The sequence below is a fragment of the Petromyzon marinus genome, chromosome 14 (genome assembly GCF_048934315.1).
Source record: "Petromyzon marinus isolate PM22_M1 ecotype Great Lakes invasive population chromosome 14, UKy_Petmar_22M1.pri1.0, whole genome shotgun sequence".
Taxonomy (NCBI): domain Eukaryota; kingdom Metazoa; phylum Chordata; class Hyperoartia; order Petromyzontiformes; family Petromyzontidae; genus Petromyzon; species Petromyzon marinus.
Window position 1 is genome coordinate 10,361,105 of NC_133680.1, and position 576,716 is coordinate 10,937,820.

At 44.3% G+C, this 576,716-nt stretch overlaps 4 protein-coding genes across 20 annotated transcripts in view; 2 read left to right on the top strand and 2 right to left on the bottom strand.

Annotated features, from left to right (window-relative positions):
- Positions 1-16,711: 16,711 nt before the first annotated feature.
- On the bottom strand, positions 16,712-54,667 carry LOC116942321 (vasopressin V2 receptor). The gene is made up of 2 exons (XM_032954083.2): positions 53,506-54,667; positions 16,712-19,972 (listed from the first exon to the last, which is right to left on the bottom strand). Exons 1-2 carry the CDS (start codon positions 54,449-54,451, stop codon positions 19,623-19,625), a joined length of 1,296 nt encoding a protein of 431 aa, XP_032809974.2. The 5' UTR covers positions 54,452-54,667; the 3' UTR covers positions 16,712-19,622.
- A 72,746-nt stretch (positions 54,668-127,413) lies between these two features.
- Positions 127,414-389,315, top strand: NRCAM (neuronal cell adhesion molecule). Of its 12 annotated transcripts, XM_032954071.2 has the most exons (34): positions 127,415-127,576; positions 186,012-186,106; positions 243,806-243,926; positions 271,293-271,363; positions 271,947-272,202; positions 273,389-273,406; positions 277,802-277,907; positions 283,440-283,636; positions 288,820-288,942; positions 290,221-290,391; positions 293,974-294,030; positions 298,125-298,236; positions 298,692-298,876; positions 301,042-301,176; positions 302,288-302,431; positions 303,671-303,782; positions 306,105-306,274; positions 307,156-307,303; positions 307,847-307,971; positions 310,523-310,621; positions 313,839-313,940; positions 314,727-314,927; positions 316,627-316,697; positions 318,073-318,301; positions 320,196-320,311; positions 322,349-322,553; positions 329,128-329,250; positions 362,088-362,267; positions 370,345-370,452; positions 372,594-372,758; positions 375,672-375,803; positions 376,860-376,923; positions 377,998-378,009; positions 379,127-389,315. In XM_032954071.2, the coding sequence occupies exons 5-34, from the start codon at positions 272,112-272,114 to the stop codon at positions 379,419-379,421; spliced, it is 3,996 nt and encodes a 1,331-aa protein (XP_032809962.1). In that variant the 5' UTR covers positions 127,415-127,576; positions 186,012-186,106; positions 243,806-243,926; positions 271,293-271,363; positions 271,947-272,111; the 3' UTR covers positions 379,422-389,315. The 12 variants fall into 12 exon arrangements, with proteins under 12 accessions (XP_032809964.1, XP_032809962.1, XP_032809967.1 ...); XM_032954070.2 differs by lacking the exon at positions 271,293-271,363 and having other exon boundaries at positions 127,417-127,576; XM_032954074.2 differs by lacking the exon at positions 271,293-271,363 and having other exon boundaries at positions 127,417-127,576; positions 370,348-370,452.
- Positions 389,316-399,450: 10,135 nt separating this feature from the next.
- Positions 399,451-532,059, top strand: LOC116942318 (contactin-2-like). 6 transcript variants are annotated; one of them, XM_076066948.1, is made up of 26 exons: positions 399,451-399,609; positions 451,769-451,892; positions 455,098-456,024; positions 456,055-457,335; positions 477,201-477,330; positions 479,237-479,406; positions 484,955-485,050; positions 491,740-491,955; positions 493,342-493,444; positions 498,721-498,902; positions 501,304-501,440; positions 504,780-504,912; positions 506,551-506,701; positions 507,752-507,879; positions 508,901-509,076; positions 510,458-510,578; positions 512,374-512,532; positions 513,592-513,741; positions 514,450-514,520; positions 516,724-516,958; positions 518,503-518,618; positions 519,670-519,856; positions 521,149-521,261; positions 521,831-522,002; positions 524,007-524,048; positions 525,266-532,059. In XM_076066948.1, exons 2-26 carry the CDS (start codon positions 451,832-451,834, stop codon positions 525,373-525,375), a joined length of 5,367 nt encoding a protein of 1,788 aa, XP_075923063.1. In that variant the 5' UTR covers positions 399,451-399,609; positions 451,769-451,831; the 3' UTR covers positions 525,376-532,059. The 6 variants fall into 6 exon arrangements, with proteins under 6 accessions (XP_075923063.1, XP_032809943.1, XP_032809960.1 ...); XM_032954052.2 differs by having other exon boundaries at positions 455,098-457,335; XM_032954069.2 differs by lacking the exon at positions 456,055-457,335 and having other exon boundaries at positions 399,452-399,609; positions 455,098-455,226.
- A 3,656-nt stretch (positions 532,060-535,715) lies between these two features.
- ALDH1L2 (aldehyde dehydrogenase 1 family member L2) overlaps positions 535,716-576,716 on the bottom strand; it is a 58,700-nt gene continuing 17,699 nt past the window's right edge. Inside the window, exons 6-23 of the mRNA XM_032954050.2 lie at positions 567,027-567,116; positions 565,432-565,566; positions 564,880-565,005; positions 564,250-564,341; positions 562,639-562,786; positions 561,866-561,985; positions 560,605-560,732; positions 559,586-559,736; positions 558,472-558,542; positions 556,632-556,737; positions 554,671-554,758; positions 553,798-553,891; positions 552,638-552,737; positions 550,089-550,187; positions 544,916-545,081; positions 541,487-541,592; positions 540,784-540,983; positions 535,716-539,641 (exon numbers count right to left, since the gene is read on the bottom strand). Coding sequence (XP_032809941.1) covers positions 539,586-539,641; positions 540,784-540,983; positions 541,487-541,592; positions 544,916-545,081; positions 550,089-550,187; positions 552,638-552,737; positions 553,798-553,891; positions 554,671-554,758; positions 556,632-556,737; positions 558,472-558,542; positions 559,586-559,736; positions 560,605-560,732; positions 561,866-561,985; positions 562,639-562,786; positions 564,250-564,341; positions 564,880-565,005; positions 565,432-565,566; positions 567,027-567,116 — 2,076 coding nt within the window. The 3' untranslated portion in view covers positions 535,716-539,585. The remainder of the gene's footprint in view (positions 539,642-540,783; positions 540,984-541,486; positions 541,593-544,915; positions 545,082-550,088; positions 550,188-552,637; positions 552,738-553,797; positions 553,892-554,670; positions 554,759-556,631; positions 556,738-558,471; positions 558,543-559,585; positions 559,737-560,604; positions 560,733-561,865; positions 561,986-562,638; positions 562,787-564,249; positions 564,342-564,879; positions 565,006-565,431; positions 565,567-567,026; positions 567,117-576,716) is intronic.

A 576,716-nucleotide genomic window follows, 5' to 3' on the forward strand; every position in this document is an offset into this window, starting at 1 on the left:
TCCGCAAACTTCAAGAGTTTGACAGACAGATGATTGGAGGTGCAGCTGTTGGTATACAGGGAGAAGAGCAGTGGGGAAAGGACGCAGCCCTGAGGAGTTCCGGTGCTGATGGACCTGGAGTCAGAGACTTGTGTTCCCAGCTTAACGCACTGCTTCCTGTCAGACAGGAAGTCTGTGATCCACCTGCAGGTGGAGTCGGGCACGTTCAGCTGGAAGAGCTTGTCTTGAAGCAGGGCAGGGATGATGGCGTTGAAGGCAGAGCTGAAGTCCACAAACAGGATCCTGGCGTAGGATGCTGGGGAGTCCAGATGCTGTAGGGTGAAGTAGAGGGCCATGTTAACTGCGTCGTCCACAGACCTGTTGGCTCTGTAGGCAAACTGAAGGGGATCCATGAAAGGGTCTGTGATGGCTTTGAGGTGTGCCAGGACCAGGCGCTCAAAATACTTCATTACCACAGATGTAAGGGCGACCGGTCTATAATCATTTAGTCATGTTGGCCTTTGCTTTTTGGGCACAGGGATGATGGTGGAGGACTTGAGACAGGCTGGTACATGGCATGTCTCCAGGGAGGTGTTAAAGATGTTGGTGAACACCGGAGACAGCTGGTCAGCGCAGTGCCTGCGGGTGGCTGGAGAGACAGTGTCCGGCCCAGCTGCTTTGCGTGGATTCTGCCTCTTGAAAAGTCTATTAACTTCTCCCTCCTGAAAGGACAGAGTCGTCTCTGTAGTATGGGTGGGGGATGGGGCCTCTTGGGTGGGAAGGGGTAGTTCAGGACAGTCCAATTGACTTCCAAATCTGCAGTAGAACTCGTTCAGGTCGCTGGCTAGGCGGGAGTCGTTAGTGGTGTGGGGGACTCTCGGTTTGTAGTTGGTGATCTGCCTGAGCCCTCTCCAGACAGAAGCAGAGTCGTTAGCAGAGTCGTTAGCAGAGAACTGGTGTTTTAGTCTCTCTGAGTACAGTCATTTAGCCTCTCTCACCGCCTTGCTAAACCTGTTCTTCGACTCCTTGAATCTGTCTCTATCCCCACTCCTAAACGCTTCCTCCTTCTCCAACCTCAACCTTCTGAGCTTTGCTGAGAACCAGGGCTTGTTGTTATTGAAGTTCACCCTGGTACGTGTTGGAATACAGCAGTCCTCACAGAAGCTGATGTAGGACGTCACAGCCTCTGTGAGTTCATCCAGACTATTGGTAGCAGTCGTGAACATATCCCAGTCAGTACAGTCCAAGCACGCCCGCAAATCTTCCACAGCCTCACTGGTCCACTGTTTAGATGTCCTCACAGCAGGTTTACAGAGTTTTAGTTTCTGCCTGTATGCAGGAATCAGGTGGACCATGGCATGGTCAGAGTGTCCCAGTTCTGCTCGGGGGACGGCGTGGTAGGCTCTACTGACTGCAGTGTAGCAGTGATCCAGAGTCTTCCCTTCTTTGGTTGGGCATTTAATGAATTGTATGTATTTGGGGAGTTCATGGCTGAGATTACCTTTGTTGAAGTCGCCAAGTACGATAACCAACGAATCTGGATTTGCTCGCTCCACACTCAGAATCTGGTCGGCGAGCATGCGTTGGGCCTTTTTTAACCTGAGGACACAGCGGCAAATAAACTCCGACCAAAATGAGCGACGCGAACTCGTGAGGCGAGTAGAAAGGTTTACAGGTTATAAAAATTGATTCAAGGAGCGGAGAACAATGTTGCAGAATCACTGTGTCATCTACACACCAGCCACTGTTAATGTAAAAACAAATACCAACGCCTTTCGTCTTGCCGGAGAGTGCTAAGTCACGATCCGATCTTACAAGATGGAATCCTGCTAGTTGTAGCGAAGTGTCCGGAATCAAATCACACAACCATGTCTCCGTGAAGCACAAAACAGAAGATGAAAGAAAGTCTCTGTTTTTCACCATCAGTAGCTGAAGTTCGTCCATTTTGTTGTACAGTGAACGTACGTTGGAGAGGAAAAAGCTCGGAAGCACTGTTCAGATCCCGCGTCTGCGTAGCCGTACGAGAGCCCCCGACCGTTTACCCCTTGGGCGGCGTTTCGCTGCTTGTGCAAAGCCTAGCGCGGATTCGACTAGAATGCCCACTAATTCTGCCGCTGGAAGCAGAAAAGTAGGAATTAAATCCACAGGAGTTGTATCCCTGATATTTAAAAGTTCGTCTCTTGTTAGGGAACTCTGAAAATCTTGGCAAAACACTGAATTAACAGACAAAACAAGACAAAACAGGGTGCACCGACCGGCTGAGGCTACCATCATCGGCGCCATCTTCTTACCAGCATGGGTGTGCTGAACAGCAGGCCTCTCTCACCAGCACAGGTGTGCTGAACAGCAGGCCTCTCTCACTAGCACGGGTGTGCTGAACAGCAGGCCCCTCTCACCAGCACGGGTGTGATGAACAGCAGGCCCCTCTCACCAGTACTGTTGTGATGAACAGCAGGCCCCTCTCACCAGTACAGGTGTGCTGAACAGCAGGCCCCTCTCACCAGCACGGGTGTGCTGAACAGCAGGCCCCTCTCACCAGCACAGGTGTGCTGAACAGCAGGCCTCTCTCACTAGCACGGGTGTGCTGAACAGCAGGCCCCTCTCACCAGCACGGGTGTGATGAACAGCAGGCCCCTCTCACCAGTACTGTTGTGATGAACAGCAGGCCCCTCTCACCAGTACTGTTGTGATGAACAGCAGGCCCCTCTCACCAGTGCAGGTGTGTTGAACAGCAGGCCCCTCTCACCAGCACGGGTGATCAAGCAAAACAAGACAAAACTGGACAAAACAGGGCGCACCAACCAGCCGAGGCTGCCATCATCGGCGCCATCTTGAGGTCTTAAAACTCCTGAGCATGTGCGCTGGTAAAAATCAATCCAGCTTTTTGTTTGATGGCAATAACTTAACATTTCATAATGTTGTGGGTTTACTCTCCAACACACCGGTGTGCTGTACTAGTACCGAATTGGCATGTTTTGTTTACGTGACAAACCTTACGAATTAGCTGTGTCGGGTGGTGGCGGGTTTAATGACACATTCACGTGATCTAACCCAACACACCGCTATTATGGATAATATTGGTCGCGAAAGCCTACGTGTTAAACTAATTTCACATTTGACGTAACTCTCCTATTCAAGTTGCGCAGCTCAAACGGATAATACCTCTGTGGAAACCTTGCGTAGTTATGAATTACTTGTTCAAAGGCCTCAGTGTTCAGTGCTGCACAGGTGCTGTACAATTAAAATGTGGTTCATATCTGGGCGCTCCTCCAAGTGGTTGTTCAAAAGCGGCACGATGTCCTTGGCCGATGGATGCTCTGCTGAGTTTCTGCAGTCTTACCAGTTCCCAACGCCACGCTTCACAGCTTGAATGCAAATGTACCCATCTGTGTAGCCTGTCTGCATTTAACTCGGATCATTAATGAAAAGAGGCACTTACGCACAAGACTGCCCTATTGGGGTTTTAATTGTTTGATGGCTGTTATCTGAAGCAATGCTACTTAGACGTTGGCAATGTCATTTATAGGATGTCAAACACATTCCATAACTTTTTAAAATGTGACCATATGTTATGATTTAAAGCTTTCGTGACTGCAGAGATTCATATTCTTGGTTCTTTCGGTAAAGTCACGTAGAAGGGAAACAATAAAATAATAAAAATATAAAACAATACAATTCTCACGACGTTTCGACTGCAACACAAGCAATCATCATCAGGTGTGAAAACCACAGCAAGAAAATTTGAAAAAAGTGGTGCTAACATAAAAAAAAACCCGCCACTTTTTGCAAATTTTCTTGCTGTGGTTTTCACACCTGATGATGATTGCTTGTGTTGCAGTCGAAACGTCGTGAGAATTTTATTGTTTTATATTTGTATTATTTTATTGTTTCCCTTCTACGTGACTTTCCCGAAAGAACCAACGATATGTCACCATATTTGTTCATGGTTCGTCGAGCTGATTGGTTTAGCATGGCAGTGATGTTTGCTGCCGATATATCCAGTCCTAATGGAATCATGTGCTTGCGTTCATACATTCGCTGCGCATCCAGATGAACCAATGAGCCATCTGTGCATGTTTCTTCACACAATAATTACCATTTGACTTGTTAAGCATCTCAGAGACAGTGATTAATATTGTATTTGTTAAGAAGCTCAGAGACATGAGCAAGAAAAAAATATTTCCCCTCTGACTATACTTTTGGCTGTATATGGTGGAACAACTATGAATCTGGGTTGGTGGATCATGCAGTGATGACATCATGTGATACCCGCTGACAACGAGGTGATGCTTTTTATGAGTCGGTACAGCAAGCGGGTTATTGATACAACTGTGGATGTTTTGGTGTTATTCCCTTGCATTTGTTGGTTCTCTCCAGCCACCCGGGTTTCATATATTTTTGCTGAAATGCCCATCAAGCAACTTTCTAACTTTCCAAGCAGGACTTTCTGAAAAGAAACATTTTGATTCCTTGAGGGTATTATTAACAACAACAAAGAACCTGTATGATGAGATGTGTATATTTAAATATGTTTAATGATTGTGAACCATCTGGCTTATATATTTAATCCAGCCAGATGCCACTACAACATTGGAAAAGTATATGACTCTCATTTGGAAGGTTGCAGTTCAAAACCGGGAAAAATTTTGCCTCAGTCGATATTTATTTGCGATATTAAATGCGACATTCCCATGGCAGGGCCCAGTCTGTCGACGAGATGAACACTTGCAGCCTCTCAATGGGTTTATTCCGAGTCGCACGCTCTGCCATCGTGCGGGATGCCTACGTTAAACTAAAATACTGAGTAATGTTAAGTGTGCTTTTGAAGTAAAGATTAGTGTTAGGAATGAGCAAAGACAAGTATAGATTCAGCAATACATATGGCATGTGCGTGGAAAATTGGCATACAATTGTAGTGTCGTAGGTCTCTTCTTCCTTCTCCTCGAAGCTTGTGTGTGTGTGCGTGTGTATGTGTGCGGGTGTGTGTGTGTGTGTGCGGGTGGCGTGTGTGTGTGTGCGGGTGGCGTGTGTGTGTGTGCGGGTGGCATGTGTGTGTGTGCGGGTGGCATGCGTGTGTGTGTGTGCGGGTGGCGTGTGTGTGCGGGTGGCGTGTGTGTGTGGGTGGCGTGTGTGTGTGCGGGTGGTGTGTGTGTGCGGGTGGCATGTGTGTGGCGTGTGGCGTGTGTGTGTGTGTGGCGTGTGTGTGTGCGGGTGGCGTGTGTGTGTGTGCGGGTGGTGTGTGTGTGTTTGTGCGGGTGGTGTGCATCGCACACACACTCAGTCAGAGACGAGGTAGTCACAGGAGGCACCGTCTTTCCTTGATTATGTTCACACCACCAACTCCGGCCCCCTCTCTCTCATGACCACGCTGCCGTACGACCCGGCCCAGACACGACCCCGTCCGCGTTGCACCGACGGCATCGACCGAGACAGCCAACCGCTCTCCGGCTGTGCAATGATCGGGCGAAAGCGGCGTCGACGACGAGACGAGTCCACTCCCAGAACCGGCAGCCCAGAGCTCTCGCTCTCCGCTGCTTTTATTCCCCTTGGCGGGGCTTGGCTCCGCCCTAGCTTCGCCTCCCTTCTCGAACCCACCAGAGGGTTCCAGGGGCCTCCTCACGAGGTCTACCGTGACCCTTGCCCCAGTTCCTCCGCCCTGCCGGCACACCCGTGTACATGCTCAATAGTGTGTGTGCTAAGTGTCCAAATGCAGTTGCAGCTGCTGTACAGCAGTCAGAGCTGTGTCACTACATAATTATGCTTTATTTCTTGTTACACTGCAATTAACTATTAATTGATTGTTTGGCAATTACCGACATACAAAACCAATAAACATAGATATTACTTTACCAAAATTGCATATTGATCACGTTTCACGTATTGTTTGTGGCATTTCTAAACCGGAAGCTTGTTAACGATTGGGCCCTTGGATTTGCTAGGGTGGTTCAAAATGAATAATGCCTCACTCCATGACCACTTGGGACTGAGCTCTGGTGGCCCAGGAATGACCTAGTGCTGGCCCCGCAAGATCACCAGGATCCAGGTTCAGTTTCTCATGCTCCATGAGCGATTGGATGTCCTTGGTTCCCCTCTATCCTCATTCCAGCCATACCCTCTGCCACTAGGAGTCTAATTCAGGGCTCTATCCTCAACAACAATTTGGTGAGGTAAAATGATGGTAAGTTACAATGGTTGCCTTTGTGATGCATCACCTTGTGTCTTAAACACAAATAAAGCCAAATATTGATTGAATCAAGTGAGGTCATGGAGTAGGTGCCCCGATTCTGTCTTGACGCTTGTTCTGTGCTCGCACGGCCGTTTCTGAAGCCATGCTGAGCCGCTTAAGGGAATGTTCCTGGAACAGTTCAGCATGGCCCTGTCCTAATACCAGCTCCAAAGGCTCAGCCCATCCTCTCTCTCCTCCTCCTATGCCTAACCCTTCCTTCCTACCACTGCCAAAGGGAAGCCATCCAGAGGTGGAAGGCTTGATGGTCATTGTACGCAGAATGCTGAAGGGATTTGATGTTGGTTATTTGTAAAATAGATGTGATCAACGTGAGAGCACGCATAGAGCACATGGATGGCTGAAGCGTCCAAACGCATGTTTGGGTTATCTTGTGTTCTCCCAAGGTCATATCTAATATTGTGTTAATTGTACAACAGAAACACGGGCCTGAAGTTAACTTTTGCAAGAGACAACATTCAGGGCACATGCCCCTTGCTCGCAGACACCACGATGTCACGACTGTTCCTGAGGGCAACGCAGCTAAACGCGGATGGTCTCCCATAGCTCAACAACACACGCAGCCCAGAACACAGGAAGACGCTATCCAGTGTTTACAATTCTCATTACATTTTTTTTTTAGAATTCTGCTAGGCTGGATTGGCACAGGGATTATCGGCATCAGGCACTACCACGAGAGTACAATGCTCGCCTATCCACATTAATAATTGTGTTATTGTACCCTATAGTGCTATCACTCAATGGACATGTTCGTAGGAATATAGCATACAATGTGGACAAAAGAAGGCGAGATAGATGTGACGTGCTGAAATAATTTCGGGCACAGCGTTGCGGATGAAGTTAAGCACTGCATGTGGCCCAGCCCGGGTAAGTGGGCAATCAAGCGCTGTGGGAACGCAGCAAGTGCATGGGGCAAGCGCTGCGAGCGTGTGCAGAGATTGTTAAGTGTGAGCCTGAGAGTCACGGTGCTGAGCTCCCTTGTGATTTGGTTTGACTCGTCAGAACTGCCATGGAACAAGGACTCTCAGACCCAGATCAGTGTTAAGAACTGAGCCCCAGCGTAGTTTCTACTGGCAATGGAAACATGGGTCAGTATAATGCTGTGTTAGATCGTGTGGAGCTGGCACTGCTGAGGCCCAGACGTTAACATATGTAACAATGTATTCATCGTTTAAAACTGATGACTTATGCTGACGATACATTGAATTATACATTCATATAAAAACAGTTTTTATGCATATATTCTTATCACATGTATGATGAAGGCGAGAACAAAACTGTAAAAACAGCAATGATATATTCTTGGTTCTTTCAGTAAAGTCACGTAGAATTTTCTTGTTGTGGTTTTCACACCTGATGATGATTGCGTGTGTTGCAGTCGAAACGTCGTGAGAATTTTATTGTTTTATATTTTTATTATTTTATTGTTTCCCTTCTACGTGACTTTACCGAAAGAACCAAGAATATTAATCCCTGCAGTCACGAAAGCTTTCAATCAGCAATTATATAAATACTAGCGGAAGGTACCCGGTGTTGCCTGGGCGAAAAATATATTTCAAAACGTCTCTTCAAAACCTTACATATACATTCACATATACTAAGCTATTGTGAAAGCCCGGTGGGCCGTTTGTCCATTTCTCCACAAACAAAATTATAAGAGGCTTGCAGAAGTCCAAAAAGTTATAGAAAGTGGAGGGTACATAGTTGATCTAAAAGGTTTCCAAAAATTGTCGACCCCCACCCCCTCAAAAAATATGTTTACCCCCGCGTGGGTATATATACCTACACGACCTACATACAACAGAGTAAGTAGTATCTCTTGACTCTGTAGTTGTATCTACTGACTGTACAGTAGTATCTACTGAGCCAGTAGTAGCTACTGACTGTATAGTAGTGTAGTGACTGGGAATGTCACTGTGTGGTGCCGGGCCTGCGAGGCCACAGCGGGATGTATACTGTTGTATATACACCCCGGACACGGGGTGTAGTACCAGCCCAAGTGGGGGCTTGGGTGAGCGCTGGTAAGCGCGGTGGCACCATGCACAGCGTGCGGTGCGGGCTCCCGTTGAGAGAGCGAGAGAGTGTCAGCCAGCTAGGGTTACGTTGGGGGCATGATACTCTGGCTGACCTGGGGACATGTGACCGGATGATACTGGAGGGGGGCCACCGGTGGAGGGGAGCCAATGGGTGGTCACATGGTCCGAGAAGAACTTTCGAGAGCCTTTGGGCAAGGGCGAGAGAGATCGAGAAGGTTGGTGGGGCGAGAGGCGGGGTTCTTACTGTTCGAGAGGCAGGAGATCCACGTCAAGCTTGAAGAAGCCTCCAACCACGCGGTCTGGGCCCCAGCTTGTGGTCCGGAGCGGGATAGTGGACCCAACCGTGTCTAGTTCCGCCGTAGCGTGGTTAGTTGGGTGGTCACCACCCGAGAGTATGTTGTGTCAATAGCCTTGGAATTTGTTGTGCAAATAATTAATAAACGTGTTGCTCCAAAGACGATATCTGCAACTCAATTGGAATCACTACAGTAGTATTTACTGACTGTAGTAACTACTGACCGTAGTAGTATCTACTGGCCCTACAGTAGTATCTACCGACTGTATAGTAGTATCTACTAAATTTATAGTAGTATCTGCTGACTCTAAAGTCGTATCCACTGACTACAGTAGTAACTACTAATGCCATAGCAGTATCTACTTACTCTATAGGAGTAGCTACTGACCGCAGTAGTATCTACTGACTGTATAGTAGTATGTACTGACTGTAGCAGTATTTGCTGACTGTAGTGGTATATACTGACTGTTTTAGTATCTACTAACTCTATAGTAGTATCTACCAACTCGACAGCAGCAGTGCATACTAACTGTGGTGGTACCTGCTTTAACTACAGCATTGCATACCAACTGTGGTGGTTCTTGATATCACTACAGCAGTGCATACTGACTGTGGTGGTTACCTGCGATCACTACAGCAGTGCATACCGACTATGGTGGTACCTGCTATGTTTACAGCAGTGCACACCAACTTTGGTGGTACCTGCTTTAACTACTGTGGTGGTTCCTGCTTTCACTACAGCATTGCATACTGACTGTGGTGGTACCTGCTATGATTACAGCAGTGCATAGTGACTGTGGTGGTACCTGCTATCACTACAGTAGTACATGCTGACTCTATAGCAGTATATACCGACTCTATAGCACAAGCTACTAACTTGACAGAGTGCCGTCGTGAGGCTGTGTCCCGTGCAGAGCCCACGGCCTCGTCTAGATTGTTTAGCCGGCCGAGGTGGCACTTTGGAAGGCTGGGGCTGGGCCGCTAGACTCGCCCTCCCTCAACACCCCCCGCCCGCTCTACAATAATACTATCTAAGCGCTATAATATGAGTATCTACCGACCCTATAGTAGTAAGTGCACACATTGGGGTTGGAGAAGAGGACATGACACCTTAACGAATTTACCTCAGCGTTTTGTGTATTTTTTTTGCATTTTTAACGCGAAAGAAAATTCCCCCCCCCCTCGCAACGAACGCGTGTGCATTGCTAAGGGCAACCCCCGGTCAGTTTTGTCGCACATGCGCAAATGCGTGCTTTGGCATGCGCTCAGCGGCATGAGGAAATAATAATAATAAATAGTCAAAAATGGCTAATTAAACTACTTTAAAGTTGATGGATGCAAAATCGGAAGCGCTGGCTCACCACGGAGCTTATCGCGTGGTACCTGGTTACTTTTTTAAAACAACAACCCCACGTTTCGCGAGCCAAATCCTTCGCACGTTTTGTCCACACACAGACACACACACAGACAGACACAAATTACGTTTCTCGGTAAGAAAGAAGAGAGCATCAATTCTGCAATTGAATCGCGACTGCAGTGGCAAGTGTGGTGATGTGGCGAATTATTACACCACTACAACAAAGCCACCCATAATTAAGCCATATTTTCAAGTCTAGCGAGTTGGTGGGTTCATCCTAATAATAAATGACTCCAGAAAAGCACGTTAATTGTTTGTTTCAGCATATTCCAGCTCTGAGAAAATATCGGATAGCCATGTAACAGGCACTATTTTTGCAGAACTATGGCAAAGCTGTGGCAGCTCGTGTGGGATATGAGTTCGATGATAAGGGATTCAGCAGTAGTGTTGTGAGGTTATCTTCCAGGGCCACTCTCTGGCACCAGGTAATGTACTGCTCACACCAGAAATGTTTCGTCTCATGAGATAATGCGAAGAGCAAATGTTAAGTATACGTTGCCAGAAAAAAAAACCCAACATAATAACAATAATTTTACAATGAATGCTTTATATCATAGTTGTATGCGCATGTGGATAGTTGCCAGGAGCATAAGTGCCACGTTTGCGTGGCAGAATTGGCATCTGTTGACTATATATTGTATAATTGGCACTCTGGAGAATAGACCCTGAACACGAGACAATTCTAAGTCTATGTTAGAGCATAAATGGAGATATTTGTGTACGCGCAAGGGTGGTATAAAAACAAACTAGGAGCTCAACGTAGAATAGAAACACAAACTCCAATAAGAATAAGTACCACGCCGACTATAACGTTGCACCCTCTTGAACGGTGAATTTTATAAAGAGTTCACAAAGATTTTCGGCCCACTCGGGGTTCGCCTTTGATGTGGGAACCACGGAATTGTGTGCCAATTCCCGGATCGTGGAAAGGATTTTGTGATTATTTTTTTTACGGTGGCGTCTTGCCACTCTTGCGGTGCCATCCTCGGGCATTGTCATGATTGACTCGAGCAGTCAATGTAGCAAGTCTGCTTCATGTTGAACTGTGATCGTCTCCTGTGTGGAAAAAAGTCAATTTTCACCCCACAAATATCCGAACAAATTGTGCATCTGACTTTTCCCGCAGAGCGCTCAGACTTGCATTTATTGTATTTATTGGGTGTTGGAGAAGTTGGATCCTTCACCTGCATGCCCTGCCATTGTACTTGCGGTTATAAAGGTGCATCCAGATCTCACTGCCGATAATAAATCGCCTCTAGCATCCCATCTTCCCTCTCTCTCACCCTTCTAACTCCCACCCTGCTTCCCCGGCTCTTGGTTTTCACCCAAATACGTCAGTTACCTTTCGCCTCCACCATGTTCCCTCTCCCGTATAAATCTTCACGCCCCGACTCGTGGTTCCCACTTGGCTGGGACAGCGAGTCCAATTCCCCCCCCCCCCCATCCCCTCCCACTACGTATGGTTCCATCGTGCCGAATTCGTATTTTCACGGAGTTCTGTTTTCCCCTACAATGTCGATCGGCGTATTGTACCGTGCTCGCGTTTTGTCGGAATAAGAAAAAAAAAGATGGCTTCTAACAAACCAAACACTTGCTTCCATTCTTCATCAGGTCAAGATGTTCTCCATCGGTGTCGCGTTTCAGTTTTCTGTGGACCCAAGGTGCACACACCGTGTTCCTTTCCAAATACTCGGGCCAGATTGTTCCACTGACTCCACACTAATGCCGCAATGTCAGATAACTGAGCAACCAAAACATTGCCATATTCGCTGTCTTGTGCATCCACGTCGTATTCTACATTCGCCGCAGTCGCAGGCCACCCTGACCTAAGCTCAGCTTCAAGTCTCCCCGCCATGATGACATTCTGGCAGTCGACCACACACAAGCTTCAGAGTAATCCAGGGTATCGTGCCCTGAGTGTGAACTATGGGATCTAAGTAGCCATCTTTGTCTCTGGTATTTCCTTACACATGCGGCTCATGACGTGTTTTGTATCACCCATTGACGACGAGGGCTTCATCTTCTGAGTGAATTTTTTCCGGGTCACCGGAAGGCTGGAGCAGGCATGTAACTAGTAACCACAGCCATAGCGATCGGTATACTGGATGCGGTGTGCCAGGTGAGGATTTATATTTGGTGACCGACAGATCTTACTGAAATTAAGCCCTGCTGGGGGACTGAAGAAAAACTGTTAATGTTGCAATGTATCCTCCATGCAGTAACAACATAATTATAGATGGCAGTATAGAAACTCGGTTGCTGACTGGATTTATTGAGCTTTATCTCTTCATATCAATAGGTGTTTGTGTTTGTCTCCCAAATATCCTGATAATGTACAAATTACTCATTAAGTAAATGACAGCAACCCAATTCAATAAAATACTGAATACTTTGAGACTTAGTAATGCTTTTCTGGGTATATACGAAGAACACTGATACATGTTTAAAATGTTAAGCTCTTTTATAATTGTATTTAAGCATGGGATAATGTGTCAAGTAAAGTTATTCTCCCAATTTTCAAATGGCCATTTTGCAGTGCTAATCTCTAATACTGAGTGAATGGTGTAATTCCACAATCCTATGGCAGAGGGCTGCCAGGCATGTCAATGCAAGATCGCGGAGCCTTCTACATGGCGAGTGCGCCAAGGTGGCTATGTTAATGTAAGAGTTAGCATGTTAATGGCAGATCGTGAAGCAGAAGCCTTGAGGATGGAGCGCGACGTCGCTGTGTTAGTGAGAAATGTAATCTGTTAATGTAGAAAATTAGAGAGCCGAAAATAACAACTAACATCGGAAGGTGGTAGGCTGGGAACATCAAAATCAGCTATGACTTAAACTGGTTAATAACGTCCTTCCAATGATTGTTCAGTTTGTACCCATCTTCTCGGTTGAAATTGTGTCTGTGTTTATATATCTGGATGGCTTCATGAACGAATCTTTGTTGATTGCCAGTGGGTTTGCAGAGTACGTTCGTCTTGGAAAAATCTATTTCGTGTGTGCCCACAGTGTTAAAACAATGATCAGCCACGGCTGAGGTATTGGTCCTACCGTGTTTTTTTCTGTCTGCGTGGCTTTACCGAAAGACCCAAAGAATATGAATTCCTGCAGCCACGAAAGCTTTAAGTCAAGATTTTTTATTATGTAAACAAAAATTTTGCTCTATTTCACCAATGGGTTTGAAGGATGGTGGCAAGTGTTGTTTTGTTAAACTATGCCTTTAAAACTAAAAACTACTTACCTGCAGTACCTCTATTTAAATACACTATCGAAAAAATAATTTACACCCCTCTGTCAATCATCGTGTTTCTCAGTGTGGATTTGTGAACACACTTTGTAAACAGTACATAAAATAGTACGCGTTTTCAATGCGGTGTTCATATTGTAACAAGCGTTTATACCAATGTTATTCTACAGTAGTGGCTCCTCTTATCCGCATTGATACGAGCAGTATGTGGGGACTAAGGCTTAACTAAGGCTTAACCGCAAAAACAAAACCTATCTGCACAGATGCCTATGGACAAGAGAAGTATTATCAAACAGGAGGAATTAACGGTGCAGCGCATCTCATCTGTTAAATAGCTGCAGGTAATAGGATTGTCATCGATTGGTCCTGGCTGCAGACATTGGTAGCTCACGAATAATAATGAAGATAAGAGAGCAGTTTCACTGTGTTATGCATACCGTTATGACAAATGAAGGACTTAAGTCGTGTAGGCAGTTTGAGCAGCTTTGGATAAGAATTATGATCCTGCCCATACCCGAGCATGGAGTGCATTCGCTTGTTCAGCTCTTCTGCGTATTTGTCCTCGCTGCTGCGCTTGGGCATGACGTGACAACAGAACGATCTGCGCCAGGTGGGTCGCGGCGTTTATGTGCGCGGTGGGACGGAGTCGCCAAAAATAATTGAACTAATTACGATTTTTACTTCCGTTTATTCGGGACCCCGGGGTCCCGCCATAAGGTTCATACGCTACAGGCCCCGCACTAGCTTCATCCGGCACTGGGCTGATGCCAACCCCCGCGTAGAGACGCATTTCCGGGGGCTCGGACTCAGCATCTGAGCGGTCTAGGGCGCAGTGCATCAGACGTAGCCATCGTGAATCCCAGAGAGAGAGAACGAGAGACACTCAGAACCCACGGCTTGAACCCAGGATAGCAGATTTGTTTTTATCCCCTTGCTTCGCCGACGCTGCGAAGGCCAGTACGAACTGCGTGGGATAGACACCTGATCTCCGGGGCGTGAACTTGGATCTCAAGAGTCGCTGGCTCAATGCATTCTTTCACAACCGTTATCATGCAACACCTCTCCGCGATATGGAGAAACCGGCCCAGCACTCTCCGCCCCCCAGGGCTTGAACCTCACGCCTGTTATATTATTTGGGTCTTTTGCATTCTGACTACAAGTATTGTGGTTAATGCAGACACAATTAGCCGAGGTATTCCTAGCTCTGCGATCTTACATTTACTTGCAAATTACATCTCTAGCCCCGCCCACTTACCCTTGGGTTGTACCCATCTCAAACCTTAATAACCTTTGGCTGCAGTAGCTCTCTCGCTATATTTATTCCTGCCTCAGCAGTCCGCCTGCTGTATTCTTTCACCTGAAGACAATTGCTTGTGTTGCGATCGAAACGTCGTGATTTTTTATTATTTTATTATTTTTACCTATCGACGTGACTTTATCGAAAGACCCAAAGAATATGAATTCCTGCAGTCACGAAAGCTTTAAGTTAAGATTTTCTCACGTCTGTTGTTTGTTCATGTTTGTTCATGTTTTTGTTTATTGCGGTTGCACCCGAGTCAAGAGCCGCATGGCTCACAGGGCTATACCTAATAGATGAACTGAAATGAACTGAACTGAAGGGACCACATCCCTAAATACAAAGTCAATAATTAAAATCCAATCTCAGTCAGGCGTAAACTCACCTCTTCATCACCCCATGGTTGTCACATGCAGTGACTGACTTATCCATGCAATAGAAGGCATACAAGGAATACAAAACTGCCCCACACTCGTTCATCATAGGATTGCAAGTCCTCAGAGCAGAGCATATTGAGGTAGTGAGAACATGGTGTGCTTAGCCAGCGATGTCAGTAATGCAGGGGTTGTGAGAAGGATGTGCAAAATGCGCATTGCTTTTTCAGGGCAGTTTATGGTGGGCCATGCAAATCACTTTGGATGAGAAGAGGGATACGTGTGAGTGTTAATAAAGGGATATTTGAGTAGAGGGTGTTATCTGAATTAATATATCGATCAGAGAGCGCGACCCTAAGCATTTTGACAAGAAGTTGCTGGCAGAGGTCTCTGAGACGAATTTTTTTAATTGCTTGGCCAGACAGGATGAACAAAGCAGAAGTCCAGAAGCGAACATGGAATGCAATAGTTGTAGATATGATTATCAAAAAAGGATTGCACTGGATCGGACATGAGTGCAAGATGGATTAGGGCAGATTGCTGGGGCAGACATTGGAATGCTCTGGCGACCAGGGGGAAGACCTAAGAGCAGATGGTGGGATTCTGTTAGGGCAGATCTTGAAGGTGGCATGTCTACTGTTCAGGAGCTGCCGGATGTGACATAAGGTAAAAAGCATTGGCATCCCCGACTAGCACGGTTGGCTATGTACGGTGCAAAAGAAGTTCAAAATAAATACATGAATGGCTTTGTCCATGATGATAACATCTTGATCTTGGTCATTCTCCTTTGAGCAGGACAATGCGTTGAATGTGGCTTGTTGGCCCAAAACATCACTTGTGAGAAGTTCCCCAATTAAATACTGTTGTAATGCAATAAACATAAAATAAAATCCACATGCCAGGTGCTGTCATAGCATATAATTGAATGTGCCGCTCTAACAACCAGTCGGTTATTCAGCCCTGCTGGCTACACCTGGCACTGGGAAGTTTAATGATGGGCTAATTGACCACTCAGCTTGCTGATAGTGCAAATGGAGGGAGCGATGACTGAAACATGAATGTGCAAATTTTAGAGGTTGGCTTTCCTAAGCACGCAGAGTTAAGGAAATGCATGGCCATGAAGCTTTATACTGAATACTGTCAATTAAATGATATTTAACATTTCGTATCCTTTTTGAGAGTCTGTTTATTCGCACATTTTTAATGCACAAGTTTGCAAATGCATTGTGCATTATTCCCTTGTTGTTCAACAACTTGCCATCCGTGATTTTGGTTGTCCGTGAATCACATCTGGAACTCTACACGACTGCATCGAGAGAAAGAAGGTGATGAGAAAAAGCGATGGGAGATTAAGTGATGATTATGTTGCTACTGCACAGCATCATCACAATTTAAGGTAAGTTAATTTATAAACTAGAATTGAATGCTTCAAATTAGTTTTATTTACTTTATGTTTATTACAACAAATGTAAATGTGTTTGTGTAACGTTAATTTTCACGTATTTGATAGGTTATATACGTTTTTATTTAAGGTTATCCATTAAAAGATACATTTTTGTAGGCCAATACCATTATCCACGAAGTGTTATATTCACGAGCATCTCCGGAACGTATCCCTCGCGAATAATGAGGGAATACTGTATATGTGTGCAGAGTAGCCAAACGCGTTTTGGGAATTTCTTAAAATTGTTCAAGAGCGCATTATTCTTCATAAACGAATGAAAATTTCCCTCTTATTGTCAACAAGCACTCGAGTAGCACTTATCTACAATAGCAACTCAGAGCGCATAACAGAAGTTCCTCAACAACGCACCATGAAAATGTATGTTTTATATAGATTTTTTATATATATAAACAGTAAACATGTTTTCATGCAGGCAATAAACTACGGTGATAGATTTTCCACTGTTTACAAACGTCACAAGCTCACATCGAATACACTGTGTAACAAAACTAACTTTGTTCCTGGGTAGTAAGTGTTATTTCCTAATTGCTTATGCCTCAAAAGTACATTAAATGGCTATTATTCCCCACAAACTTTACTTTTGTGACCAGGACATTGATATGTTGAAATTTACCTATTTTCAATTTGAAAACGGTTGAATTTGTGTTTTTTCGTTCCCATAAAGTCAGAAAAACAACAACATATGAATCAAAATTTACAAAAAATTACACTAAAGTAATACAACCATGACGACAAAAGATTTAGACACCAAGGCGCACTACCACAGGCAGGACTGGCCACAGTGGACCGAGTTCTCTGTGGGGAGGAACAACGTCAAGTGGGAGCCACTGGTGGACCCCCGTACTCGGAGGAGCAAGGTGAGCGCTTCCACCAGGATATACTGGGACTATGAACGCCGCTGCCAAGGACAGTATAACGAGAACATGATGGGAGACTACATTTGGGAGCTGATTCGTGAAAGTGATTTACAGTATAATCTTAAATCTCGAAAACCTACTCACTTCTAAATCTTTTGTAGCAATTTTTGTATAACTTGAGTATAAATACATGTTAATTTTGATTTATATGTTTTTTTTCTGACTTTATGTGAATGGAAAAACACAAATTCGCCCGTTTTCTCATTGAAATAGTTAAATTTCAAAATATCACTGTCCTGGTCACAAAAGCAAAGTTTGTGGGGAATAATAGCCATTTTCTATACTTTTTAGGCATAAGCAATTACGAAATAACACTTACTCCCCAGGAACAAAAATTGTGTTCCACAGTGATATCACAGTAAACACGTTAATGCAATAAGATCATTTCCTTTCTGCAGTGTTCAAACACCCAGTGCAATTACATTCATAAGTAATGTCCCGTATTGTATAAAATCTGCAAAGGCACATCATTCTCTCAACATACTGTAATTATTTTTCATCTTGTGTGCTCTTTGTTCGTTGTTTTGTGTTTGCTGTTGGGAGTAATTTCGGTAAAGAGGGCAAATATACCCAGAGCGCGTTTTTCAATGTTTCTCATAAAAAAATATATTAAGTTAGGAAATAAAAATGCAACTGTGCCTGTGAAGATTTGTAATGTTATAGAAATAGGGAAACGTTTCAGCATAGTATTCCGATTGCAGCAATACAAATATAAACAAAACAAAGACAAAGATCCTCATGTAGACTTTTGGGGCTAGTGCTCTGAGCGAGCACCTTAGAAGATAGGCATTGTGCAAGAAGGTTGTGGTTTGGCCAGCACCAGGCCTGGACAGTTTTATCTTCCCAGAGTTGATGTTGTTGCACAATACAGATACGCGTTTAAGGCTAGGGCTGGCCCAGAACTGGTTGATATATTACTCAAATATTACTCAGCACTGATGTCAGCCATGGCTGAGAACAACTCATATACAGGAAAATATTATTTTACTCATATAGACCCACAGTACCTGTCACAATATTGATTAATATAACAGATTGCATGCAGACATCTTAAATATAAATCGCAATATATACACAATTGGGCACATGCATTATTAACATATACTGTGTACATATATACAAATATTCCCTGTGTACATAAGAGCTACTGAGCTGAGTGTGGTTAGTGAGCACCTATTTAAGCACGCATAGCACATTGGGGGTGATTTCACAACGACCACATACAGGATAGTCTCCTTTCTACGAATTCTTTCTCTAATGAGCAATTTGAATTTAGACCCATTTGTTCCCAAAACGAACAAAATGCTCGCTGAGCGAGCGGAGACCGATCGATGGATATGCGTCCTGTGGCGGCTAGGTGCACGCACTGGCCCACAGCTGATTACCAGCTCTCCTGTGCTGCGTGCCCACGTGATTCGCCGTGTGGGGTAGGGGGGGCCTCGTGGTGGCACTATAATGGGTGGGTGGGAGAGGGGTGGGTAGCGGCGCTAATGAATTGCAGGCCAACGCTAATGAATTGCAGATGCTTAGGACAGGAAATCGCGCGTCATCTGGCATCCCCGCATTGTGACGATGAGCCCAGCCTCCCTGCTTCGATGTCCAGCCACGGGTAACATCAGTGGCAAGTGATATTTGAAACAGGCGTGCCGGATCGCCCCTGCTGCTCCCTCTACCCACTCAATTGAGCAATGGGATGCGGCTCATATCCAATGGTGGCCCTGAGCTTGTGGTGGAAACTCCACATTACCGTGATAATTGTCATTCCTCCTCTATAGTTTGACCGCTATTGTCTTTCCACAAAATGGTGCCCTATGCATTGACCCTGGAGATTTAAAAGGCTTGGTTTACCCTTTCTTTCCTTTAACTGGTCGACATTGCAATTCCATTCCCATATACTACTTCACTCAACTGGGTTTACACATCAGAATCATTGCTCCCCTTGCAAAAGCTAGGCAGGAGAGCCACGCGAGTCAGTGACACGTTTGTATGTATGTCGAACTTCTTTCGCAACGTAGGTAGCCAACCTTTACTGGCTAAACAAGTGCAATCTTAACAGTAATACCCTGACCGAGAGTTGAATATCTAAAGTATTCGGAACGTCGGTCAAGTGTTTTTTTACCAGAACAGGGGTCGGCAACGAAAATAACAAGAAGAGCCTTTTTTTCGAATTCAGTAAACTCAATATTTCAAGAGCCACAATGCATGTGAATACGAGACGGTCCTTAATAAATTACATCACGAAGCAGTCCCGCATGCGGCTACAGAGCCCGCAGGCTGCCGAGCCCCTGGACCAGAAGAACACTCCCGGGTGATATGGGGTCTCTTAATTTAAAATCTGCTGGGATCCTTACCGATCACGCGCTAATCGTGCGCGACCTAATTAATTCGTTGGTTTGTTCCGCGTCATCCTCGTGCTGCGAGCGGAGAGCTCCCGCCAGTTGCACGCTGCTGGTCGCCATCGAGTCCTCGTGCGCCGTGGCTCCCGGCACGCTCCGCACCCAACCGCCAGTGCCACCGCCACCACCAATGCCGTCATCGCTGCCAACGCCACCGCCTGCAATGCCACCGGCGCCGCCTCTCCGCGCACGGCACAGCACGCAGGACAAGAGGGCGCGTGGAGTGCTCCCGCTGAACGCCATGTAGATCCACGGGTTGGTGCAGCTGTTGAGGCTTGCCAGCAGCAGGGTGATGGTGAACAAGGCACCTGTGCGACAAAGAAAGAGAATCCCCCGTGTGGCTTAGAACGGACTTTTTGGGGCAAGTGCTGTTAGCGAACATCTGTCAAGACTGGAACGGCACAAGGGGGGGGGGGGAGGGTGGATGTCACGCCTGCCCGGGCTGCCTTTATCGCCACAGTAGCAATGTTTACCTGCCACATGATGCACGCACAATGCCTCCTGTGTGCTCATTTATTTATTCATTTGCTCATGTATTTATTCACGTGACATTCACAACTGCCTTTCAAAAGTTTCGCTCAAGTGTTAGTCTATACAGCTCTACACGCACACACTTGATAAGAAGAAGAAGACGACAAGATGTACTGTATTTTCCCGCATATAGCCCGCATACGCATATAACCCGCAGATGCATATACCCCGCAAAAATAGCGTTTTGTGTAAAACAAATTTCAGATAGCCCGCACCTCCATATATCCCGCATGCATTCATATCTTTAACGTCGTTACCGCAGCTTAATTCCATCATATTAATACAAAGTTTACATCTGTAATACATTCCACTATCAAGTGTTAACATTACAATCATAACGTACACAAAGAAAACAAACTAACCGAAAACGAGTGAACTTAAAACTGTAAATAAGTAACAAAAGCAAATATCCAATAAATAAGTAACACATAACTGCTAGATAAGTAAGTAAGCGCACTGTTAGGCTTACCAGCATTCAAACTCATCATATGACCGGTAGTTACCCCTGTACAGTTTTAGCACTGGTAGATTGCGCACTGCGCTGACAATAGCGGCACTACGGTAACGCCATTGCCTCCTGGCAACAAAGCCATTGGAAGTTTTAAACAAAGCTCATGGTCGCGACTGTATAGTGCTCAGCCAATAGCAGCGGCCTAAGGGACTCAGCAATTATGATTCCGCGTCTGGTAGACGCTTGTTAAGGCCCTTCCCATTGTGCAATCCATAGCCTCAGCTGAAACTTTCCCACCCCCCTACAGCCACTGAAAGTATTACGGTAAACAAAGTGAGCCCACTTCAAACATTGTCGTTTCATTGTACAAACAATTCGAGTAATTTAAAACGTGATAACATGTGCAATTTTAGTGTGAGTGGTTTATTCAGCAGTGCTTTAGTCAAAGGTAAGTGTTGCATAGTGGATAGTCCTACCATGTAAAATATTTTTGGGATAACCCGCACCTCCATATACCCCGCAGGGTCTTGTTTTGTTTGTAAAAGTGGTATACCCCGCGGGTTATATGCGGGGAAATACGGTAACTTCGACAGGGCACTTCATTTGAGTCAACAAAGACAACGACGTGCGCTCGCGGGGAGCAGAATAAAAAACGTACCTTGAGTTGCCGACACGCGGAACCTTTTATAAGTTTCCAAGTCTGTTTCAAGCTGTTAGTTGATGGTCTCGGGCTCTCATCCCATGACCGCGGTATCTCCTTGTTATACCCGAGGGATACGTTCCGGAGGTGCTCGTGAATCGCACGTTTTACGGATTATGATATTAGCCTCTTTTTAATGAATCACCTTAAATAAATACACGAATAAGCTATTAAATACATGACAATTATTATAACACAAATTAAAATTGGTGATAATAAAAATTAAGTCAATTAACATAAATATTAAAGTATTAAATAATAGTCTATACATGACCTTCCATTAAATGATGATGATACAGCGCAGTAGACGTATACAGTAACAACGATAATGATAATGGTGATGATCGTTGTGATGTCGTTACTGCTCCTACATAGACATAGAGTTTCAGATGCGATTTGTGGATAGCCAAAATCGTGGGTAGCACGTTCGTCAATAATAAGGGGATACTGTACACACAAAGAAAACGATTTCCCCATGTGGTCTACACGGGCTGTTATGGCAATCAGCATTGAAGGCTGGATCCGCGCACGATACAGTGGTGTGGACAGGACCACACCCAGCTTCATATGTTTTTGTTATTACACCAGAAAAGCCTCACTGAGTTGAAGTAAATTTTGATTTAAAGCTTTCGTGACTGCAGTAATTCATATTCATAGTTTTTTCGGTAAAGTCACGTTGAAGAGAAACAACAAAATAATAAAATATATATAAAACAATAAAAAATTCTCACGACGTTTCGACCATAACTCAAACGGTCGTCTTCAGGTGTGTTGGTTCGCATAAATTTATTTTTAAACGGCGCATTTATTTATTTATTTAAAAAAACGTTAGCGCCACGTGCAACGATTTGGCAGTTTACCCAGGACTAGTCCATCTATATTCTGAAAAGAGGAGGGGGGAGACGAAATTTTTTATAATGTATGCTGTCTGAAAGCCACTGTAAGCGTGAACAATCAATTAAGACCTGAAATGGTTTATCAAATCTTTCCAATGAGTGCTAAGATAGAATCCATCTTCTCGGTTGAAATTGTCTCTGTGCTTGTATATGTGGATAGCCTCATGAACGAATCTCTCATGGAAGCCAGATGGCTTACAAAGAACCTCTGTCTTGGAAAAGTCAATGGCATGTGAGCCTACTGAATTAGAACAATGATCTGCCACGGCCGAGGTGTTGGTCCTACCGTGTTTAAGGTCTGTGTTGTGTTCACGAATGCGGTCCGAGACATGGCGTTTGGTTTCTCCAATGTAACTACTACCACAGAGGCAACTTAGTTTGTAGACACCAGGGTATTGTATGTCCGGAATCACATCTTTTACAGACGGAACCAGATCATGGATTTTATGTAATGTGTTGAAACGGACCTGGATCTTGTGTTTATTCAAGATTTTGGAGATATTTTTTGTGATCCCAGCAATGTAGGGTAAAGTGATGGTTTTGAAAGGCTCCTCAAGAGGGTTCTTCTTCATGGTTTGAGTGATAGCTTTGCGGATTGTATAGTCGGAGTAACCATTAGCCCTAAGAGCTTGGTGTACGTGCTTGAGTTCACTGCTTATGTGTTCCTGGTCGGATATGCATTGGGCTCTAAGATACAGAGTCTTGATGAGAGAATTCTTCTGTGATGGATGATGGTGGGAATCCGGTTTCAGATAAGCATCCGTATGGGTAGCTTTCCTGTAGACAGAGTGGCTCATTCAACCATCAGGACTCTTTTTTTAATTAGGACATCCAAAAAAGGTATCTTGCCATCTATTTCGACTTCCATGGTAAATCTGATGGCTGGGTGTATGGAATTGATGTGGTCGAAGAATTGGTCTAGAGCAGGCCGGCCATGTGGCCAGATGACAAAAGTGTCATCCACGTACCTCTTCCATAAGGTTGGGCGCAGAGTGGCAGTCTGGATGGCGTCAGTCTCAAATTTATCCATGAAAATGTTAGCTATAACTGGAGAAAGGGGGGAGCCCATTGGGGTGCCCTCAGTTTGTTTGTAGAAAGTTCCATTGCAAGTGAAGTATGTATTGGTTAAACAGTGTCTCACCAGGGGGGGTACCTCAGTGTTTAGTCCTTGATGAACTAAGTCTTCAATGATTGCAATGGTGTCAGGTACAGGAACCTTGGTGAATAAGGAAACTACATCAAAACTGACAAGCAGGTCGTCTGGGGACAGGGAAATACCCTTGATTGTCGATACCGGGTGAGTAGAATTTTGTACCGCAGAGGTGGTCTTTCCAGTGAAAGGACGCAGGATTTCAGACAAAAAACGAGCTAGTTTGTAGGTGGGGGAGCCGATAGTAGAGACTATGGGACGAAGGGGTGTATCTACTTTATGTATTTTTGGTAAGCCGTATAATCTTGGTGGCCTGGCAGCAGAAGGTTTCAACGAAAACTGTTTAGATTGATCAATTAATGCGGTTGAATCAGAAATTATTTTGTTGGTTTGTGTGACGAGGCTGTTGGTGGGATCTCTTTTTATTTTTGTATAACTACCATCGTCGAGTAATTCTTTAATTTTGTTGTTGTATTCTATTTTATCCATGATGACAGTAGCATTGCCTTTGTCAGCTGAGAGGACTACAATATCATTCCTCTTTTTTAATTTATATAATTCAAAACGCTCATCTTTGCTGAGGTTGCTAGCTGGCATCTTAGCGTTTTTTAGGGTTGCAGCGATTTCAGATCTTGCTACGTCTGCAGCGATGTGACCCAGGCCCCTGAGAGCAACGTCTACTTGGGCAATTATATCATTAACTGGTATGTGTTTAGGTGTGACTGCAAAGTTTAGACATTTAGCTAAAACGGATTTCAGACCATCGGAAATAGAACTGTTACTGCGATTAATTACGACTTTATTAACGTCTAACTTTTTGGTGTGTGGGTCCGGTCTTTTGTTGAAGAGGAGGTTAAATTTGGAAATCAGGTTTTCCTTACATTTGGTCGACATAGTAGCAGCTGAAGAGGCAGTCATATTGTCTACATGTTCCCAATCCGATGTGGACATTGTTGCCGTCAATGATAAGTGTGATTTGTAGAGTGTCTTGTCTAACTGATCTAGTTCGGTGCGTATAAGTCTGATTTTTTCTGAGATAAGAGCTAAGCTAGTTTTGAAAAGAATTCGTTTCGCATTAGAAGAAGTTACAGCAGCAGAGGTCAGTGTAAATGCGATTGGTATTACCCCAGTCGCGGCATCTCTTCAGGAAGGTGAGAGACTCGATCAGCTGAGCTTTCTTATCCCGGAGTTTGTTGAAGGACCTTAAAGTTATGTGAAAACCCTCCCCGTAGAGGCGATTAGATTTTGATTTAAAGCTTTCGTGACTGCAGTAATTCATATTCTTAGTTTTTTCGGTAAAGTCACGTTGAAGAGAAACAACAAAATAATAAAATATATATAAAACAATAAAAAAATTATCACGACGTTTCGACCATAACTCAAACGGTCGTCTTCAGGTGTGTTGGTTCGCATAAATTTATTTAAAAACGGCGCATTTATTTATTTATAAAAAAAACGTTAGCGCCACGTGCAACGATTTGGCAGTTTACCCAGGACTAGTCCATCTATATTCTGAAAAGAGGAGGGGGGAGACGAATTTTTTTTATAATGTATGCTGTCTGAAAGCCACTGTAAGCGTGAACAATCAATTAATACCTGAAATGGTTTATCAAATCTTTCCAATGATTGCTAAGATAGAATCCATCTTCTCGGTTGAAATTGTCTCTGTGCTTGTATATGTGGATAGCCTCATGAACGAATCTCTCATGGAAGCCAGATGGCTTACAAAGAACCTCTGTCTTGGAAAAGTCAATGGCATGTGAGCCTACTGAATTAGAACAATGATCTGCCACGGCCGAGGTGTTGGTCCTACCGTGTTTAAGGTCTGCTTTGTGTTCACGAATGCGCTCCGAGACATGGCGTTTGGTTTCTCCAATGTAACTACTACCACAGACGCAACTTAGTTTGTAGACACCAGGGTATTGTATGTCCGGAATCACATCTTTTACAGACGGAACCAGATCACGGATTTTATGTAATGTGTTGAAACGGACCTAGATCTTGTGTTTATTCAAGATTTTGGAGATATTTTTTGTGATCCCAGCAATGTAGGGTAAAGTGATGGTTTTGAAAGGCTCCTCAAGAGGGTTCTTCTTCATGGTTTGAGTGATAGCTTTGCGGATTGTATAGTCGGAGTAACCATTAGCCCTAAGAGCTTGGTGTACGTGCTTGAGTTCACTGCTTATGTGTTCCTGGTCGGATATGCATTGGGCTCTATGATACAGAGTCTTGATGAGAGAATTCTTCTGTGATGGATGGACTCCTCTTTTCAGAATATAGATGGACTAGTCCTGGGTAAACTGTCAAATCGTTGCGCGTGGCGCTAATGTTTTTCTTTATAAATAAATAAATGTGCCATTTAAAAATAAATTTATGCGAACCAACACACCTGACGACGACCGTTTGAGTTATGGTCGAAACGTCGTGAGAATTTTTTATTGTTTTATATATATTTTATTATTTTGTTATTTCTCTTCAACGTGACTTTACCGAAAAAAACTAAGAATATGAGTTGAAGTATTTAAGGTTTACTCACAGTAGCAGAGGCCCAGGATCGATTCAGATATTTACCACTTGATAAGCGTGGGTAGGAATTGAATTTGGCCATCAGGTTCGTAGCACTGTGTACTAACCACTACATTACCCAGGCCTCACAAGTTTTGAGAAATCTGAAACTTAACAAAACTAGCTTAGTTTTGAGACGCAGCCCGGTTTATTTTTGGAGGTCGTTGTATTTCAGCCGAGAAGCGTCTGCAGCAGGACGCACTGCTTGGCCTGGAATATGCCCTCCAGCAACAGGTGCATCAGCACAGTGCGGTTGTCGTCCAGCTCCTATTTGAGGATGGAAAAGTCCGACTCGACCGACGTCGTGTTGGCAAACACGGTCGCCAAGCCGCCACAGAACGAGCGCAGGCGCTCAAATCGACCCGGGGCACAGGCCCAGGCGTCGTTGAAGGTCGTCTTGACGATGTGCTTGTCGATGGCGTTGCGCAGGATCGTGTCCGAGTTGTACAGCATTACCAGCTCGCGGTGCTCCGCCTCGATCTGATCGATGCTGTCCTCGGTCCAGACTTCAGAGACATGCTTTCGGTAGGGGTCGAGCACCTCCTTCAGGAACGTGCCATGGCGCAGCTTGACCAGCTGCGCGGGCAGCACAGACGGCGCATCCTTCTCCAGGGCCTGATTGGCGCCGTCCCGTTTGGCCTTGATCGACTGCAGGCCCATGACAAGCGTCATCGCATACATGGCGATGTGCTTGAGTGCATCCTTCTGGTCAGCTGCTTCCAGACGCTCGTAGTAATCCTTCGGGAACGAGCCCTGGTTCTCGATGTGCTCCACGATCGCATCGACCGGGAAGCGCAGCGACTCGTAGTGCACGTAGTCGTCGTCCTCGCCGTCGTCATCGTCGTTGCGCGGCTGTATGATTTCGATGCTAAACATGCTGATGAGCGATCCGACCAGCACCTGCACGAGCGCGTCCTGCTGGGCAATCAGCAGCGACTTGGCCTGCATCTCAACGAGCGTGACATTTGATCGAGTCGATGGCAGGCGACACCGAGTACGTGATCACCCACCACTGGTCCGTCGGCAGCATGTCGGGGCGCTTGTCCTTGGTGTACTCCATGATCGGGCGACGGTACGACTTGTAGAACATCAGCAGGCGGCCGAGATGCACCCATCGCGGCGTCTTCTTTGGGCACTTGACGTTCATCTTGATGATCAGGTTGTCCTGCGCGCGCAGGTAGACCGAGTACATGTAGGCCCGCTTGACCCAAATGCCGTCGTCAATGCCCCTCGGCCGCCGTATTCACGACAATGTCCACCTGATGCGGCGTGCACCAGATGCGCAGCACGTTGTTCTCAGCGCACGCGACCATGCGGGTGACGACGCCTGCATGACGGCCCATCATGGTGTTCTCGCCGTCCGACGACATGCCTTTTAGCTTGGCGCGCAACTTGACGTAGAGCACGTCCATGAACTTGGCGATCATGTTGAAGATAGTAATAGGTTTTTACCCTTTTAGCTGGCACAAAAACTGACACCTTTATACAAAGGTGTCAAACTGACACCTTTATACAAAGGTGTCAGTTTTTGTGCCAGCTAAAAGGGTAAAAACCTATTACTATATCTTGTTAATGGCAAAGGAGGCCTCATAATGTAAAGGCTTACCCCGAGCTCTCAATACTCTGATAGTGCGCTGTTTTTGAGTTGTACGCCTTATGGTGTCATCTGGTCCAACACCAGTGGAGACTCGGCTATAAGAAAAGCCGTCTCGGGTGTGGACCAATCAAATTCAAGGAGAGTGCATATAATTATCAGAGTTGTTTCGTTTTGTTTACATTTTTGACTGCTTGTGTTGTGGTTATTGCAAACAAGATCCCTTGTATAAAGGTGTCAGTTTTTGTGGCAGCTAAAAGGGTAAAAACCTATTACTATATCTTGTTACTGGCAAAGGAGGTCTCATACATGTTGAAGATGTTGACCACGGAATGACGTTCGAACATCGGAATCGCGACGAGATGCAAGTTGATCAGCTCGCCGCGATATCAGATTCGCACGCGCAGGTCGAAGAATGATTGATCGTGATGCGTGCTCCCGTCACCAGCCAACGACATGGCCCAAACACTCTCGTCATCGAGGATGACCACGATCTCCTGCAGCGCAATGGCGACCAGGATGCGCGTGTACTGCCCGACGATGCCGTCGTTGATGCCAGTGAGCTTCGCCATCTTGGTCCGGTCCTTGGCCTTCTGGATGGCCGCCGCCGTCTGCCGGAATGACAGGCCGATGCCGATGTAGTCCATGGCGAGGTCGAACCGCAGAACGTCCTTGATCGTCACCGTGTAGACGGCCTTGTCCTCCTCCTGAACGAACAGCTTCATCACATTAGCCTTCTGCTTCTTAGCGAGCTTCTTGCGGACCGCGCCGGCTGCGTTCTCCTCGCCCTGGTCATCGTCAATGTCATCGAGCTGCTCGTCATCGCGAAAGAACAGGTCGCCGACAATCGTTTCGACAATGGCGGCACTGATGAAGAACTGCAGTGTGTCGGTGGCCAGGTCCACGTGGTGGTGCGGCGTGTTGGTGAGCTTGACGCGCCCGTCGAAGTAGTGCTTCTTCTCCTCGACCGACAGGTCCTTGTACTTCGTCCACGAGGACGCGTGCTGCCCCTCGTGGTGGCTGCGATACTTGAACGCGGCGAACGGCTTCCTGAAGTACTGGATGTCGCTGCGCTGTTTTGCGCTTGCGCCCCGCCACGCCGACCTGCACGACGTCGCGGCCCTCGTGCAGGCAGAACTTGCACCGGACGGTCACGTTGCCATTGGCCTCCGTCGAGACGATCTCCAGCGCGTATTCCAGGGCGTGCGACTTCTGGAACGGCGTCGATTTCTTGCCCTTGCCCTTGCTCGCCATCCCCGCGCAACCTCGTTAGTTTTGAGACCGCCACTGACTTGATTTTGAGATATCCAGACTTATTTTTGAGAAATCTCAAATTTTATGAGGCCTGACATTACCCCTCCCCACATGGCTATAAACGTGCACTTGTTCACGCATGCGTATTCTGCTGATGTCGCACAGATATTTCATCGAGATTCGCTCATGAATTATACTTTCTGATATAGGGACCAATATGTTTGAAGAGCCAATTACAATGTGAGAATTTTCTCCAAAATGAAATGCATTATTAAAGTAAACTGCCAAGCACGACCCTTTAACTGCAGTGATGATGAATGGCACCACAACAGCCAACTAATTGCCATGCTATTCATGTAGATGACCTTTAAACTCCGGAATGCGTTAGCCTCGCTTGATTACATGGCTCTTATTAATTATTACTTAAAACCGGCTTTTCAATTTACTTTGTGCATCAAATAATGCAACTATTACCATGTAAAGTTGTGGGATCAGATTTGGAAAAACTGAATTTTGCTTTTAATGGGAATAATTTGATGAGTACAGTCCATTTCGTGTAATTTCTTCTGAAGATATTAACAATGAAACACCTAGATTATATTATTCGAGCTTAAAGTAATTAATTTTAATTCTACACCCACAGAGCACATTGGTACAATAGAGCTCTTTCAAATTTTATAATGAGGTTTGTTCAATAGTATCAATCAGGCTATCGAATGATCACAGACACGTGCCAGAAACGGTGTTGTTAGAACAGACTTGCACAAATAATGTGACTGAAATTTTTGATGCAGCCGAGAGGACCAAGGATTGTGCGGCTTATCTCTGCTTCGTTTAATGCATAAGCCGATGGCTAGCCATCGAACAAGGCGGGTCGCTGCTTCTCGAGCTTTCAGATGCGCTTCTGCGGCCGTCTGGAACGCTCTCCCTTCTGAAATTAGGAATCCACTGGAGCTTATGAACTTTTAAGTCTAGATTGAAAACTAATTTCCTGAGAACTGCGTTTTGTGTTTAGTTGTTTCCACGGTTGGCTAAGTACGGTGCAAAATAAATTATACACATAAGCTACCCTTTAAATTGTTTTGAGTAATGCTGTTACTTATTATGCCTGTGGTAGGCTGATGGATCAATAGTTTAATTCCTCACAATTTCTGTAATAAAGTTAACATTCACTGCCTTCCTAGCTTGACACATTGGCACTTACAAGTTGTGTTGTCTTACAGCCTGCTTTTGGCACGTAATTATTCTCTTTAAAAGTTGTTTTTGTTTCAAGAAATGTTCAGAGATGTTTATGGATTTCAGTTGGCTTTCTCCTCATTTTCACATTTTCTGGATAAATGATTTTAAGTAGACAGCTGGCCCATTGCAATTAAATTTGATATAAGTCAGTGAAATGGAAAGCCAAAGGTGGGCATTATGACACTTGAGCAGACACTCATATCATAAAGCATTCTGTCAAAATATGAGCGGATAAAAAAATGTACAAGTGGGCGGCGGTGCAATGGCGAGTGCACTACTACGCACCCAGTGACCCGTGTTCAATTCCTAGCCCTGACCAACATTGGTGGCAAATGTTTGAACCTGTGGGGGGCCTCCCCTAAGGTCATCTCTGCATTAAACGAGTACCTGATGTGGTGTTTCAACAGCGGCATTGGGGAGACAAAGTCGGCGGGGAATGGTGCTGGCCAAATCACCCACTCGTGTGCCATTGTGGTTCTTAACAGGTGCTCTTAACGTTATAAGGGGAATCTTTGTTTTGTTGATATATAATATGAAAAAACCCATTTGTAAATGACATTGCCGTATAATAAATAATATACATGTAGTGACATCGGGGATGTCACTGTATGGTGCCGGCCCAGAAGGGCCGTGGCGTGCAATGCACCGTCATTGTGTACACCTCATAGGCAAGTGTAGTCCCAGCCCTAGCGGGGCTTGGCATGCGCTGGGATAGCGCGAGCACCACGCATCGCGTGCGGTGCGGGCTCCCACAGGGGGGAGTGGAAGAGTGTCAGCCCAGGGGCAGGGTTGCTCCGGGCCATGGCACTTTGTTTGACCCTGTAGACACGTGATCCGGAGTGTCCACAGAGAGGCCCCCAGGTGGGGGGGGGGGCTAGGGGGTGATCACGTGTCCGGGGAGAGCTCTCGAGAGGGATCGAGAGAGAGAGCTAGAACGCTCGAGAAGGCGGGTGGGGCCAAGGGCGGAGCAGCCCCGACCCAGGGGGATATAAGGTGGGTCTCTGAGAGGGACCGGGGTGGCTGCATTCTACAAGCTGAAGCTCAACACCTACATGCTGAAGCTCTACGTCCTACAAGCTGGAAGCTCTACAGGCATCAACACGTGGTCGGGACCCGAGGGAGGGTCAGACTCTTCGTAGCTGTAACCCCTCCGTATAGGGTAGTTAGCTGGGTGGCCACCACCCTAGACTGTATTTGGTGAAGGGGCAGTTACCCCTTTGTGTTACGTGTTGATGTGACTAATAAATGTGTTGTCTCTAAAGAACAACGTCTGCGACTCAGTTGGACTCACTACATAGGCCACGTTTTGGGCAATAGCCTTAATAGCACATGAATAGAGAGGCCAAAGAGAGCGTTAATACGCGTTGGAGACATCATGGGGCCTTGTTAGAATTGAAGAAATAAAATTCTGATGACCAGCTTTTAAATAGGCATGTGAATAGTTACCTAATCGTAGCTGTCTGCATAACATCCTTCAATAATAAATCGGTATTAAGAAATAAACTTAGTTGTAAAATCGTAAAATGTTAATGGCACAATGCATTGTACTTGGAACACTGCGATTAGACGTGCTTGTGCACCATTACCAACGTAGCATCACCAGAATAATTAATATATATTATTTATGTGCGGTGAAGCAGGCCCATTGCTGGAAACGTTGCCGATTATTTATTTTTCCAGTGCTATTGATACAATTTTGAGTGTGTGTGTTTTCCTATTTTAAAGCACTGTCACCCGCTGTCATATTTTCTATTTGTTGTACAAAGAGGCACTCACGTTAACACACACACACACTCTCTCCTTTTGGTTTCTCCTACTGAAGGTAATTCATTATGGCGAGAACTGGTCTCCGCGGAGTTGAACGTCTGAACCGTAAGTTGCGTATCGTCAAATGCCTAATCGTAATGATGGTGGGGTCGAATTCACTCTGGCTGGGAAAACTAAAAAAAAAGCATTTGATTGGGAGTCAGGTCTCATCACTGGGAGCGTTACGACTCCAAAAATAACATTACAAATAGGACATTATCCCGATTCCCTGCGCAGTATGCGTGATGTAAGGAAATACTGTATGATTTTAGCCATGTCCGGAAGCATCCCACTTAACGAGAGACCCTGTCTGTTCATCTCCCAATATGTGCAGTACGTAACAAAAAACATTCCGTTTCAAAATAACAGACTGCCAGGTCAAGTGCTGTTAGCAAGCACCTATGAAGGCCGGCATGGCACTCGATGGGGCAGGTAGCCAGCTCCACGCCCGGCCGCCTTTGTCTCCCCAGTGGCGATGTTTACACACCGCACCAAGTACTCATTTGAGGCTGAGTTGACCTTGGGGATGCCCAGGACAGGTTTAGATAATTGTCACTGTTGTTGGCATTACACAGTGACATCCGCGATGTCACTACACATGTATAAGAGCAACGACATAATAATTCCCATTGACATTCACCTCATACACTGACGGGGCAAATGCCATTCGTAAGTACTTATTAATGTACACATTGAATTAAAATATACACCTGTTGTTTCAGTGCTGCTACCAGACTCCTTATTTGCAAATAAACAATACCACCTCACCGCCATAATCTACTGCAATCGCTCCACAGATGAGAGGGTCAATTTTAATTAATACCCTCGCCATCTCCACTCTCATCTCACTCTAAACCCCTCCACGAACTCTCCACTCCAGCAGCCAATGCTTTGCATAAAAGCCTCCAGTCAACCTATTGCTCAGCGGGAGGTCAATCGTTCTCATCTGCTGGCCCCCTGGTGTGGATTTTCCTTCTTCTTGGCATCCATGCTGTCGACTTCTTACCTCTTGTCATGCCCAGGTTCAAAACCGTCCTTTGTCCTATGCCTTTGACTGGCTGCCTCTCGATAAAATATACCCAATGTTCCTGCACATCCTTTTGGCATAATTTAGCCTCGCACTGTTTAGACAAAGGCCAATCAGTTTTAAAGACAATGCATATATTATAATATATGCATTATCAAACCATATCTGCACCTCCGATTAGCACGGTTGGCTACCTATGGTGCGAAAGAAGTTCAATGTACATACATATGTGTTTTCATGCTTTACTACAAGTATGTGTGTTTAATTCAGACTTGATGCCTTGCAATGGGTTTCTATTTGGTGTTTAAACATCTTAGCGCCTGTATTAATTCTAGAAAGGATAAAGCCTTTTATTTTTTTCATCATCTTGAGATGCAGTTACCTTTAAATGTTACCATATATAAACCGAAAATCTGTTCAAGTGTATGATATGTTGAATATCAGGCCAAATATAAATAACAGGTGTGTTTTTATGTCACTGAGAAGAAGGACCTCCGATTATATTCTTTGGGTCTTTCGGTAAAGTCACGTAGATGGGTTCAAAGTAAATAACAAAAAACTACGACGTTTCGATCGCAACACAAGCGGTCGCCATCAGGTGGAGAGAAAAGAGGGGTAGGCCTCGAATGCAACTTTTTTAAAGGTTTAAAAGTGGACGTAGCCCAAGTGTCAGAATGGAGTGGGAGGGGCACAAGCGTCTAGGTCAGCAGTGGATAGACCATCCTATAGAGAACGGAATGAGCAAGGCACAAGAGTCTAGGCCAGTAGTGGATAGAGCATCCATTCGAGATGGAGTCTAGGCCATGATAGAGCAAAAGCTATAGAGATGGAGCCTAGGCCAGCAGTGGATAGCACATGAAATAGGCATGGTGTACTAGAGGTAGTCTAGGCCAGCAGTGGATAAAGTATGCTGTTACTAGAGGTACTCTCGGCCAGCAGTGGATAGAGCAAGCTATAGCCAGTAGTCTAGGCCAGACATGGGCAAAGTACGGCCGTATACGGCCCGTTGGGCTTTTTAATCCGGCCCGCCGAACTTGTCTAAATATTATTATTATTAAATTAATTTTTACCTTTCTCCTGTAATGCCCCCATTTCCCCATTAGATGGCGCACTTTGACCAGGAGTGTGGTGTATAGGGCTCGAAAGGGCACATGATCTCGCAATGCATTGTGGGCCATCAGCGCCATTTTCAGGGTTTGTTTACATTGCTGAGTTAGATACGGTGCTCCCTTCACTTTTTCGCTTTGCCCTGTGAGCCCTTCTGTAAGATGAGCAGATCACGGAAACGAAAAGTGGACAATGAGTGCCGAGTGTTTAACACGGAGTGGACAACAAAATATGTTTTCACTGAAGTCCAATCGAAGGCTGTATGCCTGATATGCCGAGAAACTGTTGCAGTTTTCAAGGAGTACAACATCAGCCGTCACTTTGCTACGAAGCATGCTAACTGCGCTAGCAAGCAGTTAACGCAAGAACGGGCGGGTACGGCTCAGAGGTTGGCAGCTAATTTAGAGACTCAGCAACATTTTTTTCACCGACAAACTGCGATTCAAGAGTCAACTACCAAGGCAAGTTTTTTGGTGGCATTCGAAATAGCAAAGGCTAGCAAGCCTTTCTCCGAAGGCGAGTTTGTGAAAGAATGCATGGTACAGACAGCAGACATCTTGTGTCCGGAGATCAAAAGCAAATTTGAAAAAGTCAGTTCATCACGCAGGACTATGACTCGCCGTGTGGAACTGATTGATGTAAATATAGCCAGCCCATTAAACAAAAAGTCTGATTCCTTTGAGTTATATTCACTAGCACTGGATGAAAGTACGGACGTAAAAGACACTTCTCAGCTCCTCATTTTTATCCGAGGCATTGACGACAGTTTTGCGATAACAGCGGAGTTTTTGACCATGGAGTCTCTGAAAGGAACAACGCGGGGATAGGACTTGTATAACCAGGTGTCTGCTGTCATCGAAATAATGAAGCTACCTTGGAGTAAACTTGTCAATGTCACAGTGGATGGATCGCCATATTTAACTGGAAAAAATGTTGGGCTGCTGAAAATAATCCAGAATAAAGTGAAAGAGGAAAACCTGACAAGGATCTTATTTTCCTTCACTGCATCATCCATCAGGAATGCCTGTGTAAGTCTGTATTGCAGCTTAATCATGTCGTGAATACAGCCGTAAAACTTGATAACTTTATACGAGCAAGGGGACTTCAGCACCGTCAGTTTATTACGTTCCTGGACGAAACTGATGCGGATCATCAGGACTTTCTGTACCACTCTCGTGTCCGCTGGTTAAGTTTGGGGAAAGTGTTACAACGAGTGTGGGAGCTGAAAGAGGACATCATCGCATTTTTGGGGTTGATGGGGAAATCTGACGAATCCCCTGAGCTAAGCGACAAGAACTGGCTTAGTGACTTTACGTTTGCTGTGGACATATTTTCACACATGAATGAGCTGAATGTCAAACTGCAGGGGAAAGATCAGTTTGTTCACGACATGTACAAACATGTGAAAGCCTTCAAATCCAAGCTCACTTTGTTCTCCAGACAAATTGCGAACAAATCTTTCGCTCATTTCCCCACACTTGCCATGCAGGAAGAGGCACCGCGAAACGCAAAAAATACAGCAAATCACTTGAGGACCTGCACGGAGAATTCTGCCGTAGGTTTTCTGATTTCGAAAACATTGAATAGTCACTTCAGCTGGTGCCCTGTCACAAGGCTCTGAAACAGCACCACAGGAGCTGCAGTGATAGATCTTCAGTCTGACTCCGTCCTAAAGGAGAAGTTCAACTCTGTTAAACTGAATGGGTTTTATGCTTCACTTAACAGAGCCACGTTTCCAAACCTCCGGAGGACTGCACAGAAGATGCTGACTTTGTTTGGCTCGACTTATGTGTGTGAGCAGACATTCAGCGTCATGAACGCTAACAAAGCCCATCACAGATCAAATTTAACAGATCAGCACCTCAGATCTATCCTGAGAATTTCCACAAACCAAAATAACGCCAGACTTGGATGCACTTGCAAAAATGGGAGATCAACAACACTCTTCTTTGGTTATTTCGGTAAAGTAACGTAGAATGAGAATAAAATAATAAAATAAAGCAATACAATTTTCACGACGTTTCGGCCACAACACAAGTAGCCATCCTCAGGTGAAGAAACAGGACTTTCCAAAGACAGCGCTGGAGTGAACCCTGTCATGTTTTACAGCATATTTTAAGCTGTGTGGGAGGAACAGAGAGCCTTGACAAAGGAGCATGTAACTGGGAGATTAGCATTACGAAGAGCAAACGAGCTGGGACTGGAGGAGGGAGGAGGGGAGTTTACATATAAATTAGCATGCAACTGGGGGGATCAGCATGATGTTGGTGTGAGGGATTAGCACCACGGCGAACGACGAGCTCAGACCGGGGGATGGGAGTTTACATATAAATTAGCATGTAACTGGGGGATTAGCGTTGGTGTGAGGGAGAGAAGAGCACCAAGGAGAGAAAAAATGGCAGTTTTTCCCATCTTCTCAACAACCAGCACCAAGGACAGCGACATTCAGGCAGACGGGTCAATCCATACTCGGAAGGGAGGAGGGGGGAGGGAGAAACAGTCACAATGCCAGCGAAAGATCTGCGGTCTGACGGTCACCGCAAAATACAATTAATTAAGAACCGAAATGGTTTAAAACATCTTTCCAATGGTTACTATGCCAGAATCCATCCTCTCGGTTGAAATTGTCTCTGTGTTTGTACATGTGGATGGCTTCATGAACGAATCTCTCATGGTAGCCGGTTGGCTTGCAAAGAACCTCCGTCTTGGAGAAGTCAATGTCACGTGAACCCACTGAATTATAACAATGATCTGCCACGGCAGAAGAGTTCGTCCTGCCGTGTTTCAAGTCTGCTTTATGTTCGCGGATGCGGTCCGGGATATGTCGTTTGGTTTCCCCAATGTAGTTGCTACCACAGAGGCACTTTAGTTTGTAAACGCCCGGGAACTGTATGTCTGGAACAGCATATTTTACAGATGGAACCAGATCACGGATTTTATGTACTGTGTTGAATCGGACCTGGATCTTGTGTTTATTCAGGATTTTGGAGATCTTTTTAGTAACCCCTGCAATGTAGGGTAAGGTGATGGTTTTGAGTGGCTCCTCAAGAGGATCCTTCTTCATGACTGGAGTGATGGCTTTGCGGATTGTGTAGTTGAAGTAACCATTAGCCCTAAGAGCCTGGTGTACGTGTTTGAGTTCACTGGCAATGTGTTCCTGGTCGGAAATGCATTGAGCTCTATGGTATAGAGTCTTGATGAGGGAGTTCTTCTGGGATGGATGGTGGTGGGAATCCGGTTTCAAGTAAGCATCTGTATGGGTAGCTTTTCTGTAGACAGAGTGGCTCATTGAGCCATCAGGTCTCCTTTTAATTAAGACATCCAAAAAGGGTAGCTTGCCATCTTTTTCGACCTCCATGGTAAATCTGATGGCTGGGTGTATGGAATTGATGTGGTCACAGAATTGGTCTAGAGCAGGCTAGCCATGTGGCCAGATGACAAAAGTGTCATCCACGTACCTCTTCCATAAGGTTGGGCGTAGAGTGGCAGTCTGGATGGCGTCAGTTTCAAATTTTTCTATGAATACGTTGGCTACAACCGGAGACGGGGGGGGAGGGGCATTGGGGTGCCCTCAGTTTGTTTGTAGAAAGTTCCGTTCCAGGCGAAGTATGTGTTGGTTAAGCAATGTCTCACCAGGGGGGGTACATCAGTATGTAGTCCTTGATGGACTAGGTCTTCAATGATAGCACTGGTGTCAGGTACCGGAACTTTGGTGAACAAGGACACCACATCAAAAGTGACAAGCAGGTCGTCTGGGGACAGGAAAATGCCTTTGATTATCGATACTAGGTGAGTAGAATTTAGTACCGCAGAGGTGGTTTTTCCAGTGAAAGGTTGTTATATTTTATTATTTTATTATCATTCTACGTGACTTTACCGAAAGAACCAAAGAATATTTATCCTTGCAGTCACGAAAGCTTTAAATCGAAAATCAACAACACTGTTCTCACTGAAACTGAAAGTGATGATGTGTTGCTGCAGCGAGGTTGGAGCCAAATCTCCGACACACAGCCTGCGTGGCTGCTCTAACCTGTTAATGTAGAGAATAAAGAAGGTCAAGCGAGGTCATTGGTTTGGGCGCAGGCCTCAGATGTTTTCATGATGTTTGATCAGTCACATTACGACATGTTTTTGTATTGTTCATGTTTGTGCAATTTGTTAAATTGCCTTGCAAATTAATGCTTTGCTACCGATATTCTTGGTTCTTTCGGTAAGTCACGTAGAAGGGAAACAATAAAATAATAAAAATATTTAAAAAAAAATTCTCACGACGATTCAGGTGTGAAAACCACAGCAAGAATTTTTTTTTAAAAAGTGGCGTTTTTTTAACGTTAGCACCACGGAGAGCAATTTGACAGTTTGTTCAGATGGACGAATCCATCTATATTCGGAAAAGAGGGGGGGGGGTGAGACGAAAATAATGGATGTCGTCTGAAAGCCACCTTAAGCGTGATCAATCAATTAATACCCGAAATGGTTTATCAAATTCTTCCAATCATTGCTAAGGCAGAATCCATCTTCTCGGTTGAAATTGTCTCTGTGTTTGTATATGTGGATAGCCTCATGAACGAATCTCTCATGGTAGCCAGATGGCTTGCAAAGAACCTCTGTCTTGGAGAAGTCATTGTCATGTGAGCCTACTGAATTATAACAGTGATCTTCCACGGCCGAGGTGTTGGTCCTACCGTGTATTAGGTCTGCTTTGTGTTCACGGATGCGGTCTGAGACATGTCGTTTGGTTTCTCCAATGTAACTACTACCACAGAGGCAACTTAGTTTGTAGACGCCACATCTTTTACAGACGGAACCAGATCACGGATTTTATGTAATGTGTTGAATCATACCTGGGTCTTGTGTTTATTCAAGATTTTGGAAATCTTTTTTGTGATCCCTGCAATGTAGGGTAAAGTGATGGTTTTGAAAGACTCCTCAAGAGGGTCCTTCTTCATGGTTGGAGTGATAGCTTTGCGGATTATGTAGTCGGAATAACCATTAGCCTTAAGAGCTTGGTGTACGTGCTTTACTTCACTGGCTATGTGTTCCTGGTCGGATATGCATTGGGCTCTATGGTGCAGAGTCTTGATGAGGGAATTCTTCTGGGATGGATGGTGGTGGGAATCCGGTTTCAGGTAAGCATCCATATGGATAGCTTTCCTGTAGACAATGTGGCTCATTACCATCCGGTATCTTTTTTATTAGGACATCCAAAAAAGGTAGCTTGCCATCTTTTTCGACTTCCATAGTAAATCTGATGGCTGGGTGTATGGAATTGATATGGTCGAAAAATTGGTCTTGAGCAGGCTGGCCATGTGGCCAGATGACAAAAGTGTCATCCATGTACCTCTTCCATAAGGTTGGGCGCAGAGTGGCAGTCTGGATGGCGTCAGTCTCAAATTTCTCCATGAAAATGTTGGCTACAACCGGAGATAGGGGGGAGCCCATTGGGGTGCCCTCTGTTTGTAGAAAGTTCCATTCCAAGTGAAGTATGTATTGGTTAAGCAGTGTCTCACCAGGGGGGTACCTCAGTGTTTAGTCCTTGATGAGCCAAGTCTTCAATGATTGCGATGGTGTCAGGTACAGGAACTTTGGTGAATAAGGAAACTACATCAAAACTGACAAGCAGGTCGTCTGGGGACAGGGAAATACCCTTGATTGTCGATTGTTGATAGTAGAGACGATGGGACGAAGGGGTGTATCTACTTTTTGTATTTTTGGTAAGCCGTATAATCTTGGTGGCCTGGCAGCAGAAGGTTTCAACGATAACTGTTTGGTTTGATCAATTAATGGGGTTGAATCAGAAATGATTTTATTGGTTTGTATGACAAGGCTGTAGGTGGGATCTCTTTTTATTTTTGTATAGCTGCCATCATTGAGTATTTATTGAATTTTGTTGTTATATTCTATTTTATCCATGATGACAGTGGCATTGCCCTTGTCGGCTGAGAGGATAACAATGTCATCCCTTCTAGATTGCAAGGATTCATACTCTTTGGTTTTATTCGGTAAAGTCACGTAGATAAAATAAAACAAAATAAAACAATTAAATCACGACGTTTCGGAAGCAACACAAGCTTCTGTCTTCAGGTGGAAATGTCAACGCAGGATATCTGTGTTAGGAGCACAGTTCAGAGACGACAATGGATTATATACAGGTTAAGGGAGGGGGGAGGAGTCAGTAAGGGGGCGTGGGTGGGTGGGTGGGAGGGCTGGGCTAAGCAGCCTATTGATAGAATGCTGCGGGTAACACCCACTTCTCAAAGCTCACATCAAAGGGCCCCCCGATGTGGGCTCACATCAAAGGGTCCCCCGGTGCGAGCTCACATCAAAGGGCTCATATCAAAGGGCCCCTCGATGTGAGCTCACATCAAAGGGCTCCCCGATGCGAGCTCTATGTGAGCACGATCAAAGGGCACTATGATATATAACCACTGAGGAATGGCTGTACAAAAAATTGAAAGGCAGCTAACGTTTGACTTGATTTAAAACATCTTTCCAGTGATTACTCAATTTGTAACCATCCTCTCAGTTGAAGTTTTGTCTATGTTTGTAAATATGGATGGCCTCGTGGACAAATCTCTGATAATAGCCTGTAGGTTTGCAGAGCACCTTGGTGTCGGAGAAGACAATATCATGATCACCCACAGCGTTGTAACAATGATCAGCTACGGCAGAAGAATTCGTTCTGCCGTGTTTCAAATCTGATTTGTGCTTGCGGATTTGGTCAGAGATATGTCGTTTCATCTCCCCGATATAACATGATGTGAGCTCGCACCGGGGGACCCTTTGATGTGAGCTCGCACCGGGGGACCCTTTGATGTGAGCTCGCACCGGGGGACCCTTTGATGTGAGCCCACATCGGGGGGCCCTTTGATGTGAGCTTTGAGAAGTGGGTGTTACCTGCAGAATTCTATCAAAAGGCTGCTTAGCCCAGCCCTCCCACCCACCCACGCCCCCTTACTGACTCCTCCCCCCTCCCTTAACCTGTATATAATCCAAGGTCGTCTCTGAACTGTGCTCCTAACAGATATTCTGTGTTGACTTTTCCACCTGAAGACGGAAGCTTGTGTTGCCTCCAAAACGTCGTGATTTAATTGTTTTATTTTGTTTTATTTTATCTACGTGACTTTACCAAATAAAACCAAAGAGTATGAATGTCATCCCTCTTTTTTAATTTATATAATTCAAAACGCTCATCTTTGCTGAGGTTGCTAGCTGGCATCTTAGCGTTTTCGAGGGTTGCAGCGATTTCAGATCTTGCTACGTCTACAGCGATGTGACCCAGGCCCTTGAGAGCCACGTCTACTTGGGCAATGATATCATTAACTGGTATGTGTTTAGGTGTGACTGCAAAGTTTAGCCCTTTGGCTACCTGTTAAAGGCCAAATCCTTTCATGTAATGATTTTTACATGTCATTTATATTAGTTCACACAAACACTCCATCCATCTGTTCCTGGCTCGGCCCCTCTGTCAAATTTTAGAACCCATTGTGGCCCGTGAGTCAAAAAATTTGCCTACCCCTGGTCTAGGCCAACAGTGGATCGAGCAAGCTATAGAAATAGTAGTCTAGGCCAGCAGTGGATAGAGCGGGGCTCCTCACCTCAGCTCTCTCCCCAGCGGTTGCAGGCGGAATGAGTGGAGAAGCTTATGTGAGGGGTTAAAAAACTGGTGAGCATCGCAGAGTGTTAAAAATGGAAACATTGCAGCAGTTATGACTCAAACTGGTGGATAACGTCCTTCCAGTGATTTCTGAGTTTGTACCCGTCATCTCGGTGGAAATTGTGTCTATGTTTGTATAAATGGATGGCTTCATGCCTTCGTCTGAGAGAAATCAATTTCGTGTGAACCAACCACATTAAAAGAATGATCAGCCAGGGCTGAAGTGTTCATCCTGCCATGTTTAAGATCTGCCTTATGTTCACAAACACGGTCCGAGACATGTCGCTTCGTTTCCCCGAAGTAACTACTGCCGAAGATGCAGCTTAGTTTGTAGACGCCGGGGTATTGCATGTCAGGGATTACATCCTTCACAGACGGGATAAGATCACGAATTTTATGTACTTTGTTAAATCAAACCTGGATCTTGTGTTTGCTCATGATTTTGGAAATATTTTTGGTCACCCCTGCTATGTATGGCAAGGTGATAGTTTTGATTGGGTCCTCAGATGTTTTTTTTTTCCCAAAGGTTGGGGTGAGAGCTTAACAGATTGTGTGGTACGAATATCCATTCATCTTGAGAGCTTGGTGCACGTGTTGCAGTTCATGGGCTAGGTGATGATGGTCGGAGATACATCGAACTCTATGGTGTGGAGTTTTGATGAGGGAATTATTTTGGGAAGGATGGTGGTGGGAGTCAGGTTTTAGGTCGGCATCCGTATGAGTTGCTTTCCTGTAGACAGAATGTCCCATTGATCCATCTGGTCTCTTTTCGATTAGAACATCCAAAAAAGGCAGCTTGCCATCCTTTTCTACCTCCAAAGTTAATTTGATGGCTGGGTGTATAAATTTATGTGGTTGAAGAATTGGTTCTCTTTTTGGTAAATGCTGTTATTATTTTGGAGTGATTTAATTTTGGTTGTTTTTTGGTTATTGTACTGCATATAAAAAAATCCCTTGCTCCTGGTTTCCCTGTGATATTTTTGGTCAGTGCATTTTTTCTGATTTTGGTTCGCATTATAAATATTTTATCCATGGATGACAATGATGGTGATCAGTGTAACACGTAGTCTTTCGCGACCAATATCATCCATAATAGAGGTTTTTTGGGTTAGATCGCGTAAATATATAAATGTGTCGTTAAAACCCGCCACCGCCCAACACAGCCAACTAGTAAGGGTTGTCACGTCAACAGAACAAGCCAATTCGTCACTAGTACATCACACCGGTGTGTTGGAGAGCCAAGCAACAACATTTACAATCTGAGTACGACGTTTCGCAAGTAATTACAACTAGCTTCATCTTGCGCAAAGTGGCGGGGGGGGGGATTACTGAGTCAACGTACTACATTATGCATGAGCCTTTTCATCTTGTCCTTCCTGTCTATTGTGTGTAATAAAAAAGCGATACCAACGGTACTCCCTATTGAAGTACGCTGCCCTTTATAGGCATGCATTTAAATAATGCATTTTTCGATGATTCGCTTCCTTGCAGCACTAAGGTGGCAGCTACCCGAACGGTTAAAATTATTTTTTTTAATTTCTTTCAATTTCGATAGGTTCTCTAATTAGCCTTGGCCAGTAGTAGTTAGTTTTGCACAGAACTTCAACATTAGCAAAATAAATTGAGTGTCCTTGTTGGCACGCGTGTTCTGCTACGCGTGTTTAAGTTTTATTGCAATGTGATCAATAATGATATATATGAGGATGCACAGGCAAGTGCAGTACCGATCGTGTGGATAACAGATCATTTGAGGGAATCTCTGAAGTAAGTCACGTGACGTTTGGTAGGCAGTGCTCTTATAGAGGGCGATGCGTAGCTCTTCATGGATATTTTTATTCTTATGATGTGACGTCAATAGTACAATTTTAATGCAATTTCAAAACACAATTATTATTAATCTGAAATTTATACCACTAGCCCAAGGCCAGTAATGAATGAGGGCACCACTTTATGGCCTGTTTCAACAGGAAGGCAATTTTCCGTTTGAATATTTAGTCCCAACAGACTTGGCAATTGTGTTTTGATAACTGGTGGTCTCTTCTCATAATATACATAACTTTTTAATGGAATATATCATCTCAATATTTTCTCTTTGAGCATGCTGCCTATTCCTGCTGCATTGCAACAGTGCACAAAGTGATGGATGGAGTGCATTGTTTGTGCATTGGTTGGTGCACTTCCCTGACCTGGCATCAATTCAGAGTCTCGCACCACATCAGTGGCACAGAGTGCCTGAACCTGCCCTGGGCCTCTCCTATGTCGATTCCAACTTAAATTAATTCCTGGTTCCATGTAGCAGTGTATTCGCATGAGCTTTGCGGAGACAAGGGTGGCTAGATGTGGTGCCCATGACAATACTGCAGTCATACATGTATCATGCCGCCCCCTTAATAAGTGTTGGCTAACAGCACTTATTTATATCTTTTGTGCCAGTATATGTGTAGTGTGATGTACAGAGGCGCACACACTATAGTTGGAGGCAACACGTTTATTAACAACCTCTCTAACCACTTCAGGTACTATAGCTAGGTGTGGCTATACTGTTCGCTATGTGTGTGCGAGTTAGCTATCGTATACAGTGAGGAAAAAAAGTATTTGATCCCCTCCTGATTTTGTACGTTTGCCCACTGACAAAGAAATGATCAGTCTATAATTTTAATGGTAGGTTTATTTGAAGAGTGAGAGACAGAATAACAACAAAAAAATCCAGAAAAACGCATGTCAAAAATGTTATAAATTGATTTGCATTTATTGAGGGAAATAAGTATTTCACCCCCTCTCAATCAGAAACATTTCTGGCTCCCAGGTGTCTTTTATACAGGTAACGAGCTGAGATTAGGAGCACATTCTTAAAGGGTGTGTTCCTAATCTCAGCTTGTTACCTCTATAAAAGACACCTGACCACAGGCGCAATCAATCAATCAGATTCCAAACTTTCCACCATGGCCAAGACCAAAGAGCTCTCTAAGGATGTCATGGACAAGATTGTAGACCTACACAAGGCTGGAATGGGCTACAAGACCATTGCCAAGCAGCTTGGCTCATCGAGACGCTGACCTTCCTCAAAAGATGCCGCGACAACAAGGTAATACCCATCGCTTTCACACTCACATCTGCTGCTGTATCCTCACCGAATTCTAAACAGATTCCCTTCACACCAACATTATGTAAACTCCCCCCCCCCCCCCCCACCGTGCTGGTCCAGTACATCATTGTTATGCTAATTCCTTTGTCAAGGCGTTTTTTTGTTTCCTCCCACACAGCTTAAAGGACGCGACCTGGACTTGGCTGTCTTCACTCCAACGCTGTCCTCTGGACAGTCCAGTCCCTTCACCTGATGAAGGCCACTTGTGTTGTGGCCGAAACGTCGTGATTTTTTGTTATTTTATTTTTACCTACGTGACTTTATCGAATAGAACCAAAGAGTAAGCACATTAAGGTCCTGGAGTAGGCTAGCCAGTCTCCAGACCTTAATGACTTGGAGAAGATCTGCAAAGAAGAGTGGGACAAAATCCCTCCTGAGATGTGTGCAAACCTGGTGGCCAACTACAAGAAACGTCTGACCTCTGTGATTGCCAACAGGGGTTTTGCCACCAAGTACTAAGTTATGTTTTGCAGAGGGGTCAAATACTTATTTCCCTCATTAAAATGCAAATAAATGTATAACATTTTTAGCATGTGTTTTTCTAGATGTTTTCGTTGTTATTCTGTCTTTCACTGTTTAAATAAACCTACCATTAAAATTACAGACTGATCATTTCTTTGTCAGTGGGCAAACGTAAAAAATCAGCAGGGGATCAAATACTTTTTCCCTCACTGTACAGGCCAGTCAGCACACACGCTGCCTGACCCACGATGCTGAGCTAAGAACTCAACCAACGACCAAAGAGCGAAGAACGAAGAGACCGGGACCCCAGGACGTTCCCCAAAAATGAGCCCCGATTCCTCTTGGGGCTCCTCCTTTCTTCCCTTGGCCGTGGCCTCACCCCGCCCTCGGCCACGCCCCCTTCTGTATCAAGTCAGGAGCTCCCGGCTCCCTGTCATGTGCCTACTCAGCTGTAATGGGAAGGAGGAAAAGGCTTCAAGTGTGGCTAATGCGGCACAGCCAATTCTCACGTGTGGAAGACTGTTCCTTAGTCAGTGGGTGCAACCCCGAGGCCTTAACACATGTACAATAATCACGTAAACCAAAAGGGGAAGCCAAAAAAAAAAGGAGTTCAACAGAAAAGGTGTCGACTGGAACCTGCAAAACCAATGACGCTAGTCGAAAATTCTATTTTAAAAAAAATTGTAGGCACTGCGAACGCGCCAACCAAATGTAAGGCACAACGAGAGCGCCAACAACAACAACCAAGCAACCAAAAAAAATTCGTCAGCACACCGAACGTGCCCAAAAACGTGCCGGTGCAATCGCCCGGCAGCATAGCGCCCTGCACCCCCCCCCCCCCCCCCCCGTACACAACAACAACGGCGACATCAACGGCAACGAAGAACGCCGTCAGCCGCGAACGCGCAGGGAAAGGTCCAACAACGAATGTGGGTGCTGCGATCGTGCCAGGAACGTGCCGACGCAACCCCCTGGCAGCAGCACAACCCCCCCCCCCCCGCAAGCGAGTCACCACCCACGACACAAGAGGAACCAAGGTCAACCAATGACTCTGCTGTATGAAGTAAACTATCACCAGCAACTCTCAGGGCGTAACACAGTAGCGCTGCTCTGCCGGAGACAGCACCCTACTCACGTATGCAACCATATGCTCCACTCGGCGCCGCATCGGTATCAAGGATGAAGGGCAAAGAAAAATTGGGGTATTCAAGGGGAGGCGTGTTGACCAGGCCGTCTCACGAACCCGAGGACGAAACGTCGATAATAAGAGGCGAACCCGACAAAACTTCGCACCTCACCCACTAACTTGGGGGTTGGCCACGTGCGCAAGCACACAGTTTTGTCTGGATCTGTTGATGTCCCGAATTCGCTGACGATGTGGCCTAGGTACCGGACCAATCTCTGCAACAGATGGCACTTCTGTGGCTTAAGCTTCAATTTAGCAGCCCGCATTTTGAGGAAAACTCTGCAGTTTTCCGAGGAGTTTCGAGGAGTGCAGTTTGGAGGAGCATCTCTGCAGGTGCTCCTTGAACGTACATCCGAAGACAATGACGTCGTCGAGGTAAATCAAGCATGCATCCCATTGTAGGCCTACCAATACCAGTTCCATTAGCCGTTGGAATGTGGCCGGGGCTGAGTGAAGTCCCATCAGAAGTCGGTTAAACTGAAAGAGCCCTTGTGGTGTGCGGAATGCAGTTTTTGGTTTAAAGCTGTCATCCAAAGGCAACTGCCAAAACCCTGACAACAAATCAAGTGTGGAGAAGAATCGTGCTCCCGACAAGCATCCAATGAGTCATCCATCCGTGGGAGCGGGTGCGCATCAGCCACGGAGGCTTTGTTGAGTTTGCAGAAATCCACGCTAAACCTCAAACTGCCGTCCTGCTTTTTAACAAGCACAATAGGTGCCCCCCACGGACTGTTGGATGGAGAAATGATGTCGGCAGCCAACATCTCGTCAACCGCGTGGCGCACATGGTCCTTCTCCTTGGGACTTAATCGATATTGGTTTTGAATTTTGTTTTGCTAATAATGTTGGAAAAGTATTCTTAACTCGAGCCTTTGTGCCACCGATAAATCGTTGCTCTCAGCGCAGAGTGCGTCCAACCACAACTCATCACAGTCCTCACTCTGGCCCGCATTTTCACCTTGCCCCACAGACGCAGCAACACCCAAAGTCCCTTCATTTTCCCCCTGATAACTCGCGGACAATGCGTGAGCCAAAATGGTACCTTCTTGTATCACGGACGTCTCCGAACTGACATTCAAGACCTGGATGAATGGTTGTTGATCGCCCGCCACCGACATCTGCACATACACCAAATTTCGGCCACGAACCGCCTTGCTAGAGGGGGTCTAATAGCATCCCCTCCATGATCGAATCACGGCCGAGTTGTTTCTTCAGCCTTAAGGAAATAAGCATCTGCACACCGGGAGGAATATGGACCGTTTGGTTAGCCATGGCTAGGACCGATACGTTCGCCGTGTGGAATAAAGTGGGCGATGATAAGAATGACATTCGGTGGCCCGACGGCAACTCTATGCAGCCCTGATCCACAAGGATCTTTAGCAGCATTTTTCCTCGAAAATCCATCCCTAGCAGGCAGGGCTTTGGAAACAAGAACCAGGCCCGTCAATTGAATGTCGCCAATGCATACCATAGCCGATAACTGGCCAATAATTGACAGGCCTGGTTCGTGGCGGCAAAGCAGGGGATGGAAACAGGCTAAATGGCGCGCGATTTTAGCGGAAAACAATCAAAAATCATTTCCGAAATGATTTTCACCAACGCACCCGTATCAACAAGTATCTGCACCTCTACCCCCTCAACGGTCCCGCTAATAGCAGACGATCCTGCCGCCACAGCGATAATAGGGCGTGCCAGAGCCGTCAATTGTGCGGGACGCTGCGGCCAACCCTCACCCGCAAAGACACGATCGGCACGCGACGGACCCCTACAAAAATCTACGACACGCGACTGCGCAACCGATGCATGAGGTGGAACAGAGGGCTGTGTGTGGACCCAGCAGAGAGAAGGAGTGACGATCTGCAGATGGCGCTAACGTGGAGGGTCCTCCCCGCTCAGCGTGGCACCCCATGGATACGTGTCCTGGCAGCCCGCACTTGTAGCAAACGATCGGACCATCCCTCTGGCGAAGGAATCCCCTCTTGGCTGGCCTCGCCCGCCCTGGTGGTCTTCCTCGGACCTGCCCTACTTTGCAGTGGGACGGGAAGCACCGACTTGTAGATGCTGCTCTACTGCAAGTGCTCCCTCCACCGCGGACGGTCCGGTGCTCGTCACCATGCTGGCAAGCCAATGGATGTTAAAATGGGCCTCGAGGCACCGCGCAAGAGAAGTCAGGTTGTCATCCTCCGTGGCTGCTCAGACGACCTGAAGCTCTTGGGCCAGCAGCAGCATCTTGTCCAGGTTCAATAATTCCCACCCCACCTGGTCCATCCCGGGAAATGCCGACTTCGCCGATGCCAGAATTGCGATGCGAGGCACGTCTCGGCTTTCCCTCGCCTACTCGTGGCAAACTTGTGGCACTTGGTTGACGGTGGAGCGAAAATGGCCCCCATCTGCGCGAGCGCTTGGGTCAGCATCTCCTTTTTGTCATCAGGAATGGCGTCGAACGCCGGCAGCACGTCATCGTCGAGTGCCATGGGGAGCACCCGCAGCGCCTCCTACTCCATCCACCCCGCCACCTTGCAGGTGGTGAAGAAGCGACGGCGAAAAGCCTCCCAATCGCCGGCCGCAATCGTGAACTCCCGGACGAAGGGGAGTCTTTTTTTCAATCCACGGTCAGCTTGCAGCGCTTTTAGTGGGAGGTCGGTCTTGGTGGGAGTCCCGTCGCACGCATTCTGAAAATTGGCAGGTTAGCGCGCGGTGCGCGCCTCAGCAGTTTTCCGCATGTGGGAAGCAGCGACGGAGGTCCGCGGACGCGGTGTCGGCATTTTGTCATCGTCCTCCCGCTGTAGAACAGCAGCCAGAGCTGCGATGGTGGCCAGGAGGTCGCCAAGGCACTCCTTCTTGGAGCGGCATTCCTTCCCTGGCACCGGGGCTCCAGCACCCGGGGCCGTTTGTGGGGTCACCCCGTCGTCTTCGTCTGAAGACGACTTGGTGAGGACTTTATGTCTCGTTAACATCACTACCCTCGTTAACACCTAACTGATAGACTACTTCTGACACCAGTGTAGTGTGATGTACAGAGGTGCACACACTATAGTTGGAGGCAACACGTTTATTTTATTAACAACCTCTGTAACCTTTTGATTGAAAGCTTTCGTGACTACAGGGATTCATATTCTTGGTTTTCACACCTGATGATAATTGCTTGTGTTGCAGTCGAAACGTCGTGAGATTTTTATTGTTTTATAAATTTGTATTACTTTATTGTTTCCCTTCTACGTGAAAGAACCAAGAATATGAACCTCTCTAACCACTTCGAGTTCTATAGCTAGGTGTGGCTATACTGTCCGCTATGTGCGTGCGAGTTAGCTATTGCACACGGGCAAGTCAGCACACACGCTGCCTGACCCACGATGCTGAGCTAAGACTTCAACTGACAACCGAAGAGCGAAGAGCGAAGAGACCAGGACCCCAGGACGATCCCTACAAACGAGCCCCGATCCCTCTCGGGGCTCCCCATTTATTCCCCTGGCCGCGGCCTTGCCCCGCCCTCGGCCACGCCCCCTTCTTTATCAAGTCAGGAGCTCCCGGCTCCCTGTCACATGTCCATTAAGCCTCCTACGGAGGTTCCCGGCACTCAGCCACACTCCTGGAACAGTGGCTGGCGCTTACACCATAGTGACATTGTTTACATCACTACATATGTATGCAGCATGACCTCTATTGCCATGCTAATTAAAACATTGTTTTGATTGACTGTCCAGCCATGTCATTATTGAACATGTTAATTGTGTTCTGGCTAATGCTGTGTTTATTAATACATCTTACCACTGCAATAGCGTTGTACAGGTTTTATCGTGAAGCATGTATATGCTAGGCAAAGGCCTGACAGCATAATAAATAGCGGAACGAACTTTAAAAGTACTGTATACAGCACTTACACATTGAATATGAATTCCAATTACCAGCAGCCGTATTTAATTTCATTTATCAAAGTGATGTCCTGCTCAAATGCGCATTGAGGGGGTGCTCATCTCCCGTTTACAGCCCTGAGCCAGTGGTGGAAATTCCAGATTCCTATGGCGGGGTTGAGTCTATCCATAGGAAAACCATTGTTTAATTCCCCACAAAGTGGTACTCCTTTTATCGACACTGGAAGGATGGTAGGCTGAGTGAATCCCCAACTTTTATTTTATGAATTCGTAGTCTTCAGAATGTCAACCACCACCTGGACATTTTTATTATAGGAAAGTAAATACAATGACATAGTCTTCTTAGATCATATTTTTTTGTTTGCTCAAATGTTCTTCTATTTACAATGTTAAACATCGTGTGTATATGTACATCAGTCACCTAGCCACCAGGCTGGATAATTTCATTATTAGCAGCACAATAAATGTTTCCAAGTCTGGCACAATGTAAGGTGAAAGGCACTCAATAAATATTAAATTACAGGTTGTTTCAAAATGTAAAACATACCATCTTCTATTGCAGAGGTGAAAGGCACTCAATAAATATTAAATTAGATTAGATTTAGTAGCACATTGTCATGTTAATTAGGGCCAGTCAAGAGAGTTTACCATTAAGTAATTCCCAGAGATGTTTCTGCTGGCTCAGGGTTCGTGTTGAGGCTTCCCAGAGATGTTTCTCCTAGCTCAGGGTTCGTGTTGAGGCTTCCCAGAGATGTTTCTCCTAGCTCAGGGTTTGTATTGAGGCTTCCCAGAGATATTTCTGCTGGCTCAGGGTTCGTGTTGAGGCTTCCCAGAGATGTTTCTGCTAGCTCTCAGGGTTCGTGTTGAGGCTTCTCAGAGATGTTTCTGCTGGCTCAGTGTTCGTGTTGAGGCTTACCAGAGATGTTTCTCCTAGCTCAAGGTTCGTGTTGAGGCTTCCCAGAGATGTTTCTGCTGGCTCAGGGTTCGTGTTGAGGCTTCCCAGAGATATTTCTGCTGGCTCAGTGTTCGTGTTGAGACTTCCCAGAAATTTTTCTGCTAGCTCAGTGTTCGTGTTGAGGCTTCCCAGAGATGTTTCTGCTAGCTCAGTGTTCGCGTTGAGGCTTCCCAGAGATGTTTCTGCTGGCTCAGAGTGCGGCAACCTGCGGCTCTTTTGCTGTCCCCTTGCGGACAGCCGTTTTTTTACTTAAATCATAAAAAACACGCAATTTAGCATAAAGATAATGTATCTAATATGGCAGGGAATGGGTCGCTATGGAATGTTTTGGTGACAACAAAATGTACAACCGTATTGTTAAAGTTATTGTAAAAGTATTGTTAAAGTTGTATTGTTAAAGAATGACTAAGGTGGGTTGGAGGGACGAAATATACGCAGTTTATTCCATCACTGATTTTGTTCATTTACGTCAGAATGTGTTTGCCATCCGCTGTTTAGCTGCTGCTGTATCTGTGTGTACGAGTAGCTCTGCGTGTGATGCGCCTCTAGAACTATTTTGGTCAAAGACGAAAAAAATGGCTCTGCTTCTTTGAAAGATAGTCGACCTCTGTGCTAGCTTGTGCTGCCCTGTTTTGTGTATATAAATATACGCGGTAGCGCAGTGGCTATTGACCTGCACAGCGAACTGAGTGATCCGATTTGCTGGGGGGGGGGGGGGGGGGCGACGGAGCTGGGGGGGGGGGCAACGGAGCTGGGGGGGGGGGGGCGACGGAGCCGGGGGGGGGCCGACGGAGCCGGGGGGGGGGGCGACGGCGCGAGCAGAGGGAGCCGATACTGACATTCTCACTCACACATCATGCACTGACTCGCTCATCATGCGCTTGCTCACTCACACATCATACACTCGCACAACCACTGACCCATTCACTCATCATGCACAGGTTCACTCATCGTGTGCTGGCTCACTCGCACATCATACACTGACTCACTCATCATGCGCTGACTAACACATCGTGCGCTGACTCACACATCATACACTCACTCACACTGCCACTGACTCGCTCACACATCATACACTGACTCACTCATAATACGCTGACTCGCACATCATATGCTGACTCACACATCATACACTCACTCACGCTGCTGCTGACTCACTCACACATCATACACTGGGAGTGTCGTGCTGCCAGCTATGGCTGCAGTTTTTTGTCGTACGTGTTATGTATATCGTTTATTGTTAAATTTAAAATCACAGTTCCTATGATTACTGTTGTTACATTGTTTTTATAGCTTAATTTTGGTGATTCGAAAACACATGGTTAATCTAAATTGTCTTATGGTTGCTGTTGTTGTTGGCTTGCACCACATTGATTTTTGCACACAGCGTTATAATACGTTTTTTTTGTGTGGAATATTTGCTGGTTTATTGCAGGATGTTTCTGTTGCGAGTCGTCGCTTTAAGATGTTCTGTGTTCAAATTTAGTTTGTTGCGATTGCACCCGACTTAAGAGCCGCATGGCTCACAGGGCTACCCCTAATAAATTTAACTTGAAAACTTGAAAACTTGAAACTTGTGTTATTTCTTTGCATCCAGATTTTACTGTGTAAGGTGTTCAGATTATAAAATCAGAGATACTGTTTTTACTTATTAACGTAATAATATTACGTGAGTTTAAGGAATATGTTCTGAAACAGATGTATTGACATAAAAAAATTCGGAGCAGATTGTGTTATATTCTTTGCAACCCTCACTATAAATTGCCAATGATATTCTCTTAACCAGACCCATAAAATAACTACTGTTATCATAAACTAGAGAACGATATTATCACTGGAGAGACATTACATGTATCTTTAAAATACCCAAACAGTTACCGAATGTATGATTGTGCCATGAATTGCCTTTCCGCGACATTACTCATCCGGAATATCCACCACTAGATCACGGCTGCATCATGCTTAGACAATGACTTGAATGAACAAATATGCGGTTCGTACAACGCTCTGTTTCTTAAATAGTTTAATTACATTAGCCTGTCATGTGTTTTGAGAGTCACCCGTTTGAATATAATGGCCTTAAATCGCTGGTGATTGCGATGGAACACATCCTCGATGCGTGTTATCCACCCACAGCAGCGCTTGACGAAAGCCAGATGTATAAGCACGAGACGTACAACTGAAGCATCAAAAACAAACGAGGCTGGACAGCAGCCAGTCTGCTCCCGGTGGGTCGAAGTTTACCTTCGAACGGTGGATTGGGATCCCACACGCTCCACAGCTGCGCTACGAAGAACGGCGACCAGCAGAGGACATATACGATCACGATGACCAGGGTCATCTTCACCGTCTTCACCATCGCCCTCGAGACACCGGTCACGCTGCTCACCCGGGTCATGGTCACAGCGTGCGTCTGACCCCTGTGCAGGGCGGCCACCTCCTCCTCGTCCTCTTGCCGCTTCTGCTGACGCCGCCGCCGCTGCTTCCGCCGACGCAGCAGCAGCTTGTCTTTGTGCACCTGCGGCGTCTTGAAGTAGATGTTCAGCCGGATGACGCGGCAGATCTTGGTTTGGCACCACACAAGCACGGCGGTGGGCACCACAAATATGGCCATGGCCATCCAGGTTATGTACGCCTTGACGCCCCACATGGGCTGGAATGTCCCCCAGCAGTCGTAGACGCCCGGGTAGACCTCCCCCTTGGCGAAGATGACCGCCTGGGGCACGCTGAGCAGCAGCGAGACCACCCACACGGCGCACACGGGCGCGTTCCAGTAAGCCATACGCTTCTTGAAGGTGACCATGGGGAAGCAGACCGCCTGGTATCGGTCCACCGTCATGCCCACGATCATGTAGGTGGAGGCAAACATGCCCACGATCTGCATGTACTTGATGAAGCGGCAGGCGAAGTCGGACGCGAGGAACACGTCGGTGATGTCCCACGCGAGCTGCGGCAGCACCTGGAAGAAAGCCACCACCAGGTCGGCGAGGCACAGGTGCACCATGAACACGTGCATGCGTGACGCGTGCTTGCGCCGTCGGTAGAGCGCCGTGAGCAGCACCGAGTTACCAAGCGTGGTGCATGCGAACATGGCGAACAGCACCGCCACCTCGGCTCTCGCCAGCGCCTCGTTGCGCTCGTTGCGCGACGCGGAGCCGTTGGCTCTGGCCGCGGTGCCGCTGACGTTCATGGCCGAACCGCGCGCGCCACCACCACCACCACGGAGGTCGTCTCCACTGCCGTGGCGATGAGTGGCTTCAATCGCGTCGGATCCCTCTCTCCCTCTCCACGCTCTCCCTCCCACTCACCCTCGCTCACTCTTACTTGCGCTCTTTCTGTGCGCGCGTGTGTGTGTGTGTGCGCGTGTGTGTGCATGGCGAGTGCTGCAGGTTAAAGGGATAATGTGGACTCTGAATTGCCAGTTCACGTGCAGGGACCTGTCCATTCATCCATCAGTCCGTTCATCCGTAAATCCGCCCATTCTTTCTCTCATTCATTCATTCGTGGGTATGAGCTTCATGCTGTGCAGGTTTCGTCGCCTGATTGTGGTGATGACAACTGTTTAACTTTGAAGACGTTTGCTTTTACATATTATTGCATAATTATTGTTTGGCATTTAACATTATTTTATTGGCTTTATATGTTTTCATACACATACACATTGTGTATACCAACTGGATGTATATAATAATCATACTTGTACAATATACGAAGGGTGATTTTCTCTTTTGAATGTAAGTGTAGTAATATATCATCTATTCATTATATGGCACGGAAACCTTATGAAATTAATGTTGAGGTTTAAATTATATAAAAACACCTGAACCCAATTTATTTTGCTTTCTTATTTAATTCATATAATTTTAAATGGCATGACATTCATGGTACAGCCTGCTTGGTTGAGATGGTGAGATCGGAGAATCTGGATCATTCACGGCTCCCTGTGTGAATTTAAAGCCTTAACGCATTAAGCATTCAGAGTCAGAAACCCATTACGTGCCAGCTCCAACTAAAACAATTCGTTATTCAGGTTCACATGGAAGGGCTGTGAAATATGGTACCACTTTTGCAATGAGGACCTGGATGTGATGAACACGAGTGTGATGTTACATCAAATTAGGCAAAAAGCCCAAAGACAACTTTCAGTTCCAGTTCAGTTTATTTTGGTATAGCCCTGTGAGCCGTCCGGCTCTTGAATCGGGTGCAACCGCAACAAACAAAAAAACAAAAACACGAACAAGAAAACATCTTAATGTGACTATGTGACTGTGCAAACAGAAAATCCATTGAAAAAATAACAGCAAAAATATTCCTGAAAAAAACACCGTACACCAACGCTGTGTGCAAAAAATCCCAGTGGGATGCAAGTCAAACAACAAACAACAACAACCACAAAAACTTAGATTAAGGCCATCAGTCCAGAACGAGACCTTTTTGCCAGTATCAAAGTATGAAAAATAAGAACAGGTTTGACTCTTTCTGGCAATTAAGCAGATGTTAATTTTATACTGGCAAAAGGTCCCATTATATGCCTGCTCACCCCGAGTTATAAATGCTCTGATACGTGCATTGTCTTTGCACTGTTCGCCTTTTGTTGTTTTCTGGTCCAACACTGGTGATACTAAACCATGAAGAAGGTTGTCTCTGGTGTAGGCCAATGAGTTTCAAAGACAATGCATATATTATCAGATCATGTTTGTTTGCATGTTCACCACAAGTAGCGTGTGTAGGCTAATGCAGACTTGATTCCTTGCAGAGTTTCAATTTGGCAGAGAAGACTCTTGAAGATGACCCCAGGGTCAAGGGCAGCCTGGGACTGCAGTGAATGGGGAACACATCAAGGCTCTACAATAAACTAATTGGTGTTTGAACATCTTAACAGCTGTTTTATTACCAGAAAGGGTAAAACCTATTTTTATTTTTCATGCAAAATAGAACGTTTGCTGCTTACGCTGTGTGCATTAAACCTTTCCGTACAAAATTGTCATGGAAGGTTTCGTGACTTCACCAATCGCATCACACACGAGGCTCATGGTTGTGCTGGTGTCATAACTCAGATTCAGTTGGTGATAGAAAATAAAATACAAACCTGCACAATAGATCGTCAACATGAACTCTATCTATGGGTAAGGCACTTGGCTTGGAACACGGTCAATTGAGTTCGTTTCCTGGTGATGCTTACCACCTTCACTAACCTACACTATACATCATGGTGAAGTATGGTCAAACAGCATCAATGACCGACACAGCATTGGATTATATGGTATGTATGTACTGTATGTTGAGCTTCTTCCGCACCGTACGTAGCCAACCATGCTAATCGGAGGTGCCTTAACAGACTGTTGGGGTCAAGGGCTGTTAGCGAGCACCTTTGAAAGCCGACACGGCACACGATGGGGTGGGTGGCCAGCATCACGCCCGGCCACCTTTGTCTCCCCAGTGGCGATGTTTACACACCGCACTAGGAACTAATTTGAGGCTGATTCGACCTGGTGGGCACCCAGGGCCGATTCAGATAATCGTCACTCTTGGTGGCCGTCAGTGGGAATCGAACCCGGGTCTCCGGGTTCGTAGCGCAGTGCGCTAACCACTTTACTACCTATACATTATTAAACATATTTGTATTATTGTGTAACATTGATTACCCATGTCTGATTTTCAAAAGTGACAAAATATAGCAATGGGCTGTCATGTGATGCAAATTAATTATAGGCTGTCAGAAGTAATGTATAGCTCAATCAATCATCCAGCTCTGTGGCAATGGTGTTAGTATTGTTATCTTGTGGTCATAGCATAATGTAGATAAACGTTATAACCGGGTGAGAACCATTTGAGACCAAAGCCTCTTTTGCCAGGGCGATGTGGAGTGCAATCGTAAATAAATATATTATCTCAGCATGGAGAGAAAAAATGCAACCATACAAACTTCAAAATGTGACGAAATATAAATGTATTAGCAAAGTAAAAACTTTAAATAATTACAACCTAAACATGCATAGGAGCGATCACACTGACCCCCCTTTAGCGATATATTTCAAACATACACCTTTCCCCCCGCCTGATGACGACCGCTTGTGCACATTTTTAACTTTTATCATTTTTTTTTATCTACGCGACTTTACCAAAAGAACCAAAGAATATACTGCAAACGGTTGAATAACTCCGATTAAAAAAAAAGTCAATAGTCATGCCAAGATTCATGCCCATCCGGTGATTTTATGATTTGTCATAATTCACAGTTGCAATTTGGTTCTTCTTCATAGCCATGCCTCATTTGCACGGTTTGGTTTATTCCATTACTCAAAAATGTAACATGAGCATATCAAATTTTGATTTAAAGCTTTCGTGACTGCAGTAATTCATATTCTTAGTTTTTTCGGTAAAGTCACGCTGAAGAGAAACAACAAAATAATAAAATATATAAAACATCGTGAGAAATTTTTTATTGTTTTATATATATTTTATTATTTTGTTGTTTCTCTTCAACGTGACTTTACCGAAAAAACTAAGAATATGAGCATATCACTTGGATATACAATTGCATGAATTGCAGATCATCACTTCTTACACGCACGATTCAATGCAAGCATCATGAGAGAATCGATTTTCACCATTGAATTGATGCATCGTTCACATGCCTGCCAGTCACCCAAGCCACTTGTAGCTCTTTCAATCCCTGCTCAGTGGTCAACCAAAGCCCTTTCTTCCTGGAAAGTCAACAGTTCGTGGAGAAAATGGCTCCATCCATGGAAATGTAAACATTTACAGCAGCCGATACAGCCACATCCGTGGAAAGACAAGTTTTACTTTGAAACTGTGCTTTTAAAATGATACGGCTACCCCTTTCCACCCCCCCTCCCCCCCCCCAAAGTGAATCTATCAGCAGGTCGCGTATGGTGGGTTAAAGTCTGCAAGATATTTATTTTCCCGGCATGAAAGAGTAGGCCAAATACCTCCCCGTAGTGGGGACACTTTCACCACCAGTGGCATGAACAGGCAATTGCAGGGCCGCGCTTGTCCCTTTTACCTTCCCCCAGCTGTGATCTCCAGCCCTGGTTTTAACTCTACTGTCGTTGTGGAATGAACAAGACTCTTGTCCGTGCTCTAGATGCAACTGCGCACCAGAACGTGTGCTGCAAATGTGTGTGTGTGCGCGCTCCGTGGTGATCTTGGCGACTGCTATACCATCCGATCACCCGGCATTACGTAGTTTATGCCCTATGCGAGTCAATAAATTACGCGAGCACGATCGCGGCATGGGGCGCTGAGATTCTCCCTCCAATGGGGGAGGCAATGACGGAACTGGCCTTTTTCATTTTGCTGGTAATGACGCATGGGATAGATATTATCATTCGTGACCCTCTATCTCTCGTTACCAGCCAATGCATTGTGCTATATACGTGTTATGTATTCTAACATTTGGCTGCAAGTAATGCACACTATATATAAATGTCTGACATTGTCAAGACAGAGTGACTATCTGCTCAAATGTAAATATTTTCGGGCTGTATTCATCTTTATTGGTGGCCCTGAAATTAACCATTCTACATTCCCATGGTCAGGCCAGATAGTCCATTGAACAACTAGTAGCCGTCCTCGTGTTGGACAGGATTCCTTGCAAAAGGCTTCTGTTTGGTGTTTTAACATCTTAACACCTATTCTTAGTTTTTTCGGTAAAGTCACGTTGAAGAGAAACAACAGAATAACAAAATATATATAAAACAATAAAAAATTCTCACGACGTTTCGACCATAACACCTGATGATGACCGTTTGAGTTATGGTCGAAACGTCGTGAGAATTTTTTATTGTTTTATATATATTTTGTTATTCTGTTGTTTCTCTTCAACGTGACTTTACCGAAAAAACTAAGAATATGAATTACTGCAGTCACGAAAGCTTTAAATCAAAATCTTAACACCTGTTTTATAACCAGAAAGGGTAAAAGCTATTCTTATATTCACTGACGTGCATGCCCAAAACAAGACGTTAGACTCAATGAGGCATTCTTGTGTGGGTGCGTTGCTTATGCGTGTGTGTGCATATTATTATAGAAGAAAGGTTGGCTTGTTAAAAGAAGGTGTCAATTATATTGGATTAAAAACATTAACATCCATTTATATTAAAATATGAAACATTGTACATCTACAGTAGCTGTTAAGCGTACATACGTACATTCGGTAATAAGGAACACGGTGATTTTACTAATTGGAGATTTTTATGAGTATGTATAAATGTGACATTTTCACGTTAATCTCCACCTCTACTTTGTGTTGCATATTTTCTTAATTTATGACTTTCCCACTGGTGGACGTTTATTGTTACAACTCTTTCTGTGAAACAGCGATAACACCAAAGTGCTATCGCTCATGCACACAACGCATGTGGCACATTAGGAATGGACCACTCTTTTAATAAGTCCTTATGTGCTGTGCAGTACATCAATGCACGTGTGTACACCAGCATGTGATGACTGAGTTGGGCCTGTGGGGGGCTGGCAGGGTTAATGACTAACCGGACGTGCACACCAGTCACGTGGTTAATGGCGACCGAGTGAAGATTGCTGTGTATGACGCCACGTGCTGTTGTATTCTACAGGTGAAGGAGCCAAAGGTTGTTTTTGATCGTTATAGAAATGTTCTAGACTTGTTCTAGACTTCAAGCTTGGCTTTGAATTGTTAGTTTGTGATATATTCAATTGGAGGGGTTTTAGCACTGTGTATTGTAAAGGATGACGTACTGTAGTTAATACCTATAATTCTTAATTCTCTAACCCTTACACAGTTTATTCTATAACCATGCCCATGCACCCAGAGTATGACTACTTGCAATGCTATTGAGAATAGAACTCATGTAAAGTAGTAAGTTGTACAATGGGGACATACAGTACATATACTGTACACATACAGTACAGATAATGGGTGTAAGATACCGATATAAGTGGATGGTATAGATAGACATACAGCTTAGGATTAAAGTAATATTCGAATAGTGAAGTGAAAATGTTTTTGTCAAAGACAAAGATGGTTTATCAGTAGTAGAAGTGGGTTTAAGAAAAAAACTGTTAATGATGAACCGGACGGGTACACCAGTCACGTGGTTAATGGCGACTCAGTGAAGATTGCTGTGGGTGATACACGTGCTGTTGCATTTTACAGATTAACCACAATAAGTGTGTGTGCCCTCAATTTGGAGCACCTTCCCAACGTCCTTAATTTCGAGTGTGCAACACATACAGTGAGGGAAAAAAGTATTTGATCCCCTGCTGATTTTGTACGTTTGCCCACTGACAAATAAATGATGAGTCTATAATTTTAATGGTAGGTTTATTTGAACAGTGAGAGACAGAATAACAAAAAAATCCAGAAAAAACGCATGTCAAAAATGTTATAAATTGATTTGACCCCCTCTCAATCAGAAAGATTTCTGGCTCCCAGGTGTCTTTTATACAGGTAACGAGCTGAGATTAGGAGCACACTCTTAAAGGGAGTGCTCCTAATCTCAGCTTGTTACCTGTATAAAAGACACCTGTCCACAGAAGCAATCAATCAGATTCCAAACTCTCCACCATGGCCAAGACTAAAGAGCTCTCCAAGGATGTCAGGGACAAGATTGTAGACCTACACAAGGCTGGAATGGGCTACAAGACCATTGCCAAGCAGCTTGGTGAGAAGGTGACAACAGTTGGTGCGATTATTCACAAATGGAAGAAACACAAAATAACTGTCAATCTCCCTCGGCCTGGGGCTCCATGCAAGATCTCACCTGGTGGAGTTTCAATGATCATGAGAACGGTGAGGAATCAGCCCAGAACTACACGGGAGGATCTTGTCAATGATCTCAAGGCAGTTGGGACCATAGTGACCAAGAAAACAATTGGTAACACTACGCCGTGAAGGACTGAAATCCTGCAGCGCCCGCAAGGTCCCCCTGCTCAAGAAAGCCCGTCTGAAGTTTGCCAATGAACATCTGAATGATTCAGAGCACAACTGGGTGAAAGTGTTGTGGTCAGATGAGACCAAAATGGAGCTCTTTGGCATCAACTCAACTCGACGTGTTTGGAGGAGGAGGAATGCTGCCTATGACCCCAAGAACACCATTCTCACCGTCAAACATGGAGGTGGAAACATTATGCTTTGGGGGTGTTTTTCTGCTAAGGGGACAGGACAACTTCACCGCATCAAAGGGTCGATGGACGGGGCCATGTACCATCAAATCTTTGGTGAGAACCTCCTACCCTCAGCCAGGGCATTGCAAATGGGTCGTGGATGGGTTTTCCAGCATGACAATGACCCAAAACACACGGCCAAGGCAACAAAGGAGTGGCTCAAGAAGAGGCACGTTAAGGTCCTGGAGTGGCCTAGTCAGTCTCCAGACCTTAATCCCATAGGAAATCTGTGGAGGGAGCTGAAGGTTCGAGTTGCCAAACGTCAGCCTCGAAACCTTAATGACTTGGAGAAGATCTGCAAAGAGGAGTGGGACAAAATCCCTCCTGAGATGTGTGCAAACCTGGTGGCCAACTACAAGAAACGTCTGACCTCTGTGATTGCCAACAAGGGTTTTGCCACCATGTACTAAGTCAGGTTTTGCAGAGGGGTCAAATACTTATTTCCCTCATTAAAATGCAAATCAATTTATAACATTTTTGACATGCGTTTTTCTGGATTTTTTTTGTTGTTGTTCTGTCACTGTTCAAATAAACCCACCATTAAAATTATAGACTGATCATTTCTTTGTCAGTTGGGCAAACGTACAAAATCAGCAGGGGATCAAATACTTTTTTCCCTCACTGTACCTTGGGATATCGTGTGTTAAACAAGCTCATTTGTTAAATGTTGTCAGTTCCCTATATCGTTCATTCAAAGTCAAACAATCAAAGTGTCGCTCTGATTAAGAGAGAGCTGGGGCAACAATAATCTCCTTTGGTGCTGTGAGCCAGTTGTATCATTTGTAGCATTCCACCACATCATACCATCACTGCGGGATCTTTTGAAGCAGTGTTCTGTTTACTTATTTTGGTTTTGACTTTGTTTTACACATGGGGATATCAACTTTTTGGCAGCACTCCACATTGCTCGATTACAGAGCCAGGAGGAAATACATGTTGCTGTTTACAGGTAATTTTATGCTACATTTGAGACAATAAATGTCAGCAGTAGGTGCGTGGCAGTGTGTGAAATGAGCTATTTATGTTCGTATTGGCATTACTGCTGTCTGTGTCCCATTTTTTTAAACCACAGTTATACCATCTGGTTTAGGAGTCCATTGTCCATGGCTCGACTTGCCACCTGTCCGGTTTGACCCGGAGAGTCTGAGAATTTAAGTCTTTTGTGTAGCAGGAATTTACTTGAGATCTGGTACCGGTATTGTGTTGATTATTTTGTTTTTATTTGATAGTATACTGCACAATGTTGATAGACCTAGGCTGTTTGAGAAATATGTCTGGGTTTTGTCCGGTCTGTGGAAGAGGTGGCAAACCTAATACAGGGCAACCTGCCAAATGAACAGGCTGGCATCAGACCAAGCCGTAGTTGCTGCGATTGAGTCCTTGCACTCCCGAGTCAAATTGAGGCAGACTTCCAATGGAAGAAATAGAAGAGCACTAGTTGACCTCTCATCTGCCAACGATACGGCATGGAGGAATGGTCTGCTTCTCAAGCTGTCGAGGTTCGTCAATTGTTGCTCCACCACGTGACTCTGGATTCTACGTACGTGTGTATGTTAAGCTTCTTTCGCACCGCACGTAGACAACCGTGCTAATCGGAGGTGCGCATACGAAGCGGCTGCATACACCGGCAGCCACCTGAATGGTGACGCAAGCAGAGCACAGACCCTCAACCTGCTCCGACCACAATGGTCTGTGTGGGCCCCCATGGTGCATGTGCAGTTCTACCCCTCGATGTGCTGGCCCTAATACTCACTTGGATAATAGTGGTTTCTACAAGTCTATCGTGTATTTAGTGTGCTTGCCGAATGGTGCCGCTGACTAAAACCACACTTGCAGTACATCGTATATTCTTCGCACATTTGGAAATAAGAATACAAATCAAGGCATGCAAAATGTCCCTGGTTTATCGAACACCGTTTACCATGAAGCTCTGCATTTTCAATAGATAACATAGTGAGAACTGACCTAAAATAACATAACTATTTATCCATTCTGTCCCAATGTTGTGGTATTAACATCTAGGGAGAAAGAATAATAGCTCAGGATTTTTTAAGATCATTTATTCTATTGGGAATCAATGAAACAGGCACAATTATTGAATTAAAATTGCATAACGTTTGACGAAAGATTTTGGCTGGAATGCATACAAATAGTATTGATAAAAGCCCTTTGGCCAAAACGTGAAACCCTCTTTTTTATTTTGTGAGTACATATTGCCAATTCAACGCTTTGTTGATTCAGTGAATGTAATGCATGTGTAATGTAGCACTCAGAGACGCTGTCTTCTTAAGTTATATAAAAATATAAAGTACCGTCCACCCGACTTGATGTCAGGTTATCAGATGGACACAGGCAGTCGGATTAAGGCACGGGGGGCTTTAGGGGCTGCAGTCCAGGGGCCTCCGCCGGCTGGAGGACCTCCAGAGATTAAGTGAAAAGTTATTTCACTTGTGAATGCTGAATCAAAGTATAAGTACCGCATTTTCAGGCATATAAGTCGCACCTATTTTCTCTTAAAAACTGTTCCCAAAATATACATGCGACCTATATGGCGAAGGTAGGCTCAATTTTTGGCCTAGGCCCAAGACAGACATCTACTTTTAACATTGACATTGTAAAAAAACAACTTGAAAGCCCCCAAAATACTACTGAAATAATTCCATGGATTTTTTAAATTAAAATAACAATGTTTACCAATTGCTTCACCCTTTCAGATAAATCATGTCGGAGGAGAAGAGGTTTGAGAGTGGAGCAAGCAAGAGATGAAGACAACAAGAGAAGACACGGAAGCATGACGAACTGCTCAGTAAATCTCCAAACTAATTTGATCTTAGGTTCCAACGCAAGGCAGCAGCAGAACAGCAAACAGAGCAAACAACAAATGCATCCAATGATGGCAAAATGACTGAGGCACTAGAAGTTCAAGTTGTCTGTGATGATGCCAATGCCACAGGAGTTGATGCTGAGCTTGTCCACCAGAAGAAAGATGACCTGGGATCTGAGTATCAAGATGACATTGGTTTGTGGACAAACTCAAATATAACAAAGGAGGTACGTGACTTTTGGTGTAAACAAGGCCCCTGGAATGCCAGCAACATGATGATGACTTTTCTTTATCTGATAGACAATAATCTGATCATAAAATATGTTCTCGTTCATTGATATTCAGAAAAAAAAATGGAGATAAAGTTTAAAGGAAATGGTTAATGTATTTTCCCTCAAGAGGAAATGTATATTGCTTTGCTTGCGTTCTCTTTGATGGTATACATACGTAGTGATGTAAAATGGATAACTGTGGCGCGTAGTGCTAAGTGCTGTAAAACAAGGAAATATGGGTGCAGAGGCTAGCACACCATGCAGTACCAAACAGTGGGTCACTGGGCCATTGTACCGGGTGCTCGCAGAAAGAGGCAAATGAGTCCTATCGACAGAATAGGGAATAGCAGCCACTCCGCCAGGGCAGCGAGTAATTGCCACATACTTGGTCACGGGGGAGCATGATGAGGGCTGCTGGCGGAGGGGGGCATGTGAGGACGAGTCACTCCAGCATCGGTTGAAGCACGTGATGGGCCGGGGTGAGGAGTTGGGGGGAAAAGGTGACCAAGGGGACACGGGAAGTGTAGCCGGGAATCTTCTGGAGAGTTCTTGAAGGGGGCGTGGTTAAGGGTGGAGCCGGGCAGGTGGTACATGCAAGGTCGTCTGGTACCTTCGGGAATGTTCAAGAGGGGGGCGCGGCTGAGGGTGGAGCCAGGTCGCGCCCAGAGGGATAAAAAGGGGAGCCCCGATTGCATATCGGGGCTGTCTGCAGGTGAAGTGGAATCCAGTGCTATGTCTTCGTCTCAGATAGCACGTTGGCTGCTCTGACCCGGTTATAGTTACCCCATGTGCACAAGAGATAGGCGTGTTATTGTCCCGTGTGTAACGAGTGTAAGAGTCAGGTGTATTGTAGTCTCGTGTGTAACGGTGTTATGTAATGTAGAATAAACGTTTTGGCCTCCTGAAGTGGTTCCGAAGTAACGCACTACACATGGATCAAAAAACAAGTTTTCCAATGGTAGATTTTCAGACTGGAAACATGCCTCTACACGGATTACAGAACATGAGAACAGTTCTGGACATCGGCCTCTGTGATGACATGGATTTCTGGATGAAAAGCACTTGGATGAATTGATTCAATATTGGAAATCCAATTCACAAAGGAAAAAGAATACTGGGCAAAAGTACTACAAAGAGTAGCTTCAACTGTAAAGTTTCTCTAATCTCATGTATTAGCCTTTCGTGGTGATACAGAAGTACTTAATTCTCAACAGAATGGCAAATACATTTGGATACTTGAATTACTTGCTGAGTATGATCCTTTTCTTAGTTCTCATATAGCGAAATATGGTAATCAAGGACGAGGAAAAGCGTCATATCTATCTTCAACAATATGTGAGTAAGTCATAGAGATTATGGTAAATAAAGTATTGAAAGCCATTGTAGAAGAAATCAAGGAAACCAAATACTTTTTTCTAAGTATTGATTCAACACCAGACATATCTCACACTAATCAGCTGACTGTAGTTATTCGCTCTGTCGGAATATAAGATAATGAGGTTGTTGAACGTTTTCTCACTTTCATTCCCATTGCAAGTCACACTGGAGACGCTCTTGCCAAAATTGTCTTGGAATTCTTTGAACAAATTGGAATTTATGTAGCTGATCTAAGAGGACAGTCTTGTGACAACGCATCAAACATGTCAGGGTGCTGCAAATGGCTTCAAGCACATTTTGAATAGCAATCATCTTGCACATTACATTACGTGTGCTGCACACTCTCTTAATTTGTTAGGTTTATGTGCTGTGGAAAGCTGCATTGTGGCAGTTTCATTCTTTGGTCTTTTACAAAAACTTTAAAATATGTTTTGGTTCAACTCAACGTTTGTCCGTAATGCTTCAGTGCCTTAAAGCGGAAAGTGGAAGAGAAACTACATGGCTAGTTAAAAGAGCATCAGATACTAGATGGTCTGCAAGGGCCAATGCCACAAAAGCATTGTCTAAAGGCTACAGCTATTTTCAAGATGGAAATCAGAAGAAATCACGTTATGAAGCAAACACTATTCTCAAGTAGCTATTAAAGTTGGAAACAGTTATATTGGCACACGTCTGGGCTGTCATACTAGAGAGGTTCAATCAAGGCAGCAAATCACTTCAATATGAAACACTGGAGCTTCAATCAGCTACTAAACTTCTTAAATCTCTGCTGGATTTTAGATGTCGCAGCGGGATCAGTTTGAAGTGTTTGAAAATAAAGCAAAAGACAAAGTAGAAATTATGGAATACGGTAACGAACAAAACGAGAGCATTGGAAAAGAAAACCAATCAATGATCGTAATGCTGAAGATGTTGCTTTGCGAGGAAGACAGAAGTTTAAGGTGGAAACATATATATCCATCATAGACAAGTTACACTCAGCTCTTTCTCATCGCATTGAAGCATGTACACATGTTCATTTATTATTTGGTTTCCTGGTCGAATTTCCAATAATGAATGATGACATTTCAACAGCAGCCAAGCTTCAGAGGATTTACTCAGATGACATCGAGCATGAATTTGTGCAAGAAATTATTCACTTCAGGAACTTTGTTGGGCAATTTGTTGATTTCAGGCACAAGCATGAAACACTACAAGCTTCTGATATCTACACCCTTGTAGTAAACAATGGATTAACTTCTTCATTCACTTATGTTAAAATAGTGCTACGGATTTACTTGTGTTTAATGATAACTAATGCGACTGGAGAGAGGAGTTTCTCCTAGATGAAACTTCTAAAGAATGTACACAGATCGACAATGGCACAAGAACGACTAAACAGACAATCTCATGGCAAGTGAAAGCGATGTTGTCAATAACTTACAATTTACTGATGTTTTGGATAAAAAAAATCCAAGAAATTAGGCAAAGCAAATTTTTAATTTTATTTGTTGTTAGCCTTTTAAAAATACATTTTCTTTTTCTTTAACTTTGTTTTCCTTAGGAAAATATTACTGGGAGTCTCACTGTACCTGGAGCCCAGGGGCCTACAACATCTTAATCCGGCCCTAGACGCAGGTTGACTATTTACAACTGGGTGACTTCTATGTAACTGCTACTCAACGCTCACTACATAGCTAACTACAGTGAGGGAAAAAAGTATTTGTTCCCCTGCTCATTTTGTACGTTTGCCCACTGACAAATGATCAGTCTGTAATTTTAATGGTAGGTTTATTTGAACAGTGAGAGACAGAATAACAACAAAAATTGTTAGAAAAACGCATGTCAAAAATGTTATAACTTTATTTGCATTTTAATGAGGGAAATAAGTATTTGACCCCTCTGCAAAACATGACTTAGTACTTGGTGGCAAACCCCTTGCTGGCAATCACAGAGGTCAGACGTTTCTTGTAGTTGGCCACCAGGTTTGCCCAAATCTCAGGAGGGATTTTGTCCCACTCCTCTTTGCAGATCATCTCCAAGTCATTAAGGTTTCGAGGCTGACGTTTGGCAACTCGAACCTTCAGCTCCTTCCACAGATTTTCTATGGGATTAAGGTCTGAAGACTGGCTAGGCCTCTCCAGGACCTTAATGTGCTTCTTCTTGAGCCACTCCTTTGTTGGCTTGGCCATGTGTTTTGGGTCATTGTCATGCTGGAATACCCATCCACGATCCATTTTCAATGCCCTGGCTGAGGGAAAGAAGTTCTCACCCAAGATTTGACGGTACATGGCCCCGTCCATCGTCCCTTTGATGCGGTGAAGTTCTCCTGTCCCCTTAGCAGAAAAACACCCCCAAAGGATAATGTTTACACCTCCATGTTTGACGGTGGGGATGGCGTTCTTGCGGTCATAGGCAGCATTCCTCCTCTTCCAAACACGGCGAGTTGAGTTGATGCCAAAGAGCTCCATTTTGGTCTCATCTGACCACAACACTTTCACCCAGTTGTCCTCTGAATCATTCAGATGTTCATTGGCAAACTTCAGACGGGCATGTATATGTGTTTTCTTGAGCAGGTGGACCTTGTGGGTGCTGCAGGATTTCAGTCCTTCACGGCGTAGTGTGTTACCAATTGTTTTCTTGGTGACTATGGTCCCAGCTGCCTTGAGATCATTGACCAGATCCTCCCGTGTAGTTCTGGGCTGATTCCTCACGGTTCCCATGATCATTGCAACTCCACGAGGTGATATCTTGCATGTAGCCCCAGGCCGAGGGAGATTAACAGTTCTTTTGTGTTTCTTCCATTTGTGAATAATCGCACCAACTGTTGTCACCTTCTCACCAAGCTGCTTGGCAATGGTCTTGTAGCCCATTCCAGCCTTGTATAGGTCTACAATGTTGTCCCTGACATCCTTGGAGAGCTCTTTGGTCTTGGCCATGGTGGAGAGTTTGGAATCTGATTGATTGCTTCTGTGGACAGGTGTCTTTTATACAGGTAACGAGCTGAGATAAGGAGCACTCCCTTTAAAAGTGTGCTCCTAAACTCAGCTTGTTACCTGTATAAAAGACACCTGGGAGCCAGAAATATTTCTGATTGAGAGGGGTCAAATGCTTATTGCCCTCATTAAAATGCAAATCAATTTATAACATTTTCGACATGCGTTTTTCCGGATTTTGTTGTTGTTGTTCTGTCTCTCACTGTTCAAATAAACCTACCATTTTAAATTATAGACTGATCATTTCTTTGTCAGTGGGCAAACGTACAAAATCAGCAGGGGATCAAATACTTTTTTCCCTCACTGTATGTAGGAGCTGTTGGCGCAGTATCTACGGCGTAAATATATAGCTCCCTTCACTAGTCTTCCAAAACGATGAGGGCCATCCACAGTGATTATAGCGACGACGGTCCGGAATCCGACTCCCCCACGGCAGCCTCAAGACTCTCTCCGCGCTGCCTTTTTACCTCACCTCGGCTCCACCACACCCCTTTTCCCAAACTCTCTCCTGTCGGAGATTTCCTTCGCCTCGCTAACACCTCGTGGGTTAACCCGTCCCCCCCGTGGTGACTCCTCACCCAGTTACCTCCCTTTCGAGAGTGGCGATGATGATTTTATTCTTTTTGAGAACACAGCTTCATCACTTCTGTTAGGTATTATAAAATAAAATCCCATTTACCAAGCATTTTCTCACGAGCATTGTCTCCTGCTTTCCAGGAGGTTATTGGCCAGTACCTCTGTAGAGTACCGTTTGTGAGTGCATTGGAAGAAATCGGAGTGTGTGGGGCACACAGCATATGGCACTCGACTTCTGCACAAATAAGTTAGAAGCCTACTTGCAGCACTACATTAGGAGTAAGCATACCAGATGGCTAAAATCAGTTAATGGTACAGTATGTGCATCTGTCCATGTTATGGAAAGTTTTCTGCGCAGTTATTGAACTAATTGCATCTTGCTTGAAGGACTAAAACATCATAAAACGTAAACCTGTTAAAAGCCACAATTTAAGTTGCATTGGCATAATCGGTTGTAGTTATTGTCTGGGAAATGTATTAAATGTTGGTTTATTATTTGATATGTTGTCTCTCTTAATGAGGCCTTTACTCGCCAGGGGAAGGCATTGGGGAAGTTTTATTTAGACCAAACGCACGTGTACGTTATTAAGAGGCGAGTTGGGGATGTGTTTCTGCAATGTGGCCAGGTTGGTGATTTTGGTTGCCTATAGGAAATCCGTTGAGCCGCAGTCTCACCTCGAGACTTTAGCTGTATACATGAATGAGCCCATTGGTTTTGTCGTTATTGGTTTTGTCGAATGTGCATCTGTCTGCCAGCAAATGCGCACTCGCGATTCCCAGTAACTCATTAAAATCACCGGAGCGTAATGGCCATATCAGAGCAATGAGCCATCACTGGTCAAATCATGCAGTACGTTTTTTTTTTTTAAGAATTTAGCAACTAAACCATATTTTCTAAAGAAAAGAGGTCGTGATCTCTCCTTGGCTACTATTGACTGCATAAAAAAAATAATTTGATATTTGACTCAATTCTGCAAAACCTAGCTCATAGAGCTACATTTATATTTTGTTTGCATAATTGGGGTAAGATTCGACGTATTTAACTTTACCAAATATATCAAAATACAGCACATTTTGATTAAATGTTTCTTCAGTCACCATTATTTTAAACTTTTAAGAAAAAAATCCAATCAGAAATTTGCATTTCAAATTATATAGGAAGAAAATATTTCCATAACATTCAAAAAATATTCTACTTAAATAGTTTTATATGAATTATGAGTTTATATATATTTATTTTTAAACAGTTTAACAGCACACATCTGTTCAATTCCCACTCAAGGCCAACATCAGTGACGAATACATAAATCAGGGCATCCTCTAGCTCGAACTCGGACTCATCTTAGTAACCTGGCGGAGTGTATAAACATCAGGGGGTATACGTGCACACGTGTGTGTGTGTAGAATCTGTTCAAGATATTGCTGCTAAAACGCGACACGCCAGCAGCTGCTGTGGTTAAACTCGTCCGTGCGTACGCCCTGCTAATGGCACTTGTGCTGAAACGTGTCCTACAACGTGCACAAATGCCTGAAAACAGCCACTCAGCTTTTGTGCATTTAATATAAAGGCATCAACGGTTCCTGAGCAACCACATTGACCTTGCGCGCATGCACTTTCGTGCCAGACATTCTGAAGTGCCGTCGGGATGCCCCTGGACTCAATGGTTCTGCCCCGCCGTGGCTGTAGCTGGGTCTTGCTGTGTCGCTGCTCATCTTTTCTCCTGTACGCCTTTGTTCTTAACACCCCCTGCCACCCCCCCGCCACCCCCCCCCCCCCCTCAAGCTGTGATTGCATTTAAATGCTGAATAAGTTCAAGTTGTTTGTTGTGGTTTCAAGGTGGAGGGGTTTGTGTTGAGGCCCGGTTGTGCGAAGTGATAGGACATGAGCCTGGATACTCGTGCGCATTTGTCTTCCCCTCTTCAGATCTTATTGGCAGATAAGCAAACGTATAGAATTATCGTTGTTTCCCCCAATTAGAAATGATACCACAATAATTATCACAATACTCCTGCTTCGTTATTTTATTTTTACCATCGAATGACAAAAAAGATAACAATATCAAACTGCCCATGGTATTTGGCTGCCACTGATCTTTGATAACATTTTACACCATCCAGCAGTAAAATCGTGAAAATAAACGTTGCTTAAGAGGACAGTAAACCCTCTCTATCTGCAAGAGTTACCTTCTTGAAAATGCTCGCAAATGCAGAAACCTTTTTCCAATGGGAAAATGGGGTTACGTTCCTGGTACGAGTGAACATCGAGGGGTAATAGTAAAATATTCAACAACAATGACTACAATAAATCAATTATACATTAGAAAAAACAATGTGTTCTTTTCGTATTACCTTTAATGACGCTGGTGGTGATGGTGAGGAATTCAGGAAGATGACTGCTTGAGGAATGCGGGTGTTTTATAACAACGCTGCAGAGTGGTAATGATCATTTTAGCACTCTGGGGAGCGCTCGCTGCAACACTTTCCCTGATTGCATTCGCGTTCTCTTTAATGCACCTCACAGTCGTCTCGTTTACACCAAAATGTATTGACAAGCCGACTAAGTACGTATAAAGTAAAAAAAAATGCACAATACAGCAGCAAGTTCAGAGCGGGATTACTGCGAGACTGAGAACCCAAGCTTGGCAGCCGAGGGGTTGTGCCGAATAATCTTGGCAGGCGGTTTTAAATGTCACAACAACAACATTCTGCGCGCACCTCCCCGGGGTTTTGGTAGTCTACCACGTACACTTGCGAATGCTGGAGTCCGGCGGGTCGCGAATAGGGAATTCGTCGACATTTAGTAACTCTCCAATATGCGAAACTCGCGAATATCGAACCTGCGCACAACGAGGGTTTACTGTACTAGAGGAATGCTCCATTGAGTATACATTTTATTTTTTACATACTTAATGCACAATATAAATAAAGTATTACATTTTATACTGCTTTCAGTTGGAGAAGTTTAGCGTTTTATGTAAAAAAATATATATTAGTGTTTCCCCATATGGTCCCACACTTATGATGCATGTGCGTATATCGTTACGCCTGTTCTTGTTTAGGTAAATGCTTCAACTTATCACAGGAAGTAAAAGTAAGCCAGGTCTGGTTGGTCCTAATTGTCAGTAGGGATTTTCATAAATATGTATTTAAAATATGTATTCTTTATTTAGGTATATTTTGAACAAATGTTTTTAACTTTCAAACTGTTGTTTTCATAAAATGTCAATGTAAGATTTTGCTTGCCATTATCACCATATGAATGCCATGGAAGAATTTTTCAAACAGAAATTTCCTTCTGTCCTTTTGGCCTTTAGAGGCTGTAGCATTAATAATCATAGAAGCGGGCCATTATGTGCGTGCGTTCTGCACAACCAATAGATAATTACCTGCAATTTACATTGCCGCTTGCACAGAATACCTTTTTACGTGAAACGTGTGTAAACTGGGTTTCTCGCTAATATATTCTCAGAATCTATACAAAATGGTGAAATTGCTAAAAAGTTAATTCTTTGAAAATCCTGTATTTTTCCAAGAAAAATTGTATGTTTTTTCTTTCACAAACCTCTATTTAATAAACATGAAGCATCATGTGTTCAAGTGCAGATTTCTTCCGAGTCACTCTTAGATAAGGAACAATTTATAATTATATATTGTGTTTGGCGTGGTCAATTTCTTGCTAATGAGAAACATTCACGTGTTAGTGTGAAATCTATAGGTCCTCTTTCTAACTCCTTCGAGCCAAATCCCTGGCTGGGCCTCCCAGTAAATTCTACATCACATTCCAATTTAAAATACAGTATTCAGAAAATATTATGGCCAATCTAAATGTATATTTTACAAGAAGTAGTTGGAAACTGCCGATACCATCAGACTCACTGCATGTATGACATCTTCTAGATGAAGCTTGTTTTTTTAAGTTGCTTATGTTTGCGTGCCTGTGCCCTAGACCATAAGTTTTGATTTAATTTGTAGCAGCAGGGTTAAAAAGAACTCACCAAAACGACCTTTCCATACCACTAAATCTTCCTTCTTGTAGCAAATTTTACAGAATGATGTGAACGAAATGGTAATAACATGGTCATAATGATTTATTTAACATTGTTTATTTGGTCTGAACAGCGCAAGTGAATACTGTTAGATTTGTTTTGAGCCCTTTGTCAATCCAGTGCTGGATTATGGTCTCCCCATCAGGATTGTTTGATCTGTGCAGGGTTGTGAGTGAGCGGAGCACCATGCCAGGTTTAGATATCAATAGCTGCTACTGCCATTAGCCACGGCTAATAATTTAACTCAAGTCACCAGATTCATAACGTAATTCACGAATGACTGACTACCACTGCAAATTTAGCGGCCTAAATTTAGATCAAGTCACTGACAAGTCTGAGTTTCTCCAGATTAAGTACACATCTGTTCAGCACACCTATCATTATTATGCTATTGTATTCTATATATTATAAATATACTTAACAAGTGTGCCGGATTCTAATTAGATTTTGCAAGTTAAGAATTTTGGAGTGTGGATGGTATTTGGATTGGTGACCACCAGTGCTTGCCAAGTGATATAGGTACAGTGAGGGAAAAAAGTATCTGATCCCTTGCTGATTTTGTACGTTTGCCCACTGACAAAGAAATGATCAGTCTATAATTGTAATGGTAGGTTCATTTGAACAGTGAGAGACAGAATAACAACAACAAAAATCCAGAAAAACGCATGTCAAAAATGTTATAAATTGATTTGCATTTTAATGAGGGAAATAAGTATTTGACCCCTCTGCAAAACATGACTTAGTACTTGCTGGCAAACCCCTTGTTGGCAATCACAGAGGTCAGACGTTTCTTGTAGTTGGCCACCAGGTTTGCACACATCTCAGGAGGGATTTTGTCCCACTCCTCTTTGCAGATCTTCTCCAAGTCATTAAGGTTTCGAGGCTGACGTTTGGCAACTCGAACCTTCAGCTCCCTCCACAGATTTTCTATGGGATTAAGGTCTGGAGACTGGCTAGGCCACTCCAGGACCTTAATGTGCTTCTTCTTGAGCCACTCCTTTGTTGTTGCCTTGGCCGTGTGTTTTGGGTCATTGTCATGCTGGAATACCCATCCACGACCCATTTTCAATGCCCTGCATGAGGGAAGGAGGTTCTCACCCAAGGTTTGACGGTACATGGCCCCGTCCATTGTCCCTTTGATGCGGTGAAGTTGTCCTGTCCCCTTAGCAGAAAAACACCCCCAAGCATAATGTTTCCACCTCCATGTTTGGCAGTGGGGATGGTGTTCTTGGGGTCATAAGCAGCATTCCTCCTCCAAACACGGCGAGTTGAGTTGATGCCAAAGAGCTCCATTTTGGTCTCATCTGACCACAACATTTTCACCCAGTTGTCCTCTGAATCATTCAGATGTTCATTGGCAAACTTCAGACGGGCATGTATATGTGCTTTCTTGAGCAGGGGGACCTTGCGGGCGCTGCAGCATTTCAGTCGTTCACGGCGTAGTGTGTTACCAATTGTTTTCTTGGTGACTATGGTCCCAGCTGCCTTGAGATCATTGACAAGATCCTCCCGTGTAGTTCTGGGCTGATTCCTCACCGTTCTCATGATTATTGCAACTCCACGAGGTGAGATCTTGCATGGAGCCCCAGGCCGAGGGAGATTGACAGTTCTTTTGTGTTTCTTCCATTTGCGAATAATCGCACCAACTGTTGTCACCTCACCAAGCTGCTTGGCAATGGTCTTGTAGCCCATTCCAGCCTTGTGTAGGTCTACAATCTTGTCCCTGACATCCTTGGAGAGCTCTTTGGTCTTGGCCATGGTGGAGAGTTTGGAATCTGATTGATTGATTGCTTCTGTGGACAGGTGTCTTTAATACATGTAACAAGCTGAGATTAGGAGCACTCCCCTTAAGAGTGTGCTCCTAATCTCAGCTCGTTACCCGTATAAAAGACACCTGGGAGCCAGAAATACTTATTTCCCTCATTAAAATGCAAATCAATTATAACATTTTTGACATGCGTTTTTTTTATTTATTGTTGTTCTGTCTCACTGTTCAAATAAACCTACCATTAAAATTATAGACTGATCATTTCTTTGTAAGTGGGCAAACGTACAAAATCAGCAGGGGATCAAATACTTTTTTCCCTCACTGTATAGGACTATGAGGTGTGGCCAGGAGATAGCAGTACTGAGTGTCACCTTCTCATATGCATGCTGAAACTTCTCCACATACTACGATTTTCTCCCACATGCCAGAGGCTAATTAATGGCATTGGCCAAACATCTCAATGCAAGACCATTATGAATAGAGTCTTGACACTTATTCACACTTTCCTAGGTAGATAATTGACATGAATGCATATATTTAAAAAAGTTACCGCACGTACACTCTCATACGCTCTTAATTCCAAGTTATTGTTAGCAAGGTCTAGGTCAGGTCAATAAGTCATCATGACCAACGTGGATTGTGCCCACATCTGCTTTCTTCCTTCTGCTCGATCTCCCAGCTCTTGTGCAATCCACGCCGACCGATATCAAAGGTGTGCTCTTACACTGTCCCACAGCTGGCCTAAGATTTTCACCCTTTGGCCAAAGATACAATCAACCAAGCAATCACTGCCATTGCTGTTGAAACCACTACCTCAACATGACTTCTTTCCTCACTGTTGCACAGTGACACCCGGCTATCTCCAAGCTCTGCTCTTGCAGTATCCCAGCAATCAAATCTGCAAAGGACGAGAAAAGCCATAATAACAGAAAAACGTGCAGTCCGTAAACGTTATTTTCAATTCACCGTCCATATGTAGCTTGATATCACTGCCCATATGCAGAGGGCTGACTTTGCAGCAGTGAGCATTGGTGACGATACTGTTTGGATGAGCCCTAATAACGATGAAACCAGTCTACAGGTGTGACCAACTGTCACTGTCAGTTGGTCACGTGTGTCAGTTGGTCACGTGTGTCAGTTGGTCACGTGTGTCAGTTGGTCACGTGTGTCAGTTGGTCACGTGTGTCAGTTGGTCACGTGTGTCAGTTGGTCACGTTTGTCAGTTGGTCACGTGTGTCAGTTGGTCACGTGTGTCAGTTGGTCACGTGTGTCAGTTGGTCACGTGTGTCAGTTGGTCACGTGTGTCAGTTGGTCACGTGTGTCAGTTGGTCACGTGTGTCAGTTGGTCACGTGTGTCAGTTGGTCACGTGTGTCAGTTGGTCACGTGTGTCAGTTGGTCACGTGTGTCAGTTGGTCACGTGTGTCAGTTGGTCACGTTGGCTCACATTCGATGGTGACCTAAGACAAGAGGACCACAAAATGTCGTTCTTCAGCAACCGTTGATGGTGTTTGCATACCGCATGAGGCTGAGTGCGTCTCTAATACGTTTTTGTGATTATCCCAGAATTTGGGTTTCAATCTTCGCGTTGGTCACCAACCTCTGAGTGCCACCCCAATGTCTCCCTCAATAAACCTGCCTTCCTGCATCCTGCATTTGTCCCCAAAGCTTTCCTCATTATATTCCAAACAGCTAAGTTGCTTTACCCACTCTGATAATAAATTCCTACCATGCTCCACATATAATAACAATAAAAGCCCACAAGTGAACAGTGTGTGTCCGCTAAAGGACTTTCAACCGTAAAATTATATAACTTTACTCGTAAAAGTGTATCTGAGATTCACGAGGTATCTGCGGTGTGTGTCCAGTTAAATAATGCTAACACTTTTTGTCACAGCCATTTCATACTACACATTATTAATAGATCAAATATTACTTCTATTCACTCATTTATTGTAGTCGGTTTTCATTAAGTAACGTATAGGCTACGTTTCAATTTTAGACTTGTTTAAATATCAATGAACTTTAAATTAATATACAGTTTTGGTTACATAATTCCCGCATGCATATTGCTTTCGTTACAATTGTCGGCGTTCACAAGCATATAATAATCTGCATTTATTGCTGCATATTGTTGTAACTTGTGAGCTAAACTTAAACATTTATATTCAAAAGAGTTTTATAACTATTTCGCATAAATTATGCAATTATCAATCAAAAACTAATTGAGACTCATGTAATAACTTTTTTTCCAGTGGCACTTTAATTCACATCCTGATTGGGAGTCCACCTAGCTCATCATCTCTTCGGGATCATAAAGTAGGTATCATTTTGCTGAGTCACCGATATTTGTACTTTAGAGAGACTGTCTATGCCACTGAAATGTGGAATGTATATTACTGGCTGTGGGCGGTCAACTAAATGAGTACTGAATACACTCATTTGACTTTCAAATGAGTGTATTTTTGTTCGATTTTTAAATTAATGGAATACTCATCCTTGCAAGTAAATTTAGTAAAGTCATTAATTGCCTCATGCGTTACAGCCTTTTGTCAGTCTACCTTTACATCAAGGCCACCCAAAACGTTGTTGATCATGAGGGTGGTTTGATCTTACTTCACCACGCTGGTCAGTGCAGTTTGGTGAATGTGAGGTGGGGTGCTTCGAGAGGCAGTATGGGTTCAGATTACACTCGTTACGAATTGTTGACTTGGACTAGAAATCGAACCCATGTGACTGGGTTCAGAGCACATGGCACTAACCATTGTACCCATTATAATGTTTCGAATTTAGTTTTTACAGTTATATGTCCACCATTAATTACGATATATTACAATAATCTATACTGAGCACGAGGGAAGAGTTAAGCAGACTGTGCAACTGTTTTTATGATTCATATTAATATAGTTTATTCCTAAAAGTACATCTATATTCACACTGGCTTATTGTTGGTAAAGCCATTCGCTTGCCTATTTATATAGAAACGGTTCTGTGCATGCAGGGGTGTGTCAAGAGAGCATTTGGCTATTATCCCATCAGACGGATGAGGAAAACAGAAAAAAACATTGGGTAATTCGTCTTCACTTTTTTGCCACAGGAAGATATATTTTACTATGTGCGTTGGTGCATTAAGTCATTATTCTTAAGCTACCACAACACTGTAGTGCGTTGGCATTATTGCGAATATTTGCGATTAACTGTGATTTAGAACGCTTGGCACAATGACCTGGCAAGTCAGAGGTCACCGGTTCGATCTCCCGGTGCGGCAGCGAAAACAGTGGTGCAAGTGTCCTAAACCACTCTGACCCCGGTCAACCCCGCAATATAAATGGGTACACGCAAAGGATTGGCAGGTCATACATGGTGTGGTAAAATGTGGGTACTCCCACCTCTTCCGACACCTTTGGCCAGCGTGGAATTGTAGAGAGCGAAATACCCTCTAGAGGGCTCATTTAGAGATCCCACACCTGGAAGCCCTTCCGCTAGAAGGGCTGTAAGCAATAAGTTGCAGCCCTGCACCTTGACCTATTTTGCTGTATTTTCTTATATCTAATTTTAGGTGGCTGGATGGCTCAGCGGGCTCGAAATGGCCATGGTCAGTGCTGATCCAGTCACTCAAGGTTTGAATTCAGACTTAAGCCACCCAGGATGGATACAAGTTCTCTGGTGCAGTGGACTGATAGTCTCAGCTAAGTCGACAGTAAATGCACAAAACCTTGTTTTTTTTTATTACACGTAGCTATTGCCAGCTATTATGCTTAAAATATCACGATAATATATACTGTATGCGTATATGCATCTGTCAAATGATTGACACATTTAGAGCCATTTTTTTGCATAGGATTGAGGCATGCTGTCTTGTGTTGGGTTAGAGAGATCTATGGAAGTGTTTCCAGAAATAGTTCTGTTGCTGCTCCCTGATGTGATGTGAGGCTCAACGAACCACTTGAGTCCCATAAGAAATATTTGTTTTTGCCTCATCAACGAACTGTTAGCAACATGTGGGCAATTCACTGTCACGTGGAGCCCTCTCCGTGTCTTGTCTGTTATGGGGGTTGTTTGACTATACTTCACCACACTGGTCAGTGCGGGTTGGTGAAGGCGTATCCAAGAACTGGTACGATATTATCCACCACTGATGTCAGATATGTCCAGGGATGAAACTCAGGTCATTGGGTTTACAGCACAACGCACTGGCAATTGTACCACTGCTTCACGCTTTATCTAATGGAATGTAACGCATTAGTGAAGGCAAACATTTTTGTGCCGTGTTCTTTCAGTGCAGCAATTAAACAATGTCATGACATGTTCATTAAAAATATGAAACTTTTTTTGTTCAATGATAAAATCTATCAAAGCATGAAAATGCGTGCACGCTGGAAACGAATAGAAATACAGTCCTGCATTTAACAACAGGCACGTGCTCACAAACAGCAGGAAGGGATGGGTTTTGAATCAGCATCTGAATTTCCTTCATCTCAATCAAATGCCAACTCAAAGACTGAATCCTTGGTGCTGATTTTTTTGTTAAAACAAAATCCTTTCAGAAATCTCGTCGTTGGTGGGGGGCAGGAGTGGGAAGAGGTGTAGTAGTGAACGGGGGAACATTGATGCAGTGAACATGCCAACTTGAGTTTCATTCCTGGTCATAGCGAGCATCAGTGGTCCTGGGCACCTCACCCCACCAACCCGCATAGCTGAGCAGGATAGTGAAGTCTAATTCAGCAATCCCTCCCACAACTGACAGTGTGGGGAGGTCTTCATCCAACAGTGGCTTGACCAAGGGCTGAAAATGTTTTTGTGTTTATTATTACATATGTTGATATAGTGTATTACATTGCATATACTTGTACGATATTTTCGGTATTTTTGTGCTGTTTTGGTGCTGCACTGAATCTGCAGCAAGTGATTTAGTCTCCTTATGTACAGCTTTTCACCCCAGGTCTCTCTTGCAAAATAAACCTTGTTGTCTCAATGGACCTCTCACCCCTCATTGATCTCCGAGCTAACACAAGCGAACACTGCTTCTATGGAGAGCAGGGGATTAAAGAAAATCCTGAATCTGTTGCTTTTAATGTGTTTTATATTCAGGTTCAATTACCTCCAATTGGTCTGCTTTTTTTACTGACGTGTGGGAAAACGTTGCAGGATTCTACAAAACGTGGTTTGGTTCATGAGGGCATGTTCTGTGTGTATTATTTGAACTGATTAAATAACCAGTGAGAGGCTCCTTGACTTCTGTGAGGTTCAATTCATGTGTTAATTTTACAATCATAAAGCATCACTCTAAATAACTGCCAAAGCATAACAAATGTGTATGTTTTGACTTCAAGCTTTCGTGACTGCAGGAATTCATATTCTTTGGTTCTTTCGGTAAAGTCACGTAGATATAAAATAAAATAAAGAATAAAAAAAAACATATTAAAGTAAAATAAAAAAATGTTAATTTAAAAACCAAAAACTTACGACGTTTCGATCGCAACACAAGCGGTCGTCATTAGGCGACCGCTTTATCGAAATAACCAAAGAAAACGTGTATGTATGCCTGCGTTATATATAAACAAATCGCAAAGATCCATACTCTTTGGTTCTATTCGGTAAAGTCACGTAGGTAAAATAAAATAAAACAACTAAATTAAATCACGACGTTTCGGAGGCAACACAAGCTTCCGTCTTCAGGTGGAACAGACACAGCAAAATTAGCTGTATCAAGTGAACAGCTCTGGGACACACGATATTATATACAGGTTAAGGGGGGGAGGAGCCAGGAAGGGACGTGAATGGGGAGGGGAGGGGCTAAGCTAAGGGTGGGGGAGGAGCCAGGAAGGGACGTGGGTGGGGAGGGGAGGGCTAAGTTAAGCCACCTTTTGTTATTCTGCAGGGGGTTCAGGGGGAGGCGGTGGTGTACTTGCACGTAAAACCACCTTTTGTTATTCTGCAGGGGGTTCTGGTGGAGGCGGTGGTGTACTTGCACGTAAAACCACCTTTTGTTATGCTGCAGGGGGTTCGGGGGGAGGGTGATGGCGTGCTGCACGAGAGCAAGTATAATTATAAGCCAGCTAAAGTTTGACTTGGTTGATGACATCTTTCCAAAAGTTATTTTATATTACCTACGTGACTTTACCGAAAAAAACAAAGAGTATAAATGCATAACATTTCAGAGAGCAATGATTCCTGCCTCAAAAACTATCTATGGGAGCAATTTTATATATAAACAAATCGCAAAGATCCATACTCTTTGGTTCTATTCGGTAAAGTCACGTAGGTAAAACATTAAAACGTGACTTTACCGAATAGAACCAAAGAGTGTGGATCCTTGCAGTCACGAAAGCTTCAAATCTAAAAAAATCACAAAGAGCTTACGTAAGGTACACGAATGGCCATACATTGCCTCTGACTTAACGGCATTATTTTTCATCTTATAATTCAATACAGCCAAAATGTTTAGATTAAATATATGTATCTGTTTAAATATATATGTGTACGTTAAATTCTGTGTCTCTTATACTCAAGATAACATTTTATTTTGCTCGCATTTTTGTTTTGCAGCCCTGAGATTGTGGTAAAAATCCCACATCCCATGGTCAGAGTCCAGTCTGCCCATGGATTGCAGCTGGTATGTATTTTAATAACCTTGCACCGGGGTGACAGAGTTATTAAACCTCTGAATGGGATTTTTATTTTCAGCCTGATATCAGATCGTGATCATTAAAGGCAGGTGAGAGACCTGCTTGCTGTGCCTTGTTACCCATTATATGGAAAATTAACGATGGCTCAATTACCGTCCCTGCATTCAGGTTGCTGGGTTACGTGTGTGCCACCACATTTGAATAGAGTCACCGATGTTGTGCCTAATGGAAAATTCAACAAAGCTTTATCGCTTAAAGCTTGCGGATCATTTAACTCGGTTTAACCTTCCGTGTTTGTCATTTACACACAAGTTAAGCAATCATGCAGAATGGCAATGGCTCATTAAAATCAGAATGTTTCTTTTCTCTTAATCAAGCAGAGGCCGATTAATTGAAAAAATATATAATTACACTGTGGAACATTTTTTTGTTCCTGGGTAGTAAGTGTTATTTCCTAATTGCTTAATGGATATTATTCCCCACAAACTTTGCTTTTGTGACCAGGACAGTGATATTTAGAAATTTACCTATTTTCCAGAACATTCCAGATAGATTCAGTGCTGAGTAAACTTGGAGTAACTTTCCAGTAATCTAAATAGTATAAATACAGCCTTAAGCCCACCAGTTCAGTTTAGTTCCAGCTGCCTAAGTGGATACATATCTGCATTTTTCTGAGATGGCATCAAGAGGCTGCAAGCATCCGGCAGACGCATTTTGCTTTGTCTGCTGCCAATTTATCAAGACAAGAGCGAAAAGGTACTCTGTGATCTAATCCCATCTGTGAAGGATGTTATTCCTGACACGCAATATCCTGGAGTTTACAAACTGAGTTGTACCTGTGGTAGCAGTTACATTGGGGAAACGAAACTACATGTCTCGGACCGTGTCGGCGAACACAAGGCAGATCTGAAACACGGCAGAACCAATACCTCTGCCGTAGCGGACCATTGTTATAACGCTGTGGGCTCGCATGATATTGTTTCTTCCGAGACCAAGGTACTCTGCAAAGCTTCTGGCTACTATCAAAGGTTTGTTCATGAAGCCATCCAGATTTATAAACATAGACATAACTTCAACCGAGAAGATGGATACAAATTGAGCAATCATTGGAAGGATGTTATTAACCAGGTAAAACCGTAACTGCTTTATGGTTGTGTCTATCATCCCCAGCTTTCTTGACAGCAAGTCAGAGAGCCAGGAAGACGTAGATCCAGATGACAATTCCAGACGTAGAGCTGAGGAGAGAAACCCATACTATCCCAACCAAAAATACCTCAACGACTTGATCAGAGATCTTGGTCTCACCAAGTCCAATGCCGAGCTTTTGACGTCTAGGCTCAAGCAGTGGAACTTTTTGGATAAAAGTGTGCAAGTCACAGATCAGAGGAAGCGTCACCAACCTTTTTGCAGCTTCTTCACCCGTCAAGATGGGCTCTGCTTCTGCCACAATGTGACCAGTCTGTTTGAGGCAATCGGAATCGCCTGTAACCAGAATGAGTGGCGCCTCTTCATTGACAGCTCATCCAGGAGCCTCAAAGCCATGCTGCTGCATAATGGTAACAAGTACCCGTCTCTTCCCCTGGCTCACTCGGTCCACCTCAAAGAGGATTACAGCAGCATCAAGACCTTGCTGGACGCCTTGAACTATGATGAGTACGGCTTGGAGGTCATCGGAGACTTCTAAATGATGGCATTCCTGATGGGTCTAAAAGGTGGTTTTACCAAGTTTCCCGCTATCTTTACCTTTGGGACAGTAGGGACACCAAGGCGCACTACCACAGGGGGGACTGGCCACAGCGGACCGAGTTCTCTGTGGGGAGGAACAACGTCAAGTAGGAGCCACTGGTGGACCCCCAGGAGGTGCTGATGCCACCACTGCACATCAAATTGGGCCTTATGAAAGAGTTTGTCAGAGCTGTAGATAAGGAGTTGGCAGCCTTCAAGTACCTTCAAGGCTTCTTCCCTAAGCTGTCTGAGGCAAAGGTCAAAGCCGGTGTCTTCGTCAGACCACAGATAAAGAAGATCTTGGAGTGCAATGAATTCCCCAAGAAGCTCCCAAGTAAGGAGAAAGCGGCTTGGAACAGCTTTGTCGCAGTGGTTCGTGGCTTCCTGGGCAATCACATGGTCGAAAACTATGTGGAGCTGGTTGAGACTCTGGTGAAGAACTACAGCACAATGGGCTGTAGGATGTCCCTCAAAGTCCATATCCTTGATGCTCATCTTGATAAATTCAAGGAGAACATGGGAGCGTACTCGGAGGAGCAAGGCGAATGCTTCCACCAGGATATACTGGACTTTGAATGCCGCTACCAAGGACAGTATAACGAGAATATGATGGGAGACAACATTTGGGAGCTAATTCGTGAAAGTGATTTTCAGTATAATCGTAAATCTCGAAAAACTACTCACTTATCAATCTTTTGTAGTAATTTTTTTATTACTTTAGTATAAACACATGTTAATTTTTATTAATCTGTATTTTTTTCTGACTTTATGTGAACGAAAATACACAAATTCGCCCGTTTTCTCATTGAAAATAGGTAAATTTCAAAATATCACTGTCCTGGTCACAAAAGCAAAGTTTGTGGGGAATAGCCATTTTCTATACTTTTTAAGCATGAACAATTACGAAATAACACTTACTACCCAGGAACAAAAATTGTGGTTACATAGTGTTATTATTGCCAATGTAGTATACAAATTATCAACGTGCGTTTGTGCTCTTACAAAGCCCACGTGAAAATTTACAAGGTTTGTGGAAGGTCTTCATGACCCTTGCGTGTCTAATCTTGAATACAATACTGTATAATGGACTCCGATCATTTTCCAAACATTTGTTAATCCGCTGCTGGATGAAGGCACCCCCACACCACATCCATGCAAAGGGATTGTTTGACTCTTCTTCACAACGCTGGTCAGAGTACATTGAAGGTGTTAAAGGGGATAAACGGAGCCGAAGTGGGTATACACTGAATAGCTGGACGATGTGACAGGGCCTGGCTGGGCAGACCGCTACATTCGAGAAACTTCACGTTACAGCGGCCACTGGCTTTAGACCGCAAATGAAGGACTCCTGAATGCAGCGATTACTCAGTCGCACGACACCACCTGTGCCCGAGGACCTCCCGTGCCACAGCGGATCCCACACGCCCATCGCTCACACAAGTAGGGCCTGCCCAGAGGGTACAGGGGACCGAGGCGGAGAGCTCAGGACCCGCGGACCCCCGAGCCCGTGATGATTCATGCCGGGACGTGATGACGAACGCCCCCCCTCCATCACCATCGTTCCACCCTGTGGTCCTTTTACTGGTCCCGAGGCAAGCTCTATGTTGATGGCAATGAGCTGCAGTTGAAGAATGTAAAAGGAACCTCCGTTACAGCAAAGCACAATCTCATAACGTGTGGAATATAATAATATGATGATGTGTGAAATATAATTACGCAGTTATATGGGAAACTGATGTTGTAATTTTCATATTGTGAAAATCATATCCTGACAATCCTGCTTGCTATTAATGTGAGTGAGCGAATCACTATGCCACTGGTCCACCTCTTGTAGTTGTATATGACAATTAACTACATTGTACAATGCAGGTAATTGAACCTTATGGCGATACCCCGGCTCTCGCATAATGTTCGTGATGCAGTCATTTTGAGTCTGTTGATACGGCAATCGACTCATCTCGACGAGCTGTACACGATGCACTATTCAAAGTTGAATTTTTCGATAAAGGATTTTTTTGACGCTGACGTTTGGCGTTTCGACATCGCGGAGTGGCACTCATTTCAGATCGCTTGGTACCCCAGTCGCGGAGTTAAGTAACACCCCTGTAAAAAAAGATAGTGTCCCAGAAATAAAATACTTAATTGCCTTGGCCATTTCGTATTATTTGGCACCCCGGGGTACCGCCACGAGGATCACATTGTAATACTGAATGTCTCAATATCCCACGCAACAACGAGCAGGAATGTTACCGGTATACAATCATCGCTCGTCTATTTTTGTTTGAATATATTTCTACAACATTATCTGTAAACTACTTAGCACCTGTTCCATATGTATGTATTAATGTGCCTCAATGTAATTGCCAACATTGGAGTTGACAGTCATATTTTATGTATTTTTCAAAATGCTTCAAATTGTTGTTCTACACGAATGTTGTACTTGACGGAGCGGTCTGTGCTTCCGAGGTCGTGGTTCGTTGTTGGTCAGCGCCCCCCGGTGGGCAAATTTGAGATCTGGGATATTGCCGCAACGCTATATGATAGATTCTGAGATTAAACTTTATGAAACCTCTTACCAAGTCCCTTTGGCCATCTGAAATCTCCATTTGGATATTCAAACAATATACAAATAAACCAAACAATTGTAACTAAAAGCATTGCATATTTACAAGTCTTGTGACGGCTCATTCATGCCCAATATTTTGACTCTCTTTTATAGTTACTGCGGGAAATGTATTCGCATCGGCAATATTCGTTGCTCGATCATTTTATACAACAAAAGTAGCAAGAGTGCATTGAGTTTAGTCTCAATGCATTTTTGTATGTAGATTAATGTTAAGGTGCAGCCCTGTAATTACCTGCTCATGCCACTGCTGATGGAAGGGCTTCCACTGGAGGGAATTCAAGAGACCTATTACAGATGTTTTTGGCCTACTCTTCCATGCTGGTCAGATGTCTTGGAAGAGGTTAAAAGAACCTCTCAGACCCAGCTTTCGAATAGCGATACACAGTCAACATTTACAGCTGAATTGCTGCTCTGTCCAAAGAAGAACTGAAATATGGGGACCAGTTTCGAGACTCTCTAAACAGACCTACCTCGGAGACCGTGGCAACATTAGGGAGGTAACGGATTAGTGATGGAACGTGGTGCTTAATTTGATAATTAATTGAGACTTGAGCACCAGTGAGAAGGACAAGGACCTGAGACGTTAGTGCTGGACCCAGATCCGGCATGTTCGCCAGAGGTGGGCTGATGAGAGCGGTGTAGCAGCGGAGCAAGAACACCTATTGCAAGGCAATCAAGCACTGACAACCACACGTGCGTGTGGTAAAACATGCAGAACAGACGTGCATGTTTTACCACCAGTGTGCGTACTTAATGCAGACTTGATGCCTTGCAGTATGTGTCTATTTGGTGTTTGAACATCTTAACACTTGTTTTTGTTGCCAGCAAAGGGTGAAGCCTATTTTCTCTCTCTCATAATTTTGATACTGGCCAAAAAAGGTCACATAGGTAAGTGATGACATGGCAAAATGTTGCTCACTGTGAGAAGAAGTTGGAGATTGTGCAACTGAACCAGCCCCACCAATACAAAATACCTGCCTTGGTACTTTATGGTATCAATCACTCCACCCCGTCAACTCTTCATGTGTCATGGGAGCTGGGTGAGGGTTGTACGGAGCGTTGAGGAATTCCTGTACCTGAACAGTGTTTTCATCACCATCTGCAGATTGGCAGCAAAAGTCTCACTCAGAATCAATCAAGCAGCATTATATATTCATCGGCTCCATAATTCAATGTGGAAGTTGCCTAGCTTGTCACTCAATGCAAATCACAGGTCTTCTCAGCCCTAATCATGCCCTCTCTTTGCTATAATTGGACTCCTTTACAGGAACACCTAAGCCGGCTTGAAATATTTGGGCTGGTCTGCCAATGAGCCATTATGGGTATTTCCTCATTGGATTGTGTAAGGAATTAACAGATACTTTAAAGATACGGATATTTTCATATTGGTGAGCTCAAATGCATTGGTTGGGTCATGTAGCCCGCATGCCCAGCCACTGCATGTCCAGGCAGCTTTTGTTTGGCCGGATGAAACGGTCTAAACAGGTACGGCATGGCCTCGAGGAGAGATAGGCTGACAACCCTACGCACAAATGACACAATTGTAAATATTCCCAATGTTGCCCTTCCCATTTGGGCCCTCTCCAGTTGGCCCCACATTCCCATGTTGGCTTCATTTACCACTCCCCACAACCTTGCCACTTATCAGACACCCACAGGACACCTACCCATCACCTGCCACTCGTCAGTCACCAGAAGCACACTAGACAATACTCCTCATCTGACCCTTGCGAGAGACACTCTCATTCACTCTTCACCAGATGCTTATAGTACCACCACACTGAAAAAAAAACTTTCACTCACCTATCACAAATTCAATATGCATAGCACGGGCTCTAACGCTGTATACAAGCGGAGACTGGATTAATTGCAATAGCTTTGTAATCCAGCAGGGGGGACACAGCTCATTGCGATGCGCGGGTTGTCTCAGTTTCTTTAATCTCGGTTAAATGTCGTAGGGCGTATATAAAAGTCAAATCCAGTCCCATATATCATTCGCTGTTCATGGTTAGAATGCTGCGCCACTGAACCCTGTATGATGAATTTCACTGAAATTTAATCCTGTGACAGAGTGACTCACACACTGGCAATAAAAAAATGTATATTACGAATACCTAGCCGATCACAAGTCATTGATGTATATTCCAACAATGTTCTAGAGTGGCTAGATAGATAAAATTTGCCACGAAAACATTGTTAAGCTCGCGTTTTTAACGAGAACAATCTTCAAACCTATTTTGGACTCCAAAAATGTGAAATAAAATGTTAATGAATATAGATTTGTTTTGAAATCTAAGCCTATTAAAGTGCTTAATTAAAACGTAACAATGGTTTAAAAAATGCAAACAAAAACTAATTGCCGATTTGCGGCTACTTCCAATGCATACATTTAGCGGCTACTTCCAATGCATACATTTAGCAGAAATAGTTTTAACTCTTTAATTCTTGAAGCTCCTCCTACAGACGGTTGTATTTGGAGTGTTTGAATAGTGCTCGATCCAAATATGACATCAAATATACGATAACTAATTTTTAATGTTATTCTTGTAAGAGTGTGGCACTTAAGCCGATGGAAAGGCGAAGTCTGCAACTAGCTACGAGCACAAATTACGAACCAAATGTTTAATATCTTGCCTTAAAGCTTTTGTGACTGCGAAAGACCCAAAGAATACAAATGTTTTATGTTGGTTTTAATTTCACGTTCACTTTACACACACACACATCTGGGCAGTTGGAGTGGTGGAAAAAAATGCTGAGCTCACAATGGGATGCTCACATCATAGGCTGGGGTAGGCTCAGCCAAAAGCTCCACCAGGCTTCATGAGTCATTCTCCCATAACTGGATTGGCCTCCATCATTGGATAGAGAAAGTTACACTCGATGTGGCGGTGGCACCCGGGTTTCTTACATTGACATGCTAATCTTACATTAACAGATTGACATGCTAATATCTCACATTACAATGGCCACCTCCACAGCTTCGTAGTCGTGGAGGTGTATCAGCTCTCCGATCTTACATTTACATGCAAATTGCATCTCTAGCCCCGCCCATTTACCATTGGGCTACGCCCATCTCTAGCCACGCCTACCTACCCTTGGGCTACACCCATCTCAAACCTATTTAACATCCTGCTTCAGCAGCTCTCCGATCTTACATTGACATGCAAATTTCCTCTCTAGCCCCGCCCATTTACCCTTGGGCTACACCCTACCTACTCTTGGGCTACACCCATCTCTAGCCACGCCCATTTTCCCCTGGGCTACACCCATCCCAAACCTATATAACATCCTGCTTTAGCAGCTCTCACGCTATATTTTATCACCTGATGACGATTGCTTGTGTTGCGATCGAAATGTAGTGATATTATTTTATTACTATTATTTTTTCTTTACCGACAGACCCAAAGAATATGAAGTTACACTTGTTGGCTCGAAGCCGCGAATGGAAATGAACTCAGCTCCACATTTGTTTGAGCAAGAATACATATATGACTTTGCTTAACAAAAGGGCCCAACTGCTTGTAGAAAGCCACTGTGCCTAGAGTTCACGTTCATAAATTTCGATTTAAAGCTTTCGTGACTGCAAGGATTCATCTTCTTTGGTTCTTTCGGTAAAGTCACGTAGAATGAGAATAAAATAATAAATTTATAAAATAAAATAACACAATAAAATTCACCTGAAGAAGGTCACTTGTGTTGTGGCCGAAACGTCGTGAGAATTTTATTTTATTAATTTATTATTTTATTCTCATTCTACGTGACTTTACCGAAAGAACCAAAGAAGATTAATGTTCATAGTTACCCATAGCTGTTACACGAGACCCTGTATAGCGAATGCGAGGTGCATTGTGAAACCAGGATCAAGGACACACGATGGCGCAAGTACCTCGCTCACAGTCCACTCCACAGACTACGCCTTGAATCCAGCCTCAGGCATTGTCGAGTGAAGGTGGTGCTGCGGGCAGAGAGTTGAACTTACAACCGGAAAGTTGCAAGTACATACTTACAAAAAACTAAACCAATTGCCACATCAACATTGCGTTTCCACATCATGAGATCTCCTTTGCCAGTGTTAAATTATGATAATAGGGTTTTCCCCTTTCTGGCAATAAAACAGGTGTTAAGATGTTAAAACACCAAGCTGAAATCTCATTCTCATAATTGTAATCCTGGCAAAGGAGGTATCATGATGTAGATGCTCACCCCGAGCTCGCAATGTCCTGATAGTGGCATTGTCTTTGTGCTGTTCGCCTTTTGGCGTCTTCTGGTTTAACACTGTTTGAGACTCGGCTCTAAAGAAAGCTGTCTCTGGTGTGGACCAATCAGTTTCGAAGAAAATGCACATAAAGTCAGAGCATGTTTTTTTTGTTTGCATGTTCACCACAAGTATATGTGGTAAATGCAGACATGATTCCTTGCAAAGGTTTCAGTTTGGTGTTTTAACATCTTAACACCTGTTTTATTGCCAGAAAGGGGAAAACCCTATTATCATTGCATTACCATGTAAATGCATATACATACAATAGGCTGATGTTTTAGGCAATGGGCCTTTTTCAGAGAAGACACAGTGAAGGCAGAACAATTTGACTGGCACAACTCATTATCCATCTGGAGTTGATAAAATAAATAAACGAATACCGCTTTGTGCCTTCGTCTTGGAAAGTCAACAATGGTCGATGTGTGGATAGAATCGCCCATGCCTTAGCGATGTGGAATTTTCACCATTGGCTCAGGGTCCACGAACGGAAATTTGTCGCTGCACCATTGCAGAGGGACACTTTGACTTGAATGCCCGAACAACGTTTCATCCCAACAGAAGGATTGGTCACGGTATCATCAGGGTAACTGCGTGTTTTTTTTTCGTCCCTGGGAAGATTCTGTGAAATGGCCAGTGACATGAAGATCAATAATTGATTCGAGGCGACTGGCAGCTTTCTTGTTTTTTGCCAAGACCCGGGGTCCAGGGAGTATATTTGAAAATAAAGCGGCAGTCGCTCGGTGGGCACACGCTATAGAATCCAGACTCTGTCTGCATTCTAGCTGGAATAAATTTGAGCTGTCACGCCAAACAAAGGGGCGAGCTTGAGCCTAGTGGGAGAAAAAGAGGGTGGCCTTCACTTTGTCCGCTGACTTACGTTTGGTTTGGGTAGCAGCTTATGTGCTAGTGTATGTATCTAGAATGTCAAATATACCTCCGTGTGTGTGTGTGTGTGTGCGCATGTTTCAATTTACTATGTACGGTGCACATGATGATAGCCCTTTGTTTCTTGCAACTGCTGATATGTGACCACCACTCCGAGATTTGTGACCCAGATTCAGTACCTAGCCATGCACAAGAGTGGAATCTGAACATGTCTTGGGCCGCCCCTAGATAAACTCATCTTTAAATACGTATCTGGTACATCGTGTAAAAAAAAATCTAAGTTGGGAAGACAAAGGCATGCAGCATTCAGAGGCCTTGATAGGTGCTCATCAAGATAACTTGCCACACTATGTGCGAGGTTGAATAGTACATATTTTGCATTGAATTTCCTTTTCGTGTGTGTTTGTTATATACGTAATATATATGCACATACATGTGTGTGTGTGTGTGCAGCGGTTTGCGCACTGCACGAGGAACCTGACGATCTGAGTTTGATTCCCTCTCACGGCCAACACCAGTGACGGTTATCTGAACCGGTCCTTGGCTTCCCCTAGGTGGACCTGGTGCGGTGTGTAACATCTGGTGCGGTGTGTAAACATCTACGCTAGGGAGACAAAGGCGGCCACCCAGCACCACGCCCGGCCGCCTTTGTCTCCCGGTTCAGATAATCGTCACCGGTGTTGGCCGTGAGCGGGAATCGAACCCGGGTTGCCAGGTTCATTGCGGAGCATGCTAACTCGCGGTACTACCGCTCCCACAAGTGCGTGCAAGCGAAATGTGCAGTGAGCATCGCCGAAAGCGTTACAAAGGACCGGGTCCATGCGTCACCGTAATATTGTCTCGCTTGTCACCCCTCGCTGTGCAGCGTGACAATGGCCCATGGCTGCTCAACACTGGGGCAAAGGACCTTGTGCAGAAGAAAAAACCTCAGGCCAACGGTGGCTTTTGATCCCACCAGCCCTGTGTGCGTGTTTTGTATGGCCATTCTTGTCCTGCTTAAAACACCCCCACCCCCCCCCCCTCTTCAGGATGAAGGTCCTTGAGCTGGAACACAATTGGTCAATGGCTGTTTTTTTGTATATGTTATTTGATAAAACTATAGATGTGAAGGATGTTATGGTTTTAATGGCAGGGTAGTTAGGGGAAGCAACTTGCTTGTTGGGATATATATCACGGTGGATTAAAACTGACCCAATAAAGGCCTAGGCCAGATTTAGATACAGCACCTATTTACACTAATGTGGTTCGTGGTCAGGAATCAAATCTAGTTTAACTAGAACCATAGTGCAGTGGCCAACCACCAAACAAATAAAAAAATCAATAAGCCATCGTTGCCAATGATGTTGATAGCACTGCACCACGACTTCACTCCTTCCTCCCTCCATGATCCCGTATCTGTTGCACAGTGGACACCCGATCTCCAAGCTCTCCTCTTGCGGTATCTCAGCATCTGGCTTGACGTGATGGGTGGGGCGCTTGTGCAGAGACAGGCTTCGGAGTAGACGGGTGTTGGAGGAGCAACCCAGAGGTCATGACAAATGGCAATATTTAAAGACAGATGTTGAGATGTTGAGATGCTGCAAGAGCAGAGCATGGAGATCGGGTGTCGACTGTGCAACAGATACGGGATCTCGCAGGGAGGAAGGAGTGAAGGTGCGGTGCTTATCAACATCATCGGAAGTGATGGCTTATTGATTTTGTTTTGGTGGTTGACCACTGCACTGTGGTTCTCGTCAACTAGATTTGATTCCTGACCACGGACTACATTAGCGTAAATCGGTGCTGTATCTAAATCTGCCCTGGGCCTTTATTAGGTAATTTTAACTTGAACTGAGTGCTCTACCGAGTGTGATGCGATCCACATTATCACTGTGAAATGTCGACAGCTTGGGCATGTTTAATACTGACCACACCACCCTCACAGCATCCCCTCGAAGGTGGGGTATTTTTGCTTCCTTTGTTCGTCCACAGCTCTGCATCTAACCTTCTCTTACCACTTCTAAATTCTTTTGCAAAGAAAAAGGAGGCCCATTCGTTTTACTGGCTTTCCTCGGTTGGGGTTTTTTTGTGTTCCCACAGTACAGCTTTGCAATGTGACGAGGTTCTGCTGAGCCTTGTGACAAATTAATCCCTCGACCGAGAACAATGGGTCGTGGGCCCGTGCGAGGCTCACTGTGAAACAGCATGCGAGTGAGGCTTGGACAACAGTAGCCATTAAGATGACACACATAGCCAGGCCCCACAGATTACAGAGCACAAATAGGATTAAAGAGCATTCACTTTTTCACCCAACATCTAAAACACAGACGCCTTCTTTCCCCACACTTGTCGATGCTTTTTTTTCTCTCTCTCTTTCTCAGACGTTGAATGGTTTTTGAGGTGTAATTGTTCGAGTGGGATTTTGGAAATCCTCTTAGCCTCTAGGAATATTTCACAGTTGGGATCTTGTTGCATTTGTTATGCCGTTTGCTAGTACCCCTTTAACACGTCGCCTGTTGACTTTTATGTAAGCGTCTTTACTGGTTTAAAATCGTAAACAGTCGAGGGAAATAGTTTTCCGTCTGAAATGAGTGACTGGCAGCATTGGTGTCTGTCCCACGCCTGAAAAACTCAACATTTATTTCGTGGGGACCATTTTCTCCATATCACCACCACTGCTGACATCCCATGCGGTTAAATGTGTTATCTTCACCTTAGAGCGATGATGGACTGAGTCGATCACTGACAAGGTTTTCACCGATTTACTTTCTGATTGCGAAACACGACTGAGATTTAAATTTTACTTCCACCGAGATTCACTCTTCCACCCCATCTCAGTCCTCCATTTGGGGGACATTAGCAACATTTCTGTCGAGATCATGCATTGGTTCTTGTCAATGGACGTTTCCTTCGCATTATTGAGAATTAATTTTCTGAATCCAAATAAACCATTTTCAGTGTCTTCGTGAATGATGCATCAAGGAAATGTAACAACCTCAGAAAAAAAACCCGGCCAGGTGGCTCATCGATTAAGCGAAATGTTGCAAGTTGGCATCCTAGTTGGGGCTTGACTCAATCCTATCATCCCTCTGGAGTCACGATGATAGGTACCGTACCACTCTGTGGGGATATCAAGAGATAGAATCGTCCCTGCCGCATGAATGTGGAATTATTTTATTTTTAATTATCATCATCGTCATCATCATATTTGATGAATGTGGAATTTCTGCCAGTGACTGGCTGTGGGTTTGTTAACAAGAGATCAGTGACCACCTTAAATGCTCATCTTAGCATCGCTATGACAGATCACAAAACAAGCAATGCATGCAAGATGACAGGGAATTATAGCACCGTTATTTATTTATTTTACAAACAAACCGTTTATTGCGAGCCTTCGGTTGTCGTTTATTAATGCATTCATCACTGAGCACACTCAATGATACAGTGGCAGTGAATGACACAATCTGCGCATTATGTAAGCCTGTAGGTGGGGAGGGGGGCAACCGAATTGCTGTATCGTGTGCCGATGGCACCATACGTGTGTGTGTGTGCGCGTAAGTGTTTTTATGGCGCGGTGGAGCTCATTCCGCGATACGGTCACCTCGTTTTCCTTCCTGGTCGTGAACAACGTCGGGAGTAACGCGAGGGAGACTAATTGTCTGCCGATTTGTGTGTGTGTGTTACTCATATTCTTCGGAGTGCAACAATTATTTAAAGTCATGCAATTTTGAAATTTTGGGTCTAACTTGGACCCTATATCCTGAGGTCAGCGTCATTGCCCGTTCATAAAGATAGTCAGCATTGATTCACGCAAGCCTAACCTCTGCTGATGAGACAAGGCTCTGGAAGTTGAAACCGGTATGGAGTTTGCTCGTCTTGAAGCAATGCTGCTGATATTTTTCACTCCGATGGGCTGTGTAAGAAATTGTTTCATTTGTGTGCATGTGGAGAGACGAATATGCGAGGGAGACATTGTCTGCGTATTTATTTCAGTCGTATCTACTACACCTGATCTGTGCATCCTCACGGTCAATTCAGCCATAAATGCAGTGAAACTTTTCTAATCCATGCTCCTCTTGACCGCGAACCTTAAAACGTGCGGTGCCCTCGCAGTACGGGGTAACCCCCGACGTTTGCAAACAATTTGCAACAACAATCTTAAAATGGGCACGTTTGTAAAAATAAATTAGCGCAATCGCTTGCCTAGACACGCCTCCCCTGCACTCGCTTTATTTTACAGGAACACCGTGGGAGCCACGAATAGCATCTCACCCACGTTGACGCCGATTCCATGCGTTTTGTTGTAAAAAAAAAACCCCGGAGTGGTTTGTAAACTTGGGGCGAAGGCACAGGCGACCAGGCTTTGGTCCTGACCACACCATCCGGTCATGTGGCATGTCGGCTTTAAAGAGGTGTTAGCAGCACTAGAACCTTCAGTTTACAAGGCGGCAAGGAGGTTCTTTGTTTTTATTGTATACGTCCGTGCGTGTGTGTGGGTTTTGAAGGAATTGTCTTTATTGTTTTGTTATAGACCTGACCACTGCTGACCTAGCCCTGTTTGTGGCCGCATTCTCACGCATGTAAAGTGACGCACTCCAAACAAGCGGTTGGTGACTGAGTGGTGGCTGGGTGATTCAGGAGAATAGTTTTTTTACATCAGAGCACCGATGCTGCGCTTCCACAGCCACTCAGAAGTGTGCTGGCTTTGTCAGTAGAGAAGCTTCGCAGGCTCAGCTCGGGTTCCCACGATGGCCTTACTAGGCAAACCTAGTCCCAAGCGGGCTCTGTTATTGGGCTCCTGAGATTATACTCGTTGGTTCTTTCGGTAAAGCCACGTAGTTGAAAACATTTTTTTTGAAATCAATAAATCACGACGTTTCGATTGCAACACAAGCAATCATCATCATCATCATCAGGTGTGTGACAACCACAGCAAGGATTTTTTTTTACTGAAGTGGGAGAGAGACCAGGGTTAGGGCAGTTAAATAAGTCAGAGAGGGGGAGGGTAGGGGGGGAGTGCGCACACTGCAGGTACAGCAGAGAAGCTGAGAGTAAAAAGGCAACATGATTGTTGCCAAGATAGATGACATCTAAAGCGAAATAGCCGCACTGATAAACGCTAAGTGTACTTCCAAGAGGGAGCCACATTGCGTTTACCTTGCCCGTCACTTGGCACAAATTATGTCACGGGATCAACTTGGAAGTGGGACTCAAGTCAGTGACCTCTCTCGTTTATTTCAATTATTTTTTAAGGTAATAATTTACTAAAAAAAAAACTCACATACAGTATTTGCATTGGGATAGCGCAACTGTATTATATTCAGTTTGAATATCGTTTTTATGATAATGCTTCCATCTGTACGCGGAGTGTTAGAGAATAGTGGATAGGTAAGGGGGGGGGGGGATAAAGTGGGAGAGGCTGAACCCGTAGATCCCCACGTGGCTCAGGAAGTGTTGGGGACGTGGACTCACACTGGGCTGTCAATCCTGCAACCCGCGAATGGATCATTCCTGTGCTGTCGTCTGGTTGCCAGTGGGCATGGAAACGCAGCGTAAGCCAGTCTCACTGAAATCATGGATTACAGCTCTCTCACAATAAAGGGAAAAAAACATTTTTTCACATGTAGCTAATTTGATGGTCAGAGTCCAGTCAACTCTTATTTGCACAAATGCAAAAAACCCTAGACTACATTTTTCAAGTTAACCTTTTATTTTTTAAGAAGATACGAGTGCAGTTAGATGAGAGCTTTAGGGTGATTAAAATCAGTACATTGAAATAAAAATAAAGCACATTTTTTTGAAAAGTGCAAAACAAATGTACATGCACTGTAAAACCTATAAAATGGCTCGTTTGATATCGTGATACACTGACACTAAAAATATATCGTGTGATATTACATTTTGAATAACAATTATGAATATATTACTAATTGGAAAAATAAAGAGGGAAAAATGTATACTTTCCATGAGTTTGCCTTTTATAATGTGGCTATATCTCAATGAGCTCTTGCCAGTTCAAATAATCTGTCTGGTTTCAAGACCTAGATTTTTGTTTTCTGTTTACTATAAGTATGAAATATGATGCAATGAATGAAATATTTTACTTACTGGGGAGTGGTGGTGCAGCGATTAATGCGATCAACCCAGCGACCCGAGTTCACTTCCCTGCCATGGATAACATCAGTTGTGAGAGACATCTGAACCGGTCCTGGGACCACCCTTCACCAACCCACACTGACCAGCGTGAAGAAACACTGTGAATAAAAGCCCCTTGATGACTGACATGGCATGGGGAGGCCTTCATCTATTTAGTGGCTTGTGAAAGAGCTGTAAAAAAATCTAATTATCGTAAAAATTTGTGAATAGAAACACCTTACCTTTCAAAGTATAGTGGTTAAACTGCACTCTCGTGTACACTATGATTCGGTCTTATTATGTATGTACGTTGAACTTATTTCGCATCGTACGTAGCCAACTGTGTTTTCAAACTAGATTATTTAAAAGTGCATACATTATTATTGCTTAGCTTTGGACAAACTCTGGTGTGTGTGTTTGAAATAAAGATTATCGATTCTTCCTGACAAATTCCTCAGCTGGCGCACAAGCTCCAAGTTCTGCTCTTAAAGTAATTCCATGATCTGGCTCTATGTGTCCTTCATCTTGATCACTACAGCTGGGGTTCCACTCCAGTGCCTATATCTGGAATCTGCCCTGCTAACTTCTGCACACATGTAAACAATTATAAAATGTTATATATTTTGAGCTGGGTGTGGCAGAAGAAAGTAAAATGTTATTTTACGTGTGGTGTGCGTGTCTTTGAGTAATTATGTTATCAGTAAATGTCCAGAGTCTGTTAAATCTGAGTGCACATGAAGTCAAGGTTTGAATAGAGGGAACTAACCAAGCAATTGCAACTCGATGAGTAAAGGTTGTTGATTCCGTCTTAACTTTGTCTCATGGCATGGCTATTACTCCCGACAGCACTAACCACAAGCTGCTGTTAATTTCTCGCAAGAGAATGGGTGGGGGAGGGTGGGACAGATGTGCTTGGAGAGACATTGGAGTCTTTTTTGAGGCACAGCTCTTTAGAAAACTGTCTTGCGTTCGATCGTGACTGACCCACAAGGTAATTAAACGTGCTGGACTTGTCGATGGGGAAATTTGGGTATTCCCGTTAGATAATATGTTTCTGTGACCAAGGTAACGTTAAAGTTTCGATTTAAAGCTTTCGTGACTGCAGGAATTCATATTCTTAGTTCTTTCGGTAAAGTCACGTAGAAGGGAAATATTAAAATAATAAAAATAAAACATAATTTTATTCTATTATGTTTTATTTTTATTATTAAAACATAATTGTATTCTAGAGAAAATCAGACTTATACGCACCACACTTATTCACGGCAACAATGTCCACATTGGATTGTAGACAATATGACTGCCTCTTCAGCTGCCACTATGTCGACCAAATGTAAGGACAACCTGATTTCCAAATTTAACCTCCTCTCCAACAAAAGACCGGATCCACACACCAAAAAGCTAGACGTTAACACAGTCGTAATTAATCACAGTAACAGTTCTATTTCCGACAGTCTGAAATCCGTTTTAGCTAAAGGTCTAAACTTTGCAGTCACACCTAAACATATACCAGTTAAATTTTGATTTAAAGCTTTCGTGACTGCAGGGATTCATATTCTTGGTTCTCTCGGTAAAGTCACATGGAAGGGAAACGTGACTTTACCGAAAGAACCAAGAATATACATACCAGTTAATGATATAATTGCCCAAGTAGACGTGGCTCTCAAGGGCCTGGGTCACATCGCTGCAGACGTAGCAAGATCTGAAATCACTGCAACCCTCAAAAACGCTAAGATGCCAGCTAGCAACCTCAGCAAAGATGAGTGTTTTGAATTATATAAATTAAAAAAGAGGGATGACATTGTCATCCTCAGCTGACAAGGTCAATGCCACTGTCATCATGGATAAAATAGAATATAACAACAAAATTCAAGAATTTCTCAACGATGGCAGCTATACAAAAATAAAAAGAGATCCCACCAACAGCCTCGTCATACAAACCAACAAAATCATTTCTGATTCAACCACATTAATTGATCAAACCAAACAGTTCTTGTTTAAACCTTCTGCTGCCAGGCCACTAAGATTATACGGCTTATCAAAAATACATGAAGTAGATACACCCCTTCGTCCCATCGTCTCTACTATCAACTCCCCCACCTACAAACTGGCTAGTTTTCTGTCTGAAATCCTGTGGCCTTTCACTGGAAAAACCACCTCTGCGGTACAAAATTTTACTCACCTGGTATTGACAATCACGGGTATTTCCCTGTCCCCAGACGACCTGCTTGTCAGTTTTGATGTAGTTTCCTTATTCACCAAAGTTCCTGTACCTGACACCATCGCAATCATTGAAGACTTGGTTCATCACGGACTAAACACTGAGGTCCCCCCCCCGCCCTGGTGAGACACTGCTTAACCAATACATACTTCACTTGGAATGGAACTTTCTACAAACAAACTGAGGGCACCCCAATGGGCTCCCCCCTATCTCCGGTTGTAGCCAACATTTTCATGGAGAAATTTGAGACTGACGCCATCCAGACTGCCACTCTGCGCCCAACCTTATGGAAGATGTACGTGGATGACACTTTTGTCATCTGGCCACATGGCCGGCCTGCTCTAGACCAATTCCTCGACCACATCAATTCCATACACCCAGCCATCAGATTTACCATGGAAGTTGAAAAAGATGGCAAGCTACTTTTTTTGGATGTCCTAATAAAAACGAGCCCTGATGGTTCAATGAGCCACTCTGTCTACAGGAAAGCTACCCATACAGATGCTTACCACCTGAAACCGGATTCCCACCACCATCCATCCCAGAAGAATTCCCTCATCAAGACTGCACCATAGAGCCCAATGCATATCTGACCAGGAACACATAGCCAGTGAACTCAAGCACGTACACCAAGCTCTTAAGGCTAATGGTTATTCCGACTACACAATCCGCAAAGCTATCACTCCAACCATGAAGAAGGACCCTCTTGAGCCATTCAAAACCATCACTTTACCCTACATTGCGGGGATCACAAAAAGATCTCCAAAATCTTGAATAAACACAAGATCCAGGTCCGATTCAACACATTACATAAAATCCGAGATCTGGTTCCGCCTGTAAAAGATGTGATTCCGAACATACAGTACCCTGGCGTCTACAAACTAAGTTGCCTCTGTGGTAGTAGTTACATTGGAGAAACCAAACGAGATGTCTCGGACCGCATCCGTGAACCCAAAGCAGACCTAAAACACGGTAGGACCAACACCTCGGCTGTGGCAGATCACTGTTCTAATTCAGTAGGCTCACATGACATTGACTTCTCCAAGACAGAGGTTCTTTGCAAGCCATCTGGCTACCATGAGAGATTCGTTCATGAGGCCATTCACATATACAAGCACAGAGACAATTTCAACCGAGAAGATGGATTCTGGCTTAGCAATCATTGGAAGGATTTGATAAACCATTTCGGGTCTTAATTGATTGTTCACGCTTACGGTGGCTTTCAGACCGCATCCATTATTTTCGTCTCCCCCCTCCTCTTTTCCGACCATAGATGGACTCGTCCATCTGAATAACTGCCAAATCGCTCTCCGTGGTGCTAATGCTAAAAAACCGCCACTTTTTTCAAAATTTCTTGCTGTGGTTTTCACACCTGATGATGATTGCTTGTGTTGCAGTCGAAACGTCGTGAGAATTTTATTGTTTTATATTTTTATCATTTTATTGTTTCCCTTCTACGTGACTTTACCGAAAGAACCAAGAATATTATTGTTTAGTTTTGCACAATTTTGAGTTCTACAAGGGATCAATTGGTCAGTAAAGCAATAAATCATACAAATAGGTAAAAGCAGTAATTATTATTATTATTACAGTATCCACATGAGAGTTCATGGTTCAGTAGTTTTGATGACTTTGTGATTATTACTAGCAGACCGTGCTTGTCAGAGTCCATGGTTCAGTTCCCTAAAGATTTACTATATTCTCCTGTTCCTCACGGTCCCTTGCCCAGCCCTATCATTCCATCTAACTGCAAGATGCAATGTAAAAACCATGTTTATCTTCATGCCAATATTATTATGACATCGTTAGGAGCAAGAAGTGCATCCCATGACCATTGTCATTGCATTATTATGACAATGTTGTTCGTAACAAACCCACCGTAGGCCTGACAACCTCGACTCTTATGAAAAGCACGTCATTCGTGACCAAGAAATGTTAATCTCCCAACTGACGTATATTACAGTTACAGGGGTTGCAGATGCTCTTTGTGGTAATCTTAGAAGTAGGTTAACCCCGTGAAATCTCATACCACATTTTTTTATTCATTGGTGATCTATGAACATCAACAAACTTCATTGCACAAACAGACACACAACACAGATACATGTTTGATTGACTTTGACGCAGTGTTAGGGAATAGCGGTAGGACAATATTTAGTAGAATTTCCTACAAAGTAGTACTTATTTTACACACTGTGACAAGATGATGGACTCAGTTGATTCCATTTCCGGGATGAACTGAAAACTTTACATTTGTCAGTTGTGTGAAGCAGAGCAGAGCAGGGATATGTCGATAGTACGATATCATGTACGTAGATGGTCATCCCTTTATTTTGTTAATTGATTCCTAATGAAATGTTTTCAATTTGTTTTACCTCGTGACGAAATATTTTTGAAATAACGAGCACAATTATTACGCATGATACCACAATGAGCCAAGAATGTGTCCCGTGCGTGACGTCACTCCACATTAGGCCCACCCCCCCCCGCGTGACGTCACTCCACATGAGGCCCACCCCCCCCCACTCATTAATATTCATGAGTGGGTGCATTTTTTACACGAACGCAGAGGAAGGTCGAGCGAAATTAAATAATTTATTACGCAAAGTCGCTTCAAATATGACGTTTCTTTACAGAAAGTGCGTGACATCACTGCAAAAGAGCCCCCCCCCCCCCTTTATTAATATTCAAGCCCACGTGGAAATTTACTCTAACGCACAAGAAGGTCGCGCACTCCAAATGTCGCACCCCTCCCCTCATTAATAATCATGAGCGGGTGACGTCACTCCACATGCCGCACCCCTCCACAATAACTATTAGCGGGTGACGTCACTCCACATGGGGCAACCCCCTTCATTAATAATAATAATGAGCTGAACAATTTTTCTATTCAATATTTCAGATTCACTGCAATATACACCCGTCCTTGGACGGGCAAAAAAGCTGGTTTGTACATAAATATCGACATTAATTAACCAATTAAATTCGTGATTAACAACACATTTTCTGGAGTACAGGAAATGAGTGTTCCATGCTCATACGACATCACTTTTCATAGCTCTCATAACTCTGGAACTCAATTAGGTACTGCATTGTGTAACTGACAGCACGTGCATTGTAGGCATTGTAAAGTTGCAATTATTAGAAGGCTTATGGCAAGCTTTTGTTGAGTGAGCTGCAGTTGCATTTATGTTTATCCTGTACTATAAGTGCAGCAAAGAACAAAATCAGTACAGTCATAATTACAAATAAAATTGCAAAGTTATGGGAAATTGATATCGCAATAATTGTCATGTTGTGATATTAATATTGCATCATTTTGATAAAAATTATGTTACCAAAATCATAGTAACATTCTCTATGACAATAATGTGGACCACCTACTCATGTGTGTGCTCATGGTGTGATACTCATATGCGCTCCTTTAGCTGTCTTGTTCCTGTTCTTTACACTGCATGAATACATTTGACATTGCATAAACGTATACTGTGTAAGTTGTAGAATTGTAAAGGTTTCGATGTATGTCAGTACGTGTTTGCATCGTACGTGAAACTCGACATTCTGGACAACCTTGATGCGCCAATTAAAGGGATTTTCCAAGTAAAATATTTTGATAAATGAAATTAATAATAGAGTTTAACGATTGTTACACCATTTCTAACTGCTATTGCCCGAAAATAGCCACGGCCCTTGCTGACTTGTGCTGCAGACAATTTATTAATTGGCATCCATTCGTATTTTTTGCAGTGTTTTGGATTTCTCATTTGACACGGTTGTTTTTGCACTGCTTTCTATTTGCTTCGTTGCTCTACTTAATTTTGTTTCTTTTTGCTTCTCTCGATTTGGGGAGCCAGGCCACTCTTGCAAATGAGACTATCCTGGTCTCTTGACGTTCTCACCTGGTTCAACAAAATACACTTGGACACTCGAAACATGGCAATTGCTGGATGGACCCTATTCCTGTGCGAATGCGATCCCGTGGCATCTCGGCCACTGCCACTTTTACCATGCGCGGGCCAAGTTACAAGTTCATTTATTATTTCCCATTTTCAAGGGTTCACTGACTGCGCTTGTTTACGAGAGGCAAACAAAAGGAACATCATTATGTGTCGTTTGCCAGCATCTTTCGTCGTTCAATTAAGGGTTGCAAACAAGCACGTGGGTCTTTGTAGAAGTCCTTCCCAACAAGTTCATCATGTCCTGGGTTTGTGAAAGAGCACAAAAAAGTCTTGTGGATTTTTTCGATCGACTGTGCCCCATTGTTTACAAGTTTTCATTTAAGAACGTAGACATTTTTTGTGTGCCATTGGCAGCACAGCGCTTGTGGGAAAAAATAATGTTGTTGGAATAACATCATCATCCATTAACATCATTCGTGTGCCACTTATGATTTTCATGTTCAGTACAAAGGTAAAATATAAAGGTGCAGTCCTGCACGTGCTTGCTCACATCAGTTTTGGCAGGAGGGCCTCCACTAGAGACCCTCAGAGAGAGGGTGTTTGGCCTACCATTCCAAACAAGTCCAAAAGTATCCATGAAAACGTGTTCTTTCATAATAATTATGTATTCACATGAACAACCTTGGTTTACCCACAAAAGCCTGACTGCTAACAGCTATGTCTGAAGACTGTTTTTAAGATGAGCATGATTGGTCAGTGCAGTGTTATGGTTGTTTGGCATGTGGGGAAATGCAGAGTACTCATAAAAAAGCCATGCACACGAACGAGTAACACTCAAGCTCCACACAGATAGATTCAACAATTATTCGCTGTGCTTCCCTCTCCTAGCTACTGAACAACCCAAACCCATAACACGTAGTATTCCCAATACTTTAGTCTCCCATCCATATGTAGTGGCATAGAATAGATCACTATGGCGCATAGTGCTGGGTACAATAGAATAAGGAAATATGGGTGTTGCAGCCAGCATAGCATGTAATACCACGCAGTGGGTCGCTAATGTGCGTGGTGCTGGCTGGTGGCACAGAGGGGCATGTGAGTCCTACAGACAGAGCATGGTATAGCAGCTATCCCGCCAGCACAGCAGGTAATGCCACGTAGTGGGTCACTAGAGGGCGTGGTACTGGCTGCTAGCGGAGAGGGGCATGTGGGGCACGTCACCCGGCTGGCTGGCAAAGCACGTGATGGGCCGAGATGAAGGATATCGGGCAAAGCTGACCGAGGGGACATGGGGAGCATGGCCCAGGACCTCCTGGAAGGTTCTAGAAGGGGGCGTGGCCGAGGGCGGAGCCAGGCCATGCTGAGGGGCATTAAAGGGAAGTCCCGAGGCTGAATCAGGGCTGTCTACAGGTGGAATGGAACCCGAGGTGCTACGTCTTCGTCTCCGGCGTCGTGGGTCAGACAGCATGTTCGCTGCTCTGACCCGTAATTAGTTATCCCCTGTGTGACCAGTGTGTAAGATATATAGTGTAGAATAAACGTTGTTACCTCCTAAAATAGTGTCTCAGAAGTGAGTCACTACACATATAATAACCAGGCTTAACCCCCTTGGGTTCTGAGATCTGATGAGATTGGATCTATTCAGGGTGATTTGTCTGATTATATATATGGATGTCAGCTTTTTTGGGTCTGACACTTTGATGAATTATCCTTCTCGTGCAAACTAATATACAATGGGTATATTCTATTCTTGCACATCAAGTACATTTTTCAGATTACAATAATGCACGGCTATATATCAGCAGAGTACAGGAATCTCCCACTATAACATGTCACTCAATGCGTTTGGCATATACGTTGCTGATTCATTATGGAGCATATATCCGGATAAGTGTAATGTTTCGCACATGGGTTCTTTTGAAAAATTGTGCAAACATTACTTTTTAAACTCGGAACGCACCCGATAAAAACGTTAGAACACACCCACCCAGAGACAGATTTAGAAACTTCCCACGCAGCAGATGGGTGGTCCCAAAAGGTTAAGATTTTTAACAAGAGCCCTACATTGATATAAAATAAAACACATCCAATGTATTTTCTCTGGTATATATCAACAAAATACAAATTTTAGAGTCTCGAGAATACAAGAATCTCCCAAGGGTCGCCCCTATTCCTCCTGCCCTCTCTCTGGATCTGCCACTGAAAACACCTGGAACCTTTTTTATTTGATATGATCTATATCACTAACATCATAACATACGTGAGGTAAATTTTGATTTAAAGCTTTCGTGACTGCAGTAATTCATATTCTTAGTTTTTTCGGTAAAGTCACGTTGAAGAGAAACAACAAAATAACAAAATATATATAAAACAATAAAAAATTCTCACGACGTTTCGACCATAACTCAAACGGTCATCATCAGGTGTGTCGGTTTGCATAAATTTATTTTGAAAACGGCATATTTATTTATATATATAAAAATAACGTTTGCGTCACGCGCAACGATGGCAGTTTGCCAGGACTAGTCCATCTATTTTTTTTGAAAAGAGGAGGGGGGAGACGAAATTTGTTTTTATGTAAGCTGTCTGAAAGGCACTGTAAGCGTGAACAATCAATCAAGAACTGAAATGATTTATCAAATCTTTCCAATGATTGCTAAGATAGAATCCATCTTCTCGGTTGAAATTGTCTCTGTGTTTGTATATGTGGATAGCCTCATGAACGAATCTCTCATGGAAGCCAGATGGCTTACAAAGAACCTCCGTCTTGGAAAAGTCAATGGCATGTGAGCCTACTGAATTAGAACAATGATCTGCTACGGCCGAGGTGTTGGTCCTACCGTGTTTAAGGTCTGCTTTATGTTCACGAATGCGGTCCGAGATATGGCGTTTGGTTTCTCCAATGTAACTACTACCACAGAGGCAACTTAGTTTGTAGACACCAGGGTATTGTATGTCCGGAATCACATCTTTTACAGACGGAACCAGATCACGGATTTTATGTAATGTGTTGAAACGGACCTGGATCTTGTGTTTATTCAAGATTTTGGAGATCTTTTTTGTGATCCCAGCAATGTAGGGTAAAGTGATGGTTTTGAAAGGCTCCTCAAGAGGGTTCTTCTTCATGGTTTGAGTGATAGCTTTGCGGATTGTATAGTCGGAGTAACCATTAGCCCTAAGAGCTTGGTGTACGTGCTTGAGTTCACTGCTTATGTGTTCCTGGTCGGATATGCATTGGGCTCTATGATACAGAGTCTTGATGAGAGAATTCTTCTGTGATGGATGGTGGTGGGAATCCGGTTTCAGATAAGCATCCGTATGGGTAGCTTTCCTGTAGACAGAGTGGCTCATTGAACCATCAGGTCTCTTTTTAATTAGGACATCCAAAAAAGGTATCTTGCCATCTATTTCGACTTCCATGGTAAATCTGATGGCTGGGTGTATGGAATTGATGTGGTCGAAGAATTTGTCTAGAGCAGGCCGGCCATGTGGCCAGATGACAAAAGTGTCATCCACGTACCTCTTCCATAAGGTTGGGCGCAGAGTGGCAGTCTGGATGGCGTCAGTCTCAAATTTCTCCATGAAAATGTTAGCTATAACTGGAGAAAGGGGGGAGCCCATTGGGGTGCCCTCAGTTTGTTTGTAGAAAGTTCCATTCCAAGTGAAGTATGTATTGGTTAAACAGTGTCTCACCAGGGGGGGTACCTCAGTGTTTAGTCCTTGATGAACCAAGTCTTCAATGATTGCAATGGTGTCAGGTACAGGAACCTTGGTGAATAAGGAAACTACATCAAAACTGACAAGCAGGTCGTCTGGGGACAGGGAAATACCCTTGATTGTTGATACCAGGTGAGTAGAATTTTGTACCGCAGAGGTGGTCTTTCCAGTGAAAGGACGCAGGATTTCAGACAAAAAACGAGCTAGTTTGTAGGTGGGGGAGCTGATAGTAGAGACTATGGGACGAAGAGGTGTATCAACTTTATGTATTTTTGGTAAGCCGTATAATCTTGGTGGCCTGGCAGCAGAAGGTTTCAACGAAAACTGTTTAGATTGATCAATTAATGTGGTTGAGTCAGAAATTATTTTGTTGGTTTGTGTGACGAGGCTGTTGGTGGGATCTCTTTTTATTTTTGTATAACTACCATCGTCGAGTAATTCTTTAATTTTGTTGTTGTATTCTATTTTATCCATGATAACAGTAGCATTGCCTTTGTCAGCTGAGAGAACTACAATATCATTCCTCTTTTTTAATTTATATAATTCAAAACGCTCATCTTTGCTGAGGTTGCTAGCTGGCATCTTAGCGTTTTTGAGGGTTGCAGCGATTTCAGATCTTGCTACGTCTGCAGCGATGTGACCCAGGCCCCTGAGAGCAACGTCTACTTGGGCAATTATATCATTAACTGGTATGTGTTTAGGTGTGACTGCAAAGTTTAGACCTTTAGCTAAAACGGATTTCAGACCATCGGAAATAGAACTGTTACTGCGATTAATTACGACTTTATTAACGTCTAACTTTTTGGTGTGTGGGTCCGGTCTTTTGTTTAAGAGGAGGTTAAATTTGGAAATCAGGTTTTCCTTACATTTGGTCGACATCGTAGCAGCTGAAGAGGCAGAGGCTGCTACGATGTCGACCAAATGTAAGGAAAACCTGATTTCCAAATTTAACCTCCTCTTAAACAAAAGACCGGACCCACACACCAAAAAGTTAGACGTTAATAAAGTCGTAATTAATCGCAGTAACAGTTCTATTTCCGATGGTCTGAAATCCGTTTTAGCTAAAGGTCTAAACTTTGCAGTCACACCTAAACACATACCAGTTAATGATATAATTGCCCAAGTAGACGTTGCTCTCAGGGGCCTGGGTCACATCGCTGCAGACGTAGCAAGATCTGAAATCGCTGCAACCCTCAAAAACGCTAAGATGCCAGCTAGCAACCTCAGCAAAGATGAGCGTTTTGAATTATATAAATTAAAAAAGAGGAATGATATTGTAGTTCTCTCAGCTGACAAAGGCAATGCTACTGTTATCATGGATAAAATAGAATACAACAACAAAATTAAAGAATTACTCGACGATGGTAGTTATACAAAAATAAAAAGAGATCCCACCAACAGCCTCGTCACACAAACCAACAAAATAATTTCTGACTCAACCACATTAATTGATCAATCTAAACAGTTTTCGTTGAAACCTTCTGCTGCCAGGCCACCAAGATTATACGGCTTACCAAAAATACATAAAGTTGATACACCTCTTCGTCCCATAGTCTCTACTATCAGCTCCCCCACCTACAAACTAGCTCGTTTTTTGTCTGAAATCCTGCGTCCTTTCACTGGAAAGACCACCTCTGCGGTACAAAATTCTACTCACCTGGTATCAACAATCAAGGGTATTTCCCTGTCCCCAGACGACCTGCTTGTCAGTTTTGATGTAGTTTCCTTATTCACCAAGGTTCCTGTACCTGACACCATTGCAATCATTGAAGACTTGGTTCATCAAGGACTAAACACTGAGGTACCCCCCCTGGTGAGACACTGTTTAACCAATACATACTTCACTTGGAATGGAACTTTCTACAAACAAACTGAGGGCACCCCAATGGGCTCCCCCCTTTCTCCAGTTATAGCTAACATTTTCATGGAGAAATTTGAGACTGACGCCATCCAGACTGCCACTCTGCGCCCAACCTTATGGAAGAGGTACGTGGATGACACTTTTGTCATCTGGCCACATGGCCGGCCTGCTCTAGACAAATTCTTCGACCACATCAATTCCATACACCCAGCCATCAGATTTACCATGGAAGTCGAAATAGATGGCAAGATACCTTTTTTTGGATGTCCTAATTAAAAAGAGACCTGATGGTTCAATGAGCCACTCTGTCTACAGGAAAGCTACCCATACGGATGCTTATCTGAAACCGGATTCCCACCACCATCCATCACAGAAGAATTCTCTCATCAAGACTCTGTATCATAGAGCCCAATGCATATCCGACCAGGAACACATAAGCAGTGAACTCAAGCACGTACACCAAGCTCTTAGGGCTAATGGTTACTCCGACTATACAATCCGCAAAGCTATCACTCAAACCATGAAGAAGAACCCTCTTGAGGAGCCTTTCAAAACCATCACTTTACCCTACATTGCTGGGATCACAAAAAAGATCTCCAAAATCTTGAATAAACACAAGATCCAGGTCCGTTTCAACACATTACATAAAATCCGTGATCTGGTTCCGTCTGTAAAAGATGTGATTCCGGACATACAATACCCTGGTGTCTACAAACTAAGTTGCCTCTGTGGTAGTAGTTACATTGGAGAAACCAAACGCCATATCTCGGACCGCATTCGTGAACATAAAGCAGACCTTAAACACGGTAGGACCAACACCTCGGCCGTAGCAGATCATTGTTCTAATTCAGTAGGCTCACATGCCATTGACTTTTCCAAGACGGAGGTTCTTTGTAAGCCATCTGGCTTCCATGAGAGATTCGTTCATGAGGCTATCCACATATACAAACACAGAGACAATTTCAACCGAGAAGATGGATTCTATCTTAGCAATCATTGGAAAGATTTGATAAATCATTTCAGTTCTTGATTGATTGTTCACGCTTACAGTGCCTTTCAGACAGCTTACATAAAAACAAATTTCGTCTCCCCCCTCCTCTTTTCAAAAAAAATAGATGGACTAGTCCTGGCAAACTGCCATCGTTGCGCGTGACGCAAACGTTATTTTTATATATATAAATAAATATGCCGTTTTCAAAATAAATTTATGCAAACCGACACACCTGATGATGACCGTTTGAGTTATGGTCGAAACGTCGTGAGAATTTTTTATTGTTTTATATATATTTTGTTATTTTGTTGTTTCTCTTCAACGTGACTTTACCGAAAAAACTAAGAATATACGTGAGGTAGTTTAGAGAGAGGGTACTCAAGATAAAATCTTCATACTACCAAGTGTGCGTGTATGTGTGCGTGTGTAGTTTTATCTACATATCTCAAGCTGCTGTATATATTTATTTTCTTAAATGATGGCTGATACCTTTTATGGATATCCCGTACTATGTTATCACAAAAACAAGTTTACTTATATTCTTGGTTCTTTCGGTAAAGTCGCGTAGAAGGGAAACAATAAAATAATAAAAATATAAAACAATACAATTCTCACGACGTTTCGACTGCAACACAAGCAATCATCATCAGGTGTGAAAACCACAGCAAGAAAATTTGAAAAAAGTGCCGTTTTTTTGCTGTGGTTTTCACACCTGATGATGATTGCTTGTGTTGCAGTCGAAACGTCGTGAGAATTTTATAATTTTTACTTTTTATTTTTTTTATTTTATTGTTTCCCTTCTACGTGACTTTACCAAAAGAACCAAGAATATGAATCCCTGCAGTCACGAAAGCTTTAAATCAAAGTTTACTTATATCAACGCTGGTTACTGAAGTTTATTGTGAAAGGGATACCGCGTCTCCTTGGCCTTCACTCGGACTAATGTAAGAAGATTACTTAATTCAGTCATATCAACACATGAGTCCGTATGAACACAGGCATACCTAAGATGGTATGGCATGCTGGCACCGGGGAATTAACGCACGCTCGCCAACTTGACAGCCCACCAGTGCACCGGCTCCACACCACACGGCATTCCATTAAATAGCACACAAGGGCACCTTAATGTGGGCGAGAGCAGTTGGCAAATTGGGGATGTGCGGCTTTAAAGAGAATTCATTACGTTAGGCTTTGCAATAGTTACTCGATTGAGATTGAGATGATAATACAAGCAATCAATGCAGAGTTATCTTGGGAAAATACCCGGGACCTGGGGTGATGTTTTAAATTGACATCAGGGTAGCTGTTTAATTACAATTCTCGCCTTTAATGGGGCTATTAAAATATTATTATCAGAGCTGGCACTGCTGAAAGCCTGGGTTTGAATCCCAATAGATGCCTGTGAGTAAACTGGGCTGTCAAGGGTGATAAGTTGATTGTCTCAGCTCAGTCACCAATGAACACACAAAAAAAATGACATTAAATTCGGTTCTGCAACTTAATTTGCATATATTCCAGCTCTGGAATTTTAAATATCGATTTAAATGGCATACAACAAATATTACTATGTAGCAGGGCAGGTAGGAGAGTCTTGCCCACCATTGTGTTGAACAGGAATCACTTTTGAAAAAATATCGGAAGTTGTTAATTGATATCTACTTCCATGGGCCATTCCTTAACACAGAGGGCGCCTCTGCTATGCGAGAGTTTTCAATGGATTTTTTTTTCATAGCAAGAACCAAACAAGACAATCAGGAAAACATCGAGAAAGAAGGCAACATGATATTATAACTGTCATGCTAAATTACCACTTATGAAAATCCCCATATATTTAACAAAAAACGAATCAACATGCAATATTGTACACATTAGCTACATGTGGTCTAAGTTATTGTATGGTGAAAAACGTCAATGCGAGCATCTATTATGGATTAGCTAGTCTGGCGGCCACAGGCTGTTGTGTCGTAGTTTGGAAATAGGTTTTGTGGATCACGTGAACTACATAAAATACTCAGCTGCAGCATAAAGTAATCCTTAGAAGGAAGTGCAGCAAATAGGTTGCTGTGAGACCTGTGGATTATTTTGGTTTATCTATACATATATTTGGTGTTTTTTTTTCTCTCTCGAAGCATTTCCGTTTCCTCCGACACAAAAACCTCAACAAGCCATTCTCCAAACTTCCCAAGCAGAGCTCTCATTGAAAAGAGGCTTGGTGAGGCTTTCCTGGAGAGAAAGAATACATACTTTTATTAACTGGATCTACACATATTCAATTCGAGCCACCTCTAGTTGGTGCTACTGACGTGGTATAATGGTTAGAAAAGTGGACTTGCAACCGAGAGGTTTAAGTTGACCTCCTGGCACGTCACCCTGAAACAATGGGGCACGTTTCTCAAATCCTTCTCCCTGTGTCCGCCCAGCAGTATAAATGGGGTACACCAGAGTTGATCAGGAAGGTTCCGTATTGAGCAGTCAATCGGCAGGTTCTGTATGGAACGTGGCCAGCATCGAAGAGTAGGCCAAATATTTTATTGAAGGCCTCTACGGAGATCCTTCTAGTGGAGGCTCTTAAAACCAGCAGTCGTGTGGGCAAGTAATCACAGCGGTGCATCTTTACCTTTACCTGGCTGGTGCAAATGTGAGAATGTGCGACTCGCTATCAGAAAATTTTGAGTTCAAATCCCGATGCTGGGCTTAGCATTCATCACTCCAGGGCGAGAAAACGAACGCCACTTTCTGGAAAGTCGACAGTGGTTTTCTTCATGGAGTGACTCACCCCCGCCATAGGAATCTGGAATGTCCACCTCTCAATAATAGAAACAGGAGAAAAGCTTAATCGAACTCTCGTTTGAGCCTGGACCACTTTGCTTGTTTGCACTGTTCAATAAGCAGTGTCTTGATAGGAGTTGAAAGAGTGTCAGATTTGATAGTGCTATGAAGTATTCTACATGGCAGGAATTCAAAGAAAAAGAAACACTGCTTGTAAGGGTTGCGTTGAACAAGCTGACGGTTTCAAATAACACGCATCGATGGTGAAAGGGGGTGGGAGTGGTGGCGCAGTGGTTAGCACACTGCGTTCAATTGCCCACCGCAGCTAACATCGATGGAAAGTTATACCTGGACCTGTCCTGAGGGCCACATCCTCTAACCCGCATACGGACCAGTGTGGTGAAGTATGGTGAAACAACCCTCAATTACCAGCAGGGTGTGGAGAGGCATTCACACAGTAAAGAATGCATCAATGGCTATACATTATTATCATTTATGTTGGTGAAAGGAGTTGTTAAATTACCCCACCATATTGAGCAATGGCTGAATTAATTAGGCCCAATCACCGGCGCTGGGAGCGTCTGACGCTGCACGCTCAGAGACAAGCAAGAAGAATAGACGCGAACATGAGGTCCATTTTGATTTAAAGCTTTCGTGACTGCAGTGATTCATATTCTTGGTTCTTTCGGTAAAGTCACGTTGAAGGGAAACAATAATCCACATATACAAACACAGGAACAATTTCAACCGAGAAGATGGATTCTGGCCTAGCAATCATTGGAAGGATTTGATAAACCATTTCGGGTCTTAAATGATTGTTCACACTTACGGTGGCTTTCAGACAGCATACATTAAATTTTCGTCTCCCCCCTCCTCTTTTCCGAACATAGATGGACTCGTCCTTCTAAACAAACTGTCAAATCGCTATCCGTGGTGCCAATGTTTTTAAAAATAAATAAATGCAAACACCGTTTTAAAAATAAATAAATACAAACAACGTTTGAAAATAAATTAATAAATACAAACCGCCACTTCTTTAAAATGCTTCTTGCCGTTGGTTTTTTCACACCTGATGATGACTGTTTGTGTTACAGTCGAAACGTCGTGAGAATTTTATTGTTTTTTATATATATTAGTATTTTATTGTTTCCCTTCAACGTGACTTTACCGAAAGAACCAAGAATTTGAGGTCCATTCCTTGACCTTATATTACACTTAATTTTTTTGTTCCTGGGTAGTAAGTGTTATTTCCTAATTGCTTATGCCTCAAAATTACATTAAATGGCTATTATTCCCCAAAAAAATTGCTTTTGTGACCAGGACAGTGATATTTGAAAATGTACCTATTTTCAATGAGAAAACGTGGTGCATTTGTGTCATTCCTTCACTTAAAGTCCTGGTCACAAAAGCAAAGTTTGTGCGGAATAATAGCCATTTTATATACTTTTGAGGCATAAGCAATTAGAAAATAACACTTGATACCAAGGAACAAAAATCGTGTTACATAGTGATATCAGTGTTAAACACCTGAATCCAGAACGGTAATGACCAAACAACCCCTCCTCCTCCACCCCCCCCACCCCCCCCAAAGAAAATCCCCCTCCCCTCCACCCGCCTGCTCTGATGAGTCCTGTGTGGGACTTGTGCCTGATACCTACATTATAAGGTTCGCGCTCATTAGACATAAAATGATTGCCGAAAACGAACCACAACAAGGAGCATCAATCATCACATGAACTCTGGTCATCGTCGCTGCAGCGCCTTTTGGCTGGCCATCAAACGAAGATTGTCACCGCATCGCGCGCTTTCAGATGCGTTTCTGTGGCCGTCTGGAACGTTCTTCCCATTAGGAAGCCACTGGGAGCTATGCACTTTACAGCATAAATTGAAATTTTTGTGTGTTTAGTTTGTTGTCCTTCCCCCGCACGTCTGCTTAGTTCAACATACATTCATACATAAATACGTCGATGTGCCTGGATCTTCCGCCCGGAACGTCAAAATGTTGCTCTATACCCGTAACTGTATGATGCGAGGAAGGATGTGGAATACAAATATTTCATTAAAAAAATACCAACAAAAGCTTGTGAGCGTGACCAAATAGCACCATTAAACATGTAATGATAAATATAATTACGAGCATATGAATTAACAGTTATATTCAAGAGAGTTCCTGTTGTTTACAGTTCATTAGTGTTATATAATAATAGGGTTTTTTCCCATTTTTTTCTGGCAACAAAACTGAAACCTTTTTACAAGGATTCATGTCTGCATTAACCACAATACCTGCAGTCAAAATGCAAACAAAAAACATACTATGTTAATATATTGGCATTGTCCTTGAAACTGATTGGTCCACACCAAGGGACGGCTTTCTTTTGAGCCTCGACCCAATTGGTGCTCGACCACATGACGCCAGAAGGCGTACAGCTCAAAGACAATGCACTATCAAAGTAATGAGGGCTCGGGGTGAGCATCTACATCATTAGACCTCCTTTGCCAGTACCAAAATGTAATAATAGGGTTTTTCCCCTTTTTTCTGCCAACAAAACTGAAACCTTTTTACATTAGTGTTATTAATGCATTGTTAATATTTTGACTGCTAACATTTATATTTTTACTTCATTGTTACATTTTATTCATTATAAAGTAGGAAGTTCCAATTTATACGCAATAGAGACATACAGCGACATTAGAGGAGATCTTTTCTGAAAATTGGATTCGTGAAAAGCCATGAAAATAAATGGATAAAATATTAACCGTCTCGGATGTTATGTCATCATAGTCATAGTCATCATAACATAATGACATAGTCATCATAACAACCAATGGAACTCTAATAATTACTTATTTAACCTCCTGAAACAAGATTCTAACGACTCTTGTTTCAGGAGGGTGTTGCATTGTATGTTTTTACTTTAAGATCTTTTCAGCCAATCAATGTGTGTTTATGCAAATATGAGGAAACCGATTCGCACGGTTGACTACCTACGGTGTGAACGAAGTTCAACATACGTGCAAACAAAACGGAGCACCTGGAAAGGGCAAACACATTATACCATAAAAGAAGGGACAGATGGGGATTAGTCCACGCTTTGCTGTACCGCCATCTCCTGGTGAGGCCAGCGTACGGCACCTCGACGCCCAATGGGAAGGGAGTCTTGCAACCACGTGATCCGCCAACACTCGCCTCCAGACTGCAGCATTGCAAGGAGTGTGGCACAACTGGCATGGATAAATAAACTGAGACAAATGTTGGAGTAGATATCATAGATACGGCTGCAAAGTTGGACTTAAAATGATTTTGGCGAAACAAAAGTCACGCGCAGGAGTAACGTAAGATAACCACAACGTCGGTTTTCGCGGTTGTGTTGCATGTGTTTAGGCTGTACCAAGTGTCGTTCGGCATGATGTGCTGGCAGCCCACGTTCCCTCCTGGAAAATCTCCCAGAATGTGGCGCGGAACGTTGGACATCGTGCCGAACGACACGTTGTTCAAGCCACACAACACATCGGAGCACAACGGTTGAAGACATCCGTTGAAGGGACACAACTGGAAAACACATTAGAGTATGTATAGCTAGGGCATGCAGTTTTTGAAGGTGGATTGGGAAAAAAATGATGAAAATAAGAGGCGGTGGATGAGAGATAGATGTTTATTTTTACTATATTTATAACTGTAATGGCAGGATGAACAATGGTTGAAATAAAAGCACATATACAAAGTGGATAAATGGTTCATGATTGAAAACATTTTTTTGTGTCCTGTCAATAATTATCTCATGAGTGTAGGATAAGTGGTGGGGGGAAAGAAGATGTAGAGTGGTGGGGGTTGGGCAGTCCCTTGGAGAAACGCATGTTGCTTTTATCTGTCTGTTCGTTTGTCTCTGACACGCCGTGCAGTTGCGATATGTTAACTATCTCGCCTTGTGCACAGGAGGTCGTCGGTTCGATCCCGACTCTGATGCCTGTATATTTGCAGTTTGCGTGGTCTCGTTGATTTTTCTCCGAGTCTTCCGGTTTTCCCCTCTCCATTTGAATACGTGCATTCAGAGCATTTGGCTGCTATAAATGTCCACGTGATAAACCACTTCGTTGTGCGATTATTTTTGTGGACAGGTCGCTTCTGAAAGAGAGCTATATAGCTCAGTGGGCCTTACCTAGTAAAATAAAAAAAAATAGTTTAGTTTACTTTCTCATAGTGTGAAAGGGATACATTCTGTGTGTCATGGTAGAGATGCAGCCAGATATTTGTGAAAGGGGACCAGATCTCGTGGTAAACTTCTATGCCGTAAGACGCCGAGTTACAGCACGCGACAACCAATTTTACCCCTGCTCTGATATATGGATCTGAGACATTGACAAAGGAAAAAAGAGCTAAAAAGTGCACAAAGAAGCATGGGGGAAGTGCATGCTAGGATACACAATTGAGAGGCAGCAATAGTAACAGGGATCTGAGAACAAATGCCAATTAGAGACATTATTGGCTGTTAAGAAAAGTAGGTGGGCTTGGACAGCAGACGTCTCTAGAAGGGGCAATTGGCGTTGGTGAAGACTAATGATGGACTGGCAACTAAACGAGGAAACACACCCGAAACCACGTCCACTGTGGAGATGGAGTGATGAGATCATCTTGCGTGCAGAAGAAGCTCCATGTATGTATGGTGAACTTATTTTCCACCGTACTCAGCCAACCGCGCGAATCGGAGGCGTGGAGGAAGGGCAACAAACTAAACACACACAAAAAACACAGTTCTAAAGAAATTCGTTTTCAATTTAGATTTAAAAGTACAGGGCTCCAGTGACTTTCTAAAATTGTCTTGTCCTGGCTGTCCTTTCAGATGGGATTGTTGCACGATCCAACTGTGGCTGAAGCACGGATGAAGATGCTCAGTTTCAGTTTTTTTTTCAGTTTCATTTATTTGGTATAGCCCTGTGAGCCGTTCGTCTCTTGAATCGGGTGCAACCGCAACAAACAAAAAACAAGCACATGAACAAGAAAATATATTAAAGTGACTGTGACTGTGCAAACAGAAAATCCAGGAAAAAAACAGCAAAATATTCCAGAAAAAGCACCGTTATATAACTCACAGCCGTTTTGTGATCCCCTCCTGAACGAAGGCTTCCCCATGCCAAGTCGGATGCAGTTGTCTGCCCATACCTCACCAAACGGGTCAGTATGGGTTGGTGATGTGGGTGGGGGAAGGGGGAGCAGGACCTGTTAAGACATCACTCATCACTGATGTTAGCCGTGACCAGTAATCCAACTCAGGTGGACAGGTTTTTCTGTACAGTATTATAACCCCTCTGCCATCGTTCTATATATTTCAATGTGCAGGATAGTGAATATGTCTTGTGACTGCCAATTTATTGACACCTAACTTTTTCCCCCCTTTGCATATTAATTTTAGTTTTTAATAAACCTTACTTTAAAAAAAAACATGAAGTTTTATGGGGATTGAATGGGGGTCACAAGACATCTGAAGCACCCTGTGTATTTGTCTATTGCATGTGCAAGCTTCTACACCCACGGAAATGACTAAATAATGACATGTGTGGCCCCATTAGAACCACCGTCGGCTCTCAGATGATTACAGGATGAGGAGAGGCATTAGTTGGCGTCAGATCTTTGAGGAGTAAATACTTTAATTTGAATGGGCATCGCACTTGAAATGTTCGTGAAAGATATGCATTTAAACTGTAAAGTTATGCTGGAAGATAGCATCATCGGCTGTAGTAACAATGTATCAAAATGTAAATGAGTGGCGTTGAAGTGACCTCACAAAGAGAGCTGTAATGGCACGCTTAACCTAAACTTGTTGTCTTTTGTTTTCGTTCACTCAGTTTCAAACTTATATTGGACGCCTAATTATGCTGCACATTAAAGAAGACTTCTTCGTTGTCATAAGAACCTTCTGTTCTTATTTATTCTGTAGTAGACATTGTTCTTATGTATTCTGTAGTAGACATTGATTGCACCTTATTGTCATCCTGAGATGAGTTTCCTGCTGGTCCATATATATATTTGCAAAGCAGTCTATTTATCTTCCTGTGGTATTGACATTCCAAACATTTTCTTGCAATTTCACGCAGTGTAAGTACCTCACGCTTAATATACCATCGTGTCCCGGCCTGAGCAAATTCATTTTCCGCCTGATGAGGAATTCCCGTTGGATCGAGAGTGTTCACTTATCGAAGCCGACGGTGTGGCCTGTATAAAAGTGACGAGAGACCTGCAGACCATTGTGTTGAGTATTTAATGAGAGGCAAATCTTGCCTGTAAAGACCGCTGCTAGCCAGCTGTTGTCAATATCCCTGAGCACCCAGGGGAAGGGCCCTGCCATTCACCGCCATCGAGTTTTACTTGCGTCAATGGTAATTTGAACACTCGGCCCCGATTTAAATAGGTCCAGAGGCCGTGCCTTCAATGAGTGTTCCTTTCGGTAACGTAGTCGTGTGGAGGAACATTTCCCCGCTCGTTGTAATCAAACTCGGAGTGTCTCCTTGCTCCAATGAGCTTTCGCGGATGGTGTTTATCTCAATTGGCATCCCTGAACCACATGGGAAATGGGAAATTTCCACCACCGGGGGATGCTGCCCTTGCTGTAATGGTGAGCACACCGGACTCGAATTCCAGATATCACGAGTTCAAAACAACGGTGCGTATTTGTGGAATCGCCTGTCTCTGTGCACCCAGCAGTATAAATGGGTAACACCACAATTAGTCGTCTGGAATGTCACGTGTGGTGGGGTAAAGCGTGAGTACTCCCACATCTTACAGAATATGTGGCCAGTGTGAAAGAAATTTGCCGTGCATGTCAGTCTTGTAGCGTAGGTTCATTTCCCGCCCCTCAGGTTATTTGCCCTCAATGTCATATTTGCTCCCTCCCCTTCCCACCCTCTCTATCCTTGGATCCGCCCCCCTGTCACTAGCGGCTCTTTTGCCTACTTTAGCAAACTGTTTTTTGCTGTGGTTGTCCCACCTGATGACGGACACTTGTGTTATGTCTGAAACGTCGTGATTTAATATATTTTTATTTTCTTTGCCTTCGTGACTTTACCGAAAGAGCCAAAGAATATGGATCCTTGCAGTCACGACAACTTGAAATCTAGAATGAACAGGGTGAAAGGGTAGGCCAAATTAGCCTCTAGACGGTGTTCTTTAGAGCTACCTCTCGTGGAAGCCCTTCCACCTGCAGTGCCGTGAGCAAGCAATTGCAGGCCTGCACCACTATCTTTTATGGTGGGAACCCGTCTATCATGGTAGGGATGCAGCCAAGGTGGTGAGATGTTAACTACCTCACTTGGTATACAGGAGGTCGTTGGTTTGATCTCGACCCTGACGCCTGTATATTTAAAGTTTGGCTGTTCTCCCCATGATCGCGTGGATTTTTCTCGGGGTCTTCCGGTTTTTCCCTCCACATTTAGAATGAACATGCGTTTAAAGATTTTCTTGTTGTGGTTTTCACACCTGATGATGATTGCTTGTGTTGCAATCTAAACGTCATGAGAATTTGATTGTTTTATATTTTTATTATTTTATTGTTTCCCTTCTACGTGACTTTACCGAAAGAACCAAGAATATGAATCCCTGCAGTCACAAAAGCTTTAAATCAAAATGTATGCGTTTAAAGTATTTGGCTGCTATACATGTCCACGTGATAAGCCACTCCTCGTTGAGTTATCATTTGCGGCCAGGTCACTTCTGAAAAAGAGCTCTACGTCTCAGTGGGCCTTACCTGCTTTAGTTTCGATTTAGTTTAATACAATTATTGCTGTTGACTTTATACAACCCTGGGGGTATGATGGACTGAGTTTACCTCAGATCGGGATTTTAACTAATGCCATTCTGAAAGCGAACTGGGTGTTATCACGGTGTGTAGCATCGGCTTCTTTTTTAGGACAGACAAGCAACAGTTTTGAAATGTTTTATAATGGAATGTAACATATTTTTTTTACCTATCCAAGCAGGCAGCAATAGACGCTGTATGGATCGCATCGACACTGCCAGGATGCTGCATGGATGGCACGTTTGTTGGTGATGCGTTTGACGGTTTGGACTTCACCACAGTCGCAGCAGTTTGGCGATTCTTTGATCCTCCATTTGTGGAAGGTGCAACGCGCAATCTCGCGCGTTGCATTCGAGCGACGTTTCGCGAGGTCTCCACTGGTCCCTGGTGCTTCCACTTTCGGGTCCTCGATGAGCATTTTGTTTGCCACTTTCATGGCCGCCCACGATTCCGTCCAGCGAGTGTCGATGCTTTTATTATCGGCTGCTAGAGCGGAGGTGCACATCCAGGAAGTTTTCCTGGATTTGTGGCTTTTAATGTGTCACACACGAACACACACGAACACACACACACGAACACAACAACAACAACCGCCGTTCGCCACTAAGTGGCGGTGACGTCACCACGACGCTTGTGCCAGGCCATGTGCACCTTGAGGCCACGTGAAGTGTCGAACGCCCGCTGGCAGGAGGTCATGGGGCAGACCCAAGTGCCACGGGTCGACTGACTAAGATGACTGAGATGACTGGCTGATGCACCACCGGTGCCCCCCACTGTGCCAACCTGCTTTGCTTTAGCCACCCGGCGCTCCGCTCGTTGTTGTGAGCGTCGCTCCTCCGCCCTCCGTTGTTGTTGGAGGGCGATTGCCTCCAACTGCCCAGTAGCGTCCTTCACGAGCCTCCTCCACAGAGGCCGATCTTGACACTGCTGGTACAGGTCATCGGCAAGTCCACTCAGGTCCACGCCCTCCTGTACCACATCACTCCATCTCTTTTCTAGCCCGTGCCGCGCCCGCTTAGCTCCCTCAATCCGGCCGAACAAAAGCTGTTTCGGCATGCGGTGGCTGGGCATGCGGGCTACATGATCCAGCCAACGCAGCCTTGCCTGCCGGAGGAGCTCACCGATGGGACCTTGCCCAGATATTTCAAGGATTTGTGAGCTCCTCACACAATCCAGCCTGGTTAAACCCAGGATGGATCGTAGGCAGGCCAGCCTAAATGTTTCTAACCGACGAAGATGTTCCATTGGGGGGGTCCACGTTTCGCAAGCGTAAAGAAGGGAGGGAATGACCGTGGCGGAGAAGACCTGAAGCTTATTGCGGAGCGACAGACCAGGTGGCTTCCACACAGCGTTACGAAACCGATGAAAAGATATTGCCGCTCGACTGATTCATAGTGAGACCTCTGCTGTTAAACTGGAGCCGGTCATAAGCACACTGCCCAGGTATGGGAAACTCTCCACTCTCTCCACAACTGCCCCATCACCGATTTGGAGTTGTGGGGGTGGAGTGTACGATGGTACAAAATACCCAGGCAGGTGCTTAGTTTTTGTGGGGCTGATGGTAAGGCCCCATCTCTTAGTGGCACGCTCCAGTCTCAGCAGCAGCGTCTCCAACTCCTCCTATGAATGAGCAGCTATTACCAAATCATCGGCATACATAACGTGGTTGAGCAATAGGGAGCCATCCCTTGACCGCACCCAGGCATCGATCAGCCTCCCATTATATCTGTACCAAATCGAGATTCCCCCGGTACAGCTATTGAAGGCTTCACGAACTACGTGGTCAAAATAGATGTTAAATAATGTGGGAGCCAGAGGACATCCCTGTCGCACCCCAAGGTGTACAAGGAATGGCTCTGACTCCCGGCCACGTAGTTTTCCCCGGGCCCGCTCACCATCATGAAGGTCCTTAATGATCGTGAGCAGGGGGTCAGGGACTCCAAAAGCACGAAGAACAACCCAGAGCCCAGGCCTACTGATGGTATCATAGGCCTTGACCAGGTCAATAAAGCACAGATGTACGTCTTGCTGGAATTCCCTACACCTCTGCTGTAGCAGACGGACGGAAAATATGGCATCTGTGCAGGACTGCCCTTTCCTGAAACCGCATTGGGGCTCCGCAGGCCTCTCCTCAGCGTGCTTGGCAAGGCAATGTTGAATAAGCCTTGCCAGGACCTTTCCCGGCACACTGAGGAGTGAGATGCCCCTGCAGTTGTTACAGTCTGTGCGGTCCCCCTTCTTAAAGAGGAGGATCACCAGGGCATCCTTCCAATCCTGTGGAACCCGTCCAGTGGTCCAGACTGTTGTTATGATGTCATGTAGGGCAGTCTGTACACAAATGCCACCCTCTCTCAGCATTTTGCTTGGGAGATCATCTCTGCCGGGTGCCTTTCCTGGTCTCAGACTCCGGATCGCCTTCAGTACTTCCTCAACAGATGGCACCTCAGCCAGCCACTCACATGGGGTGACTTCCTCCAATATTTGAGGCACCATAGCCTCAGCAGGGTCATACCCACTTTGTGCCACAATGTTTTCCTGGCTGAGGGATTTCCCCTCCCCCAGGACCTCACAGAAAGGCTCAGCAAATCTGCAAACCTGTTCCTCGGGGTCGGAGATTGGATCACCGTTTTTTCCCCTAATGATGGTAATAGGTATAGCGCTGCAGGTTACTTTTTTGATGGAGTTAAATAGAGATATGTGACCACGGGCCACTGAGGCAGACTCCATCTTCTCAGCAACCCGCGACCACCACCCATCCTTGCAGTGCCTTACGGCTCTCCGAACCTCCGAGCAAAGGCTGTGGTACGCTTCCTCATTCTCTGACGTGGGATTCTGTAGCCGATGACAGTGGGCTTGTCGCTTTTTCTCAACTATCCTAAACACCTTTGTCAGCCAGGATCTCTGGGAAGGTCTGGACCTTATACCCAAAGCAGCCATTGCAGCTGCATGAGTCACAGTCCTACATCTCGCCCATTTACCCTCGACATCAGGAGGAGTGGGGGACGATGCCAACCCAAGCCGCAAGCGATGATGAAATTCTCGCTTACAACTTTCATCAGATAACTGAGACCAGGCCACTTTAGGTTGGAATGGGGTCCTGGGTGTACACCCACCACCGGAGTGGAAGAATGGCAGGCGCATCTTACAGATGACTAGTCGATGGTCAGAGGGCAGATCAGCTCCACTGTAGGTCCTGGTGTCAAGGACATGGGCTCATATCCGCTGGTCCGTCACTATGTAGTCCAGCCAGATGTTCTTGCTTGGACCCGGCATGCATCCATGATGTTGTGTGGATGCGCCGATGCCGGAACAGCGTGTTGGTAATTCCAAGCCCATGGGCTGCACAAAAATCTAGCAGCCTCCTACCGTTCTTATTGAGCTGATCTGGCCCATGCCCTCCAATCACTCCAGACCAGGTGCCAGCATCATGAACAACTCGGGCATTGAAGTCACCCAACAAGATGATTCTATCCCGAGGGGCCACTTTAGCCAGCACCTGTGACAGGACGTCATAGAATGCATCTGACTCATCGGCTTTGCCTGCATCCCTTCACGGATGTTCGTCTTCGGTGGGGGCATAAGTAACCACGACCACCACTCCTCGCCTCTGGTTGATGGGAAGGCGAGCCCAAAGTAGTCTGGGGCTTACAGCTTCCCACACCTCACCACCACGCTCCCACGCCCCCTTCATTCTTTTCTTCAAAAGAAGAGCCACACCCTGTTGTTTGGTAGTCTGCTGCCCCGAGTAGAGGACTGTCCACCCCTCATGGTGGCAGGAGCCAGAACCGGTCCACTGGACCTCCTGAATGCCACAGAGATCTAGACGGTACTGGTCCAGCCCCCGACAGAGGAGTGGCAGCTTCTCCTCCGCAGTGAGCATTCGAACATTCCACGTGCCCACACAAAGTGGCTTTTCGTTGTTTCTGGAGGAGCCCCGAAGGTAGATATTCAATTTCCTAGCTCCGCCAATTGGGGTTTGGCCAGGAGACGTCATAGACACCTGTCCCCCCGGGGCCTCCGGCACAAGCTTATTAGTAAAAAAAAATATTCGTGGTGAAAAATTTGAAGGTGGAGGGGTTACCAGCCCCTCGCACCCGTCCAGAGCCCCCGTTTAGCCACTGTGGTGGTCACAGACGCCATGAGAGGAGGGGCCAATCGGAATTGGCCCTCCCCCCACAGCACTGTCCACGACAGAGTTGCGCGTCCGGCACCGCAAGGATGTTTACACACACGCGCTAATGCACTGAGGCGAGGAATTGTAGTGCTAAGCCATTGACGGCCTAGTCTGAATTAACAATGATATTATGAAGAAAAATGTATGACGACGCTACTTACAATTATGATAACTATAATAATAACAATTATGATAAGGCTGATGATGAAAATTATAAGAGTGATGGCAATGATCAGATTTTCCTGGGAACAATACCTCTTCTGCATCATCGTTATACAGTATTTAATCATCATCATCGACAGTCGCAGAAATAGTGGTAACAGCATTCATAATTAATTGTTATTAATATCATAATGACATAATCCTCATTAACATGGTTATCATGATCTTTGCGCTCATCTTGCTCATCGTGATCTTCTTCATCACCATCATTGTTTTCTGCCTGTGCGTGCCTCAATTCCATTATTTTTTTGCTCTGTACTGTGGCGTGGAGGTGCCAAACTCCCACGTGCTGTTACGGTGGAATCGAACTCTTTACCCGTGGTGCACCACGGACTGGAGGGCAGAGTCGGTTGCACGAAAGGGCCCCAAGGACAAGACTACAGGGAGACAGGGAAGGGATCCTGGGACAGAGGGGGAGAAGGATTGAGCCGAGGCCAGTGCGCTGGGGATGAGAGGGTGGTGAGACGGGGAGGGAAGAGAGCGAGAGAGAGAGAGAAGGAGCAAGCAGAAGTGACCTGCAGTGAGGAGCATCTGTTTTCACAGGTGACGGGGGAGAGGAGAGGGATTCAGAGTGGGTGGAGGTCACATACAAGTCACGTGATTTACGGGAGGCTTCCACTGATTTAGAGACTGAGATACACCACCCTGACATCTGAGTACTTCCCACACACGCCGTGCTCTCATGGCGTGATTGAGGCGATTCTGCATGATGGTGGAGTGTTTCCACTGTTGGCATAATGCTTTCACAATGGCTAGGCTCTGTCATGGCCACACTCGCTTTTGGCCATTCCGCAATTGCTGAATGGATGAGTAGCAGAATGATGGAAGTGCATTATCAACCTCTGCTCAATTGAAAATTGTGGAATGGGCCGAATTTTACACAAATACGGCCATCATTCAGCTAAAGAACCACGGAATGACAGCCAAAATTGTTGCGTGATTTGGGCTTTCAATTTTGATTGAGGGATCGTATGCAGGTGGATCAGTATCATGGGCCAGCTCCCTTGCAGTGTGCATGCAGTGGCTTTGGTCAGTGCTTGTCGATGGGTGCCTGTAGTTTTTAAAAGGTGCTTCCTATCAATACTTGACACGACAATATTCATCGCTATATGGGGGATCTTTGTCTTTGTGTGTGCGATATATGTGATTGCTGGTGGTTTTAGGATGCGTGTGTTTTTGTAATGACTGGTGGTTAAATTATGTTTTGTGTGGTGTATGGTGATTTAAGGGACTGTGTGTAAATGATGCATGCAGTGTCCCTGGTAGGCGTATGGTATTTGATCGAGCTGTGTATGTGGTATTTGTATGTGTGCAGGGTAACTCGCAGTGGTGAGTACCATTTGACAGGCGTGTATGACGCGTGGGTGTTTTTTGATCGATGTTTGTGAGCGTGCGTGTGGCTGACATCTCTGAGTGTGGTGGCAATGGGTTTTATTTGACCAAAAATATATATGTGTGATTTGGTGCATACAATTGACCTGTGATGCATGCAGTGGCGACGTTGGGTGGTGTTGGACTGGAGCTGTGTGTGTGTGGTGCGGTAGTGTAGCGGTTAGTGCGCTGCGCTACGTACCTGGCCACCCGAGTTCGATTCCCGCTCACGGCCAATACCAGAGATGATTGTCTAAACCGGTCCTGAGCCTCCCCTACATCGACTGAGTACCCGGTGTGGTGTGTAAAAATCGCCACTAGGGAGACAAAGGTGGGCGGGCGTGGTTGCTGGCCACCAACCCCCTCGTGTGCCGTTCCGGCCTACATAGGTGCTCGCTAACAACACTTGCCCTAACAGTCTGGTAAGGCTATACGGGGAATATTTGTCTTTGTGTTTGGTGCATGTGCGTGTAGCAGTAGCACAGCGGTTAGAACGCAGCATTATGAATCCGACGACCCGAGTTCGATTCCCGCTGACGGTCAACACCAGTGACAATTATCCGAACCAGTCCTGAGCCTCACCGAGGTCGACTCAGCCTAAGATGAGTACCTGATGCGGTGTATTAACATCGCCACCGTGGAGACAAAGGCGGTCAGGCGTGGTGCTGGTCATCCACCCCCTTAGTGTGCCGTGCCGACCTTAATAGGTGCTCGCGAACAGCACTTGCCCCAGCAGTCTGTTAAGGCTATACAGGGGGATCTTTGTCTTTGTGTGTATGTGTGTGGTGTTGCACACACACGGGCAAGGGCATCGTGTGGAGGCAGCCTGGGGTTGGGTGGGCGTGGATTCGTGCGAGCCGGGGGCAGGAAGACAGCCAATGCGTGCGTGCGCGCGTGGGTCGGCCGGGTGCTGAGTGGTCGTGAGACGCATTGCTAATGCGGTGTGGGGATAGAGACGGGGCGCTGCACACACGGCTTTCGGAGCACGCAAGAGACGTGGCTGGCTGTCTGTGGAGCTGTCCATTCCCCCGACGGTGCTGCCTGGGCATTCACTCAATACCAGGTGAGCGAGCGAGCGAGTGGCTACGTGGATTTCTCCCGCACGTGCACACGCACGTGTCTACCACGTACGCACGCACAGATACACACCTGCGTGCGCACACACAAACACAGACAGGCGACAATGTCAATTTTTGTTGCTCTTTTGAGACTCTGGTATTAATTTGACCTTTTTTTTCAAATAGGATGATCCCAATTGGGAAACTGCGGTAAATTTGCAGATTAAAACGTCGCGTATGCGTGTAGGTTATGCGTAAAAAAGTGTATTCGCCTTGATGCTGTGACGTGGTAAAGAAAGCCTCGTTCAGCCCTGCCTGCAAAGAGCGCATTTCTGTTAAATAGTGGCATTTTGTTTGCACACATTATAAGCACGTGCCACTTAAAAAGAAATGAATATACATTAAACGACAGCATGCACAACCCCTATAGCACAAACGTCACATGATATAGACAGATGGGTTTTACGCTGTCGTTTGAAATATAATTGCGCCTGTGTGTGTGTGTGCACGTTGGGATCGCAGTGCACTGTTAAATGCTCCTCCAATTATTATTTTGCGACCGGCTGAATAGGGCTCGGGCACTGGGGCACCGATGTATGCCGGACACACGGCGCGCGGTCGTTATTTAACTATGGCAGCACAGGTCCCGTACACGATTCAAGAGCCGAATGGCTCACAGGGCTATACCTAATAAATGAAACTGCAACTGAGTGCGCGATTTGTTTTGTGCGACGATTGCTAAGTCAGCCGTTGTGAGAGGACAGAGAGCATCGGCGTTAATAAGAGCATAGTTCACGGGCACAAACAATGGCACGTTATGGTTGCCTGGGCGCAGATTGCCGCACTGGTGCGCGCAGTATGTTTGTATGTGCACGCGCATGCATGTACATGCGCACGTAGAGCAGTGGCGGAGTGATTACTGCTACAATCTTAGTAACCCAGGTTAACTCCTTGGCCATACATACCAGTTGCAATTGTCACCTGGCCTGGACCTCCCCTAGGTCAACTCAGCAAGAAAAGCAGTGCCAGCTTTAGCGCTGCAGTTTTAACACTGGGGAAATGCTCGGGCAAAGCAATGTTTGCATGGACACACACTGCACCATGTGCTGCTGGGCTTGCCTGAATAGGTGCTCACTAACCGTGCATTCAACAAGCAGCAATTTCATCTCCAAGGGGCGAATGATGATGGAGCATTCATCTCTATTGGATGCCTTGGAGCCTTTGGGGGAATTTCCATGTTCTCCATGTCTCGAGAGAGGCCCATCTCACCATTGAATGACCACCAGTGACTACCCACGAAGTATAATAATAATAGGGTTTTTTTCTCCCTTTTTTCTGGCAACAAAACTGAAACCTTTTTTTACGAGGATTCATGTCTGCATTAACCACAATACTTGCAGTCAAAATGCAAACAAAAAACACACCCTGATAATATATGCATTGTCCTTGAAACTGATTGGTCCACACCAGAGACAGCTTTCTTTAGAGCCTAGTCTCAATTGGTACTAGAGCAGATAAACGCCAGAGTGTGTTTTTGGTTTGCATTTTGACAGCAAAAATTGTGGTTAATGCAGACATGAATCCTCGTAAAAAAAAAGGTTTCAGTTTTGTTGCCAGAAAAAAAAGGGGAAACAAAACCCTATTATTACATTTTGGTACTGGCAAAGGAGGTCCAATGATGTAGCTCCCACGAAGTGGTACTAATTTGATGAATCACAAAATAAATGATGGGCCGAGTCAACCGAAGTCCTTGATTTTGATCTCGCAAGTCAAAACATTCCAATGGTGAGTCCAGGTCACTCTCAACACAGCGCTGCTGGAGCAGATGTATGCCCAGGTGACTCTTGCTAACGAGACACTTGAGTTCTGATTTGTTAAAAGCAATAAATTGTAACTTGAAACTATACATGGCACATTGTAGCATGCATGTATTATATTTGCCCTATGAACCCGGCGACACGGGTTCGATTCCCACGAGTGACGGTTATCTAAATCGGTCTTGGGCCTCTCCTAGGATGACTCAGCCTCAAATGAGTACTTGGCGCGATGCGTAAACATCGCCACGAGAGATACAAAGGCGGCCCGGCGTGGTGCTGGTCACCCACCCCTTCCTGTGCCATGCCGGCCTTCATAGGTGCTCGCTAACAGCACTTGCTCCTACAGTCTGTTAAGGCTATACGGGGTATCTTTGTCTATATATGCGTGTGGGTGCGTGTGCATGAAGTATCGCCTTGGTGACTAAATACTTGTGAGTTTTTATTTAGTTATTTAACTGCTTGATCGGTATTAATGGGAGCCGGAGTGTAACCGTGCGTAAATCAGTGCCCGCGCATTCACACGTGCGCGCGTGCGCGATCACGCATCGCACCCCTGTTTCTCGCATTGCAGGCAGGAATTGTGCAGAATGGAACTCAAGCAATGGGCATCGCTGTTAGTGTAAATGACACTGGGGGCCGATGTGCCGGTTATAATGCATTACGGAGCGAACGTGTCTAAAATGGCCCAGGAGCTGGGATAAAATAATTGCAGATCTGCTCCGGAGAGGCCAGGGGATGAGTTTCGGGTTTGCACGGACACGCGGATCATAGCCGCAGAGGCAGAATTGCTTCTGAGTGGGGAGGGGGCAGTGGTGTGTGCGTGTGGTTGTGGACCCCATGGGATTTTAGTGCAGTTCATCACAGGCCGTTAGCACACAATGAGGTGTAGCCGGCAACCCCACTGCACCCAGGCCACGAGAACAAAACGGCGAAATAAAGGGGAAGATAAAACTGGTGTCTTCTGGGACAAAGACGCGTTCAGTGACCTTTAGTGCCGCCCCTTAGTTTTGTTTGAGGTTCCTATTTTGTTCCTTTTTTTACCCATCGCTGCCGCTCCGCTGAACTAGGATCCTTCTCCCGCCGACGTTGGAATGCATTTCCACAACTCCTCCTCCTCCCCCCCTCCTCCCTGGTCGCCTCTACCCGAGTCCTCTTTCGTTCTCTCGCTCTCCACTTTTGAGGTGCCGCTCGTCGTCGGGAGACAAGAGACGGCCAGCTTGCTCACACTTTGAGGATTGTTCACTCCCGCCACTTAACTACAACAAAGGGAGTCTTGGCCCCAGCCTCCGACACCCGCCTCTGCACACCCTGTGTACAGTGCTTGCAGCAAACTCATCGTTGCTGCTCAAGGACTCGGAGCAAACACGGATATTTGCTCAGAGCCGGGGGCATCGCTGCCACTGCCCTCTTGGCATCTGGAATGGCGCGGTGGGAGGTGTGGATTTGCGAGTAAAGATTGTTTCGCATGAGTCCAAGGGTTATTGATTTGAAATGTGGTCCCAGCCACTGAGGTGTGTGTATGCACGTTGAAGTTATTTCGCACAGTACGTAGCCAATCGTGCTAATCGGAGGTGTATGTGCCTACGTCATAGAAGTACATTAATGATTATTTTGGGACTTGGCTCGAGGGCGCTTTCCATAAGAATGTGGAATTTCCACCGCAGGCTCAGGGCTGTTATGTGCGCTGTCCCATTGTTCATGTTTGCATTAAGGCATTTGATTAATTCATTAGTTTGACATTTACTTGTTCAGCTACGTACATTACATTGTAACTTTTAATAATCTATTTTCAGGGATGTAACGATTATCTATTTGTAAAATCAGGAGGCTAATTGTTTTTAAGTTTGTTCAGTTCCCACGTCTTTTTGTGACATTTCAATTGAGTGGAATATTTTCTCTATGGCTACATTAGCAGGCAAAGAAACCTCCAATTTAGTTTGTATTTTTTTTACAGAATTGTCATAACATTTAGGCGTAATTATGTTCCTTTTATGTTTAAATAAATCAGTGCTCGTCTGGACTAGTATTTTTATGTCTCGTACCACATGCTATATAATTCATGGCATTTATGCCACGAACAAAACTGTATGCTCTTGCTGTTTGTTCTGCGTTTTATGCGAAAGTCAGCGAATATGATTGTGCATTTTGCCGAGTGTACAGTTTCTTTGTATAGGACAGATAAGGTTGTGGTTCAGTTACTTCTGTGCAATAATAAAATTTATGAAGGTACAAACTAAACATAAGTATCTCTTGGAGACAAATATCTAGGCTGTGTGTTGAGCTGTTCACCATAAGTGTAATGTTTTGTCAATGCACAAAAGCATTTGAAATCACGACAAACAGGCAGTGATAATTAAATGTCTTCACAGTGACACCACTATAGTTTGCTTGAAGTTTACTTTTAATGCTTTTTTTCCTTATTAATGAGGCTTAACATTCAGCCGTGTGACATACATCCTAGGTGGTGGGTACAGACATATTAGTCAAGTGCTCTTTGTGCTTTTGTGATTGCGTCTCCCGTTGGACTGGATTTTAAATCCATTTGCAGTCGCCTACTCGCAGTTGTTAAGGACACACACGAAGTGAACAGGGATAGGTGGTCTGGGTGAGCTGGCTGGAGGGCACAGTTTCCTGCCCCTTTCACAAATATAAACATCAACTAAACCAAAACTAAACTTTTTACCATTTTACCAGGTATAGCTCTTTTTCAGTAGTGTCGTGACCACAAATGACAGCTCAACGAAGTGCCTCATCACGTGGACATTTATCGCAGCCCAAGACTCGAAACGCGTGTTTATAAATGCGGAGGGAAATACTGGGGGAACCCCGAGAGAAATCCACACGACCACGGGGCAAACATGCACACTCCAAATATACAGCAGGCGTCAGGGTTGGGATCGAACCCAGGACCCCGGTGTATCAGGCGAGGGAGATAACTCACCACCACGAGCTGGTTAACGTTGCACTTATTGTGGAGCTGGTTAACGTGAAACTTATTGTGGAGCTGGTTAACGTTACACTTATTGTGGAGCTGGTTAACGTTAAACTTATTGTGTAGCTGGTTAACGTTAAACTTAATGTGGAGCTGGTTAACGTTAAACTTAATGTGGAGCTGGTTAACGTTAAACTTAATGTGGAGCTGGTTAACGTTACACTTATTGTGGAGCTGGTTAACGTTACACTGAATGTGGAGCTGGTTAACGTTACACTTATTGTGGAGCTGGTTAACGTTACACTTATTGTGGAGCTGGTTAACGTTACACTTATTGTGGAGCTGGTTAACGTTACACTTATTGTGGAGCTGGTTAACGTTACACTTATTGTGGAGCTGGTTAACGTTAAACTTATTGTGGAGCTGGTTAACGTTAAACTTAATGTGGAGCTGGTTAGCGTTACACTTATTGTGTAGCTGGTTAACGTTAAACTGACTGTGATTTGTTCAGCCTCCACCACCTCAGTGCCGATAGTGTCTGTCTCTGTGATTTATATTCTTTCTCCTGGAACCAGTCTCCTTGAGGATGTTATTGCTGTTTGTTTTGATAATGGTCGTAAATTGGGAAACGTTTTATCTTTTACTTCGTATTTATTTTACCTTGCACTAAAAAAACGACAGTTATTGGGGGCAATTGTAACAACAAAAGGTTTCATATTGTTCGACCATCGTAAGCCGGGCGCGGTGTGTGGAGGACCGCGAGTGATAATGTCGCTCATTGCCTAAAGACTAAGCTAGCTTTGGTGAGATTCTAGGTTTTTAGTCCTGTGCTCTTACTGGGGAGATTAAATCAGGCTTCCTAGTGTAGCAAGCTTTTGGGATTGACGGACATAATGCCTTGTTGTAGAGCATAATGGGTAAAAGCAAATGTATGATGAAAAATAAGAATAGGGTTTACCTTTATGGCAATAAAGTATGTGTGGTTACTGCAGACTTGATGCCTTGCAAAAGGTATCTATTTGGTGTTGGAACATCTTAACGCCTGTTTTATTGCCAGAGATGGTAACACCTCTTGTTTTTCAGAATTTTTTATACTGGCAAATAGGTCTCATAGACCTATGCAGAATTGTTTTCTGTTACTCTAAATCTCATCACGCTGGGTGGGGGACTGCCTCTTTCCAAGACAGTCCCCCAGTGTGATGATATGCTTTGATGATTTTATAAAATTACTGGAATGGCCCCCTCTCTGCCTCATGGCTTGCGGTAGCGCTGATCAATAAATTATTTGCTCATCAACACAATTTGGTTGGTGAATTCACATCAGCATGCCATCACAGCAAACAGTCAATGTAATGCACCATAATATACTGTGCACATGAGTGACCCAGTGGTCCACGTGCACTGAGCCAGAGCTACTGAGATCATGGCTTCCAAATCTAGGTTCCTACCATGGGTTCTCAAGAGCAGCGAATTCATGCTCTTAGATGTGTTGCCAATGGCTGCGCAAAAAAACAAGTGCCCTATTAACATTGATATGTCACTTAAATCCGTGTATTCTGGCACTGTAACAAACCGTTTGGTTTCACTGATGTGCAACGGACACTCTTTGCAGCCTTTACAAAAGGTGTTGCCTAAAGAGGCCTTTGAAGTGACTTCATAAGTAATTCTGTGATGTCACCTTCCTGGCCTCCGCTGCGAGATGGTGTGCTGATGATGAGTGCGTGAGCTCCAAAAGGGACACGTCTCCGACTCGCCGCACGAGCGGCACGCGTTTGGGAAACAAAAGAAAAACCCCCGTCAGGTACAGTCCACGGTGCACATCGCGTCCCTTCGCGACTGTCGGTTTTGTTTGTTTGTTGAACCCCGAGAGAGAGAGAGAGATTGGCGCGACCCCCGCTGTCTGTCCACGGTGCCTCGGTGCAGAGGCTCCTCGTGAATTCGCGCAGCAGCGCCGCCGCTGATCGGCGTCTCTCCCCGCTAAGCGCTTGTACGACGGCACACGTGCCGAGCCTCGAGATCGGCACGGCTTTGAAGCTGACCCTTGCAAATGAAAATCACTGGTGGCCTGGGTTGGTATAAGCGTGCATGTGTGTGTGTCTGTGTGGCTGTGGGGAGTGGGGTCTGTGCGTGTTCACGTGTGTATGTGTGCGTGTGTAAGTATGGACGTGGCAAGAGCGGTCGCGTAATCATTTAGCGCTACGCTGCGCTATGGACACGGCGAACCGAGTTCGATTCCCGCTCACGGCCAACACCGGTGACGATTATCTGAACTGGTCCTGGGCCTCCCCTAGGTCGACTCAGCCTCAAATGAGTACCTGATGCGGTGTGTAAACATCGCCACTGGGGAGACAAAGGCGGTCGGGCGTGGTACTGGCCACCCACCCCCTCGCGTACCGTTCCGGCCTGAATAGGTGCTCGCTAACAGCACTTGCCCCGACAGTCTGTCAAGGCTATACGGGGGATCTTTGTCTGTGTGTGTCTGTGTGAAAGGCTGACCTGGCCTTAAATGAGTACCTGGTGCAATGAACATCGGTGGGAGCGAGTGGCCTGTGCTTGGTTCGCACGTCGTCCTAACGCCCCAGCTTCCCAGGTTTGAGTTCCAACCACGGGCAGTGTCAGTGGCAAATGGTATCTGATGTGACCTATGCCTCCAAGTGGTTAACTCGGCCTGAAAATGAGTACCTGGTGCAGTATGCAATCATCAGCTTCGAAGAGACAAAGGTGGCCTGGCACAATGTTGGCCGTACCACCTACTTATGTGCTGTTTCAGTGCATCAGTATGTGGTATGAAAAAAGAAGCTAGATACTCTTTGGTTATTTCGGTAAAGTCACGTAGGTATAAAATAAATAAAATTACGACGTTTCGGGCGCAACACAAGCATCCGTTATCAGGTGGGACAACCACAGCAAGACCCCTCTCTTACCTATACAGTGAGGGAAAAAATATTTGATCCCCTGCTGATTTTGTACGTTTGCCCACTGACAAAGAAATGGTCAGTCTATCATTTTAATTGAAGGTTTATTTGAACAGTGAGAAACAGAATAACAACAAGAAAATCCAGAAAAACGCATGTCAAAAATGTTATAAACTGATTTGCATTTTAATGAGGGAAATAAGTATTTGACCTCCTCTCAATCAGAGAGATTTCTGCCTCCCAGGTCTTTTATACAGGTAACGAGTTGAGATTAGGAACACACTCTTAAAGGGAGTGCTCCTAATCTCAGCTTATTACCTGTATAAAAGACACATATCCACAGAAGCAATCAGATTCCAAACTCTTCACCATGGCCAAGACCAAAGAGCTCTCCAAGGATGTCAGGGACAAGATTGTAGACCTACACAAGGCTGGAATGGGCTACAAGACCATTGCCAAGCAGCTTGGCGAGAAGGTGACAACAGTTGGTGCGATTATTCGCAAATGTAAGAAACACAAAAGAACTCTCAATCTCCCTCGGCCTAGGGCTCCATGCAAGATCTTACCTCGTGGAGTTGCAATGATCATGAGAACGGTGAGGAATCAGCCCAGAACTACACGGGAGGATCTTGTCAATGATCTCAAGGCAGCTGGGACAATAGTCACCAAGAAAACAATTGGTAACACACTACGCCGTGAAGGACTGAAATCCTGCAGCGCCCGCAAGGTCCCCCTGCTCAAGAAAGCACATATACATGCCCGTCTGAAGTTTGCCAATGAACATCTGAATGATTCAGAGGACAACTGGGTGAAAGTGTTGTGGTCAGATGAGACTAAAATGGAGCTTTTTGGCATCAACTCAACTCACCGTGTTTGGAGGAGGAGGAATGCTGCTTATGACCCCAAGAACACCATCCCCACCGTCAAACATGGAGGTGGAAACATGCTTTGAGGGTGTTTTTCTGCTAAGGGGACAGGACAACTTCACCGCATCAAAGGGACGATGGATGGGGCCATGTACCGTCAAATCTTGGGTGAGAACCTCCTTCCCTCAGCCAGGGCATTGAAAATGGGTCGTGGATGGGTATTCCAGCATGACAATGACCCAAAACACACGGCCAAGGCTACAAATGAGTGGCCCAAGAAGAAGCACATTAAGGTCCTGGAGTGGCCTAGCCAGTCTCCAGACCTTTATCCCATAGAAAATCTATGGAGGGAGCTGGAGGTTCGAGTTACCAAACGTCAGCCTCGAAACCTTAATGACTTGGAGAAGATCTGCAAAGAGGAGTGGGACAAAATCCCTCTTGAGATATGTGCAAACCTGGTGGCCAACTACAAGAAACGTCTGACCTCTGTGATTGCCAACAAGGGTTTTGCCACCAAGTACTAAGTCATGTTTTGCAGAGGGGTCAAATACTTATTTCCCTCATTAAAATGCAAATCAATTTATAACATTTTTGAAATGCGTTTTTCTGGATTTTTGTTGTTATTCTGTCTCTCACTGTTCAAATAAACCTACCATTAAAATTATAGACTGATCATTTCTTTGTCAGTGGGCAAACGTACAAAATCAGCAGGGGATCAAATACTTTTTTCCCTCACTGTATTGCCTCTTGTCACGGCAGCCCTTTTGCCCACTTCAGCAATTGTTTCTTGCTGTGGTTGTCCCACCTGATGACGGACGCTTGTGTTGTGCCCGAAATGTCGTGATTTACTTCATTTAATTTCATACCTACGTGACTTTACCGAAAGAACCAAAGAGCATGGATCCCTGCAGTCACGAAAACTTCAAATCTAAGAAGATAGATACTGGCCCAATGCACTAGCTCCAATGGTATATGACACTAAATAAGCAGGCTATATGTGTGTGCGTGCGTGCACGTGTGTTTTATTTGTATATTTTTTTCTCATCCCCACAAGCTGCTGCAGGTGTGTGTTGCTGCGTTTCAGAACTACATGAAGCAGGCAGCGTGGAGTTGTTAAGGGGCCGACGAGAGGCTTTGAAGTGGCCGCTGTGTTAGAGGACCACGATCGCGTTCATCGGGAAGAGAAAGAGGGGAGAGAGAGAGATGGAAGGGGGAAGATGGTGATTGGTGGAGGAGAGAGCGTGGGTGCGCGAAATGCAGAAGCTTTCGTTTCACGCTGAACGTTAATGTGTTAGTGCTGGAATAATGAAGGCATTAAATTGTACATGCCCCAAAATTAACACATTTCTGGCAGGTGGCACTGTAGCAGACACAGACTTTACAATCTGGAAAAAGGGGTCCGAGGATTCGGTAGTATTTGCCTGCAAGGATAAATTATGCTCGTTAACTGGAAATATTCAACGAAGGTTGGCCAGGTGGTACAGTGGGATAGAGCGTTGCTCGCAATCCGAAGGATGTGAGTTGAAATCCTGTTCATGGGTCGATTCAGCCCATTGTTTCTCCTGGGGTCAATACAATAAGTTGCACTCTGTAGGAAAATATTGGCGTTTGTTTTATAGAGAATCCGGATCCTAACATGCGAATGTGGAATTCTCACCACTACTCAGAATCATCAGCAGCAGTGTTGGTCAATGCTCCACTCTCATTTAAGGAGGAAGCCACTTTGACTTTTTGACTTTGACATTATGTATTAATCTGCCAGTAGGGATGTATGTCTCACCAAAAATACATGGTTAGCTGTCCTTTTCTCAGAAATTCATGTCTTGCCCGAAGGTAATATGTCGTTACAACCTAAATCTCGGATGCAAGGCTGCACGTTGCTGAAACCTATACACAGTGCCACCATAATATAATAATGATTTCAACTTGTAATGCACCGCACAGCATTCACTCACCCTCCTGGAGTGAGAACGACTCAGATCCGCGAGAAACCACAGACGCAGCCAGGTGATGAGCTGGTACCAGCAATTGCCCAAGCTCTCTGGTTCTCTATCTAATAAGATGTTTTCAACATCTCCAATTTGCACGGGTCCGCACCCCCGATTAGCACGGTTGGCTATGTACAGTACCAAAGACGTTCAACATACATACGAGGAGTGTTTATAGATGCGGGAGGAAACCAGAGCACCCAGAGAAAATGTACGCATGCGAGGGGGGAACACTCTATCCCATACAGATGGAACAGAGTCCACATTCGCTGTACCACTTTTTAGCAAGCCAGGCAAGCAACTCGTCGCCCATGGAAAGGGAGTTTCACAAAATGTACGTCATCTACCAGCCCTCGCCGCCTCCACGGTGCTGGATTCCAGGTGTGCGTAGCCACGACCGCCCAATCACATTCGTTAGTTTTCCCACGAAGCAGCAACACTTTGTCTGCGATGTTTGTGTATAACAGCAGTCGTCATTAATCAACTTGGCAAATTGCATATGAATCACAATTAGCACAGCACATTGCAGAAACATCTTATTCGGATGTATAGTGTTATGAGACCGTGAGCTGTGAATATCAAAGTCGTGCAGCACTAATTTTGGAGGTTGTTGTGCCACGCTGTGCAAGGTGTGTGTGTTAATTCAGCAGTGTCGTCAAGGTACATTTAGTTTATGGGACAATGCAGCCTTGTTTTAAGGTTGGGTCATATGCAGGACTATATATCAGTTTTTTTTTTTATCAGGAGTTCAGGGCATTGATTGGTGGTAATAATCGATTCCATGTTTGGTAATGGTGATGGTGGTGGTAGCTGAGAATAGATTGATTTGTGGCCCTTGGTAAATCCACTGCTGGATGACGCCTCACTGTTTTGAGTCAGTCATGAAGGTTGTTTGGACACGATTCAGCACACGTTCATTGTGGGTTGAAGAATGGGTACGCCTAGGACTGATACAGAGAACACTTGCCACTGGTATTAGCCTTAGCCAGGAATCGAACTCGTGTCACTCAGCTCATAGCACAGTGCCCAAACCCTGGAAGAGACTGAGCTCCCCGTATTTCACCGCACTGTGGGTGGTGCCACTATTTTCCCGGCTGAACTATGATAATTTCGCTGGATTTTTAAGGTCTCGATTAATTGCCTTGAAGAAAAATTACGTGGCCTTATAACAATGGCGTGAAGATATGACTAATACGTCTTGATGTATTGAACAACATATATGGAATACCTATGATAATTAAAATGTACGTAACCTACAGCACTGTATTAAATAATATATTTATTTATGTAAATGTGTATTGAAATATGTTTTATTTTTAATAATTACTGAATGCCTTAGTCAAGTTAATTGACAATTACTGTGGTACCTTGGTTCGTGTAAAATAACTATTCCTACCTTAATATAATTTGCTTTGTCTCCCTTACAAAGAAAATATTTCAATAGTCTTTTATTTCGTTACATCTTTGGCATTGATTTTATAAAAAATATGTTAATTGTTTAATAGAAATACAGAATGAATTTGTCTCGGAATTTAATATGTGTAGAGTGCTTATGACGGCAGTGTTGCAAGGGAAAACACACAAACACAAAGATACCCCGTATATCCTTAACAGACTGTAGGGGCAAGTGCTGTTAGCGAGCACCTATGAAGGCCGGCACGGCACATGAGGGGGTGGGTGGCCAACACCACGCCCGGCCGCCTTTCTCTCCCTAGCGGCGATGTTTACACATCGCACCGGGTACTCATTTTGAGGCTGAGTCGACCTAGGGGAGGTCCAGGACCGGTTCAGATAACCGTCACTGGTGTTGGCCGTGAGCGGGAATCGAACCCGGGTGGCCAGGTTCGTAGCGCTACGCGCTAACCGCTACACTACTGCTCCCCCAAACACACATGCACATGCACACAAGCACATGCACATAAGCACATGCACACACATGCACAGGCTACTTTAAACGCCAATACGTTCCAGACGGCCGCAGAAGATGCACTTCTACAGCCATCTGGAATGCTCTTCCGATATTAGGAAGCCACTGCAGCTATGTACTTTTAGATCTAGATTGGGAACTCAATTATTTTGAACTGCTTTTTGTGTTTAGTTTGTTGTCCTTCCTCCACGCCTCTGATTCGCGCGGTTGGCTGAGTACGGTGCGAAATAAGTCCAATATACATGCACACAAATGCTGTTAGCAAGCACTAATTAAGGTCAGTATGGTAAATTAGTATTTTGCGTGGCCAGCACGGCACCCTTCCCCATTTGTTTCCTGAACGTTGATGTCGCACAGCTTAAGATACAAATGTCAGGTTGAGTTAACCTAGGAGAGACCCAAGTCAGGTTCTGTTACAAGGTGCCTATTGTATTGTTCAAGGTCACGATTCGAACACAGGCAACCAGCATTTCACAATGTGATAAAAGAAAAACCACAGCATGATTCTGCACACACACACAAAGACCACTTATTCACCAATGTTCAAGGACGTCACCACTGTGCTTGTGCCAGGATAGGTGGACTTTGGGGCAGCATTGAGTGGTAGAGGCTTGTCGGTAGAAGGTCCCAGAACAAACCCAGGTGTTATTGGTTAACAGACTGCGGTGACTGACAGATCCACCACACCAGAGATGAATTTCGAATTCCAACATTTATAATTTTTAAGAAAATATAGAATATTTTTCAGACATTTGGATCATTTGCATGATACGTACAGTATTGATGTCTTCGGGATTACATAAATATGCGTCACTCGATATAATGTGACGACATTTTTTCAGGAAAATCGCAAAGTGGCACCATATTCATTCATCGCGTCAACTTCCCTTTCCCAAATAACCGGAAACCATTCTACTTTTAATCTTCCGAAATGTCATATCTAGAAATTATATTTAGATTCTTCGGAGTCATAAAAAAAACAGGAGCATATCCCTACAACAACAAAAACATTAACAGCCTCCATTTGCCACCATGTGGTAGTGACATCACCACAGCACTCGTGCCAGACTACATCCACTTTAAGGCCCTGAATTGAAGTGTGGAAGGCTCACTGCTGACAGGTCACGGAACAGACCCAGGTGTTGTGAGTTGGCTGACTGAGATGACTGGCAGATGCACCATCACCTGTGCCCCCTACTGCGCCAACTTGCTGCATTTTTTGCCGCCCGGCGCTCCGCTCGTTGTTGTAAATATGGCTCCTCTGCCCTCCGTTGTTGTTGGAGGGCGACTGTCTCCAACTGCCCAGGAGTGTCCTTCACAGGGCCTCCTTCATAGAGGCCAATCTTGACACTGGTGGTACCAGTCTTCGGCAAATCCACTCAGCTCCACATCCTCCGGTACCGCGTCAGTCCATCTCTTCTCCAACCCGTGCCACGCCCGTTTAGCCCCCTCTATCCAGCCAAACATAAGCTGCTTGGGCACGTGGTGGCTGGGCATGCGGGGGTACATGATCCAGCCAACGCAGCCTTGACTACCGGAGGAGCTCACTGATGGGAATGTGTCCAGATCTTTACATATATACAGACGCACGCTCATGGGAGCGGGTGCTGTGAGGGCTGGGCTGACCAGGCGCGCGGACGATGAGCTGACTTGTCTCGACGATGCCTTGCCGCTGTGCACAAGGGGACCTCTGGGCAATCTCTTCACGTCAGCACTGGGGCCGCCTCCTGACCAGCGACTGCCAGTCAAAGGTGCAGGAAGTGTAAAGAGAAGGGAGCGACGGTGGGGGGTGGGGTGGGGGATAGAGACACGTTCATGCAAGGAAGAGATAGATGACAGAGATAGATTGACTCACGTGGCTTTCGCATGATAGATGAGAGTAATGGGAGTAAGTGGTGGGTGGTGGTTAAAGGGACAAAGAAGGAATGGATTGTGGGAGCTGCTGATTTGCATTGAAACAAAGGATGGCTCAGGAAATCTCCAGAGTCCGTGTCTCCGTACACTTGCTAGTCTATGGTAGCAAAGCACTTGGATATATACACATATGTGTGTACATACGGGTGTGTGTTTGTTTTGGGGGATGATGGCCCAGAGGTTCGCTCATTGCACTATGATTCTGGTAACATTTGAGTTTGAATCCCAGCCGTGGCTAACATCGGTAGTGAGGGATATATGAACCGAACAGATCTTGAGCCTCCCTTACATTCAACTCCACCTTAAAATGAGTACCGAGTACTGTATGTAAAACATCAGAACTGGCGGGACATTGTGCTGGTTATGCCATCCAGAATCCAGAATCTAAAGTTTTCAGACTGGAGGAATCCGACGAGCTATGAAGCTCTTTTCACAGATGTCCAGAGGAGCTGGAGACAGAGCCGGGCCAAGCCGGCGTCATGGCCCAAATGTGCCTCTTTTTTCCATTTACCAGCAAGTTACTCACTTGGGATTACACATAGTAACATTGCCCCCTCTTGCAGAACCACTGCAGACTACGTCAATGAAACAAAGCACCTTTGCGATCGCATTGCACTGCAAGGATAACACAAATACCAAATATACAAATACATGTGATCTGCAGTCGTTCTGAAAAATGACAACACACTTCCGAAAAAAATCCCAATACAATCATCAAGCGTGTAACAAAACGTGTCTATACAATGTGGACAAATGAAGCATCTAAATCTGACCGAATTTCAAGCCACCACACAAAGAGGGAGGCACTTGGTAATGTTTGTGAGCTGGGGAAGTATATAATGACTAATCCAGCCCAACATGGTGCATGTTTTGCCACAAAGGCTTTCAGCGAATTATTTCCAGATAGAACAATGGAGTGAGGCGCAGAAAGCACAATGCACATCAGTCATCGTTTTGTTTATATTTTCGCCAGCGTGTGTTTGTATAGTTGAGCATGGGTAATCGTCACATGCATTTATTTGGAAGGCGACGCACACAGCTTGCCGACAGAAGCAATATAATCATTCAAAGTAAGCTGGCTGCCAGAGGCAGGAACATCCGGTGCACCCATATGTATAAGCGATGGGCACATGCCCTTGCTGTAGTATTGGCCATGATTAACAGCAGTGTTGTGATTTTTCAGATGCTGTTTCGTCAAAATGCAATGTTATCTTGCTTAAATTATAATTTTCTGGTCCTATTCTCTGTTGGTGGCTTTTTAATTTAAATTGTTGTTTGGTTGGTTAGATTTTGAATTAACAGGTGAACACTCATTTGATATGTAACAAACTGGTCATCACGGGTTCTTGAACTTACGCTTATTTTTCAGGGATATAAACAAAGACAATTATCCCCTGTAGAGGCTTTAACATACAATTTGCCCTGGTGCTGTTAGCGTGCTGCCCCTGGACATGCTGGAAAGACTACAAATGCATGTGTAGTGGAACTATTCTTATATGATGTGGAGACATGGGCTCACAGATTATATAATTTGTGGATAACCATGATTCTTCATAAATATTCCAGGGCATATCCTCTTTATTTAGATATAAGCGCCCCCCCCCCCCCTTCCCTGAGATTTGCGGATAACATAAATCCCATGCAACTGGATAATGTGCGGCGTTATGAAGGCATCACTGACATTATCACTCTGTTGCACCATTGCACATGTCCGTATGTACCACCCTGTGGGTACTTAATAAGCATGCTGCTCGCACACGCGCCTTATAGAGTCAAACCGGTCTTGTGCATCCACGTGTGTAATTTAATGCTGCAGCAGAATGTAAGCAAATCTCTTTCTTTCTGGGCAGAATGTGTTTCTGAGATTGCATATGCTGCCCTGATAAGATAGGGTGCTTGTATTCCCAAACTTAAAACGTTTTTGGGAGGTAGGGTGTGTGTGCACTTGTGACTTGCTCTACCTATTTATTATAATCCTGGCTGCCATTGTTTGTGACCATATTGCAGGTTTTTTTGGCTTTAGTACAACATTTGAATGAATAATTCTTGAGCACGCAGTACCAAATTTTGATTTAAAGCTTTCGTGACTGCAGTAATTCATATTCTTAGTTCTTTCGGTAAAGCCACGCTGAAGGGAAACAATAAAATAACAAAATATATATAAAACAATAAAAATTCTCACGACGTTTCGACCATAACACAAACGGTCGTCATCAGGTCATCAAACCGACACACTTGATGACGACCGTTTGTGTTATGGTCGAAACGTTGTGAGAATTTTTATTGTTTAATATATATTTTGTTATTTTATTGTTTCCCTTCAGCGTGGCTTTACCGAAAGAACTAAGAATACACACAGTAGCAGTTTGGACAATTTTAGGAATGCAATGTTTAAAAAAAATTACGGTTGAGACTGTATTCCTGAATGCCAGAATTTGTCGAAGGTTATATAGCGCCAGATGGAAAAGAGCCACATCGGGAGATATATGTATGTAGACAGATTAGTGGATATTTCACCAACAATGTGAGGCGATATTGGATGCATTTTCCCAGATATTATTACGTGAGCGTGTTTCACGATCGCAAATAGAATGTGGCACTTTTTTTAAACGGAGGAACCTTGCTGGCAGGTACCCTACGATTTTGCTCAAATACAGCAGCCTCCACTGACCTCTTCCGTCACCTGGCCACGCTCCTATTCTCGATCATCCCCGTAGCCACCAGTACATTCGTGCTGCAAGCTGACTCCCCTCTGATTACTTCCCGTGGCCACTAGTCTATACGTGCTGCAGGCTGACTCCCCTGTCATTACCTCCCATGGCCACTAATCCACTCACACTGCAGGCTGACTCCCCTGTCATTACCTCCCGTGGCCACTAGTCCATTCGTGCTGCAGGCTGACTCCCCTGTCATTACCTCCCATGGCCACTAATCCACTCGCACTATAGGCTGACTCCCCCTGTCATTACCTCCTGTGGCCACCAGTCCATTCACACTGCAGGCTGACTCCCCTGTCATTACCTCCCATGGCCACTAGTCCATTCGCACTGCAGGCTGACTCCCCTGTCATTACCTCCTGTGGCCACTAGTCCGCTCACAGCGTAGGATGACTACACTGTCATTACACAAGTAAAAAAAACACTCATCCAATTCAAACACGTTCTAGGTTTTGTTTCTACCCCGATATGTGTCTAAAAGTTTCATAGTATTGTATAACTCTTGGTTATATATAACTTTACAACACTCAGGTGGTTGAGAAACAAGAGGCCATGAAGCAAACATTTTTGATAAACTATAAATAAAACTCCATAATAGAGGTTTTTTGGGGTTAGATCGCGTAAATATATAAATGTGTCGTTAAAACCCGCCACCACTCGACACAGCCAACTAGTAAGGGTTGTCACGTAAACAGAACGTGCCAATTCGTCACTAGTACAGCACACCGGTGTTTTGGAGAGCCAAGCCACAACATTTACAATCTGAGTACGACGTTTTGCCAGTAATTACAACAAGCTTCATCAGGCGACAGCCAGATTTGTGAAGAAGTCTTACTCTTTCATTCCCTATATAGAGGCATAGATGTGGTGACCACGCTTCTGCGCTCTTTCGCAAAGTGGGGGGGGGGGGGTTACTGAGGCAACGTCCATTATGCATGTGCATTATGCGAGCCCTTTGAACTTGGTCTTCCTGTCTATTGTGTTTACTGAAATAGTCCTACCAACGGTAATCGCTATTGAAGTACGCTGCCTTTTGTAGGCATGCATTTAAATAACGTATTATTTGATGATTCGTTTGCACGCAGCACTAAGACGGTAGCTATCGGAACAGTTAAAGTTATTTTGATTTCTTTCGATTTCGATATATTCTCTAATTCGTCTTGGCCAGTAGTAGCTAGTTTTGCACAAAACTTCAACATTATCGAAATAAATTGAGTGTCCTTGTTGGCACGCGTGTTCTGCTACTGCTGACAGTTGCATTTGGGAAAATTTAATATTTCTCTGATGTTCTTTTAGTCTCATGCTGATCATTCGTTCTGTTTGCCCAACATAACATTTAGCACACGTGCAGTTAATCCTGTACACACCTTCTGTTGATAGCTTCGGTAATACATCTGTTGTACCAGATATTAATTTCTGTATTTTATGTACTGTGCCAAATCTGACTCGGATGTTTTATTTTGCAAACATCTGGCTAGTTTATCAGTTGCTCTTGCAATGTACAGTATTTTGATCATTATAATTACTTGGGCAGTTTCAATGCTCTTGTTATTTGATTTGGTTTTGGTATTCGATGCCCTGTTGATTTGTGCATCATTGTAATCGTTCATTTGCAGCGCTTCTTTAACATGTTGAATTTCACTTCTCAGACTGTCACCATCTGACACTTTCTTAGCTCGATGAATGAGTGTCTTGATAAGAGCAGATTTCTGTGCAGGGTGTACTCAGTTTGTACATGTTGTGGCTTGGCTCTCCAACACACCGGTGTGCTGTACTCGTGACAAATTGGCATGTTCTGTTTACGTGACAACCCTTACTAGTTGGCTGTGTCGGGTGGTGACGGGTTTTAACGACACATTTATATATGTATGCGATCTAACCCAAAAAAACCTCTGTTTATGGATGATATTGGTCGCGAAAGCCTACGTGTTATAAATAAAACTACAAACATTTTTCATGATACCTACACGTTCTAACTCAAAAGAAACAAATTATGAATCGGTGGCCCACTCGTTCATTGTGAATGTATCATAACTTATTTTCTTTAGTTATAAAAAAGGAGTTAATCATGTGATTGCATTGTCGTGCATGTAGCATATACACTGTGTGAGATAGGTGGTGTGGCAAATGATCACGTGTGTGTGTTAACCACTGGCTTGTTTCCTCCTCTATTTGCCAAGCACGTCACATGGAGAATATATTTAATGTCTGTTTATGAAAGGCTATGATTGCTATCGTTCTCATTTTTCCATCTATTATTTTATATACCATGCCTCTCGTGCAGCACACCTTATTACCCTATGTAAGTGTGTGTTTTAGTGTAATATTGGAGCCATACTACAAAGGTTTTGAAAATCTGGGTGGAAGAGAACGAAATGTGACCGGCGATCACCCGCAAGTTGAAATATATGCTTGCTAACCTCATGCTTGTGTAGTGACATATAATGGGTCACTACAACGCCTAGCGCCGTCTACCGATAGAGAGAGTAATTGCGTGTGTAGTAGCCCTCTGCCAGCAGAGTACACGATGTCATTGAAGAGGTCTCTAGGGGAGCATGGTTCTGGGGGCTGGCAGAGTGGGGGGCATTTGAGGACGTAGTAGCCCGATTGGCTGGCAAGGGCACGTGATAGGACAAGGTAAGGATGTGGGCCAAAGGTGACAGAAGGGACATGTGGTGTATGGCCCAGAATCTTCTGGGAAGTTCCAGAAGAGGGCGTGGCCGAGGGCGGAGCCAGGTCACGCTGGGGGGCATAAAAGGGAGGTCCCAGGGTCCTATCGGGGCTGTCTGCTGGAATGATACCAGCCATGCTGCGTCTTCTCCTCGGTCTCCGGTCTTCGTGCTCGGCATCGTGGGTCAGACAGTATGCCGACTGACTTGACCCGTTTATATAGTTACCCCGTGGTGGTTACTGGTTATGTAGTTACCCCGTTTTGGTCGTAGAATAAACGTGTTGCCTCCTGAATTTGTGTCTCTCTCAAGTGAACCCACTACACTTGTGCCAAAGAGAGACAGTCTCGGCTGTGACATGTTTAGATTTGAATGAAAAAAAATGTGAAGAAACCAAGTAACATTTATTCATGCCATTTTACGCCACATTTATAACACCAGGCCTGGTAGTTAATGAGCGTTGTCAAAATGTTGCCATTTCTATTCACATGGAAAACTACGGTTTCATTTTGTGGATAGTAAGTTGCCATAAGACTGTAGAACGTCCGTGGTAGGTTCGATCACAACAATATTTGTGAGATTTTATATTTCAACAAAATGGGCAAATGTCTTTCATACATGATGTAAATTTAATTAGATTTTTAATTTGTTGTTGTTGTGAAGATATGAAAGGCATCCACAATTATATGTGCAATTCATGTCACGTTGAAAAAAGCCGAATTTGTGAGATTTAATCTCGGGATGCCTCTGTTGTTTCCATGAAGCAGACGCAAATTTTAGCCTCTGAAAATTAATGCAACAATGACACAGTGATAATGCAATGTACCATGATCCTAGACACCTGATTTAAATTCCTATCCATGGCTGGCATCGGTGGCGAGCGATATCTGAACCGATCTTGGGTCACCACACTTCCCCAACCTATACTGACCAGCGCAGTGAAGAATGGTTAAACAGCCCCCTTGACTGACACGGGGCTTTGATCAAGCAGCGAATATACAAAGGACTATCCATTACTGAGTAATTTATATATATGGACACAATGCCTAATTGACCGATTGCTGTGATGATAAATGCTGAATATTGATACGATTCCACAGACATGAATGCAGCTGAACGCCAGGGTTTTTTTTATCAGCAAATAGGAGTGGTAGACGACCCATACAACATGTTCAGTTCAATTCACGTAATGCTTGATGGAAAACGATTGTTCGGTGCAACGCTGAGCTTTGAAAACCAGCACACAATGGTTCACTCTTCTGATGTGAATGATGCCACAGGGCCCTCAATGTCCACTGCTGCAGCAGATGGTGATTTTGCTAATCCCCCCCAAGGATGTTATCAGCTGGTTGTATAGGAATCGAACTGTTGATGCTATGCAAACTGTTTTAGCTTTGATCACACTGACCACTGAACTATTCATTCAGTTTAAGGTTTATCAATTATTGCCTAATTTTAGACTAAATTGGAACGTTGCAATTTCCCTGGGTAGAAACAAATATTGGATCCAATCTGTAATTTCATAAATCAATGGGTCTTTGCTTGGTGGCTGAAACCAAGCAGGTGAAAGTCCTTTAATACAAATTATCTCCTGTCACGGTGAACTGGGGCAACATATAAATGAGTCAAATTTCACCGTGAAATTCAAGTGCTGAGACACAAAGGATCGAATGTGAACGACATATACCTGTGTATGTATCGCAAAGTTGACACGGTTAAAAAAGTACATTTGCAAGACACATATAAAGAAACATATTGAACAGCTGCAAAAAATATAGTTGCAATATATTTTAACAATCCAATACAAAATGTTATTATTGGCAGATCACGATTATGTGTTTTGATGATAATTTAATCTCAAGCGAGTTTAAATTGTGAAGGTCCAAATCACAATTACAATTGCATGTTCTTTGAAACCAATAATGCCACTTATAACAGGCTCCAACAGTAAAACTAATACAAAATATCAAGCAAATTTACCAAGGAAAAGACACAATATATAATTAAATAAAGCACGCGCAAAAATGTACCACCCTCCTCCGATCCGGTGGTGGTGCTGGGTAACATGCTAATTCGTTTGTTAATTCCGCCCACACAGCTTAAAAGACGCGGTCCATGCTTGTCAGTGTTCACTCAAGCGCTGTCTTCTGGACAGTCCTGTTTACTCACCTGAAGAAGGCTACTTGTGTTGTGGCCGAAACGTCATGAGAATCTTATTTTATTATGTTTTATTTTTATTATTTTATTTCCATTCTACGTGACTTTACCGAAAGAACCAAGAAGAAAAAATAAAATGCAATTTACAATAAATGCCATTCGTGACTCAATCCGTGAAATTTAATTTGATGGAGGCCACGGACATAATAAGCGAAGTGCAGTGGCAAACCAGCAACAGAGTCATCTTATTCAGAACTTTGTATACCATGGGGAGGTAAATCACCTGGACCACTGCGACAAAACCCCAAGTGAGGGTGATGCTGTGAATGTTTCAAGCCAAGGGCTCTGAAATCAAAACTTGCTTGGGCTTAATCCTACTCACGCGGCTTATGCGGGAAGCCCACATCATCCATGCGCAGTGTTCTGTTTGGTAACTTAAGTATTCCTCCCCCATTCAGAGCCGTGCGGGTTTTTGCGCATGGCAGTGGGGCAGCAAGGCACCACCACTGTGCTCACAGCAGCAGCAGCAATAACAACAACAATGTACTGAACTCGATTGGCCTGCCTGTTCGTCCTTCAAACTGTTCATCCATTAAAGGGCAGTACTCAGCCACCAATGCAGAACAAACACATTTACCGAGGCCTTGCGACAAAAATTGCATGTGGGCGCAATTGGGGAGCTAAGCCGCGAGCTGTAATCCGGCTATGATTTCTACAGCGGCACCGGTAATGGCTTGCCCGATGAACTCTGTAAAAATGGGGCTGTGAACACTGTGAAAGTACGATTGCAAAGGTTTCTTTGAGACGCTCTCCGGAGTAATTTTGTAACTCTGTGCTCTATACTGTAAGTGTACACACACCCGACACACATAAGCAGTGCAAACACATTCACAAGTAACAGGTCCCTGCAGGGTGGGCTGGTAGGAACATTGGAATTTTGCGCAATTTTATTTTTACACCCCAACAGCACGAGATTTCACTTCGTTAAAGTATTGAAAGGAGACGGACGGACGGACGGGCGAACGGACACATTAATCTATTGCAGGCTGGTACACTCAGTTTACAACTTCGTTCCTACCAGTAAAATACATTTCGTCTAAACCTAATAGAGATTTCATCTCGGGATGCCTTTGTTGTTTCCATGAAGCCGACGTAAATGATAGCCGTTGAAAATGAATGCAGCGGTGACACAGTGATAATGCATTGCACCATGATCCTCGACACCTGATTTAAATTCCTACCCATGGCTGGCATCGGTGGCGAGCGATATCTGAACCGGTCTTGGGTCCCCACACTTCCCCAACCTATACTGACCAGCGCAGTGAAGTATGGTTAAACATAACGAAAGAGCTAAGAATATGAATTACTGCAGTCACGAAAGCTTTAAATCAAAATTTATCCATTCAATTTTGATTTAAAGCTGTCGTGGCTGCAGGGATTCATATTCTTGGTTCTTTCGATAAAGTCACGTAGAAGGGAAACAATAAAATAATCAATATATAAAACAATAAAATTATCACGACGTTTCGACTACAATACAAGCGATCATCATCAGGTGTGAAAACCACAGCAAGAAAATTTGAAGAAAAAAAACCCGCCACTTTTTTAAAAAAAATTCCTTGCTGTGGTTTTCACACCTGATGATGATTGCTTGTGTTGCAATCGAAACGTCGTGAGAATTTTATTGTTTTATATTTGTATTATTGTATTGTTTTCCTTCTACGTGACTTTACCGAAAGAACCAAGAATATGACTATTCATTACTTATACATTTTCCTATAAGGGGCAATATCTTGTTGGTTCAACACATCATAAGGTGGGTGGTGTGGCCAGGAGAGAGCACAACTATCTTCCAATGTCTCATCAACACGAATGTTAATGCAAGCTACTCAGCGTCGACTTTATCTCGGGATACTGGGGTTGTAGAAGTACTAACCACGACACAACATTAATGCATCCACAGTTGTAGTGGACGCATACTCACATGCATTGCATGAGCGTTATAGTTCACATTTTACATGGATAACTGCATAGAACATAAAGATACCGTTTCCACACGGTGACTTTGAAACAGCACACACTGATGGCATGGTGCCAAAATGTGCAGACGTGTCAAACTGCATGTGTTTTGACATGCGTCACATCGTGCTCGTCAACGAATCGACCCCAAGTTCGGACACACTGTGTGAAAACACACGAGTGTACACGTGTCCTGGAACATGCCCTAGCACATGGACAGACACATTCGCATGCAGATACATGCAGAGAAAAGCACAAATACAGAGACAAATATCCCCGTAAATCCTCAACAGACTTTTGGGGCAAGTGCTGTTAGCGAGCACCTATGAAGCCTGACACGGCACACTAGGAGGTGAGAGGCCAGCACCACGCCCGGCCGCCTTTGTCTCCAGAGTAGTAATGTTTACACACCGCACCAGGTACTAATTTGAGGCTGAGTTGACCTAGGGGAGGCCCAGGACCAGTTCAGATTATCGTTACTGGTGTTGGCCGTGAATCGAACTTTGGCCGCCGGGTTCGCAGCGCAACACGCTAAGCGATACACTAACGCTCTACCCACGTCCGTACTTACACACACGCGCACACGTATACACGTGAACATGCACAGACACACAGATTCCACTTTATTTGCCTGCTTTGGCTTGTGCCATCAGGATGTGATATTTCCATCACTGACTCAGGTCGGCCAATGGGAATGCGTGCCACCACATTGCTCATGTAAGCACGAAAACAACGTTGACTTTGGACCGTGATATCAGGAGAAGCTAACAGCAAGCCCACCTCTTATGGTCGGCACGGTACACACACATCGGAAGAAGCAATGTCGCACACCTTTGCGGCCACATCCCTGCTGTTTTTGCACACTCCATACCCATTGAGCACTCATTCAACCATACGAAGGTAAACTCCAGGTACAGATAACAGCTTGCTCTGATTTTAAACCCCACAATAATCAAGGTCAGTGTGTGGTCTGTCCACAACCAAACCATTGTGCTCTGAAAGACACACAGAAAGACAGATTAACCTTTTTAGCCTAGATAAGCTGTTGGGGCTGTTTCACTAAGTGAGAGCCGATTAAGGTTAAGGCTACTGCAATGCCACTCAATATTTAGCCAGTATCAAACCTGACTGCCAGGTGTTTGTATTGATACACGTTTAGGCTGAGTTAACCGAAAGGAAGGAGTCCTAGATTTGGTTAAGATGCAAATAGCCATTGAAGTTGTTTCCGGTCAGGAATGAAACCTGGTTCACTTTTATCGTATACAATTACTTTGTGTAATCACATGCACGCACACTATACACCTGCTGAACCACATGACATGCATAAATTATGCATATCAATACACTAAGTTTCATCGTAAGTGATGTTAGTGCGTATTAAGGCTGCCACAGGATGGGAAGCGGTGGTTTCGCTCGCACCAGGCCTGCTCGCATATTCCTCGCCCGTGCTGAAGTTCACATATTCATAAGGCACTGATTTATGGTTGAGGAATACACAACTCACAGATTCATATGCAGTGCGCATTTCCAGTGGTCTTGTGTGTGTGTTTTTTTTGTTGGGACTCATACGCTGGTAAACTCAGACGATAGAAATGACCGCACCATTGCTCCCCACAATATACACGTCGCACCAACGGAAGGGCGCACCCTCAGCACAAGGGGCACTCGCATGCGCACCAGCCGATTGGTGGTTTCATCTTTCTGAGTATCGTTGTTTTTTTTTGCATGCGCAATGGCGAGGCGTGACGTGCTGGCCTCTCTGCCATACCTCGACAGAAATCACCGTGCCTTTGTGCGGGCAGACGCCGAGACGGAAGACTTTAAAAAAAAGAGACGGGTGGCTTGCAGCGAAGGGAAAAAAAATCCTCCCAGCAAAAAACAGTGTACGGCTCAACGATCGGCAGAGGATCACATGATGTATTTCTTCATAACAGAAAAAAAGTACTTGTGCAAACATCCTGCTTGTAAGTAGAGGTATGATTGTTGATTGTTCTGTACGTGGTCTGGACTATGTGTGCATTTGAGTGATGTTGGTGTTGGATGCTAGTGGCTGGTATTGTTTGAGCTTGCCACTATTTTAGTATTTTTTTAAGGTGCTCAGTTGAGCAGTTGGTTGTTGTCATTGAGATGTTTGTAACTTGTCCATGCACCAAGGGTGCTGTATCGAACAAAATGACGCGACGGATCAAGCTCTGATTTTATTTTAGTTTTGTTTCGTTGGAGTCAAAGTGTCTTGCTGCTTTTAATAGCAATGAGCGCTGTTCATTCCTCATTGCTGACCCTGAACTAGTGGCATAAATGCCACATCACTGTGTTAGGGGCCAGTCTTTCAAAATGATCCCCACTGATGATTTCCCAGTTCTGAAATGATGATGACAGCCACCTGAAATTTGCATTCGTAAATAAGGAAGTAGTGAATAGGGAAATAGTGGATAAGGGACTGTAAGCACAGCTTCACTCAGCTGGGTATATATATTCTCTGCAATTATTGCATATGGCAATATGTTCGGGAGCTAAATGCCAGTGTCAAGGTCTGCTAGCCACGACAGGGCTTGAGAAGAGAGATTGCGTAATTTTAACATTCCTCCATTGAAGGAGTGCAGACTACAGTAGTTTACGAAATGTAATGAGTGCAAAATAATTTTAATGATTGGGAAATCATTATTAATAGGAAGCACCAAAATGGGCCAATAATTCCACAATCCCCACCGTCCTGCTAAATGTCTCCGAGTGTAATGGGACGTGCGTAGTAATGGACAATAAATGGGTGTCAGGTGCAGCCCTGTGCAGGGGTATGAATAAATTGAAGTAATTTGATGCGACCTCATTAGAAGCTGCAGGAAGGCGAGATGGTCTATGTGTCACGCGCGGATCCTTTTTAGACATGCCAGAGTCGCGGCGTGATTCGGATAACTCAATGCGTGTCCTGGGTGGCCAGGTGTCTCAGAGGATTATAGAGGCCATGTTAGGACACTTCACTGGCTTGCACCTGTGAGATCCAGGGTTCAAATTTGGGTTTGGTTTCAACCAGCTTTGATTAAACGTTGTTATTATTTGGCATGATTCGGTTGTGGGTGGGGCAGAGGTGACATTGTGGTTAGCCCACTCCGCTACGGATCTGGTGATCTGAGTTAATTTCCCAGCCAATGCCAACATCAGTGACGAGTGATATGTGAACTGGTCGTAACCCCCTCTTCCCCATTCACCAGTCCATGTTGATCACTGTGGTGAAGTTTGGTAAAATAAAATCCATGTCCTACCCTTGAGGAGGTCATTATTTGCACGACATATAAAGGGATACCACCTAGTGTGGATAATAGGGCTATTGAGATAACTTAATGGGCGTCTTTGTAATGTCCTCTGGTGCCATTCAATATGGCCCTTTATTTATGCACCAAAGCCTCACTGAGCCACGATACTTCATCAGGAGGGTTTTGCATATGGATATTCGCCTGTTTCCATTGATGAGTTTTTAGTTTATGGACGGAAGCTAGACTAACCAGGGAAACCTCATGCATATGAAGTGATAACACTCCAAATCTCCCTACACAAGGAATCAATCATCCATATTCTGTACTTCCATTTCCTGGTTTCTTCACAGCCCAGCAGCTTTTGCAAGGTCACAGAGCTGCATGATCCTAAACTATTTAAACTATTTTCATTTTACCAGGTAAGGCCCGCTGAGCTTTATAGCTCTTTTTCAGAAGCGACCTGGCCACAAATGATAGCTCAATGGAGTGACTTATCACGTGGAAATATATAGCAGCGAAATATTCTAAACGCATGTTTCTAAATGTGGGGGGGTGGGGGGGGGACCGGAAGACCGGGAGAAAAATCCACACTCCAAATATGCAGGCGTTAATGGTCAGGATCGAACCCACGACCTCCTGTGTACTAGACGAGGTAATTGACATCTTGTCACCAACCCTTGCCTGCGAAGTGCTAGATCATAGGCATGCGCTACCATGCCCTGCTCGTTCCGTCATTCCCAGCCGCATCTTCCTTCATATGGTGGGGGAGTTGATCAGCAACGTTTTTATGTTCGTGTCGAGGTTGGCGTTAGGAGTAGCCCGGTGAATATCTGAATTACGGTCAACGGTGGGATTGTCCAGTTTTGTACTCTACTATTTCATGGTTTGAGATTGGTGGCCACAGCGGTACTGTGGGCTACTCTTAATTCTCTATTTGGTGCAGCCGCATCTGACATGATGTGATATTGCTCACTGCATCTTTCCTTCTCATCTAATATGAATAACTACTGCATTTTGCTGCAACAAACATGAAAGAAAAATGCAACTTGGTATATTTGTTGTGGGATAAAGTTGGTTAGTCCATGCTCATCCATTTAACCTTTCTAAGTCAGCAGCTATTAATTTATAGTTGTGTTGTGAGCAGAGGATTGGGAGTCTTGTAGAATTTGATTGACTCTAGGAACCTGTGTTTTCATGTCATGCACACGCATATTAGCCATCTCAAATGTCCTTTTAAGCTGGGTTAATGGTAAGCTTAGACTCCAGCGGAAAGTTTTTCAATGCACTCACATTCATAGGTGAGCTATAGGTTCAGAGACACAGGTCAATGCTTACCAACAGTCTCTTTGTATACCGCCACGCGAATGGCAGGTATTGACTTTCTGCCCGCATTGGTTGTGTGGTTTGCAGTGGCACTGCACGGTCCGAGTGACCGTATTTAGTCTCGGCATGAGGCTACGTTCGTTTAAAATCGGAAATTTCCGTTTTCCAAATTCCAGGTTTCAGGATGACTCAGCCCATTGTTCCTCAGGGGTGGATGAAACGGGTAACCACTTTGTGGGAATTGAACAGTGGTTGCTTTATGGCAGTGGTTCTTAACGTGGGGTGCACGCTGCACCCCCTGGGGGTGCGAGATGCCCTTTCTGGGGGTGCGAGACATGGCCAGATTTTTTGGAAGGTAAATCATCGAAAACACAAATTATGCACGGGTACGTAAGTACAGCTACTATGTTTCATGAAACCGATGTATTTATTAACATTATCTTTTTTTTACGATTGACAACCGATGGGGTGGAGACTTCAGTAAAGGTTACGAACCACTGCTCTATCGAGAGACTGTTCACCGCCGTAGACGCGGATTTTCCACGACTCAGTTGAGGCCACCAAGAGGTGAACACTGCTCCAATGCTCATTTGAGCAGCAGATTGTAGTTTGACTTATTTTTTGAGATTCATGTTCATTATTTTTCGACGTTGTCTGTTGCTCAATGATACTGATAAACGTTATTTATGTAACATATATACAGTAGTGATATTTAACATATTTGTTGGTATATGTAATTGCCAGCACACTGTAATACATTTCTCTTTTCCAAAGAAATCTTGGGTTATGAATGGTACACGACAGCACAGGAAGAAACACCGTGACATCTAAAACAACAAATGTTAAAATATTACCAACACTCAAACTGGAGCATGCATGATCTGACCTTTGTTCTCCACAACACGGCTAATGATAATTATTTGTTATTTGTTTTGTTATAGTTTTGCGTAAAACTAGTACCGACATCAAATAGAGAGAGAGTCCTTGCCTATATACATCTGGCAGTTCACCAGCATTGTGTGAAGTAAGTCTGGCTCTGCTGTGGAGACAATTGCGGTTAAAACCGGTCCAGAGTTTGCTTGTATTAGACCAGTGCTACTAAAATAATTAACTCCCAGAAGAGCGTGTGGCCTACGGGATGTGTAAAAAAAATACACTTTTATTTTTGATGTGGAAGGATAGATATAGGAATGAGGCACATTTGTTTTGGTTGCTTGCTACATTCATTTGATTGTCTCGTGTCATAATTGACCTGATACGAATTTCATTTTCTCCCTGTTTTTGTTCTTTGTATACTGCTTTTGCATCGCCTTCCTGCCAGCACGCAAGCTTTAGCATCGACTACCCTCAGCGCTGAGTGCATTGGTTTGGATTATTTTTCATGCGGCACCAAGGCCATCTATCCAATGGGAATAGTATGACCTGAGTTCATTACTGGGACAATGTTATTGCTGGAGGGCTCGTCTATCGCCACGTTGCCAAACGCAAGTGGACAGATCCTTGAAATTGCTTCCAAATGAATAACCGCATTAATTATAATTATGGATGATCAATTCTGGTGCCCCGAGCTGGTACCAAGCGACCTTGGCTCGGTAAACATTGCGAACGTAAATAATTGAGGAATAAAACACATTAGCAAATGCCTGCAATAAAAGTGGGCAGTAAAATATGAATTGTAATGAGTATTTTGATGCAACCAGCAATGCCTTGTTGAGTCGAAAGTCCCGTTTACTTTCATGAGGGGTGCTGCTATTTATGTTTACCAGATTGAGTTTTGTTTAAATAAAATTTTAATTCTGTCGTAGAAATAATAGTTATTACGGCTTACAAAACACATTATAATAAAACATGGGATATTGAACTGAATAGAGGATACAAATAATAATAATAATAACAGCATTGTCATCAATATGTTAGCTTTGTGTAAGCCTATTATCTCTCCAGCATCAATAAAACAAGGACCGCTTTGTGGGAAGTAAGCAGTTTTAATGATTTGGATGAACTGGCCTCCTCCATGGGAACGTGGCATTTGTACCACTGACTTTTATGAGCAGGATACACTGTTTTTAAATATTCACCAAATTATTTATATTAATTATAATAAACATTTTACATTACCTTTGAACATTTATCAATGCATATGAATGAAAGATAACAACATTAACTTACTACTTTTATTAAATAACAATAATAATTGTAATATAGTGGTACATTATACATTAATACAAATGTAATAAAAACATTATACGCCAATATGAGACATATTATTAACAGTGCATTAACAATAATGTAAGCAAGTTTAATTAATTACTTAATGAATTAATATATATATGGATATGAATTACTGTATTACTATTGTGCAGTAAAACCCCATATATGTAGCTAGCCACTGATATTACATTGCAGAGAGAGATGCCCTGTAGCAAGCCAAGCCCACGGTGTTTAAACACATGAACCAGTGGGGCATAGCTTACCCTGAAATCACAATTTGGGAGAAACCAGGAGCAATTTCCCATGCAGGGCCACATTATTAGATTCGTATTGTCCCACTGTGCCCAGAGATGGCAGCGTCTGTCTCTCTCTCAACTGCAGTCTTTCTCTCTCTCCGCTTGTTAAAATAAAACAATCGTTGGGATCGCAGATGCTGCTCCCCAGGGGATGGCCAAATGCACCAAAGAACACAGAGGATGAAGATTTCTATCCTGCTTACAAGTGTAGACTGGCTTTGTCTGAGCACGTGTCGTTAGTGTCACCTATCGATGCCAAGCGGGGCAAATGCAGCAGGGGATGCTGGAGCCGGAGCCACGCCCAAGCGTCTTTGTCTGTCCCAGTGGTGATGCTGCTGGGTTTTGCAAATCAAATGCGCTGATGTGCCTTAAAGTCCAGGATCAGTGTCCTAGTGGACCGGCGCTCACGCTTATGACACTGCTCTGCAATAATAATAAAAACACGCACAATGACAGCTGCCATTTGCCACTAAGTGGCAGCGATTTGACTGTGATGCTTGTGCCAGGATAGATGCACTTTGAGGACACGTAGAGTGGTGAAGGTTCGCTAATAGGTCATGAGAAAAGCCAAGGCATTATGGTTAACAGACCGTGGTGAGCGGGAAACACACTGAAACAAAATACAGACAACGATCCTCCATTCAGCCTAATAGGCTGTTGGGGCAAGTGCTGATAGCAAGCACATACACATGCATGCAGATAAGCAGGACAGAACCTGTTATAGGAATATGGAATATCTATAATGGTTTATATTCACCAGTGAATATGACACTGACATGTTTTTATTTTAGAAAAATATATACAGTAAATTTAAATGCATACAGCCAGACGAGTCCCCGTGACCCCGTTTAATCTCTAAGCACATTTTTATTCACGGTTGCATTGTTAAACAACCGCTTAAAAAGCACGTTTTAATTATAAGTAACACTTGATGCTGAAGTTATAAACTGAATATTACAAATTACATTGCGAAATATAAATTAGGTCGGGATCCTTGTTCCCTCCATTCTGTTCCCACCCCCACTGGGCTGCCTCTCTTTAACTTCACATTGCAGCGCCGTGCCCAAGATCATATTTTAAACTGGCTCGGGAAATGGCATGGATACATTACATCTGCGGTTCACACCAAGGCAGGAGAAATAACTTGTCTGACTGAAATCATCCTTTATGCTCACTGTTACATCATTTACATAGCACAATGCCCTACACAAGACTGTGTTGGAGGGTATGAGATGTTCAGAATTCATGGAACTGATTAGATAATATCCATATATGCTTAAAAGTATTTGATGGACGTAATCAACGATTTGCCCAGTATAACCTTCACAAAGTTTTTTGGCTTCCTGGTTGGGCCATCCAACTCCCAAATGTAAGGTTGTGAGTTAAAATTCTGGTTTGGGGTTCACTCAGTCTATCTTGACTTCAGGATTGATAAGAAGAGTATCACTTTACGGGCAGTCAACAGTGGTTTTGAAATGAATAAGCTGGGCCCGCCTAAAGGAATGAGTACTTTCCACGACTGGCTTTGGGCAACCAATGAGCACAATGCCACTCTTGATTGAGCAGGGAGACAATTAAAATTTTTAATTTCAATATGATGTTTAAAAATATATGAATCCTTACTGGGTGTCATCTTAATGATGGTCTCACATTGGATGTTTAGCCCTTTTACTCTGGAATGCCCCTCACTATGTTCTCTACGAGCTGTTCCACTATGCCTGTAAATTCTGGACAAAGGGCATATTGTTTGAGGCCATCAAAACCCAAATTGTACATTTGATACATTGCCAATTTGCAAATGTATGCTCCCAGGTCTTCATTTTCAAAAGAGAGATGTTCTGTTAACTGCAAGGGTTCTCGCACGGTTAAATGGTTAAATAAAAGGGCATCAACCACTCAAGCAGTCAAACAACATCATTGTCAGGGCAACATATTTTATATGATATATATTACCGGCAAGGCGGTCTAGATAATACCCAATTCTACATTGCCTCCGAACTGCGTTTGCATTTCGCAAGGCTCGCGGTGGCGCTTCTGTGTTGTTTTAAAGGGAGTCTGTCTACCATTGGCACGTTGCGTGTGCATGTTAGCTGCGCGATATCTCCTTGTTTCAGGAATGACAGCCAGTCTTCCTGTTGTTGCCACGGTTATTTGTTTATTTATTAATTCTCTTCAACGCCCCCGTCGCTCGCTGACCCTTGTCTGTTTATTTTCAACTGTCAGACTAAATGCCAGATTTTGCTAATGAATGCCAGGTCACTTAGCCTCGCTGGGATCATTAATGGGCCCATGGGATCCCAAATGATTTTAGTAGAGGTCTGCAAGTGCTTTTATGGGTGACTTGTGAAGGAATTACCGTCTAAGGGTCGGCTGGCTAATAAAACTAATCTCAAAACCAATGTGACCCTGGCCAGTTGAATTTATGTGTTTAGATTATGTAAATGCGATATAATTTGCGCGTGCATTTTTTTTTACTCTTTAATGTCCGAGCTACACATTGATTGTAGTATTGGCCAGTTTGAAAAGAACTTTGAGCTTGATGGCAATCGTAAATAACAGTTAAATTATAGTGTGTGCCCCATTGAAATGCTCTGGTGAGCACTATCCATTAATTTTGCTTGGCCTAAGAGAGTAATTTGAATGTGTGATATACAGCCATACATAAATACGTTTCGGTCACTGTTTATGGCTCGATGTGGTGATGCACACCTCTAATCCAGAAATTTGCAGGTTGTGTTCATGGGTCAGCAAAAGGTATACCGATCATGTGGATTCAACACTCATGTTCCAAAAAAAATACAGCAAGTATGTTAATGATCAACACGTAGATTTTTGAGTGTTAGACCCACGTGTGTGGTATTTCTCCGGACATTCCGGTTCCTCCAACATAAAAGTAATATAACAAAAATGAACTGGCCAGGCATCTGAAGCGGAGAGCTCCTGAAATAATCTTGAGACCAATTGAGGTTTTCCCTGGGAAACGTATAAAATAACAACATGTTTTGTTGATTATTAAAATATAATTCACACGTTTAAGGACGATATTAAAATAATAATGTTTTATAACACTGAAATTCAAATAAAGACTGAAGATACATTCACTCATCCTGTGGCGTGACTGCAAGACTCACAAATGGAAGGTTTACAAGTTCAAATCTCCCCAGGAAGTCAAATCGTCCATCACGCCTGCAGGGTAGAAAGCACCAATTCGCGGGAAGTCACAAGTGGTCACCCTATGGGTAGATTGGCCTCCACCATAGAACTGTGGCATTGCTACCGCTAGCTCGACACCAACAATGGAAATGAGGATTATCTTCAGGCTCAAAAGAGCAGGAAAGTAGGGATGCAATAACAAAAAATCGTTACCAGTCAGAGGTGGAGGAGTGGTGCATTGGCTTGCGCACGTTTCTATGACCACAGCAACCTGAGATCGATTCCCAGCAATGGCTAACATGAGCATTGACCAGCATTGTGCATTATAGTCAACAACCTGAAAAAGCAACACGGTGTAGGGAAGCATTTGTCCCAACAGTGGCTTGACAAGGTACTATAAATTAGAATTAAATTGTAATTGAATTATGATTTTACATACGCAGCCAGTGCATAGAAACCAATTCAAAGAGGGAAGGGTCAAAGGTCCAGATTCCCATTATTGATGGAATGGCTGAAACTCGTCACCAAGGCAATTTGTCTCATTGCCGGAAATGGAGACGTCGGCACATTTACATTTTAAAAAATCTCATGGAGTGAGCACCAGTCGAGATGGAAATCTGGCCAAAATCATCTCCAAACTTAAACTGCATTGGAGCAATGCTCAATTCCATGGACTGCCCTTAGCGAGCGGTGGAAATTCCACATTCACGTTGCCAGGGGCCAGTCTATTTACAGTGCGACCACTGCCAGCTTCCAGTTAGTCCAGTTCGGTCTGTACGGAGCGCAGGAACACTGCGGCTAATGTGCGCAGGGAGCCCCGACCAATTAAAAGACCACTGGCTGCGTTATTAATTGCTCTGCATGCCTGCCCTCTTTTGCTGCCATCTGCGGTCCCTCATAATTAAAGCCCCTTTGGCCATTCTGTGCACCCGCGTCCCACTAAAGCGCTCGGCGTGGGAGTTCCGGCAGCCAAAGTGACCGAATGCCCCTCTCGCTCCCTCTCCCCCCCCCCATCCTGCCCACCCCCCCCATCATGCTCCCAACACCTACTCCAACCCTTCCCCACTGCCATGTGACCTGCCTTATCGAAGCTGCCACATGTTCGCACCTACGACACTAGATCACCGAGGGATTTGAAATCCGTGCGTCCATGTAGTGGATTATGGGTTGAAAAGTGCAAGGGCTCAGTTGTATTACATTTGCCATACACATGAAAAGTACCTATGCATTTGTGTGTACAGTAGTAGGTGGAATGGTTGGGATATAGCTTTAAAAATTGCTTTGTAATACATGTGACTTGGGTTTGATTTCGAGCCATGCACATCATTGGTAGGTGGTCTTTACACCTATCAGAGTGGGTTCTGGACCCCCTCAGTCTTCGTGTTGTTAATGGTGCGGTTTGATTGTATAAGCACTTGGGAGGCAATGCTAACAATACTTGGTGCTGTTGAGTGTTAGCTTTATAAGGTGCTTGCAAACATCGCTTGCCTCTACATTCTATGAGGCTTACACTGAGATCTTTGTGTTGGGTATGTGTATGAATACGGTTGGGATATTATTCGAAATCTGGTGGGTGCTGCCAAAAACAAACCAAGATTTGTTTTTGGTCATTGACAGGGGTTAACATTTGATTGACTGTGATGTCAGACTGAACACATGAATTAATAAATGAATGGATGCACGGAATTCAATTCAGGATAGCAGGATAGAGCCTCCTGCGAAATAATTTCTGTTGCAAATGAAACATTTTGAGTAAAATTCCCATGTTGATGAGAATATTCTTAAGCCCAGGTCAAGCAACATTATCTCTGCCAAGTCTACCATAGTTATGTGACATTTAAAATAATAATAATCCTGAGCTTGCGAAATGGCATTTTCTCTTTTTAATAAATAGGCATTACCATGCCAATTGGAATTGCGTCCCTTTATTCATGGGTGTACAATTTTCCAAAAGCAATTGTGTGTTGCGGTTTTAAAAGCCAAACATTGTTTTTCAAAATGAAAATCTTTAACCCATTGTAACCGTCCTCATTTACATATCGTTTGGTACAAAGAAGATACATGGCATCAAATCTTATACTGTGTAAAGCCTACGTGTCTTCCTGCTCAAACAAGCCTGGGGTAGTTCTCATGCCCCCTGAATCAGTGTTAGGAATTCTACATTCCCATGGCAGGAGATATATATTTTTTTACAGAGAGATGATCACCATTGAGTTCTCTCTGAGTACATATTTTATATATTGGAGGCCTTGCACTTTACAGTATAATAGTTGTCACTGCAAATGATCACAGAGAACACAAAAAAGTCATAATGGAAAAATAAAATAAAACAACAGTGACTGGAGGTCACAGAGGGCTTTTTTTTAAATCATGCCCGTGATTTTCTTTCCGCTTTACGTGCCAGACGAAAAATTTTCATTGGCGTGAATGCCCCTTGTTGCAACAACAAGAAATTGCTTTCACTCGATTTGGATAGAACTGAAGGGGTGGCTGGGTTTTTTTGTTTTGTTATAAAGTTGGGGACCCGGTGCTAATCCAGCTGGGGTTTTTTTTTTAGGACGGGAGCAATGTGATGTGATGTCATTTGTCAGCAGCAGCGCAAGTCTGCACAGTTGGCTGGTTTCGAAGGAAGCGGGACAAACACAGCTCAGAGCCCTAAAGGTTTCGACGTCCTATGAATCGGCCGCTGATAAATAATTTGTGCTGTCTAGAGAGATTTCCTTCCCATTACAAACACGTGCAACAACTGTGCAGCACGGCACGTGCCACCCTCTGCTCAGTCATGTATTTGAATATGCTCAACAGGGCAGTGCAATAGTTCCCCTGTGTGTGTGTATTTGTTTGTATGCGAATTTGAGAAGGGTAGTGTAGCGTTTAACGTGCTGCGCAATTAACCTGGAAACCCGAGTTCGATCCCCGCTCATGGCCAACACCAGTGACGATTATCTGAACCGGTCCTGGGCCTCCCCTTGGTTGACTCAGCCTCAAATGAGTACTTAATGTGATGTGAAAATATCCACACTAGGGAGACAAAGGCGGCCGGGCGTGGTGCTGGCCACACACCCCCTCGTGTGCCGTGCCGGTCTTCATCTTCGAGAAAGGTGCTTGTGGGTATGGTTATGCTGCATGTACTCATTAATGTGTCTTGAAAATCATAAATTGAAGACTTGTCAAAGTGACTCCCTGCTTGAATGAGCATAAGGAAGGTGCTTGTCTGCTTTATTGGCTGAGCCATTAGTAAGAATTGTAAATTATTATGGGGGAGGGGGGGCAGTCTATACATCGGGCAACCGCTGTTCACTTTTGAAAAACCGCTAATACCTCTTGCAGCCATTGGAGAAGATAGTGCTTCCTTCTCTAACTATGAATTGGCAATGCATTCTTGAGTCTTCACTGCTAGCTACACACAGCTGCAGCTGAAATAACTGAGTACATTTATATTTCCGAGTTATATTTATTTTCTCAATAACATTTATATTTGTACACATTTTTACATATTCAGATGAATTACGTCACAGCTACACATTAACCATATGTACCTACATATTTGCGTTAATGAATGTATAGGTTTTTTGTGCATGCCGTTGGCCTAATATTCAACTACAATTGAAATTGGACGTATTTGCATGCTCAATTCGGAACTACCTTATTATAATTTGAGCCAACTATACATTAATGAAGGGAAGCTAAATTGCTTGATGTTCTTCACATTTATGACACCAGCACAAAATAAATAAATCTATCGGTCAAAACTGCATTAAAAGCCAATATCACAGACGTGGCTTAGGAGGTTTAGACAGCTTCACTAATAGCCAGTTATTGCAGCCTGATATGAAATTTTAATTTTCTAGAACAAGGAAATAAAAAAAATGTATACTCTTTTCTTAATCATAACCAAGTGTGATTTCACAAATATATCTCATTAAAGGTAGACATGTTTCATTTAGACGAGGAAAACACTGTTACTGTACCGTTATGTGTAGCCTCAGCCTCCCTGCTCAAATGCGCAATACGATGGTGCTCGTTGCTGTTGCTAGCATGAACCAGTCGGTCGATAGATCTCGAGCAGCGGTTCTCAGAGTGCGGTCGCCCGGACCACCAGGTGGTTCTCAACGGTCCTACAGGCGGTCCGTGGGGCAGCGATGCAAACGCAGTTTGATCCGGACAATAATGACAACATTTATACCTTCCGTTTCGGACATTAATTAATATTTGACTTACGATATTTCATTTTAAAATGTCAACTCAGCCACCCTGATTTTACAATCCTAACCCTAAGATCTAAATTCCCCCCCCCCACCCACTACCTAAAAAAATGCCTTATAGATGCGTAAAAAAATAAATGTATTACGAGTGCTATTTAGAGAGAAAAGTGAATGCGTGTTGTAACCAGGGTGGGGTGGCGGTGCTGGGTGGTACAGGGAAATGTTTGTATCGGCTGCGTGGTCCGCGGGACAACAACGTTTGAGAAACGCTGCTCGAGAGCCGGTGGTTCTTAGCCTGGGGTCCCCGCGTCCCCCTGGGGGTGCGAGATGCCCTTTCTGGGGGTGCGAGACATAGCCGGATGTTTTTTTTTAGAAGGTAAACCATTGAAAACACAAATTAAGCAAGGGCAGGTGAGCACAACTACTTTGTTTCATCAAGCCCTATGTGTTTATTAACATTGTACATTTTTTTTTTTACGATTGAGAACCACAGGGGCACAAGGCTGCGGTAAGGGTGAAGAACCACGGTTAATTTTTCACACCGGAGGGATGATGGGCTGCATTGGCTCACTCCGCTGCGATTTTAACTCCTCGTATTTCTGTGTATGAGCCGTCCGCTCCGCCACAATGATAATAATAATATGCAGAGCTCTTTGAAAGCTTCCCCATGGTCTATCAGCCATGGGGTGTTGGGGAGGGGTGTTTGACCATACTTCACCATCATAGTCAGTGCATGTTTTATAGAAGGGGTGCAGGATAAGTTGTGATACCACTGAGCAATGATGTTACCTCTGGTTGGGAATCAAAACCCGGCAGCTTGCTTTTTATGCCTTTAACATTGTGGTAAATATAGCAGTCTTGAATGTTTTCAGGGGTGACATAGTACATATACAAAAAAAATTCTTACATCTGTGATTCAATGCATGTACTGTGATTAATTAATTAATACTTATACCCTGAATATAAAAAATAAGGATATTTCCAAAGACACATTTGTACTGCAAGCCATATACGCATCTTTCAAATAAAGTCACAGTGTCGCTATAGCGTACTCAAATGAATGTAGGCAGGTTATCATCCCCATTTTACAGTGGTGAATTTTTTTAATTTTCATTGGCAGCAGACAACCACTGTTAACGTGTCATTAATCGATGACATTATTTCATCGACCCCTCAAATCCTAACCCTCGGCCAGGATTTGAGTTCACTCGCAACCTTTCGCTCATGAGTCATGCCGCTCGAACCACGGCGCCATCCCGCCGGTCGATTAGAACGACGACAAAAAATCAAAGTGAGGATCACGCATCGCGCGGAACCTCAAAGACCACCCAGATGCCACCATGGCTCAGCAGTGACAGTTATTGAACCGTGCCAACGAGTGTCTGGGTGGGCCTTGTTTTGCCCCAGGGGACTCGAGGCTACGCGTGCTGGGTGTCGGGTCAGAGGAGGGCAAGGAAGCCTCAAAGATGAACCCTGAACAGTTGCTCGGTCTGTAAAGCTCCCCAGATTCACAAATTTTGGCACAGCCTTAGCACGTAATACACATATCTGGCTTGTATGGTTGGTGTTTTGTGTGCCGTATACTGTACTTATACATCATTGTGAGGAGTGGTATTGCAGTGGTGAGCGTGCTGCGCGATGTACATCTGCCATCCGCTCGCGGTCAACACCAGTGACGATTATCTGAACCAGTCCTGGGCCTCACCTTGGTTGACTCAGCCTCAAATGAGTACTGCGTGAAATGTGTAAATGTCCCCACTAGGGAGGCAGCGATGGCTGGAAATGGTACTGGCCACCCACCCCCTCATGTGCCGTGTCTTCATAGGTGATCGCAAATAGCACTTGCCCTAACAGTCTGTTAAAGGCGATATGGGGAGCTTTGTCTATACATTGTATATATATGTGCTTGACTCGCATTTGGCAGGTTTTAAGTTGAAATCCTGGTTGGAGATTTACGGATTTATTCAGCCTAATCTTGACTCCAAGGTCAATAAAATGTTTACCCATTTCGTACCAAGTCACCTGTAGTTATCACATGGAAAATCGGACCTATGTCATAGGAAAGTGGACTTCCCACCACTGACTTGGGGCTGCTGCCAATGGATATGAGTGCTGCGGAATGGTGGTTTGAGTACAAACACAGCTTATCTGCTGACAAAATCTGTCATATTATCTGACATATGGACTGGATTGGAGCTATTTCTCCCGACATACTTAATTACAATCTAGTACTCACCATCCTGCTGCCCTTTCCACTTACCTACCTACCTACATTAGTATTGCCTGCCAACCCACTTAACTGTGTACCTGCCAATGAATGTTAATTACCTACCCTCCCATCCACCTACCTACACACCAACCTATTCCCTACTAACTTGGCCACTTACCCACCTGTCTTCCTATCCACTTATCTACCAAACAATCTATTACCTACCTACCCGCACACCTCCCTACTAACCAACCTATTGCCTGCCTACTTACTGTCCTACATACCTTTCCACTTACCCAACCCCCTACAATTCCTAAATGATAGGAAATGTATAAAACTCAAAACATGGTTAATATGTGTTTCGTGTGCATAATAGTATTCACATCAACGGCCTTCTACTTATGCAAAATGCACCCATTCCCATTTTTAATAAACAGTGGCACGACTGAGTGAAACTCACTTTGCTTGTATATACCATAATATACCCAACCATAATATAATTAGCAAATTGAATCCCACCTAATGGACTGAATTGGCAGCTGTGTTTTTTCATTTATTTCCCCATATTGGGAGAAACAATTAAAAGCATTCACGACTAAGCCGTCTGCGCACGACAGGGCAAGAGGCCCTCGGTCACACAATAACAGCCATATGGCGTTTGCGGTTGGTTGGAAGCGATTTCACGCTGGCCACAGCTCTACGGGGGGAATTTGCTCCGTTTGGCTCCCTGCACAAATTGTGGAAAATTAATTTATCGTGCTTTCCGGTGCGATGCTGTCAAAGCACGCGAGTTGAAATCCATGCTGGTTTTTGACTCCTGCGTCATTAAAATGGGTGCTTCTGCTGCTGCTGCTGCTTTGCAGGGAATCGAGAGTGATCGTCCTATTGATAGACTAGCCTTTGCCAAAAGACGGAAGAATGTACATTCATGGCTTAGGGCAGTAGAACAGACAACAAGTGCCATCCCATTGCTCATTTGAGCAGGGGGATGTTTCGACTCTTTACTTTCAGCACGTATTAGTTTGATATTTAACATGGCAATCATTAAATATGGCAATCATTAAATATGGCATACAGAGAATGATTCAGAGAGATATGCAAAGAGAGTGACGCAGAGACATGGACAGAGAAAGAAACAAAGAAAGAGCTGTCGAGATAGATGGAGAGAGAGACACACACACGCAAAATAGAGAGATGCATGGAGACATAAAATTGGCAGACCCAGAGAAAGCCATGAAGGCACACAGAGACACATGATGAGACAAACACAGAGACACATGGTGAGACAAACACAGAGATACATGGTGAGACAAACACAGAGATACATGGTGAGACAAACACAGAGAGACACGGAGAGAGACAAACACAGAGATACATAGTGAGACAAACACAGAGACACATGGTGAGACAAACACAGAGATACATGGTGAGACAAACACAGAGATACATGGTGAGACAAACACAGAGATACATGGTGAGACAAACACAGAGAGACACGGAGAGAGACAAACACAGAACCTCGCGGGCCACTGAAGATGTGGGATCCAACGTGTGCGCACATCGCGCACACATGTAAACTCTTACGGATGTAACATTTCCACTGCTAGTTCAGTGCCACACAATGAAGGTAAGTGCCATCCAAGTGCTCACTTGTGCATTGAAACACTTTGACATTAGGCTTTAGCTAATGTGGTCATTGCAAAAGGTTTTTTTCGGATCACCCAATATCCGCTGCACACAATAGCGATGCGTCCAGATTAAATGTGCCGTGAAAGTGAACGCTGGAAGATTTCCATCTGATGGCTCTCCATGGCCACAGCTTTCATCCAATCGCCGCAATTGTTACGCCATCAAAGAGCCACACATTTTGCATGGCTGTGTGAAAAATGGATCGTGGAAGCTGCTTGCAAGGAATATAACATCCACACACCCACAACCATAGGCGCCTGAAACACTTTTTTGCCACTGGTTATTCTTCTATGCAATGGGGCACTAAGATGGGTGGTATCATAACAACATTCCTTCTTATCACAACAATTCTTGCATTCAGATTTATGTTTTGTATTGTTACGTTTAATTTCAAATGCTATAACTTATTATGGATTTTTGGTCATGAAATATGCATCACTTGATGATATAACACACATGCAGTTCTGTCAACATTAAATTTAATTACACCTTTGATCATGAAATACATGTCATACTTTCACAATATCAAAGAGTAAGGGCCAGATGTTAAATAATTACTCCTGAAAATCCATACATGAATGGTGATCTTGTCTATTCTCGGAACCGAAGTATTGCAGAGGTGCGATCCACACCTGTCCCACGTACAAAGGTTAAAGCCCCCCCCCCCCCCCCCCTTGCTCAAACGAGCAATGAGAAGCTGCTCATGTCCATTGGCAGCTGTCAGCTGGTGGTGGAAATTCCACAATCATATGGCCGCGGCTTTTGGCAAGCTATCGACGGTCACTGCGTCACGCGCTTTCAGATGCGCTTCTGTGGCCGTCTGGAACACTCTCCCTTCCGATATTAGGAAGCCATTGGAGCTATGCACTTTGAAATATAGATTGAAGACTTATTTCCTAAGAGCTGCTTTTTGTGTTTAGTTTGTTGTCCTCCGATTAGCACGGTTGGCTACGTACGGCGCGAAAGAAGTTCAACATACATAAATGCATTCAATCATGTATAGGACAACCAATGTTGCCTTTCCCTCAAATAACTCAGCACTCGTTGTTTAAACGAAATGGGATTTGAACTCGAAAACAATTGAGCGTGAGTCGTGTGCGCTGATCACAGTACCACGCAAATTATCGCAGTCAGACTGGAAATTCATCTGCATGCAACTTCCCACCCCCCATCTCTCCTCCCTCGCCTCGATGGGTTTCTGTGCCTACTTAAGCCCTTTTGCTACGGGTGTTGACGTTTCAGGCGACGACTGTGACCTCCTTGCTGCAGTCGAAAGATCTAGTCTGTTTAAGAAAACATTGACATGACCGGACATGTTAACACGAGGTAATGAGCTAATTCTGCCGAGCGAGGTAGGCAATGGCTCTGTTTACTCTGGGGGAGTTGCCGGGTTGTGCTCTCAACCAGTGGCCGTAACAAAGGATATTGAGGACTGCTGACCTCAAAGAGTTATTCCTCACGAGTAAGAAGATAAACTTCCTGATCACCTCGGTCACAAGCAAGTGTTTTTGTGTTTGTTTGTGACGACCTAAAAGGACAATGTTGTGGTGTGGCAATGTGCGTTGATGGACATTCTTTACTAAGCCTTTATCCCACACACATGCGTTCAGAACCACATATTTGTTCAAGGAGGGCCAGCCGGCTGAATATATATTTTATTTTTCGTAAATTTAATCTTGTCGGAATATTGAAGCACATTGCTGCCTTTCTTTGCACACGTGGTAAAAATCCGGATTGAACCTTTGTGATTTGTATGGGTAAGTGCTCTCAGCAAGCACCTATTGAGGGGGAGGCATAAGGCAGCACCACGCCTGTCACCTTTGTCTCTCCAGCGCAGAGTTCCGAGATCACGTGAATTACTCGTCACGTGATGATTCCATTGTGGAGTATGCGAAATGCCGACTGCGGTTGATTGGGTTTCATAGAACATTTACGAATCGGAAATGACCGATTTCTCACACGCATTACTTAATTCCTGTATCGATGTGATCAATGAATTGATTATTCGTTATGTGCCGACTAGTTAGCTCAATTTAGGCTGAATCATCCTAGAGGAGATCCTGGCCAGATATTAACTACTTCGCGTGGTATACAGGAGGTCGTGGGTTTGATCCTGATCCTGACGCCTACTGTATGTTTGAAGTTTGCATGTTCTCCCCATAGTCGCATGGATTTTTCTCCCGGCCCTCCGGTTTTCCCCTTCACATTTAAAAACATGCGTTTAGAGTATGTGGCTGCTACACATTTTCACGTGGTAAGCCACTTCATTGGGCTATTATTTGTGGCCAGGTCGGTTCTGAAAAAGAGCTATAAAGCTCAGCGGGCCTTACCTGGTAAAATAAAAAAAATAGCAGTAGTCGTAGATACTATTGATACTAAAAAAAAAATGAAAGCTAAAGGTGCAATCCTGCAAACTCTTGCTAAAGCCACCGCTGTCGGAAGGGCCCTACACTCGAGGGAGATATGGGGCCCCTACTCGTCAACCCTGGTCGGCCTGACATCTTGGAAGAGGTGGAATTACCCACAATTCACCCCACAACGCACGACTTGCTGATCGTCGACTAAATGTGGCGTACCCATTAATACTGCTGGGTAGACCGAGGCTGTGGATTGAACTGGCAACCTCTGTAGTAGAGGTTTTCTTGGGGGGGGGGGGGGTGTGGGTTATGTCGCCTTAAAATGAACGTGTCGTTAAACCCGCCACTAGCCGACAAAGCCAATTAGTAAGGTTTGTCACGTGAACAAAACATGCCAATTCGTTACTTGCTAAAACTGGTAAACGATGCATTTCAAGTCCAGTGTACCAACCAACTATACCACGGCAGCATCTCCACCGCCTATAAAAGCAATGGTTGTATTTATCAACTAAACGGCAAATGGTGATTTTTTTTTAAGATATATAATGGTGGTACCAGAGGTATAAAATCAAGCTTGCAGCTGGTATTGCAATATCGTGGAGCCAATCCTGGTCACAAAGATTATGACGTGCACGAACCAACATGAGACACAAACACAATGACAAATACGAATACACACCCGTATACACACACACACATGCGCACGCAAAATGAAATAGCGCTGTATATGCATAGAAGTGATAATTACTCATTACCTCTGGGACATCAATTACAGGCGGCTGCTGTGGAGCTGTCAGCTGTGCTCGTCTGTAGGTGCTGTGTCTGCCAGCCTGATTAAACACTAATGCCCCCTAGTAGCAGCTGTGCAATGCAGCGTTTGCCAGCGATTTCTTGGATGTGTGTGGGTGTGCAAGTGAGTGGATGAGTCCGTGTGGGTGTACAAGCGAGTGTATACGGTGCCTGTGGCATCATTAAAATCCCTCAAACGCGAAGCCCATTCTGCGGTGGGCGAGGCATGGCCCTGTGCCTTAGAAGGAATACATTCTTATTTTGCTGCCTAATTTCATTTGAAGGCTAGATTTTAATTGCATGTGTGTATTGCACATCGCTCACACGTGCACACACGCCCACGGTGAGGTCCCCGAATGGCCATATGTGTTATATATGTGACCAAGTACTGTCAGCGAGAACCTGCTGAGCCCAGCATGGCACACGAGGGGACGATACCACAGGCAGCATGTCTAACTCTCTTTTTCAACCCACGTGCCGGTGTTCATACATTGCACCAGATACTCAAATGAAGTGCTGAGACAAACCTGGTGGAGATCCAGGACAGTCTCCAAGACCACTTTGCCTCTGATGTTATCCACGGTTGAGAATTGAACCTCGGTAATTGGGTTTGTAGTAGAATGTACGAACCACACTAACTATAAGCTACGATAATATAACCACTATACTAACAGAGGCAAAGAATCCCGCACATAGACATACAAACTGTTGGGGCAAGTGCTATCAGCGAGCTCCTATGAAGACCGGCACGGCACACGAAGGAGGCTGGTGTGGTCAGCGCCACACCCTCTTGTCGCATTTGTCTCACAAGTGCCGATATGTACACACTGCGACATGGCTGAATTGAATCACCCTTGCGCGTTTAAGTGCTTTACTCCCGATGCAGTCACAGGATGTACCGATGTTGTAATTGGTGCTGTCAACTGCTCTGAGAAATGCATGTCAATATGTAGAAGGGTGCATTTGACGAGGAATTACTCTGTTGTGTACAGCCTTTTGCACGGCATTTCTTGGATACATGCATCAGATCTGCTCAAATTGAAGGCAGGGCAGGGCTCATATCCATTTGTGATCCTGAACCATTGGAGAAAATGTCACAATCCTATGCGAGCCATTCCATTGGACAACCAATATTGACTTCCCAAACAGTGATACTCATTTTTATCGACCACAGAGTTAATGGTGGGCTCATCAGTCCTGCAATGGGATTTGAACTCAAACACTTTTCGTTGCAAGTGAAGTACTGTACAGTGCTCTAAACACAGTGTCACCTATAAGGCCAGTAGTCAACGAGTAGCTGTTTGCAAAGGAAAGGTGTACTCAGTCTCAAGCTTCGTTTTCAGGAGGGCCTTGCTTGAGAAGATTGTAAAATGCCATTCGTCAATTGTATTTTACGACTCAAGAAATTGGAGTTTCTAATGATTAAACAAGCTTATGAGGATATAATGCTTATAACCTATTTTCTTTGTTATCTCCTTCAGGAATATAATCACCCTGTAAGTGGCTCCATCTTGCTATGATCCACAACAAGTTGCTGGATGGCTATCGCACGTTATTTGCAAAACCACGACCGAACACATGCCCACAAGGTTGTAACAAGTGATGTGGAAATCTGCAGTCATCATCACCGTTTTGCTGTATTGGTTGGGTTTGAGTTTGCTGCGTAAAAGGCAATTGTATGCTGTGATTGTTTGCATTAGCATCTGGTAGACAGACGGACTTCCAGGCACACGTTGACAAAGACAAAAAGAAAGATCCCCGTATACCCATAACAGACTGTTGGGGCAAGTGCTGTTCGTGAGCACATATCAAGGTCGGCACGGTACACGACGGTGGCCAGCACCACTCCCGGCCGCCTTTGTCTCCCTAGTGGCAATGTTTATACACCGCACCAGGTACTCTTTTGAGGCTGAGTCGACCTAGGACAGGCCAAGGACCAGTTAAAATAATCGTCACCGGCCATGTGCCGGAATCGAACCGGGTTCGTAGCACGGCGTGCTAATTGCTGCACTACAACTCCCCACGTAGACACACACATTCACACATTCACACACATTCACACATACATGCACACACATGCACATGACTGGATGCCCCCCAGCACTGCACTTATTATGAGATGCCCCCTTCTTTGTTGTGCTTCTGGCAGAATATTACTCGTGCATACCTCATATATATAATGTTTAACAATTCCGGGCACGGTTCACATTAAATATCCTGCTGGCTGGTTGGCAATGGGGGTCACAGTATTTGACTTTTGAATAATAATCACAATGTTTAATTTAATATAGCATCGTTCATGCAAATTGTATCTCACAATCGCTGAGGAACCACGGACGGCTGCCAGGCAGTTAGCCGGCTCCAACAATTGCTCTGCAGTCCTCTCTATATTAAGATGTTTTCAGAAAAATAGTGAGTGCTTTTTTTTTTACGTAGGAGGAACCCGGTGCGCCTGGAGACAATCCACGTGTGCAAAGGGACAACAATCTATCCCATACACAAGTGGTAGATGATATTCGTCCGCGCTTGCTTGTACCACGTTGTCTTCAGAAGCCAAGGCTATGGCACCTCCTCGACACCCGCACGAAGGGAATTTCGCAACGTTTGCACGTGCGATCCACCAACGCTCGAAAGGTGCGACTTAAAAATGAAAGCCTGCGAGTTTAAATCCCGGCTAGAGGTTGGTTCAGCCCATGCTTCTCTTCAGGGGGAGGGGTCAATAGAATGAATGGCCGTTAAGTGGGTAAGTCACCATTGATCATGTGACAGAGAGATTAGTCTCCACCATGGAAATGTGGAAAATTCCACCCCTAGCTCATGGCTGTCAGTGGTAATGAGTGCCACCCAGGCTAGATGTTAATTACCTCGCGTGGTATACATGAGGATGTGGGTTTGATCCCAACCCTGACGCCTGTATATTTGGAGTTTGCATGTTCTCCCCATGGTCATGTGGATTTTTCGCGGGGATGCTCCAGATTTCCCCTCCACAGTTCGAAACACGCGTTTAGAGAATTTGGCTGCTATAAATGTCCACGTCACAACCCACTTCATTAGGCTATAATTTGTGGCCAGGTTGCTTCTGAAAAAGAGCTAAATAACTCAGTGGGCCTTATCTGGTGAAATAAAAATAGTTAATATCTTCCAGACTTCCTACAAAAAAATAAATAATTGAACGATTTACCCCATCGGCGACTCAACATGTTGTCATGATTCGTAGTGATGGTTTAATTTAAGATTCTTTCTGCCTCATTTTGACCACTTAGGTTGTATTTTATATTATTATAACTTATTTTTATAATGGTTTGTGCAGTTTAGTTCGCTCCAATAGCCTTATTCTAACGTTAGCATATCATCTGTATACACCTTGATATACATTGTAAGTAATCTCTTCTTATGCTCACACTTGAATGCATAAGAATCAGTTATAATCTACAGATGTATTGTTACATGCCCAGTTTATGCCACATGTATTTACATATGCTCAATGAATAATAAATAAGCTCAGTCAATAAAAGATTATAACCAGGTGAGACCTCATTGAGTCCAAGTCTCTTTCAAAATATCGTGCAGTTTAAATCAAACATAGCGTAAAGGCATAGTACACATTACACTATAACAGCATATTACTACATAAAGTACATGAGGTTCAATTAAAGGTATCAACGAATCAAAGTCGAGTAAGGATTTATTTTTTAACAATAGTCCAAAAATAATTTAACATTCAAACATATTTCAAATACACGTTCATACGAAATATATATTTTAAATCTTTAATTTTTCATCATAGAAATGGTGGAGTCTAAAACTGTCAGCGGTCTCCTCTCTCCAGCATGGGACATGGCTCCATATTCCTTCGGGGGGGAGGCGGTGGGGGACATACGGAGGGCCCATTCTTTAAATAGGATGCCCATCACAAAGTCGAACTGGTTCTATTGACTCGGGACGAATGGCGGCTGAGTTAATCCTCATGCTGGATTTCAACTTGCATCATTTCCCTTTTTGCGAGCTGGGGTGTTTCTCCATCACGCGCCACCCAACCTGTGGTATGCACGAGGCACCGTCAATTTAATAAACACAAATATAACCAATACAATAAGACACCCGAGGGTGGGAATCCTAAATTTAACACCTCAAACAGTGCTATCACACATTCTCGAGGATACACCAAACAGAGTGAAATATTGCTTTTCCTATTAATGTACACGGTTTTATTTTTGGACACGTACAACAAAGACAAAGATCCCCCGTGTAGCCTTGACAGACTGTAGGGGCAAGTGCTGTTAGCGAGCACCTATAAAGCGTGCGTACACACACGCGTACACACGCACACACACACGTGGACGTACACACGTACACACACACGCGTACACACACACGCGTACACATACACACGCGTACACACACACGCACGCACAGACGCGTGTGCTAACACACACGGGCGCACACACACACGCGCGCACACCACACACGCGTACACACACGTACACACACACACGCGTACACACACACGCGTACACACGCACACATACACACACACGCGCACACATACACACATACACACACACGCACACATACACACATACACACACACACGCGCGCGCACTGGGGGCGGACTCTCAACAAGCGACAAAAAGCGCCCATTTGGGTGAACACTGCGCGCGTTATCGCCGCTGCCAGATTTGGGCTTCAGGCAGCGCTCCGCTGTCCTCTGCCGACCCGCAAGCGGCCGGGTTGCCATGGCGGCGTCTCGAGCACACACTCGATTTTTAATTTCTATCTCTCGGAGGCAAAAGAAACCCCCTTGAGCCCCGAGGAGGAGGGCTGGAGGAGGAGGAGGTGGTGGTGGTGGTGGTGCTGGCAGCGGGAGCCTCCTAGTCCCGGAAAAGCCGGGAACAAATACAATATATATTTTTTTAAACAAAAAAGGCGCGCGCGCCAGCTCTGTTTGTTGACGCCGATTGCGTCGCTTTAAACAGCTTTGCGGTGCAGTGCGGTGTGCGACTTTAATTTGGAGCATAGATAATAGAAAAATAAAAGTCGCCGTCGCATTCAGAAACAAACACTGCACAATGACGGGGGGGAAAAAATATATATATATCGTAGGCCAACGTTTCAGTCAATGACCCTGACTGAGAGCAGAGGTGAGAGCAACGGCCTATTAATTGGAAATCGGCCTTGTCAGTGTCGTGTCTGAGAACAAGACCTCATGGCTGATGCGGTGGGTAGTGGTGAAACCTTGACAGATTGGGTAGGAACTGTGCAAAAAAAATGCTTTATCTGGTAGAAAGGAGGAGGAAATGGCAATGTGTGATGACATCACAGGCGTTGGCTTTAATGACCTCTTCTTCCATTCAAAAAGCAGCAATTGAGACATTCATAATAAAGGTTTTTGGGTTAGATCGCTTTATTTATAAATGTGTCGTAACCCTCCACTACCCGACACGGCCAATGAGCAAAAAGTGTCACGTTGACAAAAGACAAATAGTTCATTACTTTAGCCCACCGGTTTGTTGAAGAGTGAATCCACAACATTTACACTTTGAGTACGACGTTTCGCTGGTAATTACATCCAGCATCATCGGGCAATTCCCCAGAATGGTAAAGCCCTCACTTGCTCCCGGTCTTAAATAGAGCAGCAGGGTGACGTCATCATTTAACTCATTCAGGTGCAGTGATTTGAGGCCGACAGGTTGCATGTCGACAAACGAGTCAGCCAAACGAAAAACGGTATCAACATAATATTATTGGTTCTTTCGGTAAAGTTACGCAGATAGAATTTTTTTTAAAATAAATTGAAAATAAAGGCAAAACACCCACGACGTTTCGATCGCAACACAAGTGGTCTTCATCAGGCGGAGAGAAAAGAGGGATAGTAACATAAATGGAGACGTTTGTAATTATCTCTGAACAACACTGTCATTATAACCATCTTTGGAAATGAACTGCGTGAAGTGATGGACGAACGTCACAAATACTGCTATGGATGTTGAGGCTGAAGATGCATTTTGGCAAAAATAAGCATCACGTACAATAATTGTGCTTTTTTATCAAAAGAAAGGAATTGTTTGGAGGGACGCACCTGGAAAAACATCACAATATGTATACTAAGGGCAAACGTGAGGCAGAGTGCTTTTTTTGGCAAAACCGCATGGGATAACGAAACTCAACATACCAGCATGCCAAAGTTTTCAATAAGTACATCCTTGAGAATAGGTTTTCCCCTTTTTTCTGGCAACAAAACAGGTGTTATGATGTTAAACACCAAACTGAAACCTTTTACAAGGAATCATGTCTGCATTAATCACAATACTTGTGGTCAGAATGCAAACAAAAAAACAAACTCTGATAATATATGATGCATTGTCTTTGAAACTGATTGGTCCACACTAGAGACAGCTGTACGCCTCTCTGTACGCCTTTTGGCGTCCTCTGGTCTAACACCGTTTGAGACTAGGCTCAAAAGAAAGCTGTCTCTGGTGTGGACCAATCAGTTTCAAAGACAATGCATATATTATCAGAGTTTGTTTTTTGAATGCAGTAAAAGGTTTCAGTTTGGTGTTTTAACATCTTAACACCTGTTTTGTTGCCAGAAAAAAGGGGGAAAACCTATTCTCATATTTTGGTACTGGCTAAGGAGGTCCCATGATGTACCATACGACCTTCAATGATACGTGGATCAGAAAACCTAGACAACTGAAAAATGGACGCGTGGAATTACACTAGGGAAGAGAACTAATAATGCATAGGTCGGGGGAGGAACCATACGAATTATATATTGTATACAAAGATCAGTGGGGTCGTGCAGAATGCATCGTGGCTTGAAGAGATGATGGCCGATGGACACGGCTGATGATGGAATTGCAGCCAAAGGGAAAGAAACACCATCCAGAAGGACGATCACCGTGACGATGGAGTGATAGAGATCAACAAGGTGGATTGTGACATAGCAGAAAAAAAAAACCCTGAGCGCTGACATTGGTTTGGGGAGGCCATAATCCAACAATGGGTGAAGCGTGGTTTTTGATAACGACAATGGAACGAGTTGGCAGACATATAACTAAACATGCAGTCGTATCACGTTGCTTAGCAACGTTGCCTTCAAGCGAACCGATCGAGTCTGTTCAGAGGGAGGCTTGACTGTGCATATATTCATTCCTTTAATGTGAAGCACATTATATATGTATTAACTGTATTGATGGAATAAGCACATAAATAGTATGGGCAAACACAAACAGCACAGTACAGGCATCTACTGAAAACGTCTTGAGGCTCTTTGTTAGCATTTCTACATTTAAAACCAGAGCTAACTATAAATTGACTGTGCCCTGTGCATGTCCCAGTTTTGAGCGCACGTTTTTGAAGGTTCATTGCATCCACAAAATGTTTAGGATTGCTAGCGTTTGGTGTTAATGTGAAAGTCTCAGGCAGCCAAACTAAGGCACCTTCAGCCCTATTAGGGATTGTTGTTAATGTCTGAGGTTACAAAATGCATTTTCAGTGGAGAAATAGCTCCAGGTTACCAGATTTCCTGCACCTCCGATGAGCACGATTGGTTACGTACGGTGCGAATGAAGTTCTACGTTTTATTTCGGAATATTCAATGAGGTAACGATGCATCTCTGTGATGTCTTGCTCTCGCCACTGCTGGTGAAAGGGCCCCTACTAGAAGGAGCTCTAAAGAAGACAGGGTATTTTATGGCTTGCAATTCCACACTGGCCAGATGTCTTGGAAGATATGTGAGGACCCACACTTTACCGCACCACACATGACCTACTGATCAACTGACTGTGGTGATTATTTTTATGCCATGTAGAAGGGCAATTGCCTGAAATGTCACCTCGTGTGTTTTTTCTTCTAAAGTAGTGTTACTGACAAATGCTTTAAATTATTTTGTTAATTGTGGGGTACCCATTTGTAACTGTTGGTTGGGGCAAAAAGGGAGGGACATTTGATGATATTGTCCATTGTTTCACCTGCCATGCCAGGAGATAAAACCAGCAACCACTGGATTGCAAGCCCAGTGTGGCAACCGTTACACCATGACCGCATCGCCATACGCATTTAATATGATAAATACAATAATTATTCATAGACATTGATTGATTTCGTTTTTCAACCAGGTGAGCGCCCATTGCGAGTTGCGACTGCTTGTGTAATGAAAAATGTGTCAGATCGGCACAAAAGAAAAAGTGCGCGTTTGGTCAAAATAGCACATGTATCATTTATTTATGATTAACTAAAATCAATGTATGTTAGATTTATGGCAGGGAATATGGAGTCATTTATCAAAGCAACAGCATAGTTTCGCAAATAAGCAGATGATGTGCCTCTTTCACACCTACAGTATATCCCCCGGTACATCACAAATAACACAGAGCGTGGTTTTATGCTTTTCATTAGCTTTATTTTCATAATTCATTGCCACACTGCATTTGTTTCTCTCATTCAACCGGCATGTGGTGTTCGACTAAACATTTCTCCACGTTCAAACGAATATTGTGCCCTGCTCTTCACTGTTATAGAGACGAGTTTAACAATTGTATAACCGCTCTTGACTTTCTTCAAAGTGGCACTTGATTGTAAAACCACAGATAGATGATGGGTTCAACTGACACCGACTGGGATTTGATCTCGCAAAAGGTCAAGTTATACAAGAGCATTGTTTGGATAGTGCTCATCACCACTAGTAGCCCTGAGTCATGCGTGGAAATTCCACGTTCCTGTAGGAGGCTGGCTGACTCAAGGTGCCACATCTCGCCGTGGTGGCGAGATGTTTACTACCTCACCTGGTATACAGGAGGTCGTGGATTCATGAATTTGATCCCAACCCTTACACTTACACATTTGGAGTTTGCATGTTTCTCTCCGTGGTTGTGTGAATTTTTCTCCAGGTCCTCCGTTTTTTTTCCTACCAAATTTAGAAACATGGGTATATAGTATTTGGCTGCAATATATTTCCACGTGATAAGCCACTTAATTGAGCTATCATTTGTGGCCAGGTCGCTTCTGAAAAATATCTATATAGCTCAGTGGGCTTTAACTGGTAAAATAAAAAAGTTACTAAATAGTTAGTTAAATAGTCAAGGTGTAAGAAATTAGCTTGCATTGATTATGAATTTGATCCTGGGTCCAAATTTGGGCAGCTACCCATCGTTAAACCGGCTTTTCAAGTGTAGAAATGGGATGGTCTCAAATGTTGTCACCGATACAATGAACAGGAAAACATGTGTTTTTTGTTAAATTGGGATTTTCAGTTAATTTTGTAAAAATCTAGATTTCCAAAATAACAACGTAAACATGTTCGGTTAACTTTATACGATTCACATCTCTACAGCGGGGCGTGTGGATGCGTAGTAATTTCAAGGGATCTGAGAAGTACAGCCAAACTCCGTTCATACGTGACCCCGATTATTCATGATTTTTTTTATCTAGGATCAACAAAACCCAGTCCTCTCTTATACATATCCAGGGAGCATGACCACCCAAATATATCCATGGGCCAGACCACGGTTAAATAGAGTTATACAATTATCTGGTGTTATCTGTGGTCAAGCCCTCTGGATAACTGAGTGAATCCCCGTTTGGGATATTTGGGACCGGGGTACTTGTCCTCCCATAAACCCCAGATAAATGGAGTTTGACTGTAGCTCTGTGATATCTACGCCGTTGTTCACTGACACAGGTTTATGGATTGCTCTGTGAGAGCTCTGAATGGACATTTCATTTCGTAGCAAGGTACCAATAGCACAGTTGCAATACAATTTGTAGATGAAAAGGAATGGCCACATTCCTATGGTGGGAGCTAGCTTATTTGTTGAAACATCACTGAAGGCTTCTCATGAAGTGGTACTATTTTTTTGCTTTCCTCTGTTGTATACTGGCCACATAATATATAAAATACATTCAGAATTTCTCAGCAATGTGAATATCTTATTTTAAATGTAAAAACACTCAATACTGTGACCTTGAAATAAAATATATAACAGGCAACGTTTCGGGCAATGGTCCTTCTTTAAATCGATTATATATACATTATATACAGTATATTTCATATGAAGACGAGCGTGTTCAGTTTGGTTCTTTTAACCACGCTTCTGCACCGCTGCCAGAGTAGCAGCATCACCAAATAACTACGTTTAGTATTTGTTTAAAGCGGCTGCCGCTCGCGGAGCGCTGGGCTGTCTGTCGCACGTCGGTCCTGTTCTGTCAAGCCGGGAGAGGGGGTGGGGGATTGTGCAAAGCTTGCTCGGGGCGGGACCGTGCGAGGCGTGCAGGTGCGCGTAAGACGGAACGTACAGACGTGAGTGCGTCACCAGGATAATTGGGTTGCACGTGATGTGAATGCCTGGAGTGAAAATAATTTAAATTAGTTCGGTGTTATTTATGGTCGCAAATATAGCATGATAAACACACATACTCAATACAAAGACAAAAGATTCCCCGTATAGCCTTAGCATACTTTTTGGGGCAAGTGCTGTTAGTGAGCACCTCTGAAGGCCGTCACGGCACACGAAAGGGTGGGGGTGGGTGGCCAGCACCACGCCCGGCCACCTTTGTCTCCCGAGTGGTGATGTTTACACATTGCACAAGGTACTCATTTTAGGCTGAGTTGACCTAGGGGAGGCCCAGGACCGTGAGAGGGAACCGTTCTCGAGTCGCCGGGTTTGGACCACGGCGTGCTAACTGATGCACTATCGCTCCAAATAAACACACACACGTGTATTCACACACACACACGTGCATTCACACACACACGTGCATTCACACATACACGTGCATTCACACACACACACGTGCATTCACACACACACAGCAACAACAAGCCACAATTTTCATCTGACTGGTGGTTATGTCACTGCGGTTGTTGTACCAGGCTGGGTGCACTTTTGTGCCAAGACACACTTTCTTGAAGTCAGAATGTCTCAGTTCACAAATGAATATTGACTTTGTACTCATCTCTCAATGGTGGCCTCCTGCCAGTGGCGGAAATTCCACATTGCTAAGCACAATGTCACCCGGATGGCCGTGTATGTTACGTATTATTTACGATATTTATAAAACAAAAATATTTACGAATTGATGAATCATTTATCCTCTTTCAGGCTAAAACAATCATCAATTATCATCATCCATTCTCATTCCACTTCATGGTAAATACATGTCCACACTCAACACTTTTCAGAAGAGCTTTATTCTGACATCAGTTTTATTTTATTATAAAAATGGTTTGTGAAATGTATAATCTGAAATAAATAGTATCCTTACTTTAAAAATTGTATTCCAATCAAGAGCAGGACAAATATTAAAATGTACTGGTATTTTGATTTAAAGATTTCGTGACTGTAAGGATTCATATTCTTGGTTCTTTCGGTAAAGTCATGTAGAAGGGAAACAATAAAATATATATAAAAATATAAAACAATAAAATTCTCACGACGTTTCGACTGCAACACAAGCAATCATCATCAGGTATGAAAACCATAGCAAGGAAATTTGAAAAAAGTGTTTTTTTAATATATAACGTTAGCACCACGAAGAAGGACCCTCTTGAGGAGCATTTCAAAACCATCACTTTACCCTACATTGCGGGGATCACAAAAAAGATCTCCAAAATCTTGAATAAACACAAGATCCAGGTCCGATTCAATACATTACATAAAATCCGTGATCTGGTTCCGTCTGTAAAAGATGTGATTCCGGACATACAGTACCCTGGCGTCTACAAACTAAGTTGCCTCTGTGGTAGTAGTTACATTGGAGAAACCAAACGACATGTCTCGGACCGCATTCGTGAACACAAAGCAGACCTAAAACATGGTAGGACCAACACCTCGGCCTTGGCAGATCACTGTTATAATTCAGTAGGCTCACATGACATTGACTTCTCCAAGAAAAAGGTACTCTGCAAGCCATCTGGCTACCATGAGAGATTCGTTCATGAGGCTCTCCACATATACAAACACAGAGACAATTTCAACCGAGAAGATGGATTCTGGCTTAGCACTCATTGGAAGGATTTGATAAACCATTTCGGGTCTTAATTGATTGTTCACGCTTACGGTGGCTTTCGGACCGCATCCATTATTTTCGTCTCCCCCCTCCTCTTTTCCGAACATAGATGGACTAGTCCATCTGAACAAACTGTCAAATCGCTCTCCGTGGTGCTAACGTTAAATAAACCTGCCACTTTTTTCAAAATGTATTGCTGTGGTTTTCACACCTGATGATGATTGCTTGTGTTGCAGTCGAAACGTCGTGAGAAATGTATTGTTTTATATTTTTATTATTTTATTGTTTCCCTTCTACGTGACTTTACCGAAAGAACCAAGAATATGTCCTGGTATGTTTTATATAAATGCAGTCAGCATGTGGCGCACAATTATAATGAGACATTTTGTATGCGTAAGCGGCATAATTGATCTTATTCCTAGTTGAGAATCTTGTCATTTGCACCATTGCTTCCAGTCTCACACAGCTGAATGCTACCTCCCCTGCATGCTCCTGTCCTTCAATACCATGTCTTCTATTTCGGCATTGTTCACCCCATTTTGTACATTTCCTTGCTGCCATTCCCTCAAACATCGTGCCCAAGTTAATTTCTTCTGAATAGATCAACAGATCAGGTAGCAGGTGTGTGTGTACATTTCTCCCCCCCCAAACTTTTGTTTTGCGGATGCTGCATTCACGACCGAGAGTGTTTTGTGATTTATGAAGAGTTGATCCCTTGCCTGCGGTTAAGTGCGATGCACCAATCTACCCGCTGCGGCCACTTCACGGTGCCTGTCTGTGACAAATGTCGTGTGGTTTTGGCAGCTCGTTGAAAGGGACAGGCCAGTACCTGACTGACGGCGCGTGAATCAATGCACACCATCAACCCCTCCGCACCCATGCACACGCGCAGAGGCTGCAGCAACAGGAAAAACTAGACCCCCTGCTGGGTAGCAAAGAAGCCCTGCAGGTGTTCTTTCGAATGCTACATTTTCTCAAATCTGTATATATATATTTTTATTTTTTGGGGTGTGACTTTGAATGCAGGCAGAACACTTCACAAGGCGCACGGCGTTCGCGTCAGAATGCCTTCTCTGATCTGAGGCTCGGCTTCGCTTTTCCGTGGACGAATTGCGGCAATGGTGAGGACATTTTTGCATCCATTACAATCGTTTCGTTGTTTGTTTGTGATTTAAGTATGTGAAATAAAAAAAAGACAGTGATACATATGTTACGATGCTCAATCCGCACCACCGATTAGCACGGTTGGCTACGTATGGTGCGAAAGAGGTTCAACATACGTACTATACATAGTAAAATTATCTGTGTATGAAGTGGTGCCATGATAATTAGCACACTGATCTGTGATATTAATCTGAACTGCACCTCCCTGAGGCCAAATAAGCCTTAATGATGTATACGTTGTGTAATGTGTGAACTTCAGTACTGGGAAGACAGGTGGTGAGGCAAGGTGCTGTGAAATCACCCGATTGTGAATATACTGGCCTCAATAATAATGTTTTATTATTGATGACCCTGCACTCACTTATTCACTCCACTCACTCTCTCTCTCTGTCGCTATCATTCAGTCACTCTCTTTCTTATGTATGTTTAAATTATTTCACACCGTACGTAGCAAACCATGCTTATCAGAGGTGCGGGGGAAGGACAACAAACTAAACACAAACAGCAGTTCTAAGGAAATTAGTTTTCAATCTAGATGATTTTAAAGTACATAGCTCCATTGGCTTCCTAATATCTGAAGGAAGAGCGTTCCAGACGGCCGCAGAAGCACATCTGAAAGCGCGCGATGCGGTGACCGTCTTCGTTCGATGATCCACTAAAAGCCGGTGCGAGGACGACCAGAGTTCGCGCGACGGGTTGTGCTTAGTCTTCTTTTATTGCTCCGATCGCATGATGGTACCCATGAACTTCATGCCGTGATACCGCCACCTAAATAAAGGACTTTTCTCGACTAGACTGGCCCGCCTTCCTCTTATCCGTGCTGGTCTCAAGCACCGTGTAACGTTGCCAGACGCAACACGACTTTGGAACTCCCATCATTGCTTTCGCCAACTTCCATGAACCTTGCTGAAGTCAGGAGTCGGGCACGCCGTGTTATACGAGTCGACTAGCGAGTGCTGTTAGTTGCTGGCTGCATCTGTTGTCATAGTGATTGGCTAACAGCACTCGCTGAACAGTAATACAAACAAAACAGAACGCTGAATGTGTATGTCTCTTCCATTCTTACAGGCCTTGTTTAAATATGCTATTACAGGATATGATAAATGAGCAACTCCTCAGAAGTTTTTGCAACCCACATACTGTCACTCGTGTTTAATATATTCGTGAGTAATGAGGCGATGTGTATTTAGCACACCTTTCAAAAGGGGTGAAAAGTTCCCAGGGCTTCACATTAACTACCCCTGTCAAAATCCGTACCGCTAAAATCATGATGGCTGGTCTCTCATCAGTGTATTATTGTAAAACAAAACATTTAAAAAAAAACTTTATTTGTACTGCATATATACTCGAGCAATGCGCATGTGTGCGTTTTTTTTTTTATCTTGCAATCGTTGTGAGAATATGAATACATTTGGCTGTGTGGAGCTGCAGAAAGCGCTTGGCTCACATTGAGAAAGTCAAGAGTACAATTGCTCGTCAGAGTTTGATACAATCGTCATCTTATTAAGTTGGATAAAATGTGTATCAACTTGTGGAACGTCAACAGTTTAATTTTTTGAAATTGATTGATTCCTGTCATAAGAATGATTAAATCTCCCCACTGAGCATGTCCCAACACCTGTTTGACGAGATGTGCGCATTTCGATTTAAAGCTTTCGTGACTGCAGGGATTCATATTCTTGGTTCTTTCGGTAAAGTCACGAAGAAGGGAAATATTGTATTGTTTTTTTATTGTTTTTTTTATTAATTCCCTTCTACGTGACTACCGTAGAAGAGAATGAACCAAGAATATGAGATGTGCGCAAGTTACTGTCCAAACACAACATTAGTGTTTAACCGCATCTGAACCCATGCTGGAGCTCACGTAGGTCGATGTTGCCTTCATAAACAAGTCCTTGGGTGCAGTGTGTGCACAGGAGAGGAGAATGTGGCCAATACATATTGCTGCGTTGTCCATTGAGCCAACCTTAACAGAAACTCGGCTGACCTATCACTCAAAGTTAATTGTCAAGTTGATTACAGTAGATGGATTTTTTTCTTCCCCTGGCGCTCATTAGCATCGGTCCTACAGAGTCAGTGGTGTCCATTCCACATGCACATGGCAGATTTAACCGGTACATAGGGTACCCAGAAAGTATTCAGTGTTTTGCAGACAACACAGTGTAATATGATCTATGGCTTTAAGTCAGTCAATCAGGTAGCCCTCTTTCCTGCCTCTTTCTATTTAGGGTGCCACGGTGGAGAGATGTTAACTACCTTGCCTGGTATACAGGGGGTTGTTGGTTCGATCCTGACCCTGACGCCTGTATATTTGGAGGTTTGCATGTTCTCTCTCCCCGTGGTCGTGTGGATTTTTCTGAGTCCTCCGGTTTTTCCCTCCATATGTAGAAACATGTGTTTGGAGTATTTGGCCACTATACATTCCCGCATGATAAGCCACTTCGTTGAGCTTTTATTTGTGGCCAGGTCGCTTCTGAGACAGAGCTACATAACTCATTGGGCTTTCCCTGGTAAAAAAAAAAGTTTTTGTTTTATAGTTTACTCTGAAGAATGTTAATTCCCAAAACATCAGTCTACATTGACTTGGGGGAGCTATATGTGTATCCTCTTATCCGCACCTATTTAGAAATAACTTCTGACATCTGCACCGTTATTCACATATAAATGCAGATACTGTAAAATGAATTTGCCAGCACTTTGGGTCATTCCTCTTACCCCATAAAAAAAAAACGCAGATAAAAGGAAGAATCAACAACCAAATAACATGACTTTTGACTTGTTTGGGAATGTGCATATTAATAGTCGTGGGTAATAGGGTAAAAATAACAGCAATTTATCTAAGTATATTCAGTTACGTTCATTAAAACAGTGGTGTGCTATTTTATTTCGTGCGTTAATTTTGCTGCCAACGCAGTATCTCGCTTTTTTTGTTGTTCAGCCATTTAGCTGCTATTCATGACCTCTGCCTGCCAGTCCAACTTGTATTTGACTGCGTGTGTGCATGGCAGCTGCCTCACAACAGAGACAAAGACAAATGTTCCTCTTATAGCCGACATAGAGTTTGCTGCTGTACGTGCTGTCAGCGAGCACCCATTAAAGCCAGCACAGCACACAAAGTGGTGGTGGCGACCAGCCCACCACACCCAACCTCCTTGGACTCCCCGGCGCTGATGTTTGCACACCACATCCAGATGTTCATTACAGGCTGAGCCAACCTAGGTGGAGGAAAAGGACCAGTGCAGATTAACTGCCACCAATGTTATATTGTTGATTGGCAATTAAACTCAAGTCACCGGGCTGCGTGGTGCAGCACGCTAACCACACCGTTGCTGAGTGATCCACCCCGAGAGTGCATGCCTGACAGCGCACACTCTGGCACGCACGAGTGCTCGGTGGTGCAGAGACACCTCACGTTCAAAGGGGTTGCCTTTGAAGCCCCCCCCCCCCGCCGCCTGTCCAGCTCGCAAACAGAAACTATGCAAGTTCAAACCCAGCACGAAGATGAACTCGGCCATCATTCGTTCTGAGTCAATAAAACAAATACTACTTTAATCTTGACTTAAAGCTTACGTGACCTGCAGGAATTCATATTATTTGGGTCTTTCGGTAAAGCCACGTAGATAGAAAAATATTTTTTGTTTAAATCACGACGTTTCGATCGCAACACAAGCAATCGTCATCCCGCTATATTTTTTCACCTGATGACGATTGCTTGTGTTGCGATCGAAACGTCGTGATTTTTAAAAAATATATTTTTCGATCTACGTGGCTTTACCGAAAGACCCAAAGAATATGAATTACTACTTTGTGATGAGCACCCTATTTAAAGAATGCCACCGCTCCCTATCACCCCCCCCCCCCGACCCCCGCCTAAGATATCCGTCATGGCCTTTGACTTTGCCAAGGAACTTATGGCGCTGGCACGCAATGGTGTGCTCCCACAAAGATTCCTACGAGAGCTCTAAAGTCCCCAGTTTGACTCGATAGATCCCATTGGTCTTAACGCCCCCTTTGAAGCACTCTGCCCCGTGAGATGCTGTGACAGTGTGTGGGGACTCCTGAATAATGTAGAGAGCCCTGAATACCGAGGGATGTACTTTAGATCCCATCCTCATTGCCCCTCCAAGGCATTGAAGTTGTTTTCATCCGCGTGCACATGTGTAGTGAGCGGCTCGCGCACTGCGCGCTCAAATCGGCCGCCCGAGTTCGATTCCTACTCGGGTCCAACGTCGATTGTGAATATCTGAACCAGTGCTGGGCCTCCCCTAGGTCGACTGAGCCTCAAATGAGTACCTGGTGCGATATTTGAGGGAGGGGGGGGGTCTGACTTTTTGTGACGCCGTGTGACCGGTGGGGGGGGGGGGAGGTCAAAAATCGTCCAAAATCGCGTGACGTCATTTATGGACGACCCCCTGTGCAAAAGGAATAATTTAATTATATATTTATTGGTGTTCCTATATACAGCACAATTTAAACATACCAATGAGGAGAGCGAATAAGCAGCATTGATTATTGACCACAGCGGAACACAATGACTTCCCCTCGTGCCGAAAAGGGGCGATCTGTGCACGTGTTAATTGTGCTGATTTGTGCGTGCACATGCACACTTTCGGTCAGAACGTGGGCACACGTGGTGTATATCCCTCCGATATCATGTGTCGTGTGCATGCACACACAATGGACAGGCAGAGGAGCGAATGCAATAACAGTTTGACTTCCTGCAAAGATAGCTGTTGACATTTACAAAGTGCTAAGGCGATGGATTATTTTTTTGAAAGGCGTAGATAACAAACCAACAAAAACTGTGCACAGTCGGTTTTCACAACTCAACCGTTGGGCATTACACGTGTTGCCGTCTGGACATTTGTACAAATCCGAGTTTGGGCTTTGCATGAGAAAATCAAACAAGAAACGGTGGTGGCAGATGTTTGCAGCAGCAGCAGCAGCATCATCATCTCTCGCAATCAGCTACGCTGGCTCGCGTCCAGACCCCACAGTTGATTTCTCAATCAGGATTTGAGTTGGCGTGGGAAGTAGTCGATGCCATCCTCACTTAATCGAAACTGTCGCAGGGGGTTGTTGGAAGTGAATAGGTCCGGTGTGCTGACCACTTAATTCCGAAGCATCATTCTGCAGTATCATTCTGTCGTATAATTTCCCGCACCTCCGATTATCACAGTTGGCCAAGTACGGTGCGAAAGAAGTTCAATATGCATATATACTGTAGTATCGTTCTGTTGTATCATTCGTAGTAGCGTTCGTAAAATTTGCATAAATGTACGTGTGGCGTTTTTTGGCATTCATTTAGACAATGAGTTTGGTTAACCAAAGCATGCTAATGGCATATTTGCAAACAGTCTACAATGTGTACTTATTGGCATGTAGTGTGTGTGTGCACATCTGTTTGTGTGTACCAATATTACATGTTACATGTTAAATGTGTTTGTATTGGTGTGGTGCATATGCATTGACATGTGGTAATGGTAGGTTGTGGGTGTATGTATTTGTTTTTATTTGTACAAGGGAGAGAGTTTAAACGCAGTTTTTTAGGCATATGTGGTGCATCATGGATGGTTGAATAATACGTAGCTTTCAAACACTGCACAAAATTAATGCAGAACTCCTGTTATCAGGTGTGACACGGGGGACACCAATATTTCTGATCCTATTATCTGTGGGGTCATCTACAAATCTTTACCTTCCGGCTAAAAGGAGTAAAATCACAGATAAACCCACGGATAAGAGGATGAGAATACCGCGTGACTCCTCTTATCCGCAAAAAATCGAGAAAATTATGAAGCGGCATGTATTGTGCAAAATAGTGGATAGTCGCTGATAATAGGAAGAAATAGGGCCGGGGATAATAGGAGTTTTCGCAGACCTGACAGCTTGTGGCGGATGGTAGCAGTCACGGGTAATAGGACGAATAATAAAAAAAATCATGAAATAGTTGTAGGAGGAGCAGTGGCACAGTGATTAGCGTACGTGAGTTCGATTCCCAGGCGTGGCTGATATGAGTGTGGGAGTATGATATATGAACTGGTCCATTGGACCCCCCCCCCCACCCACCCACCCTGTCAGTGTGGTGAAGTAAGGTCAAGCAACCCCAATGATCCCAACAGTGGATTGACAAAGAGTGCTATATTATTTATACATTGACGATATACTCACGAGTAAGCAAGTGAGCACATTGCAATTCATTTGCATAACATGAAGCTCATGGTGTGTTCGTTAACATGTCAAGCTTCGAGGGATCTATTTAACCACGTGAGAGCTCATTTTCAAACAAACACGGTGACATTAGCGAGCACCCACAATGACCCATTCGTTGTCAGTGTATCCATCACCACGCATGTCCTGCGCACCTTTGTCTGCCCGTCGCCAATGATGACATACGTGCACAAGGTGCGAGAGTCCTGTCCTCAGTGAACGTGGAGTGGGGCTTCGGCTACGTTCAAATATCTCTTGCCGAGAGATAACGCACATTAGCAGCGGGGTCATAGAACAGTGCACCAATTACTCAACGGCCTCTCTCCTCCGCTGGCCTGAAATACACTTCACGGCCATTACAGCTGCCATAACACTTTGAAGGTAATATTTTAAAAGCATTATAACATACAGCACTTTTAAAATCCACTGCTGGTTGTATGTCTCCTCGTGCCATCTCAATCATGGGGGGGAAAGGAACCCAGTACTGGTTCGGATATCAGACGCCACTGATGTTGGCCATGGCCGGGAATTGAACTCGGATGACGGGGTGCGTGGTGCATTGCGCTTACCAATGCGCCGTCGTCCCACCCTTTACAGGGAAACAATCACAGGTATCTCACTAGTGAGTACAAACTCGTTGGTTCTTTCGGTAAAGTCACGTAGGTAGAAAAATAAAATAAAACAATTTTTTTATATAAATATTATTTGTCTGTTTTCTTTTATCTTTCTACCGACGTGACTTTACCGAAAGAACCAAAGAGTTTGGATTCCTGCTTCAAATCAAGGTTAGTGAGTACATGTTGTAAACGTGGGTGTATATGCTGGAGACCCAAACATGCAGCGAATCGGTTGTAATGAACTATTTCCCACATTAAAACCCTTGGATGTGCAAACACCAGTAGAGTCAAAGTCCACTAGGGGATCAATAAATAAACTGCAGTTGTTTACGGCTCAAGATTGGTAGGTAATGCTGTACTGTCAAGTATATGACACGTTAAACAGGGTGTGTACGAGTGGCTTGACTGTTGCAGTGAGTATATTATCATGTTGTATGTCCCCATTTTCTGTGCGATGCAGGCAAGTAGACGGATCAGAGGCTCTTTCTGCCAGGCGGTGGCACTGTGATTAAAGTGCTGTCTCGTAATCCGACGGTCGGAAATTCCGTTCTGTTCGAGTCCCTTTTTGTGGGTCAGTAATAGGCTAATGGCTGTGAAGTTAAAGTCATTACAAATGTGTGCTTTGTTGACGAGAATAATCATTGATGTGTCACCATAGTTTTTGAGGTATTTATTTTCTGTGTAAAACTATTTTGAACAGTTGCGTTGCCAGCGATCGGGCTTGCTTCTTTGATGATGTTTACAGTTTAGACCTTCTAGTCCAGGGATTGTGTCGTTGTCCCTACTGTGAAAGCAGAAATCACTTATTTTTTCCCACTATGAGATCTGGAACTTCCTGAGCTATTTCAGAGCACATTTGCGGCAGATGGTCGAGTACGATATCTGAAACTTCCCCCCCCCCCCCCTCGCCTAAGAAATGGTTTGATGACTGGGAAAACATATTTTGTTTTTTGTATCCACATAAAATGCCTCGATTCTATTTAAGATGTTATCTCGCTCGCGTGTTGTGGGGGCCCATCTCCTTCACCGAGGGCCGCCGTTTGTGAACTGCCACTCGTCTCAGCCGTTTCTTTGCTGCTCTCATTCTGCCACTGCATGCGGCGAGGGCATCTTCAAAAGATGCAAAAACGCTGTAAAGCGAGCAGCAAAAAAGAGTTAGTAAATTACAGATCGCAGTGCAAGGCTAATTTCAGATGTTAACTCCTCTGTCTATATTACATTTAATAACAAAGTTATATAGAGTGCAGTGGTTGTTTAAGACAGTCCCTTAAAGAATGATATTGCATTATGTTTTAACGTCACTTATGGATAATTGCACACTCGTATATAAGTTTGGCTGCATTTGCCGTGAAATTTGTGACCTTCTGCACTTGGACGTCAGTCACAATTGCATGGCGGTTATTCCTAGCCTCGATGTTTCATTGAAATTGTATAAACATATATCCTTTGGGAAATCTGAAGAATCTTTAATATTGCTGCTCAGTAAAAGCTTATTTTATGTTCTAAATCTCTAATCTCAGAGTAGCACCACATGACATCTGAAAAGGATATTTAAAGGACAACTTTTATTATCTGGTTGATAAAAAAAAATGTCAGTTGAAGAGAAGCTTCTTTTGTGGAGAGATATAAAACAACAACAACAAGAAAGTCGAATTGGAATCACATCGCAAGACATTTGTTTGCCAAACACTTTATCCACAGTTATTTGAGAGCACATTTGTAGCAGATGGTAATGAATTAATAAAATGTTGTTATATTTAGAACTCATTCTGAGAGGCAGTGACTTGCAACGGTACATATTTGTTTTTGTTTTTTTTAAATACAAAGGTTTGCATTACCACAGAAATTTTAATAAAACAACATTGTTGTTCTATTAACCTATGCGCCTTCCCTTCTAGACCCATATGTTTCAGCAGTTTAATTGCAATACATCCGGAGCGGTTCCACATTTTTGAGTCCCATCAATAGTGCGTGGCCTGTTAAACGAGTCTTGAGTTTGCCTGATATTCCCTTCAATGGACGTAGTTTTACTTACAACCAGCCTGGTTTCCTCTTATTGGCCAAAATACCTAAAGAAGGAATTGGCCAAAACATGCCAAGCACACAATCTTGACAATGAGCCTTACAACTCAAATGAGTTGTTTATTTTTTTCTGGGCAAATAATGAATAAATACATTCATGAATGATCAGTTATTGCTGTACTATACAATATTTAAAAAAAAAACATACCTTAAAAGTCCCACTCTACAAAATAATTGTGTGAATAAAATGAGTGCCACTTTCTGAGAAGTTGACGGTGGTTTGTCTTTTGGAGAGAGTGGCTGTTCCCGTGGGAATGTGGAATTGACACCACTGTCTCAGGGCCACCAAAGGCAGAGATAAGTGCCACCCCACTGGTCATTTAATCATTGGGGCACTCGGGCTATGACATGCTTTAAACAATATTATACAACACACTCGACAGTAGGGGTCAATGTCGTGGGTAATTCTGCAGTAAAAGCAGAAAACACACCCAAGAGGATGACCACCAATGAAGATGGGGCAAATAGATAAGTTTGTGTGCACAGTGGGATGGATTGTGGCATTGAATGGACAGTGGATGATGGTAATGGTTGCAAACCTCGACACATTTGACCTTAACTCATTACGTCGTAAAATAATGAATTCCATCATCGTCTGTAAAGAGTTTGGGATGTCGCCTTATATTGTCATCTAGGACTTGAGCATAAATCTGTGCCCACCGTGTGTGCCCCTTCTTAAGTAAAAAAGAAGCAGAAACTCTGAGTCATGCATTCATAGCTTCTAGGCTTGATTATTTAAACTCATTGTACGCTGGCCTACCACACAAACGAATTAGTCCCCTCCAACTATTAAAGAATGAAGCCGCCATAGTCCTCACTGGCACTGAGTTATCTACATTGGTTGCCGGTCTGCTTGCAGATTCGATTTAAAATCCTCTGACTAATATACAAGGCCTTGGATGGCATGGCTGCTGCTTACCTCTCTGAACTTTTGAGAGATATATTTATTCCAGAAGTTTCATATGCGAGACACAGAGCCTCCTTGTGGTATCCTGGGTTTAGGCATGCTACTTTTGGAGGGCGCTCATTCCATTGTTAATAATTAATAATAATGCAATTTGTAACGCGTGCAAATTTGCGGACAGAACGGCCGCAACTCAGAGGTGCGGAGTCTAGCTGAGAGTCACTCGAAAGTCAGGTTGTAGAGGTGAGTTTTTAAGTGTCTCTTGAAGGAGACGATTGAGGCGATGCTGCGAATGTGCAGAGGGGTTGATGGCGTTCCAGACTGTTGGGGCAGCCACCGAGAAGCGGCGCATAGACGTGGCCGTTCTGCATCTTGGTATCAAGAGGAGGTCGTGAGTCTCTCACTGCGAAGGCATCTGCCGTGTGCTGTGCTGCAAGTCGTCAATAGTGAAGAGAGGTACGGGGGGCAGGCAGATGTGAAGGCGCGGTGGCAGAGGCAGGCGATCTTGTACGTGACCCTGCTGGCAATGGGTAGCCAGTGGAGGGCACGGAGAGAGGCCAAGTGAGTCGAGACGGGGATGAGTGCCGCCAATGACGACGCGTGCCAGGTTGTTTTGAAGTCTTTGAAGTGTTTTGAGGTTGCCAGAGGAGGACCGGACTAGGACGGAGTTGCAATAGTCGAGGCGAGACCCAACTATGCAACGTGCCAATGTGTTGGCAGTTTCAGTAGAGATGAGAGGATGTAGGTGTCTGAAAGCCTTCAGGTGAAAGTTACAGGAACTGATGATTTGATTGGTTTGACGGTCGAAGGATAAAGTTGAATCAAGGATGACACCGAGGTAGCTGAAGTGATCGGTGAACCTGATGCTGTGACCAAAGATGTGTATGTGTGTTTGGAGCACTGATGAGTTGAGACGTTGCCTGGTGCCTAACATGATGGCCACTGACTTTGAAGGATAGAGGGTAAGGTTGTGTGCGGAGAACCACTATTGCATGGCAGTGGTGGATTCCGAGAGCCTCTCGAATCCAGACGCATTGGGAAAATTGATGGCAGTGAACAGAATAGTGTCGTCCGCATATGAGTGATGCTTGACACCAAAGCTTGCGATGAGGTGACCAATTGGGGGAGTGTAGGCCATGAACAGCAAGGGACTGAGGATGGAGCCCTGGGGGACACCGCTTTTGTTTCAGCAGATGTGGATGAGCCCACCCTGACTGAGGATTGCCGATCAGGAAGTTACGACAGTATCCACTTGAGTGCTGAGCCACATGTACCGAAGTCGGATTTCAGGAGGGAAGTAAGAAGCGAGTGGTTGATGGTGTCAAAGGCCGATGAAATGTCCAGACTTACAAGAACAACGATTGAGCCGGAGTCAGTAATCATTAAAATGTCATCGAGGACTCTGGTGAGTGCTGTTCAGTGCAGTAGTTTTGACGGTAAGCTGACTGGAAGGAGCAGTAGTTTGGGGAGGAGGTGATATGGGGTTTTTAGCTGGGCGAGAGTGAGTCGTTCGAGGAGTTTAGAGAGATTGGAGAGAATAGTGATGGGACGATAGCTAGAGGGGTCATCAGGGTCGAGACTTGGTGTCTTTAACAGGGGGGAAACCAGGCCGGATTTGAGGTTGGATGGAAAACACCCCATAGGGAATGAGGCATTTGCGATGTTCCTCATCGTGATGGCGAGTCCCGGAGCATATTGCTTGAACAGGGACCTTTGTAGGACATCGAGTGGAACGCCCTCCCAATTGACATCAGAGAAGCGGATAGTTTATGCACATCATTTATCAGGTTTCTGAAGACCCATCCCTTTGGTGGAACACAATTCTCTATGGGGTGATATGTCTGTCAGCTTGGCACCACTCATCCATAATCTGGGTTTATTGGTTCCTAGTACAGGCTCGTGAGTACCCAACCCCGTGTTTGTTGGTTCCTGGCCCCGAGATCATGAGTTCCTAGCCCCGGGTTTGTGGGTTCCTACTCTGCGTATGTGGTTACATCGCCCAGGTTTGTTGGGTTGCTCGTTCAGGTTTGTGGGATCGTAGTCCAGGTGTATGGATTCATAGCCTCGCTTTGTCGGTTCGTAGATCGAGTTCAAGGATTCTTAGTCCAGTTGTGTAGGTCACGTGATTGCATGTAGGGTGTTTATAAACTATACAATAATTATAAACTTTTTTATTTTACTAGGTAAGGCCCAATGAGCTACGTAGCTCTTATTCAGAAGCGATCTACCCAACAAAGTGGGCTTATCACGTGGACATGTTACAGCAGCCAAATACTCTGAACACGTGGTGATGTTGTTGACTATAAATGTGGAGGGAAAACCTGAGAACCCAGAGAAAAAACCCATGCGACCACGGAGAGAGACATCCAAATATACAGGAGTTAGGGTCGGGATCGATCATCTCGCCACTGCGGCGACCCGGTACAACCTGCTTCTCTTAGCAGTTTGTTGATGCGTAGTGCACCATGAATGCCATCTGATAAGGACGGAGTTGTGGTTTTTAAAATCGGGCTTGGATGTATTTCATAATCTATTTTATACGTTTTGAACCCACACGTATTATTTTGTGTGCCTTAAATTCTACTGATGAAATGGTATGTTTACTTTTTAATTGCTCTGTGACAATTTGATTGTGAAGGGTGCATTCGGAATTAATGTTTGATTTACTGATGATTGTACGATGTATATGAAAAAATATGGGCACAAATGCATATATAATACTGTATATGCAGGATTGCCTTACTTACTACAGAGGTTCAATGCAAATACAGAACTGTGATAGGTAATAGGTATATGCAATTGCATTGCAATAGATATGATAGTGTGTAAAATATTTTTTTTTATAGCATTCTTATAATAATTTAAGTAAATTTACATTGTTGGATGATGGAATGTACTCACTGCAGCATCTTGAAATCAGTATTGCATGGAGTTGTGCGGGTTTTGATTGTTTAGATAATAGGACCGTATTGGCAGGAGAGTGTCTGTCCCCAGATAGGTCTGCACCATTTGACGATACGCTGATTAAACATAAAGCGCTTGCCAGAAAGGATTGAAATCTGTGCCGTGTGAAATGACGGAAAGATTCGTCAACGATCCGTCGAATTGATTTTCAAAGTATTATCACAAATAAAGGCAAAACAAAGATCCCCATCCACGCATGTAGGCTTTTTGGGGCAAGTGCTGTTCGCGAGCAGCACCCATGAAGGTTGGCGTGGCACACAAGGGGATGGGGTGTTCAGCACCACGCCCGGTCGCCCTTGTCTCCCCAGTGGCGATGTTTACACATCGCACCAGATACTAATTTGAGACTGAGTCGACCTAGAGGAGGCCCCTTACCAGTACAGATAATCATTGCTGGTTTTGACCAAGAGCAGGAATCGACCCTGGGTCGCTGGGTTCGTAGAGCAGCGCGTTAACCGCTACACTACCGCTCCCCACTCACAGTCGCGCGCACATGCAAGCAATAACACATGCTTACACACATATACAAATATAAATATATTCCAGTGTGTTTTTTTAGGTATAAACTGGATAGTAAAGCATGTTTAACACGTAGGCTTCCACGACCAATGTTATTCATGGTAATGTTTTTTGGGTTAGATCATGTGTCGTACACTCACCTCCACCTGACACAGCCAATTTGTAAGGTTTGATTCGCAAACCAAATGTACCAATGTGCGTTCGAGAGCAAACCCACATTTACAATTGTAATCGTTTTGTTTTGTTCATGTAACTAACCTTGATAATTGGCTGTGGTTTTTGTTTGCTGTCGAACACACCGGTGCGCTAAAGTAGTAACACATTGGATGAAGAAGAGACTTCTTATAATCAGAAAGAAGATAATTAAATTCCTGTTTGTGGGTCAAATCAGCCCATTATCTTTCTAGAAGCAAAATAATTTGTGCCATTTTGCGGGAAGGCAACAGCAGTTCTCTGCCATGCGACCGTAGAATTTCAATTTCTGAGTCACTAATGACATAAGAACCGACCATCCCACACTCATTTTAATTGGAATCAGTCAATAAATCACATTCTATTAATCCCATGTTAGTTGGTGCCACCCTTTCTTTCAGATTACAAAGTAATGAACGTGGGTGTTGTGTAATGACGATCGCTTGTGTTATTATCAAAACGTCGTGGTTTTTGTTTATTTTATTTTTTATTAATTTTATCCTATCTACGTGACGTTACCGAAAGACCTAAAGAATACCATAATAAGGTGTTTATTATGCTTCCTATGTTCTGAAATTGTCCGTTATTCTTTTAAACGTTTAATCTATAAAAAAAAACAAATTGAATGGTCTAATCTTGTTCTTGTTCAAGGAAGGCACACGTGAATACTTGCACATAATTGTCCCGAATGGATCTTCTGCATAACCCCAAACATTGCATCCTAATTGACATGAGCTGACGTCATTTGTTGTCTAATCTTCAGTGGTGTGTCTTGTTAAATTGCACTTGAAAACCCAACAGAGCATGGAATTTGTGGTCTTAACCGCAGATCATTTGCGTGTTATTTTACGTCTCTATTGGCTGAACTGAACAGCGGTTTCCATATAGATAGTGTCACAGCGCACGATGTGTGTGCAAAAATGCACGTGTGTGTGTGTGTACACGCGCATGTGTGTACACACGCACACGTGTCTGTGTGTGCACTCATGTGGTGAGGAGTGGTGGCGCAGTGCTTGACATGCTGCGATGTGTAAACGTCGCCACTGCGGAGACAAATGCGACCGGGCGTGATGCTGGCCACCCACCCCCTCTTGTGCTGTGCCTGCCTAACATTGGTGCTCGCTAACAGCACTTACCTCAAAAGTATTTAAAGGCTTTTCGGGGGATTTTTGTCTTTTGTCTTTGTGTGCACGCATGTGTATGTGTGTGTACCACGACTATCCACACACACACACACGCGCGCGTATGCATGTAGAAAGTGGTGGCATTGTTGTGTGTGCATTGTACAAGGAACCTACCAACCTGAGTTTGAATTCTAGCCATGGCTAACATCAGTGACAAAATGTATCTGATTCTGTCCTGGGCCCCCCCTAAGTCGACTGGCCCTTCAATGAGTACCTGGTGCAGTGTGTGGGCATCGGCACTCACATCACTCCCTCTTCATGTACTGCGTCAGTCTCAATAGGTGCCCACTCACAGCTCTTGCACCTACAGCCTCTCATGTTCAACTGAGGAAATTTGTCCTTATGCATGGGGCATATGCGTGCCCATCCATATCTATTGGTGAACTTACGTATGCGTGGCGATGTGCATAAATGCGCTCATGCCTAATGAACCTCATCCAAAATGCCAAAGAAATTAGGTCTCAAAGTCCAATGTAATTGCATTTTTGTTCATTTTAACCCACACTTATTGGAGATGGGTTTTTTTACGTATATACAAGCTTCAGGCATATTTCACCAAGTCAGAGACCATTGATATTCATGATTTATTTCGTAAAAAAATGATTAAAAACTGTAGTTAAGATGATTATTTTTAAATGTATCGGGCAATAATTTTACAATTTTAATATAAGATGTGGTATAGAGTCGTCTGCTTTTGCAATGAAAGGGTACCGGACATTCATATTACCAAAACCTGCACGTGTTTGTGATGTGTGGGAAGTGGTGGTACAGTTGCTTAGAGCACTGCTAAATAGTTTAAATGAACCCTGGACATGGATTTCAATTCCTGGGCATGGATTGAACCCTCCATATGTTGATTCATCTGTAAATTAGTTCTTGGTTCTTTGTGTAAACATCAGCACGGAGGAGACAAATGTGGCTGGGTCTGTGTGGTGCTCGCCACATCACGCTTCCTTAATAGGTGCCTGCTAAAAAATCTCAAATTACATATAAGGGTGCTATTGTGAATTTGTGTGTGTGCATAGACCATCGGTATATGTAAAACTGTAGCTTGCATAGAAAATTGTGGGTTTTAATGATGGTGTGTTTTCGATGCTTTCATAACACCTCATTTAAGAGGACACACACACGAAGACAAATACACAGCGTTTGTAATATGCACATAAATTCTCATGCATGAACACCCAAGCCATTTCACCCGCTGCGCCTGCATACATTTCTCCCCAAAATGTGTCTGAGCGTAGCCAATTAAATTACAACAAAGCAGCCGAGCATGGTGGACTGTGGCGGTTTACTGTTTTGGCCTTGCAAAGTGTCACTGCTTGTGCCTGATCAAAGGAGCATTGCGATAGTTCACATCGCCACCGGTCCCCTTACAATCAACGGCAGAAATTCCACATTTCCATGATGGGGGCCAAGACTCCCACCGAAGAACTGCTGTTGACGACGCAGTGGCATGGCGGTTGGAGCACTGTGCGATGTTTTTTTGGAAAGGGCCCCAGTCAGTGCTCAACAACAAATTTGAACTCTCAGCATTCCTGAATTCAAACCACTGTGCCATAACTCTTTAAAAAAACGACTTTGATGCTCCAGTCTCGGTTAACAAACAAAACAAGATTACATGTTGTGGACACGTACAGCACGTAAACGGATCTACTTTGGCATCGTGTGTACATACTGCGCATTGGCAATTGGACGGCGCAGGCTTAACACTCATGCCTCACAGCACGAAGCCACTGGGCTCGATTGATTTTCTGTGTGGAGTTTGTGCGTTCTCCCCCTGTTCTGCGGTGGGTTCCTTCCGGGTTCTCCGGTGTCCTGCTATAGCTTGACAACAAAAAAAACAACACAGTGTAACTGGTGTTGGCCAAACATCACAATGCTGAAAAATTACCTCCTAAATTACTAAATTAGGCTTGCACACAGCAACATCGCACCCTGCTATAAAAAAAAATTCTTAGATTCCACCCCCCCCCCCACCCCTGAAAGATGGATTTATAGATTCGGTTAATCTTTCCTGGGTATACGAATCATTATAATTGCATTTTCAATGAAATCTTTCGAGCTGAGCACGTATTTGTAGCTTCGCCAGTCTACTCATCCACGCCCATTATATCGAGGCTACGTAAACAATCCCCACTGCCTTGCAAATGTTCGCTGTGTGTGAATGCGTTCTCGTGCCTCGTATCGCACGATGTGCGTCGGCGATATTTGCCAGTGGATACAAGGGGCTAAAGTGCATCTGTTTTTTAATGCCGCTTTTCAGAGGACTTACGCACCGAGCACGCACACTGACACACGCACAAAAGATAAAGGTCCCCCGTGTAGCCTTAACAGACTCTGGGGGCAACTGTTGTTAGCGAGCACCTATAAAGGCCGGAACGGCACACGAAGGGATGGGTTGGCCAACACCACGCCCGACCGCCTTTGTCTCCCCAGTGGCGATGTTTACACACCGCACCAGGTACTCATTCGAGGCTGAGTCGACCTAGGGGAGGCCCAGGACCGGTTCAGATAATCGTCACTGGGTGTTGGCCGTGAGCGGGAATCGAACCCGGGTCGCCGGGTTCATAGCGAAGCGTAGCGCTAACCACTACACCACCGCTCCCCACACACACACACACTATGACACACGCACGCTCATGCACTTGTGTCTGTGTATATATATGTAAAATCAAAGATCTCCGAACTAGGCGACGTAGAATGCTTGAGTAAGTGCTGTTGGCGAGCACCTATTAAGGCTGGAGGTGGCATGGGCAGAACCAGCTCTGGCCATCTCCGTGCCCCCTGCGTTGATGTTGCTCGTCAGGTGCCAATGTGAGGCGAAGATGACGGACGGGAATCGAACTTGGGGTCCGAGTTTGTAGTGTGGTGCGCGAACCACTCACTACTCCGCCGCTCCACACGCATGTACACACACATGAACAAATACAAATTGAAGTGGGGACCAGTTCAGCACGGGAGAATCATGTTTTGACTTCCCACGAAGCATAACTCGATGTATCAACCCATTCCAGCCTTGAATCTGAACAACCTTCAGGTTGTAAGTCATGCGCTGCAGTAGCAGCACCGCCCAGTTGAATAATATTATTATTATAAGGTGCTCAAAACCACCTTTGGAAATAGTTCACGCTCCTGTCATGTGTGTTTACATTATTTGTTGTAGCCTCAGTGATCGCAAACGCCAAAGGGTGAGTTAGTTAACACAGCGCCTGCTTGGTTCATTAGGCAGCACTGTCAGTCAGCAGAGCAAGTTTACCTCCGGTGTGCATTCTCCTTCAAAGCCATATTTTTTTTAGGCTCAAATTTGCCCTCCCATCCCATCTGCTGCTTCCTACGGACACCATGTAAACTTATTGACACACAGCCCAGGGTACTGGCCCAAGGAAGACTCCAGGGACAAATCCATTGCATGGTGCTCGGATTAAAGCGTGTTAATTTTCAACTTAAAATCCTGAAAGGAGATTGGATTGAGCCTATTGTCCCTCCCAGGTCACGAAAATTAGTACCACTTTGTGCAAAGCCCACATTGGCTGTTTTTTTTGCAATCTGGTCCCCGTCATGGGAATATGGAATTTCAACAAACATACACAGGGCTGACAGGGGAGATGAATATTGCCTCGTGTTCATTTGGGCAGGTGTCTCAGATGTTTGACATAACAGTGGACAAAGCTGACAATGATGAATGAATCCAGAGTAAGACAATTCACAATAGAGACGCGTCTAGAGAGATGGTGAATTCAGAGTAATTATTGGGACCGTGTTTTCTCTTTGTGATGAATCAGGACAGAATTATATATCCCGCACCTGGCTATCTACGGTGCGAAAGAAGTTCAAGATACATACATACTGTATGTATTGTATTTTGACAGGTGAATAAAAATGGTGAACACTGTTGATGATAACTGGAACTCTGACGTACATTACAACCCCAAGTGTAACTTATTGGTTCCCATAAACTCAGGTCATCAACAGTAGTGTGAGCAATAAACGTAACCCTGTAATGAAAATTACTGTAACACAATCAGGGAAAGTCCGTTCACACGGAGATTCTACGTTCTCAGGAAGTCCTGTAAGCTTATTTCGTTATGAAGACAAATAACCCTTTGTTTAAAGCCCCCAGATGTAACGAAATTACATTTATTTACTCTTAAATACTTTTCTCCGTGTAGAAATCAGAGGCACTGATTTAATGTGAAAGCGATCGGTTTTGGTCTTCGGCCTATTGTGTAAACAGCTAATTGCGTTCACACTCTCAACTTTTCCTTCAAGCCTTGAAAATACCAAAAAAAAACGAGAGTAGGACACGACGAGTCAATGTTCATTGGTCCTGTTCGAGTGCTGCGAGGGAAAACTTGTGACAAGACGGGAAGCAGTTTCAAGCTACGACGTTGCTACCCTTGCTCAAGGCGGCCCGAAAAGAATTGCAGAACAACCACAACAGCTATGGCTGGATACTCTTTGGTTCTATTGGGTAAAGTCACGTAGGTAAAAAATAAAATAAATCATGACGTTTCGACCACAACACAAGTGGCCTTCATCAGGTGAAGGGACCAACCTGTCCGGACGACAGCGTTGGAGTGAAAAAAGTCAAGTGCAGGTCGCCTCCTTTACGCTGTGAGTGGGTAAGCAGAAAAGACGCCTTGACAAAGGAATTAGCATAAAAATGTAAAGTTGTGCAAGCTCGCAAATAGCATCAAAAATACATTAGCACCACCGTGAGAGTTTGGGATGCCACTAATTGAATGGATATACTGTACCATTAAAAATTCAAACGTTAAAGGAAATTTTAATGGTACAGTATATTCATTCAATTAGTGGCATCCCAAACTCTCACGGTTGTGCTAATGTATTTTTTATGCTATTTGCGAGCTTGTACAACTTTACATTTTTATACTAATTCCTTTGTCAAGGCGTCTTTTCTGTTTACCCACTCACAGCTTAAAGGAGGTGACCTGCGCTGGACTTGTTTAATGGTTCAGTATGTTCATTCAATTAGTGGCATCCCAAACTCTCACGGTTGTGCTAATGTATTTTTGATGCTATTTGTGAGCTTGCACAGCTTTACATTTTATGCTAATTCCTTTGTCAAGGCGTCTTTTCTGTTTACCCACTCACAGCTTAAAGGAGGCGACCTGCGCTTGACTTTTTTCACTCCAACGCTGTCCTCCGGACAGGTTGGTCCCTTCACCTGATGAAGGCCACTTGTGTTGTGGTCGAAACGTCGTGATTTTTGTTATTTTATTTTTTGACCTACGTGACTTTACCCAATAGAACCAAAGAGTATGGATCCTTGCAGTCACGAAAGCTTTAAATCTAGAAGCTATGGCTGGAGCCCGTCTTGGCATAGCACAACTACTGTAGATGTCCCAAAAGAGTAGTGGTTCTCGCTTTAGTCATCACGGAGGTTATGGGCGAGCTTAAGTTGAGCCACGGCCGGGATCTCAACCGGTAACCTTTTGATTCCGAGTTGAGCCCTCTGCCAACAGTGCCATCTGGCTGGACTTTAAATTTAATGAGGTGAATACAATGCTGGCTTTAAACGGGAACTCTCCAAAAGTTTCCCCTCTGTGCAGGCGGCCATTCCTCAAATTCTTTAATAGAGGCGTTGTATCACCAAGGCTCTGTGCATCCCTCAAATGCTCAACACGCACTTACGCCCACTCATTAACGATTCTTTTCCACGAAGACGGGACATTTGCCGCCCCTAGTGGGAAAAAAATCTCAGATAACAAAAATGGACAAGCATTCTGCGTCAATTAAGAAGGGGTTTGCAGAACCACACGAACACAATGAGGAGCTGAATTGATGTACGTGAATGCTTTGAAAGGGCTTCTGCAAAGAGACCACTCCAATGAACTTTCAGGTTTGTTACCCCCTGAGCCCTGCTCCCGTAAACACTGACGAGCGATACATCTCTCTTCTGTCCTGAAAGTGTGGAGAAAGGGAAAGAGACCGGGGCACGGCAGTGCTAAACGCATGTTAGATGCCACAATAGTCAATAGACGACAAGATAGACATGATAAATATAGTAACAGTTATTCGCTTATCTAAAAAAATATGGCCAGGTTGAACTGTGATCGGAATGCTCAACTCACAACATGAAGGCCATACAATTGAAATCAAACCTTGGTTGATTGATTGAAGCCCATTGTCTCATTCAGATTCGTAAAATGACTACCACTCTGTGGGAGGTCAACAGCACCATACCATAACCATGTTTAACTTCCCTCAAAGTTTTATTCATGAAAGGAAACCCAGAGGTTTGATGGGCTAAGTTGATGCCTGAGCAGGATTTAAACTTGCTACCTTTCAATTATCTGCCAAGCCCCCAAACCAAATAATATTTATCTGCATAGGCAGGGTTCTGTGGGCGTGTATATGTTTGTGTATAGGTAAATTATATAGGGCCAACATTGGTGAGAAATATCTGAACTGGCCCTGTGCCTTCCCTATGCAGTGACACGGTGGTTTGCAAATATCAGCACGAGATAGACAAAGTGGCCGAGTATGGTGCTGATCACTCACCTCTTTGTGTGCCGATCACTCACCTCTTTGTGTGCCTATCAACCATCATAGGTACTCGCTAACAGCAATGGCCGGAACAGCCTGTAAAAGGTTACGTGGGGCGCAGAGTGGTTGGTTCACTGCTCTATGATCATAGCAGCCTCTGTTCAAGTCTTAGCCATGAATAATATCAGTGGGGAGTAATATCAACACCCATCTTGAGCCACACTGAGGTCAACTAACTAATGCTTATATAAACATGTAGTGTCATGAGTAGATATCAGGACTGGGAAGACAAAGACAACCAGGTGTGGTACTGACTATTATGCAGGTCTTAATAAGTGCGTTTTAATAGCAATTACCCCAACAGTTTATCATAGGCTAAATATGGAAACTCTTTCTATAATATTCTTTAGTTTAGTATCTGAAGGGAGCAGGGATCATTATTAGCTTATTCATATAAATCATATGAGACTGCATTTGCAAAGCACCTCTTGCAAGCGTATGATACATATGATAAATTTGTTGCACTGATAACAGTACAGAACATGAAACAGATCAGATCTGGAAGCTTCCTGGAAATTATCAAACACACGATATGCTTGTTTGGTCAATCGTTGGACAAATCAAACCATTTCACAGTCTTGGTGCAACATTTTAAACCCTCCCCCACCGAAGCCACAATAATTGAACCCACGGCACATCAAATAACATTTGATGTGACAGCGACATGCTTAGTCGATGTTTCTTTCACAACTCAATTAAGTTCAGAGCATAAGTTTTGGGCTCAAACCTGAGCAGGTGGATCAATGTTACATACGGCGCTCAGGTTCTTATCAAGCAGCCCATGCAGACATTTCAAATAGGTGTCAATGTGACTGGAATTTTAAATCGAAATGCCCAATGTCTTCCAGACTCATGTCTGGTGAGTGCTCATGATAGACAGGTACAACAAAGGATAAAGGATTTTTTTTGCTCTAACAGCACTGAGCTGCCAGTTTATCGCCTCCATTCTCTATCCCCCTCATTCTCCCTCTCCTGCTTAAGCGAATTGTTGAGTGGCACTCCATCTCCATTGGTGGCCCTGAACCAGTGGTGGAACTTCCACATTCCAATCTCATGGGTCAGTCCTCAGTAAGGCTTTCCTGTCCTGAGTGAAGTACATTACGGTATTGGAAAATCTCGAGACTCAGTGAGCCTTTCCTGAGAAAACTAGTGGTAGTCATTTGTTATTTAACATCATAAATATAAACTTAAATCCGTGCATATCTTTACATATTAAAAGCAGAAGGCCGGCAGTGAAATGCATTCATATGTATTATTTTATTTTATTATTTTATTTCTACCTACGTGACTTTACCGAAAGAACCAAAGAGTATGGATTCCTGCAGTCACGAAAGCTTCAAATCAAGATTGTATTACTATCACCGATAAATTAGGAAGGCTTGTTGCACCGTAGTTAGAACTCTTGTCTCAATCGGATGTTTGGAAATTAAAATCCTCATGTCGGCGTATATTTCCTCCAGTAAGAAAATAAATGCCACTCTGAGGGAAGCCATTAGTAGTTGGTGTAACCATAGACTGCCTCTTACCATGGCAATGTGGAATGTTTCTGTCAGCACAGATGCGTGACGCCCTATTGTTCATTTGAGCATTCAAACATTTGCATGGTTGTAGCTTGCAGCAACTGTCAGCTATTAAGCAGGCCATACAGATAACCATTGTGAATTTAACATTCAAGTTCAGATATTCTACCCCAAGCGTTTAAACCAGTGACCTACAAATAATCAATGCTGTGACCGAGTGCATTATGTCCATGAACTAATTTATTAGCGGACAAAAGTAATCCACCATAATATATTTCAACTTTTGATTCAAAACTATTTCCGGTCGTATAATTTGTGCTTCGAAATCACTGTAATGTTATTCAACAGTAAATGAATATCACCACTTGTGTATCAACTATATATATGCAATATATACACACATATCCATGTGGGTATATACAAATATGTAGATATATACAAATATCTGGACATTTTGTATGTATCAACAAAAAAATTAAAAAGTACAAATGTTGCTGTGATATTTTGTAAATATTATATTGAAGCACCGTATGGAATTATTTATAATTTGATGAGATATGATTTATCTAGCCTAACGTTCAGAAGGCAGGAGCATAAGAGCCTTCAGTTGTGAAGTCATGAGTTAAATTCCCAAGGCCGCGTCCACTCAACTCAACATCATCGACATCATCAGCCGCAGAGGCCCTAAAATGAGTACCACATTGCAGCAATTCAAGAACACTTACGCTAAAGAGAGAAAGTCCCCAACCTAGGAATGTGGAATTGCGATAATTAGCTCAGCACTGCCAAGAGACTAGTGGTACACTTTGACTTGTGTAATACAGGGGCGGAGCCAGGGGGGGGGGGGGGGGTGACAGGGGTGACATTCTGCGTGTAAGTGTACGACACTCGGTCTGGCGGACTCCGTGCAACTGCATTGTCAGAGTGTGTCGCCAACCGATGGCGTCTAGTTCAACAGCCTGACTCTCTTAATCATTCTTGAAATTAACATTTGTTGAATGTCACCCCGGCCTGAAATCCTGGCTCCGCCCCTGGTGTAATATATATTAAAATATCACCCACATAAAAACACACACATTCCTCATGAAGCCTTTACTGTCGGGGTAAGTGCACTTAATGAGCACCTTCTAATAATGCTGGCATCGTACACAAGGAAGTCCGGTGGCCTGTATCACACTTGGCCAGATTTGTCTCCACGGTGCTGGTGTTCACACACACACACTACACCAAGTTCTCTTTTAAACCTGAGTCGATTGAGATGAGGCCCATGATAGGTTCCGACAACACGTGCTTTGGTTGTGCACGGCAAGGAATCGAACAAAGGTCAGCTAGATCATAGTGCTGTGAGAGAACTAGACAACACATGCACCCGCACCATTCGATATGATGTACTACAAACCCTCCTTACAAAAGCCAAACAGAGAAATATCATGCCACGTACCCTCTGGTCACAAAGGATATCAAACAGAACAAATTCTCGATATTATTCCTGGGCCGTGTGCGTTTGAAGCCACATGCCCTGTCTCCGCAGCACGCCGAGCACTGACATTTACTGCTCAGTGGCACACGGGCCGCACATTAAAGACCCATTTCTCACGGTGCGAGCCCTGGCCCTGCCCCCCCTGCGTGGCCTCTCTCCCAATGGAATCGCGCGCGAAACCCTTGAGGTTAACTGCGGAGAGAGATCGGCCCACCTTTGCTCTGAAACGGGCCCGGCCGCAATTGCACCGCTGGCGATGTCGGTTAGCAACCGCGACAATTCGAGTGCGCGCTCCTGCACCTTTGCCGGCTCTTCCGTTCATCCTCCGCGGGCTCCGTCTGCACACTCGGATGGGTGCAGTCCTCCTGCTAATCGACTGCTGGAGGAGGGTTTCCCCTTCCCGCATTCAACCGTATGCTGAAATGACTCTGAAAGGCGAGAATTCAGACATTAAAGTAATCTCAATATAAAACACTGCTCATCGCTACCAGGGTGAATGTTGCCAGGAACTTCTGCCGTGATCTAAGAGTGGACATTGACTCGACGAGTCTTGTTAAAGAGTTCCAAAAGAAGGTAAGCATTTGGCGCACTAAGTGAGCACACATCCCCGTGAAAAGAAGAGTTCCAAAGGCTTGCAGCGTGACGTTTTAACAATGGCAAAATAAAGTAATAAAAAAAATCCCGACTATTGGTTGATTTGTTCTCTGTGAAGGGCAGAATTGGTTTTTGGGGGGAATTTTCAAGTTCGGGTTGGAAATGTTGTCCTTGACGCTGTTATAGTTTCTAAATGGGAATCAAAAGGTGTCATCGGTGCAGGCATTCTTAGTGTTGCTTGTTTGTTGCAAGCCTATTGTGGTCGGACGTACCAAACACTCGCTCGTGGTAGAGTGCCAAGGGCAGGACGTTTCCGCGCAATGCAGTGAGCAGTTCAAATTAATCTTAGTGACAATAGGTTGTCGACGTGTGATGCCTTTCAAAAGATCATACTTAACCTACAGCGTGTCCTTGTTTACTGTCAACGTGGCCGTGCATTACGCATACGTGTTGGAGTCGACTGTGGTCCATCATGCCATCTGCTACAATACAAAGACAAAGATCCTCCCGTAGAGCCTTAACAGATTGTTGGCGCAAGTGTCGTTGGCGAGCATCTATGAAGGCCGGCACGGAACATGTGGGGGTGGGGACCCAACACCAAACCTGGCCACCTTTGTCTCCCCAGTGACGATGTTTACACATCACACCAGGTACTCATTTGAGGCTAAGTCGATCAAAGGGAGACCCATGACCGGTTCAGATAATCGCCACTGATGTTGGCCGTGAGCAGGTTTGTAGCGTGCCACGCTAACTGCTACACTATCGCTCCCCACAATATAATACAATGCACTCACATACACATACGTACACATACGAAGGCTACAATGTAGCCTAATAGACTTTAAGCACATACAGAGGTTGGCATGGTACAGCTTGAGAGGGTGGTTTGACCAGTACCATATTTGCCTGGCTGCCTTTATCTTCCCAGTGATGATGACCATGTATCAAACCAGGTGCACTTTTAAATCTGAGCTGACATTGAGGTCGTCAGAACGGGTCAGGTACCACGTGCCACTGGTCTTGAGCATCATTGCCCAAAATGTAACCTAGAGCACCGGGATGCGCTAACCACCGTGCCATGGCTACACATGCGCACACAGTAGGCATGAGGATACAGTACAGATTGCTTGGAAGCACTCTGTCTTGTACTAATGTCTCGCTCACACAGAAACCATTGTTTAACAATGGCCCAGCTGAAAATCCCTCCTCCATGTGCCTCTGAATTTATTGTGCAGTGATGCCCCCCAGTCCCAGCAAAAAAAACATGTTTTCATGAAGAATGGTCTATCCGGCCAGGTGGCACTGTGGGTTAGAGCAGTCATCTATTCATCTACACGTTACAAGTTCAAATCACGGTCAGTCGTCTCAGCCCCGTCATCCCTGTGTGAGTGATTGTGTGACGTGTTTCTGTCATGAAGAGCATGGCCACTATCATGGGAATATTAAATTTCGACCACTGATTGAGGCCTTAAATATAGTTTAGTACTGTAAGCCACATTGCCCCTTTTAGAAGAGAGACACTGATTTTTCAGACATTTGGGTTGGGTCCCATGTGTTTGAATGCGTAACCTTCTACCCCGCAGTTCATCCATCCAGTCATTCGCCAGTCATCCAATCATGCATCACTCAATTCGTTTGGAAAGTCTTTGTGCATTTCTGGTGCCTGTGTGTCATCCTTCCCACAGACTGTTGCATTCTATTCAGCCCTAACATGATTCACATCAGCACGTGCATGCTTATTATTTTCCTCCTTCTCCCGAGCACCCAACAGAATGATCGTCGCAGTAGCTTTACAACAACTAACAATTACTGAGAGTGCCTTTGAGACTCAATTCTGTGGTAATAATATAGCACAAAGTGCATTGCATTACATTAATTTTTTGTTAGATGAATATAATTATCTTAATAGCACAGCAATTTTAACAATTTATATGTATATATATTTTTTTATCAACAGAAAAAGTATTTGTTTTTGCTGAACACTTGACACCCAATGCCCGGGCAGTGAAAACTAAAACTTGGAGCCCTTCTCCCACACCCTGACCCCTTGCGCAAAATGTGCGACCCTTAACCACCGATAATATAATTACTACAACGTGCGAAAACATTGCACAAATTATATAATATCGCTCTGTGTGCTCGTTAGCGCTTTCAGCCAGATTGGAAATAAAATTACAGGATTCCCATAGCGAAAATTGCCATAATTGCCGTGCAGCCGCGATGGCTGCCATCGTTAGACTGTTGCTTGGCAACGGACCTGCCACTTGCCAGCATTCTAGGATTCGTGGCGGAGGAAAAGTGAAATATTTGCGAGCGACTGCAGGCTTGGCGCCAACTTTGGATGGCACGTCGATGGTAATGGGGCTCGCCATCGTGCATAATAATTTTCTGGATTCTCCCGTGCATGACCGCAATGCATGCTGATGAAACGTGTCCCGGGTTGCATTTTTTGTTCTGTGCTCGCTTCGTGCAGCTGGATGTAGCACGCACAGTGTATTTGTCACTGCAACAGGGTTTCTAAATAAATGAGGAAGCCATGAATTATAACGGGCAACATGACACTGTGTTAAAATGCTGGTTATGCGCGTTTCCTTTCTGGCCATGCTTGATTGTGAAATTAGTTATCTAAGGCAGGTCTGGTTTTCCCCAAGGTAGACTCAGCCAAACAATGTATAACAGGATAATTTAAAGTTAATTAGAATAATGTTGCCACTGTATGATACAACGGCAGCTGGCTTCAAATTAAGTGGTACTCATTGTATTCACCTCATTGGAATGATGGGCCGACGAGTCAACCCACCGACTCATTCAGTCGTGGGTCAAGTGCTCTGCGACACTACCGCCTAACCCAATAAAAGACACACTTTGAACGACATTACGTCTACATTACATATAGCAAACTCTTTGGTTCTTTCGGTAAAGTCACGTGGGTAGAAAAATAATAGATCACGACGTTTCGATCGCAACACAAGCAATCGTCATCAGGTGGGACAACCACAGCAAAGGAAAATAAAAACTGCTGAAGGTTTTCCTGCAGTCACGAAAGCTTCAAATCAAGATTACATATAGCATCAATTGCATCTAATTCAGCGTTACATTTACTGCGACAGTTATTCTTTTGCAATTACCAGTGAAAATGTTCTTGAAAGCACATGTTCAGAAAATAATAAGCAACTTGTAACGTGCACAATTTTGCAAACTCGAACCTGACTCAAAGGCGCGGTTGTTCGAATACAGTCTTAACATTGTATTAATCCGTTATTTGTATTGCTGTGTAAACTATTTAAAATGGTGCTTTTACGTGTTGAAATTTGCTGTTTGCCGTACTTGTTTAAACACCGTCTCCCTTGTAAACATAATTCTCAGATCAATCGGTCCTCTTACCTGTTCCTAAAGGTCATCTATCGATCTGTATCGCTGACGAGTGTGTGTAGGCTGGTCTGCGTGATGGTCAGGCTGGTGAATTGATAAATGCTTGCGACCACTCTCCCACATTTTGTTACATCCGAGCAATGCATCACGCCCAGCGATGGAGATTTCCAGAACACCCCGTCATGCGCCATCACTCGGTGGCTCGAAACATAGTTGTTGTTTTTTATCGCTGAAGGCCGGCGATGCTAGCAACGCCACGACAAAGTGCCCGGGCTGTCAAATTAGTGCTCCATTCTACCGCCCTTAATGGAAAGCGCCTTTCACGCAGCTAAATGGATTGCACTGTGCAACGCAGATGTGACCAAGTGTCCCTTCTTGAAAAGAGCCATTCACATGCCCCTTTGGAGATTGGCATTTTTTTATATATTTTGTCGTAAGTTGTTTTGCAAGATGTGCGTTCATTGAACGTTGCGCTTGTGCCGTGACCCGATCTTTTCCAGCCTCTGTCCAGCATTCCAATGTGCTCATATGACCTTAGGCTGAGCATTTTGACATATTGCCTTGGCGTTGTTAAAAGCCACACTGATTAATGCCGATAAATTGCACTTAATTGTCATTAATTTGAGCGGTTCTGGGAAACAATTCCGACCAATTTGCAATTACAATGGTGAAGCATTTAGTTTGTGGTCTTGACCGGATTTGTTAATTTTGGTCTAATGGTTATCTGTCATGATTATAGCCTAGACTGTCTGGATTTCAAATACCTGTTTCGTTAAGTTTTTATCTGAACCTAGCACGGACCTCAACTTGGTTTATTTAGCCTCACACGAGTATCTGATATAAGGTAGACACAATAGGGGCCGAGTATATATTGTGCTGGCCATGCCCTTAATTTGTGTGATATACTGGCTCGGTGTTCAATACCAGTATTAGTCCCACCATTCAGTGTTAGTCCCACCATTCAGTGTTAACACACGCAATGAAAAATTTGCAAGTCACCAGCACAATAATGATTTTACAAAGATAAGTATAGGACAACCATTGTTGACTTCCCACAAAGTGGTATTTTATCAACCCTGAAAGGCTTCAAAGGCCAAGTCGACCCCTCACTGGGATTTGAACTTGCAGCCTCCTTAATGTGAGTCAAACACTCTCACCATAGCACCACTCAAAATGATGGGTAAGCCAAGAACCCATAACGCATCGAAAACACAAATTGCAACGATACATTTGTGTGTGTGTGTCTCATGGGAAATTAGGAATAGGAAATGCTGCACATTTTACATTGAGGCATGTAGTAAAATACACTTCTAACTTTCGTTTGCAATTTTTAAAAATAACGCCACATAACAGTTATTTTGAAAATTACATCCCTGCCTCTCCAAACAACCATTTGCTTCGTTGACAAGATGACAACAAAAACAATGTTGTTTAATCATCTGAGCATTTGGGAATTTATGAAAGACTCAGATGTATGCGCTTGCCCTTGCAGTATTGTTTCAGTCCCTTATGGGAATCCTCTGTGGCCATCGCCCCACCCCAAGGCCAGAGGCCTCATAAATAACAAATGAGCGCTCAGATTCAGGCCCGATATTCCACAAGCAATTTCTACCCTTGTCTTTTTTTTCTGCTGGAGTTTATAGCTGTCACCACAGATCAATGGGTCCAGGAAACAAGCAAGCCCAAATAGCAATCCATCATATTCCCCTGCTTGTATATTTTGACGCTAATTCATTTTGTGTGTTTATGTATTTTTATGTACGTCAGCGGGAAGTGGTGGCGCGGTGCTTAGCGCGCTGTGCTACCAAGCAGGCTGACCTGAGTTAGATTCCTAGCCAATGTTATCCAAACCTTTCCTGGAATTTTTTTAGCTAAACTAACTGACCTGTAAATAAGTAATTGTCGTAGTATGTGCGCGTGTGTGTGTGTGAGAACATCAGCAACAAAAGTGGTGCTGACTATATGTCTGTATTGTCCTTAAGAAGTGCTTGCGAAACAGCACTTTCTCCGATGTTATATGAAGATAAACGTGAGGATCCAATTTGTAATGATAAGAAACCCGCATTGTAACAGAATAATAGTGCAGGCTAGACAACCGTGAGCTTCAAAAGAAACGCAAAAAACATGTAACAAGAGCACACTCTTTGTGCATTTTGCCAAACCATAATCATTTCCTGAAGAAATGCATTGTGGTCCACTTGTGACTGTTGCCTGTCAGGCAGTTACATTTGCTCACATTATATTTGATGGTGGCCAGACGACAAGAGGGTTATAATGCTTATTTCGCAAATGATGATGGTTTTTGCACAATACGCAAAGGCCGAGTGCGTTTTACCCATTTTTACGTTTTGTTTGAAATTAAATATGAGGTTCGGTCTTTTTTTCCGAGTTCACATTTGTTTTCTTAGTAATTTCTTTATGCTCAAAGTAGCAGAGTCATTATATAGTGTTCATATACTCTGTGTTGGCGGTTCTGAGCCAGGAGCAGGAATTACATGTTCCTATCACAGAACTCTGTCTCTCCAGAATACAAGTGTTGACTTTCTCTCACTGAATGGCACAAACTCACCACGTGCTGCTCGCTTTCCCCTTCAACGGACCGCCGAAAGTCCCGCTTTTCCATGGGGGTCACCTGCTATGATTTTCTTTCGCGGTGTTCTTTTACCCTGAGCCTCTTCTATCGTCACGTTCACAGTCCTCACATCTCGTTCCACCTCTCCCTTCCCTCTCACCCAAGGTTTCGCTCTCCTCCTTCTGCCCTGTAACCGACGGCATCCCTATAGCCATTCTCATTGCATCTTCTTTGTCTCACTTCTACACGAGTCTCGACCCCCATTACCTTCACAAGAATATCACTAACACCCCGATGATGCCCTTAACGTCTTCATTCTGCCTTTGGTCCCTTCAGAGACATTCCCGGCGTGAATGAAATAATAATCAAAGTGATTATAGTGGCTGACATTTGAGCTGACGCATTCGAGGAGGTAACGATAAACTCCACGAAGATCGTGTAAGCCTTTTTGCTCTACCTCCTTACATGCACCTCACAATGGACCCCTCCATCCCTGTGTGGTCCACTAACCTCCACCTCTAAGTGAAACAAGTTTACTTGGTCTGAGGTCAGCTTGCCGTGCTTTGCTTTCATGTGGCCAAGGAATAAAATGGTCAAGCCTTCCGATTACATCAGTGATTCAAGGTAGGCTTGCGAAGCTGTGTTAATAGCAGCAGGTCTGCTCTGTGGCCAGACACATGTTACATTTCTGAAATTGTGAATGTTAAGCCAGTGTAAAGCAATTCACCCGGCCTTAATAAATACAGATTCTTAAGCAGATTAATGCAGCTGCACTGTGCTCTGTTATTCACGAACACATATATACTCAATTATCGCATGCTAAGCCTGAGCAATTTTGCAATCACTCGATGTATAATTGGAAGGTTGGAAGTTCAAACCTCAGTTGGGGGTCAATGCAGCCGATCATCCCTCCAGGCAAAGTCAACACAAGTGCTATCCCACTACTATGGGAAATTAAAGCCTAGAGATTCGCTGTCTCTGTCAGCGCTGCTGGTGCCTGTTATAGAATAAAATAATGGTTGATTGTGAAAAACTTACTATCAAATTCAAAGTGTCTCTCTGTTTAAAAGAGCACGGCATGGGAATACTCTATATTGGTAGCCCTGAGCTAGTGGTGGACTTTCCACATTCCTATGGCAAGTGCCAGTTTTCTCATTATGATTGCCACTGTTCACTTCACACAAAGTGTCCCTTATTGTATTGACTCCAGAGTGGCGGTGATGGACTCAAGTTCACCACTCCGTGAAGAGTTGTTTGAACTCTTGACCTCACAATTGCAGGTCGAGTGCTCTGAGCAGTGCCGCAAATTGCGATAAATAGTAAAATGTATAACTTGCTGTCGCTCAGAGGTCAGAGGACTGATCTAGGTCTGCCGAGATCCTGGGTTCAAATCTGTGCAGCCAACCATGATTAAACTGAGTTCTCAAGTGTCGTTAGGTTATGCTCTCAGCCCGGTCACCGGTGATTGTACAACAAAATCACGTACAATTTAGCTTGCGCGTGATTGCATTACAATTTTGATAAAGAGGATTATTTATTTTCCTTCAGATGTATTGTCAGTCAACAAGCAATCGCTTAGCAGAGCATGTCCAAGAGTGCAAAGAACTTGAATGTTTGTTTAAGTAGTGCCTCGCAACACGTAATTCGCCTGACAGTTATCTCACATGTTGCGGCGTACAGCTCCATGGGATTCATCGTCTCGTGACACCGACGGCACAATTGGAACACATCTTGGGGGGTGGAGGGGAGAAGGACAATAAGTAAATAAATTATCAATCAAGCAGACTGGAGGCATCAGGGCGCTCTTGGGGCAGCGCTCTCCGCGGCTGCTGCTGGAATTGGGTTCATTGGCAGTGAACCGTTAATTTACTAGGGGTTCGGGGCGTGGGGGGGGGTTGTCTGTGCATACTCACAAGCCCGCGAGCTTCCGAGGACCGCCTCCGGCTGGATGAATGACCGCAATAACTCGGCGTGCAATTACAAAGGTCATGCACCTGCCTCGGGCCGCACGACCGGAGCTGATTTAGGAAGGAGCCCGTGGCGTCTGTCTGCCAGTCTTCGTTTTACTCGTTCACGAAAATGCCGGCTCGCGTTGGCAACGGATCCCACCCGGAAAAGAAAAAAAAAATCGGCGGGAGGCCGTTTTATTTGTTTGCTTATGATTCGTGTTGACATTTAGTGAGGTGCAAAGCAAGTGTAGCGGAGTGAAGTGACATTTTATCGAGACTTGTTTCCTCTTTATCCTCCGTACGTTCCTGGGCATATCCGCTAAATGGGGGAGCGGTGACACGGTGGTTTGCTCGCTGCACGATGAACGTTGCTAATATCAGTGCGAAGTCACGTCCCACTGCCTTCTCTTTCCCTCCTTCAGCAAGCCGCGTTGACCAGTGTGGCGAAGTATGGTCAAACAACACCCACAATAAACTGGCAGCGTGCGGGGAGCCCTTCATCCATCGCAGCATTGCCAAAGAGCTGTCGGTTTGTTATACGAGCAAGATCAGCTTGCCAGCTTTTGTGTATGTGTATTCACGTGTTCAGAGTGCACCTAGCCTGGCACAAGTCCTGAGACAATGCATCTCCACTGAGCGGAGAATGTTGCATTTGCATTCATCCTTAATCGGTGCTTGCTAACATCACTTGCCCCAGCAACCTTTAAGCAAAATTGGATATTTATCCATAATAAAGGTTTTTTTGGGTTAGATCAGGTTCGTATAAATGTGTCGTAACACTCCAACACCCGACACAGCCGGTAAGGTTTATCACGTAAACAAAACGCGTCGGGTGGTGGAGGGTTACAAAACATTTATACTTACGCGATGTAACCCAAAACAACCTTTAATATAAATAATATTTGTCGCGAATGCCTGCTACGTGTTCTGTATCTGTATCTAAGCTTCCTCTAGGTAGACTCGGCCTAAACAAATTATACATCAACACGGAGGAGACAAAGGTAGCAAGGCACTTTCTCATGTGGCATGCAAGTCTTCATTATATGTTCACTCATGCCCCTTTTGATGCCTACACCTACCCCTACACGCTGTAAAGATAAACGAGGGGATCATTGTTATTTTTTTTGTCTGAATGAGTGTACTTTGTTTACAGATATCCAGCCATGCATTATGCAACAGCATATCATTAGAGGAGTGGAACATTTTTTTTAGATGACTCTAGCGCCTTTGAAGCATAGTAATACGAGATAACACGTGGAAATGTATGCCCTTTGGCTAATATGAATCTTGAATATTGTAATTATAAAATATCAGCGTGCCACATGACCAGCTCTGTTCTTTGGAACATCTTGGGAGGGCAATAATGGGAGGATTTATTTGTTTAAAGGAGAGAACCCAACCCTAGCTTAAGGGGAAATATTATAATCTTGGCATTCAAACATTTAGTTTATATCTATTATATTATTGTTTTTCTTGTTGAGCCATGAAAAAAGATTACTGAGGCCCATGACTCTTTTCAGGAGGGTCGTGCATGTTATTCGCAGTCGGGATCGACAATTGCTCTTGAAATTCCAATTAAGTCAGTTCGGGGTTAATTACAAAAATGTGGCTCATTTGGATCACAACACCAGCACAAAACTGTCTCCTCTTTGGCGAATGACGTCACGGGATCTTAACCATTCATTGTGAAGCAGACTGCGTGGAGTCTTTTTATGGTTAAAACTAGTTCACTATTAATCAGGGCGGCCACTGGATTCGAAATGTGAACCACTGCAAATACTTATAAGATCACACTCATTACACGCAAAGTGCTTGCCACAAATGCACCGCAATACCTTGCGGATCTCATCAAGGAACATAAACCATCACGCCAACTCCGGTCATTCTCGCAGTGGCTTTAGGATAGTTATCAAAGAAAGAAGGTTACATCGCACGGCAAACGCCCTACTTCTAGGGCCATATGACCACCCATTTGATAGGCCCCACGGAGATTACAGAAATATGCTTGACTTTGTCCTTTGGCAAGACTTCTTATTGTACCGATGTTTGAATAATATCAGTGGTTGTCTAATGGGCTGACTGTCTACCATGGTAGGAATGTGGATTTTCCACCACTGGCCCAGCAGTGCGTGTTTGAGCGAGTATACACTTTGAATAAAACGCAGGTGGGGTATAATGTCTGTCTTTCTGAAAAAACATTTACCAAGAAAAACTGCACTGAACCTCAAGCCTCATTGTCAAGAGGGTCCTGCTTGATTTTTTTTCGCCATTTCTGATTGAATATTTTTTTACATGTGGCAGGATGCTAGAAAGCTGGCACATAACCAACGCCATACTTAACTTTGGTCGATCCTTGTGCCGAACAGCATGAAGGGCATGGACTAAATTCCCGACTTGGATGTTTCTGCGTGTGGAGTTTGTATGTTATCCCCCAGTTCTTCATGGGTTTCCTCATGATTTTTGGGCTTCCTCCCATAGCTAAAAATAATCGTGCAATGTAACTGGTGTTGGCCAAACATCCCGATGTCAAAAGAATACTCAACTTGTATCACACGCAGCAGCAGCAGCAGCAGCAACAGCATCCTTCCGATATTAGGACGCCACTGGAGGCTACGCGCTTTTAAATCTAGATTGAAAACTAATTTCTTTGGAACTGCTTTTTGTGTTGACTTTGTTATCCTTAACCCAGCACCTCCAATGAGCACGGTTGGCTGCGTACGGTGCAAAATAAGTTCTACACAGTACATACCGTGAAAGCCTGGCAGGACCCTTGACACTCAGTGAGGCTTTCCTTGAATAAATACGTGTAGTAGTAATAATAATGATACATTGATCAATATAACATTACCAAAACATTTTTGTGCAAATCTATGAAACAAAACATTCACACGATGCTACCATGCGTGTCTCTTCGACAAGGGACTTGTTCTTCTCTTTAAAATGTTCTGTGTGCCTGTTCATAATGATGAATGGAATGAAGGCGGACATTGAGGTGGGTCACGTTGTATATTTTTCCACAAAATGGCTCGGAGAAGATGATAAAAAAAAATCGAGGTTTGATATATTTTTTTTAATGCTGAGAACTGGTCCGTCTGGCCTGGACAATAGGCACACACACACACACGTGATAAGATGTGACACTTTCAAAATGATTGAAGGGCTTTGGCTCAACGCAGAGCTGGTAATAACCACGTTGGTTTGTATCCTTCAGAAGAAGGTTGCACCAAGCTGTCCATTTTGTGTCACCTAAATGCCACATTGTATTTCATACACCGGTCAGCGATTTCTAATTCTATTCGATGTTTATTTTGAAACGTAAAATATTGTAATTTCATTTATTTAATTTTATATATCTCCTGTGCACACCACATTGCATGCAGACACCATTGTCCATATGTTCCCATGTCCCAGACAGTGCGAGTGGAGCTCAACTCTATCGGTGAACCTGTGCTAGAGGTGTGCATTCCACGTTCCCCTGAGTGGGTCAAGTTTATTCATAGACACGAGGCACAGCTTTACCATGGGGGGGGGGGGGGTGTGCTTATTTCATCAATTGCTGATGAGCATGCTGGTTATGATGATTTGGGTGATGCTGATGGATTACAAGAGCTGATACTTGAACTCACAGTCTAATGATTGACAGCCCTGTATATATGACATGAGTTTGAAACAATACATAATGGTATAATATAATGTGCTGGCATATATGTATTCATATATGTGTGCATAAAGCACGCCACACTATGGTAGCACTGTGACCTGGTTTCAATCCCTGGCCGTGCACAATAGCGTTAACTTTTTGTATTTGGACCTGACCCTGGGAATCCCCTAGGTTGACTCAGCCCTAACATCAGCAACGGTGGGGGGGGGGAGGGTTGGCAACTGGGTATCTCCGTGGTTTAGGCCTCATTACGCTGTCATGTTCTATACCAGCTTAAATAGGTGCTTGCTAACGGATCATGCCCCAACAGTTTGTGTAAAACCAAATTTAATGTCTGTGCATGTCTTCCGTTTTTTTTCTTGAGATATTTAAGTGAATATAAAATTGACACGTAAGTAATTTCTGACCCGCCCATACTGGACATCTGTGATAAAGAGCTTCATAGCTCATCGGATTTCTCCTGCAGTCTAAATAAAGATCATAATTCTGAACTCTGGTCTTTCTTTTTCCTATAGTGAAATTATATAAAAACCCATTCAAAAGGGTCTTATATCTCACTGCGTGAGCATTTCAAGTGCAAGTATGAATGAGGTTTGTTAGGTTTGATTGACCCTCTGTGTGTGTGGTTCTGTGTGGGGCACGGTCGCATAGTGGTTAGCACACTGCACTAGAAACCTGGCGACCCCATTTCCCGCTCACGGCCAACATCAGTAACGATTGTCTGAACCGGTCCTGGGCCTCCCCTAAACCGACTCAGCCTCAAATGAGTACCTGGTACGATGTCTACACATTCTCACTGGGAAGACAAAGGTGACCGGCCATGGGCCTGGCTACACCAATCCATCATGTGCTCTGCCGGCCTTCATATGTGTTCAATAACAAAACGTGGCCCAACAGTCTGTTACATTCTCGAAGAGTGATCTTTGTCTTCGTGAGCTGCGTGCTGAATGCTGCAACTTACAATCGATGACAGTTTAAAATGTCAACGGCATTATGGAATCACGAACTGCGCTGCCTGTAACTTTAATTTGGGTGAAATATGCCAAGTGAGTTTTGAGTCCACACACCAAGGCTATTTATTCAGAGTCAACAGAGGAGCTGCTCAGTGAGCTGCTGCCAAAAGCATGCAGGCTCTCAGACCAATGCCCTGACACCAGTGTTGACTTGGTCGCTGTCAATAAATATGATGGTAAGCCTTAATGTGACTGCTGCTTGCACTGAAAAAAGTTACACTTTTTAGTTTTCGAAACTATAGGCTCTGTGTGTATCTTTTTTGTTTGTTACCGTAAATCTAACATTGCATCCGTTCTCCCACAATATAATTGTCTGGGCAAACGAGTAGCAGCATGTGCCATTACCAACAAATTGGACAGAGATTGCTTCATCTGTCATTGCCTATCCACAAATGTCCATCGAGCAACGTGCAAACGCAGCTATGGTCAAGGGTCCACGCTATTTGTGGTTCCCCGCCACTTATGTCATCCACCCGTGGTGCGCTGTGTCTACCATGGGGTCAAACCGAGTGCTGGTCAGTCATCATTCGCCTCCCGTGGTGACGATGTTCACACGAATCCTCATCGGAGCACATGGTAAGGTCCAGCAGCTGCTGTAGTTAACGTAGCTCTGACCAGCGTGCTCATCCCTGACATCTTGCACAGTTCATTACGAATGTATAAACTAGGGTGTGCTGTTAACAATTTAACACGCAATGTTAATATTTTACTGTTTTGTGCAATTCAATGTCCTGGCCCTTTATTTAGAGCGCTCAACTTGCGATCAGCAAGGTTTTGAGTTGAATTCCTGTTTGGGGTTCAACTCAGCCTAACATTTAGCTTTGTTTGATAAAATGAGTACCAATTTATGGGAAGGAAACAGTGATTTACCAATGCATAAACTGGCTACCACCATAAGAATGAAAGATGTAAAAAAGCACACAAAAAACAAGTGGCGAAATTATTGTAAGTATAAATTAGTTTAGAGTGGCAGTCATCTTCACTGCCATAAGTAGAAATTCCACCGTTTTCACTGTGCAGATCTCTGTTTGTTTGCCCAACAGTTCGGCCTAAGACACTGCAGGGAACAAAGTGGCCTAACCTTGAGAATGTTGTCGTGGGGTCTTTAACATCCACTTCTAGAATGCACACTTTTGGTAATTGCGATGCAAATACACATTGACAGATGGAGGAATTTAAACTTTAAACTCCATTCACGGTGCCTGGCAGTGAACACACTGACACACTCGGCATTAACCAGTTGACCACCAATTGGACATGCAAAGTGAATGAATTGAGTATCTGTGATCGATACTTGTGCAGATTGCATCCTGTGTTGCGGGAGCAGCTCATGGAAAGTCGTTTCTGCAAGGTTAAGCCAACAGGGCGACCAGCTGTGTAGCCTGTTTTAAAAGCAGAAATGTAATTCTTACTTTTTTAAAATATATATGAGTGAAATGAAATGGGTATGGTCTCTTGAGTAATGTGATGCATTTCATTGTAGCTGTAATGCATTCACATTGACATATGTTTAAATACCCCGAGCGAATGTTTTCGCATGCACAGCAAGCCTACTCTTTTTCTGCTTGGCAGAAGAATATACAATTACATTTATCGGGTAATGACTTCAAAAAAACATTAAGGTTAATTTCATATCAAAGTGTCTCCATGCCCTAATGAGCGTGGGGGTGGTGCTAAACTCCGTCGATGGCCTTAAGCCAGTGGTGGACACTCTCACATTCTTACAGCGGAGGCTATGATTTCTCACAAAAGTGTTGCCGATGTTATAAACCCTGGAGGAATGATGGGCTGAGCCGACCCTTGGCCCGGATTCGAACTCGCAGACGGTCGTGCGCTCCGACCACAACGCCATCTGGCCGAATATCGGATCAAGGTTTATGATGTTTAAAATTTCCACATGGTGCCACTGTCTCATGCGTAGCGTCAGCCCTCATGTGCAGTGTCAGCCCAGCAGATAGGATGTTAAGCTTGCAGTGTTGTCAGGCAGCATACGTTGAAGATTCAATGGCACCTCACGAGAGTTGGCGCTTTGTGTTCCGTTGTTGCAGGTTGGATTAAGTCGTCCGGCACTAATCGGATTTCCCAAAACAAAAGGATCATTCTTGACAAAGGAGGACTCAACGCAACCATGACACTATTATGCGGGTGTGAATTTTAAGGCATTCCTACAGTGGATTAAAAATCAGCTTCGGATTCCCCTGAACCCACAGATTATTTGAAACTCAATGTAATATACTTTCAATGTATATATGTATGTTTTTTTTTTTCATTTAAGGAGAGATGGGAACAAAACTACTGAAACTATTCTTGAGAATTGTTTTACAATGTTAGCCCTATCAAACTGGCAGCAACTCCTTTATTAATATTTTCTGGGTTTGAACCTTCCCAAGAGTTATATATCAGGCTGTAATGACATTTTTCATTAAGTTTCCCGTTTGCTATGATTGAATAAATGTTTGAATTTGTTTGCATTAGTCTTTTAATGAAAACACTTATTTGTATTTGCCCTGGAAGTCACACTGTAATAAAAATTGTCATTTAAAATATGAACTCAAATGTACTGAAATATAAAAAAAATACTGAAAGCACACCATGAAATATTCATAACAACCAAACTCAAAGAGTCACACTGACTTGTGTATACGTGTATGCACTTTCACATGCACACACGTGTTTCTGTCAAGTTGAACCATGATTTTTTTCACGACCTTACAAACCCCTTATTCAGAGTGTATATCTGGTCACAGCTCTCATCAGTGGTATTCGCGAAATATCCCAAGGCTGAACATTTACCGGCCAATTACTCACTTGGGATTTCACAAAGCACGGTAGTACCCTTTTGAAAAAGGTTTGAGACTCAGTGAAGCTATCCTGGATGAACAAGCGTAATAATAATCGGGGAAGTAAAATCTGGGCCTCTTCTAAGTCGACTCAGCCTTAATTAAATACAGTACTCTATGAATTGGGATAATTCCACACACTGGGCATTGGCCATGCATTTAAAAAGTCATTTTTGTGATAACAGATAGTCTTCATACCAGCCGATCTGCGTCAACCAGAATCGCCGTTGATGCGTATTATTTGAACATCAGCTACAGTTTCAGTGATGATTTCACCAGCCCTCCTAACTTTCTTGAATATCATACCGGTCTCTGCGCAGCCCAGCTCTCAAATTATTTAACAATTCTACCAATCCCATGGTCTGTTGTAAAAATGGAATTAGTATTTTCTGATATGAATTTTGAGAATCTCCCATGTCTAAAGTATGTATTTGAGAATGAGTCAAGATTTGATCTTGAACGTTTGCAGGTTTTAAGTTTACCACGTTACCAGAAATGTTCTGCATAAAAAAACAAAGCATACAACATGCACATCTGCTGTGTGTGCAAATGCACCGTGGGTATTCAATTGAGAGCCAAGGATTCGTAGAATGTGAATATTAAAGGTTAATACGTGTACACGCAGTACTCTGAGGTGAAGGCTCATTATCAGACTGTGGTCCGTTGATTTCTTGTAGGATGGAACAAGTTGTCTGCTTGGGTGACGTCACCCCCTGTGGATAGGCAGATGCGTACTGGCATTGATTAACTATACCAGCAATGTTCAGTCCAGCAGCTTTCACTTGCCCGCCAGGGTATGCTTGATTGAGTCTGCTGGTAGTGGCGAATGAGATTCTGTGTAATTGGGATCGCGCACCTTGTCAAATGCCCAACAGCTTGCTGAATGACACCTGAGAGACCTCAACAGAGACTGGTGACGCCAGATGTCCGCAAAAGTATAAAAGTCTGCACGGATTACTCCCCGAGTCTCAAGCCTCGTTGTTATTTCTCTAGGATATGTGGCCAATTCTTTCTCGCTTATGGGTAGCAACCAGAAACGATCAAAATATAAGTAGATTAAACTAATTGTTTGGTGATACTGTTTCAGTGGCAGTGTTGAGCAAGCACAAATAACAGGAAAACGCAACACATTTGTCAATAACACTGCCTTAAAAATAAATATATAATAGGTTATGTTACAGGCAAATGGCCCTTTTTTGGCAGTGACCCTTCACCTGAAAGGTTGCCTGTTTGATTTCGTTTTTCTTTTAAGACAGTGCTTTTGATGAATGTGTCGAGTCCTTTAAACATTTTAAAGTATTCAATGTGAAAAGCCACACGTATGGGTATCACACCTACTTTCCATACTGCCTCCTAAAGCAAAGTGTGCTCCCCTTTGCCAACGAGATTATCGTGCACACGGTGCTTGCATCTTTCTGTGATCCACTAACCCTTGATTCAAGTCACCCGTGTAATCTACCATGCTTAACAAAACGGAGATAGACGCAGCTTCAACCAACAACATGAAACGGTGTAAGTAACTTCAGTAGAAAGCCTCTGACTGAGAATTTGTACAAGTTTACACTAATTATACTCACTGCCTCTATCTAACACAGTGACGTTGGAATGGGACAAAGGATATTATGTTGTTATGTAATTGCTACCAAGGTACTGCGAGACATTTTTTCAGAATCACCATCTTTATTTATCATGGAGAAATCCGATGAGCTATGAAGCTCTTTTCACAGATGTCCAGGAGGGGCGGGTCAGAGAGTTACTATGTATGTTTGTTGAACTTCTTTCGTACCGTACGTATTCAAACCGCGCTATTCAGAGGTGTGAAACAACAAACAATACAAAACATCGATCGCAATACACAGCATGGGAAAAGTAAAGAAACGATTTAATTAAATTATTTGTTTCCAGCTTTAGTTCCAAAAGTGAATGCACGTGTCTACATTGAACTTCTTTCACACCGTACGATTGGGTAAACTACCCGCAATTGCAAATCGGATGCTTGGAATATATCTCGGTGTGAGATGGTGCTGCCCGCGGTGTCAATCGAGGGCGAGGCGGTTTGCGATGGGTCCTGTGCGGGGTGAAAGAGGGCAGCTTCCCGAGACGGACATTGGAGAGGCACACAGAGCGTGGCGATCAAAGTAAGGGTGAAGCCTAAAGCCAGATGGTGGGATACTGTTAGGGCACACCTTTTGAGTTCAGCTGTTGACTTTGCAACAGCTGAGGAATCTCGCCGAAGGAGCGAAGTGAGGCGTGGTGGCATCAATAGCGTTGACCGTGAAAGACACACGCACGACTTGGGTTATAATTTATGCGGTTCGTCGAGCAGCCAGTGGGAAAAGGCCTGCGATGCTTTGTTACTGGAAACGTTGTAGCTGGTTGAGATTTCGGCCAGGTAACACGATTGACATGTGCACGTGTAAATATTTCCACTCTGGAGCCGTCGCTCAGTCATTCACGCTGACATGGGAAATGGATTTCAAAGCACAGGAGCACGCAGGCGTTCGCACGGATACACGCGCACGCACACACACACACATTACTGCCTATCATCCTCCCGTACGAAAAATGTAAAACGTATCATTCATTCGAATGTCAAACTTCACCAAATCAATTACCGTGGTTATATTCCGAAGCAGCATTTATTCACTTTGTCATCATTCGATGATGTCATATTTTGCCATGATATTAAAAAAAAAACACTGGATCATTGCTGTTATTAAATAAATATGAGCCCAATGATCCCTAACCCTGGGGGGGCTTATGTAAGCCTTTTGAAAACCAGTAGCCACAATTTTTTTCCCTTGTCAAAACTAGTCCAACCAGAATGAAAAGTGTATTAGCAGGCATACGGTGGCTAAAGGTGCTTTGGGTAATCCTGCGAGCCGCGAAACTGAATCAAACTCTGCTCAGTTGGTGGACTTTGCGCAGGGGTGCCAAGTTTCCGCACTGTGTCATCCTGTCCCCGATGTTTGCGTAGCTGTGCAAGGTAGCACTATTTTGAATGATGCTCTTGTTTAACTAATAGGATGGTGTGTGTGTGAGAGAGAGAGAGTAGTATTTATTTAGTTATTTACCGACTCAACACCGTTTTCGCAAGAAGTCATCCATGCAGAGGTGTCCAAAATGTCCCAAATTCCCACGGGAATGCACAAATATTTATTTTGAAAATCATTATTTAGGTTCTTCACGAATACAACTGTATGCAGGGAGGAAACAAAAAAAATGCCCTCCGTGATATTTAACGGCATTAAACTGCCACCAAGCATTCGCCGTTGCCTTTTGTTGTGGTGAAACGGATTTAACATCGACACGGAGTTGTACGTCTCGCACGGTTTGTAACAGAAGCGCTTTTTTCGTTGTTTGTAAACCTTTGATAAATTAAGCTCACTGGCTCCAGTAAAACTGTTCGCAAAACTGTAACCTGAGAGCAGGCCTCAATGGTGCACACCTATGATTCAGATATGGTAAAAGGGTTTGGTGGCTCACACAGATTTTTCTCTAAAATCCTAAACCCCACTGGATTGTGAGGCGGTACACCTAGTGAGATTGTGAACCCATCTGAGCAGGCCTCGTGCCGTTATAGTCCGTTTCACTTTCATGCTTCTCTCGGGGCACTAAAGTTTGCTCCTGCACGGAACAAACGTTTACTGACATGGGATCGACTTGAAGTCCAAATGCAGCACCCTCCTCTGGAAGTCTTGACAAAGTGTGGCTTTCCTCACTGAATAAAGGGTGTCCCTATTTTTACAATAATAATGATAATGAGTAATAGCCCATTACCAGTCCACTGATGGATGAAGGTCTCCCCACGCCGTGTCAATCGTGGGGAGTGAGCTTACCTCACCACGCTGGTCATTTAATGTTGAAGGGATAGGGCCATGGCTGCTTCAAATGTCACTTGTCACTGATGTTAGCTCCGGTCCAGAAACAAACTCAGGTCACCGGGTTGATGACACAGTGCATTAATTACCGTGCCACAACTTCCACTTGTTTAAAGGTCATGCAGATATCGTCATGCGTTGTTAGCATCATGAAATCATATCTGACCGGTAGGTGCTGTGGTTAGCATACTTGTCGAATAATCATAAGGACAAGTTAGCCCTTCATGCCTCCGGGATTGCTAAAATGAGAACAGTTTGGTGAGATGTCAAAAGAACGGTAATCCTAGCGAGAGACTGGCTTCCGTAACAGGAATGTGGAATTTCCACCATCAATATAAATCAATATAAATTATCATGGCCATCAATAGAAATTAGCATTACCCAGCTTTATGGTGAGCACGGGACCACTCAAGCATTCACTAACCACGCTCACAGGAGATAATTTAATTTGCCCAACAGTGACAATAGCCGGGTCAGAGTCATGGGAACTTGTGACAGCGAGTGGGGCAGTGAAGGGATCAGCTTTCCTTGCGCAGGACGATTGCTCTTTGTCACTCTGAGATAGGATTTCGATGCAGAAAAAAACACCATTGAGGGAAATGGAGAGATTGGGGCCACCCAGCGTTGAGTCTGTGCCCATTCTCTACCCATCCTTGCATCACCGGCTGCTTGTCACGGAGACATATGCCTGCACACACAGCCTGGTTTGGTTAATGATGGGGGCAGCACTTGCGAGTGTGTGGTGTGGGCGCTGCGGTGGCGAGATGTGTTAACTCCCTCGTCTGGTATGCAGGAGGGCGTGGGTTCGATCCCGACCTTGACACCTGTTGTATATTTTGAGGTGTGCATGCTCTGTCCCCGTGGTCGCTTGGATTTTTATCCGAGTCCTACGGGTTTTCACTCCACATTTAGGGTATTTGGCTGCTGTACATTTCCACGTGATTAGCCACTTCTTCAAGCTATCATTTGTGATAGCTTCTGAAAAATAGCTATACAGGTCAGTGGGCCTTACCTGTTAAAATAAAAAAATATCGTGAAAATAGTCGGTGAACTAGATTTGTCGAGTGGGGGGTCATCTCCTGTTCAATTGCCTAGATGCCTGTCTTTGCACAATGCTTTGAGCAGGCACAGATGGGGTTGCGTGAGTTGGACCCAGGGGGTCAAGGGAAAGACATAAAGTGGTTGTACCCTTGAATGAAAACCGAGGGGTTCAGAATTAAACATTGAACATTTCCACTGCCACTCTCCCCAGCACATACGCCTAACGTGCTGATTGTGAATTGATTTAACCTGGAAAAAAACCCCAATAAAACTCTACCCGTAGTTTGTGTCTCGGTGTTTATATCTTCGTTGTGTTGAAACGGTGTCATTTATTGACCAATGTAATGCAGTAAAAACCCATTGTGGTCAATAATTGCAAGGGAGAGCTTGCTTGACTAGAGAGCGCGTGCATTTCCTTTCAGTGATGAAAGTAACACACATATTCACCTGTTCCCATTTAAAGATGCTCATTGCAATTAGCCGGGTTGTTTGTGATTTTAAAAGTGAAAGTTCCTCCTCACTTAAGCAAACAGGGGCACAAAGCAGACCTAAAGCACGGTAGGACCAACACCTCGGCCGTGGCAGATCACTGTTATAATTCAGTAGGCTCACATGACATTGACTTCTCCAAGACAGATGTTCTCTGAAAGCCATCTGGCTATCATGAGAGATTCGTTCATGAGGCTATCCACATATACAAACACAGAGACAATTTCAACCGAGAAGATGGATTATGGCTTAGCAATCATTGGAAGGATTTGATAAACCATTTCGGGTCTTAATTGATTGTTCACGCTTACGGTGGCTTTCAGACCGCATCCATTATTTTCGTCCCCCCCCTCCTCTTTTCCAAACATAGATGGACTCGTCCATTTGAATAACTGCCAAATCGCTCTCCGTGGTGCTAACGTTAAAAAACCGCCACTTTTTTTCAAATCTTCTTGCTGTGGTTTTCACACCTGATGATGATTGTTTGTGTTGCAGTCGAAACGTCGTGATAATTTTATTGTTTTATATTTTTTTTATAATTTTATTGTTTCCCTTCTACGTGACTTAACCGAAAGAACCAATAAGACAAACAGGGGCAGTTCAATACTCATCTGCGTTGGTGGCCTTCAGTCAATAGTGGAATTTCCCTTTACAAGGGACAGTTCGTCCATATTTTGACCTCTGTTGCGATGAGAGGATAATGGAGCAGAGTGAACTCCTCACTTGGATTTCAAGTTGCAGCATTCTAATTGTTAGGCTCGTACTTTATCCAAGGTACAGTATATACAGAGATACATGGTTATGTAGAGATAGTTAACTTTAAATAATATATTAAACATGTTCGCAAACCATATAGCGTTTAGGCTATGAAGTCCACACACATGTGCCTAACATTGCCAAACATTGCATGTTTTGTCACATGGTCTACAATACACTCATATCAATCCAATTCAACGATACTAATCTAGCTGTGATCCTGTGCAAACCTGGTCAGTGTGGTGTTAATGACACCTCATCATGGCATTAATGAGTGTAAGACCTCTATTAAGAGAACTGACTCAGCATTTCCATGCAGAACGCTCCTGAAAATTGGTTTCAAGACTCGGAGAGACCATATTCATATCGTTATTACTTCTGTATTATTGCTGCCTCTGCACTTGAAATCATTGTTTTTTATGAATGCTCATTTTTGCACATGTCATGTTCCTGGTGGTATAGCTATTGACCAGTGTCTGTACGTGCGTGTGGGCAAGACAGAAATCTGTAACAGTTAACATATGCAGTTTGATATGCTCAGACACGCTTGCCATTCAGCTTTAAGCATAACACAGGGTAGGTCAGAATTGAAATCAGTAAACATTGCTAATGTACATGCAAGTCATCGCTTAAAGGCTTTTATGTTTGTGTTGGGGACATTTTCAAAGAGAAGCGGAACTGGTCATTCTGGATTGTATCGGGAAGATAATCGGTGTTCTGCTATGGAACAATGCACGCTCAACGTGCGATTATACATATTTCCGTGACACAATACTCAAAACAGGATTTTTATTTTGCACGCTAGCTTACTGACTTCTTTTTTAAATATCGTATAGCAAGGCCGTAGCCATGGAGTTAACATTGGGGGGGACCAAATCTTCCAGGGGGGTCTGCGGTCCCCCCCCCCCCCCCCCAGAAAATAAATAAATTTGAAGACGAATTTCCTATAATTTCCTGCTTAAAATATTTTAAAAATTCACTAACACACAGGATGGACTTTTTCTTTATTTTTACAATAATGTTTAATATTGTATATTGTATTACATTGCTCTGTTTTTTCCTTTTTTACCTTTTCTTGTTTCATTGTATGTCATGGCAGAGATTAGGCATTAATAAAGTACAACCATAACCACAATCATATAAACATAAATCTATTTTATAGCAATATATTGGGGGGGGACATTTTGAGCATATTTGAATATGGGGGGGGGATATGTCCCGTAATTATAATATATAATATATATTGGGGGGGGGGATGTGTCCCCCCCCCCCCAATATAAATTATAATTACTGCCTTAAATTTTGATTTAAAGCTTTCGTGACTGCAGTAATTCATATTCTTAGCTCTTTCGGTAAAGTCACGTTGAAGGGAAACAATAAAATAATAAAATATATAACAATATATATTTTATTCTCTCACGTCACGTTATTTTATTGTTTCCCTTCAACGTGACTTTACCGAAAGAGCTTAGAATATTAATTACTGCCTTGTTGTATAGGATGATGACGAAACATACCCAGTGCAATATCATCATTGTCGTCGTCGTCATCATAATAATGTTTAATGTAATGACCCCTACCATAGGAATGTGAAATTCCCACAGCTACTCAAAGAGTGTCAACAAAGATGAGCACAGTCAAATATTTAATTTGAATATGGAGACATTTGATCAGAACTTTGCGTTCCTATTTAAAGAGCAACTATGAATGTTGTGTACATAATGTGCATCGCGTATGTGTTGTGCGTGTGTTTAAAAGCAAAGAAAATTACATAGCGGAAAACCACCCTGGTGGAGTAAATTCTACAGTTGCATGCTGGGGACCAGGACAAAACTAGAATAACCGCTGTTGCCTTTCCACAAAACGGTACGCATTTTTATCGACTGTGGAAGTCATCATGAATGGAGTTGGATTCTTACCAGGATTTGAGCTCTCAACATTCTGATTGTGAGGCAACCTTTCTCAACACAATGCCACACGACGGTATAATACATAAAAAAAAAATTCAAGAATCCATACACAAACGCATGAGTCATCATTTGTCAATACATTCAAGTGAATGTGCCTCATTGAGGAGGAGGGGGGGGTTCTCTCACTGCGGCATGAAGTTTGAACCCAAACATCTTAGTTCAATTGCCATCTTCGGCTAATACCAGTGGCGAGTGATGTCTGAACCGGTCCTGAGCACCCCACTTCATCAGCCCGCACTCACAAGCATGGCGACATGTGGTCAAACTAACCCGCACGACCCTCACGGCATGAAGCGGTCCTACATCCAGCAGTGGATTGACATTGGGCTGCATTTTAAATAATATATCAATTGTGCTTAAGCAAAAAAATTGAGGCTTTGGTATGACATCGCTTGGCCTCTTGCTTGCTTGCCAATTAAATAAGCAATGGAATCGTTCGTGAAAGCATGGACATTGGGTACATTTTCTGAGGTATTTTATTAGTATTATTCCATCGTATATGTGCTCGTGATGGACATGTATGCTTCAAACCAGAATCTCTCATAATACCCGTCACTAAGTGCAGCTATTAGATAAGCCTACAGAGAATGTAACGGTCGACCCTGGAGCAAACTCTCCTAAACGGCGAGTGTGCTGACCAGCGGGGCTGTGCTGTCTCCACTGACGAGTCTGTTGGTTAGAACCCCTTGCTGCCTGCATTGGTGTCTCATAGCCCTTGCTTCAAGACCTTCCTCGTCTTCTCCATGACGGTAATCGCGCACGCGAACTGAGTGGGAGGAGCAGTGGCTGCAGCTGTGAGTGCGCTGTGCTATGACTCTGACCAACTCGTTTCGATTCCTGCCCACCGCCAGCGTAAGTGGGGAGGGCTTACCCAATCCATTCCTGGGTCACCCCATTCAACAACCTGCGTTGAGCGGCATGGTGAAGTATGGTGAAAACAACCCCCATGACCGACAAGGCATGGGGAAACCTTAATCCAGCAGCGGTTTGACAAAGGGCTCTCAATTATCATTATCATTCTTACGACCGAGTGAGTACCTGTTGGAGCGTGGTGTCTTCTATACAATTAAATCAGTCCTATAGCCGTCTCCTCGTCATTGTGACACACACCTGGACTATCCTGCCCATCTCTCATCCACACATTGCACAGCCTTTGTCTGCCACTTCAGTGCCGTGCCTCGAGATGTTGTTGCTTTGTGAATTTCATTGCTTTGTAATGTGTCGTATTGTTTTGCAATGTGGTTTAATGCTTTGCAATGTGTCGTATTGCTTTGCAATGTGTCACATTGTTTTTCAATGTGTCCTATTGTATTGCAGCTTGTCGTGTTTTATTGTAGTGGTCGCACGCGTTTCTGACTCGTGTGTGGGGTTTCTGTATTGTTTTCGACAATTCTACACGTGGGCTTGTTTTGATGATTAGATCTGTCTGCAAGTGGCAGGCTTGTGGGTCGGTTCACCCAGGGTGGTGAGACCTTGTGGGGCACTGTGTACTTTTCCCATTCCGCCGCTTGTCATCTCTCTCTGTTTTATTATTGCCCTGGCGTTGAGTGATTTACATGACAAATTGCCCCTCTGGGTCAGCCTCTGAGCCGGAACTTGACTTGTTGCCCACCAACTCGCTTTATTTATGCATTAGCTGGCGCATGCCCCCCCCCCCCCCCGTACACCCGATAAATCTTTTATTTGCACTCGATCACCCATGGCAAATGCTAAATTAAACAGTATCAGGTAATTTAGGGAAGTAATATTAAACCACTGGGCAAACTGCTCAGTTCACGGTTGTCCTTGCGATATGTGAAGGTAAGTTGTTGATGTGTGGGTTTAGTTTGACTCGCCATGGTATCGTGACATTCTCAGGAGAGAGAATGTCACGACAAATGAACCACAACACCTTGCTGGTCTCGTGAAGGAGCATAAACCATCACGCGAACTCACCCGGTCGTCCTCACAGCAGCGGCTTTTGGCTAAGCCATGGAACACAGACGGTCACCGCATCGTGCACTTTCAGATGCACTTCCGCTGCCCTCTGGAAAGCTCTTCCTTGCGTTATTTGGAAGCCACTGGAGCCATACACTTTTAAATCTAGATTTAAAACGCACTTATTTAGAACTGTATTTTGTGTTTCGCTTGTTATCCCACCCCCTGTACTTCCGATTAGCACGGCTATCTACGTAGGGTGCAAAAGAAGTTGAACATACAGGACATACTTACACAGTACAACTGCTGTGGAGATGGAGTGTTGAGATCAGGTCATGTGTGGGTGTGAATTGTTTTGTGGAATTCCAAGACCATGAGGAATGGCGATGGTGTGGGGAGGCCTTCATTCAGCAGAAGATAGATCGTAGGATATGTCGATAATGGTGAGGATGATTGTGAAAACACATGCTGCTGAATGTGCCTTTTAGAATACATGGATAACGACAAAGATCCCCCTGTTGGCTCTGTCGGGTGGTGGCGGGTTTAACGAAACATTTATATCTTCTTGGTTCTTTCGGTAAAGTCACGTAGAATGGAAATAAAATAATAAAAATGAAACGTAATCAAATAAAAAATAAAATAAAAATAAAAAATAAAATATAATACAAATAAAATAAACATTTTTATTTACGCAATATAATCCAAGAAGCCTCTATTATAGATAATATTGGTCGCGAAAGCCTACTTGTTAAAATTAAAATGATTTGTTTAATCTATCTGTGCGGTGCCTGGTGTTACTCCTTTATATTATTATGTGTGACTTCTCCCCGGTTATTCCCATTTCCTTCCGCAAGCAAAATTGCTGATTCATGGAACTGGCCAAACTTCCCAATGCATGACCCTCCTGAAAAAAAAAAGTATAGGGGCCCAATTGTATCCCTGGATACGAAGGGCATTTTTATTAATACAGGAGAGAGAAAAAACGTACAACACTGCAAAATTACTGATTCACGTGTGACCTCCGACGATTAGAACGACATGGTCGTCCTTATGCAACCATTGCATTGTGCTCCTTTTCGGTCAGCGTGTAGATGACTCTGTCGCGTTGTGTCAGCTGATTAATTAATCAGACTTTGAATTTTGGAAAATTAAGCGCTCAACTAATACGTTTAACGCAGTTTCATTGTGTGGCCATTGGTGACCCAGGTGGAGGCCGCAGGTGAAGCTGATTTTGTTTCAGGTGGGAGCCTGAGATTTGAACCCTCGGCTTTCAGAAGTGCTCGCTCGATGCTCTGACGCAGGCATTAGCATCGGACCCTGCAACCATCCAGCCTTCTCTATAGGTTTCTAAACGAAGGGGAAAAATGATCCCTTTCAAAAGGCTGCATATAGACTGGCGGCCCTTTGTATGTTAAACTTAGACTCACTCGGGTAACGTTTCTTGTAATTTACTGAGCGGGGAATTTTACTTACTCTTGTAAACACGTTATGTGCTTTTATACAGTGGGTATTTGGCCAGGTGGCTCTGTTGTTTGAATGGCCGACGCAGTCAGAAGGCATAAATACATTTAAACTGGGTCAGGGGTCGACTCAATACATTATCCCTTTGGAGATTGTAAAATGCATAAGACTTTGTAGAAAGTTCAGGATTGTTCCTTTTATGTTGGGCTCTTGTTGATTAACATCCCTGCACTATCAATACAACAGTAGTTAGATGGATATACTAGTCTCCACCATGGGAATGTGGAATTTTCCCCACTGGCTCAGGTTCACCATTGGAGATGAGCATTAACCCATTGTTAGTTTGAGCCATGGAGACACTTAGACTTCTTCTTTTGTTCTTTCGGTAAAGTCACGTAGAATGAGAATAAAATAATAAATTAATAAAATAAAATAACACAATAAAATTCTCACGACGTTTCGGCCACAACACAAGTGGCCTTCTTCAGGTGAAAGGAACAGACCTGTCGGGACGACAGAGCTTCAATTGTGTTGTGGCCGAAACGTCGTGAGAATTTTATTTTTATTTTATTTTATAAATTTATTATTTTATTCTCATTCTACGTGACTTTACCGAAAGAACCAAAGAAGATGAATCCTTGCAGTCACGAAAGCTTTCAATCGAAATTTACACTTAGACTTATTAACTTTTTTTTATCGTTTCACCGTAAAATGACAACTTTTGACTTCCCACAATATGGAACTCCTTTGCCCAAACAACAATGGGCTGAGCCTTCTGCTCGCGAGTGGCACATCTGAACCACAGACACCACCTGACCAAAATTTAAAATCACACTTTTATCGATTTTTTTTTTTGCTGTAGCCAGATGCACCGGAGCAACTGTCGATGAAAAAAAGTGTGCTTTTTTATGAAAGCTGACACCAACATCAATGTCCGTGTGTCAACAGACAGGCGTCAATAATCCCTAATGTTCTTTGCACTCATGTCTGTCAATAATCTGTCTGAGCAGAATGTTGTTAGCTTAGGTCACTGCTGCTGTTCTGAGTATTACTGGAACATATAGCTGGCTTTCCCACACTTAATGTCTAAACACTGGTTCGTAAATATGTAAAAATTACACGAGCAGTTTTACCGTCAAGCCTAAATGGGAACTCCTTTGAGCAGCACAGCTTCAACTCGCAGTCGGGTCAAAGTCTAAGTTGTGTGCCTGCTCAAATGAGTATTCATTGATTGGTGGTCATCTCTCTTAGTAGTCCTCAGCCAGTTGTGGAAATTATATTCTATTTCGGATTTATAGCGCCCTTTCCAGGGTGGGGACCCATCATAAAGTAGTATTCTTCTGTTGACTCCAGAGATATGCTGAATTGAGTCAACCTTTCCATGCAATTTTTTCAATCAACCTGTTTACCATGAGCTGAATGCTCTAACCCCAGCGCCACTTGGCCTGGATACTTTACGAGAAACGAGATAAATAAATAAATATCCCCTGCGCTCAACTAACTCTGCCAGTTTCTTGAAGTCAGACGGACGCGTTGTAACGCAGCATCGCTTGCGATGCCACCTATCCACGAAGAGGAGCGCGCTCGAAGCGTGTCAGTGACCACTTACGAAAAACCGGATTTAAAATAAGCACTTGAATCTAGTTTTTTAAAAACGCGGGGGCCAATGATCGTCCTGCAAGGTGAACTTTGGGGCCTTTCTCTACCTGCAATAAATAGTTTGCATTATTTTTTTTCTTTCTCTCTCATTCTCCGAGCCTTTTGTCGGCTTTGTACCGTGGCTTGTGGGCGTGCCGTTAAGAATCTGGTGCGCTCCAACAAAAATCGGATTGCATGAAGCAGTCTTTGCCAAGAGAAAAAGTGAACTCTTGAGACAGACCACAGAGGCCACACCTATACAGCTGTGCTTGTGTCAACTGACTTGCAGGATTAAATATGATATTTTAAAAAAAGATACCTGTTGTGGCTGTGTGCGTGTACTGTACAGGGAGTGGTGGTTTGGGCTTAGGCACAATGGTTAGGAGGGGATGCTGCCCGTGGTGTAATGGTTCAGACCGCTGGAGTAGGAATGGAGAAATCACCACATCGATTCAATCTCTGAGTCGGCCTAATATCCTCTCGTGGAGGCCTTTCCACCAGCTGTGGCGTGAGTAGGGCTGTGCCCTCATCTGTTGATCATGGTTCGTGCCAAGTGCTGTCATCCAAATACCCTGGCTTCCTGTCCATGCATACCAGTAGCATGTGGCATCTGAACCTGTTCCGAATCTTCTCAAGATCTACTCGGCATTAAATGGGTGCCTGACGTTGTGTGTCTACATCAGCAAAGGGAAAACTTGTTTGGTGTGTGTGTAGTAGTGGCCACACTACTCACTCATAAGTGCTTACTGTTAGCACTTTCCAAGAGAGTCTGTGGGGCTGTAAGGTGACCTTTGTATTTGTGCGTAACTAGTGATTAGCACATTGGGCTAATCCCAGCAACTCGAGTTCAATTCTTGGTCGTGACACAAAAAACCCAGCAGTATTTGGCATGTAAAGCTGGCCTGGACTTTCCCTAGGTTGACTTCGGATAAAGGTGGCCGGGTTTGCGTAGAATGCTGGCCACGCAATCCTCATGTTGCACCGGCCTTATAACAGCTGCTCGCTAAAAACAACTGAGGTCAATATATTCCACAGAAAGGAGAATTGTACTCACCAAGGAAACAAATAATGAACGTATGAATGATGGTGTCAGTAGTGAAGAGGTCAAGGTGTTGGTGGTGCGTGTTGTTGAGAAAGTGGTGATGGAGAGGTAAGAGTTGAGAAATCTGAGCAGAGAATTTGAGCTCAAGGTTGAGAAAACATCATTATGCATACAGCACACATGGGCCGAACTCCAAAATAAAGTGTAATGTTTGGTCAGTCGGTTTGACACTGTGTGTGTCTCATTTTTAGTTCATCGTATAAGGTTATGCTCGGCATTTCTTTCGTCTCAACGATGCTGTACTCAGGAATACTGGAGCATAATTGGTGACATCAATAGTTTAAAAAGACTTGTATTAATGAAAACAATATTGTCAAATGTTGTTTTGATGAATACAAAAAAAATACATTGTATTATAATATTTAAAATATTATTTTAAAAAAAAGTTTTATAATAACAACACATGTGCTCATATGAACTAAACATCACAACGATCAGATTTATTATGCTTTTCCCTCCGCAATTGTTTTCCTTCCTCTGATGACTCTAACACTCGATCTCTCTGAAGCGATGCACGTACGTGATGATGAGAACCAGTCTTTCAAAGGAATCAAAACTTCACACGTGCGTGCATGTGGGTGCGAGGGCATGTGGCGGCGAGCTTGACCAAGTCAGCTCGGAAGAGCCACCACACACTCCGCACTTGAACCCCGGGGTCTCTTAAACAAGACGCGCACGCACGCACGCGGTGCGACTCAAGCGGGGAGCGGCAATCGCGATCAGAGGCGGTGGTGGTGGTGGTGGCGGGGGTCAGTGCCGGATTATCCTCGTAGCAAAAGTAGCTACACATGTAGTAGCTACGGGCCCCGCGCACTTTCAAGGGCGCCGCGCTAAATGCTTTCAAGCTATCAATTCCGGTCCAGTGATTCTGTACTTGCTCTATTACTATAGTACTATACTGCCTTCAACTTTTATGAACGACTGGGTGTTTAAGGTTAGCGATTTGTCGTATTATCTGGCTGTATAGCAAGTAAAAAAATACAATGACTTTGCTGTGCAAATTTCGATTTAAAGCTTTCGTGACTGCAATGATTCATCTTCTTTGGTTCTTTCGGTAAAGTCACGTAGAATGATAATAAAATAATAAATTGATAAAATTGCTGTGCAAGTAAAAAAATATGTTTTAATATTTATGGGTTTATTTTTTTTAATTAGGCGCCCTTTAGAACATAACCCGCACTAGCTTCATCCGGCAGTGGGGGGGAAGACGGGTCACGCACAACCACGCACAAGCGGGCGGTAGAACTTTGAGCCGGACTGCGACTTTGAAACACACAACAACAAACAAAGAAGAAGAAGAAGAAAAAAAAACCCCGACTCGCACGCAAGGCAGAGTGGGTTTGGCCGTTTGCGGTCGTGTTCGCCTCTCTCGTGCACGCGTGCGGCAAACTCCACCAACACCTCCTCCCTTCTCTCTCTCTCTCTCGACGTCGTGTGCATTGTTCTGACTACCGGGCGGGCGGGCGGGCGCACAGATCCGCCGAGCGATTTAAAAAAGACAAACCCTCCGAGACAGTGAGCAGCTGAAGCTGACATCGAATCCGTCCTCCGTCGGCTGTGATTTTACCTATCGGCCGGGGAGCAGCACCTGGCCACTTGGATCGGAATGGGCGCGCGGTTGTCGAGGTCGGCTCGCGTCGAGTGAAGCCGCCCCTGGGCTGGTAACGTGGATACATCCCCTCCTTGTCGACGAGCATAACCGCAGCTCGTAATTCACGTTTGTCGGCGTTTAAACGTGCGACGTGTTGACGGTCCTGCTGCTGTTGCTGCTGTGCGCGCGTGCGCGCGTGCGTTTTTGTGTAATGGCATGCCGCGGTTCGGATGGCTGCAGAGTGTGGAAATGCGTTGGTGCTTCGGTGTGTCTTGGTTTTTAATGTAAAGTGGTGTATACACACACACACCGTGTTGCAGTCCTTTCGTTTTGTGTTGAGGTTGCTGCTTCTTCTTCTTACTCATGTTTTTTTTTTAACATGTTGTTTTATACGAAGTCGTGTTTCTCAAATGAACTCGCGTATTTCACCGTATCCTTGAATCATTTAAAGTATTGTGTTCACAATTTAATCATTTATTCAAAGGTAAATGACGTAAAAGTATTGTGTTGGACATAATTATTGATGGACTGAAATATATAGCTAATATTACGTACATTTTACTTTGACTTATTTTTATTTCAATATGCAAACATTGATGGTATCAATATGAATTATAAACGGTTGTATCATCCTATATTAAGTACTAACACTGTATGTGAGAATGTGACAGATGACTTGCGATAGATCAGCTGGTGTCTGTCATAGGACTGTGGAATTTCTATCTGAGGACCACCAGCAGTGATACGTACTGCCACATGCTCATTCCAGTGGGGATAATCTATTCCAATATTTAAAACAATTGTCAAAATCAGATGTGTCTTCAGAGCAAAGTGAGCACAGTACCCATACCTAACATTGTTTCTCGGCTAGTAGTGGAAATTCTGCTTTCCTTAAGATTAGGGACCAATATTTTGGAGCACAACTAATCGCGACGTCTGACAAAATGATACTTATTTTATCGAGCCAGCAGAGATGATGGGTCGAGTTGACCCCTTGACCGTATTTGAACTCACGGATTCCCAATCGCGAGTGAAGCACTCTATCTGCAGCGCCACCTGCCCGGATTCAGCATGGCAATCAATGTGTTGGCTATTTAAGTGCCTTTGCATTGTAAAAGATGATTGAGATGTTATTGACCGGATTAAACGAAATGTTTATTCGGAAGAGTGCCAAACAGTAAAGGTGCAGCCTTGCAATTGCCTGCACGCACCACTGCCGGCGGTGGGGCCTCCGCTAAAGGGAGCTCGTGAGAGCCCCTCTACGGGGTAGGTTAGTGTACTCTCCCACGCTGGCCAGATATTGTGGAAGCAGTGGTGGGTGTCCACACTTCTCCCCGTCACACGCGACCTGCCGTTCGACTCTGGCTGTACCTCTTTATGCCGCTGGGTGGACCGAGTTTGCGGGACTTCGGAGACTTGCCCACTTTTTCCAGCTGCCTTGCTGAGAGAAGGAACTGAATTGGCGTCTTCTGCCTTACCAGTCCAGTGTGCTGAATATAAGTGTAAAACCAAAAAAAAAATCACCCAGGTGTAATTGTTTTTTTTTCCTTTGACTGTTGTACAGAGCGGATCTTGCAGCATGGGCAGCTGAGTGAGTGAGAAATCGGAGCCGGGTGTCTCTCGCGCGGTGAGACACCGCGAGGATTCAAGTGGAAGAGGATCACCAACTGCTCCCTGGCACACGGGTACGGCGCTCTCTCTCACTCTCTCACTCACCTGTGAATCACGGGTCAGTGCATAGCCGTGTCTCTCAAAGCGCCTCCCTCATCCCCCTCGCAGCAGATGTTAATTTAACCCGGCCAACATTGGCATGCGATGCATCGGTACCTAATTGACGTGTGCCGAGGGAATGCCAGAGAAGATGGAAATGTGATCGCTGTTGGCTTGTTGGCGCTGCCCGTTGAGGTGACGCCACGGCTAGAGAACTCGACGCACGGGTAGGAGCGACACGAGTTCATATCCCCGGGTCGGGGGTTCACTTGGTCCATCATTCCTCTGCGGTTGGTAAAATAGGAACCGCTTTGTGGGACGTCAACAATGTTGTGCTACGCATTGACTGCCCCCTTCAACGTGACTTTACCGAAAGAACTAAGAATATGTCCACCACTAGTTAAGAAGCACCAGCAGAGACGAGTCTTGCAATATTTATTGATTTAGTAGTGGTCTAGTTCGACTCTCTGACTTGTATTTACAATGGTGGTGGATGTGTGGCAGTTGAGACAAGCGGAATGGAGTTTGAGCTTTACAGTACCTATATAATTGACCTCACTTTCTCACAATCACGTCCTCTGTAGAGAGTTTAGACAGTATAAAGCTTTATTTTTCATTAAAATAGTTTTTACCCTTTCCCAGTTGTAATTTCACTTGTGCTAACCAGTTTCATCTCAGGAGATAAAGTGTCTATTCAGAATTCGGCTCGCAGAAATAGATATCACCGATCTACTTCCGAGATGTCTTCAAGTGTCCTTTTATATCTGCATGCTCGGAGGCGCATTTTTCCCATTTCTGCCACTTTGCTTTAATGACGGTAAACATTTACTTCAATTAATATTTTTCGAGCTCAATGTTAAGGTTAGCTAAACGACGTGAAAACAACAGTACAATCTGTTTTTTTTTTTGGGCTGAGCAGTCATTCTCTGACTGGGCTGAGACCATCAGCTACACTTGAGAACACGGTGTAATCAGGGGTGGGGTGAACCCAGATTCACTGCCAGGAATTTATTGGTGCCGGCTCAGTGCTCTGGCTCCTGAGTCACCTGGCCACCTCAGAAAACATTGTGTCAAGTTTATACTGGGTGTGGAACTATAATTGATACATTAAGCTCCCTATATTATTAATTATATATGCCATTGGTTTCATACCTCCACTAACCGATGCCACGTATCACCTTGAATAATCATACTGAGATGTCATTATTGTGATTATCGTCATTGTAAACGCAAAAGCAACTAGCGTGAAAAACAATATTCACTGTAGCATGTTTAAATAACTTTCTGCATTCACCGTAACATTACATAAATATTTATATGTCTAAGCATCAAAACAAAAACTCAAGTAGTAAAAAAAAATTGCACTTTACTCTTGTTCCCCAACATCCCTCCAGCATCGATAAAATGAAAACTACATTTCTGGGAGGCCATTCCTAATTGTCTAGGTGGATAGTCTGGTCTCTGCTATAGGAATGCGCAATTTCTGCCAATGGCTCAAGACTGATACCAGAGATGAGTAACACCCCATGCTGGTTTCATTTGGTTATCGAATGGACGCTTGGTGTCCAATAGTTATATTGATCCTGACTACAGTAACGTTGAAAATCCACCACTGGCTCCAGGACAGTCAGTACAAGTGAGCACTGCACAGATACTTGTTGGAATATGCGCGTATATTTGCACGGATATATTCTGGACACCCTTGCAAACGAGACGCCCCAATTTGATGGATTTTCCAGGCAACATTTGAATATGTGGATAGATATACTGCGTGTTTATTTAAACAGGCAATTTCAATCATTTGACCTGAACAATTAGCTCCGATTGGGTACATTTCTTCGATGTAGCGTACAATATACTCCATTGGGAGATTTGGAACTAAAGTTACTGCCGTTTAAGTGTTGAGCTGGAGCCAGACTTAGAGGTGGGTGGCCTTGATTTACTTGTGTTGCTGTTTTTGAGGATTTCGCATTCATCCACATGACCCCACATAGCCTTGATTGCTGTGAGGTTGCATACAAACCAGCTGCTTCGTCAATGTTGAATTGTCCACTGCCACAAGGCCTCCGCCCTGACATTATGAAGGAAAGCCATCTTTGCTTGGCAGAGTGTGGCAATGACTGCCAAGAGTACTTACAGATTATTCGAATAATGGTTGAACGGAGACCGATAAATGGCCACCAAGTGAAGTCATACAAAAATTCACTCTTAATAAATGTGTCCTGCAAAAGCAATGATAATTACTGTCATTTTTGCAGACTCTCAGTGTAAGCAGCAGCAAACCGGATAACATTTGTTCAAGCCATCAATCACTGTTTGGAATAGTGGACATGTCTGGAAGGATTATTGTTTCAAAATATTTACGATTACCAATTTATTTGAGAGTTTGGAAGCAATGTAATGTAATCCTTGAATTGGTATTTTTTTTAAAGTAACAAATGGAAATAAAATAACTTGTAGCCATTTGTCAATCCACTGCTAGTTTAAGGCATAATGCTGTCTTACATGGGAAGTTATTTCACTATACTTCACCAACCTTGTCAGTGAGGGTTGGTGATGGTGAGCGGGGAGAATTGTCTCCTCGCTGATAGATAGCTACGATCTCTCCACTGCTGGATAGATCACAGCAGTGTGAGAACCACTGTACCAACGCTTTACCCCATTTTTATTTCAATAAATTATCATTTTAAATTCTAATTCAATTATAATTTAGTTTAATCTATTACAAAAAATGTAATCGTACGTTTTTGGTTTACTGAGCTTCAAAAAACAACAGTGCTGTATCACGGCAAGCTGCTGGCACCATTGCTTTTGGAATCATTTTTCAGTTGTTGTGGTTTTTAATGAAAATAATGAGATCAAAATTAGTCAATTCATAATTTACACATAGACCATGAATCTGATAACACATGCTGTAAACAAAGTAAGTATGCAATATTGTATCGGTGCCTGCTTTGGTCAAGTAATTAAAGTGGCACATTACTTGTACTGCCGCTCTCACTGCACATGGTAATGCTTTCTTTCGGTGTGGGTAGTGAGACCAATTCGCATACTTCCAGTAGCAGTGCAACAAGTGTGCTTGGCGTGAAGCTGTTAAAAAAAGGATCCCATTACCTGGGCGAAATTGGTTCAAATCGAGTTGAAGGAGAGCCCTGCGGCAGAGAGAGTTCGCTGATCTTAAAATATACCTGTGGAACACAGCGCAGTGCATTGCAGCTATTGAAATCGTGTTCCGTGACTCCGTAGGTCAAACGACGAGGCTCTACAATCCCTCCCCCTGTGCCTCTCCCCACGCTGCTGTTCAAATTTGGCATTCCACAAATTCGGCAAGTGTGCAAGGATGATTGGATGAGTCAACCCACGAACCGGGATTTGAACTGGTGAATTTTGATCTAGATTGAAAAGACCTTTGAGTGATAGGAAAGTGGGAGCAAACAGCAGCTGTGATAGTTAATGTGGGGGGTTGGTGAGTTTCCGTGCATAAGGAGAGAAGTCAGACAAGGCTGTGTGTGTTACCACCTCATTTGTTTTCTTTAGATCGAAGAGTTGCATGGGGTAGTTGTTGGTGGTGGTGGTCAAAACGGCCTGAGATATGCAGATGATATAATGTGTTGAAACATGTTTGATAAAAGATAATGTTATAAAGGCACAAAATAACAATAAATAAAAAAAACACGTGGTGAAGTCAAAATAGAAAATGTTGGGATAAGTGCAAGTCAGTGACACCAAAATTCGGCAGGTGGAGCATTTTAACTATCCAGGTAGCATGCTCACAGTATATGGAAGAAGCATCACAGACATCAGCAGAAGACTAACACTGGCAAATATATCTTTCATAAAATGGGATATGTATTGAAAAATAAGAAATCATTAATGACAAAGAGAATTAAAATACTTCAGTGTCACATATGCTGGTCTGTTCTCCTATGTGGATGTGAAATCTGCGTCTCGACGTTAGTCTATGGATCTCTATGAGCCTATGGATGTCTATGAGTCTATGGGTCTCTATAAAAGCTGGACAATTACAAATACCCTACGGAGCAAACTAGAAGCAAGATTGAAAAAAATAAGGATGTCAAATATGTATGGACAGGCAAGGTGAGTACAAATAGGTGTATTATGGATTGCAGGTACAAAACGAACATTAACAAGAATAATGAGAGAAAGGCAATGTACATTTCTTAGACAAGAGACTGGATATAGCAGTTAAACGGACATTTAGAGGTACAAGACGCTGGGAAAGACAGCAAAGTGAGTGTAATTTCGGAGGCAACTGGGCGAATGTCACACAAAGTTTTAGATTGGTATCATCGATGAAACTAAATAGAAGGCCATGCTCGCTGATGTCTTTGAGAAAGGGCATGGCACGTCTAGAGAGAGAGAGAGACATCCGGTTGTGAGTTGAGAGCTCTGTCGTAGCGTCCTCCCCCAGTCAGTTATTTATCTTACGACACTTTGACTTTTTGTTTGACGTCTTATACAGTTGAACCGTGAAGTAAGTGCAACGTGGTTCGGGTGTGAGCATGGTAACTCGTAGGCATAGCAAGCTGACCATTGTTCAGTGAAAGAAGCACAAGCCAATCTGTAGGCTCGCAGATGAATGTTTACACTGTGTGGATAAAATACACATCGGTTCATTGTGTTGTAGCTGATAGAACACTGGCAGTAGCTATACACTTCCCAGCGTTTGTGGGTGACATTGGACTACTGGTTTATCTGCCCTTTTGCCATGATCACCCAGGTTTCCCATTAGCCTGTTGTATAAACTATTGACGGAATGGAGACTCACCTTGCTAGTTATATTACACTTAGGGTCCCTTCACCTTCCCAACCACGAATACTTGAACAAGCCACCACAAAAGTGCTTAACATGACACCGAAGATCCTGGGAAAGCAGCAGCCGGTGTCTATGCAGGTGGCACCGACCCAATTATCCAGATGGACGGAATCGTGGGACTCACGCCACATAAAGAACCAGCACCTCGTCACTGACCCAAGAGCATAGAGTTCCTGGCTTTGACCTCCCTCGAATGCAGTGGTCGGCACTTCTCCTAAAGCCGCACAGGACGCGGCCCCCTGCTTCCCGAGTGGAATACGAGGGACTTGAGCCCAAGTATGACTGTGGCCACGAGTTCCAGACCGTGGAACGTATCGCATCGACCTGCCACGCACCGGGATCTGTTGCTGGAGGCACTTCATACCCCCAATCAGCAAATCAGGAAGCCACCGACTGGATTGCTAAACTGGACGTCGCATTGTGAGTTTTTCCAGTCTTACGAAAGGAGACGTTCCTCCGCAATTCTAGGTCCAGGCCCCGTTTAAGCACAACTATCCAGATGATTCCTAATCATGATTTTATAAAAAAGGAAGTGCTCGTGACAATATCTGCATGACCTCTTCACTTGGCTTCATTAGTTCATGATATTTAACTGCTGTGCAATGATTTATCATGCGCCACCTTTAATTACTGTATTACCATTCGTAATTGTCAACCTACCGAGTTATACTGCTAAAGCACAGCGTTGGTTATAATGTGTCTATGCACCTTTTTCCTCGTAAGCCAACATGGACCTAACTTATATTACGCCACTAAAAACATTTGTCAATTACACTGCTTTACAAAAATAGATACAATCAGCGATGTGTCGTGCAATGTTGTTGTAGTGTTCTTTGATGAAGCACCATTAAGGCAGTAGTATTGATGCATGTGTTGAGATTGTTTTGTGAAATTGTACTTATGCACCACTGCCAATGCGGGAGCACCAAATATATATTTTTAAATACAAAATTAATTTTTGCTTTCCTTTTTCTTTTCGTGCCATGTCACGAGATGCCACCAAGATGTGGAACTATTGTATGTTAGATGAATGGCTTATAGAAGGAGATGTTATGGCACTGCTTCAAAAATCCCTTCAAATGACATTTTTTTTTATCCACACACGAGAGGGGGGACACTTTCCCACGTGATTTACTGGAGAGTCGCAGTCAAAGCAATATCTTAACATTCATTTAACAAAACCCCACCAGCGCAGTAATGATCCAAATTAAATCAAAATCGAACGTGCAAACGTTCAACCACTTCTCCAGGAAATCACATTTGGCAATTAACTTTCAATATTTAAATGCCATGAAAAACTAAGATGAAGGGTTGGTTTGGTTGTGGCAGGCCACTGAGCTGAGATGCAGTTTTTTAATCTTCCATTATTGAAATTGATTCTCAAGTGTAGTGAATGTATGGTCCGAACCCAATTACCAAAGACTGTGTATCCAAAATACTGTGAATCTGGTTTATGAAAACATTCATTGCAGTCAAGTGGTATTCTGCTCTGAGCACGTGACACACAGTTGAAAGATTGTCAGCTAAAATAATTGTCAGGCTTAAAATTATCGTTCAGTGTCTCGCGTCTCTGTTGACAGCTAGAACAGATTGTTTGTATTTCTAGATACTTATGGCAGGAGCCAGCCTCCACAGGTAACTAAACCTACTGACAGTAATTATAAAGATTTGTTCAATACCAAACACTTGTACGTTCCACACGGTAGGCGTGGCGTGGTTGTGTGCTAAGCCAGATGCAAAAACAAAGTTGTCATAAAATAAACAAGTTTCGGATAAGCATCCGAAAACACCTTTCTTTCTGAACAGTTTTTCGAATGCGTGGCGTATGCTGCAGTATGGTCTAGTGATTAGGTGGAATGAAGGCTTGCGGCCTGACTTGTTGTTGGTGAAGACGTTAAACAAATCGGCCCAATTCTTATTGCATATCCTCTTTTGTTGTTGTTCTCATCTGCTAAAGAGAACCCCGTCACATCTCAGCTTCCTGTATTGAGCTGTTGTATTTTTTTCCTCTCTTGTTTTGACAAGCTGTCACAATACCTGCCAGTGCTGTGTACCTGCTGCAAAGCAGAGGGGGGTTTGAAGTTTCTCTCTTTTTTTTACTTCCAGAAAGTTTTTTTTTTACCGCATTAGCCACGTGTAAAATTACACGCAGGTGGTCAGAAAACTGCCTACGACGCGTTACGTTTTTAGCAAGCTGTCCGCTGTTTTAAAGCTAAAAAGGCAGCCAAATTATCTACTGAAGAGACCACGGGCAGAACGCGTGCTACAGCTCAGTGGACTTAACTATTTCATTTTCGTTGATCATTGTTGCGTAACACTAATACATATTCCAGGCTATGTTTAGTTCAAAATTAGTTCTGGGACTAAATCTATAGCATGGTCATCCTATGCACAAATATTGTAAATTCTATTGGAGGTCCGTCTGCTTTGGTAGTTGTACTGCGCTAGATGTTCCACAATCGACTTCTACTCACGTTGCTCTGCATATCTTCTCTGATAATGATGAGCAATTGTATTTTTATGATAAACAGTTGAAATTATAGATACATTATTATAACTTTCATAGTTACAAAGAAAAGTAAATGAATGTCCTTTAATTTGCCGTGTGAGTGTTGATTAGACTTCATTCCACGTTTAAAAAAAAGACAACGTTTAAAGTAGTTTTACTCTGTAAGCACATTTCAATTATTTAGCACTTCGATTACAGTATAAAAATTCAGTTTTTTTGCAACCTCAAATTAATAATATGCTGTTCTTATTTAGAATTGTGCTATGATCCAGTGGTGGATATTCCACATTTTCATGTGAGGGGCCAGTTTGTCCACATGCCCACTGTGAGTTACACAATGTGGCACCTATTTTATCCGCCCGAGATGCAAGGGGTTGAGTTGACCTCTGATCACAATTTGATCTCTCAACCTCCCAAACGAGAGTCAATTGCCCTTCCACATTACCACCAGGCTGGGTATATTATGAATAAGTTCACACGTCAATCACTGAATTCCTGGGGTCATCATTATTCATTTTACAGCAGCACAGCATGCTTTGATAAATCTCACCAACGTAAACTAGTTAACGATGAGAGTTGGAACATCCTTGCATTTGGTTGAGGCAATGATGCCGATCACACTTGACTTTCCAGCTATCTGTTAAATGAAAAACGATCTAAATTCATATTTAAGTTCCATATCTGGCAGTGGTACACTTCAATACATTTCAAGATGTTGTTGTCACACCAGTACTGTCACGTTACATGGTCCAGCAACTTGGGTTGAGACCGCTCAGCATTTGTACGCTGTTACATCATAGGAGCCAACATTTTTTTTATCTTTAAGCCGTATTTATAGCCTATAGTGGCCAGACGGCTTATTTCATTCAACAGATAGCCCAGGGGGTATTTTATGAAGAAGTAAAGGACAACCTGGGACATATAATCTTATCGGGAGAAATTCCTTGTGCATTTCCCACGAACCCATTGATTATAAAGTTTCCGACGAAAGTGAGAAAGAGACAAATTATTAAGATAACTACGATTAAAACTGGCAGCTATTTTAATGGTTCACATGATGTCAGTAGTTAAAACAGCAACTGTTTCATTCAGACAAAAGAATTACTTATTTTATTCGAGTGCATAAAATAAGTTATTTATGTGTTTATATAAACAAAATACAACCTTTGCCAATCCAATACTGGGCCTCGGGTCACTGGATTCGTAGTGCAATCCACTAATCCCTGTACTAATGCTCCACAAAATTATTCATGTATGAAGTCATTCATGGTCAAGGTTAGTTGCGAATAAAAATCAGCTAATCGAGGCACATTCGTTGCATCGTGACTGGCGATTTTTTTCTGTAAACTTTAAACGTGTACAATTATGCATACAGAAACAAGAGCCTTACTGAATTTTAGATTTAAAGCTTTCGTGACTGCAATGATTCATCTTATTTGGTTCTTTCGGTAAAGTCACGTAGAATGAGAATAAAATAATAAATTGATAAAATAAAATAACACAATTATATTCTCACGACGTTTCGGCCACAACACAAGCGGCCTTCATCAGGTGAAGGGACGAGACTGTCTGGTAGGACACTCCAGCGCTGTCCTACCAGACAGTCTCGTCCCTTCACCTGATGAAGGCCGCTTGTGTTGTGGCCGAAACGTCGTGAGAATATTATTGTGTTATTTTATTTTATCAATTTATTATTTTATTCTCATTCTACGTGACTTTACTGAAAGAACCAAAGAAGAAGAGCCTTACTGCTTCTCAAGGCTCATTTTTCAGAATGGCACATGTCCTGATATCACTAATGCCACGGCGGTGGACTCTGGAACATTCACAGTTTAGTTCATTACGCGGGTCTCCTGCACCCACCCTTGTCTTAGGAATTTGACAGCTGGAAAAAAAACCCGCTACTTACAGACTCCGGCACGCCATCCCTGCTATCATCGTTATCCTAATCAGAAGCCCACTAAACGTGCGTTGGATTCAGTGGCACCAGATACATAACTTTTCCCACTGAATCTTATCCGTGCCTTCATGACACCGTGAAGCAGGAGTTTATAGACTGCGACTTTGGCTCCCTCGGTTGTATAAACATTTTTTTTTTATCAGAGTTGAGTGAGTGTTTGTGTGCTGTGACTTGGGAATGGAAGGGGAGGGAGGAGGGGTCACTCTGTAATGGGGGTCATGCTGTACCTAACCGTCTGTCGCTCATCCGGCCCTTTCGTCAGCACTATTTGTATTGACATGGCATCGCCGGAACAGCTTTTGAAAGTTATCTCATGTGCGGATTAAGCGCGCATTTTGCTGCCCAAGGTTGCTTGTTAATCTGAATGTGCCTGCATGATCAGGAGGGCCTTTGTGTCCGTGACCATGTGCATGTGGGTATGTTTGTTTTATCGTTTTGTCCACGTTTTATTGTGGTAACAGGAGATTTGTTGTTAAATGTATGCCCAATTGGTCCAGCATGGATATCAATCTCCAAGGTCAAAATTTAAAACAATCTCAAATGTGTCTCAGCGCCGTTCTGAAAGCATTTCGCTGACCAACATGATTCTCCTTGTGGCTGCTGTGGTGGGGATGAACGCATGATAAATTAGTGTTAACTTCTGCAAAGTTAACACTGGTTGTTCAACGGACAGAGTGGCCTCCAGTATAGAATTGTGGTGTTTTTACCACAGGCCAGGGAGATGAGCACATCCCCATGCTTATTTGACCCTGAAGACACTCACAATTGTTTTCATCGTAAGTAATATATCCTTACACTTTTATTTTTGGGTTAGGATCTTGATATGTATCCAAAGTGGCAAGGGAGAGAGGTGGTGCATTAATTATTAGCACAAACAATGGGGGGCTTTCCCAGACAATGACGAAGCCAGAGGGAAACTCGAGGAATGGTCGTTAGCACAAAATACACTTGTTATGTACAATCAGAAACAGCCGGGGACACATTTTACTCAACCTGATGGAAAAACGACAATAACCCCGACTTGTGCTTCATCCTAAAGGACAAGAACAGATATCAGATCAGATCTGGAGGCATACGCCTACACGGTGCATTTCCACGTTCACCCTCCGGCTCCGGCCCTTCGGGAACCTCACAGTGAGCCGTAAGGTCAGCTCCCTTCCAGTTCCAACCGCTGGAGTTGACGATCCTGCTGCTGCGGCTGCGGCCATGACGGAGGCCAAGGCGGAGTCCGATTTGGAGCAGCTGCTCCGCTGGGTCAGCCTCTGGGGAAGCGAGCTACTTGTCCAAATAGGCGCATCTGGTGCTGCCGCACCAGGCACGAGGGGAGACTCAGTCCAGTCTGCCAAATAAATTGATGGTTTGAAACAAAACCATCACCCCGCCGATTCCCCAGGATTCTGCGCAGGGACTTCATAATGAAGGCATTCAGCCAGGCCCTCAGTGCCTTCTTTAGTGTCCATATCTCCACTTGGTAGAGCAGGACAAGTTAAGCCAGAGCACTGAACGCCCACATCTTCATCCTCCTGCTCTGGGAGCAGGAGCACCACACACTATGGTCAAGTGCCTCCATTGCCTTGTGGGCCAGATCCAGGCATCTTTCAATGTACAGATAAGAGCCCACATCACTGTAAATGACACTCCTGAGGTAAGTGAACCTCCAGACAACTTCAACCTCTTTGCCACGTACACAAACAAACAGAATGACGACATCCAACGAGTCATCCAGGAGTTCTACAGTTTTAAAGGCTTGGCCTCCAATTCAAACTCCTATAAAGGGCCTCGTTTAGCATATTCAGCAACTCCACAAAAATCACCATAAATCTGGACTGTCCAAAATATGTACCATGACACCCCCGATCTGATCACCCACCCAGTGTGGGCCAAAGCCAGAGGTGCCTCCACCCCACTTAGTAGCTCCCTGGGATTCTGAGTACAGGGCAGAGAAGAGACCAAGAATGCCCTCGGGTATTCCAAAGAATCACAAGACAACCCACAGGGCCTGCCGGTGCACTGAGTCGAAGGCCTTATTCAGGTTGATTATGATGACCGCAAGGAGCACCTGCCCACCCAAGACCCGAAGAGCTAGGATCCGATCTATGCGTCGACATCTGTGGTGTGAATCCGGCCCATTCTGGCCTTTGGTGCGTCAGAAGGTTGCCGGTGGACTCTTGCCAGGAGCGTGTGGGCGAGTACCTTTCCAGGCACCGAGAGCAGCGGTCATTCCACAGTAAATGTTGCAGTCAACCCGGGCTCCCTTCCCCTTCCACATGGGGACAAGAAGTCCCCATCTCCAGTCGGGGGGTGGGGTGGGGGGACAGTCGCCCAATAATCTAAACGCACATTTCTAAATGTGCCATAAGAAACCAACACGATGTTGGCATTTGATAAGTTAATGCCAGTCCATTCCATCCCATTCCTTCCCAATCCCTGTTAAACCCAAAATGGTTCCATTTTTCTTTCACATCAAATGCCTTATGAAAGAGCACACTGTGTGTGATGCACGTGCTGCAAAGAACGCATTGTCGTCAACTTCAATTGTTGAGTATAATTCTTGAGTTGGCATGTACGGCGTAACAACAGCCCAAGCAACGGGTGGGACACAAGTGCCTTCGTTGTTGTTCTGCACAATGCACAGTACTTGGCATATTTTAACAGAACAAAGATGAGCACTCCTAAGCAGCGCTAGCATGAGTGGGAACTGACCCAGGCGATGGGGCGCGCATGGGGTAATGGGCATTGCTTGTTTTGCTTGGCGTGCGAACGAGCAAGTGTCTGTTTTTCTGGCAAGGTGGCGGCATGTACTGTGGGCGAGCTTGACATTGGTCTCTAAGATTGAAGTCCAGAGACAGGCAAATAGTTTAATTTGGGGCCAGTGCAGTTAGTGCACATTTGTAACAGAGTATATCTTGAGCCATGAGATATGTTAGAGAAATATTTTAAATTTCTCAAGTATGTATAACTACTTTCGCACCGTACATAGCCAACCGTGCTAATTAGAGGTGCGGGAGAAGGACAGCAAACTAAACACAAAAAGCAGTTCTAAAGAAATTAGTTTAAATGAAGATTTGAAAGTGCATAGCTCCAGTGGGTTCCTAATATCGGAAGGAAGAGTGTTCTAGACGGCCACAGAAGCGCATCTATGCAAAAACAACCACTGGCAGAGCCAGTGGGGGGGGGGGGGGAGGTGGCACGTGCCCCCCCCCAATGATCCAATAGAAATCCCTACTTTCGATCGGATCAATGGGGTTTATTAGTAATAAATCGGCATTTTGTGACCCCCCTACCACTGTGTAGCATATTATGATGTGCCAGTAACTCTATGAGATGATAGAACAATAGTCAGAATCCATAATTGGCAATAAGTAACGGCAAAGCAGTTATAAGCGACTCACAGAATTGTGCGCAGTTGCGTATACAGTCCACGACTTCCTTGAAGGCATCGACACCTTCAGCGAGCGCGATGCCGATCACACAACGCGGTTCGAATTCGACCCTCGATCGATGGCTGTGCCTTCGTGGCACACGCGTCGAATAAAAAGCAAGGGACAAGTCCTTACTTACTAACAACTCCTCTATCATTTTTCGTTTGCTGGAGGGGTTGCCCCCCCTACCTGAAAATCCTGGCTCCGCCATTGAAAACAACTGTATAATGTTGGTTTTGTTTTGCTGTTATATTTACTTGATTTGCTCTACTTTATTTGATTTATTTTGCTTTTGTAATTTTGGTTACCCAGCTCAATCTCGCAAATGAGACTATCTTGGTCGCTGGAGTTCCCACCTGGTTAAACAAAATGTTACTTTAAACTTGAATCTTGAGCCTGGTTGTACTAGAAAAACCAGAGTGCATTTTTTTTACAATGAAATGGAATAACGTACATTTTTTGTATAACCTTATATTTTGAAATAATTAAATGGCCACACCGTATATAACCTGTCATTAAAAGGGATCATGGGTGATGGTCAATAATAAATAGTTAAGTGGCAACCAAGCAATGGAATGGTGACAGAAGGGAGTGATCAAATTAGTTAATGTGTAGGTTCTAGGGGGATTGTTGCATCATAGGATTGGAAGAGGTGGCATTGACCTGGATAGGTCTTCTTCCAGCTGTGGATCGATCGTGGCTGCTGATGATGAAAGATTTTTTTTTAATGTTTATCCAGGAAAGCCTCACTGAGTTCAAAGACATTCAAGAGTGTCCATCATTCATATATTTGGCGATATTGTATTACATTTTTACGTCTGGGAGTAAAGCAGGTTATCCAGATAAAATAAACTCTTGAGAAGTGATAATATTTCAAAAGTTGGCATAGATGGGTGACAAACTCATTTTCTATACTCCCTTATCCTGTCCAATTAATTTTTTATTTTTATTTTATATTGCATCATTCATGCTAATAACATCCCATGACGCTGTACATTAATTATATACAATGACCAAATCCCACATATAGCCACTACCAAGCAAATGAAAACTCTACTACTACCAAAGGGAATTAAAAACTTAATGCACTAATTAAGAAATTGCACCAAAACAGAAAAAAGCATTGCAATAAGTTGGCAGTCTCACAGTATTTTTTTTATTATTTTAACTTTTATTCACTTTATTAAAATTGTTCTATCTACGTGACTTTACCGAAAAAAGCAAAGAATTTAGTCTCACAGTACATGATCGTCCACCAGCCCTGTGATCAACGCACTGCGTTACAGGCTTGTGCCACGACGTCCAGCTATCGATTGCATGGCCAGAGCTGTCCCGGAGGGTGGCAAAAGGGGAAATTTGCCCTGGGCCTCACACAAGAGAGGGGCCCCACAACGGGTCTTGTTTTTTTTTGTCGCTAATGAATAAGGGGGGCCCCCCATGTGACATTATGCCACAGGCTTCCAGGAAACTGGGCATCCATGTGCGTTACATTATACTTTTACGCATCGTAGCTTTGCATTTAAATATTTTGTTGGTTCTTGATTTACATAGCAGCCAACCTTTTGTATCACGAGAAGAGTTTCCTTCTCGTTAAAGAGTACATTAGCAAATACAATACCTGCATAAGAATGAACGATTGATTACCAACAGTGTTTATTTTGACTTTCTGGAGTGCCTGTTGAGATAAAATGTCAAGTCCACGTGAGACCAAACAGTTGTTTTTATTAATGGAACAAAATAAAATATTCAACTTCTTAAGAAAGTTTGGTCATGCTCATGCACGAACGCACATGAACACCCACACATGAGCGCACATACGACATGATAGGATGAATCTGAATGTCTGTTGCTTTGAGGGTGACAGAGACGGGTTTATCTTTTTGTGCAATTGAATGGGATGATACCCACATGGAAATGTGGTGACATGCACAGCAAATAGGTTGTATTTCTTTTTGGTATTTTGACCGCGAAATGTCTGACTATGCATTCTGATCTCATTAGATAGAGGCACACAGTAATCATAATTTTTCTAAATATCTATTTGTAACTGGGAAACGTATGTGCGGGTGCTTATAATCTAGGCTATGCTCCATCTAACAATCTGAAGGTTTGAATCCTGGCCATACCCATGAACTTCATGAAATGAGTACAGTACTATTTTTTGGCTCTCCTCTGAAATGACCAGCTCTTGTGATGAAAATGTGCAATTTCTGCCACAGGCTTCGCTGTAATTGACTTCCTGGGTGGTCACGAACATCATTTATAAATCTAAATGAATGCTTTTTAGTTTTGTGCATGCGTCTCAAATGACTGCATATGCATTTGTGGGACCATGTTCATAACTCGTTGGCTGCATTCAAGTCAGATTGTGAAACTGTCAAAGTGAGAGGATTTGTGCTCTATGATACTACACATTAGGGTTGACCATGTGCTGGTGATTGCTTGTAATGTGTCTGCCGCTTCCCCATGTGAAGTGAATTACACTAAATCCTGTTTTATCGATCCAAGTCGGCAACATTCCCCAATGGGGATAACCTCATTAATCAATTCTTGCGAGCATTCCACTCGCAGATCAATGAACTTTCCCTTGGACACATCCGAGCCTTAAATTTTCTGACATAAGGATTTCCCAAAAGTATCATCCTGATTCGTTATTGCTGAACTGCTGGCAGAAATTATCTAATGCCTTCTCATAATTAAATTTCACATTGCAGGTCATGGGACGAGGTAATTGTCAGTTATTTAAATTTTGACAGAGATTTCCACGCTGAATTTTCTCTTGGCGGGGGGAGGGTCAGTTCAGCCCACCATCCCTTTATGTATCCATGGCACTCGGTTGCTTCAATTATTAATTTCCCTATGCTTAACAAACACGTGAAATACGGATGCTGTCAAGTCGTGCAATTTAGACGTGCCTCATTTGTTACCCTGTCTTAGTGTATCCTGACATCTCTGGCTGAATTGCAATGTATGAAACGTGGCTCAAGGTCAAACTGACGAAGGGATGTTTGGTAAATTGGAGATGGAAGTAAAATAAGACAATTGTATTCAAGGCAACTCTGAGGTAATGTCTAGTCTGACCACACAGACTGCTCGAAGCTTGAATATGAATTGAGATGTGTGTCTTGAGATTTAAATGCATGATGTGTACTCAAGTGCTGATGTTCACACTCGATGATTGAAGCTGGTTGAGGCTGCATCATTCTGGGGCAGGCCAAAGATAGTTACACATACTATGCATTACTGGTATTGGGCATAATCAGTAAATGAACCCGGACTGCCAGAATTGCAATGACAAGTTTAATGATTCATCAATTGATTGATTAACATCAATTTCTTTGCTTATTACAATCATGAACAATTCATAGCCATCAATCCACAGCTGTATAAATCCACCGCTTGCATATGTTCAGTTGTTATGGTTGAGTTGTCTATACATCTATTATAATACAAACGTACACCCCTTTTGATTTAAAGCTTTCGTGACTGCAGTGATTCATATTCATGGAGAGTCATCAAACTAAAGTCACCAGGTTCATAGTTCAGTGCCCTAACCACTGCGTCTCTGCTCAACCCTACACTTATGGGACATAGCGTAAAATATCGGGTGATTGAATTGATAACTTTTGATTCATAAAATCATAACGCACTTCATTTATCAAGGAAGCCTCACAGAGTATCAAGAATGATGTTTCAGCAGTGCACGAACCATGGTGCCGTTGTTCTCCCCCATCACCCCCTTCCCACCCACCTCCCATGACATACACATCTCACTGTAAGAATCTGCACATACTGTATGTGTCGTTATATAACCTGCAAAAAGGCGAAATGGATGTCGTAAATTCAAATCCAAATGTGATTAGTTGAGCTAAGTGACAAAAAAGGCTCGATTACAGGCCATAATTCGATCAGGTGAGGTGTTTGAGTGAACCAACTTAAACATTGAAGGACTCTCAAGACCTAAATGTGACTTCCTGGCCAGAAATCTAAGAGAAATCAACATGGACGTCGTCACCTTAAAGAAGACGCATGCTGAGGACAGCACGCGGATGGCAAGTCAGAGAAAAAGGTATATGTTCTCATTGCTGCCATCTACCACCCTAAACACGGCCACCTCGCCACCTTTAGGCAAGGCCTAAATGAGGACTCGACTCTCAAGTCCACAACAAGTGATGGCACTTCGACAATGACGGTCACAGTTGGTCATGTGACGGTCATCAATGTACACAAGCCCCCGAATCAGAATCGGCCATCACCACCTCTGCCAGCAGCCACTCGCCCGGCTATAGACGTGGGGTGACCTCAATCGCCCACACCACACAATGGGACCACTCAGACAATGACGAAGCCGGGGATAAACTCAGGGAATGGTCGTTGGCACAAGACACATGCCTTATGTACGACTCTGAACAGTCGGGCACATTTCACTCTGCCCTATGGAAGAACAACTATAACCCAGACGTGTGCTTCATCTCAAAGAACAAGAATAGACAGCCACTAGATTGTTACGCGAGCAATTACTGTATAGGCAATTTCCCAAACAGCCAACACAGACCCGAGAGTCATGCACATTCGATTCCTCATACCAGTCATAACCTCAACACCATGGCCGCACTGGAACTTTCTGAAGGCCAACTGGACCAGCTACCAAAATAACTGAAGCGCAGTTGAAGAACGTGGAGGATAAATTCATTAAAATGCTGACATCTGCCGCAAAAAAAAAACATCCCGAGAGAGCATTGGAAAAGCAATCTGCCATGTTGGCAACCATAAGCAGACCATGCTGGAGTCCCTGAAGAAAACATTGGGTAGACATCATTGCAGACTTTGACTTTGCTCACTCCAGCCTGGGCAGCTCCTCCGGTAGCGGGGTTGCCTCACAACCAACACAGTCCAGGCCGCCAACAATCACCGCAGTCAATGATGTGGCTGCCCACATGCTGTCCTGCTCAAAGGCATCAATCGACGAGTTCATCAAACCAGCTGTCTGGAAATATCTCGCCATCATCTAGAGTCAGCTACGGCGAGCAACAGATCTAACAACACCATGCATTGTCGCTGACGTTCAAATTGGCGCTCAGGGCCACAAAATCCAGCAAGCCACTGTATCCCGAGTTCCTAAAGAACCTGGGACTATATGGGCAGAGATGGTTTGCAAAGCTTTTCACCATCATACACAGGAGAGGCAAAATCCCAAAATAATGGAAGCAATTCAAAGGTATCACCATTCTGAAACCTGGAAAGTCACAAGGCTCGACCTCCAACTACAGGCCAATACCCCTCTTATCTTCCACCACAAAACTGTAAAATGTGCCATTCTTGATAGATTTTAACCCATTAATGACCCCCAACTACCCCCCGAACGAGCTAGATTTTGAACTGGCCATAGCTGCTGCGAAGCAGATAGTTGCCTTAACCAAGCTCATTCATAACAGCTGGTTTCCAGTTTCAACAGAAAGCATACCTATTACACTTTATGGCATCATGGTCTGCTGTTGAAGTTTGCGAAAATCATAAGATTCCATTCGGCCGTACATCTATTCGACGTGATGGTCAGCAACCATACTTCCTCACTGTTAAACACAGTCCCAAGATAACTATGACCAATGGCCTTCCTCAAGGCTCGGTACTAGGACTGTCACTGTTAAACACATATGCAAGTGGCATGCCATGTGCGTCATCTGGCACGTTCATATATGCATATGACATAGCCATTGCTGCACAGGGTACAAAGCTCGAGAACATTGCCGATACTCCAACGTCTGAGCTAACTTTATTGGAGGCATATTTCCATCACTGGAGACCTTGACCATAAACCCCACAAGTGTTTTCCACCTGAACAAAAATGCTAGAGATGCCACTCTTGGTGTGTCCTTCTGTGGTAGTCCAGTGTGCTATGACCCACTCTAAGATATCTTTGAATTATCACCTGACCTTCAAGCTGCACATAAAACCGATCTGTGAAAGACCAAATCAAGATTTTTACCTGCTACAGAAACTTGCAGGAAGGATCCTGGGGTGCCTCTGTTGATGTGCTGCAAACTGCCGCCCTCTCACTGATCTACTCACTGATCTACTCACTGATCTACTCACTGATCTACTCACTGATCTACTCACTGATCTCACTGATCTACTCACTGGCAGAGTCATTGTCCTCCAGCCTGGTCCAGCAGCTCTTACACAAAACTAATAGATGCACAATAAAAGAATGCAAAGTGCATCATAACCAGAACACTGAAACTGACACCAATCCCCTGGCTCCCTGTTTTGGCATACAGACATGCAAACTGCAAGGAGTTTACGCGTGTTCTTGCCACCTACCTAACGGCAACCGCCTACCCATCATCAACCAAGACCTCAACAATGTTTCTTGCAGCCAACTTAAGTAACGATCCCCCTTCTGGGGTCGCGCTGCTATCATCATCCTGGAATCTCACCCATATCTGGAAGAACGCTGACAAACAGTGGAACACTGTGGATGTCCAGAATAAGCACCTCATTAGAGACCCAAACATTGCACCTCCTAGCTTTGCCATCCCCCCTTGGAAGACACTGGTGTAACCATTATAACCACATCAGAACATCAACAGCCTGATGCATACATCTTCATGAATGGAAAATGTAAGACTTGGCACAGTGCGATTGTGGCCAAGCAACCCAAACTATTGACCATATTGTAAACCACTGGAGTTTGCACTCCGTCAATGGAATAATAACACAACTGCACTAATTATCTCCTGAAGCCCCCTTATGGCGAGCTGACCTCAACATTGACATTTAGCTCCTGAACATATTGCCATACACAAGAATAGACGAGTGCATGGCAGGATTGTCCAAGTACCTTATGTAATACACTGACATTACAAGCTCATATCCAGATATCTGCCTGTGATTAAACTTTGTTCTCAAGTGTAGCGAGATGACGATCTTAGCTCAGTCACCAATGACCTCCCACATTGTGTTACATTTTTACGTACATTTTATTTGGTTACATTTCAGCTGTCGCAATGAAACAAATGTCGGTTTGAATGTTACGTGACACACATTACTCTTTAGTCGGGCAGATAGGAAAGTGGCCCCTGTATGTAAATCAAAGCTCGCTTTGCGAGATCTCAAAAATAGCTGTGACATGCACTTTCATAGGGTTTCACTGTTATGCAAGTATTCCAAATGAATTATTTTTTCATGACATTTGTACGATGTGCGTAAAATTCAGTAAGAACACAACACATATCAACATTATCTATGTAGGAATGGAACACTTCTATATAAAGATTCAAAACGTTACCTTGTGAATTAAAAATAGCTGTGGAATCCTATGGCAAAGCACGTGACAAACAATCAGGAGGATGCGAGCTCAAATCCCAGTCAGGGCCTAACGAAGCCATCATCACTCTGCAATTCATAAAAATAAGTACCACTTCCTGAGAAAGTCAACAGTGGCCATCCTGTAATGAGGGTGACATCCACCATGAGAATGTGGAGTTTTCACCACTGACCTGGGACTGCTAACATAAATGATCACTGCCATAATGCTCATTTGAGCGGAGAGACAGTTTTACGCTTTGCCTTCGTGAATCAAATACATTTGAATCGAATTGAGGATGAAGCACTCCTGTGATAGCACAGTGCTGTCAAGTCAATGTGTGTTTCTTATGCTGGATTGTCTTGGCTCAGTGGTTGGTTAAGCTCCAGAGCATGTGCAACCTCTGGATTAGGTGTCTCCCATGGGTACAAGTTAACGTGTCTTCGTGCTTAACTGAACACAGGCAACTGTGAAATGTTCACCTTCCTGAAACGGTGACCCAGTATTGCACACTCAAGTATGCAAAAGACAGTTAAACTGTGCACCTCATGTGAAATTATAAATAACGTATGGCCTGAATTTTACAAGGTCGGAGTATATAAAGACGAATTGTTACTTTTGCAAGGGAGACAACAGCTTACAGTAAATTCGTTTTATTGACCAAGCACAGTTGTTTGTAAATTGTATTGTGCAAAGAAGAATGCTTATATCCTCAATTAGTGTGCTCATCTCCATTGATGGCACTGAGCTAGTGGTGAAATTTAAAAATTGTTTATGCCAGGAGACTGTTTACGTCCCACAAAGTGGTACTTATTTTATCATCTCCAGAGGGATGATTAGACACGGCAACCACCAACCAAGATTAGAACTCTCTCTCTCTCTCAAAAAAGGTGAGTTGAGCGTCCTAACCACGGCACTGCAATTAGGCATAGTTAGTTTTTTCATAGTTTATTTATTTGGTATAGCCCTGTGAGCCATTCGGCTCTTGAATCGGGTGCAACCTCAACAAACAAAAAACATGAACAAGAAACCATCTTAAAGTGATTATGTGACTGTGCAAACAGAAAATCCAGGAAAAAAAACAATAAAAATATTCCCGAAATAGCACCGTACACCAACGCTGTGTGCAAAAATCCCAGTGGGATGCAAGTCAAATAACAACAACAACAACAACAACCACAAGACAACTAAGATTAAGGCCATCAGTCTAACTCCGTACTACAAAAGCCACACCCACTTAGTGAGCAGCGTCTGACCACTGCTGACCAACGTCTTATTTAAACACACGCGGTCCGGGAGGCACATGGACACGTGTCAGGGAGCTTCTCGCAGCTGGACCGAAAGGTCTCGGACACTCCGGATGACCTCGCTCTGTTCCCCCGGCCGCTTGAAACCGCCGCGTCCGTCTATTGGAGGCGAGGCGAGCGAGAGAGGCGGCTGAAAGGGCAGCCCCCACCCCCCCCCCCCCTCGGAAGGGGGTACTAATAACAGCCGGAGCATGGCAGCAGCTGTGGCATATGGGGGCTTGCATCGAGTGTCCCCCGCCCGGATGTGTGCGCCTGCCTCTGCTGCGGACGTCTGCTGCCCACTTTACGTGAAAGAATGACGCTCATGGGGATGAGCTGGAAGAAAAAAAACCTGCACGGCCAGCCTAATGGGGTCGAGAACTTGTGGTGCAGGCAATTGGCTACCCTGCGCGCAGTGAATTTGCGGGCAGAACTACAATCAGTCATGTGACATTTTGACCTCCCCGCATTGAATAATTTGCTTGCTCTTTGGAAATCTGCCACTGTGGTGTCTTGGGCATCGTGGCACTTGTGCTGTTTTTAATCCGGTGCTTTAGTGGCAGGATTTGGGGGGAACATGAAGAGGTCACTCTGTGTGTGAGACAGCCACCTGCAGGAAAACGAGGTGCTAACAATTTGCAGCACAGAACGTAGGCCGTTATTCCATACAGGTTTGTGAAGCTGTGAGTCTTAATCCCTCACACTTTTCCACGGGAGCTTATTTTGCCACACACACAAAACCGTATTTGGCGGGTTTTTTAAGGTCATCCATCCCAAGTAAGTCGTGGTTAAAGTAAGAGACTCACACGAAAGCATGCGAGTTCAAATCCAAGCCAGGGTTTGGCTCGGCCCATCATCCCTCCAGAATCGTTTGTTATGAGTACAGCACTACCTTGTGAGTACCCTGCAGAGGGACAGTTATGATTCACGTCCCCGCCAATGTATCCCCCTTCCTACACCACAGTTGGATACATTTCTCATTTATTCTCTGTCACGTATAAAGTCGATTTTTTCTCCGTTAGCCTATATTTCACAGCATATAATTTGCTAACAGTTTGCATGAAGCCCGTGGTTAATTTAACGTGACACGTACGATTCAGTGCGCGTATTATGAGTTTCAGAAAAAAAATGTGCAGTAGCTTGATGGTTCTTTACCAACCTCACGGCCTTGTAGATATGTCTGGGAGTTCCAAACTCTCTGTGGGATACCAACCCTTGTCTCAAATGTACTGAATAATAAGCGTGTGCTCCTGGCTATTTGTTTAAAACAATGTATGTTAATTACATGAAATTCCCATTATAACATGTTTGCCAGCACCGCTGAGGCCTTGGTTCAAATACAGGCAGCTAGCCATGGTTCGAGTATTTGACTGCCATAAATGTCCACATAAGCCACTTCGTTGCGCTATAATTAGGGATAGCCAGGTCGCTTATGAAAAAGAGCTAAATAGGTCAGTGGGCCTTACCTGGTAAAATAAATAAATACAAATATTTTGTTGATAGTTATTAAACTGGGTTCTCAAGTATAGCCAATTGCACATATATATGCTTTGACTACAGATATCATGGACAGGCAGGCCCAGCTTGAACATGACATTTTCCCTTGTGAACAAAGAATTCAGAAATAAGGAATACAAATTCGAAGATAATCCTGTGACAATGGACCATATGTTTGTTATGCGCTCTGTGACTCGCGCGCGCAAGTGTTACCTGACACACACACGCTTTATGACGCGCTATATATTAAAAAAATCACATTAAAACTACAAAGTCGTGTATTACTCACTACATTCTTCGCACCCCTCACAGCTTTGAGCCCTCCCTTGGTGGCTTCGTCTGCGTGCAGGAATTTCTGGAGAGACGATGAGTCCACTTCTGGCCGGGAGTTGAACTCGCCATTTCTTATGCGTGTGGAATTTCTCCTGTGTGTGTGTGTATATTTGAAGGACAGCTTGTCACATTTAAAGTGAGTTCACTTTCAAGATTGTATTATACACAACATTTTATTTACTTTAGAGCTATCTGTACCGGGTAGATATTCTGAGATGCCGATATCTTGTTTAAATGGATGCCCGACCAGCATAAAGATATGGGATATTTTTTTTCTCGAGGAAGATATGTGGAATTTGACCAGGGTTAGACGTATTATTGACCGGTATTGAGAATGTTTGTCAAGGTGTCATGGTTTGCACCTTTGATCTTTATCAGAGTGTGTTTCAAATAGGTTTTTTTTTAATCTTCACAACATAGATATAAATTAGGCTTCTTCATTTTTATAACGTTATTCAATACATGTTGCTTTTGACTCAGTAATTAAATACTCTTAAGTCGTTGCTAGTTGTGTATTGAGGCTCATAGAATGCATACACTATGTAAAAAAATTGGACACTGGCCATGAAATTTCACAATATAATCCATACACTCAGTGTCTGGGTAAACCAAACATGTCTACACACACATGTATTTATATAGTCACACTATTAAATAGGGCGTGTAAATACTGTATGTACTCCACGTGCAGAACGTGTATTAAGGTCCTGGTTTTCCCAGAAACGTCTCTTTGTTGCGGTAGCTGTCCTGGGAAATCTGTAAATCTCTGACTCACGTTAGCGACTCACTGCGATAATTTTGTCCATGAAATTGTTATTATTAGCTTGTTCTCAGTATGTTTAAAGTCCCAGTTTTGTGTAATTTGTGTAATAATACACGACTAAAGACGGCGCATTTGCTGGTATTTCTCCCCTCATCTGGCACTCAAATAGTCTCCTTCATCCAATGATATGTGCCGGTGTTTTAACCTTAGAGGTGGTAACCCTCACATGCATATGTGTGTATAAAGTTTAACATATACGGTAAATAGATATTACCCCCCCCCCCCCCCCTCTTTAGATTTGGTGTTCATTCCATTCAGTGAGAACCAAGTAAAACACTTGTTTTAGGCAGGGTCAATCTAGAGGTCAATGCCAGGTGCATATATGGTTATTGGTTTTATATACCGCAGCATACATGATATATATGTCGTGCATATGTACATGCACATCTTCATGCAGACACACACATACAGGGTGTTGCAAAAGTCAGGACACAAACGGTTATAATATTTATTTTAACAAACCCCATAAGGTTATTTCATTTATTTTAACGAATGTTCAAACCAATTCCTATTAAAATAAATGCACGCATTAATTTTCTATTTTAATTAATTCAGGACTTTTTTTTATTAAGTATTACAGCTGCCTTCTTGAGCATACATAAAAACGAATTGAACTCGTTCGTCTTTGGCACATTTTCTTTCCATGTTCAAATGTCATCTGAAAAGGAAAAAGACATATATATCAATAATGAAAATAGATAAACGTTGATTTGAAGAATAAACTATTTGCAATATTTTAATATCAAGTGTGAATATAAATTAAATAACCCTATGTGTCCTGACTTTTGGGCCACCCATATACCGGTATATACCCAGTGACCTGAGTTTGATTCTCAGCTGCGGGTAACGTCAGTGGCAAGTGAAATGTAAACCGGTTCTGGGACCTCCCCCTCTTCGCGAACCCGCACTCAGCAGGCATGTTGAAGTATGCTCAAACAACCCCCATGACTGACACAGTGTGGGCAAGCCTTCGTGGATTCACAAAAGGGTTATAAATGTGTTAATATAACATGTGTTAAACGTATAACACGGACAGGCCATTTACTCTGAATGTAACACGCGGACGTATGATCCATATGGGGCTTCCATATGGGGCACCGTACTGTATCGAAGCAATACAGTAACTCCGATTGCAATAAGAATATTAACATTTATCATGCCGCAGGCTAAGTTGTTCAAGCCAAAGCGCACTTTACAAGGCAGAGTGACACAACTACCGGGCGAGAGAACTCCAAGCTGATTTTCACGTCGAGTGGCTGATACCTTGTTGACAGTGTGGGCGATGGGGCATGCCAGGGTTTTCAAAAACTATTGTCTCGGAGGCGTTTGCCATCCTATTTTTTTAGCCTTCGTTTTAATTTTTCACATGATGATTCAAGTCTAACTGCTTTACGGCCCTGTGAATGACGGGTATGGATGATGTCATAAAAAAACTTGTATCAGCACACATGGTGGTTCGTAGTGGTGGTGGTAGTGGTGATGGCGCAAGATATCAATTTGAAATTAAAGTCTGAGATGGCCAGGTGGCACACGGGATTCATAATGGGCAAGTCATAGTATGTTGAGAGGAACATTTACATGGGTTCAAATCCAGGTTTCAGACACCCTTGATTAAAGCAGTGGTCTGTGAAAAAAAACATTGCTATATTTGACTGAGGCTGACCTTGTGTGCAGGCCTAAGGCAGGTTCAGATTTCAACGCAGGTGTGCATGGCCAAGAGGTGAATTGGTGTTTCAAAGGATCAATGTTGAGTAAACTAATAACTGTGATATTTATACAGTAATATCAAAGACAATAAAAAACCCGTGTAGCCTTGATCATACTTTTGGGGCAAATCCTATTTGCGAGCACCTACAAAAGGCATGCACGGGTGGTGTGGCCAGGAACACGCATGGCCAACTTCATCCCCACACCTCCGATTAGCACGGTTGGCTCCGTATGGTGCGAAAGAAGTTCTACATACACACAGGTCGTGGGTGTTTGGGTAAAGCGTGGATACTGCCACCTCTTCCAAGGCGTCTTGTCAGCATAAATGCAAAGGCAAAAATAGCCACGAGAGGGAGGAGGCCCTTCTGCCAGCGCTGGCATGGGCAAGACATCGCAGCGTCGCGCCTTTTGCCCTTTGTCTGAAAGCAGCAGCAGCAGCAACAGCATTTGTCCAGTGTAGACAGTGGCTTGCACTATTAATATGGATTATTATTTTAACCCTGTATAAAGATCCCGAATACATATGAGCACTGCCCAGTGTTCATTTGAGCAGGGAGACAATGCTAATTTTATATTCATTAAACAAATAATTGGCCATGATATGTGCTGTTGATGAAAAGGCTTTGGCTTGCCTCTTGAAACGCGAGAATCCTAAACCAGAAGGGATTTTCCTTAATCATATGACTCGGTCTGTAACTTGAAAGTTAGGGCGGAACGGAGTACTCGGGGAAAGTAACTGTTAGAGAATGCCAATGGTGAACGTGGAGTGGCTTCAAGTGACGATTTAGGCACATGTGCAGGCTCTTACATATGTATGCTGTTGGAATGTATTGATGTGTTTTTTTTCTCATGTTGTTGCGGATGTGTGACTACCCCCCCCCCCCCCCCCCTGTATATCATAAGCTCGGAATGTGCGGCTCAATCATAATGAAGCACATCTTTGTTGTGGGGCTGGTTTACTCATAGTTCCCTGTGCGGGCTTGTGAATGTCCGATTCACATTGGCACATTAACATCACTAGCCCCGGCCACTTCTTTATAACCCTTGAGCTACACCCATTTCAAACCTTTTAAAGCAGTCTGCCTCAGCAGCAGACCAATGCTTTCCCACCTGATGATGGACGCTTGTGTGGCGCCGGAAACGTCGTGATGTATTTTATTTATACCCACGTGACTTTACCGAAAGAACCAAAGAGTCTTTGTAATGTAGTCTACGAGCTTTAGTTGTGAAGGAGTCCTGGTGATCCTCATCCATATTGGGGGACCGATCCGGTGCTGGAGTTTCACAATGTTGGCATAGGGCAGTTTGTCCACAGCACAGCCAGCTTTGACTTCCCGTAAAGTATTAGAGTAGTCATTTGAAGTGGCAATGGAGGAATGGTAGAAATTATAGGAATGAATGATTCTAACCTTCTGTTTGTGTGTCATATGTTGAAACCACAGATATTAAACTGCATATGTAAAGGGATATATATGACAAAATTGTCGTTTTTTTGCTATATTCTCTGGTTTTATTTTAAAATATATATGTATATGCAACAGAATTCTCTTGAAGTTATGAGCACAAACTAGCGACAGAGACAGGAAGTCAGAATGAAAAAAAAATCACAGCAGCTATACAATTGTGACATTTTGCACGAATCTTCTCCCGTTTGTTCTCAGGCAGGGAAACTGCATGCGCAAAATAATCACCACCCCAACTGCCACGGGAGCAAATTAGCTCCAAAACGAATGTAAGTGGCTGGTCTATGAGTCTGGCTTTTGATTGCATGCATTCACTGCCTCGAATTGATAACACAAAAGCCTCTGATTGTGGCCTCCGTCACCCCTCTTCGAAGTGATCTCCACTCGGCAACGACCGCGTTCCCTTAATTCGGATGTCTTTCAATTTGCGGCAAAGGTGTTTGGGAAATAGTGGCCTCTCTTATTTTTCCTCCGCGGAATACCGCCACTGCCAAGAGCACCACCGCTGACCCTCATCATCGCCCCTCGCGGGTCACAGGAGGGTCCTCTCCTAGAGGTCGTGATGATCGGAGACGAGTGGTGTTCGGTGTTTCGAGCCGGCGGCCCTGATTGATGGTGTGGGTGGCTCTAGGGTCAGACGGGCAAGCGCACGAGCGTGCGTGCGTGCGAGCGAGATGGGGGCCGAACGTTATTAATTTTGCGTCGCAGGTGACGTATGCGCTGGTGGTGCTATTGTCCCCACTCTCTGCTGCCCTTAATATGTTTCCTCACCCTCTCTTCCCCCACCCCACTCCCACCCACCCTGTCTCTCTCACTCTCCTCCCAATGTCTTGTTTTATTCCTGCCCTGCAGTTCGCCAGACTCACACGCGCACCGCGTGTGAGTCTGCTGCCTGTCGTGGAGAAATCTACGCAGCAGCAGCAGCATCAAGAGAAGCGACGCCGCAACTGATTTGTGGGAGTGCAGTGCTCGTCGCTTTATGTTTTATTTATTCAAGAACAAGTGGTAGCTGAGAAGATGGCTTCCCATCGGAGGACAACTCTGTTTGAAGTAATGGTAGCACAGCTGCTTATGTGGCAGCTGTCAGCTCTCAATATTCCCCTTGACTGTAAGTACCCTCCCATAACATCGGTTTGATTAGTGGTCTGTGAAAGTGGCTGCCAAGGAGATTTCTGCCTTTGATTTTCTGTCTCACTTTCACGCTGGTGGTCCACCTTCTCTTCTTCTCCAGTCTTATGCTCGCTTACCTGGCAGAGCAATATGTTTGATGAGCTATTGAACACCATGTAGTATTTAAAAATATGAATTACAATAACACAAATAATATTAACTGTGTTTGTCCAGGAAAGCCTAAATTTGTGATGTATACGAGAATATCACTGAATCTCGAGACGATCCAGGCCAAATCTCTTCATGAGTGTTGGGCATTCGGGAGGAAACTTGATCATTCAGAGAAAACCCATGCATATGAGGGATAATAACTCAAATATCTGAGCATATGGATTCAGTTCACTTGCTGAACTGTGATTTCCTTACCAATCCCACAGCCCAGTAGGTCTGGGAGTTCTAAATTCTTTGTGGGATGCCAACCCTCGTCTCCAAAGTACTGACTAATAAGCGTGTGCTCCTGGCTATTTGTGTGTTTTTTTTAATATGTTAATTACATGAAATTTCTATTATAACACATGAAGGACAATGACAGAGTAATCTCAGTCTTGCAGTTGTATCACATTGAATGAACGGAATTATTTGAACCATTGATTACCTGGATAAAAGTAAACTTTTATTGAAAACATCAGAAGACATTTACAATAATTAAATTATCATCAGGTCCCAAGGTGTAAAGTGCAGTCTCAAACTTTTGTTATCCACTTAATCTCTCTGGCCTCTTCATGTGTTGCGCTATAAAGAAGGGCCATTGCCCGAAACGTCGACTGTTATATGTTTCCTTTTAAGGCCACAGTGTTATTAAGGAATGTGTTCAGTATATTTTGTCTTATCTGTTCTTGTGCACCAACTGCCTACGCAGCATCAACAAATCATTTGGATAAAACAATAGACACTTATGTTCTTAAAATGTCGGGTAATTTAGCCGAATTATGACAGTGTTAATATGACCCTTTTCTCTTCTTTGTGCTTGGACGTTAATGTATGAAGCCTACATTTAATTAAATGCATTTTTCACAAGTGGGTTTTATTCATGTGACGTGCACTATGTTCTCTCTATCCCTCTCTCTCTCTCACAATAATCATATTTCTCTCCTCTTTTTACGAAACATTTCTTCCGGGATAAGACAAATTGCTTGAAGAGTGTAAGTGTGTTGTTTGGTTTTGTGCTGTGTGATCCATCCATGCCTCCTTGAACAACTTTAGAATCAGTTTGGCACAATGAAAAATGTAATATATACACTTTTAACATAATCCAAACGCATTTGCACTGCTTTTAATTTGATGTAATTTAATTGTTAAATATGATGTAAACGTGCTTTTGCTTTCAAAACAAATTGAGTTGTTCATGGATTTATCCACTCATGAAGCTTTGATCAATATCCACACAATGGTTCTGCATGTCGTTTAGTAACTGTTAATATTTGTGATTTTTCACGTCAGTTAAAAAAAATGGTAGTCCATTAAACTAACGGAATCACATAATTAAATTACGTCCTCAATATATTGTTATCAATTATGAATGTTTTCAAGACTTTAACTTTGGGCATTGCCGCCTGAGACTCCGTGAAGGTTATACAAATGTGTTAATTAACAGATACCATAGTGATGTCTTTCATACAGGAACGCTCTCAATGATTAATCAGGCTCTTTTCAAGAGAGCCCTGCTTTGAGTTATTTAGACAATGCCGTTTCCTGATTGTTCCAGGAATTTACGTACAACTGAACACCGCAATAATGTCCAAGCATTCAAACTCCTCACCTCTCAGCCATTGAGCATATAAATTAATTATTGTCTATTTTTTATCATAACTAAGAATTGCTTTCTAAGAGTGCTTTTATCAAGTGTTCTTTGACCCAATTATTATTGTCTAAGATGCAAAGATGAGTGTTTTCCACCCAAATCTTCACGTGAACAATTGACATCCAACGCATTTCCATAGGAAAGCTGCATACCACAGTAAATCCTGAATCAATAGCCCGCTCGAATATCGTTAATAAACAGCTTGTAGTCCGCCACGTAACAAATCAGCAAGCACTCTACGACGATTGTGATGGTGGTGGCGGTGGCGGTGGTAAAGACAACGATGATGAGGATCGTATGAAGACTTAAAATCCGGGGCCTTGTCTTAAACCGATAAGCACCAGCGATTTTTGCCGGGTTTTTTTCGCACCTCCGAGAGAACCCCCTGCTCCCGTTCATGATCTTTGTCTCGAGCCATTGAGCCGCTTAATGGAGTTAAAATCCGTGCCTAGTTCGAGGCGGGCATCTGACAGGACGCTCGGCCGAGATGATGGAGAGGCGTGCGGGGGCCCATTGTCTCAGTTCATGCCGTGCGGTCTTTACCCCGATTCATAATCCACCCAGGAATTAGTTTTTTTTATCCTAAGAAAATACCTTAATTTAAAATGTGCACATGACGCAATCCATGTGCCGGCTTAAATAGATTACGCATTGTGCAGGAAGAAATCTGCACCGTGGTTGAGTTTTTGCCCCTTGGCTTTATTTCGTTCAGTTATTTCGTGTTTATTTTTTGACGGTTAAAAAAAATATCATTTACCGCATGCTCTACGAGCCCAAGCTCTATGGTAGGCGAATTTGACGTGATAATGAATCACATGCAATGCCAGGCAATGCGTCGCTCCTTTCGCATGCACTCTCTTGCACAGCATTGCTCGCGCTAAATTCTGATGACACGTATAAATATGAAGCACCTTTGAAACACACGGCCAAGGAAGTGATTCTTTGAAATTTAACCCGAGGAAATATGTCAAGCAAAGTCATTATTTTCAATAAGAAAGTTATCTTTTTGTTTCAGTTTCCGAACACTGTTTCACATAATTAATAATTAAGTTTATTTAAATACGTTTATACTTACACGAAAACAATGATCAACTTAAAGAAATATATATAAATATTATTTAACGAGGAAATAATCCATTATGTTACGCATTTCTTTTGCATGCAAAAAATAATATATTTTACATCAACACAAATCTGCATCATCAACTTAATAATAATAACTTTTCATCATGCAAAGCAGTAGCCAAATTAATATAAATATATTGCTAAATTATTCTGCGCGAAAATACGTGCAAATCCTTAGCAATGCCACAGCATCGTAGCTTCCGGAAATCATCAGAAAGGATAAAAATACAGTTCTGAAAGATCGTCCACCTCTGAAATAGTAATATTGCACTTGATTACTGTTACAGTCTTTCATTTCCAAACATACTTTATTATAACAGAAGCTATGCTACAACGTATAGGATTAACACCATATAGCTGTTGAGCATACTCTTTGGTTCTTTCGGTAAAGTCACGTAGACATATAATAAAATAAATTAAATCACGACGTGTAGATTACAACACAAGCAGTCATCATCAGGTGGGAAAACCACAGCAAGAAATGTTTTTGCTGACTTTACCGAAAGAACCAACGAGTATGGATCCCTGCAGTAAGGAAAACTTCAAATCTCGCTGTTGATCACTTGTTCACAATAATGCATCAGGTCCCCCCGTCACAGTCACGGGAACCACACTCATGCCGTTGCATTGATGAGTCGTGTTTTGTGTGCATGAACCATTGGTCACGTTCATATATACAGCATGTGGAACATCTGTATATTTGTATTTATCATAAGCATGAGTCTATCTTCAGTGGGGTTGATAACATGAGTACCAAGGATAGGGATTTACAATTAAAACCGCTTTCATGCAAACTCATCTCAAAGCGTTGTAAGAAAGAAGGGTCATTGACTCGACAGGCCACATCACAGGTAGTCTGTTATGAGTGTAGCAAACAAGAGAGGGGATGGAGAGCGGGAAATGCACGGGGCGAGGGAATTCTACAACCCCCAGGAGGAACCCACAGGGGTTCAATATGCACCAAAGACAAACATCGTGGCCAAGAACAAAATAATGACTATGCAGACACACTGTAAACTATCTTAACGTCAGTACATGCGAACATTATGTTGATGCTATTTTCAGAATCTTATAAAGCCTCACCTTTAAAGAATAACATATTTGAACGATAATAGAGTATGTCAATGGGGATTGAAGTTAATATCAGTGTCCCCCTTGTAGTTTCAAACAAAGGAGTAGTGGCTCATCTCCATCAGGAGTCCTGGATCAGTTGTGGAAATTCCATATTCCTATGGCCAAGAAGAGTATGTCCATACAACAAGCACAGTTGACTTCCAAAAAAATTGAACTCAATTTATCAACCCCACACGAATTATGGACTGACAATTTGTAACAATATGTGTGAAACTCAATGTGTGTGTGTGTTGCATATACAGTACGGTACTCCATACTCAAGCGGTCGTACTTAATAAGATTTGTTATTCTTTTATGATAAAACATGACATTATTTGCCTGCTTGCATACCTAAAATGAACATATTTTGGCAGGTCAATATCATTAGAAAAATTAACCCTGTTGTTATTATTATTACTGCATGGAGCTGAATGTGAGTGCAGATTGTATATTAGACATTAGTAAAAAATCAACCTTTGAGGAAATTTTACATTTCAAAAATGGGATCTTGGTGAAATGTTAGACTCAGCAAATTGTAAGCCATTGAAAATATAATTTACAGTTAGATTGTCAACTTACCGTATTGAAAAAATAAAGAATGAAAAGTGAGAACTAGACAGATGTTAACATTACTCACTCACGACTCAAAAATAATTACATCCATTATCCGGTGAGGACGAAAGCTGTTCATTAAATATAGATAAAAAATAAAGGGGAGTGATTTTATGGCCTTCAAATGTAAATCATTGCTACGTTGAGCATATAAAATGCTTCTAAGATTTGTTGATGCTTGATCAGAAAATCCCAACAAATATGCTGATATACAGCACTTGTGCATGCGTTGTATGAGAACACACACAAGATGCATGAAATTTGATTGATGACACCCATCACTCATCCAATTTGTTAAAAGTCCCCATCTCATTGTTGACATCACCTCCGTGCCATGCGCATGGGCTGGCTTGGCTGTGTGGGGCCATAGGGAAGCCTGCAGGCTCATTACTCCTCACCCATTAACGGTATCCCATTCCCAATGGTGAAAACCGGCCCTGAGGCTCCCCTGACATCAATCTCACGCCTCTGCCAAGGTGACAACACGCGTTCACCCGCGTCTCTCCGCACGCCACCGTCCGCACGCCTCCCATAGCTCCCTGCTACTGCGCCGTGTGACGGCAGAGGAGGGTGTTAAGTGGCTTTGTCTAATCGTCACCCAACGCGGGGCCGATAGAAAAAGATGTGTGACGCTGTGGTCAGAGTCGTGCATCAGGAATGGAGAGGGCCAGTGCAATAAGAACTCCATAGGAAGTCAACAGTGGCTGTCCCATGGAGAGACATACAAACGTGGAATTCCCACTGATAACCGTGGGCTTGTTGGAGCAGGGATACAGAGTCCGTGTACATGTCGCCTAGTATTTGTATTCGTGTACACGTGTGCGCGCTTATTGTTTAAGCGGTGCTGCTGCTCAAATAACAGCGTTACCTTTGTTGCCACCTGCAGTCAAACAACCTCCAGCCATCACGGCTCAGTCGCCAAAGAACTACATTGTGGACCCCCGAGACAACATTGAGATTAAGTGTGAAGCTAAGGGCAACCCACCGCCAAGGTAACACGCACGCGCACGCGTACAATGACAAGGAATCCCCCCGTATAGCTTCAAAAAGACTGTTGGGGAAAGTGCTGTCATCGAGCGCCTATGAAGGCCGGCACGGCACACTAGGAGGTGGGTGGCCGTCACCACGCCTGGCCGCCTTTGTCTCCCAAGTGGCGATGTTTACACACCGTACCACGTACTCATTTGAGGCTGAGTAGACTTAGGGGTGGTCCAGGACCAGTTCACATGATTTTCACTGGTGTTAGCAGTGAGCAGGAAACGAACTCGGGTTGCTGGGTTCATTCCCACAAACGCACGCACACATACATACATAAACACACAAAGACATACTGACACAAACCCAGAGCCAAGGTGCAATGTCGAGAGTGTCAGAGCAAGTGCTGTTAGCATAACTCTCTTAGGGTTATTGTGGTGGCTGAGCATAATACAGGAGGTTGTGAGAAGAAGACCAAGAAGCATTGCATTAGCAGGGTGGGTTTTTTTTATGGATTTCATAAATCACTTTGCAAATGTCGAGATGTCAACTGTAGCATTTTAAAGATTGTTGTTTGAGGCAGGAGTAATGTCTGTTAATGCACGGGTCAGAAAGGTTAACTCTTACAAAGCAACTACTAAATAAGCTTTTGGCTATGAATGGTGGTACATGTGGAAAATGTGAGAAAGTTAATGGAGGAAGGATAGGGCAAGCAATTTGGAAGATGGTTATTTAAAAAGAAAAATTCTGGCCTTTAGACAGGTGTATGTGAAACATGCTCGGAAGCAACTTGTAAGGTTGGAATAGAACTTGGCAATGTGTACTGAGGAACGGGAGGTTGCAATGGGTGGGGCATTGTGTACAGTTAGGGCAGGATACTGAAGCAGGCTGTGGATGCTCAGGGGTCGGCAACCAACCTTTGTGGTAAAGTATCAACTTTACAACGAATATGGGATCTTGCTGATAAACGGAAGTGATGGCGAAATGTGGGGGAATAAACAGCATTGGCTATGATGACCTCTTGACCCTTGATGGCATGTAAAGAGGAGATGTGGCCAGCACCATATGTTTGCTTGACAGTCTTTGTCTTCCTATTTCTCAGGTTCATGACCACACTGCACGAGTTACTCAGTTCAGGCTGAGTTGACCTGGAGAATACTCGATTTTTGGATTTGATTGCTGATTGACTTTTATGAATTACATTTAAAAAAGTAAAACTTTCTCCGGGCTAAAATTAGTAAAGGGGTGGCATATCCAGTGGCCGAGATTCCACATTTACAATTCAGACATTCGTGGCTTGATAGAAAACCACTGATTAGTTACCAAAAATTGGTAAATATTGTATCAACCCCAAAAGGATTATGGGCTAAGTAGACCACCAAGTGAGATATAAATTCGACGTCTCGATTGTTTTTATTCTATTCTTGCGTATGTCAATATAAGCATGCGCTAAATGTCAGTGTCAAGGTCTGTTAGCCATGAGAGGGCTTCAGGAGAGAATTCATGTCATTACTATTCCTCCATTGAAGGAGTGCAGACTTCAGTGGTTTACTATACGGTCCATAGCTTGCTTTGCTTGGCCACAATCATACTGTGGCCTGTCTTTAATTTTCTATTCATGGAGCAGCTGTATGCATCGGCCTGTTAATGTTCTGATGCGGTTGATGGTTCCACCGCCGGTATCTTAGAGGAATGTTAAAGCCAGGCAGTGTGATTCTTGGGTCTCAGATGAGGTATTCATTCTGGTCGTCCACGTTCTGGATCTGGGTGAGATTAGGATGAGACAAGTCCGACCTAGAACTACTGTGCTTGCAGGTTATAGTTTATAATCATATGATAACGACTTTTTTTTATCTTGGAAAGTCCCTCTGGGTCATCGAGTAAGAATGTTTAAGCTTCTAAGGACAACCTGTGCCTTGACGGGATTTCACTTGCATTGCCTTGTTCTCATAAATCTAATAACTTTCCAAAATCGGAAGCATTTTTAAAACACCTCAATGGCATATAAACCACGATTCATTTCCATTTGCACAATGTTTCACATTAAAAATGAAACATTTAGGCATTTGTACGTATAAAGTGAACGACGCAAAAAATGTCGTCTTAATAAAAAAAGAGAGAGAGAAGCATAAAAATGAACGGCATCTCAAAGAATCTTCGTTCGCAGAACGTCAAGGAAAATGGTGGTAGTGTGACATATCCTAAAAAAAATAAAATCGCGTAAAATAATGGCGGCACAGTCTTGCGACTATCAAAGCGGGGACATGCGCACGCGTGTAAGGGAGCACAGTCGATGACAGTCTCTCTTGAAAGCCAGTGAATGGAGAAAATCACTCAACCGTGTTCTTGCGAGGTTCCTTTTGGATCTGGCAACAGTCTTGTAACAAAACGTAGGATCCATCGAGAGTGTTTGGATTTCAATTAAAAATAAAAATAAAACATAAAATCCTCAAGGAAACATTTTTTGAACCCAGTTGAGTTCATTGTTCTTTATTTCATTGCATGAAAGCCCACTGGCACGGAAAGTCTCGTTTAGAGCTGGGATATCCAATTATTAAAGTAATCAATTATTAACATCAGTTTGATTACTCAATCAATCGGAGAGCACGAAAATATGCGAAAAACGGTCACCTTCGGTTGTCAAATGTGCCGCTGGACGGGAGGTGAAGAGCTCAACCTTGGTGATGTAATCGGCATTGTCAGCCGCGTCACGCTGGGCGTGGCTCGTCCGGGGGTTCCAGCCTTCATGCGGCACGGCGTGAAGGAGGCTGCCGTCTTTAAATGGGCCCGAGTAATCAAACGCACAAACAAAGCATTGAAAATTTTAGTACATTTATCGACTTAACCGACAAATCGTCCCAGCTCTAGTCTCCTTTGCAACAGTGACCTTGATTTATGCAACTGACGGACAGGATAAAACAAAAAAACACGCGTCCAAAAATTCCACTGCACAGCCAACGTATGAGGCATCCACCAGTATCTCTTCACATCGCAGCCACCCACACAAATCAAGGTGTTGTTGCTTAAGAGGGTCCCGTGGTAAAACAATACCACCGACATGCGATGTCACATATCCACGCGGAAATCTTATGCTGCCCACAGGTCTTTTAAAGTGACACACGCCTGCTCATCAATTGCGGTCGCGTTTGGTGATGGGTGTGTGGAGGGGGGAGGAGGGGGGGCGGGGGGCGTTTTTCCCACTGGGAACGTGGCACCTAAAGAGCTTTTGGTGCCGAGCGAGCGGGGAGCCCAATGTAATCACACTCGCGTGATGCGCCGCTGTAAAAGCATTGCCCCATCAGCCCGCTTACATCAGCACTGTCATTAATGCCTGCCACTGTGTCGATGCGATTGCCAGCCGCACTCCTCTCCTGCCACAGTAAAGGCCACGTGCCACTGTGCGCATTAAGTTTTTTTTGCGCGCGTCTATTGGATTATATGAAACGCAATAGCCTTGACACGTTATTTAATTACCGTATCATGCTTAATCTATAGTGCCCATCTGCTACTGGCTAAATTTTATTTTGTCTGAGAGGTATAGTAAGGCTTAGAGTCTCGGCAGATTTGAAGCTGCTGTGTTTTGGTGGTATCATCGTGAGCCCAGTAATTTTTCTCCTACGAGTGGGCTTTTCCGACTTTTTGAGAGATGTTATCGTGAAATCGTCCATAAACCCAGCAGCATCGTTATTATTTTCCTCATCAACATAATTTTGAGTAGCTGCAGTAACAACAATTATCATTATAACGACCATCAAGCATTGCTTTGCAACACTTTTACCCATACGTTGTTCACAGCCTGTCGAGGCCCCAGCAAGCAACCAGAAAGTGACAATGTATGTAATGGCGCTCTTCTAATTGTAGCTGCCAACACTATCACACACTCGAATAATGCTTTTGAATAATGCCACTGTTTAACCAAAGTTACCCCTTTATATTTAAAATGCCAATTAATGCGTCGCAATGAGTTCTCACCTGCTAAAATAATTTCACCCACTCACCGATGTATTATTAGCACGGCAAATGGACAGATTTGTTTAATAAAATATCACACAATTTAAGAAAAGCCCATCTGCTTTACGTCACTCGCAATAATTCTGAGGGAGACGTTTGTGCCCTGGATTTGTTGGCCGCACTTAGCAGAAGATAGCCAAGAGAAAGGCTCACAATGTAATGAAGATCATCACCAGCAGTGGTCGGAGCCCTATTATAGGATGAAAATTAGCAGCTCACTCTATACGGCTTGTCACGGTATCACAATGCCACCAATAACTGCCTGTGTCTTTGCTCAGATTTTTGCCTTCCGCATTTGAGACACCAGACTAAATTTAACAGTATACAACTGTTGTGCATTGTTTAAAAACATATTTTAAACATTTTGTTCATCAAACAAAAATATTTTGAGTGTGCCTGGAAAAAAAAAGTAGTATTTTTAATTCGTAATAATTATTTGTATTGCTGAGGGCAATAAAATTGTTCATTATTAGAATGTGATTCCATCTTCTTTGGTTAAACGCTACCCACATGGAAGGCACCACGATTTAAACGTTTGACTTTAAATTGTATTGTTGTGAGTTCAAATCCCAGCCAGGGGTCAATTCAGCCCATTATTCGTGCTGCTTTGTGTCCAATATAAATTGGTGCATAAACTGGCCCTCACAATGGTAATGTGGAGTTTATATCATTAACTCAGGGAAGGCCAAAAATAACCACACAAAAATACATTGCATCGATGTTCTCATTTAATTTTATTAATTTGAGCTCTTATATATAAACAATGTTACATTTGCATGTGGTGAACATTTTTGCAGAGCGTCTATACGGCATGCCCCAAATATGGATAAAGCGGTCTGCAAAGGCAATTTAGAATTAGGGATTCGTGTCATCGAATTAAACTTCCATTCAGAATTCTTGCAGGCCAGTGTCTATGTCTTGTGTGTGTTAGGGAATGGCCCAAGGAAGATAATTTAATAGAACTACTTCTCAGATCCCTTCAAGTTATCTGTTTATCCACACGCGATGGAGGTTGCGCTGTGCCACATGCCTTGCTGCAGAGAAATAGTCATTTGTGGAAGTCAAACCGATATTATTATTTTACTTCTTACAGCTGCAATGTAGGCAAAGTAATGCAACCAAAATTATGCCACGCGATATGTTCGTGTGCTTATGCATTGGTGATCATGCTGAGACCATCAGCTCACTACAGTGAAAAACCCAGCTGATCACAAGCAGCTGGTTGCCTGGATTTGAAGCACTGAATCTCAGCGGTGCCAGTTCAGCATCCTGACCTAAGCCACCCGGTTACTTCAGATTGTATTGTTTATTCTCGGCCACTGGAATAAGCCAAACAAACGCCTGTGTGTGTGTGTGTGTGCATTGTTGACTCTGCTGAGACCAACAACTCAGTACAATCCAGCACCTGGTTTCATCACTGACAGGTTAGAAGCCAGATACCCCACTCAGGGCATCAGCACTGCTGGGCTCAGTGCTCTGCCCCCTGAGACTCCTGGCCACCTTTCTTCACAATGCGCATTCGACGATGTCTCCCGCAGCTTCCACTGGACAAAGGACGGCGTCGATTTCCACCCGGAGGCCGACGAACGCGTGCAGATGCGCGGTGACTCGGGGACGCTCGTCGTGGATGTGGTTGGGGGCGGCCGGGCCGAGCGCTACGAGGGGGAGTACCAGTGCCGAGCGAGCAACAGCGGCGGCACGGCGCTCTCCGACCGCATCACCGTGCAGCTCTCGAGTAGGGAGGCAGCGCACACGCACGTGCACACACGCACACACACACACGTGCACACACGCACACGTGCACGTGCACAACCATGCACGTGCGTACACACGCACGTGCACACACACACACACATACGTGCACGTGCACACACACGCACGTGCACACACACACACGTGCACACGCACACACGTGCATACATACGCACGTGCACACACATGCACGTGCACACACACACACGTGCACACACACGCACGTACACACACACACACACGTGCACACGCACACATACGTGCACACACACGCACGTGCACACACACACGCACAGCAGCAGCAGCAGCTACAGCCTCCGCGACATTTCGCTTACTCACACCAGCGGCACTGCTGCTACAAAGTGACTAATACTCGTAGCCTCTAAGAGCGGTAGTTCATGAGTATTGAGTAGTGCAAGCGAAATTCTGCTGAAGGGACACTGTCGCTGGAAACCGCTTCACAGTTGTGCTTGTCTTGAAACAGCGCTGCTGAAATTATGCACTCTCAGCAGAGTGTGCGGCTGATGAGTTGTGTAAACAAAGATACATAAAATATATATACCATATAAATATACATTACATACATATGATATACAGGTATATTGTATAAATATATAACATATTTTTTACATGGAGAGATGGATATGTGAAGAAAAAATATTGTCTGATTATTATTATTTTTTGCAATAATAGCTCTCGTGCTATTAAACTACTAAGAATAGCAGTCGTGCTACTTGTAAGAACGCAAACACGTTCGTCAGCGCTGCCTTAAAACGGTCGACACCTGGTGACATTTTATGCAACGCCCCTTTTACAGAGCGCACAGAGAGGCCACGCTCTGGTTAATATACAAACAAAACAGTAAACGCATCTGTTGATTAACGATCGTAACATTCTTGATTGGATCCTTATTTCTCGAGCCAAAAGAAAAGTGGTAATTTATCACAAAGCAGCGTTATGGTCCCTTAACTGAAAATGTCAACTTAATTGTACACCCATGAGAAGCACTTTATCAGCTAAACATGGCCAGACTAAACATGAATAAGTGGTTGCCTAAATAGTTTTTTTTTAATGCTGTAAAGCATTTAAAAATATGACCAAACCATGATATATGTAATGATAAAAAACACATTTACCAAAGTATGACATTTGCCATGACAATTTATAGTTGAATGCATTTATATTTGCCATGGAAACCTTACACGTGCACATTTTTTTATTCGCGGAGTATCTACGTGCATACGTATATCATCTATATTGTTATGAACTCACCAGCAATATATGTTGAAATAGAGTAAAATATAGATTCCCAGTAAGTGATAAAAACAGAACACTGTGGCAAAAAAAAAACAACCGCACCGGGCCATATTGTTTTCTAACCATGCGGGCACTTATCCATAACATAAATCCTTGCGAGATTGCAATAGCAGAAGTTTTCATTTCATGGTGGTAGATGACACATTGGTGTCCATAAAGATGCACTTACTGAGTACGGTAATCAGAGATACCAACGTGGCTCAATTGGTTAGCGCATGACTGACCCAGAACATTTATGTTTGCGATAGTAATTATAATAATTTGCAGCCCTTTGTTAATCCACTGCTGGATGAGGGCCTCCCCACATCTCTTGGCTCTGGGAGTCGTTTGGCCATGCATTGCCATGCTGGTCAGTGTCGTTGTTGGATGTTTGGCGTTCGGAGGCCTTCTCAGCAACGGTTCAGATATCACTGACCGCTGTTGTTGGTCGATATTATCCAAGGCTGGAATTCAAACTCTTGTGGGCCAGACCATTTCAATTATAATGTATATCGCATCTACATGTGACCAAGACACTGCATAGGAACAGTTGGCATATTTATATTGCAGAGAGGAAAGGGGAAGTCAGTCGGTGATAGGCAGAGGTAAAGAAGAAGATATTGAGTATCGGCTTGAACAGGGACAGAGTCAACAAGCACTGCAAGCTGGGGAAAGGGACTTCTAGACTATGGGGACCAGGCAGTGTGCAAATACTATTTAATTAACTTTTCCAGGAATTAATGAGTGAGTCGGGAGGGTTCCGTATTTGGATGTTTGGCCAAATATATGTTAGGGATAGTTTTTCTTTGTGTGCAATGAAATGAGTACCCAGAGAAAACCCACACATGCAAATTCATATTCTAAAGTGGGTTTAAAAAAAACTCACTTGTCAGACTGCCACCTGACAGTCAAGCACCTTTGGGACTTTCATGCATTTTTATGATCCACCAGCACCTACATCCACAGCACTGCATCACAGACACGCACTAGCACACCCAGCTCTACACACACTGCCCATTCTCCATATCGCAATAAATAATACTCTTCATTCTGCTCATCAAAAAGTACAGCATTTCTTTACTATCTAATTACGTATGTATGGTCTATTTGTCTTGCCGGTGCCAGCGTTGTCCAAGAATGGTCCAATATCATTCTTCACAGTTCCACTTAAAACTATGAACGAAACGAAATTTTGTTTTATTTGATCAGGTAAGCCCACTGAGCTATACAGCTCTTTTTTCAGAACCGACCTGGCCACAAATGATAGCTCAATGAAGTGGCTTTTCATCACGTGGAAATGTATACATGCCAAATACTCTTAACGCATGTTTCTACATGTGGAGGGAAACACCCGGAGGGACTAGAGAAAAATCTATACGACACACGAGGAAAACATGCAAAGTCCATATATACAGGCGTCATGGTCGGGATGGAACTTGCGACCTCCTTTATACCAACGTCTTGCCACCGTGACGCCTTAACTGGTTGGCGCCATGGTTTGAACGCATGGCTCACAAATGAAAGGTTGCGAGTTCAAACCCAGTCGGGAGTTGACTCAGCCTTGTATCCTTCTGATGTAACTAATGTAAGTACAGGCTTCGTGGAAAGTCAGCAGTCATTATTATCTGGATATATTGCTTCCCACCATGATATCGTGGAATTGGCACAATTGGCTCAGGGCCACCAATGGAAAGGAGCACTGTCCAAATGCTGGTTTGAGCAGGGAGATTAAATAACTTGGCTGCATATGATTTCAAACGTATTGGAATGTTCACAAGAGCCAGCCACCTGTAATGGGATTGAACCGAGTTGCTTTGGCCTTGCTCGACAAAAGGCTTTACAACTTGGCAATCATTGTCTAGAGATGCCATGGTATCTGGTGGCATCATCTCTGCGTTGTGGGTCAACATTAAGACCCATACGTTGGTGCTCAAATCGGTGGATTCGAATTACAGACTAAACTGTGTCCCTGCTCAAACACACATTTATACAGAGAGGACCTCTGCATTTTCATTGTATAACCAATGCTGACTCGCAACAAAGTGGTGTACATCTTATTGTCCCTGATGACATGATTGGCCGATTTGACCTCCGATTGCCATTGGTGCTCGCAGCCTTCCAATTGTGAGTTCAGCTCTCTCCAAACACCACCAACTGTCAGGATTAGTTATTGTTGTAATTCATTCAAACGAGTATGATTTTGGATACATTTATTTTTCACCACAGAACTAAGACCTGTATTGTTTATGTGCGCATATGATTTCGTCTTGATTTTCACTTCATACGTCTCTGCTTATGTTTTTCGTTTCTCTTTGTTCTTTTTGTATTTATATTTTGCATTCTTCCCACGTAAGGCATCAACTTGCTTCTGCAACGTTTAAGAGAAGGTACCTGTAAAACCAAGCCTCCTGTGGAAATCACTGCCCTCTGGTGTTCCAATTCCGACTTTGTTTTTTTCATTGGCGTCGCTCCTTTTTCCACTCCTCTGCTTTTGCCACATGGTGTGCCTTAATGCATTGTGCCAATTACGGCAGCCCCCCCCCCACCCCCCGCTTTGTCGTGTAGCGCCAGCTGTCAACGTGGCCTCGCCTTTACGAAGGGGGCGCTGACCCCTACGGGCGATAGCATCACCACCGGAGTGGCCAACGAGCCAACACCTGCCCTGTGATTTTTCTCTCAGCGGTCCCATTGTTTGATCGGGTGCAACGAGAGACGCGCGTTGTGAAATGCCTTTTTTCGCAAGTAGGATAGGCTTCATGGGAAGGGTGGAAACTGTTGGCGATTGCAATTCAGCTACAGCTGTGCTTGGCCAAATCGCAGCCCTTTTTTGGGTCCCCAAACGTATTTTGCCCAAATGTGTCACACGCTTCTTTTTGAAACTTTCCTCCCTCTCTCAGCTCGCAGCAATCGAAGATGAATTTTCGTCAGGTTGTGCCGCCAACTGAATTAAAAATACAGATTGAATGCCAAGCTATGCGATCTTTTTTAATCACGTTATGGTGGCATAAAGATGTAAATATAGCAAACATTCATTGGGTTTGTATAAAAAATGAGAGGGCATTTTACTTCTCAAAACTACTAGATGGACTGCTAAGTCAGTTGTCTTGTTCCCTTGCAGAACACAGGAAGGGCACAATAAACCCTTCATGAAAGGTGCTAACTTTGTAGTCAAATTAATGATTGATGTCTCTTTGTGAATGTAGTTTTTTTGTGTGAAGCCTATTAAACGTGGTTTAAAATCACAGTCAAAGAAACTCACTGCTCAAAAGAGCAAGCAGCAGTGGTTATTTCTGTTTGTGCCCCTGAGCCAGGTGTGGAAAATCCACACTCCTATGGTGGAGCCCAGTATTTCCATATTAAAATCACTGGTCACATCCCAAAAAGTGCTACTCAATTAGCTAATTCAATCGTGATGCTGATGACGAGCTATGTTGACCTCCAAACTGGAATTTAAGCTTTCAACGACGAGCAAAGTGTTTTGCTGCAGTTCCTTAATCGTAAGAGATTCACTTAAATCGTAATTATGAAGTTACACAAGTTCAACTGTCAGCTGGAGATGGTCAACCCTGGTCATCGTCCCTCCGCGGTTGGTAAACGAGTACTAAATTGCGGATGGTCAACAGTGATAATGCCACAAGTAGACTGTCCACCACCATGGGAATGTGGAATGTGGCCCCGCTGGCTAAATTTCCAAACAGAAGACATCTGAACTATGCTCATATGGGCACGGGCATACTCTCACTGAATGCATACTTGCGATCAAAAAATACCCAGCCCTTGTTAAAACAAAACAAAACAAAAAAAAGACCGCAGCAACCGTACCTTCAAAGAATGCCAGTCGCTCATTCATGTGCTCTTGTGTTAACCCAGGGTCTCCTCTGTGGCCGAAGGAGGTGATCGACCCAGTGCAGGTGAAGGAGGGCTCGTCAGCTGTGCTGCCCTGCAACCCCCCACCTGGAATCCCGCTACCCGTCATCTTCTGGATGGACCACGGTGAGCCCGACACTGACGTTCTCGACGTGGCTCTCAGAGAACCTCCCCCCCCCCCCCACCCCTCGGTGTAGCCAGAATTTAATTAAAAGTGGCAACGTTAATGTGTGGCTTGCATTGACTGTATATAAAATGTTTTTTTTGTTGTTGTTGTTGTCAAAGCAAAGTAAATCGTTTAACAACAGGTTAAACAATAATTTAGCACAGGTGGTGTATATGCCAGTCATGCCAGGCAGTCAGAGCATAACACCCGGGTCATGTCCCATGACCTCTTGTTAGCGAGCTTTCCACACGTCACATGACCTCAGTGCACCTAGCCTGGTACAAAAGCTGTGGTTATGTCACTTTGTGGATAATGGCGACTGTTGTCGTTGTGTCTGAATGTCTGAACGTTTGTGTCTGACTGTCTGAGCATACATGGCTGGGTCATGTAGCTCGCATGTCCAGCCACCGCATGCCCAAAAAGCTTTTGTTTGGCTGGATAGAGGGGGATAAACGGGCGTGGCTCAGGCTAAAAAAGATATTGAATGATGCGGTACGAGAGGATATGGAGCTGAGTGGACTTGCCAATGACTGGTACCAGCGGTGTTCAAGATCGGCCTCTGTGGAGGAGGCTCGTGAAGGGCGCTACTGGGCAGTTGGAGGCAGACCCCCTCCAGGAAAAACGAAGATCAGAAAAACGATGTTCACAACAATGAGCAGAGCACCGGGCAGATAAAACACAGCAAGTTAGCATAGTTGGGGGCACAGGTGGTGCATCAATCAGTCATCTCAGTCAGTGAAGCCATGGCACCTGGGTCTGTCCCATGACCTGCCAGTGGGCATTCGAAACTTCACGTGGCCTTAAAGTGCACATAACCTAGCACAGGTGCCATGGTGACGTCACCACCACTTACTGGCGACTGGCAGTTGTTATTGTTGAGCTTAAATTGCACACTCGAAATGAAGGACGTGGGCAGGTGCTCTAAATCGAGGGCAAACACATTTATTGTGATGAATTTGTAAGATGCAACAGCACGTGTGTCACACACAGCAATTCAACCGAGTCGCCATTAACCACGTGACTGGTGTACAAGTGCGGTTAATCAATAACCCTGCCAGCCCCCTACAGGCCCAGCTCCGTTATCGTATTCTGGTGTACACACATGCCTCGATGTACTGCATCAGGACTTTCACGGAACCACACGTTATTCCCTTGCTTCACAAGGAAATAGTTAAAAGAGTGGTCCATTCCTAATGTACCACACTTACGTGCATGTTTGTCGGTGTCTCCGTCTGCAGTCTTGCAGAGGCTATCTCAGGACGAGCGCGTGTCCCAGGGCCTCAACGGGGACCTCTACTTCTCCAACGTGCGCGCATCAGACGCGCGCGATGACTACATCTGCTATGCTCGCTTCGTGTACACGCAGACCATCCAGCAGAAGCAGCCCATCAAGCTGACGGTGCAGCCAGGTACGTGCCAGTCACTCGACCCTCGCTCAGCGTGCCGCTCGAGTGAGTGAGTCAGTCAATCGGTGCCTTCGCATGCGGTCAATTGGGAGTCTCCACAAGCCTCCTGGGAAAACCACAGCAATAATTTTTTGCTGAAGTGGTTTTCCCACCTGATGATGATCGCGTGTGTTGCAATCGAAACGTCGTGATTTATTTTATTTTCTACCTAAGTGACTTTGCCGAAAGAACCAAAGAGTATGGATCCCTGCAGTCACGAAAGCTTCAAATCTAGAAGGTCTCAGCCAATGCCATAGATGCCACCACATGCACCATGGAATCTTTTCTTCCTTCTGCCAGGTCATGCAGCCATTAAAGAGTTGGCTCCCAATCTTCAAAGTCCGCTCTTTATCCAAACAACTGTTTCATCGCCACCTCCATCTGGATTTAGATCATTCCCGTGGTCGCCAACCTCTGGGTGCCGCTCCATTGCCCATTTCGGTAACCTCACCCACTCCATCCTGCACACGTGTCGCACCCATCGCAACCTCCTCTTCCCAATTACATCTGCAACATTTTCTTTCCACGTTCTAGATAAACGTATATCTTTCTCACCCTAGCCTACCATAACATGCCTAGCCTCCTCCATACGCACCTGTATCCAAGTTCAAATCTCTGAGCAATGCAGTACAACTAAACAAAATTCACCCTTCTCTTAATACTAAAGTTGACCTCACTACTCTCTCAAAGTGGCTAATGTAATCCTTAAATAGCCCACCCTTAAATTTTGATTTAAAGCTTTCGTGACTGCAGTAATTCATATTCTTAGTTTTTTCGGTAAAGTCTTCAACGTGACTTTACCGAAAAAACTAAGAATATAGCCCACCCTTATAATGCAATACATCCATTGACCCCCTTTTCACAACCCCCTGCGTTATGAGCATTACCACGTAAATACAGACAGTCTCTACGACCTCGAGGTTCTGATCTCCTCCTGACAGCTGGTACAAGCAGCCTCAATCCTAAACAAGGCCATCAACGTAGCATTTGAAAATCTCAACTCCCAAGTCCCTGATTTCCAGCCTCAGTACTACACCTTGCTCTGCCAAAATCGGCATATCCCCCAGCCGTACACACGTGTATGGTACTAATCAGGCCAACAGATAGTGACCGAATTACTTAACGCTTCAAGAAGAATGCTTGCATTCATAACCGTAACCTCTTGAAACGGACATGCTTTAAAAGTGGCTGAAAGCGAATATTCAGAACCGTTGCTGTTTATAGACATCGAACACATTATGCAATGGGCACATAACATTCCTCTTACTCTGGTGTATATTTCGTGCCAGAACAGAACAGTGGCTGCTGGGTCGATGACCGAGCGTGTTCAGAGCCGAGGTTTCTGGCTCGAGGCCCCCTGTTGAGCTGGTGCTACGTTATTAAGATAAACTCAGGCTTACGATTGTTTTTAATTTCCTCTTCAGCCATTGTGTGCATTCCTTACAGTGGCAGGAGCAGCCTAAGTAGTCCCTATTGGTTAATTACACGCAATAACGGCTGTAATATATTAAACAAATCAATTTCCGTTCTGTATCTCCATATAAACACCAAACACCCTTTAGTCCATCAGCCACGGGAAGGTGATTATATTTGCTTTATCCAGGATGCTCTCCACGATAATAAATGGAAATGCCCACTGCGAGGATGCGAGACCTTTTAATATAGATTCATGCAGATGATGCTAAAACATTTTTAGCTGAATAGGGTGAGCAACTCTTAGGTTGAGAATAGAATATGATAGGAGAGCATTTGGCAATGTAAAGTGGAAAGATGAGATCGCTGTGGTTTGGTCCATGCCTGCTGGATGGAGGAGAGCAGGTTACCAAGGCATGCATTGGAGTGGGTGTTGAAAGGGCGATAGTCAAGGGAAAACCTGTGAGCAAATGGTGATGATTGGACTGCAAGAGCAAATCTTGGATGTCAGATGTCCATTCTGCAAGGGCTGTGAATCCTGGCAGAAGGAGCACAGAAACAACAAGGCGCTGTGGCATCAGCAGCGGTAACCGCGGCGACCTCTTCATCTAGACTTAAAACTTTCATGACTGCAGGAATTCATATTCTTGGTTCTTTCAGTAAAGTCACGTAAATATAAAAATAAAAAAGCAAAAAACCCACGACGTTTCGATCGCAACACAAGCGGTCTTCATGAGGTGGAGAGAAAAGTGCCTGATGCAGACCGCTTGTGTTGCGATCAAAACGTCGTGGGTTTTTGCTTTTTTTATTTACGTGACTTTACCGAAAGAACCAAGAATATGACCTCTTGATTGTCCAACCTTGAATGTCCATTCCTCGTTCAGTCATCTTGACTATTTCAGGATAGTCCTATTTGTGGAATATTTATTTGCCAAAAATGGCCACAACTGCGACACGCAATGGACTATGCCCGAGAGCCACATTACCGGATCCTAAAAGTCCAACTCGAATTGCCAAGCGGCCCTTTCTTTTGGATATTTCAAGGAGATTGTTGTCAAATCTGTACCGAAGGGCCTATAACCTAGCGGCAATCGCGCTTAACAACTAGGCAACCAGAAAACAAGGGAACAAAAACTGAAATATAATAGCATGCTCGTCAAGCAGAATTAATTCCACAAAGCATTGCACACTCATTATAGACTTGTAAAGCGATTGCTCATTGCTAGCATGCTCAGATGCATTCACGATCACTATTATGTTTGACCGCCTACAATTAGTGACTTTCTTTTCTCTTCCATAGCTTGAGTGAATATTAAATCAGCGGCAAATGCCAGCTTACACTGAGATATTGAAAGCCTCAAATTATAACCCAGTCTTGCATATGACGAATGCAAATGGATAAGTGCTCCAACCCGCTGGTCGTGTGCTGAGAGCACTCAACGATCAGAATGTTGAAAGTTCAAATGCTAGCAAAAGGTCAACTGAGCCCTGCATTATCCTTCAAAGGTGAATAAAACGAGGACCACTTTATGGGAAGTAACCAGTGTTTTTTTTTTATGAAGAGACTTGCTCCTACCAAGGAGATATTGAATTTCAACAATGTTTCTCAATGCCATATGGGCATTGAGAAACATTACCCTTTGACCTGACATAATTTTGGTTGGCTAATTACATAGCTTGTCAGGGCTGGCAAAGACGTTAATAATTGGCAATATTTCATCCTTGGAAGGATTATTTACTAAACAAGCTCCTGGAATCAGACCCAGTTGGCTCGAGATCGGAAGACTGCGAGTTCACATCCTGGCAGGGGGTTGGCTCGGCCCATTATCCCATTGGATTAATTAAAACCGGTACCCGTTTGTGCGGTTGGCTCTACTTGTTCGATGGCTCTACTCGCCCCCGCCAGAGGAATATTCCATTTTCACCACTGGCTCAGGGCTGTGAACAGAAGAAGGGCACGGCCTCCATGCTCAATTTAGCAGGAAATCACTTTGTCGTGTTACCATTGTGTGCTTGCTTTTCTGTCTCACGATTTACTTTGCTCATGTAAGGCAATAACTGCATGAACTCATCTCTGTGTTTGTTTTATTTTTTTGGACATGCATGTTTGTGTGTGAATTTTCTTTTTTTCAGTTGATGCCAGTAATGATACAGAGTCTGCTAATGCCAGTGATGCTGACATAAATGGTGGTGAGTTTTTTTTTTTCATGAAAAGTAATGAACAGATTCTTCTTTTTCTTAAACTTTTTTAAATCTGTAAACAAACGCTAATCTCCTCCTAAAATTTTTTATCTGTCATCTTTTCTCCATTCCACTGTGCAGGCTTTAAGCTCCTTTGGCAGTAGGAATCACAAAACAAGCAAAGTGGAACTGATTAAAACTGCAAAAGATTAATTTATGAACAAGTTAATTGAAATAAAATTACTCAATAGTACTGAGTAGGCATTTTAACAGATTTGACATTGCCAACATCATATACATATACTATTACAATTTAATTACAATATACAAGCAGTAATAGGCGATCAGTGCCACTGTGTGGAAATTACAAGAGGAAGAAATTGTTCCTGCCATAGGAATATGGAATTTAGACTGCTTGCTTAGGACTGCCAGTAGTGATCAGTGTTACTTATTGCTCCATTTATTAGGCAAAACACGTTGACTATACTCTGCTATAGTTGCTCCATTAATAATGTATAACACCATGAAGGTTCCCAATTACCAAATGCATTAGATTTGTGAAATGAAATTAGATTGAGATGGCTGAGATGGCAAAAAGTGAAACATAGATGCAATCTAACTTCGTGTAACTGAGATGCAATGATACTTTCGAGCTAGTTTTGTATAAATGTACCATTGTTTTGCAACATAAGAGTTTGCGTGATTGGCATTGCAGACAATTCTATACATTGCTTCTGTTAACTCCAGGCTGATCGAATGAGTATTCCCATTTGTGATTCCATCACGCTTTGCAATAATGTCCAAGTGAATTGTGTGTGCATTTATGTTCACCATTGTTTCACTTTTAGAAAACAATCATGACATTTTGTCATTATAATATCATATTTCATTTCTACATGATTAATATATATTAAGTTTTCCATAATAATGTAATTATTCTTATGCCAGATATTCGCGTGCATTTACAGTATATACACGTAGTATATACTTTTTACAGGGTGGCCCAGGGTGGCACAGGGTTGCCCAGGGTGGCCCAGGGTGGCCCAGTTGCAACACTCGTGACTCAAGAAGTTCCTGGGTTCAATTCCTGACTTGGACACCTTTATACGTGGAGTTAGAACAGGGTTGGGCAAATTTTTTGACTTGCGGGCCACAATGGGTTCTAAAATTTGACAGAGGGGCTGGGCCAGGAACAGATGGATGGAGTGTTTGTGTGAACTAATATAAATGACATGTAAAAATCATTACATGAAAGGATTTGGCCTTTAACAGGTAGCAAAGCATGTATTTGCAAGGCAATTTAACAAATTGCACGAACATGAACAATACAAAAAAACATGTCGTAACTCCCGGTCAAAGTGCGCCATCTAATGGGGAAATGGGGGCATTACAGGATAAAGGTAAAATTTAATTAAATAATAATATTTGGACAAGTTCGGCGGGGCAGATTAAAAAGCCCAACGGGCCGTATTACCTGCAAATGGCTCGATTTAAATGAGACTCGGCAACATTGACCCATACTGCAAAAAACTTATCAGGACCCTTATGAAAAATAATCTTGAGACTCGGTGAAGCTTCCCTGGATAAACAAGAATAGTAAGAAAGTACACATGCACAGAGCTGCCCAAGTGGCACTGTAGTTAAATCACTCACCTCACATTCAGAAAGGCAAAGGCCAGTTGTGGGTGATTTAGACAACCTCCCCTGTAGTGTCAATACAATGAAGTACCGCATTGTAGAAAACCAACAGTGGTTATACCATGGATAGATACTCTGGTCCCTGCCTCTGAAGTACATTCAGTGGTACCTCGGTATACGTCGTTAATTCGTTCCAGAAGGTAGGAGGACTTATACCGAAAGTGACGAATACCAAACTAATTTTTCCCATAGGAAATAAATGGAAAGGAAATAATCCGTTCACGAGTATAAGAAATTATATTTTATATGGAATATTATACATGAATGTGGTTGTATAAAATAATGTAGACACTACTTATTACTAAAATGCATACGTACATTAAAATAAGTGCATAAATAAATTAAAATAAATTTAAATAAAAAATGAAATCTAACATCACTTTACCTTGCTGAGAGGAGTTGATAGCCTACAAGTTACAGCAAGGGTTGTGCACTGAACGAGATCTACAGGCAGACTGATGAGCGGCGCTTTGTCTGAGTCGTGAACGGGGTCTTTGCGGAGACGCGGCGACTCATCCCGACCCATACAAGTTCTAGCAAGACGTCATATCCCACGCAAGACGTCATATCCCAAGACATTTGTTTCTCGTCAAAACACGACGTGTACCAAATTCGACGTATTCCAAAGCGGTCATATACTGCACCACTGGCTCCGCATCACCAATGGAAATGAACATTGCCCATGGGGAAATGATCCGATTACGGTATAAAAAAACTTGAAATAATTATTTTCTTTGAACTATTCAGACACACAATGAAGCTCAACTTTAAGTGAGGGAGATTTTAATGATTCTCGTGGACTTAATTAAATTATATTGGCTCTTTATAATTTGTGTAATTGAGACAATTCAAATTAAACAGCAATTGCTTATAATGAATCACCTTTCAAGGGTTGTGTAATTGGGTAATTTTGTATCTATATATAGCCCCAGTATCAGATTATAAACAAATTTAAATCTGTGTTTTCAGCCGTCGATATCAAATACAATATCCCAGCATGCCGCGAACCGGCAGTGTTGAAATTAAGAGTGTGAATCATGCAATATTAAAACCTATTTCCTTTCGAAATGAATGGTATTGTATTATTCGCCTCTGCTAATGTAGTGGCTCAGTTTCCACGCTCCTTTGCCTCAAATCGGTTCCATGGGGGTGTTTATCTGCCCTAAGTTTGTAATGGCAAAGCAATGAGCTCTGTCTCATAAACGCCGCCTCGTGACAGAGTCATTATCTGTGCTAATAGAACGCTGCTTTGCTGACATTTCAAATGAGAAAATCCCCCGATGTGTCATTTATTTTGATATAATTCAGAAAGCAATGCGAATGATAATGCCTTATATTTATTCATGAAAGTCTCACTGAGTCTTAAAACTCCTATTCAGGAGGATCTGCGAGTGGGATATATCTCATATTAATATATCTCGTTAAAATTCCAACAACATTAACCTTTTTGTCAATTGCAATCATTAATATCACTATACATACCCAAATTCATAAAAATATATATATTAAATAATCGCCACAGCTAAGACCATGGTAATCATTGTTTAAAAGATTACATGGTACATTACTTGACAACTCAGTTCAACTCTTGGCAGCTGCTGGATAGTTTGTCACATCACAGGATCGTGAGAGGTGGTAGCAGCTTGTGGGGAGGCCTTCATCAAGCAGTGGATTGACCATGGCTGATGAGAATAATGATGATTAGTTATCATTCGTTGATCCACATGGAAGCCAGTGAGCACGTGACTATAGGGAGTGCACGGTGAATCACGAAGGATCTGTCTGTTTTATTTCATTCTTTGCGCTTCGTGCTGTTGAACTTGGTTAAGCTGCGTTGGTCTCTGCTGCTTTTCTGCTTTTATTTACTTAATTTATTGACGGCCTAACCTTATCACTCTAAACCTTCCTTCCGACCAAGTCGCGTCCATTCAATGCTTCTTGAATACTCGTGTGTGGCCGTAATGGCACATGTGACTTAGGTGGGCTGCGTTCATCTGTTTTAAAATGTTAAACGATATGCTCCTGTCATCGTACGTGTACACACAAGCATATGGACACGGACACGTGCATGCATAAGCACATGCATACTCACAAATATCTAAAGTATACACATATACATACATGTATGTGTGTTCACGCTTTTAACTACATGTGTTGATCCATGAGTGTGCGCACATGTTGGTGCGTATGTGTATATGCATGTGCATATGTAGCTTGTGTGTGTGCACATATGAGTATGTGTACATCTGCGTGAATGTGTCCACACGAGCTTGTTCCAGACGGCCGCAGAAGCGCAGAACACACATGCTTACAAACACGTGTATTTACACTTGTGTATGTGTGTACACTTGTATGCACGCGTATGTCTCTGTATAAATACATTGTGTCGTGTGGTGGCTGCACAGGGAGCCGCGTGGATCTGTACCCTCCGCGCTTCCTCTCTCCCGTCGGTGCCTCCAGCACTAAGATGGTGCTCAAAGGAGACGTCCTGAGCCTGGAGTGCATCGCAGCCGGCCTGTATGCCATCGCACTGCGCCACACGAGCGAGCAGCAGCTGTCACGCGAGCGTACATAGAGGGGTTACCGCGGTGGAAAGATGTTAACGAGGTGCTAACGAGCTCGCCTGGTGTGCAGGAGGTCGTGGGGTCGATCCCTGTGTGTAATACTAACATCGCCGCGCAGTTAAGCTCTGGATTCCAGAGCTGCTCTGCCATCTCCTGATGACCTCGCGGATAGGTTTGGCTCGCTATGGGGATGCGGTAAATGGCATTAAAACATCGTAGTGAAAAAGAATGGTTTGAAAGGCTCATTGGTCAATTAAACATTGTCACACATCCACGATTAAAACAGCTGTCTTTCCACTGATTGAAAACAACAGATCGTTACGCACAATCCTGTATTAGGCGGCACATTACCGTACCCTCACGGTGGTCTTGTTCCTTGCATCCTGCATCCCCTTGTCCAAACCGCAGGCCGACGCCACGCATCCAGTGGTTCAAGTCTGGCGCGGAGATGCCGTGGGAGCGCGCGAAGCTCCTCAACTTCAACAAGACGCTCATTCTGGCAAACGTGACGGAGGGCGACGACGGCAACTACGTGTGTCTCGCTTCCAACCGGCTGGGAGTCCAGAGGCACACGACCACCGTCGCCATCGAAGGTGCGCTGCCGGTTCTCATTCGCCAGCTCAGTGGGTTTACCAGTAGCGATGGCCATCGAAAGTTAACTTTTTTTCCTCTTTTAATGACCAACTGGGAAGTGCTGAACTCCCATTTGTGGCCTATAGCTAGCATTGGCAAAGTCCAGATTCTCATGGTCGGGGCTTGGTATGTCTTGAAGATGTCCAGTGTTGAATTCTCGCAAACGTGCGTAGCCCTGCGATGTCTTACTCATGCCACAGCTGGCAGGAGAACAGTCGACTCGGGATATCTATATAGAGCCCGTCTACCACAAAAGTGGTACTTATTTTAATAGCGCCCTGATGAGTACTTATTCAGTGAAGTGTCTCCGTACCAAAACCAGGAGTTGAAACTCACAGCCTCATGGCTGATGGCAATGCTCCAACCATAGCACAGCTGGGTGAGAGGTGCCCAACGAATTGTAATCAAGTCGCGTGGCATTGGGGTCGGCGGATCATGCAAAGATGGAGCCATTGACTGTGTGAGACACCCGCTTGCAGGGCAATGAGCTTTGTGGAAATTCCATATTCCCACGGTTGGAACGAGTCTTATAACCCACATAGGACACACACTTTTGACTTTCTGCAAAGCAATGGTGCATGCTTCTAATCTAGCGCTTCAGAAACAGAGTTGGTGGATCGTGAAAATATTATCAGACTTCCAACCTATAGAGCTACGAGATAGGCCACATGTCAGTACAAATAGTAGGTTGATGACATAGGTGCGTGGTGTTTGATTATTCGTTTCAACATATACGTACATGGGTTTTCTCACGCATAATTGGAGTCTCCTCCCACGCAAGATAAACATCAACAATGAAGTGAACGTACATCCAACGCAAAACCATTTTTTTGTATACATATATCATTTTGAGACTCGGCGAAGCTTTCCTCAATTGATTTATTTACATGAAAACGTTTGACAACAAAGGTCAAGAGCCTCAAACAGTCTGTTCATGGACTCAAAAGATGATGAAACCACTGTTTCACTTCGTAAGACAGGTATCACATCTCTGCGGACTCTTATTTCAGCAGCGAAAATGTCAAAACGTACATCAAACACTCTTCTTATCGGAAGAATGTGACCGACCGCGTTTCTAAGAATTTTACCCATTTAAAATGTTTCAAACTGCACCATTGTTTGATGGAACACTTTTGATGCCGTCATCAAAATGTACTGGGAGTCAATGGCCATGCCTCGTTAAAGGAGTCACGGAAATGTATGGGGTCGTGCTGTGCAGCTAAGGTTCAATTTAATCCATCACTAATCCCCCTAAAGCAGGGGTTGGGAACCTTTTTGGCTGAGAGAGCCATGAAAGCCACATATTTTAAAATACATTTCCGTGAGAGCCATATAATATTTTTTAACACTGAATACAACTAAAGAAATGTCAGCTAAGATTTATTTGCGAGCCAGATGCAGTCATCAAAAGAGCCACATCTGGCCCGCGAGCCATAGGTTGCCGACCCCTGCCCTAAAGGATGATGTTGAAATCGCTGGCCACCCTGCGGCCAATTCACCAATCCTTCCCCCAAAGTGCTGGAATACCAGCGTGTGAGCCACTTGATAAGGATGTATAATATACATTACATTTACAGTGAATGTAAAGGCACATTGGATGTATAATGCTTCACTCCATTATATTGATAATACGAATTTTATTTTCGCGCATTGAGGCTTGCTTGAAAAAGGTCCCACGTTAATAATAATTCCGTGGTGATAATGTGTTGAGAATTGTTAAATAAAAGTGTCTCCGTGATGGTATGAGCATTCGGCGGCGCTGATCACTATTGGTGGCCTTCAGCCATCAGTGGAAATTCAAGATTCCTATGGTAGGAGACAGTCTCTCTAGAGGACGACCACAGCTAATGTCCCGGAAAGTGCCACTCATTTTACTGGCCCCAAATATTAATAATTATGATTTCAGTCGATGTCAACAGGGAGTTTAACTGGCACCATGATTGCTTAGCTAAGCCAAGCACGACTCGCTGTAATGTCTATATTTTGGCCAGTCAATGTAATTATTACCATGACTTAGAAATGTGAGGTCGCCTTATTTGTGAAATCGCCGCGTTATTGTGCTCGACCAACTCCTCCTAACCGTTCTCCCCCTGTTGTGTGTGGTGTGTGTGGTGTGTGGACACAGCCGCCCCCTACTGGCTCACGGGAGGCCCGGAGAGCCGCGTGGTTCAGCCGGGCGAACAGACGACCATTATGTGCCGCGCTACCGGCAACCCCAAGCCATCGATTCGCTGGCTCCTCAACGGAGGGCCCATCGAAGGCAAGTGACGTTCACCGCGAAGAGTAGCAACGAGTGGGGGCAATAGAAGCCACCAGTAAGATGTCATCAGAACGATGGTGATGAGTGTGGGGAGCGTCCGTAAGATGGGATCGAGGAGGGCAGATCACCGAGACCGGTGCTGGTCTACTTCGGTGGGACCCGGAGGTCGGTGACCAAGAGGAAGACCTTAAAGCCAGACACTGGGGATAATGAGCCTGTAAGAGTGCACTTTGGAGGACAGGTGTAACGTTTGCGATCGTTATAGGATCTCGCGGCAAGGAAGTAAGTGATGGCAACGTGTGCCGACCTGACGAGTCGCCTTCACATCACAGCCTCTTGACCTTGATGTACAACAGCAGTGGGTGTTGCGCAACACCATCCACCATAAGCCAGTGATAGAAATTCGACATTCCGAATATAGGGAACTGTCTTCTATCGGTCAACCACGACCGACATTCAACAAAGCGGTACTTTATTTATTTTATTGACTCAGTCGGGATGATGGACCGAGTTGACCCAACTTTAGGATGCGAACCCTCGACTTTATGAATGTGTGTCAAGTGCTCTGTCAGTAGAGCGAGGCTAAAAGTTGCGAGTTTTAAAACAACAATTAATCTTGTTGCCTGAATATACATTTCTAAAACCAGTCGGTCACGTTTCGTGAATTGCAATTCGATATCTAACATCGTTTACTGTTCAGAATTGTTGATATGTGACGAGGAATTTTTAGATGTAATTGAGTGGATTCAGAGAAGAGGTTGCCTACTTTTTTCTCTGCTTGGCCGTGCGGATAGTGCATTCGTTTGTATAATTCTTTACAACTGCGTAGGTTTTTAGCATTGCGCTGCATAGCTCTCGGATGTGCGTTGTCAGGTGGCACCGCGTGTTACTTGGCACGGCGTTGTGACATTTCGCTCCAGCAATTCAGCTCCTTCAGTAACAGCTCGTGCTCCGAAGAAGCTCCCAGCACGTGGACAACAACAGAAAACACAACAACATCGGACACCCGTGCACAAACAACGCGGCGGTACACAACCGTCGGGAAAAAAAAAAACGCATCTTATAATAATTATCGTTGGCTCGAATAGTTATTTTTGCTGATTTATTTCAGAAGCTGGCAACGACCCGAACAGGAAGGTGGATGGTGACACCATCATCCTGTCGAACCTGCCCGAGGGGACGAGCGCTGTGTACCAGTGCGAGGCCACCAACAAGCATGGCTCCATCCTCGGCAATGCCTTCGTCAACGTGCTGGGTCAGAGCCGCCTTCCCTTTGAGCGCTCACACGGCATGACTTTAACGGACCATTCATTCTCATCATCGTCGTTATCAGCATTAGCATCACATTAATTATCTCCATCCATCATCATAATTGTTGCTATCATTATTATTGCTGTTTTTATATACAGTAGTGCCTTTGCACTAATGGACCCAAATGTGCCTTGCATGTTTTTGTTTTTATAATAATATGAATAAATACATAATTAAAAACCCTGATTATTTGGTTGTGGATCGACACAACACCCCATGGTTAAATATAACAGTGTTATCAATTTCTGGAACTATCACCACCACCATCATCATCCACCTCGCAAAAATATGTACTGAATATTTTGTTTTATGGAAATATTTCACCTGGGAATCCCTTGAGATGGAACTTCTTGTTTGCGAGGGTGTCCAGCGCATCAATTGATACAGGTGCATAGCCAACACGTAACGACACATGTGCATAAATTTTATAGCATTGTCAATCACCGTCTATGGTAGTGACAATAATGCACCAGCGATGTATGTATCTATGATGAACTTATTTCGTACCGTACGTAACCAACTGTGCTAATCGGAGGTACGGGGGAAGAACAACAAGCTAAACACAAAAAGCAGTTATAAAGAAATTAGTTTTCAATATAGATTGTATTGAATTTTTGGGTTGCATACGGAGCGACCGATGAAAGCACGGGAAGAAGTAGCACTCGCTGCCACGGTAATGGAGAAGTGGTGGTCGCCGCTACTTTAGGGGCCACTAACGAGACAGAGAGAGAGATGCTTGTGGCAAAGCTAAGAGTTGCCACGTGTGGAGAGAGAAGAGCTATAGAGTTGGGCAGAGTGCAAAGATATAGAGTTGGCACTTGGTCATCCGAGTGTAATAAATCGCACACACCAGTTCTGGGTTAGGAACACGAATGTTTGCTTGATTATTTTATGATTACTTTTTGTGCACGATTTAAGTTGTGATCATAACTAGCCATTGACGACAGTGCAGACTCGGTGTGCACCACACAGTATCATTGGATAACCCTCAGTGCTTTACCAGCCCACTAATTGGCTTGTACAATTATGAGGCCACTAAAACCCTGAACATTATCTTGAAAATGTTGGCCTCGCATCGACTGAATCGCATTAGATTTTTGTATTTGAATTTTTTTTTATATATATGTCAGTGTATGGCGTTGTGTACATGGATATTAACATGCCCATTTTGTACCTCTTACAGCTGTGCCACCCAGGATCCTGTCACCAATGAATAAAGTATATTCTGCTGTGGTGAACCAGACGGTGCACATTGAGTGCAAGGTGTTCGCCTCCCCACAGCCCACCTTCATGTGGTACGTCCCAAACACCCATCAAACAAACACAAAGATCCCCCATATAGCCTTAACAGGACTGTTGGGGCAAGTGCGGTTAGCAAGCACCTATGAAGGTCGGCGCGGTACACAAATGGCTGGGTGGCCAGCACCACGCTCAACTGTCTTTGTGTCCCCAGCGGCGATATTTTTTACACACCGGACCAGGTACTCATTTGAGGCTGAGTCGCCCTGGGGGAAGCCCAAGACCAGTTCAGATAATCGTCGCGGGATTTGGCCATGAACGGGAATCAAACTTGAGTGGCCTGGTTCTTAGCGCAGCGCGCTAACCGCAACCCTACTGCTCCCCACTAACACCCATCACCCAACAAAGACAAAGATACCCCATATAGCCTTAACAGACTGTAGGGGCAAGTGCTGTTAGCGAGCACCTATGAAGGCCGGTAACGGTACACGAGGGGTGGGTGGCCAGCACCATGCCCGACCGCCTTTGTCTCCCTAGTGGCAATGTTTACACACCACACCAGGTACTCATTTGAGGCTGAGTCGACCTAGGGGAGGCCCGGGACCGGTTACCAACACACACTCTTACAAAGGCATATGTAGCAGCAATAGCAGAGGCTTTAAGCACTCTGGATATACTGGTTATGGGTTGACTCGGACCAGACAGATGATGGGCTAAGTAAAATAAGTACCACTTCGTGGGCAGCCTGAAGAGGTTGTACTGTGTGACAGACTGGCCCCCACCATAGGAATGTGGAATTCCAGCACGCAGTTTTTTCATGACGTGCATATCTATTAATGGTTTTGTAGGTTCTTGCATTGAGATCTACGTTCACGTTCAGCAGCTCAAGAGACCAGGATAGTCTAAATTTGCTAGAGTCACTTGGGACATTAGTGTGCCTATAGGGGGCAATTGGTTGCTATGGAAATGCTTTGAATTGGGAAAACTTTAGGCCTTGACGACAACACTCAATGGCCTTATCTTGTGAAAATATGTCAGGGGATCTTCAACGTCCACTAAGTGCACGTATAATTATACTTATTAAACTCCCAGTAATAATGAGCGCAGCCGCTGGATTTAATAAAATGTGTGCCATCGTGTTGCACTAATTTGGTTTTCCTGTTATTTAGCTGAATCCTACGTTAAGAATAAATAATTGTCACCGTTGGCTCAGGGATACCGGCAGTGGGGAAGTTTGACAAATGTCTAATTCGTTTTGTTTGCTTTTGAAAGAAAACCATAATGCCCGGATAGATCCCACTCATTCACATTTGACTTGAGGATAATGAATAATAATATATGATGAATAATGGTATGCGGATGATGGTGATAATTATCATTGTTAAGATTCATAATGGGCGATGCAATATAGATGATAGTGGATCATCGCAAAAAATCACCGCAAAAAATGTATTCAGCCTCTCGTGCTGTACGATATCTCCTGTTGTGCACTGCTGAACAATGGCAGCAGTAACGTCGAGGCGAGTCAAACGTCACAATCAGTCGGTGTGCAAGTGCCGGGTGTATTAATTATTACATCGCTGGATCGTGAGAGATAGCGGTGGCTTGCGGAGGCCCTTCATCGAGCAGTGGATTGACAATGGCAGATGAAAATTATACTGATGACGAATAATAACATTGTATGTATGTATGTTGAATTTCTTTCGCACTGTATGTAGCCAACCGTGCTAATCGGAGGTGTGGGGAAAGGGCAACAAACTAAACACTAAAAATAGTGCTAAAGGGATTAGTTTTCAATCTAGATGATTTAAAAGTGTGTAGCCCCAATGGCTTCCTAGTATTGGAAGAAAGAGCGTTCCGGACTGGCGTCAGAAAGCGCGCGGTGCGGTGACCGTCCTTGCTCGACGGCTAGCCTACATCCGCCGTTGCCACGAGGAAGACCGGAGGTCCCGCGATGATGGCTTACGCTCCATCCTCACCGTCCTCCCCAGAATATCCATAAACGACACTGGGCTCGGGTCCCAGGCCAATGTTGTTGACGGCCCGCAGCAAACTAAACACTAAAAACAGTTCTAAAGGAATTCGTTTTCAATCTTGATTTTAAAGTGCATAGCTCCATTGGCTTCCTAATATCGGAAGGAAGAGCTTTCCAGATGGCCGCAGAAGCGCGTCTGAAAGCGCGCGATGCGGTGGCCGTCTTTGTTCGATGGCTTAGCCAAAAGCCGCTGCTGCGAGGATGACCGGAGTTCACGTGATGGTTTATGCTCCTTGACGAGATCAGCGAGGTCTTGCGGTTCATTTGTGGCGAGCAATTTTTGCGTGCAGTGAGTGCCTGGTGACGATGACTGAGTGTGGGTCTCTTTGGCGGTGGGCGACAGGTTCAAGGACGCCCACGGAGGGAAGCTGGAAGGTCCGCGCTACCAGGACTCGGCGGCGAGCGACACGCTCGTCGTCCCGCGGGTGCAGAAGGGCGACGCGGGTGTCTACACGTGCCACGTGCAGAACTACCTCAACAAGAACCAGAGCCTGGCTCGGCTGCTCATCAAGGGTCAGTGACGCCAGCACTCCTATCGGTTTTTTTTTTATTGTTTGCTATTGTAACGTGCAGACCCGCCCATACTGAACACCTGTGGAAAAGAGCTTCATGGCTCATCGGATTTCTCCAGTCTAAATAAAGATTCTGATTCTGATGTATGTTGAACTTCTTTTGCACCGTACGTAGCCAGCCATGCTAATCGGTGATGATGTGACCTCCTGCCGGCGAGCCTTCGACACTTGGCGTGGCTTGAGAGTGCACCTAGCCCGGTGCAAGCGTTGTGATTTCACCGACAATTGGTGGCAGATAGCGGCTGTTGTCATTGCGGTAGCGCTAAGCTCGCGCTTGGTCCTCTTGACAAGCCGAAGACAAAGTGTCTCCCTGCACAAGTTCGTGTGAAGTGGTGCTCTTCTCCACTAGGAGTCCTGAACGAGTGTCCGAAAATCATCATCCCAAAGGCAAAAGCATGTATTGCCATATAATGCCACTGGTGGCTTCACACTAAGTGTGGTAATCATTTTACCAGCTCCCATTGGGATGATGGGCAAAGTCATTCCGCAGACAGGGTTTAACTAGCAACCTTGCAACTGCAAGTAGAGCATGCTAAGTCGAGTGCCTTTTTGGATAATTTCACGAATCGAAGTCTTATCTACATCCCAGGTCTGTCTGCTTTGCTGCACACTAGAGACCAATGGCTGTGTCTCTTCTACCCCTGCCAATTCGGTGACTTGTCGCTCTCCAGGGTCGCGATTCGAATCAAGGAATGAATTATATTATGCATTGACCGTGGATGGGATAAATGGTGTTAAATTATGTTTTGTGTCGCGACATAGGCAAGTGTGATGATAGCAACGATGACTCCGTACGTGTGTGGTTTTATTTTTGTCGCACAGACCCAACGCGGATTGTGCAGCCCCCATCGGAGCTACGCGCCCAGCGATTTGGCGTTGCTACGTTTGAGTGCCATGCCACCCACGACCCCAGCCTGAGCCTCAACATCTCTTGGTTCCATGACGGATACCCGCTTCCAGAGAGCCCCAGGTCAGTCCACAACCATTCGGGTGTCCCCAGCCAATCGATATAATGCGATATGGTTTCAGGACAGTGACACGGTTCCAAACCAACCAATGGGCACACAAGTGTGCTCCCAGTACTTTGTAGATGAAAACAGACATTTTTTTAGGGGAAAAAAGTATCTCCCTGCTGAAACTAGCGATGGAATGCCACTAATATCCATTGCCCTGAGCCTTCGTGACAATTCCACATCCCCATGTTAGGTGCTATCCAGTAATTAGAATGATCTCAATAGATATCCTGTAAATTGGTACTCATATCATTGACCCCATGTAAATTATAGCCTGAGCCAAGCCCTGGCCAAGATTTTAACTCCCAACTTTTTCATTGTGAGCAGAGCATCCTAATTGAAGCACCACCCAGCAGGATGGATAAATAAGACAGTATTGTAATTAGTATTATTGTCATTCGTTCTCATTACAATAGCTGGAATACATCTAACGTGAAATGTTTTGATATCGGCGTGTGCCGTGTACAATCATTGTCGCCTTGCCCTCGCGTTGCGCTCAGACACGAGCTGGAAGGGAGTGGCCTGACCATCGTGAACGTGACGGAGGAGGACGTTGGCCACTACAAGTGCAGAGCGTCCACGGAGTTAGACCACGCCGAGGCAGAGGCTCGACTCACCGTCATAGGTACAAAGAAGCCGGGCTGGGCACTTGCAGGACAATAACTCTGGATGGGTATACAAGGGGGGAAGTTCTGCAGCAGATTTCATTGAAACACTTTGATAATTTGCCGATGATAGTTGAATTGATTGCATCATCTCTCCACAGATGTCCGAACAGTCAACTTAATCATTCACGTACTTAATCCAATTCATCCACCAGCTCCCAAGAAAACCCTACTTTATTTTGGCCAATGAGCGTCTGTGGGTTATCAAGTCTATTTTTGTTTTTCCCAAGACCCTCCTCAAATATTTAACAAAATAGATAAGCAAGCAATGTATCCTTCATATATCCTTCCCTAACCTTAATAAATCACGTTATTTAATATACACACGATTGGCCCCACAACCTGCTGTGGGTGCATAATTTATCAGCATTGATTCAAAACAAGCGAAACTGTGGGGGGCTTTTGACATACAGCGTATCATCAGCAGTCAGACTTGCTTCAACCAATGCTGGTGAACCACCTGATGTTGTAGGCTCAAATGTGGGGTGTGTTCTGTATCACAGACTCACGGCACCGTTGCGTCAGTGTGTGCCACCGCTCTCTCAGCTCGAAGGCATTGTCCTGTCTCCTGGCAAAATCAGTTTGTTTTTTTATCTAAAGCCTTGCTGGCAAAATGTTTGTTGCGCATATGATTTCAGCATCCACACTGGCCACTTTGTTGTTATTACTTATTATTACATTTGTTTACCAAGGAAAGCCTCGCTGAGTCTCATAACTGTTTTTCAGGAGGGTCCTGCCACATTTTCGCAGTATCGTAGGGTTGTGAGTTCAAATCCTGGTTGTGACTCAACTAAGCCCATTATCTGCGTCGGATTAATAACATGATTAAAACAAATTTGTGGGAAGTTAAAAGTATTCGTTGTGTGGAGACTGATTCCTGCCAGAGCAACAAATAATTTCCACCACTGGCTTAGAACTCGCAATGAGCACTGGCCAATGCTTCATTTGATTATGCACTAAGACGTTGTTTTGTAATGTGCTAGTTGACTGTTGCTGCATAAGGCATATCCCAATGATATTTAAAGTAGCAAGCTTTGAGGTGGCTCAGAGGACTCATAATGGCTGTGTAAAAGTAATGAGCCAACACTGCCGATATGCCTGGTTCAAATTGGGACAGACTCCTCTGATTAAACCGGGTTCTCGAGCGTGGCGAGTTGATGGCCTCAGCACGGTCACCGATTGGCTGCACCAAACAAATCAATTTTGATGGTCGTTTAATTTGTCCTCTGCGAGGAAAATGTCCAAAAGCATCTACTGTATAGTACGTAAATCATCATTTACGTCGATTGTTTATGAAACGAAATCTTTTTCGATCAGAAAATATTTAAGATTCCATCAAGGAGGGTTTATTCAGTCCACCTATTGCGTGCCAAAGATTTACAAACGTCGAAACGCAAGTCCCTTGACGGATCCCGCTGTGTTAAGCGGCACGTGCGTGCAAGATTGCCACCGATTGTCCCTGTTTACCTGCAGCTCCTGTCCTCTATAGGGTTACGTGTGAGTCGCATTACTCTGTTCACACAACCCTAAATGTGATCTCCGGCCGTGATTCTCACACTCCCTGTGTCTGTGCCTCAATGTTATTAACCAAGTTGTGTTTTCCCTTCCCCTGCCTGCAGAACTAATGTGATTTTCCCCGCCTGCCTTCTGGATATGAACCAACTTGTCCTTCTTTCCTGTTATTTGGTTGTGTGCCGTTTACCTGCTTGATTGTCGATTGAATGATTTAATTTTTTGCTTTGTTGTAAACACTGAATTATATTTGCAAGTATTGCGACAACTAACCCGGCATGCGGTAACAAGAACATTTCAAGAAATGTATGCTATGTCTAGAAAATGACTATCTAGAGGTGGCCGATTAGCTTAGGGGGCTAATGCTTTCTCAGAGCAATGAGCCAGTACTGCTGAGAGGTTGGGTTCGAATCTGAGTTTCAGCCACCCATGATTGAAGGAGTTTTGTTCTCAGGCATGTCGTAGGTTGATGATCTCTGTCCAGTTAACTAATAACTGTGCTGAGATATCGTGCAAAAAGTTGGGTTTTCGCTCAATCTGGCTCATTTCAGGTCTGGGAAGTTAAACAAATTTTATTGACGTGATGAACACTCTCTGCAGGACATATATACAAATGTGTACCACCTTGTGCTGCAGAGAGGGGGGCGATTGAAGTGGATTCAGAAGTATTTTTGTGATGTTATCATCCATGGGCCATTCTCTAACAATATCTGACGTTACAGTGCTGAGTGGGAGAGCTCACAAAGGAAATGTATTCATCTCATGACACGATGCCTGTGGCATAATTCAAATAGTAAAAAATACGTGAATATTCTCTACAACAGCAAAGGCCTAGTTTAACATTGTGCCGCATTAATTGAACGGTTCCTGTGCCTCCAGTCTGTGCTTTTTGTTCATTAACTAACGCCTCCCTCTCCCTCACGATGTTCTTTACACTTTGACCCTAACCCTGCCTGCCCTCTCCTTTTCCCGTGCTGTCTCCCCTGGGAACATCCTAAGACTCCCCAGACGCCACCCTATTCTCTCCCGAGCTCAACGCGACGCTAGTTAGCTCTCCCTCTATCCCCAGCCCCGTCGGCGGTGTGGCGGTAACGATAGGTAAAACGAAACCCCCGTCTGTTCCCTGCGCTTCGGCCCACTGCATTTATCTGTGATGCCCTCACATCACATCAGCATGAGCACTTGGATCTAGTTAGTCTGTCGTCGTGCGGCGCTCATCCATTTCATCTGATCACAGATGGCGATCATGATTTTCGTGGCTGGTTTTTTTTTCATAATCAGCCCAGGTACAGTATTTTAGTGCGATTTTTCTCTCCTGATTTTAAGTGAGACACAACTCAAACATTAGTTTGAAGCTGTTGTGCTTCGTCGAGTGAATATCGATCGACAGCAACTGCACATTTGAAATCCTTTTTTAAATATAAAAATAAACATGCAGGTCCATCTTTAAAAAAATATGACTGCTGGCTACAAGATGCCATAATTGTAGCTTTCAAATTCCCCTCCACTCCACGAAACAAATTGGAGACAAGAGACTTGCACTGTGCGTTTTACCAACTTGCACTATGCATTGAGTTGTAGCCGGGATCACGTGGCTCCCACCTTGCGCATGGAGGTGAATGGTCTCCAGCGAGGTTGTGATGTCATTGGCTATGGTGGTGTGCCTAAAAGTCACATGGCTGTGGCATTCGGGTTTTTTTTATGACAAAGTTTCAAACTTGTGTCGGACAGCCTAGTTAATCAAGAAAATACCAGTGTATTCATTTTGAGTTGTGTCTTCCTTTAAAACACATAAACTGCTGAATCAATTTTGATTTGAAGCTTTCGTGACTGCAGGAAGCCATACTCTTTGGTTCTTTTGGTAAAGTCACGTAGGTGTAAAATATAAGAAATCACGACGTTTCGGGCGCAACACAAGCGTCCGTCATCAGGTGGGGTAGCCTGCTTAATCAAGCTAACATCTAATCAAGCCAGCACAAATCCCCGGAAGACTTAAGATATTTACAGGCCAAATCAAAATATAAAATAAGCACAGGCTAAAGTCGAATGATATATTTATTTATTTGGTTGCGCATCATTAAAGGAATACGCCCACAATGCTTTGCTTGATTTACTAGTGTGTATATTTACACAGAAGCCTTTGCAGCCACTGCGAGGCTGTGTTAGATAATTATTGGAAGGTCTTACTCTTTGGTTTGCAATCACGAAAGCTTCAAATCAAGTCTATTGGAAGGCCATTCACAAAGAGAACACTTATGAGCCTCATTTAAGAGTGATGGCTACATTTTGCAAGCCATTGTGGGTTTAAATCTCGCCAGTGCGGGAGAGTAGGCCAAACACAACTTAGAGGGGCTTTTGAGAGCTCCCTCGAGTCGAGGCCCTCCTGCCAGCAAATGTCACGAGACATTGCTGGTCCAGGCCTGCACCTTTCCTCTTACCCACTGTGGGTTAATTTCTCACGTTGCTGTGCAACCTTGGTATGTGCCACCTTGACATCATTTGGTTAATGTAATTGAACGGTTGCTTCATAAGGCATGCCCTGATTGTCCCCTGCTAATTCGCCAAATCTAATAGGTCCCACCTGAACGCGACGCTGCGGTTGTGTATATTTGCGCAGCGTGCACGGCATCCCATACCGACACGCAGTACAATTGCAATGCAGGCCACCAGGTCTTGAGTCGCCTTGGCTGCAATGGTCAATGCACATTCACCTTGCGTGTCCATGGGGCATTATTGCGCCGTGCTGAATGATGACAGCAGCTTCAGTTTCTACAGAGGAAAGGCAACTTTAATGCGGAACAAAACCAGGCTGCCCGGCTGTTCCCAGCTCAACAGGAGCTGTTGGTCAGCACATTATAATTAACTGTTTTGCCACACGCGTGCATGCTTAGTCGTGATTTTCATCTTAGAAAGGCAGGGCAAGGTGTGTGCCCTTGTGTATAATTAAAGGACATTTTAAAGACAAAGGAACTGGATTCTCTGCTCTTATCGTATGTCACGCATCCCAAGCAAGGGCATCCGTCCAGTCTGTCTTTGGTAAATACGTTATGAAATGTACATTAATGGGTATAAATGCGTGGATTATTTATTTATTTACTTACAAGCATTTATTTTACCGATCAGCCCATATGGTGTTTGTAATCAATAATATTGCAAGGTCAAGTCCTGGTCAGGGGTCGACTTAGCCCGTCATCTATCTGGGGTTCATGAAATGAGTACCATTTTGTGGGAAGTCTAACAATGGTCATCATTCTGGACAAACTGGTCCCACCATAACAATGTGGAATCGTCGTAACTGGTTCGAGTTTTTTCTTGGAGTTGGGCACTTCCAATTTGTTTTTTGAGCAATGAGACGCCAATTAAAATTACTTCATAATATACATACATAATAAGTATTATGTTAAGCATGCATTATGCAAACGAGGTGACTGGTTAACCAACATTTAATCAAATGTCTACCGCAAATGACTGGCACACTCAGTCAAAATGCCTTGAGAATCCAGGTTCTTGGTTTTCATGCCTTTGTGTAACATTGCTTCATGTGCTTCATACTTGGTGTGCACACAGTACGCGCATTGCACGGAATGGATTCACAGTGTTGGTTTTTTTCTTCTTCATTTAACCATATTCACATGCGCGTATAAATGCTGGCTTTGCTGAACGTGTGTACACTGTTTAAAGTTCGCGAGGTATCAGATTAAAACAGTCAAAACTTTGACTTTGACCAGGGTGACTTTTAGTTCAGAGTAAGTGAAAGGCAGTAAAATGGAATGTTGCATTCCATTCGTCAACAGAGGTGTGTGTGTGTGTTTGATTATATTTTATTAAATATATATTGTTGGCAGAATTTTGTGTTTTCATAGTCTTGAAGATGTGTTGTCTGGGCAGTACTTCTTGTTTTGGCTTCAGGGTAAGTGTAAGATAGTGAAACTACGCTATGTAATTTACCTATATTAATTACCATATGTAGTATGTGCATGATATATAAATTGATAATTCAGTCCAACCACTCTATAGTAGTTCTTGCAGTTCATTTATGTAAAGCATCGTCCGTTATAAAAGTTGATGGTCAAGTCTCTGTGACATTGTTTTGTATTTACGTGTGTCTGTGTATAACGATAATATAATTTGTGTGCGTACGTCATTTTATGCGAGTAGTTAGTCTTTGTGTGCATCCGCGTATGTTTTTGCATTTGTGCCTTTGCATGTGTGTGTGTGCATTAATTTTTCGTGTACGGGTGTGTGCCTTTGTATGTCCTTGTGCATGTGTGTCTTTCCCTGTGTGTGTGTGCACGCGTTAATCCGTGTGCGTCAGACCGCCCGGATTCACCCATGGACTTGGAGCTGACAAACCGGCAAGACCTGAGCGTGCGTCTCACCTGGAATCCTGGCTCCGAGAACAATGACCCCATCAAAGGTCTCTCTCTATTCTTACCCTCGCCGCTCAAGAGCCCAGCGTACAGGACGAGCAGTCTTGTTTGCTTGTCAATGGTTTCAATTGTTCCATTTTTCAGAGAGCCCTTGTCCATGCAGATTCACGAATGAATAATGTTGCTGGCACACAATAAAGGGTGGGGGGGGGGGGGGTTCATTGTTCGCGTTTCCTCCTCTAATTGCAAGTTAGGAGGATTTGCCTTTATATCCGGCGCTTAAATCGCAATGTGCTCCAATGCTAATTAGGGAAGCCCAGGGTAATGCTCTGAATTAAATTACCATAATTAATGCACATTGGGACGGTGCGTGCATGGGTCTTGAGTGCGCGCGTGTTTGTGTGGAGCGGTGGTGCATTGATCAGTGAGCGCACTGCGCGATGATCCCAGCAAGCTGGCTTCCATTCTTGGCTATAGATGAAAACCTGTTCTGGGCCTCCCCTAGGTAAACTCAGCTTAAAATTAATACCTGCTACAGTGTGCAAACATCAGCACTGGGGAATAAAACACAATGGCAGCCAGACATGGTGCTGGCCACACCCACCCTCCTTTCGTGCATCGTGTGGTTCTTCATAGGCGCTCGCTAACAGCCGTCTGTTAAAGGCTATACGGGGAGGGGGTGGGGGGGTTGGTATCTCTGTCACACGTGCATGCCTGTTCCTACATGTGTAAACACGCGCCAATCTACGTACGCGTACGCGTTCGAGCGGGCGTCCCGTCCACGTGCGCGTGTTTACGCTCGCCCGCTCGGACGTGCGTGCGCGCGCGTGCAGAGTTCGTGGTGGAGTACGAGGAGGACTGGTTCGAGCCGGGCGTGTGGCACAGGCTCAGCTCGTTCCCAGGCTCCCGCAACTCGGTGCTGCTCGACTCGCTGTCGCCCTACGTCAGCTACCGCTTCCGCGTCGTCGCCGTCAACTCGGTGGGCCCGAGCGAGCCCAGCCTCCCGACGGAGCGCTGCCTCACCGTTTCCGCAAGTGAGCAGAGCACGGGGGCACCACCACCCACCATCCACTCTCCGCCACTCCTCTTCACCGAGGAGGCTAGCAGCAAGCGAGGCTGCCCTTAGGGGTGGCCCGGTAGCTGGGGAGGTTACCACAAGTTCCTGATTAACTTGGTGTATATGTTTAGTTGACAGCCCCATTGTGGTGGTCGTGGAGATTATTTGACCATAGTTCACCAAAAGAGTCGGTGCGGGTTCATCAAGGTGGGTGGGCCCAGTACCTCGTTCATTATCACACTCCGCTGATATTAGTCGTGGCTGGGAACCGAACTCAGACCGTTGGAATCAGGTGCCACAGCTCCCCCAGGTATACATGTAATAAAGCGAAATAGTGCAAATGTAACGTTCTTCGGTTACAGAATGCAAGACAAGATGCAGGAAAATTGGACACGTTCAAACAGGCTATTTTACGTATCAAATAAACGTGATGGTAAAGCACATTTAGACGAAGTTAAACAGAGTACCACATGTGGAGGAGGCTGGCAATTTTCATGGCAGGATAAGGTAAATAACTTTGGAAGTTTGGAAGAGAATATGGCAATAAAGTTTTATAGATGCAATCCGAGAGAGGAGTTTGTGATTGGTTGGACACCTGTGCAGCATGGAGGGGAGCAGGTTAACGAGACGGGAGATGTCGTGGCACCCAGAGGCCAGCAACAAAATGCAAACTCTAAAGCAAGATGTGGGTAATGAAACTGTAATAGGCCAAGTGTCAGCGTTGCAACAATGACGTGATCTAGCAGAAGGAAGGATGGGACAACCAGGTGTAATACCATTAATGGTATTGGAAATAACCTCTTGACTTTGACCAAATTATACGGGTGATACAAAATCCGCAAGATTCACAATTTGATGACTTCTAACATTTTGGAGTCACAATATATTATTATTTTGCATTACCGTGCTTGTAGAATTAGCAGGGGCTGTACTGTTTCCATGACCCAAACACATTATGATTAGAACTACTCGATTGTCCCGTGTACAATTGCTGTCATTGTATTGTGAGCACGATAATTTTAATTGGCGAATTAATGCATTGGTACAGCCCTCTAATCATTACCATGCTCTCGACTTGGACATTTGTCTCATCTTATGTTATATATTCATGGGGCACCTTACGGGGGCACCATCACCACACAAGGGCTGCAGCGGTTCATGAAGGAGGGGCCCAGTGCCACCACCTTCTCAGCAAAACTCTGGATGGACAATAACTGCTGCATTACCAGTGATGCTCACATTTAGAAGGATAAAAAAACTTTCAAAGGCAGATTGGCTCAGTGTTGTTAAAGTTGCTGTTATTGTTTTAACCGTTTTAAGATTCAGGCAGAAACCAACATTTTACCCATTACGATTCGCGGGTGAACAGACTTGGGGGTAGTGCTGTGCGGGCGTGCGCGGTGACCCGGCTGAACTTTGGTATTTCTAAAGGCAACATGCGTCATCCATGTGACGATGTCACCTTTATTTTTGTTTCCCTGAACTCTAAACCACCTGGTCCTGTTGCGTCTCATCACGTCAAAAAGACTGCATTGTAAACAACTTAAAGTATTTTTTAGCATTACCCACAAAACAAAGACGTAGACACGCACACACGCAAACACACACGCACACAATAAATTTTAGCCAACATACGGATAACCATTGCGCTATCGTCACGTTTTATTCTTTTACAGGTCCTCAAATAAATCCATCGGGTGTGAAAGGGGAAGGAACCAATCCCACGAACATGATCATTTCCTGGACGGTGAGCAAACATGACGTTGGTGCCCAAACTGTGCAAGACCCCACGACACAATGGGCATTCACGTTTGAATGTGTCCGCAAATACAGCCACACACCTTAACCCACCTGCAATGAGTTTGCCCTCGTCCTTGCATCTATATAAAGGCCTCAGACAATGCCATGTACGAGAGAGGAAATGTATAGACCGCTTATTGTACTTTTAATAGATTTGTTCTTGATGTCAGAAGTCAAAGTGTCTGTCAATACTCAAACGAGCATTGAACTGGGCCAGTGTTCTTTTGGCTGCCCCTAAGCCAGGGCTGGACATGTCACATTCCAAAGCTAAAGGGCCAGTCTCTTTGTAAGACAACGACTGCTGGCTTTAAACAAAATGATAGAAGTTTTATAGGCCCACACCCCGTTGGATGGTGAATCCATGACCAGGAATTGAACAAGCCCTTCAGTTGTGAGTCATACATTTTGCCACAGGGCCACCTGGCTGGATGCTCAATTTAAATTATCTGTTTTAATTGCCTGTAGAAAATGTATTCTGCTATGTATTATTTTATTATTAAGAGAAATTCCTAGTTTTCTTGGGAATAAAATGGGTGTAAAACTGTTACAAATAGGTACATATTTTGTATCAATCTTAGATGGTTGATGATCGGCTGTCATTCAATCCGGCATTTTTTTGCATTAAAAAATCTGTGATTTCCCCCCCTCAAATGAATTTGAGGAGGCTGTCACCTTTTGTTCATAGCACTAAGTCTGTGGTGAAAATTTCACATTCCTGCCGAGTGGTCCAGTCCCCTCGTGGAGGGCCATTTCATTTTTTTATTTCCATAAAGTTGCAAGTGATGAATCGACCTCTGCCCAGGATTTTGGACTCTCAACCCTCCGATTGCGAGTCATGCTGCCTGACCACTGTACCGCCTGTCCCGGAACAATTCTCTTCTTTACCTTAACTTCACTTGCAGTTGTATTTGATAAGTGTCCTTGTATGTCAATATACAAGTGCAGTAATCACCCTGTATATATGCGTTGATGTATCTGTAGATTATTTTTTCCTATGAATACTTTTTAAAAGTAATGTTTCCAAACGAACTCTTGATACTGGAAATATTCATTAGGTCTGTGCACTCTTTTTTATTTCTGCTAGTAAGGCTGTTGTTGTGGTGTAATTTGCATGCTTGTGTTTTGCTCTGATTTCTTACTTGCTGTACATTGTTTTTTACACTCTTGCTTTTGTCATGTTGGTGACCCAGGTCACGCACACAAATGAGACTCATCCTGGTCTCTCGAGCCATTACCCGGTCAAACGAACTTAAACCCTGAAGGACAGCAAGAGGCATGTTCCCCGTCAAATTTACGCGTTCCCCGATCTCTCGCGCACGCAGCCCATGCGAGGAGTGGACCAGAACGGCCCAGGCTTCGGCTACCGCGTGTCGTGGCGTCTCCAGTCGAGCGGCGACGCGGAGTGGACGACGGAGACGGTGCTTAACCGTTCCCACGTGGTTGTGTCGGGCACGCCAACCTTCTCGCCGTACGAGATCCGTGTGCGGGCCGTCAACAACATTGGCCTGGGACCCGAGCCCGACGTCGTTATCGGATATTCTGGGGAGGACGGTGAGGATGGAGCGTAAACCATCATCGCGGGACCTCCGGTCTTCCTCGCGGCAGTGGCGGATGTAGGCTAGCCGTCGAGCAAGGACGGTCACCGCACCGCGCGCTTTCTGACGCCAGTCCGGAACGCTCTTTCTTCCGTAACTAGGAAGCCACTGGGGCTACACACTTTGAAATCATCTATATTGAAAACTATTTTTTTTTAGAACTGCTTTTAGTGTTTAGTTGATTGTCCTTCCCCTACACCTCCGATTAGCACTGCTGGCTATGTACGGTGTGCAATAACTTCAGCATACATACTGTGCATGACACATCTGTAATATACAGTACTCCACTCTTGTAGCCATCATACATTTTCTCCATGATTATTATCATCAACTAATGGATGCTGCGGATACATTCTGCACAAATGGGAGACTAAAGGAACACTACACTATGAATATGGTGAACAACGTCTAGTGATGGAATATCGAGTGGACAATTGTCCACTGTTCCACATTCCCTGGACACATCTGAGAAATTCACTATGCATCTCCCAAATCCCTTGACTGAATCTCTTAATGTAACGTCTTATTGCAAAATGTCCACATTACTTAGGCTGAATACCATTCTGCGATGATCCACTATTGTAAAGCCATCACAATGATCATCTTATATTTACATTATCATCATCATCATTTCATCATCAGCAGTATTATTGCCAACAGCATTGCCATCATCATTCTTTTTATTGTCACCATGATTACTCACCTCTGTCTCATTGTCCATCATGTAACATTTATAGTGTCTCTTTGCACACACGAGCATGGAGTGCCTCTCATCTACTTTAGCAGCCCTGAGACAGTGGTGGAAATTCCTCGTTCCCATGGAGGGTGCCAATCTCTCCATCGAGTGACCACTGAAGACCTCCCATATGGGGGGGGGGGTCCTTTATTATTGGAGTAAAACCCAGACCAGTAATTAAATTGACAACCTTGTCAGTCCAAATCAGATGCTCTAAACACAGGACAGCCTGGCCAGATTAACATATTTAATACACAATCATATTACTGTAACCAAATTAGAACACAGATCAAATTTCGGCCACATTCACGGTAAAATGTTTCCAAATTAATGAAGGCACAATACACTAACTACTGTTTAATCAATACAGTCCGTGTATGTAATTTGCCGTGTGTATAATTTGATCCAAAGCATGTGCTGGTTGTTTGGCCAATTAATACGACCTAAACCCAACCAAAAACACTTAGAAACTGTTAGACATGAACTTAACTCATCAACATTCAGCTGCTTTGTTGCAATACCATAAGCTGAAAAGTTGCTTTGTCTGTACAACATCATGTCTAATTGTGGTGTGAGCATACAATAATTCATCATTAAGTACAATCAACATTTATATTTTGGCTACAACTTCTCTGCCAAACGCAACAAATCACGGTTTGCCATAGCCTGGAGTGTGGTGATGCAAGTGACCCAATATATTCACGACCAGTCTGTGCTCTTTACCACCATAGTGACGATCATTGCTGTGTCGTGAGTATTCCTTTCTCTGCCTTGATCCCTGACATACTGATTTACCTCCGGGTTAACAGACATCCCTTCCACAAATGCATTGGCCATGCTGCAGCATGGGAGGCATAGAGGGGTTTTACCCTCATTAATTAAGGAGTATTGGTTTTTTGCATTTGATTTTGGCAATGACTAGTGGCTGCCGATGTCACCAGAAAGAATTACATATATGACAATGAAACAAAAAAAATACATTCTTGCATGTACCATCAGAGAATGAATTTAGTTACGTTGACAAATAAAATCGTCGTTAGAGCTTTACTATGAACAGCCATGATGATGTTCAAGGTAAGGACGTCTTAATTGATGTCGTTGCATCCTTTTGCAGTTCCTTTGGAGTCGCCCAAGAACGTGCGTGTTGAGGTGCTGAACAGCACCATCATCAAAGTGACCTGGGAGCCCGTGCCTCTGGAGTCAGTGCGCGGACATATCCTGGGCTACAGGGTACATATACGTGTGTGTGTGCGAGTGTGCTTGTGTTGTGTCGGTGGGGAGTAATCGTGTAGCGGTTAGCGCGCTGCGCTATGAACCCAGTGGCCCGAGTTCAATTCCCACTCACGGCCAACACCAGTGCCGATTATCTGAACCAGTCCTGGGCCACCCCTAGGTCGACTCGGCTTCAAATGAGTATTTGGTGCGGTGTGTAAACATTGCCACTGGGGAGACAAAGGCTGAGGTCGTGGTGCTGGCCACCCCCCCCCCCCCCCCATGTGCCGTACCAGCCTTCATTAACATTATCCTTACAACAATTAAAAACACAGATCTCAACGTATAACCTCCGAAATACATTTGCAGGGTTACGCACTCTGATCAGTTCTCCTCAAAGTGGTACTCACTTTATTGACACCTAAACGGATGGTAGAGTGACTTAATTGCAGAGCCACGTTTTGACCTCGCAACCTTTTTCCATTGTAAGTCAATCGTCATTGTTGCAGCACCACCTGCCCGGGACAGCGCATCATAGCTCGCGCGTGTGTGATTAACGCGTTCTCGCCAGCGGAAATTATGGGCAAGGAGTGCCCAAGCGCAGGGTGTATGCACTGCACACACACCAGGGTGACTTTAATCAGCGAGAGCCCGGTAGCGTGTTCGACAGCTCTGCAGTGTCAGGATTGACCCCGCCGTCCTGCCGTGACATGCTGTCGTGCACGCTCCTGAATGTCGTGCGCAGGCTGACTGACCGACAGCCACTGACGCAGCCCCTTTCCAAGGACTTGCATTGAAATTCTTGATATTGCGTCCGTGCCCCTTTGCGTGATGGTTAGCAGCAAGGTCGCTGTCAAAGGGGTGTGTGGGCATTTGTGGGGATTGGTGGCACGGTGTGTGCAATGTGTGGGGAACAGTGGTGCTGATGTTTGTGCTCTGTGCTCGGAGCTCAGTGGCCTGAAAGAGATTCCCAGCCATGGCGTAATATGAGTAGCGTATGGTTTCAGAACTTGTTCTGGACCTCGCTAAGCTGACTTAACCTTAAAATTAGTATCGAGTCCAGTTTGCAAGGTGAGCAAAAGTGAGCCGGTCTTAATGCAGGCCACACAAATACTACACCCTCGTGTGCAAAGCCAAGCTTAATGTGTACTCACTAACAGAACATGCCCCCAACACTCTGTTAAAATATATATATTTACAGGGAATTTTTGTCGGGAAAGATTCCTGAATATATACACAATTCCAGTATCAACCAGTATTAACTTGTTCTCTGAATCCCCAAGGCTGATTCAGCCTTTGCATGAGCACCTACGATAGGTTGCGTTTTCACCGTCAACAATGGGGAAGCAAAGGCAGCTAGCTGGGCAAGCATGGTGTTTGGCCATAGCCATCCCATAATTTATAGAGTTTACCTCCATAAGTGCTCACCAACATCCTACATCAGTGCACACCTTATACACCTCTGTGATGGTACGTTAAATGTGTTAGTTTTTAGGTGTTTTAAGAACATCTCACCGTGCAGTGCTATTATTTGATTACACAACTCACAATTGAAAGAGTGATCAGAAATATAATCAATCTCTGGGGTCAACTCTAAATATCAATCTACCTGGGGTCACTAAATGACTACTAACTTTTGGAAATATCAGCAGTGCTGGCCCCCTTCTATAGAAAAGTGGACATTTTCAATACCAATAAAAAAATCGATGCTGCACGTTTGGCTTACACTTATCACACAAACTCCGGTCATCCTCCCAGCGGCTTTTGGCTTGCCATCGAACAGAGATGGTGACCATGTCGCGCACTTTCAGATGTGCTTCTGCGCCATCTGGAATGCTGTTCTTTACGAAATTGGGGAGCCACTGGAGCTACGCCCTTTTAAATCATCTAAACTGAAAACTAATTTCTTTAGAACTATGTTTGTGTTGAGTTTATTGTCCTTCCCCCGCAACTCCGATTAGCACGGTTGGCTACATAGCGTGCGAACACTTGACTTTCTTCCTTACAAATTGAGCCGAGCCGAGCCCGGTGCCATCATGTGACCGTGCCATGCAGGTGCACTACTGGCGCGTGCGGGCGCTGGGGGACCGCAGGCGACGCCGGTCAAACCGGGAGGTGCTGGAGTTCCAGCCGGTCCGCACGCACGGCGTGGTTCCAGGCCTGCGCCCCTACAGCCTCTATCAGCTGGAAGTTTGCGTGTTCAACCGCAAGAGCGATGGCCCGGCCAGCACCCGGCAGCAGTTCCACACGCCGGAGGGAGGTGAGCACGAACATCCGCCGAACACGCACCCCACGTACGGGCACCGGCGTCTAGGTCAACGTGAAGAGATCATCGTGACCGGATATCATTGAATGCCACTTTACCGCACCACCGCTCTCTTTCTTCTCACAGATATCGCAAATGTTATGAAGTTGGCATCAGACCTCCAAAGCACGATCTTACCGACCCGTAAAATTTGCCTTTAGATATATCCCCTTTTAGCCACTAACCTCTAGGTACCATTCCAATACCTGTCTCTATACCTGCCCTTCTCCCACCTTACATTTGTATCCCACCCATCACAACCTCTTTTCCCGGCTACATCTACAACACTTTCTTTCCGCATTACACCGTGATACTACCAAGTAGCTTCACCCAAACCTACCAGGGAATTTCGATTATTTGCTGCGCACTTGATTTGAAGCTTTCGTGACTGCAGAAATCCATACTCTTTGGTTCTTTTGGTAAAATCACGTAGGTATAAAATAAAATAAATCACGACGTTTCGATTGCAACACAGGCAATTATCATCAGGTGGGAAAACCACTTCAGCAAGAAAATAAATTTCTTACCACGGCATCTCTCTCCCATTTCAGCAAAAAAAATCTTATTTTATTTCCGAATTTTAGAAAAATTCAAGTCTTTGAATATTTTTTTTTAGCACAGACATTCTTCTTTCATCTAGAAGCAGCAGAGACTCTGAGTCGGTCCCTTATAAGAATTTGAGTGATCTGACTGCGTACAAATCCCGTTGTGATTTTTCATTTGCCATTGGTTCGAAATGAAATATATTTCAGATCCCGTATGAAACATAGATAATGAGCCTCCGTGGGTTTTCACCCGGTTAAATAATGTCCATCAACCATTCGATCAATCCACTTGCAGTGAATGCACGAGGTGGATGTATGTACGTACGTACGTATGTTGAACTTCTTTCGCACCGTACGTAGCCAACCGTGCTAATCGGAGGACGTGGGGGAAAGCCGTGAATTTAAGGGCAGCCGTATTGGATTGAAGCGGAGATGGAGGCAGGGGGTGGGGGTAGGGGCAGTGTGGGAGAAGTGAGAGCTGCATTTCAGACGCACTGGGGCAGAACTGCAGCAGGTGGTCCCGTCTCATTGATAAAAGCAGTAGTAGTGATGAATGGGCTGCCTCTCTTACCTATTGTATAGCTCTGGGTGCATTGACCAGGGATGGGGGTGGGGGGGAAGATATAAAGAGAAAAGAGAGTCTAGAAACACACAAACTCTCACGGAAGATTTTTGTCCCCCCTTAACCAGCAAATTCACTCACCCGCTCCCTTGCTCACTCACTCATTCATTCACACGTCGGTTCAATGGCTCGAACATTCACAGCACAGCTCCATCGGTTGCATGCAGCCACCGTCGCTGCACGCAGTGTGCTTCTCCTGCTGCTCCGTTAGTCACGAGAAGACCTTGAGGACGATTCATATTGACATCGCCTTGGTAACGGGGGCGGTATTGCCTCACCTCGCTGTGTTAGTCGCTGCCCCTGCGCCTCGACTGTATGCGAAGGCACGGTGACGTGTCATATGTGCAGTCTGCCTGCCATCTGCGGACAGGCCCGAGCCTATGCAGCATTCAAAAACAGCGGACAAAGTGTTTTACCCGCGTAAGGTGGCTGGTTGGTTGATGGCTCATAGTGGCCGTGTTACATGGCGAGGAAATTAAGCCGGCACTGCCGGGAAACTGAGTTCAAAATCTGGGCACACACCCGGTCATGAAACCAAAAGCTCAACACGTTTGTCAACAGCACTGCGTTAAGAGGAAAAGTACATAATTGGTGACGTTTGTGGCGAATTAGTTTTAGTTTTTGTTTAATGTATTGTGCTTGTGCACCACTGCCAATGCAGCATCACCAAATAATGTATCATTGAATGAGATTCTCAACGGTATTGCGATGATGGTCTCAGCCCAGTGATTAATCGTTGCAGAAAATAGCATGATATTAAATGTTTTTTTTTACAGTGTATCTTGGTAGATAGCTTAAATACTGCACCGTGTTAGCTTTATCAAGTGAAAGCTAACAGTGTCTAGTTGAAATGAGCCATGGGAAATTGCTCATGTATACCGCTGGACAAAAATAACAAACCACCTGTTGGTCGAGAACGTCTACAACTCTACATCTTTGGGGTGTGCTGATACTCTTGCTCATGGGTACATATTTTGCGTTGCACTGGGACAGCACGAATGATGACTTTTTTTTAGGACAATATTTGACAATCTGGCCAGAAGTGACTGCAGAAGATCTCCCTGGCTCGCAATGGGAAGTTTGCAAGTTTAAATCTCGATTAGCTGCCTTAGACAATCATCAATCTTGTATAGATAAGATAGTTCTACTTCGTCAGAAGTTAACAGTAGTCGTCCTTTGAATATACTGGCACTTTCCATTGGAATGTGGAATTTACATCATCCCTTGCCTTGGGCCACCAATGGAGTAAGAGCACCACCCTGTGGCTCGATTGAAGAAGGATACATTTTTATATACAGTACAGTATTCCCTCGTTATTGGCAAGGGATACGTTCCAGAGATGCTCATGAATGTAACATGTTGCTGATAATGATATTTCAATGAATTACCTTAAATAAATGCGTAAACAAGCTATTAAAAACATTAAAATTATCTCATCACTTTATCTCATGCATCTCTGTTGGTGTCCCTGGCTCTCTGGTGGAGTTTCAACATCACCGTGGCGGGACAAGTCTACGCATAAAGTCGAACAGCAACAACCGCTGACTTCCTACAAAGTGTAAATCATTTTTACTGACACTGGAGGGATAATGAGCTAGGCGAATCCCCTGATCAGGGTTTGAACTTGTGAGTCAAGTTTCTCTAACCAAAGCCACTACTTGAGCAGAATGTGTTTTGATGGGACTGGCTCCTTCCATGGGAATGTGGAATGTTGACCGCTGGGCTCAGAGAAGGTCAATGGTGATGAATTGTACCACATTGCTCCAATCTCTCTGTGAATTGTCTCCATTCGCACTTCTACCAGCATAGCGTCTCAATTCCCTCGCCGACATGCTGAATTGTACCCCTCATTTGCTTTTATAACAACAAATGTATGAAGATGTATAAAAAGGCCCCTTTCTTCAAACTCTGCAGATGGGAATGTTTTCCCTTATTTGTATAGCATTTTGAGATGCAGTCACATTTTTATTCTTTGCACACACACTTGGTGTTGCAATTTAAGGTAAGAAGGCTGTGTTCCTTTACCGTTACAAAATGCCGAACAAATGCGAGTTTTTTTGGAAAATGAATTGCCTACATTTAAACATTGTCTGTACCTAACTGAATGCCGCTGTGTGCAAGTCAAACAAAGGGTGAAAGTCACTTGGGTTCGTCACGGCTGCAGAGAAACTGAAGGACGCTGTTGTGTCTCTTCATTTATTACCACACATGGCACAGTTCATCATCTAACGCATGCCTCACTTGCTATGTTAATGAGCAATGCATTACCTCCAAGGCTTTGTCTTAAAAATCAATGACTGCATAGTACCAATACACTTTTCCGCAGCCAATTACTATAGCGCACTTCAATCTAGCACTTCAATATTTTTGCCCGCAGACTTAATTTTAAAAATGAAATTTCACACATTTTTTCGGGAGCGTTAAGTCCGGAGATCAAACACATATTGCGAAATGAAAGAGCCCTTTGCATTCAATAGAATGAATACATTATGACATGAAGATAATAGCAATAATAATAACAATTACCATCTCGTTTACATATACAGGAATGCCTTCCTGAGTGTTTGGACTTTTGAGGAGGGTCTTGCATAGGGATGTTTGACCAATTTCCGTTAAAGATCATGTGTTTAACATGCAGGGGAAGGGCAACAAACGAAACACATAAAGGAGTTCTAAAGAAATTCGTTTTCAATTTAGATTTCAAAGTGCATAGTTCGAGTGGCTTCCTCATATCGGAAGGAAGAGCGTTCCAGATAGCCGCAGAAGCGCATCTGAAAACGTTTCGACGCAGTAATCATCTTTGTTCAACCGTTATCCAAATGCCGCGACGAGGATGACCGGAGTTTGCGTGATGGTTCATGCTCTTTGACGAGGTCAGCGAGGTATTGTGGTTCATTTGTGTGCAAGCACTTTGTGTGCAATGAGTGCAACCTCATGGTGTATTCGTTCAGCATCTGGAAGCCAATGCAGCTCGACGAGCACCAGACAGACATGGTCGGATCTTGCATGGAAACCCATGCAGAGCAAGGGGTAAAATATAGAAACTCTAAACAAAAAGGGTGCCCGAGTTAGGAATCAAAACCAGGGCCTCCTTGCCCTGAGGCGCGAGTGTTACCTTCCACTACACCACCCTGCTGCACGACACTCCAGTGAACTGACCAGACAGGTTCACACAGCTACTTCCTGTGCTTCGATCTCCTGTGAAACGTATAACCTCGTGTAAGTTTGGTAGTTTTCACAATTCAAGTAGTCCTCTGGATAAAATTGCCTCCACCGTGGGAATGTGTGAATTCCACCACAAGCTGAAGACCACCAGCGAAGGTGACCACTTCCAATTGTCTCAGCTCAGGAACACACTGCAACACACGGTGATATGAGCATTCTGTGACATTTAGGAGTTTATTCTGCTGGCATGCACAGTACAAGCGCTAGAGCAGAATAATTGGTCAGTTGCTGGGCTTGTGTATTTGACTTCAACTTTACGTTGATGTCCAACAAAACTAAATGACCCCACTATCTCTTGCCGTCGTCATCCCTGGAATCTATTTCCACCGAGCCCATTTGTCTCCGTTTTAGCCCTGTGCCCGTGGCGTTTGGCACGTGTTTTGCTTGTGGCTGTCAGCTGCAAATTAAATAATGAATAAAGAAGAAAGGTTGTGAAATTATTGTAAACAGCACTTGTATATGGCTCGGCAGCCTGTGGCTGTGTAATGCTCCTTATTGCATACAGGACAAAGTGGATGCACTTGCCTAATTATCATCGGAAAAAAAAACCAGGCATATACTCACGTGCGTCACATCTTCTCTCAGTTTGGATGCAACAAGTTAAGAAAGAGGTCTTAATTTAACAGACGAGGGTCTGTCTCACCACCAGAAAAATAAAAGAACACTTGTCATTACTTAGGTTATGGGCCTGTGACAGACCTCCATGTTTCAGCAGCCTTTGTCTTTAGCAGGACAACTCTGGACCGGTTTTGACTTTCAGGGTTTACTCAGTGATTTAATGTACTTATTTTGTGACACTGTATATACAGTGGTGCATTTGCACAAATAATACAAACTCTACACATTAAGCACACTCCCCTAAAAGGAATATATGAATAATATAAAAGTATGTGGCCTGTTGGGCATTGGCATTCTTTCATATGTCATGTGCAATCAAGAATAACCTTTGCCAAAAACGTTGTCTTTTTATATATATATCTTTCTATCCTTTTCAGGGCAGTGTGATTGACAAATATGATGATTTTTTTTGTTATCCATAGAGCCAAGCTAGTCAGAGCTCTCACCTAACAATATCAAGGTCATAAGTTGAAATCACTATCAGGGACTGATTCTGCTATCATCCCTCAAGGGTCACTCAAATAATCACATAATTAACACGTGGTAATAATATTGGTTGGGTTGTTATTTTCAGAATTGAAGCGACCACCTATACAATAGCTAACACATCCCTTGCTTAATCAAATACCATATGTGGTGTTGTTCAAGTGGATGCTTTATATTTTTTGACCTCATTAATTCCGTGAATGGGTGTTAACATTTTGACTTAATATAAATGTAAACAATAACCATTTTCTCATCAATTACAGCTCCATAAAGGCGATGCTAAAATCGAATGAATGAATTTTTTTGTTTTATTGTATCACATAAACACCAACATTGTAACAGATGAAAAAAATAATGAAAAAGTATTAATACTTGATGATGAAAACGTATTAATACTTGATGATGAAAACGTATTAATACTTGATGATGAAAAAGTCCTTTTTAATACGAATGTAAAAGGTTTTGTATTAAATACCATATTTTTGGAAAGCACACAAGGCCTTAAAAAAGGTCCCTTCATGCTGCTATTAAAATAGAAGCATGCGGGGTCCTAATGCAAGGAAAAATGTAAATTACGGCAAAGTCCAATATCGCTTCTTAAACTCAATTCTTATTAAACAACCAAAGAGTCAATTAAACCCAACTTTAATATATGCCATTCCACATATCTGCATGAAGCCTATTTGAAAGGCGTTCTCTCCTAGGAAATGTAATTTAAAGTAATTTTCCAGACAAATGCGACTGCATAAAAGGCATGCAGTGTGGGTGCGCTTTTCGATTAAGGTTCTCTTGCCCAAGGGCAGGTCCATGGCTCAGGCAGTCTCCAAAACCGTGCAATTCCAATCTGGGTGTTGAGCCGTTGAGGGAATAAAAGTTGAGGTTGTTTTCCCATTGCTTTCCTCAACAGTGGTTTTTCTTTTCAGGTGACTCCCTACGCAGTCTAATGTCACACTCAGGACTTCCACAATGTTTTATTGTTTAATTTAACTCGTGTGCCTGTGTGTGTGTGTATGTGCGTGCCGTATGCTCACAGTGCCCAGCCAGCCTGAGAATTTGCGCCTCTACAGACCATCGCAGACTTCGCTCAAGATCGATTGGGATCACCCGGAGCTTATCAATGGCCGGCTCACAGGCTACTCCATACAGTACCAGACAAGTAAGGTCCCCCTTCTTCACTTCTTAATGTAGTCCATGAGCCCAGACCAGATATTTCACTGGTCGGGATCACCTAAAGTGGCTTAACATTTGTCATTCGAATTTCACGATTTGGCCAACAACAGTGCGTTACGTGATTACCATTACTGGGTTGTCAATTATTTCACCGTTATCAGCCATGCAAGTGAATGGCTACAATAGATGGTACTAATATCCTATGGTGGTGCTAAAATCCCGTCTGGCAACATAGACTTGCTCTGTTAGCCTTTGCCGTTGTTGCTTTTTGTCAAAGTGCAACGTCGCAGCGTCTGCCTGCAGCCTGTGGTGTCAATTCCACATTTCTACAGCAGTGGGCCAGCCATTATTGACCTCCCACAAAGTGGTAATCATTTTATCAGCCCCAGAGGACTGAGGACTGCGTCTCCACTTGGGGTCTGAGCTCGCGACTTTTCGAATGTCAGTCGCTTAGTCACGGAAACCACCAAGCCATCCATGTATGCTTTTTTGATGTATGCATTTTTATAAATGAAATCTGATTTACAAACTACACACACACACACCTACAATATTGCTGTCTTCCTGCTTAAATGAGCATTGGGGTGGTACTTGTCTTTTTGGTGCCCTGAGCCAGTGGTGGACATTCCACATTCTAATGGCAGGGACCAATTTTTCTTCAAAGGGATAACCAGTACCAGTGTCTACGGCCCATTGTACCAATACCGTGATGGCTGTGGAGTTGTGGAATAGTAGAATAGCTGCTGGTTCACTTATTTGGGGAATATCCGGCACCTTTAATTTAGTGGCATTGTCCAGTGTTGTGGTTGCATACAGCAGAGTAAGACAATGGCTGGAGGAAGTTTCATCCCGCTGATAGTGCTTCGACATGTTGAAGCACTGTGATTAATGGTGGAGTGACAGCCGAAAAGGGGGGGTCTTTCCTGACAGAACGTCCACCAGGGAGATGGAGTGAATAAATCAGCTTGTGTGTTGGTGCTTTATGGATTGTTACATCGCAATACCATGAAAGATGGTAACGGTTTGGGGAGCCCTTAATCCAGCAGTGGATAGTTCACGGATGGAGATGATGGCGTAATTATTGTTACGCTTGTTTACCAAAGAAAGCCTCACTGAATCTCAACACTCTTTTTCACGAGCGTCCTACTAAGCTTTCGCAGTGAGGGGCAATGTTGCTGCTACTGTGTGTGATCCCAATTGAGTAACTTGCAGGTATTTTTTCCGCATTGGGATGTTTGGCCAACACAAGTTATATTGTGCATTTGATTTAGCAATAGGGGGAAACCAGTGAACCTGGAGGCAACCCATGCAGAACAGGGAGGGAGGGGAGGACATACAAACACCATGCAGAAACGAGTCAGGAATCGAACACAGGCCCCTGTTGCTGTGAGACACAGGTGTTACCACTACACAAAACCAAAATAAGGGCCAATGTGCATCAATGATAAAACATCTCTGTACAATTATTTTCAATTCCCTTAATTGGTAACTGCCCACCACCTTCATCTCTACCCCTACTAAAGGATTTCCAACTGCTGTGCTTACAGTGAGGGAAAAAAGTATTTGATCCCCTGCTGATTTTGTACGTTTGCCCACTGACAAAGAAATGATCAGTCTATAATTTTAATGGTAGGTTTATTTGAAAAGAGAGAGACAGAATAACAACAAAAATCCAGAAAAACGCATGTCAAAAATGTTATAAATTGATTTGCATTTTAATGAGGGAAATAAGTATTTGACCCCTCTGCAAAACATGACTTAGTACTTGGTGGCAAAAACCCTTGTTGGCAATCACAGAGGTCAGACGTTTCTTGTAGTTGGCCACCAGGTTTGCGCACATCTCAGGAGGGATTTTGTCCCACTCATCTTTGCAGATCTTCTCCAAGTCATTAAGGTTTCGAGGCTGACGTTTGGCAACTCGAACCTTCAGCTCCCTCCATTTTCTATGGGATTAAGGGCTGGAGACTGGCTAGGCCACTCCAGGACCTTAATGTGCTTGTTCTTGAGCCACTCCTTTGTTGCCTTGGCCGTGTGTTTTGGGTCATTGTCATGCTGGAATACCCATCCACGACCCATTTCCAATGCCCTGGCTGAGGGAAGGAGGTTATCACCCAAGATTTGACGGTACATGGCCCCGTCCATCGTCCCTTTGATGCGGTGAAGTTGTCCTGTCCCCTTAGCAGAAAAACACCCCTAAATCATGTTTCCACCTCCATGTTTGACGGTGGGGATGGTGTTCTTGGGGTCATAGGCAGCATTCCTCCTCCTCCAAACACGGCGAGTTGAGTTGATGCCAAAGAGCTCCATTTTGGTCTCATCTGACCACAACACTTTCACCAGTTGTCCTCTGAATCATTCAGATGTTCATTGGCAAACATCAGACGGGCATGTATATGTGCTTTCTTGAGCAGGGGGACCTTGCGGGCGCTGCAGGATTTCAGTCCTTCACGGCGTAGTGTGTTATCAATTGTTTTCTTGGTGACTATGGTCCCAGCTGCCTTGAAATCATTGACAAGATCCTCCCGTGTAGATCTGAGCTGATTCCTCACCGTTCTCATGATCATTGTAACTCCACGAGGTGAGATATTGCATGGAGCCCCAGGCCGAGGGAGATTGACAGTTATTTTGTGTTTCTTCCATTTGAGAATAATCGCACCAACTGTTGTCACCTTCTCACCAAGCTGGTCTTGTAGCCCATTCCAGCATTGTGTAGGTCTACAATCTTGTCTCTGACATCCTTGGAGAGCTCTTTGGTCTTGGCCATGGTGGAGAGTTTGGAATCTGATTGATTGATTGCTTCTGTGGACAGGTGTCTTTTATACAGGTAACACGCTGAGATTAGGAGCACTCCCTTTAAGAGTGTGCTCGTAATCTCAGCTCGTTACCTGTATAAAAGACACCTGGGAGCCAGAAATCTCTGATTGAGAGGGGGTCAAATACTTATTTCCCTCATTAAAATGCAAATCAATTTATAACATTTTTGACATGCGTTTTTCTGGATTTTCTTGTTGTTATTCTGTCTCTCACTGTTCATATAAACCTACCATTAAAATGATAGACTGATCATTTCTTTGTCAGTGGGAAAACGTACAAAATCAGCAGGGGATCAAACACTTTTTTCCCTCACTGTATAAGTGAGCTACAGTGACATGCAGTATCAGTACATTGTGTATAATACGCCTTTAATGATCAACAGAAGCTCGAAGCTCTGCCTCACGTAAAATGTAAAATGACAAACTACAATTACGGGCAAACATCGAGACAATACTTAATCACAGCTCCATCTTAGTGTAGCAGCATGATTACAAGGGTGGTGTTCCTGCCAGGGTAAATGTTTAACTTTTTCTGGAATCTGCAGTTGTGTGGAGCGTGCCATGTTTAAGCATTGACCACGACGGGGGTGTTTGTACTTTTGATAGCCTCACTGGAGAACAGTGGTCAATGTCTAAAGTGCATCTCCCTCAAGAGTGTCTCCTTGCTCCAAACGAGCATGCATTTCTACGTGATAAGCCACTTCCTTGAGCTACCGTTTGTGGCCATGTCGCTTCTGAAACAGAGCTATAGAGCTCAGTGGGACCTTACCTGGTTCAATAAAAAAACATGTAGCAATGCTTATCTCAACTGACAAATCCTGCGCATTACCGTGGTAGGAGACAGTCTCTGCATAGTGCAACCATAGTTGACTGTCCACTCTTTTTATTGGCCCCAAAGGTATGGTAGGCCGAGTTAATCCCCAATTGGGTTTTAAACTAGCAACCTTATATTTTAAGGTAATGAGAAAATGTGGTTAATGCTGAATAGATGTCAGGCTGCAAATTAATAGTATTTGTGATGGTCTAATAGCGTAGTTGTTGCTGCAGTTGAGCACTTTAATGCTGTTAAGCGTTTCCATGATGAATTCAGAATCTACTTATGTTCAAGGCCCCTCACCTTAACCCAATTATAACTCTGGATAATTTTTGAAGGGACCCCAGCACGTTATATGCTGATGTGCCATTGTATTGTCAAGTGTTTTTCAAGATTGTAAACAATTGATAGAATCGTTAAATTGTCTCAGCCCAGCCACAAATCTCTGCGCACACACAAAACATCTCCCACCTATGAAAATATCGACTTCATTGTCATGCCATGAACATTACTGTCAGTGGCGGTGTGGGTGGGAGAGTATTTTTGTGCGGGTTAGAGGTCGTGTAAAGGAGTTGTAGAGGTAGCTCTGCAATATCCACTTCCTGGGCCATTCTCTGATACAACTGTGAGCGATTCAAATTGATACTCTACCTCATGACAAGATCCTGATAGCACAGGAAAAATAAAATTGGGAATGGGGGATCATATTTTTATTGAAATAAAATTGTCCTTTGTGCTATGCTACAATAGGAATTGTCTTTTTTTTTATAAACTTTCTCCAAGGAAATACTTTTCGTCAGGATGATGACGAGGATAATGATGTTGTCTTGTAAAAACTTGTTTGCTTAAATACACGTTTATATAACCTGAACATGCGGTGCTGTGGCAGAGAGCTTGATTTGAGTCCGGAATGTTGCAAGTTCAAATCCCAGGCAGGACTCAAATTATCCCATTATTAGGATGAGGAATTTCCAGAATTGGCTCAGGGCTGCCAACAGAGATAAAGCACCATTTAATGATCGTTAGAGATATTCGTTATTTTACCAAATACTAGCAACCCGCACGTCCTTTGCACGTGATCGTCTATCTGTCCCTCCCAGGCTGCCAGTAAATCTTGTTTTCTTATATAGTGCCCGGTGTTTCTCAACCTTTATCTTGCCTTCCCCATGCTGTATATCTCAATTTGTCTTGATTTCTCATTGTGTCTCTGTTTTTTATATATTTGTCTATTCCTCTGTGCCCTCATCTACCTCTCCTCCCTCCACTGTACCTCCCACATCTCTCTCTCTCCCTCTGTTTCTCACCTCTCACCCTCGCTCTTCTTATTCCCTCCTCTTCCTTTCCCGTCTCAATCTCCCTCGCCTCTCCACAATTCTCTCTCCCAACTGCTTGGCACCTTCCCTCGCCCTCCTCTTTCCGTTTTGCTCGCTTTATTTGCTCTCCATTTCATGCCCTTTCACTTTCTCCCCACCCCTCTCCTCTCCCTCTCTTCCTCCCTCCTCTATCTCCCTCGCTCACCTCACCTCCCTCCTTTGATCTTACACCGCATGGCGGTGTAGCGATTCACTCGGAGACACTAATAATAGGAGGCACTCTATTGATTATAGCCTTCACAGGTAGAGGGAGCACCTACACTATGGGCAGGACAGTTACCAGGCTGCCTGACCAACAACGCCGAGGAGGTGATGAAGACTCTTGCAGCACGACGGCTTCCACTCCAAACCAACAGCCGCGACTCCTGCTCGGGGTCTCCCTTTTATCCACCCAGCGTGGCCTGGCTCCGCCCTCGGCCACGCCCCACTTCTAGAACCTGCTAGAAGGTTCCCGGGCTTTCTCTCACGTGCCCCCCTCTGTCACCTTTGCCCCACATCCCTTTCTCCCGCCTATCACATGACCTGCTGGCAGACAGGGCCGCTACAACAGCAGATCCCCTTCTCTGCCAGCAACCAGCACTACGTGCCATAGTGACCCATTCCATGTCACTACAGTAGCATGAGTACAATAATATGATGGAGTATCCCCCAGTGTCTGTGCGAAATAAGACGTCTGGGGTGGAGCGTGCATGGGGGGGGGGGGGGGTGACGTCACCACCACACAAGCGCACTAAGCCGCGCGCCAGACAGCCAGACAGGAATCCAGGAAACTTTTTTTTATTTCCTAATTTACTCCGATAATATTGAAAACATTTTCTTGACGAGGATACTGGCAATGCACGTTCAGTTATCTTTACGCACGTTATGGTAACGTTTCATACGGAGCGGTCCATCTGTCACCGCGGGGATGTGTCCGATGAACTCAGCTCCTCACCACCCCCACTGATTCGTGCCACTTAAAGTGACCCAAAGCCCGATCATTCATTCTGCTCTGTGAGCTGCGTCTTGCTGCGGGGATATTTCAACCAATCACACTCCTCCCTTAACGCGACCCTGTGCTTCATGCCCATGGAGCACGATCCATCCTATTAACCTCAATGGGACAACGTAGCAGAGGTAGTGGGGGCGGCGGGGGGGGGGGGCGGTTGGGTTTTTATTTCCTTTTCAAATACAGTGAGGGAAAAAAGTGTTTGATCCCCTGCTGATTTTGTACGTTTTCCCACTGACAAAGAAATGATCAGTCTATCATTTTAATGGTAGGTTTATATGAACAGTGAGAGACAGAATAACAACAAGAAAATCCAGAAAAACGCATGTCAAAAATGTTATAAATTGATTTGCATTTTAATGAGGGAAATAAGTATTTGACCCCCTCTCAATCAGAAAGATTTCTGGCTCCCAGGTGTCTTTTATACAGGTAACGAGCTGAGATTAGGAGCACACTTTGAAAGGGAGTGCTCCTAATCTCAGCTTGTGGCCTGTGTAAAAGACACCTGTCCAAAGAAGCAATCAATCAGATTCCAAACTCTCCACCATGGCCAAGACCAAAGAGCTCTCCAAGGATGTCAGGGACAAGATTGTAGACCTACACAAGGCTGGAATGGGCTACAAGACCATTGCCAAGCAGCTTGGTGAGAAGGTGACAACAGTTGGTGCGATTATTCGCAAATGGAAGAAACACAAGAACTGTCAATCTCCCTCGGCCTGGGGCTCCATGCAAGATCTCACCTCGTGGAGTTGCAATGATCATGAGAACGGTGAGGAATCAGCCCAGCACTACACGGGAGGATCTTGTCAATGATCTTAAGGCAGCTGGGACAATAGTCACCAAGAAAACAATCGGTAACACACTACGCCGTGAAGGACTGAAATCTTGCAGTGCCCGCAAGGTCCCCCTGCTCAAGAACGCACATATACATGCCCGTCTGAAGTTTGCCAATGAACATCTGAATGATTCAGAGGACAACTCGGTGAAAGTGTTGTGGCCAGATGAGACCAAAATGGAGCTCTTTGGCATCAACTCAACTCGCCGTGTTTTGTGGAGGAGGAATGCTGCCTATGACCCCAAGAACACCATCCCCACCGTCAAACATGGAGGTGGAAACATTATGCTTTGGGGGTGTTTTTCTGCTAAGGGGACAGGACAACTTCACCGCATCAAAGGGACGATGGACGGGGCCATGTACCGTCAAATCTTGGGTGAGAACCTCCTTCCCTCAGCCAGGGCATTGAAAATGGGTCGTGGATGGGTATTCCAGCATGACAATGACCCAGAACACACGGCCAAGGCAACAAAGGAGTGGCTCAAGAAGAAACACATTAAGGTCCTGGAGTGGCCTAGCCAGTCTCCAGCCCTTAATCCCATAGAAAATCTGTGGAAGGAGCTGAAGGTTCGAGTTGCCAAACGTCAGCATCGAAACCTTAATGACTTGGAGAAGATCTGCAAAGAGGAGTGGGACAAAATCCCTCCTGAGATGTGTGCAAACCTGGCGGCCAACTACAAGAAACGTCTGACCTCTGTGATTGCTAACAAGATTTTTGCCACCAAGTACTAAGTCATGTTTTGCAGAGGGGTCAAATACTTATTGCAAATAAATTTATAACATTTTTGACATGCGTTTTTCTGGATTTTTTGTTGTTATTCTGTCTCTCACTTTTCAAATGAACCTACCATTAAAATTATAGACTGATCATTTCTTTATAAGTGGGCAAAGGTACAAAATAAGCAGGGGATCAAATACTTTTTTTCCCTCACTGTAGCTACTTTTTACGTACGCGCTACATACAATTGAATTGGCATTCGCAAATTGGCGCATCGACATTTTTAGAGGCAGCGAATCGCAGAAGGCCCCATCGAACCAGCGGCGAGGTCGCAAGAGGCGGTTCGCCTCTCGGCGGTGACACCCCACAGGACGTGAAATGATCAGCAAGTTATCTGGCGTCTGCGCATCCAGACTCGGCAATGCGGTTCCCACAAGATCCCACAAGATCCCACGAGATCCCACGAGATCCCACGAGATCCCAAGAAACGAGACCAGGAACGGAGGCCTCGAATTCACGGTGTCGGACTCGATCCGGAGAGAGGGGGGGGCGGGGAGGCTGTCACCGTCGGGCGCGACTGATGACCATCGCGTTTAATTGAAATGGCATTCACATTCATTCACCGAGATCTATCGCAAAGCAAAGCAAGTTTGGATTTAAAATGCAGGTTTACCTCGCTTTTAGTGGGTTCGGTTTTTTGAGATTTCTGGGATATGCGGCGAACCTATTTCGACCTAAAATTCGAATGGGAAGAATGATAGTGGCAGCCGAGTTTGGTGGCAGCTTGAGGAGGCCTTCATCCAGCAGTGCATTGACCATGGGTGATGATGATGATGAGAATGGAAATGTGAAGAATTACGTATTTTACGGAACATTATTCTGCCTTTAATGTACAGGTGTCCCTCGCATTATGCGGGTTCGGTTTGTGCAATTTCCGGTCTATGTGTCTAACCTATCTCTACCCAAAATTCGCTCTATGCAATTTGACTTCACTCAGATGCGGCTATGCGGTCGGGCGTGGGACAACATTGTGTGTTCTGTGCGCCACTTGGCAGGCGGCTGTCTTGTGCGGTTTTGCTTTGCATCTATTACTACCGCATAAAATTAGGGAAACCTGGGCACTTGTACCTATTCGAATTACCATTCATATATTTAAAAAAGCAATGAGTTTTATTTTTTTATTCAGGGAAGCTTCCCCGAGTCGTAAGCCTTCTTGCGCAAGTCCTTGCATCGCAATTTTTGGCCACGTGCTTACTTTTTTTAAGGAACATTTTACATTGTCTCCTTGCTTACGGTTATTTAACAGAGAAATATGGGGTCAAAACGTTGGGATAATGAGGAAATGAGCATGCATATATAGGGCAGTTATTAACGTGTAGGTCACAACTGAATGTTATATACACATAATCTGCCTTTTTATACGAGAAGCAGTGTTAAAACTGTCATGTCATATAATTATCTGTTGAGTATTACGTTCACGACAGTACAACAGTAATGGCGGTATGTGTTTAGTGTTGTTCGCGCCACTTTAAACCCTCATTTAATTATCATTTCCTCTTTAACCTATTGCCATTGGATCATTGAGATAGGAATGGTCAGGAATATATAATGGGTGGTCTACGTTCAGAGATCCCAAGTTCAAATCCAACCCCAGGCGTTTGCAGATATAATCCGGGGTTAGGATCGTTAGCATAAACAAGCGTGTTGCCTGATTACAGACACTTTATGTGGCTGTAATTATTCCGACAGTACTGTTCAGGGGGTGAGGCGATTGTGTGTGCCAGCGTCATTAGTATTGCTTTGTGGGCGGGGGAAAAAAACATTGGTTGAACATCTGAATAGACTAGCCCCCGTCATAGGAATGTGGAATTTCCACCAATGATTCAAGACTATAAACAGGAGATAAGCACTGCGTTAATGCTCATGTGAGCAGGAAATCACTTTGACTTTCATGCCTATGAGGACTAAAGTGTCCCCTTACCTAAGACAACTCGCGTATCACCAACTTCATTATCAAGCTGGGTTACCATTTCAAGAACTGTAAAATATTGAAAAATGTGTTTCTCAAAGCGTCTCTTGCACTACCATTGCCAACCTAAGTTAAGTCAATCTCCAACTGCAAGCACACCAAATTTGAATTCAGCCCCTGAATGTGTTTCGTATGGAATGCAGTGAGTTCTCATGGCGCATCCGTAGCCCGAATGGCTATGCAGCTATAAATTCCACCCCAGTTTGATTGCATGAGGCACAGCTGATTTTTAATAAGCCACCAGAGTATTGGCTTAATTGCGAATTGCTTTGATTACCATGCATTAAAGGTTTCTCGATTGGATCTCCAACTAAGAAATGTGGCATAAAATATGAGTCTCGATTACATGTCATCAAAGTCACAGTGTCTCCTTCCTCAAATGAGCGTGGGTTATGTAGAACTATTAACCGACCATGCTAATCGGAGGAACGGGGTAGTGCTCATTGCTGTCAGTGGCCCAGAGCCACTGCTGGAAATTACACATTCCTATGACGGGCAGTGATTTATCCGTATTTGCAACGACTGTTAAGAGTATCGGAGTGATGCGTCGAGTCAACCTCCGACCGACCTTTTTATTGTGAGCCGACCGCTGAAACTGCAGTCCAACGTATACACAAGAGTTGAAGCAGGAATCGTCTTGATCAAGCATCTTGAGGATATCTTTCAAGGTAAATCATCTTGAACCACATGGAATTATTTAATTGTGAGCATCAACCGCATGTTGATTTGATTATCACATTCGGTTGCGTTTCAGAATCAGAATATTTATACTGGAGGAATCTGATGAGCTATAAAGCTCTTTTCCACAGATGTCCAGTAGGGGCGGGTAAGAGCGTTACAACAACAAACAATACAAAAACACGATAGCAGTGCCAATGGCGGAGGCAGGATTTTCAGGTAGAGGGGGGCAACCCCTCCAGCAATGAAAAATGATAAGAGTTGTTAGTAAGTAAGGACTTGTCCCTTGCTTTTTATCCGACGCGTGTGCGGCGATGACTCAGCCATCGATCGAGGGTCGAATTCGAACCGCGTTGTGTGATCGGCATCGCGCTCGCTGAAGGTGAATGCCCTCAGGGAAGTCGTCTACTGTATACGCAACTTCGCACAATTATATGGACTTATCTCAGAGAGTCCCTAGCACATAATAATATGCTACACAGTGGCAGTGGGGATCGCAAAATGCCGATTTGTTACTAATAAACCCCAATGATCCGATCGAAATTAGGGATTTCGATCGGATCATTGAGGGGGCACGTGCCACCCCCCCCCCCCCCCCCACTGGCTCCGCCAGTGAGTCGTGCAAAGTACAAGAAATGTAAACAAATGACCCAAACACATACAAATAAAATTAAAGCATCCCCATCCTACCAGGCAAAGCCCATTTAGGTATTAACTTATTTTTCAATAGCGACCTGGCCACAAAACAAAAGTAGCTGATCATTTGGACATTCATAGCAGCAGAATAATCTAAATACAGTAAAACCTTGGATTGCGAGCATAATTCTTTCCAGAAGCGTGTTTGTAATCCAAAGCACTCGTATATCAAAGCACTCGTATATCACTTGTGATCACGTGACGCTCGGCAGACAAAGCGTGTACGTACTACTCGTATTGCAAGACCTCGCTCGTTTATCAAATTAATATTTACTTAAAATATTTGCTCGTCTTGCAAAACACTCGCAGACCAAGTTACTCGCAATCCAAGGTTTTACTGTACAGTAGTCTAAACGCATGTTTATAAATATGGAGGTAAAAACCGGAGGACCTGGAGAGAAAAATCCATGCGACCACGGGGAGAACATGCAAACTCCAAATATACAGCAGGTGTCAGGGTCGAACACTTGACCTCCTGTATCTCGCCACCGTGGTGCTCCTTAAATAAATTAATATATAGATTTAAAATATGATCAGGCAAACATTATAATGTCATGTAAATGTCCAACACATTCCATGAGGCTTTGTTGTTGTTGGTAATACTCAGTCTATTGAACTAGAAGTGATATATCAGCCTGTGTACATACTTTTTGGTTCTATTGGGTAAAGTCACGTAGGTGACTTTACCCAATAGAACCAAAGAGTATGGATCCTAGCAGTCACGAAAGCTTTAAATCTAGAAGCATGTGTACAGTTTCATAGCTAGAAAGAAGGCTCATTACAACTAAATTGATCCCTGAATAAAACGATTTTATATTCTAAGAAAAAAAAAACACTGAAATGCACTGGTGTATGTAACGGTACTTAACAAGTGTATGCCATATTCTTGGTTCTTTTGGTCAAAGTCAAGAATATGAATCCCTGCAGTCACGAAAGCTTTAAATCAAAGTGTATGCCAGTTAATTTAATGCCAGATCATCGCAGGTTGCATTTGATGAATAGTGCAAACACATCAAAGTGAAGTGAGACAGTGTGTTACAGATTTTTAGACCCAAGTCACAGAGCGCGTTAACTGCCTCCGCCCCCCCCATATGTCCTATTGCCAAATCCGAACCACCTCCATCCATTCCCATCTTCTCCTCCCTCTCTCCCTGCCTCCCGTGCTGGATACTTCTCTCTCTCCCTCACTCACTCGCTCCCTCCTTGCGTTTTAACCCTTTGATCAGCAACATTGCCGTCAGGGGTATCGCTTCGCCGCCTGCCTAGAAAACAACAACAACAACAACGACGTTAACGTAAATAACCCTCGAAATGGATCTCAAAAACTCCGCTCTGAGCCATTTGCTATTAGGTGACGTCGAAGTTTACTTTAAATTAGGTATGTTTTACTTGGACAGGTGTATACCATCAACCATTGAGACCACCCCCACCAAATGTGGTATGTTCCACTGCTAATTGCAATTGCTTATGATTGCTCATCAGCTATAGTGGTACCTTACCAATTCATTCGATTAATAACTTTTTTGGCGGTGAGGTGAGCTGCTGACTTTCTGAAATGACGAAATCTACAACAAAACCACCGATTGATCCGTCAAAATCTGCTGCCACTCGGCTCAGCTTCGCCGCAGCCAATCATGGGGCATGCCGGCTCGGGTAAAAAAACCGAGCACGAGCCGCAACTCAACTTGTCCATCGTGGTGGCGTCCGGGGGGGGCGGTGGGGGAGTTGCAGCTGAGCAAGGGTTAAGACGCGAAGGCGTTCGAACGTAAAGTCGGCGCTTGAGTCCTCTTGCCGAGACCGCAAGAACTCTGTGGGTCTGTTCAGCTCGGGCCGCCTTGAAGGCAACAAGCGACGACGGGGCTCGGTGAGACGCGTCCCGTCACGCAGGCCAGTCGCCCACAAGGTAACGATGCCCGTCGATGCCAAGCTCCGCGCAGCCGTCTTTATTTAACACTGCGCCGTGCTGTAAGTTTAAAATAAAGCTCCGAGTCTGTTCATGGGGCGGGTGGGTACCGCTTTAAGAAGCGTGCGTTTAATATATCCCCTGTTTTTGCTGATGCTAGCAGCGGAATAACCTATGGGAATTGTCGGTTGTTTGTGCTGTTAGTTCTTTGATTACAATGCCTGAGGTTGCAACAGTGTGTGTGTGTTTTAGCTAAAGTAATTGTTCAATTGTCAGACCAGTGATACATGCAGAAAAGAAACATTCTGCCTGAATTATTTTTGTGTCATTTCGCGAGATTGAATCTCATAGCAAGCTTGGGCGTGCTGTTGCGCGAGAGAAAATACATTTCAAGGTTCGCTACAGCTGTAGGGCATTTCGAAATAATATTTACATAAAAAAATCAACAGTTAATTCTCCATTGTAATTAGGCGATAGCCAGTGAGACAAACATATATTTTGCAAGGGAAATCTGGGGTAAAATGCAAGCAGGCCCAATTGCAATTTCTTGCTGTATGTACAGAATTAATTAATTAGTGGACGTTTTAACCCCATTTGTTAATCCACTGCTGGATGACGGCATCTCCATACCATGTGGTTCGTGGTGGTGGGGGGGGTTATCTGACCATACTTCACCATGCTGGTCCGTGTGGGTTGGTGAAGGTGTATAGCATATATTTACAGTGCAATGCATTTTTTGTTGCACTTCTTCTGACCACTATGTAGCACAGCTCCACAGCACCTCTAGCAACCTGGCACACACAGTGTTCACCCATCCAAACACTATCCAGGCTCAAACCTCCTTGGCTTCTGAGATCGGACCAGATCAGGTTCATTTGGTCATTGGCTGGTATGTTGTCTGCAAGTTGCAGAGTGGGTCTCTGTTGGCCGCTGAATCTCGGAACACTCAAGCGGTTAATTTTATTTCGAGAAGCGTAGTGCCATTGTTTTTTTTTAAGGCATTGCACTCACGGCAGAGAACTGTCACTACACGACTGCACTCTATGATAGCCTGCGCCAAACTGTGCCACACGCCCTCCCACATGGCATCTTCTGGCCTGAAGACGACGTACCGATAAAGTTATTTTATTTTGGATGACGTACGTGTACGTAATCGTAACGGAATCAGAAGAAAAACAGATGACGTACGTGTACATAATAAGAATGGAAAAAGGTTAAATAAGCTTTCAGACATGCACAGTGGGTCTGCTGTGACATGTTGGCAATGCACTGTGCTGCTTGTTGGTAGCGCGAAAATGAGCGTGAAAATGTAATCACATGATAACTCTGCGTACTCGACACACACACTCACTCTCCATTCTCTTGTCGCCCAACCCATCACTAATTTTAACAAACCAGACGTGCATCGGCATAAATAGTATTCCCCAAATTTGTTTAAATGTGCTACCGCTCTATGACACACGTCTACACCACAGTGCATGTAACGTACACGCCGTTCTAAAATTGTAACAAGAGGTGACCTTTCTGCCTTTGCAATGTAATCAATTTAACTTCTATCGCTTGGATTAGAATACTGATTGCGCTTAAAATTTGAGTTACGTTTGTGATAATTGAGCAGTACCTTGTTCATAATCAATGCCAGCACAATGACCAGTACTTCCAAGAACCTTGGTTCAAACCCAAACACAGGCAATTATGATTGCTAAGTCAGTGATGTAAATTTAGCACAGGCTAACCGTTAGGAGCACCAAGCATTTTTCATTGCCATTGATTGCCTTACCAATATCGGTTTGATAGCCACTGACATTAGGCATAGAGGCAGGTCAAAAAAATGTTGTCCATGATCTTAGAATGGCTCATCAGCACCAAGTCTAGATGCGCCTTTAAGCATTAATGCTTACAGAGCTCCATATTAAAGTCAAAGGCAAATATGGAAATAGCCACCATCCGACAAGCTTGAAATGAAAATAATTACTGAATGACTGCAGTTAATTCTAGATTAATTCTAGATTATATGTTAATTCTAGATTATAAGTTAATTCTAGATTATAAGTTAATTCTAGATTATATGTTAATTCTAGATTATAAGTACTTGGATTCATCTTCTTTGGTTCTTTCGGTAAAGTCACGTAGAATGAGAATAAAATAATAAATTGATAAAATAAAATAACACAATAATATTCTCACGACGTTTCGGCCACAACACAAGCGGCCTTCATCAGGTGAAGGGACGAGATTGTCTGGTAGGACAGCGCTGGAGTGGATTATAAGTACTTGGATTATTTGGCTTGCCCATTAAGTGTCCTTGCCAAAAAACATCTGCGCCCTTTACCGCAAATGTCTGCAAGTAAACCGAGTACCGTACTTAAAACAAAATATAAAAACAGATGAGATATGACACATCTTCACCGCCATTACAATTGGCTAAGCAATACTCTACATATATTTATATAGCTTAATGTACATAGATTTTGCATTATTCATATATTTGTCTCATCCAGGCTACCATACCCATTCCCCACTGCATTACCATAGACAATTGATAGGTATAATTAAAGTCTTGAATGTAATGAATAGGTTGTATGACTTCAGGGGGCTAATGCTTTTGCCTTTGAACCAACAATGCTGGGATTATGCACTTAAATATCGGCTTCCACCTGTGATTAAATTAGCAGAGTAAATTAAATGTCAAACAGACCTCTGTCCATTTATTCACGTAACAATAATAAAACAAAATCCATTTCAGCTCATCATTATCATACAGGGCTATTGGTCCAATGTTATTCAGCACAGGGGCGGAGCCACAGGGGGGGCTGGGGGGGGGGGCTCAGCCCTCCCTGAAATTTTGAGAAAGTCAGTAATCGGGATAACCGGATATCCGACTGCTACAAAATGCTGCAGGCTGCCACCTTGTGCTGCCCTGCAGGCTGCCACCTTGTGTGCTGCCCTGCAGGCTGCCACCTTGTGCTGCCCTGCAGGCTGCCACCTTGTGCTGCCCTGCAGACTGTCACCTTGTGTGCTGCTCTGCAGGCTGCCACCTTGTGTGCTGCCCTGCAGGCTGCCACTTTGTGTGCTGCCCTGCAGGCTGCCACCTTGTGTGCTGCCCTGCAGGCTGCCACCTTGTGCTGCCCTGCAGGCTGCTTGAGCGGCAGCCTTTCGAACTTATCGAACGTATTAGCCACATCAGCGGCTCCGACCTATTAATAAACTCCGTGTTCAAATCCAATAAAATTTGTTTTATACATTTGTGGCGCCCATTGGAAAACATACACTGGATATCTCAGAATATTGAAGTCAGCCCCCCCCCCAAAGTCAAAATCCTGGCTACGCCCCTAATTCAGCAGCATTTGACAGTTCTTTTATGTATCACTTACTCTGAGAGCACAGGTTAGGACATCATTTATGAATGATCAAAGCCAAGAGACAAGTCAAAGTGTCTTCATGTTCAAACTGCGAATGGGTCAGTACCCATATTCATTGCCAGTCCTGAAACAGTGGTAGAAATTATACGGTTCACATTGTGGGGCTAGTGTCTGGAATGTATGATGTTAAAAGGCCAAATAATAGGTGAAAACTACGTGATGTAATATTCATTTGTGAAACACTCACTTTTAAGGCAGGAGCACAAGGTGTTATACCTACCCTTCTCCCATAAGGCAATGCCTGCAGGTTCAACAAGACTTTTTGGGATATCTATTGAGAACTGCATCACTGGTTTTGAGGTTCAGATCACGAGCCACATTGCCACCTTTCACGTGGAATTCTACAGATCCAGTTGCATCTGCACCTATTTGATCTGCATATTCCTGAGGCATACATAGGGCATCGGTTACCATGAAATGATCAGACACTTAGGAAAGCGAGATAGGAAGCTGTCACCAATTGCGGTGATCAAAATCTCCCAACACAGCAACTCAAATGTCAGGATAAAAGCCCTCGTGTATGAGAGATGTGGGTCAGGGCTTTAGAGTTGTTTGCTTGCCGCTGGGATTCTCAATCGATCCTGAGCCGAAGTGGAGAAGTTCCTTGTGACTGTAACCGGAGTGTGTTGGCTGAGAGGGACTGTAAAGTAGTTGTGTGGCACTCATCTCCATTGTGGTGTACGTGAACCAGCTGTGGAAATTCCACATTCCCATGGTAGTGACCAGACTGTTCTGGGAATCAGCCACTGTTGACTTCCGAGCCCAACTATTTTCTAAGACCTCAGAGGGATGATAATTATGATGATGATGAACTCAGCCGACCCCTGACCGACAATTGAACTTGTGACCTTCAAATTATGCATCGTGTGGGTCAAGTGGGTTTGCCAAGGCACCACGCACCGAGTGTTCTGTATGCACATTCCCCAGTGTGCATACATAAACAAAGAAACTTGCCTCATTAACGAACCAAGGTGCTATATATGTAGGGGTCATTGTGAGGGCAGAGCCTTAAGAATTCATCCCATGCAGGGTTTGCACGTCGCCAGTGCCACCAACGTCCTATCGTGGTGATTGAAGATGGCACTTAAGGGCTGTGTTCGCCTGCCCGGTAAATCACCACACATATCCATGCTTCAGTGCCCTGTGATGGCCAATTTTGGTCCGAGTATTTATGAAGTCACAATGGCACAAATTCTGGCATGCAAAGCTTGCAGCTTAAAGATGCTGGTTTTTATGCCTGGCCGAATAATTAAGTCCTGGATTTAGTATTTTTTTATGCTGACACCAGCTGTATCAATGCAGGAGTGAGTCAATTGATTACTCCATTTAATTACTCAGTGTGGTAATTTATGACTACTTCGATAACGTTCAAACTCTCTTGATATATAAAGAGATATCTCTTTCAAGAGGAATTAGGAATGAATCAGTGTTAGTATGAGTACAATGTATCACACTACAGTATGTTTCAATGTTTGCATCGGGCCAACTTAAGCCATGGGATGTTTGGATAACCTTATAGTCAAATGATAGTTTTGGCTTTTTTTCAGTTGCATTCCAATTATTTGATCAGCAAATCATTTTCCACGAGGAGAATGCAGTACAGAAACAAAATGTGGACTCCACCTGTTCTCTCTGTATGGGTTACCCCCTCACACACGTGGGGTTTCTCTAGGTGCTCCGGTTTCTTCCACATGGGAGCACTCATTAACTGGCCCAAAACACTTTAACATATATAGAGGACCGCAGAGCTTGGGAAATTGTTGGTGCCAGCTAAACGCATGCCTACTGCCTTTCTGCTTTGTCTGTGGTCCCTGGCGTCTCCGATTAATTATCTCCCATCGAGAGTGAGTGAATACTGTGTGCGATATAACATAAAAATGTAAAAAAAAATGTTCCGGGATATTTCCATTCAGAACTCTGCAGATAGCAGTGTATCATCATGTGGGAGATAATGGCTCCAGAAGAGAGACAATGCGTTAATAAGACAACAGCATAAGCCTTACTTTAAATGTATGAGAAGCTGTAACAGCAGAAGAACGTATCCCTTTATCAATATGTTGTTTTTTACAATGGTTAAGCCTATGCTTTGTGTTTGCTCTGAGATCGACATTTTTACTGAACTATGGGCATATTGCAGATGTACTGCCTCGTGTGGGAAGTAGGCTTAGGCAGACGATGTCAGTGATAATGTACCTTGCGGATTGATCAGCAGAATCCAGTTGTATAAACTATATATACTGCATTGAACAACTTGACATGCAGAGAACCACTATTCCAGAGTATGAGCGAGCATTAACAAGAACTGATTGAGAGTGTCTTATTGAAATGATTCCAGAAGTAGCTCCGTAGTGTCATCTTCTGGGGTCACTCCCAGGCATAATGTGTTACGTGCGTGACTGGGAGTTTGGGAAGGACATTTCATTTGTCCCACCGAATTACTCTGACAGGAAAATCTGAATATAGGAATCCCCCGTAATGAGTTGCCGTATTATCTTATCTAGGATTTTACACAGCGCTTTGTCAAAGCGCTTTACAATGATTCTAAATGGTACATTAGTATTGGCTGATGCGGGAAAAGTATGGGATATGAGTGTTCGGGAGGTGAAGGGATGACAAGGAAGAGTGATAGGGAGAGGGAGGAGGCAATGTTAGTATGTTTTAAAGACAGGAAGTAGTTGAGGAATACACTATTGAAAAAGATGAGTCTTAAGGAAGGAACGAGACATGGTTAGTGCTTGCCCATCGCCACATATATATCCTTGTTGTTGTAGCTGCTGTCTCGCCAGTTCAGCAGTTCCACTGCGGGATTATATTTTTTTCCGCCTGAGGACGACCGCTTGTGTTGCGATCGAAACTTCGTGATTTATTTTATTTTCGTCCTACGTGACTTTACCGAAAGAACCAAAGAGTGTAGTATTCCTGCAGTCACGAAAGCTTCAAATCAAGAATGGTAAGTGAAGTCGCCTGTGTTGATGTGGAGTGGAAGTTTATTCCAATGGAGGGGAGCCAGGAAGGAGTGGAAGTGTGACTGAGCACAGGGAGGGGGAGGCGTAGTGAGGGATAACAGAGATTGTGAACGCAGGGGCCGAGATGGGACGTAATAACAAATAAGAGAAGTGAGATCAGGTGGGGCAGAACCACGGAGCGATTTGTAAACGTTGTTTCGCATATACGTTGCCGATTAATTAGAGAACATACTTCCTTGTGAGTGCAATGTTTCGGCGTATGCGTTGTTAATTTTTTTACGTGCAAAAATAAGTTTGCGCAATTTTGAAACAAGGAATGCACACACCGTGCAAATTAGAAGTTTTGCAATGCAATACCGTACAGTACACGCAACAGTGCGTTCCACCAAATTTTTCTACGTAAAAATGCATGTCAAACTTATAAATCATATGCATTTTTGTACACTTCATGACATTCAGTCGAACATTTGTTTTCTTCAGAAATGTCGACGAGGAACGCAACACCTGATTTTAACATTATATCTATGGGAAATTAAAGTTCGCTTTAAGTAGTTTTGCGTTAAGTAGCAATTCCCTGTGATGCATTCACTTACGCACAGCAAGGGTGATTCCTGTATTATCACAGTTTAGAACTGTGCATGGAGGTGCACATCTTCATGCAATGCTTTGCAGGTAAGGGTTGGTGGATGAAATTGATTTGTGATACTTAAAAAACCCACGAGTTTGCGAGGTGGCCAGGAGATTGCAGTATAGCAAGTGGGCTTTGGAACCCAAATAGGTGAACCCTTTCAGTGGTATTCCCTCATATCCTCGGGTATTCTTCAGGTAATCTGGTTCCATCCCACAAGCAAAACATGTACTCAATAAAATTGGCCAAACATCCCAATGCATGACCCTGCTTTAAATATAATCTTGAGGATGAGCGGCGGAATTTTACTTGATACACAAATGACATTGTTATTTTTCACGAAACGTGTAAAGCAAAATATATATGTAAATGTTATAATGCATGCAACATTTTGCATAATTCCTTGTTTTTATATTAATTGCGCACAAATTGCTGTATTCTAGATGTGTACGTGTAATCATAATTATCAACACCAACAACAAGCACAAACAACGTTAACATCAAGCTGCAGCATCTGCTCAGCAATTGTGCTCATTAAAGACATATTCCACTTACACCGCCGTTTTGCTTCCGCGCCATCGTTCATGGCTTCAGCAAATCGGTGCTTAATGGGGCACATTTTTGAAGTTCGGACAAAGCTCGTGAGTTCATGCTTCATTCGGACACGGAAGCGCACGTATTCCCACACCATTTACAATGTCTAAATTGAGCCAGCCAACTTTAAAACTGACTAGATTAACAGTAAAGCTGTAATGCTCTGCGATCTTAACGTATTTCGTTTGAAAAAAAAAATCCACCATAACACAATCATTAGTATCAGTGTTTATTGTTTTATATTTGTAAACGTCATTTTTTTGACAGTGGATACCAGAAGATACTGGCCACTGCCAGAAGAATGAGGAATTTCTACCAAAGGCTCAGGGCTGCCAGTGGCAATGAGCTCCACCCCACACTCATTGACTTGACTGAATTGACCTGAATTGACCTTGTTACCATACATTCCTTCATTCTTAATTTCAGTCTCAATCAGTGTTCTAAGTATGAAGGATGTTGACGTATAGCAACAACCTTGAGGTGGTTGAGCACCAGATGATTGTGTCTGGAGGAGTGGAATGCATCTCTGCAATGATGCATACCTTCATCACAGTGTTAAAGATTAACACTCAACAACTTAGAGATCATTGTAATTTACGAGGTTCCTCGAAAATTGACAATTCTAAACCAAACATGAATCCTATTTTCAAACTCCAATACAAGAGTTATCCGATTTATACTTCAAGTAAGTATTCTATGCATAAAATAAATACAATACATCGGTGCCTTTATGAAGGTGGATAGACAGCTCAGGTGGCTTGTAACGGCCGTGTCAGAATGCTGAGCCATGACTGATGATCGTGGCTCTGGATCGATGTTTCGGCTACCCTTGGCCAGTCGAGATTCTGAATAGCAATGAGATTTTGATGGCAGCCCCAGTCGCCAATGACAGCGCACAAACCATTGATAACAAATGCACCGTCACCAACTATATTTTGTCATATTCAAATGTATTCGATGACTGGCATGTAGTTAAATATTATACAAGCTGATTAAAGGTTGCGTTCTAGTGTTGGGGTCGAAAGGCCCTATTGAAGCGTCTCCAGATTTGTGGCGTTATCTTCCTGGGTCATTCCTTGACTTACTGTAATATTGCAGTTCTGAATGGACATTTTTTTTATATCATGTCTCTGACAGCATGACTTGAATATCAGTTATTAAAAAAAAAATCTAATATTAGATATATTTTCTACATATGCATGGGTGCCATGGTGGCGAGTTGTTGACTCCTTTGTATATTTGGAGTTTGCATGTTTTAGATTTGAAGCTTTCGTGACTGCAAGGATTCATACTCTTTGGGTTTTTTCGGTAAAGTCACGTAGGTAAAATAAAAGAAAAGAAAACAATTAAATCACGACGTTTCGGAGGCAACACAAGCTTCCGTCTTCAGGTGGAACAGCAAGATCGCTGCATCACTTGATGCAGCGATCTTGCTATGACTTGATGCAGCGATCTTGCTGTGACTGTTCCACCTGAAGACGCAAGCTTGTGTTGCCTCCAAAACGTCGTGATTTAATTGTTTTCTTTTATTTTATCTACGTGACTTTACCGAAAAAAAACACAAAGAGTTTGCATAGTAATAGGTTTTTACCCTTTTATCTGGCACCAAAACTGACACCTTAATACAAGGGATCATGTTTGCAATAACCACAACACAAGCAGTCAAAATGCATTAAAAGGGTAAAAACCTGTTACTATATCTTGCTACTGGCAAAGGAGGTCTCATAGTGTAAAAGAGTTTGCATGTTTTCCCCGTGATCACGTAGATTTTTCTCTGGGTCCTCTGGTTTTTCCTTCCACATTTAGAAACATGCGTTGAGAGTATTTGGCTGCTATAAATTTCCACGTGATAAGCCACTTCGTTGGGTTATCATTTGTGATCTGGTCGCTTATGGAACAGAGCTATATTGCTCCGTGGGTCTTACCTGGTAAAAAAAAAATATATAGCTTTTTATTGACAAAGTTTTCCAACAAATTGGAGCCATAAGCATGCGCCTCGGTACATCTCTTGACTAATGTTAATGGAAGTTTTACATTAAGTAAGTAATGTAAGTTTTACATTATCAGCGCACTTGTCATGCAGGTAAAAGTCATGTGTTCTGGGTTGGAGCAATGTGTGTTACAGTACTTGTCAGAGAGCTGGAATTTTACAAAGTCAATATACAATAATGGTGTGGAGTTTGAGCATACAGTAGGTGCAGGCAGAGGATCCTTGGAACTTCATGACAGGATCGGATAAGCAAAGCACGGCGTCAGAATTAAACATGGCGAAACAGGCATTTCATAATCCACTAGCAATGCAGTGAGTTGCGATTTACATTCATATTCATAAATCACTGTATTTTTTGGCAAATTTTTACCATCTTGTTTGCATTGTTTTTTTGTTTTTAAGTGTGTAATTTCATTGCCTAGCTTTTACATTATCATATAATTTGCGTATTTTAAAAAAAACAGTTTTTACGTGCACAATCAAATCCACGTAGTGTGCCTATCAATGTATTTTAATTAAGGAATGCACTATTACATGCCGACAAGAAAGTATCGTAGATGCAATAATGAAGAGGAGGTTGTGGTGAGTTGGGCACGCGTGAAGGATGAAGTAGGGCAGGTTACTAAGACAGCTGGAGATCGATGACTTAGGAAAAGACCAAAAGCCAGATAGTGAGGATGAGACTGCAAAGATGAACCTTGGAAGATCAGGTATCAGCGTCAATGTCAGTTGGAGGATCTGGCCCAAAGGAAGGATGCATTGGCTGGAGGTGTAGTGGGATAAACAAGTTGTGGTCACGATGACCTCCTGCTGTCAATCATTATTATTGCTATTGGTCAGCGAAGCCATCAGCCCGGCCCATGTGATATGGAGGCGCACCCTGCGAGTGGTTAAATTTAACGCAAGTTCGCTGTTGGCTGGGGGGCATGGGGAGGTGTAACTATTTTAGGCTCTCACTCACGCTCACGAAGCCTGCAGTGCCACCAGCAAGGCAACAGACGTGACCGGAATGCCCGGCTGATTTAACCATTCATGGTCATTGCCAACGTGTTACAATATAGATTTTTTTTTGTTTTACATAGGGTAACACTGTTTAGGCCATCCGTCAAAACGATGTGGATTATTTCATTGTAGTGTACGCATTTGAAGCGTGAATATTCAACAATAACTACCAGGAGGTATGTTGCAAAATTGCTATGTTTTGTATTTTTTTCTTTCATATCAACTGAATGTGTCAATTTATCTGTGGTGGTCTTTGTGTTGTTGGTTTTTTTTCATTTATATTCAAAAACACAAACATGTGTATCATATACAATACTTGTAAAACAAGTTTAAGTGATTGACTCCCAGTCAGATTTCTGCGAGTTAAACAACTTCGTTAAGAGTTAGCTCAGCCCCATCATCTCTCCAGTGTGGATATAAAGTACTACTTTGTGGGAATTAAACATTACTCATCCTGTGGAGAAATTGGTCTATGCCAGTGGTTTTTCAACTTTTGGCTCTCAATCGTAAATTGAGGTTTGATGAAACAAAGTAGCTGTACTTACGTGCCCATGCTTAACTTGTTTTTTGATGATTTACCTTCTAGTAAAAATCTGGCCATGTCTCACACCCTAGGTGGGTGCGTGCGCACTTTCGGCTAAGATCCACTCTGGCCTGTGCCGTTAGAATGTGGAATTTTCATTGCCTCGGGTAAACCAGCTGAGACGAGTGCCATCCATGCTCGTCTGAACATGGTGACACTTTGACGTAACACGATTATTCTTAGACTTAATTTAAAATGCAAAATATAAGATTCCACACTGAGTGCTGGACTGTAAAACACAGTGTCTAAGTGAATCTATGCATAATACATGATACGAAATGAAATAATGATGGCATAAAGGTTCTAAGCAGTGATTAGGGGAAAAAAAAAAGTTAAAAAGTCATTTAAATTTCCTTTCTGCAGTCTTTACCCATATATGTCAAAAATCAACCATCTGGGCTTGGGTTGTGACCCAAAAGAGACTGCATTTTTCATCTAGAGATACACGCGCGTAGTCTATAATGAATGAGCTGTCACAAATTTGCATAATTGGCCTTGCAGCCGTGCGCTGGGATTAACAGCCGGGGAAGGAAATGTTATATATAGGCTGAGCATCGCTCAATATGCATTGGGCAGGATGTGCCCCACATACATCCGCTTCTGTGAAATGCTCATGCTCTCAACAACAAGGTTGCTCAAGCACGGAATGCATTATATTCCACTCCACTGCACGCATTAAAATGCCGTCACATCGAAACGCATCCCGCCCGCGTGTGTTGTGAATACCCCGTTACAGTTGTAAGACTCTTCCCACATAGCAGCACACGGGCGTCGGCAAACACAGCATCTCCCATTTAGCGTCATACCTGTCAGGGCAAGTGATGGTAGCACATGACGGGCAGATGTGGCCAGCAACACTCGCTTATATCGCAGGGCTGGTGTTTATGCACTGCAACGAGGTGATCATACCTGCCACAGGAAACTGAACGCATTCGTCAATAACGCTGTGGTAAAGGGGGGGGAAAAATAGATATTCGGCGATGTTTTGAGCAACGGCCCTTTTTTTCCTTGCACATAAAGAGAGGCCCTAAATATATTAGGGTTGGAGTTAATAAGGGTTGGAGACTGCACTTTAACACCATGGGGTCTAATGAGAATTACATTTTACTGGTAGGAAACGTAGTGGACTAGAAGCCCAACCGGGATTAATTCACAGGAGGCAGGGGATTAATTGTGGATGTCTGTGGATGTCTGTCCACGTGTATCCGGATACCCGGATAAAATGGGAGGGGTGGGGCTGGGTGGAGAGGGGAGGGTGGGGAGGGGCTGGGTGGGGAGGGGAGGGGCTGGGGAGGGTGGGGAGGGGCTGGGTGGGGAGGGTGGGGAGGGGCTGGGTGGGGAGGGGCTGGGTGGGGAGGGTGTGGCTGGGTGGGGGGTGGGGAGGGTGGGGCTGGGTGGGGAGAGGCTTGTCACCCCGTGGTGCCCTTATAAAACTCAACGTTTAACCTACTCACGCCAGCTTGTGCCCGCCCTCACAGTCAGGCATATTGTGCGGAATACACCACGTGGTGCCGCCGTTGACCCTGGCCATTGACCGAGCAACCCAACGTTCCTACCAGCTCCCTCCGCAGGAATGTGTTAAATATGTTTTTTGGCATATGAATAGTGACCGAACAGTAGCTAATTAGTAGCAGACACCCGTAAATCGCTAAGTAGTGTTACTAAATAAACACATTTATGTTGAAAGTGAAATTTAAAAAAACTTTTGGCGGCACATTACACGTTTGGAAGAATTCCTCTTGCGAGGACAAGGCACAATCCACTTGCCAATACATCCCTGGGTACAATAACCCCTTTCAGTAAAATTAATGTAACTGCCCTACATTCTTGAGGTGGGAAAATCTGAAAAAAGAAAATGTGAGGTACACTTACTGAATGTGAAACTGAAATAAATCAAATGATATGGGAAAAAATACGTAAGTTAAATAAAAGTGTGTAAAAAGAGACAAGGTTTGTTCTAGCACTCAGGGACAGGACAAGAGCAGAGTAAACATAAACTGTAGAAATATAATACTGTACCTTCAATGTGCCCTAAAAACACGCCGTGGTTGCATGTTTAATTCAACCACAAGCCCAGCCCTGAGTAATGGCACCCTAAGTGCCCGGCGCTCCCCACAGATTACGATGAACGCAGCATCTTAGCGACTGCCGGCTCTCGTGCGAGCCTAATGCATAGCACTTGGTGATGCAGCGAGAGAGAAAAAAAACACGCTTAATTTAGTTCGCAAGAGCAACTCAACTAAAATATTATTTGTTATTTTACCAGGTCAAGCCCACTGAGCTATAGAGGTCTTTTTTTTTTCAGATGCGACCTGGCCACAAATGATTGCTCAACGAAGTGGCTTATCACGTGGACATTTATAGCAGCCGAATTCTCTAAATGCATGCTGATTGAAAATGTGGAGGGAAAAACTCGAGGACCCGGAGGAAAAATCCACGCGACCACGGGGAGAACATGCAAACTCCAAATATACAGGCATCAGACTTGGGGTCGAACCCATGACCTCCTGTACACAAGGGAAGGTTGTTAACATCTCGCACACCGTGGCACCCCACGTTGGCGAGAACACTCGGCTGATTCCGAGTTCTACCCGGTCCGCTCAATTCCACCAGCCCCTTCCCACTCGGACCTTTGCCCCTCGTGTCTAAGACACTGCACGAGAGCCTCAAGCAATTGGGTAGCCCAGCCTTAACGTATTAATTTAGCTGTGTGGCTGGACAATTGATTTCGTTACAGCCACTTAAAGCTGCTTGCTCACATTTTTTAGTTGATCGCTCTCAGGAAAATTGCGTGTGTCTGTGTGAGTGTGTGTGGGGAGTGGTAGTGTAGCGGTTAGCGCTACGCTGCACTACGAACTTGGTGACACGAGTGATATTCCTGCTCACGGCCAACACCAGTGGCGATTATCTGAACCGGTCCTGGGCCTCCCCTAGGTCGACTCAGCCTTAAATGAATACGTGTGTGTCGGGTTCGGACAGCCGTCCGTCACGAAGAGCTCCTCCGGTCACGATGGATCACTTGGCTTCAATCTTCGCCGCTTGAACGCTATATTCACCGAGCGCTCATTTGAACATGTTCTACACCATTATGGTACGCAATTGTTCGCGTGTGTGTGTGCATAACGCTGTGGGTAGCCGTGATGTCGTGGTTTGCACGCTGCGCTACGAACCTGAGTTTCATCCCCGCACATGGCCAACACCTGGGATGAATATCTGAACTGGTCCTGGGCCTCCCCTAGGTCGACTCAGCCTCAAATTAGTCCCTGGTGCAGTGTGTAAACATCGCCACTGGGGAGACAAAGGCGGTTGGGCGTGGTTCTGTGTCGTGCCAGCCTTTGTAGGTGCTCGTGAACAGCACTTGCTCCTTTAGTCTGTTAAGGCTATACGGGGCGTGTTGGTCTTTTGTGTGCATATCTTTCGTGCCTTGCATTGTGGAGAATGGTGCAATGTTTAGCGCACTACACTACAATGTATGTTGAACTTCTTTCGCACCATACATAGCCAACCTTGCTAATCGGAGGTGCGATCCCAGTGACCTGAGTTCAAATCCAACCGCGCACATCATTGACACTTGGCATCTGAACCTGTTGTTGGCCTCTGCTACATTTACTCAGCCTTATTATTAGTGACTCGTGTATCCGCTTTAGGACTTGTGGAACATAGATGCCTAGGCATAGTGCCAGCCATAGGTTCTACTCATGTGCCATGCCAGCATTAACAGGTGCTCACTAACAGCACTCTGTCCCGAAAGTGTCTAAGGCTAAACAGGGAAACATGAAGCCTGAGATTTGCTAGGTGAGTTATTTGTGGGTAATTTTTTTTTTCGAATTTGAACCATGAAGGCCACAACACAATTGCTCGCTCTTGCGAAATACGTCATGGGATCTTAAAGGTCCGCTGTGAAGCAGACGCCGCATACTTTAACGGTTAATATACCCGCAGGGAAAGCCTCTGCTACCACGCGGCCATGTCACCCAGGTTTCCGATTTCTATTCCAGTGAGCTAACATCTATACAGCCACATTCACAGTGGGCGTGTTTTCTTCATCGTTTAATGGACGTTCGTGAATAGCACTCGTGTGTTAGTTGTGCAAGCTGTGATGTATTTCAAATTAAATTATGTGGGGGGAAAAGAACAGATTTCTTTATAAAGCATCCACATGCCTTTGCGCCTCCATTGTCTGTTTATTTGCAAATTAATAAATTTGGAAGCTACATATGAAAATCGTCCCCTACTGGCAGACTAATGCCCTCTTGCCTCACAGAGACAGCTGCCACCAAGCTGTCCATGCTGCAGGGTGCCTCTAGATGTACTGCATAGGAGGTGGGGTATAATTATTATAGAGATGATGATGGTATCTGTACGTATAAAGAGGAGAGATAATGTTGCTTGTATGTATGTACGTTGAACTTCTTTCACACCGTACATAGCCAACCATGCTAATCGGAGGTGCAGTGGAAGGGAAACAGACTACTTGCTCAATCCCAGAACTTTGTAAGCAAGACTCGTAGATTATGCAGAAAGCATCAAAGTGCGTGAGCCTTCTGCAGGACTATGAGGTGTCTAGTAGTTTAAAGTACCGTAGCACAGCAGGAAGGTTGCTAACATATTTTTATAGATGTTGTTTTCATGGCTCATATGGTGTGGGATTTCTCGAGGCAATTTGCTTTACTTCTGCATGCACAAATACAAATTAATTGATGAAACATCCTCAGCAGGACCCTCTAAAAACATTGTATTGAGACTCAGTGAAGATTTCTTGAATATATCAAATACTTTTATTCATGCTTGATAATAGTGATTGTTCATTCAAACGAAAGCCATGGCATTCCAGTAAACTTTGCTATCAAATGTGAAATATGTACAATGTGGATCCTGCTTGGAGAATTCCTTGGCATACAACTGTTGGAAATGTCTGACCTTCATTCAGCTTGTCTGTCGACATTTACGAGTGAAGAAAGTGCATTCTCGTGTCAGAGTTTCACTGGTTGACCTGACTCGGGCTGAGCTATGCTATGAGCGTCGCATTAACAATGCTCACACGACAAGAATGGGGAACGTGTTCTGTATATTTGGAGTTTGCGTATCTCTCTCCCCGTGGATTTTTTCTCAGGTTTTCCCCCTCCACATTTAGAAACATGCACTGAGAATATTTGGCTGCTGTAAATGTCCACGTGATAAAGCCACTTCGTTGAGCGTTCATTTGTGATAGCCAGGTTGCATCTGGAACAATAGCGATATAGGTCAGTGGGCCTTATCTGGTAAAAGAAAAAAAATATTAATATCATTACAATCTCTTCTTTGTAACTAAGAAACATATTTGTAAGTGCATTTGTGACGATGTCTCAATCGTCATACATTGGTGTTGTGAGCACGGTTGCTGAGCACAGGCCCAATGCTCCAACACGTTAAGCAGTCACTAACAAACAGCACCATCAAAGTTGCAATCGATAACAAGAGTTAACATGAGCGGATGGTAATATTTTCTTGTGTTTTATATTTTTAAAGAAGAAGTGACTATTAAACTGTCATGCAAACTTGCAGACATATTTGTAGATCGACATACAGCTATTCCTGATTATAAACACATTCCTGCGGAGGGAGCTGGTAGGAACGTTGGGTTGCTCGGTCAATGGCCAGGGTCAACGGCGGCCCCACGTGGTGTATTCCGCAACAATGCCCGACTGTGAGGGCGGGCACAAGCCGGCGTGAGTAGGTTAAACGTTGAGTTTTATAAGGGTACCACGGGGTGACCAGCCCCTCCCCACCCAGCCCCACCCCTCCCACCCCCCACCCCTCCCACCCCACCCTCCCCACCCAGCCCCTCCCCACCCTCCCCACCCAGCCCCTCCCCACCCTCCTCTTTCCACCCTCCACACCCAGCCCCTCCCCACCCTCCCCCTCCCCACCCTCCCTCCCCAACCCCTCCCCACCCTCCCTCCCCTCCCCACCCAGCTCCACCCTCCCCACCCAGCCTCTCCCCACCCTCCCCTCCCCACCCAGCCCCACCCTCCCCACCCAGCCCCTCCCCACCCTCCCCTCCCCACCCAGCCCCACCCCTCCCATTTTTGGATGCACGACGGACGGACGGACACAATAATCCCCTGTGGGCTGGTGGAACCAGGAGGTTCCTACCAGTAATAGACGTGTAAATAGATGTTGAGTTGATAATGTGAACGCATGCAAACAAATAAGCATGTCTCGAACAAACACAACTCATATTGAGCCAGACACAGAGAGCTAGCACTATACATTTTTACAGATAGATAAAGAGAAACATTTTTACGTAAACAACTGCACATATAGTGATGTAAAATCACAGAAAGATCGATAACTAATACTTATAAGCTGTTCACTGAGCAAATCGGACAGACATTTGCATGGGCAACCTATTCAGAAAGACCGCCCTGCCGGCAGACAAAAACGGGCAGATGTAAGGTCTCACTTATTTAATCAGAAACACCGACTTAGCTCCGTGGGGTCCCGTCTGAATAACGACAGGCAGGGCTTCGTCAAGGTTGCACTGGTTAGGAATACAGAGCAGCAGACATCAGAACGTGGTGTTGATCTGAATGGATAGGATGAGCGCCGTGAGATGCTCAAAGATAAAACTCGGCATTGAACTGCAGTCACCTTGAAATATAATTCTTGCCTGCAGGTCACCTTGAAATAGAATTATTGCATAACAAACTTGTAATTGCAGCGCTGTTCCGTATGGTTAGACAGCGATACGTGTGCCTAAGTATATACTTATGCTCTACGCTCGTAACATGTCTAACCTCAATATAGCATCAACCAGAGCTCGTATCCATATGTAGCCCTGAGCCAGGGATGTAAATTCCACATTCTTATGACAGGGAAAAGTTTATTTTTACAACTAGTTTTATCGAACCCCCCAGAAGGATGATGGGTTGAGACAATCCACGACCACGATTTGAACTTTACACACTTTTCAAATGAAGGATGAGCAGCGCAACTGTTGTTGCATTGAGGTCGCCCACACAAGAACAATCCAAGATCAGCCCTGTTAGCTTGTGAGATGAGACCGGATGCATTCGGCGTGATTTGATCAGATTAACCCATGGCACCTGGGTCTGTTCCGTAAACCTCCTGCCAGCGGGCCTCTCACACTTCACGTGGCTTCAATTGCACCTTGCCTGGCACAAGCGCTGTGGTGATGTCACCACCACTTAATGGCTAATGGTAGTTTTGTTGTTGAGTGTAAATATTTGAACGTCTGTCCACACGTGTACCTGCATGCGTGCACACGTTTGCAGGCGCACGTCTAAACTCGCATACGCACACAAAGACAAACAAAGGTGGCTCATATAGCCTCTAACAGACTGTTAAGTTAAGTGCTGTTAGCGAGCTGGCATGGAGTGGGTTACCAGCACCATGTTGGCCATGTGCGGGGATGAAACTCAGGTTCGTAGCGCAGCGTGCAAACCACGACATCACGGCTACCCACAGCGTTATGCACACACACACACGCGAACAATTGCGTACCATAATGGTGTAGAACATGTTCAAATGAGCGCTCGGTGAATATAGCGTTCAAGCGGCGAAGATTGAAGCCAAGTGATCCATCGTGACCGGAGGAGCTCTTCGTGACGGACGGCTGTCCAAACCAGACACACACGACATTATGCGGCCACGTGCAACGCCAAAAGTCTGCCACCTTTTTGCCGAGAAATAGTGACACCTTGCAGGGGGCGGGGGGGGGCGGGGGGGGGGCAGAATGATTTATGAGCTCCGCTGTCAAAGTCCGCACTCTCAAGTCTGCGTGTTCTGCACGCAAAACAAAACAACAATTGCACCCCACCGCCGAATCTAAGGGGTCCAATGCACGGCCGGCTGGAGCGAGGGAGGGTTGATTGACGTGACGTGAGAGCCAATGAGCACTGAATGGAATGGCTCTCAGCCACGATAAGTGATGAATGTCTCGTTCAAAGGCCTTGGGAACCATCTTGTTAGTCGAAGAAGCGAGGGGTTTTTTTTTCCAGGAGCAAATGTCTTTGTTCGTCAGATATATATCTGTGTATACTTGTGTTAATTGTTCTGTTTGGTTTTAATTTGACATTCTTGTCACGTTAAATTTGATGTTCTTTATTACACACTGGAGGATTAGGGAAATGTGAAAAATATATAAAGTCAATGTGTCTTCCTACTCGGATGAGCATTCACTGATACTCAATCCCATTGACGGCTCAGCACAAATGGTGGTAATTATACGTTTTTATGGAAACGGCCGGTCTTTCCATAAAACATCCACAGTTGACTGCTTACAGATTTGTACTTGTTTTATAGATATTTTCACCTTTGAAATATGATGGTCAATAAAGCTCAGGATATTTATGTTTTAAATGTGTATCATTTTGCCTGTACCCCATCCCATGTACAAAAAACCGAATAATCAAACACGATCGATCCATTGGTGGATGAAGGCCTTCCTAAGCTATCTCCATCTCTCACTGTCCGGCGATGCGATGTGAAAAGTAACGGTGCAGCCCTGAAAACACGTGCTCATGCCACTGCTGGCAGAAGGACCCTGACATGAGAAAGCTCTGGAGAACATCTCTAGAGGGCATCTGATCTACTCTCCCATGCTGGCCAGATATCTTGTAAGAGGCAGAGGAAACCCACACTCGACCCCACCGGTCACGACCGGCCAATTGACGAAACTGCGCCTGCAACGTAACATAGCACAATCCGACTCTTTGTACGTCCTGATGTCCGTCTCTCTGTGCGTGCGTGCGTCCGTCCGTCCGTCCGTGCGTTTGCCTCCCTTAAGTCAACCACACGTATGAGCTGGGCCCCCTGAAGAGCGTCGACATCCCCACGGCGAACGCCTCCAGTTGGACTCTGCGAGACCTCCCTCCCAACGGCCGCTACAAGGTGTACGTGCGGGCACGTACACGCGCGGGTCTGGGCGCCGCCGCCTTCGAGGAGGCAACCACCGTCATGGAACGCGGTACGCAAACCCCCCGAACCAACCGGCACACACACACGCAGACACAAAGACAAGGCTCCCCCATAATAGCCTTAACAGACTGTTGGGGCAAGCGCTGTTAGCGAGCACCTATGAAAGCCGGCACGGCTCACGAGGGGGTGCGTAGCCAGCACCACGCCCGACCGCCTTTGTCTCCCCAGTGGCGATGTTTACACGCCGCGACAGGTACTCATTTGAGTCTTGAGTCGACCTAGGGGAGGCCCAGGACCGGTTCAGATAATTGCCACCGGTGTTGGTGGCCGTGAGCGGGAATCGAATGCGGGTTGCTGGGTTCGTGGCGCGGTGTGCTAACCGATGCACTACCGCTCCCCATATACAAACGGACACTTGCACAAAGGCAAAATGTAGGATGCTGGAGCAAGTGGGGTTAGCGTACGCCGATTAAAGCCGCCACGACGCATGACGGCGTGTGTGGCCAGCACCATACCCGGCCGCCTTTGTCTCCCCCGGTGCTGATGTTTACACACCACATTTAGCTACTATTTTTTTTTTAAAGCTGAATCGACCTCGGGGATTTCTAGAACCGGTTCATATATTTGCCACTGTTACTTGTCTTGAGCGGGAATCAAACTCTAGTTGCTGGAGTGTGTTAACCACTGTGCCACCACTCTCCACAAAGACAGAAATAAATATACAGTACACCCACACTTACGGAGTTTTTCCATTAAGAATGAGGAAAAATTACTCGGCCTGCTTGAGTCAAGGTTGCCCTGTTTTTCCATTCAAATGAGTTGCATACATTTTCTGTTTTTCAAAATGGATGAATTTTTCCTTAATGGCCACTCATGCCATCATGTGCTGTTATTGATGTCTTGTTTAATAGTAAAAAGCATAGGTGCAGTCCTACGTTGTCTTGCTCAAGCCACTGCCAGTGGAGAAGCCTCCACTGGACAGAACTCTTAGAGAGCCCCTCCAGGGAGTATTTTTTGGCCTACTCTTCCATGTTGGCCAGACATCTTAGAAGAAATGGGAGCAGTCTGTCACGTGCTTTTAAAGTTATTCACTGTATTCGATATGCATTTATTTGATAAATATATATTTAGAAAAAAAATCATGTTCAGAAATAGAACCCATACGTTTTGACCAACCCTATAGATTTACAAAATCGCCTTTATTCAACTAAGCAAATACTCTAAACACATATTCCAAAATGTGGAGTGAAAAATCAGAGGACCCAGAGAAAAATCCACGCGACCACAGGGAGAAGATGCACACTCAAAGTATACAGGCATCAGGTTCGGGATCGAACCCACGACCTCGTGTATACCAGGTGAGGTAGTTAACATCTCGCTACCATTGTGAGATGTCAACCACTGTCCTGCATAAGCAACTGGCTCGACCACAAACCCAACCGAGTGAATTAGCATGCACGTAGTATTGCACCAAGAAAATAGCTCGTAAATAAATAAATATAGCCCGTGATGAGATTGTAAAAAGCGACAGCAAGAGTTAGCGATTCACACACAAATCATTTTGGTTTACAATGGCATGCGGTCCAGAGAGCAAATGAAACCACCGGCCGACAATAAAAAATAAAGTAAAAAGTTTTAGCACTGTAAAGTTAGAGGGGTGGGTATGTAATATTCATGCTGTTTCTGAGCCATCGACTGCACGGAAGCATTCTGTCGGATGCCTACTTAAAAGTATCACACGAGACAGCCCTGCCATAGTCTCCCAGCGTGTGTATCTTGCGTGACTGTACAATACAAAATGGGTTCAGCACTGAGATGGGTCAGGAGAAGAAAATTATTTAGGAAGCGCAAGGAACGCGCCATGAGGAAATTCCAAAGAAACAACTCCGTGCCAACCTCCGCTTGGCTGCAACATTGGAGACAAGATTTGAAATGGTCACACAAGTGTCATATTCGCTGACTTATGAGATATCCGATGGAATCCAGCATGAGGACATAATCAAAAGTGTGTGTGTGCGTGTCTGCGTGTGCACGTGTGAAAAAAAATGCACACGTGTCGAAAATGTGGGTGTTCGTGCACTTGACTCCTGACTTAAGCATGAAGTTTGCATTTTCATTAAGAATAGAAGCATTAATATTATGCGATAGCATGCCTTTGCAATACATAGGATTACGTACATGGTGGATACTGCCATGTTGTGATGGTTCACACATTGGACTGGTCACGACTTTGTTTCAATATCCCCGCGTGGAAGTGGATCGATGGGGCACATATCCTGAATCCCACTCTGTCCACCCTGCAGGATAAATGGGTGTACCGCAGCTCTTCGATGGGCAAGGTCGAGTGTGGTGGGGTAAAGTGTGGGTACCCCCCAGCTCTTCCAAGACATCTGACCAGTGTGACAGAGTAGGCCAAATACCCTCTGGCGGGGCTCTGTCGAGCTCCCTGTAGCGGAGACACATCTGCACTGGAGTGAGCAAGCGATTTCAGCGCCGCACCTTCACCTTATATAAACATACCTAGCTTGGTGGCTGTGTGGTTAGAGTTTGCAACTCACTGTCAGCAGTCAACTGCCCGTCATTCTTATTGGATTGGTAAAATAAGTACCGCTTTTATGGGGGAATCAACGATAGTTTTGCGTCGAGAAGTTTGACCCTGCCATGGGAATTCAACATCTCCACCAACTTGTTCAGGGCCATTAAGAAAGATGAGTGGGCCACCCCACGTGCTTAAGCAGGCGTATATACTTTTCATAGCAATACATCATTTGCACAGACACATCCGTTTAAAGTGGTACACACATTTCAAAAATCTACATTCGTTTCGTCAGACTTAAACTCCACACTGTAGGATATATCCTTACGGCACGTAATGACATGGCGTGAGAAGGTCAGCCCCTACTTGTGTTTCTACAGCGTATCACTTTACAACCTCTCCTCACTACCTAATGACCCATCCACCGACACCTGCTTTGCACAGGCTGGAAGCCTTTTTGGAAATTCAGGAAAAAATTTCAGGATTGTTTAACTTCTGCCCTGTAATATGCCTTTGCTCTAAAAACTGTCTGTCTAGCAGCTGGTGTTTGTAGTGCAGCACAAGGTGACTTGGTTATCACAGTGGTTGAGCTACCCCACATTTTTTTTCTCAATTATTTGACAGTGTATGTTGTAACTGTTTTTTGTCAAATGTACTTTTGCTCTCAGCTGTGGCTGGTTCTTTCAAAGGTGGCCAATGCTGATACCTGTGTCAGGGCTCCACGGTGGTGAGATGTTAACTACCTTGCCTGGTATACAGGAGGTCATAGGTCCGATCCCAACCTTGATGCCTGTATATTTGTAGTTTGCATGTTCTCCCCTTTGGTTGTGTGGATTTTTCTCCGGGTCTTCCGGTTTTTCCTCTACATTTAGAATAAACATGCGTTTATAGTATTTGGCTGTTATAAATGTCCATGTTTATTTAATTATTTTCAGGTTTTTTTTTTTTTTTTTTTTTTTTTTTCAGTTTTTATTTCAGTTTATTTTGGTATAGCCCTGTGAGCCATTCGGCTCTGGAATCACGTGCAGCCACAACAAACAAAAAACAAAAACACGAACAAGAAAAACATCTTAAAGTGACTATGTGTGACTGTGCAAACAGAAAATCCATGGAAAAAAACAGCAAAAATATTCCTGAAAAAAGCACCGTACACCAACGCTGTGTGCAAAAAATCCCAGTGGGATGCAAGTCAAACAACAACAACAACCACAAAAACTTAGATTAAGGCCATCAGTCTAACTCCGTACTACAACAAAACAAACATGTCCAAACCTTAAAACTTTTCCAAATCACCAAAAAATAAAGCCATAATTGCAACGTAACAGTGATCACAAGGATTGTGACCGAATTTTTACAACAAACTACATAAATAACATGTAACACCAAACCCTAGAGCCATAGCTGACTGCATGAGTTACTCCACAACAGAAGCATCGGTCGGAGTATCAAATTTTTCAATGCACCTTTAAGATCGGCACGCTAAATCAAAATACAGATAATTCTTTGCAGCGTCATCCGGAGCGAAACATTTTATTTTATTTTATGCCAATGAATAGCAGTGGCAGCTTGGGGTGTACTAATGTGAAAGCCTCTTCGTTTATCTATCATTTGTGGCCAGTCGCTTATGAAAAAGAGCTAGATAGCACAGTGGGCCTTACCTGGTAAAATAAAAAATAGTGAATATATTTTTTTAATAGAGCATTGAGCCGGCATATTTGAGATCCTGAGAATAAATTTGGCTTGGTGGCACTGTAATTAGCTTGCTTGACTAACAATCCACAAGGTCACAAGTTCAAATCCCTTTATGGAGTTGACTCAACCAATCGTCCTCTGGGTATAATAAAATAAATTCCACTTTATGGGAAGTCACCAGTGGTTGTCCTATGGAGAAGCTAGCCCTGTCAGAGGAATGTGGAATTTCTACCACTGGCTCAGAGCATCCATGGGAGAGGATCACTGTCTAGTGCTCTCTTGAGTGTGGAACATAACACACACACAGGACTCTCTTGTCAGCGCAACATACGAACAAAAGGTCAAAAGATCAGTCAATGATGGGTACCCCTCTGGGAGAACAACCCAATTTAGTCCAATCCACATACAGACTAGGATAAAAACAGTTGATTTGCCTCCATTAAACTATGTGTTACCACTGGGTCTATGTGTCAGGATATTACATCATAATTTATCAATATTGATTAAACTGGTCCACAGTAAATTGTGTAGCAAACCGTGCTTCTTGTGTTTTTTTTCAAAGAAGTAAACCTAAGCCCGGTTATGCCCATATTGATTTCGTTCCAAAACTCCTAATAACTTTGTAATGACATTTTCTGGAAACATTGCCACGCATCGCTGGGTCTGACATTATTGTTCCACGTTGAGGTTTTCCCTCCGGAGATCGGCCCAGCTGATTGTGTTCGAAATGAAAAGCCCAGGACCGGTGCGTGCAATGTTTGAACAAAGAAAATGCAACGCTGTTTCGACGTTTTTTTTTCCCAGTGGTATTTACATTTACCAAAGTGGTTGGCATTGCAGAGGAAAGCAATAAACTAAAACTAAACCGTTTTTTTTCCAGGTAATGCCCACTGAGCTATAGAACTCTTTTTCAGAAGTGACCTGGCCACAAATGATAGCTCAACAAAGTGGCTTATCATGTGGAAATTTATAGCAGCCAAGTCATCTTAATGGGTGTTTATAAATGTGGAGCAAAACACCAGAGAACCCGGAGAAAAATCGACGCGACCACGGAGAGAGAGAGAGAGACGTGAAAACTCCATCTGTATAGAGAGAGAGACACGCAAACTCAAAATATACAGACAGGCGTCAGGGTCGGTATTGAACCCACGACCTCCTGTATACCAGGCGAGGTAGTTAATATCTCTCCACCGTGTCGCATTGCAGATGGAGTTAGGAAAAAAAATGTTGTAATCGGTGGGGCGCATGTGCTGGATGGAGGATGGGTTACCAAGAGAGGCACTGGAGTGGATTCCAGAGATCGATGACCAAGGGGCAGGACCTATAGAGCCAGATAGTGGGAAAGCTGTGGACAACAGTCCTTGGAGATCGGGTGACCTTGCAACAGCTGTGAGACCCAGCTGAAGGAAGGGAGTGATAGTGAGGTTTGTTGGTATTATCAGCATGGACAGTGATGACCTCTTAATCTTGTGTGTTTGTGTGTCTGTTCATGAATATAATTGAGGAAGGGGTGGTATCGTGTTTACCACACTGCACTGCATTCCTAGCAGCAACAGTGGCGATTTTGTATCTGAGCATGTCCTGTTGCTCTGCCCCTGGTGTAGTGTGATCATTAAAATAAATATTACAGAGATAAATGTGGCCGGGTATAACTAATGCTTTGCCTCACCATGCTTTAAATTTCCATCCCATTCTTAACCGGTAATCGCTAACATAAATTGCCATGTTAATCTTTAAAGTTAACCTTTGCCTTACCTACGCATGAAGCTGCGTGTTGTGTGTACTGTGCATTGTGTATACGTGCCCGATGCCCATGTGTATGAAGTGCCTGCACATGATGCACGTGTTTTGCATACCCCAACCACGATGGTTCGAGCTATAGTGTAACACTCCCAACAGCTCTTTCATCACAGCCAAGTTAAGGTCTATAACTTATCATTATCTCCATGAAGCATTCCCTGATTGCCTTCACCTGCCACAGGGTGGCTTCATATTGCCCGTTCTTGTCTTGCCAGCCTTGCAGTAGAAGCCTTGCGTAAAGAATCTCTTCGGATGAAAGTCCCGTCGCGCTGTGCATGAAATATTCAATGCCCTGTCTGGTCTCGCTGTGTTTGGAGCACTTGGCTCACAATTAGAACGTCGCAAGCTAAATCCCAATTGGGGGACGACTCAACCCTATCATCCCTTTGGGGTGAAAAAAAAATGGGTACCGCTCTGTGAGAGGTCAAAAGTGGTCATCCTATGGGCCAATTTGCTCCCATTCGTGGCGTGCCAGAAATGCACTTTCTCTACAGAGTCTTACAAGCTCCACCACATGGCTTATGCATGCAGATAACTTCACATGTGGAATCTGTGGCTCTCGTCATAGGAATGTGGAATTTCAACCACTGATTTGTTGGTTGTGCAGCTCAATCGATGGTGGTGGCCAGGTAAAGTGGCGCGCATACCTACACTGGTGACTTAGCAGTAGGGTTAGGGGATCACACAGAGACAGAGCATTGGAGCATGCAAATCGACCTGTGTGCTGTGAAAGTGAAACACAAGTAGTGGCCAACTCTCGCAAAATGGTGACCTCTCAGTGCCTTGAATGTCAAATTGGCAGTTAATGGGGTACAGGAATTACCGGGCATCTGTAGGAACTCAACAATTGACTCCATGCAAAGTGGATAAGTGATGACTGTGCTAAACACCAGGCTACTCAGCCACCAACTCGCGGATCATTTTCCTCCAATCGATCTCTGCATTGATTTTGCCTTTGGCTTTAGGATGTTGATGCACCCGGACGGATATATTTGTGGGCACTTGTATGTGCCGATCTATCTGTTTGTGTATCAACAGATTAATAGGTGTCACTCTCCGATGTGTATGGGTCACACCGCGTGCTGTTCGTTATTGCATCTGATGCTTCGCTCCACTTCCTGGAAGCATCAGGCATCGTACTCAACAACACGTGGTACAATCCCAAAAAAATGCCGCAGGGCCGTGCAGCACAACCGTTACTACCTACTCAGTAGAAGTTAATTAGTAAGTGCTCACACAGCACATTTGTGTGTGCGTCTCTATGCGTGTCAGTGTGCGTGTGCGTGCATAGTTTTAGTGCGGAGTGGCAGTGTGGCGGTCAGCATGCTGCACTATGAACCCGGCGACCCGAGTTCGATACCCATTCACGGCCAACATCGGTGACGATTGTCTTACTCCTAAGCCTCCCCCAGGGTCAGCTCAGCCTTAAATGACTCCCTGGTGCAGTGTCTAAACAGCAGCACTGGAGAGACAGAGGCAGCCAGGTGTGGTCTTGACCACCAACCCATTCGTACGCCGTGCTAGCCTTAATAGGTGCTTGCTAACAGCATTTTCCCCAACGGTCTTTTGAAGGCTACCCTGGGGATCTTTGTCGTAATATATTAGTCGTTGCTCACAGACAGCACTAACCCCCTTACACTCTGATATCAATGCTTACTCGGGTGTAGTGTGCAAAAGCAGACAGGCCTGATTCTAGCCGCACCACTCCCACGAATGCCTTTCCAGCCTGAATGGACGCCACTATCCAATGACCTATATTGGATTGTCGGCAATTGCACAACTTCAGTAGCGATTCAAACCTGTTGTGGACTTCCTCTTAAGTCGACTCAGTCTCAAGTCTTTACCTGGTATGGTGCATAAAAAAATCAGCACCAGGGATACAAAGGTCAGCAGGCACGGTGCTTGCCATACTCTGTCCCCATGCACCGTGCTGGCATTAATACTACAGGTGGGAGCGGATGCCATTTACAACCATTAACTCAAAACGGCTGATCCCTTTCTTTGGTGCTGTGTACACATGTGCATATCGTTGTAGTGAGTGTGTGTGTGTGTATCTTGTTGAGTTTTGTATACGTGCTCGCGTGTGCCTTGCCACCAGCAGCCCAGATTGTGTCGGTGGCCGGAGAGGAGTTTGCTAACGTGAGCTGGATGCCGGCGGCGTTCCGTGCCGGCACGGTGTTTTATATCGAGTACATGCTTAACAACAGTAAGCACCGGCGCTAATGCCACGCACACTTTTATATACGCCGATGGCCGAGCATCACACCGTCAACGCAGGTCAACTTCCCGACAGTTGCAACGGGGTTCGAGAGACGCAGGCTAAAACATTGACGGCACCTTCATCGTTAATAAGCAATGTGTGTGTGCATCCCAGTCAGGGCTTGTCACTTCAGCCCATCACCCCCCTTCTGACATATATAAATATATCTTTGTGAGAAGCTTCAAGTGAGTGGTCCCTGGCATTCGATAAGGAATGGAGAATTTCCACCACTGGTTCAGGATTACCTTTGCTCGCTGGGGCAAAAAGTGACACATCAAATTTTATTTGTAGAAATTGGTTTATATTAAAGGGAGTGGCCCTTGACAGCAGAGAACACCCATTGCTGGACACTTTAACTAATTATTTTTTTCGGTTACAGGGCCATTTTAATAAACGTATTGTTGTAAAGTATTTCTAACTAAACTGCATAGCAGAATTAAATATCTTATCCTCCTCTTTATCTCAGTGGTAATGACAATTACATAATTAAACTTGGTTTAAATCAGTCTCTAAAATAAGATATTTGACCTCATTCATATGTTGCTGCTACGTGGTCAACATTTCTGCTGATTTCAAACAAATTGCTTGTTTTTTAACCAAAGACATATAAAATACTGTTTTGGAGGGACATACAATAATCATGACCGTAGTTTTTAATATATAGTGAAAGTGTGAATCCAATAATCTGTATGATTGTTCCCATTATCTTCTTTATTTCACCAGGTCAGAGCTTAGTGAGATTCGTTATCCCTTTACAAGGGGGACTGTGGAAGTCTGTTCTGACGAATTATAGTCACCCTCATGAGATTTATTTCATTTTTGTGATTGAAGCTATGATGCCATCACACAGTGGTACGAGATTGCAGCTGACATCAGACGGATTTTTTCCTACCCTCTGATGTAAGCTGCAAGGCAGAAAGAACACTTTGTTAATTGGCTGCAGAAATTATTGGAGGTAGTCATTAGAATAGAACTGCTGACTCGATGGAAACTGGCTCTGACCTCTAAAACTATGCTTATTGTGCACTCTGACATAGGGTTCACTAGTAATGCTGCAATCGGCAGGATATATATGTGGAACTTGCATACACACACACACGTGCATGCATGCACACTGAATAGAGTTAGTGTAAAAAATCTGCTTTGTTAATAAGCTATATATTGTGGAAAAGCACACTATACCCTAACCTGTTCAGACCTACGTTAATTTGCATTGCATGAGTAACAAATCACGTGTAGTTCTGAAAATGTCACTTGACATTGCTTACAACCCTTCAGTGCGTTTTTCCCTGTCATATTTTCATTTTCCTACTTTTCTGTGTTCAGTTGCGTCTTGAACATTATTAATGTAACGATGAAATGTTTGCCATGCATTCACTTTAACTCTGCTCTGTTCACTTTCTCTCTTTTGCCTTCCTCTGCCCCGTCCACACCCCTCCGTGTGTGTGTCCGTGTGTCTATGGGTACGTCCACCATACCTGCGCGTGTGTCTGTGTGTGCGTGTGCGTGCGCTATATACCCGTATGTGCTCGCACATATGGGTCCACCGCACCCTTGTACCCTTGCATAACCATGCTTAAATTGCACGTACCAATACACGTATGTGCATTGTCCCCGTGTGTGCGCTGACGGGTGTTTTCCATACGTGAATTTGCATGCATGCACGCCTGTGCGTGAATTTACGTGCATGCCTGTGGGGTGTATTCCTGCGTGTACGTCCACACAAATCCGTGCGCATGACTGCACGCACTCCCTCGGACACCTGTGCGTGCATCATTGTGAATGCCTGCGCGCATCTTTGCCCGTGTGTCTGTGCGGAAAAAAAAATCTGTGTGCGTGCGTTATTATTTGAATCCTTGCTTTTGGGGCGAATGTGCGTGCGCGCATGTGTGTGTGTGTGTGTGGATTTAATGCGTGTGCACGCACGTCCCCGCGCATGGATCGTGTGCCTGGTGCGTGCATTTCCTGCGCGTGCATTCCCATGTGTGGCTTCTGTTCGTGGCCGTGTGCGCGCACGATCCCCTCCGCGTACCCGTGCCTTGTCCCCCTGCGCTCACAAACCCCGTGGCTCCGCCGTCCTCCCCGAGGTGTCGAGGGCTGGGAGAAGAGTCTGCGCACCCCTTCCGTTAACACGTCGCAGAGTTACATTGTGGTGCAGGGCCTAGAGGCCGGCACGGCCTACAAAATGCGCTTGGCGTCGGCGTTGCAGGCCAGCGTTAGCTTCAGCGAGGCCGTGGTCTTTGAGGCCCGAGGTGAGAGCGCCGCGGTCAGGCTGTTCGAATGTTTCACGCAAAAGACAAAACGCACCGCACACCAATGTCGTCGTTCCGTACTTTTGTTCGTCCGAAGCAGAGGTTTGAGTCGTTTTCTCTCAAAATGAATTTCGCTGCCCCTTTTGCATGTTTGAACGTGAGAGTGGAATTGAAGATGAACCGCGGTTTGAAAGTAAACGATTCTGGTGACGCTGCTGCGTTAGCAGTGATGATGCACGGGCACAAATAACATAAAAGCTCAACACATTCATCAATAACAGTGCACGGCCTTAAAAGGAAAAATAATCATAATAGGCAATGTTTCGGGGGAATGGTTTTCTCCATTTATGTGCTATGAAGCAGGGCCATTGGCTAAGATGTCGGCTAGTTTTTGTTTATTAAGGCCACGGGGTTATTGACAAATTGGTTGGGTTTTTATTTGAAAATGTTTTCGTTTTAACCCAATTTTTTTTTCCTTTATAATCATTGCCGTTGTCATCATCCCTTTAGTATTTATAAATCAGGTTATCACTTTATGAGAATCTAAATATGGATATTTGATGTCGACACGCATATTTTTTTCATAAGAGTGTGGAATTTTCCTCACTGGCTCCGGACTGCCACTGAAGAAGAATGTTGGGTTGAGCAGATAGACACTTGGACTGCTTGTTATAACACCCTTATGTCGACCTTTTTGATCATCAAGTTTCAGTGTCCCATAGACCATCAAAACCATATCAAAATTACGTCTCTGTCCTCTTACATACGTACAGGACTGTACTGATTCTGACCAGCCCATCATCTATCTGGGCTTCGTAATATCAACACAATCTGGTGTAGTAGTACCACTCGGTGATACAGTAATGGAGTGTTTGTCCACTCAAAAGACTGGCTCGGGCCATAGGAACGTACAATTTACAACGGTGGCTTGTGACCAATAATGATCATGATGGTGCAAAGGTCATTGCTCAAATGGGTGCATGTAGACTACGCATGCTGTTAACACCATTGTTATTGACTTCATGGAGTAACCAAAATGCTTATGGTTTTCTATCCACAGAGGTTAATGTATGTTTGCGTGTGCATTTATTTGAAATCAATTAACAGTTTAAAGTACAACATTGTAATGCAAGCACCTTGGTTTATATTTTTGCCATTACATTCTGGCAACTGCAGTCCTGTGGCTGTTCGGAATGGGTGATGTGCCTCCCTCTGTGCCTGTGGATCGTGTAAATGTCTGTGTGCCACTGCCCTCTGTTGGTGAAAACCAAGCTGCTGATAGAACACGGTTGCCATTCGCCGTCTTGTTTTACAATCCCAGTTGGTTCTACTCGAAAAAAAATACATCTGAAATTATATCTTGAATTGTTATTTTACAAAAAAATCCTCTTAAATAAATAACTTCAATGCAAATGACTTCAGAATTCCTTGGCTAATTAAATTACGCCGAAATTTCATTTTGATTCGTATACAACTAAACCTCGCTGAAAAGTGTATCTCTTTTCACACGAATGTATTATTATTATCTCGTGAAGTTGCACGAGATGTTTATATTGATCACTGAACAAATAGGACAGTTGGCTATGTACATATATAAGGACCCTTGAACACTGTTAAATTACAAATTTAAACTCCCTCAGATGTGGGCAGCTGACGTGTGTTTGAGCACTTAGCCAGCATTGCTGAGAGCCCGACTTGGGGTGTAGGTGTAAGCCACCCGCTATTAAACCAGGTGCTACAGTGGTGAGTGGTCATCTCCCTCGCCTAGTATGGAGGTCGTGGGTTTGATCCCGACCCTGGCACCTGTATATTTGGAATGTTCTCTCCGTGGTCGCTTGAATTTATCTCCGGGTCCTCCCGGTTTTTTTTCTCCACATTTAGAATCAACGTGCGTTTAGATGATTTGGCTGCTTTAAATTTACACGCGATAAGCCACTTCAGTGAGCTATCATTTGTGGCCAGGTAGCTTCTGAAAAAGAGCTATACAGCTCAGTGGGCCTTACTTGCTAAGAAAAATAGTTAATAGATTTTTGAGTAGAACAATTTGATGGTATCAGCTCATTCACCAATCATTTCGTGACGACAAAAATCAAACATAATTCGGGCAAAATCCCACTCTTCAAAAATGTAACATTACATTTATGTTTAATTGCCACTTTACAAACATCCCTACAGCAGGGGATGTGCAAATGTATAGCATCCATAGCGTATCTACGAGGTCACTTTCAGTGATCTTAAAAGTCGTTGTGGTATCAGTTTCTGCAGAATATTCTCGAACACGGGGTGATGATCTTCCTCTGCCTTCCGAATGATGTCGAAAGCATAATTTTTATACATTTGGGGGTTTAAAAAAATAATATCTTGCTGATCTCTCTTTTGAAGACAGGTCATTGCTCAAAATATAACTCAAATATTTTCTGTTATCAGGAAATGTTAATAGTTAATGTGGTCAGATTTGTGTTTTAATTAAATAAATCATACTCCGTAGGTTTTTCATGATTATATTATATAGCTCTCTGATGGGTTGTTCGATAACAACATTATTAAGCTTAATGTTAGGATTTATACCACGTGTTGTTGAACACATTGTGTGACGTTTCACTCCACGTGGTGGGAGCCTACATTCAGTACCTGAAGAAGCTCCGAGAACGTGGAGCAAAAACGTACAACCCAAAATCGCATCAGAGTTCAAGTCTACCATATATGAGGTTTGAAGGTGACAATCAATAACATCGTCACTAGGGAGACAAAGGCAGCCAGGCATGGTGATGGCCACCTACCCCCCGTTTGTGTCTTTGCGCCTTCATAGGTGCTCGCTAACAGGACTTTCCCCAGCAGTCTGTTAAGGCTCTGCGGGGGATCTTTGTCTTTATATCGCTCTGTGCTCATGTCTTGTGTGGTTGTCTTTGACAGCTGAACCCAGCCAGCAAGTAAACATACCCACGCAGGGCTGGTTCATCGGGCTCATGTGCGCTATTGTCCTGCTCGTGCTCATCATCCTCATCATCTGTTTCGTACGACGCAACCGGGGAGGGAAGTATCCCGGTAAGAGTTTCTACATCGCCGTCATTATTATTATAAGGTCGCACTCCTTACACACAAAGTGCATGCCACAAATGAATCACAATACCTTGCTGATCTCGTCAAGGAGCATAAACTATCACACAAACTCCGGTCATCCTCGCAGTGACTTTTGGCTAGCCATTGAAAAAAGACGGTCGCTGCATCACTCGCTTTCTGTGGCCATCTGGAATGCTCTTCCGATATTAGAAAGCTACTGGAGCTATGGACTCTATATTGAAAACTAATTTCTTTAGAACTGCTTTTTTGTGTTTGCTTTGTTTTCCTTCCCCCGCACCTCCTATTAGCATGGTTGGCTACGTACGGTACGAAATAAATTAAATGTACGTACGTACGTACACCAGCGGTTCGCAACCTGTGATCCGCAGGCCCCTGGCAGTGCGTGATGCTACTACAGGGGGGGTCTGCGGAAAAGAAGAAAAATAATAACATCCTCACCAAGGAATTTCAAATAACTATTAGCATGCGGTGGTCCAAGAAATATTTAGAGGTTGGGAACCGCTGATGTACACCATCAAAACTACCGACATCATCCTATCACAGCCCCTTTGTCAATCCACTGCTGGGTGAAGGACCGCCCGCCCTGCCATGTCGTTCACGATTCGTTGACTGTACACCACCACCACCATGTAGGTCAGTGTGGGCTGCTGAAGATATCACTCGCTGCTGGTAGTTAGGCCATGGTCTGAAAAAGATCCCCGTGTTCCTGTCGCAGTGTGCTGGCCACTGTGTCACCGCTCCACCCCGTCATCATTGTCATGATAATAGAGTGATCGCTAGTTATAGGAATACAGCAATTGTGGTATTGTTATTTCTATGTTTGTGGGGGAGGGGGGAAGCAGTGGCAAAATTGGTTAGGTACCTGAGCTCGATTCCCATAGCTAACATCGGTGACGAGTGCCATCTTAAATTATCTTATGCCCTGCCTTCAGCGTGGTGAAGTATAGGGCATCGCGTGGAGAGGATTCCCAAGGGGCTTCAGATGATCATTAATCCTTAATTTGTTGATTTATTTCTCAGTTAAAGAGAAGGAGGATGCTCATCCTGATCCCGAAGCGCAGCCGATGAAGGAAGACACGTACAGGTGTGAATGCACTCACTCACACACTCATGCCTACATGCTAAAGTATACACATTCACACACATAACCCCTGCATAACCTTCAACAGACTGTTGTGGCAGGTGCTGTTTTTGGACACCTGTGTAGGCCAGCACGGCACACTAGTGGATGGGTGGCCAACACCATGCCCGGTCGCCTTTGTCTCCTTAGTGGCGATGTTTATACACCGCACCAGGTACTCATTGAAGGCTGAGTCGATCTAGGGAAGGTCCAGAACCTGTTTGAAAAGCGCTTTCGTAACTGTTTAAGTGGTCTGCCACAACCCGTTGAGACTTCCATTGGCATCCCACCACTCACAACAAGGCGCACGCGCAAACGAGACCTCACACAGCTCTCTCGTGACAGGCAGCAACAGCTCAATCAAGAGGTCCATTCAAAACAGCTTCACGGGCCCTAAAAATCCAAGCTAAAGTGGAATCGCCGGGCTCACAGCGCAGTGCGCTATCCATGGCACGGCACCACCAACACATGTACACACACACCCGTACATACTCAAGTATACACGTGAAAATGTACAAACATACATGCACTTCTTCATCATATTCGTGATCATCGTCATCTCCTCATTGAGCATTATGTTATTGAGTTATCCCCTTGCGTGTGCATGTGTGAGTTTTGGCCAGCCACGCCGGCTTCCTTTCAAACATTGTTCGTAAGAAATTGACCCATAATGCTGATCAAGGACCTCTTGAAAAACAACCGTGAAGCTCATTGACGCTTTCCTGCATTTATAACGGAAAAATAAGGACAATGATAAAAGAAAACAAGGCACGGTCATGTTGATTGAAACTTGTTTCTGTTTTAATTTCAAGATTTGCATTTGCAGATTAATTAAACTTAATAGAATACGGGGTTTTTTTTCATTCTATTTATCAGCGACTGAGACATTTCATTTTCCGTTTCTATTAACCATGAAAGTGCTTGGATCTTGCTACCAGCGCTTTGCTTGCTTTCTACGTTGCACTCTGTTCAACTTTTAACCAGCCTAATGCTCTTTTCTTGGCTGTCCCCATGCACATCTCTCTCTCACGTGCATAGGTCGCTGGGAAGGTAGGTCACAAAAGCCAGAATTGCGTGTGCAAACCCTCAGTCCAGCAGTGCTGTGTGTGCTATCGTTGTCGGTGCTGTGCCAGCATTGTTTGTCATAGTGGGTAGATCATGCAATTGGCCACATCGCTCGCATAACAACAAGAGCAGCTGATGAGAGCTCATAGATGATGATGATGGCAATGATGAGAAACGCTCTCTTTGATTGCACTCTGTCAAAATGTTTCCGCATGGGTTTCCTCCAACAGCTGAACAAAAAACAACGCAACGTAGCTGTTTATTGGCAAAATAATAATACAATGGTGAAACATTACCTGCGAATCACTCGCTTGGCATCAGGAATACAAGCAGCAACACCGCCCCCTACTGAGAAAACGTTGACGGGACCCTCATTGAAAAATAGTCTTGAGACTCAGTGAGGCTCAACAAGCCTAATAATAATACAAAATAACCGATTTTTAAAAATTGTACAGTGATACATTGAAACATTATATCGCTGCACGCTCTTGTGTTATGCGTTCGTCCTCGTGTTTTGATGTGTTATCATTGTGGTGTTCGTGCGGTAGTCTTAGGAGCATGCTCTCATTGTCCGCTGTGTATACATCATGCCCGATTGTCTTAGTTATTTGTGTACGACGCGAGTAACACTGCCCGATGGTCTGTCTGGGTGAAAACGTGTTTGTGTGTGTTGTCTTTGGATGTACATGTGTGTATGAGTTTATCCATTTGCCCGTATGTGCTGCGTATGTGTGCGAGTGTCCAGGTGTGTATGAGTTTGTGCATGTACATTCTTCTGGTCTGTCCACGTGTGTATGGGTTCGTGACTTTGCGTGTATGTACACGTTTGTACAAGCACGTGCGAGTTTGTGCCTTTGCGTATGTGCGCGTGTGCGAGTCCATATGTGAGTTCACCTCTCTGCGTGTACGTGTGTGCGTATACGAGAGTGTCCCTTTTGCTTTGTGCGTACGAGCGCGTGTGCACGTTCACGCATCTACACCCATCTGCACCTTCACCCCGTGCGTGTGCGTATGCGTGACCATCCGTGCATCCATGCCACCCATCCTCCCCTTACCCACCAACCCCCACCCACCCTCGCCATGGCTCCACCCACGTCCACAGTGAGGACGAGAAAGTTCCAGACGGCGGCGGCGGCAAGGGCGGGCGCCCATCCCCAAACGGCTCGATTCGCCGGGGCGGTAGCGCCGACAGCCTGGTGGAGTACGGAGACGGCGGCGAGGGACAATTCAACGAGGACGGCTCCTTCATCGGCCAGTACACCGACCGCAAGGATCGCGCCGAGCCCGGCCCCGACGGCGAGGAGAGCTCCACCACCACCTCGCCCGTCAACCCGCTCAACCCCCTCAATGGGCCCACAGCAGCTGCCCCAGCGACTCCCAACAACCACCTGGCCTAAGGCAGTGGCGGCACCCCCCCCCCACCACCACCACCCCGTTGTCTGTCCGGCTGTTGTTAGTTGGTGACTGTGACCCACCGCTTGCGATGGTTTTGGCTATTCGAGTGACGTCGCTCATCACCGTCGCATGGCTCATGGCTCCAGGTTGAGGAGGCTTCGTAATCCACCGTGGGTTTTTTGGGTTAATGCGTGTGGCTTGCTCAAGGAGCATCAGTATTGTGACGACGACGATGACGATGATGACGCTTTCTCAACCTGCAGCTCGTGCAGTTTAACGCGTGTCCCACAAAGTTGCATCGTCACAGGTGGCCTGTGCATTATTATTATCGGTGAAGTCGCCTGGCTGTGTGTCACCTGAGACTGAAAAATCCGAAGCGGATTTTTGCCTGCCCCAACTAGAGCCCCGACCCAACTAGAGCCCCGACCCAGCACCGTTGTCGTCAGTGGCGTACATTGAAACAAGCCTAGTTAACCGAGGTTGGGCTACGATGATTGTGGTCGGGTTGGGATGCTTGTGCTATGGCTGCTGGAGTCTTCACAAGAAGTGTCTCTCAGTGCTGAAATTCGTCCCCCACTCGCAATGAAGGGGTTTGGAATATTTAATCTAAAGTCCCTCGGAGATGAGGCCATGTCCCCACACCCGCTCCCCACGATTGGAAACGCTTGCCCAAAGGAACTAATTTAGCACCAGAGGGTAAATTTAGGGTAATCATGAATAATAATTTCTAATAGTAATAATTAAAGTATCATACCGTATTTGAAAAAAAAGTTTTGCTGGCTGAGTTCTTGCGTCGCGCTGACGTAAGATATCCCACCCACCCTTAACCCTGGATGTGTATTCCACGGAAATTTGTGGGCAGTGCTAAATACAAATATTAACAGACTATCCAATAAAATGTCACGCTTAAGGCATTGGCAGAAATTTCACAGTTCCATGGAAAGCGCTACAGCTATCAAAACTGGGGAATGAGCTGAAGTCGTCGTCACCTTCAAATGTCATTACATGTAATCATATTACACGCCGACGTAAATTACAGTCATGCCTGATGACATATACTCATCTGATTACAAGTGGAAAACTCTGATTACGTCTTGCGGTGGTAACGAATAGCGTCCCACTTGCACCCGTGCTTGCATGCACCTGCGCGTGCGTGCGTGTGCACGTGCGCGTTCACTTTAGGTAATATTTTGGGGGCCCGTGAAGCTGTTTTGAATGGACCTCTTGATTGAGCTGCTGCTGCCTGTCACGAGAGAGCTATGTGAGGTCTCGTTTGCGCGTGCGCTGTGTTGTGAGTGGTGGGATGCCGGTGGAAGTCTCAACGGTTTGTGGCAGGCCGCTTAAAAAAGTTGCGAAAGCTCTTTCTAATTATTGTTACTTTTATTTTTTTATGGACTCGGCAGTCACTTGTATTTGCGATTAGAATGTATCATTTGTACTGCTTCATCTGCCTGGATAGTTAATGTTATTAGCAAGTTTGCTACGTGTTATGATTCCACACTGGAATTATATATTTAACAAAATAGCTTGCTTGCTTGTGGGAATGAAAGGGATGTTTTGTTTATTATATAAAATAACATTAATATAATACATGTTAAAGATGTTGAACAAAAATTTTAAGAAAAAATATGTATACTTACTGATTATAACAGTTTAGCAATGAACTCAATTCGTAATTCAGATGCATTCCACATAGCACAATGTAGTACCGACATTATATACAAAAGCAGCAACTCTTTTTCAAAAACTAGCAAATATAGGCTCTGTAATTTTTACAAGAGGACGCATCATGCACAGACGTTTGTTAAACACCAATAATTGTCACATTTTTTACAATACATTTATAGATCGCTGTCACATAAGTTGATTGGTTAAATCAGCATGCTTATTTTAATAGCAGCCCCGTGAAATGAAGGTTAAAAAAATCCCACCTTTTGAATGCTACGTAACAAAAATATTTGGTTATGGACCATATTGACACCTTTACGATTGTGTTTTGTGCGATTCACCCATGTTTAAGTTGGTTTAGCCCAAGGTCTGCGTCTATATATGCTCACGCAGAACAGTCTGACCAATCGCACTTCACAAGTAAATGCTCCATCCCCTATCGTTGCTGTGGTCTTGCAGTGCAACAGCATTCAATCAGCCGAGGAGATAGTTATGCGTTACGTATAACACTTGTAACAATGCCAAGACAAAGATAAATAAGCTAAAGATTGCAATGCATTTAATACCCCAAATTGAATTGCTGCGAGCAGAATTCAATACGCGTCCATTTTTCAAAAGCGCCTATAAATTACAAATTTAAAAAGAGGTTCCAGTTTTATTAAAACATATATTATCTTTGACTTCTCAACAATGTACAGCATGCCATTTTTTACTGACAAGGCAGCATGTGGTTTCCAATAGCTTTATGAACCTATCAACTTCAATTAGGCATTGCACATCATATAAACCTCTGCACAGTGCAGGTACGGTCGTGTAGATGTATTGTGAATAAATAACAAGAGGCATTATTTCATAAGTGCCACTGTGGCCAAGTTAGGTTCCCACGAGTCACAACGCCGTTAATGATAATAATTTAACAGTCTCACAGCAGTAATAACACCGCGCGCATTTACACGCGGCACATTTATCTCAAGAGTGCCATTTCTTTCAGCGTTGTTTTCGGAAGAGGTGCAGAGATGCAATAGTATGAACATGTTTTTGTTTACTCGATTCAAAAAGCAAAAATGTACATGTTTAGTAACATGTACATTTTTTACGCGCAGTTTCTTAAGTGATTACAGGTGACGTTATACCAAAGCACAACTAAACTGTAGGTGCTTTCCAATTATTACTTCCTGTACAATAGTGTAGCTCTGACTTTGGACCAAACTGCGGTGGGTCACGTGTTTTTTTTGGGTAGTTACTTTTTTTGTAGGCATAAGATGACGCATATCCCTGCTCGAACAAGAATAACCTGAGCCAGCAGTGGGAGTTGCACATTTACATTTTGAGAGCATGTCTCCCCATAAAATAACTAACTACTTTTGAAGATTCCAGTGTAATCAGATCATTGGTGGTGGTCTGATAAGAATGTTCCTTTTTAACACGTAGGCTTTTGCGACCAATATCCATAATAGAGGCCTGTGTTGGGTTAGATCGTGTAAATATAAATGCGTCGTTAAAGCCGCCACCACCCGGCAAAGCCAATTACAGTAAGGTTTGTCACGTAAACAAAACATGCCAATTATTTACTCGTATGGCACACCGGTGTGTTGGAGAGTAAACCCACAACATTTACAATTCGAGCACGACGTTTCGCCAATAATTACAACTAGCATCAGGCGACAGCCAGAATTGACGGCCAGAGTTGGCTGTTGCCTGATGATGCTAGTTGTAATTACTGACGAAACGTCGTACTCGGAGTTGTAAATGTTGTGGGTTCACTCTCCAACATATCAGTGTGCCGTACTAGTAACGAATTTACATGTTCTGTTTACACGACAAACCTTACTAATGACTGTGTCAGGTGGTAGCGAGTTTAACGACACATTTATATTTCATCGATTTAACCCAAAAACCTCTTAAGGATAACAACGTACCGTCGGCTATAAATAATCATAGTTATTTGCGACGCTTCGTCAATCAACTGCAGTATCAAGGCCTTCCCCATCCATATCTACAACGGGATTATTTGATTATCCCTCAGGAATAAAAATAAACTTAGAAATACCTTCTATTATTCCAAACATCTTTGAACACAGGTCATCTGGTATGTAAGAGATATGGTGTCCTGGCAATATGGTGTGCGTATACAATATTTGTGTACTTATATCTATGGAATTTGACATTGCCTCTAAAGTCCATGGTATATGCTATGCTGCCTTTCCGGCATGCTGATCATGTTCATATAATTTAGTTTAAATGTAAATGAAAAAAATAATATATTATTATACTTCCTGACGCTTTCGACTTAATTCAATTAAAAGACATTTCAAAGCAAAATTGTAATAAGTGTTAATTGAAATGTATGATACATATTAATCACGGCTGAATTCACAACAATAATAATTAAATGTATGATGTTCGGAGCCGTCACATATTGGCTACAGTGCGTTCTTAATTGTTTATGGCAATGATTGATATTTGTTAAACGGAATCGGCTTAAAACTAGATTACCGCTATAAAAAGAATGCATACCCATTTTTCGGCATCTATAAATTAATACAGCAATGGTATTTTTGATGCAAAAAGGTAATATAAACTGGTTTTTATTAATAATCACTTTCTTTTGGGTCAGATCGTGTAGGTGTAATGTATTTTTTCCTTAACTATAACCTTCACCACTCCACCGCGCCGATCAAATCGAGTTGTCACGTGGTGGGAACATTTGTAATTTCATTTTTTTCAGAAAACCGCAAGAATGTTGCAAAGAAAGCAAAGTGTTGACACTTTTGGTCCGATGTTTCGCTGGAGATTGCCGTCGGCTGTTAACAACATTTGAGGTCTCATGTGGAGGTTTATAGTAAAAAGCAAATGACGCTATACCTAGATGATCTAACCCAACAGAAACGAATAACGAATCATATTGGTCGTGAAAGCTTACGTATAAGATAAAACAAACAAAATTACTTTACTAAAATGATTGGTGTTTAACAATAGATATTTGAAAGATGTTTAACAATTTTAAACATAGTTTTTAGAATTTTAGAAATGCAGATATTCCTTTGTAGGATTAGCTGTAAAGTACTTTAAAATGCGAGCTCTCAATTTAGCAGCGAACAATTTTTAAATAATATTGCACGAAATGGTATCGCGATGGGTTCTTGACACCGTTTTATAGCTGGAAGTATGTAATAATGTTGATGTTTGCTTTTGAGACAGCTTAATGTTGAAAAGGAAACCTGCCTATTTTCATTGTATAGACTTTCGGGTATGTAAATGTGTTTACATGTTGGGCATATTTTATTCTTCTTAAAATCACCTCTTCTTACAATCTCTTTCACATGGTAATTCGGTACTAGATTAGTTCAATGCGGCATATAACGCACGTGTGTACACTGACACGTAAGTGTAGTGGCGATTTTAATGGGAAGCGTTCACAGCACTCTAGTGATAACAGACGTGGTTTTAAACCAGCTTGCTCTGCGTATGTACACACTCCCCCTACTGGTGAAGATTAGGATATTGCAGCCCCCCACACAATTCACAGGTAAAATTACTTTTTATCGTAGTATGTGATGTCATGCGATGGCATATACATCTCTACCTCCTAAGTTATAATAGCATTTCGTCATCAGATTGTATGTCAGTGAATACAACTCAACTACGAATTAAATAATTATTTGCTGTCGGAAATTGTTATTATACGAAACTTGCCATCTACGGGAAAACAACAACAAAATATCCGTACAAATATATTTCTAGAGAATGGGAGCGAGATTGTGTAACATAGGGTGTTTGATTTGACCTACACTTTGAAGGTTATAGTGTTGGTACTAGCTGCCAGGGCTTTATTTCTTCAGGAATATTTTTCCTTTCCTCCCCTCCCCCCATGGACAGCTGGGAGGATTGGGAGGGGGGACACATTTTCTGGAACTCAGCCCTGGAGAGCCCCATCTGGTTGGTACGGACAAATTTAATCCCGAGAAAGGCATGTTCATACTTGAACCCATTGTGGATGATGCACATTGTTGTGCGCATTTGGCATGAAAGCCGAGCGATAAAAAATAAACAGATCCATTCTTCAAAATCGCTTCTCATATAAGATGCAGACATTTCACAGCCGCTTGTGATTGATAGAGTCTTGTCAGTGGCGGTGTCGTGTGTGTGTGTGTTCCCACGTGGTCTACGTCAATCAAAGGCTGAAATCAATTGATTTTACTCTTCGGATTTCAGACGTGTGCCGAGTCCGACGGGGTGGGGGCTTTCTCGTGCGTGTCATCGTACCGTCAAATTTACCCCTCCCCACACTCCCCACTGCTGTCTGTTACTAAATACTGTAGCCTGCAGTCGATGTCATTTAGGAGTCTATGGGTTATAATCTAATGTCATGTGAACCACACGCAAGCATTCTATCATTAAGGCATTGACTTAACGCGCTATCGCTGGTTACGTAAGTACTGTAGTGGTAAAATATAAATAAACAGTCCTTTGTTATGGAACAAGTTTTGAAAATAAGTTGGAGCAACATAAGGGCAGGATACACGTCAAGCCCGCTTCATATAATGTCCAGTGATGGCAACAATTAGACTGCATCATGTGTAAAAAGTGTGTGACCTGATTAGTGGAGGTTATGTTAGGGTAAGTTATCTTATTAAAGTTTGGGTATTATCCCAGATGTGTTTTTGTAATATAAAAAAAATAGTTTCGGCACCTTCTTCACGTCCAAAGTCCACATTGTATTACATAGGGTACACTTCAAATCTATTAAGAACCTTAAAATAACATTTCCTCTAGTGTTTTCATTTACGGTCGCGGGGAAAGTTGGCCTCCCTTCTGCCCAAAGACACGCCGCCAATTTTGCAGAACATATTGAGTTTCTGCTTGTTAAACTTGATGTGCGTGTTTTTTTATACAATAACGTGGGAGTAAATGCTGTAACATTTTATGTCCATAAATCTCCGGTGACCTCCACTGCTAATGCGCCGCAGTTACACGAGACGTGGCTCACAATGCTTCTGGATCGTGCATGCTGTGGCAGGTGGACGCGGCTTGCCGAATATCGATGTGTTTCCCAAAGTCGCAAACCCCGACTGCTTTAACCCAGGCAGATGGACCTTAATTTGCTAATTCTTGTATTTGCTTTTACTTTTAACTCCATTGAGACCACTTGTCTTGAGCTGACGTGACATTTTGTCCTGAATCAAGATAACTTTACCAGCTTTCGTTTCGTGGTCAGTGCTGTTGCAAGATACTTTACCACACTGAGTGGATCTATGTTGTTGAGTATAGCTTAACATTCATGGATTTTACTTATCTTTACCATGGCTGTAAATATTCATTATCAGTCCATTCAGGTATAATAAAAAAAACAGAGTGCAACAAAAGATATTTACAGATACATGAAGAGACAGCAAGAGGAGCACATGGATTAGAGAACACACCCAGGTTAATGACATCAAAAAGTTAAGAAAAGTAAGTGGGTCTGGGCAGTACCGGTTACTGGAAGAGATCGATGATGGGAGATGGACGTTTAATAATAATAGCGGCAGCCGAGTTTGGTGGCAGCTTGAGGAAGCCTTCATCCAGCAGTGGATTGACTGTGGATGATGATGATGATGAAAATGGAAACGTGAAGAATTATGTATTTTATGAGACGTAATTCTGCCTCTCATGTACAGGTTTCGCTCACTTTATGCGGGTTCGGTTTGTGCGCTTTTGCGTATATGTGGCTCACCTAATTCTACACATTTCACTCGATGCGATTTGAATTCACTCGTATGTGGCTATGCGGTCAGACGTGGGACAACATTTTGTATTCTGTACGCACTGCTTGGTAGACAGCTGTCTCGCCCGGTGCATTGTGGGTAGGTGACAGTCTCTGCTATAGGTGTTCACTTTGTGCGCAATTGTTTTGGAACGCATCTGCTGCGTAAAGCGATGATAACCTGAATTTGCACGTGTGGAGTGTCTAACTCAACCTTAAACACTAACCTGTTTTCACCTGAACCCTTTCTCCACACTATGACGTGTAAATTGCTCATGTCATGCAAAAATGACCACCTTTCCAATTTTACATAAAATATCTAAACTGTTACAGCATTGGGAAATGTGATGTATGTTTTCTTGAAGCAAATATTTCAAAGTAATCACTGTGATCCGTATTTGTTTTTGGGGTTAGGCCATGTAATACCGTATTCTTTATTCAAACAATGGGTTACGTTTTACAACTAGCTAAACCGTATTATCTGTAAAGAGATGAAGACGTTACACATTTCCAGTGATGTTACTTAAACTACATAGCCCATTGGACAGAGGCTGCACATCCTTTAATGACAAGAAACGCAACATTGCATTGTCCACAACTGGACACCCGACGTAACGTACCCCGTTCGTGCGTGTAAATAATTGTAGACTAATACACGAGTTCCTGAAAGCAAATGAACAAAAATGCTTGTTTCATTTCTCCTTTTTTTGTAAGTTTATTTGCAGGTGAATGTTTGCGTTTTGTAAATGACAATGCATAGGACTTGCGTAAAGGCTGTAATTTCTTTGTATATTTTTTAAGAAAAAGCCATGTATACATATATAGCTTCTTGCGTTTTAATACCTTGTTTATTATTGTAATATTAAAACTGCCATGTGTCGTTTTGCTTACTTAGTTTTGAAATACTAGACAAGTGATTGAATGGTATTCCCGGTTTTGTTTCTTTTCGGGAGCCTCCTCACTGTGGCACACTTGTTATGAACTCTGTGTGTGCGCGTGTGGGAGACGTGGTGTTATATTGGTTAGCATTTTTACTCTCCAAACTTGGCTACCTGGGCTTTGATTCCTTGGCCATGCCACAAACACCAGCGGGCAGCTGATTTCTAAACTTACCTTGGGGCACTACCCTAGGTTAGTTTAACCTAAACACTTTGTTGTGGTGTGTCAACATCAACGATGTAGAGAAGAAAGTGGCCAGGTTTGAATGATGCTTGCTCGCAACCACCCCCTCTCTCATGCGCCATGCTGGCCTTAATAGGTGCTCATTAACAGCACTTGCCCCCTCCAGTCTATGAAGCTAAATGGGGAATATTTGTGCGTGTGTATGTATAAATATGTTAGTCTTATATACCACTGCTTAACTATAGAAACTGCAGAACGCTAAACCAAACGACGTTAAATCGAACAGCAAATGACAAGAACTTTGACCTACTAACACCTTAGCCAAGGTCAAATTCAATGATGACTCACAAGGGTGATACACTATAGTGTATACAACGCAAGCTAATGTGGGACTGGACAGACCACGTTGTCTGCTGGTGGCCTTAACGTTTACTGCAGGTAGAATCCTAGGACCCCACCGGACATTACTGTTTATGTGACAATGGAGGCTTTCACTTATTGTTCCGGTTTGTCCAGCTTGTTCTCTTTTGTAATTGCAAAAAAAAATTGTGAAAGTTGTGCGGCTGCTGCATAACCACGAATAATTCATGAGTTTTGTAATGTGCGTGGTCTATTGCCATGTTATAATAACGCCGCATTAAGTCATCACTGCTAATACATTGCGTTGCAAGGAACAAACTAGAGTACGGTGGTTTGTCTGATGATGTTGAACAAAACCGTGTAAACTTAAAATGAATATCTGAAAACATTTACATGTTCTGGTACGAACACGACAGTGTAGACTTGCTTGTCATATTGCATATGCTGTGGTAATGTGTTCTTGCTTGAGTCTTAACATGCAGTGCAGGTGAGCTGTGTGTGCGTCTGCGTGTCTAGGGGAGCGGCCACGCAGTGGTTAGCACCCTGCGCAACAAACCGGGGGATCTGAGTTCGATTCCTGCTCAGCCAACGCCAGTGACAAATATATGTTAAGCTGGTCCTGAGCCCCCTCTGGGTCGACTCAGCCTTAAATATGAGTACCTGGTGGGGTGTGTAACATCGCCACTGGGGAGACAAACGCAGCCTGCATGGTGCTGGCCACCCACCCCCTCGTGTGCCATGCCGGCCTTCATAGTGCTTGCTAACAGCACTTGTCCCAACAGCCTGTTAGAGGCGTTATTGGGGGATCTTTGTCTTTGTGTCTGCGTGGGTGTATGTGTGCTCCGTTAAATCACTACAGTTCGGCTCCGTGCACTGCTGTTTCCTACCCAAAACTGTAATCACTACACCCCCTGCAGCGCTGTATTGTTATGGATATACGAGAAACAAAAAAAAAACTGCGTGTATATGTTGTCATTATTAAACCAAAGTGTTTTCTGGACATGGTCTGTGCTTGTGTTTGTTGAATCACTAAAGTTTTACCGTTTCCAAAAAGACGGTTTAAATCCAGAACTCCTCTTTATTCATGGCCCTATTACCCAAAATAACTACCATCCGTGGTGCTTTTTTTAATCATCCGCAGGTTTTTCCACGAATTTTTACCCCTCCGATAAGAGGAGTAAACTCGCATGGAATACCCCATATCGCCGTGGATGAGACGATTTTGATACCAAATTATACAATTAAGCGTAACAAAACGTCACAGTGTCTCCCATGCCAAACATTTTATCGGAGTGAGAATACGTTTTCCCCTTTTTTCTGGTAACGAAAGAGGTGTTAAGATGTTAAAACACCAAACTGAAACCTTTTACAAGGAATCCTGTTTGCATTAACCACAATACTTGGCGTCCTCTGGTCTAACACCGTTTGAGACGAGGCTCGAAAGAAAGCTGTCTCTGGTGTGGAACAATCAGTTTCAAAGACAATGCGTCATATATTATCAGTGTTTTTTGTTTGCATTCTGACCACAAGTATTGTGGTTAATGCAGACATGATTCTTTGTAAAAGTTTTCAGTTTGGTGTTTTAACATCTTAACACCTGTTTTGTTGCCAGATAAAAGGGGAAAACCTATTCTCATATTTTGGTACTGGCAAAGGAGGTCCCATGAGTTTATCGGAGTCTTTTTTTTCCTTTACAGCTCTGACCGGGCAGTGGAGATTTTGCATTTCCATGACAAGTTCAGTCTCACTTGTAAGGCAACGACTGTTTGCTTACACAGACACAGTAATATATGACCATGCTAACTGTTTAAGCAGACCGTACAGCATATAACGACGTAATGCCCGATCCACAGATACGAAGGAGACGTCACGGCGATACACCCCGCTACTCCTGACCCTTTTATCTGGCGAGACCACCTGCATGTGAATTTGTAATCGTTGTTCTGTATCTACATCAGCCACACGAAAGAAGAATATATGAGAGGGTGGTGTGGTCAGTACTACGCTGGGCCACATTGGCTCTCCCCAGCCCTGCGGTGAGTACTGTGCAGAGCAGATTCAGATACCACTTGCCACTGGTGTTATCCGTGGCTGGAAATAAAACCTGACTTCATAATATGGTGGATCAGCCCCAGTGACTCACATTAAACACCCACACCCGATGCCAAGCGTCCACCCACGGTGACCCTAGGCACTGAGGTTCCCACTTTGTACAAAAAGAAGACATCATGGGAACAATAATCTCACAATATTTAAGAACAAGACTATGTAAATGGAGTGCCTTGAGTGAATGGAGTGCCTTACTATGCAACTCGTAAAACCTGGGATGTTAGTTTTATGTCTCGGTAAGGCTTCATCAAAATGAGTATGATCCTAGGAACACCAGGACAGGTGGCAATTCTAATCACGGCAACCTCTGTGGACTGTGTCATCCCAGCATGCTCAGAGTGTAACGTGACCTCGCAATGTTCTCTGTGACCTGACAGCTTACTTTTTGTACCGTGTTAGGACGTGTGCTCTCTTAACTGTGAGAGCACGGTGTGATTTGTGTCGTGGGACGTTACAGCTCGCCCTTTATTCTGTAACACCCTAGACTGCCCTGTACTCGGTGACATTACAGCACGCTCTGTTTACTGTAACGTCATAGCATTCCCTATATGATCCTGTGATATCAGTGTTAAACTGTGATATCGCGACGCATTGTTCCACTCTGCTCGCCAGCGTTCATCGGGCTCTGGGTGAGATTCCAGAATGGTAACAGCAGCAACGATCCCAGAAGGGGGATCGGGACTTGAGTCAGCGGCGAGGAACATTGTTGAGGTATTGGTTGATGATGGATAGGTGGTCCTTGGCAGGAAAACTTGTCCCCTCTCTGCAGATATTTGGTGGCAGAATGTTCACCAGAACAAGGAACTAGGGGGTCGGTGTTGGTTTCAAGGCTATGGTTGTGTTGCGCATTGCGTTATTTGTGTGTCTAGCAGTTTTGTGGACGAGCTCTTGGACCGGGCTGGAGCACATGACTCTGCCACTGAGTAGATACCAGTCAATGGGCAGCAGTTCACAGCACTTCAAGTGAGGAGCCCCAGGTCGTTAATCCAACCTCACGGATGATGGGATGGGTCCACCCTTATCTTACCGTGGCATGAACTTGCGACCTTATCATGAGCACTAGCCTCTCAGATTGTATTTGTGTGTGTTAAATGTGTGCCGCACATTACGTGTTCATTGGTAGCGTCTGACCAAAAGAGTTCATGAGCAAGTGTACACTATTCGAGAAGAAACATTGCACACAGTGTAAACTCTAACCTCATTCCTTCCATCTATTTTATGCGCCTTGACTGTGCCCATTGATGGGAAATTATATTTCCAGTCATGAATATACATTATTGGATTAATGCGTATTACATCTGCTAGATCGGTGCATGCTGGTGTACGTGAATTCATAATAGATTAGAGTCGTGCTTCCAATAGATAGTTTGCCAATAAACCACGCTCCCTATGATTTTCTGATGGCTTATTTGGCCACACATCAATAACACAGAGACAGTAGAGTGTATCTGTGTGTGATGGGAGTGGTGGTACAGTGGTTAGTGCATTGCTCCCAAAGGGCGACTCAGCCATAAATTAGTATTTGGTGCAATGCGTAAACATGAGGACTTGGGGAGACAAAGGTGGCCAGGTGTGTAGCTGACCACACCACCCGATCGTGTTCTGTCCGGGTTTAGTTGGCGCTTGCTAACAGGACACGCCCCAGCAGTCTATACGGCTTCATACCCGGATCATTGCATGCACTTCTAAATATTGGAACATCGCCCGCTGAAGATGAAGTCATGTTACTCGTGTTACAGACTGGGATTATGCAACCTACATAAAGGTTTTCATTTTGTTTTTTTTATTTTAAGAGTTTTCATCACAAATGCATAATGTCGGGCCAATTCTCGTACACAATGTATTTGCGTAAAACTATTAAACTTACACGTGCAGAACTAGTACAATTCCAGTGTAGTGAAAATCGCATAATGCGCAATACAAAATCACCATATAATTAGGCAACAAAGTATTAGAATTGTGATATGTGGTAATTTTCACAGAATTATTGCTAAAGCACATTTTCGTTACTGTAATGGAGCAGTGAATGGCAACCCAATTCAAAAAGTCAAAAGGGTCTCCCCGTTCCCATGAACTAATCTACATTGGCCGCCCAGAGCCAGTGATGAAAATGCCCCATTAATATGGCAAAGGCCATTCTCTCCACAGGACAATCATTGTTGGCTCGCCCTCAAAGTTGTTGGTCATTTTGTTTTTATTGACTGCGCGCAAAACGGGAGATGGGCTGAGTCAACCTCCGATTGGGATTTCAATTCAGAACTTTCCGATTGTGAGTATCGTAGAGTGCTTTGCCACAAAAGCACCCAGCCAGATTTAAACTGGATTGATGGTCATGATTTATAGCCCTTTGCAGATTCACAACTCACTACTGGATGAAAGCCTGCCCACGCCCTGTCAGTCGTGGGGTGTTTCACTTTACTTGACCATTCTGGTAAATTCGGGGCTCGAAGAATGTTCTTGTGTTAATTGATGAGGGTTCGCTCGCGTGCATTAAAAGTTTGCGTCTCATGCTTGTCGGTATGGTTGCTGTGTGCATTGGTCTTCCGAGGATCGTCCTCTCCCTGAGGTAGCTGTCCTGGGAAATCTGTGAGTGGTGTAAGTCGCAGTTGCTTAATAATACACCACTCATGATCATGTATTTACATGCCGAGGCATTCTCCCTTCTTGAAGTTTTGTGAGGTGTTCTTCTTACGATGTCCTGGTTTTTTGTACCTCGTACGACAACCCTCTTAGTCCGTGCAATATTTAAAGGCACAGTTTCGCATTTAATGTTGTGAATTTGCTTCAAGCAAGCCTGACTGCTGATGAGGCACTGCATGTCAACATCGCTGCAGAGACAATGCTGCTGAAATTATGCACTCCCAGAAGGCCGTGTGGCCGAGAGGTAATTATTTAAAATATCTAGATTTATGTTTGGCTTTTGTTTGTTGCTCTAATTGATGTTTGCTTCATTGTTGTCCATTGTTGTTATGTTATTCCGTTTGTCATTTATGGACAACTCGGGTCACCCTTGCAAATGAGACTCTCCTTGGTCTGGTGAGCTCCCACCTGGTAAAGCAAAACAATCTTGAAACCTGTTTCCTATGCTTCTGAGAGTTTAGCCGAAATGGCCACTAGAGGGCCCATTGCTAACGCCGCAGTTCTGGGTGGTGTCTGCAGCTGCAGTGCAGATTTTAAGCACAGTTCAATTACCTATTCACCAGAGGCACACGGACATATGTCGTTTGCATCTAGCAGCCCCTCTCTACACAAACAGGCCTCATAATATTTACGCAATGAAAACAACAGAAAGGGTGGATGAGCCAATCTCAAATATTTGTAAAGGTTGTATTATTGACTCAGCTCCATGCCTTTGTTGAATTATTCCCATATAATGTTACGTAAGTACGTGCAACACCTGCATATTTGAGTATATGCCGCAGGGTCGGGGACGTGGATATGCAAGCAAGGAAATTATTTTAATGAGAGGCGGAGGGTAATCGTAAAATATGCAACATTATCAGTGGATTCGGATGCCGCCTTCACTTTGTTCGTCCATATAAAAAATGCATGATCTGCGAATAATAATTCACAGAATGTACCTTGTACAATAATGCCTATGCTTACATTGCATTACTCTAGATGCACATTGAGTTAGGTAACATATCAAAATGCATGCATTCAGAGTCTCTGCTCAAGGAAATCTGGGGCAGTGCTGATATCCATTGATATCCCTGAGGCAGCAGTGGAAAATCGATATTTCTACGACTGGGATTAATATAATATCACAACTGTTGATATTGCACCAAATCGGTACTCATTTTATCAAGAGCAGAGGAGAGATGATGGGCCAAATTAACCCCCTGTCTGGGATTTAAACTCGCAACCTCGCACATGCGAAGTGAGCTTACGAAACATGACATCACCTATAGCCCCACGTGGCTTTAGCTGATGAGTACACCACCAAGGCACCCCTAATAATTTGGCATGGAATTTTCCCGTGACAATAGCATGCGTGTGCCAGCCATTACGTAACCCTGCGTGCAACGCTCACACTGAGGCGGTGGTCAATTCATGACCGATGCGCGACGTACAGTGCTTGCAGTCGTAAAGAAAGGACCTCTAGATACAGCGACGAGAGACGCAACGTGAGGACCGTTTGTCAATTCAACATACGAGGTCGTGATTCACGAACGTCAAGGGGCCACGGGCACGAATGCATACGTTTCCGTGACCTGAAATGCACGCGAATGAGGTCATGATTTGTGACCCGGTGACCGGTGCAACGTGGCATCGTGACAAGAAAACGCAACGCGCCCTCCCATCGCGTGCAAACGCAATGCTTATTTTTCCCCTCGAATAAATATCGGCAATATGAATGATTGATAATTACTCTAGCCATTGGTGAAGGGGTAGGGGGGGGTTAATGTGTGGGGAAGTGAGACAATCATTGCTGCTGCTGCTGCTCCAGCCATCCCCTCGGTTACCATGGCGACGGGGACTGAGCCATGGTGACGCCTCAACACGGGAGGCGATGCACGGGCGGGGACTCGAGGAGGAGGATGTGAGGGTGGGGGGGTGGCGCCGAGGGGTTAAAGGTTAACGGAGAAAGTTTGTGGGTGCGGGTTAAGGGGGGCGAATGTGTGCGCGCGTGTGTTTGTCTTTTGCCGCGTGGTTCACATTTAGGAGAGAGTGGTGGCTAGGGGATTTGTGGGAGGGAGTGATTGTGGAGACGGAGGAGAGTTGTTGAGGTTGTATGTGTGTGAGAGAGAGAGAGATTTATGGCGGAGAGGGGAGGGTGTGTGTGTGTGTGAGATGAGAGGAAGGCATGTGTGTGGAATAGAAGGGCAGTGAGGCGTATGCGATGGACTGTGGAGTGAAGAGTGTGCATGACATGTGGAGGGTGTGCGACAAGATTTCGTGCGTATGGAATTGAGGGGAGTGTGCGTGATGTTGAACTTCTTTCGCACCGTACGTGGCCATGTAAGGGATTGGTGAGGTGTGCTTTAGATTAGGGCCGGATTGAGGCATTGGCTTTAGGGGCTGTGGCCCAGGGGCCTCTGCCAGCTGGCGGGCCTACAGAGATGAAGTGAAAAGTTATTTCATTTGTGAATGCTGAATTTTATTTGCTGTTAGCCTTGTTCAAAATACATTTTATTTTTCTTTAACTTTGTTTTTCTTTTGTAAATATTACTGGGGGCCTCGCAGTACCTGTAGCCCAGGTGCCTACGACATCTGAATCCGGCCCTGCATGAGATGGAGAGTGGCGTGTAGAGTGCCTGCATGCGGAGAAGATCGAAGAGAGGGTTTGTTGTATGAATGGGCTATGAAGAGGGTCATTGCCCAAAACGTCACCGATAGCATATATTTCCATTTAAGGCCACAGTATTATTGAAAAAAATGTGTTGAGGTTTTTGTTGTTAATTGTGCTTGTGCTCCACTGAAAGCGCAGCATCACCGAATAGGGTGTGTCATGAAGATGGTGTATATGGTAGATGTGTGTGTGTGTATGACGTGAGGATGGTGTGTATGGTAGATAGAAGGAGGGATGTGTCTGTATGTATGAGATAGGGGTAGTGCGTATGCAGTGCCGGATTATCCTCGAAGCAAAAGTACCTACACATGCTACGGGCCCCGCACTTTCAAGGGCCCCCTCGCCAAATGCTTTCAAGCCATCAATTCCGGTCCAGTGATTCTGCACTTGCTCTATTACTATAGTACTATACTGCCTTCAACTTTTATGAACGACTGGGTGTTTAAGGTTCGCGATTTGTCGTATTATCTGGCTGTATGACAAATTAAAAAAATACAATTACTTTACTATGCAAGTTAAACATTTATGTGTTTTACTATTTATGTTTTTTGTTATTTATTTAGGGCCCCTTTATAACATATGCTACAGGCCGCGCACTAGCTTAATCCGGCACTGTGCGTATGAGATGGGAAGGTGTGTGTGTGTATGATATTAGAATGGTGTGTATGAGTGATGGAACGAGGGATGTGTCTGTGTGCATGAGATGGGGATGGAGTGTATGAGATTTGCGGGTGTGTGTGTGTGTATGACATTAGGATGGTGTGTATGAGAGATGGAAGGAGGGATGTGTCCGTGGGTATGAGATGTAGCATGGAGTAAAGGGTGTGCCCGAAATTGAAAGTGTACGTGTGTGTGATGAGAGAGAGGGTGTTTGTGTCTTTTACCTGGGGGGAAGTCTGAAATTGAGATACGGGTGTGTGTGCATGAGACGGACCTTGGAGTGGAAAGTTTGTCTTACATGACATTGGCGTTTTGGTGATGTACGATAAGGTATTAGATGGGTATGGCGTGTGTGAAATGGGAGTGTGTGTGATTGTGAGATGGGAGGGTGCGTGTCTATTAGATATTAAAATATTCCTCGGTTAACATTGATTCTTATACTTGCCATACTGTACATCAATTCAAGTGTGTGTAAGATTACGTAATTGTTTGGTGGTGATGCTGCTGCTGCGTTGGAAATGGCGCACAAGCATACGTAACAAATATACTCAACACATTTATTGATATAACACTGCCTTTACAAGATATATATGTGCCAGAAACTTGACCTATCATATATTTGTTTCTTTTAAAGCGGTGTTGTCGACGAACGTGTTGAGCTATGTGTATGCGTAACTGGTTTCATTTCTGTGCACGTATGTCGTAAGTGATTTGGGGGAAAGTGGGGTCAATTGTTCCGTCCATGTGTGTGATACCAGGGGCTGTGGGCAATGTGGGGAGCGGTGGTGCAGCGGTTAGCGCTACGCTGCGCTACGAACCCGGCGACCCGAGTTCGATTCCCGCTCACGGCCAACACCCAGTGACGATTATGTGAACCGGTCATGGGCCTCCCTTAGGTAGACTCAGCCTCAAATGAGTACCTGGTGGTGTGTGTAAACATCGCCACTGGGGAGATAAAGGCGGTCGTGCGTGGTGCTGGCCACCCACCCCCTCGTGTGCCGTTACCGGCCTTCATAGGTGGTGCTCGCTAACAGCACTTGCCCCTACAGTCTGTTAAGGCTACACGGGAGATATTTATCTTTCTTTGTGGGCAATATAGAGGGGAGCTCGCGATCAAGAATGTGGAGTGGGCAGTTGATGAGAGGCTGTCTTGACTTAGCTAAGGGAGGATGTGTTGTCTATATGCCTTAAAATGGAAACAAATAGTCGGCAACGTTTCGGGCAATGGCCCTTCATCGTCGCAGCGCTATTGGCGAACGTGTCGAGTTTATTTGTTTTTTGTCATGTGTGCTTGTTGCATCACTCCCAACGCAGCGTCGCCAAAATGATGTGTCTATGTATATGATCTGTGTGTGTGTGAGTGAGAGACGCGAGTGTTTGTAGGCGTACACGAGAGGTGGGGCCGGTGGTGTCGTCTTTTCGTGCTTTGTAGGGTCGGAAGGGACGGCGTTTGTTCAGGAGACGGACGGTGGGATCGCGTGAATGGTCTTTATGAGAGGGCAATTGGGAGGAAAGATAATGTGTCAGATGGACGGGGAGCATGTTGCGTGCAAGATGCGATGGGGGAAGTGTGAGTGAGATGGTAGCGAGAGGTGTGCGCGGATGGGTGTCGCGTGTGGAGGGGCAGGCTGGAGGCAGTCGCCCCCTCCAGCAACAACGGAGGGCGGAGGAGCGACGCTCACAACAACGGAGAGCGGAGCGCCGGGTGGATAAAGCGCAGCCAGTAGGGGAGCACAGGCGGTGCCTGGGTGTTTGGATCTGTCAATCCACACGGTATTTTTGTCCAGGCAAATTGAGTTTTCAGGTCCAAACGGCGTTACACATGCTTGAATACGGGCACACAAGAACACATTCTTCCCTGTGTTTCACCCTTGTGATGATGGCACGTTGTCGGATGAACGTTGAGATTTATAAGGGGGGCACGGGGTGAACAATCAGGTCCGAATTGATGTGTTATAAGGTAGGGGCACTGATAAGGGGGTTGACAGCTGTGGGTCTGTCCCGTGACCTCCCGCCAGCGGGCGTTCGACACTTCACGTTGTCCTTAACGTGCACCTAGCCTGGCACAGGCGCCGCGGCGCTCGCTGTTGTTGTGCGCGATTGCGATTGAAGGAGGAGTTAGCAATGTGTGTGAGATGGAGGGAAAGCGCGACATGGAAGGGGAGGGGTGGCTGTGACTCGACGTGGATGCTGTCGGAGTTTGTTATGTACAGTGGGGAGCGGTGGTGCAGCGGTTAGCGCGACACTGAACACGAGTGCTGAACGATTAATCGATTTCAAATTCGAAATCGCAATTTGAAAACAATGCGATTAGCAACTCGTAAAGGCTGCGATTTTTTTGCGATTTGAAAAGTCATATTACTTTCTTCTGGGAATTGTTTCATTATTATTTTATTTAACTTAACAATTATTCTATGTTTGATTGTTCTATTTCAATAAAAAATTGAATAAATACATTTTGGAAGCAATTCATATATTTTAAGTGCTCATTCCTTGCATTAGAATATATAGAGCAGTTCATATTTTGATGGTATCATGTGGTCATGGCTCCATTGAATATTGAACTAAAGCTTGACTCAATTTTTTTAATAGCAAAGCAAATCGCAATATCTGTCAGAAAAATCGCAATTAGATATTTTCCCCCAAGTCCTTCAGCCCTAACGAACACGGCCACCCGATTATCTGAACCGGTCCCGGGACTCCCCTAGGTCGACTCAGCCTCAAATCGAGTCCCTGGCGCGGTGCGTAAACACATCGCCACTGGGGTGGTGAGACAAAGGCGGCCGGGCGAGATGCTGGCCCACGCACCGCCTCGTGTAGCGTGTCGGCCTTCGTGGGTGCTCGCAAACAGCACTTCAATACTCATCCCATGAGGCTTTTAAAAGGCTGTATGTAACGGGCGGTGGCGAGGACCTTAGTTCGTACGGAATACGGCGGAGGAGTGGGGAGGGAGTGCCTGAGAGATGGAGTGCAGGAGATGAGTTCCGAGCGGAGCAGCGATTGGGCTTTGGCACGATCTACGAGGTGGGGAGGGAGGTTTGCGGGATAGCATTGGGTGCGGGAGGGAGGAGGGATGATGATGATGTGGGGGCGTGCTGTGCGCCTGTCTTTGTGTGCTATGCGTGCCGTGCGGGGCTGGGTTTAGTCACATGGTCCACGCGGCTTTATTAAACCCCTGAGCTCAGAGCTTGGACCCGCCCGACTTCAAGCCCCCTGGCTGACATCGCTCTCGGTACGTCGCTGCTCCAAGCGCTTCTCTCCTGCACGCGGCACCCTCCCACGCCCCGGCACGCATTCTCCATCCACGCGCAGCAAAGACACACAAACACACACACACAGTCACACACCCTTGGACAATACCCCAGCTGTTCGCATGCGGGTCGTGATGCTAACGCGTAGAGATTAGGATGCTGTTGGTTGTGTATTCCGAATGAATCATCGAGCCCCCGGTGTGATGATGTATTTTATTGCGCGCACGCCTCGCCTGTGATGTCCGCTGCGGATGATGACAGTGAATTTGCACAGCCTTGGGATGTTCATTCACTCGCTGTGTATCCACGTATGTAGTTTGGTTATGTATTTACTCTAGAATGTGTCTTGTTCTTTGTTGTGCGTTGTCCATTTTTGGTTTTGGCTAATATTGTTCTTCATTTGACATTGTTGACCGATTTACAACAACAAAAAATGTGATTATGTACAAGGGCTTTCTTTTTAGTTTCTCATTGCATATGTACCGTTGTGAGAAAATGTACTGTGTGTACTGTAGATTATTAAAAACAAACTATTGTTTATATATCGAGCGTCACTAAACAGCAACTCTATTTAATCAGCATGAAACCTTTTCAAAAATAAAAGGTAGATTTTTTTTAACAGCAGAGCTGTACTAATCGTTAAAGAAAATAGCTCGACTTTTGTTCAAACGAGAATTCGATGCTCATCCTCTGATTGGGTCGTGGTGGAATTTCCATATTCCTGTGGCAGGAGCCCAGTCTCTCCATAGTACAATTGTATTTTCACGTAAAATGTAATTCAATTTATATTTGTATGCAAGTCATAGTTAGGTCTACTAATATGAGCAATTTAGCATTACTCATCTCCATTGGTGGTCCTAAGCCAGTTGTGGAAATTCCACATTCTCATGGCTGAAGGTCCGCCTTTCCTTAGAACAACCACAATTGACCTCCCACAAAAGCGGTGTTCATTTTTCCATCCTTTAATAAGGTGTTTCATTCGCAACCTTTCGATTGTGACTGTGTTGCTTTTAACCCCAGTGCCACCCTGTTGGATGTAATATACCGTACTACTTACAGGACAGTCTGTGCAATTAGAATGCATCCGAGAGGACAAGCATTGGAGGAGATTCAAGAATGAAATGGATTCGTGTGCAGGTGCTAAGTGGTTTCCAGTATTGCATCGCAGGATGGTGAGAGGTGGCAGTGGCTTGGGAGGCCTTCATCCAGCAGTGGATTGATCATGGCTAATGATATAGCGCAATTACCATACCGCAGAATATTAGATTAAGATTAATCAAACATTAATCTGTGTGCGCTGCACTATATTTGTGTACTGTGTGTTGCACTGACTGCATTTACTTGTGCGCGATGGTTGAAAATCTCAGGTCTCTCTTGCGAACGAGATATTCTCGTCTCATTGGTCCCTCTGCTGGTTATACATACAGTGTATATGTTCAGGTACATAATAAAGCGTTGGCTGCATACATACAAAGGTCTCCCTATGGCCAATAACAGACTCTTGGGGCAAGCGCTGTGAGCGAGCACCTATGAAGGGGGCCCGAAACGGCAAACAAATGGGTGGCGTGGCCAAACAACCACATGTCCGATTCTTCAGCGCTGATGTTTAACACACCAATTCAGATAATCTTCACTGGTTGTTGGCCGTGAGCGGGAATCAAACCGGGTTGTCGGGATCATAACGCAGCACGCTAACCGCTACACCACCACTCTGCCCCTACATAGACACTACATAGTATATACATCTGCCATGGCGTGCGAGTCTTTTTGTGAATAATGGAAAATAAACCCAACTCTGTGCCGTGTCGTATCCAGCTGCCAAGGAAACAAATACCACGTGGGTGTTGTTTTTGAGGTTACACTTAGGAACCTTGTGCATTTTTCTACTCTCCAAATTATTTATTTTCAGTGTGGGCCAGGAAATTATTCATGCGTCAGATTTTCAGGGGCAGAAAAAACAAACATGTGACTGCAATTTGATGCCTTATAGTGGAAAGTGCTGGTAATCCACTCGACGGTCCTTACATCATTTCTAAATTCGGTTATTTTGGCCCAGAAAAAAATGACAATATTTTTAAAAAATGCAGAATCATTGTGTAATGTATGCACTTTATTACTTGATGTTATGCCCCACGTAAATATATCACGTAGTACGATTTGCTGATCAAGTAAACGTTTATGTATATAGTGCATCTATAATGAACTCCTCTCGTCTGAAACTCCTATTATCCGTAACTGCTGTCGGGTCTGCGAAAATCCCTATAATCAACGGCCCTATTCCTATCCGCAGTTATCTCAAGTATTGCCCATAATACATAGAGAAGGCGCTTCCTAATAAAAAAAAATTACAGACGAGTAATCACGTGGAAAATTCATCCTATTGTCCGTGGAGTCATCCGCGGGTATGGATGTTACATTATCATTCCTATTGTCCACAATTGTTTTTGTGGATGAGAGTAACATGGCAAATTCATGTTATTATTCGCGGGGTTATCCTCGAATGTTTACCCTGCGGATAAGAGGAGTAACATCGTGGTTCCCCCCGCAAATAACAAAATCCGCGATATTGAGCCCCTATATCACCGTGGATAAGGAGTTATCTGTATTTGCGTGTGTGCACAGTGTGTGGGCAGTATCGAGAATTATGATTTTTGTAAATGGATACAAACATTAATTCAATTAAACTTTATATTACATCGTGGCCTTATGGTAATTGCCATCTCAAAGCACCTTGCAAGGTTACGATCACCCAAGAGTAAGAAATAACTGGTAGGATTACATAAAAAAAACACTGACCTAGAAATGGATTTAAAATGAGTATAATTTACACGTGAAGAATAAGCACCTTACCAGCGCAAGTAAACAAATCTGGAGGTGTTTAGAATAATCATTTTGCAATGACGGGGTTTTATAGACAAAACAAAAACGTATTATTTGGTCCAAATGTCGTCTTATCCAAACGGAACTCTCCTCCCAATAGTACGCATTAAAAAAGGAAATGACTTGTGTAACTTGCCTGCCACAACTGATGCAGACCTTTTATACCAGATTACCGTACTTGCAGCCCTTCCTTCCGTTTTCGTGTTGAGTTAAGGAGTCATGGGTTATGTGTTAAGGTTTAGAGTTTGGAGTCGTTTTCGGGTTTGGCCAGTGGTACCCAAGGCCGCTTTTCTTGCCTGGCATCAGCGAGGATGGTAGTCTTAACCCCCTCCCCCCAATAAAATACAATCATGAATGTAATCAGTAATTTGTATCTAAGTCACATCACTGCGGTAATTTGAATGCATTTTGCCTTTAATGACAATGTGAGATTTACACCATTGGCTCAAGACTGCCAGTGGAGAGGACTACCCCATTTATTATTTGAGCAATGGGTTTTAAAACAGAACACACAACAAAATGTCCTTAATATACAACACTACTTAAATGTAGAGCACTATGCCACATTTCTATATTATTCATTATATACAATGTATTTCCTGCACTGCATTTTGACGGGCATTTTTGAGCAATTCACACCCCATCTAAATACTTGCCATGAGTTTAAGGAACCCTACATACAAATACAATTGCTCAGGCAGCTGTACTGGTACAATTATTCAACTAGTGTTTGCTTGTTCCACTGATAAGTCCTGTTCTTATTTAACAGAAGGTAAACAATGTTTTCAAGTGTAGACATTCTTGCCAAACATTGTTTTAATTACTGTATATGTTGGCCTAAACACCGGATGTTTGAAAGCCAAAACATGTTTTTACATGGTAATAATATCCCAGTTTTTCTCTTGAGTGAAGAAGTAAAGATGTGCTTGATGAACACCTTGGTTCAACAGAATATCATATTGTGTCATTGAACGGCTGTGAAAGATGGCACTTCATAGGCATCTCTTGCTCATCACAAGATAGCACTTCTTAATTCTCTGGGAAGATTAATAAGCCACATGCAAGTAATCTGATACATTTTTGAAATTTCAAGATCCCACGGATGGGCTTCACAAAATAAATTGTAACACCAATCTCATAGTTTTATTTTTTGGTAGTGATCGGTCGCAGTGATACAAGGCAGTAATAGGTTGAGATCTGTGTCCATGATGTCACTTGGCCATCATGAGCCCCATGAACTACCACAAGTACTGGAAGCGAGCACTTATGAGGGTGAGGCACTCAAAGGGGTGGGTGGCCAGCACCACGCCCGGCAGCCTTTGCCTCCCCAGTGGCGATGTTTATACAACACACCAGGTACACATTTTAGGCGGAGTCGACCCAGCAGCGGCTCAGATCATCGTCACTCGTTACCCGTGAGCGGGGCTTTAACTCGGGTGACCAGGTTCGTAGCGCAGCGTGCTACGCCACCACTCCCCATGAACAAATACAAAGATCGCCCCTATAGCCATAACAGACTCTAGGGGCAAGAGCTGTTATCGAGCACCTATGAATGTTGGCACGGTACACGAGGGAGTTGGGTGGCCAACACCACGCCCGACCGCTCTGGTGGCCGGGTTCGTAGTGAATTGCGCTAACTGCTACGCCACAGTTCCCCATGAACCACCACACCACACACGTCTTGTTTTTATTGTGTTTCTTTGGCGCTGCTGCTCCTGCTGCTCTCACAGAATCCATTTTGATTTCGTGAGAGTTAAATCGTGAAACGAAGAGCGTGGCGGGCTCATTAAGGCGCCCTGCTCAAGCCGATCCAGGTCCAGGCGGGGAGAGGAGCTGCTCGCACATTTGAAATGGCTCCGTCGGGGAAATTATATTGAGTGAGCCTTCCCCAACAAAATGGTCTGATTTTTAATGCATGGCGGATTTTAATTCGTTTATTGCAAATTTGCATTACTGTAAGCGCTGCATGGGAGTAAAACAAAATCTGCCCCAACGATAAACGCAAATCCATACTGGCTCACATCCTAGCGATCTCGTTTTTTGAAAGCTATTCCGTATATGTGGACTAAGCCTCTGGAGACTGTCACATCCCAACAGCAAGCGACATTTTATCAACAACGCAAAAATTGTGGAATGTGAGACATGTGAATAAGTTCTGTTCAGTACCCTTCACTTAATCACGTGAAAAGTAATAATTTCATTCATAATAAAGGTTAGATTGCGCAAGTATAATGTGTCGTAACCCTCCACCACCCGACACAGCCACTAAGGTGTGTCACGTAAACAACGCGCCAAGCAATTAATACTTGCCGAGACTATTTCGAGAGTCCATTGAAATTGAGAGAAATATAAATAATTTTGACCACTCTGACAGCTACAGGCTTGGTACGGCCTGGAAGCGTATTATAAAGTAACTGGCCTTTTGCCCGTCCAAGGACGGGTGTATTGCATTAAATCTGAAACTTGCAAGCAAAAAGCAGACCGCGACGTGATATTATTTGCATCAATTCGTGTGCAATTTGTAAGGCCGTGGTGACACAGACTTATTTCATTTTAAGGTTATAATCCCTTGTTCATCGTGACGTCCTTTTACTTCTATGTCTCAACAGCGTTACGGAGATCGCGTGATGCCGTGAGGGTTCTGCCTTTGTAGTGAGGGTTGTAAGTTGACGCTGAGGAGGGGGGAGGAGGCACCTCGCCCCCCCCCCCCCATGTGGAGTGACGTCACCTGCTCATGATTATTAATCAGGTGGGGGGGATCCATGTGGAGGACGTCACCTGCTCATGATTATTAATGAGGTGGGCTGGCCGCCGTGGAGTGACATCACGCACGGGACATATAATTACAATAACCTCCCCCTGCTCCGCCTCTGATCTCTGCACCTGATGGGTTCAGTGATGACGTCGTCCTGCTGCTGCTCTATTTAAGACCTGAAGCAGGTGGAATTGCTTCACTATTCTGGCAAATCGCCAGATGATGCTGGTTGATGTAATTACCCGCGAAACGTCCTACTCCTGATGACGATTGCTTGTGTTGAGATCGAAACGTCGTAGTTTTTTGTTATTTTCTTTGAACCTATCTATGTGACTTTACCGAAAAACCCAATAATATGGATTCCTGCAGTCACGAAAGCTTTAAGTCAATATTCGTCCTGCTCAAATTGTAAACGTTGTGGATTTACTCTCCAACACACGGGTGGGTTGAAGTAGTAACTAATTGCCGCGTTGTTTACGTGACAACCCTTACTGGCTTTGTTGGGTGGTGGAGGGTTACGACACATTTTTACTTGCGCGATCTCACCCAAAAATCTTTATAATGAATAATATTGGTCGCGAAAGCCTCCGTGTCATCATCATTTGCTCGGGAGATTTGGCTTCAAGGATTTTGTACCATAGTCGTGAGCACTTATCAAATTTAAAAATTTGGAACTACGTGACCCACGCCTTAGATTTGTTCGACAAGCTCTTCCATTCAAACTCGGGGTTACTCATACCACGAGCAGAAGGAACTCCACTAGAGGGTGCTCTAGATGGTATTTGGTTCTACTCTTCAAACGAGACACCTTTGAAGTGGTGGGCGTATCTACACTTCACCCCACCACAGGCGAACAGCCAATGGACTGTGGTGAACTTATTTACACTGCTGGGTGGACAGAGGTGGGGAGGGGTGGAGATTTAAGCAACTTAATCCCATTGTTGGCATCCCGAGAGATGGAATCGATTGGCCACCTTCTGGATTGCAACTCCACTGTGCTCCCTTTTGTTTTCTAAGTGAAAAAAAAGATTAACTCATTCGTTTCTAGACATTTTTATGCGTGCAGCGAACCGGTGGCCGTTTTTCTTTTGCCATTCGGTTAATGGCAATGCAATAAAAATGATTTCGGCAACCCTAATGTGACCGTGCAGATTCTGGTGTCAGGGACGATTTGCTTTATGATAATTTTGCAGCGTTAATGCGAGGTGGGTTCAAACTGATAACCCCTTGATGTGAAGCTTTCGTGACTGCAGGAATCAATACTCTTTGGTTCTTTCGGTAAAGTCACGGTATAAAATAAAATAAATCACGACATTTCGGGCGCAATACAAGCGTCCGTCATCAGGTGGGAAAGTATGGCCTGCTGCTGATGCAGACTGTTCATTTTCAAACCTTTAAACAGTCTGCATCAGCAGCAGGCCATGCTTTCCCACCTGATGACGGATGCTTGTGTTGCACCCGAAACGTGATTTATTTTATTTTATACCTACGTGACTTTACCGATAGAACCAAAGAGTATGATAACCCCATGCACACTGCAGCGGCAGTATCACACGCACTAACAAGCATTGCCAATCCATACACCCAGACAAGTGTTTTAGCGTTGGGCAGTAATGTGCTACTATAATTAGATTCTGCATTATTACCTCATTTACAACGTGTAATCAGATTGCCGTTACTCTACTTCGAGAGGGATATACGGGTTGGTTCAGGTTTAATGTATTATTTTATTTTTCAGAATTTTACATTTGTTATATCTACGGGACTTTTTTTGGCAGTGTCAGAAAATGATGAAAAAATAAGAATAGGCTTTACCCTATCTGACGATAAAACAGGTGTCAAGATGTTCAAACACCAACTAGATACCTAATGCAAGGCATGAAGTCTGCGTTAACCACACGTACTTGTGGCAATACATGCAAACGTACTTGCGCTGATAATATATGTAGTCTTTGAAACTGATTGGCCTACACCAGAGACAGCCTTTTTTATGGCCGTGTCTTACAGCACTTTTCTCAATTACCTGTGAAGGCTACATGGGGCATCTTTGTACTTTGCCTCCCCCACCACCTGCCCACCCCCCGGGTCTTAATTCTTAACACCTGTGAATGTCCTGCAGGCCGGTCTTCGTCTCCTTTCCATATAACCTGAAAGTCACCCAAGCCTGGCACAACTATTGCGATGAAGTCACCTCCACTTCGTGGTGAATGAAGTCCGCTGGCGCTGCTGTCACTGTGTTCGAAGTGCAATGTTCCACACAATACCCAAGTTCAATCCCTAATCACGATAAAGGCATTTTCTGTACCTGTTCTGTACCTTTTCTACGTTGACTCGGCCTTAACAGAGTAACTGATGCTGCATGCGAAAATCACCGGTATGGAGAATAAGGAGGCCAGGGTGTGGTTGGATTTCACCACGCCATCATGGATGCTTAATAGTCTCAATAGGTGTTCACTGACAGCCACTTGCCTCGGCAGTCTGTGGGCAACGAAATATGTGCGTGAGTGCGTGCAAGTGTGTGTGTGTGCACATGTGCGCCTGTAGGCCCAGTAGACCAAAGCAGGAGATTATCCGTATAAAACAAAGGCGCGCTTTCATATGCATCTGTTTTGATGCCTTTAAGCATGGATGTCTCGAAGAATGTGCGTGTTTGGTAGGAACGTCCAACATTTCGGTTGGCAAATCGTTGAGAAATGTGGGCCGAACAAATCCGTGTGGGCGCCCTTTATTTATTTATCACGTAATTCCTTGCGTGGGTGTGGTCTTGTGGCATTAGAGAACAGCTTGGTAATTGTTAAAATCTTTTTCAAAATGATGCACTTTCGTTTTCCACACAGCGTTGTTGTTTTACTTTCTGCCGGGTAGCGCTGTGGTCTAAGCTCTCGGCTACCAATATTTGGTGGAAGAAACTGCTCTGCAAATCCTCACCTTTTTTGGATACCTTTTTAAATATATGAATCATGCTCCAGGCATTTACAGTGCCATCATATAGTGCCCATCCTTGATTTTAGTGATTGAATGACACGTCTGAGAACATGACAAAGGCCGCACACCCAAAAGACCGTTAATTGATTTTGGGCAGATATTGATCTGCATTTGGGAGGGCATTATCTTAGCAGCTGGTGTTGAATTGCAAAGAGAAGCTTCATGCGGCTTCACCTACCTTGTCCTTATGTCTGATTAAGGGGTTAAGGAAGCGGAGAGGGATGCTTAATGGGTAAGGCCACCTAAGTCATGGCTGCCACCTGATCCTTATGCATGTGTGTACGCTATTTCAGAAACGAATTCTCATTCGAGAGCACTTAATTTCAGCCTCGGTCCGTCATATCCAGGAAAACCTCACTAAGTCTTGAGACATGTTTTCAGGAGGGTCCTGCATTGAGATACTTAGCCAATTGAAATCATTAACTAATCTTGGGCATAGCGGAGGAAACCGGAGCAAAACCCATTCATATTTGGAGTATAACACTTAACACTACCATCTCCTGGTCATCTATGAAACACTGGGTTTTTCGAACTTTATATTTTTTTGAAGATCCACCGACCTTCTTGCCCCCAAAAGTCTGGATTACGGGTGTGCAACCACACTTGGCTTTGATGTATGAGTTGGCAGGAAGTCCGTATCCATCATAAATCTTTGAAAGAGCGGGTAAATATGTACAAGTCCCAACATTTAGTGTTGCAATTTGATTTAACAATCTATTTTTTTTTCAGAAAAAAATAACAATTGCCACTCTTGGAGGTTCAGCAGTTGTCCTCTAGCGAGTCTGGCCTTGTCGTCAAAATGTGGAATTTCCATCACTGGCTTCTAGCCACCAGTGACTTCCACCTCCATTGGTAATTTTGAAGCAGATTTTACTTCGGCTTCATTGTGCAAATGAGAATTTCATTTATGGGAAGTCAAATGGTCCCTCTTCCATGTGGAAATAATGTTTGAATTTCCACCACTGGTTCAGGAGCTTCCATGGAGAATTTCATTCTCTGATACTTTTTTGGAAGCAGAGACACTTTGACCTCATTGACTAGATCCCGCATGTGTTGCATTATTGGCATCGAGGAGAATGTAACATCTATTTATTCCATGTTGAACCCCACGAAAGCCAGTATATGCAGCTTGCATTAGTAAGGAACAGACCCGAAAATGTACTTTTAGCCCTTGTTTTTGATGGTTATGAAATAAGCATTGTTAATAAGGCATATCTTTGACTGGGCAGTTACCAGATTATGGTGATTTTTTTTCATCACCGCCCGCTGGATTGCTTCACTCGTGTCCTGATGAAGTGGCTTTTGACAAATAGCGACAGCAAGTTTTATCTTAAATGTGAACGAAATTATTTAAATTGGAAATCACAAGGATAGAAAATATTAGGATTGTAAATAATATACGGGTTGGAACGCGTATTGCCTTTGTGCGGTAAAATTCACTAAACTTAAATTTCCTCTATGTCAGACGACCCAAACGAATTTTATTCCGAGGTAAACGGAGTTGTCTGCCTATAATAACTATTGCAGATTAAAGTATGTACGTAGAGTTTGACAGTTGAGGTTAGGTGCAGTAACGGCACCAAATGAAGGAAGACGGGATTTGGCAATGAGCTGCTGTAATCATTATTTTCATTTCCATCCCGATTGGCACGCCATCGCAGCTGCGGTGTGCATTATGCAACGAGGGGTGGCTCTCTGCAATGATCTGCTGAGCGTTCCATTTTCAAAGTGTGTGTTTCATATTAAGTGTTCCCTCCCAGTGACAGCACAGGCTGCCAGTGATGAATTCTGCAACAATTTGATTAGCGGTGTGAGCCTGTGCAAGACCTTCAAGTTGTGTAAAAGTGCTCATGCCAACCTAACTGCAGTCAGTGTAAGGAAGTAAGATGTTAAAAGTAACTAATGACTGTAATCCGAATTCCAAAGGCAACTATTGGTAATCCCCTATCATTGCTCAGTTTTCAGTGTGTAATCAAATTGCTCGTATCTAGCATGTGCAGGTTGATTACTTGAAATATTTGTATATGTATACCGTTTATAAAGACAATTTAAAGGAAGATGAAGAGTGTCAACATCTTTGGTTAATTAATAGAAAAGCAATATTCTAATTCGCGTTCAGTGCTCTAGGTCATGAAACAAAGTCTACTATCACCCTGCATGTACAATGTTAAATTATAGTTTACGGCCATTTCTCAATCAACCGCTGGATGAAGGCCTCCCTATGCTGTACTTAATTGGCCCTGGAGGTTGTTAGGCCATACTTCACCATGCTGGTCAGTGCGGGGATGGTTGAAGGGGTTTAGTGCCAGGACCCAGGTCAGAGGTCACTCTCCACGGATGTTCGCCGTTGCCGGGAATCAAATTAAGGGTCGCCAGATTCATAATGCAGTGCGCTAACCACGGTTGTCACCACTCCTACAGTCCAATACAGTACATCTTTAAGCAGTTCAATATACATTAATGTAAAGAAGTATTTCTAAAAGTAATCGGATTATTGTTTTTAATGTATCGAGTAATGAGATTGCTGCATTAACTTACTTTGTTTCCAGCATAAACTTGAATTATTTTAGATTGCCTTTTCTTAGGCTATAACACGGTGCATCCAGGGAAAGATTAAATTATCTAACAATATGTACGGTAATTATATAAAAAGCTGTCCACTGATTGCATGTCTGGTATGTGACCACTAACGTCCACATTAGTTCATCTCCATATACTGTATATAAAAGGCAACGTTGTGAATGTGTGTCTGTTCAAAATGTTTAGCGTACTTCCCGACATGCAACAAACTGGAAATTTTCCATGTGGGTACTTTCCAGACTGTACACCATGCAAAAATGATAAAAAGATACTTTTTTTTTTATTTAGCGGGGGGGAGCTCAATAATGCATATATTTTTTGCACGGCAAGTGATCTGTGACGTCAAATCTGTCACGTGACCCTCGCATGTGGAAGCGTAACGCATTGTAGTGTAGTGGTTAGCGCGCCGCGCTACGAACCCGGCGACCCGAGTTCCATTCCCGCTCACGGCCACCACCGGTGACGATTATTTTAACTGGTCCTGGGCCTTCCCTAGGTCGACTCAGCCTCAAACGAGTAACTGCTGTGGTGTGTGAACATTGCCACTGGGGAGACAAAGGCGGCCGGGTGTGGTGAATCCAAGTCCCGGGCGAAGCCGGGTAGTAAAGCTAGTATGTATATAATTTAGACTTTTGAGGTGTAGAGCCAAGCTTGGTGTCACTAAAAAGCTAGGCAGAAAAGGTGGGGCCTTTTAAAAATATGTGGGGCCTCTAAGCATCTCTTAAAAGTCGGTGTAGATTGAATTCGCACCATACGTAGCCAATCATGCTAATCGGAGGTGCAGCGTTCCAAATGGTTGGGGCTGCCACATAGAAACGACGCCTGGCAGTGATGGTCCTGGCCCTTGGTTTGGAAAGGGGGTCGTGAGTCGCGCTGCGGAGAGTTCTACTGTGAGCTGTCGTTCGTGGTTTTCGGGGGCGAACACCGATGTGGTGATCAACCAAAAGTAGAGGCGATGTTTCATGTACGCATCTGAAGTCGCTTATGCCCATGCACACGTGTGTGTGCGCGTGCCATGCTAATTGGTGTCAGAAGCTGAGAAAGAACACCTATAGTTTAAACCATTTAAACTATTTTTATTTTACCAGGTAATGCCCACTGAGCTATTTCGCTCTATTCAGAAGTGAATTGACCATAAATGATATCTCAACGAAGTGGCTTAACATGTGGAAATTTACAGCAGCCAAATACTCCAAACCCACGATTCGACATGTGGAGGGAAAAACCGGAGGACCCGGAGACAAATCCACGTGACGACGGGGAGAACACGCAAACTCCAAATGTACAGGCATTAGGTTTGGGATCGAACCCACGACCTCCTGTATACCAGAGGAGAGAGTGAACATCTTGGCACTGTGGCTCCCCTAAAATAAATCGTCCGAAAATTTGTTGGGTCTAGTATACACTTCATTTACATCAGCATTGTGCTCATGCACCAAAAGCAGCCTGGAATAGTGCTATAGGCCACACCACTCATGCTGGCCTTAATAGATAGTCCTTAAAGAGCACTTGGTCCAACAGTTAATCCAGTATTTTCTTTGTGTACATAAACAATGTGAAGTAGGATTCAAACTGACAAGCCCTGAACAATCTGCTACAACTAAGCGATGCGTTGCCTCCCACTCGGGCAGTAAACATCGCAATATTAAAATGGTCAAGTCGGAGTGTTCTCCCTGCTGAAATAAGCAATTGGGTGGCACTCAACTCTGTTGACAGCCCCGAACCAGTGATGGATATTATACATTCCTATAGAATCAATCAATCTTTAGTTTTTTTATTCGGAAGCTACTGGAGCATTTTTTATTAGGAAATTATGCACTTTTAAATATAGATGGAACACGAATTTCTGTAGAACTGCTTTTTATGTTTAGTTTTTGTCCCCCCCCCCGCACCTCTAATTAACACAGTTGGCTACGTACGGTGTGAAAGAAGTTCAACATACATGAATTTCACGTGCCAATATCGCCCTCAATAAAGTGGGCATCAGTGCACATTACACCAGAACAGGAATGGTACAGAAGCGTGGAATGTGACAATTAAAAAGTGCCAGTTATATCCACGGGACAGTTTCTTCATTGGCTGATTTTACCCCTGACCAGGATTAGAACTCGCAATGTTCACATTTGTCCAGTCGCTCTAACCACAATGGCACCAGACCAGATTACCATAAATGTAGCATTTCATGAACAACCAACCAGAAAGCACAGTCCTGTAATGATGAAAGGGGGGGGGGGTGTGCGTTACTGGGTTTCCATTTGATCCTTTTGGCAGTTCCCCGGGGTACCAAATAATACAAAATGGCCGAAGCAATTAAATATTTTATTTCTGGGACACTATTTTTTCCATGGGGTTTACTTAACTCCGCGACTGGGGGTAACCAATCAAACCGAAATCAGTGCTACTCCGCGATGTCTAAACACAGCGAGGACGATTGCGCTGAAACCCTGAACGCTCGTATGCACCATCGTGCATCGTGTACAGCTCGTCGAGATGAGTCGATTGCCGCATCGCCGACCATCAACAGACTAAAAATTACCGCATCACGGACATTGTGCGAGAGCCGGGGTACTATGGTACCCCGGGGTACTATGGTACTATGGCACTGCCATATGGTCCATTTAACGTTTTGTTTGGATCGTCACAATTTATGCGATTTTAAAGGTTGTTTGGAAAGTGTATTTGGATACAAATGTATTTTGTCCTTCCTTTATATTCAATATTTATTCAAAATTTTACATACTTTAGCCCCTTAGTGTTAGTTAGACTTTGTACCTTTAGTATAGTTAGACTTGTATACCACTTATTTAAGATTTAAGATTCCTATATGTTGAATGTATGCACCCTCCTGCCAAAGTAAATTCCTTGTCTGTGCGAACTTTCATGGCGAATAAAACCCTTTCTGATTCTGAAACAGTATAACAGGTGTACATCCCTAATTTTCTTCATGTCAACACAGTTAAGGCCCTCGTGGATAAAACTTAACTATGTGTGATGATTGAAATCCAATTACAGACGGCTCAGGGATGCTGCCACAGTAGAGTGATGATTTGTACACTGGACTTACAATCCAGAGGTTTCTGGATCCATCTCCTGGCCCGGACAATGTAACAATTGTTGGGTATCTTCAATACCGCCTCCACAGCCTCTGTCAACCCAGCAGTATAAATAGGTGTATGTATGTTGAACTTCTATCACACCGTACGTCGCCAACCGTGCTAATGAGGTGCGGGGAAGGAGAACAAACTTAACACAAAAAGCAGTTCTAAAGAAATGAGTTTTCAATCTAGATGATTTAAAGTGCATAGCTCCAGTGGCTTCCTAATATAGGAAGGAAGAGCGCTACAGACTGCCGCAGAAGCACTTCTGAAAAGCGCGTGATGCGGTAACCGCGTTCGATGGCGAGCCAAAATCCGCTGCAAGGATGACTGGAGTTTGCTTGATGGTTTATGCTCCTTGGCGAGATCAGCATGGTTTTGTGGTTCATTTGTGGCAACCACTTTGTGTGTAATGAGTTAATCGATAGCACGGGGTGGGTAAAGTGTGGGTACTCCCATCTCTTCCAAGACGGTGTGGAAGAGTTGGGTAAATACCCTCTCAAAGGCTACCTCAATGGGGAGATGCTTCTGGCGGCAGTGATATCATCAAGAAATTGCAGGGCTGCACCTTTACCTGCAAAGACAGCTCCAGCACCGTAGAATGATTGTATAAACCACAATGAATCAATGTGCGGATCCACTTTGGCAAGTAAAGTAGTAAGTTACTCATCTCTTGTGAATTCACATATGCAATCTCGAGTTGAGTTATTTCTCCTAATTCGGAATGTAAACCCAGTGATGTTACTTTATAAGTAGTGATGTTACATATAAGTAGTGATGTCACGTATACGTACATAACCTTCAACGGAATAAGGTAAAGCTCCGAATATGTGGGATATGAGGTGCCATTATATTGAATGTGAGTGTTGAAGCGTATTCAAAACCTTATGCTTGTAAATTAACTGCAATTTTCACACTTTTTATATGAGCTGCTTATGAGAGCCTTGGCTTGTTCTTTTAACAAATCGCGAGGCTTTTAATTAACCCCTTGTGCTGTATATCACAAGTCATGTCAAAACTCCCTCACGAAGCAATGCCTTCATATGTTGCATCTCCTGTTCAAGGACATTTGAATGCTCAGCAAAATACAAAGCAGAGTTTCTTGCATATGCATTAGTATTGCAAAGCTGTGCTGAATAATGTTTGTTTAGAGTCCTAAGACTGTCATGTATTCCTGATTGCATAGGGATGACGCAAGTGTATTGAGCATTTATTGATGAACCCATGGCGCATGCAATGATTAATGATCTGTGAATAAACACTTTATGCACCACAGCTCACAACTCACTTACAATCTGGATACTTATTCCAGCATTGAAATATACAATTCAATGGATCACAATCACGTGTAAGTACTGTAGTTGTTTATTTTCAGCTGATTTTTGACAAACCGTGACCATAGCTCTCGAAGCAAAAATCGGACAAATCACAAAAACAGAGAGTGTTCTGGCATTTTCCTGAAGATGTGAATGTCCCCAATAGTATCCTCTCAAGTAAACATGGTTCAGTGTTCATTTCTCTCAGTGGTTTTCAGCCAGTGGTGGGGATTCCATGTTCCTGTGGCAGTCATAACCACTGTTCACTTTTTTCCCCTCTTTAAGGTTGTAGACTGGGGTGGGATTTCGAAACAAACATTAAATCCTTTCAGTATGCCGCACACGAGACTATCGTGCCAAACATTCGGTTATCCAGCCGCACGGCTGAATTCTGAATGCAACCACATATAAGTTTGATAAAATTCCATTTCACTTGCGTTGTTTCTCGCATCCTGTGGCCATCCATTCCAAATATCCCTTGCTCCGGCTTGTGAACTAAAATGACCTTGGGGGTTCTCTCTCACTTGTTATGTTAGCGCTGTGGCCAAACCACAGAAGCCTGCTCTCTCTGAATAATTACGCTGAGTAGTGCCTGCTGTGATCTGTCACAGGGCTTATCATTTCTTACAAGCGCCCACAATTTATTTAAGAACTCCTATGAATACAGGTCCTTTGAAAGGCATGTAGTTTGTATTCCTCTTACATATGAATTGTGAAGCCCGCTGCTTCGTGTCTCGCATGCAGCCATAAAATAATTCAATGCAGCACAGGTGTATTCTCGCTTTGTTGTCCTCGTTAATACAGCAGCACTGCGCTGCTCATTACGTTTCAATGGACGGATGGCGCTGTGGGCAGCTTATTATACACAATCAAAATGTTGCTGGTTCAAATCCTGGCCGTCTGTCTTACTTAGTCCACACATCTGTCCTCGGTTGATAACACGTGTCCTGCTTTGGAAGAAGGGGGTACACGTTGGCCACGCTATGTTAAGACTGGCCCCTGAAATGGTAATGTGAAATTTCTACTGTTTGGCTCGGGATCGTGAGCGGAGACCAGTGACATTCAAACTCGTTTGAGCAGGCAAACGCTGGCGCGTACTGCCCGTCTGTTTTGCGGGAGATGCAGCACCTTACCGTACCATTCCCCTGGCTGTAATGAAAGGAAGGTAAAAGCTATACAGTCTTATCTCCTATAACGCGGTAGTTAGGTTCCTGAAGAAAGCCGCGTTATGGAAAAATAACGCGGTGTTCTAACAATATAGGGTAAACCGCAGTCCACGATAACACGTAAGATGAGTATGCAGGCTGAACAAAGACTGAGGCACGTGGGTAGCATCTAAAAGCATCCAGCAGCATCCCACCTTGTGTGATGCTACGCCGAGGCAGCCACACAACCGCTTATTCTTACTCGCATGACGTAGTTCTGTTCGCTCAATCGCGTTTTATCCAATTCCGATCTGCGTCTATAAAAAAATGTGTTCCCTAATGCATTCATCGGGTTATATCCAATTCGCGTTCTAAAAACACGCATTCGGAGAATGCACTGTAGATATATAAATGTTTATGATAAGTACATTCTACTTGCGATTAATCCCATCCCTGCATCACAGTCGCCAGAATGTTAATATAAGAGAGCTGGAACAATTTTGTGATATGCACATCGATCTTATGTTGAGGCAAACTCCAGGTTCTCATGATTTAATGCCAGGAATTGAATATTCATTAATACAATTCTAAGTGGCTATCAGGATAGCTATAAATAAAACAAAGGGATTTAGAAAAACATTGCTTTTATTATACTTTAGCTGCAGCCCATCTTGCTGTTGGAAAAATGGTCAATGAACATTTTGAGGTGAATAGTACTGATTTTGTTTTTGATATATATTTTGGCATGCCCTCATGTTAGGCGGGGTTTCTAATTCCACAGGTTTCCTTCCACACACACACACAAATACTCAACAAGGAATTGGATAAACATCCTGATGCTGAAGCTTCCTGAAAAGTCTGCCAAGTGGTCAACGACATGGCCATAGAGCAACTGATCCTTAATTCTGCCTGTGTGAAGCTTTGAATGGAACCCCCTTATTTCGTGGGGTTTCTTTTTCTGGGTACTCCAATTTCCTCCCAAATGCTGAATGCTCATTACCACAATTGGCCAAACATCTTAGAGCAGGACCCTTTGGAAAGTCTTACATTACACAGTGCTTATGCCACTGCACATAATGCTCATCAGCATTGTGCCTTGTTGACTGCACAATGCTGGAAGCTCCACGTCTCAGCTTGAGGCTCTTCGTCCAACGAGGCAACCACGTGGTCGGAGACCCTAGCGAGGGGGTCCGACCCTTCGTAGCAGTAACTCCTCTGTATGGAGTAGTTAGCTGGGTGGTCACCACCCTAGGCTGTATCTGGTGAAGGGGCAGTTACCCCTTCGTGTTACAAATAAATGTGTTGTCTCTAAAAGGAACAACGTCAGCGACTCAGTTGGACTCACTACGTATATATTGATAAATGCGTCCATCATTACACTGCAAAGTGTGTTCATATCTTAATGGTGCAGTGCATATGACTATTTAAATGTAAAGGTGCGGGACTAAACTTCCTCGCTTGAGCCACTGCTGGCAGAAGGGCCTCCACTGGAGGGCGATCTAGATAATATTTGGCCTACTCTTCCACGCTGGACAGCAATCTTGGAAAGTCCCACACATTTACCCCAGATTGACTAACTGTAATATGCTCGTTATTTTAACTGCCGTGCTGTGAGGTGGACCCAGTGCCCTTTGGATTGCAAGTCTAGTTTTCTAACCATTACAGCACGGCAGCATTCCCATAGCAAACTGCCCGACCATACAGCAAGATGTAGTAAAGTGTACATGTTAGCATCTTGGCGTGGGTTTTCACTAATTTGAATTTCTAATAAGACATTGTAGAGGATTAAATATACTTTACGATAAATAACAACATAATGTGCTTGCTATTAAACTTAACAAGATATTAGAGCAGCAACTGAGGGAATTTTATGATGGTATTTTGCATTTATCTGGCTTCTGTGGCATCTGCTTTCAAGACTTGGAGTTGGTCCCATGAACACATATGCAGAGTGTTTCATGCTGGCTACCCTTGGGAGTTGGCCAGGCAAATGACTGGGCATTAAACATCCATTATTTTCCTTGGATAAAACTGATTGCTTTTAAGAGATATACGAGTCTATGCATTGTGGAAGCTACTTCCCGTTTATTGTGGACAGACATTTTAGTATTTATGGCAGCATTTTGAGTGTTCAATCCCAATTCATACAATTGTCTGTATGAATGGCTATGTTTAACAACATATGTAAAAAAAATCATATTTAATCCACCCTACATGGGCATAGTTTGTCAACATGTAGTGCAAAACATACTATCATTACATTTAATGTCCTTTAATCAGGCCTCCTTTCGCTCAGCAAGAGCACTCTCAATAATACGATTTCCATTTCAAAACATAGATGGGGATTGACTCGGCCCATCATCCTTATGGGGTCAATAAAATGAATACCACTTTCTGTGAAGTGAACAGTAGTTATTCCATAGCTTGTGGCCATTCTACCACAAGTTCAGGGCTGCCTGTAGATGCTTCAGCAGGTTAAACTTTATTTATTCTATCATTTAGCCAGGCAAGTCTCAGGACTCATATTTGGCCAGTTACATTTTAACACTGAAAGATAATCTTACGTGTGGGACGAAACGAAAGTACTGCATCTAGAGAGATCCAACCATACACATACGACGAAATATCACTCATTGATCCACACAGATGGGTTCAGGAATACACTTGCTGTACTTGTCATCTCCAGGCCACTTAACAGCCCAACGGGTTTTGGGAGTTTCACCAGTCACATTGATCTGTTATCCCATTCCTCAAAAGCCCTGGATTATAGGTGTGCACCAAACAGGCTTTATCCTTGCAAAAGCGATAACGAATCTCAATGGGCCCTTAACTTGTTTAAGTGAAGTGCATTGAAATGAAACAATTAACAACCAGCACTACTGCCCATTTACACAACCCTGCATTTGGTCAGCATCATGGCAGGATGTGTGAGAATAGGTACAACTTGGGGTCTATTTGCCACAAGGCAATACTTGGTTGGCATATGATTGATGATTATTGTGGTTAAAAGAATTACCAAAAGATTGAATCAATACTCAAGCGAATGGAGGCGACTAAACACACCCTAATTGCTGGTATGGGTCATCACATGTGACCTCTGCCCTATGGCCAGGCATACAAGAGCTGTAATGTGCACGTTCATTATGGAGAATATAGGAGAAAAGCAAACATTCCCCTGTACACTTTAATTCTGATGAAAATGTATTACAGCGCTTGATGTAATGAACCACATTTTTCTTAATTGTATTGTGTATTTAATCACTGGTGCAAATATGTTTACAATAATGATTCGTCTGATTAATTGTTTTGCATTTAAACGGTGATTGTGTATATTATTAGCAAACTATTATTTATCAAATTTATATTGCCCAAAGTAAAATTGTCTCCTTGCTCAAAAGAGTGTAAGGTGTTGCTCATCCCTTCCAGTAGCTGCCGAGTCTGTCATAAACATTCCATATTTTCATGACAGGGAAGAGTCTCACCATAGGGCCAGCCATTGGTGACTTCCTTGCGAAGTGGGGCTTGCTTTATAAGTTGTTTCCTTACGGGGTTGCAAGACTTTGTCTGGAGATTTCTGCTTGGGATATTCAGGCGATTAGCACGGTTGGCTACGTACGGTGCGAAAGAAGCTCAACATGCATACATAAATAAGCCAGTTCCTCAGATTAATATTTTTGCTTGTGGGAGGATTCTCGAGTTCCCATAGAGAACCTACCCTTACCATGGGACTACAATCAAGTATCTGCATGCACGAAGTAAACCAAGAATATACTCACTCAACTCCTCTGGTGGCACTGTATTTTCCTCCGGATTGGTGTCTCGCACACCCTTCACGTGCCCACACCATGCCTGCCTCCCAAGTCACTGGGTTAGTAGCTTACACCGCCACACCTGGCAGGTTGCTATTGACTGGCTTTTTGATGAGCACACTTAACACGAGGCTCTCCAGTGAGACAGTGATGTGACCCCCTTGCTTTGACACCCCCATCACGTGTGCCTATTCCTGGAATAAGCAGATCTACTGACTAATGAGCTTTCTGTAAAGTGCTCACATGTGGGTGACTCACTGCCCAACCCACCCCCATCATATCAGGGCTGATGGAGTGGACGCTGATCCACATACATATAACAGACCTGACCTTTAAAGGCTGGCTCTTCCTGATACAAAGATAAAGATCCCCCGCATAGCCTGAACAGACTGTTGGAGTAAGTTCGGTTAGCGAGTACCTATGAAGGCCGGAACAGTATACGAGGGGGTGTGTAGCCAGCACCATGCCCGACCGCCTTTGTCTCTAGTGACGATGTTGACACACCACACCAGGTACTCATATGACGCTGAGTCTACCTAAGGGAGCCCCAGGACCGGTTCAAATATTCGTCACTGGTGTTGGCCATGAGCGGGAATCGAACTCCAGTCGCTGGGTTCGTAGCGCAGTGCGCCAAACGCTGCACTACCGCTCCCCACCAATATAACACAACAACAACCGCCATTCGCCCCAAAGTGGCGGTGACGTCACCACAACGCTTGTGCCAGGCCATGTGCACCTTGAGGCCACAGGAAGTGTCGAACGCTCGCTGGCAGGAGGTCACGAGGCAGACCCAGATGCCACAGATCGACTGACTGAGATGACTGGCTGATGCACCACCTGTGCCCCCTACTGTGCCAACTTGCTGTGCTTTAGCTACCCGGCGCTCCGCTCGTTGTGAGCGTCGTTCCTCCGCCCTCCGTTGTTGTTGGAGGGCAACTGCCTCCAAATGCCCAGTAGCAGCATCCTTCACGAGCCTCCTCCACAGAGGCCGATCTTGACACCGCTGGTACCAGTCATCGGCAAGTCCACTCAGCTCCACATCCTCCTGTACCACGTCACTCCATCTCTTCTCTAGCCCGTGCCGCGCCCGTTTAGCCCCCTCGATCCGGCCGAACAAAAGCTGTTTGGGCATGCGGTGATTGGGCATGCTGGCTACATGGCCCAGCCAACGCAGCCTTGCCTACCAGAGGTGCTCACCGATGGGACTTTGTCCAGATCTTTCAAGGATTTGTGAGCTCCTCACACAATCCAGCCTGGTTAAACTCAGGATGGATCGTAGGCAGGCCAGCCTAAATGTTTCTAACCGGCGAAGATGCTCAATTAGGGGGGTCCACGTTTCGCAAGCGTAGAGATAGATGGATAGATCCTTTATTGTCATTGTCACCAGTACAACGAAATTTAAAGTGCTCACCAGTCAGTAGGGAATGACCGTGGCCGGGAAGACCTGAAGCTTCGTGCGGAGTGACAGACCAGGTAGCTTCCACGCAGCGTTGCGCAACCGATGAAAAGATATTGCCGCTCTACTGATTTGGAGTGAGATCTCTGCTGTTAAACCGGAGCAGGCCATGAGCACGCTGCCCAGGTATGGGAAACTCTCCACTCGCTCCACAATTGCCCCATCACCGATTGGGAGTTGTGGGGGTGGAGTTTCCGATGGTACAAAATACCCAGGCAGGTGCTTAGTTTTGGTGGGGCTGATGGTAAGGCCCCACCTCTTAGTGGCAAGCTCCAGTTTCAGCAGCAGCATCTCCAACTCCTCCTCTGAATGAGCAGCAATTACCAAATCATCGGCATACATAACGTGGTTGACCAATAGGGAGCCATCCCTTGACCGCACCCGGGCATCGACCAGCCTCCCATTATATCTGTACCAAATGGAAATACCCCCAGTACAGCTATTTAAGGCTTCACGAACTACGTGGACAAAATAGATGTTAAACAATGTGGGAGCCAGAGGACATCCCTGTCGCATCCCAAGGTGTACAGAGAATGGCTCTGACTCCCGGCCACGTAGTTTTACCTGGGCCCGCTCACCATCATGAAGGTCCTTAATGATCGTGAGCAGAGGGTCAGGGACTCCGAAGCACGAAGAACAACCCAGAGCCCAGGCCTTCTGATGGTATCATAGGCCTTGACCAGGTCAATAAAGCAAAGATGTAGGTCTTGTTGTAATTCCCTACACCTCTGCTGTAGCAGACAGACAGAAAATATGGCATCTGTGCAGGACCGCCCTTTCCTAAAACCGCATTGGGGCTCCGCAAGCCTCTCCTCAGCGATGTTGAATAATCCTTGCCAGGACCTTTCCCGGCACACCCATACACAAACATACATTATAAACATGCAATGAAATGCTTAAGAAACATTGTATACATTTTTGCTTGGATTAACGTGAATTGTCATACAGGAATAGATTATGGGTTCCACTATGCTTAGTGGGCAATTGGCAGATCGCCATTGGTAGCCCTGAACTATTGATTGAAAATTTCCATTCCCATAATGGACACCATACCCATCATGGGATAAATTTGTTGACTCACTACAAAGCAGTACAAATTTTGTATCAACCCTGGCAATGGACAGAGTAAACCTTTCGCCTACATTCAAACCGTTAGCTGAGCCCTCTGCTCACAACACCACCCTGCTGGTTGGCTGGAGGGTGGCGTGTTGTTATGTGACGACGTCAGGATAAGAGAGCAGCTCTCCGCTCACTCAGGCTGTGTGTTTTCGAGCGACTATCTCAGCAGCCAAGTCTTCTCAGCCTGTCCTCCGGCCCGGGAATACTAATCAGCTGCGCACTTCGGTAAGGTTATTACAATTCCATTGCTTTTTTGGCACCGAAGTCGAGTGTTTCCATTTATTCTTTCGTGAAATATAACGTGCAATGTTAACACTCCACTGGGTTCAGAGAATCCGCCGCTGCCGGTGCTCGAGTTTATTTCTGTCGTGGTGTATTTTTGTATGTTGACACGGCAGTGTGTTGTGTAATAAAAAAAAAATTCGGGCGCCATTTGTATGCGGGGAGTAGCCGTAAGATCTTTCTTTTCTTTTTTCCACCATGACCATGGGTGGCTTTTAATCCATTGCCACAAAGAGATGTATGTGCCTTTGGTTGGCAAAAAAAAAATACACTTGGCCAAGCTGTATTTTAAAAGTGAGATGTGGCGAATGTGGTTTGTCGTGTCCCTATTTTATATTCCGTCTGCAGATCGCTGCACCACGATGCAGGGAACAGCCTCGCATTAATATGAGCAGCTGCTCACCAATATAACCGTGCATCTGGTATACTCGCGTGTCATCTTAGCGTGCGCACTTTTAATTGTGTGGACTGCTATTTAGCATGATAATCAGTTGAATACTGCCTATGGGTTCTGGTGTAGACTACTAATGAAATCTACAGTAATGCGTTTTTATGCAATAGTTCACACATGGAGCGGTATCTGTGTGCGTGTGTGTGCGCAAATGACCTCCAACGAGCGAGCCTTCGACCCTTCACGTGGCCTCGAAGTGCATTTAGCCTGGCACAGGTGCTGTGGTGACGACACCGCCGCTTAGTGGTGAACGGCGAGCGGCGGCTGCTGCTGTGTGCAAACGGGGGCGAGCGTGTGAATAGTTAGCACAACGCCACGAAGCCAGCGGACCCGAGTTACATTCTCGCTCATGGCCAACAACGGTGGTGAATATCTGAACCGTACCTGGAGCTCCACGAAGATTGCTTTGCCTTGAATGAGCACTTGGTGCAGTGTTTAAACATCAGCACTGGGAAGACAAAGGCGGTTGGGCATGATCCTGGACACACCCCCACCCCCTTGTGTGCAGTGCCGGACTCTAAAGGTTCACGGAATAACACTTGTCCCAACAGTGCAAGTAGGGTATATGAGAATCCTCGTCTCATGTGAGCAATACATGTGATACTACATTAGCACACAGCCAGCTAAGTGGTACTGTGGTTAGAGTGCACGGCTCCAAATTGGAAGTTGAGCCAAAATCCAAGTCAAACTCGACCCGCAATCTTCATCGCCCTTGGTTATTTAAACGAGTAGCACCTTATGGGACGTCAACAGTGGTTGTGCTGTGACATTGTTTAACCCCTCCCATAGGAATGTGTAATTTCCAGAACTGGCTCAGGGCTGTTAATCAGAAATGAGAAGTGGTGCGAGTGGAAAAACCACTCTCGCTATGTAAAAAGTCAACTGTCCGCTTGCCCAAATGAGTGTTGGGTGATGCCCAAATCCACACTGCTGGGCTTGAGCCAACAGTGAAACTACTTCTATGGCCGCTGATGACTTGGGATGAATGAATACAGCCTCGCAAGGTGGTACTCATTTCGCTGAGAAATGAGGATGATCTTGATTACATTGATGACGACTAATGATGATCTTATCTTAATTTGCTTCCTAAGTGGAATAAAATCAGTTCCACTTTATGGAATGTCAGAGGTAGTTTCATTATTAATAGACTGATCCAAACCACATAAACGCTAATTTCCACGACTGGGTCAGTGCTGACAATTGAGATGAGCACCAAACCCCATTGCTTGTTGTTGCAGGGTAGACTCTAAAGCCCGACTTCACATGAAACGCAAAGCTGCAATGTAATTGAAAGAACCGTGATATAATATAGTGTGATTGTGTGATACTGCGTTTGCAGTGGTGCACATTCGCACAATAAACTCAGCACATTCTGGCACCATGGAATAGGTGATGTTTTGGGCAAAGGCCCTTCCTCATAGCGGAGCAGTGTGCTTGGCACATTGCACAATAAATATGGAAGAAAAGTGCGTGACAAAATCTTGGATTAGGGTATTGTGCCTCCCACTCTTGTGCTGCCCCTAAACCTTACAGCCTCCTGTGGTTCGTCAGTTTCACAGAGGATTCCAAAATTAGCAGTAATAGACATGTTCTTTAAGTCTAGATTATTTAATTAGGCACCTGAAAAGCGCTAGATGGCACCATGCTTTGCGTGCAGTGCCGACCCTACAGGACAGGGTGTGTGGGTGCCGGCCGAAGGATGGAGTGATGTTCGGTCATGGCACTCTGGTTCATCCGGGAGGACACGTGACCAGTTAAGTCTACAATGGGGCCCCAGGATGGCGCTAGGGGTGGTCACGTGGTTGGGATCCAGATCCTTCCCGAGGATTCTAGAAGGTGGTCGTGGCAAAGGGCGGAGCCGGCCACGCCACAGAGAATATAAGGCGGGTCCCGAGAGGGACCGGCGTTGTTGTTCATCCTGAATAAACCTTCGTCTACGTCCTACGTTCAACGAGTCTCCAACACGCGGACCTGGACCCAAGCTGTTGGTCCTGGTCCGTAGTAGCAGTTACGTTGTCACTAGTGCAGTTAGCCTGGTGGTCACTACCATAGGTTGTTATTCTCTTAAGGGGAAGGTTACCCCGTTTGTTGGAAAATAATAAATGTGTTGCCTCCAAGTCTACATCTGCGACCTAGTTGAACTCATTACCCATGTTGTTTTATACAAAGTGACATCTGCACTTGCATGTTAGTGCAATTCCTTTTATTGTCAACGATGCTCAATTTTATTCATGGTTCACATCCAGTATATAATTCGCGCAGTTTTTTTTATGTATGTACATATATTTTGTATATGCACACATGCAACGGCATACAGCGTGCCTGTTTATTAGTTACTCGGTATCCATTATTTATCTAGGAGCGAGTTGATTGAGGCGCATATCTCTTGCGAGGAATGCATAGCGGACCGTAGAACCTAATCATATGCCGCCTTGCATATAACACCACACAGCTGGGCAGCATTGTTAAATGCGTCACACCCCTGCTGATGAAACTCGTAGAAGTTTAAACCTGTCCAGGGATTGTCTTGCCTAAACACATGCCCCTAGGAAACATGGGTCCAACAGTCTGATGTGGATGATGGACTTGAACGTTGATACATTTTGTTGGAATAGATCCTACTCGGACACTTTATTCATGCAGAGACCATTATTATTTGCGTGAAGTTTATTCATTGGTAATGCTCACATTTTGGATGGTGAGCACGCGATAACCTGCTCTTGTGAAAATATCACAGGGTCTTTAACGTTCACTTTACAGGTGATGGAACACTTTGCTGGTCCACCATTTAATTGCCACGATTGCACTGCTAAAGGTATGTTTAGTCCATGCAGTCTAAAATAATAATAATGAGAATCCTTTACCGAGGTTAGCCTCAACTGAGTGTTTGGACTTTTCTGGAGATCCTGTCTGTGATGCTGGGGGCAAAAAAAAAACAAAGTGTCTCCACGGCACGTACAAACACGGGCTGGTTGCTCACGGTCATTGGTGGCCCTTCGCTGTGGAAATTCCACATTCCCATGGCACCGGTCAGTCACACCGATAGTATTCCTACCGTCGCTTACTTCCCACAAAGTGGGCAGGGGCGGTGGGGGGGACGATGGGCGATGCGGACTCTCGACTCTGATTGAACTCGCGTCCTTTCAACCTGCCACTACTGCAGTCATTCATCTGTGCGCACTTGCTTCGAATGTTCCAACCTAAATGCAACACGAGCCACCTCGCTATCGCGCGATTCGAATGGAACGAGGCAGCTATCGCATCACGAATATCCGCGTGGGTGTTGGCCTATGTCTGCCCGACGCCCTGAGTGGGTCTCGCTTGCTGTCCCGTTAAATATTTCCCGTTCATTCCCTCCTGGGGGGGGGGGGGGTAGCGGGGTGGGGGGGTAGCGGGGGGGGGAGCAGGGGGGTGGGTGGGTGGGGTGAGTGGGTGGGGGAGGTGTGGGGGGTGCGGGGGGAGCGGGAAGGGTGTGGGGGGGGAGCGGGGGGGGGGTGTGGGGGGGGGAGCGGGTGGGGTGTGGGGGGAGCAGGGGGGTGGGTGGGGTGGGTGGGTGGGGTGAGTGGGGGAGGTGAGTGGGGGAGGTGTGGGGGGTGCGGGGGGAGCGGGAAGGGTGTGTGGGGGAGCGGGGGGGGAGTGGGTGGGGTGGGTGAGTGGGTGGGGTAAGTGGGGGAGGTGAGTGGGGGAGGTGAGTGGGGGAGGTGTGGGGGGTGCGGGGGGAGCGGGAAGGGTGTGTGGGGGAGCGGGGGGGGGTGTCAGTCATCTGTGGCGCTTCGTTGAAGCTGCAAGGCCTCCTTGCAGCCGCCCGCCTGCCCTGATGAATCGCGCTGCCCGTGACTGATGGTTGAGAATTGACCCACTTACTTATCGACTCTCTCATCCGTTGGTCCTCATCGCACATGCACGGAGTATTACAGCGGAAGCTTTCAAATACAAGAAGCGTAACCCGATTGACATTGAGACGCGTGGCAGGATTGCACTGCACGACAAGCATTGGCTGGTTGGTGGACCCTTAATATTCGACGTCGCCAGCCTATACTTTCCACGCGGGGCCATGTTTTGCTGGGGCTGCTCTGTGTAGTCATTATCCCTTGCAGGGACGGTTATTTTGACGTAAAGCCACAAACGGTTGACATCTTTAACCAGAAATGTGTCTCGTGGGAAGGGACAGATGAAAGGAGTGAGGGGACTTAAATACGGAGTGTCGGGGTGTAGGAGTCGCACCTCCCCCCCTCTGCCTCATTTATAGAAGACGTGCACGTCAACTTACTGGAATGGAGCAAACTTTTAGTAAAAAAAACAACGCCTTGTAACAACTGCGCATATGCCTGCTGTATTTGCAGCAAGAAGCGTATTTCCTCCTGCAAGGTACCAATTTTTCCTTGCTTCCGTGCAGCATTTTGCAGCCAATTTTTTTTTGGGGGGGGGGGATTTTAACGTCTGAGGTATAAGCAATGTGTCGGTCAGAAAGTGGCAGCTTCTTCATTCACTGATCGTGAAAATGTGAGCGGGTTAATCGTCACATTCGTGAATTCATTAACTACCTCTATAACCGGACGAGCTCATTGAGTAACGGTGTTTCTTTTTTTTTTTTAAAGTCCGAGTACATTTATTCCTGATGAAAAAAATAATTGGTACCCTGTTAAAATCGCCCAAAAGTTGGATAATTGCCATCGGCCGGATAAGTCTCGTGTTTCAAATGGCCGCTTGCATCCGTGGCAGCGGCCGCCCCACTGCGCCGAGTGGCACTGCGGGCAAGCTCGCGTGCTTCCATCATCCGCTATCGCCCACCGTCTGCACCCGTGCGGAAATTCCGGCCGTTGAAAGTTATTAGTTCAGCCACCATGGATGTCGACCTCAGGGGGTGTTGTTCAACCCTAGCACATGGGCGAGAAGCCGTGCACGCGTGACGAGTGCGGCAAGACGTTTTCTCGCGCTCGGCCTGCAAGTATATATATAGTTTTTTTCCTTTTCCGCTTGTGTGTTAATCTGTGTGTACCCCGGATATTTTAAAGATGGCAATTCTCCTGCTTTGTATCCTACTGCTGTCCCTCCCGGCCATATCTAGTGCCACACTCAACTCTACAAACAGCTACCCTCGTTACTTTGCGTCCATACTTGTTGCTGGATTTTCCACTACACCTGCAAATGAGACAGCTTATAGACACTTCTACACTCCATCATTGTATCCTTTTAAACCCTATCTTTGTCCCATTACTTCAACAGCACTCCTTCCAAACTTCATTCTGCTCTTAAAAATAACACTATCTGCGAGCTTCTGCTATTCGTCCAAGGTTCGCCGCTCTTCATCCTTTCACAGAAAATACTTGTGCAAACTATTAATTCTACTTTTCTTATTTCTGGCTGGTATTGAGCTTCATCCTGGCCCAAAGGTAAAGAACTCGTATAATTCTGTAGATTTTTCTGGCAGAAAAGGTGTTGGTGTTCTACATGTCAACATCAGAGGGCTTGTGATTAAATTAAGTCAACTAGAAGTGGCAAATCTTGACCCAGACATTGTTTGCCTAACAGAAACATTTCTCACTCCTGCCGTCAATGACTTGCAGATTACGATTGACAACTACAACCTTTTTCGGCTTGACCGAGGATCTAAAGGAGGTGGAATTGCCATCTATGTTCGTAACACTATTGCATGTCCACCAGCTCACTCCTAGTTTAAAAAATGTTGCTTTGAAGGTCTGGCTCTCAGAATAACTCTCCCAAATAATCAACAGATATTGGTAGTGTGCTGCAATAGACCTCCTAGTGGGAAGGATGTTGAAGCTGCATCTGCACTGAGAGCTTTTTGGGGGCCTCCCTAAAGGTGAAATAGTTTTAGTGGGTGATCTAAATTGGAATTGGCTAAACCTGCCGGCCGTGGCCATAAATTTTGCATATGAATTTAACCTGTTTCAATTAATAAATGTTCCCACAAGACCCAACCTAAAAAATCCGGGACAGTCATCTCTGCGTGACGTCCGAATGACAAATGCCCCTCACAATTTCGCACTGACTGGTGTTCTGGGTAATAACCTTAGTGATCACTCCTTAATTTTTGGGGTGAGATCATCAGCCAGACCCAAAGCCCCCCCTAAATTGGTTGAGAAGCACTTTATGAGACATTTCAGCACTCAGGCATTTACTAATGATGTGCTTCACTCAGATATTGACAAGGTCTGTGATATCCCCAACCTGACTACGGTTTGGGAGACCAGGTACACGTTTCTCCAAATTCTTAACAAACATGCTCCGTTGGTTAGATTTAAAACTAAAGGCAACCACCCACCATGGTTTGATCCTTTGATTACAAAGCTCATGAAAACTAGGGACAAGGCTTGGGCCTGTGCTCAGAAAAGTAATTTGGTCAATGACTGACTAGAATACAGGATTTTAAGGAATAGATGCGTCAAAAAAATCAGGCATGCAAAAAATGCCTACTTTTCCTCCACTCTCCTGGAATCACATGGAAATGCCAGATTTTCTGGAAAACAATCAAATGTATCGAAAAGTCATCCAAAACAGATAATCTGCCCGTTGAGCTTAACCGAAAACGGGAATATTTTTCAGATCCCCCAAAAATAGTTGACAATTTTAACCTTAATTTTTCTGAAGCTGGTAATCTTTTTGATAATGTATTGGAAGTCACCCCTGCTCATGCAAATTCCTACAACCCTGTCCTAACATTAAACGAATTTAGTTTCCAGCCAATCCACGAAAGTAATGTTCTGAAACAACTGTCCTACCTCAAAGGGTCCTCCTCTACCGGAGCAGATGGTTTCCCGTCTTTGCTCTACTAACTGTTGGTCACCTAATATACAAACCTATAGCCTATATTTTCAACCTGTCCATCAAAGAAGCATCAGTTCCTCTAGAATGGAAACATTCATATGTCCGTCCACTTCACAAAGGGGGCCCTAAAGATGATCCAGATAACTGCCGACCTATCTCAATTTTGTCCCCGTTGATGAAAGTGTTTGAAAAATTATTGAACTACCAAATTAGCAGTTTCCTGTCCACCAACAATCTACTACACCTAAAACAATCTGGGTTCCAGAAAAAATACAGCACCACATCTGCTGCATTAGACTCTCTGAATCACATTTACAGTAGCCTTGATAATAAGCAGTACTGTGCCTGTCTTTTTCTTGACCTGTCCAAAGTTTTTGATACAGTAGACCACAAACACCCTGCTTAGTAAACTAAGTTGCATCGGTTTTTCCGAAAACGCAGTAAAATGGTTAAAAAATTACCTCTTTTCTCGCACCCAAGCTGTATTCACAGATGGTTGGAGGTCAGTGTTAAGATAACAAAAGGCGTTCCACAGGGTACCATCCTCGGCCCCCTCTTGTTCTCTATATGTCAATGACTTGGGCACTGACCTGGATCACTCCAGGGTAAATCTGGTTGCAGATGACACGATACTGATTACTGCTTGGCGCTCTCCGGATGACGTGATTGCTAAGCTCCAGGGTGATTTCAACAAACTACAATATTCACTAGTTGCTCTTAAACTAGTCCTGAATACCTCCAAAACCAAGGTGCTATGCTTCTCACCAGGACTAAAGCAGGAAGTAATGTTTCCCCAATTACATTCCTTAAATAATTATCAAATAGAGCAAGTCAAGATCTATAAGTATCTTGGGGTCATCCTGGATTCAAAACTGAATTTTGAAGATCACATTGATTATATTGGTAAAAAGACAAAAATAAAAATTGGTTTTCTGTATCGACACAAGCACTGCTTCCCCCCTATGTTCCGTTTGGAATTGATAAAAGCTACTATACTGCCTCTCCTTGATTACTGTGACATCGTGTATAAATCAGCCCCAAGTACTGTACTGAAGAAGCTTGATTCCATCTATCACTCGGCCTTAAGATTTGCATTGAACTGCCCATATAGGACTCACCACTGTGATCTCTACATTGGGTAAAACTTAACATCTCTTAATGTTCGACGGCTTGTGCACCAGATCTTATTTATTCACGATGTACTTACAAAAAAATCCGCAGACTACCTGCTGGATCTCCTCTGTTTCAAAGAACAAATTTGACCTCAGGTCTTCGCTCATTTACCAGCTTCACCTTCCCTATTGCCGGATAAAAACTGGAGGGAAGGGCCTTTGCTATTGATGCCCCCAGGGTCTGGAATGCTATTGCCAATAAACTGCAACTTGAATCATTACCTATGAGATCTTCACTCAAAACTGCTCAAGAGGAGTTGTACACCCCTAGCTGCCACTGCTATACAGTGGCCTAAAATAAAATAAAATGTTTCGCTCCAGATGACCGCTGCAAAGTATTATCTGTATTTTGATTTAGTGTGCTGATCTTAAAGATGCACTGAAAATGTGATACTCCGACTGATGCTCCTGTTGTTGTGGAGTGACTCATGCAGCCAGCTATGGCTCTAGGGTTTGGTGTTACATGTTGTTTGTCGTTTATTGTGAGAATTCGGTCACAGTCCCTGTGATCACTGTTACATTGCTTTTATGGCTTTATTTTGGTGATGTCGAAAACGTTTTTTGGTTTGGCCATGTTTGTTTGTTGTAGTACGGAGTTAGACTGATGGCCTTAATCTAAATTGTCTTGTGGTTGTTGTTGTTGTTTGACTTACATCCCACTGGGATTTTTGCACACAGCGTTGGTGTACGGTGCTTTTACAGGAATATTTTGCTGTTTTTTCCTGGAATTTCTGTTTGCACAGTCACATAGTCACTTTAAGATATTTTCTTGTTCATGTTTTTTGTTTGTTGCGGTTGCACCCGATTCAAGAGCCGAATGGCTCACAGGGCTATACCAAATAAATGAAACTGAAAACTGAAGTTTGAATGTTGCGAGTTGCAAATCCCCGTCGGGGAGGGGGGGGTGTGGGGTGGACCCAGCCCATCGTTGACGCTGCCGAGATTCGTAACATAGCAACTGATTTGTCACAAGTCAAACGGTCGCCATCCTGTGGATGTGCTTGGAATGTCGAATTTTACCAATGGTTGATGTTTGTAAAGACGATACGATCACCACCCTAGTGTGTGCCGGAGCATGGACACTTGGAATTTACCTCAAGGATGGCAGCATATGAAAGAGAATGGAATTTTTCTGAGGCTGATCCATACAGAAACAAGTGCAAGCCAAGCCCAAACACATTTTATCTCTCCCGTGAGGCTAACAGCCTTGGGCACCACCCATTAGGTTGAGTGCTCTCAAGCCACGCTGTTGTCAAATGCATTTCTTTCTCAGGACGGTGTCGACCTTTTATAATCGAAGACTTGAAATTATAAGCACAATGCATCTAGGGTAAGTGGGTGGCACATGGTGGGGTGGCGGGCAAAGCTGCAATGTTGCCATGTCATATTTTAGCGCAGAAGGGTGCGGTTTAGCACTTTTTGTTGCATATTGACCGTGTGCCAAACTATGAAATGGATTTCCGTTACACAGCGCATAACAGATCTTGCTGCAGTGTCCACGCCCACCGAGGGGGACTGAGTTATATCGTACCCAGTGCCCCTTTGCTGGAAAAAAAAACTCGCCAACCCAGTGTTATTTGTCTTAAACCTGGTGGGAGCCCATTTCTATAATTTGCCCCTGTTTAATGTCACCCAGATGTTGTTCATTTTTCTGATGTGACATCCACTCATTTATAATAACGTTTCAGATTCCACCGCCACGACCACCATCGGTGTGATCTGTCAGAGAATGTGTGCTGCAATCAACACACGGTGTTTAGAGAGCGCTCGACTCTGCTCAGTTATCACCTTAGCTCAGTGGATCTTAACCTAGCGTGCACCCCCCCCCATCCCCGGGGCTGTGAGACATGGCCAGATTTTCATAGAAGGTAAATCATCGAAAAACAAATTAAGCACGGGTACGTAAGTACAACTACTTTGTTTCATCAAGCCAATGTATTTGTAAACATACATTTACGATTGAGAACCAGAGGGGTGCAAGGCTGCAGTCAAGGTGAAGAACCACTGCCTCGTTTTGAGGTTAGTTCCTTAGTATCAATATGTGGAATGTCGGCAGTTGCTTTCCTGTGCACGTACTAACCCCTGCCATAGGAATGTGCAATTTTTTTACCATTCGATCAAGGCCACCAATGGGGGAGACCCTACGATTCGACTATGACCTCATGGCAAGTTGCACTTTACAATGTCAGCTCGAGGTACTTGCCTGAGATTTTGGCCTGGAGTTGAACCCATTGATTTCTCGTTTGTGAGTCCATTGTGCAACCCGAGATGATTTTGAGGCTGTCTTGTGGCTATGCCGTCCTCTACATAATTGCTTTATCCATTAAAATGTACTGAGCTTCTTAAGAGCATTATGATTGTAGCCAGGGGGCACAATAGCTTATAGTCATGGTAATGATTAGTGTACTGTAAGTATACAAGGAATGTAGCCCCGTGCTCAAAACATATTTTCCCCTTGTGTGCCTCTTCTTAAAGGTGCTCAACATTCGTTTGCAGATAAATGATTGATTTCCTCTCTCCTAGATGCACACGTGTCTGCATGTTTATTGAACTTTAGCCACAAAAACAAAACAAATTGTACATCAACTGTTCACCGGCTGGCATGTCCACCGCCCTTTCCACTTACTATAAACTCATAACTCAAACTTTATACTGCGTAAAACACGGCGTTAATCACACGCTCCTTAGCATCAATTATCCAGCCTTTCAAGTGCAGTTGTAAATTCTGAAACGGGAAGACGTAAAACCTCGTATGTTACAAACGACGTAGGTGACTTGGTTCTGTTGAAAATCGTGGATATTATTTAGCATACATTGAAGTTAAAATTCACAAGCAATATAATTGAAAATTCACAAGCACCAAGTTTGAAAACATGTTAGGCAGCTAAAACGTTATGCAATTTTTAATATATACTGTACAACAAAAATCAAGGCCATTTTGTTCATGGCAAATACAAGATTCACATTGTCAAATGTCAACAATCCCGATCAGTGCTATAATGGCACGAGAAAGTAGTTGATAGTCGTTTGACATAGGGACACCTCAAAGTCTCAGGGCTTTTGTTTTTACAATATCCTACTGTGTACTGAACAGTCTGGAAGGAGGAATAAGCATGTGAACGATCCATATGAACATGTCTACTTCCATTTACAGACTACCTCATGACGAACTCGCCTATTCGATCCCATCTAATTAATATGAGAGTGTTTGGCTTGGGCTTTTAGGCGGGGTAAGTGGTTCAAGCAGGAATAACAGCTATGGTGAAACAACAACAGTTCCTTCTTGTCAGTGAATGTGCCTGCAACAGGCATTATGGCAGGTGTGTTTCTGACAGGCAATGTGTGCACCATTGTATTGCTCGTTGTATTGTGTGCGCGTGAATTTCCCTCCCACCTGTACAATTACCCCAAGAGAAGTTGGACTCACGTGGCAAAGCAGTACCTGAGTCTTGAGAAACATTGATGCTTTCTTGGATGTTGGGAGTACAATATTTTTGGTGTTATGGTTAGCACAATGGAATTGCAATCCAAAGGTCGCCGGTTCGATCTACTATTGTGGCAGTTGCAGGTTTCTTAAATCCACCTCGCCCTGCCTCTGTCCACCGAGCAGTACAAATGGTTACACCACAATTACTGCAGGAAATCAGCAGGTTGCCAGTTATGGGGTAAAGTGTAGGTACTCCCACCTCTTACAAGATGTCTGGCCTTCGTGGAAGAATAGGCCAAGTACCCTCTAAAGCTCCGCTGAGCGGAGGCCGTTTTCCGCCATCAGTTTCAGTTTCATTTATTAGATATAGCCCTGTGAGCCATTCGGCTCTTGAATCGGGTGCAACCGCAACAAACAAAAAAAACATGAACAAGAAAACATCTTAAAGTGACTATGTGACTATACAAACAGAAAATCCAGGAAAAAAACGGCTAAATATTCCTGAACCAACGCTGTGTGCAAAAATCCCAGTGGGATGCAAGTCAAACAACAACAACCACAAGACAACTTAGATTAAGGTCATCAGTCTAACTCCGTACTACAACAAACAAACATGGCCAAACCAAAAAACTTTTGAAATCGCCAAAATAATGCCATAAATGCAATGTAACAGTGATCATAGGGACTGTGACCATATTTTTAACAATAAACTACGTAAATAACATGTAACACCAAACCCTAGAGCCATAGCTGGCTGCATGAGTCACTCCACAAACAACAGGAGCATCAGTTGGAGTATCAAATTTTCAATGCACCTTTAAGATCAGCACACTAAATCAAAATACAGATAATACTTTGCAGCGGTCATCTGGAGCGAAACATTTTATTTTATTTTAGGCCACTGAATAGCAGTGGCAGCTAGGGGTGTACAACTCCTCTAGAGCAGTTTTGAGTGAAGATCTCATAGTGATTCAAGTTGCAGTTTATTGGCAATAGCATTCCAGACCCTGGGGGCATCAATAGCAAAGGCCCTTCCTCCGGTTTTTGTACGGCAATAGGGAATGTGAAGCTGGTAAATGAGCGAAGACCTGAGGTCAAATTTGTTCTTTGAAACAGAGAGGAGATCGAGCAGGTAGTCTGCGGATTTTTTTGTAAGTACATCGTGAATAAAATGTGGTGCACAAGTGGTCGAAAATTAAGAGATGTTAAGTTTGACCCAATGTAGAGATCACAGTGGTGAGTCCTATATGGACAGTTCAATGCAAATCTTAAGGCTGAGTGATAGATGGAATCAAGCTTCTTCAGTACAGTACTTGGGGCTGATTTATACACGATGTCACAGCAATCAAGTAGAGGCAGTTTGGTATATTTTATCAATTCCAAAAGGAATATAGGGGGGAAGCAGTGCTTGTGTCGATACAGAAAACCAATTTTTATTTTTGTCTTTTTACCAATATAATCAATGTGATCTTCAAAATTCAGTTTTGAATCCAGGATGACCCCAAGATACTTATAGATCTTGACTTGCTCTATTTGATAATTATTTACGGAATGTAATTGGGGTAAAATAACTTCCTGCTTTAGTCCTGGTGAGAAGCATAGCACCTTGGTTTTGGAGGTATTCAGGACTAGTTTAAGAGCAACTAGCTGATGTTGTAGTTTGTTGAAATCACCCTGGAGCTTAGCAAGCACGTAATCCAGAGAGCGGCCAGCAGTAATCAGTATCGTGTCATCTGCAAAAAAGATTTACCCTGGAATGATCCAGGTCAGTGCCCAAGTCATTGATATATAGAGAGAACAAGAGGGGGGCGAGGATGGAACCCTGTGGAACCCCTTTTGTTATCTTAAATTTTTAACCATTTTTCTGCGTTTTCGGAAAAACCGAGGCAACTTAGTTTACTAAGCAGGGTGTTGTGGTCTACTGTATCAAAAGCTTTGGACAGGTCAAGAAAAAGACAGGTGCAGTACTGCTTATTATCAAGGCTACTGTAAATGTGATTCAGAGAGTCTAATGCAGCAGATGTGGTGCTGTATTTTTTCCGGAACCCAGAATGTTTTAGATGTAGGAGATTGTTGGTGGACAGGAAACTGCTAATTTGGTAGTTCAAAAATTAAGATAGGTCGGTAGTTATCTGGATCATCTTTATGGCCCCCTTTGTGAAGTGGACGGACATAGGAATGTTTCCATTCTAGAGGAACTGATGCTTCTTTGATGGACAGGTTGAAAATATGGGCTATAGGTTTGTATATTAGGTGACCAACAGTTAGTAGAGCAAAGACGGGAATACTATTTGCTGCCGTAGAGGAGGTCCCTTTGAGGTAGGACAGCTGTTTCAGAACATTACTTTCGTGGATTGGCTGGAAACTAAATTCGTTTAATGTTTGGACAGGGGTGTAGGAATTTGCATGAGCAGGGGTGACTCCCAATACATTATCAAAAAGATTACCAGCTTCAGAAAAATTAAGGTTAAAATGTCAACTATTTTTTGGGGATCTGAAAAATATTCCCCATTTCGGTTAAGCTCAACGGACAGATTATCTGTTTTGGATGCCTTTTCGATAGATTTTGATTGTTTTCCAGAAAATCCTGGCATTTCCATGTGATTCCAGGAGAGTGGAGGAGTTTACCAGAAAGGCCTTCAAAGTAACATGAGCAAGAAATCACAGGACTGCACCATTCTTTTATTTCACCTTTTACAGCATATGCGGCACAGTGGCGAATTCGCAGGGTGGGTGTATCTCATTTGGAAAGGTCGAGAGCGAAAATTCCAATTGAGTTGTTTGCTCATTCTAACATCCCTCCAGTGTCACCACAATCAGGATCACGATATACAGTAAGCAAATATTGGTTGTTTTGTTAGAGACCTGTCCCCCACCTTCGCAAAGTGAAATGTTTGACTGCTGGCTCACGACTGCCAACGCAGGTGAGCAACACCCAACCCGACTTGGAGCATGGCATCTAACTCCATCACTCAGATATTACTGGAGGTTATATAAATATATGATCACAAGTTCCATCGCTGTAATCGTGCACTGGCCTGACACCAGCTCTTGCGAATGGTTAAAAGCCAAACACCGCGTCGAAACAATCCAAATTCCCCCGCTGGAAATTCCATCGACGGCCAAGTGCCGCACTGCGCAATTGAAATGAACGTGGTTCTTTTGCGGAAACGTGAAAAGTAAATGACAACAACAGCAATTAAAATCACGCATTCTACTCCAAGTGGCCCGGAGGATGTTTCCGCAACTTTAACTGGTGTGGAGGTATGCTTGCTGGCTCTTGACATTTTGACAGCTGTGCAAAAGTTGTTAAGAGCGCGGATGTTGGCGTGTTTTTTTTTAGCTGATTTATAAAACTGATTGAGCCACTCGCTCACAGTAATTTTAACACCTGTGTAGGCCGTGACGCAATACTTCTTTGTACAAATTTATTGATACAAATGCTGCATGGATATAATGAGTTGTTTTTTGGTTTACCAGAAAGGCCTTCAAAGTAATATATTGTTTTAGTTTTTGTAAGCTATTAATATCGTTACACTTTTGGTCGTGAAATATTTCACGTCAATGTTAGTGACTTTGGGATATGTGATTTTACTTTATTTTTTATATGGTTGTCCACTGCTCGACTATTATGGCCTTCCGACACCGTGTCGGTCATGGCGAGGGGTTCTACGGACATACTTCACCACTCGTCTGTGATGGTTTGTGAAGAGGGGTGTCGTGCTGGACGAGGTGCAGATATCAGCTGTGGCTGATAATCTTAACTTTGATTGCTGTGTTCATAGCGCAGAGCACCAACCACTCTACCCTCGTTTGCTTTTAAATGGGCTGTCATGGTGCCAAATGAAAGTGGAAGATGCTTTAGAAAAAAATGTAACGCTCATGGCATTCTAATTTTAGGAGCTAATCCGTAATGGCTGGACATTGTGGCGCATGCCTCGAACTCGATGCTTTGCAGATGGGGGGGGGCGGTTATGGATCATCCATAGATTATTGTGTGCTTGCAAGGCTCTCCCTACTGGCCAGTATACGGTAGTACAGCAAGTGGGTATGTGACCTGCATGTGTGGGCTTCTTTGCGGCCACTTCGATTTCTCCCCACGTGCAAAACATTGCCAAACAACAACGTCATTGAGACGCGGCCTGAAAGAGTCCTTAATCTCAGTGACATCATAGCAGATAAATAAAGGTTGACTATCTTCTTGGTTCTTTCGGTAAAGTCACGTAGAATGGAAATAAAAAAAATAAAACGTAAATAAATATTTTATTTTATTATGTTTTTTTCCATTCTACGTGACTTTACCGAAAGAACCAAGAAGATGAATCCCTGCAGTCACGAAAGCTTTAAATCGAAAGGTTGACTAATATCGTTATACTTTGAAATATTTACAAATTATATGAAAAGAAATGACAAGGGAAAGCATCTTTTTAGTTTTGATACGACTGTATATACAAATGAGCCAGCAAAATACTCTAACGTGAATCTCTGAGCCATTAAACAGAACTTAACTTTTCCAAAATGCGGTTTGCTACACACGCTCATCTCTTGAATAATCGTGACGCTAATAGCCAGTGGCATAGTCAAAACAGCCAGCGCTCACTGATTGCAGTAGAAGTGCAACTCGCCTGCGTCTGCTCCAAATCGATTTCAATAACGCAATCCTTTTGCGGGCGCGCGGACTTTCCGGATTGACATTTCGCTACGTGCGACGGCAAGTGACGGGGTAACCACCGTGGCAGCAAATGTCGGTTGCCTCGACGGCGTCGTTCATTGGACAAACGAGCTCTGCGCAAATTGTCAAGATCTTCCGCCGTGCCGTTTTTTTCTCAACCCTCCTACCAACTCTTCCCGCTCATCCCCCTCTCTCTCTCTCTCTCACCAGCTTGACGCATTGCAGTCTCTTGCTGGTTTTACAGCATGAATTACATTTCCTTCGGCGTCCTCCATTTGACTTCCGTGGAGATGCATTGAGAATAATTGCACAGGGGAATCTTGACACAGTTAGAATACCCTTAATTGTGTAAGCGCGGGGTCATTACTGTTCTCGCCATACTATTTATACCTGCATAGGTTTTCGCGGTTGCAGCCCGATGGGTTTTCAGATTCTACCGCGGGTTGGTGTTCATCATGGTGTCCAACGTTTCGCTCCACATCCATGTGCTTGGGAGCTTATTCAGGAACGTTTTAGTACCCGAAATAATTCGTTTGACCAGTTATATGGAATGTGATCATGTGTGGTAGTTGATATCAGCCAGCGACTTGCCTTTGCTTTACTGGGAAAACAGCCCATTCCAACTCTTGAGTTTCTTTCAATCGGTAGACCTGGTCAAAGTGATTGGTGTTGTGAAGTAATTAGTTGCAAATAGTGTATTACTATAATTAAATTGTCAATGACAGATATGGCTAATCCAGTGTTATTATTCCGATTTCAGTGTGTAACCCGATTGATAGGAAAAAATTGCACAAAAAAACCCAGACCTTCATTTAAAACCAAAGGGTGCAATGATCGTGTCGGGCAGCTGAATTCCACTCGAGGCCCGTGTGCACAGACGCCGTGCGGTCGTAGCGGCGGCGCGGTGGTTCGTGTGACGGAACGCCTGTAACCCAGCGCTGTGGGGAGAGCGGCGGGCCGGTGGAACTCCCTTCCCGTGGATGTCGAGGAGGAGCCACGCCTCGCCTCGCCACGAGAAGGGGCGACGAAACAATGTGGGCTCCCACCTGTTCCGTCAGTATGGGATCAAATGTTTCCCCCTCGCATGCGTGGGATTCATCCGAGTGCTCGGGTATCCAAACACATATAAACACTCCATCAATTGGCCAAGGATGCCTTCATATAGATAGTGGACGGCAGAGCTTGTGGGGTAATTTGATGCCAGCTCATCGAATGGCTGTCTTTTCCACTTGTCCCTCTCTCTCCTAGAGAGTGAGCAAACACTTGTGTGCGTTACAAGTTGAAGTTATTATTCTTAGCAAATCTGGCTCATGTGAGTTTGACGCATGGTCACGGCTAATGTCGGTGGTGTGCGGTGGGCTGTGTCCGGACCGATTTCTGGGCCCCTTCCCCATTCGCCAACGGGTCGGTACCGACTGGCCTGCGTGCCTCGTTGGCATTGCGGTGACCCAGAGGAGTCTGGGTCACCGCAATGCCAACGAGGCACGTGACCCAGAGGAGTCTGGGTCACCACAATGAGGAGTTCAAGCACCGTTGCGAACGAGGGATCGATTGCACAAGGCTTGGAGTAGAACATGAAACGCAGGAGTGAAAAAAAACTACGAACCTGAAAGGACACAATTACGAAATGATTATCGATTGTAGCTACGTCTATTAAAGTACTGCGGTTGGTTTGTAAAAGTATATTTTGTATTTGTTATGGTAGGTGGATCATCTAACGTAATAAAATCCTTATAATATGGAGTTGTGCATTTCTAATATATACAATGCAACATCTACGGTCGTACGCGTGGTAACACTGTACACTAATGGTGTTATCAACTTTAGTGATTTTTACTCGCCTAATGAACGCCATTTGTAATTACCGTTTTCATTTAAAAAATTCAGGTATAATGATTAATTTGGCAGTGCTGTGGTCAAAGGTCACAACTTCCATTTATAAAGTTGGTCGGATGTTAACTTAGTCTCGTATATCATTTACTTTGTGGCTATTCATTAGCGGTTTTCCTACTCGGTACACATAGGAATGCGGCTTAGCACCACAAGCACAGGAAGGGCCTCAAGCAATAATTTGAGCATGGGAGTACAGTGAGGGAAAATAGTATTTGATCCCCTGCTGATTTTGTACGTTTGCCCACTGACAAAGAAATGATCAGTCTATAATTTTAATGGTAGGTTTATGTGAAAAGTGAGAGACAGAATAACAACAACAAAATCCAGAAAAACGCATGTCAAAAATTTTATAAATTGATTTGCATTTTAATGAGGGAAATAAGTACTTGACCCCTCTGCAAAACATGACTTAGTACTTGGTGGCAAAAACCCTTGTTGGCAATCACAGAGGTCAGACGTTTCTTGTAGTTGGCCACCAGGTTTGCGCACATCTCAGGAGGGATTTTGTCCCACTCCTCTTTGCAGATCTTCTCCAAGTCATTAAGGTTTCGAGGCTGACGTTTGGCAACTCGAACCTTCAGCTCCCTCCACAGATTTTCTATGGGATTAAGGTCTGGAGACTGGCTAGGCCACTCCAGGACCTTAATGTGCTTCTTCTTGAGCCACTCCTTTGTTGCCTTGGCCGTGTGTTTTGGGTCATTGTCATGCTGGAATACCCATCCACGACCCATTTTCAATGCCCTGGCTGAGGGAAGGAGGTTCTCACCCAAGATTTGACGGTACATGGCCCCGTCCATCATCCCTTTGATGCGGTGAAGTTGTCCTGTCCCCTTAGCAGAAAAACACCCCCAAAGCATAATGTTTCCACCTCCATGTTTGACGGTGGGGATGGTGTTCTTGGGGTCATAGGCAGCATTCCTCCTCCTCCAAACACGGCGAGTTGAGTTGATGCCAAAGAGCTCCATTTTGGTCTCATCTGACCACAACACTTTCACCCAGTTGTCCTCTGAATCATTCAGATGTTCATTGGCAAACATCAGACGGGCATGTATATGTGCTTTCTTGAGCAGGGGGACCTTGCGGGCGCTGCAGGATTTCAGTCCTTCACGGCGTAGTGTGTTACCAATTGTTTTCTTGGTGACTATGGTCCCAGCTGCCTTGAGATCATTGACAAGATCCTCCCGTGTAGTTCTCGGCTGATTCCTCACCGTTTTCATGATCATTGCAACTCCACGAGGTGAGATTGCATGGAGCCCCAGGCCGAGGGAGATTGACAGTTATTTTGTGTTTCTTCCATTTGCGAATAATCGCACCAACTGTTGTCACCTTCTCACCAAGCTGCTTGGCAATGGTCTTGTAGCCCATTCCAGCATTGTGTAGGTCTAAAATCTTGTCCCTGACATCCTTGGAGAGCTCTTTGGTCTTGGCCATGGTGGAGAGTTTGGAATCTGATTGATTGCTTCTGTGGACAGGTGTCTTTTATACAGGTAACAAGCTGAGATTAGGAGCACTCCCTTTAAAAGTGTGCTCCTAATCTCAGCTCGTTACCTGTATAAAAGACACCTGGGAGCCAGAAATCTTTCTGATTGAGAGGGGGTCAACTACTTATTTCCCTCATTAAAATGCAAATCAATTTACAACATTTTTCGATTTAAAGCTTTCGTGACTGCAAGGATTCATCTTCTTTGGTTTTTTCAGTAAAGTCACGTAGAATGAGAATGAAATAATAAAATAACATAAGACAATACAATTCTCACGACTACATACTGATGTACCCAACTAGTGAGACATTGCTTAACCAACACATACTTCACCTGGAATGGAACTTTCTACAAACAGACTGAGGGCACCCCAATGGGCTCCCCCCTGTCTCCGGTTGTAGCCAACGTATTTATGGAAAAATTTGAAACTGACGCCATCCAGACTGCCACTCTACACCCGACCTTATGGAAGAGTTACGTGGATGGCACTTTTGTCATCTGGCCACATGGCCAGCCTGCTCTAGACCAATTTCTCGACCACATCAATTCCATACACCCAGCCATCAGATTTGCCATGGAGGTCGAAAAAGATGGCAAGCTACCCTTTTTGGATGTCTTAATTAAAAAGAGACCTGATGGTTCAATGAGCCACTCTGTCTACAGAAAAGCTACCCATACAGATGCTTACTTGAAACCGGATTCCCACCACCATCCATCCCAGAAGAACTCCCTCATCAAGACTCTATACCATTTCCGACCAGGAACACATTGCCAGTGAACTCAAGCACGTACACCAGGCTCTCAGGGCTAATGGTTACTCCGACTACACAATCCGCAAAGCCATCACTCCAGTCATGAAGAAGGATCCTCTTGTGGAGCCACTCAAAACCATCACCTTACCCTACATTGCAGGGGTCACTAAAAAGATCTCCAAAATCCTGAATAAACAGAAGATCCAGGTCCGATTCAACACAGTACATAAAATCCGTGATCTGGTTCCATCTGTAAAAGATGCTGTTCCAGACATACAGTACCCGGGCATTTACAAACTAAAGTGCCTCTGTGGTAGCAACTACATTGGAGAAACCAAACGACATCTCGGACCGCATCCGCGAACATAAAGCAGACTTGAAACACGGTAGGACGAACTCTTCTGCCGTTGCAGATCACTGTTATAATTCAGTGGGCTCACATGACATCGACTTCTCCAAGACGGAGGTTCTTTGCAAGCCAACCGGCTACCATGAGAGATTCGTCAATGATGCCATCCACATATACAAGCACAGAAACAATTTCAACCGAGAAGATGGATTCTGGCTTAGTAACCATTGTAAAGATGTTTTAAACCATTTCGGTTCTTAATTGTATTTTACGGTGACCGTCAGACCGCAGCTCTTTCGCTGGCATTACCTTACCCAGTTGCCATGTGATTAATAGCTCAGCTTATTGAAGAATATATTATGTACATTTATTATATTGATGTAATACAGACCCAGTTTTTTTTTTCACATCGGTTTACTGTATGATAGTTGGGTAGTTGGAGGCCTTTAGCGTCCATACACTAAATGCCTCGGTTGATAGGTAAACTTTGACTCTAACATAGCTATTTCTGTCACAAGCTAATCCCTCAACTATTTCAATGCTAAATTATCCTGCTTTGATACGTTAACTCCTTTATCAAGACGTTGCATGCCTCTCACCGAGATTAAAAGACACTCATATAGTGTAGTGTATACCCAGTTGCTTTGTGATTAATAGCCCAGCTTATTGAAGAATATATTAAGTACATTATTATATTGATGTAATATAGACTTAGTTCTTTTCACATCGGTCTACTGTATGAAAGTTGGGTAGTTGGAGGCCTTTAGCGTCCATATACTAAATGCCTCTGTTGATAGGTAAACTCTGACTTTAACATAGCTATTTCTGTCACAAGCCAATCCCTCAGCTATTTCAATGCTAAATTCTCCTGCTTTGGTGCTTAAACTCCTTTGTCAAGAGGTTTCACGCCTCTCACCGAGCTTAAAAAGACGCTACGAATCTTAACAACGCTCATTGGAGCACTGTCGTCCTGACAGTTCTGTTCTTTCACCTGGTGAAGGCTGCTTGTGTTGTGGCCGAAACGTCGTGAGAATTTAATTGTCTTATTTTATTATTTTATTCTCATTCTACGCGACTTTACCGAAAGAACCAAAGCAGATGGATTTATAACATTTTTGACATGCGTTTTTCTGGATTTTCTTGTTGTTATTCTGTCTCTCACTGTTCATATAAACCTACCACTAAAATGATAGACTGATCATTCCTTTGTCAGTGGGCAAACGTACAAAATCAGCAGGGGATCAAATACTTCTTTCACTCACTGTACATGGTGACACTGACTCTGAAAGCACCTTCCCTAGTGACTAATAGTAGCCACCTTTTTTTTAGGAAAGCCTCACTGAGTCTCAAGACTCTTTTTCAGGAGAGTTGCATTGGAATGTTGGGTCGCTTCCTGAATGAGAATTTTACCTGTGCGAGGTAGCTGGGGGTACCTGGAACACTAAACTAAACTATAAACGATATTCTTGGTTCTTTCGGTAAATTCACCACGTAGAAGGGAAACATTAAAATAATAAAAATATAAAACAATAACATTCTCACGACGTTCCGACTGCAACACAAGCAATCATCATCAGGTGTGAAAACCACAGCAAGAAAATTTGAAAAAAGTGGCGTTTTTTTTTAAACGTTAGCACCACGGAGAGCGATTTGTCAGTTTGTTCAGATGGACGAGTTCATCTATGTTCGGAAAAGAGGAGAGGGATACTAAAATAATGGATGCGGTCTGAAAGCCACCGTAAGCGTGAACAATCAATTAAGACCCGAAATGGTTTATTATTTTATTGTTTCCCTTCTACGTGACTTTACCGAAAGAACCAAGAAAATGAATCCCTGCAGTCATGAAAGCTTTAAATCAAAACTATAAACTATTTAGATTTTATCAAGTAAGGCCCACTGAGCTACATAGCTCTTCTTCAGAAGCAACCTGGCCATAAATGATAGCCCAATGAAGTGGCTTATTATGTGAAAATGTATAGCAGTCAAATACTCGAAACACATGTTGTTTCTAAATGTGGCAGGGAAAAAACGGAGGATCCGGAGAAATATCCACGCGACCACATGGAGAACATGCAAATATACAGGTGTCAGGGTTGGGATTGAACCCACGACCTCCTGTATACCAGGCAAGGAAGTTTACATATTCTCAGTCCACTCATGCGAGGAAATAACTCAAACATTCATCCAGCTCGGTCAGATACCTGGTTTGTCATAACGTTTCCAGTGATTGACAAATGGACTGATTTAACTCCTATTTCAAGTACATTTATCACAAGTACGCAGCATACAATAGATCTGAATGAATAAATACAGCACTGCGTGACACTTCAAACTGGCCAGTTTAACACGTAGGCTTTCGCCACCAATATTATCCATACGAGGTTTTTGGGTTAATTAAAACTGGCCCTTTGTCAGAGTGTGTAAATTCTACATTACCGTGGCTAACATTAGTTTGGCTAAGCCCAGCTCTAATTGCAACTACACAAAGAGCAGTGACTATGTTCTGGGGGTTGTGGTTATGATATGTTAATAAATTAAATAGGGATATATATGTTACGTACAAAGGTATACACTTGTGTAAACAAGATTGAATTTGTATGTGTGTGGCAGCCGAGTGAGTTTGAAAAAAAAGATTACGAGCTTGAAATGCTGACTGCCACAGAAGTTGTGAATAATTCATCAACACGGTGTACGTTTGCATCGGCTATTTGCTGTGTGGTAAGTTTTCCAAAGTCTTTTTTGCCACAAGCGCTAGTGGTGAATTTCAATTGCAACGCAGCATCACTTTCCAACGTTCTACGTTGCCGCTTTGTTGGAACTTGTTAAATAAAGTGGGGTGAGCATTTTTTATTGTTATGAGTGATCCAGTCTTGCCATCGAGGTTATAGAGGGTGGGCCATAAGTAACTACCTTATTTGTTTTGCCAATAACTTTTAAAGGATTAAATAAAAGCACAAACTCTAAATTATAGAAAACTCACGGAGATTCGATATAATTTTGGATGAAAAATAATATCTTGTAAATGCGTTGGCAAATCCGTGCTCTTTCGAACAGCATTTTCCATCACTGTCCTTGTCAATATCAGCACGCGAGTACTCTCGGCGGCTTTGATGGTCTCTGGACTGAAATTTTTGCACCAGCACCAACTCCCAGGCTTCTACTTTATTTCTGTAAAAAATGTAAGCAAAATAATTTTACACAAAATACCACTTTCAAATCAGGTAGTTACTTATGGCCCACTCTGTAGAGAGCTAAGTGTGTGTGTTGGACAGAGCAACACATTCAACATTTGCTATGTTGTAGCACAAATAGAAAACCACTGGTTTCGGATCTGGGTAGACTCCAGTCGTCATTATTCATTATTTATTGCAATTATTCAATGGTATCAGCCCGCTCATTGCCAACTTCCCGTAACAATAACAGTAAATAGGATTTTCCCAAAATTTGTCACATTTCAGCAAAGCGAAAGAACATGTTGACGACATACCGTGCTGTACACCTGAATGCGATCACAAGGCAGAGTGGAGAATATGCTCACGCTTGGTGATGTCATCTCGACATCTAAAGGACGCTCGCTATTCCTGTTCTTGGTTTGACGTTGAAGACTCCCTATGTGTACACCGTATTGTCTATTAACCAATACTTTACCCTGGGCGAAGACCCCGGGGCTGGCCCAGGATACACTGGTGGGACAAAGCCGCTCAGTTGGCCTGGGAATGCCTGGGAATTCCCCAAGAAGAGCTCGAGTCTGTGTATAGTAGAGTAGTGTAGTGAATAGTCGTGTAGTGTATAGCATTGTATAGTAGTGTGTAGTGTAGTGAATAGTAGTGTATATTGATGTCGTGCTGGAGTCCGTTGCCTGGACCGCCCTGCTCAACGTGCTGCCGCCGCAACCCTCACCAGGACAAGCGGATTGAGAAATGAACGAACGAACTTTCCATGGCACACAAGAACACCATATAGTGTTTGATGGAAAGCCATTAAAGTGAATTTAGAAGTTCTTGGTTGTCATAATTCAAAACCTTTCCCTGATACGATATGACATGACACGCTTCTGACTTTCATGACATGACTGATGGCTCAATTGAGACGTGGTGATATAATGTCCGACAAAACCGAGGCGAGGCCAACTTCAGAGCTGAAGAGCATTATCTTTGGGCTGTAATAAGATGGGTCTTGAAAGATATCGAGGGGAGGCATATTTAGGTCATTTGAACGATTACTCAAAACACTCTGCCAGCATGTTGAAAGCATGATTGAGATATAATTGGTGGAAATGTCAAAACTAAAATAAGTACCGTACATATTTTTTTTTTAAGTTTAACTACAGGTCAGGTGACTCCGTGGTAGAGGAAGAGGCTCGCAGTTGTAATGTTGCCACTTTGTGGGGAAGTCAACAGTGGTTGTGCTTTTGATAAACTCGAATGCTGAAAGCATATGAATTTCCACCATGAGCTCTGGGATGGAAACGGATGAGGACCACCTCCAATGCTCCTTTGAGCACACGATGACTGACTTTATGGCCTAGTACATGCTATAAAGATATCTGTATATGACATACCACTCTAAAATTGGTATGGTCCTTTGAGAAAAGCTACAACAACAGTGAACCTTTTTTTTAGAATAGTTATCTTTTTCAATAACCATAGTGTTTGTTTCTTTAATGTCCTACATAATTCTTAATTGTTTTTGTTAAATGTATTTTGGAGTGATATGCTTTTCTCCTTCATTACTCTTTGATAGTGACAGAAAGTGTTTATAGTACAAGAAGATCATGATGAATAAGTAATTATGTACGTTGCATAAGCTTACATTATTTATGTTGACTGGTGTTTGGAAAATCCTTTGTACATAAGTTATGATTATGCATTATTTATCTTATCGGGAAACCATTGTATGACCGTTTCCGGTCTCAATTTTTTTCAATATTGCGTCTAGAAATCCATGTACATCTACCTGACATGGGCCTCTTTTAGATTTGCTCAGCCCATTTTGGACTAAGCCAAGGGTCAGTGGCTTTGCCCGCGCGTTGTGAACCTGGTAAACCCGCTTTCGACTTCCAGCCACAGACAGTGGTTACGGCGAGTTTACAATTAGCCGTGTTCCCGGGGCCACAAACTTCACAAATTTACAGTGACCTGCGTGGTGAAGTTACGGGCAAACAAACCCCAAATGGGTGGTCTTCATCCAACGGTGTATTGACCAAGAGCTTAACATTATTATTATTACTTTGGCATTAGATTCAGACAATTAATGTCTACTGTACGTATAAATTATTCATACAGTATATAATACTCCTAATTGTTAAGCCAGGTGGCATCGTTGAAAGGTTGTAAGTTAAACTCCCAATTGGCAATCATCTCGGCTATTCATCCCCATAGAATTTATACATTAAAAACTCTTAGATACTATTTTATTGGCCCTGCCATAGGAATATGTAATGCTCACCACTGTGCCACACCTTTTCTAATTTCAGCAAGGAGACAGTTTTGCCTTTGATCTTTGTTATTGATTCTGTGGAGTCACATTTTTGTTTTGGTAAAATAACTAAACAAAGAAAGGCCAGACTTGGTGTTTATTTTTTCTGGTGAGGCAAGCAACCCCGTAAGATGTGTTTATATGATCCAGGAAAATAAATACCTTTGGTAACTTTCCCTCGCCCTTTGACATCTTTCAGTTCAAACTGTTTGGGTGTCCTCCCATAGCAACAAAAACACTCCTTCCTAGGAAGGGGTGGAAATTGCAAAATTGCTTTGGTATGCAACCTTCAGAAAAAATGTACTAAATGTAACTGCAACTGCCAATCGATGCGTGCATGCTGCGTTTATGCATATGGGGAGGAGTGGTGGCGCAGCAGTTGGCGCACTTTGCTGTGAATTTGGCGACCGGTGTTTGATTCCCAACCGTGGCTGACGTCAGTTGGCGAGTGATAGCTGTTCCGGTCTAGTATCTCCGCTCGGTCGACTCAGCCTTGAACGAGTGGTGGGCGTGGTGAGCAAATGACAGCACTGGAAGGCAAAGGAGGCCACCCGTGGTGGCACTGACCACACCATGCCGCTGTGATCCATTCTGTCATCAGTTGTTGCTGACGAATAACGCTTTCCCTGTCTGTGTATTCGTTTAAATTCATGAGGCAAGTGCTGTTTAGTGATCACCACCAATTAAGGCCTGCACGGTGCGTGAGCGAATTGTGTGTCCAGCACCGTAGCTGGCCCCCTGCGTCTCACCAGTGCTGATCTTTGCACACCCAACACATTGAAGGCTGAGTCAACCTTGGGGAGGCTCAGGATAGGTTATTATACTGGGTGGAATGGATGTGTCTGGCTCTGACTGCAAATTGAATCCCCATTGCCAAAGCTGTATTTTTGTGCTGCATGCTAACCACTCCGCAACTGCTCACCAAAACACACATATACCGTACATCATGGTGCAAGTATTGTTAGCGAGCACCTATTTGAAGGCTTGTATGACACACAAAGGGGATGGTGGGTGTCTATACCACACCTGGCCACCTTTGTCACTGGGTGCTCATTTAAGGCTGAGCCGATCGAGGGGAAGCCTAGGGACCAGTACAGGTGTTTGTTACTTATGTTGGCTGTGAGTGGGAATTGAACTGGAGTCGCTGGGTTTTGTAACAGTGCGCTGGCCACTGTGCCACCTCTCTCCACTGTACAGCTGTGAAAAAGAGCTTTACAGCTCATCGGATTCCTCCAGTATAAATAAATATTCTGATTCTGACATATGCTCACAGGTATATCACAAATTTAATTCCGATCGCCTCCATCGTAAATAGGTCGTGGTGTACCACTGATCTCCAAAAGTCACCCTGATACAGTCGTGAAAATTCGACATTCCCAGAACGAGGGCCAATGTTTAAAGAACAGCCTCTGTTGGCTTCCTGCACATTGAAACCCATCGACCCCTGGGTAACGACGCTGCTGTTTACTCTCACGTTCTCCCGATTTACGAGCAGAATCCTGCCCTCGGCACCACTTGGTCGGATATTATTTGAGTGATTGAAGACATTAGTCTCATGGCAAAGACAAATGCTTCTTTTAAATTCAAGAAACCCCCTTTTATCTCCTTCCGCAAAGCGTGTGGTTGTTGTTGCCATGGTAGCTCTAGGCACAAACGCATCTGTCCGTCTGCCTTTCCCTGCGGGGAAAGCTGGGTCGCTTTACCCAGCGACTCATTAGAGGAAAATAACTTCTCCATCCAGACGCGAGCGAACCACCGTGCAGGGTAATTTCTTTGTTCAGAAAGTGGAATGATGGGACTGTTTCCGTTGCATTCAAGGCAAAAAAAAAATCTGTCCGATGCATTGTTGTATTTCAATGCGATGTCATATTTGAAAAGCCTTAAAGTTCAAGGGTCTTCCTGCTCGAAATAACGCATGGGGCGGCACTTGTCTCCATTGGCTAACCTGAGCAAACGGTGGCAACGACGGTTAACACCTCACTAAGTGGTACTCATTTAATTGATCCCAAAGGAATTGAATATAAAATTACAATCTTCCTGTTGTAACCTTGCCTAGGGTTCCCTTGGAAAAATATACCTTTTAAATCAATGGGCTCTCGCCTGGTTTTGTAAGTATAGTTCACGTATTTGTATATGTAATTATTTTGTCTGCTGCTGCTGCTGCATTCTTTACCCGGCACATAATAAAGAGCTATTAAATTATTACGACGATGATTGTGATGTTGACGGCGATGATGTGTTTTCTTTTCTGCAGCGTCCTTTGTTGTCGACAGGGCCTGGCAGAGCGAGTGGCGTTGGCTTGTGAAGGGCAGGAGGGATGAGGGCAGCCCGGGGCCTCGTGCTTCTGTTGGTGCTACTCGCAGTCGTCTGCCTCGCAGGTACAATCCTTCCTCCGTCCCGCCTCGACAGGGCGATAGCGCAGCCATTGCCCCCCCCCCCTCCCGCCCCCCTACTTCTACTGCTGCCTACCCAGTCCCAGTTTTCACTCCTGACTCCATTCATGATCACTTTCATTGTATATGTACTATGTTGAATTTCATTCACACCGTACATAGCCATTCTTACCAATTGGAGGTGCATATGATTCATGCTAATACCCATCCCATAATGCTGTACGTGAATTATATATAAGGACCACATCCCATATACAACCACTACCAAGCAAATGAAAACCCTACTACAAAAAACCCGAATAAATAAGTAAACAAATGGCACCAAAACAAAAAGCACAAAACAACTTAAAGAGTTAGCACAGCAAAGAAATGAGTCCATTAGATCACATCCTGGACCACAATGCCAACTTGCCAACCCAGCCAGGAAATCTTCACAGCAGGCTGTCAGGTCAAGTCTTATCTCCGTGATTTGTTTGAATCTGGAGTTATAGGCAGCTTATAATTTCCTGGATTGGTGGTAAGCAGTCTGGCCCGTCTTAGCGGATTTTTGCTGTAAGTGGGGCGATGCTGACCAGATGCAGTGCCAATGCTGTAATTTTCCACTTCAAGGGGAACCACCTCTGCCCAAGTGAGCGAGCCGCGGGTTCGTGAACTCACTCACTGCGTGATTAATTAAAAATAAGTAAATGTAAAAAAAATCAAATAAAGTTGGACTAAAATGGCAAATGGAGGTGATTGTGACTTTGTATGGCGCATGCCAACAAGTAAAACGGTGTTCCTGCTCAAATGTCCAACGCAGGACAAATATTAGTATTGGCAGCCATAATTAATTGGTGGAAAGTCCACATTCCAGTGGTAGGAGCCAGTTTATCCATGACCACTACAATATTTTTTTTGTCACATCTATGACATTCTTGCTCTGTAGGGGTCCCCCTCTGCCTGCCCCCTCCCCCCATGTATTTCATGAGATTAATTGTATTATAGGACACCGATTGTTGTCTACCCGCGAAGTAAGAAGGATAACACTGACATTTATTTTGCATTCATTGTGTGTGGTGTCAGCGGCACTGCTCAGGTTTTATAGTGGAAAACAACTTGAGCCGTTCTGGGCTGGTTCAAAATGTCCCTGGAATGGCCCACTTTGAAACGGTGCAAAAGCAGTATAGCAAGCAACAATAAGTCACGTTGTTTATCTGGCAATGCTCATCTCAGTTTCCGGCCACAAGTCATTGGTGTGAGTGCTCTATTTCTTATGATGGGGGCCAGTCTAACATAAGTGCAGCCTCACTTGACGTCCAACAAAGTGGTGGTGATTTTATTATTGACTCCAGAGAGATGATCGGCTGAGTTTGACCCCTTTGCCGGGATTTGAACTTGCATAATTCCAACTGTGAGTCATGCGTTCTAGCGGCAGTGTCAGCTGACCAGTTAAAACCGCAAAGGTGAACGGGAATAACGAGTTGAAAGCTGACGCAACATTGGCCAGATTCGAGGATGGGCTATAAAAGAGAAAGAGCTGTTAAGCTAGGATGAGATGCCAGACGTCGCAGTCGCATTTTACAGAGCGAGGAATATTTTTTGTTTTGTGTTATTTAAAGGCCAGTGCTTTAAATGGAGTTGAAGCTTTTTTCACTTTGTCTTCTGCGAGGCCATTGTGGAGCCATAAAGAAACTGTCAAGTTTATTTATTTCAAGCGCAATTTTTTAAAATAAACTAACTGCTTTTACAGTGCGTTTTTTTCTGCATTGCAGAAACAAAGCACGTTTTTGTTGTACATCTTAAGCGGTGGTGGTTCATTGCTAGGGCCTTACTGGTTGAAAAGAAAGGATAACAATCCTTTATACTTTCTAGCTCATTTAAAAATACATTTGAACATATACAGCTCCCACTCTCCAATATTCAGTAATATAGTTTATCTCCTGGCATGCTGATCTTATGTACGTTGAGTTATGTATTACCTGGTGAGTCATCCAGCCAGGTGGCACTTCGCAGACCACTCGATTGGCAATCATATATTGGGCAGGGGTAAAATTATTCAATCATCCATCTGGTTAGGCAACATATGTGCCACTTTATAGAAGGTAAATGGTGATTATCCTATGAATAAACTGGCTCCCACCATGGGAATATGTAAATTCCATCCTCTGGGGCACTGAGCCATCTAGGATGGGTTCTCCCCCCATTTCTCAGAGATTATTTAACTTTTGACTATTCAAGAAATTTTCCCACGGTTTCAACTGTTTTCAGAAGGAATTTGCAAGAAAAGCACTGCAAATATTATTTTGCGATTTCCTATGCGCGTTATGATTCAAGTAAATGTTATACTTGCATAAATAGCTTAGTGGTCACGCAAAATGTAATGTTTTAAGTCAACTGCCTTCACTCAACTTATACAATGAATGACTAGTTAATTTGAATGAAACCGTTCTTGAGAATTATATCATTACAGTGTTATTTTGCTACATATAGCTTGTATGCAGAATGTAAAACCCACGTTGACTTGGGATATTTAGCGGTGTGCTTTCGCTAAATTGTCCTCACCTGAAGAAGGATGCTTGTGTTGCACCCGAAACGTCGTGATTTAATTTATTTAAATTTTTTACCTACGTAACTTTACCGAAAAAACACACAAAGAGTTTGGGATATTTAGGTGAGGATAGAAAATGCATTTGTAAATATTACATTTAGAAATCAATATTTTTACCACATTTATAATTGTACTCGGAATAGCATTGTATCTCATGTTAAAAAAAACTGCTCTTTGCAGGGCCATAGGGTTCTCGATATGCAAATTAAACTGTAAAAGGAGACTTGTTATTGGCCAGGGGTGGCATTATGTCTACCCCTTTTGCTTAACTTTGGTACTCATGGGAGTGGTTGGAACTGGCCAATGAGATACATAACATATCCACCTCATTGGTGGAGGAGATCCAGCAATCCGTACTTCAATTATGTTTGAAGCAATTGTATCTGAATTGATTTTAATCAAGAAAAGCAACTTGACAAAGCAAATACAATTTGCCACTTAACTTTTGCTTATTTTTTTCATTGTTGTGCTTTTTTTTTTACAAACGTTTTTGTTAAATGTGAACAAATACCACTGCTCAGGTGGCAATGGTAAAACAAAAAAATTCCAATGTAATGTTAACTTACCAGCATTGCTAACTATGTTCTGCGCGATGCCTCGCAGGGGCCAGGAAGGGCAGCGGCGGTAGCCGCACCGGCGGCAGCCGGTCTCGTGGTGGCTCCAGCCATAGCGCAGGGAGCAACACCCAGAAGACCAAGCCTGGCTCCAGCTCCAGCTCCGGCTCCAGAACAGGCACGGGCGGCGGCGGCGGCAGCCAAACGGACTCGCACTACAAGCCGAAACCCGACACGTCCCGCACATCTGGATCCTCCAACCCAGGGGCGGCCAACCCACCTTCAAACCCGGCGTGGGCCCCCCCTGTCTTCCGTCCTATCCCTAAAAACCCCGGGGCAGCTTCCAAACCTCTCGACAACAAGCCCGCCGGGTTCCCCTACCCGGCAGCCGGCGGCGCCGTGGCCGGCGGCGCCGTGGCCGGCGGTGCTGTGGCGGGCGGAGCTGTGATGGGAGGGTCCAGTGCGGTTCACCCAGGCTCTGTCCCCAGAGTCGCGAGTCCCAATGTCAAAGCGGAGCAGCCGGCCCCTGGAGTGGGCCAGGCTGCGCCAGGGTATGGCCAGCCTGCTCAAGGTCAACCGGGTCAAGGATTTGGCCAACCAGGTCATGGTCAGCCAGGCTATGGTCAGCCAGGCTATGGTCAGCCTGCTCAAGGTCAACCAGGTCAAGGGTTTGGCCAGCCAGGTCGTGGTCAGCCAGGCTATGGCCAGCCTGCTCAAGGTCAACCAGGTCAAGGGTTTGGCCAGCCAGGTCATGGTCAGCCAGGCTATGGTCAGCCAGGCTATGGCCAGCCTGCTCAAGGTCAACCGAGTCAAGGGTTTGGCCAACCAGGTCATGGTCAGCCAGGCTATGGTCAGCCAGGCTATGGCCAGCCTGCTCAAGGTCAACCAGGTCAAGGGTTTGGCCAGCCAGGTCATGGTCAGCCAGGCTATGGTCAGCCTGCTCAAGGTCAACCGGGTCAAGGGTTTGGCCAGCCAGGTCATGGTCAGCCAGGCTATGGTCAGCCAGGCTATGGTCAGCCAGGCTATGGCCAGCCTGCTCAAGGTCAACCGGGTCAAGGGTTTGGCCAGCCAGGACATGGTCAACCAGGTCATGGTCAGCCAGGCTATGGTCAGCCAGGCTATGGCCAGCCTGCTCAAGGTCAACCGGGTCAAGGGTTTGGCCAGCCAGGACATGGTCAACCAGGTCATGGTCAGCCAGGCTATGGTCAGCCAGGCTATGGCCAGCCTGCTCAAGGTCAACCGGGTCAAGGGTTTGGCCAGCCAGGACATGGTCAACCAGGTCAAATTCAACCTGGACAGCCAGGATATGGCCAAGGTGGTGTTCCTGGATATGGGCAAACTGGTCCAGGTTATGCTCATCCAGGTCTGAGGCCCGGCCAATCAGGCCCAGGGTACGTCCCAGGCCAGGGTCAACCTGGACCCGGATTTGGACAACCCAATCCGGGCTATGGTCAGCCTGGCTATGGACAATCTGGTCCAGGCTTTGCCCAGCCTGGCCTAAGGCATGGACAGTCGGGTCCTGGATATGTTCCAGGCCAGGGACAACCAGGACAGGGGTATGGACAGCCTGGAGGTGGGTATGGGCAGCCTAGGCCAGGCTATGCCCAACCGGGTCAACCGGGCTATGGTCAGCCGGGCTATGGTCAGCCGGGCTATGGTCAGCCTGGCTACGGTCAGCCTGGCTATGGTCAGCCGGGCTACGGTCAGCCGGGCTACGGTCAGCCGGGCTATGGTCAGTCGGGTTATGGTCAGCCGGGCTATGCTCAGCCGGGCTATGGTCAGGCTGGCTTCAACCGGCCTGGTTGGAATGCCCCAGTACAGCCTGCAGGTCAACCAGGCTACCATTATGGCCAGAACAATCCAGGATACGGTGGCTATGGTGGCGGCTATGGTGGTGGCTATGGTGGCGGCTATGGTGGAGGCTATGGTGGCTCTGGGGGATTTGGAGGCTTTGGTCAGTCTCCGGGATTTGGTAGGGGCGGCTCTGGATTTGGGGGTTTCGGCGGCCAGGGTTTCGGCGGGCAGGGTTTCGGCGGCCAGGGCTACGGCGGCTACAAGCCGCGCAGCAACCTGCCCTACTGGGCGATGGGCGCCGTGGCTGGCTACGGCCTCTACCGCTTCGGGAGGTTCACCGGCTCAATGGACCAGCAGCACCACCACCACCACTATCACCACGACAACACCGGCAGGAGGATCGACTCCTCTGCCGACGGAAGGGGCACGCCAGGGGCTGGTGCCGGTGGGAAGCCATGGATTCCCACCTACCCCAATGGCACCGATCTTCCTCGTATGTACTCGCACCTCCCCACGCCTGTGTGTGTGGCCGCCGCCCTTCCCTGCTCTTCTCCTCCTCTCTGTGCTGAATGGTTTACGTGCGCGGTTCCCACCGTGCATTGCTGTGCCGCTTAGCTTTCTTTTCTGAAATTAGGGTAATTGCTGCAGACACACCCATAACTGGGGCGTGTTATGCCCCAGCGATATATTCCTACGTTATTTTCTTAATCCATGAGCATGTGGAATTTCCACCGCTAGCTCAGGGCTACCAAAAGAAATGAGCCGCCATCCCAATGCTTGTTTTGAACATTGAGATACTTTAACTCTTTTGAAGGTTTGAGAATGCTTCGTGACAAAGTCATGAATCTGTTCTGCTGCAATTACCCTAACCTAAAAATACCCTTTGGGTAGGTTTTTATATATACATATTCTTCACTTAATGTAACATTCGACATACCTGATGGCAACATCTATTTCCATGCTTTGCTTTACAAAGTGAAACTCGCTTTGTCTCATGCAGTGGAGAACTCGATTAACAAATGAGGATGCTCATACCTGTATCATGTCAACATATGGTATTATGTCTATCCTGTCTTTTGAAAGCAACGATATATCAATTGTCCTATGATATGAAGAGATTTCTGTTGATCGCCCCATGTTAGAGAGGAGCCTCTGGAAGGTGACATCACAGAGCTGCTGTAGTTACCCTCTTAAGTCATAATCAGAATAGCTATAAAGCTCTTTTTCACAGATGTTCAGTCGGGGCGGGTCAGAACGTTACGCCAACAAATAATACAAAACCACGAGAGGAGTACAAAGTCTAGGAAAGGTAAACAAGTCACTTAAAGTAACTCAAGGGGTGCTGAAAATTTGCCCTTGCCTCACTAAAATTAAGAATTTAGTATATTTGGTATTCACACTTGTTCTTATAGTGCAAGGCTATCGCTCATGCACTATGTTGCAGAGACGACTAGAGGAGGGCAGTAGGGCGCGATGTTACCACGAGTAATCCCAATCGAGGAATTTGGCAGAAACGGTTCAAATTTGGAAAATTTGGACGATGACGGCACATCATGGCCTACTCATATCGAATAATGTCCGGGGGTCTTTAACATCCACTGTATTATTAACACGCTCGCGGTAATAACCAGCGTGGTCCGCAGGATTCAAACCACGAACCTCTGCGACAAGCGCTGAACACGTTACCGCTGGGCCGTGTCACCACCAAACGAAGGAGTTTTAATTCATGCCAATAAAACCAAATCTATCACGGTCACTCGCATCCTTCCTGAAATACATGGGCAATTACAACGGACTCTGGCTCTTAACAGTAAGGTTCTCTGTAGACCCAGTCCAGCCCCAAATATAATTACCGCTTGGATCATCAGGGAAGATGTCAAGCTTTAATTTTTTACTCGCCCAATGTAATGGACATTTCAGATCTGGGCATGCTTGTGTTATAATTTATGTTACGGTTGAACCATGTACTTGGTTGGGCGTGTAGCCAGTTGTGGGGTCAGTGTGTTTGATCGTGTGTGTGCTCCAAAGCCTAACATCTAGCACAGTTATTCATCAACACCAGTCTTCAAAAGATTTTAAATTCCATATTTTCACGGCAACTAAGTAGCTGATGCACTCAAAGCATAATGCCAATTTTCAGGCCTCTGGAAATGGTTGGTAAACCTTGAAATCTAAACAATGGTGGCACGTGAGGAATAGAGGAATAGAGTTTTCATTGAAGGTAAATTGATCAAACAAGCACACCGGTCTTCAGTGTAGATCTTTGCAGTTGTGGCATATAGCTCTCGAATGTGTTGGTACAAACGTTGTTTGGTACGATGTCCGACGTTTCCAACGAAGCACGCGGAGCGAAAGGTCGAACATCGTGTCCAAAACAACACGCGGCTCACTCAACCCGGAATCACATTGGAGAGCTGCACCCAATCTTCATCATTGCAAGCAGCTGGCTGTGTGCACATTCAGTGGCCAAATTTTAAAATCTCTTTTTACTGTTTGCACAAATCCACGGACACATTGTGTCTAAACAAATCAGCCGTTTACAGCTTAACTGAGCTATGACGTTTGAAGAAAGACTGCATAAAAGTAACAGTTACACATTTGGACTAGGTTAGAAAGCTGTATATTGCATACTAAATGTAGCGCATTATATTCTCGGTAACATTGAGCCTACCCACAGCAGTACATGGTTGTTACCAGCCCTTTGAGTGTTTCGTATTGAAGTAATGGAACGTACCACTATGTGCCCAGGGGGTTGTGATATGACAAAGCGGGTTCCACCTTGTTTCTGTTTACACACAAGCACAAGTTGTGCTGCACACGAGCATCATTGCGCATCGTACGCCCATACGGTTTGTGTTGCCGCATCGCGACGATGCGCATAATCGCACAGCGAATCCATCGCTGTGTCTTCCATCGCTGTGTCTTCCATCGCGATCGCTTGGTTTTTTTTTGCCGCCGCCGATTACATTCACATTCTTGCGTGTCACTTGGCAAGCATCGCTGCTCGCATTGTTTCGCGAGAGGCTCTGTTTTTGCTTCCTGGGTTTGTGTTCGAGGAGTGCGTATGGCACTGCCTTTTGTCCAGCATGCAAAACCCCAGAGCATCTTTGAGCATAGTATTCCACAATGCAGAAGAGATTGACTAGTCTGTTGGCAAAAGACGGCTATTGACCACTTGCACGAATACAACAAGACACATGGATGTCAATCAGCGTGACAACATTGAAGACGGATTATAGAGAAAGCTCAAGACGTTTTTTTTTAATGTTCCCTTGTACATGTAACTTCATTAGCCAAGACAAATGAAAGTTACTTTTGGCTGAAGATACATTACTGTATAGTCATGGTACGTTGGTCTCACGCAGTGGCTCTGTGGTGGAAGCACGTGGCTCACTATAGAAAGGCTGCCAGTTTTTATCTGGTCAGAGGTTTACTGAGCCCATCATTCCCCCTGGGTATACAAGCAGATATACCACTTTGCGGCAAACCAACAGTGACTCATCTTTGAAGAGCCTCTACCATGGAAATGTGTAATATGGATACACTTTGGCTATGACTGAGAAATGCATGCTGTGTTAAGCTCCTGTTTAGGGAAATTCACTTTTTGTTTCTATGTTGTAATATTTTAATCCTGCACTTAAAAGTCGCTGCGAACAGTCTATCTCATTAATAACACCGAATGTTTTGGCATCATTTCGACACATGACTGTGCCCAATATCTTATGCACATCCCTTAGACTCTGTCAATCACACACGTGCCAGTGACAATGCTACCTATATACACGTGCAGCCAATCCCAGGGGAGTTTGACGCAAACAGCACAGGTGCTTCCTACTGCATTGTGAGGCTCATTCAATGTGCCACTGTGCTTTATCTCAGAGATTCTATAGGTGAAAGGACGCGTCTGTCGTGTAGGCTTTTGTTACCCTTTCCAACATTTAGTTGATTGATACTAAGCACATGAGGATTTTAAACCAGAAGGTTAAATCTGAAAGGAATTTATTTATCTCCTCTCTGTGCCTTTTAGCATGGAGATGATCTTTCGAACCATGTTTTTTTTAAATTAAAAAAGTAAAAGTGATTTCCTTGCTCAAATGAGCACTGAGGCGGTGTTCGTCTCCTATTTACAGCCCTCAAGCGGCGGTGGCAATTCCACATTTTGTATGAAGGGAGCAAGTACGCCAGTAGGACATCCACCATTTGATTTGATTTCGTAATGTGGTACTCCGTTATCAGTGCCAGAGGAATGTTGGGGCGAGTGAACTTCCGACCAGAATTCGAACTCGCAAGCTTCTGCTATAATAAACGTGCTCTAAGATCGGCCTGCCCAGTAAGAAGAGTGCTGGGTCTTGGGGAGTACCAGATAGCAGCGGAAAGTTTTGTACAGATTGATCCAAACTTGATGTGCCAAGTGTGTTCAGATTTTGCAAGTTATGAAAATCTTTTTAAAGAAATTGGCCGCAGTTTAAAAAGGAAGCTTTCGTTTTTTAATCTTTGTGATTTTTTTTATTTAATGAACATTTCCTTTAATTGTTTGAGCATAAAATATATGTTTTGACATATTGAATTAAACTTTTGAAAACTATTTCCTCGTGTTATTTTTAAATGACGGTTTGGCAAGTTAATTAAAAGTACTATTTATGGCATTGTTTAACTTTACAACGGATATGTAAAACAACTCAATCGATGCACTTGCATTTGTATGTAAAAATAACTGTTAATCTCATGTGTTAATAATTTTTAGTTGATATTTCCAATCACTTACCAACGAGCATGGTGAAATATGGTCAAGCAATCCCCATTGCAAACATCGTTTAGAAAGGCCTTCATGCTGCAATGGATTGACAAAGGGCCTGTAAATAATTACAATTATATTTCACAATTGGATAGTTGCAAGCTCTAATACTCTTTCAGAGTCAAATCAGCTCTTCACTGCAGTGACAATAAAATGAGTACGGCTTTTGTGGAAAATAAGTAGGTGGTTGATCTTTTGAGATACTGACCTTGGGAATGTGGAATTTCCACTGCTGGCTAAGTACCACTAATAAAGATGAGCAAAAGACATTGCTCATTTGTCAGGGGAAACACATTGACATTGCCTTGACTTCTACAATTGTTTTCGTTATTTGCTGACGATTATAATTACATGTGGTTGTTATTACTAACGTCTCTTAGGTCATTAGTTAGTGTTAACTTTAACCTCAGATGCAGGGTAAAATTAAATGTTATTTTCCCGCTGCTTTGGCGCAGATCAACAGTCTGTACACACATAGTCATCTTAAAATAATTTCTTCCGCAACGAGCATACATAATTGGAATATAAGCTAACTATAATATATTCCTGCATAAGCTGAGAATGCTTTCCCACCAGTGTCTTCAACTGATCGCTGTCTTCAACGCACAGTAGGCTTTCACGACCATTGTTATGATTCGTAATAGATTTTGGCTATAACTACCAGCAAAACGCCCACCAAATTGTTCAATTGAGTAAATTGCTCTCCAAAACAGAAGAAATAAATTGGCAGATTTGTTTGCGTGAAAACTTGCATTATAACTGCCTGTGTGGGTTGGAGGATAATTTACAGCGCACTTTTTACTCGTGCAATCCGACCCAAAAATCAATTGTCAATCCTAATGCTATTTTATAAATAAGTAAACTCATCCAGCAATATGCGCATTTTCTGGGAAATGGCCTTTAACCAATTGGAATTGGACATACCAACATTCTCCCAGGCTATGTCAGTGACTCAGTGCCACCGTGGTTGCCTTCCACTGTAAGTTTGCCGCAAATACCAAATGTTCTCACGGTTTGGTTAGATTTGGCTCAAAGCAGAGAGAGTGAGGTGGAAGGTAGAATTGTGTGACTAAAGCTTTTGGAGACAAGTTTAGAACGGTAAATTGATGGACCGGATCAGAGTTGATTGAGGCAAATCATCATATGCAAGAGAGACCTGGGGTAATATGAGTTTCGATCGAGCAGGAGTGTAGAAAGAATGTATTACAAACGTTACAATGTGACAATACAACTACAGACACTGCCAAGCAGCCTTAGTTTAAAATATGGATCCTAGTACAATTTCAAAAAGTTGCTTGCATATGAATAAGTTTCTGTAGAGTACACAAACTACAAGTATTTTTTTAAGGCACGTATTGTAGTCATTTATCAAATTGTTGACCATAGTTGTTGAAATATGAAAAATAATGTTCTAGATTTTCTTATCTTACTCGGCATACTACATCGTTAAACCTCACCTGGTGATGCTGCTGTTTTGGCAGTGGTGCACAATTGACGTAAAAACTCGAGACACTCGTCAACAACACTGCCTTCAAATACAATATATAATCGGATGTGCTATGAAGAAGGGCCACTGTCCGAAACATTGCCGGTTATATATTTTACTCCATGAAGGCCATGGTGTTGATGAGTGTGAGTTTTTTACGACTAGGTTAGCACATCGGCATGGCATTTGTCATTGGAAATCTGTGGAAGATATCGGGTGCTTTTTGTTAAAAATATATATTGGCAATGTAACTTACATGCAACAAAAATATCCTCAACGCTACGCATACTTCACAGTGAATTCAAAGTAAATTCAATACGTGTTTTTAAAAAATATCCATAACTCCACAATTGAGTGTGACATTTTCCCCACCATTCTTTTTTCATTCCATTGCCTGGGAGTAGTCGCAAGTCTCGCATCAAGCAGCATTTCTTGATGCGTGGCAAAACGTTTATTTATTTATTTGTATTATCATTTGCGAACCGATTTATTTTCACGTGTTCATGCACTCGTGCATTCAATTTCAACACAGAGAGGCTCGGGTAATAATTCACTCCACCAAATCAACAGATAATATCGATAACGGCCACAGTAAATATCCTCGGCAGTAAACCCTGGTGCTGTACTGGGAACAAAAACAACTTTCGGCTTTCCAAGATGGCGCTGGTGCCATAACAATTTATACCCAGAATCCCGCTCTCTCTGGCCTACGGTTCCCTCTTCTTTCTGCTTGGCAATGCGCCCCAATTCTGGTTTGCCATCGTTGCACAAGCCTCACTTTTGGGATCGTTCAGGAGAACTGTTGAAAGGTACCTTCTTTGAGACGTCCTGTTTTTTTCTGCTGACATGGCAAGGTGCGTGTTAGCAAAACATTTGATGCCTCCTTGAAGACCACACTTTTCATCTACTATTTGGAGAATTTTAAGGAAGTGGAAAGAGAGGAAGACCTAACAGCGAATGGCTTGACGGCGACACCTGCACCGCACAATGTTCTAATTTTGAAGTTACAATTATCACTTTTTAATTGCCCAGGACAGGCAAATACTTAGCCTTGACCGATCTTTTTTTTCGATGAGAAAAAGTCTGCTTTGGTTGTTTGGGCAATTGTTTAACTTAATTTGTGTGTAGCTAGAAAACCAGAAAGCCAGAGAAGAAGATCCATGCGCACAAAGGGATAGCACTCAAGTTCAATACACATGAATGAACAACCTACTTCTTATGCTGCATTCTAATCGCATCGAATTGCCATGTAATTGGGTGCCTTGCATAATGACTCCGTTGTGTGATCCACCAACCCTACCTCCAAATCACTGGAATTACAGGCATGTGTTAATTTATCTGCTTACTTCTGTTAAGCTTAATGTTTATGTTTTACATTAATAATGCCAAGCAATGAAAAATAATTCCCAATGGGTGCCACTCTACTTGGTAGGCCTTTAATGAATTGCTCTCTCACAAGTCCTTGAAATTTCACCATTCTGTATAATGATTCAATTAAAAGCTTTTGTTTACATTTTGGGGAATATTGTGCCTCCTGTGGCTGTAGAGTTGCATGTTGTACTATAGAAAATAAGAATTTCATGCACGGACATTTCAGTGTATGTATCGTAAGATAAGACCATTTTATACATTGTTCTGCTCCTAACAGTGCGCCCGACTGAGAAACGCAATGAAATGCTAACGTGAAATTCCAGCACTAATACGGATTTGGCAGGGTGCTCACTCAACAGTTGAAAGTTTACCAGTTTAAAATCCTAGCTTGAGTAAAATAACACCAACCTCTCTGGGGCTATTTAAATTATTACCACTTTGTGGGCAGTGAACATTGTTAATTATCTACAGAATGACTGACCCCCGCCAGAACAATGTGGAATTTTTACCACTGGCTCGGGGCAGGAATGGAGACTCAATGCCGCTCCAAGTTTGATTGAGAAGGAATAATGCTTTTTTTTGTGAACGGTTCCAGATATATATTTTATGAGGCTTGGTAACTAATTCCAGAAAAAAAAACACAATAAAAAACTGTTGCAGAATTTGCAGAACCGGTGTTTTGTTGGCGTTATTGCAGCTGTTGTGGACCCAATAGATTTGATGCCATTTTTGAAAGGACACTTCAGGTAAAATGCCAAATCAAAACTTGTAATATCTGAGACAAATATGTCTGCAAAGTGGTATACTTAAAATGTTATTTGGTGGCATGTCCCTTCTTCTTGACGCGGTACATACTGTTAACATAGCGCAGATGCATTTTTTTTAGACCTTTACTTTAAAGTATGGTATTTCCAAAAATGCATTTTCACGTGTTCTTTTTTAGCAAGGTTGCTGAGTGGAAGCTCAAACGCCCAATATACCAAGCGACAAGCAACAAACGGCACTCTTGAGGGTGTATTAGATGAGCGTGAATAGGTTTTCTCAGATTGAGCGAGGTTCTGTTAACCTTGGGAAAAGAGGCCACGATTAGGGAGTTCCACAGTTGAAGCAGTGCCACGCAACAATCGGAGAGAGAGAGAGAAGTGTTTTGGCCTGCAAGTGTGATGGTTGAACGCGGTGTGGATAAGACGACAACAGTCAGGAATCAATGAGTGAAGTTAATGGGACCGGTAAGCATGGTTGCAGCGATAGGACACAGTGAGCAGTACGGGGGCAACTCGCCACCGGTGGGCGAGAGCTGAGAATGAATGGTTTACATTGGCGATTCCAAATGTCACTTTTATCTGCTGCATTTCGTTTGGCGTTCGTGAAGCATAGCACATTGAGTGCTTCATAAACAACTTTTACACAGCATAATAATATTTTTTCTCAATTCCAATTTGGCAGTATATCGTGAAATCAATATCTCAGACATAAAAATCCTGTTGTATGCTTCCCCTAAACAACACCCATGAATCGCTTGCTGAGCGATGCACTGCACTTATTTCGTGCTGTCATTTCTGGATTAATTAGGTGTGGCATTTCATTTCGTGTGAAAGGTAATTAGACAGTCTAATGACGTGGTGGTTTGCCCCATCGCATTGAGCTTAATTGACAGATTGTGGGCCAGCAGTCATGCTCCCTCGACGTAACAAACAATGCGAGATGATGAAGGCATTTATATTTTTCCCAAGCAGCTCCTGGCAATGGAACAAATTAAAGTGTAAAATGAACTTTGCATCGTAGGGGGGAATGGGGATTTAAAAAAATTATGCTTAACCCATTTTGCCCGTAGGAACGATTGCAATTGTTTTGGTAATTGCGACTGCCAAGGTCATTGCAGTGTGCGCTTCGAGGTCTTCCTAGGGTGCGTATTCACAGGTTTTTTTGTGAGGTAGAGTAGGGGGGGGGGGGATGCGCGCTTGCATGTTAATGGTCGGGTGCTCAGTGCGAGCTTTGTATGGCCGGCCAGAATACTGCCCACAACCACAGCGTAGGCACAATAGTCTGGCATCGGTGCGTAACCTTTTAACGTTACAAACAAGAAGTAAAAGTGTTTCCCCTGTTCCAGCAAGCGTCGGCTGGTTCTCGTCATTAGTTTCGGTGGGCTTGTTGAGCCAGCGGTGTAAAGTCCTCTGGGTGGCTCAACGGTAGAAGCGAGTGGCTCACAGTTGGAAGTTTGCGAGTTTGATTCCTGGTTGGGTGTTGATTCGGCCCATCATCCCTCCAAGGTTGATAAAAACGAGTACCACTTTTTTGTGGAGAAATAAATAGGTTTGTCTTTTGGATAGACTTGTCCCCGCCATGTGAATGTGGAATTGTCACCAATGGATCAAGGCTGTAAACGGGAGATGAGCGCTGCCTCAATGCTCATGGGAGCAACAAAAATACCTTTGTTGGAGGACCAGTCTATCCAAAGAATTACCCCTTTTGATGTACTCAATAATGCTGGACCCCTGACCGGGATTTGAACTTGCAAAAGTTAGATTGTGAGTTGCCCATATATTCAGTCGAGTTGTGCTGCTCAACCGAATAATAGGACAGTTCTGCTCGACGGAATAATAGGACGATTAAACCATGCAAGCAGCATATGGCCTTGAGGAGAATGTTGTTAAGGAAGCAAAAGTGATAATCCCCAAGGCCAGACATAATCACGATTGGCGTATTTCAGAAAACGGTGGTGATTTCAAGAATAAGTTCTAATTAATTATGTTAATAGCTTAATTTTGTTTGCTAAATTATTCCACATCAGCCGATTGGATTTTTGACGCTGAAAAAATAAAAACTTAATCTATCACACACTTGAGAGAGGTGAATACTTCTGCATCGTAACTCCAGCTGGGTGATGCGGTGATTATCACACTCCCTGAAGGGTTGTGAGTTCAAATCCTATTTGGGGCTTGACTCATCCCATCATTATTAATTAATATTAACATATGAGATGACCATTTTAATTGAATAGAAAATTATCCATACTGGAATAATAAAATGACGACGTTATTAATTCATCATATTTTACGACCCTTTATCAATCCATTGCCGATGAAGGCTTCCCCACACCATGTACTGTAGACTCCTTCGTTGGTTTGGCGTGGGTTTGCCAAGGAGGGCCCGGGACCGGTTCAGGTTTCACTTCGGCACTGGTGTTAGCCGTGGCCCCCCAATCGCTCTCGGGTCGCTAGATTCATAGCGCCGTGCCCACGGGCTGCTTTGTCATAAATTAGAATCGATGTAATCCTACTGTGCCGCAATGTCAATAGCACACTTTAATTTATTTAAAAGTCTGTTCCTATAATTCGTAAAGAAATGATTAAATAATTAATGAGGGACTAAAAATAAAAAATGACAAGATTAATTAGCTTTCTGCACTGATGTGATTGTGTATACTGTATATCCTGTGGCGCTGCAGTGGTAAAACTTGTGTCTCTCAGCAAGAAGGACATGGGGTTCGATTCCCGACCCAAGCGCCTTTCTCTGAGGAGTTTGCGTGCTCTCCCCCTGTTCTGCGTGGATTTCCTCCAGGCTCGCTGGTTTCCTCTCGTAGCTAAGCAAAGCACCCCACAGTGGGACCGGTATAGGCCAAATTGTCCCAGTGCTGAAAAAAATGCTGCAAATTACTCAATTGGTACTACACACACCAACGACACCACCCTCCTCATGTGAAGGCTTGGCAGAACCCTCCTGAACAAAAAGAGTTCTGAGACTCGGTGAGCTATTCCTGAATAAACAAGTGAAACAATAATAATAACAAACTATAGCATGCACGATGAACCCAGCGACGTGAGTTAAATTTCTAACAACAGTGGTGAGCAGCTTCTGAGTGAGTTCTGCAGGCCCCCTTCAACCAACCTACACTGACCAGCGTGGTGAAGTATGGACCGACATATTTCTTGGAGAGGCCTTCATCCAGCAGAGGACTGACAAAAAGGATCTTCTATATTTGTTTTTTTATGGACCATAAATTTGCATATGTGTATGTGTTTATGTGGGGCTTGTGGAGTAATGGATGTGTAGAGCCGATGGCACAGGTTGTTTTATGAGTTTCGGCACAGAGATTCATGCGCATGTGCAGTCGGGCACAAAGCAATCACAAGCATGGCTTGGCCATAGATCTCTGCCAGCAATTTGTCTGTTTGTTGAAGCATGTGACTCTTACCCTGTCATTTTTTCTAGCAGTTATGTCAAGCAGCGCTCACCGAGTCCATAGCATACCACTGCTACGACCACTCCTTAACCAGCCAAGAGTAATGTCTGTGCTGTACAGGTCAAAGAGATGAACTTTTTACAAATAGGCTGTCACAGACGCTTCTGGATTTGGCATGCTGCGCATGCACGTAAACTCTAGAAGCGTAGGAAGATACGGTAAGCAGGTTATGGTTGGAACGACATGAGAAAAGAAGCATTTTCGATGTCATCGGGAAGAAGAGGTTGCAATGGGTTGAGCACATTTGCAAAGTTCAGGAGGGAAGGTTGCCTAGACAGGCATTGGAACTAAATATATGCAATTTTCATTTTACCAGGTAAGGCCCACTGAGCTATATACAGTGAGGGAAAAAAGTATTTGATCCCCTACTGATTTTGTCCGTTTGCCCACTGACAAAGAAATGATCAGTCTATAATTTTAATGGTAGATTTATATGAACAGTGAGAGACAGAATAACAACAACAAAATCCAGAAAAACGCATGTCAAAATGTTATGAATTGATTTGCATTTTAATGAGGGAAATAAGTATTTGACCCCTCTGCAAAACATGACTTAGTACTTGGTGGGAAAACCCTTGTTGGCAATCACAGAGGTCAGACGTTTCTTGTAGTTGGCAACCAGGTTTGCACACATCTCAGGAGGGATTTTGTCCCACTCCTCTTTGCAGATCTTCTCCAAGTCATTAAGGTTTCGAGGCTGACGTTTGGCAACTTGAACCTTCAGCTCCCTCCACAGATTTTCTATGGAATTAAGGTCTGGAGACTGGCTAGGCCACTTCAGGACCTTAATGTACTTTTTCCTGAGCCACTCCTTTGTTGCCTTGGCCGTGTGTTTTGGGTCATTGTCATGCTGGAATACCCATCCACGACCCATTTTCAATGCCCTGGCTGAGGGAAGGAGGTTCTCACCCAAGATTTGATGGTACATGGCCCCGTCCATCGTCCCTTTGATGCGGTGAAATTGTCCTGTCCCCCTAGCAGAAAAACACCCCCAAAGCATAATGTTTCCACCTCCATGTTTGACGGTGGGGATGGTGTTCTTGGGGTCATAGGCAGCATTCCTCCTCCTCCAAACACGGCGAGTTGAGTTGATGCCAAAGAGCTCCATTTTGGTCTCATCTAACCACAACACTTTTACCCAGTTGTCCTCTGAATCATTCAGATGTTCATTGGCAAACTTCAGACGGGCATGTATATATGTGCTTTCTTGAACAGGGGGACCTTGCGGGTGCTGCAGGATTTCAGTCCTTCACGGCGTAGTGTGTTACCAATTGTTTTCTTGGTGACTATGGTCCCAGCTGCCTTGAGATCATTGACAAGATCCTCCTGTGTAGTTCTGGGCTGATTCCTCACCGTTCTCATGATCATTGCAACTCCACGAGGTGAGATCTTACATGGAGCCCCAGGCCGAGGGAGATTGACAGTTCTTTTGTGTGTTTCTTCCATTTGCGAATAATCGCACCAACTGTTGTCACCTTCTCACCAAGCTGCTTGGCAATGGTCTTGTAGCCCATTCCAGCCTTGTGTAGGTCTACAATCTTGTCCCTGACATCCTTGGAGAGCTTTTTGGTCTTGGCCATGGTGGAGAGTTTGGAATCTGATTGATTGATTGCTTCTGTAGACAGGTGTCTTTTATACAGGTAACAAGCTGAGATTAGGAGCACTCCCTTTAAGATTGTGCTCCTAATCTCAGCTCGTTACCTGTATAAAAGACACCTGGGAGCCAGAAATCTTTCTGATTGAGAAGGGGTCAAATACTTATTTCCATCATTAAAATGCAAATCAATTCATAAAATTTTTGACATGCGTTTTTCAGGATTTTTTTGTTGTTATTCTGTCTCTCACCGTTCAAATAAACCTACCATTAAAATTATAGACTGATCATTTCTTTGTCAGTGGGCAAACGGACAAAATCAGCAGGGGATCAAATACTTTTTCTCCCTCACTGTAGCTGAAGCGACCTGGCCACAAATGGTAGCTCAACGAAGTGGCTTATATGGAAATGTATAGCAGCCAAATACTCGAAACGCATGTTTTAAAATGTGGAGGGAATAATCGGAGAACACAGAGAAAAATCCACGAGACCACGGGGAGAGGCCTGCAAACTACAAATAAACAGGCGTCAGGGTCTGGATCGAACCCACGACCTCCTGCACACCAGGCGAGGGAGTTAACATCTCGCCTCCGCGGCACCCCTGAAGTGGCACCCACGTCTGTGACGAATGTGAATGTGAATCCAGGCAGTGGTGATGAGACCTTAATAGGGGTTCTTGGAGGTCAGGTGTTGCCCATGCAACATTAGTGGGATCTAGCAGAAGGCAGGAAGTGTGAGCTCTCTGATGCCCCTGGCTGGTACTAAGAATCCAGCCTCTGGATTCTTAGTGCCCTTGACCTGCCGATGCACACTTGCACAACCGCATCTGCGGTGCATTTGTTCTGACATGCACGTAATTCAAGCTGATGGATCAGCCCAGTTGTTCTGCATCGGCATCTTCCAATTGCACAGCCCTGTGTTTAGTCTCCGTCAAGTGATGGGCACTGAACACCCTCTGCCAAAGCCTTCCTCTCCCCTTCGTCCAACAATCAATTCGGCCCTCCTACGTAATCTCTCACTGTGAGTTTCTGCTGGTGCTGCTGCTGGATAAAGATATTCCATCTGTGTGCATGGCCAGACGCATGTGAACAATTATTCTTGTCCATTCTGGAGTGTGCTTCTTGCTTCCATACATATAGGCTTATGTTAGTCTATACAGGATATCAGTGGTATTTAAGTGTGTCCGTGATCAGGAATTGAACCACGGTCGTCGAGATTGTAACAGGTTGCATACACGACCTGTGCCACTATGTGGAGAGTCGTGATGCAGTAGTTAGCACCCTTTACTTTCACTTCATTGACATTTCCTTCGTGAATATATTTTGAATTATATTACCCATAAGCAAATTAGCATTCGTTCAGTCTTGCTATGTATCCTCCTCCCGTGTGTATCGGATTCCTGTTGGGCTATTTAAATCAAGTATACTCGTGTTTCACTTATCACCCATACCAGAAAGTATTACCACATCCCCAGATCCTCCTACTCATTTCCTTGTATAATAATGGATCTATAACTGTTTTCAATAAAAAAATATATCATTTTATAACAAGTAGCGAACCCGTTTCTCTGCAACAAAAAGTTAAGATTACTCATTAGTTTTTTCGGTAAAGTAACGTATGTAGAAATACAATAAAATTATATAAAAACAAAAAACAATCAGACGTTTCGATCACAACGCAAGCGATCTTCATCAGGTGTCAAGAACAAATCACGGAGGTAAATACAACAAAAAGATGAGAGACGAGAATTCAACAAACCTGAAAAACATTATGTGAAGCACATCCAGTCAGGCCAACAACACAGACACTTCCTGGCGGACCACGAATTTCAGAAGAGTGTTAAATTTCGTGTTCAACCTTTGGATTGCACATACCAGCATAGACAGAATGAAACATACGAGGTACACGGTCAGTAGAAATACATATACAAGTCCACCAAGAGGTAAGGAGGGAGGAAAGACGGACAGGAAGGCAGAGAGAGAGAGGGGTGGGGGGTCGGAGGGATGAACAGAAGCTTAAATAGGAAATACAGTTGGAGGGGGCCCCTCCCCCCCTCCAACTGTGATCGAAACGTGATTGTTTTTTGTTTTAATATAATTTTATTGTATTTCTACATACGTGACTTTACCGAAAAAACCAATGAGTAATTTTATGCAGTCACGAAAGCTTTAATACTTTAAAAAGTTAAGATACCTGTCATTTCCATACACTTCTCACAATCCTGTACTCGGAGCACTAAAAGTAAATCACTATTTTATATTATAAAATGCCAATGTAATATATATTGCGAGTTTTCTTTATTCTTCATAGAACATTCTGGTAAAATAATTAGATTTGTACCAGCACAAAGTGAACCGTGTCAGTCTTTTGTAGTTTGCTACGCCTCCTTTGGTGTCGCTGTCAATTACACGTCTTCCAAACTTCTTTCACCGTTTCAACTGAATGTTTATTTGTCCCATGGAAAACCCCGATTGGCCAGTTACCCAGCAGAGTTTCGGTGGCAACCGCCTGTAGCCACGAACAATAGTATTGCTGGGGTGGAGAGGTGCCCAGCCAAAATCCAGTCAGGAAACTCGAGGTATAGATTATTTTTAATAGTGTGATTTAACATTTTGAATTATGTAGTGACTATGCACCCGGATCTCAAGACAGCGTATAGACACACTGGGCGTATTTATTTTGCAAAAGGCAGTCGGGTTGTAGGCCGAGAGATTAAGGGAAAGGCTTGAGCCTGGGCTTGAACAAGGCCCGGGAGTCGACAGCACAGAAGGCTGGATGGAATGAGGAGACAAGTGAGCGACCTCTTAATTGAGCGTAGGTTGACAGGAGGCTTCGACGTCGAGTCTTGTTTGCAAGAGTGGAGAATGCATTTGGGGAGAGGGGAGAGGTGTAGGCAGGGGGGAAGTCCATGGAGAGGATCTTGAAGATAGTGGGGGTGATATTGAAATTGATCCGGCTTTGGATTGGGAGCCTGGGGAGTGATTGGAGTATTGGGGTAATGTCTCATTTACGGGTGAGGGTGAGGAGTCTGGCAGCAGCATTCGAGATCAGCTGGAGTTCTAGATCAGCTTGAGTGTATCTAGATCAGCTGGAGTTCACGGATGAGGGATTTGGGATGGCTGAGTTGCATAAGCTGAGTCTGGATTTCATGTGATGAAATCATTCATTGAATTGTCCCCCACCTCACCTCTCCCGACTCATACTCTCTGCCCCCATTATCCAAGGACTTGTATTGACACCACCAGCTAACCTCTGCTCACTGGATGGTTGCTCCTCTTGCTCTGCTGCCTGTTGTCTGGAATTCAATCCACCTTGTTGCCCATATTTCTGATGCCATCCATCTGTTCAAGTCTTGCTCAAGACCTCCCTCTTCTCCTTTGTCTATGACCCAACTGCCTTCCCATTCGATGTCTTCAATGCCATTCTTACTACACTGTAGCATTTTATAATACATCTTCCAATGCATTCTTTCATTCACCTTTCTCCCTAACTTGCATCTACCACTTCACTACAGCACCTTGACTTTGTTGGACATAGCCACTCGATACTCGTAAATTAAATTTGTTTTGTGTGACCTACTGTAACCTGGCTAACAAATTCAATACAAAAGCAATGCTTCACCTGGCCAGGATGTTAATAGCATCTAACTCATCCAATTAGGTCGTACAGACCGTGTCCGTTGGTGTTTCTGCTACGGAGTGATAAATAGGGAATGCCTTTGCCTGATTACCGCTGAATTTGATTAATTGCCTTGGTCTTAAATTTTGATTTAAAGCTTTCGTGACTGCAGTGATTCATATTCTTGGTTCTTTCGGTAAAGTCACGTTGAAGGGAAACAATAAAATAATAAAATATATATAAAGCAATAAAATTCTCACGACGTTTCGACTGTACAGTCAAAACGTCGTGAGAATTTTATTGTTTAATATATATTATTATTTTATTGTTTCGCTTCAACGTGACTTTACCGAAAGAACCAAGAATATGCCTTGGTCTTACGAAAGAGTCCGCTCCCATACTAATTGGACCAGGATTGATGTCCCACAGACAACAGGGTAAGGGATGTCGACGTTTAATTTAAATACAGATGTTTTGAGCGGTTGACCATTTTTCAATTAAATGGTCTATGCAGCTTTCTGTCCGTGAATGGTCTGTATATTAAGGTGTACGCGTGTAAATTTTGATTTAAAGCTTTCGTGACTGCAGTGATTCATATTCTTGGTTCTTTTGGTAAAGTCACCACGTAGAAGGGAAACAATAAAATAATAAAAATATAAACAATACAATTCTCACGACGTTTCGACTGCAACACAAGCAATCATCATCAGGTGTGAAAACCACAGCAAGAAAATTTGAAAAAAGTGGCGGTTATTTTTAACGTTAGCACCACGGAGAGCGATTTGACAGTTTGTTCAGATAGACGAGTCCATCTATGTTCGGAAAAGAGGAGGGGGGAGACGAAAATAATGGATGTGGTCTGAAAGCCACCGTAAGCGTGAACAATCAATTAAGACCCGAAATGGTTTATCAAATCCTTCCAATGATTGCTATGCAAGATCCAGGTCCGATTCAACACATTACATAAAATCCGTGATCTGGTTCCGTCTGTAAAAGATGTGATTCAAACTAAGTTGCCTGAAATCAAACGACATGTCTCGGACTGCATTCGTGAACACAAAGCAAACCTAAAACACGGTAGGAGCAACACCTCGGCCGTGGCAGATCACTGTTATAATTCAGTAGGCTCACATGACATTGACTTCTCCAAGACAGAGGTTCTTTGCAAGCCATCTGGCTACCATGAGAGATTCGTTCATGAGGCTATCCACATATACAAACACAGAGACAATTTCAACCGAGAAGATGGATTCTGGCTTAGCAATCATTGGAAGGTTTTGATAAACCATTTTGGGTCTTAATTGATTGTTCACGCTTACGGTGGCTTTCAGACCGCATCCATTATTTTCGTCTCCCCCCTCTTTTCCGAACATAGATGGACTCGTCCATCTGAATAACTTCCAAATCGCTCGCCGTGGTGCTAACGTTAAAATAACCGCCACTTTTTTCAAATTTTCTTGCTGTGGTTTTCACACCTGATGATGATTGCTTGTGTTGCAGTCGAAATGTCGTGAGAATTTTATTGTTTTATATTTTTATTAGTTTATTGTTTCCCTTCTACGTGACTTTACCGAAAGAACCAAGAATATGTGTGCGCGTGTGTAGGTACATGTGTGGTAGCAGTGTCATAGTTGTCCATGCACAGCGCTATCATTGCAGCGACCTTGGTTTGACCCAGATTCAGTTGCGTAACAATAGTGGGCATCTGGTCTGGGCTTATTTTCGAGACAAAAAAAGACAGTATCTGTTGCAGTGGTGTTGTTAACGTCATCTGTGGCAAAATGGTTGTGGCCACGGCGTTCATCATACAGCCTTCAATTGTGTTGTGCCAAATCTTAATATATACAGACGAACACCAACCTCACTCATGCAGTCCACAAGGCTAAACAGACTGCATGGATATTATTATTATTTTTGCTTGAACAATACCATCATTTTGACGATCCCCTGATTGTGCTGGTTGTAATCACCGGTGAAATGTCTGACTCAATCGTAAGCCTTGTGGCTTTGCGCTTTCTCACACACAGTGGTGCCAAAGGAGTCGTACATTGCCACGTTTTGTTCACGTAACAAACCTTACTAATTGTCTGTGTCGGGTGGAGATGGGTGTACGACACGTTTTTACATTTGCGAGATCTAACCCAAACACTTGACCGTGAATAATATTGGTTGCTGAAGCTTACGTGTTAATTTTTTTTGTACAAATGTGCTTCTTATCATTTAACAGATGTAGGAATATCGAAAAAAAATATTATTCTTATTGATTACACATGTACGGCTATATATGCGCCCCCGATGTTATTAATTATATCTTTAACCTCTCACTATCTGCGCATGCAATACCATTTGCTTCCTTGCCAAATTCACTGGAAAAATCTCGCAAAAGAAAAGCGGATAGATTGCTGTGCACTTGTTCGTGTGTGTCTATTTGTGCCTTATCCTTCTCCGATATTTCTTGAAATTAAAGCCATAGCTTATATGATAGGGCAAAGTACACATTCAAAATGACCATTAACATTCGAGGGTCGGCAGGATAATGTGGTGTGTGTGTCCGTGCGCACGAACAGTACATGTGCGTGTATTTCAGGCTATGGTGAGGAGCGGTAGAGTAGCAGTTAGCGCGCTGCGCTGCGAACCCAACGACCCAAGTTCAGCTCGCGCTCACGGCCAACACCGTTGACGATTAGATGAACCAGCGGTGTGTAGATGACAGCATTGGGGAGATAAAGACGGTCGGCCATAGTGCTGGTCACCTTGTGTGCTGTGCGGGCCTTCATAGGTGCTCGCTAACAGCACTAGCCCCAACAGTCTGTGGGATATAGCGGTGTAGTGGTTAAACGCACTCTGATCCAATCCTAGTGAGGATGGGTTTCCATAACCAGGCGTGCACATCAGTGATTATTGATACCTGCATCTGTCATGAACGCTGCGGTAGGACATTGCAATGGTTGAGATGAGATGTGTGATGTAAGGTGCTTCGGGGTGCTGAAGAATTGTATGCATGCTACGAATGGAAATCATCATCCTTTGAGCTTCTCTTTAAGTTGACTCGGCCACAAATGAGTGCCTGGGTGGAATTTGTAAAACACATCGGCACAGGGGGAGACGTAGGTAGATGGGCATGGTGCTGGTCACACGAGAACCCCTTTTTGTGTGGTCGTGCCTGTGAGTACATAGCTGTGAAGGTAGGAACCGGCTAAAAGCACGGTATAAACGAGGTGACTCCGTGTACCCTTTGTGCGTGCGTGCAGTCGAAGAAATCGGTCCGTTTGGCCCGATATTCTTTGAGGAGCCGACGGACACGTTGTATCCAGAGGATTCGCCGGAAAAAACCGTGACCCTACGCTGCCTTGCCAAGTCAAATCCACCCGCTACGTACAGGTACCGTGGGGGCTGTGGGGCACTGCCGAGGGCCACGAGCGGTGGCGGGCGCGGCGCTGAGGCCCAAGCAAACCGAGCAAAACTTTAGGCCCCCCCCTCCCACTCCCAAGCAGCTCAGAGGGGGGAGGGAGGGGGAGGGGCCCTGGATTCATGAAAAAATATGGATGCAACAAATGTCAGTTCGAACTCGTTTTCTTATTTAAAAAAAAAATACAGATTATTTTATTCTAATCGCACTTTTAAGTAATTTAAATTATACTAGGCCCTAAAGTTTTGCTCGGGCAACTGTAGGGTCTGCAAAAGCTTCCGTTATCCATGACCCGATTGCTGTTCTCCGCGATTTTATCAAAAATGCAAAGCAAAGCGGCCTCCTCTTAGATTTTTGACACAGGTGACACTCGCTATGATCACGAGGCGACACGAATACGCGTAGACGTGGAGATAAAAAGACAAAATTGGAGACTGGGCACAAAGAAAAACTGGAGAAACAGAGACTTGAATACACACGGAGACGCAGAGACAAACATAGAAACACACGCAAAAAGACAGACGCAGAGGAATGGATACAGACACGGAGACACACCAAGACACACAGAAAGATAAAAGACAAAGAGAGACAGAAAGACAAGATACACCCTTCACAAACACGTACACTACACAAGTTAAAAGAAATGTACTGTAACATCTCCACCTTTGCGTGTGTGTCTTTGTATATCTGTGTGTTTTGCATGTCTCCTTGTTATTGTGTTATCATGTGTCTGTATCCCCGTGTGTATGTGTGTGTCTCGATCTCCGTTTCTGTTGCTCACATGCAGTTACAGAGACAGACGAGACGTGTCGTAGACGCACCACCTGTTCACCCGTGTACAAACACGCTGCACTTCTAGGACCTCTGATGCATTTTAAAAACTTATTTCAGGCAATTTGTTTGTGGATAAAAGGAGTCACGTGGTAAATTAACCCTATTACTTGCGGGGTCATCCGTGAATCTCTCCCTCGGGGATAAGAGGAGTAAAATTGCGGATCACCCTGCGGATAATAGGATCCACGATATCGGTCTCCCATATCACCGTAGATAAGAGAAGTTCTCTAGCGTCTCCAATACATGCTCGTGGTTATGTGACATACCACAAAAAAAATTCTGCTTGGGTCCCCCAATGGGCAAGCATACATCTGTTTTGCACATAGGGTTGGTGGCTTTTGTAAAATATCAGCTCATCATTATGTGCACTTACGTTGGAGTATTTTGCACGTAAATAAACTTGCACGCTTATGGTTAAAGTTGTTTGCAGCCATACAAATAGCATGGCTTTATATACAATATGAGTGTCCTCCAATTAAAGGTGTGGATTTCAACCACACTCAACCATACTTAGGAGTAATTCATTGTTTGGACATCACAACCACAACTACCTTTTTTGAAAACCCGAGTTTGATTTCTGGCCACATGTAACAGTGGCAGGTTGAATATTAACCTGGCATCCTGGGCCAATTCCTAGGTCTGCTCAGCCTAAATTCATTCCTGATGCAGTGGGTGAATTGTCAGTGCAAGAGATTAAGTTTCAAGCTTATGTTGTTTAACCAGGTAAGAACTCAAGAGACCAGCATGAGTCTCGTTTGGAATAGTGGCCTGAAGGCTGATGTGTACCCCTGTGTCATTTTGGCCTTAACAGTCACTCGCACAGCAGTCGTCCTACGGTCGACTGCAGGGCTTATCAAACTCTTAATCGTTTACCAGTCTTCTCAATTTCAATGTAGATTGGCTTTTTTTAATATTACATGCACCTGGTGGTTGATTGGTAGAATACTGGACCTTGAAAATCCTTGGTCTGTAAATTCATACAATCTAGTTGTCAGTCTTCGTGAGCCGTACTTTCATATATTTTTTTCTTCGAATGCATCGTAGATGGCGTCACAATGGCACGGAGATCAAGTGGAATAAGAGATACAGCCTGGAGGGCGGAAACCTGGTGATCTCGGACCTAGACAGGGACCAGGACGCGAGCACCTTCCAGTGCCTGGCCACCAACCGCTTTGGCACCCTTGCCAGCAAACAAGCCACGCTAAAGTTCGCCCGTGAGTGGAGCTGGGCGACGGTGATGGGGGGAGGAGGCTCAAGGATCGTGGTTCCAGTGTGTCCTTGAAATGCTATAGTTCAGGGGCAGCGTTGTCCCGCCATAGAGGTGTTTTTTTTTTTAAACAAAGCCTTGTTATTTCCATGAAGACCAAACTGTACCACTTGTAATTGTATGTTTTAATGCTCAAAATATTACAAAACAACAAATGAACCTCATGGCGGGACCCTGGGGTCCTGAATAAACGGAAGTCAAATTCTTAATTTTTTTATTTTTGGCGACTCCGTCCCCACCGTGCACATAAATGCCGTGACCCACCTGGCGCGGATCGTTCTGTTGTCACGTCATGCCCAAGCGCAGCAGCAGCGAGGACGAATATGCAGAAGAGCTGAACAAGCGAATGCACTCCACGCTCGGGTATGGGCAGGATCATAACAAGTCTTATCCAAAGCTGCTCAAACTGCCTACACGACTTAAGTCCTTTATTTATCAAAACGGTATGCAAAATACAGTGAAGCTGCTCTCTTATCTTCATTATTATTTGTGAGCTACCAATGTCTGCAGCCAGGATCAATCGATGACGATCATACAACCTGCAGATATTTAACAAATGAAATGCATTGCACCGTTAATTCCTCCTGTTTGATAATACAACTCTTGTCCGTATACATCTGTGCAGATAGGTTTTTTTTGCGATTAAGCCATCGTCCCCACATACCGCTCGTATCAATGCGGATAAGAGGAGCGGCGACCCACTACTCTGTAGAGTAACATTGGTATAAACGCTTGTTACAATATGAACAGCGCATTGAAAACGCGTACTATTTTATGTACTGTTTACAAAGTGTGTTCACAAATCCACACTGAGAAACATGATTGACAGAGGGGTGTAAATAATTTTTTCGATAGTGTATTTAAATAGAGGTACTGCAGGTAAGTAGTTTTCAGTTTTAAAGGGGATAGTTTAACAAAACAACACTTGCCACCATCCTTCAAACCCATTGGTGAAAAAGAGCAAAGTGTTTGTTTACATTATAATATAATGTTTATGCGAGAGCCGGGGGATTATGGGTCCTGCCCTGAGGTTCGTATGCATAATTCATAATTTCATGAATACAATGTAATAAATCGCAGTGCAATGTGCCGGCAACATCTTAACTTTTAATACAAAAGAGCGTATTTAGTAATACTTTTTGATCATTGAAGGGTCTGTCTTGTTACTCAGTAAACGTTTAAAAAAATGTAATTCTCACTGGGCCCCTTGGTGTAGAGTGCAGTTTCCAGCCCTTGTTAACGCCAACCATGAAGAAGGGTCATCGCCTGAAACGTTGCCTGTTATATATGTAAGGCAGCGTTATTGATGGAATGTGTTGGTGTAAGTTATAAAGCCACGTATGGAAATTAAAGGAACTTGATTGGTCTGGAGGTGTGGTGAAGCAATACTGTATTGCAGAGTAGCTACAGTACTAATTTGGGATTGTCTGCCATGTGGTGCTGCTGCATAGGGTTGAGATGCAGCTCATAACAAGGCAGCGTTGCTATGCACCGTAATTCAATCTTGAGCTTCGGAATTGTGGTTTATAAATATGTATTTCTTGTTAGGAATTCACCACCCCAAACAATACAGCCTGTTGTTTCTGGTTATTGGGCATGAGATGATTTGGAAATGATGTAACAAATCCTTGATTTGTTATTTGTGGAGTCCCATACATGCCTGCATGTAGGCATCCACCATCGCACACACCACCGCGGTATCATGAGGATGACGTGAGAGCGATATGGCGTGGCCGCAATAATTCCCAGAGCAGTGATTTCAGAGCGCCCTGGCTGTCACTGCATCCGCCGGGCTTCCAGATGCGCTTTTGCGGCGCGTCTGGAACGCACTTCCGTCCGTTATTCAGAAGCTACCGGAGCAATGCACTTTTAAATCGCCAAGATTGAAAACGAATTTCTTGAGAACAGATTTTCGTGCTGAGTTTTGTCCTTCCTCGGCACCTCCGATTAGCATGATTGGCTTTGTACAGTGCGAAAGAAGCTCTGCATACATACATACAAACGTACGTACGAAAATGAGGCACTCGCATGCAAACCTTGTAAAACGTGGCCGGGTGCTTTCACAGCTCTACATTTGCAAGGTTGTGCAGTGCAAGGGCAATAGGCTAATGTGTGAGCAGAAGGTGACGGTAGCAGCACACAGGGTCACACCCGCCACTGTAATTGTTTCAAGCAGGAGACTGATTTGAAATTATTCCATTTAATTTGACACACGTATTATTTATAGTATACCATGCAGCCCAGGGCCAAATCTGTTTTCAGGCTGTAGATGTGAATGATGTGTGTGTGCTGTTCGGATTTTTTTTTTATACATTGACATTCTGTGGAGATCAGGGGAGTTTCATTTTAAATTGGTAAGAAATATAATACATTACACATTTGACTTTACAGACAATTTTTTATTGTACCCTATCTTCAAATTAATAATAATTTTAAAAAATGTGTAAGGTGCCTTCCACTAATGTCTGAAGGCGCCTTCTAAGAATAACGTTAAGGAAAGGCCAAGAGAGAAGGAGCGATACATAAAATAAACAGAATTAAGAAGATGTGGTTTTTCGACGCGACTTATTATCTTTTAAACGAATTTCCAAATGTAGGGAATTCCACAACCGAGGCGCAGACACAGCAAATGCCCACTCACCCCAAGAACTCAGCCGGGATTGAGGTACGCAGATCTTAACGACCTTGAGGGGGTGTGAACGGATGAATTAGCTCGTGAATATATGGTGGTGTCAGCCCACGGAAGGCTTTAAAAACTTGTAGAAGGCTCTTAAACTCTACTCGTTTCAAGAGCGGTCGCAAGTGTGATGATAAGTGAACTGGAGAAATGTGGTCAGGTGATGGGGTTCGGGTGAGCACCCTTACTGCTGCATTCTGTACAATTTGTCGTCTACCAAGGACTTCATTTGAAACACAGCTTCGTGTGTACGTACACAACCCTTCTGCTTTTAAAAACAGTAGATACAAATTAGAGTGTAAATGAAAGTGTGGGATCAACATCGGTTGCCCTATGATGAGACTGGACCCTGCCATGGCAATGTAAAATTTCCACCATGGGTCGAGGGTTAGCCACAGAGATGAGCCATGCCATTGGTAATTCGAACAGGAAAAAAATGGCTTTCAGTTTTTCATGGTTTCAAGTTATAATAGTGCCAGTCATCATATTCATGATTATTAGCATCGATATTGTCATAATCGTCATCAGATTCCCACAGGGTTACTTGAGACCAAACAAAACTCCATCGCCTCAGTAAATTTCCCTTCGTAACAAGATTCGCACTGCAAGGTCGCTCCAAAAAATAAATCTAATGAATTAAATCCATTCTAACGAGATCTTTCCACCTTGGGGAAGGCTTACTCCACGTTCTATTCCCCTCAGCTCGCTGGCTAATGTGACCTTGCGGGTTCCTCCTGTTTGGCATTCTGCAGTCGTAACCATCGTAACAAAGTTTCCCTCTCCTGAATTATTACACTAAGTGCTGTCTGCTTGGATCTATGACTGTGCCTGTCATTGGATAAATCGGGTCAGCTGTTCATCACTGCTAAAAATACCACTGTTATGGAATACAACCTCCTTATTTGTTTCCTAATGACAATATTTTCTGAGGACCATAGTCATTATAAGAAGCAATGGAACGTATGATTCGCAATAGATTTTTGGGTCAGATTTCCATGTCAGTAAAATGTGTGTCATGCACCCTCATCCACCCGACAGCTAATTAATTAAGTAGGCATGGGACCCATGCTGAACAACGAAAATTGATTAGGGCAAATTATTTCAAGAGCCTAATAAAGACAGCTGGAATGTATGTGTGTTGAACAATCTTTCGCAACCATACGTAGCCAACCGTGCTTGTTGGAGGTGCGGGGGAAGGACAACGATCTAAACATGAAAAGCAGTTTCGAAAGAAATTAGTTTTCGATCTAGATTATTTAAAAAGTGCGTAGCTCCAGTGGCTTCCTAATATCGGAAGGAAGAGCGTTCCAGACGGCAGCAGAAGCGCATCTGAAGGCGAGTGATCATCTTTGTTCGATGGCTAGCCAACTGCTGCTGCTGCTGCTGCGAGGATGACTGGAGTTCGCGTGATGGTTTATGCTCCTTGACGAGATCACCAAGGTGTTGTGGTCCATTTGTGGCAATGTTGGGCGTGGCAATGTTGGGCTTGGCATAAAAAAAAACGAGTCAAACAAAAGTGGGGTTACCACAAGTTTGAGTCACAACTTAAGTGGGAAACATCATTTGTTCGTGTATACCCAGGGGAATGAATGAATGAAGGCGGACCAGGGTGAAATAACGAGGCGAGTTGAAGCAGGCTCGACCGCTGTTGGAAAACTGAACTTGATAATGAAAAGCCAACAGCCCAGTGCGGCCAGGGGCCGGGCCCTAGGAGTGTGCGAGGGGGTAGGGGGGGAAATCTGAGGAGGAGGAGGAGGCACCGTCGCTATCTCTAACAGGTGTCGTTATGTTCACGGTAATTCAATTACTGTACTGAGGCGTGTGACGTTAGCTGGTATTGATGTTGCTACTCGCAACTGCTTTTCCAGGTTTGCTCCTAGATTTATTGAATTTCGAGTCCCGCCTGCGGTTGCCTTGGCAAGGCAAGAACCAAATGATTTCGTGGGCCTTATACGGCCCGCGGGCCGGACGTTCCCCACCCCTGATTTAAACGAACGGTTAATACTTATCTTGAATGTACACATCCAGCTGTTTGGTGCTTCGGATGAAGATTGCCCGTTCAAATTTTGTACACCGGTCAGCCGAGCTCATCACCCCGATGGGGTTGATAAAATCAGTGCCACGTTGTGGGATCTTGGAAGTGGCTATGCTACGGGGAAGCTGCACTTTGATGTGGGGATGTGCCCAGAGCCACCGACAGAAAAAAAACACCACACTTGCTTATTTGAGCGGGGATACACAGTCTTAACACAGTCTTAACCTATTGTGCGATTAATGTGATGATTTCATTCTTCGGTGGGTTTTTTTTCTCCTACTTGCCCAGGGATAGACTACCGTAGTTCGTCTGTGTCCTTTCCACTGAGCCAGTTAGAAATAAGCTCGTTAGTAATACAATTGACTCCTCAATTCCCACTGATGGCCAGGACATTTTACAGCGAATTAGTTACTGCAGAAATTTCAGAAAGGCATTCGTTGTCTGCTGTAAAGTGGGCACCAAGGGCAACATCACGTCAGCTTGAGGTAAAATTCGTTTTGCAGTATTACAGCCTAAAATAGAAAATATATTACAATAATGCAATCAGTCAATTCTAATATAAAATTAATATACACTTATGGGGTTGGACACCTCTGATAAACATGATGCATCCGGCATCGGTGTATGATTTTATGTTTTGTGTGTTTTTTGTTTTTTTTATGTGCAGGGGTTTTGATTGAAACAAAAAAACAAACTAATAATGAGTGCGGCAACATTGCTATTCATCACCTTCGGTGGGTGCTGCAAGCTGTGAATTTTTGTTAATTGCGCGTGCCGCTCCAGATCTGGACCGGTTCCCATCGGAGGAGCGGGGCCCTCTGCGCGTGCGGCTGCAGAACAGCCTGGTGCTGCTGTGCAACCCCCCGTCCCACTACCCAGGTGAGTTGTTGTGGTCACTTCCGGGCGGCGGCGGCGGTGGCGGTTGACGTGAGATGGCCACTCGCTGTGCTGCGCGCGCGGGATTGATGGTGTTGGTAACAACGGTGCGCGTCTTTGCAATTGCTTGCCGTGTGGTCGGTGGCTACGCGCGCGTGGCCTGTTGTAATCCAGCACTGTGGAGGCAGCGGGGGTTGCTGGACCGCCGCGCAAATGTTGTGATGCTCCATTCCCGTGCCTCCGATTGGCACGGTTGACTGCGTATGGTGCAAAGGCGTTCAACGTACATACTCGTGCAGATGCCAAACCCTGGCTCGCCAGGAGTAGGCGGCACGGCAAGTGGACTAATTTGCCATTCTCTTACTACCTTCAGAATCAGAATATTAATACTGGAGGAATGCGATGAGCTATAAAGCTCTTTTGTCAAAGATGTCCAGTTGGTTTCCATCTAAGAGTTTTGCTGCCCTCGCGCACGTGAGTTTTCTCCGGGCGCTCCAGTTTCCTCCCACTTGTATATTGTTCGTTGGCTGAAACTATCTTCAAATAAAAACCCAACGCACCGAACCCTCTTGTAAAAGAGTCCGAAGACTCATTGAGGCCTTTGCTGGATAAATCCGTACGTAAAATAAGTAACTCATAAATACGTAACTGAAATAAGTAATTGCTCACACCATTACTGCTGGAATGGCCTCCACTAGAGGAAGATTGAGAGAGCCCCTCCAGCGAGGGCATTTGGCCAACTCTCCCATGCTTATCAAGCACTTCGGTAGAGGTTGGAGTACCCACACTTTACCCCAGCTCACGCTGCCTGCTCATCGACTGATTCTACGTATAGCAGTGTCTCAGCTATTAAACCCACTGCTACAATAACATAGACGCGTGCTACATTTTTAATGGTGATACAGAACGGCAATGCAGAACGTGGGCATCTCCTCGGCAGCCTTGGCCCAAAATGAATTGCGAATGCGTGGTGTAAATATTTCACGGGAGGCGAAAGCGGCCAGGAGTATTGATGAACATATCCCTGCAGTAGGTGCTCAATAACAGCACTTGGTACTGTGGTCTAGCAGGTTAAACCTGGGTCTTTCCCTTGCGAAGGATTTTAAAGATGCTATGTAGTTTCTTTAAGCCATAAAGATTGGCAAAAATGAAAAACTTCCAACTGATTCTCACCGATGATTGTCTCGAACCCCTTTTGTCATGAGCACTTCCGGTTTTCGAAACCACACATGAATGTACTCCCACTATCAGTCATGACATAGGGCTCCAAAATAAATTCCAGATCCTTCCACTTGGTCCTAAGTTCACCAGGGCTGGCCTCGTAATAATTTATAGCTCCATTCTGAAACGCACTGGGAAGTAAAATATAGAGGAGCCTCGACTCGCGCCCTGCCCCATGGAGAATCGCTCACTGTCACCTGCTGTTGTTCGAACCGCGGCTTGTTGTTGAAGGTCGAGACTTGCGACAAGTTCAGTAATATGCTTTGGAATCCACGTCTGCCAGTATCCCCAGAGAGCGTCATGCCGGAACAATATTGCACGTTATTGAGTGTTCACTGGCGCGCGTGATAAATGGGTTATTGTACCCTGCACTTTTCAACGACGTATACTGGACGTTCCCAATTCGATCACGAGTGCCACATCTGTCCACCTCCGAGAGCCACTTGTGTTGATTGTAGTGAGAGTTCGGCTTCTGTTATTCACACGTCTGTCAGTAGGGGGGTAGTGATTGGTATGTATATCCCAATTGAGTGATTTCCAAATTGAGTGATTTCCCAACTGAGTAATTTGCGGGTAATTTTCCAAAGTACAAAATTTGGACCCTGATGCCGGCACCCACTGCGAAGCGGACGGCTCGTCGTCTCACAGCGGTTATTACAGCCTGCAGTAATAAGCAGGGCGGCTACACTCTGCTTTTTACAACTGCGAACCTTTGCAACAAAAAGCGGTGAAACGTGCTTCCACTTGGCCGTGTCGCAGGCCCCATTACGCGTTCATGAGGATTTGGATGAAACTCCCCCCCCCCCCCAAGTCAGGATCCTTTATAGAATATCAACACTGACGCACAGATCATGCTTTTGCTGAACAAATAAAACGAAGCAAAAAATGGTAAAATTAGTAGTTGGAGAGAAAAATCCCCCATCCGGTGGTGGGGATTCTACATTCCTACAGTCGCGACGAGTTATTCCGTGGAACAGCGACTGTTGCGTAACCAAGAAAAACCTGTTTAAAAATACAGAAATCTAATTAACACTTGACCCGCAATAAGTTGAGCGAGTCAAACTATAGAATTCAATTGGTCATGTTATATTGCTTTTATTTCAGGCAGCGAACAGTACAGCTACAGGAAACTAATTCTACTTCCCCCCCCCCTTTACTGCACTAGGATTGACATAAATGTGTTTTTTTTTCTCGTCACAGCTGCCAATGATAAAAAAATGCAATCTTTTTGTGAAGAAATAGCTGGATAAGAGAGATATGGAGGTGGCCAATAACTGCAGTGATATCCTTGGCCACGTTCACTGGGTGTCGTCTGCCGCATTTAATGCACACCACGCAATCATCTCTTGGCAGGGGTCGTTAAAACGGCGGGAGGGCGGGGAGAGGGGTATCACGAAATGACCTGCGGAAGAGTCTGACCACCAGCTAAATTTATTTCCCTACCTCGTCTGGGAAAGAGGTTTTGGTATTAAAAAATAGTCTGTAGGGGCCTCGTACATTTGCAGCAGCAGTAGCAAGCGGCTGTTCTCTGTCGTCTCGAGGAATTATATTGGGTCATTGTGTATAAATTTGATTCAGGAGACTACGAGGCATGGTTGCAAATGGCTCTTTATTTACAAATGCTGTGTTTTTGTGCCAAATAGGGCGGCGCGTGTGGATTATACGAGTCTTATCTGTCCCCCCTGCGTCCAATCCTCCGGTCGTGTTTTTGTGCCGAGATGCACCGATTGGACTTGTGAATAACAAAGTGACCGACCTCGCACACAGTAGTGTCTCTAATTCTCAGATAGCAAAATCGACGTTTTCATTCTTCAGAGGATTTTGTTGTGAGCGTAATGCAAATGAAAGTTGGCAGCATTCTAGCAATCGCAATATAATTGTGTCTTCGTGTGAGTTATTCAAAGGTAGCCGGGAGATAGATGTGTGAGTGTCTCAGTAAGTAGGTATAGTAAAACCTTGGATTGCGAGCACAATTCGTTCTGGAAACGTGTTTGTAATCCAAAGCACTCGTATATCAAAGCACTCGTATATCAGTTGTGATCACGTGACGCTCGGGACAAAGCGTACACGTACACTGCTCGTATTGCAAGACCTCGCTCGTTTATCAAATTAATATTTACTTAAAATTTTTGCTCGTCTTGCAAAACACTCGCAGACCAAGTTACTCGCAATCCAAGGTTTTACTGTATTTGTGTGTGAAAAGTAGGTAAGCAGATTTGTGAGTGGATGGCTGTTTGGATAATGGGTAGGTAGGGCGGTGAATGGGTAGTTATGTTTATTTAGTTAGGTAGGCAGGTGGGTAGTTGGGTATTTCAATGGGAGGATAGGTATGTAGGTAGGTAGGTAGGTTGATGATGGAGGTAGTGAATAGATAATTGGGTGTAGTAGATAGACGAACAGATAGCTAGGTGGGTGGTTGAGTGTTTGAATGGGAGGATGTGTAGGTAAGTAGATATGTGGGAAGACATATTGCCTGCTTGTTTATTTTGTAATGTAGGTAGGTTTGCCATTGAGTGGGAAGTTACATGTGTATACAGGCAGGTAGGTGGATGGGTGTTTTTACGTGTGTCAGTTGGTAAATATTTGGGTATTGGTACGGGTGGGTTTCTGGTTAACTGGCTAGGTCCACTGGTAGGTGGCTCAGTCGGTAGCTCTTCAGCGATATAGTCGCCCATTGAGACAACACATCGCTTGCGAGGCATGGCGGTGTAATGTACTCAACCTGTAGAGAATTGTGAACAGGAAACACTGAAAAATGCTAAGTTACAAATTTTATTTTTTTCAGAGGAGAAAAATGTCACAAATAAGGAAATGTAAAATACATTAATGGATCATTCTTGTGACCAGGATTTTATATTAGTGTAATGTTAAGTATGTAGATTTACCAGGAATGGTCTATAATAAGGCTTTTGAGCTATGTGCAATTGCTTTTCGAACCCTTGTTATGGTTATGTGTGCATTAAATGTGGGCAAATCCACAGAAACATTTTAAGCTTCTTCCTTTTGAAGATGACTTTGTGTTTGAGTATAGAATACCGCACATCAGAAGACTGCCTCTGACACACGGCACGGACATCTTTATGCGATTTACTTACATTTTCTCCACAGATAATAAAAAAACGAATCTCATCGTGAAGAGCCGAGCTTTATGGTTGCGGGTAAAAGCCGTTTATCATCGTATGACTTTGCGATAAACCTTTTATGGAGGAGTCGCAGTGTAAGCAGTGCACTGCGTGAGAGTTCCATAACAGAAACAGGTGGTTACATCTGTCACCCGTCTTTTGCGTGCAAATTTAGTCACGTGATCCCTTCTCCTTTTCCACATGGCTATGCATTTACACAGTCTCTTAATCATTTCATTTTGATCCCCATCTGTAAAACTGTAATTGACAAAAGTGCCCACAATTTTTTGGATAAAAATGAATAGATAAATATGAGCAGTTTAAAATGTGCAAATAATACCATTTATTTAACTGTAAAATTCTCACTGAGTCTCAAGGCTCTATGAAGATATTTTGCCAGTTTCATTCATTGGTGTTTTTTTTTGTGGAATGTGGGAGGAAAATAGAAGAGCTGAAGAAAACCCATGCATACAAAAAGATAACACTCTTAAGCTCCAGAAAAATGGATTGAATCCATTGCTATACGAATATTTCCTGACCACCTCATAGGCCGAGCCTAATGACACGTGCTATTTCCAGGCAGTCTACAATTCAATGACTAGCCAGGCTCAAACCCTGCTTAGGTTCTGAGATTGGACATATTGGGAGTGATTCGATTGCACCTTTTCTACTTTGCAATTTTCTTGAATTAGGAGATTGTAGCCAAAGTTGGGGAGAGTGGACGTTCTAGTTTTAGCTTATGCCAGTGGTGGGAATTCCTGATTACTATGAATGAGGGCAGTCACTCAATGGGACAACCATTGTTGACTTCCCACAAATTGGAACTAATTGAGATGTGAACTTCTCCTGGTGTGGTGCCATCTCTTGGTACTGTAAGTAGTCTGGTGGTGTCAAGTCGTCTCTTGGTCTCATCTCTATGGTGGCCCATAATTAGAAGAATGGTTTAATTTTATATAGCATTATTCATGTATCCAATAACACTGTACATTAATGATATATATATAAGGACAATTCCCAAGTAAATAAAAACCCTACTACCATACCGTGGTGGCATATTCTTTGGGTCTTTCGGTAAAGTCACGTAGATAGGTTCAAATAAAATAACAAAAATAACAAAAAACTACGACGTTTCGATCGCAACACAAGCAGTCGTCATCAGGAAAAGGAGGTTAGCTTCTAAAGGCAAACTGTTTATAAAGGTTTAAAATGGGCGTAGCCAAATTTCATCAGCATGGGCGGGGCAGCTTATGTTAATGTAGTGATGGGCAGCGACCGTGAAGGTGGTAGGTTTCCACCAATTAAAAGGGCTGCCAGGTAAAAATTAGCATGATAATGTCAGATTGGTGAGCGGCCTCCATGGCGAGTGCGCTGAGGTGGCTATGTTAATGTGAGAGATTAGCATGTTAATGTGAGAGATTAGCATGTTAATGTGAGAGATTAGCATGTTAATGGGAGATCGAAGAGCCGCCGCACGTTGAGGTCGTCGCGCGAGGTGGCTGTGTTGGTGTGAGAAATGTAACCTATTAATGTAAAATCGGAGAGCCAAATATAACAACTAACATCAGAAGGTGGTAGGATGAAAACACCACAGCAGTTATGACTTAAACTGGTTGATAACTTCCTTCCAATGATTGCTAAGTTTGTACCCATCTTCTCGGTTGAAATTGTGTCTGTGTCTGTATATATGGATGGCTTCATGAACGAATCTTTGTTGATAGCCAGTGGGTTTGCAAAGTACCTTCGTCTTAGAGATATAAATTCCGTGTGAGCCCACCACATTAAAACAATGATCAGCCACGGCCGAGGTATTGGTCCTATTGTGTTTCAGATCTGCCTTATGTTCAGGAACACGGTGGTGTCATGTTGCGGTGTCGTCTCTCGGAGTGTCCTTTATCGGTGCGCCATCTCTTGTCCTGTTGTGGTGTGGCCACCAGTCGGCTATGTACAGTGCAAAAGAAGTCCTACATATCGATACCAATACCCGCCATTCGCCACTAAGTGACGGTGACGTCACCACGGTACCTGTGCCAGACCAGGTGTAGTTTCAGGCAACGTGAAGTGTCGAATGCTCGCTGGAAGGAAGTCACGGGACAGACCCAGGTGCCATGGGTTGACTGAATGAGATGACTGGCAGATGCACCAGCTGTAGCCCCTACTGTGCTAACTTGCTGCATTTTAGCCACCCGGCGCTCCGCTCGGGTGGCTGTCTCCAACCGCCCAGTGGCGTCCTTTACGAGCCTCCTCGACAGAGGTCAATCTTGACGCCGCTGGTACTAGTCTTTGGCAAATCCTACATACACACACATGCGTGGTGCGGTGTGGCATTGTGTTGTGCCGCGGCTGTTGCAGACGTCGAGTACCAGTGGCTGCTCAACGAGTTCCCGGAGCTGGTGCCACAGGACGAGCGGCGCTTCGTGTCGCAGCAGACGGGCAACCTGTACATCGCGCGGGTTGAGGCCAGCGACGCCGGGCGCTACGCCTGCCTCTTGCGCAGCACGCTCGGCCGCCACAGCCCCAACGTCAACATCTTCAGCGCCTTCGCGGCCCTCGAGATACGGCGTGACTGTGAGTTTTGGGGGCGCCTCGCTCTCCTTGACGCGCGTTCGGGATGCGCTGCAGGTATTCCGCTTAAGCCTCCGCGGTTCGGAGCAAAGGTTTTAAGTGGCCGTCCGTGACCCCGAAGCGTGGTCGTCCTGGGTATAAGGCCACGTGTTCACCAAATGTTCTCTCAATCTTTTGCTTCAATAGGGAAGGCAAATGCGAGCTGAGTTTTGTGCTGGAAATAGCCGTCCTGTTCCCGAGCATTGGGTCAGACATGCAACTGGGCGTGTCCAGAAAGTCCCATACAGGTATTTGGTGATTCGCAGACGCGTGCAGGACCAACGACCAATGAGAAAGCAAAGTGCCATACAATAAGGGATTTGGAGACCAGATGAAATGCACCGCTTCATCTCCAGATGATGTTTCCAGTAATGCGTGGTGAAATCTTTCTCGAAGATATGCTAATGCTCAATACGTGAATTAACCCCGCAAGTCCTCACTTGGGTTGCTGTGGAGTGAGCACGGTGGAATTGGTGCCTGTAATCCAGCACTCGTAGCACAACACATTAAGTTGGCAATACACCACATAGGGCATAGAGACATCGATAGACGTGCGAGCAGCTGCCTCCATTAGCTTTTTGATAGAGTGTGGTGGGTTGGGGGGTGTTGGCAATTCTATTTGCATTTGACCTCGCAATTTATAACCTTCTTTACCCCCACCCCCCCCCCCATGCCAGCTTGACCCCCATAACTTCACACATGCTCACATTTTAAAAGCATCAACGTGTTGATGGGGCAGTGGAGTCGCATTAGTTAGCTCGCTGCGCTTTGAACCCGGCGACCTGAATCTAATTACCGGCCAGCTGTGGCTAAAATCGGTGGCGAGTGAAATCTGAACCGATCCTGGGCAACTGCCTTCATAAACCGTCATTGACAAGCACGGTGAAGTATGGTCAAACAATGTCCACGACCGATGCAGCGTGGGAAGCCTTTCATCCAGCAGTGTATTGGGAAAGAACTGTAGATTTTAAAAACACGTTGATAAGTTCTCCCAAAAAAAAAAAATCGATATTTGAAAGTATGTCATAACAATTGTGTTATATTTTTCTTAATGACAGGAGGTAGTTTACACAAATTTTAGTAGTTTTAGCATGGTTACTCAGCACATGCCCAAAGGCCTAAAACAACGAGCAGTGAGCAACACACAGCACCCACTCATTTGCTGGGAAATTGCCATTCTCATTCTTTTTTTATTATTACTTGTGAAAATGTGCTCATGTCTTTGTCGCCAACTATTGAGGCAAAAACGACAGGCGATGTGCTTCGACCGTTCCCGGCGACTCGACACGCGAGCTCGTCGCAAGAAGAGCACGTGGCCATCTGACATCGTTCCCTCCTCTCGCTCTGCAGCCCCCATGATGAGCTTGCTGCCGCGCATCGAGGTGAAGCTACCGGCGGAAACGGTGGTGCTCAAGGGAGATAACCTACGCCTCGAGTGCTTCGCTCTTGGGAAGTGAGTCTCTCCTGTATGCGCGCATGTGCGTTGGACGTCTTTCGCACCGTACGTAGCCGACCGTGCTAATCAGAGGTGCGACGGAGAGTGAAGGGTGCACGATCTCGCGTCCATCCCGGCCTTCCCAGCCCGTGGTATCGCTGTCCCACCTAGCATGGTGCACCTAGCGTGGCACTCGTGCCGTGGTGACGTCGCCGCCGCTTGGTGGCGAGCGGCGTTTGTTGTTGTTTTTGTCGTTGCTGTCCTGAGCGTCGCTCCAATGTTACGTCTCCTTAAAGGATGACAGATTTTGCTGGCATGGCCTTTTCTGCAATGCCACTGCAGCAATGGAAAGCCTGATGGTATAATTGCCCCTGGGGGTGTATTGCAATTTCAGAGGAGTTTAAAAACTCCTATTTTTTCAAACCATGTCCAATACTAAGTTTATCTTAAGCATGCAACCATGTCACACTATACAGGGGTTGTTCCATGTGTACCCAAATCAATATCATTGCCCTGAGAAGAAGAAAAAAACGCTCAGATGTTTTTGGTTGTCTTGGGAAACTTTTTGCGATACCAAGTTCATGCGTCCTTTGTTCAATTGCGCTTCCTAATTTCATTGGCGTGTCTGGCCTTGGTTTACGTATGGATGTTGAACTTCTGTCGCACCGTACGTTGCCAACCGTGCTAACCGGAAGTGCCGGGGGAGCAATGTAAAGTTATAGACGATGTTGAAGTATCTGCTAAAAGAAGCAGTGGGGGGAGGTACTCATCTCCAATGGCAGCCCTGAATGTTCTCATTCGTATGGTGAGGGCCAGTGTCTCCCGTGGATGATGACCTTCCAAAGCCATACTCGTTTATTCGTGCTCTGAAGTATGATTGGCCGAGTCGAGCCGCAAATATGAACGTGGAAGCAAAGTTCTCTAACTACTCCGTTATTCGGCCCGATCTCGGTCTACGTTCGTATTGTTACGATAAAGATCGCATCACGCCGTTGGGATTCTACTGTTGGGATCATTAGCCTCGGCATGCAGGGGATGGAGGCCATTTCAAACAGTGCTTAATGAAATATTGGCGCAGGCTTAGCTGCAGTCGCCACTGATTAGAGGAAATAACGCGAGGAAACTAATTGAAGGAAATTAATAGAGAATGTGAGGTGTACGATGTCATCTGCGTTCAATTAGAGACACGTGGCCTGGGTTCCCGAGACCCCCCCGATCAATTAAAGCACGACATGTGTAGCACGTGTAAGCCGACTCTTTTAAATTAGGCAGTAAGCTCAATAAATCCAAAGGTATGGCAAAGCCCTGCGGAGGTGAAACATAGCACAATTCGCAAGAATGCTCTCCCTGCCTTTTTTAATCTGCACTTTGCCATCTGCCAGCATGCGAGGCTGGGGAATGGTGGTGTAATGGTGCCTCACGCTCCAATTCAAATTACTGAACCTGTATTCCATTCCTACCCACGTACAACACAAGTGGCAACTGGAATCTTTAACCAGGCTTCAGGCCTCCCCTAGGTCAACTTGGCCCATAAATTAGTATGTTGGCCCTTTGCCGTTGATAATTAGGCATTTAAAGACATAAAGGTGGGCCAGGTTAATGTGGTGCCATCCAAACATTGTGTGCACTGCTGGCCTTCATAGGCACTCGCCAATAGCACTTCCTCGGGCAGTCAATAAACTTAATTGGGAATATCTGTCTGTTAGAAACTAATACATGCTGCGATCTAGCATGGTTGGCTACGTACGGTGGGAAAGAAGATCAACATAATCTCTTCACGTCTAGTGCCATGGGTATGTTCATTACGATTCAGTTCTAACCACCAAAGCACATATGGAGACTAAGTCACCATTTCGATGTTTGACATTCTTTTCTTATGCCCAAGCCTGTGATCACTTTGTACATTAACATAATGGGATGTGCAGTAAATGCCACGTTAATGGAAATATATGTGGCAGCTTTTGGCCAGTCAAGCACTGCAGACTGCGAATGTTAATTGCATGGAGAGTTCAAGAGCAGACGGTGTTCTGCGTAGTTCCCCTCTCTATTATAGTCGTCTCATTACAGTCTTAAGGCCACCTAAGGTCAGCACTGAGTCTTAATCAACTTGTGTCTGTTGTGTGCATTGGAGATGTGCGGTGTAAAGGTCACACTGGAACAAGTGTGGTTATCGCCAACATTCCTGAATGAGATCGTAGCTCCTCTGCCTGAGCTCCTGTAGTAGTTTTTTTTTTACCCTCTGCCTTGTCACATCACGTCAACTTGATAAGGGGGTGCGCCGCTTGGCAGCATTGGGTTGCTAGAGTCTCACTGCTGCTGTCAGTCGATCACATTCGCTCAGATGAAATGTTTACAGAGCTGCTGGTGGTTTTGCATCATGCCCCATACTTTTTGGACACTTTTCTGTACGTTTATTTCTTTTACCTAAGGTTTTATGGGCCCACACTACTTTTCTGTTAGGATGGTTTTTCTCATCATTTAACAGATTCTATGATGGGGACACGGGCAGAATAACTCGTCTCAACATTGCTACATTGTACACCGATGAGTGTGTTGTGGTCAACAGAGTTGTTCAGTTGGTAGATTAGCATCATCATTGTCACCATCATCACCATCGTGACCAATTAATATAATTATTATCGACATGATCCTAATCACAAATTAGGTCTTATTTAAACCATCATTGTTGATCAGTCAATAAATCCATCCTTATCAATCATTGGATCATTACTGTCATCATCTCATTAATAAATCATCATCAAAACAAGTAAGGATGATTGTCAATATTGTTACCACCATCATGATTATGCATAGAAGTGTTTTTATTTTTTCCTCAAGAATTGTCATGCAAACAACACATCAACATCACCACCACTCACTTATGTAGTTCTATAGAACCAGTTACTCGTTTGAGGCTGAGTCGACCTAGGGGAGGCCCAGGACCGGTTTAAATAATTGCCACCGGTGTTGGCCGTGAGCGGGAATCGAACTCGGGTCACCGGATTTGTAGCGCAGCGTAGCGCTAACCACTACACTACCGCTACCCCCACACACAAACGTGCGCGTGTTAGACACACACAACTTTCAGGTTGCGTACGGCAGTAAACGACTCAAATAAACCAATGCTGCGCAAAGAACGCCTTAGACCTGCAACACATTTGTATGGCACTTTAGCAGGCACACTCCGTTACGCTTCCGCACACGGGTCACATGACAGATTTGACGTCACAGCTCACTTGCCGTGCAATAAAAAAATGCATTATTGAGCTCCCCCCCCCCCCAAAAAAAAACAGTGTTTCTATAATTTTTGCATGGTGTACAGTCTGGAAAGTACCCACGTGGCAAATTTCCAGTTTGTTGCATGTCGGGAAGTACGCTAAACATTTTGAACAGACACATAATTCACAACTTTGCCTTTTATATATATGGAGATTAGCAATGTAGCAGCATAGCGCTGGCGGCGAAGGGGATCTGCAGCTTACAGCAGCCCTGACAGCAGCAGGCCACGTGATACAGCAGAGGGGACATCTGGGGGACAGATTACAGAAGGGGCACGTGGGGGAAGCCCGGGAACCCGCTGGTAGGTTCTAGAGAGGGGGCGTGGCCGGGGCGGAACGAGGCCACGCTGAGAGCATAAAAGGGGGCCCTGAGCGAGAGCTCGGGGCTGTCGTATGGAGTGGGATCCCCCTCGTGCTGTTGAAGACCGTCGCCATCGTCGTTGTCGTCTTCACTCGACATTGCGCTGCTAGACGGTAGTTGGCTGTCTCGGTTCAGCGCCGTCAGTGTTTGACGGCTAGTGTTGTGTATAGGCTAGCAACAGTAATAGTGTGTACCCACGTGGTGTTGTGTATAGGCCAGCAATAGTAATAGTGTGTACCCACGTGGTGTTGTGTATAGGCTAGCAACAGTAATAGTGTGTACCCACGTGGTGTTGTGTATAGGCCAGCAATAGTAATAGTGTGTACCCACGTGGTGTTGTGTATAGGCTAGCAACAGTAATAGTGTGTACTCACGTGGTGTTGTGTATAGGCTAGCAACAGTAATAGTGTGTACCCACGTGGTGTTGTGTATAGGCTAGCTACAGTAATAGTGTGTACCCACGTAGTGTTGTGTATAGGCTAGCAACAGTAATAGTGTGTACCCACGTAGTGTTGTGTATAGGCTAGCAACAGTAATAGTGTGTACCCACGTAGTGTTGTGTATAGGCCAGCAACAGTAATAGTGTGTACCCACGTAGTGTTGTGTATAGGCCAGCAACAGTAATAGTGTGTACCCACGTAGTGTTGTGTATAGGCCAGCAACAGTAATAGTGTGTACCCACGTGGTGTTGTGTATAGGCTAGCTACAGTAATAGTGTGTACCCACGTAGTGTTGTGTATAGGCTAGCAACAGTAATAGTGTGTACCCACGTGGTGTTGTGTATAGGCTAGCTACAGTAATAGTGTGTACCCACGTAGTGTTGTGTATAGGCTAGCAACAGTAATAGTGTGTACCCACGTAGTGTTGTGTATAGGCTAGCAACAGTAATAGTGTGTACCCACGTAGTGTTGTGTATAGGCTAGCTACAGTAATAGTGTGTACCCACGTAGTGTTGTGTATAGGCCAACAACAGTAATAGTGTGTACACACGTAGTGTTGTGTATAGGCTAGCAACAGTAATTATGTGTACCCACGTAGTGTTGTGTATAGGCTAGCAACAGTAATAGTGTGTACCCACGTGGTGTTGTGTATAGGCTAGCAACAGTAATAGTGTGTACCCACGTGGTGATGTGTATAGGCTAGCAACAGTAATAGTGTGTACCCACGTAGTGTTGTGTATAGGCTAGCAACAGTAATAGTGTGTACCCACGTGGTGATGTGTATAGGCTAGCAACAGTAATAGTGTGTACCCACGTAGTGTTGTGTATAGGCTTGAAACCCATGTAGAGTTGTGTATAAGCGAGCGACATGAGTGTGTACCAGCGTAGAGTGTGTGGTGTGCAAAGGGTGCTCGGTTAAATAAAATAAGTGCCTCCAAGTCTTAGCGTCTCCAAGTAAGTCACTACATTTACACTACCTTCATCAACATCCCTATCACCACATCCCTGCGGATTTCTCTCATTTACTCCTATTCATCCCTATTTATTTTCTATCCCTGCCTCCATGCATCTCTCCATTCACCCACTTCCTCTTACTTTTTCCTTAATCCATTTATCCCTTTGCTCTTTACCTGACCACCCCCTCCACCTTCCACCATTACCTTCTCTCTCTCGCTTTCTCTTCTCTCCTCCTCCTCTCCCCTCTCGTTTTCACAGCCCCGTGCCAAGCATCTCGTGGCAACGCAAGGACGGGCGGCTGCCGGATCGCACACGCCTCTCGGTGAGTGCCGCCGTGCTGGAGGTGGCGGACGTGACCCACGAGGACGAGGGAGTCTACGTGTGCAACGCCACCAACGCTCTGGGCAGCGTCCTCTCCGAGGGGCACATCACCGTACAAGGTGTGGTTAGCGACGGCGATGTCATTGTCACTGGCACGGTGGTGTCTTTGCCGGCGTGGTGATATCATCACTGCAGCCGTCTGGAATGTTCTTCCTTCCGATATTAGGACGCCACTGTGGACTTTTAAATCTAGTTTGAAAACGAATTTCTTTAGAACTGCTTTTTGTGTTTAGTTTGTTGTCCTTCCCCCGCAACTCCGGTTAGCACGGTTGGCTACGTACGGCGCAAAAGAAGTTCAATATACATACATACTGGTGACATGTTGCGATTGCCAGCACGGTGATGGCATCATCACCGGCATGGTGATGTCATTCAAGCATGGTGATGTCATGACTGTCATAACTTTTTTTTCCTGTTTGGTAATGATATTGTCGATGCATTCATGAAATCGCCGTCGTGGCACTGTTATAGTTGGTGGCAGCGGAGTCCTCAACGGTAGCGCAGTGATGTAATCGGTAGCTCGCCGACATCATCATTAGCGGTGTGACGTGATCGCCATTGGCATTGCCGGTGTGGTGATGCCATCACCAGAGCGGTGATTCCCCTGCAGTGTTACTGACACATGCTGCCCCACGGACCCATATACTAAGCGTTTAATGACTCGCCGATGTGAACGTTGCACTGCATGCTTACCGGCACGAGGTCTGCCGTTTCCCTTTGCATTCCGATAGCTCCTTCAGGAACTGAATATGATTCACGTCATGAGGGTTGTTTTTAGTTTAAATCTCAGTCGGGAAGCTCCCAGCGCATGGAGCAAAATGACAGACACGCAGGACAGCGCACGGTACAACCAGAAAACGCAAGAGACGGCTACACGGCATAACCAAGACAACCCTCGCAGAAGGCGGTCAGTGATTCACCCCCATGGCAAGTCGTGGGGGTGAATTATTCCAGGCAGCAATTTTATTCGAAAATAACCAAAAATTGTCACGTTTTTATCACCTTATTTGCCTTGTTTCTATGTTTGTTTTGTCGCCTTTAGTAAATAATCTATTCTCACCCATATGAATAAATATGGTGAGCATAAGAATCGGTCGAAATCAATTAATCGATTTGATGTGACACGCCTGCCATGTCCCACGAGTGGCGAGATGTTGACTCCCTTGCCTGGCATTCAGGAGGAAGTGGGTTCGATCCTGACCCTGACGTCTTCATATTTGGAGTTTGCGGTGTCTCTCTCTCCCCGCAGCCGCGTGGATTTTTCTCCGGGTCCTCTGGATTTTCTCTTCACATTTATAGATGCGCGTTTTAGAATATTTGGCTGCTATTAATTTCCATATGATCAGCCACTTCGTTGAGCTATCATTTGTGGTTAGGTGGCTTCTGAAAAAAAAAATAGCTATACAGCTCAGTGAGCCTTACCTGGTAAAATATAAAAGAGTAGTTGGCCTCAACAAGTGCTTCTTAAGACTACTTAAGACGCATTTTGCGTTAGAGAGTGAACCTCCACACTGGGTGAATGCTGTGGCAGTGATTTGCCATCGGTGCTCAGTATTTAAATGCTGTGAAAGCACGTGAGAATGTACCAGGAAAAGTGCTGTCGGCATAATGGAGGGGATGGAAGGTTGGGGATAGGAGTTGGGACGTTTGCAGGAGGGAATCTTACAGAGAGTGAACATTGGAGTGGCACCCAGAGGTCACCAACCGAGTGGAAGAGCGAATGCCAGATGGGGGGGTGATGATGATGTTGATACGGTGAGAGCGGTGCTTGCGGGGTTGGTGTTGACCGCATAACGGTAGAGGAATTTTTTGCATAAGGAAGTTGTGGACATTAGGTGGTGGCATAAATAGCTTTGGCCATCATGAACTTTTAATTTTTTGTGACGACAAAAGGCCATTTGTCCAAAACATCACGTGTTGTATAATTTTCCTTTTCAGGCAATGTTATTGGCAAATGCGAGGTTTGTTTTGTTATGTGTGCTTTTGCACCACTGCCAACACAGCATCACCAATAATTATTAGTTTGGAATTTTTTCGAATGTTGCTCGTAGAAACACCCAGGCAGGCACATGTGTTAGACATCACGTGTAATGATATTTAATGTCAAGTGTCTTCGTACTCAAAGTGAGCATTATATAGTGCTTATTTCTCTTTTGTAGTCCTGAGCAAGTAATGAAAGCCTACGTGTTAAACTGAGTGGAATTTCCACATTCCTATAGCGGGGGTCAGCGAGTTCTTTCGCGAAACATCCACTGTCACACTTAATTCTATCAACCCCAGAGAGACGAAGGCCTTAGGTTAAACCTTTCTGAGATTTGACATTTAAGCTTTCTAATTGTGAGCCGAGCACCGTTACAATGCGATCCAGCCTTCATGAAGCAAATAACTAGCAACAATGTGATTCTACTGATTACTTTAACAGATACATTGGTGCCTTGTTTATTTCTATTCTTCCTGCAGCTCAGCCAGAGTTTGTGTTTGGACTGGACAACATAATGGCAGATGTGGACCAGGACCTGAACTGGACATGCAAAGCCAAGGGGAGGCCTGCACCAACCTATCAGTGGCTCAAGAATGGGGAGCCAATCGCCCCTCTGGTATGAATACTTACTTAGTCACTCGCTCGTTCAATCACCTACGTACGCACGTGTGAACTTCTTTCGTGCCGTACACAGCCAACCGTGCTAATCAGAGGTGCAGGGGAAGGGAAACAAACTAAATACAAAAAGCAGTTCTAAAACAAAATACTTATACCCACCACCTACCAACTAACTCTTTCACCTGTTCACCTACTCACTCATCTACCCACTCACTTGCCCATCCATCAATCCACACACCTGGAAACCCACCCACCAACACATGCATTCGCTTACTCACCAGCATACCTACTCTTCCATATACACTTTGTCAGTATTGTTGAAAGTGGGCACAATAGAAAATAACTTTGGTGGAAAACCAATTATATAATGTTCACTAAGAATGAAACACCTACAGCAGTGGTTTTTAACCTGGGGAGTGCGCACCCCCTGGCGGTGTGAGGTGCCCTTTCTGGGGGTGCGAGACATGCCAGATATTTTTAGAAGATAAATCATTAAAAACACAAATTAGGCACGAGCATGTAAGTACAACTACTTTGTTTCATAAAACATATGTATGTATTAACATTATACATTTGTTCACGATTGACAACCACAGGTATACAGGCTGCAGTAAAGGTTTAGAACCACTGACCTCCAGCATGGAGACATCCTTGGCAATTGCTCACACATTTGAGTGGGCTCAATGGCACAACGGCTGTAATCCCCCAACCTGATGCGCTGCAGAGTGATCACACGTGATTACAGCAGAGTTGGGTACAACAGGTGGGTTTGTGAACCCACCTGTTTAGACTCTTTGAGTATTGCCATCTTTTACGCGGGGATTGCCTCCTGATACCCTGGTTACCTCCCAAAACAAACAAAAACTATTCTGGATTGAATCGGCCAAACATCACAATGCAGAACCATCCTGACTCTCACTTAAGGCTTTTCTGGATATATAAATTACTTAATTTTCGTTATTATTGGACTGACATCGCAGGATGTCAACATGCAGTGCCGGTCCTGGACAGGCACGGCGTGCGGTGTCACGACATCCCGGATAGCACAGTGGTGTGGGTGTAGTACCGGCCCTAGAGGGGCCCGTGAGCGCTGAATGATAGCGCTGGATGGCACCACGCTTTGCGTGCAGTGCCAACCTTACAGGACATTGTGTGTGGGTGCCGGCCGAAGGATGAGGTTACTCGAGGCCATGGCACTCTGGTTGACCCGGGAGGACACGTGACCAGTTAAGTCTACAAAGGGGCCCCAAGTGGGGGCTAGGGGTGGTCACGTGGTTGGGATCCAGATCCTTCCCGAGGATTCTGGAAGGTGGTCGTGGCCAAGGGCGGAGCCGGCCACGCCACAGAGAAGATAAGCCGGGTCCCGAGAGGGACCGGGGTTGTTGTTCATCCTGAATAAACCTTCGTCTACGTCCTACGTTCAACGAGTCTCCAACACGCGGACCTGGACCCAAGCTGTTGGTCCCGGTCCGTAGTAGCAGTCACGGTGTAATTAGTGTAGTTAGCCTGGTGGTCACCACCAGGCTAACTACACTAGTTACGTTGTAATTAGTGTAGTTAGCCTGGTGGTCTCTACTACAGGTTGTTATTTTGTTAAAGGGAAAGTTACCCCGTGTGTTGGAGTTAAATTAATGTGTTGCCGCCAACGTCTGCGACTCAGTTGAACTCACTACATTATTATGAATTCACTCGTTTGTTTAATCACATCCAGTGCTGTTTAATCCATGCACAAATTAAATGACATATTGAATAGAGAGGAAAAAAAAGGGATTCACTGGAATTTTAACATTTATTCCACTGGATAAAAGTTGAAATAACTCTGCACCAGGGACGTGCGGTCAGGGGAGGCAGGGGAGGCAGAGCCTCACCTGTCATACTCCAATGAAAATAGCTGTTACGAAAGTAAAAAAAAAGAATAATCAAATACAATAAATATTAAGATTTTTCCACTGATCTGTGTTATAAATGCCATTTCTGTACGATTCCAATCATTTTTATAGTCAAATCGCCAAATTTGCGGAGCTCCGCTACAAATACAGGAAGAGACGAGAGGTGAGGCAGCGACGAGCTCAGCCTCCCCTCTGATTGCGCAACCCCTGAGTAACTGGATGGAGCGCGGGCAATAAGCGCGTGCCTGTTACTATCTCAGTGTGTCACCTATGTAATGTTTGTAGACCCCTTCATTTCATGTCCTCGCCTTCCATACTCCAGTTAACTTATTTCACGTATGTGTATAAAAATATTTAGGCTCGCTGGTCTCGTCATGAAACTGCAATGAAAAAGCACCAGGGGAGGCAGCTATCACATCTGCCTCACTGAGGGGGACGTGTCTAACACGCCCCCTTCAGTGAGGACACGCCCTCCCTCTGTGAGGCCACGCCCCCCCTCAGTGTGTGAATCTGGCTCTGACACTAGCCAGTGCCTCCCCCAGCCATTGACGTCACTGCACGTCGCTGCTCTGCACTCATATCCACTTGTGTTCCTGAGCCAGTGGATCTAGTTTATTTATACGGTGGTCACTGACACGCTTCCAACACGTGCATTAGAACACCACTCCTTGAGTGTCCAGCACTCAAGGAACTCGGCTAATGCGCCTCCATTTTTAGAGCAGGATCGCGGAAATTTGCTGGCTATATAAGCCGCCAACTTCGCTGAGCTGACAAAAAACTCCCGTCGCGGTGAGCAGGGAGCTTTTTAGCACGGAGGAGGAGGATTGCCCCCCCCCGGGGGGGTCACGTGGGTGAGGGGGGGGCATCCCCCTCCACCCCCTTCCCCCTATGTTAACTTTAAATGAACCATCTCTATCATGGAGACATCCTTTGTGTTTAGTTTTTTTAGTCCTTCCCCTGCACCTTGGCTACATACGGCGCTAAAGAAGTTCAACACACGTAAGTAGGGGAGAGGCGAGGTGGGGGGGCTCCTGTTGTGCCTGAAAGTATATGTATTATATCACTGCAAATGCAAAATACATTAATACATTAGCTGAGTTCCCTGAGTACTGGGCACTGAAATGGTGTTCTAATGTCTATATTTGGTACAATGAACTTTGTTGACTTTTCTCATCGTGGTACTTATGTCAACTACACAAAAAAACCCAATAAACTCATAATCAACCCCCTATTGAGAGCTGGGTTTGTGACCTTTTGATTAATTTACTAATGCAGCTCTCAAACTACAACGCACCCAGCTGGATACAATGACTGCCAAACCTGAAATCGCTTCGCTACCATCATCAATATTTACCCTGGGCTTTTGCACCGCTATGAGCGCGGTGGCTTTAGCGCTGTCTGCGTGAAGATGAAACGGGGCGCTTTTCTCTCCTCCGTTTATTCCTCAGGCGGGCAAGGTGTTGGTGGCCGAAGGGGAGCTGAACATCGTGAACCTGAACGTCGGCGACTCGGGCATGTACCAGTGTGTCGCCAAGAATGAACACGGCATCATCTACTCCAACGCGGAGCTCAGGGTGCTGGGTGAGACCCCCCCCCCGCCCCCCACCTCTCCCGCCCCCCAGTATCGGTCAGGATGCAGTGTTGAGGCCGCATCGTGGCCCCGGCGTTCATTGTGACGTGACCGTCACTCGGCACAGCGCAGGCCCATAGTCCTGCAACCTCAAATTCAGATTGGCCCATTGTGGAGGCTTTAACACGGTGCACCGGGGAAAGATGAAATTATCTAATAACAGGTAATTATTATATAATAAGCTGTCCGATGATTGCATTTGTGGCGTGTGAACACTGAGGCGCACAATAGTTCAGATGTATATTGCCATGACGCTTGAGGTGTGGAGCCAAGCTCAGTGCCACTCAAAATCTAGGCAGAAGAGGTGTGGGGCCTTTTAAAAAATATTTGGGGCCTCTTAAGTATCTCTTTAAAAAGTTGGTGTAGATTGAATGCTGTAATTGTAAAGCGGGACTCAAGTATGTTGAGCTTCTTTTGCACCGTATGTAGCCAATCGTGATGACCAGAAGTGCGGGGGAAGGAAAAAAGAGCACGCAAGCAAGAGAGACTCACCTTGTGGGCAATGAGTTGGCCGGTAGATCTTTTTGTATCTATATAAGGCAGTATAGCAAGTAGGTTGTTGACCTTGCCGATCGTGCAGCTTTTTTGCGTTTCTTCACTTTTCTGTGTGGGTTTAGCGTACATAAAATGTCTAATCTGGCCATGTGGCACTGTGATTAAAGAGCCCAACTTATAATCACAAGGTAATTTGTTCAAATCCGAAATCAACTCCGTATCATCTTCCCTGCTGGGTCACGGCAATGTGTATCCTTTTTTGGGAAGTCACCAGTGGTCAATCAATACAAACGCTCGACCCTGTCATAGGAATGATCATCAAAGGAGATGAGGACCACCCATTGCTTCGAATGAAGACTGACTTACTTTTCATTTTAACAGTCAATCTTTATAGACAGTGAGGTCGTTCGGGCACCGGGTAAGGATGGTCCCCGATAGACTCCCCCTGGAACTCCACCGGGCATGTCCCACTGGGCGAAGACCCCGGGGCCGGCCCAGAACACGCTGCTGGTGGGACGATGTCGCTCGGCTGGCCTGGGAATGCCTGGGAATTCCCCAGGAAGAGCTGTATATAGTAGTGTAGTGTACAGTGGTGTAGTGTATAGAAATGTAGAGCTAAAGTCTGTCGCCCGAGAAAGGGAGGTCTGGACTGCCGCTACTCAACACGCTGTCGCCGCGACCCTCACAAGGGCAAGCGGACTGAGGAACGAAGAAACGAATGTACATACATGAGTGATCAAGGCTTTTGCAGCTTATGACAAAATCGCCCAGAATGTGCCTGATTCTGTCAGGTCAGACGTCAGAAGCTAAGTAGGCTTTGAGCCTGGCTGGTGCTCGAATGGGCGACCACCGTGTACAAAAAAAACACACACAATTGCTGTGTCTGTATTGTGTGCAGCAGAGCACAGCGCAGCAAAATCCACTGCTGTTTTGTACTTCCCCCACCTTCGCCAACCAGCACTGACGGGGCGTGGTGAAGTACGGTCTCATAACCCTCACTGGCACTTGCCCGGCGGCGCGTTGGCAAGCTGGTCCTGCACAAGGTTTTTTATTGGCAGAGATGTTTAATCGCTCGCCGCTCCCTTTGGTTACAGCCTCGAAACCAGAGTTCGACCCCAATCCGCTATCCCGCGTGGTCCAGAGCGCCTTGGGGGGCAAGGCCATTGTCCCGTGCCTGCCCCAGGCTGCCCCCAAGCCGAACATCACCTGGAGCCGTGGGACGGAGCTGCTGCACGTGCACAGCCGGTGAGTCTGCGCATGCCCTCGCTCGCTCGAGGCTCACGGCCGGACTTTCTCCGAACTTACAGCCTCTCGGGGAAAAAAAGGCTACCTCTTGACGACACCCCCACATGGGATGGACTGTTGTCACAGCTATCACGTGGATTCCTCCAGTATAAATAAATGTCGTGATTCTGAAAATATTCAGATTCTGAAACATGCACTCGCCTTAGAACACACTTTCAGTGTCAGTTGTTTTGCATTTGTGTGATGGTTGGATGTGTGAGTGCGTGGATGGGTATGAGTAATTGAATGAGGTAGTAATTGAATTGATTAATGAGTGTATAAATAAATGAGAGTGTAGTGGGTGGATGTGTGTGTGTTAGTAATTGAATGAACGAGTGATTGAATTGGAGAGTGTGAGCAATTGAATGAATTCGTTTGTCACTGAGTGAGACTATGAATGGGTGTGTGAATGAACTAATGAGTAATAAAGGTTTTTGTGTTAGATCGCGTAAGTATGAATGCGTCGTAACCCTCCACCACCCGACACAGTAAGGTTTGTCACGTAAACAAAATGCGGCAATTAGTTACTACTTCAGCCCACCGGTGTGTTGGAGAGTAAATCCACAACATTTACAATTTGAGTACGACGTTTCGCTGGTAATTACATCCAGCATCATCGGGCGATTTGCCAGAATATTCTGGCGTTTTGTTTATGTCAAAAACCTTACTGGCTGTGTCGGGTGGTGGAGGGCTACGACACATTTATACTTACGCGATGTAACCCAAAAATCTTTCTTATGAATAATATTGGTCGCGAAAGCCTACGTGTTAAACTGAGTGAATGAGTCTTGCCGGGAGTGCATGCCTGATTGAGTTACTGAGTGTAGGCGAATGCACAACTGAGTGACGCACACCGATGAAACACGTGCTAAAAAAGCGTCTTAATAGCTTTAACAGTGACAGCAACGGATATGTTGAGAGTCCACCCTCTAGCAGTGCTATTCATCCTGCTGGCCTTTGCTGGAGACGAAGGCCGATGACAGATAGGGACCGTGTCGCCGTGTCCAACAGGATGTCCGTGCTTGAAGACGGGAGTCTGGTGATCCCAGATCTGCGCAGAACGGACCAGGGCAACTACACGTGCTTCGCTGAAAACAAACTGGGCAAGGCCAACGCCACGTTCACCCTGCTCGTCAAAGGTGCCCCCCACGCATGCCAGCTCTACGCTTCCCCCTCACCCTTACCCAGGCCGATGCTACACAGCCGTTGCGTGGTCTTACCTGTGGACCGTGCGTGTATTAGGAGTGTCCGTTTTCATGCACGGTGGTTCTATTCTCAATGCAGCTTTTTGATTGGTCAATCCACTGCTGGACGGGGGAGGGGGGGGGGTTATTGGAGGTTATTGGACCGTACTCTACCTCCGCTGGCCGGTGGCGACGAGGGGCATTGACGTGAACCACAGTGCAGCAATGGATTTTGCCGCACCGCTCTGTGCTACCCACAATGCAGCGTGGCCCCACAGCAGCCCACTTCGACCTTGCGTTTGTGTGGCTGGCTCAAAATCCTGCATGGCTTCTGATATCTGGCGCATTCACGATGATTTGCTTATAAGCGCCATTTGTGTAACAATCTTAATATTCCAATTTACCTTATTTAGCATGTTTACGGCAGGATTGCGTTTGCCACAATTTCTATGAATGCTACAACTAAGCTCTTGTTATGCCTAAGGCTATATATATACACGGTTTATTTCACCATTTATTGTGTGTCCTGTTTGCGGTAAATTCCGGCATGGGTTTTGTGTAATTCATTTGTTGTCGTTGCTCGTTTGGTTGCGCCTCCCCACCCTGTGACGTCCGCTAATTGCCACCGCTGCCAACAGTCTTGGACTGTCAGTTTAACACGTAGCAGACTTGCGCGACCAATATCATTCATAATCAAAGGTTGATGGGTTAGATCGCGCAAGTATAATTGCGTGGTCTTCCTTGCAACAAAACTGCTTCGCTCAATCGGCCATTCCAGCTAAAATAGTCTAACGTCTTATATACAGTACGTCAAACACTGCCTGCCTGTTGACTTGCTTGCTGTTATTTTAGTATTAGCTCGTGCGTGGTGTAGTTTGGAGGACATATATGTTCTGTGTACGAGCAAACACCGCGGTGTAACCATGCCTACCCCCGACCATCCTCCGCCCCCCCCCCACTTTCACCGCACACGCAGACGCGACCATGATCAAGCTGGCCCCGAAGGACACGCGCGTCACCGTGGGGGAGAACGCCACGCTGCTGTGCCGCGTGTCGCACGACCGCACGCTCGACGTCGCCTTCCTGTGGCTCCACAACGGATACCCCCTCGACACCGTGTCGCCCGAGTCGCCCTTCCGCCGCATCTCAGCGGTGCGGACCTGTGGTCTGGGTGCATGTGTGGCCTGGGTGCATGTGTGGTCTGGGTGCGTGTGGTCTGGGTGCATGTGTGCGGTTAGCGGGGCTGCGCTACGAACCCGGCGACCCGAGTTCCTTGAAGAGGCGGCTTTGCTTGTGTGTTTGCGTCTTTAGGATGCTCTGGAGCAGTCGCGGTTCGTGCACTGAACTGTGAGACCAGTATTTCGAGTCTGATTCCTTGCCACGGATAACATCAGTGGCAAGGGGTTCTGAACCTGCATTGTACATACAATAGGTAAATTTATCATTAAATGAGTATCCGGTGCAGTGTGTTTGCATCAGTACTGGGGAGACAAAGGCGTCCAGGCGTGATGCTGGCCACTCGCCCTATCATGTGCCGTGCCGGCCATCATAGGCGCTCTCTGACAGCACTTGCCCCAACCAACAGCCTCTATAGGCTATAAAGAGGGCCTTTGTCTTTGTGTATATATGCATAATCATGGGTAATAGTGGCCCAGTGGTTAGTACACTGGGCTATCAACCCAGCCACCTGAGTTGAATTGCTCTCCGTGGCAAACATCATTTGGCAAGTCTTACCTGAATTCATGTCCAAAGTAAAAGTGTCTCAGTTTTCAAAGGCGTTTTACATGACACTCATCTCAATTTGCTTTCCTGAGCTGGTGGTAAAATGTCCACTTTTCCGTGGCAAGGGTAGTTCATAGCAGGGGCGGAGCCAGGGGGGGTGACAGGGGTGACATTCTGCGTATAAGTGTACGACACTCGGTCTGGCGGACTCCGTGCAACTGCATTGTCAGAGTGTGTCGCCAACCGATGGCGTCTAGTTCAACAGCCTGACTCTCTTAATCATTCTTGAAATTAACATTAGTTGAATGTCACCCCGGCCTGAAATCCTGCCTCCGCCCCTGGTTCATAGGACAGCCAAGTATATTTCATATGCTGTGTTCATTTGTTCTGTTCATATAGTGTAAATACACGCAGAGTATGACAAGTGATGGTGTGGCAGGAGTAGAAGGTAACGAGTTATAATTTTGATTGGGGAGATATCTTGGCCTATCACCTTCAGTGGATGAGATACTGATTATCACGTGGTGAGGTTCTAAAACTGTTGTTTTCCTAATAGGTAGATTGGTCCTTGCTGTTAAACCGTGTAAATTCTAGCCTAGCTTTGGACCACGTGAACATGGAGGCACTTTACTCCATGACTATGAAATATAAAAAGTAGTGCTTTAATACCTCCATCGGTTTGCGTGAGTCTCGAGTGAATGAACCTCGCACCATCGCCAACAGGGCTGTGAATTGTCGTCGAGAAAGAGTCTGTGGCATTTGTGGGGCTGTACACGAATTCACTCTTGTTCCCTCTGCCTTTCCCTTAAAGGACAAGGGCACAGGAGACATTCGGATAATACACGTGCTGCTTTACCACGCTGGAAACTACACCTGCCTGGCACACACTGCAGCTGACAGTGTGATGGCCCATGCAGTACTGCTCGTCAGAGGTGCGTACGGGAGCCTAACTCGGTCAGTCTCAGAGCTGCAAATTGTTTTGTATGAGACTGTAAATTAGTGGGGGAGGGAGGGGGGGGGAGGAGGGTGGTCTCAATTGGGACTATACATAGCGATCATCGCCCCCCTACTGCCAAACTGATGCCCATTTTCAGGCCAAGTGCTGAGTGACATTTGTGCTGCGCAGGGACAGCTGCCACTGGAGGTGCCAGCTTTGAATTTTTTTTTTGTAAAGCTGAGATGCGAGGCAAGTCGCTCGTCGCATGTGAAGCGCTCCGAGACGCAGCAGCATGAAGTGGGGGGGGGGGGCACTCTCTCAAACGAATCCGTCTGGTTACGCGCGTCTGTGAGTGCTTGTGGGGGAGCGGTGGTGTAGCGGTTAGTGCGCCCGCGTTACGAACCCGGCGACCCGAGTTCGATTCCCGCTCACGGCCAACAACGGTGACGATTATCTGAACCGGTTCTGGGCCTCCCCTAGGGCGACTCAGCCTCAAATGAGTACCTGGTGCGGTGTGTAAACGTCGGCACTCGGGAGACAAAGGCGGCCGGGCGTGGTGCTGGCCACTCACTCCCTCATGTGCCCTGCCGGCCTTCATTGGTGCTCGCTAACAGCACTTGCCCTAATAGTATGTTACAGGCTATACGGGGGATCTTTGTCTTTGTTATATTGGTGCACGCTCTGTATCACACTCACTTTGAATCAGGTGTAATTCTAGTACCTCACCACCAGTGGCCAATTGTACCCCTTTTTCCACTGGAATATGCGATCCGGGCCAACGGCAGCATCCTCTGGATGTGGGTGGCTTTCCACCTGGCTATCCCTTTCCCTTCTTTCTCCCCTTCACTGGAACAAACTCCCACTGCACATACAGCAATCATCTTCACTGATGATTGCTTGCTTGCTTCCGTTCCTCCTTTAAAACAACCCTCATCTCTTCTCCCCTAGCCCATCCTACTGTTACTCCTTGCCCTGGCCCCCCAGATATGAGCAGGCCTACCCCTACCCGAACCCCTAACCCCTATCACTATGCCTACCCCTATTACTATTCCTACCCCAACCCCTATCACTATGCCTACCCCAACCCCTACCCCTATCAATATGCCTACCCCAACCCCTACCCATATCACTATGCCTACCCCTATCCTAACCCCTACCCCAACCCCTACCCCAACCCCTATCACTGTGCCTACCCTAACTCCTACCCCAACCCCTATCACTGTGCCTACCCTAACCCCTACCCCAACCCCTACCCCTATTCCAACCCCTACCCCAACCCCTACCGCTACTTCAACCCCTATCACTATGTTTAACCCAACCCCTACCCCAACCCCTATCACTTTGCATACCCTTACCCCTACCCTAAACCCTACCCCAACCCCTACCCCAACCCCTACCCCAACCCCTATCACTACGGCAACCCCAACCTTTCCTGAACCACTCCCACCAGTCCTCCTTAGTGTCGCCATATCTCTACCACCACTCTCTATTTTAACTTCTATCATCTTATGTGCAATTTTATAGTTTTTGCAAAGCGCCTCTGACTAAGGTACTCATAGCAGATAAAATATATCTGCCGAGCCGAGCCAGAACCGAACCGTGAAACCTCCAGACTCACAATAAGACATCGAGATCCAGCTTGGGGCCGAGCAAGGCCAGGGGCGGAGTGATCCATTTTCAACCATTCATTGCATCGGTCAGTCCACCTGCAGGTGTGCGTATGTTTGTTGAACATCTTTCGCACCGTACGTGGCCTGTGACGCTGACCTCTGTTTTCGTTCGGGGCGCAGGGCCCCCCGGCCCGCCGGGCGGGGTGATCGCGGACAACGTCACCGCCAACACGGCGACGGTGGCGTGGAGCCCTGGCACGGACAACGACAGCCCAATCACGCGCTACGTCATCCAGGGCCGGCCCGTGGGCACCTTCAAGTGGAAAGACCTTGTCACAGGTACTGCCGCAAATACCGCGTGTGTGCGTGTGCGTGTGCGTGCGTGTGCGTGCGTGTATGCGTGCGTGTGTGTGTGCGTGTGTGCGAGCGTGTGTGTGTGCGTGTGTGTGCGTGCGTGCGTGTGTGTGTGTGTGCGTGCGCGGGTGCGTGTGTGCGTGCGTGTGTGCGTGTGTGTGTGCGTGCGGGCGTGTGTGTGTGTGTGTGTGCGTGTGTGCGTGTGTGTGTGTGCGTGCGGGCGTGTGTGTGTGTGTGCGTGCGTGTGTGTGCGTGCGTGCGGGCGTGTGTGTGTGTGCGCGTGTGCGTGTGTGCGAGCGTGTGTGTGTGTGTGCGTGTGTGTTTGCGTGTGTGTGTGTGTGCGTGCGGGCGTGTGTGCGTGTGTGTTTGCGTGTGTGTGTGTGTGCGTGCGGGCGTGTGTGCGTGTGTGTTTGCGTGTGTGTGTGTGTGTGCGTGCGGGCGTGTGTGCGTGTGTGTTTGCGTGTGTGTGTGTGCGCGTGTGTGTGTGTGTGTGCGTGCGGGCGTGTGTGTGTGTGTGTGTGTGCGCGTGTGTGTGTGTGCGTGCGGGCGTGTGTGTTTGCGTGTGTGTGTGTGTGCGTGTGGGGAGCGGTGGCGCAGGGGTTAGCGCTACGCTGCGCCACGAACCCGGCTACCCGGGTTCGTTTCCCGCTCGCGGCCAACGCCGGTGGCGGTTATCTGAACTGGTCATGGGCCCCTCCCCAAGGTCGACTCGGCCTCAAGTGAGTACATGGTGTGGTGTGTAAACATCGCCACTAGGAAGACAAAGGCGGCCGGACGTGCTGTTGGCCACCCAACCCCTCGTGTTGCCATGCTGCCCTTCACAGGTGCTCGCAAACCGCACTTGCCCCAATAGTCTGCTCAGGCTGTAAGGGGGATCTTTGTGTCTGTGCTTCTGTGTACAAGTCAGTGCATGCCTGTTGTGCCAGTATGTGCATGTGTTAGTATAAGCTGCAGAGCTGACCCCTCTGACTTCTACGTTTCGTCAATCTCTCCTTCTGTCTGTTTTGTACCCCCCCCCCCCGCCCCTGGGTGTTTTGCGATCAGCTCCACAGGAGATCGAAGGAAACGTAGACACGGCGAGGGTGGAGGGTCTCCGGCCGTGGCTGGACTACGAGTTCCATGTCATCGCCATCAACACGCTTGGCTTCGGGGAGCCGAGCCAGCCCTCCCGCCCGGTCCGCACGCTGCCTGACGGTGAGCGTCTTCCCGGCGGCGACGCCGCTCGGCGGCAAGCGCCGTGCCCGCCGCCCCTTGCGGAGGAGGCTCGCGGTTCTCATCCGGCTTGCGGCGGCCACCGGTTGTTGACGCTGCGAGTGCATCGACCACAAAGTACACGCCGTCGGCTTCACGGTGGACGTCAGGGAGAGCCCCTGACGTCGTTCGTAACGAGTACATTTAGAAAGATCGCGCACAAGTTGGGATTACACGTAGCGATGAGCCTGCCCTACTGCCAGACTCATGGCCGATGGCAAACCGGGTGACGAGTCGCCTACCTGTCCACAGGGACAGCGGTCACTGTGGTGGGGGGTGGGGGTTGGGGAGTGGCCTTTCAAATGTCTGAAATGAGATGTGAAGGGCGCTTGCTTAAATAATTAAATACTTCGACATCTCAAGATGCTATACAGAAACAGCGTGACATGCGGATCAATAGTAATACACAAATTTAATGATTGTAGTCTATTGAAAAAATAATCAAGAAGCCGAAGCAAACAGGAATTTACATGTTGAGCTTTGTCTCTCAATGTAAATTCCAATCATTAAGCTCTTTACATTTCTCTGTGTATACGCATGAATGTGTGTTTTCAAGTCTTTATTCCCAAATGAGGGAGAGAGAGAGAGAATGAGGAAGGGAGATGAGAGCGAGTGCCACTAACGAGATCACCCTCTCTGTTCTCACTCCAGTACCGACCACTGCTCCGTTCGGCATCACCGGTGGTGGAGGGAGACACCGGGAGCTCACCATCACGTGGACCGTGAGTCCTACGGCCAAACACCCCCACGGCACATCGTGGTGCCCGGGTGGCTCGGGGAGGGGGGTGGGGGGGGTGCTCTTAATGCCCATCTCAGAAACACCGAGTCACCGTCGCCGATGTCCCTGGGTTCAAATCCAGGCCTTTCATTCGCCAATGGATCAGCGCAGGTTGTAAAGGACAGCGTAGCGGAGGGGCGTTCTTCGAGCCTGTTTACCAAATGCCCTGCACACACACAAAAAAAAACATGCCGTCACCTTCGTTCGCGAATTTCACCTAACTGGACAAAATTTTCAGCTTTTTCAGAATGTAGAAAAATGTTTCGTTGTTGCTGCTATGCGAGGAGCATCTCTTCTATTAGCAGGGCACATAGGAAAGTGCGGTGCTCGTGCATACACGTAGGCTTTCGCGACCAATGTTACCCATAATAGAGGTTTTTGGGTTAGATCACGTAAATATAAATGCGTCGTTAAACCCGCCACCACCCGTAGCAACCAAATTAGTAAGGTTTTCACGTAAACAAAACAATTCGTTACTAGTACAGCACACCGGTGTGTTGGAGAGTAAACCCATAATGTTTACAATCCAAGTACCGTGACGTTTCGCCAATAATTACAACTAGCTTCATCAGGCGACAGCCAGAGTTGTGGAGAAATCCTGTTTTGGTCTTAAATAGAGGGATACATCTGGTGTCGTCACTTGTGAGCCAATCAGGTGCAAGGGCCAGATGGGGGGGGGGGTGGTGGTGGTTATTGCATGTATATAAGTTACAATGGAAATCCGTACATACGTACTTAAACGTGCATACACACTGCTGAGAACTTTGGCCCAAATCCAAGCCTGGTTCTTCAGGTGACAGGGGGTAATGGTCTTACCTGAGTGCATCTCCACTGTGAGGACCACATCTACGAATTTTCGAATGTGGCAGAAACCACTCATCGTAATTGATGTGGCATGTCAGAGCCCTTTCTGGTGTTTTGCTCAAAGTCCAATTGAATCGACTCCAGGGGGAGTTCTGTCGTTTCACCTTCCCGGGTCATTCCCCGACACACATTCTGTGGAAAATTAATTTGTGATCTCGTCAAAATAATTCCAACAGTGGAATTGGGATTTTATACGTAAGTACGTTTGTATAAATATATTTACACTAGTCTCTTGCCCGTCCTAGGACGGAAGTTGTAATAGTTACGAAAAAAATTGAGCAGAGTTATAATTGTATCTTGTGTAAATTTAATGGCAGTAAATCTTGCACGAAAGTATGTCATCAAACACTTCACTGCTTTTCACTGTAGCACTGTATTAATGGCAGGGAATCTTGCACTAAACGATGTCATCAAACACTTCACTGCTTTCGACTGTAGCACTGTATTATTGGCAGTGATTTTTGCCAAAAGCTATGTCATAAAACACTTCACTTCATGTCACTATAGCGCTGTGTATAATTGACCTTCAATTTATTCAAATTCACTGCTCTGATGCTTTATTCTCTTCTGCTTTCGGTCGCTGGGGTTGAAATAAATTGGAATTCGATACAATATCTGGAAAATCACCGAGAAATGTCTATTTTACCGTAATGTAGAAGCATAAATTAGACTTACCTTTTGTCTCAAGTGCTGAAGAAATAAATAAAGACACCAAATCCACTTTGTTGCTGCGTACAACTATATATTAGATTCACTTTCAATAAAGAGACGTAAAACTTAAAGCGAATTTGCGGAAAAAAATGCCTTTCCACTCGACCTTCTGCACGATTGTAGCAGTCCACCCGCTCATGAATATTAATGATGGGGGGGGGGTATGTTACGTGGAGTCACGTCGCGCGTGTTACACACAAACAGACATTCTTGGCGCATTATAGCAGTAATACTTTTTTATGCAAAATCTAAAAAAAATTGGCAATAAGAGGTGATAATCTACATCAGCCATGGTCAATCCACTGCTGGATGAAAGCCTCCCCAAAACCACATCCATCTCTCATGATCCTATGAATATTGCCTTCTGTATTTCCACTCAAACTGTAATGAATCATTATTACACTGCATTAGCAGTGGTGAATAATTCCAAAAGCAAAACGTATTTCGAATGTAGTTACTAACATTGACTTACAACTAGAATCTACAGTAGTATAGTATTCTGGGCAATGGCCATTTTTAACCCGCGCTGCTGCTACCTACCTTCCTTCTGTTTGGTCTGTGTTGCCTCTTAGCCGGTTTCCCGGGAGTACCATTACGGCCCAGGCTTCGGCTACGTCGTCGCTTTCCGGCCCAACGGCACGGTCACCTGGACGGAGACTCTCGTGCCGGACCCGGACTCGGCGCGTTACGTGCACCCCAACGCCAGCTCCTTGCCCTACATGCCCTTTTACGTCAAGGTTCGAGCCTTCAACCAGAAGGGGGATGGGCCCTACAGTCACGTGGCCCTCGTCTACTCGGCCGAGGACGGTGAGTCAGCCGGCCGCTGCCCCGACCCGTTGTTCCCGTTGCGCACGAGGGCGGCAGGCTTTGCGGTACGGTGGCATAATGCTCGCGCCTCGCAGCGAGAAGGACCTGGGTTCGATTCCAGGACTCGGGCGCCTTCCCGCGTGGAGTTTGTGTGGCTCTCACAATGTCGCGCGTGGGTTACCAAACTGGTTGTTCGGTTTCTTCCCGTAGCTAAGAAAGAACAAAAACGCTTTGTAACTGGTATTGGTCAAAATAGCAAAACGCTGAAAAATTACCAGCAGATTACTCACTTGGGATTACACATGGCAACATATCTCCCTCCTGTGAAAATGTATCCATGCTAACTCACGGTGTCCTCAGTGACCGTTCAACATTTACCAACGGTTGACGTCAATTGTTCGCTCGGGGTTGAAACCGGGTATGCAATAATAATGATGATTAATTCATTAAAATTCTTACGTATCAAATTTGCAGGTCAGAATCTTTCAATGACAATTATTGTAATTTATATGCTAATATTACATTTAAGTAATATTCTAAATGGAATAGACAAAACTTTACAAGTAAGAAACAATTCAATATGACACCGTCAAAACTGGACAAAGAAAACGATTTATCACTGAATTGAATCGTGACCCAGCATTGTGAGAATTAATGAAATCACTACAGGGGGGAGTGAGTCGGTACATGCCTAATTAAGCCTGTCAGAGCACTGAGCTTGTCCTAGAACCACCAAACAACTTGGTTCAAACCCAGGTTTCGGTCACCCGTCCTTAAACCGGCTTCTTAAGGGGAGCAAGTTTATGGGTGCACCCAGGTCTCGGTGTTACCGGCTCAGTATTAATGTTAACAGTAGTTTAGGACATTTAGTATTCACGCCTTTTTACAGCCCAACGCTATCACACATTCTGCAGCAGTTTCTAATTAGAGGGTGATGCTGCACGAGCAATATGTGTAATCCAATTGAGTCATTAGTAGATAATTTTTCAATTCTGGCATATTTGTACTTTGACGCCAGCATGCAATGGACCACTCTTTCCGAATTACATAACGGTATCGTAATGTACACTGTGAAGCAAATGGCGTGTAATTGACAATTAATCCTTTCCCATTCCGAGATGTCTGCAAGTTGCAGAGCGATTCCCGTTCACTGCTGAATCTCAGAACGCACAAGCGGCTCAATGTAAATTTTACTTAGAGAGGCATAGTGTTTTAAAGACATTGTACTCGCTGCATAGATCTGTAGCGACACGACCGCACTCTACAATAGCTGGCGCCAAACTGTGCCACACGCCCTTACCGCATGGCCTTGTGGGAGCCTCAGTTTCGGTTTCGTTTTGATGATGTACACGTACGTCATCAAAACGGGAAAGGGTTAATACACCTGTAGCAACAACCAGTTTATAGTAGCCCTGACACGGTCATTATGAACCTCCTGATCCATACAGCCAACGTCTGAAAACCACAGCGCGAAGTTCTGCGTCCGTGTGCGAACTCATGTTGTTGCTGTGCTGTGCATTTCTCGCCGTGCGTCTGCGCTGAAGAGCCGACTCGGGCGCCCGAGGGCGTGCACGTCAGGGGCACGTTGGCCTCCCAAATCTCGCTGGCATGGGAGGAAGTGCCACCTGAATCCTTCACCGGAAAGCTGCTGGGCTACGAGGTGAGGGAGAGCTCGCAAAACTCCCAGCTCATGCTTTCATGGAAAGACGCGACTAGAGCTGAGCTATACTATTATTGGAGTAATCCATTCGTTTCATGGTTGTTTTATTTGCATTTTTTTTCAAGCGATGTGTTTACTTTCTTATACTTTGCACTCCTGTTGTGTTTTTGTATTGGTTGGTTGGTTGATTGTTGTAATGTTCTCAACTGCACCCTGACTGGATATCTGTGAAAAATAGCTTTATAGCTCATCGGATTCCTCCAGTATGAATACATACTCTGATTCTGGTTACTCTTAACGGCTACGGGTTGGATTACTCGACTAACAATTTAATGCGGAATGAATTGTGAACATACAATTCTCGCCGTTGTTCCCCACGGTGTTGCTGAAAGGGAAGGTAACAGGCAGGAATTGGTGATGCCATCAGCGTCATCAGCCGCATCACACTGGCCATGGCTGTAGGGGGTTTCCCACCTTCAGAAGGCAGGATGTGGGGGTGGCCACAATTTTTGACGGGGCTGGAGGAAATCAACCTCAAAAAAAGATGAAGTCGATTATAATACTTAGTTGATTAATTGACAAGGTCAGCTAAAAATGTCCCAGCTCTAGATGCGACCCAATGAACAAACAGCTATTATTGAGATCATAGTTACTTCTAAGTGCACAGGAAACAGAATTACTGCCCTCAAGACAATGCATGAGGGATACAGCAATTACAAGTATGACCAGTTTCAGTCCTGGTCTACATTTTCCTTCTTTACAATCTAGGCCGCCAAGGAGAGTCCCAGCAATTGTTCAGAAAACCCCCACTGGCCAAAGACTTAACTCCGGTTCAGAGTGCAGTTAGCTAAGCACACTATGCCACCACTAACAGCATTGGCCTAAACAGTCCCTACGGCTTAACTTCATGTCCTTGGTGTTTCGGGTGTGTACAAGTGTTAGTGTACTGGTGTATTTGAAATTGTATGGGTGCTGAGCTGTGATCGTGTCCCCTTCCCCCCCCCCCCCCCCCCCGGCATCCTCACCCCCCACTTAACCGTCGTCTTGGCAGATCCGCTACTGGAAGAAGGGCGAGGTGGAGGAGTCGGCGGACCACGTGAAGACGGAAGGAGACGACATAGCTGCGCACGTGTCTGGCCTGCAGCCGTCCAGCACCTACCTACTCAACGTGCGCGCCTATAACGGAGCGGGCTCGGGGCCGCCCAGCGACACCGTCAACGCCACCACGCAGCCCTCGCGTACGCCGCTCGGCCCACACGATTTAGACTGGAGGAATCCGATGATCTTTTAAGCTCTTTTTTTCACCGATGTCCAGTAGGGGGCAGCTTAGAAGGTTATAACAACGAGCAATACAAAAACACGATAGGAGTGCAGAGTATAGAAAAGGTAAACAAATCTATAGACAAGTAAAACTAATCTCTCTTTTTTTTATCTTACCAGGTAAGGGCCACTGAGCTGTTAGCTTCTTTTTCAGAAGCGACCTGGCCACAAATGGATAGCTCAATAAAGTGGATTTTCACGTGGACATTCATCGCGGCTAAGTAATCAAAATAATCTTAAATACGTCTTTCTAAATGAGGAGGGAAAAAACGTAGGACCCGGAGAAAAAATCCACACAACCACGGGTAGAAATATGCAAACTCCAGATATGCAAGCGCCAGGGGTTGGGGATCAAACCCCAACATCCTGCATACCAGGCGGGGAAGATAACATCACACCACCGCTCAGCACACCACCTGTAGCCCTGATTGCAGCCACATACCCAACACGAAGACAAACAAGAAGAATTCCTCCACCCAGTCAGTCGCTTTATTCAGACGGACGGGGTGAGTGTGCTTTTCGTCAAAGACAAAGTGTGGCTGCTGAGTCGGTCTTTATCCTGAATAGCAGTCTTGAGCAAGTGGTGGAACGTCTGCACTGCTATGGTTGGGGCTAGTTCCTGTCATTGAGGGCGATTACTGTATATTATCTTTATTGTGGAATTTGTGTTTTGAACCATGGAGACTTGAAATTACTCTGTCCAGGTGACTACCTCGACTTGCACCCATTGCTGTCTCAGTGTCAGGACACATGTTTCAAGTTTATTTTGTTTAACCAGGCAGGAACTTAAGGGAGTAACCAGGGGCATTTGTCTGCTGTCAGTAGGGGGAGATGATTGATATCTACGGTTACATATGTTACAAATTGAGTAATTTTCAGGGATTTTTTTTTTTACTTGGCCAGAATACAATAGCCTACAAAGTTCTAAATATCCTGCCCCTGTAAATGACGTCAGGAGAGCTTTAACATCCACTGTGAAGAAGCCGGCATGACTTAATACGGTAACTACGCTGGAATTCATAATCAGGGCAGTCACTGGATTCAAACCATGAAGCTGCGCAATCAATATGTACCCAACACACTACCACTAGGCCACATCACCGCCCATATAACAGTAGCAACCTGGTGGAGTTATCCGGTCACCAACCTTTCTGACCTTTTCAGCAGCATGCACTTCTCCTCTCCGCTGTGTTTTGTGGTTTCGTTCCAGCTCCTCAGGAGGTGCCGGTGATCAAGATGAAGAGCCAGCAGGAGTTGACCGTCGTCCTGGCCTGGAGTCCCATAAAAGCACACTCCAATGAGTCAACCCTTACTGGCTACAGGGTGAGTTGACACCTGGGTCAAGAGGTGTTAACTACTTGGCCTGGTATGCAGGAGGTCGTGGGTTCCATCCAGACCCTGACGCCTTTATATTTGGAGTTTGCTTGTTCTCTCTGTGGCCGCGTGGATTTTTTGTCGAGTCCTCCGGTTTTTCCCTACACAAAATCATGGCTTTGATTTTTCAAGGTGAATAATTTACATAAGGGGTGGCATTGGTGTCATGCAAATGACTGCTTTGACTGGAAGAGCCAGCATTGCTTGTGTGTGTGTGTGTGTCTTTACGGTGCACTGAAGCAGTAGCGGTTAGCACACTGCACTGTGAGGCCAGTATTCCGAGTCTGGCGTAAAATAGGTCAATTTATCCTTAAATGAGTATCTAGCACGATGTGTAAACACCGGCACCGGGGAGACCAAGGCAGCCGGGCGTGGTGATGATCACACCAACCCCTTGTGCACCATACCAGCCTTCACAGGTGCCATTCGCTAACAGCTCTCGCCCCAAGAGTCGGTGAAGGCTACACGGTGGAGGGGGTGGGACCTTTTGTCTGTTTTCGCTCGCTGCCACTACGCAGGTCGTGTATTGGTCCATGAACCAGCGGCCGATCGAGCGTCACGACTTCATAACCCAGGAGACGACGGTGCCTCTCAAGGTCAAGGTGGCGGGCGACTACATGGTGGAGACGCGGGCGATGAGCGTCGGCGGGGAAGGGCCGCCCGGACGCTTCAACTTCTCCATCGCGGATGGTGAGCCTGCACCTACCCATTCCCCCCCCTCTTGTATGTACATATATATGTTGAACTTCTTTTGCACAGTACGTAGTCAACAGTGCTAATCGGAGTTGTGCGGAGGAAAAACAACGGACTAAGCACAAAAAGCAGTTCTCCGGCCATGAGTGTTCAATTTCGATTTAAAAGTGCATAGCTCCAGTGGCTCAGCACTCCTTCTCCCCCTTCCTCTTATTCACATCACACCCACCCCTCCCACTCTTCTCGTGCATGACCACCTCTCCACTGGTCGCCCCCAAAGCGAAAGGAGCTCAAAAGAATTGGATACGAGGCAAAGGCGTCAGCCGCTGGTAGAGGCAGCAAATTCAACTTTGCACACTCCCAGCGGCAGAGCGCAGAATCTGGTTGACCATCTTGGCGCCAGCGTACCACTTAAAACAAAAGAAAATGTGCCGCGAGACGCTGCCAACAAAATCGTCTTTAACAACCTCGCCCGCAGCGGCAGTAAACAAGCAGCACAAACAAGACGTGTGCCAAGATCTCACCGCAAACCCTAAGGTGCCCACGTTCTGGCATCCACACTCGAGGGAAGAGGCTGTTGACGCACCGCGGGCCACGAAGCCCAGAAAAAGCCTCCGGCAACGACAAGATTTATCCGGAAACCCTCAAAAACTTGGGACCTTGTCGGCCTCGAGTGGCTAAGTGGCCTTGTTTCCCGACGGCCATTTAAGCAGCACAATTGCGAGAGCCTGGAAGGGAGCGAAGGTCATTGCCCTGCTGAAATCTGTAAAACCAGAAGATCGGGCCTGAAATTGCAGGCGTATCTCACTGCTGTCGACGACGCACAAGTTGATAGAGCACACAGTGGTCGCACGCATCGTGCCCACTGTCGAGCCACACCTACCCGTCAAACAAGCCGGCCTTCGACCTGCCCAGAAGCTGCTGTTTGCAGCTCCTTTCCCTCAGCAGCGACATCGAAGCTGGATTCCAGCGAAAGCAAAACAACCGGCATCACCACAAAAGACCTCTCGTCCGCTTAATGACACCGTCTGGAGACATGACATAAAACCAACCGGGAAAAACTCCGAGGAAGCACGGGCCTTCCGTTCCACCAAAACCCGCTCAACCCCCCATGAACTCGTCTGAGGTACCAGTCACCTGTCTGGGATCGCTACGCGAGACACTTGGATTAAGCAGGGGTCCACTGACGACCTCTGGCAAATGCCGTGGAGTTCTGCAGAGGTTCCTAATTGAAGCCTCATTGAGGGCCCCACCACTGTGCCACACCTCGGATTAGCATGGTTGGCTACGTACGGTGCGAAAGAAGCTCAACATATATAAGTACGGCTTTGTTTTGGAAAGAAAACTGTGGTGGCTCCATCAATCGCTTCAGAAGAGTGACCGCTCGCAGCTCCACACACCTCTTCCATGAGTGGGAAATTAGAGATGGCGACCCACAGCAGCCACCCAAACCAAACAATGGACCATATCACAAACAACTGCATTCTGCATGCCCTGCTCTCTGGCTACTCAAAAAGTTATCACATGGCTCACAAACTTAAACCTTGGTTGTACTATTTACACGAATATGCCATTCACTAGAAGATGAAGAAGAACCACAGGCAAGGTCAAGAGGTCATTTGGGCCACTGCTGTCGATGCCACCATGTCGCCATCACTTTGTTTCTGCCTTCTGTTGAGACTCCACCTTCATTGTCCACTATTACAGTCGCGCCACTACGGCCTGGCATTATTTCTATTTCCTTTGGTTGCTGACCTCTGGATGAGTGCCAGAGGTGTCTTGATAACCTGCCCTTAAGGCTCAATTCGGTACATGTCTCTCACCCACTGGAACCATCTCTTCTCAATTATATATAACTCCTTTGTTGTCATCTTATTCTGATCTTCCAAGTCTGTTACACTATCCTGTGATGAAATGTTTAGAATCCTCAATTATCAATTGCACAGCTAAACATATTATGATGATGGTAGTAATTATGGTATTGAACATTTTATTTTGCAGTTGAAAGAAGGATCAATCAGGAAACCAAATCGCAAGTTCAAGGTTTGTTTGATCGCATTGATGCCTTTCGCCAATCATGCTGTTATCAACTATTCTGCAGCATGACCTACCGCTCACTTTTACGTTCCACTCGCGTAGCCATGCGTCAGTCCATGCTCACACACGTGTTCGATTGTAAAATGGCAAATTATATCAATACTTACAATGCCAATCACTTAACTCATAAAAGCAGCCACACCATATAGCCCACTCAAGCAAAATTGAACTTAAATTATTATTGGTGCAGAACGCCTTTAACATGAGGCCACGGGTTAACCTGCTTAATGAAGCGCACGTTGCTGGAAAATATTGGATGCAAATATAAAATATCTAAATCATGATGTTTGTTGGTGCTAACACACTCTAATAGTCTTTATTAATTTACTGTGCTGTATTTCTGTTTCTTTGTCGATATTCTGTTGCGATTTTCCAATTGTGGGTAAAAAAAATTGGCCACAGGACTACCTAAGCATATATATATACAGTGTGTGTTCTCCTATAACACCGCGTGTTTTGATAACGCGAATTGGATATAACGCGATGAATGTATTTAGGGAACACATTTTTTAATAACGTGGATGCAAATTGGATATATAACTCGATTGAGTGAACAGATCTACGTCGCTCTGGTAGGAATAAGCGGATGTACGTCTACCTCTGCATAGCATCGCACAAGGCGGCATGCTGCTGGATGCCTCATAGAAGCTACCCACGTGCCTCAGTCTTTGTTCAGCCTGCATACGCATCTCACGTGTTATCGCGGACTGCACTTTACCCGATATGTTATTTTATTTCACGTGATTTTTCCAGAACGCGGTGTTCTTCAGAATCGCAGCAACCGCGTTATAGGAGAACAAACTGTTTTTGAACATATCTCTCTCTCATGAATATATATCCAGGTTGATCTGTGGTTAGAATTCTTAACTCGCAATTATTACTTGGCCCACCTTCGCTCTGAAATCAGGAAATGAGAACCACTTGTGGGAAAGTCAACAGTGGTGGTCCTATGAATATAACAACCCCTTCAATGGGACTGTGGAATTTCCACTACGAGCTCAGGGCTACCAAATAGCAATGGACACTGACCCATTCTCGTTTGAGCATGGAGACACTAACTTGGCTTTGAAGTGTGACAATACTATTAAAGCCAGCAGTTATCAACTCGAATGTGTCTCTATGCGTTGACATTGGTCTTGCCTGTTTTGTTTTCTGCTCTTCAGAAGCGAATCCCGGTGGAGGAGGACAAGTGGCTGCAGCATCTTTCTGGGGAGCCTTGATGGCTTGCGCCATTCCTCTCCTTTCCTCCGCCCTCCTGCTGGGATCTTCGTGAAGACGTCCCCTGAGCACCACCCTCTTCCCCCCCCCCCCCACAACATCTCCCTCTCCCCCCCACAGCATCTCCCTCCCTCTTAGTGTCTCCATCGTCCCTGTAACCCCCACCAACGTTCACACCCCCCTGTCGTTCCATCGTCTCCCGCTCCTTCTTCGCACGCCGCACTTTCAACGCGCACGCTCGCCCACACTAACCAAGATACAACCCGCACGGTCCCCACACTAACCCAGATACAACGTGCACGCTCGCCCACACTAACCCAGATACAACGTGCTCGCTCGCCCACACTAACCCAGATACAACGTGCACGCTCGCCCACACTAACCCAGATACAACGTGCACGCTCGCCCACACTAACCCAGATACAACGTGCACGCTCGCCCACACTAACCCAGATACAACGTGCTCGCTCGCCCACACTAACCCAGATACAACGTGCACGCTCGCCCACACTAACCCAGATACAACGTGCACGCTCGCCCACACTAACCCAGATACAACGTGCACGCTCGCCCACACTAACCCAGATACAACGTGCACGCTCGCCCACACTAACCCAGATACAACGTGCACGCTCGCCCACACTAACCCAGATACAACGTGCCCGCTCGCCCACACTAACCCAGATACAACGTGCTCGCTCGCCCACACTAACCCAGATACAACGTGCACGCTCGCCCACACTAACCCAGATACAACGTGCACGCTCGCCCACACTAACCCAGATACAACGTGCACGCTCGCCCACACTAACCCAGATACAACGTGCACGCTCGCCCACACTAACCCAGATACAACGTGCACGCTCGCCCACACTAACCCAGATACAACGTGCACGCTCGCCCACACTAACCCAGATACAACGTGCACGCTCGCCCACACTAACCCAGATACAACGTGCACGCTCGCCCACACTAACCCAGATACAACGTGCACGCTCGCCCACACTAACCCAGATACAACGTGCACGCTCGCCCACACTAACCCAGATACAACGTGCTCGCTCGCCCACACTAACCCAGATACAACGTGCACGCTCGCCCACACTAACCCAGATACAACGTGCACGCTCGCCCACACTAACCCAGATACAACGCACGCGGTCCCCACAGCAGCCCGTTCCCCTCGCACCTCCGATCAACACGGTTGGCTACATACGGTGCGAAAGAAGTTCGACATACATACAGCACGTGCAACACACAGACAAGAGTCCTCTGTTCCGCTGTTGTTTTGTACCTTTGTGGTTCGAGTGTTGTTCGCGAGCACCTATTTAGTCTTGCACAGCACACAAGAAGTGGTGTGGCCTAGAGCACATCCACGTCCAGCGACTCTTCCCTCCCCAGTGCTAATGTGCATGACCACACTGCACCAGGTATTCAGTGTGAGCTGGGTTAACCTCACGGATGCTGAGGACAGGTTCAGATAGAACTTGCCACTGGTGTTTTTATTATGGCCAGGAATCTATTATATGAAGGGAACACACAAAAAGGTATGTGCCTGCCCATATTTCTGGGACAGGGTCAATCACCCTGTGGATAGTCAACGTAAGCCTACTTCCTGCATATTGGCTTGGTAGTGATTGTGTATGCGATAATGATTAAATCGCCTACCTCGGAGAGAAAGATAACTTCTTAAACAGTTCGAGCAAGGTAGTCTCCGTGTTCAACTGAGATGTTATAGTCCTCACCTCGAGTGACAATCCAGATGGAATTTCCACATTCATGTGGCTTTTTTCACATGGGAGGAGCCAGTTGCTCCACAGAACACGACCACTTTTGAATTCCCACAAAGTTTCCAAGTGGTGCCGATTTTACTGACCCACCTGGAATCGTGACAACGTTGATGACATCCCAGCCATGTGTATATGCATTATTGTACAAGGGCCCTTACATATTTTAAATAGATAAATATCCGTGCGTGCGTGTGTGTGTGCGTTTATTCACAACACAGCATTTATTAGTCATCAGGTCTGGAACATGGGTAGGCATATAATCCGATTTGCTTACCAGGAGGGCGCAGGCTGTCTTTGAACATCATATCGATTGCTGCGCATATATCCGCATGCGCACACACACTCCCGACACCCGTTGCCAACACACCCAAAAGGGCACAAATTTTAATTTGCCACAATAAAGAGGACACAAATTTAAATTTGCCACAATAAAGAGGACACAAATTTAAATTTGCCACAATAAAGAGGACACAAATTTAAATTTGCCACAAAAGCGGTACACACTTTTACGCAGCCTGGCGGGATGATGAGCCGAAGGTTGACTGGCGACCAAGATTTAAACTTGCAATCACCTGGCATGAGACGAGTGTCTCTCTTCCTTCCGCAAGGCCGATCTTGCTCCTCCGTGTGGAGTGTGGCCGTTTGCTCACGTCGCTGTGCAGACCGACTCAATGTTTGACGCACTGACCGCCTGGCTATGGACAGCACCACACACGAATTTGCTTTCGTTTCCCTGCCATACTGGGGGGAAGGGGGGTGGGTTGCCATTGTCTATAGATGTGCCCGTGTCTCGGTAGACGTGACCACGCCGGTTCCTTTAATCCTGGGGAGGTTTCTGCACTCTCTAATGAACCTACCATGTATTTATTGCTTCATGTGCTCGTGGAAATTAAACCTATATTCGCAGGCTTTGCATAATTCTTACGCAGTACATTTGCACCACTTTAAACGGTCTTCAAGCCGCATGTTTTGAAAGAAGATCCCATTTACAATTTATATATATGTACTGTAATTACATAGACTGTACATAGCAGTGCCAGTACAGTATGTCATAATTACAGTATGTTCATATTGAAATAATTGAATGCAAATTACGTTTAATTCAGCAGTCCAGGGCAGTGTCCCAGTTGCATTTGTTTTGGCAAGCCATATCTTAGGTGAGTTTTAACATCGAATATCATTAAAAATATATATTTTACCAGGCAAGGCCCACTGAGATATATAGCTCTTTTTTCAGAAGCGACCTGGCCACAAATGATCGATCAACGAGGTGGCCTATCACGTGGACATTTTACAGCAGCCAAATACTCTAAACGCGCGTTCCTAAATGTGGAGGGAAAAACCAGGGAGAGATACACGCAAACTCCAAATATACAGAAGTAAGGGTGGGAATCGAACCCACGACCTCCTGTATATCAGGCGAGGTCGTTAATATCTCGCGAGGTGTGTCCTTTTCCTAATTAGAATCTTTGATTTTAATGTTACCCAATTAGCCACATACAACAAGATAGTAACATTGTGCTACGCTTACAAATTAATGCTCTACCAATCAAGGTCTAACTCCAGGTGGCTCTGAGCACGGCTCATTCACAATTGGCTGCCTATTGCTCACGCCACCTTAATCTCTCCCGGTTGAAGCGAACCACTCCGAAACTGCTGTAATAACGTAAACGCTGTGTTGGCCGGGCGTAAAGGTACGCTCATTATCCAAGAGAAACACACCTCTGCATATCCGAGGCGAAAATTTGAGCTATGCACGCACCTCCACCCAGCTTGGCCCCAATCTGTCTTCTGATGAAGGAAATTGTGTATTAATGAGATGGCATGGACTGGAGTCCATGTGGAATGTGTTCCCTCATGTGCAATCTTAGTTTTAATTGCAATTTCCATGGCTCTCGTTTGGCATGCGTGACAACATTGGGCCCAGTGAACTTCTAAATCTTAACACGTTAAATTGCCTTGCGTAATATTTTTGACATCAGACACATTCTGGCACTATCAACTCTGAACAACTCTGAAAAATGTTGCTAAAACTAAAGCCAACCCACTGTTATTGGTACAGGACACATTTCGGGCAACACATTTTTCATACAAAATTTTGCCCTGTCTTTATAAAAAATATATATACTTGCATTTAGAGAACCACTGTCGGACGTTGTTCATTGTTTCATTTTGTTGTTTTTTTTTGTTTATTTTTCCAGTATTTGCTAAGAGCTCTGCTTTTGTCATGTTTATCAGTCACTAATATATTTTGTTTGCAGCATAAAAGACTCGCAAGACATTTTTCAGAGACGTCTAACACCACACACATTGACAACATCTACTTTAACTTGGCAGTACTATCAAAATATTTCCTCACTATATATGCAGTATATAATATAAGGATTTGCTTCAACTCATTTCCAGTAAATGATTTTCGGTAGGGTTTTGACTGGATAAATACCTGGGTGCAATTGATTCTGAGAATGCATACAGTGCACGGACTATATTGATTTGTAATTTGCTGCATAACACTGATAAGAATCGAGGTGGAAGTTTTTATTTTCACTTGCGTTTATACTTTTTTTAACATCACCACGTGTCTGTGAAGACACAAAGTGTGATCACAAAGTAAGCGGTCTGACACAGAAACAGAGCTTAACGAAACCGACTTTACTGCATAGCTCCTTCTCAAAGTTGTCCATCTTTTCCAAGGCTCCATTTGTCTTGCCTTTTAAGTAATTCGTTCTCAGTTACACGTCCTCTTAATTGTCCACGGAAAATTGCTTCCGTGCAAAGTGACTCGCTTAATGTGGAAACGTGGATGTCGCTGGGAGGACCAGGTCTGGAATATGATTTGGTCTAGATTTATCTGAAATAAGATGTCAATTATTATTTTCTTCGGACTTTTCTGGGGTTTCAGATTTTGTCAGACCCATGGACTTTTTAATCACCCTTTGTGTTTGCGTGTAAAAATTTTAGTAGAAAATGTCGCTTTAGGATTTGTACATTGTTTTCTGAACATGTCCCTGTAGGTAGCTTTGCAATGTTACACTTGCTCAAACGATATATGATCGGCTATGTGCATTGCCATGCGCAATCTGTAAAAAAAATGGGTTAAGTGAGTTGATGGATGGCGTATGTTTAAGCCACTGTTTTATTCGGAAGGGAGCATGATCTGATTGAGCAGTGCTGTGGCTACGCGTGCTTACAAACATGGGTTTGTTGTGAAGTGTCTTTCAGAAAGTGAGTATAGCACACAAATCAATGTTGGAAACAGAGGAATGAGTTCCACGTGAAAGATGTCGTTTTAATATTAGCCTGTGCAGGAAAGTAGTGCTGTGACCCTTGATACAGCTGGTTACTGTAGTGTATCGCTTACTAATACTAGGCTCTTAAATGTGTGAATTTTTTTGTGTGTATTGCTCACGTTAAAACGACGTAGCTTTTTATTTTTAATTTCCAGTGCGCTGTAAAAATGCAACGCCCTAAGTTGCTTGCATTGTTATCGAATGCACTTTCATTGCCTGTTAACACATTTTAAATGTTGCTGACCATTCAAAAACACACTTAGGAAAACTGTAATACTCGTGAATGGTTTCAACATTTAAAGAGTGTTGTTAGAAATATGTTACCTTATAGAAAGTGTGTATGTTCTGAACAGGAATTGTTTAATAACTTCAGGCCAGATTAAGGGCATTCATTACTTTCATTTATCATGTATTATCGAGTAAAACATGTATTTATGTAACGAAGTCCTTGATGAGGGACTTTCATACCGAAACGATCCCCTAATCCCTTCCCATTGCTGAGTAAATTAATGCTCTCCGTTTCATCATGAATAGTGATACAGAAATGCTTGAAGGAATGTACCACCACTTTGATGAACAGGAATTACATCTGGTTTGAGAAAACGGCGTACAGTCAACTTATTGAAATGAACTAATGTACCTTGACGAGGCAAGTCACCACAACATGCTACGCGAAACGTGATGAAAATAATTTATTACAATAAACCGAAGTGGGTTTACCGCGGTATAAAGTTACCACTCGGTAAAAATCACAGGACATCTGGGACAAATACTAATCTTAGTATGTTGGTTTGTTTGTATTGCCCCAAGTATGTGTGTGTGATTAATACAGACTTGATGCCTTGCAATAGGCATCTATGAACCACTTAACACCTGTTTTAATTGACATAAAAGATAAAGCCTAGTCTTGTGTGTTTTTTTAATCATTTTGATACTGCCAAAAAGGTCCCATAGATATCGTACAATTTAATGCATAGGGCTGTGTTGGGTTTCGCATTTGTACTGTCGTGGCACCTTTGAAAATGTTGTACAATGCTTTGAAAATGTTAGACAATGCTTTGAAATGTTAGACAATGCCGTACAACCCTCAGATGCAGCGGAGATCGATGAGGGGAAGGGAATTTTCCAGTTTGATTTCCAACAGAGGAGCTCCTTCGTGTGCACGGGCAAGCATCGTTGTGAGAATAAGTTACGAACTCTTAACTGCGTTGGAACAACACCGTCTGCTGAAGGCGGCCGCTATTTCATGCCGTCTATGATTTTAGCGCTCAAATAATTATTTGTTAATCATAATTAATGTCGCTATGAGTGGGGGCGTGGGGCGGGGGGGGATTTAAACTGGAAAATGCCTTTACGATGTTTTTTTTCCAAATTGACGGATTGTCGCATTAACTCACCTGCCATTCCAAACTAGGATTCTCCCAAATACTTCAGAACTGAATGTATTTACATGTCTTGAGCATTTCATCATTGTTAATATTACTGTTATTGTAGGAATGATGCTGGCCTGATTTTGGAAGGGATTGTCTCGGCTTGCTGGTTTTTTTCTGTAAGTGGTTTTGTCTCATAGAAGTTGATTGTCTTGAGATGTACAGACATGTCGCCTCTAAAATGAGTTTCCTTATGCTTAATGTCTGCAATATAATGTAACAAAAAGTGCGTGTCTGTTTTCATTGTGCATTTTTTTAAGTTGTCTTGCAGAAAAAAATACCACACTCAAAAGAACACTCATTCACTTTTACATCGAGGTTACCGAGCACAGGCCGAGAGGCCCAAAGTGCCGAGTGGCCAGCAACAAACAGCACTCTTCACGGTGTGGCCGATAAGGGTTGAGACGGTTTCTTGGATTTTGGAAAGTAAATACGACCTTCGAGGAAAAAAATCAAGAGACAGTGGAATGGAATTCCAAAGTTGAGCAGTGCAATGAAAAAGGCAGTGGTTTGAGCTGCAGTTGGTTTGGATGACTTGAAACAGTCGAGTAGACAGAGTCCTTCACATCGGGTGGAGGAATCAAAGAGTGAAATTATTGGGAACAAAATCCATGGTAGTAGCGATAGCAGAGTGATACGGAGGTGACTGACCGCTGGCGAGCGAGTTACTGGAGTGAATCGGTGAATGCTGGACCATCAATCAATCCAACTGCTTTACGTTTAAATATTATCAAGTTCCAGTGAGATAGCAACCGGGTGCTCCACCCCAGACGGCAATGGCATTTTCACCTTTGGCCAAAGTTGTGTTTTGTAATGCAGTACTTTTTCAGTCAAGTTAAATCAGGATGAATTATAAACTAATACAGTGCTTTATTACAACTTGATACATGTTTGCCTCTTTAAACAAAGCAAGGGGAGGTTTGTGGACATCTGTAAACCAGGAAATTGGAAGCAGAGTTTAAGATCGTAGAGAGATGGAACCTGATTTTGTTTGACCCATTTTGAGGGGAACATGTGATCAAGACGCAAGAGACAGTGTGGAGCTTGAGTGTTGCCCTCTTGCTTGATCAACAGAGGGCGATCTCTGTTCACACAAAGACAAAGATACCCGTATAACTTTACCAGACTGTTGGGGCAAGTGCTGTTAGCGAGCAATTATGATGGTCGGCTTGGTACACGAGTGGGTGGGTGGGTGAGTGGGTGGGTGGGTGAGTGGGTGGGTGTGTGGGTGGGTGGGTGGGTGTGTGGGTGAGTGGCCAGCACCACGCCCGACCACCTTTGTGTAACCAGTAGCGATGTTTACACACCACACCATGTATTCATGTGAGGCTGAGTCGACCTAGGGGGGGCCCAGGACCAGTTCTTATATTAGTCGCTGGTGTTCACAGAAGTATACAGTGAGGGAAAAAATATTTGATCCCCTGCTGATTTTGTACGTTTGCCCACTGACAAAAAATGATCAGTCTATAATTTTAATGGTAGGATTATTTGAACAGTGAGAGACAGAATAACAATTAAAAAAATCCAGAAAAACGCATGTCAAAAATGTTATAAATTGATTTGCATTTTAATGAGGGAAATAAGTATTTGACCCCTCTGCAAAACATGACTTAGTACTTGGTGGCAAAACCCTTGTTGGCAATCACAGAGGTCAGACGTTTCTTGTAGTTGGCCACCAGGTTTGCACACATCTCAAGAGGGAGTTTGTCCCACTCCTCTTTGCAGATCTTCTCCAAGTTATTAAGGATTCGAGGCTGACGTTTAGCAACTCGAACTTTCAGCTCCCTCCACAGATTTTCTATGGGATTAAGGTCTGGAGACTGGCTAGGCCACTCCAGACCCTTAATGTGCTTCTTCTTGAGCCACTTCTTTGTTGCCTTGGCCGTGTGTTTTGGGTCATTGTCATGCTGGAATACCCATCCACGACCCATTTTCAATGCCCTGAGGGAAGGAGGTTCTCACCCAAGATTTGACGGTACATGGCCCCGTCCATCGTCCCTTCGATGCGGTGAAGTTGTCCTGTCCCCTTAGAAAAACACCCCCAAAGCATAATGTTTCCACCTCCATGTTTGACGGTGGGGATGGTGTTCTTGGGGTCATAGGCAGCATTCCTCCTGCTCCAAACACGGCGAGTTGAGTTGATGCCAAAGAGCTCCATTTTGGTCTCATCTGACCACAACACTTTCACCCAGTTGTCCTCTGAATCATTCAGATGTTCATTGGCAAACTTCAGACGGGCATGTATATGTATTTTCTTGAGCAGGGGGACCTTGCGGGCGCTGCAGGATTGCAGTCCTTCACGGCGTAGTGTATTACCAATTGTTTTCTTAGTGAATATGGTCCCAGCTGCCTTGAGATCATTGACAAGATCTTCCCGTGTAGTTCTGGGCTGATTCCTCACCGTTCTCATGATCATTGCAACTCCACGAGGTGAGATCTTACATGGAGCCCCAGGCCGAGGGAGATTGACAGTTCTCTTGTGTTTCTTCCATTTGCGAATAATCGCACCAACTGTTGTCACCTTCTCACCAAGCTGCTTGGCAATGGTCTTGTAGCCCATTCCAGCCTTGTGTAGGTCTACAATCTTGTCCCTGACATCCTTGGAGAGCTCTTTGGTCTTGGCCATGATGGAGAGTTTGGAATCTGATTGATTAATTGCTTCTGTGGACAGGTGCCTTTTATACAGGTAACAAGCTGATATTAGGAGCACTTCCTTTAAGAGTGTGCTCCTAATCTCAGCTCGTTACCTGTATAAAAGACACCTGAGAGCCAGAAATCTTTCTGATTGAGAGGGGGTCAAATACTTATTTCCCTCATTAAAATGCAAATCAATTTATAACATTTTTGACATTCGTTTTTCTGGATTTTGTTATTCTGTCTCTCACTGTTCAAATAAACCTACCATTCAAATTATATATTGATAATTTCTTTGTCAGTGGGCAAACGTACAAAATCAGCAGGGGATCAAATACTTTTTTTCCCTCAGTGTACATATACAGCACATGGCGTATACTCGGCATACATCGACACACCACCCCCATGCTTTGATATTGAGCCCTCATTTCCCAATCGGAAGGTCACGAGCACAAATCTCAGCTGGGGTTAAATTATGGGAGCAAGCGAGGGCTTTACCATTCTGGCGAATTGCCCGATGATGCTGGAAGTATTTACCAGCGAAACGTCGTACTCAAACTGTAAATGTGGATTAACTCTTCAACACACCGGTGGGCTGAAGTAGTGAATTATTTGTCTTTTGTCAACGTGACACTTTTCTTTGCTGATTGGCCGTGTCGGGTGGTGGAGGGTTACGACACATTTATAAATAAACGCGATCTAACCCAAAAACCTTTATTATGAATAATATTGGTCGCGAAAGCCTACGTGTTAAACTGAAATCAACAATAGTGTAGAGAGCCGGATTCTACCATCAGAATGTGGGATTTCCACGTCTGGATCAGCTGTTCGGGGTGTGTCTGGGATTTTGAGTGTGACGCTAGCTATACGTGAAAGGCAAGATGAGCAAGCCTGAGAGGCCACTGGCACCGGTTAGCAACCGGTTAGATTATTAAGTGTTTGAGCGAGCGGTAATGTAATGGGTAACGTATGGTGGCATCATCGGTGGCTTTGGTCACGATGGCATCTCGAGTTTGCCTTCAGGCGTTGGCAATGGAGATGGGCACACCCCATGAAATTAGATTTTTACACGGACCCATCAGACTCTGAACGTCAGGTGTCCATGTGCATTGTTGATGGACCACTATTGTTTAAAAAAAAATCTAAGAAATAATCAACAACGTTCGTTTGTTGACGATCGAAATGAACAGTGAACGATACAGCCAGAAAGCAGACTCAGCACGTGAACAAAGGGAAAACCATTGGCAAGTATGAGCTAAAATAAATTTATTTTCATTTGAAACACTTCATGGGTGACACACATGCTACTATGGACCGCCGGATTACTTAAAAACTAAAGTCTTGTTTTATTTTGATGTTAAAATACCGTGCCATCGATGGGATGCTACATAGCTGTACTAAAAGGTACAATATAGAAATATCAATTTTCTTGCCATAAGCTTTGCTTTTTTCAAAAACGTTTCCATTTTAAATGTATATATTATCTGCCCTACAAGAACCATTCATTACCACTCCATCTCAACATACTTCATAAATACGTTGGGTTTTCGGCCTTAGGTTGTGTAATGTTCTACGACTGGAGGAAATGTGCCAACAATAAATATAGGCAGACGTACACATGTGAGCGAGTGCATGCACACTTAGAATAACAGCGTTTGTTTAATACACAGTAATTATCATATCTGTCAACCCATACGGTTTATCCGTATTCTTGTACAGGGAAATTTAGTTTTCAGGTCCATGCGGCGTACAGCCGTTTCAATACGGGCAAAAACACTTTTTTTGTCTATGTGTTTGTGTTTCTCCCTTGTGATGGTGACTTTGTAGAATGAACGCTGAGATTTATAAGGGCACGGGATGACCAATGAGGTCTGAATTGGTCTGTAATAAGGTAGGGCACTGATAAGTAGTTGACAGGTATGGATTATGAAGAGGTTTGTCGGAGCTCGAGGAATCAATCGCAGCTCTTAATTTTGGGTGCAGGGCCAGTTGGGGGATTGTCCAACGAAAGAGTGCGGACAAAATTCACCACAGCGTGGCACTGCTACTCACGAGCAAGTGCCGTGCTCCGAAACTTGCTTCCATTGGCCGTTTTGAGTGATGATGCCCCCAGGGAGTCGGCAAACAAAATAACAAGAGATTTTTTTTTGGTTCGAATTCCGTAAACAAAAAAAACCTCAACATTTCAAAATCCGAGATGCAATGTGAATACGGGACGGGTGATGGTCCTTAATAAATAACGTCACGAGGCCAGTCGTTAAAGAGCCGCACGCCACTCTGGTGCCGCGTTTTTGCAGATCGCTGTTCAAGCCCATCGTGAAGGTGAATGTCGACCAACCCAGCCTTGCAGTGGACATGCAGATTTATTCTGCAACAGTAGCCTTGATGCACCATTTTTTACTTTATTTGTTATTTATATTTCTTTGCAAGAGTCAAGTCAATTCATACGTGCGGAGTTTGTTCTCATGTGACACGCCGAACAAAGACGGTCACCGCGTCGCGCGCTTTCAGACGCGCTTCTGCGGCCGTCTGGAACGCTCTTCTATCCGTTATTAGGAAGCCACTTGAGTTATGCCCTTTTAAATAATCTGAATTTAAAACTTTTTTTTAGACCTGCTTGTTTCGTTTAGTTTGTTGTCGTTCCCCCCGCACCTGCGATGGCTACATACGGTGCGAAAGGCGTTCTACATACATACGTCAGTTTAATGCCACAACGCAGCAGAACCCAGGACCGCTCAGAGGTGGGGTGGCTGGTGGTTCAAACAGGGGCAATTTACCCAGAACTCGCACATAGGGCACCACAACAGCCCTGCCGAAGTGAAATTGAGAATCCTTCAAGTGAAATTCTGCACCGGGCCCCGAGCAACCTCTGAGTGGCCCTGGCTGAACCTTCCCCCTGCCCCTCGTTAACATGAACTCCTCAACAGGGATAGGAACGTGGAATTGTCAGCATTGGCGCAGGGTTACGGAGATGAGGCGCAGCCACACACTTGCTTACCACTTGGCCTTTTTTTAAGTATTGCACCAAAGTGGTTTGATTTTAAATGAGGATCATTCATTTAAGCCAGGGGTGGGGAACCTTTTACTGCCAAGGGCCATTTGGATATTTATAACATCATTCGCGGGCCATACAAAATGATCAACTTAAAAATTTGCCTGTTATATTTGGTCAAACATTTAATGAACTCGCCCCTAATGCGATGGCTGGAACTGCTTCTCTTTGGCGAGGCGTGTGATGATGTTAGCCGGTATTGACGATGTTGTTGCTACTCGCAACTGCTTTTCCAGGTTCGCTCCTAGATTTATTGAATTTCGAGTCCCGCCTGCGGTTGCCTTGGCAGGGCCACACCAAATGATTTTGCGGGCCTTATACGGCCCGTGAGCCGGACGTTCCCCACCCCTGATTTAAGCCATAGCTCTAGCACCAAACTTTAGCAACCATTTTTGGACTAAAGAGCTTATAGCCACCATCAATGTCTTAACACAATAATAATGATTTACTCACAATCATAAGTTTGAGAGTTCAGCAATTCATCCCTCCATGGACTTTAAAATAAGAACCACTTTGCGTGAAATTAACAGCGGTAATTATCCCACAGGGAGACTGGCAACTGTTTGTGGGAGTGGAGGAAATTCCACCTCTGGCTCAGGGAGGCCAGAGGAGATGGTAGGTGTGGCATCTCTCATATTAAAAGGGAGACATTGGAACTTTTGAGTGGTCCCCGTTGAGGATGTTCCTGTGCGAATAGAAAACACTGCCCCCTCATATGCGACCAATGCCTTTCAGCACTCTTCCTTCATTAAATATTCGATAGACAAGTGTCAGTAAAGTGCACAGAAATGGAAACCTGCTGATAACTGGGCACGTGACAAGTCACCCTAACCCAGCGACACCATTTGAAGTCACCTTTGGATTGAATAATTGATAATTATTCGTCTTTCATGTATACCATCTTCTTTGTATGACTGTGTATTCTTTGTCATCCATACAGATTTATTCCACCCAGTTTGCTTAAATTAATAATTTGAATATGTACATGTAATTTGCATACATTGTCAAATCTCAATTCCCACAGCCAATTTTGATTAATGTACCACGAGTGTAGCGAGGTACAATATTTTAATCGAACAATGCATAGATACCAATTTGACAAGTTTAGCTTCATCAACAAATCAATAAATCCTTCCATCTGCTACCCACTCAATATTCACTCTCACCTCCAACGATGAGAGCAGCCTATGCATGTATGTTGAACTTATTTAGCACCGTACATAGCCAAAAGTCCTAGACATGGTTTGTAAATGCATATTAATGACTGTGCATTGATATATTTTATACGTCTATTTTTTTATTTCTGTCCCAATTAAGCTATATTGCAGTCATACTGCAGGCATTCAATCCACAGTATCACTGCATTACCAAAAATCCCCCTCTCTGCGATAGACAAACTGGGTCTAGGCTGCTCTAAATGTCGGAGATGAGAGTTCATATTGAGAAGGTTCGCAGGTGGAAGCATTTGATTGATTTGTTGCTTAAGCTGCGATGGTGGGCAAAACCTTTTCATTCGAACCCAGGCTGTGAGAAGTGCTAGGTTAGCAATTGTTTTATTTTATAGACAAATTTAATTCCTGGCACTGACTTTTTATCTTCTTCAAGAACAAAAACCCAGAATCGAAAACCCAACAAACAACCAGCGACTGAGCATGGCACACGTAAAAAAAAAAACATCACAAACTTTACAGACGAGACTGGCCAAAGAGAGCAAGCTGGGACAATACAACAGCTGATGGAATTTCAAAAAAATATAAAATGTACACGTTGGTTTGTTCCACCCACAAGGAAGGAGAGCTGGCGGGTAGCTTGGCAAACAGACACGGGCGGCACGGGCATGACTTGACAGCGCGAGATGGTACTTTGACGCAGTCCCTCGACAAAAGGTGATGACTCCGATTGTCGTGTTGGACAGGGTCCGGCATGCCTCGCCAGGTGCTTGTAGGCTCTTCACCCAGCCCCAAACACCACCTCCATGCCAATTTCAGACGTGATTTATTTGTTTTGTGCATAGAGTTCACTGTTCCGTTCCCTTTAAATGTGGCGTCCCTTGTCGCGTTTTGGTAAGCTTAGTACTCCACAGTTACCGCCTTTGTTCGAAGGTACTCGTTAAGCGCTTCCTCACCTGGTGGGGGGGGGGGGGGAAACAATAGGCGCGTCATGAATAAATAAATAAATGCAGGAATTTATTACATACACTTCAATAGAGAAAATAATTGTAATCGATACTACAACATTAACAAAGGCATACGTAAGCGAGTGCAATTTCTGCGGCAGAGAACACTTTTTGTTTTTGTTATAAACATTCCAAAGGGATAAAAGAAAAAATGTCCAAGCATCTTTGTGTATGAATGAACAAAAAATGTGTTACGCATCGCCATTGAAGGTCCTGAGGCTGGTGGGAATTCTGTATTATAATGGCAGGGACAGTCTCTCTGTTGACTTCACAGATTGGCCTCAAAAGTTCAGCAACATTGGAATGAATGGCGATCTGGAGTGATGAAACTCGGGTTGCAAGATAGTATGTACATGTATTACAGCTGAACAGGAGGATGGTCACGTGATTGTGTCATAATAATCATATCCTCAATACAGAAAAACAATTACTTAGTCTCATGACAAATTGTAACAGGAGAGTCCTGCAACGAGATACTTATGCAGCAGAGAACTGTGAATGGATCATACCAATTGTCTATTGGATGATTATGATGATTGATATTTGTTCAATGATTTGCTGCTTTATATATAAGATAGGCATAATGATATACCTAATTGGATGATGATTAATTCGATTCCGAGTTATAAATAAAATGCATGATCATCATTTGCATTCATGTTGCTTAACTGGATGATGCTTAATTGGATAATGATGTCTAATATGATGCTTCTGATGATGATGATAATCTTCTTTCGTATAGCTGATGTAGATGCAGAGCAACATTCAGGTTGTCAAGCCAGATAACCGCAGCGGGAGCAGCGGAGTCTATCGCCGTGATGTCTCCTTCATATTTGTGGATTGGGGATTGCGTCGTCATACGTTGTACGGTCGGTTCTGGGTGACCACAGTCGCACACTGGAGAGCTTTTTTAAATGTTCCATTTGTGGATCAGGTATCCGCATCTGCCACGGTTTGCATGGATGCGGTTTCACGGTGGACCACGAGCGATAATATATGTCGCGATTGGTTACGATCGAGGCTTCATCGGATGCGACCAGACGTCCGTTTACAAACGTCCCGAGACATCATCTCCCTGTCGGGCCACTCACCAAGGTCCTTCCCAAAGCCGGACTGCTTGAAGCCCCCAAAGGGGGCGGCCACGTCGGTCTTGTTGTAGGTGTTAATGAAGACGGTGCCGGCCTCGAGCTGATCGCTCACGTACAGCGCCTTGGAGATGTCGCGCGTGAACACGCCGGACGCCAGGCCGAACTCCGTGTTGTTGGCGCGCGCGAGGACCCCGTCAATATCCCTGCCGACAGCGGAGCGTGCCGGTGGTGTGTACGGACGGATGCACAGACGTGAACCAACGCATGCACGGGCAAATACCGATACATGGACACGTGCATGTGTTGGTATTTGCCATTCCGATGACGTACGCGTATGTCATCAGTTTTTCAGAATGCAGACTAAATAAAATAACTTTATCAGTACGTCTTCAGGTCAGAAGGTGTAACCGAGGGTCCCACAAGGCCATGCGGAAGGACGTGTGGCACAGTTTGGCACCAGCTATCATAGAGTGCGGTCGTGTTGCTACAGTTCTCTGCGGTGAGAAACACTCAGTAAAAAATTGCATTAGCCGCTTGCTTATTCCGAGGTTCAGCGGTGAACGGGAGCCACCCTGTAAAGATAAGTTTTCATCTATCCTACAGCTCCTGCCGGTAACAGGGACTGCGGAGGAGTTCTCCTGAAACTCTGCTGCTGCTGCCTGGATTTGAACTCTGGACAATGTATTGGTGGTCACTTTGACCTTACCCATCAGGGAACTTGGAGATGACCATGATGGGCCCGAAGGACTCCTCCTGAGCGATGTACATGTGGTCCTCCACACCCGTGAAGACAGACGGCTCCATGAAAAACCCTGCTCACCACATGCCACAGCAGAGTCTGTGTTTATATAAAAGGTAAATAAATGTGCAGCCCTCTATGCATATACCACTGTTGCTGGAAGTAAGTATGTTGAACTTCATTCGCACCGTACGTAGCCAACTTTGCTAATCGAAGGTGCGGGGGAAGGACAACAAATGAAAACACAAAAAGAAGTTCTAAAGAAATTAGTTTTCAATCTAGCTCCAGTGGCTTCCTAAAATCAGAAGGAAGAATGTTCCAGACGGCCGCATAAGCGCATCCCAAAGCGCACGATGGCATACACAGCGACCGTGTTTGTTCGATGGCTAGCCAAAAGCCGCTGCTGTAAGGATGACCGGAGTTTGCGTGATGGTTTATGCTCCTTCACGAGATCAGCGAGGTATTGTGGTTCATTTGTGGCAAGCACTTTGTGGAAAGGGCCTCCATCCGTGGTAATTCTTGAGAATCCCCCCAGAGGGCATTTGACCTACTAGAGGCGGGGGTAGGGGGTGGATTAAGAAACGTTTACCATTGTTTATTTTATTTCATATATCATTTTCTTATTTAAAAAATATATTCGTAAACTAAAGAAGCAAAGTACTTAAAAGTTGTGAATTTATAGCCATTACCTATTAAATTAGCACTTCGCAAAGTTACACGTCTGGAATGACTGATGGAATGGTGGTTATACGACATCATAATTTTCATAGTTAATGTACTACTTTAATTATTTATCATGTAACCAACAGCATCTGCATTATAACTGTTATAGATTATAAAGTATCGACAGTTAGAGATACCTATGGCATGTTCAGTGAACTGTAGTTGAATAAGCTTTCAGTATTTTTTGGACTGGAAGTATGGCAAGCACAAAAAATGATAGCAAAATTATTACTTGATCTGCGATTTCAAGTTAGGTGAAATTGATATTTTAAAATAATCATCCCAACAATATAAATTCTATCGTTGTGTGAAAATGTATAGCATGGCAACCCTCATTGTCTTCCTAGTCAGTTTGGGTTTCCTCAGAGTGATCCCGTTTCTGAGAACAGTTCATAAGCAGGACCCTCTTTAAAAAGTCTTGAGACTCAGTAAGAATTAAACAAATGGATTATATTATTACTGTTGTAAGGCTGGTTTGATCTACGTTTGCAAATACTTCTGATAAGGTGTCCAATGACAATGTGGCTTAGAGCACACAACTACACATCCCAGGGCTATCAGAAATGTACTGTACAAAGCAAGACAGATTGCAGTGCCCTACATTCTGCGCGTTTGGGAAAGGGCAAAGCATTTTCTTAAATTCTCAGTGATCAGACTGACCCTGCGCTGAAGAACATGTCAATGCCAGCCAGCAGTTTTGCAAATATTGTTCGAAAACATTTAAGAATACACAAATATGGCAGCTCGTACTATTAAAGAAGCCAAGGTTTACACCAAGTAAAAATAATGTTCAGTGGTGTTCACCTCTGTTTCCAGCCCTGAGCCAGTGGTGGAAATTCCGCATTCATACGGCAATCCATCCAACCAATACAAACAAAGTAAAATTCTCACAAATTGGTATTCATTCCATCAACCCACAGAAGATGATGGGTTGAGTCGACCCACGATCAGAATATGAACGTGCAAACTTTCCAAATATATTCTTTTGATGAATGTAGACTGCATTTACAAAGTAGATTTTAATTTTAAATACCACACCAATTATGGCAGCATAGTTTACTTGAAACTTTGTCAAACTTTAGTAACCATAAAATATCTAGTTCAGTGTGTTTATATAAAAAAAACAATTATTAGCACCTTCCAATTGAATACCCTGGTGGAAAAAAATAATTGGACGGTTAAGTTTAATAATAGCAACAGCTTTCACAGCTCTAAATGTAGAGTTCCGTTTACTTGGTGATGTTGCGTTGGCAGTCCTGCCACACACAAATAACCGAAATTAACAACACATTCGTCAATAACAATACCTTAAAAAACAACAGTATATAATAGGTGACATTTCAAGCACTGGCTGCCGTGGTATTGGTGACGCACATCCTTCTGAGATCCGAAAAAATCCTAGATGCTTTACAACATCTCGGGTTTTTTCCAAAGTGGTGATTGCTTTGAATGCTCCCGGAATGTACTTTTGAAGATCAATTAAAGCTGTTCATTGTTTTTTTGTAAACAGTATAATCTCTCACACAACACCCACGTATATTGAACTGTACGTATGTTGAACTTCTTTCGCACCTTACGTAGCCAACCGTGCTAATCGGAGGTGTGTGAGGACAACAAGCTAAACACAAAAAGCAGTTCTAAAGAAATTAGTTTTCAATCTAACACCAACCTTCAGCCACACCGTCCAATCTGCTGCATATTTATAATCCTTAAACGGACAATACCTCCCGGGCATGCTGTGTGTATTACGCTCAAGAGGAATATTTATCTTCTTTGGTATTGACCATGAACGCATGAATATAATGGGCCCCTGTGGAGCATAAACATGCCATTAGGGGACACTGGGAGGAATGACCCCGTATCGGTTCAAGGACGATCCAACCCAAATACAAATGACCCTTGTGCATAGTTTCATCGTAGATTGTGTTGTTCGGCGCGAGTCTGAAGCGATGTTATTGAGAAACTAAACATCTTGTGGCCGCGGTGTGGCATGCACTCGAACCACGTCGGTGATATCACTCTAATATATTTAAATTCGGCGACATCACCGGCGGACCCTGTGGTGGCACACGGGATCATGACTTCAGAGTTTATTTTTGTTCTCATTAATGAAGCTTCGCAATGGGAAACGCAGAATCGGTAAATAACTACAAGTGGCCATTTTGGATTTCCTTGGGTTGCATTTTCCTTTAAACTTAAATTCCCTCTTCTGCAATTGGCAATAGAGCAAGCAGGCTGTTGACCTATGTCTAACGGACTTTTGAGTCATCGTTTCTGACACTCGTGAGTAAAAAAACCACAGTAAGGTACTTTAAAATGACAGGCAGACATTTTAGCAAGCGTTGGTCGGTGTTTCGGAGATTACAAACAGGCTTACATGGCACGGTGGCATGGGAATAAAAACAAAATATTTCTGAGACGTGTCTAATATGCCTTCAGTGCTCTCTTAATTCCATCGCTGTGCAAATGTCTAACTTTACGGAAGCAACATTGAGCCATGTCTAACACTGCGATGACTTTCCTATAGAATAAGCTGTGTGGTAACCGTGTAATGTGTGGTAGCCGTGTAATGTGTGGTAACAGTGTAATGTGTGGTAACAGTGTAAGGTGTGGTAACCGTGTAGTTGTGTGGTAACAAGGGGTCAGGGGTTGGGGTCGGGAGACGGACGTCACCTGGTCGAGGAACCTGCCGCCCCCCGTGCACCAACGTGGCCCCCTCCTTGACCCCCACCTCGCAGTACTCCACCAGCTTCTCCATGTGCGCACGGTGGTTCTGAGGGCCGTGGTCCGTGGACCGATCCAGCGGGTCGCCAACCTTCATCTTCTTAATCTCCTCCACCTTAGGAGGAAGGAGACAAGAGGGGAGGATCAGGTGGCTCAAGGGGTGCTCGTCAGGCAATGGAGTGTAAGCCACTACGTTGGGATAAAAGCGTGGTGGAGCGGTGGCGCAGCAGTTGGAGGACTCGGCCAAAGGCCTGAGTTTGATCCCTCGCCGTGGCTAACGTAAGTGGCGAGTGATATCTGAACCTGTACTGGGCATTCACATTCACCAAACTGCAGATATGTATATTCTTGAGTCTTTCGGCAAAATCACGTAGATAGGTTCAAAGAAAATAACAAATAAAAATAACAAAAAACTACGACGTTTCGATCTCAACACAAGCGGTCGCCTTCAGGAAAAGGGGGGTTAGCTTCCAAGGCAAACTGTTACATTGGTGAAACGAAGCGACGTGTCTCAGACCGGGTTCGCAAACACAAAGCGGATTTAAAACACGGCAGAGCCAACACTGTGGGCACACGGGACATTGTTTTCTCCGAGACCAAGGTGCTCTGCAAACCCTCGGGCCACCTTCAGAGATTTGTTCATGAATCCATCCAGAAATACAAACACAGACAAAACTTTAATCGAGAAGATAGATTCAGATTGAGCAATCATTGGAAGGATGTGATAAACCGCGTCAAGTTTTAATTGCTATGATTTTCACTCACCCACCCGGTTGTCTTGGTCCGATTACGACTTGTACTACAAGTCCATCTACTTGCTAATTTCTCTAGCCCCACCCATCCATGCACGCCACAAACCCTTCCCCTCTCCCCTGTGAACTCCCACAGACAAACTCCTTCCCCCCCCCTTCCCTCTCCTCTCCCGTGCCTATATAAAGCCACAACACATCTGAAGACGGACGCTGGTGTTGCGACCGAAACATCGTGGTTTTTTTTCTATCTACGTCACTTTACCGAAAGAACCAGAGAGTATGTTTATAAGGGTTTGAAGTGGTCGTAGCCCAAATGTCAGCAGCCAATGATAATGTAAGTAGTGGGCAGCCAACCCGACGATGGTTGGTTTTCCACCAATCAAAGCGCTGCCAGGTGAAAATTAGCATGTTAAAGAGAGATTAGCATACTCTTAGGTTATTTCGGTAAAGTCACGTAGGTATAACGTGACTTTACCGAAAGAACCAAAGAGTATGGATTCCTGCAGTCACGAAAGCTTCAAATCAAGAGATTAGCATGTTAATGTGGGATAAGCATGTTAATGGGAGATGAGCGTGTTAAAGAGAGATTAGCATGTTAATGGGAGATTAGCATGTTAAAGCGAGATTAGCATGTTAATGGAAGATTAGCATGTTAAAGCGAGATTCGCATGTTAAAGATAAATTAGCATGTTAAAGCGAGATGAGCATGTTAAAGAGAGATTAGCATGTTAAAGAGAGATTAGCATGTTAATGGGAGATTAGCATGTTAATGGGAGATTAGCATGTTAAAGCGAGATGAGCATGTTAAAGAGAGATGAGCATGTTAAAGAGAGATTAGCATGTTAAAGCGAGATGAGCATGTTAATGGGAGATTAGCATGTTAAAGAGAGATTAGCATGTTAAAAAGAGATTAGCATGTTAAAGCGAGATGAGCATGTTAATGGGAGATTAGCATGTTAAAGAGAGATTAGCATGTTAAAGAGAGATTAGCATGTTAAAGCGAGATTAGCATGTTAAAGAGAGATTAGCATGTTAAAGAGAGATTAGCATGTTAAAGCGAGATGAGCATGTTAAAGAGAGATGAGCATGTTAAAGAGAGATTAGCATGTTAATGGGAGATTAGCATGTTAATGGGAGATTAGCATGTTAAAGAGAGATTAGCATGTTAAAGCGAGATGAGCATGTTACAGAGAGATGAGCATGTTAAAGAGAGATTAGCATGTTAAAGCAAGATTAGCATGTTAAAGAGAGATTAGCATGTTAAAGAGAGATGAGCATGTTAAAGAGAGATTAGCATGTTAAAGCGAGATTAGCATGTTAAAGAGAGATTAGCATGTTAAAGAGAGATTAGCATGTTAAAGAGAGATTAGCATGTTAAAGAGAGATGAGCATGTTAATGGGAGATTAGCATGTTAATGGGAGATGAGCATGTTAAAGAGAGATTATCATGTTAAAGCGAGATTAGCATGTTAAAGAGAGATTAGCATGTTAAAGAGAGATTAGCATGTTAAAGCGAGATTAGCATGTTAATGGGAGATTAGCATGTTAAAGAGAGATTAGCATGTTAAAAAGAGATGAGCATGTTAATGGGAGATTAGCATGTTAAAGAGAGATGAGCATGTTAAAGAGAGATTAGCATGTTAAAGCGAGATTAGCATGTTAAAGAGAGATTAGCATGTTAAAGAGAGATTAGCATGTTAAAGAGATATGAGCATGTTAATGGGAGATTAGCATGTTAATGGGAGATGAGCATGTTAAAGAGAGATTATCATGTTAAAGCGAGATTAGCATGTTAAAGAGAGATTAGCATGTTAAAGAGAGATTAGCATGTTAAAGCGAGATTAGCATGTTAAAGAGAGATTAGCATGTTAAAGAGAGATGAGCATGTTAATGGGAGATTAGCATGTTAATGGGAGATGAGCATGTTAAAGAGAGATTAGCATGTTAAAGAGAGATTAGCATGTTAAAGCGAGATTAGCATGTTAAAGAGAGATTAGCATGTTAATGGGAGATTAGCATGTTAAAGAGAGATGAGCATGTTAATGGGAGATTAGCATGTTAAAGCGAGATTCGCATGTTAAAGAGAGATTAGCATGTTAAAGCGAGATTAGCATGTTAAAGCGAGATGAGCATGTTAATGGGAGATTAGCATGTTAAAGCGAGATGAGCATGTTAAAGAGAGATTAGCATGTTAAAGCGAGATGAGCATGTTAAAGAGAGATGAGCATGTTAATGGGAGATTAGCATGTTAAAGAGAGATGAGCATGTTAAAGAGAGATGAGCATGTTAATGGGAGATGAGCATGTTAAAGAGAGATGAGCATGTTAATGGGAGATTAGCATGTTAAAGCGAGATGAGCATGTTAAAGAGAGATTAGCATGTTAAAGCGAGATGAGCATGTTAAAGAGAGATGAGCATGTTAATGGGAGATTAGCATGTTAAAGAGAGATGAGCATGTTAAAGAGAGATGAGCATGTTAATGGGAGATGAGCATGTTAAAGAGAGATTAGCATGTTAAAGAGAGATTATCATGTTAAAGAGAGATTATCATGTTAAAGAGAGATTAGCATGTTAAAGAGAGATTAGCATGTTAATGGGAGATTAGCATGTTAAAGAGAGATTAGCATGTTAAAGCGAGATGAGCATGTTAAAGAGAGATTAGCATGTTAAAGAGAGATTAGCATGTTAAAGAGAGATTAGCATGTTAAAGAGAGATGAGCATGTTAAAGAGAGATTAGCATGTTAAAGAGAGATTAGCATGTTAAAGAGAGATTAGCATGTTAAAGCGAGATGAGCATGTTAAAGAGAGATGAGCATGTTAAAGCGAGATTAGCATGTTAATGGGAGATTAGCATGTTAAAGAGAGATTATCATGTTAAAGAGAGATTAGCATGTTAAAGAGAGATTAGCATGTTAAAGAGAGATTAGCAAGTTAATGGGAGATGAGCATGTTAATGGGAGATGAGCATGTTAATGGGAGATGAGCATGTTAATGGGAGATCGCAGAGCCACAACCAAGGGGTCAGCGTGAAGTGACTGTGACAGCGCAAGTTTGAAATGGGCGTAAAGCACAACTAACATCGGAAGGTGGTAGGATGGGAATATCATGATTATCATTGGCTACTGACATTTGGGCTATGCCCATTTCAAACCTTTATAAACAGTTTGCCTTGGAAGCTAACCCCCCTTTTCCTGAAAACGACCGCTTGCGTTGCCATCGAAACGTCGTAGTTTTTTGTTATTTTCTTTGAACCTATCTACGTGACTTTACCGAAAGACCCAAGAATGTGAATTCCTGCAGTCACGAAAGCTTTAAGTCAAGATTTTGCAGGTATGTATATTCAACTTCTTTCACATCGTACGTAGCCAACCGTGCTAATCGGAGATGCGGGGGGCGGGGGTGGAAATACCTCCACTGACCGGGACTGTACACTAAGGTTTTTAACGTCCTCAACTCAGTCATAATGGAGAGCAGATAAACCTCATGGCAAAAAGTATTTAACAATTGTAGTTTCGTAGCTGTAGTTGACTTAACTACGACCAGTTAAAACACGTCAAAGTCTGACTGCTCAAACAAATAACGTGGCAATGCTCATTTCTGTTGGTAGCCCTGAGCCAGTTTTGGACATTCTGGAAAATTTGTTGAATACAGAGATTATGTTATAATTATTTACAATAATGTTTCAGCTACTGCCTGCACACTGGCCTTGAGCATAGACAGGAATTCAACTCAGGTTAACAACTTTCAAACAGCATGATTCACAATACATTTTTTGGATAGGGCACGTAACAATCGGGTCAAATGTATGTCTTAAGACCCTCCACCACCCGACATAGCAAAACAAATTAAATTTTGATTTGAAGCTTTCGTGACTGCAGGAATCCATACTCTTTGGTTCTTTCGGTAAGTCACGTGGTTAGCGTTTGTTTTGCGATCGAAACGTCGTGATTTGTTTTATTTTATTTTATTTCTAACCACGTGACTTTGCCGAAAGAACCAAAGAGTACAAATTAAATTATTAAATGTACTGTGCTAGGAGCGTTCGCTGCGTTAATGGACATTGTTTCAGCTCACCAGTAAGTTAGGGAACAATCCTCACAACCAAATGAAGTGATCAGATGCGACGTTTCGCTTGGAACTACATAAAGCGTCTTGTAGAAAAATCCAGGAAGTCAGAATAAAATCCAGAAAGTAAGAGTTGATCAAGGAAGTCAGAATAACCAAGTCACCTGATTCGGCATATTTTTTTTTCTTTCAAGAACCTAACTGTCCAGTCCTTTCGAGAAAATTGACCCGGCTTCATGAGACCGCAGGGATGCCGACGCGCACACCCAGACACGCGGGGCCCTCCCCGAGACAAGCGACTCACCACTCTCCGCACGTATTCGTCATGGATGGATTCCTCCACAAACAGCCTCCCCGCCGCAATGCAGTTCTCGCCTTTGTTAAAGAACACTGCGCTCATGCCCTTCACACCAAGGAGGACACACACGCAGACACGGTTATGGGTGTGGTGCATATGCGTCGCATGTATGAACGTGCGTTTGTGTGTGTGTCTAATGGGGTCAACTCAACGTCAAATTAGTAACTGGTGCCATGTGTAAACATTGCCACTAGGGAGACAAAGGCGACCGGGCACAGGGCTGGCCACCCACCCCCTCGTGTGCCGTTTCCGGCCTTCATAGGTGCTCGCATAACAGCACTTTCCCCAACAGTCTGTTCAGGCTATACGGGGGATCTTTGTTTTTGTGTGTCTATATCTATTGGGGGAGCGGTGGTGCAGTGGTTATCACACTGCGCTATAAACCCGCAACCTGATATCGATTCCCACTCATGACCAGCAACATCGAATATGTGTATCGGTCCTGGGCCTCCCCTCAGTCGACTTAGCCTTAAATGAGTACCTGGTGGGGAGACAGTCGGCTGAATTTGGTGTTGGCCACCCACCCCCTCACGTGCTGACCTTCAAAGATGTTCAATAATAACACTTACACCAACAGTCTCTTTAAGGGTATATAGAGGATCTTTTTCTTTGTATCTGTGCCAAGGTCAAGAGGTCATCATGAACAGTCCTGTTTAATGCCACCATCACCCCACCATTGCATCTACATCACTTGCGTACATTATAATATTTCCATTCAATCACATCACTCGAATGATAACCACTATAAAGTATGTATGTACGTATTCTCATTTATAACACCTCAAACTCTTTATGATCAATCCCGCTTACCCAGAGTCTACATGAGTATCTACAGTAGAAGAGTTATTTTGTGGAATTAATTCTAATTTTAGATTTGAAGCTTTCGTGACTGCAAGGATTCATACTCTTTGTTTTTTTCGGTAAAGTGACGTAGGTAAAATAAAATAAATGAAAACAACTAAATGAAATCACGAGGTTTCGGAGGCAACACAAGCTTCCATCTTCAGGTGGAACAGACACAGCAAAATTAATGACAAAACGTCGTGATTTAATTTAGTTGTTTTCATTTATTTTATTTTACCTACGTGACTTTAACGAAAAAACCAAAGAGTATAATTCTATTCTTGGTTCTTTCGGTAAAGTGACGTAGAAGGGAAACAATTTATTATTTTATTGTTTCCCTTCGACGTGACTTTACCGAAAGAACCAAGAATATGAATCCCTGCAGTCACGAAAGCTTTAAATCAAAATGTTAATGAAAAGTATAATTCTAATCTAATGGATGGCTTTGCATCACAGATCGAATTTACAATATGTACGATAGCCAGGTCATAGTCCAAGTGTGTCCGTTACCAACTGTACAAGGGGCTGATTTTATCCCTATTGCAGGACCTGAGCCAGTACTACAAATGTTATCAATCCGGAGAGATGGTAGGCTGAGCTGACTGCCAATCAGAATTTAGATATGCTTCTGCTTGAAAACCCATTTCTTTAGAAAATGTTTTCCAGTTTAGTTTGTTGTCCTTCCCCGGCACCTCCGATTAGCACGCTTGGCTACGTACGGCGCGAAAGAAGTTAGACATACATTCACATGTTTAAACTCGCAATCCCTATAGTTGTAGAAAAGAGCGCTTTGGCCACAGTGAAACCTAGCTTCATGAACATCTGGCCTCTAAATATATCTTTGTCTAGGGAGTCTCTGCCATGTATTGGCACATTAATTTTCACCATGAAATGAATAAACATTGATTGTATCGGTACGGGTTGTCCTTACCCCAGTAAGATACGGTGACCTACAATTTCATTTCAAAACGAGAAATGAAATTTAATCCATGGAAATGTTTAGCAGCTGTATTTATTTGCGTGTGTTTGACTATGTTCAACCTATTTTACAGCATAAGCATGGGTATTCATATACTGTATATTTACGATGTATGATTCCCTACACCTGAGGCATTGGACCTATTTTGACCGTAGCGTTGTATTTATGCCACTGTTTGTAAGTGTCATGGAAAGATACCCATAACTTAAACATAAAAATAAAATCTGTCCCTATATGTGATCCTTAGCAGTGAGATAATGTCTCATTCGGATAAAATCCAGTGTAACAAAAAATAATGAATCGCTTATTTTCTCCAGCCGAGTCAGGCTTAATTAAGGCTAATGAACACATCGGCATGGCGTTTAAACAGATGCGCAGACCAGCATGGGCTCCGTGAGGTTAATGGTGCGGTGTTATGCTCCAGTCATTAAACGCGGACACACACCCCTTACGATGTTGGGGCACAGCAGCTTCACGGCCGTTGTCAACAACTTTGGGCGCATTACCTGAGACAATTTGACCGAACAAACCATTTCTCTCGCAGCAGCGATTGTTTCGCTTAGTCCGAGGGCAGGGGCAGCGTGTGCAACGCTAGCGCCACGCCTGCCGCGTGGTTTAAAAACGCAACGCTGGCAAGAATCAAGGTAAAAAAATTATAACTTTGCATACGTACCATCCTCACCGCCTTGTCGATGTCGCAGTCGTTGAAAATGATGAGCGGTGATTTTCCACCGAGTTCTAGAGACACCTTCTTGAGGTTGCTCGTGGCACAGCTGAGTGCGGGAATGAACACAAACGAGGCAAAAAGCACAAACAACACACACACACAATGTAACCAGTATTGGACAAACAACTCAGTGCTGAGATATAACTACGCACATTACTCAACTGGGGTTACACACAAAAGCAACATCACCCCCTACTGCAGGGGGAAAAAACACAAACTTTGCAAGACACTTCTGAGAAAAGTGTCTTGAGACCCAGCAAGGCAAAAAAACAAAAAGAACAATCGAGTGACCTTATGAACCTGACTGCAGGGTTGCGTGACAAGCCGCTTGTGTGCAAAGTGGTGTCTATGCTGAAGTTCCAAGTGAGTGGTGCTTGCTGAATACGCTGTCAGCAGTCTATATTGCCACTTAATGCAGTGCATTCATCTTCTTGGTTCTTTCGGTAAAGTCACGTAGAATGAGAATAAAATAATATAATAAAATAAGACAATAAAAATTCTCACGACGTTTCGGCCACAACACAAGTAGCCTTCTTCAGGTGAAAGAACAGATCTGTCGGGACGACAGTGCTTCATTGTTGTGGCCGAAACGTCGTGATAATTTTTATTGTCTTATTTTATTTTATTATATTATTTTATTCTCATTCTACGTGACTTTACCGAAATAACCAAGAAGATGAATCTTTGCAGTCACGAAAGCTTTAAATCGAAATCTGTGCATTCATCCTTCTCATTCCACCTTCTTGCCCTCGTGAGGGACAGTCCTCAACAATGTGTAAGGCCGTCTATGGCCATTTGCGCATGTAACAGGGGTGGCACACAAATCAATACGGTGCCAAGACGCCTATCATCAAGAACCCTTCTGTTAAGCCCGGTCCATGACAATCTGAATAGCTGGCTTCAATGGCCATAACCCAGTTTGGTTAATGGCCTTAACCCAGTGAATGCAGGAAGGTTGAACTGACAACCTCTGGACGTCAAGTCCAGTGTGCTTGCTTAACAATACACCGCTCCCAGTGAAACACCCAGCTGCACGTTTTGCTTCGCGCTGCTTCACGTGCCCGCCGTTTCGCAGCTGGTCGACACGGGCAGGAACGAACGCTCACCTCTTCATGATCTGCTTTCCGATGGGCGTAGAGCCGGTGAATCCGAGCTTACGGATGTGTGGGTGCTCGGACATCCTCTGACCGACTATGGAGCCTACACAAGCAGGCAAATGACAGGCACCGTAAATAGACGTAGATCCCCCGTGGAGCCTACACAGGCTTTTGGGGCGAGTGCAGTTAGCGGGAACCTGTGAAGGCTGACACGGCACACGGGGGGTGGTGTGACCAGCCTTAGTATCCCCATTGCTGATGTTTACACATTTTTGCCAGGTACTCATGCAAGGTTGAGTCGACTTAGGGGAGGCCCAGGATTTGTTCAAATAATCACCACTGATTGTAGCCATAGCCAGGAATCAAACTTAGCCTGCTGGGTTTGTGGTGCAGTGCACTAGACTCCCGCTCCTCACCTCCATACAAAGTCCAATATCCCCCGTATTGCCTTAAAAACTTTTGGGGAAATTGCTGTTAATGAGCACCTATGAAGGCCAGCATGGTACACGAGGGGGTGGGTGGCCAGCACCACACCCGACTGCTTTTGTCTCCTGAGTGGCAATAATTTTACACTACACCAGCTACTCATTTGAGGCTGAGTCGACCTAGGGGAGCCTCAGGACCAGTTCAGATAATCGTCACTGGTGTTGGCCTTGAGCAGGAATCGAACTGAGGTCGATGGGTCTGTAGGACAGCACGCTAACCGCTACACTTCCATTCCCTACAAACGCACGTACACACACACACGGAAGCTGCAACATACCTCCACTCCACGCATTCTCACTCGCTCTCTAGATGGGTGCACCTTAATCTGTTTTCCAGTACCAGACGCGCCTGCACGCCCGTGGTATTATCAGACGTGAGATCCTGTGCTTGAGCTACCTGAGCCAGGGATGATGTTAATGACGCCCTTTGGAAATCCAGCTTTAGCCGCGAGCTCGGCGAACTTGAGCGCAGTCAGCGGGGTCACCTGCAAGGGGGCAAAAACAGCCATTCTTATTAGGACGCAACATCCACATGCACTGACCCAATGCCCGTTTAAATGGACGTATTGGTGGTACACCGGTGCAGCATAACACACCGGTCCTCATAAAAGTCTAAAATCTTAATTTGAACTGACATTAGTCTTCCGACTGCTTCGACATCACCCCACTAGAGTTTCTGACCGGGGGTTGGGAATCGTATTGAAATATACATTTATTGTGAAAATTTTGCTCTTTTTTCTTAATACTGCGCACCACCGGTGTACCGCCAGTACGTTCAAATAAAATAACACATTGAGCATCCAACGTGCAGGCCACGTACATTCGCATGCAGGCAAACCTGATTATGCGGGTTCGATCATCTTAGCCCAGTCACGCCCATATGTATTATACCGAATGTCACTTGTGATTAACTTGATTATAAAAACAAACAAAAAATATGGAGAGCTCTTTGTTAATGACTGCTGGGATAAAGGCCTTCCCATGCCGTGTCAATTACAGGGGTCTGTTTGACCATACTTCACCCTATCCTGGTCAGTGTGTGTAGGCGAAGGTGGGGGGCACCCAGGATTGGTTCAGATATCACTCGCCGCCGATGTTATGCTTGGCCTGGAATCAGTGTGGGTGGGTAAAGGGAGGTGTTGCCCGAGACCTGTTATAGATATCACTGGCTACTGTTGTTAACCCGCAATGTACGTAGTTTGCTTTTTGGGCACTCAAATATTTTTTTCCCAAATGCAACAACCCGAAAACACGGCCATAATTGAAAATTAATGTTGGGTTCCATTGATGCTTTATCGGGTAAATAAATCACAATAATTACTATGACTCTGTATGGCTTGGCACGCTGTACTTGCAACGAAAAGGTCACCAGATCGATCTCCCACAGCAGAAGTTGGAACAATGGGGGGATGTTTCTCAAATTCCCTCCACCTCTGTCCACTCAACAGCGTAAATGAGTCGACCACAGTTGATTCGCAGTTCGCGTGTCGTGGGGCAAAGCATGGGTGCTCCCACCTCTTCCAACATGTCTGGCCGATATGAAAGAGGGGGCCATAATATTCTCTCAATAGGGGGCCTCGACAGCTCGATTTAGTTTAGGTTGTATACGTTGACCTGCTTTCGCACAGTACGCAGCCAACCGTGCAAATCGGAGGTGTGGGGGATGGACAAAACACTCAACACAAAAAGCAGTTCTAAAGATATGAGTTTTCAATCTAGATTTAAAAGTGAATAGCTCCAGTGGCTACCAAATTTCGGATGGAAGAACATTTCAGATGGCTGCAGAAAACGCATTTGAAAGCGCGCAATACTGTGACCGTTTTAGTTCGATGGATAGCCAAAAGCCGCTGCGAGGACAATCGGAGGTCACGTGACGGTTTATGCTCCTTGACGAGATCAGCAAGGTATCGTGGTTCATTTGTGGCAAGGACTTTGTGTGTAACAAGTGCGACCTCATAGTGGCTGCCCTTCTGCCAGCACATTTACCTTTCTCACATATGCCTCAGCATGCTTCTTAAATCCGTTTCACTATAGGCAGAGAACTTGTTATTTTTTAGCTCCACAGTTCTGGCTGTCCGCCTGATGATGCTGGTTGTAATTACTGGCGAAACGTGGTACTCGAATTGTAAATGTTGTGGGTTTACTCTCCAACACACCGGTGTGCTGAAGTAATAACGAACTGGCATGTTTTGTTTACGTTACAAACGCTACTAATTGGCTGTATCGGGTGGTGGCGGGTTTAACGACACATTATATTTACACGATTGAACCCAAAAAAACCTCTATTATGGAGTACTTCTTTCGCACCATACGTAGCCAACCATGCTCATGGGGATCGCACTGCAGTCGGGACTGTACCTGAGCAGGCTTGAGCACCAGGGTGTTCCCAGCCGCCAGGCACGCCGCACTCTTCCACGCCAGCATCATGAGGGGGTAGTTCCAAGGAATGACGATGCCACAGACGCTGGGAACCCACACATGGCATATAAGGCAACAATAATAGTAATAATAATGAGCACATTTGTTATTGGTGGAATTACAATAGCACACTGGCTATCAAGACGGCGACGTTGCTCCGTGGTTTTCCAAAGAATGAAATTTGTGAACCATTTTCGACACTGGAACATTTTTGGAACGAGATGCCGGCACATATGGTTTACAATTTTTTTTAATAACGTCACAGGACATTTAACGTCCGCTGTAATGCAGACGGCGCACATATTTTTGGTCAATACACCCATGATATTAACCAGGGTGGCGGCCGCGGGCTTGAACCGTGAACCTCAACAACACAAGCGGCGTAGACGCCACCGCTCGGCCTCGCCACAGCTCACGATGTATCCTGAAGCGTGGCATGGATTCAAAGTTATACAGTACCTCATCAGTAGCCTTGTGTTACCGGCTGCTGAATGAAAGAGTTCTGACACGTTGAACATCAACACTTGGTCCCGTGATACCACATTCTATCTGACTCTTGCTCATGAGCTGGGTTGATATTCTATCACTTAAGAACAACGAAATATTCCCCATGGAGTGCCACTCCATTAACAGGCCCATATTGAACTCCCCTCTCCTTCCCCCATGGTGTATACACCTGTCATTCCGATGAACAGCAAGGATCAATGTTTGTGTAAGCCTTTACATTTGTACAGGGTCTTGAATCTGCAATGTTGACACATTTATTGGTTCAAATGTATGTGTTGAAATGAAAATTAAACTTTGATTTAAAGCTTTCGTGACTGCAGTAATTCATATTCTTAGCTCTTTCGGTAAAGTCACGTTGAAGGGAAACAATAAAATATATATAAAACAATAAAAATTCTCACGACGTTTCGACCATAACACAAACGGTCATCATCAGGTGTGAAAACCAACGGCAAGAAACATTTGATGATGACCGTTTGTGTTCTGGTCGAAACGTCGTGAGAATTTTTATTGTTTTATATATATTTTATTACTTTATTGTTTCCCTTCAACGTGACTTTACCGAAAGAGCTAAGCATATGAAAATGAAATTGTAAACAAAATATCACCTGAAAATTGCAACGCAAAGTAATGTAAATGCCAAATAAGCGTATTTAAATAAAATACATAGATCCCTTAAAAAAACTGCAACGTCATGCTACGTTTTAGTGCATTGAACCTCATGTGTTCTTAGGAGATGGCATTTTCAGCTAGAAGAATACACACAGGTTTGGCATGCCACTTGTGTTTGCCCTTGCTGATAACAGCCTGGCGACTGTCTAAACAACTATGACTTTCTCCTGAGGCCTACAGTCCAAAGGGGCCAACGCTTGTTGTTTTTCACAACTGGCAATGATAAAGAGTTGTGACACACAGGTCACCGTACACTGGCACATTTGTTCACGTGACAACTTACCAAAAGGCGGTTACCAAAAGGTTGCATTTGCTTTTCCAACAAATGTTTATATTTTTGTTGGAGCAACTACGTTTGAAAGCCATGATGCATTTGCTCTGTCCGCTTGTCCTGTCTGTAGCATGGGGTTACAATAACTATTCTATGGTCCAGTCAAAATTACATTTGAGAATTAAGTTGTCTTGCTATTTGGGACTTACTCCATAGAAAAACGGACTAAATTATCAAAAGATTGGTAAAAACTTGCCTATAACCAGCGCTAAATTAATAAGACGGCCAAGGCAATGACATAATTACGTGTGACGTCATCCTGCAACTTACCCTATTGGTTCTCTCTTTGTGAAGGTGAGGTTTCGATTAGGCCGTGCTTGGTTGATCGGAATGGTAGTGCCCTGCACAGAATACAAAGCTCGTGTCAGGAAAAACACCGATGGAAATTCCACGATTTGTCAACAATGGCAATGAGGGTCATCGGTGTGATGTAAATGGGGAATCCCTTGGCTGGTGTCTCATGGACATCACTAGAGTCACTGGACCTCAAGACCCTAAAATATCTTTTGAGTGGATTGACTTTAAAAAGGCTTCCCGCTTTGGTTCTGAGCGATGATGATGATGATGTCATATGGAGGGAACGACAAATTTAAGATGTTAAGCTTTGGGAGGTGCAGAGTGAATCTGATAACAGATGGTGTATTGTGATAGGTGTTACCAGACCTGGCTCCAGCTTCTCTTGAATGGGGCCCCCCATAACAGTGATATATGTAGCCTGTGCTCCTTTAGCGGAGGAATAGTAAAACTACACAAACTCTCTCCCGAAGACCTCTTGTGGCGAGCAGACCTCGGCATCTGCATTTAGCTCCTGAATACATTTCCACGCGCATTTTTTTAACAGTGATATACTACTAGGTATGTGCCAAAGGGACATTCGGTGCTTGCAGGGCCCACCCCATTACCCCGATAACGCTGGCCTTGGGTGTTACACAACGTAAAGCACTACTCCCAAATGGCAATGTGATCTGCTTCTTTCGTACGGCTGATGTAGATGCAGAGCAACAACCGCAATTCACATTGAGGTGGTCAAGTCGGATAACCGCGTCAGGAGCAGCGGAGTGTGTCGCCGTGATGTCTCTTTCGTATTTGTGGATTGGGCGTCGCGTTGTCATATGCTGTACAGTCTGTTCCGGATGACCACAGTCGCACACCACTGGAGACTTTTTAATATTCCATTTGCGAATCAGGTATCTGCTTCTGCCATGGTTTGCGCGGATGCGGTTTAGGGTGGACCGTGAGCTTCGTGGAACGATCAAAACCAGGGATCTTCTGCGTTGAGTCTTTCACGAGGTTGCTGTGAGTTAGTTTGTGATGAGATGAGAGGGATACGGCGTGAACGCTTGCCACGCCAACCGCCGCACGCTCTGCCCCGACCGCCTCTCACGTGTATCTTGTCGCACCAGCCGGCGAAGTATCGGAAGGTCTGTATGGACATGCCCACGTGCGTCTTGAGTGCCAGCGTGTACACGGCCCCCGAGTCGAGCGTCTCGATGGTGGCCAGCTCCTCCTGGTGCTCCTCCATGAGGTCGGCGAGCCTGGCACGAGCGTCACGGTGACAACGCCACGTTGTGATCAACCGTGGCTGGTGTTGTATAGGTCTGTACGTGTGTGTGCTTGTATGCATGGGTTTGTATGTATGTGTGTGTGTTTGTATGCGCGCTACAAACATGGCGAACGGGGTTCGATTCCCGTTCACGGCCAATACCAATGACGATTATATAAACCGGTTCCGGGCCTCCTCTAGGTCGACTCACCCTCAAATTTTGTAACTGGTGCGGCATGTAAAACATCAGCACTTGGGAGAAGAGGTCTAGCCACCCGTCCCCTCGTGTACCGTTCCGGCCTTCATGTCCAGCCTTCATAGGTGCTCGCTAACATCACTTGCCCCAACAGTCTGTTCAGGCTATACGGGGATCTTTGTTGTTGTTTGTATGTATGGGTTTGTACGTGTGTTTGTATGTGTGTGTGTATTTGTTTGCATGTATGGGTTAGTAAGTGTGTGTGTTTGTATGGGTTTGGACTTGTGTATGGGTTTGTTTGTGTGTGTTTGCATGTATGGGTTTGTATGTGTATTTGTGTGGGGAGTGATAGTGTGGTGATTGGGAAACCGAACATCAATGGAGTACATCTGAAATGGTCTTCGGCCTCCCCTAGGTCAACTCAGCCTTAAATGAGTACCTATCGTCAGAATTAACAAGACACGAAGGCAGCCGGGCATGGTGCTGCCACCTCACTCCCCCATCGCGCGCCGTGCCGGCCTTAATAATAGGTGCTCGCGAAGAACACTTGGCCCAACAGTCTTTTAATGGCTAAATGGGGAGGTGGGGGGTGGATAGGGTTGGGGGGCCGTCTTTATCTTTGTGTGTTTGCACGCGAACGCCTGTGAGCGTGTCATCTATTCACTTGTACAGGAGGCGCCCTCTGTCACGGGGGTTCATGCGCCCCCACTCTCCGCTCTCGAACGCTCTCTTGGCGGCTGCAACGGCCTCATCGACGTCGGCAACGGAAGCGAACGCCACCTTGCAGATCACCTGCGCGGGGCGGCGAGAGGAGAGAGAGGAGAGAGAGAGGAGAGTGACAGGCTCGGCAGCGGCGTTCGCCCAACTTGAAGCCTGTTGGTGTGCGCATTTACGTGCGGACGGTTAGCTCCAGGGTGCGCGGTTCAAATCCCACTGTGTCAAAGCAATGGAAAATGAAAATCTCTCGAGTAGTAGTGTGCGACCCTGGTTGTCCAGAACAGACCGTACAATGTGTAATGACACAAGGCCCGATCCACAGACACAAAGGAGACATCACGGCGATGATACACTACTCCGCTGCTCCTTACGCGGTTATCTGGCTTGACCACCTGAACGTGAATTTGTAGTCGTTGCTCTGCATCGACATCGGCCGTACGAAAGACGAAGAAGAAGCAATAAAGAGTTCAATTGCCAAACCATCGTGTGTAATTAAAGTCAGGGCTTAATGTATCACTGAATATTGTCCAGGTGGTCACTGGTAGACTGGAGTAAGCACGGGAATAGTAGCCACAGTCATAGTGAGAGGTATGGTGGATGTGGTGTACCCGGTGCAGACATTTTTGTGATTCGCCATACCCTGCTCAAATGAATTCCTGGATGATGTTCTCTATTTGAACCAGGTGGGAACACATTGAGATGCGCAGAGATTTTGCAAGGGAGACCCGAAATTCTTAAAAATTGACACTTAAGACAGTTGTGATGTTCTTTGGCTCATGCCATTGTCCTGATGAGAAAATGTTCTATTATTATTATCAATCGTTTAATTAAGAAAGGGCAGTAATCATGTTTAGCCTTTTGTCAATCTGTTCACGCATAAATCCCTCCCCACATTGCAATGTCAGCGGTTGGGCTTGTTAGATCACACTCCACTGCACTGATCAGTGCGGGTTGGCAAAGGGAGGAACCCAGGATTGGTTCAGGTATCACTCGCTATTCATGTCAGCCGTGCAGTGTGCCAACCACTGCACCACCGCTCCACCCCCAAATACTTGTGATAACGCGTTCAAGAGTTATTTGGCCCACCGTCTTACAATGCGGAGCAGTTGGTTGAGACCATGCATTGTTGTCAATGGGACATCACCATCATCTGACCCGTGAATGACTTAATCAAACGACGGTGTGCCTTCCGCTGCACGGGAGCTCACCGATCCATCTGTGGGGTTGACCGTGTCGTAGGTCTTGCTGGTATCCGCGTCAACGAACTTCCCATCGATGAAACACTGATGCGGTATCCTCACGGTCAAGTTGTTCACCTCTTTTACGACCTAAAAGAAGAACGTGATGTGCGTAAACCCCATAAGTTACAAATTGAAAATGGCTTCAACAAAAGGTGGGAATATCTCAGCAAGCCTGTGAAATCAAAAACCACGGAGGGAGCAGCGCACCTACGATTAGCACGGTTAGCCACGTATGGCACGAGAGAAGTTCAGCACACAAAGTATTATGGGAAAACCAAAAACATCATTCAAGACCAACACGGGGAATGTATATTATTGAAATAATCAAGTGTATGATGTATACAGAAAAACACCATCCAATCTCGGCTATGTTTCTTCAGTGCATTGGATTGGGATATTTGGCCAATTCGATTTTAACAAGTGTTTTTCATGGGGAATGAAAATGAAGGAATGGGAGAAGCACACTGTAAGCAATCAAACATCTGCACAGATGGGTTCAAGGATGTTTTATTTGTACCACCCATCTCCTGGCCACCTCTCAGCATGCTTTGCCTGCCTGAATGATGTCTGACAGTCAGAATGTTGCTCCATTAAGTCCACCTATCCTTCAGTTTATATGTCTCTCTATCTATCAACATATCTGTTTGCCTTGTCTTTCAGTCTGTCCATCTGTCTGCTTGTCCATGTGTCTGTCCGTGTGTCTTTGTCTAGGCGGTGGGGGGCGGTGTGGGGAGGCTCACGTGGTCGACGGCCAGCTCCTCGGCACGGTCCTCCCCACGCAGCCGCCGCACGACCATGTGGGTGAAGTCGCGGAAGGAAGTGGCCATGTACACGTCCTCCGTCTGCAGTTGCAGGTCCCCCCTCCTCTGCTTCAGCTCCTCAATCAGCCTGGACACAGCACAGCAGTAGCAGCAGCCGGTGAGTATTCACAGCCGCATCCGCCCGTTCACCCAATCGCGCGCTTTCAGATGCGCATCTGCGGCCGTCTGGAATGGCCGCTCTTCCTTCCGATATTAGGAAGCCACTGGAGCTATGCCATTTTTAAAACCTACATTAAAAACTAATTTCTTTAGACCCTGCTTTTTGTCTTTAGTTTGTTGTCGTTCCCTGCACCTCCGATTAGTAGAGTTGGCTACGTACGGTGTGAAATAAGTTCAACATACATACAATCACTATGAATAAGCCTCACATAGGCAACCCGCAGGGTAAGTTACCCCGTAGTCACTCCCTTACAGCCACGACCACACAGTAGCAACAGACTCACCTCACACATGGATGCTTAAATAAAGATTTTCATTCTGAGATTCTAATTCTGCTTGGTGACTCTAATAGATGCATAGTCACCCACGCAGACACACAAAGACAAAGTTCCCCTGTATAGCCTTAACAGACTGCTAGGAGCAAGTGCTGTTGGCGAGCACCTATGAAGGCTGGCACGGCATACGAGGGGGTGGATGGCCAGCACCACACCCGGCCGCCTTTGTCTCTCAAGTGGCGATGTTTACACACCACACCGGGGAATAATTTGAGGTTGAGTCGACCTAGAGAAGGCCCAGGACCGGTTGAGATATTCGTCACCGGTGTTGACCATGAGCGGGAATCGAACTCGTGTCACCAGACTCATAGCCCAGCGCGCTAACCGCCACACCACCGTTCGCTACATACACAGTCACTGTAACAGACACAGTAATACTCATATGCAGATACACGGTCACTGTAACAGACACAGTAATACTTACACACAGATACACAGTCACTGTAACAGACACAGTATTACTTACACGCAGATTAACGGGCACTCAGACACACCGACACATAGGCACGTTGACACACAGACAAGGAGTCATACAAATACTTAGCGACCCTCAAATGCAGTCAACCAGTCAACCTCCCACAAAGATACATAGTCACTGTGATGTAGACTCGTAGCCTTGAATGCACTAAAGTCCCACATGGCTTAATTTACCCAGCGTCGTAGGGGCTCCCGCAATGTCCTGCAACATCCATCAGTATCAATAAGAAGGATATCAAATTAATAACTCTATACTCTTTAGTTCTTTCGGTAAAGTCACGTAGGTAGAAAAATCAAATAAATATATATGTAATCCATCAGCGAAACTGCTCAACCAGCGAGAGAGCTGTTACAACGAGAGCTTATTTATGTGGTGATGGGCTTGTATTGCGATTGAAACGTCGTGATATATTATTTTATTTTTTACCAACATACTTTACCGAAAGAACCAAAGAGTATGGATTCCTGCAGTCATGAAAGCTTCAAATCAAAATTAATCATTCTATTTAATACGATCGCTCACAACGGAAGGGCAACGTATGCGATTTCAAAACTGCACCTCACTACATCCATGGACGCAGCTCCGGACTTGAAAAAGTCAGTCGAGTCTTCCACGACAGGCACGTTACTGAGAATGCTCATCCATATCGCCTGTCAAGAAAGTACACACGTGCACACGATGAGCAGGAAAGACCTGTATGGAACACGTGTGAGCACCTAACAAGGCTGCATTAACAGCTGGGTTTTTTTCTCGCAATCGGACTAAGCCCAGCTGACTTTTTTTACTCTGGCTGAATAAGAGCAAACCTCACTGTCTAGAATTGTAGAGTATGGTCAAACGTAACGGTGAAGTAAGGTACGATCAAACAACACCCCACGGTAAGCATGTCTAAAATGGTGCCATTGCAGGACCATGAGAAATGGCGACTTCATGAACAGGCCTTCATCCACCGGTGGATAAGCGACGGTTAATGGTGAGGAGGAAGAAGAAGAGTTAATATTTAGCTTGAAACGCTTTTTACTCTGCGCACACGTATACTTTTGAAAGTTTGATGTGCCACATGGATTAATTTTACTTTTAGATGGCCGGGACGTCCCTCTGATTTTTGGCAGGGCCTCTCTCTGCTGGTGGCCAACGACACGGGGAGTCCGGTACGCAACGCGTAACGCTTGTGCCGGAGCTCCTTACCCGAACCTCCTCCGCAAAGGCCTTTTCGTCGTCCGTGAGCTCCACGCTTCCCTCATCTCCCGACGAGAAATATTTGGAGGCCGGAATCATTTTCCCGTCTTCAAACTGTAGGTTCCTTACCAGAAGCTGGAGGCGCGAACACACGCACACACACACACACACAAAGATCCCCGTTCATTCGCTTGCTTATCTCGGCTGCCTTTGTCTGTCTAGTGCCTAAACCGCATCGGCACAAAACATGGCAGATGCAGATGCTTGATGCACAAATGGAACATTTTAAAATCTGTGGTCACCCAGACTATGGAACATATAACGACTCAATGCTAGATTAATAAATCCACTCAGATCTCTCGCAGAGCAGTGCAACTATTTGTGTTCGAGAACGGTCCACGGAAGCGGATATCACAGCTGCTCTGGGAGGTCTCTTCTTCAGGTGACCTCTGGTCCACGTGGTAGAGGTCAGCGCTTGCCTCACCCGCTCCCGCACGTGGCAGTAATGTTCGTCGTGTGATAGTCAAATGGATATCGGAACTCTCAGAGCTGGCATCTCACCGTCTTGCCATCATTTCCGTGCAGGAGGAGGCCGCTCTTGGTTATGGTGCCTGGCTGGGTGGCACCGGGAATCTCCAGAGGCTGCCCCACCACCGTGCCGACATTCGCCAGCGATGACCCAAACAGCGTTAACCTCTGTCAAGTCGAAAAAGGGCAGCCAAGCCTTCAATCATCGAAAGCTATACCGGACCAGCTCCTTAAAATACCGTGAATCAATTATCACCAATGATGCGAAGTGTAATTGGCGCAGGATTGTTGTAACAGCAACAGGCTTCCTGACAGGTGTGGATGGCGTATTGAAAAGCGATGTTATTAATATACCAACAAAGATTGGATTCCTAAAAGTGTTAGTGATATCAGTGTTTTGTATGGATATCAAATACAATCCGAAATATGATGTATGGGGCACAAATATCACATGATCGGGACAGACAGAACAACTCCTAGACACCATTAGGTGAAGAGAACTGTAACGAGTTGGCTTCATCAATAGATTCAGAAGCCTACACAGGGCCAACCTTTCACGGCACCATTGAGGGGACTCTACAAAGAGAAAGGGCACCCATGAAGGAGGACTTGGATTCAGAACACCACAGACATGAGAGGCTTACACCACAACCAGCTCCTCCATGAGGGTGAGGACAGGAAAGGTAGAAGGAGCTCACGACCACAGCTGCCAATGACCTTGTCTGGTCGAACGACCTCGTCGTTAGACCAGTCATGGGAAATTGAGACAGAAGGGGCCAGTCATTAGGGTGACCACTGTCCCCATCCTGTCTAACTGGTACCTTTTTATTCAACCACATAGGGATACTGAAATTAGTTGTTACCCAAAAAGGAATCACCATTGTTGGGCTGTGGTTGCATGTTCTACACCGTGGCGCTCTCGTTTCACGATCACACTGCTTGGAAACCATGCCCCTAGCCTCAGTCATTCGCAAGGCAACACTGCCTCAACATTGCATGGATCACACGGGACCCCAAGACTTGGCGCTACACTCTTGGCCCCCAAGATCCCCAGACATCACCACACCCTGCGAATTTTTCTTGTGGGGATACGTCAAAGACGGTGTTTTTGTGCCACCATTAGCGACTAATCTGGATGACCTCAAAAACAGAATCATGTCAGCCGTGACTTGAGTGGAAGAAGACACTTTGAGAGGCGTTTGGGACGAATTCAACTATCGTCTCGATGTCCGTACAGCAGGTGGAGGGCACATAGAGCATTTATAAAAATGGTTAGTAAAACTTGATAACTCATTAAACCGTTTGTAACTTTTTGTGTAATTGTAACATGTTGCCATCGTGAAATATACTGCTTTGAAGTTGGGTCCATCTTTTTCAAACACCCTGTATAATGAATTCAACTTGTAAGGCAGGCAACCACATGATGAGTTGGAAATGCCCAAAGCTCTGCGGCCCTCTATATATTATGGTGCTATCGACCAATTAATACGTTTTTACATGTGGGGATAATCCAGAGCACCGGGGAAAAAAAAAACCCACACATACGGACAGAACAAGTGGAGTCCTGACTTCTCCTGGCAAGCCAGGGCATGACACCTTGACGCCCAAGAAGCCACCGTGAAACTCACTTGTCCATCGATGAGGGTCCAGGCCCCGGGGACTTTGTCGTGCCCACGTATCCAGTTGTGTATTGCCTCGGCCGGCTGGTCGAAGTTGATCTGGGCACGGGGGAGAGGGCCAACGTCACGCGGGGTTAATATGCACGGCACACTCACGCGCGGCTTCCGAACCGTTCGCTCAGTTAGGTTTATTTAAAATCACACTTGCCAAGCACAGGCCCAAATGTACAAAAACGCCAAGCAGCCAGCAATGGACAGCACTATTAAACGTGTGTAATCAAAAAGAGTTGACATACAGTGAGGGAAAAAAAGTATTTGATCCCCTGCTGCTTTTGTACGTTTGCCCACTGACAAAGAAATGATCAGTCTATAATTTTAATGGTAGGTTTATTTGAACAGTAAGAGACAGAATAACAACAACAAAATCCAGAAAAACGCATGTCAAAAATGTTATAAATTGATTTGCATTTTAATGAGGGAAATAAGTATTTGGCTTGACCCGAAAACAAATACCGTACGGATCATTGTATTGGCTACGAAACAAACATTGTAAGAGACCAGAATAGAATGCAGAGAAACAAACAACCGCAAGCATCCAAATACAGCATAGCAAATCTTTCACTTGCCTTGAGAGCCAAAATAAACCACACTGTTTGGATCGACCGGATGAGTTTGCACACCGCTATAAATGCAGTGAGTTACCTGTGGGGGGAGTTGGTGGATCGCGTGCTGATGGGAACCATGATATGTGTGTGACAGCCACATTCCTAGATAAAGAAGTGCATGTGGGGAAGGATACAGCAATCTGATTGCTGACCTCTTTGTGTGGAATTTAAGTGCTAGCCTCTCCTATTGTTGGAAATCCTCCAATGAATAACATTAACTAAAAATATTAACCAAACATCGGAAGAAGCAGGACTTTCTGGAAAAAAGAAAGTTTTGAGATTTCAATAGGACTTTGTAATTAAAAATAAATAAATGTTAACCCGAGCAGGAATTGAATGGTAACCTGTTGATGTTGAGTATAGCACTCTGCCACAACAACACATCTGCATTCCATGGTCAATGTATTTGGAATTACTAATACAGAGACAAGATCACCCTGAATGTGCCCGAACTCATCAGATCTCAGAAGCTCAACGGGGCTGCGCCAAGATAATACCATCGTGGATAACACATCTGCTGGAGGCTCCTGTGGCGCTATGTTGCAGCAGATAGCAGTGCACCAACATCAATTGGTGTACCGTAATATGCTCCAACACCTGTGCTTCCTGCCTTTACCAGCCTGAACTTTCCATTCCAGTGAAGTATGGTCAAATAAACCCCAATAACACGGACGCCGTGGGGAGGCCTCTCATCCAGTAGTGGATGGTCAAATGGGCTTTACATGCACAAATGAGGGTGCCGCAGTGGCGAGATGTTAACTCCCTCGCCTGGTATGCAGGAGGTCGTGGGTTTGATCCCAATCCTGACCATGACGCCTGCTGTATAGTTGGAGTTTGCATGATCTCCCTGCGGTTGCGTGGATTTTTCGACCGGATCCTCAGGATTTTCCCTCCACGTTAGAAACATGTATTTTGGATTATTTTCCTGCTATAAATTTCCACATGATAAGCCACTTTGTTGAGATATAATTTGAGACCAGGTCGCTTCTTAAAAAAAGCTGTAGAGCTCAGTGGGCCTTGCCCGGTGCAAACAAAATAGTAGAAAAATGTAATATCACACTCACTTGAGATGTACAGTATGTATATTGAACTTCTTTCGCACCGTACATAGCCAACCGTGACAATCGGAGAGATAACCTCTCGGATTGCCACTCTCCAAGAAGCCACTGAGGATTGGCGGGCGAGTGGATGATGTCGGTAACTTAGGAACCTTGGCAGATGTCATCTATTTTCCAGTGAGATAGCAGCTGGGGAAAACTCTGCTTTTGACACCTCACGTTAGCATCCTCTGCAACCAATGGCAAGCGGTGTGGCAACCGCACCCCCATTGCATGGCACACAGCCACCCCACCCGCCACGTGTTGCTATCAATAGCTCGTGTATTTACGGGGGGTGCATGTGATCGTACGGGAATTCAGAACCACGAGGCTCGCTCTCACCTCTCTCTTTCTCACTCTCCGTGTTTCTGTAAACATTATACACACATGCACGTAGGAGTCGACTCAGCCTCAAATCAGTGCCCAGTTCGGTGTGCAAACATCGCCACTTGGGGAGACAAAGGCGGCCGGGCTTGGTGCTGGCCACCCAACCCCCGTTTGTGTGCCGTGCACCTTCATAGGTGGCTCGCTAACAGCACTTGCCCCAGAAGTCCGTGAAGGCTATACTGGGGACTTTTGTCGATATACTGCAAGAGTTATGTGCTCATACGTCATTGACAATGATGTTTGTAGTCACAGGCAGGTTTGGGATTTGCTTTTGTAATCTGTCCCGTGCCACTACGCCTACTCATTACAGTAAGAGGCGTGAATGGAAGTGTACATGCAGGGTAACAGGAAATACAGCAGATACATTAATAAAGTGTCAAGTTAAAGTCAAGGTGTCTCTACTCAGGTGAATATTGGGCAGCGCTACCCAAGTGAACATGCGAACGTTGGCAGGAGCTTGGAACCGTTTGACCCAACGTTTTATGTTTACTGGGACTCTCCATTGGCGAGCCTGAGTTAATGATGGTAATTCCACATTCCTGTGGTGCAGGGTGGCTTTCTCCATAGGATGACCACTTGACTTTCCACGAAGTGGAAAACTAATTATATTGGCCCTAGAGGAATGGAAGTATGATCAGGGTGTGAACTCACAACCTAATATATATAAATAAACATTCTCACACAAATTTAAATGTACAGCCCCTTTGGCAATCCACTACAAGATGAGGGCCTCTCCATGCCATAGGGTGCCTATATACATCTGGCAGTTCACCAGCATTGTTTCAACAAAGCTGCAGACTCAATGTGGAAATCATTGCAGAGTTTTCTTGTACTGACCAAATGCCGCTGAAATTATGCCCTCCTAGAAGTTTGTGCGACCAATGGGATGTGTGAAAAAAATGATTTTTTTTTTAAGTAGAGGGGCAGATACGTGAAGGAGGCTTATTGCCTACTCTGTGTATATATTATAGTGATGGTATGGGATGGAGAGCAAAGATAAGGGAGCCTAATAGTACAGTCGAATTTTGCCGCACTGCTCTCTGCTGCGCACAACGCAGCCTCGCAGCAGCGGACGACTTGTACGCATGGGGGGGCCGCTCATAACAACAACAAGCACTCTACAGGCTCAAACCTGCTTAGCTTCTGAGGTCTGACGAGTTGGGATGCATAGCCGGATGATTTGCTCTTAGGCGCGTGCGATTATTTACATGGGATGTTAATAACGTCACATCTTTACACATTGCAAATACGTTGCAGTGTTAAATAATTAAAACACCCACACGGCGCTTTGTAACAGACAATTTTCTCCTCTCTGTTCACCTGAGACAAAGGTTCTGAGACACGAATATTGAAATTAAACTATTTTGAAAGTGAATAATTTTTAAAGTAAATAATTTTGCAGATAAAAAATTTTTAAGTAAACAATTTCGAATGTAAATAATTTAGAAAGGTAAAAAAAATTTAAGTAAACATTTTTTGAAGTTAATAAATTTGAAAGTACAATTTTTGTTTAAGCCAACAATTTTGAACGTGAATATTTTTTTGATTAAATAATTTTGGTAGTAAACTATTTTGAACGTAAACTATTTTGAAAGTTAATTATTTTTAAAGTTAATAATTTTGAAAGTAAATAATGTAGAAAGTATTTTTTTTAGAAAGTAAACAATTTTCAAAGTGAATAATTTTTAAAGTAATACACTTTGAAAGTAAACAATTTTAAACGTTAATAATTTTCAAATTAAATCATTTTGATAGTACACTTTTTTTAAGTGATTCAAAGTAAACAACTTTTAAAGTAAACAATTTCCAAAGTAAACAATTTGATGATGCTGAGTTGGCAGTTAGGCACAAGCGCAAATAACAAATAAAACTCAACAAATTTGTCTATATCACTGATTTAAAATGAAAAATATACATGCATAATGGGCAATGAATCAGGCAGTGGCCTAAAACGTCGCCTGTATATAATTAGCCCATTATATTATTTGCTAGGATTTAATTTAATTATGAAATGTACGTGCTATTAATAAGAAACATCACCTACAGTCTATTCTCCTATAACGTGGTAGTTGCGTTCCTAAAGAACTCCACGTTTTGGAAAAATTATGTTGTAAATAAAACATAATGCAGGGTAAAGCACAGTCCGCAGATAACACGTGCGATGCGTATGCAGGCTGAACAAATATTGAGGCACGTGGGTAGCATCTAGAAGCATCCAGCAGCATCCCACCTTGTGTGATGCTACGCCAAGGCAGCCGCACAACCGCTTATTCCTTCTCACCCGACGTAGTTCTATTCACTCAATCGCGTTATATCCAATTCACACCCACGTTATAAAAAAAGTGTTCCCTAATGCATTCATTGCGTTATATCCAATTGCGTCATGAAAACACACACTATCGGAGAACAGACTGTATTACCTTTCCTTTCCAGGCCATGGTGTTATTGACACATCTTTGGAGTCTTTAATAACATATTTTTAAAGTAGGGCAATACATTTTGATTTAAAGCTTTCGTGACTGCAGGGATTCATATTCTTGGTTCTTTCGGTAAAGTCACGTAGAAGGGAAACAATAAAATAATAAAAATATAAAGCAATAAAATTATCACGATGTTTCGACTGCAACACAAGCAATCATCATCAGGTGTGAAAACCACAGCATGAAAATTTGAAGAAAAAAATATTGCTGTGGTTTTCACACCTGATGATGATTGCTTGTGTTGCAGTCGAAACGTCGTGAGAATTTTATTGTTTTATATTTTTATTATTGTATTGTTTCCCTTCTACGTGACTTTACCGAAAGAACCAAGAATATAGGGTAATAAAGTTAAATTGGTCACCTGCAATGAAGCCACTGCTCAAAGCTCTGTCCAACTGAGAGATCACACAGAGGTGTGGGAATAATTTAAACAGTTTTTTTTCATTGAGGCCATTAACTTGTGCCAGAATTAAATTTAGCTACGAAAGTGCCCCTCTTGTGTTGCCATTTGACCTCTATAGATAGCTTCATTTAACAGATGAATTCCATTAAATACACTTTATTAGGCTCATCACTCTCATCAATAACACTGTGGCCTTTAAAGGAAAAAAACCACCCCGTATAATTGGTGACATTTCGTGCAATGGCCAAACTTGATAGTGCATATTTTGTTTCTAATAGACGTTGCGTGCATGGGGTCCAATGTGTACACTTAGTTTGTACTACTGGAGTTGTTACGCCTTTGACAACCCCGTATTGTAAAGTATTAACATGGACGAATTTATTAAAAGAGCGTATTGTCTACGATGATTGACAATCGTATTTTTGTTCATAGAGGAAAGCGTCAGTGACACCTAAAACTCGTTTATCAGCACATTCCTACATTGCGATGTTTGGCGAATTCCATCACTGAATGATTGATATGTGAGGGCGTACACAAGCTGATAACGATCAAAAGCTCTTTACAGAGGATTCAACAATCCATGAACTGTGCTTCCATCCCCTGACCTCCTTGCCGCCTAGCCAGCACGCTTTGGAGTTCCACAGATCTATGCGATCCACCAACTCTTGCCACTTAAAGCTGGACTACAGACACGAAGAGCCTTCTGTTCAGATTGTCAATGACATTAGGGTATTTTGATTCCCAAAGAAGTAAGAAATCTTGAAAACACAGGCACACCACTCGGTACGCTGGTGGTGGCTTAATGTACTGAGTAAACACGAACAATGTCCACTTATCTACTTTTGTATGGAAAAAAGAAAGTCCTGCAGTGATAAGGTTATGTAAAATTTCGATTTAAAGCTTTTGTGACTGCAAGGATTCATCTTCTTGGTTCTTTCGGTAAAGTCACGTAGAATGGGAATAAAATAATAAAACTAAAATTAAACAATAAAATTCTCACGACGTTTCGGCCACAACACAAGTGGCCTTCTTCAGGTGAAGAGACAGGTCTGTCCAGAAGACAGAGCTTGAATGAACGCTGTCATGCATGGACCGCGTCTATTAAGCTGTGGGCGGAGTTAAAATATGAATTTGCATGTTACCAGCATCACCTCCGGAGAGGAGGAGGGAGGGGGCTGGGAACACAGGCAGAGAGGAAACAAGAAAAAAGAAAAGGGGCAAGAGCAACAGCCAAGGTGCGCTGTTGTGTCCTGAGTTGCCTCATGACTATGCTAAAAACTGGACTAATATATCATACAATATTATACCTTCCAATCTAAAATATATGGTATAACATCATATCATAGACAAATTCCACCTTTGAATTATACAATGCGTTACTTTACACTACCCTATACTTTAGATTATAAACTATTAGACTTGTGATATTACACTATGTCTTATTCTATGAACCCAACTATATACCACACTGCTGTATATTCACTATGCAATTGCGATGCTATATATTGTCTTGAGTAATGTTAAACATTACAATGTTATACTATTAATTATTATACTACATGTTATAAACCAAACCATTGACCGTGGTGTGAGAGGTATTAAGAGGCAGTGCCAGCGAAAGGGCTGCGGTCTGAAAGTCACCGTAAAATACAATTAATTAAGAACCGAAATGGTTTAAAACATCTTTCCAATGGTTACTAAGCCAGAATCCATCTTCTCGGTTGAAATTGTCTCTGTGCTTGTATATGTGGATGGCCTCATGAACGAATCTCTCATGGTAGCCGGTTGGCTTGCAAATAACCTCTGTCTTGGAAAAGTCAATGTCATGTGAGCCTACTGAATTATAACAGTGATCTGCCACGGCTGAGGAGTTCGTCCTACCGTGTTTCAAGTCTGCTTTATGTTCGCGGATGCGGTCCGAGATATGTCGTTTGGTTTCTCCAATGTAGCTGCTACCACAGAGGCACTTTAGTTTGTAAACGCCCGAGTACTGTATGTCTGGAACTGCATCTTTTACAGATGGAACCAGATCACGGATTTTATGTACTGTGTTGAATCGGACCTGGATCTTGTGTTTATTCAGGATTTTGTAGATCTTTTTTGTGACCCCCCCCAATGTAGAGTAAGGTGATGGTTCTAGATTTAAAGCTGTCGTGACTGCTAGGATCCATACTCTTTGGTTCTATTGGGTAAAGTCACGTACTTGAAAATAAAATAACAAAAAATCACGACGTTTCGGCCACAACACAAGCGGCCTTCATCAGGTGAAGGGACGAGACTGTCTGGAGGACAGCGCTGGAGTGGAAGAAGCCACGCTCAGATCACGACCTTTAAGCTGTGTGAGAAGGAAAACACCAAGTGCCTTGACAAAGGAATTAGCATATAATTTAGCATTGAAATGGCTCATTTAAATAGCTAAGTTAAAGTATACACATCCGCAGAGGTACCCCTTGACAAAGGAATTAGCATAGAATTTAGCATTGAAATAGCTGAGTGATTAGCTTGTAACTGGTCACAGAAATAGCTATGTTAAAGTTAGAGCATATACATTCACCGAGGCACCTAGTACTCATCAAACAGGAGAATTTAGCGAAACACAACCACGCTCAGACAGCGGACCTTTAAACTGTGTGCGAGCAAACAAGGTGTTCTGACAAAGAAATTAGCATAAAAATTAGCATTTGATTGGCAGATTTTAGGAAAGAGGTGGTGTACGTGCCGGTGGACTTGCCGTTTGGCGCGGGGGGGGGGGGAAGGGGGGGAGGGGGAGTTTACCTATTGATGGTGTGAAAAGGAATTTATAAGAGCTGCGAAAGTTTGGGGTACCACTACTTGAAAAATATACTGTACCATTGAAATTAGTTTAATGTTTAGTTCGATTTAGAACATCTTTCCAATGGTTGCTTAATTTGAAACCATCCTCTCGGTTGAAATTGTGTCTGTGTTTGTAGATCTGAATTGCTTCATGAACAAATCTCTGATAAAAGCCCGTGGGTTTGCAAAGAACCTTGCTATCGGAGAAAATTATATCGTGATCCCCCACAGCGTTGTAACAGTGATCAGCCACGGCAGAAGAATTCGTTTTGCCGTGTTTCAAATCTGATTTGTGCTCGCGAATTCGGTCAGAGACATGTCGCTTTGTCTCACCGATATAGCAATCACCGCAGGTACAACTCAATTTGTAAACCCCGGGGTACTGTAAATCAGGAATGACATCCTTCACGGATGGGATCAGATCACGAATTTTGTGTACTGTATTGAACCGGACCTGGATCTTGTGTTTGTTTAGAATTTTGGAAATGGTTTTAGTAACACCTACTATATATGGAAGTGTGATGGTTTTGACCGGAGTATCAAGTGGTTGTTTCTGTATGGAGGGAGAGACAGCTTGGCGGATGGTACGGTCAGAGTAACCATTGCTTTTGAGGGCCAGGTGTACATGTTTTAATTCACTGGTCAGGTGGTGTTGGTCCGAAATGCAATGAGCCCTATCGTATAAAGATTTGATGAGAGAATTCTTTTGGGCTGGGTGGTGGTGGGAATCAGGTTTCAAGTAGGAATCTGTGTGGGTGGGTTTCCTGTAGACAGAATGCCCCAATGAGCCATCAGGTCTCCTCTCAAACAGAACATCTAAGAATGGTAGCTTGCCATCTTTCTCCACTTCCATGGTGAATTTGATGGCGGGATGTCTGGAATTGATGTGGTGTAGGAAAAGGTTCAGAGCTGGGAGGCCATGTGGCCAAATGACGAAAGTGTCATCCACATATCTCTTCCACAGGGAAGGTCTGAGGGTGGAAGTCTGGATGGCGTCTGATTCAAATTTCTCCATGGAAATATTGGCTATCACTGGTGATAAGGGGGATCCCATGGGAGTACCCTCATTTTGTTTGTAGAAGGAGCCATTCCAAGTAAAGTAGGTATTGTTGAGGCAGTGCCTAACCAGTGCAGATGTGTCGGGGTCTAGTCCATGTTGGACCAAATTTTCAATTATTTCAATGGTATCAGGTACTGGGACCTTGGTGAACAAAGAGACCACATCGAAGCTGACAAGGATATCGTCAGGGGACAGTACAACGTCTTTGACCATAGAGACCAATTGGGCTGAGTTAAGTACTTAACATACTCCGGTCAAGACCATCACACTTCCATATATAATAGGTGTTACTAAAAAGATTTCCAAAATTCTAAACAAACACAAGATCCAGGTCCGATTCAATACAGTACACAAAATTCGTGATCTGATCCCATCCGTGAAGGATGTCATTCCTGATTTACAGTACCCCGGGGTTTACAAATTGAGTTGTACCTGCGGTGATTGCTATATCGGTGAGACAAAGCGACATGTCTCTGACCGAATTCGCGAGCACAAATTAGATTTGAAACACGGCAAAACGAATTCTTCTGCCGTGGCTGATCACTGTTACAACGCTGTGGGGGATCACGATATAATTTTCTCCGATACCAAGGTTCTTTGCAAACCCACGGGCTTTTATCAGAGATTTGTTCATGAAGCAATTCAGATCTACAAACACAGACACAATTTCAACCGAGAGGATGGTTTCAAATTAAGCAACCATTGGAAAGATGTTCTAAATCGAACTAAACATTAAACTAATTTCAATGGTACAGTATATTTTTCAAGTAGTGGTACCCCAAACTTTCGCAGC

Bases quoted from the DNA above. Each gene is read 5' to 3' on its own strand.
- LOC116942321 (XM_032954083.2), bottom strand. From the start codon at position 54,451: ATGAACGTCAGCGGCACCGCGGCCAGAGCCAACGGCTCCGCGTCGCGC. The intron at 19,973-53,505 runs GTAAACTTCGAC...TTTGTCGCACAG, and splicing joins TCCCAATCCACCGTTCGAAG to GTGCCTTGTTCACCATCACC.
- NRCAM (XM_032954073.2), top strand. From the start codon at position 272,112: ATGGCTTCCCATCGGAGGACAACTCTGTTTGAAGTAATGGTAGCACAG. The intron at 277,908-283,439 runs GTAACACGCACG...TGTCTCCCGCAG, and splicing joins AAGGGCAACCCACCGCCAAG to CTTCCACTGGACAAAGGACG. The intron at 372,759-375,671 runs GTGAGAGCGCCG...TGTCTTTGACAG, and splicing joins CGTGGTCTTTGAGGCCCGAG to CTGAACCCAGCCAGCAAGTA.
- LOC116942318 (XM_032954052.2), top strand. From the start codon at position 451,832: ATGAGGGCAGCCCGGGGCCTCGTGCTTCTGTTGGTGCTACTCGCAGTC. The intron at 457,336-477,200 runs GTATGTACTCGC...GCGTGCGTGCAG, and splicing joins CAATGGCACCGATCTTCCTC to TCGAAGAAATCGGTCCGTTT. The intron at 479,407-484,954 runs GTGAGTGGAGCT...GTGCCGCTCCAG, and splicing joins AGCCACGCTAAAGTTCGCCC to ATCTGGACCGGTTCCCATCG.